The sequence below is a fragment of the Mustela putorius genome, unplaced genomic scaffold, assembly GCF_011764305.1.
Source record: "Mustela putorius furo isolate JIRA1106 unplaced genomic scaffold, ASM1176430v1.1 tig00000095_pilon_pilon_pilon, whole genome shotgun sequence".
Taxonomy (NCBI): domain Eukaryota; kingdom Metazoa; phylum Chordata; class Mammalia; order Carnivora; family Mustelidae; genus Mustela; species Mustela putorius.
This window is the reverse complement of record NW_025421280.1, coordinates 15598044-16068052: the sequence shown is the minus strand read 5'-3', so window position 1 is coordinate 16068052 and position 470009 is coordinate 15598044. Positions and strand designations below refer to the sequence as shown.

The window sequence follows — 470009 nt, the reverse complement described above, 5'->3', positions numbered from 1 at the left end:
CCCAATGACGGGCTCTATCTCACAACCCTAGGATCATAACCTGTGCCAAAACCAAGGGTTGGACACTCAACCAATTGCACTACCCAGGTGCCCTTCTCCTTTTATACTTTAAGGCATATGAATACATCCCTTTAAAAAAAGAATGCATCCCTTACTTTAAAAAATTACTTTTTAAAAAGAAAGCTCAGAAGCTGTCATTGTCATTACTCAGTAGCTCATGCAAGATTAAAGCTAATATCTTAATAATCATCCAATACAAAGCCAATACAAAGATTTTAGAAGGATCCCTATGTTTCAGTCTAGAGAATTATAAACTTACACATGATGATCAAAGCTATTAGGTAAGTAAATAGCTAGTTACGGGATTCACACGTAGTAAAAGAGAAGCATTAATAATAGTACTTCTGAAGTGAATGAAATCACTAAAAAGATTGGTAGTAACAAAATACTTTAACATTTGCAAAGCAATTTCATGTGCCTTTTTCAGGTAATAGAAGTTACTCATGCTCACCCTTCAAGCTTATAGCTAAAATGTATTTATTTATTTTTTTTTTTACATTCCTTTTGAAAAGCAGCACTATGGAAGGATAATGAGAGCCAATCAACAAAACCACCACTAACATCCAATCCATAGAACTTTAAGGATCTTAGGGATTAATTAGTCTAGCCCATTCATTTTTATAAAGACAGTATTACAAGGCTACAACTCCATTGTCTACTCAGATTCATCAAAAAAATATGAAACTATCATTCCTTCCATTACACTTCAGATAAAACCACAATTCTATTTCCATGGAGTCCTCTTTCCCCAAAATACTTACTTACCCTGTTACTCATGGAGCAGTAAGTAAGTAAGTAAGTAAGTACTTATCCCAAGTAAGTAAGTAAGAAAGACCCTGTAGTTAGACAACAAACTTGTTGAAATTCATTCATGGCTGATGTCTGGAAGGAAAAACCTGCATGCAATGAAGAGAAGCCTCAGTTGAAGATAAGAATGTAATTAGGGATGAGCAAGTATGTAAGTATCCCTTCAGCTGCTGAGCTGACTCTGGTAGCCACAAATATCAACTAAACCCAGGAGTCAAGAGCTGTTATTAAGTTACTGCTTTTGTTTCATTTCTGAGTCAACCCCTTCTAAGGCTTCTATTAAATTTAACACTAATGGATAAATCTCACAGGCACAATGTTGAATGAAGTAAGTCCAGATAGAAGAATATGTTACAGTATGATTCCATTTATATGAAGTTCGAGAAAAGGCAAGAAAAATCGATGATGATAAAAGAACGGTGGTTTCTTTCTGTGCATCTGGGAGAGGGTGTGACTCAAACGGGACATGAAGAACTTTCTGGAATGATGGAATTGTTCTGTGTCTTGATCTGGGTGGTTGTTACACAATGTATACATATGTAAATATTATTAGACTATACATTTTACAGTTGTGCATTTTACCCTACGATGTTATTCTTTAATTAAATAATAACAATAACAACAACAACAAAACCAAACTCTTCTGAGGGTTCTCATTACTCAAGGGGTAAAGATAAGAATTCTTCACAGGGCCCATATAGTCTTGATGATTCTGACTCTTCCATCTGCATTCCTCTTCCCTAAGCCCTCTTCAGTGCTTCCGCAGTCTGGCACACTTGCCAAGCTCCCCTGGCCACATGATCAACTTTAGCACATGTTGTTTCCACAGTGTGGTATGCCACCCTCTTCCCCATTAGCACTGTACTTCCTCTGGCTCAAGCTTCCCTTCCTTGTATGAGCTTTATTGATCATCTAGGTTGGGTTCCCCTGTTTGGTGCTTTCATAGAAACTTGTTTCTTGCACCCAGTTTATTTCTCACTTCCTTCAAATACCACATTTATGGGATTATTTAATCCAATCTGTCTCTCCCAATAGTCTATAGTCCACTCCATGGGCTGAAGGGCAATATCTGGGTTTGCTTACCATAATATTCTGAGGGCTTGGCACAGTGCCTGATATATAGTAGGTGTTTACCAGGTATTTTTTTTTAAAAGATCTTATTTATTTATTTACAGACAGAGATCACAAGCAGGCAGAGAGGCAGGCAGAGAGAGAGAGGGAATCAGGCTCCCTGCTGAGCAGAGAGCCCGATGCAGGGCTTGATCCCAGGACCCTGAGATCATGACCTGAGCCAAAGGCAGAGGCTCAACCCACTGAGCCACCCAGGCACCCTATACCAGGTATGTTTTGACTACTCAGGATAAAGAGAGTGGCATCTGGCATTTTCTGGCTAGAAAATAGCTAATATCTCACATAACCCAATTTGGATTTACCCCATTAAGTGTGAACTGGTATATCTTGCTTTATGCCACCTGGATACATTGTATGAGAATCTGAATTTACTGAAAATATAAACTAGGTTATGTCTAACAAATGCCCTTTAAATTATCTATACAAATTCAAACAGTATCTTGTATTGCATTTGAGAAGACAGAAGAACTTTATGTGCCAAATCCAGAAATAGTTGAAATCAAAAGGATTTAACAGTTGGAAGTGATTGTTGTGTCATATCAGCTGACAGACCCATAGAGACCTCATTATAAAATCATTTATACATAGGATGCGTGGGTGGCTCCCTCAGTTAAGTGTCTCCGTTAGGCTCAGGTCATGATCCTGGGGTCCTGGGATCAAGTCCCATATTGGGTTCCTTGCTCAGTGGGGAGTCTGCTTCTCCCTCTGCCCCTCCCCCTGCTTGTGCTCTCTCTCTCTTGCTCTCTCAAATAAATAAATAAATAAATAAATAAATAAATAAAATATTTAAAAATAATCATCTATACCACTGCCACTTCCACTTGAAGAAAGACCTCAGATTTATACTAACTTTGCATTGCAGATTTCTTTAAGAAGGAGAATGGTGTCAAGGAAAAGAGTCACACAAAGAGAAGAAAAAAATGTTTAAGAGGAAGTGGTATACTGCAAAAGTGCAAGCAGTGGTGAAAAGTGTGGAAAAGAATTCGAGATAAAAATCTTTGTTTTGGGGGCACTTGGGTGGCCCAATGGGTTAAAGTTTCTGCTTTTGGCTCAGGTCATGATCTCAGGGTCCTGGGACTGAGCGCCTCATTGGGCTCCTCTGCTCGGCAGGGAGCCTGCTTCCCTTCCTCTCTCTCTGCCTACTTGTGATCTATGTCTGTCAAGTAAATAAATAAAATCTTTAAAAAAAATCTTTGTTTTTATACTTTTTATAATAAAGGAAGGCAAAAGAACACCGTGTAGGAATTCATGTTTTCAGAATAAAACCCATCTCGCTACTCAATGTGGAAGACTGAATAAATTGGAAGTAAAGGTGTAATAATACAGAGAGAACATTTGAAAAACTCTTTACATTTACCAAATGCTTCATTCATTCATTCATTCTCTCAACATATTCTTCTTGGGACCCTGTCTGCTACCAGGCCCTAAGCTGGGCTTCTGGGTGTAGAGCTGAAGACCAAGCAGATCTATCCTGACCCTCAGTTTAGCATCTGGTGTTTCCCATGACCTCATTTCATCTTCACAGAGGTTGTCAGAGAAACTTTGCCACTTTGGGCAGAGGAGGAATGGTGACTTAATTGTTTTGCTGATGGAAACACCACCAAGAAGTGTTGGAGCAGGACCCAAATTTGCATCTCCTAACTCCAATATCAGGTGTTGCAACCTCATAAAATCAACGTGATTGTTGGCCTCTGGGATCTCTAGTTTGTGAATCAAAGCTCTCAAGAGAAATAAGGAGACACAATGAAGGTCAAGCACTATTGCATTTCAGTCCCTCTCCACCTGTGGCCTTTCTTTCTCTTCTCTTGGTTGTCTCTCTTTTCTTCTGGTGCAGTAGGAAACTTTCCACCAAATCCCTTACAGATACAAGCTTCTTTCATTTTCACTTGTTTCTTAAAAAAAAAAAAAAAAAAAAAAGGTTTATTTATTTGAGAGTGAGAGAGAGTATGAGCAGGAGGGGCAAAGGAAGAAGAAGAGAGAATGGGCCTGACACAGGGCTTGATCTCACAACCCTGAGATGATGACCTGACCAAGAAACCAAGAGTCAGACACCTTAATCAACTGCACCACCCAGGTGCCTGCATTTATATTTGTTGCTAACAGCACCTACAGATTTGTAGATTTTTTTTCTTTTTTCCTTTTAAAAAATTTATTTATTTATTCATTTATTAACACATAATGTATTATTTGTTTCAGGGGTACAGGTCTGTGAATCATTAGTCTTACACAATTCACAGTGCTTACCATAGCACATACCCTCCCCAGTGTCCACTACTCAGGCACCCCATCCCTCCCCTGCTACACCTCAGCAACCCTCAGTTTGTTTCCTGAGATTAAGAGTGTCTTATGATTTGGTTCCATTTCTGGTTTTGTCTTGTTTCATTTCTCCCCTCCCTTCTCCTATGATCTCTGTCTTGCTTCTCAAATTCCTCATACCAGTGAGATCATACAATAATTGATTTTCTCTGTTTGACTTATTTCACTAGCATAATACCCTCTAGGTCCATCCACATCATTGCAAATGGCAATATTTTGGTTTTTGATGGCTGCATAATATACCATTATGTGTGTATATATATATATATATATATATATAATGGAATATTATATATACCATTATATATACCATTATGCATGTGTGTATATATATATATATATATAATGGAATATTATATATATATATGTATATTATGCAGCCATCAAAAACCAAAATATTGCCATTTGCAATGATGCAATATATATATATATATATACACCACACATCTTCTTTATCACATGCACACCACATCTTCCTTATCCATTCATCTGTTGATGGACATCTAGGCTCTTTCCATAGTTTGGCTCTTATAGTCATTGCTGCTATAAATATTGGGGTACATGTGCTCCTTCAGATCACTACATTTGTATCTTTGGGGTAAAGACTGTAGATGGTTTTTAAGCAGAAGCCAATCACTCATCCAGTTTCCTTAACTGACCAAAAACTGAACCAAGAGCCTTCCCTTTTACATCACATTACTCAAGTTATTGCTGTATTCTTTGGTGCTTCTTACAATACAGATTTGTATTCAGACTGACTTTAACGTTGGACATTTTCTCCCCAACTCATAAAAGCCTAGTAATAAAAGATGTATTTGACAGGACTTTTTGCTACATGGTAAATACAGATTTTAAAAGAACATTATTGGGGTGCTGGGTGGCTCAGTTTGTTGAGCCTCTGACTCTTGGTTTCAGCTCAGGTCATGATCTCAAGGTTGTGAGATTGAGCCCTACATGGGTCGCACGCTCAGCACAGAATCTGCTCGAGTTTCTTCCCTCCCCAACTGCCCCTCCCATTGCATGTATGTGTGTGTGCATACACACACACACTCTCTCCAGTAAATAAACAAATAAACATTATTAGCAAATGTCCATCAACTGATGAATGGATGAACAAAACATGGGATTCTCTGTACAACAGAATACAAAGGAATGAAGAGCTGGTATGTGCAACATAGATGAACCTTGAAAACTATGCTGACAGAATTCAGTCACAAAAGTCTGCATTTGGATTGATTCTGTTTCTGTGAAATGGCTGGTATAGGGAAATCTATAGAGACAGAAAGAACATTTGTGGTTACCAAGAGCTGGGGGCATGGGTGGATTTAGGGGTGAAGGCTTAAAGGCAGGGTTTCTTTTTAGGATGATGAAAATGTTCTAAAATTAAATGTGGCGATTATACTAAAGACTGAATTGCATGCTTTAATAATTCAGTGGGATGTGAATGATATAAAAACTGTTGTTTTTTCTTTTTAGGGGAATTGACAAAGTGGTCCACTAATAACTTGGGGGAAATACCTTTTCAGTCTGATGATGTAGGAAGTTCTTTTGCCCTCCAACCAGTACTTATATCTGTGTTGACTATGTTAAGATAACTGAATAAACAATTTTCTGTTTTCTCTTCAAAGAAAGTGAACAAACCCTAGATTCCACCAATATAACAGCAGCATAATGCAGATATAACAGCTAGGATACAGTCTGGGTCAATGAAGGCAGCTATAATTGATATCTATACCCTATTTTTGTCTATATTCAGCCATTATAATATGTGCATAAATAAGCAGCAAAAGTGCTAGCTGTGTCTTTTCTTGTTATTTATATTTTAAAATTTTTTATGAAAGGTAACTAATTTTAACCTCTATAAAAAGAACATTAAACAAAAGTCCTTGTGAATTATCAATATAAAATATTTCAGATTATTTGCCCTCCAAAATCCATTTCAACTATTTAACATAAAAGTTTGCTTATTGTTTGGCTTTAAATACCTTAATTAAAAAAATCCTGTTCCATAATATCCCCAAACACACACACACACAAAAACATGTTTATCCCAATTATTCTTCCATTTAATGTAAAAAAATTCCTGGCCAGAAGAGATTTGCAAAATTAGAACTTTATAAAAAATATGACCTAGAGTTGTAGTACCCCCCCAGTGGCTCTGAAAAGATAGGCAACTACTTATTATAAGTTTGCCTCTAAGAAGTCTTCAGGGAACTAGCCAAGTTTAAATAGGGTAATTGGTAGGTCTATGGTTGCAATTTACATAAATTATAGAAACATAACACCAGACATTTATCTAATTGAAGAAAATGTGGTGTTCAGTTACTTATCCAGAGGGATCCTACTTGTGGTTTGTGCCATTTGGTGATCAGTCCATTCTCCTGAGACTCTAAATGTGTTTCTCTGGGAACAACATATGGTAATAATGTTTCAAAATTCATTTTGTTTTACTTTGCAAAAGCTCATACAAATAGTATGAAAATACTATTCATATATATTTTTTTAGTAAAAATAGCATTAAAATAATATAATGCCTTAATTTCTTTTTTTTAAAAGATTTTATTTATTTATTTGACAGACAGAGATCACAAGTAGGCAGAGAGGCAGGCAGAGAGAGAGGAGGAAGCAGGCTCCCTGCTGAGCAGAGAGCCAGATGCGGGGCTCGATCCCAGGTCCCTGAGATCGTGACGTGAGCCAAAGTCAGAGGCTTAACCCACTGAGCCTCCTAGGTGCTCCAATGCCATAATTTCTTTAGAAGACATTTATCTACATCTATGCTGGAGATGTTGATTAGTTACACTCACCATTACGTGCGGCTGCTTCTTCAAATGCTAACAAATTCATCACTTCTCCTTATCAATCTGCTATCATAGGTCCTCTGTCCCTTCGTTGAGTTTCTGTTTCCTATAAATATCATAAGCAATGTAAGCCATTTAATATAATCAAATTCTTCCAAGTATTTCTTACACTCTGTAAGTATGAAGTTACCATTTCTACAAAAAGCTCATTTGACAGACCTTACATTTTTGCAGAATTGCACACCAGAGACTGTATCCCAGATATTTAAGCTTCATAAATTATCCAAGCAAAATTCTACATCCCTATGTCTGAGGTGAAGTCAAATTGCAAGTCCACCTTACAAGTGTATCTTAATGTCTCAAATTACTTCCAAACATAGCCTGTCTACAATAACCTAGGAAATTTGTAAGACAGGATAATGCTTCATACCTTCACAGTGGGACCCCAATCATTTGGAGCTTACCACACTCATATTACTGGTACTCATTTATTAAACCCATTTAATTATTTAGCAATTAGTTATTGAACAATATGTGTTTGCCAGGAACTGTATCTGATGCAGAGGATTAAACATCAGAGGGTTCCTTCTCATAAAGAGAATAAAGCAATCAAGCAAAGGAGACCATCCAGTAGAAACTCACTGAGTTAGCAAAGCCAGAGAGGAGGAGGAAGTGAAGTGGCAAGGAGCAAGAGAGGAAGCTCGGTTGAGAGGACAGTGAGGGCAAAAGGAACAAAGATACTAATGTGAGAAGTTAAAAGTTTCCTGCAGCAAGGAAGCACAGGCAGCTCTTGTGTTGGAATACAGGGTGAGGCAGGAAGTCAAGATGTAAGCTGATGTAAATCACAGGAGCTCACCTGCTCTGTTAAGGAACTTGGACTTAATCCTGAAGGTAAGACAAAAGAACTTCAAGACCTGAGGTAGATAGAGGCTGACCCAATCAGATGTGCAACTTGGCCAGATCATTCTGGCTCTTATTATAGAAGGTGGATTTTAGAGATATAGCAGGACGGCAAGAAGACCAATTAGGATACTGTTGCTAAAATCTAGGCAAGAGATGGCTTAGAACCTCTCCAGCCAGCCTTGGTTGTTATCAGCCTAGATATAAACCAACGTTATGTTGCAGTGTGAGAAAATTTCAAAGGGAAGAAGTAAAGAGAACAAATCAATAATAGTTAATACGGAAGCTGTCGCCATTCTCCCTGCCACCATATGCCTTCAAAAAAAAAAAAAAAAAAAAGACAGTAACATAGAATTCATCAAAAGGACCAAGTAGTAAACCATAAAGTGATATTGCCAGGTGTTTCTTTTCTTTCTTTTTTAGATTTTATTTATTTGACGGAGAGAGACACAGCGACAGAGGGAACACAAGCAGGGAGAGTGGAAGGAGAAGCAGGTTTCCCACTGAGCAGAGAGCCCAACATGGGGGTCCATCCTAGGACCTTGGGATCATGACCTGAGCTGAAGGCAGACGTTTAAGGGCTGAGCCACCCAGGCGCCCCTGCCAGGTGTTTTTAAGTAGGCTGTATAAAGGATGAAAACCCTCCAAATTCACAATTCAGGTGCAGAAGAACCAGCAATACTTCACAAATTTCAAGCTAGTCACACCCACTTTGGAACATAAGAAGGTATTTCCCTATTGGAACTACATAACAGAGGACCCCAGGGTTTAAAATGGAGTGATAGAGCACAAACGTTTAAGAGCAGATGGTAAGAAGACTGAATGGCTTAAGATTTTCTCTTTCCATTCTAAGACTAGATTCATGTTGTATCTGGTGTGTCGTATTAGATTATGTAACATTTAAATACACCATACTATTTATTGTAAAAATAGCTTATGTTTAGAAAATAAAAGCAGACACTTGCAGAATGTCTAAGACACTTTCTTGAAGCTCTAGGCTCTGAGAACAGAATCTGTCATGGGGCTAGTGAACACAACACTTAATGCTTCATAAAATCTTGTTGCCAAAAACAGATCCTTGGGGAACATATACACAAAGTTAACAGCAGAGGGCAGCAAAACTTCACTAAGTAGTTTTTAAATCCCTAGCCACTTTTGTATATTCCTTAATATTTTTCAGCAGAAGACTATGTGAATATATATGTGTTTATATATGTTCGCATATATAAATATATTGGTTTATCTTATATCTAAACTTATTCTTTAAGTTTAGGACAGAATTCTTCCAGAGTTCTGAGACCGTTGAATGCTCTTGGATGGATAGGACCTGAGACCATAACAAGACGGAAAAAAGGTAAGCGAACCACAGTATCTTAATGGAGTCATTTGCAAGTGGTTTGTCAACTCTTAAAAAAATCGTGGTTTAAACTACGGTAGGATTCTTATGTGTGTATCTATGTATGTATGTGTTTGTATGTGTATTTTTTTCTCCCCCCTCCTTCTCAGTGGGTTTCTTTTTAAAATTATGTCCCAGCTATGTGTCTGAATTCCTTATCGATTAGAAGTAGATAATAGGGGCACCTGGGTGGCTCAGTGGGCTAAAGCCTCTGCCTTTGGCTCAGGTCATGATCCTGGGGTCCTGGGAATGAGCCCCGCATCCGCTCTCTGCTCAGCAGGGAGCCTGCTTCCTCCTCCCTGCCTCTCTGCCTACATGTGGTCTCTGTTTGTCAGATAAATAAATAAATTATTTTAGAAATAAATAAATAAATAAGTAAATGCAACTGTCAGTAATTATATTTAAAAAAAAATAGATAATAATTGTATGTGTCCTTCAAGAGGTTCAAAATTAAATGTAAGTGGAATAGTATTCACTGTTTTTTAAAGTTATTTTATTTGTTAAGGTTATTTAATATTATTATTGTTAAACTATAATCAAATATTATTTAACAATATTATTTATTCATTTATTTACTGATTGTGCTCCCACTGGTTCTTGCTGGTGCTAAGCAGGCAGAGAGTGTTTCCCAGGCTGGACCACCAGGGATCTTTGGGTGAAGGAGGTGAGTCTAAAGCCCATGGAAACAAAGATGCTTCCTAGACTGGCCACTTGCGGTGGCAGAGTCTCTCTTGCCAGTACCACCTGTTACTCTAGTATCTCTTGGTGGGGGATGGTTGCCTCAGCAGAATGCTCTCAAAGCTCCTGTTTAATATTGCACTGGAGGTCCTAGCACAAAACATTGATGACAAAACTATCCTCTTGCACTGAAATGCCTTCACATTTTTGTTGAAAATCAATTGACTCTATGCTTGGTTAAACTTCTGTACTCTGTTTGGGTCTATTGACTGTCTATCTTTATACCAACCAGCCTGCTTTGGATGTTGTAGCTTTATAGTAAGTTTTGGATTTTTTTTTTTTTTTACGATTTTATTATTATTTTTTTTAGTCGTCTCTACACCCAACGTGGGGCATGAGCTCACAACCCTGAGGTCAAGAGTTGCACACTCCCTGACTGAACCAGCCAGGTGCACTGTAAGTTTTGAACTAGTCTTCCAACTTGTTAATCTGTACAGAGTTTTTTGGGTTATTCTAAATATCTTAGATTTTCATACGAATTTTAGAATCAGCCTGCTAATTTCTATAAAGCACTCCAATTAGATTCAGATTTGCATTGTGTTAAATCTATGGATTAATTCTGGGGAAAGCTGACATCTTAACAATATTGAGTCTTCCAATCCATGAACATGGTATACTTTTCCCATTCATTTAGGTATTCTTTAATTTTTGTCATCAATATTTTATATTTTCAATGTACGGATTCTAATTCTTTTCTTATCTCCATCTCCATGTTTTTCATGTTTTTATGGTAATATAAATGGTATTGTGCTTTCAATTTCAATGCCTTATTGCATTGCTATCATATAAAAACACCATTGAATTCTTTATATCTTATATCCTGCAAACTTGAACATAAATGTTTTAATAGCTTTTTTGTATATTCCATATAATATATCAAAGATGTCAGAAAATTTTTATGTGGTATCTATGTTCCTGAAAAAAGAACAGTTTAGCAGGCTGATGAATAAGATCTAAGCTGCTCAGCTAAGAAACAGCAAGATGGTAAATGATTTTTCAGACTTATTTATGATATTTTAAAGATGCAATAATAGTTCTATTAATTGGGGGGGAAATTCTACATAGATGGTATTACCTGGGAATAAAGATGATTTTACTTCTTCCTTTCCAATTGAGATGTCTTCTACTTATTTTCCCTGCCTTCTTGCACTGGCTAGGACCTCCAGTACAATAATAAATAGGAGTTGTGAGAGTACCCTTCTCTTGTTCCTCATCTTAGGGGGAAAACATTCAGTCTTCAGCATTATGATGTTGGTTTTCATTTGATAGATATCCTCTATCAGGTTGAGAACATTTCCCTGTATTCCTAGTTTGCTGTATTTTTTTAAAATCAGGAATGTATATTGGATTTTGCCAAATGTCTTTTCTGCTATTAAGATGACCAGGTGTTCCCCCCTTTTTTCTTTTTTTGATCTGATGACTTACATTAACAGATCTTTAAAAAGGATTTTATTTGAGAGAATGCATGCGAGCATCAGGTGGGGGCAAGGCAGAAGGAGGGGGAAGGAATCCTAAGCAGATGCCCTACTGAGGGAGGAGCTGGTTGCAGGGCTTGATCTCACAACCCTGAGATTGTGACCTGAGCTGAAATCATGAGTTAGATGCTTAACTGAATGAGCCACCCAGGTGACCCACATTGTCTAATTTCTTGTTAAGATTTATTTACTTATGTGAGAGGGAGGGAGAGTATGAGCAGGAGGGGCAGAGGTAGAGAGAATCTCAAGATTCTCTACTGAGAGTGGAGTCAGATGTGGGGCTTCTTCTCATAACCCTGAGATCAGGACCTGAGCTGAAACCAAGAGCCTGATGCTTAACCAACTGCACCACCCAGGTGCCCCTGACTAATTTTTTGAGTATGAAATCAACCATCAGTATCATTTTCCTTCTGCCTTAAGGACTTCTTTTAAAATTTCTTGTAGTTTTGGTCTCCTGGTAATGTATTCTTTCAGCTTTTTTATGTTTGAAAAGATTTTTATTTTGCTTTTGAAAGATGTATTCTCTGGGTATGGAATTCCAGGTTCAGTTATTTTTCTTTCAGTATTTTAAAGATATCACTCACTGTGTTCTTTGTTGTCTTGCTTCCAATGAGAAATCTTTTGTTATCCTTAGCTTTGTTTTTTTGTACATAACATGTCTTTTTCTGCTGGCTACTTTTTCAGGTTTTCTCTTTATTGCTTTTTTCTTATTTTAAAGATTTTATTTTTAAGTAAATCCACACTCAACGTGGGACTCTAATTTACAATCCCGAGATCAAGAGTTCATGCTTTTCCAACTGAGCTAGTCTTTATCACTGGTTTTGAACAATTTGATTATGTTATGCCTTGGTATAGTTTTATTGTTCTTATGTCCAGTGTTTATTAAGATTCTTCGATCTGTGAGGTGACACTTATATCAAGTTTGGAAAGATATTTGCAATTGTTTCTTCAAATATTTTTTCTATCTCCTCGTTTTCTCTGTTCCTTTAGAGACTCCAATTATATGAATATTAGGGCACTTAGATTGTCCTATGACACACTGGTGCTTTTTTCACTAAAAAACTATCTTTTGTGTTTAATGGTGAATATTTTATATTGTTAAAAGTTTATATTACTGAGCTTTTTTTTTTTCCTGCAATGTGTAATCTTCTATTAATCCCATCCAGTGTTTCTTTCATCTCATACATGGTAGTTTGCTTCTCCAGAAGTTAGATTTGGCTCTTTTTTTTCCCCATATTTTTCATTTCTCCACCTAACATTAAAAATATGGAACAAAGTTATACCTTTAATGCACTTTTCTTTTAATCCTAACATTAGTGTCAATTCTGGGTTGGTTTCAATTGTCCATAATATTTTTTTCTTCACTGTGGGTTGTACTTTCCTGCATGCTTTATGGCCCTCGATTCGATGTCAGGCACTGAATTTTACCCTGCTAGATGCTGGATAGTTTTGTAGTCCTATAAATAACGGAGTTTTGTTCTGGGGTGCAGTTACTTGGGAATGGTTTGATCCTTTTTAGCCTTTCTTTTAAGACTTGTTAGGTGGAAATCAGAGTCGTGTTTACTGTAGAGTTAATTATTCCCCACTACTGAAAGTAGGCCTTTCTGAGTACTTTACTCAATTATGATATTCTTCTGGTGTGGTTTGTGGGAACAGGCACTATTCCCAGCACCCGTATTAGTTCCCTCTAATCCTTTTTGATAGTTTCCCCCACGCTTGGGTAGTTTCTCCACATGTGTGCACCGATCAGTACTCAGCTGAGCACCTGCGTGTGTCACTCGGCAGACCACCACTGTTTCTCTAGGCATTGCTCCCCTCTCTAAATCATAGCTGCCTCGGTCTCCCTGAACTCTCAGCTCCATCTTGTCTACTCAGTGAGTTCACCGGACTCAGTCTCCACTGAGTGGTGAGTGGTTCCTACTCTGCATCGCTGCATTAAAGCCCTTTTAAGGTTGTAAGCTGGAGCAATCACAAGGCTCACTCATTTGCTCTCCTTCACTTTAGGGTCATTGTTCTTCACTGTCTGATGTCTGGTGTCTTCAAAACCACAGTTTCATATATATTGTCTTTTTCTGTTCTTTTTTTTTTTTTTTTTTGTTTCAGATGAAAAGGTAAAGCTAGTCCTTATTACTCCAGAATAGCTAGAACTCATTACTTTAAGGAGATTTAAACAAGAAAAATGCATTTCCTGTTTTCCCATTTTTAGTGTCCTTCTTTCTGTTATGTGGATCCATATCTCCATCTGGTATCACTTTTCTTCCATTGAAAGAAGGCCTTTTAACATTTACTGTAGTACAGGTCTGCTGGTTACGAACTCTTCTGGTTTTGCTATGTCTGAAAAAGTATTTATTTTGCTTTTGCTTTTGAAATAGATTTTCATGTTTCTTCTCAGAAAACAATCCATCACAACAGTAAGAAACAGAAACACAAATTCCACAAGATCTTTGCATCCTTGAACCACAGCATGTGAAAATAGAATGTTGAGGGTGGAATGACAGTAATGATGATGATGACAGCACACGCACTATAATGTTTATTATATCAGGCACCAGTGTCTGTCAGGGGTTTAGCAGGCTTGGCAGCAGACTCATATTAGGTTAATTCAAGGAGGACTTCATATGGGGACTTTATGCACTGTGGGCAGGGTATAGGGATGATGCAGTCTCCCAGGGGTAGTGACAGTAGGGCTGGTACCCTCCTAGGCTGGCAAGCTTAATGGGAACTCAGAGAGGATTCCTTGAGGGGAGTTGTGACTTCATGTCAAGAGATGCGTTTAGACCAAGGAAATTCTTCGAGAGAGTTGGGGGAATAAATACCCTGACCTCACTTGCTTCCCTCTCTGATGTCATGTGAGGACTCCCCTTTGGCTGGAAACTACAAGCAAGAGAGCCCACTGACGAAGTAGATGCAGGTGCCACAGGAATAGTAAAGAAAGGATCAGATTAGAGAGTGGCTTTGGAGAAGAAAATGAAATTATCTGCCATTGCATCCGTGGACATATTAGCTCCTTTAATCCTTCTCCAAATACTATAAATTACTATTATTATCCTGAGATGAACAAACAATGCAAAAGAAAAAAAAAAGTCAACAAAACTATGATGCTCTGAGTTTAAAGAAGATACTGCTTTCATGGGACACCTGGGTGGCTCAGTTCATTAAGCGTCTGCCTTTGGCTCAGGTCATGATCTCAGGGTCCTGGGATCAAGTCCCGCATTGGGCTCCTTGCTTAGCTGGGAGTCTGCTTCTCCCACTGCCTGCTCTTCCCCTGCTTGTGTGCACGTGCGCTCACTCTCTCTCTTTCTCCATCTAACAAATAAATAAGTAAAATCTTAAAAAAAAAAAAAGATACTGCAAGAACAAGATACTCTAAGAATAGGAACGATGATAGAAAAAGGGGAAAAAATTTAGCAATAAAACCTGTGATTGGGGCACCTGGCTGGCTCAGTTGGTAGAGCATGACTCTTGATCTCGGGATTGTGAGCTCAAGCCCCATGTTGGGTATCAAGATCACATAAAAATTAAAACATTTTTTAAAAGATTTATTTATTTATTTATTTGAGAGAGAAAGAGCACATGGGGTTGGGAGGGCAGAGGGTGAGGGAGGGAGAATCCCAAGCAGACTCCTCACTGACTGTGGAGCCCAACTTGGGGCTTGATCTCATGAGCCTGAGCCAAAATTAAGAGTCGGAAGCTTAACTGACTGAGCCACTCAGGCTCCCCCAAAATAAAATCTTTAAAAAACTGTTATAGCTTACCTTCTCCCCAAATTTATAGAAGGGTTATGACATAAAGGCAAATAAGTGTCCCTGAGAGAGAACAAAATATAAGGAAATAAAGAGTAAGAATAAAGGGATAAGAATATTTGAAAACCAATCAGGAAGAAGAGACCAAATCCACAAAAATCTATCTTTCTGGGGTTCCTGAAAGAAAGAAAGAAAAAAAACAAAACAGAAAATTGTGAAAAACAAAATACCAAAGAAAAAATACAAAAAAATACTCCAGATTTGCTGGATTAAGAAGACCACTCACCCCTATTCCAATGACGCAGCACAATCAATGAAAAAGACCAACACCATACTTCTGAGAAATTTCATAACACTGCATGTTAATTTCAAAGTATGAAATAACGACAATGAATACTACTAGCTCTTACCTGTTTTCAAAGTGATTTCACATTCCCTCTCACTTTTCACATGGCCCGAGGGCTTATCACGTCCCTACACAGAGAGGGGAACAGATACAGCAAATACAATACCTGCAAGATGATATTCTTCGAACCTTTCACAGATGAGTAGCACAGTTCATTAACACTGAGGTGTGTTTGTGTGTGAACACCTATGTGTAAATGGACAAGTCATTTCGAATGCCCGACCAGTTTCCTGACCTGGATGTCCGCTCTTCAAGGTACAGAACATAGTTTCTAATTCCTTGCTACACTTCCCGAGTCAGTTGAAGAAGGGCTTAGTCTTGGTGGGTCTATAGACCACTGTGCTACCCCAGCCTGGAGGAAGGAGATGTGACACTATGAGCAATGATTATTTTCTTTGCAAAGGCCCAGGAGGTACAGTGAACACAGTCACCTTTCCTCATTGTGTTTCCTATGAGCAAGGTGTTCAATCTTCATGATCTCCAGATTCCTTCTGGTAGGTTTAGGCTTGAGTCACCCTCTTCAAATTCCCTTTCAGTACCATAATTCCAGCATTCTGTCAATAAACAAAGATAGTATCAGTTTAGTGAACCAATTGCAGCAGCAAGAAGGGGTGCCCCGAGGGGGGTTTCTACAATACCAGGGGGAATCAGGTGGGAAGAATGACCCACATAGAAATGTGTGATCAAATTTTCCTGAGAGTCCTCAGGCCTTTGGAGAATTAGTAAAAGGTGGACACAGACAGGATGTGAATGAACAGCTTGCTCTCCAAGACTGTGGGTTGTAGCTTCCTGTGCCCACAGAGACTTTGGGGAAACCACCCTGTTGTAATGAAGAGTTTTGCATTCTCGGCTGCTGGAGACTGTGCCAGGAATGGCAATGAAAGTAGTCCCTGGTGGTGACCACATCCCAGGAGCTGAAACCACACTCTAATTTTGCACGAAATTGCTGGTTCTGACTCTTCTTTGCTTATGATTTCTCATTTTGATGGTAAGGATTACATCTAGTTATGTGTAAAGTAACATCTTGAGAATAGACTGAGGAAAACCATTTAGCCCTCAGCGATTTGCACGAACCCACAACATGCCAGTACACTGGTGGGGATGTAGGCTCCAGGATCAAAGTCACTACAACCATGGTAGTCAGAGGTGGAGGGAACGTCCAAAGACGCACCAAAGAAGGACAAGGAGGATGGAAAGGAAGGAGGAGAAAGAAGGGAATGAGGAATGAGCTCATTCGGGGGAAAAAAAAAATTGGACTTACATTTATATGAATACCTAGACGAATCTTAGAATTAATAACATGTTAAAATGGTGAGTCGTTATGACAAAGATGAGACTATAGGCCTTATCGAGCCACCCTCGCACCCTGCTACTGAGAATTGGCAACCAATAGCTTAAAAGTGTTTAGTCTTTTCAACTACAGACTACCATTTGGGGGTGCCTGGGTGGCTCAGTCAGTTAAGTGTCTGACTCTTGGTTTTGCCCCAGGTCATGATTTCAGGGTTTTGGGGTCTCTGCTTTGGGCTCCATGCTGGATGTGGAGCCTGCTTAAGATTCTCATTCTCTCCCTTCCCCCTGCCCTCTAAAAACATAAATAAAATTTTACAAAGATTACTTTTTGGAGGAAATAAAACTAACCATTTTTTAAAAAATATTTATTTATTTATTTTTAGAAAGAGAGCCAGGGGGATGGGCAGAGGGAGAGGGAGAATCTCAAGAAGACTCCCCCATTGAACACAGATCCCAATGTGGGGCTCGACCCCACCACCCTGAGATCATGACCTGAGCCAAAATCAAGAGTCGGGCCTTGACCAACTGAGCCATACAGCTGCCCCCAAACTATTAACTGAAGAAAAAGTGGCCTGAATTTCCAGTAAGAATTTTATTTTATTTTATTTTTATTTTATTTTATTTTTTTAAGATTTTATTTATTTATTTGACAGAGAGAGATCACAGGTAGACAGAAAGTCAAGCAGAGAGAGAGGGGGAAGCAAGCTCCCTGCTGAGCAGAGAGCCTGATGTGGGACTCGATCCCAGGACACTGAGATCATGACCTGAGCTGAAGGCAGTGGATTAACCCACTGAGCCACCCAGGCGCCCCTCCAGTAAGAATTTTAAAGTGGAATTTGACTTCTCCTATTTGGCCTCAAGATTCTCCTATCCTAGCAGTGAAATTCAATGCTTTTTTCCTGTCATAATTATGCCTTTACAAACAGTACAGATTCAAGATACAGTGGTTGAACATGAATAAATGAATAAGTGTAGGACTAGAGAATGTCTGAAAAAATAGATCTCAGAAATAGTTCTGCAAAAGTTTTGATAGATCAAATCAAAGCATTTATTTCAACCTGCATCCCATTTTAGAGTTTGTATTTGGGCACAACAAGCAAAAATTCTAGAAAGAACTTTCCAGGAAGATAGCTGAGATTTGACATTGGGGCACATACTGTACACAGAGAAGATGACATTTTAATGTAATTTATTTGAAATGCTTCCAGAAAAGTTTAAGGCCATTATACAAAAACATTCATTTCATCAAAACATTCACTTTCTTCCTCTAGGCCAGCGCTTGACAGACTTCTTGTCTCAACACGTTGACCAAAGTGGCCAATGGCTCTTGTAGACAATGATCCAGTCTTTCCCCTCCATCAGATATCGGTTCTCAGCTTATGTTTGCTTCTAGCAGTTCACTCACTTGCTAAATCAATAACAGTTTGAGAAACAAAGCAATTTTAAATAAACTCATAATAGAAAAAAAAATTCACCATGTTTAAAATCTATAAATACAGAAATATGTTTTTACAGGGTAAAATTGACCACATTTTTTCATTTTTGAAAAATAAGTAATATTACCTTGTTTTTATATTGATACATCTTGTCACACAGCTTCTTCGAATGCACATGTTAGATGTACTATTATAATAAAATGATAACATAGCATTTACTGCTTTCTGTAAACTCGAAAGACACAGAAGATTTAAAAAAAAAGTTTTTTGGCAATAATTTAGACTCATGACTACTAGTGCTGGTGTGGGAATAATTTTGCACAGGTCATCCTTAATATTTACACTCACAGGGAGCTTTTCTGTGTATTCAGTTAACTTTTTTTTAAAGGTCGGCCGTCCACCCTGCACTGTAAATCAAGGCTAGACAAAGAGATTACTAGTTTGGCTAACTGATCCTAATTAATAATCGAGTTAATTAAAATTGGCCTATGGAGAATGTGATTACAACTCTGATCACAGCACAGAGCCGGAGGTGGCAAAGCGGTGACCTAAAAGAAGAGCAGGAAAACCCAAGGCTCTGGCCTTTCCTGGAAGGGCACTGACCTTGTTTTCTCGTAATGCTTCCTGCCTAAGGTCAAGATGAAGCACTTCTTTTAAACTCTTCTTCCACATGTTTCTGTAAACAGAGTCACTGACTCACCTGCGGTCTCTTCCTCAATGCTCCAAAATAGGAGTAGGCCTTGGCACATGAAACAAAATGATGGTGGGCCTCCTTATTATTCTGCCAGGTGTTCCTTCCCAGGCCTGTTGAGTTCTACTCTGGTTTATGCCAGAAATGGCTCTCTAAGGCAAGCCAGCAACTAGGACAGACACCCCCTGGTGCAACTGCCTTTCAGTTCAAGATTCAGAGCTGGTGGCTGCCTTTGTGCTGGTCCTTTTAAGGTCAGACACTACCGCATGTCCTAATAGATTATTGCATCAAATTTGCACTAGGTGACACTGCAAGGTCAACACAGTGCTTCTTCCTTTGCACCATTAAGTGTCCAGTATCCCCAGGGGATGTTTTCATGCTTTCTGGTTGGATAACATTGAACCAAGCTCATTGCAAGGATCGATCTTTTCCCATTTTCCTGTACATACCATCATTGACACACAAGTGACTTCCTCGTGCCCTGTTTGCCAGGCCCCGTAAATTCTATGCCTTCAGCTATCATGTCAAAGAGCCAGGAAAGCACTAGAGAAGCAATCTACACGAAACAGTAGTTTAGAGATTCTTTTCTATTTTTTAAAATCCAGCAGGACAAGTGAAAGTAACTTGTTCAAGTACCTCTCCATCCATCCAGACACTTGTGAAATGCAACACAGGGTAAGAGCTGCCACAGACCCCAGCTTACAGACAGACTGGCAGTTACAGTACTAGGGACAAAGATACAGATACAAGAGACGAGGGGCAACATGGTCACCAAAGTATTAAAAAGTGCTTCTCCAAACCGTTCCATGTGTGGAATGCAAATACTGTACAGGTAAGACACAGGGCTGCTTCCAGGAAGTACACGTGCCTCTGTCAGACGTTGCTTTCGATGTGCCTGCTGTTCCCACCAGAGGAGTCCGTCTGTTCCATGCGCTCACAGTCGAGGCTGACCTCGCTCGTGTCCATACTACAGTCTGACTCACTGTCCGATTGGTCCATCTGCTCAAGTTTTGTGTCTCCCTGGGGCTCTTGGCTCCTGGGGGCGGGGTTTAGGAACGGTCCCTCAGAGTCCAGCGCCCCAGCTTGCCCGGCAGCACACAGAACGGTTTCTTTGGCCTGACGAATGCAGTTGAGCCACTGCTGCTTGTTGAAGGTGTCGTTGGCTTGTAGTGAGTGGGTCTGACTTTGGGAACCGTTTTTGAAACTTACTCTGAAGAAGTTTTTAACTAGAAATGAAAAATACATATAAAAAAGGTCAACGGACAGGTATTTCACCTAGGCCAGAGGTAACCTATAGAGTGATATGAAACCCATGTACCTAGGGCAGACATCATTAATTGATTACAAAATGTGTCCCACTGGTCCGGGACATGGCGCAGCTCTACTCTGCAGCCATCAAGCACCTGGATCTGACATCAGGGTAGCTCTCGGTTGCCCTGAGGCCAGCAAAGTAAAATCTCCCACGATCTGGTTAAAAACATAGACGCCCGGACTCTACCGTTAAGTGACTCAGATTCAATAGGTCTAATGTGGGCCTGATAATCTGGACTTTCAACCACGGCCCCAAGTTAGAGCCTTCTCACGTTTGAGAAGCTCTGTGTAATAGCAAACCATGCCCCTGACCCTCCAAGAGATAATAGTACTTGTATATATAGTACCTAAAAGACTGAGAAGATATGCAAAGACTCAGAGCCGTTATAAATTCAGCTTCACTTTAAAATAAAAATACATTTTCAAACAACACAAATAAAAATTAAAAAAAAAATTTTCATTATCTCCACAGGAGCTACGTGTATTTAAAAAAATGGTAGCCCCCCATTCGGGAGACATTTTGTTTAGTTTAACGGACACAGAACAGGCTCTGTGCAACACTTGGCTCACAGAAGCATGTGTGTTCATCAGTTCCCTTGCACTAACCCTGGAGCCAACGGTTTGGGAACCACCACTTTGGATAAATTCAGGTTCCACTTTTTGCTCCTGGGCAAGTACCTTAACTACTGTGTGTCTCAGTGTCTCAGTGTCCTTACTTGTAAAACGGGAGAAACGAAGAGGACCTATCTTATAAGGTTATTATAAGGGCTAAAGTTAGTGGTAATGCATGTGCTTCTATACCACCTGACACATAGCCCGTACTCAGGGAATAGAAGCTGCCACCAAGACCACCATGGCGGAGGGACTGATGAGCAGGTCAGGGGCAGTACATGCTAATTACGTTGACAATACGATGCCCCTATAAACCCAAGAGGCTCAAATGTCACTTTCTCAAGGAAGACTTTTCGGATCATTTCCTCTAAAGCAAACCCCCAACTGTTATCCCTACCTGCTCCATACAGGGTTTTAGTTCTCTTATCGCTACCTGAATATTTATTCATCCTTTATCTCCTCTATCACAGTGTAAGCTCCATAGGGGCAAGGAATTTGACTGTTCAGTTTACCAGTGTATACTAGTGCCTTGAATGACACATGCAAGATACTCAGAAAACACTGCCATTGTAGCTCCTCTTGGTTAATTTGTTTAAGTCTCAAGTTAGAGAAACCCATTAGAGTAATTACACATGAATCCTCAACCCAGGTGACCATTCTTAATCCTTTTTAGGGATGATTCTCCTGGCTCAACAAGAGTCACCAGTAAGCAACTGGTATTGACATAGGGGCTGTCTGGTATTAAGCATGCTTGCATCCCATGGAAGGAGACAGGGAGAGGGAATGCAAGGAGCACCTGTTATGTGCAGATGGGTTCACTTGCAGCATCTTAATCCTTATAACAACCTTATAAAGTAGGTACGAATATATGCCCATTTTACAGATGACACACTGAGGCTTGCAGAAGTGGCACAAGGTTACACAAGCAGTGAGTAATAAGACAGCACTGGAATGTAGTGTGACTCCAAGGCCACAGCTAATTCTCTCTCCACCAGCCAGACACTCCCTCTGAAGCACCACAACCAAAGACATTCAACATGTCAAAACCGACAGCCATCCGTACTTCTCTCATTGTTGCTAAATGCCCCACGCAGGGAGCCGCCCAGCCTCACTTCTCCATCCTGCAGGTCTTCCAAGAGAAGGTCCTTTACAGGGATCGGCTGCCGGTACAACTGGTAGCAGAGCTGTTCATTGTGGGTGACAGCTCGAGTGATCACAAGCACTTCTTGGAACAGGAAAACGTGCAGTTTCTAGAAGAAAAGAATCCACAGGATTTCCTAAGCAACAGTCTATTGAGTGCATTAGGGGACTTCTGTGGGTAAGAGGAGCCCCGGTACCAGCTTCACATTGTATTATCAACTTTCAGGCTCAGGTCTACCTCCAGAACAGAAGTCGGGCATCTTGGAGGTATTTCCAGATGCATCTAGTGCCTTTCCTGTAGGAGCGCCTCCCTGCGGCCCCCACAGAGAAGGCTTTCTGCCTACAGACATCTGCGGCCGGGACTGCCAGCTGAAGGGACACCATGCATAGTGCGTATTCGCAGCGCAGAATATATGTAGACACACAGAGCCTCCAGCCTCCATAAGAAAAAAAAAGTGAGAAGGGGGGACAGAATAAAGGGAATAGTGAAGGAAAAAGAAGTGAGTACCTCCTCCCGGGCTTTGGCTTTTAACACCCAATATAACCTTAAGAGATCATAATGAACTATAGTCTATGAAGGATACAAATTGGGGGGGTGCCTGGGTGGCTCAGTGGGTTAAAGCCTCTGCCTTCGGCTCAGGTCATGATCTCAGGGTCCTGGGATTGAGCCCCGCATCGGGCTCTCTGCTCAGTGGGGAGCCTGCTTCCCCCTCTCTCTCTGTATACCTCTCGGCCTACTTGTGATCACTGTCTGTCAAATAAGTAAATAAATAAAATCTTCTTTTAAAAAAAAAAAGATACAAATGGTATTTCAAAGCCTAATATTAATCTTTGTTTCCCAAACCCATAAAAACACTTGTTCCTTAAGCCACAGAACTGAATATCAGCTCCATCCAGGCACTCCAACTCTGAACACTGCCCATTCCCGAGGGAACCAGAGTGTGCTGTCAGAGCCACAAAGAAAGATGATCAAAGAACTGGTCCTTCTCGGTTATGTTCCTCGGAACCTCAGTTCTCTGAAGAGGCTGTGCTTAAAAGGCTGATGACTGATGTGTGTGTTGTGGGCGAAAAGAAATCTCCAAAATAAAGGCTTGTCTCAAACCACATCATAAAAGCAATTTCGCTGGGTGGAGCCCGTGTAAATTGGCCCCATCCCGTTCCTAGTGCTAGACTCTTCTCACCGTTTGGAAATGTGGACGGACGGAAATGAAAAGGTCTACAACTTTTGCAGCTGGTTCTTTTTCTGGTGGAGATATTTGGGGATGTGAACCCAGGGGTCTCAAAGAGGTGGGAACTCACATCAGAATCTTGATTTGGGGCAGGGGAAGCACATTCAGCATTATCAGACAATTTTACTTTTGGGAGAAAAGAAACTGGTGGACCCCACCCCCCCGACACACACTCTGACACATACAGACAGACACAGACACATGTACCTATAGAAATTAAAGCTCAAGCAAATGTTGGATGGTGAAAATAAAACTGATAATTTTGTACTGCATGGGAGGAGACTGAAGAGTGAGGGTTTATCAAAAGTGCATTTAAACAGATTAAAGCAAAAATAACCAAGTTAAGGGCTTTTTTCTTTTTTTTTTTTTTTTTGGAGGGGGGATATAGAAAGAATGTTAAGCCTTTTTTGGGGGATGGGTAGGGGAGGGATTGGATATTGTTGTATATATTAAACATTAGGTTTTTAAAATACTGTTTCTACTGTAATCAACCCTCTAGCCAAGGTAGGTAATTTGAACTCAGATTGTCTAGGAAACCTTTTAAAAACATCCCTTATTTATGAATGTTAACTGAGAATTTCCCTTCTTAGTCTCAGCTCCTTTTAGCCATCAAACTAATGAGCTCTTCTTCTGGCACAGGATTGTTCACAAAGACTTCTATCATTCTACTGAGAAAAACAATAAAACATACTTCCTATCCCAACTGCTATCTTTGTTTTTCAAAAGTCTGTTTGCTGAAAAATGAACTACAGTTCATCTCTAATTCCCGAGGCACATCTAACCAGGGAGTATCAGTCCTTGACTGAGGGACAGAAAGAGAACAGGCCTCATCCCATCCAGTGATGTATCTTCCCAACCATTTCCAACAGGGCTTCTGAGAAAGAATGTTCAAGAAGCCAGAGTTTCAGACATTAGAAGCCAGAGTATCAGACATTAGAAGTCCACTAGAGTTTTCTGAAAATCAGCAAGAAGCAGAATGCTGCTTTCTAGCAACCAATAACTCTGTAGTCAAACTGAAACACTTCTTCAAGCAGTGGTCATGATCAGTCTCCGTATCTCTGCTGGACCACCGGCTAGCTGGATCCCCAGCAACTTTCATAATGGGCACTATGACAGGCACTCAGTGATTTCAAGTAACATTTCCAAGCCTGCTCACAAATGCCACTCCAAAGTCCAGGTCAAATCATCAAAGCTTTATCAAGAACTATTCAATCTAGTTTTGTCTTTCATTCTAAGAGTTGACTAGATACTGAAGATGAAATATGATAAAAGAAGAGATTCTCTTTTTCAATGGCTTTCCCAAGATTGAATTTAAATATTTGTTATATATAATAAAATCTATACATTATATAAATATACATTTCTATGTATAATATGTTTAAATTATAAAATATCATAGACATATTAGTATTAATTTCTACTGGCTACACATAAAAAGAACCTGGTGAATTAAATGAATTTTGAGCTCTCATAAAATTTCAAATCCATCCTTTCTTTATACAAACATTTACTCATTCATTCACCTAACATTACTGAGTGCTTAGTACATGCCAGGTCCCCATAATAGGTGCTGGGGATTAATAAGACATGGTTTCTATCCTAAAATCATACCTAATGGAAGATATTGACAAACATATGGTGGATAATTACAGCCCACTGTAGTAAGTGTCCCAGGGAGATCCATCCAAGTTGCTATGATAGGAGAGGAGGAACAAGTTCAAAATCTACTCAGGAATAAAAGCCAGGAAGTTGGGCAGAGTTAGCTATACAGCTAGTTTTAAAACAAAAACTGGTTTTAAAATGGCAGTCTGTGGATGGGTACCAATCCATTAAAAAAAAAAAAAAAAAAGCAAAGAATTTCTCATAAAGCTGAGTTTCAACTTAAGAGCTGTTTTTCTGAGATTATATACTTTTTAACATCTTGTTAAAATCATCCCTTGTTTTCTGATATCAAAGCTGGAGGAGATGTTGTTAATCGTTTTGTATTTGTTATTGAAGGTCATGCTCAAACAAAATATAATTGGTAACCCTCTGTTGGTCCCGAAATTTCACTGGTTGTGAAATTATAAAATATATATATTATATATTTTGTGTAATATATATAAATATATATTAATTATAAGCTAGAAACACATAACATGTTATTTATATATGAATTATAATATATAAATATATACATATTTATATATATTTATAAAAATATATAAATATATACACACGCACAATGTATATAATTATATATATCCATATACATATGGGATCCTAAGATACAAAAGACACTGGAAAGCAATTTTTGTCTGAAGAATGTGACCTTGGGTAGGGAAGGCAGAGTAACAGGAGGCTGGGCATTAAATGGATTAAGTGCGTGGGGAGGCATAGGACCAGACCCCTGAAGGAGAGTAGCCACTCACCACCCCTCGATTGTTCTTCAGTTCTCCGTGACAACACAGCACTCTTGAGTTGTCGATTAGAGAGTCTTTCTGGCCTTCTTCCAAGTAAAGAAGCCGCTCTTTATAATAGCGGCACTCAGATTCCCCAGTCTTGGTGTTGATTTCTGCCACAATTCCCTGAATGATGTTTATCTATGGAAACAAAGAAGAAAGTATGGGGAAAGTAAGCAAAAACGGCTACACCAATAAGTCCCAGGGGCTCAGCCAAGAAGGTCACCCAGACAGACCATCTAACTCTCAGATTCCGTTATCTAACCTGCTGCCTTGGGAAAAGGCAAAAATAAACATGTGCTTTGAATATATTGTGTCCATCTATCCATCTATACATGTACACACAAATATACACACACACACATATGTATATACACATGCAGGTATTTGTATTATATAGAAAACTTATGTTGATGCATGATTTTATCCAAGAGGAAGAGATAGAAAGTATAGCTTCTGATGTGGAGGACTCCTAACTACTGAGTTCTATGTTGCACCTTTCTTCAAACATGCTTACAATGTGGAAGATATAGGCATATAAAAACCATAGCCAAGGAGAGAACACAAAGCAGAATGCAGTAGTCCCCAGAAGGGATCATCTTTGTGGGTTTGAACTCAGTTTCAAGGTTTCTTTTTTTTTTTTTTTTTTAATTTTTTTTTTAATTTTTTTTTTTTAAGATTTTATTTATTTATTTGAAAGACAGAGATCGCAAGTAGGCAGAGAGACAGGCAGAGGGAGAGAGAGGGAAGCAGGCTCCCTGCTGAGCAGAGAGCCTGATGCGGGACTCGATCCCAGGACCCTGGGATCATGACCTGAGCCAAAGGCAGAGGCTTTAACCCACTGAGCCACCCAGGCGCCCAGTTTCAAGGTTTCTCTACAGGTACTCACTCTAACCTCAAACAAGATGTGCAAATTGGGTGTAAAGAAATGGTTTGGGTAGCTTTTTAGTGATAAAACATAAATGATTTTAAAAAGATAGAGAACTAGAAATGGAAAGAAAAGACACTAGCTTTAATGATGGGAACTATTTATCTACATACATACACTCACACCCATGCCTGTAGCTCATGTGGAAACAGTAGGGGTGGAGGGATTTCAGACCAAGGGTAGATATAGCGTTGTTACTGCAAAATGAAACAAAACAACGCGATAAGAGCACAGCACTCAGACACAATCAGTGGGCATTTATTCTGATGTGTTATTCTATCACATAGATGATATATCTAAATGATGTAACATACTAAAAAACAAAGGAACAAGAAATTAGTTGAGTAAAAACTCAAGGACACCAACCAAAGGCAAAATGATGACCTCATCAGCAGGGTCCCCTGTCCTCCAACAGTGAAAAGACCAGCTTTTCCTTTCTTCCCATCTTTCTTGTGGTAGCATTATTATTGTTTTTTAAAGATTTTATTTATTTGATACAGAGAGATCACAAGTAGGCAGAGAGGCAGGCAGAGAGAGAGAGGGGGACGGGAGGAAGCAGGCTCCCTGCCGAGCAGAGAGCCAATGTGGGACTCAATCCCAGGACCCTGAGATCATGACCTGAGCCGAAGGCAGAGGCTTAACCCACTGAGCCACCCAGGCACCCCGTGGTAGCATTATTTTTTTAGTTTTTATTTAAATTCCAGTTAGTGAACATAGAGTGTAAGAGTTTCAGGTGTACAAATGATTCAATACTTCCATACAACTCCCAGTGCCCATCACAACAGGTGCCCTCCTTAATCCCCATCCCCTAGTTCACTCCTCCCCCCACCTCCCCTCTGGTAACCATCAGTTTGTTCTTATAGTATAGAGTCCGTTTCTCGGTTTGCCTCTCTCTCTCTCATCCTCCCTCTTCCCCCCCACCTTTTCTTGTTTGTTTTGTTTCTTAGATTTCACATATGAATGAAATCATATGGTATTTATCTTTCTCTGACTGGTTTACCTAGCATAATACTCTCTAGCTCCATCCATGTCCTTGTGAATGGCAAAATTTCATTCTTTATGGCTGAGTAATATTCCATTACACACACATGTTCTTTATCCATTCATCAGTCGAAGGAGATTTGGGCTGTTTCCATAATTTGGCTATTGTAGATATTGCTCCTGTAAACACTGGGGTGCATGTATCCTTTCAAATTAGCATTTTTGTATTCTTTTGGTAAACACCTAGGAGCATAATTGTTGGATCATAGGGTAGTTCTATTTTTAATTTTTTGAGGACCCTCCATACTGTTTTCCACAGTGGCTGTACCAGTTTGCATTCCCACCAACAGTGCAAGAGGGTTCCTCTTTTTCCACATCCTCGCCAATACCTACTGTTTCTTGTGTTGTTGATTTTAGGCATTCTGACAGGAGTAGGATGAAATCTCATTGTTGTTTTGATTTGCATTTCCCTGATGATCAGTGATGTTGAGCATCTTTTCATGTGTCTGCTGGCCATCTGTATGTCCTCTTTGGAAAAATGTCTATTCATGTCTTCTGCCCATTTTTAAATTGGATTATTCATTTTCTGGACATTGAATTTTATAAATTCTTCATTTATTTTTGATACTAACCCTTTTTCAGATATGCAATTTGCAACTACCTTCTCCCATTCTGTAGGTTGTCTTTCAGTTTTGTTGATTGCTTCCCTAACTCTACAGAAGCTCTTTATTTTGATGAAGTCCCAATAATTATTTTTTGCTTCTGCTTCCCTGACCTCAGAAGACATATCTAGAAAGAAGTTGCTACAGCCATTGTCAAAGAGGTGACTGCCTGTGTTCTCCTCAAGGATTTTGGTAATTTCCTATCTCACATTTAGGTCTTTCATCCATTTTCAATTTATTTTTGTGTATTGTATAAGAAAGTGATCCAGTGTTATTCTTTGGTATGTTGCTGTCCAGTTTCCCCAACACCATTTGTTGAAGAGACTGTCTTTTTTCCATTGGACATTCTGTCCTGATTTGTTGAAGGTTTATTGACCACAGAGTTGTGGGTTTATTTCTGTAGTCTTGATCCCTACAGCTCCATAGTATAACTTGAAGTCTGGACTGTGATGCCTCCAGCTTTGCTTTTCTTTTTCAAGTTTGATTTGGCTACTTGGGGGTCTTCTGTGGTTGCATACAAGTTTTGGGATTATTTGTTCTAGCTCTGTGGAAAATGATGTTGGTATTTTGATAGGAATTGCATTAAATGTATAGACTGCTTTGGTAGTATAGACATTTTAATAATATTTATTCTTTCAATCCATTTCTTTGTGTCCTCTTCAATTTTTTCTTTAGTGTTTCATAATTTTCAGAATATGGGTCTTTTACCTCTTTGGTTAGATTTCTTCCTAGGTTTCTCATTGTTTTTGGTGCAATTGTAAATGGGATTGATGGGTTATTTCTCTTTCTGCTTCATTGTTGGTGTATAGAAATGCAACCAATTTCTATAAGTTGATTTTGTATCCTAAGAATTTACTGAATTCACCTATCAGTTCTGGCAATTTTTGGTGGAGTCTTTTGGGTTTTCTATGTAGAGTATTAGGTCATCTGCAAATAGTGAAAGTTTGAGTTCTTCCTTGTTGATCTGAAAGCCTTTTATTTCTTTTTGTTGTCTGCTATGGCTAGGACTTCCAGTACTCTGTTAATTAACAACGGACATCCCTGTCTTGTTCCTGACAGTAGAGGAAACACTCTGTTTCTCCCCACTGAGAATAACATTCACTGTGTGTTTTTCATATATGGCCTTTATGATTTTGAGGTATGCTCCCTCTAAACCTACTTTGATGAGGGTTTTATCATGAATGGATATTGTATTTTGTTAAATGCTTTCTCTGCATCTATTGAAATAATCATATGGTTCTTATCCTTTTTATTAAGGTGGTGCATCACCTTGATTGATTTGTGAACACGGAACCACCCTTGCAGCTCGGGACTCGTGGTGGTATTGGCAGGAAAGAACTTAACCAATGAGTAAGGGTAATAAGGCCTCTTCTTGGTTACATTTACTTAATGGAAAAACAAACCAATCTCTGAAAAGCAAAGTTTTAAAAGAAGCCTTTACTCAGTGAGAACTTACCAGATCTTGTAATGTGTTAAACTGGCAATGAATTCTAAGATTAAGTGATTATTTTTCACATTCTAGTGAAATGATACCTTCTGCCCAAAGCCAACTGGATAAAAACTTCTACCCAGTTAGAACTCTGGCATTTCCATGTAAGTCTGACAGAAGATCCTACAGCTCTGAGCCAAAGTCTGGTGACTGTTCCCTATGAACAGATGCATAATCTATATACTTTTATAGCTATTATGGGTTTCAAAGTTCATTTATTCTTTTCTCTATTTCCCAAATTTGGGCTGTAGCACTACTTGGATAATAAATACATCTTTTTAAAAAGCACAGGCTTTTTGTCCCATAAAATAATCTTTTTGGACTTTAATGTCAACATGACATTAAATATAAGTCCTATGAAATTAATCCAAGTTTTACTAACATAAACCAAATAATAAATAGAACACTTTGATATACAAACTTTCTCTTCGTTTTTTTCCCCCTCTTGGTTTTTTCGACAAGCCTAATTATTTGCCTCTTTCAAAAAAACAACAACAAAAAAAGAAACTTCACAAAACATATTAATGCTATGACTCATCCTTCAAGTTAATTCAATCAATGCTTATCCAGCGTCTGTTCAGTGTCAAACTAAATGATGTCACTGAAAGAAATGAGAGGTCCCTGCCCTCAAGAAGCTTTAAAATATATGGGAAGTGTCTGACAAATTCTTTTATGTCTACCTTAATCTTTTACCTTACTACATTTTTAATATATAGTGGAATCTATATTTTTTCCTTGCTTTTAGAGGTCTTAGCATTAATTACTGTGGCTCTTCTTAGAGTTTACTCAATTTACCTAGAATTAACTGGGTCTTGAGACAATTTTCTGAGTTTCCTACAAGTATCCAGGAGACCAGAAAAATGATGTACTATAGGCAAAAATATGTGTTCCCTTCCTAATTTAGCTCAGGGACCAAACAGCTGGCATATCACATGAAGATTAATAAACTCAAACCCCACAGTGGTTCTTTAGGCAGCTATGACTACTGTCTGATGCTACTTCTTTCTTTAGTGTTTGAAAAAATAGAGAGACTGAACAATAGGAACAATCAGCGTTATTCCACATTCTTTGTGGACATTGTAATAGCACTTCTGGGTCTGCTTTCATTTATTAAAAATATTGTTTTGTTGTTACATCTACCTCTACACTATAAGCATTTATTCTCTGTACTTTTTTTTTTAAGATTTATGTATTTGAGATAGAGAGTGTGTGTGTGTGCAAGTGTGTGCAAGTGGGGGGAAGGGCAAGGGAGAGAATCTCAAGCAGATTCCCTGCTGAGCACAGAGCCCGACCAGGGCTTGATCCCAAGACCCATGAGATTGTGGTCTGAGCCGAAATCAAGACTCAGATGTTCAATTGACTGAACCACCCAGGTGCCCCCGACATTGGTTCTTGAGAGGACTTTATTGTGCAGAATCACAGGGAGGAATAAAGGTGTACATAGCAGATTGGCAATAGCAAACAATCATGGCGGTTATGCATTTAAGTTCAATTTCAATTTATTGTTGCATCAGGCTTCAAACTGAAGGGAAAGGACCAGTAAAGCAAGACGATGACAAATATCTGATAACAGAGCAGGGGGTAAACCCACACATGCCATAATCATCATCCTCAAAGTGGAATCTGGAAGCTCTGTCTGGTTCCTCATGCGGTAATGTCATCTATCCGTGGGCTTGTGACACAAACCGAGAATAGCAGCCAGCACGGCAGGAACAGCAGGACTGTTCTTCTCATTGATTCCAGTGATTTTTTTTTTTTTTTAAGGAGTTAGGGAACAGTGGCAGGCAGAGGGAAGAGATGGTCTGCCAGATCACTTGTTGGCTGAAACAATCCTTAGAATTCAAAATGTTAAACAACTAGACCTCTGGAATATCTAAATATCTGAATTTCTATTTAAAAATGCTTTCTTTTAGGGAAATTTCTATCAACTCTCTAAAACACTGTTAAGAAATTCTAATAAAGATGTGGTAGTTAATGCACTGCAGTAAAAGCAAGACCTTTTTTTAAGATCTAATTATAGGACTGGACACTTGGTGTAGAAATAATTTACTTAGGTTCTCTGATTTTTTTCCCTTTTCATAAGTGGAAAACCTATTCAGGGAACATGTAACTCAAGCTACATCGGTATTATGGGTTTTACGTTTATCAAGCATTCACAATGTACCCAAGAGTATGGGGCTAAATATTTCTGCCCATCTAGGTTAATGCCCAGAGGATTTTGAAAAGAAGGGGGGAAAAAACCCCAACATTGTTGTGCCTCTATTGTGTAAATGGGCACTTAGAGGACCTGCTTTGCAGACATTTTCAAACGCAGGTCTGCCACGCTTCACACACAAATCTGCCTGAATGAGTAGGTGCAGATTCAGCTTTCAAAAGTGATGTCCCATCTTATGCACTAGGGAAACCCGTACATCCTTTCGCATGGCAAACAACCCCCTTCTTATCTGTTTCTAAATCCAAACTTCAGCTCACTGGGTGATTTTAGAAACAGAGCATTATTCTTTCATGCTGCATATTAAAAAGAGACATCTTAACAGTAAAATAAAACTCAAGAGTAGCCTCACATGCTTCAAAAAAGTAATTATTTAGACTAGCTCGAGCTCCCTGTTGTTTTCATTCCTGCAGACCACACACTTGCTGGGATGAAATATGGAGAGGAAGCAACATTCTCACATGCTTCCCGGTAGTTAAAAACAGAGCCAATGAAGTGGGATGGGCCTCATCCCTGGTGCCTGTGTCCCTCATCTGTGCTGGACCGGGGACCTGGTCTGTGTGTGTTTGCATTCAATCAAGAGCATCTCTCCTTCATCTTTTCTATCCCTATCAGGCGGCACCTGGCCCAGCACTGCACTCGTGAGGCCTTTCCACGAAGTCTGGGGGTGGACAGCTTTCTGCAATTCCATATGCAAGAGGGGCTCAGAGAAGCAGCCAGGCCTTTAGCTCCATGGTATAGGGTCATAAAGAAGTGGAACAGGCCCAGGATTTGCAGTCCACGCTGACAGATTTGACATCAGCCTCATCACGTGCTGGCTCTGGACCCAGGCAAGTTATTGAAGCCCTCCAAGCCTCATCTGGAATATGGTCCTAACAAGGAGAGTTATCTCACAAGTTGTTATAAGGATTAAATGAGATACATAACCTATAAAGTGATTACCTAAAGCTGATTTCCTAGGTACTCAAGAAATGTCAGCAGATGTTAGAATTATCATTGTTGTGATTACTACTAATTATTATTAAGCCCCTCTCTAGGAGGAGACAGGTAGTCTGCTCACAGGATTCATGGATTCTGATTCTCAAGTCACCTGTGCATATACTCTTTCTGTTCCAGATGCAGTCAGGGAACAAGCCCCTTGAACTGGTCTCGAAGCCTCCATCCCCACGACTTCTCCCTCAGCGGTTTCCATGACTGCATGTCTGGACCACTACAGGAACCTCTCAACTTTCCTCCCTGGCCCTCGTCCTTTCCCCCTCAGTCCCCTGTCTTACAAACAAGGAGAGTAATGTATCCAAGGTTTCACAGCTTATCAGCAACGGAGCTGGGATTTGAACCCTGTATCCCAGTTACTTAGAGAACAACAAACAAAAGAACAAAGCACAACAAAGGAAAACCATCTCAAATTGATCTTTAAAACCCTCTCTATAGGGACACCTGCATGGATCAGTCAATTGAGTGTCTGCCTTTGGCTCAGGTCATGATCCTAAGTCCCAGGATGGAACCCTGGATCAGGCTTCCTGCTCAGCAGAGAGTCTGCTTCTCCCTCTGCCTGTCCCTCTCAAGCATGCATGTTCACCTTCTCTCTTGAATTAAAAAAAAACAAAACCCTCTATAACCACATCTGAACCCCCATCCTCTGCCTTCTCTCCTGCTGCTTCCTCAGAATATCCTCAACCCTGGGCAGACTGACCCAGGGTATTCCCCAGGCATTTCCTGTCCTGTCATTCCTCCATAGCTTTGTTCAAGCCACTGGCTCCTCCTGGCCTGCCATCGCTTCTGGTCTGTCCCACAGAGTACCCCAATCAGAGCCAAGCTCTCTGGACAGAACACTCCCTATTCACAATATTCTCATGAGACAGATCCATTTCTCCTGGTCTTCTATTGCTGTTGGAAAAAAATCTCTCTTCATACTTAATGAACATTTTCTGGTGAGCAGGAGGTTTGACTAGGTCGGTCCCTCACTGTATAGTCAGTGGCTGAGGAGAGCTGGTTCTGAAATGGGTGTTGACGTGACAAATGGGCTCACAGGCGCTAAGGTAAGAGGCAACTCCCACTTGCTAACTAAACAAAGATACTCAATTCAAAATCCCCAGAGACCTTAACCCTCACAGCCACTGTGAACAAACAGATTAGTTTATTATGAATTATAATTACAGATTACAGAGTCAGCTACACAGAATCAAGAACTTTGAGAAATCAAAGCGACCTTAGGGTGTATTTCACGTAAACACTGCATTTTATAGGTTGGGGGAGTGAGGTAGAGAGAGAAGGAGTGAACTGCAAAATTAAAACACGACTGACGGCAGCACCAAGCATGAAAGCCAAGACCCCTGGGTGCTGTATGCCCAGAAACCCATCATTCACCATGCACTCAACTTCCTAGACACAAGGGAGAAATCAAGGTAAAGACAGAAAGAAACAGGTGAACTTACAGCTTCTTCCAGGTGCTGCTGATCTGGATTATCATTTGGTGTGTGCCTCAAGATTTCTCGAAGAAGAAGAGGGTATTTCACTAGACGGCTCCTTGGAATATCGAGAAAATTCCAGAGATCCAGCTTGCGGCTAAAGGGGGATTCTAAGCATCGCTGTAGGAAATCCTGGACTCGGTGGTCTTGTTTTTTGTGGTCCAGCAGCGCTTTTGCGGCCACTTGATTGCTGCAATAGCTGTCGTAGGAGCTGAGACAAGGCAGCTAAGAAAGGAACATCAAAACACGGTTGGACTGTGGAGCTAACTGTGCCCTGAAGCTACACGCAAGTATCACTTGTGCAGCCTGAAAAAAACCCTGCTGGTCTCCAGGCCTGGCCAAGGTTCCTTGATCTGCACGGCTGGACGAGACAGACAAGGGCAATCTTCAAAATCACAGGCAATGAACAGTTTTTAGGCTTTGACTTACTTGTGTGAAGTTACTTTCTTAGCTGTACATTTACATTTTTTTTAAAAGATTTTATTATTTTTTTATTTGACAGACAGAGATCAAAAGTAGGCAGAGAGAGAGAGAGGAAGGAAAGCAGGCTCCCCGCTGAGCAGAGAGCCTGACTCGGGGCTCGATTCCAGGACCCTGGGATCATGACCTGAGCCAAAGGCAGGTGCTTAACTGACTGAGCCACCCAGGCGCCCCTACATTTACTTTCCTGATTGTTAAGACCCCATCATAATTTGTTTGTATTTCTGCCAATCTAGGTTGGAACAAAAGAACCAGAAAAAACACACATGCATACAGCTCGAAATTTTCCTGCACTCCCAAAGGTGTCCGGTGAGGGGAAAGCTTCCTATCTTTAAAAATAAACAGGACTTCTCTTAAAATTATTCATAAGAAATTCATCTGGAGGACTTAGGGGTATAAAAAGAAAGCAAGGAGTCAGACTTTGTGCCCCAGCCATCTGCGTGGCCTGGTGCGAGCATCTCTATGTTGTTAGCTGAAGGTGACCTGATTCCAAGGTGGGCCAACCGTAAAGAATGCCAAGAAGTGAGAGCAAAAGTATAATTAGTAAAAAATCAGATGCAGGAAGCATTTAGAAAAATCTTTTAAGTTGGATTCCTGTCTATACCTCATGGTTGACATCACAACACTGTGCAAAGAACATTTAAGCCTAAAGACTTTGGGATGCTTCAACTCCACTATCTTCCTTCCAGCAAAATACTAATTTCCCTGACATGTCCCATCAGTCACTTTGTGCAAACAGAGAGCTGACGTCCCCAGTAGAAGGCGGTTCATCTCCCTTTTCCACTCCTTCCTAAGTTCTGCATCCTCAATACATTGCATTGGGCCTGCCATCCACAGACATTCAAAGTTTATATTCCGAATGAACACATAAATGGATGTTTAAGGTGTCCAGATTAGGTAACACTTGATGGCCTGGGAACATGGCTTAGAAATAAATTGTGGCAGCATCTGAACAATGCGTCAAAGTATAAACATTCTAGTGCTTCTTTTCTACCTCTTACTGAAATTATTTTCTCAGCAACTGAAACCAAAAAAAAAAAAGAAGGGGGCCGCCTGGGTGGCTCAGTGGGTTAAAGCCTCTGCCTTAGGCTCAGGTAGTGATCCCAGGGTGCTGGGATCGAGCCCCGAGTTGGGCTCTCTGCTCAATGGAGAGCCTGCTTTCTTTCTACTCTCTGTCTGCTTCTCTGCCTACTTGTGATCTCTCTCTCTCTCTGTCAAATAAATAAATAAAATCTTAAAAAAAAAAAAGATATCAAGGAAGTAATGTTTAAATTCACTGTCAAGTTTAACATTCTTTGGAAATGTCTACCTTCCTTATGTGTCATTAAAAAAACCCTTTTATTTGTGTTAAAAAGAGCTGCAGAAATTTTTTCCTCAACCTTACATTTGAAAGTAATGATAATTGCCACACACACACACACACACACACACACCCTAGATGTGGTATTGTGGCTTGTAATTTAGACTTTCAGAGTTAATTAAAAAGAGCTTCAGGTCCTCTTAATTTCATTTCCACTTCCTCGCTTTTTAAAAAGACCTGGAAATGCCCAATGTTTTCATTATGGAGAAACAAATCAGCAGTAACTCTCAGATGCAAACCAGTGAGGAACTCTGACCACACTGCTGCCTACAGTCCAATGGGCCATTATTCTCTGATCCTGCCGCCCCCGCTGCCATGGCAACCCGATCCAGTTCTGGTCCTGTTCACACCTGACAGGGTGCTCATTTCCTGGGCATGACCTGAAGGCTATCTGGTTTGACCCTACTGGCTAGAAAGGGCCACAAGCGATAACTTGAAAGAAAGAATGTATACATCTTTGTTCCCAAATACACACACATTCGCGTGTGTGAGAGGGGATACCACAGTGGTTTAGCAGGCAGACTCTGGAACCAGGGAGAGTTATGCTCAAAGCCTAACCTGGACAGTAACTGGCCAGGTGACCCATCTGAGCCTCAATTTCCCCACTTAAAAATGCATATACTACTTTCCTCCTGTCTTTTAATGAGGTAAGGCAGACAAAAAGTGTAAGAGCTTGGCTTCTGGGTAAGAATCTGTAAGGACTGCTATTAAAGCAAAAGTATAATTAGTAAAAAAATATTTTTTTGTTATTATTTATCCCTAGGATATTTTTATTGAAGAAATTGTGGTTTAGAGAAGCAAAACTACTTGCTCAGCTAGAAACAAAACCGGTCAGCCGAACGTTCTTCCCCTACCCTTCCCCCAAAGCTCTGAACTCCTTGACATCTCTTTAAATAGACCATCAAGAATTTATAAAGGAAACTCTTTCACTTTCTTTAGAAATTCTTTCTATCTCCCTAAGCTTGTGAAATTGACAGAACAAATCCATTTTTTTTTTTTTTGCTTCCATGTACCCGGCCTCTCTCTATAGAATTAAAATTTAATTAGAACCCAAATTAACATGAGAACTTGCTGCCTGGAGAGCTTGTAAATTATTTAAATTTATTAAATTATATAAATTAAATTATATAAATTTATTATTGAAAAAACGTTAGCACGAAGAGAAGTCGCTTGGGAAGTTGTTTCTATCGAATAGGGGAAGTGTATGGGATCAGGCCTACCGGTGGGGAGATGGATCTTCGGTGACCAGGGAGGCACCTTGAGGAAACCACCACTCTGCTTCAGGCCTTCAAAGTACAAGGAATTGATTCATTCTAAGGTCAAAAGGACTGGCCAGGCCTGTCCTGCTTGGGAGGCTCCTTGTTAAAAGGGCTTTTTTCCCCCCACCTTTTTTTTCCTGGGAGGGGTTTGGGAGGAGGAACAGCGAATAAATCAATTTTTCATGGGTCGAATGGGCTCTGACTTTTCTCATTCAAAGTCCCCTCAGATGTTTATTTTGTTCTGTTAAAAAGACCAGAACTCAAACAGATGTACCCCTTGGTTTACAGTTCCCACTCGCGTGGGCACATCTGCAGTTAAAAGTGGGAAAACATTTAACAGCTCGTCGGGCCTGATAAATAAGGGCCGTTTCTCATGAGGTCTGGTCACAATGGGCCAGTTGTTTAATTTTAGGCTGCTTTTCAAGCTTTAAGTCCCCATTTGATGTCTGAAGGGTTCAGATAGCAGTGGAAGTGGTCACATTTCCTCCGGGTATGTACAGAAAAGGCCTGCAAAAGCCACCCCCAATTTCCTAATAAAAAAATAAACATTTATTTCATAAAAATATTGACGACAAGGCAAATACCTCCACTTCTGCGTCTGGTGTGAACTGACAACGTGTATACGATGCCTAAGGAAACATGTCGTTCTGCATCGCCATCTCGTCAACAGCAGAGCAGGCATTGCTAATCACTGGCCCCCCACGCCCATCAAAGCAGCCCACAGCCTCAGGAGGTTTAAGAAATACTGAGGCAGAATCTTTCTTCTCATTACACCTTCCCTCTCTCCAGCTGGCAGACTCTCTTTGGAGAAATTTCTTTGAAGGTTAAAGAAGTTAAAACATCTACCACATCTTATAATAAAATGAAAGTCAAAAATATAAGATGAATGATCTCGCCTGAAATATTAAGTCACATTTTCTAAATTATTCATCTTAGAACATTGCTTGCCTTTTGGACACCCTTGGGGTATGTCGGCCTCAGTGCTAAAAGTGACTTCTAAATTAAAACTATCTAAGTCATGAAACCCTCAAACTTTCTTGATCAAGGCTGTAACTGAAAAGCAGAAGTTAGGATAAGAGAGCAACATCAAAACACAGGAAGGTTAAAATATAACTACAGATGTAACTGCATCAAGAGAACTCACATGATAGTAGGATTTATGACCTTCACAACATTCTGCAAACAGTGGAATGACTCTAATGCTGCCTGCTCTGGCATTTCCTGCCTATTTTTCTGGAAGACTGTGTGGATCAGAGAGATGAGAGAGCTAATCCTACCTGGAAGAGGTCATCAAAGTAATCTGCCTAACAGATGAATACCACCTGGAGTTGGGGAAGTACACTCAAGGGCTTGAAGGAAAGAGAGGTATAGTAAAAGGGAATGGTGGGGACTGCAGCAAAATAGGAAATTCATGCCTAGTCTAAAGTACATTAAATGGGGGCGCCTGGGTGGCTCAGTGGGTTAAAGCCTCTGCCTTTGGCTCAGGTCATGATCCCAGGGTCCTAGGATCAAGCCCCACATTGGGCTCTCTGCTCAGTAGGGAGCCTGCTTCCTCCTCTCTCTCTCTGCCTGCCTCTCTGCCTACTTGTGATCTCTCTGTCTCTGTCAAATAAATAAATAAAATCTTTTAAAAAAATAAAGTACATTAAATGAATGAACAATCACATTACGTACCCAACGAAACACAAATTCAGCCCCAAGACCATAAATTTAGAATCCCTAATCTAAGGTCCCAGCTGATTTCTTTGTTTAATTTAGGAAAGGGAATGGGTTATTTGGGATGAAGGTCAGCACAATACCAAGCCTTCCTATGAAGTTACTCAGAATCAGATATAAGCTAAACATTAATAGCATTTAGTATTTCCTTGTGTATGAAACTACATTTTACCACGAGAGCTTTTTGGAGCCTGAATAAAAGCACCTTTTTTTTTTTTTTTGGTGATATGGATAAGAATATATCTGTGAATATTTACTTGAATAAAAATGATAATAATTATATTATTAGTAATTGGCCTCAATTGAATATAAAGTAGTTTTACTTTATTTGATGTAAAGCTGGTAATCATTTGTGCCTTTACTTATTTTATTGCAAAAAGGCCATGTTATCTTCAAATACTGCAAATTTATGTTAAGAAAAAAAAATTCTTTCCATGCACTGCAGAGATAAAGCCGAACTATGATAAATTTTGCTAGGAATTTGCCATTTCTGACGTAAAGCCAGCATTTGGCAATACAAAAAGTCTAGCTAAAATGAAACTCTATCTATGTTATTGAAATTTATTCTCAATCAAGACTGGAGAACTCTTCTTACCCAGCCCACGAGGATGGGACCAACATGTTCGGTGGAACCATCAGGCTTCCGAGCATCTCGAAGTTGACTAAGAAGCTCTGGTTAAAAAAAAAAAAAAAAAAAGACACACACAAAAAAACAAAAAACAAAAACAGAATGCTTATTTTGTTAGGCATTCAAATATGAACAAGACTGGAAGTAGATTCTGGGTTAATCTCCTTATTACATAATCATGACTTGTTATAGGACGACTCAATTAAGGCTACAAGTCAGGACTCATTCTGGGAACAAAATTATACCTTCGTGTAGAGGAATCAGAGAGTCCAGTGTTCCAAAGATTTGATTCAACTCTTGTTCTGTCATTATGGAGAGTTTCAGCATGGGGTCATGATAGGCCTGTACAAGAAGGGCAAGAGACAGAAGCAAACATTTAAAATCCGTAGAAGCAAGTGGTTAATGTAAATGGCGTCGGTGTCTGTGAGGCCCCATTTTATAACAAAATATTTGGCTCTCCCCAGCACCCTCTTCCAGAACGCTGCAGAGACAGCAGATGGGTGTGGCCAGACCAGATGAGAATCCAGGATTGCCTTGAGCTGTTTGTGGTTGTTGATAAACCAAAGCAGATTTTTTAAAAAGCTTTTTAATTCTAGTATATCATACATCGAGGCAAGAGCACAAATCCTAAGTACAGAGCTAATCTGATTTGTATAATGTTTTAAAATTTAACGTATTGGAGATCTTGTAGCTTGAAAAACTCCAAATTTATACAGGATTTGTTACTAGTATAGAACCTACTAGTAGGTTCTTTTTCAATGAGTCCATATTTAAACTAAGTAAAGGAAGAAAGGGAAAAGAAAAGTGATGGCATCCTTTACGACTGTTCCAAAGCCAAAAGACCAAAATCTCTGTCAATTTTATCTTCTCTTATTAACGGTAATTTTTTTTTAAAGATTTTATTTATTTATTTGTCAGAGAGAGAGACAGGAAGCACAGGCAGACAGAGTGGCAGGCAGAGTCAGAGGGAGAAGCAGGCTCCCTGCAGAGCAAGGAGCCCAATGTGGGACTCGATCCCAGGACGCTGGGATCATGACCTGAGCCGAAGGCAGCCGCTTAACCAACTGAGCCACCCAGGCGTCCCATTAACGGTAATTTTTAAAAAAAGATTTTATTTATCTGACAGAGACAGAGAGACAGTGAGTGAGAGAACAAAAGCAGGGGGAGTGAGAGAGGGAGAAGCAGGCTTCTACTGAGCAGGGGGTTCAATGTGGGACTCGATCCCAGCTCCCTGGGATCATGACCCAAGCCGAAGGCAGATGCTTAACGACCGAGGCACCCAGACGCGCCTATTAATGATACTTGAGCAAGAACACACAATTATACCCAAGTTGCTGTAACAAAGACTCGGATGGCACAGTCTCTGCCTCCATGGAGATTTATAAAGCTAATCGGGAGATAAGAAAAACACGTGGATAATTAGATATATACTTTTTAAAATCTCAAGACTAAAAACACAAGGGATGTCACATAGCAGCAAAAACTGATCCAATTACAACTGCTCAGAGGTGAGAGAATTAAAGCTGTAGCGGTCCAGGGAGATTTAAGAAGAGCTGTCTGGCTGGCATGCCTGGGATGGAGAAGGAGGCATAAGTACTGGTGCAGAATGAACTGAGATCTGAGCTAGTTCCTGGAGGACAGCTGGATATGGATGGTTGAAGGAAAGGAAGGGTTTCCAAGAAGGTAGAACCACCGTAAGCAAAAGGATGGCAGTAAAACATCCTTAGGGTGCTCAGCGTTGGGGAACCTTGATACAGGAAGGAGGAGCTGAACAAATGCCCAGCAAGACGTCTTATAGAGTTAAATGCCTTTTTGTCATCTCCATCTTCCTCCTCCTCCAGCCCTGTCTAAAAACTCAGTTTCTTGACTGTGTCCAAGCAAAGTGCGGATGGCCATCTCCTGGGACTGCTACAGACAGGACTTCATACCAGCAGGAATCTGGACAGAGGACACTTGAAAGAAGGGACTAAAGACTCTTTCCAACCTTGCAATTCCCTTTTTTTTTTTTTTAAGACTTTATTTATTTATTTGACAGAAAGAGGGACAGCGAGAGAGGGAACATAAGCAGGGGGAGTGGGAGAGGGGGAAGTAGGCTTCCCGCTGAGTAGGGAGCCCGACGCGGAATTCGATCCCAGGACCCTGGGATCATGACCTGAGCCGAAGGCAGATGCTTATTGACTGAGCCACTCAGGTGTCGCAAACCTTGTGATTCTTTAAAGGGGGCTGCGAATATCAGATGAAGAAGTCTGGATTTCAGCCTTTAGGGAGTGGGGGGTGGGGTCACTGGGACAGAAAGGTTTTGAGGAAAAAGTTTATTGTCCAGACAGCACAGGTTACAAAGCATGGGTTTCTTCTCCCTTCCTGCACACAGTGTGACTAAAACACAAGTTCTATATAAAAGAACGCATGTCACATGATATTATGCAGTCGCCTTGCTTGACCACTTTCTCTACTTAGGAGATTCAAGTGACTTTATTTCTAAGACACCATTCCAGTTTCAGATGTCTGCACGCCCTTTCCCATGGGTAAGGAGGCTCCGCAGGACAGACAATGAAAAATATGGAAAGCCAGGCCACTCTCTGTGAACACTTTCTTAGAATTGTAAAATTATTCATGAGGAAAAAAAAGAAAAAAGAAGGTGGCCCAAATGACCACTGGTTTCAAATTCACCTTTTTTGCCAATTTCAAGTCCTCTATCAAGTCTTCTTCTCCTTGGGAAAGCTCAAAGATTGCCTGCAAGCAAAGACAGAACACGTTCACTGAACATTCCATTTATGAGCCCAAATTCAAACAGTGCTGGTTCTGTTGCTCAAAAACCCAGATCTACTCATTTCTTAAGCATTTTTAAAGGACTTTAAAAAGTTAAATTAACCTGCAGCAAATGCATCTAAGTAGCTAAAACCTATAAAGGAAGAATTTTGCAAAACTTCTATATAATGTACTCACCCATTTATGGGAGAAAGGGGTTCCACATATGTTTCCAACCCAGTAAGTCATCTTTCATGTTACAGAACTTGGGTACAGCCAAACAAGAGGGAAGTATTTTAGGCAAAATAATGACAGTGGGAGTCTGGGTCTCTCATGTGTGCAGCAACCATCACAAATGGATTTCAGGTCTGTTCTCAGTGGTGGTCGTGGCAGTATTATGAATTGGGCCATCACAATTTGTCTTTGTTCTACTCAACAGAAGGTGAATCTTAACAGAAAGCTTTATTCTTATCAGCCACTTGTCTTGAGGCTGGAATTGTAGGAAGAATCCAATATTTTATCACTCTAAATGTCTGGTGAAGTTAATTCATTCTAAATTACTTCTCAGCCCTACACGGTACAATAAATAAAATTATAGGCACCAGCTGTGTGTATGAGTGTGTAAATGGACCGTTTCTAATTTGGCTCTATTAAGCCATCATAATTTAAGAGCTATGATGTGCAGAATACTCTTTCACTCTTTCATCTGGGAGTCTAAACTGTTGGCAAACATTGTTAAAGGCCTCTATGTTTAGTCCTTTAATAGGAGGGATGGTTTGGGGACTCCTTCATTTCTTTCAGACTAAAGGGAAGAAGTGAGCAGGCCGGAGAGCACCTTCCATCCCTGGGGTGGATGGAGTATAAGACAAGGAGTTTGCTCTCAGGTAATGCAGATGGAGACAGAACACCGTGCTGGAGGCCAGTGCATGGTAAGTCCTCCCCAGGCCCAGTAAAGCCTCCACTTCATGCTCACCTGGTGTTCTATTTTATTGAACCAATCATTCATTCATTCATTCATTCATTCATTCTTTTTTTTCCTTTTATTTGACACAGAGAGAGACACCGGGAGAGGGAACATAAGCAGTGGGAGTGGGAGAGGGAGAAGCAGGCTCCCCACTGAGCAGGGAGCCTGATGCAGGTCTCAGTCCCAGGACCCTGGGATCATGACCCGAGCTGAAGGCAGACACCTCCATGACTAAACCACCCACGCGCCCCGTTGAACCTTTTATTATGAAATAATTACATACTCACAGGAGAAGTTGTAAACATAGAACAGCAAGGTCCTCTGCCCCTTCTACTCACCTTCCAGAACTATAGAACGTTATCAAAACCAGGAAATGGATTGGCTCAATACACTGACTAGACTTTACTTAGACCTTCCTCAGATTTCCTTATACATCTGTTTTACTAGAATTTACTTGAATAGGTCTGATGGTCCAAATGACCAAATGTGGTCCTCAGGAAAGGAAAACCATAGAACCCCATACTGGGAAACATCACCATCAGATATCTCTTGTGGGGCAGCACAGTGTCACCATGAAGACCATGGGCTCTGGAGTAGGGCAGGACCTGGGTTCAAATCGCAGCTCTGTAACTTTCTAGATGGGTGAACTTGTATTCACTGTACCTTAATAATCTCCCAATCTGCAGAACAAGTCCCTCCCTCTTTCCTTCCCTCCCACTACCAGATCATACTAGTTATATGCATACAGTTAACACTTGGAAAAACACAAGAAAGCAAAAGTGGAAACTTTTAATGTACCCATAATACCATCTTATTAACTATTATTAGGGTTTTGCCATATTTCTTCACAGATTTTTTTTTTCAGTGCACGTATTATTTTAAAATGCTTTATTATTTCTTTTAAATAGGTAATGCATTAACACAGTTCAAAATTTATAGTGCACAAAGGGGCACATGGTGACAATTTTCTTTCTTACCTCTATCTAGCCACCCAGTTCCTTCCCAGGAGGCAACAATATTACCAGTTCCTTGCAAATCCTTCTAGAAATATGTTATGATTCTACAAGCAAATATGTGCACCTCCACACCTATATTCATTTTTCTTTGTTCTTTCACATGGATGGTAAAAGGACATAATATACCCTATTTTGTGCCTTGCCTCACCCACTTAAGCCATACATGCCTATCAGCCCCTCTCATGATTGCTACATTGTATTCCATGTGTATCTAATAGATATTCATTATTCAGCCAGTTCCTGGCAATAGAAGTTCAGGCTCTTTCCAGCACTATTACAAGCATTAGTGTGATGAATAAGCTTACATATATATCTTTTCTTCTGTGTTAAGTGTGTCTGGCAGACAGATTCCTAGAAAGGAATTGCTGAGCCCAAACCTAGAAACTTGTCAAGTATTCCTTTTGCCAATGTCAGGTTTTCCACAAAAATAGATGTTCCAAGGGTTTCACTAGATAATGCACTAGATGTGCTTTGGCACAGCCTGGAATTTGACAAGTTTCTATAAAGGGTAATATGACCATAGTCATTTAGAGCTATTGATACAGAAAACTGACAAGTCATGAAATGAGCTGCATTCCCTAGATATGTTCTCCACAAAACTAAATCAAAGTTTCATAAACTATTTTAAAATATTCTAGAAGTTGCTATCAAAATATAACTCAACTGATTATTTTTGTGAGCTCCAAGATGCTAAATAGACACTTCCTGATTCATTTTCTTTGTAAATTCAGATTTTCACATTAGTTTCTTTTTAAAGCAGAGGCCACCCACCCAGCTGGATGTTGGGTTCTCAGTTCCTTACAAGGCATGACAGTCCTGTTTGTCCTCCTACAAATGCAACGAAGAACTGACTAGGAGCCTGTGGTATAGACGCAGTTTGGCTCTCGCCTGTAGCACACTTTGTTCCAGACATAGGGCCAGCTCCTGGGTCCCGAGCCTACCTCCTGACGTTTGATTTCCTTGGACGGAAGCATCTGATTGACGCACACATCAAAGGTCTCACTCCACAGCTTGCTGTCTCTCCGCTTCGTGCTTGAGGAGGCGGCATTTCTGGACCAGGGTCGGGGGGCGAGGATGTCAGGACGGCTCTCGCTGCGGAAGCTGATAGAACGCTAAACAATGAGAAAAACAAACTATCACGGGGGCTGTGGCAGGACTTGGATGGATCGTTACAGCAGCTTCCTGTCACTGACAGAACATAAATCAGATACTCACAAGAAAGAGAGGACAATGCCACAAGGCCTTTTGGGAAGTGGGGTATTTGCTTGCACCTACGTGCTAAGGGAAATTGGGCAAAGGGGCTGCGTTCTCACATGTCCTGGGAGTATCCGTTCTGTAAAACCTGGACACCGCACAGAAACAGCCACAAAGGCAGCTCTCAGAGAAGCCACAGGATCTACTTGTTTCCAGTGGACACTCCCCTTCTTCAGAAGAACAAGGGTTAACAGCAGGGGATGTCCTTTACATCTGGCCTGTCCTCCCACTCTCCTCCACCACGGAGGAACAGAAGCCTGCTGTCCTTGGGTATCCCACTTGGTATACAGTTTGGGTGGGATGCCCCAGACCTGACCAGTCAGAGTCATCCTCCACCCTGGTTCAGGGATGGGCTCCGGATTTTCTCAATGTGCTAAGCGGTTCATGGGAGAATGAGCGGAAGGGTCTTTACTCCTTTAGTGTTGTGAACTCAAGATAAAATAAGCAGGAATTTCTTGCAGCAGCTCTCTCTTGTCACGTGGATAAGTCTATTTAGTATTCAAGGAGAATAAAAGGACACACAGCATGAAGGACAGAGGGAGAGAGACCATGGAGGGAGGGAGCAAGCTTTACCCACACTGTTTAAGGGCCTGGATACCACTGTGCATGAAGCCAGGAAGAGCCACTCTTAGATTAAGGGGCCAGTACATCCCCCCTTCTGTTTACATTAACCTCAGTTGGGATTCTGTCATTTTGAAAAGTACCAACTAATACGTATATTAAATACCATCTTGACGGCAAATTATGCCGGTCCCTAAGGTATTTTCTTATTTTCCAAAGAGGCGCTGGTAGACTTTGGGATGGTCTGACTACCCGAAGTCTATCCACTCTTGTGGCTGAAACATGCTATCACAGGACCTTCGCATGACGAGTACAAATGATCAAGAAGAAAGCTAAGTGCATCATCTTTAGCCTTCAACCTAGATTTCAACACTCTTATTGGGAACTTGGCCAAAGCGGTAAGATGGTGTTGTGCTCAAAACCACATTCTAATTTAGTAAGACATGGCTGTGGCCACATATCTATGTCCTTCAGAAGTTCCAACTCCTTAGTTTGGCATAGAAGGCTTCTTGTAATCTGACCACAATCTATATATCTAGAATCACCTCCTGCCACTCACCTGTGAGTCCTCGGTTCTCTAGCCCTACTAGGCAATCTGCCACTTTTTAAAAGCCTCATGCTTTGCCATCCCTCTGTACTATCTTTAAGCCCTCTTCTTTTCCTGGGAAGCTTTTCTTTCATTTACTAGCTGGCTAACTCCTAAGTGTCCTCAGGATATAAATCAAACTTCTCTAAGAAACCTTCACCACTTTCCCAGAGCAATTTGTACATATCTCTGATATAGCAATGATCACATTTTATTACACTTATTGGTCACCTGCTCTGACCTATAAACTTCCTGAGGGGAAGAACTGATTTTGCATGTGACATATGAGCTGTCATCACTAAGATATCCTAAGGCATATTTTGAGATTCAACAATAAAATTTAAGAAAGCAAAGAAAATTTTAAGGGAGCTATTCAACATAAGGGCATTGTTAAATAAGTTATAATTCATCTGCTTGATGTATATTATCTAGCCAATTGGACAATTCTGAGACCACTTTAACAGCTAAAAATCCCTTCTATGTATGTTAAAATCAAAACTAAAATCAGCATATGAATACTGTTTCTAGTTATGAAAAAAAGGACATGAGCAAAGATATGAAAGGAATGCCAGAAAATTCTATTGTTTTTGCCTGATGACATGATAGGTGACTTTTTATCCTATTTTACAAATTTTTTATAATTTAAGAGAAAATGAATAACTGACAAATGTAAAAAGAAATCTCCAAGGGGCTTCAAGGTATTATCACAACCCTCTTGAAGCAGGAAGTTAGCCGTTTGCAAGTAGCAACCTGAGTTCCTCAGGCTTCCAAGAGCCCCTGGGCTCATTAGTGAGCTCATGATCATTGGATCAGCCCCCGATGCTGGTCAAGAAAGAACTTGCACCAAATACATGGTTTACTAATGATATCTCACAAATCCTTGTGATCTCTTGAAAATAGGCCCTTATAAACTGTGACCAGACTAATGCTGCAGATCCTCGGCACTCAGAATCAATTAGCCACAGGCACGGAAAGGTCAAAACAAGCAAAGTGAGTCATCAGGTTACTCACTGATCTCAGTTTTTGGTTCTGATTACAGCCGGGGTGGGAATTAAAGAGCAGAAAGAGAGGAAAACACAAAAATAAGATTCAAAATGAAAGACATTTTCCACTTTCACTGGAGAGATTCAAGCGCCCACCTGGTAACAGTTTCAACCCCTGACCAACTTCAAATTCCCCCCTCCCCACCACCAATTCTCAAGTAACTTATGCTAACTTTAAATTTTCATACATTATGAAAGTATAAACATTTTTATACATTACAAAAGTATATAAAACTAAGTACAAATTCCCCTGTTCTCCTGTCTACTTTCCAAAAGTAACTGCTATTAAGCCTGTTCTAGATCTTTCCAGAACTTTTAAATGCCATTTGCCTGCCAACAGTCACAAAAAACAGTATTTTCTCTCCTCACTCAACAGTATGTCTCTCCATATTAGCACGTAAGACTCATTCTTAAAAAAAATAATAATAATAATTTATAAGGGTAAATTTCACATAACATAATTAACCATTTTTGTGAACAATTTGGTAGTATTCAGCACATTCACAATGTTGTGCAAACACCACCTCTGTGTAGTTACAAAGTATTTTCATCACCCCCAAATCTTTCTCTTTAATGAGTGCAGAGTTAGTATCCCATGGTCCAGATGGACCACATGGATTTAATCAACCTCCCACTGATGGACATTAAAATAGTTTCCAGTGCCTGGCTATTACAAAAAGTCCTTCAGTGAATATCCTTTATGTAGTTGTGCTATTTTTATAAGGCAGATTCCTTAAGCTGAGTTCCATGATCTAAGAAATATCTACATGTTAGCATTTGACATGCATTGCCAAATTTGCCAAATTACTTCTAGACAGTCTGTTTCAAACTTTATTGTGAATAAAGGTATATGAATTACCTTTACCCACACTCTCATCAACAAGATATTATCATTAATCTAATAGGGAAAACCACTACAGCTTTTGTAATACTTATACAAAAGATGTGTTAGTTGGCTATTTATGTTATTGGTAAGGTTTCTGGTTAACAGCAGGTTATTTAGTAGTTAAGTTTTGGGGGAGTCAAAAGTTATATATGGGGGCACCTGGGTGGCTCAGTGGGTTAAGCCTCTGCCTTTGGCTCAGGTCATGATCTCAGGGTCCTGGGATTGAGCCACTTGGCGGGGAGCCTGCTCCCTCCTCCCCCCCACTTCTCTGCTTGCCTCTCTGCCTACTTGTGATCTCTGTCTGTCAAATAAATAAATAAAATCTTAAAAAAAAAAAGTTATATATGGATCTTAATCTCTCCTCAGAGTGTGGGGGGTGGTGGTATCCCTAACCCTTGCATTATTCAAGGGTCAGCTATATACCTTGACTTCAGTTTCATATTTGGAATGTAAGTCTGAACATATCTTTTTTTAAGGAGCATAAAGTTTATTTTGTGACAGTAGAAATGACAAAAGTCATAGGTTATTTTAAACTTGATGATGACAACCAACAGACTAATAATGCCCCCACATAGTGACTTTTTGGGTCACTAGAGTCTGTAGATTAAAATAAGATAATGTATGTGAATCCTGGTATATCAAAGATGTTCGGGAAAGGGTAATTCCCTTCTTTCAAAAATAGCTTTAAATTTATTCTGAATATGGAGAACAAGAGCCACTTAACAATGTTGACTATTCTCTTTCTACTTTAAAAAATTTTTTTAAAAATTAACATATAATGTATTGTTTCAGGGTACGGCTCTGTAATTCATTAGTCCTACAAAATTCACAGCACTCACCATAGCACATACCCTTCCCAGTATCCATCACCCAACAACCCATCCCTCCAAACCCCCTCCCCTCCAGCAACCCTCAGTTTGTTTCCAGAGTTTAAGAGTCTTTTATGGTTTGTCTCCCTTCTCTGGTTTCATCTTGTTTCATTATTTCCTCCCTTCCCCTATGATCAAGACTGAGCATATTTCTATGTATTTCTTGAGAAATTAATTTCCCAGAGAATTGGAGATAATTTTCTGCTGCATTTTGGGGAGGAACAAGAGAGAGGTGAGCTATACGAGCTCTATTGTTAAGAATTCCTTGTTTTGTGTTTCCTTAGTGAGTATTGGGCTTGGGAACAAAGGGTGAAGGGACTAGGCAAAGTTCACCACACACATCAGAGAGAGGCCTTTATGTGCCTGCCCACGCTTAGCACTTCTGATGAATTCTCTGATCCTCACAACCACTGATCCTCAGTGGGGTGCGGGTTGGGGGGTGTTTATTCCCACTTTACTGATGAGGAAACTGAGGCTCAGAGAGGCGAAGGCACTTGCTCAGGCAGGATTCAAAACTAGATCTGTTTTGTTCCAAAGCCCTCCAGAATGAGGGCTGTACACCTGCTACCTATATGCCAATCATGCAGTGAGGGGAGGTTTCAGTGATATAGGCTGCAGCCTTCTAAGGGTTTAAGGCCAGTTATGGGAGGGAGAGCATTTACTTATTTTTTTAGGAACAATGACTGAGTGACTCTTTGACCAATCAAACTTCAGATTCACCCCTTTAGTTAGGCTGGATTAAAAGAAATGTTTTATTTTTAACTCCACTTGGAAAGGGGAAGGATGCTGAAAAGAAGAATCCCAAAAATGCATAAAGAATGCTGACTGGGTGTGAGGTCGGCAGCTGGCTAGCCCTGAGGACAGCTCATAGCCAACCAGGCCCAAGCCATGGACAGGTATTCAAGACCATACACCATGGCCAACACCTCTACCACTCCTTAGTACAACTGCACACAATTAGATGCATTGGAGCAAGGGAAGGAACATGTGACTACTGCTAGGAGAAAAACCCCGAAGAAGAGGATGCCTGAGGGAGGAGAACAGCTATGTCCCTTCCAGTGCCCATCCCCTCCTCCTGCTTTATTTTCCTCTGTTTTCACCATGGGCTGTGTGATGTCATTTACTAGTTTCTGACACGTCTGTCTCCTCCCAATAGAGGGTAATCTCCTGGAAGGCAAGGTTATCTATCTGTTCTGTTTACTATTGGACTAATTAGCAACTGACACATAGGAGGAGCTCAACAATTTTGCTTAATGAGTGAATGCCATGCTTGTGTGTGCTGGGTATAGTGAGGGGGGCTTTAGAACCTTGTATACTCAAAAAGTAAGGATTGCTAGCCCTGTTTTACAGAGGAGGAAACTGGAGGCTCAGAAAGGGTAACGCTTCACTGAAGGTCATGCAGCTAATGAACGGTGCTTCAGAATTTAGACCCACGTCAATGGTGAACTCAGAATGACGGTACAGGTCTGGTCTATTTCAGTCCCCCCCCCCCCCACATCGTCCCAGACCCCTGCTGACAATTTTAACCAATAGCCTATCCTGCTTCCCCTACTGTAAGAGTCACAGTGTGGTAGGAAGCATGTGCCCAAATACATGACTTTCAGGCTGCTTCTCAGTCCATGACAGAGCTTCTAAACCTTGCCACCAGGAACATTTTGGACCAGAAAATTCTTTGTTGTGAGAAACTATCCAGTATCTTGCAGGATGTTTAGCAGGATGTTTATCACTAGCCCTTAGATGCCAGTAGTGTCCCCATCCCAGTTGCAACAACCAAAACACCTCCGTTGCTGAATGTCCCCTGCGGTGAGAAACACCAGTCCATGGTGGCTAGGAGAGACCCAGCCTTAGGAGAGATGGCATAAAAACAGAAATATGTACCTCGATCCCTCTGGGTGTGGGGAATGAAAAATGTTCCAGGACAAGCAAGAGTTTCCATGAGGGAAACCAGCATAGCAAATGAGTCAAAAACCGAAAGCTCATAATTACTGGCAGCTAAAATAACAAGAGCCATAATAAGCACAGATAATGCAGTTTTAGGAAATGGATGCTTGTGTTTATGCCTGAGCTGGGTATGTGGAAAAGATGCTGCAGGTGCAAAGGGGACTGTCTGTCAGGTGGGAAAAGAGGGACCCTTTACATGTGTCAGAGGAAATGTAAACCCAGCAGGTGAGGCATGATGGAGCAGATTTAATTTGTTAATGCCGCCTGTTCAGCGGGGAGCTCCCTCGCCCTTTTCCAAAAACAGAAGGTTCTCTACCGCTAAAGATAACACGCTCCAATAAAGAGAGTTCAATGCAGTTACCATTGCGATGGTTCAGCAGATGGCTTATTATTAAATGGACTGGAGGTTAAGGGGGGACTGTCAGAAGAAAATGGGTTTCTATGTTGCTACTACAATGAGTTAAACCAAAATGTACAGTAGATATGGCTGGGATTGGAAAATGTTCTTGAAGAGCGTCTTGGAGGAGTCTCTTACAAAAGGCTTGATGAGAGCCATTAACTTAAATGGAGAAATAACACTTCTCAGGTCTGTGGCTTCCATTACTTTGGGCCCTCCCACTCGTCTTGGGAGAGGCAACAGGACAAGTTCTTGCATTTTTGCCCTCTTTAATAGATTAGAAATCTGAGCGACAGGAGATTTAGCGATTGGCCCAAGGTAAGTGTGGGAATAGGAACTAAGTCTAGTCTTTTGACTATAGTACATGGATCTTGGCTGAGAACACAGGCTTTGGAGTAAAACAGACACGGCTTGAAGTCATCTTGGTAGCTAAGGGACCTTGGGAAGTTAATCATTCTGGATCTCAGTTTCCTTTTTTTTTTTTTTTTTTATTTCTTTCCATCTAGATTTCATTTTAAAAAAGATTTTATTTATTTATTTGACAGAAGGGAGAGAGATCACAAGTAGGCAGAGCAGCAGGCAGAGAGAGAGGGGGAAGCAGTCTCCCCACTGAGCAGAGAGCCCCCAGAGATCCCAGGACCCTGGGATCATGACCTAAGCCAAAGGCAAAGGCTTAACTCACTGAGCTACCCAGATGCCCATGGATCTCGGTTTCCTTAACTATGTGTGTTTTTAAAAAAAATATTTTATTTATTTAGAGAGCATGTGCACACAAGTGGGGGAGGGGCAGAAGGAGAGAGAGAATCTTAGGCAGGCATCATGCCCACTGTGAGCCTGATGTGGGTTTCGATCTCAGGACCCAAGATCATGACTCGAGCTAAAACCAAGAGTCAGACACTTAACGGAAAGAACCACCCGGGCACTTCTTCAGTCTCCTTATCTATAAAAGGACATAGTAATGAGTACTTCACAAAGTTGCAGCAGGGATTACATAAGATAAAATATGCCCAGGTGGGGTGCCTGGGTGGCTGAGGAGGTTGGGCCTCTGCCTTCGGCTCGGGTCTTGGTCTCAGGGACCTGGGATCGAGCCCGACATCGGGTTCTCTGCTTGGTGGGGGGGTCTGCTTCCCCCTCTCCCTCTGACTGCCTCTCTGCCTACTTGTGATCTCCCTCTCTGTCAAATAAATAAATAAAATCTTAAAAAAAAATATGTCCAGGGCTTAGCCAAGTGCCTGGTATGTGGGCAATAAGCAACAGACGTTACTTATCAGTGTTATCATACCATTGGCAGCACTGCCACCATTTCTGCTGGTTTATATATGTTTTCATTCATTAGCAAACAGCAGACACATCTTTGAATTACTTGGACCAAATGTCTCCTTCGGGACGTCCATTAGGATAACTGATAGGGGAAGAAAACCTTCAGCAGCATGGTGTTGCTTATAAAAGCAATAGATCTAGAAAGAGCCCAAAGTGGCCAATAGGGAATAGTTAAATAAATGACAGTGTAATCATAAAATGGAATGTTATGTGTTTGTTAAAAACATTCTTTTAAGAGAAACTTAATGATAATGGGCAAGTCTCACATGTAGCGTTAAGAAAAGAAAGATCCCTGTTTAAAATACGTGTTAATAGATATTACCCCTAGATGATGGGCTACGGATGTTCTTATTTTCATCTCCATGCTTCTCTATATTTATTTTCCAGATTTTCTATAAGAAATATTAACTAAGAGAAAATGAAAACAGTAGACAAATGCGCAAGACCATGAACATGGAGTTTGAAGTGGTGCTATAAATATAAAATCATATTTGAATTTGGTTCAGAATAATGTATATTAAAAACATGGTCAAAAGGCACCCAATCACTTCACAATTAAAAAACAACAACAACAACAACCCCACAGACCCAGGGCAAAAAATCAAACCCCATACATCCTGTAGCTGAGAGAGATTCTGAGTAGAATGAATGAAAAGCTGAAGAAAATATTTGGTTCAGGTGCGGGGAAAATATTATACAATTTTCTTAGTGCTAAACAAAATTTAGGAAGCCTTCCAGAGGCTTGGGACCACAGCCCAACCTCTTCATTAGGCACCGTAAACTGGCTTTTGGACAATAATGTTAATGACACAATATTCCACGAGCTGAAATGGAAATGATGGCTGTCTCTGCCACGCAGGCAAACAAAGAGTAAGGAGCAACAGTGCGATGTGATGCTTTACACCCAAAGTCGGGCCATCATTTTTGGAGCCTGGCAAACTGCAGGCTTTATTATGACCAGCTGACTTTTTTGCAGAAGCCAACCCCAGGAGAGGCGCCATGAAAACCCTGCAGGTCCCCAGCTCCTGCACTTACTGGCTGTGTGACTTGGGGACATATTTCGGCCTTCAGGTTCTTCCCCTATAAAGTGGAGCTAAATCCTACCTTCCCATTCTTGGGGAAAAGATGAAATGAAGCCATGAATATAAAGTACCCTGCACAGAACCTGGCTCATTGTAAATACTCAATTACTGGAAGCTGTTATTCCTAAATAAAAAAAAGACAAGCTTTGAATTACAGTAGTCAACGATGACAGTGGTCTAACTATTACTTCAGGAATAGTAAAGATCAACAGAATGTAAGGAGTTCCTCTTGATGTGGACTACAGGTCCCTTCCTAGCTATACCCTTACCTCCCAGACTGCAAGGCAATGGGATTTCTGGTTGCTTCCTCCAACACACACACACATCCAAGCTTATTTCCATATCTACCAAATTACTTAGGATCAAAGACTTTTTGTTAGTTATAGAAAGTGTATGATCTTGGACCAAGAGACAAAATTTGAGGCCCCTGGAGAAGAAAATCATGGTTTTGAGCACATGGGAATTAAGCCCAGGGGCTTGGGTACTCTTCCTATTTAATTCTCAAACTAGATGGCATCAGTCTTCTCACGCTCCTTCCTCAAATCTGAAACGCCTTCTTTCCCTTCCCCTCATCAGCTTTGAGCCATTCCAGGCCCAACACCAATCCTTCCACACTTGCCAGGTAGCCTTCCCTTACCCATACCCCCAGCCCCCACAACCCGGCCACTACTAGGTTCCCTGTCTCTAGCATCTTTTATCATCTAAGATTTTAAAATCTTATACATTTTTTTATTTGGTTGCAAAGATAATATATAATTATTTAAAAAATTCAAACATGATAGAAATATATATTGCAAAAAATAAAAGTCAATAGACCCAGCCTGTTTATTCATTCTCTACTGATTTGTAATTCTTACGTAATGGGGCGGGGGGGGGGGGGAAGGAGAACATAAGACAGAAAACAAAAGGACCGTCAAAGTCACTTATACTTGTATTCCCAAGAGATAACCACTATTAAGAATTTGATGGTATTCCTAGTTTCCTGTCTATATACTGTAATGAATGCATATTATTGATTGGGATACAATGGTTTTTAATTCCTTTTTATTTTTTATTTTTTTACTTGCTGATATATCTTAGACAACTTTAAGTAGATTTAATCCTTCTCAAGAGTAGGCACTGTCTCCTGATTACCTCCCTCAACAAGTCTAGAGCAGAACAAATAACACAGTAGATATAATGAATAATAAATGGAGAACACTAATGTATCCCATTTTCTGCTGCATCTCAGTGAAATGAAATACTCTGCAGCTCTAAGGGCTCAGAAATGGAACAGTGAGAGACTGTGGTTACCAGAAACCCTTCCTAAACCATAATAATCCTTCCCAAGGGGATACAAATGGGAGAGGGTAGATACTCTTTTGTGAAGGAGCCCAGTTATATAATATTACTAGGTGGGCACCCACTGCCGGTTCCTGGAGAGCCCCTAGGAAGAGCAATGGCCAACTTTTCTAGTAATAAATGCAATAATAATAGTAACTGTCAATTTCTGAGTTACATGTAGTCACATGTAGTGCTAGCCATACCAAGAAAAGTAAGAGACAACATTGTTCTGTGTGGAAAGTCAAGGGACCCCCGGGAAGGGCTATCCTATGAAGATGTCCCAGCGGGCGAAAAACGGTGGGAAAAGAGAGGGGAAAGTGTGACTATGAGTCTAGAATTAGGATGTGAGAACACAGAGGAGCAATTCTGCCCAAGACAGGTACACACCACAAAGAGAGGCCTGACTCTAGAGACATCAGATGAATTTACATCATTTGACCAAAATTCCACTTCTGGGAATATCATTGAAGAAAGGAAGGAATACAGACACACATAAGATTTGCAATCAGGATGTTTAAAACAGGATATAATGGTAGAAAATGGAAACAATTTAAATGTTCAACAAAACAAGAGTGAATAATCAAAACCTGGTATATTCTTTTGATGAAATACGATATGAATTCATTAAGAACTGGGCTTGTGAAAAATACTTAATGACATGAAAGTATATTCTCATTCCATAAGGTTATTTTATGCAGTTAAGACAAAACATGTTAAAAGATAGTATCTAGGGCGCCTGGGTGGCTCAGTGGTTAAGCCGCTGCCTTCGGCTCAGGTCATGATCTCAGGGTCCTGGGATCGAGTCCCGCATCGGGCTCTCTGCTCAGCAGGGAGCCTGCTTCCTCCTCTCTCTCTCTCTGCCTGCCTCTCTGCCTACTTGTGATTTCTCTCTGTCAAATAAATAAATAAAATCTTAAAAAAAAAAAAAGATAGTATCTATATAAAAATAGTATATACATATATACATATGATTAGGACTTTGCCTAAAAAAAATAACACATGCAGGTATACTATACAAGAGAAGATTGTCTGAGTATACACCAAAATGTTAATAAAAGATATTTTATTAGTGGAGATGGGGAGATGGGTTATAAGTGACTTTTACTCCCTTTTCTGTGTTTCTATTTTTCAATTTTATTTTTATTTTTATTTTCTTTAGATGTTATTTATTTGACAGAGAGAGACAGTGAGAGAGGGAACACAAGCAGGGGGAGTGGGAGAGGGAGAAGCAGGCTTCTCAAGAAGCAGGGAGCCTGATGCAGGGCTTGATCCCAGGACTTTGGGATCATGACCTGAGCTGAAGGCAGATGCTTAATGACTGAGCCATCCAGGCGCCCCTGTTTTTCAATTTTAAAAAGATGCTCTATAATTAGAATAGAAAGCACATTTGGAAAGTACTTTAAAAAAAAAAAAGGACAAATGTCTTCAAAAGACATTCAACACAGAGTTATCTGATAATATAAAAAATATTCACAGCCTAAATAACCATTAATAGGAGACTGGTTATGTAAAATAAGTCACATCAACACACTGGAACGATAGATACTTGGTCCACTAAGATCATATTTTCCAAGAATAACTTGGAAAAGTGATATAATACTTCCCTTAAGCCATAACAAAATTCTGATCCAGCTAAAAGACAAAGAAAAGATGCAAATAAAAGAGATGGAAGAAACCAGGCAAAATGCAAAAAAAAAAAAAAAAAAACATAACTCAAGACAAAAAGCATTAAAAGAAATGAAGATGGTGACTGAACCTTAATGAAAGGTACAACTCCCCCAAGAGGCTGTAACAATGATTAGAGGTATATTTACATATGCCTAACTGCATAGCTTAGAAATATGTGAAGCCAATATCAACAGAAATGCCAAGAGAAACTGACCATTCATGGTCCCCGTGGGAGATTTCAATCCAAGAGCGAACAGATCACACAAAGATAGGTTGGGTACACTGTGAGTAACCCAAATGAGGCTCAGAGTATGTAAGTTATGTAGATATACCTAGAATAACACTGGAAGGAAGTTATTAAAATACTAAACAGAGGTTGTTTTGCAGTGGAATCTTTTCTCTTTCTCCCTTTTGGTATTTTTCCATAATGAACCTATACTTTTTTTTTAATTTTTTTTTTTTACTTAACAGACAGAGATCACAAATAGGCAAAGAGGCAGTCAGAGAGACAGGAGGAAGCAGGCTCCTTGCTGAGCAGAGAACCTGATTCGGGTCTCGATCCCAGGACCCTAAGATCATGACCTGAGCTGAAGGCAGAGGCCTTAACCCACTGAGCCACCCAGGTGCCCCGGACCTATATTTTATAATGGAAAAGAAATGAAGCTCATGTTTGGAGAGAGGGCAGGGCTCAACCACAGTCCCGTGAACACAGCATTCCACAGCACGCACGGGCCCCAGCACTGGATGGAGCTCAAATGCGTCTGCCAGCTATGCAGGGAGAGGCAGGGCTCAGCGACCCACCCACGGCGAGCTCACTGTCCTCACTGCACAGGAGGGGTGCATGCGGGCCCCTTTTGGAGCTGGACCACGTTTTCCTCTCAGGCAGGCCAGTGAGGAGATTTTTAGGCCCACAGGGATGCAGACATCTGTGGTCCAGTCTATCAGCAGCACTCATTTCCCGGTCAGACAGACAGAAGGCCAGGCAGACAGCTGTCCCTCTCCCACTTCCACGAATGCTGTCTTTGTGCTGACACCCGAGCCTCCAGTCTATACGGGGCACAGGGGAGCCAAGAGAGAACAAGTTCTGCCATGTCTTGTTGAACTGTTGCTGCAAGGGCCATTCACATATGTGGCTGGGGTTTTAACATTTTTTGGAAAAGCTGCTAGCCCCAAGCTGTCCTCATATCCTTCTGGGCTAACCTGGGGTCATCTGAGAAGCCAGAGGAAGGACAGCTCAGTGCTCCATGATTGATTAAAGTATTGTGTTTGGGTGTTGGGGCCTAAGTCATTTCTTCTTCTATAATAAAAGGAATCCAACCTCAGACATAACTGGACACTGAAAGGGATATATATGTCTCTATGAGGCCAGGCACCAGGGACAAGGGATACTGTGACAGAACCAAGCTGCTCGATCACAGCCCCGAGTTGTTTTGGGGAATAGAAGAGGCACATATAATAAACACCTATGAGTAAAGAATGAATGCTGAATGGCTTGGGGCAGCCTCTACCCCACTCTCCTTGTTCATTTTCCTCCCCTTTTGGAACAGGCACCTAGACCAGGGCACACAAAATGGAAGAGGATGTGAGGACGGCCCAAGGAGTATCCCTTTGGGGCCTCCTGCTTCCCCTCCTCCTCCCTGCTGCTCAGATCACAGTAGAACCCAATCCCATTCTAGCTGGAGAGGGAAACAATAAAGTCATTGGGCAGTTACTGAGGTGCAGGCTGGAAATAATTCTGCAAAACGGGCTTTGCATGCACCAAGGTGACCACCAGGGAGATATTTGGGGGGCAAGATAGCATTCTCTGTGCTTTGCAGATCATCCTGCAAACATGGCTGTCAAACTCTGCCCACAAAGGCATATTTCCATTCACTGAACCCCCACCGATGATGCACTCACAGTGTAAGGACACTGCTCATGTTCTCTCCGTGTCCACGTGCACAACTGTTATGACTAACCATTCTGCTTCTGCCCGCTTGTTTCTGTCCCATAAATGGAGCCTGGAGTGGGTTATTCATCATGATATTTGAAAAAAGTAAATAAAAAAATTATTTTGCCAAAAACAAAAAAAATCTTTGAAGTTTTAGAAACCAATTTCCACATGTCAGATCCCTCCGTCAGGTCTGGCTTTCTCATTCTTGTTTGGCCTCAGTCTGTTGGATTTCAGACATGACTTGATTTCTTTCTGTCCCACTCTCTAGGTCAATGCAAATTTTCAAGCTGCCCAAATATTTCCTGCAGGCTTTCCTGTGTAGGATCTGTGGAGGGCAGAGACAGGAGAGGAGGAATAAAGACTGCCTGGGAAACCAAAAGAAAGGTTTTGAAGGTATGACAATGGAGGAGCTTACGGCCACATAAAGTCAGGTCTGGGCTGTGGTGGGATGCATAGACCAAGTTGTCCCCAGACCAGGGAGCATAAACATGGAGTCTACAAGCCAAAGTGATGACAGTGAGTCAAGGGGTCAGGTGTTGGAAGGACAATTGGGAGAGGAGGGGACGTCTGTAGGTGACAACTGGCTGGCTACCCAGGTCCAGCTCATGATAGCCATGTGGCAACATGGGCCTAAGACTTTCAATTCTTTAGAAGAAACCAGAATTAGGAATTCTTTTTTTTCCTTTAAAAAAAGATTTTGTTTATTTATTTATTTATTTAGCTAGCACATATGAGCAGGGGGTTAGGCAGAGGGAGAGGGAGAATCCCAACCTAGCGCAGAGCCCAATATGGGGCTCAATCACAACCCTGAGATGATGACCTGAGCTGAAATTAAGAGTCAGACGCTCAACTGACCCGAGCCATCCAGGTGCCTGTGGAATTTCAAATTTGTATATGGATTATTTGTATTTGTATATGTTCACTCAAAACACTATCCAGCCAGACAAAACACAATTTGAGGGCCAAATGTGGCTATGAAGCTATCAGCAGGCACCTCTGTGCAGGATTATAAGCAACATGAGGGCGGGATATAGAGTCTCGTGCATGATGAGGGCCCACTCAAGGCTTACAGAATGGGTGAGGGCCTTCCCAGGGAAGAGGGCCGACTGTCCTAGGCGAGCCAACAGGAAGACATGGCTGGCAGCATGGAGGTGTCATAGTCAAAGCTGGAAATAACCATAGAGTGAACTTGAGCCCCAGCCACTGGGATGGAAAGGGTGAATTGGCTGTAGACAGGCTAAAGAATTTTCAAAAAGCAGAACTCAGCGAAAGACCAGATGTGCAGGACTAGGGCAGTGATGAATCTTCCGGGGAAAGCCTGTGATGAACTTGGCCAGAGGGCCGAGGGACTGGTTGTGGGGGAGAGAAGGTAAACACATTTCTCTTCGCTAGCTTCAAAGCCCTTCATCTGGCTCCCCAAGACAACCTTATTTCTTTTCCTTCTCCATTCTTCCACAAAGGGGATCAGGGGATAAGCAAGGGCCCAGAGGCCCAAACACCAAGAGAAACGGAGTCAAACCTATAGCTAATTACGTGACGAGGTATTCATTCAGAAGAAACTAAGGAGAGCTAACAGAGGAATGGACAGGGCAAGGACGAAGCACCAAAGAAGGACAGCATCCACAGGGAGACGGGGAGAACAGCCCGGGCTCTGCAGAATCACGGCATGTTGGCTGAATGGTCCAGAAGCAATGGCAGGAGGGGGTGAGGGAGACCTGAAATAGTTCTCAAATCATAGATCTTCATAGCATAGGATATGCCTTGGATTCTGGTCCACAATTTTCTTAATAACTCAGAAAGCCAAGAAAAAAATACTGCTAAGCCTAAGTATTCAGGACAAGTAAGGAATGGCAGACTCGAGACCACTTCTCAGCTAACCAAGGGAAGCCTTTTCGTGGCATGGCTTTTGTTGGCTTCGGTCTGCAAGAGGATTTTTATGATTATCAAATTTGGGCCAAGGCTTAGACAAATTTCAATATTCATCTTAAAAGATAAATTTTATTGGGAGTTTAAGGAACAATTACAGCAATTTGTTTACCAAAGAATTATTATAGTAGCTAATATCTACTACTTAGCCAACTAATCAGTAAATTAGTGATTGCTAACAAAGGGCTTAATATAGTTTTGTTAGCAATATAGCCCTTTAAATGCACTATCTTATAAATGCCAAGGACTTCATTTTTTAAAAAAGACTTTATTTTCATTTTTTTAAAAAAGATTTTATTTATTTATTTGACACAGAGAAAGCAAGCAAGCACAAGGACCTCCTCACCGAGCATGGAGCCAATGCGGGATGTGATCCCAGGGCCTTGGGATCATGACCTGAACCGAAGGCAGGTACTTAAACCAACTGAGCCACCTAGGCGTCCCAATACTAACGACTTTAAATGCACTATCTTACAAATCTTTACAATGATTCTACTCTAAAGAAACTGGTGGTATTACCCCCAGTTTACCCATTAGGAATAAAAGCAAGACCTAGAGATGTTAAGTCACCTGCCCAAGGTAACAAAGTCTCTGAGCAACAGAGCCAATGCCAGAAATAAGGTACCTGTGCCACAGGGCCTTTGCTCTAAGCCAGGAGTTGGGAAACATCTTCTGTAAAGGGGCCAGACAGTAAATATTTGGGGCCTTGTGTGCAATATGGTCTCTGCCATAACTTCTCGACTGTGCCATTGCAGAGCAAAAGCAACCACAGTCTGGTACATAATATTCAGGCATGCCTGTTTTCCAACAAATCTTTACTTATGGACACTGAAATTAGAATTTCATATAATTTTCAAGTGTCAGGAAATATTGTTCATCTTTTGACTTTTGCCCTATCTTATTTAAAAAAATTTGTTTTAAAGATTTTATTTATTTATTTGCCAGAAAGAGAGACCACAAGCAGGGGGAGCAATAGGCAGAGGGGGAGGGAGAAGCAGGCTCCCTGCTGAGCAAGTCTCCATCCCAGGACTCAGGGCTCCATCCCAGGACTCAGGGATCATGACCTGAGCCGGGATCATGACTTAACCGACTGAGCCACCCAGGTGCCTCTGCCCAAGTCATTTTGAAAGGAAAAGCCATTCTCAGCTTGTGCACCATAAGCAAACAGAGGGCAGGCTGCCGTTTTCTCTGCATGCTGCAGTCTGCGGGCCCTGGTCTGATCACTAGGCTCTCCTATCGTCCAGCTCATGTCACCCACTGGTTCTTTGAGGAGGCCCATAGGTATTTTAGGACCAAACGTGTGAGTGTGCATACGGATGGGGTACAGGACTCTGAGGAAAGACCCAACAGATGTGATTCCTCAAGTCAGCCCTGAAAGGACCCCTTCTGATCCCAGTTTACAACTTAAAAACATACCTTTCTTCCTTTCAGTTCCCTGCTTTGCTTTCTTCTGCTGAAATAAGCCCTGATTCAGATCTCAGAGGAGGTTCTGGGGAAGAGCAGCATGACCCCTCCCACACAACACAGTTTTCTGCAAACCCAAGCCCGCCATGTCCTTCTTACCTGCAGGGTTTGGCTGAAGCGCTTTAATGGTGTGGCCTTCACGGGAGGGATGAGGTTTGCTAGTGATGTCACTCTGGAAAGGGGCTTGACCCGTTTATTACTAGGCTCCTACAGGGTTAAAAAACAAAAACAAAAACAAAAACAAAAGGGAAGGAAAATGTCAAGGTTAATTACAGACAACAAAACTCTACCCAGTCCTACTCCACGAGCTACTCCTACCGAACTACTCCTGTGCCCCATCGTAGGAGACAACTTGGCTCAGGAGCCAGAAAGGGGAAAGGGCAGGAAACATCAACAGAAGCAGCCTCTGGGCAGACAGCAAATAGGTATGGTCTGTTCCCTACCCTTCAACCCCCCTGTATCTGCCCTCTTTTAATTCAGAAGCTTGCACTTCGAATCATTCTCCCCAATGCCTCCCTTAAAGAAAAGCTGCCTCAGATTTCCCATCCAGTGACCTTGTTAGGCAGTTGTGTTTTGATGCTTCTGGTTTCATCTTTTTAAAAACCTTTTCTCCACCTTGCCTGAAGCCACTCTCCAAATTTATTTTATGCAATGGAGCTTTTCTAAAGCATAAGGAATGTTTGGTTTTTTTCAGTTCATTAAATTAAAAAAAAATTTTTTAAAGGAAGTTTTTCTATTACTGGGCTTTTAAAAAATCATCTTTGTATCTACAGAATACTGGAAATGCACCTATGAATACTTATAAATAACAACCAGCAAGAGGAAATGTATAGAGAGAAAATCCTACCGTGTACCTCTGTTTTTAGAATTCATATACCCACAAGTTTTGAAAATCCTCTCCACATGAAACATCTGCAAATCTGCAAGTTACCCCAAACCAAGTGAATGGGTGAGAGGGCGCCTACCCATTCCAATGTCTTTGCAGAGGAGAATTATATAAAAACAACAGGCTATGGGAAAGAGGGACGTGACAGACAAAACATTCTACAGAGACAAAGAGAACAGTTACCCTTGCCTTCCTAAGCTCCATCTGACCTGCAGTAGATGCTGGACAGCACATGAAGACACCAAATTTTGATGGAAAAAGCCAAACTTGCCAATTGCTGTGGCAAACCTCAACCATTTCCAGAGGAAGTCTCAAGATGCTCATCTTTCTTTTTCAGCCATTGCTTTCAAAGTTTCGAGGGTTAAGCCAGAACTTCAGATTCTCCAGAACATCCCTGCAAGGTGTTTTGAACATAGTAGGTGCTTGGAAAAATCTTGCCTGAATTTGGAATTCTGCGGAGAAACTCTTATGTCATTTTGTGCCCTTGCCAATCTCAGATGTCAGAAGCCCTCTTGGAAATAGACCCGATCTTTCTGGCATTTCGGTAGAAAAATTAAAAGACTAAAGGAAAAAAAAGTACAAAACAATTCCACAATGTTGCCAGGACTGACTTCATGATTTCTCGAAGCAGTGGAATACTTTCCCAAGACAGAGAATGAATCTGGGCTGCCGGGGACCTCTCCAGCTTCTTGGCATGCTGAGCGGAACAGACAGGAGGAAACTCTCCGAACACTGGGGAGGCTCAATTCCAAAATGCAAGGGATTAATCTCTCAATACGAGAGACCTCAAGACATCACATTACTATTATTGAAATGCTGAAGAGAAAGCTCCAATAGCACTTCTCCTTCCAGGTGACACTGACCTTCAGGATGCTCCAGGTCCACTGCCTGGCTCCTGAGCATCTGTGCCCAGAGGAGGATGTTTAAATTTTTTTTTTTTACGTCAGAGCTGCATCACTGGCATGTTAAATACACACACACACACACACACACACACACACACACACACCCCCTCTTGAGCATCCCCTGAATTTCTTGAAATAGCTCCTGCTTTGGACTGGAAATGCCAGCGTTGTGATAATACCACCTTTGGTGGTACAAACTGCATTGCAGTAAATGAGGAGGGGAGGGATTTCACGGGGCAGCAGGAGTTGGTCTCAGATGATCCTGCAGGCACCTCAGAGCCCGGAGACTCCCAGGTCTCTGTTTTTGTTGTTGTTGTTGTTGTTTTTTTTTAATGGCTCACGGTGCTGAACACAGATTCTGTATCAGAAAGGGGAAGCTGAAGAGCAAACGCCAACAGGGCTCTCTTGCTTTTTAAAAACGGGGCAGGGAGCATGGCACGCTTAGCAGGATGGGGGAAGATTCAGTTATGTTCCACTTGCTGTGTCATCTTTTCTGGGGTTCTGCTGACTCTGCTGCCCATTTTACATGACCCAGTCGATGGGTGTTTACACAGCTACAAGACCTACGCACAATGCAAATACCAGCCCCTCTGCACGCTGTGTGCAGTGGCGCTACAGGAGATTGTAATGAAAACTCCTTTCTTACGGCATTGCCCATTTGGAAGTAAACAGCAGGCTGCTCTCTGGCAATCTGACATTCCCAAGTAATGAACAACTGAAGCAGAAACCACTGCGGCATGATTTAGTGCTGTGATCCAGCAATGCAGGCAGGTGCAATTTCAAAACCAGAACATGGACAGGTTATTGGATCTGTGGAGGAGGCTTTATGTCTGACCCAGTATGAATTATGGTGTTCTCCTTAAGGGTTTCAGTGAGACTAGGAGATTAAAAAAATTTTTGGCCTAATTTGATTTTTCTTTTCCATTTACTCAGTCTGTCTCCAGCTACATTTTACTGCTATCTAAAAAGAGCCCTTGGGGAAAATGTTTCCAGATTCTAGTTAAATAGCTCTACTGAAAACTAGCAAATGTAATTCCAAGGATGCTTTGGGGCTTTCCGGAGAGATGACAGAACACAACCTGCAGGAGCTTCCTAGTCCAATAACTCAGCTGCCAGACCAAGGTGGCCAAGGTCTATGCTAAACCCAGAAACAAGACACCCTATTTCAAGCACGGACACCACCCCCACCATGCAATTTTAAGACAGGACAGGAGGGCATCTCACTCCAAAGTTTAAAAAACAGAAAAAAGATAAAGGCATTGAGTATTGTGTGTAGGCAGTATTGTCTGCATAACAAAGTTTTGTTTCATCTTTTCTAGGCCTCATAGGTTTTTTGTTTTTCTTGTCTTATTGCACTAGCTAGGACCACCTGTATATTATTGATTATAGGCTGAGAGGGAAGGTATTCTAGTGTAGTTCTTGATTCTCAAGAATCAAGTTCTTGATTATTATGAAGAGTTCATCATTATGACTTGTGTTTGCTGAAAGCATGGAAGAGATACCTTAATCAAGTAGAGAAAATTCCACTCTATGTTAAGTTTTCAGTGAATTTTTACCATGAATGAATATTCACTTTTATCAAATGTTTTCCTGTTATCTCCTCAGAGGACAAGGAAAGGGAAGAAAAGAAGGAAGAGGTGGCAGGAAGGGAAGGTGGCAGCGAAGAGTCATGGAGGTCACATATTTTCATAAACGAATTGGTACAGCAATTTAAAACATCTTGTGTACTTGAATTACAAACAAAGGGCAATAAAGCAATCTGTGCCGTTTTATTTTTTTATTTTTTTTTCCGTGCCGTTTTATTTTTAATGTGAGATTTTATTTTATTTTATTTAAATTTTATTTATTTATTTGGGAGGGAAGCAGACTCCCTGCCGAGCAGGAAGCCTGACGCAAGGCTTGGTCCCAGGACCCTGGGATCATGACCAGAGCCACAGGCGGACGCTTACCCAACATTAGGTGCCCCTAATGTGAGATTTTTAGAAAATAGATTTTAACACTCCTTCGCAAGGGGAGACAATGGTTTTCTTTCCCTCTCCTCGTTCTTATCTTCCAACAGGTTAAAAAACAAAAACAAAAACAAAAAAACCATCAAAGCAGATCACATGCATGTAAGAAAGTGACTACCATATCAATATGGTCTAGCACAACTATTTATTCCTTCAAAAATGATTCCATTCTAATAGATGTGGCATATAGGAAACCATCACTTATTCTCCCTCCCTGTACTTCATTTTTGCAGCTAGAGTGGTATTGGGGAACAACAAGACAGTCTTCCTCATCGTATCTGTAGCTGCCATGAGACCACCTTCACGCGGCCGTAAACCCAGCCCCGGAGGGATCAGGGATGAATTCATCAGTGCTGGACCGACCACTCTACTGCAGGGCAATACTGTTCTCGGCTGCCATACACCGGCCCAGGAGCAAGGGAGAGGTGAGAATCAACTGTGCTAGCCAGTGCTTCTGCCCTGAGATGATGGAGTCAGAAAAGTCTGTCAAATGTTTGAGGACACCAGGGGAGCCTTAGGCAGGGCTTCATCTCTGTGGGAGGAGGAGGTATGCTGGGAACACCCAGGAGCCCCTAGGAGGCTTTCATCACCCTCATGTTAAACAGAAGTTACAGTCTCAGAGTGGTTGGGAAGTTCTCGCATTATGAAATAATAACAAAAATAACATTAATAATAATGAGCTCATATTTCCTGCAGGGACTCCTATCAATGCTTTACAGATAACTACTAATTTATTCCTCCTAATACCTGTGCAATTATAGGTAGGTACTATTATGATCCGTATTTTAAAGATGGAGATACTGAGGCAGAGGACAAGCAATGTGATTAAAGTCACTCAAAAACGCTGGCCAGGATTTAAACCTGGGCAGGCTGGCTCCAGGGCCCCGGGTTTATGGCTTTGTGTAAGGGGCCAGATGGTAAATTCTTCAAGCTTCGGGGGCATCTAGCCTCCATCATGACTACTCAGCTCTGCCATCAGCCTTAAACAGTATGCAAACAAACGAATGTGACGATGTTCCATTTTAGACATTAAAATCTGAATTCCGTAGAGTCTTTACATGTCACAAAACATTACTGTTTTGCTTTTTTCAACCATTAAAAATAGAAACCATTCTTTGCTTGAACACAATAAGAAGTGGGCTATACTTGGCCCGTGGACCAGAGTTTGCAGACCACTGTTCTATACCACTGCTGGCTTTATAGGGAGCATTTCCTGCATCGGTTGTCCTCAGCCTCAGCTTTTTTGCTGTGACATACCCAAAGACTCCCAGCTACAGCACCCTTCCCAGGTGCACTTAGATAGTCTTCAAGCTCTGGAGATGGGATAGACTTGATTTGCTTATTCTTTCTGGAGCTGGGTATGCAGGGTCCTCCCCTGGTAGGCAGGGGAGATATCGGACTTATCTTTATGTGAGTAAACCCTATCCTAGTACATTTTATTGCCTTTCCAAATAAATCAGCCCAAGCATGACACAGACTTTCCCTGACCATGGATGTGTATACAAACAAGGGACGAACAAAATGACAGGGTGCGTGGGATCTGGTTCATAGTAATGAGAGGGAGCAGGGATGCGTAAGACACAAGGCTGATCACAGGTTGGTAACTGTCAAAGCTGGCGGCCAGGCAAAGGGATCTCATTACACAGTCCTGCCTGGGGTACTCAGTCAAACACTGGATAATACCAAGGTTTATTTTAATGCACAGAGAATCATTTTGCAAATGTATCAGTGAGCAGACAGATGCCATCAAAGATCTGCACTTCAGCTGTTAGTGAGGGGCTAGTGAGAAAGGATACTGAAAGAGACAGATGACAGACATCATCTAGAACTGAACATGATTAGAAGAGACCTGGTAGGGACGCCTGGGTGGCTCAGTGGGTTAAAGCCTCTGCCTTCGGCTCAGGTCATGATCTTGGGGTCCTGGGATGGAGCCCCACATCGGGCTCTCTGCTTGGCAGGGAGCCTGCTTCCTCTTCCTCTCCCTCTGCCTGCCTCTCTGCCTCCTTGTGATCTCTGTCTGTCAAATAAATAAATAAAATCTTAAAAAAAAAAAAAGAAGAGACCTGGTAAAATGAAAGAAAAAAAAATCCCACTACTGCATTTCAGCAATTTTCAGCTAACATAGACCAGAAGAGGGAAGGGTCTGTGTAGCTGGGCAATCAAAAGCTGGGAGAGCTGCTTTGAAATGTTCAGACTTAAGATGAGGAATATCATGGAGAGGCACTAACCCAGCCACCAGACTCCCTGAAGTCTGTTCTATTCTGTTGACTGCTTTAATTCTTTAATTTTTTAAAAAATATTTTATTTATTTGACAGAGAGAGAGACAGCGAGATAGAGAGGGCACTTAAGCAGAGAGAGTGAGAGAGGGAGAAGCAGGCTTCCTGCTGAGCAGGGAGCCCAATGGGGGGCTCGATCCCAGGACCCTGGGATCATGACCTGACCCAAAGGCAGATGCCCAATGACTGAGCCACTATTGACTGATCTTTTATCTGCTCTCATCAAGAAACCTATCGACGGGTTGCCAATCACTACAGTCCACAACCTAAAACAATTTGGTGGTATTCCACTCTGATGAAGAAATAAGCAGAGAGAATAGGAGCCATTCCAGGTCAGACTGCCCAGGGAGGGGAGACTTCTGTTCTGTTGTATTTATTTAATGAGTGTGCTTTCCTTTCCCCAATTCTGCATCCCCAAATTCACGTTTTTATCTCCATTCCTATAACAGCACCTTCTAATAAGAAGGCAAAGACTTCCTATCCTTGCCAGAGCCTCACCGTCACTCTGCCTCTCTCCAGGCAAATACATGTAAAGCTCATGACTGTCTTGACTTGACTTTACCACCCAAATCCTTAGGCTCAAAGGCTGGTTCATGTGGTCTCATGGTTTATGCCCAAGATTCTCACCCTTCAAAACTTCTAGGTCACCACAAATATTATGGTGTTCTCACTTCTTTTGACACCTCCTATTGCCAAGACCTTCCCACCCTTTCTGGGTTCCTCACTGGCTTGCTGGCCAGGTTTTGTTTTGTTTTTTTTTTTAACTATTGCCTATGCCTCCTCCAACCCATAGCTTTACTCCAAGTCTCCCCTCCTTCCCTCTGGGGCACCTGACAGCCTGCTTTGTATCTTGTCCCTCAAAGACAACATATTCCTATAGGTTCTCCTTCCTAGCTAATGTTTTTCTAACTAAGACTCAAGTGAGCCTCATTTAAACAAGTCAGTCTGTCTGTCTGTCTATCTATCTATCTGAGTCTGGATCTCATACATTCTAGCAAGTTACTTAGTCACAGTTTCTTCAACTGAAAAACGAGGAAAGAATCCTCTCACAATGCAATAGTGGGAATTGTGGCTAAGAGCTATCATTTAATTCCATAAGAGTTTATAATCTGTGTCAGGCACTGGGCTGACTGCTTTACATGGGTGTGCTTGTGGCCCCTTCAGAACATCCCATGAGAGAGCTAAGATCCTTATTCCCATTTTACAGATGAGTAAGCTGAGGCTCAATGAGCATAAGTAGTTACACAGGTCACCTATCTCAGGTGGCAGACACAAGACAGAAATCCTATCCTGGACCACACACCTCAGCTACACTGTTCCGCCCAAGAGACAACAATAATGATACACAGCACAGAGCCTTGTGAAAAGCAAGCTTTCCATGAACAAAGCCTAAAACTGAACTCACAAACTGGTGTGATTTTTAGTAGATCATTTCTCCTCCCCTTCCCCTTTGCTACTAGGAACAGGTGAGTTTATCTAATCACTCAATGTGTGCATTCTCTTTTTTAAAGAAATTGATCTTGAAATAATTTTAGATTTATAGAAGAGCTGCAAGAACAGTACAGAATGTTCCCATATACTCTGTACCCTCCTCTCCCGATGTTAACACCTTACATAACTATGTACATTTTTATCAAAACTACGATATTAGTATTACTACAAGATGATTAACTAAACTATTAAAGGATTTACTAGGATTTCACCAGTTCCCCCACTAATGTCTCTTTTCTGTTTCAGGATCCAATCCAGAATCTCACATTATATTTCACGGTCATATCTCTGGAGTTTCCTCTAATCTGTGACAGTTCTCTGGTCTACCTTTCACGACATTGACACTTTTGAAGCGTACTGGTCAGCTATTTCACTGAATGTCTCTCCTTTTGGATCTGAGGTTTTCTCATGATTAAAATAAGATTATGCATTTTTGAGGGCACCTGGGTAGCTCAGTCAGTTAAGCATCTGACTCTTGATTTCCACTCAGGTCATGACTTTGGGGTGTTGGGATAGGGAGCCTGGTATTGGGCTCTTGCACTCAGCAGGGAGTCTGTTTAAGGATTCTCTCTCCCTCTTCCTCTGCCCCTCGCCTTGCTCACAAGGCCTCTCTTTCTTTTCTAAAAGTAAATAAATCTTAAAAATAAATGTTATGCATTTTGGCAAGAATACAACAGAAGTGACTTGTCCTTTTTGGTACATCATATCAGGGTAGCGTTATCTTATTACTTATCTACCATTTGGTTAAGGCAGAGTATGCATTGAACTGTATACCCCTAAAAAGATACATTGAGGTTCTACCCCCAAACCTGTGAAAGTGACCTCATTTGAAAATAGGATCTTTGCAGATATAATCAAGTTAGGATGAGGTCACACTAGATTAGAGTGTGTCCTAAATCCAATCACTTGTATCCTTATAGAAAGGAAATTTAAAGACACGAAGGGAGAAAGCAATATAATGACAGAGGCAGCAACTGTAGTGATATATCTATAAGCCAAAGAACACTAAGGACTGATGACAAATACCAGAAGCCAGGAAGAGGCAAGGAAGGATTCCTCTGCAAGTTTCTGAGGCTGATACCTTGATTTCAGGCTTCTGGTCTGCAGAACAGTGAGAAATAAATTTCTGTTGTTCTAAGCCACCCAGCTACCCTAGGAAACTAATACAGGTGTTCTCTGCTGGATTTCTCCCTATAAATTTACTATTCCTTTTGCAATTAAAACATATATGGGAAGAGACACCTTGTGACTATATACATCCTTTTAAATCTCTGTGAGTGTTTTCCAGCATTTGCAAAATTGGCTTCACTGAAGTGTACATCTGTCACCTTAGGGGGGTATGTCTCTTGACTGAACAGGGAGAACCAGAAGGCCAATCCAGGCAAAGTATCCATGAGAGTCAGTGTTGGCTGGAGCAGGCAAGGGGAGGGGCATAAGGGACCAGAGGGGCAGGGCATGAAGGACACCGAAGCAGCAATGAGGAGACCTTCTCAGAGCCAAGTGAGTAAGAGGATCGGGGCCATGGGAACACCAAGGGGAGCTTCTTTGGAGCCTGCAAGTGACTCTTCATCTTATTTTCTTGTAAATAGAGAAAGACAATAATAATATAATGGTGTCTAACTCTGAAATTTCCATTAAGTGGTTCTCATTTTTTTTCTGTTCTCTTTTCCCTGGCACAGAGCTAACTGACCTGGTGTCATGTGTTACCAGAAGCTGAAAGGCAAATAATGAGGCCCAAATTCCAACGGAAACCTGGCTTCATTGATTAGGCCAAATGCATTTCAGAATTATTGGTTTCTAACCCACAAGGTGAGCAAAAGGTCTTCAAACTCAGAACTATAATTTTCCTTTAGAGATGCTTATCCGTGGTTTCAACAAAAGGGCTACAGACTTTGTGGACTTTGACAAACCACCAGGAACAGCTCCTGAAGGCATCCCTGTTACCTCTGTTTTGGCTAATCTCAAAGACGGAGACCACACCCTGTGCTTATTCTCTCCAGCTGTGGGTCTGGTTGCCTTGCCCTGGGCATCCAAGGGAGATCTGATTTCCTCTTTGATGAAATGGCTCGACTCTCTCCATATCAGATGCTATAAGAAAAACATCTTGATTTCTTAAAAAAAAAAAAAAAAAAAAAGTTGTGTATGGGGTTCTTTTGGGTTATTTATTTATTTATTTATTTAATACTTTTGCTTGCTAATAGAGAGTAAGGAGAGCCTGGATAAATAAAATTCACAGACCACTCTGAGTTAAGTTCAGTCTTACGTCCAAGCTGTAGACAGGATATTGGGTTGCTCTGTTGAGAATCCAACAATTTCTCCAGCCTCCTCTCACGGAGACGGAAAAGCTAAACAGCAGATGACAATAGAGATGTCACAAGACGGTCTGGGAAAATCCACAAATTAAACTGTCAGCTCTCGGGGCCACAGAACTGAACACGTGAGGGTTGGAGAGATGATATTTATTCCCTGAACATCGAGTCTTCTCGGCCTGTGCCGGTCAGCACCTACGGCATCCGGCCAACATCGGTCTGCGAGTTGGCTGCTTTTGGGAAGCCTTGACCAAGCGGGAGGCATCAGGGGGACATGTGACCGAACTAAGACAATGCTGGCACGAGCCTCTGAAAGCCTGCTCCATCCCTGACCCAAAGAGAGCCTCCCATAAAAAGCAAATAAAAAATGAGGCTCAAAAGAAAATCACATTTTACGACAACTTCTGTGGGCATCCCGGCTTCATTTCCTCTAGGCCTTCCTGTTTCCTTCAAGTCTTAAACACATGCTGGCAAAAACGCGACAGCTCCCTCCTGTTCGCATAAACCAAATGGCAAAATGAAGGGAAGGAGGGGTGTGAGGCGAGGGAGATGGATTTCAGCCAGGATACTCCGTAGAAGCAATTAATCTTACTACAAACTCTGAGAGGGCTAATGTTCGGGGCAAACCATTTTGTTTCTGAGGGCAGACGTCAAGCAACTTATTATCTTTATTCTTCTGATTATCATTGAATTTGTGCTCCTACACTGTAGAAAAATAACCTGACCTACTTGGCTGCCGTGGGTAAATTCATTTTTGCTGAACTGTGGTGATGGGATTGGGAAAAAAAAAAAAAGAACCTTGGGAAATAATTCAGTAAAATATGGGACTCTCTCAGAGCTGAAGCAGGCCGTGGCAGCCTAGGTTACGAACATAATCTCTTAGCAGTGCCAGTAAAATAAAACAGAACCACTGTTTCAGACACTGTATTTTTGGCAAATGTTTCACTCCTCAATTACTTTCAGAGTTCTTCGTTTCAGTCAACATTATAAGGGTAAATCAACATTTATCCTGGCAGCAAGCCCAAATTTGTTATTTTATTAGTCTGCTACTGGTTAAATTGGCCCAAGATTAAACACATCTAATAAATAGCCCTAAAATATTGAAGTTTAGTAGAAGACCACATTCAAGTTCTCTTACACAGGATGTTACTATTAACCTTGGGCAGAGGAGAAATGTACACCCACACCCACACCCCAGCTAAGTTCCTTTTAGCAAACGCCAGCCCATTGCCTGAAACCCATTTTGGTCATGCCCAGACATGGCATTGCAGACCTTCAGAGAAAGAGGAAGCCAAATATTTAGCTCTCTCTGCGGTCCCTGGATCCACATCTGCCTTCCGAACGTCAGGCAAAACTCTTACTTTCTTGAGGCAGACAGGGCCAGATGCTTGGGGCTGGTGCACTTTAAGAGTCTGACCTCTGGAAAGGTCTCAGGGCTTCCACCAGAGTCGTACCTCGGTGGCCCTTAAGGGAAGGCCAACTCTGAGCCCAGAAGACATTTTCTGACAATTAGATTCAGGTTATGCACTTTTTGCAAGACTGCCACAGAAATGATGTGCCCACCATGCTGCACCCATCTGTAGGTCTAGAAAATAGAGTCCAGGCACACATTCCTGCTTACAGAATGTTAACAAGGTACCGGGAGGTGGCAGGGGTGGCCTAATCCCAGGCATAGGGCCCAGAGGAAGGTCTCCTCTGTGGTTCTGGGGTTTCGTGGGCAGTCATTTCCTACTGACTTCTTGGGAGCCCTTAGGTGGGTGGGGTATAAATTCTGCATTTGTTTTTCTCTGTAAAAGGGACTCCCTGGCTTCCCCTTGGGCTGAGTTGGAGGGGGAGGGGAAGAATAATGCAACTGGGGATTCCATTCCCACTTCAGGGTTTGGGAACTGCCCTCCAGGGTACTTTAAGGATATTTGCCGAGGCTTCCCCAGAGTTTAGGAACAGGCCAAAAGTCTCTGCAGCAAGTGACAAGGTTCTTATCACACTGGCCTAAAGAATGTGTTGATTCTTTGCAAAGGATCTAAGGATAAAATATGAGCCAACCTTCCTAACCAGAGCACAATGCCCTATGACCTCGAACCAACAATGTGACCTCCATGGGCTTGGTCTCCTCCCCTGTGAAGTGCGGGTGACTCTCCTACCCCCTAACAGAGCTGTTGGGAAGGTGACATGAGATCATGTGTGTAATGTGCTTGGTACAAGCCTGCCCCATAGTTGCCTCCTGCAAATATCAGATTATTGCCCTTATGTCTAATGCCCAAGGAGAGGTGTGGTCTCTCCCCGAGCCTGCTCTCCTGCCCTCATCCATTTCCTGCAGCACTAGATTTTGCCCTGGGCCTCCCAAGGATGAAGCTGGGAACTCCATGTCACCTGCCACACCACAATCTCACCAATGACATGCTCCTGCCACTGGCCTCAGGTTATGAGACCACATATTTTGATTCCACATTCCTGCCTTGCCTTTCTTCCTGCAGCTTTATTATCTGTTTAGTCAAGCTCTGACTGGATAGAGCAAAACTGGGAGTTGTTTGGCGGGATCCAAGGTTATGTCGGAGGAGAGGAAAATGTCAGCCATGAAATCCCAAGGTAAGAACCTGAGTTGGGGAAGGGAATCCAAGTGGGTCTTGAAGTCTGCATCAAAACCCTCCTACCCCTAACCCAACATTGATTGCTAAATTATGGTCTAGAAGAGCTGGCCTCCAGTCTTGCCAGATCCTAGTACTATCTGGGATTAGGCACGGCTAGGAACTCTGGGTGTTCAACCCATGTCAGATGAGCAAGATGGAATTTCTCCCCAAATAACAAGTTATCCTGGGCTTCCAAAAAGGACCATACAGACGCACTGGCATGTCCTTTCTCTTTTTCATTCACCTATTGTCCTTTGAAGCTGAGCGTTATCTTCGTTTCCCAGAAATGGGGGGGAAACAGGCACAGAAATTAAAAAAAAAAAAAAAAAAAAAGATGCTCAGCTCTTAATCTCAATGGCCCAAAGGAAGGACATACTGTTCCAGCTCAATTTAGGATAATCAAACATGTCTCAGGCAAGCAAAACTGACAACCAGGTCTGCCATCTGACTGAAGACTAAACTGGGACTAGGGGTCCCACATACACCTGCTGGGTAAAACCTCTGACCAGGGGCATGGGGGCAGCAGGATGAGAACATGGACCCCCTTCTCCTGTGGCCTAGTTAGCTTCTGTTTTTGACAAGAACAATATCTGAGCAGATGAGACCTGCAGAAATGTGGCTTTCAGAGAGAAACAGAAACTAGATTTGCCATATTCCCTGGTACTCCCCAGCTGTCCCTGCTAGCACAATTTATCCTTTCAAATCATTGGGTTCACGTGCATCCTCAACAGCACATGGCTCCAGTGAGAACCAGGGAAAACTGCATTTGGGGGTTTTAGAACAGTCTGCTCTCAGCTGAGAACAGAATACACGGAAATCTGATTATTCAAAATGGAAAAAGCTACCAGTGGCCCAGCCATAAGGGACTGGTTGAATTGGGAATAAAATAAAATAAATGTTAAACTTTCCTGTTTTCAGCTCTCAGCTGACATCTTACCACCCACTGAGCAACGGTATGTAGAAAAATAAGGCAGAAAGCAGGCTGTTCAGGAAGCTATGAGGTAGGTCATCTATGATGGCTTCATATGGCCCTTCTGTTGCCCCCACACACCCCAACTGAGCAAATGAATAGCTTCAAATGTTATCTTTGGGAGATGTGCGTGTGTGTGTATACACACACTCATGCACACACACAGAACACAAGACTATATTTGAGAAAGTTTTCATTCTGTAGCACATTTTTAATGACAGGAATAAAAAAGATGCCCACTAACAATGGATTTTTCCAAAGACTGGGAACAAACACTGGCCCTCAGTGCTGTGCATTTGCAACCTTGAAACATAGTGATTATGTGTTATTTCTAACTCTGAGCAATTAATATGCATCCAGATGTATCATTATCTACAGTGTATTAAAATTCAGTACCCTGCTTGTTTGAAAAAGGGTGTATCATGCACGACAAAGGAGGCAGAAGTCTCAGAGACCTGTGCTGCTCCCCCACATCACTTGCAGCTAATTTCAATTACAAAGTCACAAAAGAGAAAATGAATAGACAATGCAGTTGACTTAAAAGAAAAGAAGTAGATACAAACCTGTGATCTGACTGTTTGGCTTTGTAAAAAAATGTTGGGTTAGCCATTGGAGGTTCAGTGGTAAGGGATGCCAGTAAGAGTTTCCATAAAAGACAAAGGCAGTTTTGTGGTAAGAGAAAAATGTTATTTATTGTGGCTGAAAGAGGCGAAATTCCCATGAGTCTTCAGCTCAAGCCATCTACAGATGGGAGGGTTCCTTTGGAAGACCACGTGGGGTCTAACCTGGCAAGATTTCCCTGGAAAATTTTCCCTAAGTGTCCTCAGGGATTGAGGGAAAGTCTCACTGGCCAGGGGATCGCTCCTCCTGCCCTGCTATTTAGGCATGAGGCTCTGGGACTGCTCCTGAATTTACAAAGCAGGGAAGCACAGAGTGTCGTTGGGGCCGTCTAACCCTTCAGAGCCTCCAGAATTGTCATTAAATTACGTGCTGCCAGGTTCCTGACCTACTCTCAGATTCTAGCAATTTTCTAGAAGCAGAGAAGTCATCCCACACCTGACCCAGGCGTGACTCAACTGTCAAATAGAGAAAGAAGTGCTAGACAAAGGCGGACCCCTAGGTGGGGAGGAGGAGGCACCAAGAGTCATGGAGTCCCCCCCCACCGTGCCAGATGTTGGCACTCACACACTCAGCTATACCATACAGTGACCCCATCACCTCATTTTATAAAAGAGGAAACAGGTGTTCAGGGAAGTAATGTGACTTACCCTAAGACATACCCAGTAAAAGCTGAAATTCAAATTCAAATCTACCTGACTTGAAAGCTTTCCCCCACACCGGCTTCCTGGGATACACAACTTCCTCTTATAACATAATAGCAACAAGACTGACAATGACTTCATGCCAGGCTGGGCCAAAGTGCTCTCTATGCACGATTTCCTTGATTTCTCTTAAGTTAGAACTATTAATATGCCTGTTTCACAAAACAGGCAACTGAGGCTCAGAAGGGTTAAGAAGCTTTCCTAAGGTTACACAGCCAGTGGCAGAGCAAGGACTCAGCCCAAGGCTGCTCCTCAGCAAGACCAGCGATCTGAACCGGAACCTTGCTCCATTCCTAAGTCCTGTGGGAAATAAGGATGACAGAGGCAGGACAATGGAGACTGAGGCTGGGACTGGAAAACTTGAAGCTGTTCATTCCACATTCAAGCCCTGTCACTCTGGAATCAGCAGCCCTCCTGTCTTTCCTCTTCCTACCCTTCCCCAGCATCTCAGAGTGCCCCGCCAGGTGCCCAGGTGCCCTGCTCTCGTGTCCCCAGTGGACACTGCCCTTTGTTAAGGCACCCCCGGGGAACGGTGTGTGAGCATCCAGCACCAAAGGGCTAACTGGATGACCACCCCCCAGGACTGCCCTCCTAGTAGTCAAAATCCCTAGTGAGATTGCCTGCTTCCCCACTCCCCTTTTCTGACTGACGATCACTATTTTGTTAAGGTTCTGAATGACTGGGTCCAACTCAAGTACAAGTTCCTCGAGGACAGAAAGCATGTCTTTCTCTTTTAAACTCAGGAGAAATTGTTAGGTAGAGTCTGATCTCAAGAAATATTTACTGACAATCAAAGAGCATTAGGGGTCATTTCGAGCTGTTCGGCTCTTCACCAAGTTGTATCCATCAAGCTCTGGAATTTCCCCACATTTCTAACAAAGGATCTATTTATAATTAAAGCACCCTGCTAATGAATGGGCAGGATGAACTCTCAAAGCAATCTAATCCTTCTCACCTGCACCGGGTCTGTCCCTGTGGCTGGAGCTTGGTTAAGACTCCCAGATGCTGTGTGTCAGAGGGGAGCCAGGCTTGGGGATGGATAACAAGCTCTTCACCTCCCCTGGCCAGCGTGCCTCTCTACCCTGAGCTCACACTCCACTCCCTGCTTGAAAGTCATTCTGGGAACATCAGAAAACCATACTAGATTTTTTTTTTTCATCCTGCCTGGCAGGAATGAACTTGAATCTTGCCAGTGTACTTGGAACATCTTTTGTTTTTTAAAAAAATAATGGCCAGTGCCAACTCAAATCCCTGGGAAGTTGGGTGGGTATTTCCTACAGAGGAAAGAGTGACCTCCCAGTAGACCCCTTGATAGAGATGATCAGCCACAGCTTCCACTCCGCGGACGTGCACTGAAAATAGATGATGCTGTTGTTGCTAACGGTGCGAGGAATGCCTGCACTGTGCATACCCTCTGTAACCTCATTTGTTTTTCACAGTTCCCTTGGAAATTCTTATTTACAGGTAAAGAAACTGAGGCTATAGAGGCTGAGTCACTGTCCAAGGTCTCTTGGCTCACAAGTGGCCAACTTGGGATTCAGACTTGGTTTAGGCCACCCCTCAAATCCAAGTTTCCAGCCACCACACTCTGGGTCTGCCCCAAATTTAAAATACAGTCTTGCCCAATCCTTCCCTCAGGGTGAATGGGAAAAGGAAGAGGATGGGTTAAATGATTTCAGCTGGAACCTGGGAACTTTGAAGCTTTGAAAAGGAAAAAAAAAAAAAAAAAGATCTTTGTTCTTAGAACAGAAATCTAATTTTTTTAAAAATTTGCTAACATCTAGTCTAAGATAATTTTCTATGACATATTAAAGTCCATCTTTATCTATTTAAAAATATTAGTATCTGAAATCTGGGTCCTATGTGCAAAGTCCAGATTTAAGTTTTAGTCTGTAAGCAGCTGTAACCAAACTTGGGAAGCTACTGCTGCAGAGCTCTGGTCTAGAAGAACCTCAGAACAGGAATGCTGTTTCCAAACCCTCCCCACCACTGTTGACAATTTTTTTGCCAATGTATAGGCCACCTGAACTATTACGTAGTTAATGTTTCCTTAAATTACTCATCTTTGACTTAAGTAACCATATTGTAACAACAAACACTGCATCTGCCATAAATAGAAACTTGAGAAAATGAACCCTATTATTAAATTCTTTATTAGATACTCTTGCCTGCTGAAGCTTCTAAGCCCGAGGCCTGAGCTTTGTTAAAAGGGGTGGGGGGGTGGCAGTGGACAGGGACGGGGACTAGCAAGTGATAGAAAGGTGTTAAAGACACACTAGCTCTGAACTAAGACTTTCGCCTCAGCACCTTCAGAAGGATCAGAAGTACAGGAAGAGATCTGAAAAGAGAAAGTGATTCAAACTTATTGTGTGTCTTAACTCTGTATCCTCTTTTCCCCGGTGTCCTTCAGTCTACCACAAATGGTATGAAACCCACCTTCTGGGAAAAAAGGGATCCAGGCCAATCTTCTCATTTCAGAAACAAAGACTCCAAGGTCCCCTGAGCCTACTTGTGTTCTGTCCCCGGCTAGTAAGGAGGCTCTTGTAAGAATCAGCTTAGAAATAAATGCTGCTGGAGAAATTCAGATTTAAGCATTTACGAGTCCTCTAAAACAAGTTCCTACTCCTTGATGCCGAGCCACAACAAAGCTCACTCTCCTCGGCCCTTAGAGAGCGGACTAAAGCCTTCAGAAACTGCAAGAGAAAACCAGGCCCGTCTTCAGATGTGTTCTCTTTCGAAGTTGTCCAATCTAAGTCACCATCAAACAGCTGAGTGGAGGGTGACTTTTCACCATGTGTCTCTGGCTGACACTTAAGTTACCATCAATTTTTTTCCCTCTTTAACAGTCTGTTTCCTTCACAGTGGCTTCAGACCCTTTTGTAAGACCACGCCTAGAAGCACCTAAGAAAACCACCAACCAGCAAAGAGGATGGCTAAAAGTGTGTGGGATGAACAAGACCCCAAAACCTAACAGGAACTGATGAGCAACCCGCACCCCTCCCCCACCTGTGCGAAGTCAAACCTAAGAAGAGTCTTCACCAGTGGCCTTTAATTATCTTCTCTGTGTTTGCCTGGGGTAGTTCTTGACATGCCTGCGTCACTTGGGGATTATGAAATGTTAGCATTTCAATGTAAGATAAGACACTTGAGAGGGACGCTTGCACTGGCCTTGTGCTGGGGCCAGAGAGTGCACACAGGAAGGACTTATCACTTGTCCTCCTGGGGTATCAGGCCTGTAGCTCCTTCAAGTCCCACCCACTGGCTCCTTCCCTTTTCCCTTCTGTGGCTTTTTCCTCCAGGAAGACTCCAAACTTCCAAATCTGACAAGGGTTGCACCGGCTAAACATTTACCTTTCTGTACTTTTTTCAAGGTCTTGATGTAGGTTCTCGGTTTTATTTCACTCTTGTGGTATCTAAGGAAACTGTCCCCTCGGGGGAAATGCTCTAGTTCTCCTTACCCTTTAATTATTGCCCCTGCTGCAAACATTAGACCTGCAGAGCTCAGGAAGGCATCATTTTTTTTTTTTTAATTTTTTATTTTTTATAAACATATATTTTTATCCCCAGGGGTACAGGTCTGTGAATCACCAGGTTTACACACTTCACAGCACTCACCAAATCACATACCCTCCCCAATGTCCATAATCCCACCCCCTTCTCCCAAACCCCCTCCCCCCGGCAACCCTCGGTTTGTTTTGTGAGATTAAGAGTCACTTATGGTTTGTCTCCCTCCCAATCCCATCTTGTTTCATTTATTCTTCTTCTACCCACTTAAGCCTCCATGTTGCATCACCACTTCCTCATATCAGGGAGATCATATGATAGTTGTCTTTCTCTGCTTGACTTATTTCGCTAAGCATGATACGCTCTAGTTCCATCCATGTTGTTGCAAATGGCAAGATTTCATTTCTTTTGATGGCTGCATAGTATTCCATTGTGTATATATACCACATCTTCTTGATCCATTCATCTGTTGATGGACATCTAGGTTCTTTCCATAGTTTGGCTATTGTGGACATTGCTGCTATAAACATTCGGGTGCATGTGTCCCTTTGGATCACTACATTTGTATCTTTAGGGTAAATACCCAATAGTGGAAGGCATCATTTTAAGGGATGTCATCTACATGCACAGGAGGTTCTGTCTATCCATTTTTGTTTTGCTTCTTGTTTAATAGCGATCACACATCAAATATAAAGCTTTGCACTTGAACCTGGTGTGCAGGCCACGGGATGGGCTCACTAGTCCACTGGCTGCCAGGTGAGGTCTCTGCATGCAGTGTTCTAAGTTTAATGGGGTTCACTCTGAATACTCCCAAAATAGCGCTGCTTACCAACTTCACTCAGGAACATGACTGGGTTAAGCCAGCACTGCGGTATGCCAAGCAGTCAAGGCTGGACAAAGAGGGCCTAGCATTTTGGCCCTGACTCCTAATCTCTCCAAATCTCTTTCTTCAGTTGACAAAGAGGACAGTCCTTGCCTTGCTCAGTGCCTTCAGCCAGAGCAAGGTTCAAAGGAAATCATACATGGGAAAACACCTGCCTGCTATTTGAACACAGGGCAGCACTGCTGTGAATTTAGGGAACGCGGTGAGAGAGGGACAGGGGATGCTGATAGAACACATCCCTTGCCCCACCTCCCTATATCCCATGTGCTTACGTAGAAATTTAAATGGGTTATGTCATGTGTGTAATTATGCTGAACTTTTTTCCTTTTTATTTTTACAAGAACATTAAGGTATTTCTGTTGGCTAGTGTGTAATGGCTCAAAGGATGTCACTGATCCCTGTGCTAGAGGCCATGGTACATGGAGTTAACCCGTCATTAAGTAGTTTATAGAGAGGTTGTTGGCTTTTCTGTCCGTTATAAGTAAATAGGAAGGGATGCTTAACTGAAATCAGACAGCCAAACCAGCTCTGCTATACACAGCAGTGTGATCCTGGGAAAGTTACTGAATTTCTCTGATTCTTAAGATCCTCACCTTTGAAATGGAGGTAATTATACTCAGATGAGGAAAAGAATATAAAAATGCTTTGAAACCTATAAAATGCACAACCATACAACATGATCATTATTGCAAATAATAATATTTTTAAAAGATTATTTATTTATTTATTTGGCAGACAGAGAGAGATCACAAGTAGGCAAAGCAGCAGGCAGAGAGAGAGAGGGAGAAGCAGGCTCCCTGCTGAGCGGAGAGTCCAATGCAGGGCATGATCCCTAGGACCATGACCTGAGCTGACGGCAGAGGCTTAACCAGGCACCCCTGCAAATAATATTATTATTAACAACTCTGGACACATAGCATTTTCCCCTCTAATAGCTGGGATATTGGGTCCAGAGATTTGAACCTTTTTTTGTGCATTTTAATATACACTGATGAGTACCCTCATTCCCTACAGATGGATGTTATTTCCCTGCAACATCTCCAGGACTGGGTTCTATCATGTCTTTAAAATATTTGTGATGTCAATTAGGTATGAAACAGCACCTATTATTATTTACCTTTTTCATTTCTATAATTTCTACTATGGTGGACATTTAAATAATGTTTATGTTCATAGTTCCTAGGTGTGAACTACCTATTTGTGTCTTTTCGCTCATTTATCAATGGACACCATGGAAGGTCCTTTTACATCTGTATAAGTTATTTAAATGACAAAGATATTAATTTTTCAATTTGTTATCTCTATTTCTTTTCTTTTTTTAAAAGATTTTGTTTATTTATTTGACAGAGATTACAAGTAGGCAGAGAGGCAGGCAGAGAGAGAGGAGGAAGCAGGCTTCCCACTGAGCAGAAAGCCTGATGTGGGGCTCCATCCCAGGACCCTGGGATCATGACCTGAGCTGAAGGCAGAGGCTTAACCTACTGAGCCACCCAGGCGCCCCTGTTATCTCTATTTCAAAAATCTTTTTCAATGAATGAGTCTACTTCTCTTGCGCAAGGAAGCACATTAAACATAACAGACACCTTATTTGTTGATATAGCATTGTACAGTGTGTTTGTGGACTGATCAATACTCAAGATTTCCAGGCACACTGAGGATGTCTGGTGGAAACAAGCAAGGAAGAGAAAGAGATTGGAGAGTATGTCCCATTTGGAAAAGTGAGAGGAACCAGGATATCTAGCCAAGAGAAACAAGCACCTGGGGGAAGGGTGTGAGTGTGTGTGTGTGTGTGTGTGTGCGCTTGTGTGTGCGCGTGTGGGTGTGCACGTGGACACACATGTGTATGTGTGTAGATGGGGAGAGAGAGCAGTTTGCAAATATTTAAGGAGGTAGGACATGAGAAGGTATTACTATATAATATTCAGTTGCAGGAAGCAATGTTACAGTTAAGAGAGGATTTTTTCATGATCTACACTGTACAAAGACAGAATGTACAGGCTCAAAAGGTAATGAGTTCTCTGTTTCTGGAGATATTTAAGCAGAAACTGAAAAGATATAGCAGCGGGTTACCATTGGGTTCCATATTCTCAACAGGCTTCTCCTACTCTAAGGTTCTCGAATGCAATGACCCTGGGTCATTTCCCGGAGGCTGGTTTTGTTTGTTTGTTTCATAAATCTCCGGAAAAAAAGCCTGTTTTGCTACTCCTTGCCTCCTCATCTTAAGAGCCAAGAGGAAAGAAAAAAAAAAAAAAAGTCCAGTGAATTTACCGTTAAGACTTCTGGTTCTGCTCCAATTAATTGAAGTTTAGTAATAATCAGGGCCGCCTTCTCCAAAAGAACACAATGGCTCAAACACAGAAGGTCCAGACGCAAGTATTTCTAGACTTAAAAAGAACCACTCCTTTCCCAGCCAGTCGGAGGTTCAGAAGCCTTTCTGGATTAACGTTTGACACAGCCTCTTCTAAGCTAATAACGGGTGTCAAGTAATAAAAAAATGGAAGGCATTAGAAACCACTGGCCTTCATTCTTGACAGTCCATGAGTCAATACAAAAATAAATGGCAATGCAATTCACAGCATTTTCCTCATTTTGTGTGCGACCTGTACCCATGACCAACGCTGACAAATTATGGAAGGCAACTGCAAGCATCCGTCACAAATGAAGTAGCCTTTCTAGATATATGCCATTAATAACAATTATATGTGCACAGGGCTTTGCAAAATTAGGATATGATCAGTAATTTATTTTCATTCAGCTATTATGAAAACAGTGGCACCAGTCCAGGATTTTACAGGCAATTGGAGAATGTCTTGAGAAAGTGACACGATTTGCAAGTATCCAGATGGAAGTCAGGGCCTTCCAGTTACTGGTTTAGGTGCAAGCCTGGTGGTAAATGTAGATAAGCAAAATGACTAATTGCAGAACTAACGGTGTCACCTCCACAGCACTGAGCATGCAGAATTCTGCCAAAGACCAGCTCTTTGGCATTGAGAAACAGAGAACGGAAGTTAACCAAAACCCTCCCAAATGGACGCTTGCAATGCCCACTCCTTGGGGTTGCAGCCATTCTATGAAGTGGGCTGCCAGAAACATCGACTAATGGTGGGGTCTCCCATCCAGACACTAGGGAGAAAGGAGGCTTCTGGCTGTAAGGCTTTTTGCTCCAGCAGGGGCCCTCAGCCTTCATGTGTTATGTGGTGAAGAGACCAGTGATTCAGTCATTTAGCTGCAATGTGATGTGGTTGGGAAAGTACAGATCTCAGGGTCAGAGGGGGGTGTGCATCTTGGCTCCCCACCTAGTAGCCTAGCCATCGTGGAAGGGCTATTGCCCAGCTATGAGCCTCAGTTGCTTCTTCTACAAAAAGGAACAAATACACCAACCTCATAGGATTGTTGTGGGGATAAAGAGAGGGCCTACAGTAAGGCCCCTAATGCCCTCCTGGGCATAAAACAACCCTCAGAAAATTTAAGACAGTAATCATTAATTAAAACTGTTTGGGGAATCTTTTCAAGATGCATAAGTCTTGATGATGATGCTATTTATTGAACACTTACTATATGCCAAACACTGGACTAAGCACTGTAAATGAAACATCTCATTGACCCTCACTATGATCCTAAAAGGCAGAACTCTCATCACCCCCATTTTACCACTGAGGGCAACAGGGCTTAGAGAGGCCCAGGAGCTTGTCCAGGGTGACACCACTAAGCAGGCGGTAGAGATGACATTAGGACTCAGTACAGAGCTGAGACCCTGAACATCCTCAAATGTACATGTGTAAAGTCAACATGTTTTCCTTTAATAGACCTTTTCCTAGCTCAGGTACACCCTATCCTGGAGGCCTAAGACCCCCAAGACCCCATCTGAACAAGTCTCAGAATCATGGGCTACATGATCATAAAGAGATCCTATCAGCAAACAATGGCATTTACCTGGATAACTCCGTGTTGCTCCCCTCCCAGCAATACCCAAAATCACATGATTCATGGAGTCTACTTACTTGGTCACTTGAATAAACACCAGGATTCTAACTGCAATAACTCCTCAGAACTATTTCTATGCAGTTGATTGTATATTCTTTCAATTCAACACTACATGATACAAACTCCAAGAAATGTATGAATTGCTGGAAACCATTTGACTCCTTTAGCTCTCCAGCTGGCAGGCAAGGAGTACAGACCCAGGTGCATACAATTTTCAAGTCCACATGTGGACTTACTGGGGCATAAATCATGGCGGGGCACAGGGTTCACCTTACTCTTTAAAGCTGAAGCTTAAAAAGTACTTCCCCAGTTACAGAAAGTACTCATGATTATATGTTTAAAAGAAAATATTTTAAAGCATTTCATACATCTGTTAAGTTTTCATTCTGCTCCCTTTTTCTTCCGAGGTAAACACACTTATGTGCCACAAAGTATGTTGGTATGAAATGCTGTTCTAAATCCATTAGGAAACCTGGCATCGGATCTTGGTTCAGCTGCAGATTTTCTTCATGGCTTTCTGCAAGTCACCTCTCCTCAGTGTCTTTATTCATAAAGGAAGGAGAAAGAATATTAACCCTACAACATGGTTAGGGTCTCAGGTGAGACACTAGATGTGGCACTTAGAAAGGAATAGAGTTCTGTCATTTTGAGCTACACGTCATTCCAAGGGCCACACAAGGATACTGGAGGAGTCAAAATCAGATCATGTACTTTTGAGAGACAAAGGCAATGATTACAAATACTGCTAACTGAATCTGGCCTAATTCTGACCAACATCTGAGATAGTGAATCTTAAAACCAAAAGTGAGTTGTCCATCAAATTGTCAGATATATTCTTAGAAAGAAAATAATGGAAACATCTCTTTGTATTTTCATGAAAAATGAAATAGACCCCAAACTCTTAAAATCTTCTCACCAGACTCCAGCATCCTTAGCCAACATATTCACTAATTTGAGCTTTCTTTCTTTCTTTCTTTTTAAAGAACTGATCGATTGGGTGTGAGGAGGGGCGGGGAGAGAGAGAGAATCCCAACAGACTTAATGCTGTGCAGAGCTCAACGCGGAGCTCGATCTCACAACCCTGAGATCATGACTCGAGATGAAATCAAGAATTAGATGCCACCCAGGCACCCCTAAGCCTTCTTTCTTTAAAGGCAAATCACCCTGTGAAAATCGTGACTTTTAACTTATAATCAGTATAATTCATTAAGAGCTAACAGTTTTCCTTCTGGTCACTTGATAAGGTGCTCAGAGCAATTAACACGCCTGGAAGGACGAGTCCCTCCTGGCATGGGGATAAGCAAAACATAAATTAAGTGAAGCCACATCAGTGATCAGAAGAAACAAGCTTAATCATGCTCACGTGATACCATGTTTCTCTGTGAAAGTCAAGAGGCCATGGACTAAAACAGACTAAGCTCCTTGGATTTTAAAATTAATGATTAGAGCTAGAAGGATCGAGCTGGTTTTGGGTATTAAACAGCTGCAACCCAACTCATCACATCCACGCCATATAGAAATACCAGATTAGGAAGCAGTATTATATTAGTATTGTAATCCATGTAGAATACTTTTGGTGTTTAAAATAAATATAAAAAATAATCTTTAAAAATAAACATATCACTTTTTTTTCTTTCACTGGAAATTATCACTGAAATTAAAAAAATTACAAAGCACTTAAATCTCAAGTAGAACTTTAGTTATCATTGGCATTTAAGAGAATGTTTGTTGCACATTTTTCACTCAAGTGTATGGTACTGAACGCACATCACCGCACACCAAACCCTTCCCCACAAGTTCTTTCCTTAAGTAGCTTCCCCCAGAACACCTGCTGCAACCGCAGGAACCATGCTAGAAGGCACTTGCCCGTGCAGTGCTACTCCCCATAGCAAATTCTGAAGGAACTGCCATTATATGTCTAAAGGGCACAGGTGCTTGCTGCAAATGCCTTTGAAGGTCAAAAAGTACTTTGGATAAGCCAGTCCTTCTCTTTACAAACACCTTCTTTTTGGAAAAAAAAATGACTGATCTTAAAAAATTACTTTCATAGGAATTAACAGGCAGTGCCTAATTTATAAACATGTATATCATCATGTTTTTCAAAAGGCCTACCAGGATAGGCTCTTCTTTAAACACTTACAAATAATGATGACACCTGCTGGTAGAAAATATATTTTAGTTAATTGCTGATGGAGAAGTACAAGAGCTGGCTATCTTTTGCACGGTCAACGAAACCAGAAAACTACCCCCTACACTCATTTCAGTTTCTTTTTCCAACTTTGCCTATTTGTCATTACCAGGAAACGAAGCTAGGAGATGCGCTGGAATAGATCTCTGCCTCAAGATGTATAGAACATGTATGACACTTCACTGAATTAAACTGCACACATACACACAAAACACTCAATGGGGATACCTGAAAAATATATACCATTTCAAAAACTGTTCCCCTCCATCCTTCCTTCCATACCAGGACATCCCCATAAAAGGAAAACAAGTCACATTTTATCAATTGGAATTGGCTACCATGAAGAAAATTAGTATTTGACATTTGGCGACACATTTCTTTCTCATCGCATCTGTGACATACAGATATATTTCTCTTCTACATATAAGAATAAGAAAAGATCACGCAGATAAGTTTTACCCAAGCCTTTAGCCAAACTACTCAGAAAACATAGAGCTGAAAGCAAGAAGGGACTAGTTAGTGTCCAGGGCTGTTCTCATTATTCTTTCCTTTGATCCATCTCAATTTATTAATTCAACTCGGTTATGCTTCGCTTCCTTCCAAAAGGAGTTTGAGAGGATACTAGCTTCACTGTTCCTACATTCATTAAATTATGATGTTCCTATTGAAAAATCATTATATCCATTCCAAGCCTGAACAACCTGAATTCTATGCTGGTGCTATCTTGTCAAAACTTAAATAAGAGTCCAAACACCATTAAGGCCATTACACTTCCACAGCTGCTGGGAACAAAAACTCTTTGTGAAAATATACAACGGAGCTGGAGTGTGGGGTGGGGGTGGGGGGAGAGAAGTTAGTTGTGCTCAGCTTACAGAAAGCTGATTACAACCGGAGACTGTTTGGAGTCTTGTCGGCTTGGAGCAGCTCTTGTTAGAGGCAATGAATCTTTGATGCTGTCCTCCCGAATATACATAATTTGGTGAGCCAAGTGCACACAGCTGAGGAGACCCAAGGGTGCTGGGTGTGTGGAATCCTCAAGACTGCCACACCAAGGTCGGATGCACTTCTGCCTCCAGACTTTCCCCAGTCGTGGTTGGACAGAGTGACAGTCTCTCAAGTAATACACATGAGCAGCAGTAATGAGCTGGGTCCTTTGGGTTCCACTATAGCTTGGCCACAGCAAAGCTGTGGTCTAGTAGAAGCAACTATATTCCCTAAGACCCTCAAAGACTGAGAAGGATGCTTTCTCCTCTAGCTGAACCCAACCTATAAGACCAGTGAGTTCTCTGCAGAGGTATAACACACAGAAGTAAAAGACAAGATTAAACACAAGCCGGGAGGGCTCTCTCATATCGCCCTCAAGGCTCCGGAAAGTTCCCGGAAAGGGAAGTTTCCAGTGTTCCAAGACAGCTTCCCACTCACCCAAGGAGTTTAATTCATTTTCAGGATCCATGTGCAAGACCCTCAGATTACTTTTTTAGCCCCCAGACCCCCAGCTGAGTGACTGGCCACAGATGACAAGCAGAGGTGCCAGGTCCTGTCTTTGCTGCCAAACAGCTGCAAGGTCAAGCCTGACAGGTGAGATGGCCCCCAAAGGCCTCTTCTTGTTCCCCAACCCAGGGAAGAGGAAACCCATGCTTAAAAGGTAGCTCTTCACTGACATCTGGGCCTAAGGATACAGTAAGAGAAAGTCCCTCTGCCAGAAGTCTGACAGCCCTGAAGGATGCAACCGAGGCCAGGGCAAGGAGGCAGTTGCTCCCTGGCCCAGAGGAAGAGAACAGGGACAGAGGAGGAGGTTCATGATGATCCACAGAGAAGGGGCAGAAGAAGGGAAGCAGAGACAGAGTGAGACATGGGGGGACAGAGTGTGTGTGAGAGAAATGGGGAGAGGGAAAGAGAGGGAGAGAGAGAGGAAGGAAGAGGGAAAGGTAGAAGGAAGGAGAGAAGGTGGGGGAACATACTGAATAAGAGATGCAAGCATTGAGAGACTGACACAGCGAGGGAGCCGAGAGCGTGAGAGATGGAGCGAGACAGAGGGACAGACAGACGGACCCGGACCCGGAGAGGTCCAGGTGGAGGCCCTACCTCCGCGTCCTTGGCCGGACTGCTGGCCGGGGGTACCTCCAGGCTGCAGTTCGCCCTCTTGACCGTGAGGTAGAAGGGGTAATCCTTGGCCACCATGGTGGCTGCCGGGCCTGCTCTTTGGGATGTCACCGCTGACCCGAGGCGACCACAAAACTCCCTGGCGAAAGGGGGCCCCAGCTCCACGGTGCCGGGCGGTAGCGTCTGGACGGAGACTGACAGCCGGCTTCTGGCCTGGCGGGACCGACTCAGCTCTCCGGCTGAAAGGGGGGGTGGAGCCTAGTCCGGGCCCGCCCACCTGGGGGCGGGCGGGGGTGGGGCGGAGCGCCGACTCCGCCCCGGCCCGACGCGTCCCCGAAGCACCCCGGTACCGCCCGGCGGAAACCCCCCGGCGCTGCGAGGGGCGAACCTGCCGCGGGACCGTTCTTTCCGCGGGCCGGATCCCCGGAGCCACCCTGTCCCAGTGACTCGCTGGCACTCAGGGTCGAAGAGGCGGCGGGTACAACCGAGGCTGGGGTGAAACGGGGCGGCGGGGAGAGAGCGAGCATATTTTAAAAGCCCACACTAAGAAGAGGCGGTATTCGGTTTTGCCTTCTTCCCAGCCAACCTCCCCTCACACATTTTTTTTTTTTTTAAATGAACGTCACTGGAGTATAATCTATAAACAGAAAGATGTGCCCGTTTTAAGCGTACGGTTAGTTTAGTGTTGGCAAACGTAAACGCTCATGTAACCGCTTCCATAATCAGGAAACACATTTCCACCACTTCCAGAGATTTCCTTGGAGCACCTTCCTCTGCACCCGTTTTTAAATATGAAGAGGCTGGTTAGAGGCAGCCAGCGATTCAGAGCCATCTGACAGGGTCTGTCAAGATGAAGCTGTGCAACGTGAGCCCCGGGCTGTACCAAGCCTTGCTATAGCAACATGTAAGGAGATACCATTGAAAACCATCCAGAAGGATGCATAGCAAACTTATGAGTCCCTCTGGGGCTAAAGGGAGGCCATCAGTGCCAGGGTGTACACCTGGGAAAAGCAGCAAAGGAGACTTTAAATTTAGAGCTACTCTCAAAAATTTTACAAGAAAAATATACGTGTTACCTGGTAAATTTGAAGTTAATTTTTAAAAATATTAAAATGACCATTGTCTCAAAAGTAATTTTGTGAACTGCACTGTTGGACTTTCCCCCCTCCTATTTAAAGTCATGACCACAGCAGGTGGGGGTCTGGAGAGATGATGTCTTTTGTTTTGACTTCTTAGGTGTACAGAAGGTAATGGGAATGAAAATATCTAGACCCTGTTTCAGTAGTATTCTCTGCTTCCAGCTAAGGCCAGAATCCACAGTTTCCACTTTCCAGACAGGAAACCTCGTGATACATAGCTCTTTCATCCCAAGTACCAAAACTACACCCTGAGGCTAAATTCAACCCACTTTGTTGTCCAGCTAGTGTGGACACACTGCCTTCAGAAAAGGGAGAATCTCTCTGGCCCGTTTTGCTAGCCCTGTTTTTGCCACATATGTAAAGGAGACTCTTGAATTACTGGTTTCCAGTTGAGATTAAAGAAAGAACCTGAGTTTTTTTCCCCCTGAAATATGTACTTTGGGACTCCTGGCTGGTTCAGTCGATGTAGCATCTGACTCTTGATCTCAACTCAGGTCATGATCTCAGGTTCCTGGATTTGAGCCCCACATTGGACTCCATGCTCAGCAGGGAGCCTGCTTGAGTATTCTCTCTGCCTTCCCTCTGCCTCTGCTCCCCTCAAATAAATAAACCAATCTTTAAAAATATATGCATATATACCCACGCACACATACCCTATTTATTTATATATTTATATAGGATATCTATTATATATCTATTTATGTATTTTATATATATTATATATCACTTATATGCTATCTATACCGTAAAGCAGTGAGAAGGAGGTGATTAAAGAAAAGTTTTGTGGTGAGAAGTGTGCTTCTGGACCACTAATTTTTTTTATTTGTATTCCCAAACACAACTTCATCTTTTAAACCAAGCTGTGCTGATGGGGAGCTTACATAGATGCTTCCTGTAAGCTTGACCAAGCTTGGTGGGGACACAAAGGGAAATCTTATCTCCAAAAAGGCACCCAACTAAACGCAGCCCCTGATTAACTCTGCAGCCAAAGGAGGGCCAGGAGAGAGAGTGACAGGGCTCACTCAAGGGCCCCCTGGCTGCAGAGACTATGAGCTGAATCATTTGGAGCTGTTCCTCATTCCCTTCTTCCTGCTCTTCTGGACCCCACAGGCCCACCATCTCAACTAGATGACTCTGGCTAGCAATAACTTCTTTGGGGACAGGCTTTGATCCCTGGGGTGGCTCACCAGGCCTTCTCCTCCAGTTGGGAAGTATACTTCCAGCACTAGGTGAAGAGAAGAATGACCCTAGCAAACTACAATTGGTCTTCTCACTACAGAATCCTCAGGGCTGGGCAGGAAGTCTGACATACCACGAGCCCAGTGTGGTGATAAATAAACCCTATGGAAAAGAGGGGACTTTTTTTTTTTTTTTAAGATTTTATTTATTTACTTGACAGACAGAGATCACAAGTAGGCAGAGAGAAAGGCAGAGAGGGGGGGGAAGCAGGCTCCCTGCTGAGCAGAGAGCCCGATGCGGGGCTCGATCCCAGACCCTGAGATCATGACCTGAGCCAAAGGCAGAGGCTTAACCCACTGAGCCACCCAGGTGCCCCGAAAAGAGGGGACTTTAACCTTGTTTAAGTAAAATATTGTGGAGCAAAGAACAGTTATATTGGTTGATGAAAAGGCTGCCATATCTATTTCTCTCATACCATTTTTTTGCCCCTCCTCGGAAGATTTAGAACAATAAAAATCAATTAATATACATGGCCACATAACACATGTGCAGGAAACTTCTGTGTTTTCTTCTATACATGCTAGGCAAAGGGAGAGAAAGAGACTGATTGATTTTTAATGACGAGTAACTGTTTAAACAGTGCTGGGGTGGGGGGAAAAGGCATAAGCCCCAAGATGAGTGAGTGTGAAAGGGAAGGTGGGAATCTGGAGTTTTTCTGGGTGGTCTGATGCTTCCAAGCTTTCATAGCATGAACATCTCCTACCATAAATAGGGTTCTGGTGTCTAAAGATACATAGTTTTGGTACAATAAGGCCTGTAAACTGAAGCTGGCAATTTGGGGTATAACAGCCATGTATGTGGTCCTTGAGACATTTCAAGGATTTCAAGGGCATTTTTGACCCCATGCATTTTCTAACTTGTACCCTGACTTTGGAACCTCTGCCGGGTATCATGCACTGCTCCAATGTTAGCAGATTCAGGGTTTGGATATTCTGCCTGGATTCCAACCAGAGGTATCTGTGACCAAAGACTTGGTCAGGAAGCAAGCTGCTCTGCACGAGGGTTCCCAAGCACCCCCCTGAGGCTGGTGTCACAATTGAGGGAAGCCAGTCCAACTCTGCAGTGCTGCCCAGCTGAGCAGGCCCCTGGAGCCCAGCATTCCCCATCCTGCCTGTGTGTGTGTGTTTATGAGCTTAGGAACAACACTGCCCTCACAGTTAGCTTCACTCAAAGCAATGGCACAAAGTGCCTTTCAGAGCTTGCCTTCAGCACAACCCGTTATAATCCTATAAAATGCTTCACAGCCGGGCAGTGTTCCTTGCTAGCCAGAAGCCTGCAGACTGGAATAAAGAAGCCTGTTCTGCGTTTCTAGGAACGGTGCCAAAAGCTGGGCCTGCATTCTCGCCGGGGCAGAGTGGGGCTCATTTGTGCTGCTGGAGGAGTGGTGGGCCTCCACATGCAAGCCCACCACTGGTTATAAGCTCCTTTCAGAAGAGCAGACAGCCAGACATGGCTAAGAGACCATCAATCAACTCCTCAAATCCCACTGCTATGGCAGTGAGCAGAACAGGCCCAGCATGAGGCGAAAACTTCAGAAGTTAAAGTGGCTGTGGCAATCTTTACAGCCAGCAGGATGATGCCTTGTTCTGTTAGCATTATACTTCACATCAGAGTTAGTGGGTTCTTTTTTCTTTTTTTTTTTTTAAGATTTTATTTATTTATTTGACAGACAGAGATCACAAGTAGGCAGAGAGGCAGGCAGAGAGAGAGAGGAGGAAGCAGGCTCCCCGCTGAGCAGAGAGCCCAATGTGGGGCTCAATCCCAGGACCCTGAAATCATGACCTGAGCCGAAGGCCGAGGTTTAACCCACTGAGTCACCCAGGTTCCCCGGTTCTTTTTTTCTTAAAGGCCGATTCATTTGTCCATCCATCTGTCTGTCCATCCATCCACCCACCCATGAATGAAAGAGTGTTTACTACAGAGCAGGTGCTCATTTAGTTACATTTCTCCCCTTTCTTCCCTTCCTATTCCTGAACCTCTATGCCAGAAAGGTGTGTAACACATCTGCTCAAGAAATACGGTTGACTTTAAAATACAGCCTTTCAACTAGAACCTCAGCAGTGAGGTGCACGTTTGCAGAAGGAGCTCAGGTGACAGCAGCCAATCCCCTAAAGTCCAGCCTTCAAGCACGTGCACCTCCATCTGCTCCCCTGGCATCTGGAGCTATCCCTTCTACCCCTGCTAATCTCACACAGTCGTGTAGGTACATGCTGGATACACATGTGTACCAACACCTCTCCCCTCCACTTCCATTTGGGCAACATTCCCAGTTAATGACCAAGCTCCTGCTCCGCTCTGCCACTTCAGTTTCAATGGGAGAGGGGAGTCAAAATCCTGAAAAAGTTCTGGCAGTGAATTCTGAGAGATCAGGACTGTGGTTTCCTGCAGATGGGTAAAAATGGCACAAACGAAACACTGATAATATCTAAAATCATACCAGTGCTAATACTCTCCCCCTGCCTGGGGTTATGTCCACTGGCTCCAGGCTAGATTTATGAAAATATATCCCTGGATATTCTAAAGTTGGAAGGCTTCATTCATGCATTCATTTAAAGATCTAATTTTTTTTTTAAACAAGTTTGAAAAACTGGTTAAGTGATAGACTCTTTCTCTTTCTCCCAGGTTCCAGCTAATCCTGTGGATTGCTAGCTACAATACAAAAATAATCAAGACTTTATGTTTAAAAAAAAAAGAAGAAGAATATTGGGGCACCTGGGTGGCTCAGTGGGTTAAAGCCTCTGACTTCGGCTCATGATCCTAGGTCGTGATCCTAGGATCCTGGGTGGAGACCACGTGGGCTCTCTGCTCAGTAGGGAGCCTGCTTCCTCCTCGCTCTCTGCCTACTTGTGATCTCTGTCTGTCACATAAATAAAGAAAATCTTTAAAAAAATGAATATTGTTTTGCCCTGATACACCACATACAGGTACATTTCCTAGTCTCTAGTTCATTACAGCAGTGATTCTCAACTGGGGCAACTTTGTCCCCCCACCCCGACCTTCCTGTGATATTTGGCAATGTCTGGATACATTTTTGATTGTCACTGGGGGACGGTCCTAGTGGATCTAATGGATAGAGGCCCAGGATACTGGCAGACATCCTATAAGGAACAGGGACAGCCATACAACAAAGAATTAACAGGTTCAAAAAACCAATTAATGGTGCTGTTGAGAAACCCTGCATTAAACAGGGTTTAATGTAGAGCTAAAATACAACATCAGAGCCAGGATAATCTATTGGTTTAATCTGATAATTTAACAGATAATCTGTTGACCTCAAGGATATTCTTGCTTCAGACCTTAACCATTGATAAATGTCAAATGTCAATCTGGGCATGGTGGGGGAAAGAAAAAAAAAATGCTTCAGCGTGCCAGGTAGCCTCAGAATTATTGACATGCCTAGAATCTTTCCCTGTTGTCCAAATCTGGCCCTTCACAGAATAACAGATTTCATAAAACACAAAAGGACAAGAGAACAAAAAGTATGGGAATAAAGGGCTGGGGACAGAAAACTGTTTTAGACTCTTCAGATAGGAAAATGCACTTCAAAAGACCAGTGAAAATGAAAGTTTCAACAAAAGGTAATATTTAAGAAGAAATCGGGGAGGAGGAAGAAATGGTTCAAAGCTTGGTCTTTCCCAGGAAAACCTTTTTCACCCTATTTAATTGTTTTGGGGGGCAGAAATTCAAACTCAGTGATGAAATAAAAACCCCAGAGGATTTGATTTACTGTCTTTCTGATATATGGTATATTTGGCCACACAGTTTGTATGACTAGAAACCTGTCTTCACTCAAGATTTTGCAATAAGAATCCAGAGGGTTAAAGCCTCTGCCTTCGGCTCAGGTCATGATCCCAGGGTTCTAGGATCGAGCCCCACATCAGGCTCTCTCCTTGGTGGGGAGCCTGCTTCCTCCTCTCTCTCTCTGCCTGCCTCTCTGCCTACTTGTGATCTCTCTCTGTCGAATAAATAAATAAAATCTTTAAAAAAAAAAAAAAAAAGAATCCTGACTTTCTCCAATTTGAGCTGATTACTATCAGCAGGCTTGTTTTGCTTATAGAATATAAGCCAGCCTTTACTTTCTGTATACTACCAGAAGGTCTTTGAACTTTATGGATAATCTGCATTTGTTTGAGAGTATTTCATATTTTTTGAACAAGAATTCAATAAATTACACTCTAAAAATATTTGTTTCCCACAGACTACAGTTACTGTTACATTATATAGATTTTCTACACTAATCATTGCATGGAGGAATTAAAAAATCTAAAATACGTAAATTCTAGCTTTGGATAGGAGTATTTTCTCTTTCTTCAACTACCAACTCAGCAATCAAATATTCCCTCAAACCTAAGATGCTGAAGACTGTAATATGTATTATTATTTTATGTATTACCAAGAAAGAAAAAAATTGTTGTCAATTGAAATATAACATGTGATCAATTATGAGCTATATCCCAATTCTAGAAAAAATAAAATGTGGGAGAAATGTGCATTTCAATGATAGGGATATTCCTATCATCTGGGTGGGATTTGAAAACCTACATATTTATAGAAACATGACCTCTGGGAATTCAAGAGACCACCTGTAGAGAAACTAGCTGAGAAGCTTATCAAATCCATACCTGTGGGCCCACTTTGAGTCTGCTGAATTGGACTCTAGGAATTTGAGTTTTTGATAAACACCCTCAGAGAAGAGTTGTTTGAGTAGCATGGTGTTGTTAGAGTTATCAGCCAGTCCCAGAATGAACCTGCCCACTTCTCCCATTCCAGGAATATTCTGAACCACTGAGTCTCGGGCCAGGCTAATTGGGTAATTAGCCCAATGGTTATAGCATCAAAATCCAGAGTGGGCATGGAGAGCTGCTTATTTGCTCATGCAGTACTGAGGAGCTATTATACGCTGGAGAGCCTGCTCTGTACGTACAGGTGCATCAGGGATACAAGGAAAAATATGCAAGTTCACACTCCAAGTAAACTACCAACTAAGCCACCCACCAGGAGACATGTTCTGGCTCTTAGAACTTGATTTACAATCTGGTATCCAGAGTTTCGATTAAAAACATGCTTATCTCCATAGCCAGGGGACATGACTGAATTTAAGTTTTTAAAAAATTAGCTGTAGCCGTAGAGAATGGGAGGAAGGCAGTTGGCTTGAGATGTTTACTTGAAAAAGATCTGGGGCTGGGGTGGGGGGTGGTGCCGGGAGGGGAGTGGTGTGTTTAGAAGACCTTAATTAAAGAATGAGTTCAATGAGCAGAAGCAGACCTGGGGACTCCTGGGAAGCATGTGTCTCACTCACGTGGTGGGAACAGAAGTTGGCTGGTGTGTGCTAGAGGGCAGCCCGTGAGCTAAAAGTGTTCCTCATTATCATGGGCCTCTGACAACACTACAGAGGGGACAGACGGTGTAGGTTCACTGGGTGCTTTGGTTAAGTGGGAGGTGAGTTCCGCTCTGTTTGAATTTTTTCCACCTCACATCCAAAACCAAGCTCAGCAACTCAGGTCTCCTGGGCTCACTGTTCTCACTGAAACTAAAGCCTTGGAAACAGAAGGCTGAACACAAGTCCAGGCTTCTAGTCTACCATCCTTTATTGCTGCATGATCATTTAGTTCTTTGGCATGACAAGAACAACTATCAAATGGCTTCCTACCAAAATATCCTCTCACTTAAGGCTGTCCTTCATCCCCAGTCTAGGGGAACCGTTGCTTTGTGTACCCCCAACCCTGAAGACCTCTCTTTCTCCAACACCCATCCAGCTTATAATGATGGATTTGAGGTGTCACCACCGCCTGACAGGGAGCTACAAAGGCACAGGCACCATGCTGATCTCACTCACCATAGGGGCTCCAGCTCCTTCCGTCATGCTGGCCCATGGTAGAAGAATCCATATTGGCTAAATGAACATTAAATTGAAGTGGGACTAATCAAAGTACATGCCATGGAAGAGATGAATCCAGAAAAGAAAGTTTGTAATAGGAACACGGCGTATTTAGAGTTTCTGTGATGGTGGCACCTGAGTGGTTCAGTTGGTTAAGTGTCTGCTTTTGGCTCAGGTCATGATCCCAGCGTGCTGGGATCAAGCCCCACTTCAGGCTCCCTGCTCTGCAGGGAGTCTGCTTCTCCCTCTCCCTCTGTCTCCTCCCCTCTGCTCATGCTGTCTGTCTCTGTCTCTGTGTCTCTTAAATAGATAAATAAAAATCTTAAAAAAAATTTTTTGGGGGGGTAGATATGCTTCTTGAAGAATCCAAAAGGCATCAAAACAACTTTGAGAGAAGTGTTCCTGCAGTATGAGGCTATGAGGCCCTTTGGACTATTACTAACAGCTTTCAGTTCCCTCCAGCTTTTTACACAGACCTGGCAATTTACACTAATTTTGGAACCGGGTGGACTTGCCAGGGAGCCCAAAATCAGTGACAAAAGGTATCAACGAGGCTGTTTTCAGAGATGCCTTGTAAGATGCTCATCATCCTTTTCTTGCCCTCCAGAGGCACTTTCTTCCTTTTCCTTCTTTAGGTTTTTGATTCCAGGTTGAACTCCCTATATATATTTTTTCTTTCCAACTTGCCACACTCATACCTCATGGCTTTTTATATTGCAACTTTGTTCTCTTGAGTTGGGCCTCTCATGAGGGCTGACTTCGAGGTGGGGGGGGGAGGTTTTTCCTGGTGTTTCTACAAGATTAAACATGGTGCTAATCTCAAGTTCTCAGGCTGACGTGAAAGTACGGACTCAAGGACTTTTTATCCAAGAAAGCCAATGGGAGAAGAAGGAGATTTCTCTACTGGCTGCTCCTTCAAGGGAGGGTGCCACTCTCCCCGACTGGGCATCCTCACCTGGAGTCTTACAAGAGATGCTTTGAGAGCTCATTCTAGTTTAGACACAGTACATGAGAAACAAAATTCATCTGTCAGGGTGTGGGAGGAAGGAAGGGAGGAAGGTAAGAGAGAATTAAAATTGTAAAGCTAACATCACGTGGCTTCCTCCTTGAACTTTAATAACCCAGCACTGTCTGTAGGCTCAGAAAAACCAAATGCAGTGGGTAGGTACAAGGATTGCTCTGGTGCCAGGAAAATGCAAGAAGACATAACGTTTACAAGGTACGCAATGAAGAAACACCCTGCGGGAACAAAACAACTTCTAACATCTCTGAAGTTGGCAGCCAGGTGCCTGAAACATCGGCCCTGCATCCAAAATGCACAATAACATAGGACCACCTTCTTCAATATGAGGTCATTTTTCAGAGGAAACAATGGCTGGATGGGCTGGGTTTCTATGATTGAGGGAAAGGGGGGAATTTGATCAGTTATTTTCTTTGTCACAGCAATACCCATTTCAATGCATGTGAAAGATTTTCCACAAGTTGAGCAAATTTTCCAGAAGTTTTTCAAGGGAGAACTTTCTGCAGACTACCTTGGCTTCTGAAAGGGGTATCTTTCTCTCTGAGCTGGGAGGGATCTTACTCTGTCCCATGCTATTATCAAGAAGACCTAAAACTACAACTCTTCTTTCAGATTCTGCTGTTATAAAATGTGGTTTGGGGTGTCTTGTTACACTTTACCCCCAGAAGTGTTAAAGGAAGTGCCTGTCACCAACACTCAAAAATAAAAATGAAAATGATGCTGGCCAGGCTCAAAAACCAAAGGGATCAGCATTTTGCTTCAGTTTCCTGTTCATAAAAACTTTATAAAAACAACCCACCCATTAAAGAAAAAAAGTCCACAACAATAGCTCATTATTCTTTTCCTAAACCTTGCCTCATGCCACTCCGAAATTAGGTGCCATCATGTTTCCTGAGTTATGGGCTCCAAACACCACATCCCTTTCCTCCCTTCCTTGCCCCCACCCCACCTGGCATCACTCCTGAATTTAGACACTTCAGTTTATGAGCTCAGCAGGGAGAGGCCAGCGCCCTCCCTCCTACCTGTCCAGAGGAGGCCAAGCATCCGTACCAGCTGGAAGCGGGAGTAATGGAGCCTTCCAAATTAATTACCATCCCCTAAAGGAACTTTTAATAGGAAAGGTACACAATTACAAAGTGAAGAAAAAAAAAAAGAAAGACACCTACAGACTGTGCTAGTAAACTGAAAACTAATTGTATAATGTGTTAATTTTTGAAGAATACAAAGTTTCCCTTCTTCCCTGGTGCTATAGTACAACTTTATGGAATACTGAACCCCTCATCCTTCAGTTCCTGGTAGAACATAAGGAAAATGTAGGCTCTGAAATAAGAAGCCTAGATGCAAGCAGCAAGTTTTCCACTTGCTAACTTTTGGATAATTTACTTAACCATGCCAAACCTCTGTGTAATCATCTATAAAATGAGACTACAAGAGCCGTAAGGCTTTGATGAGATAAAATATATGAATAGTTTAATGAGCTAATACGTATGTCCGTGTTCTAGGCACAAGGTAAGCACATAATCCAAACTGATAGTAACCTTTTCTACTGGGTTTTTTCTCAATGAATTAGAAAGGAAAAGACTGGGGGGCACCTGGGTGGCTCAGTTGGTTAAATGTTTGCCTTCAACTCAGGTCATGATCTTGGGCTCCCTGTTCAGTGGGCAGTCTGCTTCCCCCTCTCCATCTGCATCTCCCCTGGCTTGTTCTCTCTCTCTCATAAACAAATATTTTTTTTAAGGAAAAGATGGGAGCTGGGGATCTTTTCCACCCTTCTTGATTCTAGAGAGGTTAATAATTCTTTAAATCCATGATTTCAAATACTTACTCAACCATTGTGCATATATAAAAAGCAGTGGCACAGGAAAAAGCAAACTGACCTACATTTGAAGATGGAGGGTCCGATCCTGGTTCTACTTCTAAATTTGCTGTGTGACCTTGGACAAGTCAACTAAACTCACTAAGGCCCAGGTTCTTGAACTGTAAAATAAGGTGATTTAAACACAGTTGCTTACCTTCTCTGACTCTATCAAATCCCAAAGACTGAAGTATCTATGAAGTACTGCCTGGTTTGGGGTTATTTTATTTCAGGAAAGAATATAAAACCAATATTATCACCTCGTGACGAAAGCATCCTTATGTAAAATCAGCATGTTTGCTGGAGGCAGCCCACATTTTGGGTAGTTCTGCACAGTAACATTTTACACGGGTTCATCAGAAAATTCAACTTGATGTTCTCATTTGCCAGGAAATGCAACGAGGAATACAGACTCCTTTAATATCAAATGGCCAAGAAAGCAAGTTCTAAACAGCGGTAAAATCAACCATGAGCAAAAAAAACCAAAAACCAAAAACCAAAAAACAAAAAACAAACACCGAGGGGTGCCTGGGTGGCTCAGTGGGTTAAGCCTCTGCCTTCGGCTCAGGTCATGATCCCAGGGTCCTTGGATCCAGCCCCGCATTGGGGCCAGCCCCAGTGGGGAGCCTGCTTCCCCCTCTCTCTCTGCCTGCCTCTCTGCCTACTTGTGATTTCTCTCTCTCTGTGTCAAATAAATAAATAAAATCTTTAAAAAACAAAATAAAACACTGAAAGGGAAATGTAGCTACATTATACATGGGATGGAACAGGCCTGAAATATACCACCGTTACTTAAAAATAGGTACTGGGCCACATGGCGCTTGTGTTATCTGTATGACAACATTTGGTTCCTACTGTGTCCTCTTCCTACAGGCCTGCTATGACGAGGAGAGCTGTCTGTTCCTTCAGTCACCAAGTCTTCTGCCTTGTGGATTTTCCCCCCACTCCTAACTTCCTTTCTGCCCTTCGGGTAAGGCTGCTTACGTCCAAGTGGAAGGACGGCAGCCAGTTCTGTTCTCGATGCAACACACAGATGGCTGTTGGCATGTGGTGCTCAGCACCAGGAACTTCAGGGCTGAGGGCTCTGTGGACTCGAGGCCAAGATTCTGATGCAAAATCCTGGTGCTGAGGTCACACACTTATAAAAATCAAAACTAAAGAGAAAGAAAGATTTGCTGTGGTGAATTGTTAACAGTGCTCTGTAAATAAATGGAACTAGACTTACTGAATAAATCATAAGCTTCATTATTCTCTAACATCTGTGTCTCCGACTTGATGGTAAGCTTCATAGGGACAAAACACTTGATTCTTTTATTCAGGGTTCTAGCCCCAGTGCTGAAAGATACCTGGCAAGTCCCAGGAACTCAACAAATGATGACCTTAGCTGAGGCCCACTCAGAGTTTGCTCTCTGCCAGGCACCGTGTTTGACTGTACGTGACATATGTCAGGTGTTCCTCACAACAATCCAATGAGGTAGGTCCTTCTATAAAGGGAGAAACTGAGGTACAGGGAGTTCAACTTGCCCAAAGTCACAGAGCTGGTAAATGGCAGAGCCGAGATTCAAACGCAAGTACTTCGCTTCCAGAACCTTCAGCTCCCATCACGAAATGGAACATTATTTTCAGACTATTTGCAACATAGCCGGTGTCCTGATATCAGAGACTATGATGCGAAGCGTCAAGGATTCAAGCCTACATGATATGATTTAAAGAACATCAAACAAGACTCAGGAAACCTAGGTTCAAATCTCAGCCCTGGACGCCTACCCCGACTTTGGTCAAGTCCTGGGACTTCTTTGCTCACCAGTTTCTCCTGCTGGTCAAAAAGGTGTTGGATGGCCACTCAGGTCCCTGAGTTGTAAGTTGACAGTTGTAAATCCCAAGTGCTAGAGTCCCCCCAGACATCATCTCCCATCCAGACAACTGCAGCTCACCTAAGTCATTCCTCCGTCTTCCAGTCTTCAACAATCTTCAACAATCACACAAGTTACTCAATCTTTCAGAGCCTCAGTGCCCTCATCTGCAATTAGGATAGAACAGCACCGACTTCAAAGGGTGCAGGTGAGGATTAGAGAGAAGCCAGATAAGAGGCTAACACATAGTAGTAATTTTATAAAGAGTAGCTAGGTTTATTATGGTCCCGAAAAGAGCTGGGAGATAAATCTGGAGGAGGAAAGAATCTCCTTAAAGCCCAGGAACCAACCAAACAATTGAAAAGACACCATTGAAACAAAGTGGTTTAAATAATTTCTAAGAGTAGAGTACATGTTTGCCACATCCTCAGATCAAAAATTCCTTATTGGATTCTCTTTCCAAAAAATGGAGTAATACAGACAGATGTGAGTTAACTTCAGATAGAACAAAAAGGAACCATTGTGATCTAGGGAGTTTACATGTGTGTGCTGAAACTCTAGAAAACTTACTTTAAGCCAGCCCCATGACAAGCCTGTGATAGGTATTATCCTACTGAGTCCTCACAACTTGCTGAAAAGGACACTTTCTCTGTTTTTTTTTTTTTTTTAAGATTTTGCTTATTTATTTGTCAGAGAGAGAGAGGGAGAGGGAGAGAGAGCGAGCACAGGCAGACAGAATGGCAGGCAGAGGCAGAGGGAGAAGCAGGCTCCCTGCTGAGCAAGGAGCCCGATGTGGGACTCGATCCCAGGATGCCAGGATCATGACCTGAGCCGAAGGCAGCTGCTTAACCAACTGAGCCACCCAGGCATCCCAGGGCACCTTCTCTGTTTTATGATGAGGGTGTAGAGGCTCAGAAAGGTTAAGTAACTTGCTCAAGGCCACACAGCTACTGAATATCCATAAGAGGACTTAGTCGGCTCAGCAGCAGCTGGTCTTAACAGCAGCTGCATGCCCTCCCCGAAGACTGAATGTTGGCGGCCTCAGTGCACCGCAAAGCCACAGAGCAGCAGTACTTGTCTACAACAGGCAGGTGGCTTTACAGGTAGCACATGTGTGTGGGCTCAAGCTGCCTTGGGTTTCAGTCCCCCTTGACCTACAGACTCCCAGCAGCTGTGGACAAATTATTTAACTTTCCTAGATCCTGTTCTGATCAAACTGAATGTACTGGATTAGAATTTTCCAAACCAAGTCTTGTCCATTGAGATTTTACCTCCAGAAGGTTAGGGACAAAAGAGCCGAGATGTTGACTGGTCCTCTGTCCCGATTTCCTGGCTGGGGGAAGGGGCGGCATACATTGTGAACAAACCCAGAACTGGATGACCCCTCAATTCCCTTGCATCTTGAAGATAATGAAATCCTGCTGAACGTTAGGTGACAAGGAAAGAGGAAGGATATCAGAGAGGGACTTAAGGGAATCATGGTGGGTAGGATGACAGGGGGTTCATTTGAAACTGTTTGCATAGCAACCACAATGAATACATTTAGCTTGTAAGCATACTCGGGGTGCTCTGGGGTGGCGGCGGGTGGAGGTTAAGGGGGAAGGGATGTTAAATCCTTCCTCTCGAAATGACCACTGTCGGGTGCCTGGGTGGCTCAGTGGGTTAAAGCCTCTGCCTTCGGCTCAGGTCATTATCCCAGGGTCCTGGGATCGAGTCCCATATCAGGCTCTCTGCTCAGCAGGGAGCCTGCTTCCTCCTCTCTCTCTGCCTTGCCTCTCTGCCTACTTGTGATCTCTGTCTGTCAAATAAATAAATAAAATCTTTAAAAAAAATAAAAATAATAAATAAATAAAGAAAGAAAGCACTCAGTTGGATGCTGGCAGACTTGAAATCAAAAGAAAAAAGACCTTGATCCAGTTGACAGAAATAGAGCTGTTACAGACGAATAAATATGCCAAAAAATGCTAACAATTTCTTTTCTTTGTTCCCAGCCACCCCGTCGATCATAAGCCATTTTCGATCTGCAGATGAGTTCTTGTCCATGTGAACGAGCACACCTCTTCCCGCAGGATAACCGCAGGTAAGCCTTCCCTCTGTCTCCATCCTAAGCTCTTGGAACCTGAACAAAGGTGAGCTGTCTGAGAGCTAAAGAATTCTTCTTGTTTTCATTTGTATCCTTGCCCAGGGCAGTGACAAATACTGTTTCATGAGTTTCCAGCTTAGCTTTAGAACTCAAAGGATAAAGAGCATCCACAAGAAAGATAAGAGAGTAAAGAAGGTAGGAGAACTAAAAAATTTAAGATATACATATATATAAAATATGTATTATATATATACATCATTCAACCAGTTGGAGATATATATATATATATATATATATATAATATATATATTTTATATATATATATAAAATTTACCTCAGTCAAACCTGTTGGGGTCTCCTTCTGGAGATACCAGGAGTCCCCATAACCCCGGGGCATTCCTTTTGTAGTTTTATTCTAAAAACAAGATTTCAGAGTAAGCTCAGGTCTTCTGACCCCCAGCTGACGTTCCCTCCATGAAGTCAGGTTGCTTCACGAGCCACGTCCCCGTGCCACAAACAAGGCTAGCACATAACAGGTGTTCCATAAATATTTGTTGAATAAATTAAAGAACAAAGGACAGAAAACATCTCAGAAGACAAGCAGGGAAGGCTGGCAACATGAGTGGATGGACTGGCTAATGCTGGAAAAGTCTTGTGTGCCTTTGAATTCAAGTCCAGAATAGCCATCACCCCCTTATCTTTCTCTGCCTTTTAAACATCACCAGTTACGAAAATCCTAGACCAAGGTTTTCTTCTCAGAAGCCCTCCCAGATCCAACCAGCTCGGAGGATTTCCAATGGCTCTCATTGCTACCGATCATTAACCACGTTCTGTCAGGGAGCAGCTTCTGAAATGACTTAACACTACAGCCATGTACCTTTTCTGATTACTTCTCTACCTAGAACTGGAGGGTAGGGCCTGTCCACACCTACCTCTGGATCTGTTTTTAGGACACTGAAACAAAGATAAGAATGACGTGCAGAGCAATGACTAACTACGACTGGAGTATTTTTAAGCTAATAGAATCACCTACTCCTATATCAAACTTCTTCCACCCAGTTGAATGATCAACAGAAGCTTTGTGTGGTTCTCCTACAGTCTGGGGAGTAATAATTGCCTTACACTCCACTCAGGGAAAGACTGTAAGGGGGCATTTCCCCTCGAAATACCCCGTTAAAATTAAGGATGGTGCTTATCAAACTTCCAGATCCACCTACCAGTTTGCTGAAAACATGAGGGAAAGAAAACTTAAGCCCCACCATGACAAAGCAAAAAAGCAATCACCGAAACAAGGACAGAAAACATTTCACAAGATCAATGACCTGGTTTCTCCAACCAATCAATAGCATGGGGGAAAACACAGGGAGGAGGCAATTTTACAGAGTAAAGTCATAAGAAACAAGTGAACCATGTTGGGATCCTGCTTCAAACAGAACCTCTTTAAGAGTCTCATGCTCTACTGACTGAGCCAACCAGTGCCTCTCCCCACCCCACCCCGCTTTTTTGTCCCCAAAAGGATCTCTCTCAAGACAATTATCATATAATCTCTCTGATATGAGGAATTTGAGAGGCAGGGTGGGGAGTTGAGGGGGGGAAGGGAGGGAAAAAAAAATGAAACAAGATGGGATCGGGAGGGAGACAAACCATGAGACTCTAAATCTCACAAAACAGACAGTTGCTGGGGGATGAGTTGGGGAAGGAGAGGGTGGTGGGGTTATGGACATTGGGGAGGGTATTTGCTATGGTGAGTGCTGTGAATTGCATAAGACTGGTGATTCACAGACCTGAACCCCTGGGGATAATAATACACTTTATGTTAATTAAAAAAAAAAAAAGAAAAATTTTAAAAAGTTTTGTTTTTTGTTTTTTAAAGAGAGACAGAGCTTCATGCAGATGGAAGTAGCGGGGAGGGGCAAAGGGAGAGAGAAACTCTTAAGCAGACTCCACCCCTAGCACGGAGCCCAATACAGGGCTCCAACTGACAACCTTGAGAGCATGACCTGAACCGAAATCAAAAATCGGTACCTTGGGGCGCCTGGGTGGCTCAGTGGGTTAAAGCCTCTGCCTTCGGTTCAGGTCATGATCCCAGGGTCCTGGGATTGAGCCCCACATCGGGCTCTCTGCTCAGCAGAGAGCCTGCTTCCTCCTCTCTCTGCCTACTTGTGATCTCTGTCTGTCAAATAAATAAATAAAATCTTAAAAAAAAAAAAAAAAGTCGGTACCTTAACTGGCCGAGCCACCCCAGCGCCCCACACAGAACCTCTCTGAGACAAATTAACAAGAACGCCCTCCCTATCACCTAACATTCAGTCCAAAGGCAAATCTGAATTGGGGATCTGACTTTGGATCGAATAATTAGATGATGCGAGGGAATTCTTGTTAGTCTTGTTAATTGTGACAAGCCGTGGGAGTTATAAAAAAACATAAAACATCCTTATCAGGTAGAGACGTACGCTGAAGTTCTGGCGACTGAAATGATAGGATGCTGAAAACACAGTGTGGCGAGACTGGGAAGAGGTTCACCATCGTGGATGCTGGATGCTGGGTGAGAGGAGGTGCTAATTACACTATTCTCTCTGCTTCTCTCATGTGGGCAGATCACCAGGCATCATGTCTAACATACTAAATTGTCCAACTTAGCAAATGATAGTTTCCAGGGCCGGTGAAATGGCACACTCAGAATCGTTGAGGACGGTGAAAACTCTTAACACTGAGAAATATTAATATACGCCGAGAGCAACAGAAACGTGCAAATGTCTCGGCCCAATTTTCCTATGTGGGGGAGTTTACCAAATGAAAAATCATCCGAAAGGAAATATTTTCAGTGCCTTGTCAATTTGCTACTGATGAAGAAGAAACAATAAGACTTAGCTATTGAATATGGAACATGCACTACATGCCAGGAACTATACGAAATGTTTTATATACATTCAACAACCCTTCGAGGGCAGTACTCTCATTCTCTGGGCAAGTCCCCAAATTGGCACAACTGAAAAGTGGCAGAGCAGGAAATCACATCGGGTTCGCTTCAGGGCCCACATTTTCCAGTCCTGTGCTAAGTTGCCTTGAAAGTCAAATGCTGGACAGCACGGGATGTTTAATTAAATGACAGGACATCCACGGTAAACAGTATACTACTGAAGCCTAGCAACATGAAAAATGCTACGTTAAAAAAAAGCAGTTGGAAAGCAGAGCACCTCTGCGGTATGTATGCATGCGCAGGAGAAAACACACACAATGAAAATCATGGTTGTGTCAACTATGGGTCATGTGGTTGCGTTCTTTTTATAGTGAAAAAAATTGCAGGGGCGATCATTGAACTGAGGTGGTGCGTCACAATGGCGGGTAGAACCAGGGCGTTTCTTTGGTAGTGGTGTTGCCATAAATATTGTAAATCATCAGTTTCTTCAAATCAGTTTTTCCTCCCTTCTTTGGGAGCCTACCAAAACTAAAGGAAGAAATAGCCCTCTCCTCCCTCAAATATCTTTCCAATGACCTCTGCTAGGAATTCACCGACTTTGATCAGGAAGCGAGCATTATCCCATCATTTCCCCTTGCAGCAGATGCTGAGTAAAATGTTATAATATAAGATGGATGTCTTACACATACCACAAGAGGGGAGAAAAAAAAGACAGCTTAAATGGATCTATAAAGGACTGTTTTATGATCAAGGTTCCCTCTGAGTCTTGTGAAATCCTCTCACAGGTCGTTTGTTATTAACGTGACTGAGAAAAGCACCAGAAAGTAGGAGAGGAGGTTCTTCTTATCACCGTCCAGTCCAGGCAAATCCTAAGTGCATCTAAGGGACTACTCATAGCCTCAAGATCCCTTGTCACACAGCTCAGCATCCTGGATTCACTCTCCTCCTCCCCCTCACCTCCCCTGGACAGACATATCTGACCAGCCCCCAGGGACAAGTTCCCTGTGAGATTATGTACAAGGAAATGCTCTGGAAACTATAAAACACTCTTACAGATGGGAGGTTATTCTGATTAAAAACCCGATATGTGCCCGTGTGTGTTTCTTCTGCCATAAATGAATTCCAGAGAGGTTTCTTGGGGAGGAGAAAGAACAACTAACTAGTTCCCAGGCTGTTTTATTGGCCAGAACCAGGGTTGCCATAAATAATCAACTTCTTATGACAAAGCTTCTGCAACTGCCAGGGGGATCATTATCACCTGAAAAAGGCACTAATCTGTGAGCCAAGCCACGTGACCATGTATGATTATCTGTGGTATTCGTCAGTACCTGTCACCGAGATAACAGCTTAATCTTGAGTGGAGGAGGCAAGCATATTTTAGAGAAAGGCCTGCAAGAGAATCCCCTTTAAAGAGCTAAACAAAGAGAAAAGATCTCAGGGAAAGAAGGAAAACAGAAGGAACCAGACAGCCAGCTGGAAGAGAAGGCTGAGCGAAAGCCACTGACTGACCCTTCAGGGAGTTAGTGCAAATTTTGTGGGAGATTACGGAAAGCTACTGTTTCAAAGCCTCTGGACATCAGAGGAAGAAACACAAAGGAGAGTTTGCTCAACGGAGAGCTTTAAACAATTCAAGTTCAGACAAACAGAATTCCAGGAATTAGGAAGAGAGGAAATTGCAAGGTGCTTTGCAAACCGCCGCAAAGAAAAGGATGTTTAACTATTAAATGTCAGCGATAAAAAGAGTGATCTTGGGGCGCTGGAGTTTATTTTGGAGGGGGAGGGGTGAGGACAAGAAATAGTAAGTTAATTGTAATTGTAATAAGCAATGATTATATGACTGGGCTTTCCTGAGTTCTTCTTAGGGGCAGCACTGTGTACACTTCATCTCCATGACAGCCCTGTGAGTTCAGACCTACTGCTGACCCCATCACAGAGGAGGAACCTGGGGCTCAGACAGGCTCCACAACTTCTTTGGGGGGGTCACAGTAGCAGGACTATGATTTACCCAAATTTGGTGAAAAGCTCAGCCTTGGAACCCTTTACACACAGGTATATAATTACCAGCACTCACAGATTGGACTCTTTTTTTTAAAGATTATTGACAATTGTAAAAGTCAGAGCTGATGGCCAACTTGGTCAACATCCTGCACCCTTGTTTGCCTTCCTAAAGATAAAATGAAAAGAATGGAATGCTATTTGGTCCATTTTAGCAACTGTGGATGTTTTCTGGAAAAGGTGGGAGGAAAGCAATTGGAGAATTCTATCATTAAGAGCCAATTATATACCAGGATTCTCAGAGTGGTATCACCATTTAAAGATTCATCTAACACGGGGCGCCTGGGTGGCTCAGTCGTTAATTGTCTGCCTTTGGCTCAGGTCCTGATCCCAGGGTCCTGGGATCGAGCCCTGCATTGGGCTCCCTGCTCACTGGAGAGCCTGCTTCTCCCTCTCACACTCCCCCTGCTTGTGTTCCCTCTCTCGCTGTGTCTCTCTCTGTCAACTAAATAAATAAAATCTTAAAAAAAAAATTCTTCTAACAAAAAAAAAGGGTTCATGTGCAAAAAGGAATTGAGGAAAACATACGAGGTGACAAGATCAGGGTTACACAGCCAGCTAATTGCTGATCACTGTTAGGAACCCACCTGCTGGAGTCCAGCTGCCCGAGTGAATTCTGATTCTATTACTCATTGATCTGGGACACTAGGTGAGGGGATCCTTCTGAAGCTCAGTTTCCTCATCTATAAAATGGGGATGAAAACAATGCATAGGACTATTGTGAAAACCAGAAGAGATAATGCATGGGAAGTGTGAGGCACAGCCAACAAAGTGGCTCAATTGTTTCATATGCAAAGCCCCTTGCACTTCATGCCAGGTTTCTTCATAATCTACAGAATATTCATGAGTGGAATGAGTAACTGTCATTTGCCAAAGCACCAAATTAAGAATCTTACTCAATTCAAGACCTGGTGCTTTCTCCACACTGTAGTCGGTGGTGGAGAAAGGAAAACAATCTTCCCATGTGTTCTCCTCAGCTGGATTTTGGTATTTAATAAGTCCTGATGACACAATGGTAGCTTTTCCAACAAATTCCATTACAATCTCAGAAACTGGTCATCAGTAATAGACAGGCAGCAATGTTTTCTGTTTGTTTAGTTTCATTTAGTCATCCCGGTAAAAAATGACAAATGCTACTGCTCTTGATCATTGCAAGACAGCAACCCAGGAAGCCTTCATTTTTATGGGTTTAATAGACTGCTCCCATCATGACTTCCTTTGCTTATGTTGCTGGAACCTGGAGTCGATTCTTCAAGGGCTCTGGTGTGGCGGGGCACTCTGGGGCTTTGACTTGCTCAGCATCGGTTCCTCCTTCTTCTAAGAACATTTCTTCCAACAGTGTTTGTTGTTCTAATGGGTCTGAGCCCATTAAAGTTCCCAAGGGGACTGGGAATACATGTGACTCAGGACTGCCAATCAGCAACCCTCTGTTTCTGGTCACAGCGATTGGTTCAGGAAAGAGCATGAGAACCAGGCTTGGTATTTTTGCAGGAGGAACCGGGCAAAAAAGCAAATCAGAAGAGGGTAAGTTTAGGGATGCTGGTGGCTGTATTTCCACTAGACCAGGAGAGAAGATTGTATCTGAGAAGGGAGGCAACACAGAAAAATACAAGCTGAGAGGAGAAGAGAGAGAGAGAAGACTTTCTGAGGAAAATTAGCACCTAGATCCAGCCTTGCCTGAAGCTAGTAACTACTGGAATTTTCTGTTACATCAGCATAAATTCCCTTTCTGCTTAAAGGAATTTCAGTTGTTTCTGGCACTTGCAACTAAAAGAGTTTTGATTCAAATTCATACAAAAAGGTCTTTACCATATAAATGAGGACTTGTCTTCTTACTCCTGTGCATTATTCAGGATTTATATTACATATCTAAGTCTTGCTTCCCTCAATAAGATTCTAAGTTCCTCAAAGGCAGGAGACAAATGTGACTATCCACTGATAAAGTAACACTTTTTACCAAAACCAAGCCTAGGATAGCTAAGGAATCATTTTTATAACAATATCAAAGAGAAAAAAGTAGGAAAATGTTAAGGATATTTCAAAGGTGAGCCTTCAGAAACTGATGGCATACGGAGTCACAGGTCTCATGAGTATCCAGAGCTACCTCCAGAAAGTTCATTCGCCTGACTGTCTTCTCTTCAGCCCCCCAACCACTCTGCACTTGACCATCCCAGTGGACAGGAAAACCCCTACTCAAGCTTCAGACTAGAGGTCTACTTAGAATTGTGAACAACTTCCTAGTTATCTCTCATGACACCAATAAACCCACTTTTATTCTTAAGGGAAGATACAGTATTCCAGATACTCTCCATACAAATTCTGACATTTGGATAGGGTAATTTGTTTTGAAGTGTTTTTTTTTTTTCAAGTTTTTTTTTCCTAAACCTATACTTCACCTTGTATACAAGAGTAAACTTAAATGGATCAAAGACTTATTTTTTTTTTAAAGATTTTATTTATTTGACAGAGAGATACAGCAAGAGAGGGAACACAAGAAGGAAGAGAGGGAGAGGCAGGCTTCCCACTGAGCAGGGAGCCCAACACAGGGCTTAATCCCAAGACCCTGGGATCATGACTTGAACCAAAGGCAGCTGCTTAACAACTAAGCCACCTAGGCAACCCTGGATCAAAGATTTAAATGTAAATACAAAGACATAAAACAGCTAGAAGAAGATGGGCAAATTCCCTAATGTAGGGGAGATTTTCAATGACTCAAAGTCCAGAAGAAAACATTAATAGATCTTTTTATTATAAGATTTAATAAAATAGAAAACCCTTCAATGTGAAAAACAAAATGACAAGAGCATCATAAGCAAAGTCAAAAGGAAAACTGGGCAAAAATACCTGCAAATCATATCAGAAAGCTCTAATCTCCATAATATATAAGACCTCCTAGAAACCAAGAAGCAAAGGACCAGTGATCATCTCTGTATGACTGTGTGTCTGATTAAAGTGAAAACACTCATGAAGAGCAAAGTGACTTATGATGCATGAGTGTTTTAAGGGCTGGTAGAGTGACTTAAGAACGTGGTGGCCCCAATTCAAGTCTCAGCCCTGCCATCTTCTAGTCTGTGACTTGGATGAATTATTTCACCTGTGTGAGCTTCATTTTTCTCAGCTGTAAAATGGGGATTACAATAGTATCCAACCTTGCAGTGCCATTCCAAGGATCAAAAATGTTGTGAATGTGCTCAGTTACTGTCATATAGTAAGTGCTCAATAACTGTGTGTTGTTAGTATTCCAGTAGTGATTTTAAAATCAACAACACAAAAAATAAATAATTATATTGAGAACATAAACCGGAGATCTTGTAGATATTCAGATGTAAGGTCCAATGTAAAGTAACAAAGTATCAACACAGTAGATAACTAGTAAGATCCTATCTTACAAATAGGGTTGTATTTATTACCATTTCCCCATTTCAAATGAAGACACTGAGACTCAGAGGGGTTAAATGACTTGCTTCAGGAAGCAGATACTAAGTGATAAAACTAAGATTTAACTTCAGCTATGACTGGCTTTGAAAGCTGTGTGTTTGTTTTGCTATACCATTCTGTTTCTCTGTAATTTAAAGTTAAGAAACAAATTGTCCAACTAAGCAGTTGCAGGAAAAGACATCCAGAGCTGCAGAAGTTCTGAAGATCCCAGCCCTCAGGTAGAGGAACAGACTCTAGTGCAGGAGTAAAACATGCCATCTGTGGGCACTTGCCTCTAAGTGGGACGGAGAAAGATCTGGGTTTTAGCAGATCTTAACCACATGTTGCTACTGACTGTTCTTTTGACTGCTCAGAAAGGTTAACGAGATCTCTTCTGTGGCTGTGGATGGAGGGGAACATGTACCACTATCTCTTTGGACAGACTTTTATAGGACACAATTCTTCTAGGCTCCAGGTGAGTCTACAACCAGGGGCTTTTCTCACCTCCCAGAAGCTGGTTCCCTGATTCCGGCATCCTGCTTGTCTGATGCATGACTGGGACGATCATGCCCCCATATTTGGCCCAGGTTGTTCAAAGCCCATAGTTGGAATACTCTGGAAGCTCTTGCTACCTCTGAGGCCCTACTGCTGAAATGAGGGTCTGCCTAAGCCAGAGAAATGAAATGTCCTTCCCCAACCTCCCTGTAAGAAGAAATGCCTTCTGAATGACAAGCCTGTCAACCATCCCCGCCCCCGTCCCAACAGACATGGCTTTTCAGAGCGGGCACAGAACTCCGACACTCTTTTTGGTGGAAATCCCAGTACATTTTCATTGCCTTTTCATCTTTGGAATGCTGATTGAAAAGCCTGCAGCTATAATGTTCTAACAAACAGTGGAACTGTCTTGGCTCTCTGAAACGGCAGCATTTCAGAGGTCAAGGAGAGAGCTCTCCCATTAGCCTCAACAATCAATGGGTTACATAAAGAAGGATTTGTTTTTGACCTCTAAGGATGAGATCCACAGAATGCAAGGATTTTAGCAATATTCGCCAAATCTACCAAGTTTGGGACCATCTGCCTGCTTCCAGATAATAGCGACAGTGCTTAGGGTTTACTATCTGCTAAGTACATTATAGTACTCCACGATGTCCCAGAAGAAAGGTAACATGATCCCCCCAGTTTACGGGGAAGGTAACTGAAACACAGAGAGGCTGTGTAATTTGCCCACCATCACAGAGCTCCTAAGTGACACAACTGGGGTCTGAACCCCAGTAATGTGACTGGAGTCTGCTCTCTTAACCATAACACTACACTGTTCCTCAAGATGATAATGGTGGTGGTGATGGTGGAAGGGATGGTGGTGCTAATGACGGGATGATGATGATCCTATGTCCTTGGCCCCATGCTAAACATTTCCCATACATTATTACATGAAGTCTGATCTTTCAGCAAGTTCATTAGTTTCACTGCCTCTATCTATTTCTTTCCACCTTGCCTGCCACGGTCCCAGCCCAAACTGCCTGCCTCTCTCACCTGTAACGTGAAATAGCCTGCTAACTTTTTTCCCTGCTGCAAACCTTGTGTATAGAACCCCACCACCACATTACAGCTGCCAGAAAGATCACCTGAATGCTTAGATCACAGCACTTACCCTCCAGCAGTTCCCACTGCACTTAGACTAAAATCCCAATTCTTTGCCGCAACTGATGAGACCCGGCGGGATCCGGCCCTAGTGACCTGTCAGACTTCCTCCTCCCCCTTCTCACCTCCTCACACACAAGACTGTAGCACAACCTCCTTTCCTTCATGACCAGGCAGCCTCAACTGCCAGCCAGGATGTTTGTACTGGCTGTTTTCTCTGCTCCCAAATCCTTGCCGGGCTGTCTCTTTTTTGTCATTGAGGCATCAACTCAAAAGACCCCTCCTCAGAGGGACCTACCTGATTTCTGAGCTCTACTAGATCTCTAACCCCCAATCTCTCTCCCTGTCCCCTTGCCCAACCACCTCAAGACCAGTGTACTGTTATATACCATCGGGGTTACTCTGTCCTTCACATTTGCTGTTCTATCACTAGCATTTCAAACGGTGCTTGGCACTGAGTGGGAGCCCATCAAATATTTACTGATGAAATAACTGAGTTATCTCCTCCTCTCAAGAACACTGTTGAAGAAACAAGGCTTTGTAACCTCCAATGACACACCCAAGGCCATTTAAGTCTAGCAAATGGCAGTTAATTCCAGAGTCCACACTCTTAACCCCCAGACAATAACTGGCTCTGTGACCCTGGCTTTTCACCCCATTTCTCTGCATTTCCGTGTCATCCTCACTTTAAGATAAGAAGATGCAGATCTTGTCTCTTGACTACCATATAAGAGTATCTGGAGTTAAGAGCCCATGTTTCTCATATGTAAACAATGAATCATGGAACACTACATCAAAAACTAATGATGTACTGTGTGGGGACTAACATAACACAATAAAAAAAAAAAAAAAAGAAAAAAGAAAGTGCCCATGTTTCTAACTGTTGGAGTAGGAGCTGGCAAACTGTCCTGTAATGGGCAGATAATAACCATTTTCAGCTCTGTGGGCTACTCCATTCTGTTGATGCCATACAAAAAACATAGACAGTAAGTAAATAAAAATGTAGTTGTTTCGATAAAACTTTTTTTCTTAAAACAGACAGTAGGCCAAGGGAACCTGGGTGGCTCAATGGGTTAAGCGACCAACTCTTGGTTTCAGCTCGGGTCATGATCTCAGGGTCATGGGATTGAGCCCTGCATTGGGCTTGCACTCAGTGGGGAGTCTAAAGGTTTTCTCCCTCTGCCCCTCCCTCCACACTTGGTCACATGTGTGTACTTGCACACGCGGGCTCTCTGTCTGTCACAATCAATCTATAAAATAGAGAGTACACCAGAACTAGTTGTAGTTCGATGATACCTGCACTAGACTACTTAGAAAGAAGTCTGCAGTTTTCATCTATCATTCAGTTTTGTTTTGTTTTTCATTTTCAGTTATTATGAGGCCTGGTAAAGAATGACGATCTCTTACCAGAATAGAGTATGTTTTAAGAAAAGTCAAGGTCTCCTCTGCAGTTCCATATTAACCAGTCATCATATTCACAGGAAAGGAATGGACACTCTTCTGGTTTTTTCTGGATCTGACTTAAGTAATCTTTGGGTGATCCTGGGGACAAGGGATTCTCTAACAGGAAAGAGAACTTTTGTCCAGCTCAAGGAGGAGTCAGGAGGGTAAAGATCTGCTGATGAGTCACTGGGGAATCAAGAACCTTGACATTTCTCCTAAATCAGGAGGTGTAAGGATGCTTTCGGTCAAGAGGAGCCAGTGGAGGATGTATGGGAAGAGTTTACCAACTAGAGAGTCAGGATCCAGTGGGATCTTGGCAGGTGGGCAGAGGTCTGAGATGGACAAGAAGGCAGCTCTTCTCCTGCTGAGCTTGCATGCTCTGGGTATTTTGCATCTGGTATATTTATATATTTATAAGAAATTTATATAGATATACATATATTTTTTTAGAAATTTTAAAAAATCATAGCAAATGCTATGGGCAATATATAATAAATGCTGACATTCTCAGCATCCAGAATTAAGAATTCAAAGCTTTGTTAAAGTTGCTTCCAGTACTTTCTTCTTATATGCAAAAGAAATAAAACATTACTAATATACCTAACATCTCCTTTTCGTAGAACTTCAATCCCGTGTCCTACCTCTAGCCACCCCAGTGGCAACTACTATTATGGGTTAGGTGTATATATTACCTGTCTACTCATCATTACAGCAATTTTTTTTCATTGAGATAAAATTCATTATTTTAACTCTTTTAAAGTATACAACTCACGTCAGTTTATTTATAATATAATGCAACATCACCGCTATCTAATTCCAGAATACTTCTATCACCCTCCCCCCCCCCAACCAAAAAGCCCCAAATCTCCTCTCCTCCCAGTCCCTTGCAAGCACTAAGCCTCTGTCTTTATGGATTCGCCTGTGCTGGTCACTTCATGTAAATGGGATCATAGTATATGTGATCTTCTGTATTTGGTGTGTTATTTTATATAGATGTAGTTGAAAGCTTAACTGTATCTAGCATCCCTTACACTGTATTTTATCTGCTCTCTTATTTAGGGATAGTTGATTTTCTTCTTTTTCTTTTCTTGTTTTTGTTTTTGTTTGTTTGTTTGTTTGTTTTCTGTTACAGAAATCATTGCTTTTAGTTTCCCTGACACACCACCTTCTCCATTCCTGGGACTGGTTCTGTGAAGCTCAAACATATACACAGAAGGATCACAGGATATACACACTTAGACTCTTACCGAATGTTCAGATTCTTTTTAAACAGACATTTGGAAATGCAAAAGCAAGTCTGGATTACACTTCAGGAGACTCCTTAGCCTCCCGTGTAACTCACACCTGCACATCTGCAGGCTGGATAGCTGTTCAATTTTTCTGAATATTCAATACTCTTAAGTGCCATCACAAGCATTCTGATGCAGAGGTGGTGTGATGAAGTGATCCTTCTGCATTGTATCTGTCAGACCTGTGGCTTCCAGGATGCGGTCCTGGGAGCAACAGCATAAGCATCACCTGGGAACTTGTGAGGAAAGCAGATTCTTAGGCCTCCTCCCAGACCTGAGTCCTCAGTGGGGTGCTGATTGAAATGTGGTTAAATGTGCTGGTTAAAATGTGAGAACCACTGTATTAAGCTTTCCCATTTTACAAGTCAGAAGCAGACTCCCTATGACCCTGCAATTGCACTACAGGGTATTTACTCCAAAGATAAAGATGTAGTGAAAAGAAGGGCCATCTGTACCCCAATGTTCATAGCAGCAATAGCCACAGTCACCAAACTGTGGAAAGAACCAAGATGCCCTTCAACAGACGGGTGGATAAAGAAGATATGGTCCATATATACAATGGAGTATTATGCCTCCTTCAGAAAGGATGAACTTTTGTATCAACATGGACGAGACTGGAGGAGATTATGCTGAGTAAAACAAGTCAAGCAGAGAGAGTCAATTATCATATGGTTTCACTTACTCATGGAACATAAGAAATAACTCAGAGGACATTGGGAGAAGGAGAGGAGAAGGGAGTTGGGGGAAATCGGAGGGGGAGACAAACCATGAGAGACTGTGGACTCTGAGAAACAAACTGAGGGATTTGGAGGGGAGGTGGGGGGTTGGGTGAGCTTGGTGGTGGGTATTATGGAGGGCACATATTGCATGGAGCACTGGGTGTGATGCCTAAACAATGAATCTTGGAACACTGAAAAAATAAAATAAAGATTAAATATTAAAAAAAAAAAGTGAAAAGCAGAGGAAAAGGACCAATCACCTAATTGTGACCCTGAAGTCCACAGTTGAAGAAAGGAGGGAGCACTTTATACTACAGAGTCTATGGCCCATAGGGAGAGGGCCTGGGACAGTTGCACAAGAGGAGGCTTCAGGCAGAGACAGCAGGGTTCAAGTCCTCGTCCTGCAGGACTGGAATCCCTGGCAAGCCTCTTCAACTTCCCTGGGCCTTACCTCACAGGGTCTGTGAGGGTTAAAATAGATGTTACCAAAAAAGTCCTATGTTGCATAGTTCCATTTATAGGATAATGTCTAGGACCGGTAAACCCACAGATAGAAAGTGGATCAGCGGTTGATTACTATGAGCTGGGGAGAGGGAGAGAGGGAGTAACTGCTTAACAAGTATGGGGTTTCTCTTTAGAGTGATGAAAATGTTTTGGAACTACATAGAAGCAAGGATTTCACTAACATTGTGAGTGTATTAAATGCCATAGAATTGTACACTTAATTGGTTTATATTTTTAGAGTGTGCCCAGGAGCTAGCTATACATCCAAACCACCTGGAGAATTTATTAGAAATGCAGGGATGCCTGGGTAGCTCAGTTGGTTAAGCAGCTGCCTTCGGCTCAGGTCATGATCCCAGCGTCCTGGGATCGAGTCCCACATCAGGCTCCTTGCTCGGCAGGGAGCCTGCTTCTCCCTCTGCCTCTGCCTGCCATTCTGCCTGCCATTCTGCCTGTGCTCGCTCTCTCTCCCTCTCTCTCTCTGATAAATAAATAAAATCTTTAAAAAAAAAAAAAGAAATGCAGATTCCCAGTCTCACTTATTATTATTATTATTTTTTAAGATTTTATTTATTTATTTGTCAGAGAGAGAGCGAGCGAGAGCGAGCATACGCAGACAGAGTGGAAGGCAGAATCCCAGGACCCTGAGATCATGACCTGAGCCGAAGGCAGCGGCTTAACCCACTAAGCCACCCAGGCGCCCTACACCTAATGTGGGGCTTGAACTCATGACCCCGAGATCAAGAGTCACATGCTCTACCGACTAAGCCAGCCCAATGCTTACCTATGTTTTAAAATAGTTGCTTTTAGGGGCACCTGGGTGGCTCAGTGGGTTAAGGCCTCTGTCTTCAGCTCAGGTCATGATCCCAGGGTCCTGGGATTGAGCCCTGCATTGGCCTCTCTGCTCAGCAGGGAGCCTTCTTCCCCATCTCTCTCTCTGCCTGCCTCTCTGCCTACTTGTGATCTGTCTGCCAAATAAATAAAATTTTAAAAAAATAAATAAAATAGTTGCTTTTATGTTATATGAAGTTTACCTGAATTAAATAAAAAGAGAGATGTTACATGCTCCACCAAGCACTGGGTATGAAATAGAAATCAGCTATCATTATTGTAAAAAGTTGACTTTATTGTAAGAAAAACTGGAAGCAGGCTATATGTCCAAGGACAGTGGATTAATTAAAGTTAGTTCCCAGCTGAACAATCTGATATTATGTAGATATTAAGAATAATAATGTATAATGTATAAATGAGACAATGTTCATGTGTAAGAACAAGAAAGCCATAAACACTATCTGCACATCATGTCCCCCTATTTGCCTGTGCACATAATTCTACATTCAGGAGAGCTCAATGCCAAAATATGAAGAGTAACTCTGGGTAGTGCAATCATGACAAAATAATCTTTCTTTAGGTTTATCTTTATTTTATAGTTTTATAGTTTTCTACAACATCTACATAATGCTACTATAATAAAGAAATAAAATAAAATTTGAAAAATAAGTGCATTAGGGTGCTTTTTCCTTAAAGACTAACAGTAGTGAATCCTTAACTAAAAGTATTTTGAATATATATTTCCTAAGTTATCAATCATTTTGTATTTATGATTTTATTATCAGGCTTTCTCAAAACAGAGGCATGCCCATGTCACATGCATTGAAACGAAACAATTGCCAAGACATGCTAAATATTAAATAAAAGCATTAATTCAGAGTAAAATATCATTCGTTGTTTAATTAATTGCCATTTCTACTTCCAAAGGCCTAAGCCACATGGAAAGACCATATTGCTCCCTTGAAAGAACTACTGAGCTTTAGCAGAAAGGCTTAAACACACAACCCTCTCCCCACTTTTCGCACAGACAGAAGATGACCTGTAAGGTCCAGCAGAGCCCAGGCCGGAAGGCTAAAATGGGGCCTGATAAAGTGCCCTGTGGCTGAGTCATCCTTGGTTCACACTTGACCTCTGGGAAAAAGACAGTAAAGAAGCTGAATCATTCACCTCCACAAGGACTTCCTGTGCAAGGAAGATCCTCATATGGAGAAGAAATGACTTAACTCTGGGTTTCCTCGATTTCCCCAGAGAGAAAAATCACTTCCCTTAGGAAAACTGCTGGTTTTTAGTGGAAGCGTTTCTGCAGCAAAAATTCCCTGTTGGCACAGCTCAACAGGCAAAGGTATCATGTTTACATCTGATTAGTGTAAGCCATTCCATCATTCTTCCTTGCCTCCATCCTCTCTCCTCATCTTCCAGTCCCCCATGCTTAAGAGTCAACTCCTCATGACTACACCCAGTTGGCAGTTTTAGGAAGAAACAGATTTAAAAAACCAGATGCTTGCTTTTGATCAATCATTGAGGAAAAGCTTCTAAAGGAATAAAGGCCATCTATTCCCTCTAGGGAAAGTGGCCTTCTTTAGGATGGGATTTTTTCTGGATTCTCTCATACTTCCTTTGTGCAAAGAAAGGTGACATTAACTTCAGTCCATTACCATTTGAGGGGGCAGTGAGGAGACAGCTGACATTTTTAATTAAAAGAAAGTTCTGGAACATTCTAAATCCCACCCCGGGATTACTCTAAAAAACTGTGTCACACATTCACTCAGTGCCTCATACACTCACTCATCCAGAGTCCCCACATGGGCCCGACACAATCTTGCGCCTGAAATTCCAGATGGGATTTTCAACCTCTTCCCCGCCCACCTGGAATTTTTTTTTCTTGTTTTGTGCTGTGCTGAATGATGCACACCGGTTCTGAAGATAACTTACAAAAGACAACCAGATGAGACAAAGACATTGTGTACAGGCCAATGGTTAGTCCGCATTTAAATAGATTTTATTTCACTCTCTCTCTGATGGCCCATCCTCCAAATAGTCAGCATGAACGCATGCTTTCAGAGATGCAGAGTCTGCAGAAAGTACGCTTTATTTGATAAACAAATGACTTCCTAAAGAAAGTGAAGAATCAGGATGTCAGTGTAAGACTCTAGTGTAAGAATCACAAGGTTCAGAAAATTTATTTTGAGCTTTTGAAAAAGACTGGCACTAAATTGTTGATTAAAAAGAACGGCAATGACCTGGTGAAGGGGACTGAGAGATACAGGCTTCCAGTGACAGAATGAACAAGTCACAGGGATAAAGGTTCAGCACAGGGGAATATAGTCAATGCCATTATAATAGTGTAGGATGGTGACAGAGGGTAGCTACCCATTGGGTGGGCATAGCAGAAAGTATATACTTGTTGAATGACTATTTTGTACACCTGAAACCAATGTGATATGGTGTGTCAGCGGTATGTCCGTAAAATAAATAAATATTTAAAAATTTAAAAATAGAAAAATTTAAAATACAAATAAAAAAAGAGTGGTGATGCCTAATGCCCAGAGAAGTGTCTAATTAAGAAACTTTATTTCAAAGGAAATAAAGGAGGCAAGCAGAGTCCATTTTCTGACTCTGCAACCATACTGAGAGAAGAGTGTGGCTCGCTGGAGTCCTGGGGGATGAAATCCTTGCCGCCTGGTCCAGCATTAGTGCCACAATCCTGCCACCTGAGCTAACTGGAATGGACTGCTCAATGGAATTAGGCTTCCACTTTTAATTGGCTAAAAACCTGCCAAGAAGTTTTGCTTAATGGTCTACCCGGCAGAAAACATGAGGAGGGGTCCTGTAACTACCAATGGGAATTGAAGAGGATGACTACTCATTAAGGTTATGTCATGAAGCTGCTTGAAGCGGCAGGGCAAGGAAATGCTGCAGGGTCAGGGGAGAGGGGCTTGGCCAGAGCCGGTGGGAGCCTGCCCCTCGTAAACCCTCGGTTTCAAGGCGGCCACCCCCGGCAGATGAGGTCACAACAAACTACAACAGGTCTTGACAAACAGTTTCCTCACAGGAGTCAGTAAGTCACCTGAAAAAGCTTAGTTCTATTTGTCGGAATTTACCCCAGTGTGAACGCACTCCCAGAATGGTCCAGACAGGGCTGTTTCCTTTGCTACTGTGCAAACAGACACTCAGACAACTCAACTCTAGAACCTCAGGTTATAGCTTCCTTCAGCAGGTGGAAGAGCTCATATTTCTAACAGTCTTTAAATGTGGGAATTGACATCAAGATGCACTGAAGTGTATATTCTTGCTTAAGAATTTCTCTCCTGGGAAAAAATCCTTTTGAATGCATGCAAAACTGTAGCAACAAAGACTATCACAGTATTATTTTTATTTAAAAAAAAATGGAAACAACTTAAATATCATTCTATATGTGCTAAATATAGCCATAAAATGGAATATTATGTGGCCTTTCAAAATAATGACATAGAAAATAAACTTACCTACATTTCCCAATTTTTCTACAATATACAATTATTATTATAAAGCCTATAAAAACTGCAGTGGGGAAAAATAATGTAAAATTTCACATAGGTTCATGTTTACACAGTTAAAATGATAACTTAAATTCACTGGAAGAACGTAATACCAGGGTGAGTTTTTCTGATAAAAATCTTTGCATAAGACAGATATTCTTTCCCATATTTTTAAATATTAAAATCTGGATTCTAGTACTGAAATTATCACTAACCTTTGCATTGTTACTTATCAAAACCTGGTAAAGAACTGGAAAATAAAATAATAAAAAGGCTTTTAAAAATGTCATGAAATCCATATACTGATAAGAACCTCATTTACAGGCAGTCTTCCTTTCCATAATTCTGAGAAGCCCTACTGCATGGTTATAAAATCTGCCCAGGTTAGTAGCTGAAGTGTAAATGTGAGAAAGTCTGCCAAAAAAAAAAAAAAAAGGCTGATGTCAGAGAAGAGTAACAGCTGGCAGCCTGGTAATGTGAGATGGTCTAGAAAAACCATGGCAAGCTGACCCGAGGACTCAAAAAAGCACTGATTCCTGGGGCCAACCAGCCCTAAAACATCAAGAGGTCAATGCAATATAGCAGAACATAGTGACCAATGCTCATTCCCACAGTGGCAAATGATAGTTTGTAAAATCTGTCTCAACAGGCAGGAGAACATAGTTTCTATTATATAATGAGATAAATGTATACCATTGCATATATACATTTTAAAAATAGGATTTTATCTCCATTTATGTATTGGTGCATGTATAGGTGTGTGTGTGTGTGTGAAAGAGAGAGAGAGAGAGAGACTTGGTGCCTTTTTTTTTTTTTTTTTTAATTTGGATTTTTAAAGGAGAATGTGTGGTAAAATTCAAATAAATCATAGTTTCTTTAGGAAGATTACATCAATATGACTTTATTGATTTTGACAAATGTGGTTATGTAAAATATTCACATTAGGGGAAGGTGAGTGAAGGGTATACAGGAACTCTACCAGATTTGCAACTTTTCTGTCAATCTAAAATTATTCCAGAAAGAAAGTTTACTTAAAATATAGAGCAACAGGGGCACCTGGGTGGCTCAGTGGGTTAAGCCTCTGCCCTCGGCCCAGGTCATGATCTCAGGATCCTGGGATCAAACACTGCATCCAGCTCTTTGCTCAGCGGGGAGCCTGCTTCCCCCTCCCACTCTGCCTTCCCTTCTGCCTACTTGTGATCTCTCTCTTCCTCCCTGTCAAATAAATAAATAAAATCTTAAAAAAATATATATAGGGAGCAACAACACAAAGAATAAGGGGTTGGTTACTTAAATGAATTTTCTACTCCCTGCACCCTCTCCCCAAATCTCAAGGGGTCTGGTAACTAAGGTTCTACTGATCATATCTGCATGCATCAATGCAACACTGCCAAGACCCTTTCACTCTAGATGGCTATCTTCCTTAGCATCTGATAGCTCAGAGCAAAATATAACATTTAACTATTCACTGCCCTGGGAAAAGGATTGATTTCCCATAACAGAGCATTAAGAAAGTGAGCCTGGTCCCCAGGTTTGCAAATGGTAGAACACCACAGGCTCTCAGGGCTCTCAGGACCGGAAGAGCTTCATCTGACAGGAAGCCCGGTGGGGATGACCTCAACCACCACATCCCAAGCATTATCTCATCTTGGCAGTATGTCATCCTCTACATTTTCCCTCAAGTTGCTAAGAGGAAATGGGAAATGAGATGCAGCTCCAGCAGCCCACCTTGCTGGTGGGTAGATATTTTTAGCACTTTGAAGCAAAGAGGTTACTTTTGAAGACCATCCCAGATATTCTGCAAAGGAGAGATGGAGACTTTCTCCACTACACTCTAATGAAAAACCCATGCTGTGCTTAGAGCCAGCCAACAATGGTCGGCAACAGGAAAAAACATTCTGCTTTGGGGGGCTGTAAATATTTACCATGTCTGATGGTTTATTTGCTGCTCAGTGATCATGCAAAACAAATGTTCTAGGACAAGACACAGTCTGTGTTCCCACAGGCTCATAGTTTGAAATCTGGAAAGGAGCAGAGATGTCATCAAGTTTACACATTTTACAGAATAGAAGGTTGAGGCTCCAAGTATGCTCCCACCAAATGTCTCCTTTTAAAGTATCTTTAGTGGTGCCTGGGTGGCTCAGTGGGTTAAATCCTCTGCCTTCGGCTCAGGTCATGATCCCAGGGTCCTGGGATGGAGCCCGAGTCGGGCTTAGCAGGGAGCTTGCTTCCTCCTCTCTCTTTCTCTTCCTGCCTCTCTGCCTACTTGTGATCTCTGTCTGTCAAGTCAATAAATAAAAATCTTTAAAGCATCTTTATTACAACACACATCCTCTGTTCACTGTTCATACGTTTGTCTTTTGCATGAGATTAGAAGTGTGCATTTGCTGAGGGACTTAGTACCACGAGCTTCATAAGTGTCAATAAAAGTCTGAGACACCAGGATGGAAGCCCAGCTCTGCCTTGACTCATGTTCTCAGGACTTTCTTTACTGCACCTAATTTTAAATCTGAGAAGACAAATCCTACTCTTGAAAGGCTGAAACTGCAGCCAGGAGCACATTGGAAATTCACTTGCTGATATATTATAAAAGTAATATGATCTATTCAAAATTTTAAAAAATTATTCTTTCGCTCATTTCATCAGATAAAGACTAACATATCTTCTTTTCAAAGTTAAGAATTTTTAGGATGTTATCAAATTTCACAGGTAGGAAGATTTACTGAGATAGAAGAGATTTTCAAAAACAGTGAGATGGAAAAGGAAATGTTCCTGTTACTAACATACACAAAGTTGCGCAATGCCAAAGAAACCCTTCAGCCCTAGAATGTATCTATGTGATCTGAAGAATGCTTAAATTAGCACTCCAGGCTGCAAACCTGCTGAAAACCCTTTTCTTCACCTCAAAGGCATGAGTACCTCCCATTCCTCACCTGAACTAATCAAGCTCAGGGTAAAACAAAATGGCAAATTAAGATCCCAGGATATGTCACCTGGTGTCTCAATAGCAAGACTGAGAAAAACGGATCTGGAGTCTTTGCCTGCAGTAGCAATGGTAGAGAAAACCCACTAGCTAATCAGGCAGAGGCTCTAACACAGCAACAAGGATAACTTGGGAGTATCCTAATAGGTGGTCTTCCCAAACCAAAGCACCTTCTCAGCCACAGCACACTCCTTTGTTCTATTACATGCAATCTTCCATCTTCACTGGCCTCCACTGAGGCACAACTTACCCAATTAGCTGCCATCAGCTCTGCCAGGCTCCCACTCTCCCACTCTCTCCATCAAGGCAGTCACTTAAAAGCCAAGTAGCTGAGGAAACTTCACTTTTCTAAGTACAAAGTTAACTAGCAAGTCCTAGAGCCAGAGCAGATGTATGTGATACAAAATTTAAACACAAGCACCCACAATCTGATGAGATGTTTCTAAGGCTTTAGTTACATAGTTTCATACTAGAGACTTCACCCCCACAAAGACCATTTAATTAGAAAAATTCTTGGGTATGATTCTGTGCATTTCAGAATAGCTATGTAATCGCTTTGATTCTGTGTTTTGCCTTTTTCAGCCATCAGATTGATTTGCAATAGGTAACGCCATGCATTATAGCCAACATGTTAATTTAAAAAGGATCAAAAGGGAACAGTTTAGAGGAAAAGCCCCCCCCCTACACACATACAAATTTCCAAAACAAGAAATGGATCACTGAACCATCACCAAAGAATGACGACATGTATTACAGATATTATATTTAATCAAGATCTTGGCATTTGTTTACTATCTGCAAAGATATATATTTTTTGGCTAAATAATTTGTAAGCACTACACATTATGTTTTATAGATGTTAGCTCAGGTAATCCTAATAACTGCCCAACAAAGTAAGAACCACTAATAAACCTACTTTGAGGTGAGGAAATTCAAGAGAATTTGAGAAATTCAAGACCTTCTTAGGTCAAGTCCTCAGATTATTAAGTTAGTTGTGGAGACAATATTTGAACCCAGATCCTCCCCAAAGTTCATCCCACTTCTGACAATGTTTCCCTAAACATGGCCCATGTACCAAGATTAGAATCTGAGATTTTTCTTTCTTTATTTTAGTGGAGCCCAATGTAAGGCTTGAACTCACAACCCCGAGATTAAGACCTGAGCTGGGATTGAGTCAGATACTCAATAGACTGAGTCACCCAGGCATGAGAGATTTTAAGATGTACATGGATACATACATTTTTGGTTTAATAGTTACACATGTGTTTATTTTTAACGTGGATTAGAAAAAAAAAACGATTCAACTAGCAGATCAAACTTGGATCTTATTGCTTGGGACCTAGTTAATTTTAGCATCAGTTACATAATTTAAAAGAGCTAGAGAGATCGTCAAGATAGTCAAGAGATAGTCATGCCATGTCTTCTAAGGAATTAAGTGATCTGACCCACCAAAGGATGGAAACCATACCAGTCTCATTAGCCTGGCACCCAGCTGATTTAATCAGTCTGGACATTAAGTGATTCCTCACAGATGCCTAGAATCCAACGCTTTTACTTGCAAAGAAGAGTTTCTTTTTTTAAACCTCTCTCTTCTCCATCTACTAACCCCCTTATTTACCTCACCCCCTACCCCCAACACACACATTCGTCTGGTCCTGGGAGGTTACCCAACCTAAGGTGAAGTGATTGAGAGCAGAGATATCTAGGAGAAAACAGACCTGCCCCCTCATCCCCCTCTCCCCAACATGGCTCATCATAGACCCCACCCTACAGTGGCCACAGCTGACTGTTGAGCTAGCATCCTGTTCAGACAAAGGCCAGACATCAAAACTCTAGCAGACTGAGAAACCCGGGGGAGGGCGGGGGGAGTCCTCTTGGTTACATGGTAGTTTTAGTTTATCCTTTTTCTCTGTCATTGAAGGGACTTTATAACTTTTGGTTGTGGCTCTTTAAGAAGCAGTTATTATACATATACATATATATATATATATTTTTTAAATTTTATTTATTTATTTGTCAGAAAGAGAGGGAGAGAGAACAAGCGAGCACAGGCAGAAAGAGTGGCAGGCAGAGGCAGAGGGAGAAGCAGGCTTCCTGCCAAGCAAGGAGCCCAATGTGGGACTCCATCCCAGGACACTGGGATCATGACCTGAGCCGAAGGCAGCTGCTTAACCCACTGAGCCACCCAGGCGTCCCGAAGCAGTATTTATATTTAAAAAATATATATTTTAAGGGGCGCCTGGGTGGCTCAGTGGGTTAAAGCCTCTGCCTTCGACTCAGGTCATGATCTCAGAGTCCTGGGATCGAGCCCCACATCAAGCTCTCTACTTAGCAGGGAGCCTGCTTCCTCCTCTCTCTCTCTCTGCCTGCCTCTCTGTTTACCTGTGATCTCTGCCTGTCAAATAAATAATAAAATAAAATCTTTTTTTTAAAAATATATTTTAAGTAACTTCTAATTGCACATGTAGCACATGAATAGTTTCTCCTTGTAAAAATGTAAACCGTTAAAGATTAAAGACTGAACTAAAGCTGTCCCAGATGGCTGCTGGAGCCAATACCAGACCCCATCCTCAGAGGAATCATTTTAATGAAGTTACAGTGTAATCCTTTCAGGTTGCTTTCAATACCTTTGTGTATCTTTGAGAAATAAATAATTGCTTTTTTATGGCTTTTACATATATTTTGTTTATTTTAACAAAACTGGTACAGTCAATGTCCACTTAAAACCTGTATCCCAAGCCAAAAAGTACAAATAAAATAAAAAAGAGCAGTGTTCTGTTGAATACACTTCTGCATGAATAGCTTTCTTAACTGTTAATGAAAATTACAACTTTTCTGGGCTCTTCTGACAAGACCTTTCTTTTATCTTAAAACACTTTCTCTTCAGTAAAACCATCTTTGGAATGAGTCATTACTCTCATGCTCTCTGTCATCTTGACTCCAGCCTGATAGCTCTTTTCTTTTCTTTTAGACCTTCAATTTTTTTAAATTTTTTTAAAAGATTTTATTTATTTATTTGACACAGAGAGAGACATCACAAGTAAGCAGAGCAGCAGGCAGAGACAGAGGAGAAGCAGGCTCCCTGCTGAACAGAGAGCCCGATGCGGGGCTCAATCCCAGGACCCTGAGATCATGACCTGAGCCGAAGGCAGAGGCTCTAACCCAATGAGCTACCCAGGCGCCCCAAGACCTTCAATTTTTAAAAGCAGCTTCAAGTTAAGAAAAGGCTATTTTTTTTTTTCACAGTTCAGTTCTCTGAAAAACTTCCAACAGCCACTGAAAGTCGTAGTCCAGGAGTGAAGCAGTCACTCCCACTGGTAGATCTTATTTATCACAAGTCTGAAAATGCAAAATCCTGGAACAGGTGAGAGAGAGCAGGGAGGGGGGAGCGACACAGGCGACAGAGGGAAAGGGAGAGAGAGAGAGAGAATCCCAAGCAGGCTCTACACCCAATGTAGGGCTTGATCTCACAATGCTGAGATCATGACCTTTGCCAAAATCGAGTCAGATGCTCAACCCACCGAGTCACCCAGGCGCCCCAAAGGGGCTGAGGTTTCATCACTGAAAATCAGCACAGTGAAAACAAATGATAATGGATAATGGGCACTAGAATTCAAATTACCATTTGTTTTAAAGAGATGGGGTGCCAGTTTCCAATTCCATTTTGAACATCACATCACAAAAGAACTCATTTTATTTATTTATTTATTTTAAAGATTTATTCATTTATTTGAGAGAGAGAGCAGGGTGGGGGGGCAGGGGCGGCAGGGGGAGAGGGAGAAAGAGAGAATCCCAATCAGGCTCTACACCAGACGTGGGGCTCAGTCTCACAACGCTGAGATCAGACCTGGGCAGAAATCAGGAGCTGGACGCTTAACTGGCTGTGCCACCAAGGTGCCCCAAGAACTACTTTTAAAAATAAAAAAGGATTGAGGGTAAAGAAAAAAAATTAAAAAGACTATCTAAATGGGTGAATGAATAACCCCGTTTGTTCCTGATAAACTTCAACCACGTCTTCTTCCTCCACTCCCACTTCTTTCGGAGTGTGATGATCAGCAATTCTCTGACCTTCAAAGAGGAACCCGGTGGGCTCCTGGGTGGCTCAGAGGGTTAAGCGTCTGCCTTCACCTCAGGTCATGATCCCAGGGGCCTGGGATGGAGCCCCGCATAAGACTCCCTTCTCTGTAGGGAGGGTGCTTCTGCCACTCCCTTCCCTTGTGCTCTCGGGCCCTATCGCTCTGTCAAATAAGTAAATAAAATCTCAAAAAGAGAGAGAGAGAGAGAGAAACTTGGGAGAATTCACTGTCTTCGACAGTAATTTTTTGAGTTTCTTGAGACATGTTGTCATTTTCACTTTGAAGCGACTCTCACTGTTCTGTCCAATCACTCTTGAGTTTAATGTATTCTCCTGCCTTCTTAGGACCCGAGCCTTCAGTGGAAGGATTTGTCTCCTGGTCAGACTCGGTGATGGTGGCTTCGCCTAGGGTCTATGCATTACAGAAGTCTTGGGTAGGCAGAATCTGCCTCTGGGATTTACAAATCTGTCTCCCCTCCACCCCCGAAATATTTTTTTCCCTAAATAACTGTTTTTTATGTGACTTAGTTAAGCACACAAATGGCATCATACTCAAATTTCTGCAACTTGCTTTTTATTCTTATTCTTTATTATTTTTGCAATTTGCTTCTTAAAATCTAACACTGTATCTTGACAATCTTTTCAACTTAGGCTTACCTCACTTTTTCTCTTTATTTTCTCTTTTTTTTTTTAAGTTGCTGTATTATATTCCATAGTATGGATATATATATATTTTTTTTTTTTTAAAGGTGAAAATATCATGCAATCAACCTTTAGTTTTTCAATAGTACTTTTTCTTAGAGAGCAATGACACACAAGAAGCAACTCCCCTTTAAGTTCTGTCCTTCCTGGCTTCTAGAAGACTGTCAATTGATTTCAGTAAAAATAAGAAATGGGTCGTGATCTGAGTTTGGAATCAACCTTAGCTGCATAAATCCTGGTGCAATGACATGTTGACAGGCTATGGAGTCAGGCAGAATTCAGAACTATGTGGCCTTAGACCTGTTAAACAACGTTTCTGAATTGCAAACTCATCATCTACAACATGAAGATATTAATATTGACCTTTCAAGGCCACTGTCAAGACTGTGTAAGAAAAGGACATGAGAACAGCGAGCAGAGAAACCGACACATGGTAAACACTTAGTGCATGACAATTATTTCAAGCTCCGTGGCATAGTTCTGCTCAACAGTGCAGAATGCAAATCAATTTCTACTGCGTAAGATTTCCAGTTTATGTAAAAAAGTTATTAGCTCCCCTAATGAATCATGGAACACTACATCAAAAATTAGTGATGTACTATACAGTGGCTAACTAAACATAATTTAAAAAAGGTTATTAGTTCCCCTTGGAATATCTTGTTAGTATGGATTCTACAGCCTGTGGATATATAGGCAGGGAAAGTGAGGTAGAGATATGCTAACTTAGATCCATTACGGAGCCAGGATTTTCTTTTTTTTTTTTTTTTATTTGACAGAGAGAGATCACAAGTAGGCAGAGAGGCAGGCAGAGAGAGAGGAGGAAGCAGGCTCTCTGCTGAGCAGAGAGCCCGATGTGGGACTCAATCCCAGGGCCTGAGCCGAAGGCAGCAGCTTAACCCACTGAGCCACCCAGGCACCCCGGAGCCAGGATTTTCTAAGAGCCATTGAGCTCCTTCTTATATGATTTACCATTAAGTTAATAAACAGAATGCTTGAAATTGCTACCTGAAACCTTTTAAGTATATTGTTGGGAAGCTTGCTTACTCTTGTTAATTGCCTTCAGATGACTATTATTCAAATTAATTGAGCTAAACAAATTAAAATTAAAAACAACTGAAAGAAGTTCAGTCTTCCAGGCAAAGAGGATAATATTTAATGAAATAAAATAGAACAAAAAAATAGGAAAATAAAACCAATACAAATGGATGCTGCCACCAGGATTCCAGCCAACAGATAATGAAACAGGTTTTGCCTCAATCTTATAGCAGGGTTAAAATGATCAGCCTGAAGGATTCAAGGCCCTGGATCAATTTCCCAATATTACATGGAGTAAGGGGAAAACAGAGGGTGGTTTTCTGGCAACAGCAATGTTTTCTGGGAGCTCTACAGGATCTGGTCTCTGCCTTATCTGCTCCCTCACCTCTACCAAGTCACTGAATATCACATATGGCAGACAGCCTCTTAGAGTAGCCTCTGTGACTCCTGCCTTTTTCTGTTCATGCCCTTGTGAAGCCTTCAGTTCTATAACCACAAGGAACTGAATGCTTCCAACAACCATATGAGGGTTTGTTTTTTTTTTTTTAAGATTTTATTTATTTATCAGACAGAGAGAGTGCGTGTGTGTGAGCAGAAGCAGGGGGAGTGGCAGGCAGAGGGAGAAGCATGTTTCCTGCTGAGCAAGAAGCCCTAATGTAGGACTCGAATCCAGGACCCTGGGCTCATGATCTGAGCTGAAGACAGATGCTCAACCAACTGAGCCACCCAGACATCCCAACCATGTGAGTTTAGAAGCAAATCTTCCCCAGTCACACCTCGGATGAGACCACAGCCCTGGCTGACACCTTGATTCCCACCTCGTGAGACCCAGAATTAGAGGATCCAGCTAAGCCATTGCTACACTCTTGAGCCACAAAAACTGAGATGACAAATGTATGTTGCTATAAGGGGCTCAGTTTGTGGTACTATTGTTATATATATTTAATACATCACATTTGCTTCCACCTGAACCAAGAGGAGAAATCACATAAAGCCTGGTCTCACCAGTAACGATAGAGTAAATATCTACAGCAGTATTGGGTCTATTTGATGATACCTGAATTGATATTGGCCTTATTCCAAAACTGGAGCTATATTTTGCAGGGGTTTTTTGTTCATCAATTTTTCCTTTTTTGTTCACCACGAAAGAGAGAATAACATACATTTTAATGTATAATAGAACTCCAGGAGCAGATGATCTCCCTGGGATATTTCCCTGCCTTCCTTGTTGATTTACCAGCTGCGAGACCCCAACTTCACAGAGCTACTCACTCCACCACTGACCTTCTGAAAACACCATTCCATTCCGATCAGATTATATCCATCTTCCAAAACCATCCCTGCCTGGAGAATTGAAACCAAACTCCTTAGCAAGGCTGCAAGGCCAGGTGTGGTGAGTGAATAAAGAAATGAATATAGGCATGTGGTAGATAGCATATCACACCACACTGGATTTGTGGTTTCTTAACGGCAAAGACTGGGTCTCATTCATTTTCACTCCCCCAGTGCCCAGCACAGACCTTGCCATGTAGCCACTGTCCCTGGGCTGCCACTATGATGCTGAGATAAAAATGCAGCATCATGGGGTGCCTGGGTGGCTCAGTGGGTTAAACCCTCTGCCTTTGGCTCAGGTCATGATCTCAGAGTCCTGGGATCGAGCCCCTCATCAGGCTCTCTGCTCAGCTGGGAGCCTGCTTCCCCCTCCCTCTCTCTGTCTGCCTCTCTGCCTACTTGTGATCTCTGTCTGTCAAATATATAAATGAAATCTTAAAAAAAAAAAATGCAGCATCATGCTTCATTGTTCTGAGGATCACTGTATTACCTTCGTGGCCTTTGTTCTGGCACATTGCACTGGTAACAAGGACCCCAGGCTTCCCCAGGCCAGTAATCTGCCCACTGTATGGTAAAGTTTAGCAGCTAACAATGTACCACGCCATCTGTTTAGCAGTCTAAAATTCCCGCCTGGGTCTTTAATTCCTTCTTCACTCCAATCCAAGGGACTTCTATTTACACCTTTCACTTGATATTTTTTACTCTACTTCATACCTCAAGGGAGCATGAGGACACCAACAACAACCGCACAGAAACACAGAGAGCGGAAAATGGAGCTGCAGGAAATCAGAGTTGAATGAAGAGACCAGGTAATGGTCTCACGCCTTAGGGAGGGAGGGGTATTGAGACTGAAAGCGGGTAGCCAGTTAAGCAACAGATAACCAGAGTCAGGGCACCTGGGTGGCTCAGTTAAGCGTCTGCCTGCCTTTGGCTCAGGCCATTGATCCTAGGGTCCTGGGATCGAGCCCCGCATTTGGATCCTTGCTCCGCAGAAAGCCTTCTTCTTCCTCTCCCACTCCCCCTGCTTGTGTTCCCTCTCTGGCTGTGTCTCTCTCTGTCAAATAAATAAATAAAATCTTAAACTAACAAACGAACAAAACACAATCAGTTAACCAGAGTTAACAAAAAAGGGTAAAAAATGACTAGAGAAAGTCTAGGCCCAGCTGTTGTTTATTCAGAAGGGACATGTAAAGAAATTGCTGTGAATGGGCTCGATGTCTGTGTATGCTGTTTGATTTTCTGTTTTTGTGGCTTTGAATGCTCTTCTGTACACCGGAAACTATATGGCACTGTTTTTCTAGCAGAGCTTGCTTGTGCTCTAACTTCACGACCTTTTCCCCACACAGTCAGTCCTCCCCCAACCAGTCTTTGATTGAATATATCTTTAACGAGCCCAGGGCCTTGCATCCTGTCTCCTTCCCTTCCCTGTCAAAGCTCTAAGAAGCTAAAAATCATTCATAAGGACAGATTACTATTCAAAGCACTCCCTTCCAAAGGCACCATAACAAGGAAGACACTAATAATTATTTACAAATCATTTATTTACGACTCATTTTCAAACACACCATCTTATTTGATACTCAGTGCCTAGGCCATCACGGGCACTCATTTGTATTTACGCAATGGACGGGTTAAGAAACAGAGGCTCAGAGAGCTTAAGTGACTTGTCTAAGGTCACACGGTGACTTAAAGGCAGAATCAGGGAGCAGAACACAGGTTTTCTGATTCCACATCCTAAGCTTCCACTGTGCCCACCAAGTCATAAACCAGAGTCACAAAGATTCACCAGAAGAATTTCAATTTGGAGGGAAACTGGTCTTCCCAACTCCCCAGAATTTACTCCAGGAAAGCAGCTTCTTCTGCAATTCAACCCTACTTAAATTAAGGCATGTTCTAAGAATCAAACTTGCAAACTCAAACCAGAATTTGGCTTCATTTTGTACCTTCGAGCAGTTATTGGCCCACTGTCGTTCTATGTAAGACACTTTCAAGGTGGAAGCCATGAACTTGGGCTTTAGGAGGAGCCTTTTGTCACCTCTTCCTTCAAAGATTCTGTTTTCCTAGGATTGCTTGAAAATTGTGATCTCCCCATTTTTAAAAGGTTGAGGAGCCTTTCATAGCACTGACCCCAATGACTGAGTGCAGAGCGTGGGGCTGGGGCGGGAGTCAGGAAGAATGGCTCAGCGCTGCCCCCTTGGAGTTTATGAGGCACAGGAAGCGATCACAGAGAGACAGTGACATCACGACCACACGAAGTACCATGAACTGGAGAAAGGTTCATTCTGAAAGCCAAGAGCGGAGCAGGAAGTTAGTCTTAAAGCAAAACCTGCTAATGTTGTGACAATGAAACTACCTTTGGGTTTTATTTAGGGATTAAATGATTTGATGTTTGGGATTTGCCTAAAGATGTGAAACTAAGTAAATAAACGGTGTATGGATGGGGGTAAAAGACAAACAGTAAACTATGAATGACTTCGGGAGCTTGGTAACTAGGATCGGGGGCTTGAGAATTTCTGCAGTAAACAGAAATAAAATAGCTGGGGAGTTAATTCAGAGCCATGTCATTTGCTAACTGTGACTTTGGGCAATTCACTTAACTCTTTAGAGCCTGAGTTTTCCCAAGTGTACAATGGCTGTGAGACACCCCCTTCTTTTAGAGGGCTTTTTTTTTTTTTTTGAGACTTAAGTGATAATGAAATATATGTAAAAGACCTGGTATGAGTTCTGAAAAAATGTAGAAGCTCAACAAAAGGTAGTGTATTATTGCTATTAGGTAATAAAAGCTATTTGTGGGAGGGCAGAGAACACACTCCTACAGACGCAATCTCCATTCACCTCTCCCACTAAGACATCTTAATACATTTGATGTGCATGTGACTCTTTTAAAAGGCTGAAGTGCATACTAATTATTATCAGTAGGTATCCAGATCTTTATTTAGAAAAACCACTAAAAGAACTGTATTTTTATCTTAATTGCAATGAATCAAGCCTCATTCACCTCCTGCAGATGTGAGAGCCAGCCTTTTGTGACACGATTTCCTTCTGCATGTTCATGGGGGCTTACAAAATAGCACCAAAGTATCCTCTACCTACAGAATCAGAAGGTTATTTTTTTTTCCCCCACCAGAAACTTACATAATTCATCTTTACAAGTTTGCCTGAGAAGCTAGAATTCTGGTTTGTTTAAAGTAAAAATAGCACATACTTCAGGAGGTTTTTTCCATCCATCCATCCATCCATCTATCCGACCATACATACAACGTGGCTTGGTGTTAATGTCTAAGTTCATTCCAACAGTATGGAGTGACAACTTTGATCAAGTATCCTTACCTCTTTTGGTCTCAATTTTTTCGTTTGTAAAATGGGGACAGTGACAGTAGCAACCTCTCAGGGTTGTTGAAAGGATGAAAGGACAATATGCATGTTAAGTCACACCATAAAAAATGCGAGCTGCTTTTCTTATTCATGTACCGTGACCTCAGCCAGAAAACTCTCACATTGACATCACTGCCCTCCCATGATGTCCATAGCCTGCTGTGCCTTAAAGATGATGTTTTATCAACCCTAGGATCCCAAAATAGATGGTCCCTGCCCACCTCTGGGTGCAACAACAAGAAATTTAATTACCAGACAAGGCAAACAGACTTTGTTTTCTATTTCTAGATACCGATCTTAAAGGAGCACAAAGAGTGGAAGAGTGTGTCTGAAAACACATTTTCATCAAGGTTGACTGTTTCTAGAATTCAGAGAACAATGCCTTCTAAAAATACTATGCCTGCATCTTCCCCTGTTTCCCCTTTCAGAGGGCTGCCCTCACAGTCTGGCCGGGGCCTTCACAGCCCAGAGGGCCTTTTGGAAGAATGCCTTCCAAAAGGCAGTCCCATGTGCCTCAGATTTCACTGATCTTGGCTCGAGATCCAAATGAAGTTGCTTTGTACATTTTCTGAGCTTCTCCCCATAGGAACACACTGCCAGACACTTATCAACAACGTTTTAAAGCTCTATTTGTTTAATTGATGCTTTCCCACATCATCCATCATATGCAGGTACAAGGCACTGCAGCTCCTGGAATTTCTGAAAAAACAGGCAGTCTGATGAAATAGGGGTGTTACTGATATTTCTTTGTAAACTTGGTTCTTTGGAACCTGAAATGAGTTGGCTCCCCGCCCCACCCCCGCCCTTTCCCCCAGGCACAGGAAACAAAGCCATCTGAAGTCTATGTAACTCACGCCACAAAAAATTATTTAAAAACCTAGCTGTCATGTGTATTTACTTGACAGCTACAGGCAGAGTGCTTACAACCCACCTGCCTAGCACTGCATGAGGCGCTTGGGGAGAGGCCAACAAAATAACACGTTTTAGGCCCTTAGCAGCTCAAACCCCAGCCTCTGTTTCTATTATCAATTATTATGTAGAACTGACAGATGCCACACACTGTGCTTTACCACCTTACAAGTATTAACTTATTTAATCCCTGTAACAACCTTATGAGGCAGATATTATTATTAGCCCCAGTTACAAATAGGGAAACGAAGGCACAAGAGAGGTCTTGTAACTTGTTTTAAGGTCATGCATTAGTAATTAGTAAAAGTAATTAGTAATAGAATTAATAGTAATAATATAGTAATTAATAGTAATAGTAATAAATATAATACAATTTAATATAATATATAATATATTTAATATAATATATAATATATATAATAATATAACATAATAAATATAGAAATTAATAGTAATAGCAATTAATAAGCAGTAATAGAATTAGTAATTCATTTGGCATGAAGACCAAAAGCCAGGTGGTCTGGATCCCAGGTTCACCTATTTGCTTGCTCACCACGCTGCCTATCCGTGGGGAAATGCCCTCAGATGCCACCGGAGAGCCCTAGCTGTGCACTGGAGAGGGTGCTATGTCTCCCACGTCCCCAGTTCTTCTATGCCTCCCTCCTCCTCCCGGCTCTGCTCCAGTTACTGAAATGAGGCTACCGAGTCTTTACTATGCCTCCCCGCGGCGCCCGTCTCTGGACACTGGGATTCCGTGTGAAAATACTCTCCTCTCCTGTCCTCCTCTGAGCTCCTATCACTCCTCACCTGGACTATTTCAAGAAACTTCTACTGTGTTTCCCTTCTCAGTCTTCCTCCAATACTCTTTTCTTCTCTCTTTCTCTCTTTTTTAAAGATTTGTTTATTTAAGAGAGAGATAGAGCATGTGAGTAGGGCGAGGGGGGGGGAAGGGAGAGACAAAACCTCAAGCAGACTGTGTGCACTGAGCGTGGAGCCGACGTGGGGCTCGATCTCACCACCCTGAGATCATGGCCTGAGCTGAAACCAAGAGTCAGACACTCAGCCAATCGAGCCACCCAGGTGCCTCTCATACTCTTCTTAAAACACAAAAACAAAAACAAACAAACAGAAAAACCATGCTTCCTCCTCTCTCTGCCTGCCTCTCTGCCTACTTGTGATCACTGTCAAATAAATAAATAAAATCTTAAAAAAAAAAAAAAAAGTCTGTGTTACAGGTTTTTTTTCTTTTAGTGTATAAGTAACACATGATTTCAGCAGAAAAGGTATAAGATCCAGACAAGCAAAAAGAAGAAAATTAAAATTACCCAAAGCTCATCCCCAGAGATAAACCTGTTTTCAAGTCACTTCAGATCTTGTCTCTTTTTATTGTATATGTATCAATATCAGTTTATATGTCATTTATCTATAAACTCTGTTTCTTAGCAATGATTCATTATTGTTGGGCTAATTGGGTCATAGCACACATTGGGGGAACAGACCTTCAAGGTTCCAAGTGGAGGCCAGCCTCATCGAACCGGCCCCTGTGCCCACTGTTACCTGACCCTGAGTGCACACAGTCCCAGGTCACAGACCCTGGGAGCACACACAGTCAGCCCTGTGGTGCTAGGAGTCTCCCTACACGATCTGACCTTACTCTGTTCCCACCCAACATTTCCCAACCCTGGGCCTTCCGTTAGGGCTCCTCCTTGTGCAGGGAAAGCCCACACAAAGCAGAGGCGTGGGTCACATGCAACAAAAATGCCTGAGTGTAGAAACAAGAAGCTTCCTCCTGGGCCTCCCCCGAGATGAGGACCTCCAAGTGCCCTGTGGCCCCTGCATGTTCTAATCCTATTTCATTATTGATCGCTGTCTTCATATCTGGAGTGCTGCTTCTCATGGGAAGGAGAATCTCTGTACTTGTTCTCCTGGTTCTTCCCCTTACAGTTCCTTTGGTTGAATCAGAACCTGATATATTGGAGACCTGAAAGAATGGAACCTCTGGGCCCAATACAAGGGCCACCAGTGACCTGAGCCCAGGAGGCATGTCAACTTCTACATGTCAACTTCACCTTTGAAGGTGTCACACACACACACACACACACACACACACACACACACACACAATAAATTGTTATTTTCTCAAATGTAGCATCAGAAAGCTACAGGACTTGGCCTCTTTCTCCTTACTTCCGCAGACCAAAAATCATGCCTAGTTCTCTTTTGTTTCATGGCATTAAAGGAAAAAAAAAAACCTACAAAATTGTCACAAGTTGATTCACACGCTGTTAAAAGAAAAAGAAACTTACTTGTATAATATGCCATTCTTAATGGTCAACCCGAAGAAGAAAATGTGAAGTATGCAGCTGGTAATCTTTCCAGCTTCAGGCTGGGGTGCCTGATTCATCAAATCCCGGCCTGACAGGTCTACTTTATCCTCTCCACCATGGCCTTGATTCACTGGGATTATTACTTCCCAAACAGGAAGGCTTTCTGCTCAATGGATGTATAGATACTGCATTTCTTTAAAAAAAAAATAGTGAAAGCCCGGGCTAAGAATAGCCCAGAGTGTGTCAGTTAAGAGTCTCTATTTGAAGTTCAAGGGATTTCGTGTTTAAGAATACAAGACCTCCCAGAAGTGGCATATTTTTAAACACTGGATTTGATCCAAAGAGGGAAAGCTGTGCATTGGATGAACCTTGCTTCTTGTTTCTTTTAAGGCAGCACCTCTCCCAGTTCCCTGGGCACAGGGTGCAGAAGTCATCAAACAGACCAGGTAGCATTATCAGAGGAAAATTCAGGGAAGATGACGGGTCCCAAGTCTACCAACAAACGGGTCTGGTGATTGTGAGGAAGAAAGACCGTATCTTCTACCCTCAACAATGTAACTGAGTTACCTTGTGATCCAAGGTTTTCTCGCTACCTTTTTATTTTAGACTGTTTTGTTAAGAACTGAAGTTAAGGGATGCTTTAAAATTACGGAGCCCCTTTCACACACCGTGAATCCTCGTTTCTCCCTCCTGGGTTGAGGTACTTGGGAAGCACATACTTCATTCCAAGAGTCGTGCCGGGCAGGGCGGGCTCTGACATAACCAGGGAAAACACAGGCTCCTATGGAAGCCTCCAGAAGGGGGACCTGACCAAGAGCCAGGAGGGCGTCTCAGGGGGAAGTAATGGTAAAGCTGAGCCCTAAAGTTATGAGAAAACGAAGGCAAGGGTGAGGATGAAGGAAAGACGATTCCGGCAGAAGGAGCGGTAGGTGGAAAGGACAAGTCAGGGAAGTCTGGTCTGTTCTGAGGGAGAAGAGAAATGGTAAAAGACACAGGGGAGCAGGCAGGCCTGGAGCTTGCCAGTCACATTGAGAAGCAGGCTTTCTCTAGAGGGAACAGGACGAGGCAGCAAAAGGGGGAAAGAAGCAGAGCAACAGCCCAACTTGTGTTTTTGGCAGGTCCCTCTGGCGTTCTGCGGGGAAGGAAGAAGGCAGCGGGAATGCAGGCCAAAGAAGAAATGCCCTCAGCAAAGGAAGAGGCATCGGGGCTGCAGAAAACCGGAGGATTCCAGAGATAGTGCAGGAGCAGGCAAGTTGGGACTTCATGATATGGATTCAGAGCAGGAAACGAGAGCAGGGAACCAGGCCATCATGCCACCCAGGCTTCTGGCTTTGCCACCTGAGAGGTGCTCTTCAGGGGACACAAATACCTTGAGGGGCAAGTGGGTTTGGTGCAGGGGGGAGGCAGGAGCCTACACAAGTAAAGGGTGGATTCTGGGGGAGACATTCAGGGGCAGCTGACCAGGAGGCCTCACTCAGGACCCCGACGGACATTTCCATTTAAGGGATCACCACAGGAAGAACCTGTGAAGGGATCCGAGGTGGAGTGGCCAGGAAGGTGAGGCTGAAACAGGAGAGTGTAAGTCAGGGAGGCCACACAGAAGGGCGAACCGGATCAGGAACAGTCAGTCATGCCACACAGCAGAGGTCAGGACGGAGGAAAAAGTCATTAGATGTGGCCGTGGCAAGACCTGGTTGGCCAACGCCACATGATGTCTGGCTCTCGGGTCAGACGAGAACGAAGGGAGGAATCAAGACCGGAGTGGATCTAGGAGCAAGTGGAACTGAGGAGCATGGAGAGGAGAGAGTGGAGGTGAGGGGCAGGACAGTGGGTGCCTGCAGTCACCAGAGGGGTTCCACTACAGTGAGGAAGACTTGAGGTTGTCAAGCCATATTACTGTTGCCATTTTTATGCAGAGGATAAGAGATTTTCCCCAAGAAAGTGGAGGAACAGGGATCCAAACACATGTTTTCTGACTTTCAAAATGTCTCATTCTGGTAGCAATACACGGAATTTATTGATATGAAAACAAGTACTCTGGGCGTTCTGTCCCCTGAGTGACTGCATCAGAGAACTAGAGACTCTGAAGGCGAAACAGCTGTAAGACTGAGTGAAAGCTCTCCCGCCCCTGAGACATGCACGGGGCAGATGATGGATGAGAGCTGCCCTCGGTGAAGGCATTCCAAATACTTACCCCAACCCTAAAACACAAGGAAATTTAACTTCTAAAGCCACACCTCCAAAACAACAAGTGTCATTTTTCAACTCCACTACTTGGCTTTCAAGGGACTTCTTTTCTTGTTCCAGTTAGGTCATTTCACTCGGTTTGGAGGGCGGGTGTGGATGGTGTCAGAGGGTCTGCAAAGCAGCAGGGGCCAGTGCTGGTAGGACTGGGGATGCTGAACTGGTGTCCATGGGAGAGATCTGCCAGCTGGGTGGGGTGGGGTCCTGGGTCGTCTGATCCCACAACCAGCCCATCTAAGGAAGTGGCACTGCTGAAAGGCACAAAGCTACATGAAATACACGTAATTCATGGAGAAAAAAAAAAGTATGGAGATACTAAGGGAAAGAGGAAGAAAAAGAAAAAGAAAATGAATGACCTATGTCTACTATCTGTCTGGAAGGACACTGACTCAACATTTTTAGAAAACTCAACCTCTTTCCTTACCTCCTTCCCCAGAGCCTTCACACACCAACACAGGGCTAGAGGATTTGTAAGTTATCAAATCTAATACTGCCATTTCACTGGTCTCTTTATTGCTGATAAACTGTCTTTTACTAATGTTTGATTACAGCAGCAATTCATAAATATGTGTCGTCCTTGCAGACGTGGCTTGAGTCCCCTCAGGCCCCTCCCCCTGTGGCTCCGCCCCGGAGGAGCTCCCTTCTCTGCTGAAGTGGAGATGGCTCTTCTTCCAGACCTTTCTCAGTGCATTTACACTATAGATTACATAAACATAGATCCCCTCTTTACTTGTGTCTTGTGTTTTATAATTATCCCAAAGTGAACCAAATTCTATTCCACCTTGAGAGGTTTTATTTTTTTTTTTTTAATTTCATAGGATCTGTCACAATTTCAGTTGACCCTTCTGTGTAATAAAACTGGAATTAAAAGAGAGAGAAAGAAAGGGAGAGAAGCTTTTTGGAGCTTGGCTAGAGGCTTTGCTCTGCCTTCTAAGATCAATTGACTTGTGTCTTCATAATCTAAGTAAGGTCTAAGTAATGTCATTTACTTGAAAACTTGTATTAGAGGTTTTCCAAATCCCTGACACACATTCTCCCTTAAAACTAACTACGGAGACCAAAGCTTATTATATAAGCATCCAAGTCTGCAACCATGGGCCATAAATCTTCATCCGCCAGATCTCATGACTGATAACAAGGCCAAGATAAAGGCAGTAATTTAAAAAAATTCTTCCCTAGATGCAAAATGACATATGTATTTGAAAAAATAAAAAACAAAAAGATGCAAGCTATTCCCATTGGAACCCATTCTAAGTACTTGTTCCTCAACAATAAAACAAAAAGAAATTTGATTTTTAAAAAGGATTTATTCATTTGAAAGAGAAAGAGTGAGAGAAAGAGGAAGCAGTGGGAGGAGCAGAAGGAGAGAGAACCCCAAGCAGACGCCCCTCTGCATGCAGAGCCTAGTGTGGGGCTCAATCTCACAACCCTGACACTATAACCCCAGCTGAAACCAAGAGTCAGATGCTCAACCGAGCCCCCCAGGTGCCCCAGAAATCTGTTTTGTTTTTTTTTAAGAGCTACCCCTATAAGGGACACTGTGGGTTGTCTTTCTAATACCTATTCCCTCTTTTTCCTTCTTACAGAATTCCCTGTTTTCTGCAACAATTTACTGCATGCCCACTGCATCATCTGAGTCAAACTGCCTAGCATTCCTCCAGGAGCTTTTACTGGCACAGCGGTGAGCATATGCCTTAATGTGCCAATCATACTAAAAGGACTGGTTTTCTAGAAAATGGAAGCACACGGCTTCCATAGCTATAGGCAGTCATCTTGCAACCATGGAAATCATTAGCCTAAAGTGTATGGAGAATCTGGGGAGAGGGGAGGGCCTGGTGTTTGCTCTAAGTAACTGAGTCAGCCAACCAGGGCCCAGCCTACCTCTGTACTTATTCTGAGACACAGCATGCTTGCTGTCTAGGGTTCTGTGAGTCAGATTTCTTTTTTTTTTAATTTTTTAAAAAGATTTTATTTATTTATTTGACACAGAGAGAGAGAGAGAGACCACAAGTAGGCAGAGAGTCAGGCAGAGAGAGGAGGAAGCAGGCTCCCCGCTGAGCAGAGAGCCCGATGCGGGGCTCTATCCCAGGACCCGGGGATCATGACCTGAGCCGAAGGCAGAGGCTTTAACCTACTGAGCCACCCAGGCGCCCCAGTGAGTCAGATTTCTGATGCTTTTTCCAAACCGTTCTGCCTCCAAAGAAGGTAGGAGGGAAACTCTGGTGCCCTTTTCTGACCTATGAATTACATTCAACAGGTTTCTTTTCTTTCTTTCAGGGTCCCCCGTACATAACCTATTCACTATATCCACATGCATTTTTGTAGCTGAATACATTTCCCTAGGCTTAAAAGTGGCCATTTTAATGGTCTTAAGCCTAGCGATTAAATAAATATGATTAACTGGCTGCTACCATGGAGAGTTCAAGAGAAGCAAACTCCGCTTGGAGGACACTGAATCCCCACCAGTGTCTGCCAAGGTGCTTGGGGCTGCGGCGACAGAGGGATTACAACAATTGACAATCGGGGCCCCTGTGTGTGCTTGCGGACCTACCTTCCGGTGACCAGCTCTAACTGCCAACAGGAAACACTGGGGGAGGGGAGGGCCTGCTCTGGATAGGATTATCAGGGATGATCGGAGGCGCAGCCTCTGCAAGGACACAGAATAAAAGGCTGAGATCAGAGCAAGACGGGAGCCAGATCTGGGGGAAGAAGAAAGACAGGAACAAACCTGGCACGTTTGAGGAACACCAGGACATTCTGGTTTACTAGAAGGTGCCAAGTGAAGGGGACGGTGGATGGAATGAGGTTGGCAGGTAGGCAGGAGCCTAGGCATCGGGCCCTGCAGGCCAAGGAAGGTGGATCTGTATTTTATTCTAAGATAGGGATTCTTCATGGCTTTTGTGCCGGATACCTCATGGGCAGCACGCTGAAGCCTCTGGACCACTCCATACAAAGTGTTTTTGAATGACAAAGAACAAAACAAAAGAGAAATTTAAAAAAAAAAAAAAAGGATTATGAAGGAGCCTCTGGTTGGCTCGCTCAGTTGGTTAAACACTGGACTCTTGCTTTTGGCTCAGGTCCTGATCTCAGTGTCATGAGATCGAGTCCGTATCAGGCTGCGGGCTCAGTGGGGAGTCTGCTGTCCCTCTCCCTCTGCCCCTCCCCTTGGGTTCCTCTACTGCCCCCACCTCTCTCTAAAATAAATAAATAAAATCTTAAAAAAAAAATTAGGACTATGAAGATCATAGTTGGGGGTATTGGGGTCAGGGGATAATGGAAGTGGTTTATCTTGGTATGGAGGAGTATTTTATCAATTACATTGTTTAGAGTTGCCAGCATATAGTGATAATAGGAAGCAGATAGACTTGGGAGTCAACTTTTTATTGCTTTTCAGTTCTTTAGCCAATGCATCCACTATTGCCTGAAATAGGGCAACTGCTCCCATCACTCCCCGACACCTTACCTTGGTCCCCTTCTGACGAAGGAAACCCATTATATTAAAATAGTTATCAACATATTAGGTAATTAATCTATCAGATGGTACAAATGATTACTTTGCTCAAGCTTTAAATAACAGATTCTGGTGGTGGGTCTACTGTTATTTTTAGTAATCACAGACATACAAGACATGTAGCGATATATGCAGCCAGCATAATGTAGGAAGAGAATATCAGGGCATTCTTTCAGTGACAAAGTCACAGGTCCCGCTGCGGTTTGCTGTTCTCATTGGTAACAAAAGGAAATGTAATTTTTAGTTGGAAGTTAGTGAAAATAAAGATGTGATTTTTTTTCCCCAATCCAAATTTATAGATCCCATGGAAATTGCTGGGAGATTTGACCAAGGGGTGTAACATGATCTGATTTGTGTCTTAAAAAAAAATCAGCCGAATAGATGTTGGTAAGGCAAAAGAAAAAAAAAATGCACTAAAGTCATTTCCTGCAGAGAGGCTGGCAATGGCCAGCTATAGGGAAGGGCAACACCATGGCTTTTCTTGCTGAGAAACTGCTGGAGAACAGATCCGTCTTTGTGAGCGCTCCCTGGGCTGGGGATGAGAAAGGCCTCGCTGCAGCAATAAAGCACCTCTGGTCTCTGCTGCAGGGAGAGGACAGAGGGTCACAGGCGGAAAAGCCCCCCATGTGAGTCAATGAAGCTCAGTGAAAAGAAACCGCATTTGCCCGTTTCCTGTAAGCAGGGCCGGATGAGAACTCCCCGCCGGGCTGGTTCTGCGGAGACAAGAGGAGCTGCTGGACACAAGGCGAGGCCCCAGCGAACAGAAGCCTTCAGTACGTGGTGGCCAGTGCTGGGATGGCACTGGCCTGCTCTGGTGCCTTCTGCCTGGACCATGATCATGCACTTTGGAGGGAGGGTGGGGCATAGACAAGTCTTAGGAGCCACTCACCCTGCAGAAGTCGAGGGATGACCCCAGGTGATCTATAAAGGGACCGGGGCCCAATTCTGACATCTAGGGTTGGGACAAAACCAGTGTGAGCTCCCCAAACACTCAAAACCTGAAACCTAGATTGCCCACGTAAAAACATCCCAAAGGAAACCCTCCTCGTAGCAGGACAAGCAAGGAAACCTGAGACAGAAGAGGTAAAGCAGGAGCTCCAGACCTGGGCTTCCTTCTCTTGATGCATTTGCAGAGGGGGCAGTGGGCCAACCGCTTCTTAAAGAGAACCTGTGCTTGTAACACCAAGGGGCTGGAGGGTGGGATTGGGGAAACCTAGACTTGCAGGGCCTTTGGAAGAGGGGCTGCTTGGAGCCCCGTGGGGAGCCAAGAATACAGTCCATCACTGCCAAGCCCTGCACTTGGCCCAGAAGTTTCTGCCAGACAGCACTCCCTCTCTCCCCAAAACTGGAGAATGTGCCTCACTCAGGGTCTTGCTCCTCTTTCTCTTCAGGGTCACTGAGAACCTCTACCCTACGTTTGGCTTTTTTAATTTCTTTTTTACTCTTTCTCTCCCAAATGCCTCCAGTCTAAAAAGCAGCAGCTCGACTTCCAGTTTTCAAGTGGTCCCCAAAACCACACACAGTGACACAGTGTACTAAAAAAAAAAAAAAAAAGTGGGGGCATCTGGGTGGCTGGCTCAGTGGATTAAAGACTCTGCCTTTGGCTCAGGTCATGATCTCAGGGTCCTGGGATCAAGCCCCACATCAGGCTCTCTGCTCAGCGGGGAGCCTGCTTCCCCCTCACTCTCTGCCTGCCTCTCTGCCTACTTGTGATCTGTTTGTCAAATAAGTAAATGAAATACTAAAAAAAAAAAAAAAAAAAGTGTCCTCTGGCCCATCTGATATAGAGTAAAAAACAGATTCTTAACCACAGCCTAAAATGGCGGGGGAGGGGGTGCAAAAGGAAGGGTGACTCCCTGACTCTCCTGACCCATCCCCCTTTGGGGAATTTACAAGGAATGGCACAGAGGCAAAGACACAGTCAGGTAGGCTGGAACAGGGAGAGGGGGCAGTCTGTCCTTCTTTAAGAGTGAGAGATGTCACCCCCCCACCCATAGAGGGACCAAAGCACCACCAAGAACCACTCTGCTCTACAGATCCCATGTCCACTTTGACCTCAGATCCGTGAAACAGCTTTTGTCTGTTTCAAAGCATGTATTAAGAGAGTGGGGAAATACCCTTTCCCCAATCCTGGCTCTTATTCCAACGGCTAAACAAAAAGCTTTTATGAGAATTATTTCACTGGGCGACAAGGCACGAAGAAAGCGGTCTGCTTGCAGTCTGAAGGTCAACAGTGCTGCTTTGTCTGAATTTGTGTCCTCCATGGGGCCGAGGCTGAGTCGTGCCGCACTCCAGGGATCTCTGTGGCAATGTGCGTTCATCTACAGACTCACACAGAGTGAGGCTGCTGAGGGCAGCTGACCGAGGCTGACCAGCAAATTACGCCTCCTGTCTCTCTTTTGGCTCTCTCATTAGGTTTGTTTTTAGGTCAATGAAAATGCTATCAGCCCTCCTCCTTTGGAAAATGTTTGTGGTTGCAGCTGAGCGTGCCTGTTACAACAGCTGACAAAGGATTCCAAAATCACAGGGCACAAGAGTCAAATGAACCCCCTTAGCAAAAACTCCTCTTGCTTTTTTCCACTTCATTTGGGCTGTGTTCATGGGGCGGCTTCATTAGGATTCCTGCTTTCACTCCTACTCGTGTGAAGGGTTTTATTTTATTTTTCTAATGATCACATCTGGTATGTTTCAAAAAGGCATCTGGTATGGACTGAATAGTTGTGTCCCCCTAACAACCATATGATGACGTCTTAACCCCCATTGTAATGGTATTTGGAGGTGACCCTTTGGGATGCAATTAGGTTTAGATGAGGTCATGAGGCTGAGGCCACCACAATGAGATTAGTGCCCTTATGAGAGCTCCCATCTCTCTTCCAGCCATCTGAGGACACAGAGAGAAGGTGAGACGGTGGTTGTTTGCAAGCCAGTTAAAGAGGTCTCACCAGGGGCCAAATGTTCTGGCATCCTGATCTTGAATTTCCCAGCCTCCAGGAGTATAAGAAGTAAATTTCTGTTGTTTAGGGCCCTCAGACTAAAGTACTTTGTTATAGTGGCCTGAGTGAAGACAGTATCCTAATTAAAGAACAGTCTTATGTTTGCCTTAATGAGAAATGGAAAAGTATGCATTAGTGTCCTTGACTGCTTATGACTTCTTCCACCATCCAAGGAGTGGAGAGAAGGACTTGAAGCAGGGTGGTTACACGAGCAAACTTAAGATGCTGGTCTCCCATTATTAACCAACATCTAATGCATTTACCTTCTAATCATCTACCTGAAAAACCCATGGTACGAAAATATCATGGATCCAGGGATTTGGAGCACGGAAAAAGAAGTAATTTAACTGTTTTACTTTACAGATGTGGAAATTGGTACCCAGAGAGGTGAAGCAACAAGTACAAGGTCAGATAGCTACTAATGACAAAAGTCAAAATAAAACCCTAGTGTTCTAATCCATGCTGAGAAATGCCTATCCCAGATGAGGCAGTAAAGATACGAGGTTTTATACATGTTCCTCAACCCATCCGCACCACAGCCACCTAAGTCTTACATCAAACCTTGGCTTCCTCTGAAACATTCTCTACTCAGCAACTGGGAGAATCTTCTCAAAACATACAACCTGCCCTTGCTTAAACCTCCCCCTATTCCCACTAGTGACTCCCTACTGTTCTAAGGATGATAGTCTAAATCTTGAGCTTGCTCTTTGAGGCTCTGCATGGTCTGCTTTCTGCCATTTGCATCTACTACCTGCCAGATGCACTTGCCTTTAAAGCAGCATGCTCCATCCTACCACAGGACCCTTGCACACGCCATCCCCATGCTGCAACTCTCAATCTCACCTTGAATCTAGTTAACACACTCTCTTTTTCCAGATCTCACTTCCTCAAAGAAGCCTTCCTTTGCCCTTCATGACTAGGTCAAGGTCCTTGATTAAATGCCCTCACAACAATATGCTTCTCTCATGTTCAAAGATTTTATTTCCACTTGTTATTATATTCTTGTTACTGTACTTATTACTTAATGTCTGCCTCCTTGATGAGGCTGTAAATTACCAGAAACTTGCTATCTTGTCACCATTTTTTTCCTCTCTCAAGTGTACCATCTATCGAGCGTAGAGATGCTCAATCAATATGAATAGAAGAATTAATGAGAAAAATAACTTAAAAGTACATGTAAGGCCCTCGAGGATCTTAGAGTCTAGAAATGTCTTCTGAGTCATTTGTACATTGGGAAGTGAGCTATTCAATGATCAATGCTGGTTCACATAGATCTTTCTAGGAGAGAGGGAAATGACTTGATATTCTCACAGAAGCACACTTTCTTCCTCAAGACCACATCCCATAAAATATAGGAACATTTCAACATCTACTCAATCTAATGTCACTCTTCCGCTAACAACATGAGACCTCCATCAAATGGAAGTTCCTAAACCAAACCAAACCTCTGGGGTCCCAATGGCAATTTTGTTCCTTACTGTGATTTCTGGAGACTCCATCAATCAAGCCCTTCGCTGCATAACACACTGAGATAACACTCCCTTCATACCATCCCTGTTTCCAGACACATTCTTCATGACCACTGCCAGCAGCCGGCTCATTTCTCATTTCAGACACTCCTCCACTTTCCCGTGGGGACAGCAAGCACAGGGCCTATCCCCCGCCATCTGACAGCAATTTAAATGAAATCTCAGTCTCAGTTGCTGGTTGTATTATGGAGGGAAGCCGTCATCGAAGAACACAGCAGAACTTAGAGCAGGCATGTGTCAGAGAGCATGGACGGTATGGCGCTTCAGACGCAAAAGCATAAGCAAAACGCCTTTATGTGAAGGCAAAACAACATGTGACATTGACTGTAAAGGAAGGCAATTTTTTAAAGCCAAATATGTTTCAGCTAAACATAACATTCAAATTTTTGAAAACCAAGCCACATTAAGATGTTTTCTCTCTTTTCTCTCCTCTATGGAATTTAGTCAATTCCTGTGGCTTTAAGATCTGGACAGAGAGCTGGTAAGGTGCCATCTGCGAGGGGGAATATGTTGTTTAAAGGGCAGTTGCCTCTGTCAGTTGTAGGTGAGTCATCTGTCATTTGGGTTATTTGCAAATAAAAATAAGCCTACTTTTTCTTTTTTAAGATTTTATTTATTTATTTTGAGGGGGTGGGGAAGAGGGAAAGGGGAAGCAGACTCCCTGCGGAGCAGGGAGCCCGATGTGGGGGGTCAATACCAGGACCCTGAGATTATGACCTGAGTCGAAGGCAGAGGCTTAAACGACTGAGCCACCCAGGCACTCCTCCCCTTTCTTTTAAATTATTAGCATGATTAAAATGAGTACATCATCACATCCACTTGGGGAGGGGGGTCTTTTCAGCACCTTTTATTTAGTTTCCCACTGTCTCATAATCAATAAAAACCATTTGTAAAAAAGATTTTATTCATTTATTTGACAGAGAAGAGAGACAGCCAGGGAAGGAACACGAGCAGAGGGAGGGGGAATGGGAGAAGCAGGCTTCCCGCTGAGCAGGGAGCCAGATGTGGGGCTCAATCCCAGTCATGACCCGAGCTGAAGGCAGACGCCCAATGACTGAACCACCCAGGTACTCCAATAAAAGCCATTTTAATATTTACCTTCTCCAAGTAAGTAAGATAAGCCAAACATAAGGTCAGGGGGAGCTAAAGGTGGTGGGTCGGCATGGCAGGTACCCTGTAGCACCTTCCCAGTTGGGGGTCCTCCACTCACCCTGGAGGGCCAGTGGGGAGCATTTCCACCTGGACCCAGCTGGAAGAACCTGGCACACTTCTCGCTCCTACAAACTGGGGCTCTCCAAGGTGGCTCCCTTACTTTCTCCACAGCACTGAGAATGCTCAAGAATGCAAGGCACGCTCACATTTCAATGTGACTGCCGGAGCACATTCCAGGCTGAGCTATAAATCACGCCCTGGCACTTCACTGTTGTTAAATGTCCCAGAATATCTTCCTGCCCCTTAATTCAGATTAGCTAGAGATGAGCGTCGTGACAACGCCTTACAAGCGCCTCTCCTTCCACGGCCACATGGTGGGCACGAGGAACAGTGCTCTGCACTCAATGATTACCAGCCAAACAGAAAAGACCTGAGACTTCAATGGGGGAATGTTTTTCATTTTAACAGAAAATTTCCGTTCTGCCCATTATCCCTGAGAGAGCTAGATGTGTGAGTGTGGGCATTCACGGCTCCACATCTGCAGAAATCATGTGTACATTCCATATTGCTTATGTTCTCTTGTCTCCAGGCCGATTTCTTTTATTAGCTCATAAAACCCCGAGCCTACGTTCACTTCTCTTGCTTTATATACCACAAGGTCTCTGCAGGTAGGCTGGCCTTGGATTTATCCTCTTGATTTATCACTTTTTCTTCAAAATGAGAGAATGTAAAAATGTGCACAGAAGAAGACAGACATTCTTAAAAGGTTGCCAAGATAAATCCAAGTCATGTTTACAGTCGCCTCCCAAAGATAGCGTGGACACGGACAATGCAGTGGCCACTCATTCAGTTATCCAACGAATGTGAATTGGACACACTCTGTGCAACACACCATTCCAGATGTTAGGAAGAAGGCAGAAAATGAAAGATAAGTTCTATCCTGGTGCAAAGATACCAACACATAGAAAAATACTTGATGTGGCAATACTATAAAGAAAAAAATAAAGTCAGGAAAAGTGGCAAGTGCTTGGGAGGGTAGGGTGGGGAATGGGGGACAGAAAAAGTCCATCTAAGGACCATTGAGCAGATACCTGAAGGAAGATGAGGAAGTATGTCACATGGAGATCCAAAAGAGCTTTCCATAGAGAGAATCCAGTTGCCAAGGGCCTGGGGTATGAGTATAGAAGAAAAAGAAGGTCAGGATGAGAAAGCACAGGGGGAGGGAGAGTGGCAGGTGATGAGGTGTGGAAGAAGCCTCATGACCTGATCATGCTTGGCCTCAAAGGCCACTAGGAAGATGCAGCAATGCCACGGAGTCAGGAGACATGGGTGAGACAATATGTAACTTAGGCTTAAAAGAAATTCTCTAGCTGCTGTGTTGAGAGTGGACAATAGAGGGTCAAGGGCAGAAGCAAGGAGACCTGGTGGGAGGCTTCTGGAATCATCCAGCCACTATGGAGATGAGGGGAACCTGATAAAGGTGGTCCAGCTGGGTGTGCTCATGGTGTGGTTCTGGCTGTATCACAAGGCAGAGCTCACGGTGGTGTTATAAGCCAGTTACCCGTTACTCAGGAGTGCTTAGGCAGAATGCAATCAACAGCTGAGACATTTTGTTAAATACTTCTATGAATTATTCATTACAAATAATAATTCATTTAAAATCAAACTTGTTTCCCCCCAAATGGCACAGGACTCCCTCTTATTTTAAGCAACACATAAATATCATCTTTATTTCTGCCTGAGAATTACCAAATTCACATTTGAAAAAAAAATCCATCCAACAAGTCTTTCTGAGGGCTGGATACATATCAGGCACTTTCTTAGGCACCAGGGTGACAGTAGCGCCTAAAATAGACAATATCTCTGTCTGTGTCCCATCCATGCTCCTGGATTATTTTACAGCATCGGCAGTAATGAAGTGCTTACTTGTACCAAAGCCCTGCTACATTATCTTACTGCACTCTTAGAAGAACTCAATTATCATCTGCATTTTCTAGCCAAGGAAACTATAACACAGGGAGGTTGAATATGCTGCCCAAGGTCACACAGCTAGGAAGTGGTGAGGCCAGAATTCAAAACACTAGAACGAGAACTCTCAGCTTTTGCATATTCCTGTATCTCAGGTAGACTCTAGAACATGAGTCCCAAGAGACTTTCACTGTTCCTTGATCATTTGGGGCAGGGCACTTGACTTGTCTTAGCTTCAATTTTCATATCTACAAAATGAAGTGTATTAAACTAAATAATCTCTAAGGTCCCTTCAGGTCTAAAACTTCTAGCGATCTTGCTCCAAAACCCAGTGCTCTCAGAGCTACATAGCCTAACTGTAAGAAGAACACAAAGCGAAAGCTCACGTGCCATACAGTATAATTTCTCAAGGGTGGCTTTTGCATAAAATAAAGTAAAGCACTGGGGCGCCTGGGTGGCTCAGTGGGTTAGGGCCTCTGCCTTTGGCTCAGGTCATGATCCCAGGGTCCTGGGATCGAGCCCTTCATCGGGCTCTCTGCTCAGCAGGGAGCCTGCTTCCCCTCTCTGTCTCTGTGTGCCTCTCTGCCTACTTGTGATCTGTCAAATAAATAAATAAAATCTTAAAAAAAATAAAATAAAGTAAAGCACTTCCCCAGATGACCCTTTATGTTGATCAGCTAAAAGAAAATAAGTAATTTTCAAGGATCCTCTAAGGGAGAAAAGTCTTAGTAGCAGTGGAATCTATAGCAAAATTTTTTTCTTTTAAAACCAACCAACAATCTGGAATTATTGCCTTATAGGAAGGAGGAAAACCAACTGCAGGTACAGCTAAGACACATCTTCCCTGTGCCTGGTTAATTTGTAAGAAAATCAAGAGTAATCCCACTTGTCTGCTGACAAAAAGTCTTAAGTCTTACTTCCCGCAGTGTCCTTGTGCCTGACACAGGGTAAAGTTCAACAAATACCAGTTGACTGAGTTAGTCTTGAGTGATTTAATGACTGCACTCAAGAATGAACAGATGAGGGGTGCCTGGGTGGCTCAGTGAGTTAAAGCCTCTGCCTTTACCTCAGGTCATGATCCCGGGGTCCTGGGATTGAGCCCCGCATCGGGCTCTCTGCTCCGTGGGGAGCCTGCTTCCTGCCTTCTCTCTCTCTGCTTGCTTCTCTGCCTACTTGTGATTTCTCTCTCTCTCTGCCAAATAAATAAAATCTTTAAAAAAAAATGAACAGATGAACTCATTAATTCAACAGTGATAAATGATAGAATTTATAGATAGAATTTATTGATAGAATTTATATAGATCTGGCCAGCAAATGCACCACTTTCCTTTGCCAAATAAAGGTGAAGAAAATAGTTTAGATTGATTTTAGTCTTTAGTAAAAGATTCCAATTTTGTAAATTGGTATTTTGAGGTGTGTGGGGAGTAAAAGAAATTCATTTATAGAACTATAAGAGGAAAAACCAGTCTGCTCAGGTAAAAACCAAAATAAACACCTTCAGTTTCCTGCATGACTTCTACAGAGTTAATCCCAAGCTGCAGTTTGATGGCTGAAGATAAAGCCATGGTTCAATTTCAAATGCTTCACCATCAATACTAACCATGAATGCTGTTTGCAGAGAAACCACCTGCTCATATGGGGTCAACCCTGCCCATAAAACAACCTACACATAGCCGTGTTCAACTAGACAGCAGGGTAGAGGAAGTCACACAAACCGTGAGATTTCTCCTGGACCCTTCATTCTTTTTTTTTTTTTTTAATATTTTATGTATTTATTTGACAGAGAGAAATCACAAGTAGATGGAGAGGCAGGCAGAGAGAGAGAGGGAAGCAGGCTCCCTGCTGAGCAGAGAGCCCGATGCGGGACTCGATCCCAGGACCCTGAGATCATGACCTGAGCCGAAGGCAGCGGCTTAACCCACTGAGCCACCCAGGCGCCCCTGGACCCTTCATCCTTCAGGCATTTTTCAGAAGTTACCCAAGAACGTAAGTTATCAATCAGATGATATAAAAAGTTTATGCACAGTCAACATCAAGGGAGAAAGTCAACATAGTACCTTTTCTTCACAGAGACTGAGCATCAGACACAACTGAGAAAATAAGAAGGAAGAAAAATAGCTTCTGCTATTAAAACCTGGAATATATAACCAGATCAAAGAGGAAGCTTGATGCAATTATGGGAGTAATTTGGGGGAAAACTCAATTAGCTGGGAACGGAAGCCCGGATGGAACTTCCTAACCAAGACTATTTACATAATTTTCAGGTGGACAGACCTAGGCTAGATTTTAGATTAAAAAAAAAATCATGAGCATGTATGAACAATTACTTTCTAGTGACTTTTTACCGCAAATAATCTCAGTCAAAATAGAGCTACTGATAAACTGCAAAATTTTAAAGACAGTTGAGATGTAAACTTTGTCAACAACACAAACTTATTCTTTGAATTCTCAACTATAGTTTCCCTCCCTCTGTTCCTCTGTCGCTCTGTTCCTCCGTTCCTTCCTTCCTTCCCTCATTCCCTCCTCTTTTTTCTTTCCTCCCTCTCTTCCTCTTTATTTTCCTTTTTAGCCATGGGTGACTCAGAAGGAATATGCTTCTGGGTAAATACATTTAAAAGTCACATATACTCTTACTTAAATGACGCACACATGATGGAGACAAAATAACTCTTCTTCTCCAATTCTCACAGCCTGTTCAGATCTGCATTTGATAACAGTATGGTTTTTCCCTATTTGCTTTTCTTTGGTGTCCATGAATGGAAGCAGAACAACAACAATAGCAAAAAAGGCACAGGAATCTGAACCACAAAAATAGTAATTTAACATTATTCATACTAACATCAAAATGGCAAGGGTCCACAGGCACTTTTTTGTATTTACCTTCCTGCTTGCTCTGTAGTGTGAGATGGTCTTTGTAACTAGAAAATATTGGACATCAAATGTGCCCCTCAATGAAGAATCATGTTAAAATCATGGAGAATCATCTTAAACTATGACCCATTTGTCTTATGCATTAATAGGCAACAGCTGAAAAAATAAGACATATCCTTCACTAAGTGAATAGATAAACTGTACTACATCCATACAGTGAAATATAATTCCAGTGATAAGAACGTAGGAAGTTCTCAAGCCACAAAAAAGACATGGAGGAAACTTAAATTCATATTACTAAGTGAAAGAAGCCAGTCTGAAAAGGTTACATACTGTATGACATTTTGGAAAAGGCAAAACTATAGAGACAGTAAAAAGATCAGTGATTGCCAGGGGCACAGAGGATTTTCAGGGCAGTGAAACTATTCTGTAAGATGCTAGAATGATGGATATTTGTTATCACACCTTTGTCAAAAGCTACAGAATAGAGCTCGAGTAACGTCTAATATGAACTATGGACTTTGGGTCGTGGTCATGTGTCAGTGTAGGTTCATTGATGATAAAAGAAGTACTGGTCTGGTAAGATGTTGATGCTGGGGGGCACCTGGGTGGCTCAATGGGTTAAAGCCTCGGCTTTCGGGTCAGGTCATGATCCCAGGGTCCTGGGATCGAGCCCTGCATAGGGCTCTCTGCTCAGCAGGGAGCCTGCTTCCCCCCTCTCTCTGCCTGCCTCTCTGCCTACTTGTGATCTCTGTCAAATAAATAATAAACAAAATATTTTTTAAAAATTAAATTAAAATTAAAATTAAAAAAGATGTTGATGGTGGGAGAGGGCTCTGCATGTGCAGGGTGGGTGGGTGTACGGAAATTCTCTGCACTCTCTCCTCAATTTTGCTGAGAGTCTAAAACTGCTTTAAACAATAAAGATTATTTAAAAGAAAAAAATTGCAAAGTAAAACAAACAAAAAATACAACACTTATGTCTGTAAAAAGCTGCCACAGGCTAACTTTTATATCTCTATCTATACGTTTAACTAGGTCTAAATACCCGGAAGGGGACTACACAGATAACCAGGATCATACCCGAGGAGACACATGGAACCAGGACATGGGGCTGTTAGTTCTGTTACTGTTGTTTGATTTTTTTAAAAAATCATGGAAATGTGTGCACTATTACTTGTGTATTAAAAATAAAAGTGTTGGGGCGCCTGGGTGGCTCAGTGGGTTGCAGCCTCTGCCTCCGGCTCAGGTCATGGTCCCAGGGTCCTGGGATCGAGCCTCGCATCGAGATGTCTGCTCAGCAGACATCTGTCTGTCAAATAAATAAAATCTTAAAGAAAAAAAAAAACCTGTTTTCCTTTTTAAAATACTCACTTCATATTTTATGTTAAAGAGGTCCAAAGTAAGATAAATATCATGACATTCTATCCCTAAATACTTCAGAATTCATCTCTAACAAAAACATTTTTCTACCCTAAAACTATTTTTTCTAATAACAGAAGAAGCAGAAAAGATCTTCTACTAAAATACTGGGGTGACTCAATTAATCTATTTCTTTTTTAAAAGATTTATTTATTTGAGAGAGATTTAGAGTGCACAGGTGCAAACAACTGTGCCTGAGCAGGGGCGTGGAGGGCAAGCAGAGGGAATGCATCTCAAGCAGACTCCCCACTGAGCACAAGCCCAAGGTAGGACTCCATCTCATGACCCTGAGATCATGATCACAGCAGAAATCAAGAGTCTGACACTCAATTGATTGAGCCACCCAGGCATGCCTCAATTATCTATTTCAAAAAGCTAAGGTGATATCAAAGAAAAACCTAAATCCAAGTGTTGAGAATTGATGTAATGGTTATTGCAAGGTTTTCCTAAAAACATTATCATCATTATTCCAGCCCCTTACTTCTATACAACATTTCACATTCTGTCCTTTAAAACACTAGCAACCTCACATACCCATAGGCCAAAATTAATTAAATTTGTTATATTTTTTAAAATTTTGGTCATTTGAATTACAAAGGGAATACAATACAAAAGATCTATCAGAGTGAATCAAATGTCTTTTCTTTTATTTATTTATTTGATAGAGATCACAAGTAGACAGAGAGGCAGGCGGGGGGGGGGGGTGGGGGAAGCAGGCTCCCTGCTGAGCAGAGAGCCCAGTGTGGGGCTAGATCCCAGGACCCTGGGACCATGACCCGAGCCAAAGGCAGGGGCTTTAACCCACTGAGCCACCCAGGTGCCCCCAGATCAACTGTCTTAATCAAGAAATCCTAATTTAGAATTCTCAGCATCCCCAAGAAATATGTGGACAAAATTCAGGGCATCCGTGAACTTGGATGGAAAAAAAAGTACATCTTTAGTTTCATTAATAACTGGAATCTAGCATTTTCTTCCAGTATAAATGAAGGTCATAGATCTCAGAAGCATTAACAGACCCGTGACATTGTCACCATAGAAATCACTATATTTTCACACCACAGAGTGGTTGGAGCAGGTATTTCAAAATATCTTGTAGATGGTGTATTAACTACTAGACTTGTTGCCAAATCTTGTAACTTAAAGCATTAATTAAGAAGCACATGTGTAACTATTAACCACAAATTTGTAATTTAAATATTTTGATAACTGCATTTCAATATAACTGAGTTTTGTTGTCATCTTACATATGTATTTAATTTTAGGCACAAAGAGATGGCCTTCTAAGGGGAAGGGGGTTCATAGGTTTCCCAAGATGCCAAAGGTTAAGAACCCAGGAACTGAAGCTCCCCTTCTCATAATTCCATCTTCCGAAAAGCCATTGTCCACAATGCAGTGCACGCTTCTCCACACTTATTCCTTTACGTAGCCAAATCTATAAAAACATCTAGGAATATAATTTATATTTTATGTGCTCTGTCATTGTGTTTTACACTTAAATTTTAAAATATATTTACAAGTCTCTATAGAGTTTGGATATTCATGCTGTTTCCAGCTTTCAGCTATTATAAAAAAAAAAGTAATAAAACTCCTTGTATATGTCTCTTCATAGACTTCATAGATCTTCACTTTTAAGAAATTTCATGATAACTTCTATTTATGATCACTTGTGCCAAAAAGAGATATTCATAAATTTAACCACAAAGTCATTTTTGTATTATGAAATCAACAGAATAATAGCTAGTCTTGTCTTTTTTCTTTTCTTTTCTTTGCTTTTCTCTTAAAGATTTTATTTATTTAGTTGACAAAGAGAGACAGAGAGAGGTGGGGGGGAACACAAGCAGGGAGAGTGGGAGAGGGAGAACCAGGCTTCCTGCTGAGCAGGGAGAGTGATGCAGGGCTCAATCCCAGGACCCTGGGATCATGACCGAAGGCAAATGCTTAACCAACTGAGCCACCCAGGCATCCCAGCTAGTATTTTCGTACTTACTCTGGGCCAGGTCCTAAATGCTTTGCATGAACTAACCCATTTCAATCCTTACAACCCTAAGGTGAGGCACTGTTTCAATTTCAGTTTACAGGTGAGGAAACTGAGGTACAGAGCAGTGTTCAGTCTCTAAGCTCCCAAAGTGTGTGATTCTTATGACAAATTCAAACAGGCAGGTGTTCTCAGAGCATGAGAAGCCTCATTTAATATGGGCTCCATCAACGTCACTTTGAAGGGAGTAGTAGAGAATGACTGACACTTTGTTACATCAATTACCTTCTGAGAGTGTGTCCTGAAGCTCCTTAGAATTTCATTGTCATTGTACATTTCAAGAGGTAGATCAAAGAGTAAAGATCACAGTGATTATTACAACCCACCACCTAATCCATTGGGGGCAAAGGCTAGATGGAATGTGTCTAGTGTCAATTTTGAGCTCCTTTGCCATTAGAAATGGTAGCACCATCTTGGATGCAACAGAGGGTCTCCACTACATTGGACCCAAGCAATATCACAGGCAGTGACAGCAGATAATAAATCCAAAATAGAACACATGCCAACAAGTTAAATACAAGCATACATTCATGAAGACCCAATCTCGGTGCAGACCTGGTCTCCTCGGTGATAAGAGCCTTATTAAACTCTCTCATGTAATTCATCAAGGCCCCATACTGGCCAGGGCAAGGCTAATCTCTCTCCCCAGTTAGCAAGTTCCAGACAGGCTGAAAGAAAGCAAACCTCAGACATGGTATCTTTTTTAATGACCTGGACTCTGCTGAGCACAGATTTAAAAAATAAAACAAAACAAAACAAAACTCCCTGCTGCTGTTCCATGTCTACCTTAACATATCCAAGCAATGAAACATCACTTGGGTTAATCGAGACAAGAAAGTTCTGTCCCCTTCCTCTACCCATTTTTGAGCTTCGAGCATCCACACTGATAGGGTAAATCATCAGAAAGCACAAGTAACAAAAATGTCATAAAGCTCAAAGGTGGTTTGCCAGTAAGAGGAGCTGAATATCCCTTACGCCATCTACTACCAGAAGCCACAGAGCCAAATGCCTCATCTTCTTCCCAGACTGGAGGTGGTGTGGGGAGGCTGTGGCATCCAACCATCCTGGGTTGGATCTACAATAAGCTGGGACTTTCAGCAAACTGCTTAACTCTCTGAGGCTCAGTTTCTTCGTCACCTAGGGTGACAGGCAGTTGTGTGGATTACATAGATCTTACCTCATGCTAGTCATGGTTCAGCCATAAGAAGTGCCTTCAGCAGGGAAGGGATGCCCTACTGCTGGCTCTAACTCTACCTGCCCCATCTCCACCAGTCACATGAGGGGCCTGGGCCCCCCAGAGGTGACAGGAGGAGCTCTTCCCAAAGAGGCGGTAGAAGCAAATGTCCCATATGAAGTCATGGACTTAGCAAGGGACCACTAATACAGCTGAAAGAGAAATGGCCCAGGGCAACCTGAGAACAATCTCTACTCTGAGTTTCTGAACCAGACTCATCGGGTCTGAACTGAATTTCCACCTCTCACTTCCAGAAGGGGTACAGACCTATTCATGGGCTTAAAAATATTTGTACCACTTCAGTCAGGAATTTCGTATTTTATCCATTTTATCCTCCGGATATAAGATTACACAGATATTCTTAAATTCCTGCCAGTATTATTTATAATAGTGAAAAGTTATAATTTATCTAAATATCCAACGAAGGATTGGTTTAAAAAAATTGGTGCATTCGTTTGACAAAGTACTGTGTGGTTATTAACAATAACGCTCTTAAAGAATATTTTAGGATGTGGTGACACGATCTCAATGCAGTTAAGTGAAAATGTCAGGAATAAATTAGTATGTGTTACAATCCCAATTTTTAAAAATTTGTGCTTATACAAACTTAAGTATACATGCTATTTAGGGATACATATGTGTAGCAAGTTTATAGACAGGCAAGGCAACAACCAACACAACTCTGCAGAGCAAGGCGTTCTGCTTTGCCATTAAGGGCACATTTCCTCAGTTGCACTGGTAGCTACATTTTGTATTAACCTCGCTGCCACTTTGTATGTCTGCAACATTCATAATGAAAAATTTTAAAGTGTGTGTATAATGCCAAGGAGGTAATACATCAAAATGTAGCTACTGCTTTGAGGTGGGGTTATTAATGACCTCTCTTATGTCCAGATTTTCTACAAGGACTATGTGTTTCTTTTCATCTTTTACACTGTTTTTATCACTGGAAACCATTTTTATGCCCACCTCAGAACTCATTTGTTTTTTAAGAGAGGATGCTTGGTGCTGAGCAATGCCCTCCATCAGGGGCCACACCTGGCTCTTCCAACATCCTGTTTCCCGGGACACCACAAACCCTGGCTTTCCACTGAGGCATCGCTCCCCCGTTAGAACTTAAACCAGTAAAGTGCTGTGGGGGAAGCCATGTCCCTGAAACCATCCCACTCGCATCCTCTGACGTGAGAAGAGATTTGTAGGCGGCTGCTAGGAGCATCCTCCTCTCTGCAATTTGTTCTCAAAAATATAGGTTTGACTTTTTTTTTTTTTTTTTTTTTTTGGTCCTGGAATATTTTGCATTCTATCCTGCCAGGAAGCTGGGGGCTCAGCCAGTGGCTTGGGTAAAGTGGTGGAAAAAAATCAGAGAACGATTATAGCGTCAACCAGCATGGACATTCCATCATCATTTATTTTTCACCAAGTGCTGGGGTGGAGGGTGGGAGACTAATTCTTTGGAGATACATCACCATGCCTGAAGACCCTTCCAATTCCCATTTTATTTTATTTTATTTTATTTTATTTTTAACGATTTTATTTATTTATTTGACAGAGAGAAATCACAAGTAGATGGAGAGGCAGGCAGAGAGAGAGAGGGAAGCAGGCTCTCTGCTCGGCAGAGAGCCCGATGCGGGACTCGATCCCAGGACTCTGAGATCATGACCTGAGCCGAAGGCAGCGGCTTAACCCACTGAGCCACCCAGGCGCCCCTCCAATTCCCATTTTAAAATGGGAACTCTTAACATGGGTCTTGGCTGAGCTCCCTGGGGCCCATGAAATCACACATCAATCTTGTAAAATTTCTGGAGCCCAGATTCCCAAAGGACTCCATGACCTCCCTAAATGATGGGAGATCCCTGTCTGTAAGAATAAGTTCTTTTCTTAGCTTTTGCCCTTCTATTTAGTCTCTAAGTCCAAGTTTAGTAGGAGGTTAGAAGGAAAACTCTCTTCCAGGAACCTACCAAAATCTAGTCATCTGAGGCTTTGAACTAAAGCAAGATGTCAGTAGGAATGTTTGGTGTTATCGTCACCCAAACACCCTGTGGGACTCTATACATACTTTTTAATCAAGGGGGGAAGACTTTGTCAGTGTTAACATCTCCCAACTCTATGTCACAAATACATTTCTTTAAAAGGGCTGGATGTGTTAAATTCTACTACAGATTAGGAGGGCTTACTGTTTTTCTGTTTTTAAAAATGAATCAAACAATCAGTACATACCAAGAGCTCAGTGTGCATGTAGCACTGGGCTAGAACACAGTGGAAACTTGACCGTGATCCCCAAAGGACCCCATCCCTTCATCTAGTAACTTCTTGTTGAAAATACACATCTGATGACTATCTTTCCACTTATTAAGTAGAATCAAATTGAGAGTTACTAATATTACTTTCCCAAGCCCTCACATCCTCCCGTATGAGTCATCTGTCGGAACCCACTTTCTTTTCAGATACTTTCCACAACACATAGAAACAGGGTCAAGCTACTCTTCAGTATGGTGAAGAATGCTGCTGGCCAGTTAAGGGACTGTGACTACTGGATATCACTGTTTTAAAGCATCTCCAAGCAGCCTACAAAGGCTATTTATTAGAACAATTCAGCTACTTATTTAGACACTGTTGCCTTCATGGCAAAACATCTTCTCATGAGTGGTTCCACCCACCGCTTCACTCAATGCAATGTACCTCCACTGAGTGCTGGTTAGGTGGGAGGCACTGAACATCAGTACCACTTCTTCTGAGGCCCTGGCTGGATCTGTCACACATCCTGTCATTTCCATATGACAGGGATTGTCAGTGAGCTGGAACACAGCAGTCTAGGATCTTTCTAACTTTTACAGTTACTATAATACCATGTGACAATTTTTGGAGGAAACTGCTGAGGCTCTAGAATCTGTCTCCCAAGATTCAGAAAAGAATGCCAGACAAATTAGAAAGGAGTTTGGTCATAGCTGAAGCATCTGGCCATCCCTAAGCATAAAGGTAAATTTCTTTTCTATACAAGTCACTCTATTGTGACAAAACATGATGAGATGATTAAAAACGAAAGAGAGATATCCTCTGTAGCCGCACCAAGAGAAAAGAAGTCAGACAGTTAATTATATGAGACTTCAGTGATCTTAAGAGAAGGCAAGGTTACTGATGCCAATCAGCAAAAAAAAAAAAAAAAAAAAAAAAAATCACAATTCATAATTGCAAATAATCCTTTCATATAAGAGGGGTTCATGGTTTTTGATTTTAAAAAATAGCTTCTAAAGATATGTTTTCCTGAAAAAATAAATATAATAAATATAATACAGTTGAAGAAATATGTTTGATGACATGTGATCTTAGATTAAATTCTTGCCTAAATCACTACATCTCCCTGGGCTTCTACTCTTCATTTTCAAAAGTGAGAGGACAGAACTATATAATGGCTAAGAGCTCTTTCAATTCAGAAAGTCAATGATCCCAATAATTACCAAAAAATTAAAAACATTCAAACATGCAAAAAAACTTGCTGCTATAGGAAGTTTCATAGACTTCACCTGTCAATAATAAAACATTCAGCAAGTAAAGTAAAACCCAGAAGAACATCATTTTTTTGTCCTGTTACTATGGTATCCAAGTAAACTGGTCCAACGCCATCAATCTGATGGTCTAAAGACTGGAACAAACACCATATGGTGAAAAAAAGATGTCCAAGTACATTAATTAGATGCCAGCTCAGGATCACTCCATCATGGAAATTTGCATCACACAAAATTCTGCAATAATTAAAAATAACTAAAAGCATTGTTTGGACTGGTAAATAAATGTTATTGGATGAGACCCCCATGATCCATGTTCAACAAAGTTTCCGACTTTCACAGTGGTTTTAGAGGACTTGATCTTAAACATCTCCCCCTCCCCAACAAATGAGGAAACTGAGGCCAAGCTTGCACTATTGGTTACAGGCAGAGCCAGGACCATGACTCAGCCCTTAAGTCTCAGCACAGAAGCTTTCTCATCTCACAACAATGGCGTCCATGGTTTCTATGGAGGAGAAAGACTGGGGTCTAAAGCTGGATGGATCCACCATGCACAATGAGTGCACTCCAAGGAAGTATATGTGATGAATGGATGTGGGGAGCCCTAGAGGACCTGAACACCCACCCACCAGCCCTTCGGTAATGAGTGCAGCAGAAGCCAAGGTTGGCTTACCAGCTGGGAGGATCAAAGACGCCATACAAAGAAAGCTGCAAAAATTAAGCACCCAGCACACAGTCCCCCAAATTCAAGAAACCTCTTAACCTCTTTTAGCACCAGCACTCGACTACCATGTCATTAAATATCTTTAGTAAACTTCAGCACTCGACTACCATGCCATTAAAAATCTTTAGTAAACTTCTGCTTTTAAGGAAAAATACAACAAGGCTCACATTTTGTAGGTGCTTAAGTCTGTACCAGGCAATGAGCTCAGTAGTCTCACTTTTACTGTTTTATTTGACCCTCACAATAATCCTGCCGGGTGAAGCCTTTTCATCTCTATTCTCCAGATGAGAAAATAGAGACAAGGAAAGGTGTCACATTAATGGGAAGAGTAGACTCTTGATTCAAATGAAGATCTGCTAAATCCAAAGTCACTCACTCTGCCACGCTGCTGGAGACTTCTCTCAGCTTTTGGGTACCAGCTGCCCAAGTTGGGCTGACTCATTAACTTCTCTGAAAGGGGGACAAACATCTGGCCATCTTCTGGAACCGGCCTCTAAAACTGCATGGTGACATTCATCTAGATTCTCCTCAGATGCACTGATTTCATCATTCATTTTATGAGAGAAAAAAACATGAGCAAGTAAACAACTTGGCTTGCAAGCCAAGTTGGCCACTCAGCTTTCTCTAGTGAAGTGAAATGTTTAAAAGAGTTTTCCCCAGGTCACAATTTCCATCATCAGTAGCTTGAAGCCCCCTTAAAGCACATGGCATATTAACCAATAGATTCAGAGACGAGAGGTGCTCTCATGGCAGAGCTGGTAGAAAGCAGTGTACTTACACTTATGTCGAGACTACAGAGGCTAACAGCATCTTCATCTTGGGTGCTCTGCTTGCGTTTTCGCTGCAAAAGAAATGAAAAAGTTCAGATGTAGATGGGGATTATGGCTTTGATTAAGGAAAGGGGAAAAAAGCAACCAGTTGAATGGCATATGCAATCCCTGTCATTTCTATCATGTTTCCCCCAATCCTTTAACCAATATATATAAATGAACAATTCCAAGAAAGCCTAAGAAATCACAGGAAGCTTTTAAACTCTAAGATGATTGGTTTACATTATTGTTCTTATCCCTGCTGCTACAATTTGTTTCTTTTTTTCCTAAATATCTTTATATATCAAGGCTCAGAAATTTAGATACAAAGTTCAGGTTCTGACTAACTTGAAAGAAGAAATTAGACTGGAAAGAAAATCAAATTCACTTAAAGATATTTCATTTTTAGAGCTCTTTGTACTTGGGTATTAAATTTATTCTAAACTTCATCCAGGGTCCTGATATAATCACAGAACCAGACTGCTGTAACAAACCTTAAGACATCATCTCTAGCGTTCCTACTTTATAGCTATAAACACCAAGAAAAATCATTACTTGAATGGAAGAAAATTGAATTTTAAATGACCTTACGACCAAGGAAATCTGTCAGGTTAGATGTGGAAAATATATTTTCTTCTTTTATAAAAGGAAACAAAATTCCATCTACAAACCATAACAAAGCTCATCAGAGATACATTCACCTCTTTTCTACATCGCAGCTCAACCAACCGGGCAAGTATTGCATGAGTCCCTAATTTGTGACTTGCTAAGTCTCCTGATCCTACTTGGCAGAAACCTACCAAAGGACCAGAATCACTGGCCCACAGTTCCCATGGAGTTCAGAGACATCTGGAGTCTTCATCCCTAAAAAAGCTCCCCTCTTCCTCCTCCTCCATTCTACCTTGAGCAGGAAAGACAGAGTGTGGAAAGCGACTAGAGCCATCCTTGTTTACATCACTATAATTGTTCTATTCTTTATTTGCTTCAGTTCAAGGAAGATTTGTTGAGCATCTACCCCAAGCCTGACGCTTCATTTGCTCCTGGGACCACAAAGACCAGCAGCATGCACAGTTACAGAACTCACATTCCTGTAGAGGGACAGAACGGAAGGAATGAACTATGATGCAGTACAATCCAAACGCCCTAGGAAAGTCACAACACTTTTCTGAGTTACCCCTTCTCAAGTCTTAAGGTGTGTGTGGGGGTGGGGGGACATTAGCTTCTATTCTCAAAGGGAGAGGATAAAATATGGTAATGCACTTTACAACTTAGCAGACTGCCTGGTACACAGTGGGTGCTCAAAACATGGGTTCTCCAAAAGCACAGTGAGGAGTAATTAGTTTGGTTTTGGTGGGGGTTGGGGAGGTCTTCTCAGAGGAGGAGACACCTGAAGGAGCCAGAAGGTGAGTAAGAGTTTGCTAGAAAAGATACTGGGTGGGGACTAGAGCCTCTTGTTCCAGAGCCAGCAACCTAGATCTTCAGAACTCCACAGGTGCATGTGGTTCAATCCAGAGTAGGGGAGTTCTGGGTCCTATATATTATTCCACTGAGCAGTGGAAAGATTTAGAGATGAATGTCAGGAACCAGGAGGTTTAATCCACCCTCTGGGATGGTGCTCAAGGATCTGCATTAAGGAACTCCATTCTGGGGTTTTGGGTGGGGGGAGCCTTGAGAAGGTGCTGGTAGCCACCCGCCATTCGTGAGGATGTTTCATGTTTGCACAGGAACCTGACCCTCTCTGACTCATCCTCCAGTTAAAAGCAGCTCTGTGGTGTCAGTGAAGCCAATTCATTGGTTAATGTCTGTAAGGCGACTTTCTGAGGCAAGTAGGTCAAGGGATCATTTTTGTTGTTGTAGTTTATTTATTCGACACACAGAGAGAGATCACAAGTAGGCAGAGAAGCAGGCAGACAGAGGGTGAAGCAGGCTCCCTGCCCAGCAAAGAGCCTGATGCAGGGCTAGATCCCAGGACCCAGAGATCATGACCTGAGCCAAAGGCAGAGGCTTAATCCACTAAGCTACCCACGCGCCCCCAAGGAATCATTTCCATGCTAGGGTAAATAAACTGAAGTCAGGGGAGATAAATAATTTGTTCAAAGTTATACGGCTACAGAATCCAGGATTCTAATTCCCTGGGGCAGAACCCTTCACACACATCACTTAGAGCATACTTTGCAAACAGGTTACAACTCATTTGCTCTCCGGAATGTCTGGTAGCATCTACTTGGAGGGCTGCATTGAGAAAGACTACGTAGCACAGCAAATGGGAGAGAGCTTCAGTCAGTCAGTAACACGTGCGGGGTGTAAAAAAGGGCAACAGACGCTGCTCAAGAAGCCCCTGCCCCTCCTGAGTCTGGCTGCTCTTCCCTTAAGTGGCTACAGTGTTATACCTGGGATCTTGGGAACTGCTGTGAGGGGCTGAGGCTCTGGGATAGTATCTGTAAACGTGCAAATAGTGCCTACTGGGTCAGGCTGCTGTGAGGATCATAGATGATATGCATATAGCAGTCAGAACGAGGCCTGATATACAGTAGGTGCACAATAAATGGCAGCTCCTGTCATGTGTTCCCTAAACTGTAAGCCACACACTTATGTACTGCAACCTGGTACAACCACTTCATGGTGCTACAATTCCATTCCTAGAGCTCAGCAATTTTGTAATTGCTAATCAATGTGCAACACATTGATGGTAACCTGTTACCCCAAGAAGTTCACCCTGGTGAAGGAGAGGGGATAATAAGAACTTTTTGCCTCATAGGCATCCAGACCAACTCAACACAGGACCCAGCACTGGTCTCCAGAGCACCCGTCACCCCAGACATTTCCACATGCCTCCAGTGTCAAATCCAGAAGACAAATGTCCTCTGGCAGGCTTTTTAATTAAGCCATGGCCAGTTAATCTGGGATAGAATGATCTTGTTTAAAAACCCACACATTTTACAAAATGAAAGCTGAATGGATTATAACGTGGATTTGCTTTTCAATTTCTGTTACAGGGGGTGGTAACTGGTCACCGGCAGCAACAAAGAAGGAGCGTGATGTTTAAATTCTGGGCCTGAAGCAAAAATTTCACAAAGTATTGCTTAGTCATTTGTTCATTTGCTTTATGCTCACCAAACACTCTGATGGGCAAAGCCTTGCTACGGGTCTGGGGAGACAGCAGTGAATGAGCCAGTCATGCTCCTTGCCCACTAATGGGAGCTAAAAAGAAAACAAAATAATTACCGATTATGATCTCTGCTGAGAATGAGTCAGATGAAGAGCTGAGACGGAGACTAGCAAAGGAGACCTAGTTTAGAATGATAATTTAATTTAATATTTTGCTTTCTGGTTTTTGGTTGACCTTCTCCTCAGACATGAGCCCATGAAGGCAAGACTTGGTCTGTCCAGGTCACATTTCAGAACCTGGTGCAGTATCTGGTGCATGGCCGACTCCGCTTATAATAGTATTTGATTGTTTTGTTGATGCCATTAGTCCTGCTCCTTTTGAGAAGCTTGTCATCTTTACCAATTACCCAAGAGGGGTGCAGGGAGTTGAGGGGACCAAATGGGCTCCCCTTCCGCCAGACTGGCCAGCCCAGCCAATTCAGGGGATGAAGGTCCCACACATGCACTGCATACCCCACCCAGGAGCTTCACAGAAGAAATCCCCAGTGGGAAATTTAAATCTGGAGACACAGACAAATGAGCATCTCAGAAAGAAGAGGGTGGCAGGACACTGCACTCATTTTGAACTTCACCAAAAGGACTGATAATGATAATAATCAGCTTTAGACTATGAAACACTCCACTACATGTCGATCACAGAATTAAACCTTCACATGTGTGATCTGATTTAATCCTTACAACCACCTCAGGAGGTGGGCAGGAATAAGTATTATCCCCATTTTGCAGAAGAGGAGATGGATGCTCAGAGAGAGGCAGGGACTTGCCCAAAGTTCAATAATGAGCAAGAGCAGAGCCTGGGTTCATTGGGCTCCAAGCTATGTGTTTCCCAACTGCACTGTTCTGTCCCAGACTCTGGAAGGTCTAGGAAAGTGTTGAGCACAAGGAGTTTGGGAGGAAACTTACTCTACCAACTTATTCTAACTTATTCTACCAAAGAACTGGCCTTGAGTCACCTGGGTGAATCAGTCACTTTAGTGTCCAACTCTTGATTTTGGCTCAGGTCATGGTCTCAGGATTGTGAAACCAAGCCCCACATCTAGCTCCATGCTGGGTTGAAGCCTGCTTTAAGATTCTCTCTCTCCCGCCTCTGCCCCTCTCCCTTCCCTCTCTAAAAAAATTAGAAAAAAAAAACAAAATACATTGAAGAAAGTACAGCTAGGTAACATTCTGAGGTCCTTTCTAGTTTTAAAACTATCACTGCCTGCTCTCAGGTAGGCTACAGATGAACCAAGTCACCATTTTACTTCCCCTGTATGTCGGAAACCATGGGCAGGTTACTGGGGAAAGCGGGTGTTCCTAGGCATGAAGGACACAGTGTGAATTGTCTGCATTTACACACTTGGCCTCACATGTTCTCATCAGCCAACTGGAGGAGCCATGGACCCACCCTGTTATTCTTGTTCAGTTTACTGAAGCGAATGCACAGTCCACTTCCCTCTCAACCGTGAAAACAAAGTGCCTTGGGTGCTGTCATCTACGCTGATTTGAGCACATGACTTTAAACCCCAGTGCCCTGTGCAGCAGGGCTATGAATGATTTTTGAATGAGTGACTGAAAGAAAGAATGAATAAAGGAGACCAGTGTTTCCGAGGTGACACCCTTCCCTTCCGCTAACCACCTGGCTGCCAAAATTACATCAAAACCTCAAAAGCAAAGATCACTGAAAGCTGACACGCTTCAACCTCAGATTTCCCTGGAGACTCAAACCCTTCACATTTAAGCTACAACTCTTGCTTTTCAAATAGGAAAGGTTGTTGTTTGTTTGTTTCCTTACCAGTGAGGGCATTTATTTTCCTTAAAATACATAGACATTTAAAGAAATCGTGGTTGTTCAAGCATTGGTCCAAGTGGGATACTGGGGACTGCTACTCCTCCTGTGAGAAAAGAATGGCAGATCTGTTCAAGGGTGAGGCACACCCATGACCAGAGCATCTATCCGGGCACTGCCCTCCGCAGGAGCATGGAGAGTCAGTCTCTGTGCTTCAGGATCAAGGAATCCAAGTATGATAACACCTCAACTGAAAGGGACCAGTCAAAGGAACCACATTATAAGTGAACTTAATGGGCACCTGAACCCTTTGTCTGAACACCTGGGTGCCTGTCTGGGACAGGCAGGAAAGGCAGTCACAGAGGGGAATTTATGGGAACAGAGGGTCTGAATGTACAATTTGATTCCTTAGCCCCACAGGTTACATAGGCAGGCAAGCACTTTCTAGAGGTGCTTGGGTACTGGAAAAACTCATGCTTCTTGAATCAAAAAACAAGCAGGAGGCTCCTTTGTTAATTTGCAATAGAGCAAAGCCCTCAGTACGTTTGGATGTGAGGTCTGATGGGTATGTCTGGATGGATCGAGTGGACTCTGTCTGAGACTCACTACTCATAACACCACCCTGCTATGTCAACCTTAGATCTTCACCTGTGCCCCTTCAGCCCACTCTCATGAAGCATCATGTCTATGGCCATATCACCCTGAACACGCCCGATCTCATCTTATGAAGCATCACTGTTCTTCAGGCCACTCAATGGCCATCTCCTTTAGGTCCAGTTACCTTCTAATAGCACAAGGCAGACCACTAAATCTCATTAGTAAATGGTCCAGAAACAACTACTTTTTCTGGTGTTCTGAGTGAGCTCTCTGTGGAGAGCACTGACCCTATCCTTAGCTGATCAATATTCATAAGAGCTGGTCCAAGGGGTGACTGGATGGCTCAGTCAGTTAACCACTCTACTCTTGATTTTGGCTCAGGTCATGATCTCAGGGTCATGGGATTAAGCCCCACATGGGGTTCTGCGCTCAGTGGGGAGTCTGCTTCCCTCCCTCTCCCTCTGCCCTCCCCGCAGATTCGCTCTTTCTTCTCTCCCTTCCTTTCTAAAAATAAATAAATACATAAACCTTAAAGAGGAAGAAGATGATGATAATGATGAAGAAGAAGAAGGAGGAGGAGGAGTAAGAGAAGAGGAAGAAAGAGAAAAAGGCTAAGAGGGGGGGCAGGGGGAGAAGAAGAAGACCTGGTCCAGGCCTGACTTATCCTTACTTACTGACTTATCCTTGTTGGGCTCAGCTTCCATTCTCTCTAGGCTCAAATCTTGGGATCCTTCGAGGTGTTAAGCCTCAGAATCCAAGAAGCATCACTGGGTGCTTTCTAATACACAAGGAAAGGGAAGTGCTAAGCACGGTGCCCACTGTTTAGAGGACTCTTCCAGCTAAGCTTCACTTTAACCCAGTTTAAAAACGCACTGCTGTTCGTTTTACAGTGAGGGACACTCGAGCTCACTCAACATCACAAAACTAGTAAATACTAAGAGAGGGATTCCTCTCTGGGTCAGCCTCACTCCCAAACCACTGACCTTTCTGCCACACAATGCCGTTTCTCTTTTTATTTTTTTTTTTAAAGATTTTATTTATTTATTTGACAGAGATCACAAGCAGGCAGAGAGGCAGACGGGGGGGGGGGAGCAGGCTCCCTGCTGAGCAGAGAGCCCGATGCGGGGTTCGATCCCAGGACCCCGAGATCATGACCTGAGCTGAAGGCCGAGGCTTAATCCGCTGAGCCACCCAGGTGCCCCTGCTTCTCTTTTTATATTGTTTAAAAACAACATGTGCTCTATTTAAATTATTATATTAAGAATATATCATACATTTAAACACTTATTTAACATAATACATGTTTTAAAAACAATATAAAAAGGCTCCCAGGGCATTTGTGAGCCTCTGTACCTGAAGGAGATTAGGAGCACAAAGGAGAGAGACCTGAGTTCAAAGTCCCGTTCCACCATTTGCTGTGTGGTGTGATCAAGTTACTTCTTCATCCCTTCATTCGTTCAACAGTTATTTATCCAGGACCAAGCATGGGCCAGCCCGTTGTCAAATGTGGGGATCTGTAAACGTCTCTAAAACGCTTCTACAGGCTTTGATTTCTCCATCCCAGCTCTATTCCAAGGATTGAAGGACAGAAAATATTTTGAACTGGGCCAGGCAAAAGGCATAAGATTAAAACATTGTCGTTATTATTGCTACTGCGGCTCTCCCCCTGATTACTATTATAACTGCTGTCCCTGCTGTTTTGTTGTTATTTGACATTGCGAGGTGGGCAGGGTAGGCACCAGAGATGGGGATCCCGTGGGACGGTGGGTGACCTAGCGGGGACATGGCCTGACCCTCCTCCAACCACCCACGTCACATGGCGGGGGGCTCTACGTGGACTCTCTCCGGATACCTCTAGTCACGTCTGCAGTGTCCCCACTGCTCTCACAGAGACAGGGCAAATGCGAGGTCTGACTTCATTTTAAATGGCTGAGATTGAATTGATTAGTGTTGGAACAGCCCTGTGATTTAATCACAGGGTTTTTCTATTTAATAACCAAGTGACCAGAGCAGCAAAAAAGGCACTGATGGAGGGAGTGCAGCTCCCGACCTGACAGCAAATGGCCCCTGATTAGTCGTTTGTAATTATTAAATTCAAACCAGATCTCAAACCTTTTTGATTTATCTCTCTGCTGGCAAACAGCTTTGGTGGTTTCGGAGGCTTAATGCCTCCCTTTTATCTGTGCCTTCTTGGGGGAGAGATTAGCAGAAGGATTTTGTGTTCTTGTAGTTGGCCTTAGCTGGAGCTGGACTCCCTAAACTCACGTTTGAGCAGAGCATGGATCCACATTCTGTTTCTCTCTTGTCTGAAGCTCCAGGGGTGAGCCAGACAGAGGGACCCTTCCTCCATTTTTAATACGCTATTGGTGGGTTTTCCTCCTTATTTTTAAAACATCCTTCTCTAGCACCCAGGAACCCTGAGCCTTTTTTCTAGACTTTTCTATGTCCTCACAGGGTTGCAAACCTGGAAATCATGGTTCTCTCTGAGCCACGGGGAAATAAATCTTTACTCACATGAAATATAAGTTTGCATGCAGATGCCATTAACTATAGTTTGGCGATGTTAAGGGGGCACTAAAGTCAGACATGGTGGCTTCATACCCTAATTATGCCCTTTATTTGTTGTAGAACCTTAAGCACATCATTTCACCTCTCCACACCTGAATTTCCCTGTCTATAAAACAGGGGGGGGGGGGGGATAAAAGCTACTATGAGAGTTAACTAGATCAATGTGGGTAAAGAGCTTAGCACAGTGCCTGGCACACAGGAACGTCTCAAGTATTTTTTGGTAAAATTTTATTTATTTATTTGACAGAGAGAGAGAGAGAGAGAGAGAGAGATCACAAGTAGGGAGAGCAGCAGGCAGAGAGAGAGGTGGAATCAGGCTTCCTGCTGAGCAGGGAGTCCAATGCAGGGCTTGATCCCAGGACCCTGAGATCAGGACCTGAGCCAAAGGCAGACACTTAACCAACTGAGCCACCCAGGTACCCCAGGAATGGCTCAAGTATTAACTCATTAGTAGCAGAAGCCATTGCAGCAGTAACAGCAAGTGAGAGCAGGATACCAAAGGAAAAAAGAAATCACAGAGAAAATACATAAAATGTATAAGTGTCTACCCATAAGTTAACTTGATTTTGGCAAACTGGGAAAAGCCTCAATTATTGATTTTGGCCACGGAACACCTGGCCCTTAGCTTGTTTGGAAGCAGAGATGAAGTCGTCTTGGCGAATGAAAGGTCCTTCTCTCCCGTGGGAAGAAAAACATGTCCAGCCAGACAAATGGGAGGAAGGAAAAGCCAGCCAGCAGGCTGCCACCACCAGCCCTGCTAAGCAACGGGCAGTGAGATTCACTGTCATTTCTCAAACACAGACCACTTTTCCCTCCAAAACACTCAAGGCCAGAGGAGCAGGTAAGGAGACAGAAAATTTGTCTACCCAGGGCAGAGGGCTGGTGAGTATGTTTTCCAGAAAGATTATCCTAGAAAAACTTCATGATGGGGAACAGTTTAAAGTGGGAGAAGGGCTGTCATTCACAAAGATTTTCAACAATAGGATTTGACAAGAACCACAAAATTGAATTAACACAGAACTCTTTTCTTGACCTTCTAACAATTACTATAAATATTTTATTTTTTTTCTACTGGATCTCAGGTGCACTGAGTCAGACTAATCACTGAAGTCCTTGGTTCATGACAGATTACAATCACTGGTGCTTCCCCAGCCCCTTTTTTAATATGTTTATTCATTCTTTTTTAACAGCTAATGAATGCCCATTTATTAAAATTCTTTGCATATGGAATGGTTTGAAGCCCTTATCAAAATATTGTTCATATAGTTTAGGGACTGTCCGAACAATTGCTTTATTTCTAGATAATTACTGTATGTAACCCATCAACTTAGATAGTCCAACTGTACAATTCAGAGTCAAATATGCTTATGGCCCGTGGTAATACTGGGAATCCAGTTTTACAAGGAGAGTTCTCCTTTCCTTACTCATTTGTGTTCCTGCCCTTCCCTATCTAGAAAGTCCCCAAATGCATCCCATGTATTCCCAAGTAGGTCCCCAGCTGCTAACAGGCAAGCATTTAACCATAGGGAGAGCAAGGTTTCCCTCTAGCCACTGGCCTCTGGACCATCTACTTCTGGGGGCACCCTGACATACAAAGCAGAGACAAAGAACATCAGAGAAACAGCTGTACCTGTTAAGAGGCTCTGTAAATCCTGAGAACTCATCAGGACCACCCTTTATATATAAAAAAGTTTCCCTGGCAGAACCATAAGGTACGACCTATCGGATTAGAACTCCTTCCCTTCCCTGGGTTTATAATGATAACTGTCTATCAAGAATCCACTGTATGGGGGCGCCTGGGAGGCTCAGTCGGTTGAATGCCTGCCTCTGGCTTAGGCCATGATTCCAGGGCGCTGGGATGGAGTCCTGAGTCGGGCTCCCTGCACAGCCAGAACCTGCTTCTCCCTCTGCCTGCTGCTCCCCCTGCTTGTGCATGCTCTCTCTCACTCTTTGTCAAATAAATAAATAAACAAATAATCCACTGAATCCTGGGTACTTTCCCTATGTGACATCCAACCTTTACAGCAGTATGAAGAAATGATTACACATGAGGAAGTTGAGGCTTAAAGAGTTTAAATGACTCATTAAGGCTGCTCTGTAAGTGCACAAAACCAAGGTTTTATATCAGCTCTGGCTATCTGTGTAGCCAGTACAGCCGGCCCACATTCCCAGGAAGTCACTATGCCCCTGCATTATGGGGCTTTCGACAGGCCAGAAATGCCCGGGATTTAATGCCTTCCAGAGCAGCCCTCAACCTGTGAGGTACTGGAGTTGGTATGTAAATAGCCCAGCTTCCTACAGTGTGGAGGGACAACTCTTAGGTGTTGTCTCAGTCCACCAAGGAGTTTAAAAAGCTCTCATGCCTGGCTTTCCCAGGGATTCTGAACATTAAGAGTTTCAAAAGCACCCCAGGTCATTCTAATGTGCAGTAAAGTTTGAGAACCACTGTCTCAGATAGTGTCCCAGAACCCCCCCACCCCAGGGCCGAGCTCCAGCTGCCCACAGAGCTAACCTGTTCCTGACTCCTTCCTCTACCAGCTTCCTTCCCTTCCCTGCCTCTTCCCTGTTCCTTCACGGGGGCTTCTGGAGATCGCTTCCCGAATAAACTACCTGCACTTGTATCCGGGTCTGTTTTTGTGGGACTGAGCAGAAGATAAGCTGAATATAGCTTTGTGCTTCTAACACTGGAAGTGTAGCAGGAGGCAGATGAAGCCACAGAATAAACACACTTCATCAACTTGACTTTTCAGGAAGCCATGCCAGCCATTATTTGTGTATTTCAACAAGAACAGAATGTCAATCTACATGAGAGTTTAAAGATAAGTCTGGGAAGAAATTTAAAATCAAGTGACCTTCACATCAATCTTCCCTCATACAAGACACACAAAGGGCTGAGTTTGCTTCCCCTCTGATCAGAGGTTGGGAAGGGTCCAGACGCCAGAGAGAGTCACAGCTCCTCCTTCTCCTGGCTGTGCGGTCCACCCATACTCCTCCAGCAGAGAGGAGTCCTGGTAAGGCTCTACCAGGGGGCTTCCATATACTTTTACCAAGATCCATGCACAAGGATGTTTACTGTAGTATTATTTACAACAGCAAGATACTGGGAACAAAATGTCCACCAAAAGAGACTGGTTAAATAAAACTAGCCCATCTGTATAATAAGAAATACAGTGTTATTAGAAAGAATAGTGTAGAGCCATACAATATATGGAAGGACCTCCAGGATGTACTGAGTCACCAAAATGATAATAATAGAATAATAATAAATAGTATCCACAGCATTTTTTCCTGCTGTGTCAAATTCTTAAAACTAAAAGAGAACAAATACATACTCTCATGTACCTATATACATACATCCTGATATATGTATTGAACTTTTTTCTGTAAGGAAGCACATGAAACTGGGAACAGATCTGATCATGTCTATATGTCATTGTATTAATGCTGTTATAGGTAATCTGGGTACTGAGACAACTGTCCTTTCAGTAATGGTTGTTTTCTTCTTTATATATCTCTGTACTAAAGCAAGATGACATACTGAAAACTTTTTTAAATAGATTTATGTAGGTAGATTGGAATTGGAGGCATCAGAATGAATTCATGGTTATACACACACACACACACACACACACACACACTCTCTCTCTCTCTCTCTCTCTCTTATATTTTTTCCCTACTTCTATCTATTGAGAGGTATAAAAGCACTGATACCCTCGCAGCTTTGAACACACCAAGCACCCAGACCTTGGTTTCTAAATACCATTCTCCACTAAAAGGACCCAAGGAAACTTGGAGAAAAGGCTGGTTCCAGAGCTAGGGCAGGGAAAATACAAATGAACCTGGAACATCTTTTTGTATTAGGAAGGAATGAAGTGCTCTAAGAATGACGGATCCCAGCTTGTAGGGATCTCACCAGTCACATCGGAGACAATCTCCGCATCAGATGAATGATGATAGTAATAGACCATAACCCACCAAATAAAACAGGAATCCAGGAGCCCATGCTGACATAAACAATTGAATGAATAAACGGCTGAGAAGGGAAATCTCTTCTGTACAGTTGGAACACTAATAAACAGAGATGAGATGATGAAGGATCAGCAGGTGCCAAAACTAGCAGGTTAACACTTCAAGACAAAGAGGATTCTTTTATAGCTTCAATTTACTTGTTACCTAAAAAGGGTAAAAATCAGAATTTCACAATGGAGAAACTTACAAGATGCCACTTGAACTAAGTAATCAAAGCTAATGTCACCAATTCTGGTATCACGAGTCCTCTGATGTGACGCACTGAGAAAGGCATCATATCACTCCTATAAATGTTCCTGTGAAAAATGCACAGCCTAAAAAAAGTATGCTCCCATAACTCTAAATACTTTTTAAAAGTATAATCCCAATCTAAACATATATGAAACATTTGATAAACCCACACTGAGAGACGCCATATAACATAACTGGTCTCTATTCTTTAAAACTCTCAAAATCAAGAAATACCAAGAAATCCTGGGGAACTCTTCCAGATTAAAGGAGGCTAAAGAATACCTAAGAGTAAATGCAATGCAAGACCTGGAATTGGATTCTGGACCAGAAAAAACAATAGCTGTAAAATACTGTGACCATTGGCAAATTTCAAAAAACAATGCATTAGTTAAAAAATTCTGTCAATATTAAATTTTCTGTTTTTGATAATTTGATACTGTAAGAGAGGATGCTCTTTTTCTTACACTGAAATATTTGGCATAATGGGACATAGTGTCTGTAACTCAGTCTCAAACAGAGACAGAAAAAAACTTACATATATGTATTATATAAATGTATACTATATACACACACACACACACACACACACATATTCTCTGCATGTGTGTGTATATACATATCCCTCCCCTTGAAACAATGTAAATGAATATGCCAACAACCTCTCTTAACCTAGCTCTTCTGAATGTTGCCTCAGGAGGCGCCTGCAGCCTCAGGAAAAGCCATAGACTATCCATGTGCCAAAGACCTCTTATCCAGAGCTCATTAGCCCCAATTTTCAGAGCAGTCATTGCTAACTTGAGAATAAGTCTGGCAAAAGTCTGCAGAATAGCCATCAGGACAGTAATGCGAAAGCCAGTTACCATTTTTGATGGGATCTCTGGAAAAATGTTGGCTGTGATTAGAGGGACATTTTCCTTCTACAGCTGTCTCTGAAAGTGGAGGAGGGCCTCACCACAAACCCAAATTACAGGAGGGAGTTGAAGGGCCCCCAAATACCAGGGACATGCAGGTATTCAGGGCTCCCCTTTTTCATGGCACTATCAGGTCCTGTCAAGTTTTGAGTAAAAAGCAAAAGTTGTGGTGAGCCACAGATGAGTTGCAGGGAGTGGCGGAAGTCCTCGGTGCTAAATTTTCTAATCCTAAATTTTTGCTTCAAAACCCATCCCAATCACTTTTATCCTGAAGTCTGAAACCAAGGTCTGGATTTTGTAGAATTAAAGCATATTTATCCAGCATTTAATCTATTTCTCAGAAAATCAGTGTTTTGTGAATAGAGTTCTTTCATGCCCAGAACTTCCCTGGACATTTCCAAGGGGTAACCCAACACACAGAAAAGGCTCAACAAATGTTTGTAGACTGACACATGTGAACAAGTGAATACAGTTGCCCACACAAAGGCAAGTATAAGGCTATATAGACTTTCCTGTCAGGAAAATAAAAATACCAAGAAGTCCATCCATAAAATTTCACTTTTGTATCTCAGGTCCACAATATTCGATTCCAACAACAGAAACTTGGGAAGGGCGAAACTCACATAAAAGAATTTCACTGTATGGGTCCATTCATTCAACAAATACTTCATTGAGCACATATTATGTGGTAGGCATTATGCATGTTAGATACATTGCTTAACAAAAGAGAAAACGGTGCCTGCCCTCAGAAACAATATAGTCTAGTTGGGGACGGAGAGTCAAGTAGGGGACAGAGATAATAAACCAGTAAGCAAACAAACAAGCTAGTTTTAGTGTACCAAGAGTTATGAAGAAAGTAAACCAGGGTAATAGGAAACCTGTGAAAGAGGGTAGAGGCGACACTAGACAGAGATGTCAAAGAGACTGCCTGGAAAACAGACATTTGGAAAGAAACTTAAGTGACGGTACTGGAGCTAACCCAGCAATGATCTGGGTATGTGAGGAGGAAGAGTTTCTTTTTTAAAAAAATTAATTTATTTATTGAGAGATTGAGAGAGCATTCATGAGCAGTGGGGAGGGGCAGAAGGATAGGGAAAGAGAGAATCTCTAGCAAACTCTCCGTTGAATATGAGCCCCCCCCCCACAACCCCCTGCAGGCACATTTCACAATCCTGAGATCCTGACGTGAGGAGAATCAAGAGCCCAACGCTTAACCAACTGAACCACCCAGACCTCCGGAGAAGGAAGAGTTTCTAAAGGCCTCTCATCATTAAAGGTTCCAGTTCTCTCCTCTCACAAGTTCCTTGACACAACACCTGACGCTTTTTCTAATGGATCAGTGCCCTTGTACATGTGGGGTTCCCATACCTGACCCCTGTTCTGGTTGGGCAGTGCCCAGGCATATGATCGTCTACATGGAACTGTGGCAATTTTCCTTCTTAGTTTATTTAAAAAGGAAACAGGGGTGAATATCTATTCTTCCTCCTTTGTGTTATTTCTAGCCATGAAAAAAGTCCTGAATTTCTGAAGACTTGTTAATTTCCTCTAAGACCCTGTACAAAATCGGGTTGTGGCCCACCTCCCATCTCCACCCTTGTTCTCTCCGCTCTGAGCTCCGGCCTCCTGTGATCCCAGCTCCTCTTCCTCCACGCCCCCTCATGCCTGGAGCCCTCTCCCTTCCCCCCTTTCTCTCCGTTAATCATCTTTCAAACACCAGCCTCGTCAAGGAAGTATTCCAGGATGGTTACAAACCAGATCGAATCTCCCAGCTACATTGTCTCAGCATCATGCATTTCTTCTCTGTTGTACTAACCCATCAAAGTGTCGCCATTTACTTGTGTGATTCCTTGATTAATGTGTCTCCTCCCTCAGAGCTGAGTTCAATAAGGGCAGAAACCAGATCAACTTTCACACACTGTGGCACCTCTAGCACCTTCCACTGTGAGGGAAAACAGAGTTGAATGCTTTGTTGTCACTATCTTGAAATTCTTATAAATTTTTTTAACAATTTTTTAAATGTCCAGAGCATTTTTATTCTGCTCTGGACTGCACAAATTATGTAGCCAGTCCTGAAAAAGGAAGAATGTATAAGGACACTTCTGTGATGGGTACTCATTCTGACGCAACTTCCAGGTTCTAAGGCCACCATCCCTAAAAACCCAAAGCAAGTTTGATGTCTAGGCATCTATGCATTCAAATATTACACAGATATTTGCCGGGCAACTCTTCTTGCCCACAGAGTGGAGCCTTTCCGAACACAGAGCCCTGTCCATGAAGCTGGCCCGACTCCTGCCTTCCCCTTGGAGGTCCTGATCCCGTGTCGCTTACAGATGATTCTGACTCTTGTGATATATCCTAGGGTACAGGTCACCCTGGACTTTACCACTCTCTGAACAGCCTAGGTTTCATGGGACAGGACCTCTCTGGCATGGGTCCAATCCTGAAGACAAGAAATTCTTTCCCTGTTTGAACTTCAGTTCTGCCTTTTGGCTCAAGTCAAAACAGAAACTCTATCTTGCAGAAGCACCTTTTTAATCTCCCTGATTTTGAAGTCCTGGTTCTCCTCAGGATGCTGTAAGAGTTTGCCAGAAATGGCTCCCTGAGTTTGGCAACACTTGCCTGCTGGGTTTCAGCCAGGCCTTTCGTCCCTGCATCTGTAAATGTTTACGTCAGGAGCCACAGACCCACAGTGTTGTTCGACTCCCTGGACATCTCCCGCTGGCGAACAACCGATGAATGCCACACAATGAATTAAATTTACAGGCAAATTCAGGAACACCAAGTTTGTCAGCAAATCGTAATACCATATCGAAGGAGGGATAGCAAAAATGGAGACCAATGATGCTCATCAGAACTGGTTATCACCAGTACATTAGGGAGAATGCCAGAGAGAATTGAACATTCAATATATTTTTGAATTCAGAGAAAGAAAAGTGATACATTGCTTTAAACCATTTGGGTATATGCCTTGAGGTGGTGTTTGCCAAAGGAGAGGTCTGGTGCCTCGGTGGTCTGTAAGATCATGTTAGGCAGAGTGCTTAGCAGCTGTCTTAGTTTGGGCTCCACCCAAAGCAGATCCCGGGGTAAAGATTTAGGTATAAGGTTTTTATGTGGGAGACCATCCCCAGAAAAAACTGTAGGGAGTGGGGAAGTGAGATGGGGAAAGGAGGGAAGCCACTTAAGTGTGTGGAGCAAGAAGATGACGGATCCAGCCAGAAGCAGCCAGAGTTCAAACCACTGGAGACCTACCAAGAGAACAGTGTAAGACACTAAGGGATGAGGAGAGACAAGTACTCAATCCACTTACTCCTTCTTCTCTTTGATGCTGAAGGGCTCCTCAGGATGTTAACCCCCTTGCCTGAAAGTCCCCTCAGGTAGAAGGACACAGAAAGTTGTAGGTGGGTCCAGGGGACTCTGTAGGTGATATGGGTGGGGCACCAGGAGAGCCTGCTTTCCCCACAGCAGATCCCATAATAAGAAAGTCATTACGAGAGGCGCCTGGGTGGCTCAGCCGGTTAAGCCTCTGCCTTCAGCTCAGGTCATGATCCCAGGCTCCTGGGATCAAGCCCCATGCTGGGCTCTCTGCTGAGCAGGAAGCCTGCTTCTTGCTCTGCTCCTCCCCCTGTTTGTGCTTTCTCTCTCTGTTCCTCTCAAATAAATAAAAATATTTTTTAAAAAGTCATTATGTTTTCAGTTCACTGGCCAGTCTGAATCCATCAAAGAGAAAGCCTGAGTTTAGGTTACCACGCCTTGAATGGCCACCTAACCTTACCAACCACGTCTGTCTCTTCTGGGTGCAGAGGCTCAGATAACAGCACGTAGCTAGAATAGTTACATTGTTTTGTGTATATTTATTTGTCTTAATAGTTCCATTCTATTTATGGCAAGCATACTGGTTTTCCATTTATTACAATAATATAAACATCCCACCAGAAGTAAATATGGAGAAAAAACTATGTTGTTCCGTAAAATATTGCTAAGTATTTTTCATTGTGAAGGGCTAAGGTAAAAGGTGATCCACAAATGAGTGAGGTTTAGGAAACACTTTGCGGAAAATCCCCCTTGCAACTGTCATACAAAGTAACTGTCCTTGTGTTTTGACAAGTACAAAAAAAAACAACGCTGTGATGCCCTCCCCCCCAGAATGACGGCAAGGGGACTCCTTTCTCCCTTGCCTTCTGGAGAGGATCTGTAGCCTTCTGTCTGCCCAGTCATGGATTAAAAATGAAATTCGTATCTAATAGGTCTAACTTTAGCCACAGGAAATGGGAGTGCATGGGACCCAAAGGGTGAGCCATACTTTTGTTTGAGGATGGGCACATTATCTTTACTGAACCTTCTTCCTTCCCCTTTTTGGGAGGGGAGGGGGCGGAGGCGAAGGTTTGGGGAACAGACAGGAAGGGAGGCCTGCTGGATCTGTTTCCTGGTCTCCTTTGTGGGAGACTTCTCCCCTCGCTGCCGTCCGCCCTGGCACTTAAATTTATGCTACATCTCATTAGGACCAAGCGGTGCTCACTTAACAAATGTTTTATAAAAGACATGTTGATGATGGAAACCACTTGAATGAGGAATTTTAAAGCCCTATGTTTGCAAGCATCTAGACACCTTGACGGCAGATATGAAATGCTTCCAGGAAAAAAAAAGAAAATTTAAACATGGTTTTCAAAAAAATGTATATTTGTCTAACTTCTCCAGCTTTACTACAAAATTTGCAGAAATCTGTTCTATAAGTTTTAACAGAAGCTGACAGATCACAAGCGATGCTATCTTTCTCATAAAGATATCTGATGCATAAGTAGTAAGAGAGAATGACAAACAATTTTTAGCTGGTCGTTTTCTTTTTTTTTTTTAAGATTTTATTTAAATTTATTTGACAGTCAGAAATCACAAGTAGGCAGAGGGGTGGCTGCCAAGCAGAGAGCCCGATGTGGGGCTCCATCCCAGGACCTTGGGATCATGGCCTGAGCCAAAGGCAGAGGCTTTAACCCACTGAGCCACCCAGATGCCCCTGTTTTCTATTTTTTAAGGTCATGGAACTAGCTCTGGGACCTCAAGCATGTCACTTTCCCTCCCGGGATCTCAGTTTCAATATCTGTGAAATGAGAGGGTAGGACCAGGTAACCTCTAGAGTTTCCTTCTGACATTGTTTGGATGCAACAACATGTGGCCAAGGAGAATGCTGAGTGGGAAACATTTTCTAGACATTCACAGAAGATTCTTGATTTTCCTCAAAATCATGGGGTATAATCTTATCTGTAGGCAATATTTTTGAAACATAAGGTCTGTGTGCAGACCCCAGCACAGCCTAGTGAACCATACAAAGAAGGCGGCCCACAAATGGGTACTGAGTGAATGGACAGAAGCACCTTCCCTGGGCACCTTTTGAGGACCCAAGACTAATGGCAGGAGGACCAATGGTCAGTGGAAGAGTACAGAATATGCAAGAGGTTAGGAGAGTGAGCAAGGGAGAAGACAGGAGAGGGAAAGACAAACATATATACATAGTCAGTGCTGGTTATTTGCAAAAGTTATGTTCTATAAGGTCTCCTTGAAACGTGAGCAAGTGAACACAGGGCTAGGTTTCTATAAGCTTTGGGTCACAACATGTTCGTTGGCTAATCAAGACATAATCTTGCTTTATGTGTGTTTCTAGTTATAGACACCCTCTTTAATATATATTGTAGATTCACTGACATTGAACTCACAGCCAAAAGCACTATAACTTGTACCTAAAGGAAGCCTACAGAACACACTATATTCTCAGTAAGGCACCCGGCAGCCATCCTGTGCTTAGACAACACTCCATTGCTGCTCTCAGAAACTACATCTTAAATAATGACATCAACAGTAGCACAAAATTGTGAAAAACCTGATACTAAACAGACCACCAAAAAAGACATGTGTTTACAGTATAAGAGCAGGAACAAGAAGGTGGAACATTACCTTGACTGGCTCAGGTGAGAAGGTACTTGTCAAGTCATTCAAATGTTATGCTTCTCTATTCTTGTCCATGAATGACTGTGAAAGAGCTCTGGGTATCGATTTTGGAGTTACAAGCATATTTTAGCAAGTGGGCAAATATGGAACTTGTGAATGGTGCGGACGGACAGTAGGTATGTATATTTATATGACTGTGTGTGTGAGTGCATGTGTGTGTGTGTGTGTGTGTGTGTGTGTGGACACAGAGAGAGAGAGAAGTAAAAAAAAAGAAGAAAAAAAAAGCATGAAATGAGGAAATGAGTATTTCACCCAAAAGAGCTTTTGAGTTCATGGTGGGGTCAGGCCCTGCACAGAGTGAGAACAGTGTTACCCATGGTACCCCACACCCTTTTTAATCAGAGAGACACAAAGATGTTCAGCCTGCACTGACTATATCATTTCAGAACTCAGAGCCAAATGAAAACATAGGGCCCCCGTCCGAAAATTAGTGAGTTTCAGGTCAGCTACAGCAAAGCACTTAACCACACAGGGAGCCCTTCTGAACACAGGAAGGACCCTATGCATCTGAACAGGTCACAGGCTACAGAAGCAGACCCTGGCTCCAGGCCCACAGGAGGCCTATGTCGGATGGGGTCATGTGACCGGTTCCCCACACTACTACACTTGTTTGCCCAAAGCTTCAGGTCTTGGATCATGCCTCCGATTGGACCTCACCCCAAACACCAGCCCAGGCAGTGCAGAAAAGCCCAATTTCTTTTCCTTTAGGGCCAATCCACAGGGCCCCAAATTACGGCAAATACCACAAGAACAAGCAGGGTTGATGGGGTGATTTCTATCTCAATTAAAGAGTGGGGGGGGTCCCCAATTTTTCATTCTTTTCCTTATCCAGAAAACCAGAGTACAGAGCCCACCTCTGTGCATTCACACATTCGCAACCAGAAGTACGTGTGTTTTTTGAAGGCAGAGACTCTGAATCATCCACCATTCAGACTTTAGTAGCCTACGCTCCAATGTGAGGAATGCGGGCAGCATTAACGGTGGGCTTGGGGTTAAAACAGGATGCCATTTCACACACATAGATTGGCAAAATTTAAAAATCTGACAGCATTAAGTGTTGAAGAAATGGGGACTCACATAAGGTTACAGGGAGGGTCACAGACAGGGACACAACGTGACAGCTTCCAATCAAGCTACAGATGTGCATTTCATCCTGCCCAGGATTCCACTTGCACGAAGCTACTCCAGAGTAATTCTCACAGGTGCTGGGCACTGAGCAACCCATGCACAGATGTTCGTAACAGCAAAGCACTGGAAATAACAGGAATATCTGTTTGTGCAGAAGTGGAGGACAGGACATGCACCAACAGGACCGTCAGTCAAAACCAATTCATCAAGCAAGCTCCCTCTTTCACCCATACCTGCCCAGACCATGTCTTCGCTCTCAGAGAGATACTCTGGAATGGCTAGCGCATGCCTCCTAACTCATTCACATTTGATAGTACATTTGTTTTCCTAGAGTTTACTTTGATCCAACCAGAATCATAAGCATCCTGGGCCTTCTTGCTTTCACACCAGTGGTTCTCAGACTTCGATTTCAGGACTCCTTTACAATTTTAAAAATTACTGAGGGTCCTATTGGAGAAGATGTGTGCTATGGTGAGTGCTGTGAACTGTGTAAGGCTGATGAATCACAGACCTGTACCCTTAAAACAAATAATACATTATATGTTATTTTAAAAAAATTACTGAAGGTCCTGAAGGGCTTTTGTTTATGTGGGTTATGTCTATCAGTATTTAAGTATTAGAAAAAAAAACAGAGAAATTAAAAGAAACCATTCTTGGGGTGCCTGGGTGGCTCAGTTGTTAAGCATCTGCCTTCAGCTCAGGTCATGATCCCAGGGTCCTGGGACAGAGCCCCGCATCAGGCTCCCCACTCAGCGGGAAGCCTGTTTGTGTTCCCTCTCTCGCTGTGTCTCTCTCTGTCAAATAAATAAATAAAATCTTAAAAAAAGAAAAGAAAAGAAACCATTCTTTTAAAAAGTAGTAAATGTATTACTTGCTACTCTAATTAACATATTATAATGAAAATTAGGGGCACCCAGGGGGCTCAGTCAGTTAGGAGTCCAACTCTTGATCTCAACTTAGGTCTTGATCTCAGGGTTGTGAGTTCAAGCCCCACATTGGGCTACACTCTGGTCATGCTCCCTACATGAAACAACAACAACAACAAACCCTCATATTTTAATGAAAATTAACTAGGTCTTCAAAAACAAGAACGCAGTGAGAAGAGCAGCATTGTTTTACACTTTTACAACTCTCTTTACTGTGTGGCTCCATAGGAGAGCTGATTCACATACTTACTTCTGCAATCGAGCCACTGTGATTGTTATTTTGGGAGACACACATAAAGAAAATCTGTTTTGTAGTGATGTAGTTTGTTTCAAGGTCTTGGAGACTCCTAGGGCTCCACGGATCACACTTTGGGAATCACTGTTTCAAATCATTCTCCACTTTGCCCAAAGTTGTCTTCTACACAAACACAATCATTTTATTTTCTGCTTCTTTCAAACTGGCAATGGCTGCCTATAGTCCAAAGTCTGCCTACAAAACTCTTCACATTTGGCCATACCCATGTCTGTCTGAACTCCATACTGCCTTATTTTATATACTGAGTACTCTGCCCACCACCGGCGACATACAGATGCCTGAACTGTCCTGCTTGTTCATGTCTCTGAGCCTCAGCCTTCCTCTTGCCGTAAGGACTCCTGCGCGTCTTTTATAAGTCAATCCAAAGACCACCTCTGCTAGGAAGCCTTCTGCGATTCACCCTTCTTTTACAGTTTCCTCTTTTTGTGTCTTGTTCAATTTTTGGCTAGGTAATTCAAGTGCATGAGATTAAATTCCAAAAAGATATACTCTACCATGAAAAGTAGACCTCTCTCCCACCTCAGCCATCCCTCCCTCCCCCAGGAGGCAACCACAGTAATAGGCTCCTTCTGTCTGCTTCCGGAGCTGCTCTAGACAGACATAAGCAAATCATCTCTTTTACCCAAATGGTAACACACTATACACACTGCTCCACACTTGCTTCTTGCCATATCTCACACAGGATTCCGTGCCACCAAACAAACACTGGCCTTGTTTTCTCAACAGTTGCCAATTGCATTTTCTGCAGCCGGCGGTTCTCCAGCCTTCAGTGGAACCAACCCAGCCAACCCCCCCAGGCTGTGGCCTCCGCAGCGCAGGCAAGCCTGCTCGGGCAGCAGGAAGAACTGGACAGGAAAGCAGCCGAACTGATCTAGGCCAAAGCAAGATCTAGTAACTTATTGATCTAGTCCTCCCTTGGCAGGGTATATGTGTGGTTTTTGATCTTTTGCTGCAGCAAATATCCCTCTACATAAACCAGTTGACACGCATAATAGACCCTGTAGCATGAACATCCAGCATTGGGGCTGCTGGGCCCAAGGGCATATATACTTGAAATTTGATAAATACAGCCAACCTATCCTCCACAAGAAACATTCTAATTTATCCTCCCACTGGCCATACATGAAAGATGCTGTTACCCTCACCAAACAGTGTCACCCTCCTTGTTAATCTCTGCCAATGGGGTAGATGAAAAATGCTACCTTGTTCAAGTATCGGTTGATATTTCTTCAACAAGATCAAATCTCTAGAGTTGTACTGTCCACATATGAGAGCCACTAGGCATATGTGGCTGTTTAGATGTGATTTTAGTTCATTAACATTGAATAAAATTTAAAACTCAGCTCCTGAGCGGTACCAATCACATTTCCAGGGCTCCATAGGAGACAGTGCTGATACCATCACTTGAAATGTGGCTTGTCTGAACTGAGACGTGCTCTATGTGGATAATATACACTGAATTGCAAAAAAAAAAAAAAAAAAAAAGAGAGAGAGAGAATATAAATGTAAATATCTTCTTAATTTTTATATGGACAACATGTTGAAATGCTAATATTTGGATATACTGGACTAGATAAAGTATTGCAATGAATTTCACCTCTTTCATTTTCTTCCAATGTGACTACTAGGAAATTTTTAATGATGCATGTAGCTCAAATTCTCTTTCTCTGGGAGAAGAATGTTCCAGAGGGCACAGTGCTCTTTTGAGGCTTGAATGTTAGCATTTTCCTTTGTAACACAGAAATAAGTGTAGTCACTATCGCTATAAAGAAAAACAGACTCATCAGACTCTCTTCTTCCTTCTCGCCCTTCCCCGCCCCATACAGAAAGGGTGGGCAACAAAAAAAGAAAGGGCGCAATGGTCCCGATCACGAAATATCAGCCCTAAAGCAAACCAATGCACTTCCCACCTGGGCAGTCACAGGCAGGAACCAGTGGCATCGCTGACCCTGAGCAGGGCCTGATTTCCTGTGGCTCTTAAAACAATGCAACAGAGAACAAAGTGCCTTCAAAACAAAGATAGAAGAATGGCTCCAAATAAGATTTCCAGGACTTGGCAGGAACAAACTCCTCCCCTGCACCAATCTAACCCGCCCTCCACCCTTGCTTTGGCCTGGCCCCTTAACTTGACAAGTGTCCCTGTCTCAGCTCCAAATATCCTGCCTTCTTAGCAGCCGTACACATAGTTCTGGGTGACGACTGGAGGATGGAGTGGGAAGGGGACACCAGGGAATGAGGCTACAAGAGCTCTGCCCTAAAGGGCTCACATTACAATGGTTCTATGGAGGCAATGGCATATATGCTTCTGTCATCTGTGTCTTTGACTTTGGATACAAAAGTCAAGAAAACTCAAGTTTTATAACATGATCTATAAATCTGATAGATCAGAATGACATTGTTTTCTAATCAGGTACTGAGGGAACAAGACCCAGCTGTATCTGAGCACAAGTTATCTGCTTGGAAGAAAACATTATTTTATTATTATTACTGTTATTATTGCTGTTATTGTTATTGTTATTATTATTATTATTATTAGCTGTGTGCCTTTGGGCAAGTGAACTAACCTCTCTGGGTCTCAGTTTTATCATCTATAAAATAAAGGGATTGCCAAAGAAAATGAAAACACTAATTCAGAAAGAGATACACACCTCCATGTTTATTACAGCATTACTTACAATAGCCAGGATATGGAAGCAACCCAATTGTCCATCAACAGATGAACGGAGGAAGAAGATGTGGTACACACACACACACACACACCCCAGATTTTTACTCAGCCATAAAAAAGTGAAGTCTTGCCATTTGCAACAATCTGGATGGAGTATTATGCTAAGTGAAATAAACCAGAGGAAAACAAATACCATATGATTTCACTTATATGGGGAATTCTGAAAAACAAAACATTCTTAAATACAGAGAACAAACTGGTGGTTTCCAGAGGGGAGGCTGGTGGAGAATCAGTAAAGGAGGTGAAGGAGACTTGGGGGTACAAATTTCCAGCTACAAATTAAATCACAAAGATGAAAAGTGCAGTATAGGGAATATAGTCAATAACCTTGTAACAACTTATTATGGTGACAGATGGTGATTATGATCATCAGGATGAGCATTGAGTAATAAACAGAATTGTCAAATCAGTATGCTGTGCACCTGGAACTAATATAACATTGTACACCAACTGTACTTCAGTAACAAATTGTTTAATAAAGATATATAAAAAGGGGCTGGATTACACGAGCTTTCCTATCTAATCCCATCCAAAAGTTTTGTGACAAGATGCAGATGCAAACAAGATATCACTAACCCCTTCATCCTCATTCTCTCCCTCACTTAAAAAACTCTCATTAGACCAGCCATTAATATGAGCCAGATCCTGAGCCTGACACTGGCATATAAATATGGGAAAAAAAATAAATCTCTTGCAGTGGATGAAGTTCTTAGGGGAGGAAAGAGATGGGGAAGGGGACAGGAATGAATACTTATAGCAGAGTTCTTTACCTGGGGCCATGGACCTGCAGAGAAATTTTCACATCTCTGAGCAATTTTATGAAGAGAATGTTAAAAAATGCACGTGACCTCTCCAAAAGCAGAGGGCTAGGGATGTAGAGAGAGGATGACAGGCCAGGTACCATGCTAACTAAATTCTTTATATGCGATGGGTGCTTAAAGAATTAGTAGCCAAGGCAGGGCAAAAAGTGTGTGGAAGCAAGCACACGAGGGATTTGAACCAGAACCTTTCTGGAGCAAAGCCTGCCTCTTTCCCCACATCAGGGATGATCTCGATTAGAAGCATTTTAACAGGCCAAAATAGTATCCTACTTGTTTGACCTGGGATGATTGCACCTGCCCAACTAGAGGCTGGAGGATGAAAGGTGATGACCTCTACAAAACAGTCATCACTAGTCAGCACTCCAGAGGTACCACAGGGACTCATCCATCCGACATCTGTTGAGGAGCTACAGCATCCTAGGCCTTGGGCTAGATGTTCTCATTATTTTCTTCATTTATTGTGACTACATTTATCCTCCCCCAACATGGCAGAGTGCCCCACATAAATGTGGGCCGAGTGAGTAGATAGTGATGGTCCTGGAACGGATTCATTTCTCCAGCAAACTTTTATATTCTCTCCTGATCTCCATGGTTTGGCACTGTCAATTGCCCTGACCAATGGAATGTGGGTGGAAGGGAGAGTGTACCAATTCCGAGCCTAGGCCTTAAGGGACATCCTATAGTCCTGCTTGCTCCTCTGGGGGCATCTGACCTCCACAGGGGAAGAATACTACATATGGGTAGCTAATGGACCTGTGTAGCGCAGACCGCCCCCATCAATCTGCACATCTATGAACATAAGAACAAATGTTTATCGTTGTTTGCCACTGAGCTGGCAGGGTTGTTACTCGGCAAAAGCTGACCGAGATGGTCTCCTTGACCCACATCCAGAGATTTCAGGCAGGGTGTGGCCTTGGCTTCTCTTACTTCTCATTAAGGACGGATTTCAGGGGCACTGGGTGACTCAGTGGGTTAAAGCCCCTGCCCTCAGCTCAGGTCATGATCCCAGTGTCCTGGGATCAAGCCCCACATCGGGCTCTCTGCTCAGCAGGGAGCCTGCTTCCCCTCTCTCTCTCTGCCTGACTCTCTGCCTATTTGAGATATCTGTCAAATAAATAAATAAAATCTTTTTTTTTTTTAAGATTTTATTTATTTATTTGAGAGAGAGATAGTGAGAGAGAACATGAGAGGCGAGAAGGTCAGAGGGAGAAGCAGACTCCCCATGGAGCTGGGATCCCGGGACTCCAGGACCGTGACCTGAGCCGAAGGCAGTTGCTCAACCAACTGAGCCACCCAGGTGCCCTAAATAAAATCTTTTAAAAAAAATTTTTTTTAAAAAGGAGGGATTTCAGCAGCTAGATTATTTCATGTCCCTCTCTACCCCATTTTCTCTGGGCTGGTAATGTCCCATTCAAAGAAGACAGAGAAGGCTATAAAGACCCATAATCTGGGCATCTTGCACCTGGCATGGAGATGAGCACAGGGCTGGTTCTCGGGTACTTCTTGGTGAATGAAAGCACAGGCTGACTTTGTTCATTTTGAGGGGAATGAGCATTGTGGACACTGGTAGCAGGCCGGGTCTCAGATGCTCAGACCCACAGATGCTGTGGTCCCCCAAAGTGTAGGAAGTGTCCGGGGAGAGATACAATAGCACTTGAGCCCACATGCAGTAGACCTGGACGTATTTATTATAATGTATTTTAGGAAATACATTGTAGCATTCAGAAACCAAGAGTAGGATACCTAACCGACCGAGCCACCCAGGCACCCCAATCATAGCTAACTAGCATTTCTGAGCACTGAAACAAGATGCACTGTTTGAACGGTTTCACAGGTATTATTTTATAAACTCCTCATGGTAACTGAGTCAGATACTACCATGGTCTCCATTTTTGCAGGTGAGGTACCTGAGTTCCAGAGAGGTAAAGAACCTGCCCAAGGTTAAGTGCAGTGAGGATTTGGACCCAGATGGTCAAGCTCCAGGATCCAGGTTCTTTTTCTTTTCTTTTTTTTTTTTTTTTAAAGATTTTATTTATTTATTTGACAGACAGAGATCAGAAGTAGGCAGAGAGGCAGGCAGAGAGAGAGAGAGAAGCAGGCTCCCCGCTGAGCAGAGAGCCTGATGTGGGACTTGATCCCAGGACCCTGAGATCATTACCTGAGCCGGAAGACAGAGGCTTAATCCACTGAGCCACCCAGGTGCCCCAGGATCCAGGTTCTTAAAAGCAATGTCTCCATTGGAGAACCTGGCACCCAGTGAAGCTCAGCATTGCCCAAGATTAACTGCAAAACTGAGACCTTGAACCCCAAACTCCTGACCCCCAGTGAGCAACTATTCTTGCCCCATGAGAAGCAAGCACTATGGCAACAGCACCTGTCGTTTCTGGCAAGGGCTGGGTGGGGTCTGCAAAAGGCACAGGGGAGAGTGGTAAATGCCACCAGGAAGATTTGGGAGGGATGAAATGGGGACATAAACAAGGTTGCCAATTAGACACAGATGCTCAACAGGTACGGAATATGGACAGAATTATCCAGAAAAAGAGGGCTGACAGAGCAAGGGTTTTAGCTTGCTTCCAGCCCCAACAGGGGCTGCTTCCAGAGCTCTTCCCAAGAGACCCTCCCACCCCAGTCTGCATCGGGAACTCGCTTTCTCTAAGTGACATCCACATAGTCTATATTTAGGTCCTAAAGTCACCCATTGTTTCTGTCTGGGTGGACACGGAGGGGTCACCACCCTGACCTCGCCCTCTCCGAGTCATACCTCTGTGTGTTCTATCAAGGGAGGCCTTTTTGGAATCTGGTTTGAATCAACTTCCCCTTTCATGGCTCCCACTTGGCATTCTGGACAAGCTGTAAAAACATGGCTGGAATCGGGGCTTTACAATGAAGTACTGACTTCCATCGAATACGTTTCCTTTCCCTCAACAAAACCAAACCAGGGTCACGTTTATCTCTGTGGATAGAAGTTTCACAGCTCCAGTATGGCGAAGTCTTTAAACACTCAGGATTCGTATCTCTGGTGCCCACCAACAGTCTGCCGTCAGTGAGACCGGGGACATGGATCACGTTTGCTGAGTGCTGGCTCTGTGCAAGGCACGGTTGTGGCTCTTTTCATTTATTCCTCATGACAATCTTATTAAGTAGACACTATTTATCATCCGCATTTTTTGCAGAGCAGAAAACAGACTGAGAGACATTTGGTAATATGCTTAGGATTGCATGGCTAGTAAGAGGCAAAGCTGGGACGCAAACCTACATCTGTGTGGTCCTAAAACCCAGGCCCTCAATCATTACACCCCAGCATCTCTCCACTGATATAGAACTCCCTTGGCCAAATCTCAGAAGATGGATTTATGAGATCTTTAAAGGGTTTCTCCCTTCCCTTTCTCCCGACCATATCCATTTGCCAACTGACCTCCCACACTCAGTCCCAATTCCTCCAGATCCTTTCTCTGGAGACTCTCAGAACCAAGAAATAAAAATGTATTCAGTAATATTTTCAAGCGCAAGATAAAGGTCAATTGCCATCAATTGCCAGCCAATTACATTTTGAGTGCCAGCTGATATCCTTGGGAAATGTATGTTTAAACGCACTCATTTAACTTTGAAATAGGAACGATATGGGAACTGTGTTTGACTTTTTGTACAAGATACTTGCATACCTTAGATTCATATCAGAACTAAAATGAGTTTAGGGAAACTTCCATTTGTCAGGTAGGGAAACTGAGTCCAGAAAAGGTAGTGATTTGTCTAGATACCTCTTAGGTAGCCACTAACTGGACTGTAGCAAACATCCACCCAAACAGGCTGATTTGCCAAAGGACAGGAAAGCAAAGAATTGCAGAAGATGCTGCAGGTGACAGACACTGGCGAAAGGGCTCCATTGTTGAAATCCTCAGGTAAGACCTAATAGCCAAGAATGTCAATTCTGGATCCATTCTGCCTGAGTTTGAAGCCTGATCCGCTGCTCCCTAGCTAGGTGACTTTGGACAGATTATTTATCGTCTCTAAACCTCAGTTCTACCACCTACGAAATGGGGATAGTAAAAATAGTCAGCTCTACAATGTTGCAGGAATTTCACGAGCTCATGGGAGTAAACACTCATGTGAAAAGTATCTAATAAATGTTAGCTAGTGTTGTATTACTTATTATTTATGTTGCATTAACTATCACTAAATTGTAGTAAGTCATTTTACATGTTGCCAATTTCTGTATCTCAAAGACTCAAAATGGATTCTTTATCAGGTGAGTAAAAAGCTGGATATGTCAGATGGGAAAGGAGAAAGACAGTTAAAACCATCGAAATCACATAAAAAGATTAAAAATGTATGTCTAGAATGGTCATGTATGAGAGTTGAAATTAGCCTTACAAAAATCAGTCTCAGAATTCTGGTGAGAGTGAATAGAAAAAGCAATGGACATTTTCTTTTAAAAAATAGGGGTGGATATCCAAAGCTTTAATGCCCACCCACAAACAAAAGGGACAGAGGGAGTAACCTTCAGGCTTCCTAACCATTCTTCAGCCCATAGAAATGTAACATTTCCAGCCATTCCTCCAGACATAACCAAACCAGGCACCAACACTCTTAATGAGAACACCAGTGAGTATGAATCTCCCCTTATAATATCTGGCTTCATCTTCTCAAAGATGAACACATTCACAACATAGGACTCACTATAAGGAAACCTACAAAGAAGTTCTTCCGAGCAGAAAAAACTTCCAAAATTCTTTTCGGCCACCTTTCAACCCAAAGAAAAAGAAAAGATCTTAGAAATCCACTCTGTGACTTTAAAAAAAAACTCCACAAACAAAAAATACCAGAAGTTAGATGCATCCTTTTTGTTTTCACTCTTTTTTTCCTGATTAATTGAAAACAGATCTCTTATAAAAATTAAAATACTAGCATCGTGAAATAAAGAGTGAAAGACACCCCCGTGCCCCCTCCTCCCACTCTCTCTCTCTCTCTCTCCTCCAATCACAGATGCTAGAGGAAGCACTGACAGCTAGGCACTCACTTAACTCATCATCTCCAACCAAGCCACCATTGTGGTCTTAAACACAACCACACAGCTCTTTTCTGGTTCACGCTAAAGTGAGAGAGAAGTCCCCCTCCATCATCCCAGGTGTTTTTAACAGCAGCTTCCCTGCCCATTTGCTTGGGAGGTGAAAGCTTTGCCCTCCCTCCCGTCAGCTCCCAGCCCTGCCCAGCCAGGCATGGAAGTGGGGTGCCTGTCCATCCCTGATTCTGCCACAGTGAGCTTACCTGAGCCCGGACAAAGAAGCAGCACCAAACCATGGGGCGCTCCGGCCTCATCCACGCAGAGTCCCCCGCCCCTAACTGCGACGGAGCCCTGCAGACGGGATTCTCTGAGCTGAGCAGAGCATAGTTTCCCTGAAGGAACTCCTCCCTGCCACTTGGGCTGCATGACAGGAAGTGACAGGGGGCCATCAGTTACAAGTGTCAGAAGCTGAGACCACACCAGCCAAGAGCTCCCCACCTCCGGCGGTTTCCTCGCCTGCTGCTGCTTTTTCAGAGCACTGTGCCTTTGGGCATTCGGAGGCACTCCAGAACCCAGTGTCTGGCTGGGCAAGCCCCAGCCTGGAGGAAACAAACAATGCTCACTGGGTCCCCACCTAAAGCCATGTGGGGCACTCCAGCAGCTCCAAAGAGTTTGTGGCTAGGACATCGGGTCTCAAGTCTGGAGCTTTGCACACCCGACCTCAAACATCAGCGTGAGACAGAGAAAAGGGACACTGCAAGAACTTTGTTCAGAACAGAATCAATAGAGCCAGCAGCCCTGCCCAGGACACAGAGCCCTCACTGAATCGCCAAGTTCGTAGCAACTCAGTAAATGAGAGTGATGGTGAATACCACACACATCCGTTTCTTTTATTTTTTTCCCCTTAGGCAAATCTTCTCTTCAGAGCCCCCTTCCAAACAGCTCCCTCTGGAAACCTCCCTTTCAGTTTGTTGATCACAGAAGGCCTGACTACTCTTCTCAGAATTAGTATGGAAATAACTCATGGCTGACATTTCTCACTTTACACAATGGGATCTCACCAGAATGAACACCTTGCCTGGTCGCCTGCCTTTCACAAATCCAAGACTCTCTGGGTGAGACAGAGTGTCTCACAGGGACCTACAAAAGTTTCAGGTGAAATCCAGCCCTGTTTGACCCCGGTCCACAAACAACTCGACACCCTCACTTCCCTGCATGGTGGTGGTGGCGGTGGGTCTCAAATCCCAGGAGACACAACGCCAGCGCAGCCTTCAGTGATTTATTTTTAGTTTCTCCTTTCTGAGTAGTATTTGATTGGCAACTTTTAGCTACAAAGATTTAGCTAAAGTCTCCTAGGCAAAAGGCAAAAGTCTCCTAGGGCTTGTTTAACAAATGCACAGATTTTTTTTTTTTAAGATTTTATTTATTTATTTGACAGACAGAGATCACAAGTAGGCAGAGAGGCAGGCAGAGAGAAGGGGGGAAGCAGGCTCTCCACCAAGCAGAGAGCCCGATGCAGGGCTTGATCCCAGGACACTGAGATCATGACCTGAGCCAAAGGCAGAGGCTTAACCACTGAGCCACCCAGGCGCCCCACAAATGCACAGATTTTTAAAAGCCTTGACTTGTCTGAGCCCTGAGTGAAGTGGGGGTCCCAGCAAAGAGAGAAGAAACTTCCATCTAAGACAGGACCCTAGAGCACACTAGGGTGCAGGCTCTCCCCATCCTCTCACAGTAGTGACTTGGCCCCTAACACAGGGCCTCTGAAGAGTGCCTCGTGCCCTGCAGACATTACAGAAGGCAGCACCGGGTTCTGGATGTACAAAGATAAACCACCCATGACTGAAGAACAAAATAAGTTCTGGGATTTGCAAAAGAGTGTTGAGGGGCCAAGATGTAACGGCGCCTGGCCAATGCATTTTTTTAAGGGACAAAGTCTGGAAAGACTTCTTAGAGCAAGACACATGGGTAGAATTCGGAGGGGTTTTCTAGGCAGGAGAATCAGCGAGGGCATTAGCAGGGACGTGCAGACCCACAGGGTACTTGGCAAGAAAAGCAAATGCGTTGAAAGCACTGCTCCCCGACAGACTCGGGTCTCGCTTCGAAGAGCTTGAAGGGGTCCTATCTGTTTGGACAAAGAAGGAAGTGAAATCACCATGAAAAAGGCTCAGCCCTTTTAGGCAACCATCTGGGTCACCTCAAAGCCCACATGTGGTAACTACCAGGTCTGGCACTCAGGAAACAGTAGGCCATGTGTGCCAAAAACGGCAATGCCCACAAAAGGTGGGTTTCAGCTCCTCCTTGGTATCCCCTAGTTCCAAAAGCCTGACTCCCCACAAAGCAAGCCTGGGGCAGGATGGTGCCAGGTTGGGGTGGGAGGGAAGGCATTCCTAAAAAGGCCTCTTGCCTAACCTCCTGTACAGAAGGGGGTCTGAATTCGTACACGCCTAGAAACAAAGTGAGATTAGGCAGCTCAGCTAATGAAGAATGTCAGTTTCCTGAAGGCTGATGAGGTTCTCATAAACCCTGCTGCTCCTCTCCTGGAGGATTTTCAAACACAGCCACTGAATGGAGCCCCAGCAGCCAAGGCCAGGGTCACCCCCAATGAGTGTCTAAAGGGAATGCAAAATGATCACTAGACTTTACTTCTTCTCTGGGGAAAAGAGGGCACAGTCACATCAACTGATCCAAGAATGATTAAGCCTGACTTCTGGTTGCTGACTATGAACGAGAAAGAAGAACTGAAACCTGTGGGCTGTAGCACTTCGTGGAAGAGGTGAAATTGAGTGGGTCCCAGGGCAGGGAGCAATGAAGAGGGGGCATGGGCAGGAGAGCCAGCAGATACCCCCTGCAGGAGAAAAGGAAGGAAGGAACAGGTCATGGCCATCTCCCCTGACATCCCTGCTTTGACCAAAGCAAGAACTCCAGGAACAAAAATGGTCCATGTAGAGGGCATCTTGAAGGAACATTTCAATAATAAGAGGCTCCTGCCACGCAGAGTTCACATTCATTTTTAGCTTCATAATGGAAGTTTATAAAGGTATAGGAATGTGGGTCTTCTCTACAGGGCACCTAGGATACAACCAAGTACTCAAATAGGTTTTTCTATAAATTTTTCTATTTTAAAAGTAACATGGTGTCATTATAACACATTCAAATCATACAGAAGTATATAGTGTAATAAGTGAGTCTTCCCAAAGGCCCTGCTTTTTTCTCCAGCCCAATCCCATTTGCCAGAGGCACCCATGTTAAAGCCAGCTGTAGATGAAGGGGTTATAAACCCAAGTGCTTTCAAGGCCGAGGACAGGTACCTAAAAGAAAAGCCTGGGTGAGCCCCCAGAGCTTATGGGGGTACCAAGGGACTACTGGCCCAGGGTTACCAGACATTCCAGTTTTTCAAGAGAAGCTGCAAATCCCAGGTTATATGTATAAAATCTCACAACGTTTAAATGCTGGCAACAAATCCACCATTTTGAAAAGTGCTAAACAGGCCACACAAAACACAGATGCTGCCTGGATACAACCCAAGGGCCACCGGTTTGGCAATCCTTCTAGACATTTCCTTCTGTCTCAATGCGCACAGGTTGCTATGTACAAAATTTTATTTTTTTATTTCTGTTTTTCAAAAATGGAATGGCAACAGTATTCTACCACTTGCTCTTTTTACTCGGCATCCAGAGGCTCCTCCTACATCATACATGTGTATACATACATGTGGCGGAGCATCCCACAGGATGGAGGAACCTGTTACATCAGCCCCTAGCCTGTGAACTGTCAACAGGACAGAAGCTCTTGAAATCTGGTCTCCCAGTTACTTATGAACTCTGCCACTGCTGAGAACATCATTCATGATGAAAGTGCATCTGTGTGCAGATATAAAAACATCCAAAGCCACAGTTAGGGTTGCCTGGGTGGCTCAGTCAGTTGGGCGTCTGCCCCGGGATCGAGCCCTGCATCAGGTTCCCTGCTCTGCGGGAAGCCTACTTCTCCCTCTCCCACTCTCCCTGCTTGTGTTCCCTCTCTCTGTCAAATGAATAAATAAAATCTTTTTTTTTTTTTTAAGCCACAGTTACTAAAACCATTAATGGTGACTGCAGATTCTTGATGTTTTAATGGAAGTTGCCATGCAGTTTTTTACTTGACCTTCACAAGTATCCTGAGATAAGCCTCATCGTTATCGCTACTGTACACATTTTTTTTTTAAATGGAGGCTTAAACAGGTGGCAGGAGCCTGCCCAAGAGGGCCTAGAGGTAGCAGGGTCAGGCCTGGGGCCTGGGTGGGCTGACTTCCAAGCCCCTAGTGCAGCCATACGGCCCCTGGAGCAGACCTCCAGAAACCTGCCCCAGAATATTCTGGAACTTGACATATGGCAAATGTTGGACTGCAAACCACAGGAGGAGAAAGAATCACTAACAAATGGGATAATTCATTTCTTGGAAAGGAAAGCCTCCTTTAAAAGCCCTACTTCACACTGTCCAAAATAAATCCTACATAGATCAGAGTGAAACGTTAAAAAGAAAAAAAAAAAAAAAAACCTATGAAATTCTGGGGGCGTAGGTTCTCAGGGTATAATATTTTTCTCTAAGTGTGTGGAGCTGAATCACTATATATTTATAATGGGGAAATACCCATAAGGCACCTATAATGCAAAAACTGGCCCCCATTTCCCCACATCTGGTTAAATAACCACATTACTAGCAAATTCTTGTTGTATGCAGAAGACACCAGTGCCAAAATGTGGACCCAGCTACCGTGCCACCACATGCTTCCTTCTGGCCCTGCAACTCACACGGATGTGTTTCCTGTACTGTTATTCTATGTATTCCACCGAATTTTCTGTTGAGAAGTTTCAAGCCGTTTTCTCACCAAAAATATTATAAGAAACATATTCCTCTGAGTTGTGGTAATTTCATGTACATAAGACAAAATGGTGAGATTTAGTAGAATTCTTCATTAAAAGTTGGTGACTAACGGTGGTTTTCTCCATGTGAATTTTATTCTGGTTCCTCAATCTCTTCCCTATTTATACCCAAGAAGCCATAGATTTCACAAAAGCTCAGGGATGGCCGGGAATTTCATGGTCTTTGACCATATTCCATTGATGCCTTACATTTTTATTTTCTTATTTTATTTTGTTAAAGAGAGAAAGCAGGGAGCACCTGGCTGGCTCAGGCAGTTAAGTGTCTGTCTTTGGCTCAGGTCATGATTCTGGAGTCCGAGGATCGAGGCCCACATCAGACCCCCTGCTCAGGGGACAGTCTGCTTCTCCCTCTGCCCCTAACCCTGCTCTTGTGCTCTCTCTTTCTCTCTCTCAAATAAAAAAAAACAAATAAATCTTTTTTAAAAAGAGAGAGAGAGAGAGATAACACACATGAGGGGAGGGGCAGAGGGAGAGGGGGAGAGAGAGAGAACTCTCAAGCAGACTCCTGGCTGAGCATGGAGACAATGTGAGGCTCGATCCCACCATCCTGAGATGGTGACCTGAGCTGAAATCAAGAGTTGGACGCTTAACTGACTGACCCACCTAGATGCCCATGATACTTCACATTTTAAAATAATCCCACAAACCAAATTGAAAACTAGGTGATGAAACAATCTCATGGCTGCAGGGACCAAATTAAAATAGTATACTGCATATCGATTTAACCAAGATCCCAATATCAGAAAAATCATTGCTTCATGGATCTTAGGTTTTAGATGCTACTGTCAAATTCAAGTAAGACTAGGGGCGCCTGGGTGGCTCAGTGGGTTAAAGCTTCTGCCTTCAGCTCAGGTCATGATCCCAGGGTTCAAGCCTCGCATCAGGCTCTCTGCTCAGTGGGGGCCTGCTTCCTCCTCTTTCTCTGCCTGCCTCTCTGCCTACTTGTGATCTCTGTCTGTCAAATAAATAAATAAAAATCTTTAAACAAAATTCAAGTAAGACTAAGAAAAAACAAAAATGTATGTTGCAGTGGAGAGGAGAGGTACAGGACTACTCATTGATGTTACTAGGTTGGCAGGAAGGTATCATGCATGGCAAGTCAGTGAGAAATAAAAAGGGCTTCAAAATATTTTGAGCCTGGGAGTTACCTGTGGTCATGCATTCTTATCAACTGTCTTCATATCTACTCCCCAGTGCTGGAAGTGTGGTTAATCCAGTGCAAAACTCGAACAACCACTCTGCCCCCTTCACCATGAATCACCAACAAAGGCGGGGTGGGGGGGGGGTCCAAAAACCCTGTCCCAGGCTGGGGCTGCTTGTACTCAAGACAGTTTAACTCAAGAGACTTGGAGCATTTGAAAATGTTGATGCTCTTCTAGAGCTCTGCTTAATATCCCAGCTCAACGAGATTACAAAATGATGAGAAGAATGTGGGAGCAAACCTGGCTGCCCAAGGTCAAGAATGAATAAATAGAAAAGTCTTCATCTATGGTTTCAACACAAGAACTAAAAATAAATGAGACTCAAACATGGAAGTCTCAGCAGATTGCTAATCACGGCTAATCTTGAGTGCTTATCTTGCTGGTTTTGTTACCAGCAACTGTTTGAGCACTGTATTTTTTCTCTCTAAACAGACCTGAACTTTTATAATCAAATTCCTCACATTATTTTGGCAACTGACACCCAGACAGCTATTTTAAAAAGCGAATCAGAAATAGGGGAAGCTGCCTTCCAGTGTGCATGGTGAAGAAGCAGCACCCTAGGGGCTCCCCCCCTCCTTCATGAACACAAGCAAGGGTGGCCTGAAGCATTTCCACAAGGAGCAGATGGGGGTATCAGCAAATAAGACCATTCGATTTATTGCTCAGAAACATGGACACCCTGAGAACAGTTTTTCCAAAGGACCGTCTCTTTGTTCCACTGTCAGTTCAGAGAGAAACTCCAGTGGGTTGCTGACCTCTGCCCACTTCTTAGGAAAAGGAAAGGTTTAAAAACTGATTAGCTGATATCTACCAGCCAGAGAGCTTCCTCACTTGGAAATGAGAGTTACTATTTGGCCGTTATACTGTCAAAATGGATTAGAAGTGGAAAATGTGAATATGAAGTGGGGGCTGGTGTTCCTAGCACCTGAGTATCTCAGGGGGGATTTAAACAGTAATTCGCTCTTTTCAAAGAACAACCCTTGCCAAACTGAATTTCTGAGTTAGAAGTACATAACAAAGGCAGAAATCATTTTTACAAAATAGTTCCTCATCCTTATTTTGAATCCAGATATCTCCTTGAAGATAATTTCCGGGAACAACTGGCTGGCTGAAATGATGACCAGTCAATTGACAGAATAGCTTTGTGTTCTCTGGTTTTGCCATTTACTAGTTGAAGACCTGGTAACTCCCTTAACTCCCCTGACGCTTAGTTTCCTCATCTGTAAAACAGGAATAATGACTCCATTATCCCTCCCAGGGTTGTAGAGAGGTCTATAGGAATCTAACTGATACATGTGTTTCAAAGCAGAACTGCAGGCGATGGAAACACTGGGATCATTATACTATTCTTTCTATTTTTGCCAATTTTTTCATAATAAAATATTTTTCAAAAGATAATTAAAAAAAAAAAGCCAGTAATAATTCCTTGGGTTTTTTTTTTTTTTTCCCAAGCAGAAAATGTTTCTCTTGTTGAAAAGCTGGTACTAAATCTGAGCTAATTTGATTTTTATCCTGATTTGAATGAGAGCTGTCAACTAGATAGCTAATAAGAAGACGACAATGGAAGTTTGCAATTTCCCATTTCCCTTCTTCCTTCCAATAGGGAAAATAAAAATATGAAGGTAGTTAAAGCTTGAGTTCTATTTTACTTTTTTTTTTTTGTAAGACAGGGAAGGGGAAGTGGGAGTAGGGCTGAGAGAAAGGGAGAGAAAATCTTGGGCAGGCCCCACGCCCAGCACAGAGCCTAGCACGGGGCTCGAACTCACAACTCTGATATCATGACCTGAGGCAAAATAAAAAGTCAGATGCTTAACCAACTGAGCCACCCAGGCGCCCCCCCCCCACTCCCATTTACCACAGCGAAAGTGGTTTTTTGTTTTATTTTGGTTGGTGTGTATCCATGTGTACTCAAAGAGCAAATATGGCCACTTTTTTCTTAAATCAGAATCAGAAGGGAACCAACCCAACACTGGAAACCAGCAAACCAAGCGGAGGGCGGGATTCTCAGAAAAGGCTTCCAGCTGCCACCAGAGAGAGGGAAGTGGATTCTGGTTGGAAGCTCAGTTAGTGCTCTGCCGGGGAAGCTGTCCCTTTAAGTCAGACTTCCTGGTAAGGCTCAGGGATTTCCGCCTGCAGCTTCCTGGAGACCGTATAAGATAAACAATAAACCTCGCAGCAAAATCTTGGACAATAAGCCCCACGTGGCCCTAACGAGAAGCAATTATAAGGATGGACAATGGCTAAGGCATTTCCAACAGGAATGCAAATCTGTGATAAACATGGAGGAAGCATGCTACCCCACACACCTGCACGAACTAAACTAATTAAAAAAAAAAAAAAAAAGTTCTTAGCCTCTCAACAGACCGAGAAATAGTTGCTTCCAAATTTGGCACGATTTTTCTTAAATCATTGTCTAAGAGGAAGGCAGTCTGCTCTTTCTTTCTTAAAGTGCTACGACCTATTGGGGAGAGCTGTTGAGGCCAAGGGACTCCATGAGTCACCTGCTCCACGTGTCTCTGTGAGGGACATTTAACCTTCTAGATACTCTGCAGTTCAGCTGTCTTCCTGGGTTTAAGGAGAACCCACGTTCGTTTGGCTGAAAGAGATGAGGATACCACACACTTTCTCTCCCAGCCTCCCTTGTGGCTCGGGCAGGAGAGCATGAACTAGGCTCAACCAATCAGATAATCCCACCCCAGATGTGGCATCAAAAGCTGGCATGCAAAGAGCAGGAACACTGCAGATGCTATTCTTGGAGGCGGGGTGCGGTGGCAGCAACTCACAGAGGCAGCAACGAGGATAACTGAGCAGCCACATTACTTGGCACAAACCGTGCTACCTACACCCGCGCAGCAGTGGCAGCAAGTGTGCTTGTAGGAAATGTTTAGTGGTGTAATCTGAGGTTGTTCCGGGTTCCCTAACCCTTCCGAAATTCTCTGAGCTTCCTATATCCTGTAATAAATTTCTCTTCTGCTTAAATCAATCAGAACTGGGTTTTACTGCTAGAGGTTAGCTCATACCCACAGAACACAGGACAGGCTAAAGCTGAAGCGGTCCAGAACCTGATCCCGCAGACTGATTCTGAGCACAAGGACTGAATGGCTTCTTTCACATTTCACAAATTCAATCCCAACACTGTCCCTTGGTCCACAGAGCCCTGCATCAATTGGCCCCTGTCTCCCTCCTAAGCCCTTATTTCATTCTACTCTCCTGCCAACTCCCAAGCTCTAGTCAAACTTTCTATTCCTCATTAAGCTCTTTCCTGCTCCCAGGGCCTTAGCACTTGCTCTCCAGAAAATCCTTTCCTCCAGATCTTCATGTTACAGCAGCACCTCTCTCATAGTTTGGTCCCAGCTTACAGGAAGCCTTCCCTGACCAAGCTGCCTAAAGGATCACACTCCCCACCTCACCATCTCATCCCCTATCTTGACACCCTGTTGTCCAAGCTCGGCAGTGATGGAATAGAAGTCTGAATCCAGGTCTGCAACACGGGCTCCTTACCATGGTGCTCATTCAGGCAACTGTCTGACAGCGACTAAATGAGCATTAACCACAGTGCAGACTCTGGAGCAAGAGGGCAGATCCCACACTCACGGAGCTCACAGCCTGGCGTTCCAGCCCTATTACCTGGAATTCTCTCTATTATCCACAGACCCTGCTGAAGAAAGAAATGCAGCCGGGCCTGTGGGAGCAGGGGTCCTTCATTCACAGAAAAGTGCCCAGCTCAGCGTTCAAAGTGTTGGGCATACAAAAAAACCACAAAAAAAAACCAGAAAACCAAAACCTCAAGGGCCAGAGGGAATGCAGACCTGCAAAAAATGTTTGCTGCTCATCCTGTCATGTTCCATGGCCTTGGAACACCAGGAACACTGAGGAAACAGCCGGGGGCAATACTCAGGTCCCACTAGGAGAAGAGCCATTTGAGCAGGTCGTTAAGGTTGGGTAGCGTTTTGCTAGGCTGAAGGGAGGGGAGCCACAGTGAAGGAGAGAGGTGGGGAGATGTTCAAAGGGTCATGGGAAGCATGGGGTGGTTAAGCTGGGAGAAGAGAAGGTTGCAACCAAGGGAAAAATTCCAACTCCTCCCTATTGAAAATGGAGAACGAGAGAAAGATTTTCAGTAAGAACAGATACACGATCAGACAGAATTCTTTTTGTCAAGAATAGTGGCCATGACTATCTAATATGGGCGATATTTCCCATGTTAAAGTACATATACATAAATATATTAGCTAAAAGCCAGGAATTTAACAACAATAACAAAATTCCACTTCCATGCTTCCCAACTCCCTCTCCTTGCTAAATGAGAAGTGAGACAAATTTCCTCTCCCAGCAGGAGTTAAGCACAGCCATTCTCTCCCATAATGTGAAATTACACAGAGCTCTCGGGTCAGTAATTTATGGAGCAAAGAAGGAATTCCCCTGCTACTTGACTTTACAACTCCAATCACCTCTGGCCAGACTCCTCCCATGTGATAACAGGAACCTTACCCCTGGGTTGTGTCATTAAAACAAAAGGCTGATTTTTATTTTTTTAAGAATGTACAAGGTTGAGGCACAAATGGCCTCCTGTGTTGAATGAGCACCTGGGAGCTGTGAGAGGAGTCCCCAGAACCACCCTCTTGGGTGAGGTGTGACCAAGCACACAGTGACAGGCCCTAGGAAGCAGTCTGCTAAGTTTGGAGCTAAGGAGGTCTGGAAACCCTGAGGCCCACCAAGGTGGCAAGGGTACAACATCTGGAAAGTAGACTGGAAATCAAGGCAAGCAGTTTAGCTTGGGGGTTAGGAACAGGATGTCTGAGCCAAACAACCTGAATTTAAATCCCAGTGCTATGCTTACCATGTGACCTCTGACTACTGACTTTTCTTTACCTCCATTTTATCATCTGTTAAAATGGGGGTAAGAGTAAGACAACCACCACAGGGAATGCAAGCTCGTGCAACCACTCTGGAAAACAGCATGGAGGTTCCTGAAGAAGTTGAAAATAGAGCTACCCTATGACACAGCAATCGCACTACTGGGTATTTATGCTAAAGATACAAATGTAGTGATCTGAAGGGGCACCTGCACCCATATGTTTATAGCAGCAATGTCCACAATAGCCAAACTATGGAAAGAACCTAGACGTCCATCAACAGATGAATGGAGAAAGAAGATGTGGTGTATATATATACAATGGAATACTCTGCAGCCATCAAAAGAAACGAAATCTTGCCATTTGCAATGATGTGGATGGAACTATCATGCTTAGCAAAATAAGTCAATGGGAGAAAGACAATTATCATATGATCTCCCTGATATGAGGAAGTTGAGAGGCAACGTGGGGGGGGTGGGAGGTAGGAAGAGAATAAATGAAACAAGATGAGATTGGGAGGGAGACAAACCATAAGAGACTCTTGATCTCACAAAACAAACTGAGGGTTGCTGGGGGGAGGGGCGTTGGGAGAGGGTGGTAGGTTATGGACATTGGGGAAGGTATGTGCTATGGTGAGTGCTGTGAAGTGTGTAAACCTGATGATTCACAGACCTGTACTCTGGAGCTAATAATACAATATGTTAATAATAAAAGAAAATTTTAAAAAAGAGCACCCACCACCCAAGGCTATATAAATTTCTATTTTAATATTATATAACATATTATACATAACATTGTATAATAGAGTAATATAATAATAGTACTATGGTCTACTTTAACCCAATTGAAGAGAGGATTTGTCAGGGCACCTGGGTGGCTCAGTCCGCAAAGCATTCGCTTCTTGCTTTCCGCTCAGGCATGATCTTGGGGTCATAAGAGCAAATCCCATGCCGGGCTCCATGCTCAGCAGGGAATCTGCTTGAGGGTTTTTTTCTCTCAACCTCTGCCCCTCCCCCCAATGCCACTCTCTCTCCATCTCTAAAATAAATCATTTTTTTTTTTAAAGAAAAATTGTCAATAAAAATGAGGGATCTGAGAAGCGGATGCCCAGGAGCAGATGGCTGGGCAGTCTTTGGGTAGTGATTTCTGAACACCTCGAGGCAGAGTGACAGTGACACTAATATGGAACCAGGCAATGTGCTGAGCCAGAGTTCAGGCCCCACCACATCTGGGCCATAGGCTTGAGAGAGTCATGTAGCCCTTAACACCTTCATTTCCTTGTCTCTGCAAAGGGGACAACAATAGTACCCCCTTCATACTTGGAGCCAAGACCTGGTGCTCAACTTCACAGGCATTTTTCACAGATCATCTCCCCAACAACACTGCGAATCACAAATATTATAATGTCCATTTTACAAACAATAAAATCCATGGCTCAGAGATGTTAATCAAAGCACCAAAGGGCACACAGCTAGAGTGACCTGCAGGAAGTCTGACCCAAGCCAGCAGTCGAAGCTCTTGTCAATTCTGCTGACGTGTGAAGCGTGAAAAGGGTGCATCAGAGTCCCTTTGCAGGAAGAAGAGGTAACCGATATGTGCATGGGAACTGCCCTTTTAGAAGAGTGTGTATTTGCCTGTCCCAGATCCCTGCCCTTATGGCACCTGGTAGACCATGGATCTCCCCCTTGGTCAACACCTCCTATGTGCCAGGCACTGCGATGAGTGTCCATTCCATCATCACCATCTCATCACCAGGGCAACCTTCCTGGAGGCCAAGACTGGAGGGTGCTGAGGCTCAGAGAGGTTGAGCTCCTGGCCCACAGGTCACAGTTTGTCCATGGTGGCACCCCAACACACATCTGGGTCTGTTCTACACCCACTCAGACTTGGGGATGGGCCCTTAAATGTCCCTCAAGCATCCCTCTCCCCGTCATTACCTCCCACTTGAAAAGCACAAAGCTGCTTATTCTGCACCAAGATAATGACCACGGGGGCCAAGTAGGGCCAAGGCACAAACTATAATTACCGCAGACAACGATTTGCATTCCGAATCTGAAATGTGCTCAGGGCCTCACTTGAGACCTGTAATCAGCTTAGCCTCTGCCCAAACCTCTCTCGTTATGAAGACATACTTGACGCACTGGGCCACAGTGGGGTTTGGAGAATATGCCTCTGCCCCCAGAGACAGCCACCTGAGGAAAAACCATGCCGTGAAGTGGCCAGGGTTGAGCGGGATTTAAACCCCAGAGAGGTCCATTCCTTCACTGCAGAACAAAGCAAACAGCAGCCAGGACAGTGAACAGGCAGGGCAAGACCGGTAAATAATTAAAGGTAGGAAATGCATTACATAACGCATGGGCCTCAGCGCCCAGAGGTGGAAGGAGCCCCTCTCCTCTTTATCACAGACTGCTATCTTGTCCATGAGTCGCATGTCCAGTTGTGGTGACTCTGCTCCCCAGGACGACACAGGACACCTATTAGATCAGCAAAAGGCACATTCTGAGAAAAAAAAATAATACAGTACTGCATAAGAGAAAGAGTTCTGGGAAGACCTTTCCATGCTATGATGTGGGTACTCCCAGGTGTGGAAGGAGGGTATAGCAAGGCAAGTGGTGATGCCAGAATTTTCAACCCTGCCTCTGGCCTCTTTTTACTATGTCTGAATCACAGAAGGATTTGTACTAAGTGGCTAGGGTCCCAGGGATGGGTTCACTGGATTTCACTGTGGCTCTACTTTCTGTTAGTAGAAACAGAGGACAAGGGGCACCTGGGTGGCTCAGTGGGTTAAAGCCTCCGCCTTCAGCTCAGGTCATGATCCCAGGGTCCGGGAATTGAGTCCCGCATCGACCTCTCTGCTCAGCAGGGAGCCTGCTTCCTCCTCTCTCTCTGCCTGCCTCTCTGCCTACTTGTGATCTCTGTCTGTCAAATAAATAAATAAAATCTTAAAAAAGAAAGAAAGAAGGAAACAGAGGACAAACTGCATGTCAATTTCCATCACCCTGAATCCTGACCAAAGACATGCACAGGAAACCTCTACTGCAGCTGATGGTATCTGCAAGCTGAATGTAGACGGCCCTAGGAATCAAAGCATTTCTCAAACCCTCATGGGCCACACATCAGCTGAGGATCTTGATAAAATGTAGATTCTGAGGTCTGGGGTGGGGCCTAGGAGTCTGCATTTCTGCTGCGCTCCCAGGTGCTATTGCTGCTGCTGCCGCTTTGAGAACCTTTGCTAGGAGACACTGAGTGGCTGCAGAAAACCAAAAAAAAAAAAAAAAAAAAATTCATACCTTCTGTGTTTCTATAGTCATGGTGCCTAGCGATGATTTCACCCTAGGAGCAAAGAAGTAAACTCAAGCCCTAGATATCTTTAAAGTTCTTGTCTCCAAGTTATCTTGTTGGTGGTGAACAGGATGACTGTTCTTGAAGGAAAACTTTGTTCAGATGCTATTAACTAGGGAAAATCCAGCAGATCTTCCCTTGGCTGACGTTTCTGAAATAGCATTGGATCCTCTGAGGTGCAAAGGACCTGAGGCATCAAAGGACAACATAGTTGAGCATCTTGCCTTGTCAGTGTTCTCAATTACAAATGCCTGTCCCCCATTCGGCAGTGTGGCTGGCCAGCCCACTGCAGGTGCAGTCATGTTCTAGAAACCGGGTAACCTGCTAACCCAGCCTATCAGTTGTGGCTGGGGTCACCTCAGCTACTTGAGCACGACATCAACTTGAGCACAGACTGCAACTTCCCAACCAGACAGGCCTCTTAATAGAATCATTCAACTAATCCGATGCATTTTTTTAAAAAAACTGGCTGGAGCTGGCTGCCCTGTCCATTATGCAAACAGTACACAATGAATTGCTGATAGCATCTCCTCACCATTGCCAACATAAACACTGCCAGGGGCAGCAGAAATAAGCCCGGTGACTGTAAGCAACAATAGTTGCATGAGATTGTTTAAATAAACACAACCAACCACAGGTAAAAATGTTTTTATCTCCTCCTATGGCCAAGCCGGAGACTTCTGCGATTGAATTCTTGTAGAAATAAAACCAGGATCAGGGGTAAGAAACAGAAGGCAGCTGAGGGGAGAATGCCAACTTCCTGTTTCTTCCAGATATACACATGGAGATATCAGTTTTTAGAATAAGCAACTAGAACTCATTAAACCAAATTGATTGACTTCCAGTGTCTGTTTACTGCCTCACTGTAGGGATCTTCTTTCCTGTTCTTGTCTACTTGTACTTTTTGACATTTGTACTTTTTGACATTTGTCCTTTGATTTGGGTAGTGGAACTATTTCTTAATATATTAAAGAAGTCTGATAACACCAAATAACATAAAATTACAATTATAAGAGATACAATAGGCAATATTGTCTTTAAACCAAAGTTCTAAAAGAGCACAATAAAATGCAAGGGGACAAGGAAGGGAAATGAGCATTTATTAAGGCAGAGGGATCATGGTCAAGTAGGAGGCACAGTCAATGGAGGGAATTTGGTGAACCACATCAGAATGACTCATGAAACAAGATGGAGAAGTCACTTCCTGAGCAAAAGGAGTATCAGGACAAAAGGAAGAGTGAACTGAGGACAAGGGTTTTAATGGCACATATGTAGGGCCTCTTAGTCATTCTGGATAATGAGATGAGCACATTTTAAACAGAAGGAAAAAGACATGACATGAAGACCGTAAAAATAAGCAGCAGGTTTTATTATGTTTCAAGAACAGCAAAATCTTGGCCGTTCGTACCAATAATGCAGACTTGAAAGGACTATTTCAGTCTAAAGCTCAAGTTGTTCCCTTCCTTGAGATGTTTCAGAATTTGGTGATAAATGTATTAATGCATGGCAAAGGTTTGGCCCAAGAAAAACATGTTTGATTTTAATTACACAAGCTATAAGACAGGAAACACACCTTGGGGTGAAGGGTATTTTTAAAAAGCCAGTACCTTTTTGACCCCCAATTTACTAAGCCAACTTTGCAATCTGTAGCCCTCTGAGTTTCAAAAATAAACGAAACCGAAGATGAAGAATGCACAGGCTACATATTAAGCATTTTTCTCTAATTTTCCAGAAGTGGCATTCTAAAGTGTTCCCCCCAAGCCATCATCCAGAACCCATCAAAATAATGTACCCCAACTTAGTAAGATGCAATTGAGTCGCCTATTAATTCTTTGGAATATTAACTCTTTGGGGGATGATTTCTTTCTTGGCTGAGTACACAATGTTCATTCTTATTAAGGTGCTTTCCTCCCCTCTCAAATATCCAAGTAAGATTTATGGATTTGTTGTTGACATTAGAAAAGGAAGACAAAATTCCTCCAAGTTCACCTTTGTCCAGTTCTCACATTTGAAACTCCTCCATAAACAGATGCCTTATTTTAAAATTCCTTCTTAAGTAACCACGGGATTTGGGCCAATTCATTGAATTCCTGACTTAGATTTATTCCTCTTGCCTGTTGGGATGATTTTTATTCTTAAATCTAAAACCTAAAACTCCACTTCAAAATTACAGTTCAAATAGCTGTCTTCTCCCCTCAATTTTTCTTCTCAATTATGAAAATTATGTACGTGCACACACACCCTGTAGAAACTTGAAAAAGCCAAAATAAAACAAAGAAAAAACGTCACTTCAAGCTCGCTTACTGGGAGGAAATCATTATTAATATTTTGGCATGTTTAATTTTTTAATAGCAGTATCATTCTTGTATATACAATTTTATTTCCTGCTTTTGAAAACACAAGAAACATTTTCACTGACTCACATTCTTCCACAACATCCCCTTATGGCTGCATAATACACGCACTTATGAATAAAACGATTATGAATAAAATGATTCACACTGACCCCAAATTACTGGACATTTAGACTTTTCCATTTTTTTGTGTCATTACAGTGATCGCTGCATTAAATACTTTTGTGCATCAATCTTAATCCACGTGTTTAGTGACTTCTATAGGATAGATGCCTAGAAGCGGAATTATTGGGCCAATGGCCATAAATATGTTAGTGTTTCTTGACATGAATAGCTTTCCAGAAAGATGATCAAGTAACAATGCCCCTGAACACCTGGGAGGGCATCTGTCCTACCTCACCTTCACTAGCATTCCAAATGACCACTTTTTAAAAAGGCTGATTAAATCTGCAGGTGAAAAGCAACATTTTGAAAAATTTCCAATCCTCAGACTGACCTGCTGAGGTCAGTGATTTTGAATGTTCTCTCAATATCAAAATTATCTTCTTTCATCCTTCAAAACAAGATGCTCATTTTCCCCACATATAAAAATGCAATCGAAACCACAAGCATGAGAAGAATGTAGACATTTGTTGGATATTTTCATTGGGCAATAAGGTACCATGGTTAAGGAGCCAAGAACAGCCAGTTCGATGTACCAGTCTGTGACAGGACAGAGAGACAGCCTGTGTAGAGAGATGCTCGCAAAATAAATTCAGAATTAAATCCACTGCCAAACTTCACATGATACGTAAGATGTGAATTACTGCAAGTCAGTACCTATCAGAATGAATACAGTAGAATGTTCAACAACATATGTGGACTACCATTTGAAACTTGTTCAAAAGCTTTTTGTGTAAGAAATTTTCTTTCCTCCCTCTAAATCAGTGCAAATTCCCATATACATCAAGTACGTCTTTGTTGGTTTAATAGCACAGCACATGTGAAGAACACATGGTCCAGACTCTGTCTCCCACAACCCAGGGCCTGAGATGATCACTCTAAAACTTGGAAAAATAGTAGATAAATGGAAAGTTTTTCTACTATCTCAGAAATGTTTGGTATATTTTCCCACATTTTCTTTCCAGGGAATTGGCCCCATTTTCCCCACAGCTCCTGCGGAGTGAACAAAAGACAAAAGTGGTAGCAGAGAGGGGAAAGTTTTTATTAAATACTTGGTATGGGGGCACCTGGGTGGCTCAGTCAGTTAAGCTGCTGCCTTTGGCTCAGGTCATGATCCCAGAGTCCTGGGATTGAGTCCTATATCGGGCTCCCTGCTTGGTGAGGAGCCTGCTTCTCTCTCTGCCTCTACCTGCTTGTGTGTGCTCGCTCTCTCTCTCTCTCTCTGACAAATAAATAAAATCTTAAGAAAAAATTTTTAAAAAATTAAATAAATACTTGGTATGAATTATTTCATTTACTCCTTACCAGAACCCAATGAGCTAGATATATTTTCAGGTGAGGACTTTGAGTCTCAGTGAAGTTCATCCCTTGCCCAAACTGGTGAACAGCAGATGCACTGACCCTGACTTTCTAGCTGCACAGGACTGGACCAAGGAAGAAGGAAGCCCTTCTAAGAACTGACCAGCAGCCTGCCCACCACTTGGAAGGCCCAGCCAGAGAAAGATGAGCTGATATGATCAGAGTTTTCTTAGGGAGTTGGGGATAGGGCACCTGAGACTACCCAGTGGGCTGTAGGAGAGCGAGCTGCTGAAAGATCCCAGCCAAGTTGAGTTGACCAGCTCAAGGTGTCCCATGCATGGAGAAGACATTGGGAGAAGAACCTATGCATCAGAAGGGGAAAGCAGAGAAAGGAAGAATGAAACTGAGCAGAGAAATCCTGGGTTCCTGCAATTGTATATCTCTCATTAAACAGCTTTTTTTCTTGAGGTAATAGAACAAGTACCTGGGTTTTGTGGGGGTTTTTTTGGGGGGGAGGGTGTTGGTTTTTGTTTTTTTGTTTTTGTTTTTGTTTGTTTTCTGTCTAAAATATCTACCAAGGACAGAGTCATGGTTACAAAAGGGGAGGTGGTAAGTGAAATGGGCGAAGGGGATTAAGAGTACACTTCTCGTGGGTGCCTGGGTGGCTCAGTGGGTTAAGCCTCTGCCTTCTGCTCAGGTCATGATCTCAGGGTTCTGGGATCGAGTTCCACATCAGGCTTTCTGCTCAGCAGGGAGCCTGCTTCCCCTCTCTCTATGCCTGTCTCTTTGCCTGCTTGTGATCTCTGTCTCTGTCAAATAAATAAATAAAATCTTAAAAAAAAAAAGTACACTTTTCATGATGTATGGAAGGGCTGAATCACTAGATCGTGTGCCTGAAGCTAATATAACACTGTATGTTAGCTATACTGAAATGAAAATTTTTTTAAAAAATTAAAGAAAGCTAGATTGACAATAACTAATTAATTAATTAAAAATAACCATCAAAGACTCTACAGTAGAGTTGCTCCTCACTCAGAGCTGGGGCTTGCATCAGCATCTACCCTGTCTAGCACGTCAGCATAACAAACAACCTACTGCTGTGTGCCTCTTAACGTGCCCCTGAATGCCAAGAAGCTGGCATCCCTCGGGATGTTATCCTGCTCAAAAGTGTGTAACGTGAAACAAACCAAGCCTTTATAAATATAAAAGACAGAGGAATAAGTTAAATGACATCATAAGGAAGCAACCAGATAAATTTAAATGTGAGCCCAGATCCCATAAGCAACTGCGCTGGTCTTTTCAAAAAGTCAATTATCATTTTAAACAGGAGGGATCGTGATGAGGGAAGTATTTGAGAATAAAAAAGACTAAAAAATGTAGTAACGAAATAAAATCCTCGTTCTCAATTAGATTTTTAAAAATCCAAACAGAGGGATGCCTGGGTGGCTCAGTTGGTTAAGCAGCTGCCTTCGGCTCAGGTCATGATCCCAGCGTCCTGGGATCGAGTCCCACATCAGGCTCCTTGCTCGGCGGGGAGCCTGCTTCTCCCTCTGCCTCTGCCTGCCATTCTGTCTGCCTGTGCTCGCTCTCTCCCCCTCTCTCTCTCTGATAAATTAAAAAAAAAAAAAAATCCAAACAGAAGTAATGCATGGCTTTTGAATGGTTTAGGGGGACAACCAATTATAAAAGACAACTGCAGAATATGAATATGGAATGAGTCTTAGGAAACGGGGAATTTTTAGTAACTCTCATAGGTTTGGTAATGATGTTTACTGAAATGTAGGAAACCCTTATTGTTAGGACATATATACTGAAGTATTTAGAAGTGAAGGGTAATGGTATCTGCAATTGAAATGGCTTAGTAAAATAAGTCCAGACTGCATAAACAGCTATAGCTAGATACATACATCAACAAATACATAAATAGATAAACAGAGCAAAATATCAGTGATTGTCGATTCCAGCCAGTGGGTGTTCATTGCTGTCATATTTCAACTTTAAATATATTTGATACTTTTCATAATAGAAGTTGAAAAAATAACACAGAGAATAAAAATAATAATCATGGAAACTCCTTAGGAGGGCACCAGGTAAAGTCTGACATGCCTTCTCTCTATAAACCATACTCATCAGTTCTTACCCCACCGCTAGAACAAATACTGCGATAGATCTTCAGTTTCTCCCCTGATAACTGTTGCTTGATTTTAGGAAGATGCTACACAAAAATTCCAAATCAAGACCTAGAATTACCATCTCCCCACTGGGACTGACAAACAGCACAGCAAGTTCACCAACCCATCTAACACTGAGTTCTAAGTTCTCTCCCTAGCCCCCTTTTTAATGAACAGGTTTTGTTGAACCTGTGTTAATAAAATGCATTTCCCTGAAAACACTCCATGGCACCTTTTACAAATCAGAGCTATGATTTTAAACAAATCCTTGTCTGTCTCTAAAAAAGTAATCAGCCTCATTCCTCCTTTTTTCCTAAATGGGATCTTAGGTCAAATCAGCCCTGAAGATACAAAAACACATCGTGTATTAGCGGCATTGTGCACAGAACATTTCCTCCTCCCTCACAGTGCATTAACCAGGTCAGGGTACTGGTGGTCCACACGTTGCCGCTGCGGCAGCTAATCCAGCTGGTTTCATTACCAGCACCTTGTAGAAGCAGCAGTAATGATCATGCATGAAAAGGCTGATCCAGGACTTGTATTCATTGAGATTTCCAGAGTTGAATGGCAGAAGGAGAGAGCCTGCATAAAGGAAGACAAGTGTCTGGTGCCCGAAAACCAAGTAAGAGAAGAATTTTCATCATCAGGCTTGTATGGGGCAGCACACCTAGAAATGGGCCTTATGTAATCAAGAGGGAATAAGCAACAGTTTTAGAAAATATTTATTTCAATTGCTCAAGAGGAGAAGGTTTTTAAGACTTATTCGGGGCGCCTGGGTGGCTCAGTGGGTTAAAGCCTCTGCCTTCGGCTCAGGTCATGATCCCAGGGTCCTGGAATCGAGCCCTGCATCGGGCTCTCTGCTCAGCAGGGAGCCTGTTTCCTCCTCTCTCTCTCTGCCTACTTGTGATCTCTGTCTGTCAAACAAATAAACAAAATCTTAAAAAAAAAAAAAAAAGACATTCATCTTCAAAAGCAGAAATAGTTAAGTATAAATAAGTGGTTAGTAAGTGGAACATGTATATGGCCAACACAGATAGGAGAGGGTGCAGGGAACAAAAGAACCTAATATTCATAAAGCAGCTGGCTACTAAGTGTTTGTGATACATGGTGAGGAGGCAAGGTGAATCTGGAGAGGTACTAAATATACAGGGGCAACTAAACACATCTGAGCACTTAACATACAGAAGACCTTACTTTGGCTGCCCCATTGGAGATATCCATTCTGGCTCCATGTGTAAACTTCAACAACGCATCATCATCATCAATCACATCATCCATGAGGAAGGCCAAGGCAGTATGTAGAGAGAAAGGACCCATCGGCATTGTGGACCCCACGATCCAGAGGGGATCTTTCCATCCCGCCTGCATTCTCTCTGTAGTGTGTTACTTTCCTCCAGCTTTTACCCCCCTGCTTTTCATTGTGTGTTGGTTTAACGGACAGTGTGGTTTGAGCACTTGAAAAGGGGGCAAAGGGGATACACAGGGTCACAGCGAGCTAAACCAAATTCAATCCATCGAATAGACCACTGACGGTGAAGAGGAAGAAGTCCACAGGAGAGAAGGAAAGTCAGTGACAAAACCTTTTCCAACCACCCCCCCATGCAAAAGGCTTTAATCCCTACCCCCAGCTTTTCACGTGGGCAGGAAATAGAAAATATAATCTAATAGGGAGGGGAAAAGGAAAATGGGGGGGAAGTTTCAGCTTCAGAAGAGGGATTTTCCAAATAGGTGTATCCCCTTGGTTCTCAACATTACCATCTCCTCCCACATCTACAAATAGCATCAGGGCCTTTTGAAGGTGACAAGATCATTGCCCTGTTACTATTTGTGTAATGAAAGCTAAATTTGATTAAAATGAAAAATGAAAAAATAAAAAATAAATTAAATTAAAAATAAAAAGTTCCATAAGAAGTCACAAATTTGGCAAACTACAAAGCAACATGCGCCTGATACTTGGGCTATTTTCTATTTAAAACCCAAGATCAAGCTCCGATAGTTCTCAGTATTATAGAAACAGCCTTGAGCCATTTCAGAATGCAGTCTTCCAGGATCTGCTATTATTTCAATTAATCCAGAAGACAATTATGTCTTGTGTCTTACCGGCAGTCTATTCTTGCCCCCAGGTTAGACCTTCATGGTTGAAACAAAACAAAACAAAGCAACATAACTAAAAGGACCACTTCGAACCAAACATGAAAGAAGAGGAGTGTGCTTTGTCCACCTGAGAGCCAGACCCTGAGAATCAGGATGACTATCCTTTACTGTGGGAGGAGAAGACTTCTGTAGACAAGAATTGTTAATATCTGCCTAGTGCCTCTCCCCTTCTTCTGGAAACTGCCTCCTTCTTCTCCACATCACTATAGTTAACACAGGAACCAACACAGTGGTACAGCAAGACTCCACTTCCGGGGCCATTGCTGACTGGTCCAGGAATATCCACCTGACCTAAGCTGGTAATCTAGTAATCTTGGTTCAGAGAGCAAAGAGGCTGCTCTGTGTATATGGTTGCATTTCCACAGCAGAGAGAAATGGAAGAAGTCGGTCTGCAGAGAAAATGCAGCTAATAACAGAAGAATCCAAAATCCCCTGGGGTTCCTGGTGCCCAGTTCCAGTGGCTTCTAAGGCCCCACTTCATTCCACGAGATAGTCCCCCAGACCTCTGTAATTTTTTTTAAAAGATTTTGTTTATTTATTTGTTTATTTAATTTTTTTATTTGTTAGAGGGAGAGAGAACAGGCAGTGGGAGCACCAGGCAGAGGGAGAAGCAGGCTTCCCGCTGAGCAGGGAGCCCGATGTGGGACTGGATCCCAGGACCATGGGATCATGACCTAAGCCGGAGGCAGACGCTTCACTGACTGAGCCACCCAGGCATCCCCAGACCTCTGTGATTTTTAAAATTTTTCTTGTTTAAGCCAAATTGAGTTGTTTCTGTCACCTGCAACTAAGATTTCTTAACCCAGAAACATAAAGTCAAAATTATCTCTACCCTGTGTCATTCTGGAACACAAAAGGGAATAATCGAATAACGACCTAAAATAAAGGCACCTATAAATTCTGCCTCCAGAGTTCAGAATTTGTACTACTGTCATCAAAGCCACTATGCCCCCACAGGCCTCCCATGTGACCAAAAAAAAGAAACTGCTTTTGAATCTAAAACTGAGCTTCAGTGTGCCTGACACATCGTTGGTGTCAGCAGACAGAAGATGACGGGGGCTGATTCTCACAGGTTTCAGCAGCTCCTGGCTGGCTAGCCTCTCTGCAGCCCGAAGGGAAATGAGGCAAGAGGGCCCAGCGGAAACCAGAGACAGTCAGTTTTTCCTTTTGAGGGGGCACCTCACACGGAAAAGGCATCTCTGAAACACACGTATTTAGGAAACAGTCATTTCAGGTGTAAGAGAACTCTAGTTACAAGGAGCTAGAATTTTCTGCTCACTTAACCAGATGGAAGCATTATTCAGATCACATTACACCCATTATAACTAAGTCTCAAGTTTTGAGAAATGGCATTACTGTCCCCATTCTGCCGATGAGGACTTGATGCTCTGATATGTGCCTTGTCTTGAGTTTCCAACTGGCATTGCGCCTTCAAAGCAAGTGCCTTTTCACGACGTATGCCTTTGTTGTGACGGCTAAGGACTGTCCACCAAACTCAGAGTTCACCCTGTGAGTGCACTGAGGCAGCCTTGAGCCTATTGGAGGTGGGGGGTGGGGGAGGGTGAGGAGGATGGTGAGACAGGGTGGGGGCAAATGTCTTACTGCCCAGCAGGGTAGGTACCTGCCTCTTCTATGCGCCCAGATTCGATCATCCCCCAGATGTTCTGCCAGAACATGCGTTCTGTGACCCTGATGTTCTCTAAGCGCCAGAAGCTTTTAAAATGAGCCTCTTCTTGCTTGTGGAAGGAGTTTGTGTTTAATTATTATAAGTTTTGTTGTTTTTGCTAATTATAAAAGGAATATATGACCTCTCTCATAAACTCAGACATTGCCAAAAACAGAACTACCATAGCAACAGTTCCCCGGTCCCACCCAGGTTGTCAGTCAACAGTGATATTTCTTCAGACTTTTTTTGGTGTAATAATATACAGGGCAATTTTGTTTTTGTTAGTTTTCTTTTTCTTCACTTGCTGGTTTAATCCTAAACATATAGTTGTACACTATGTGCTTCTACATTACTCACACTTTCAACCATCACACGGCTGAGAGCACAGGCTGCCTGGGTTCAAAAGCTGGGTCCACCACTTTATTGCTGTGCAAACTTGGAGATGGGTAATTAAAATTCAGGGCCTCAGTTTGCCCATCCAGAAACTGGGTATAATAACAGTATCTATCTAATAGGGTTGTTGGACGTATAGATGACTTATAAAGCACTAAGAACAGTAGCTAACAAATTACAAGAGTTAAATAAATGAAATACATTATTATAGTATTGCTTTTATTTATTTTGTCATTTTGAAATATTTCTATTTTATTTATTTTTGTAAAAGATTTATATTTATTTGAGAGATAGAGAAAGAGCAGGGGAAGGGGAGCAGAGCGAAAGAGGGACTTCAGAGTGAAGTCCAAGCAGACTTCACACTGAGCCAGTGTGGGGCTTGATCTCACGACCCTGAGATCAGGATATGAGCTGAAACCAAAAGTTGGATGCTTAATCGACTGTGCTACCCAAGCACTCCTAAAAATATTTTTAAAGTATGAGTTACAATGAGCAACTTGACTTTGTTTACTGGTCATATGTACTTTCTCTTCTGTACTATTTATTTATACCCTTCAACTACTTTTCTACTGGGTTTTCAGATTTGTGAAATCTTGTCTTGCAAGAGTCCTCTGTATATTAGGGAGGTTAGTAATTTCATACTGAGGAGTAGTTCCCAAAGGTACAGGCAAGGAACATGGTCTTTGGAATGAGGCGAGCTCAGGTTAGAGTCTGTCTGTGACCCTGAGCAAGTCGCTCCACATTTAACCTCTGCCCAGCGGGCAGAATTCTAGCAGGGCCCCCCCAAACCTCCAGCCCCTAGTGTACACATGTATAATCTCCTCTCCTGAGTGCAGGCAAAACCAGAGAATGTGAGGAGGTATCACCCCTATGATTAGACTACTAATCACTGACTTTTAGATCAAAAGGAAGATGATCTGAGTGGTGATCTAATCTGGTGACTCCTTAAAAGGAACTGGGCTCTTTCTCAAGTCAGAGACGGGAAATATAAGTGATATTTGATGTGACGCAGTCTCCATGGATGGCTTTAAAGACAGAGGATGCCACCGGGCAAGGACCTGAGAGGGGCCTCTAGGAGTTAAGAGCCTCCCCTGGCTGACAATTTGCAAAGAAATGGGGATGTCAGTCCTAAAACCACAAGAAACTGAATTCCCCCCGAGAACCTGAATAAGCTTAGAAGAGGCTTCTGTGACTCAGGTGAGACTCTACTCCCGCTGAAACCTGCATTCCAGTCTTGTGAGACCCTGAGCAGAGAAGCCAGCACACCGTGCCCAGACTCCCGACCTACAGGACCGGGACCTAATGAACAGCTGGGGTTTCGAGCTGCTAAATTTGCGGTGATTTGTTGCGCAGTGATCGAAAATTAACACACGCTACTTCCTCATCTGTGAAATGAGGACAAGGCTCTCGGGATTGTTGTGGGAAGTAATATATGCATAAAGCACTCCACACAGTGCCCATGTGACCTATGTGAATGCCAGGGGCTAGTTACCTGGGAGGAACGGAGCTGTTATAATGGCATTCATCATGACAAATACAAAACTGGGTAACAAATTATCTTTTTCATTTAAAAATAAAAAAAAAAAAGGAGGGAAGATCAAACCTTTCAAAAAATGAGATCCAAAGGAGTAGAAGGGAACTAAAAGAGATTCTGGGTGATGGAAGTTTACCACAGCATACTCACTCGTTCCTAACATTTTAAAAAAGATCTTCATGTCTAACTTCCTTTGAAGAAAAGTCCATGTCACCAGCTTTGTTTAAAGAGGCAATACATGGGATGCCTTGGTGGTTCAGTTGGTTAAGTGTCTGCCTTCAGATCAGGTCATGATCCTGGGGTCCTGGGATCAAGTTCTGGGTAGAATCCCTGCTCAGCAGGGACCATGCTTCTCCTTCTCCCTCCGCCCCTCGCCCCTGCTTATGCTCTCTCTCTCTCTCTCTCAAATAAATAAATAAAATCTTTTAAAAAATAAATAAAGAGCCAATAGCTCTAATGGCCTGGGGACAGACAGTCCCGGGTTCAAATGCTGGCTCTGTCACTTACAGATGTGGTTTTACACAAGCAAGCACATGTAGGGCTCTGTTTCCCCACCTTGAAGGAATAAATACAACTGGGAATAAATACAACTACCATGCAGGACTGCCATGGCCTTGCCTGGAGCTGATGCTCAGTAAGTGGAGGTAAATATACCTAGTGATGCTGCAAGAGAGAGAACGCTGTGCCCCCTTCACTGCAGGGTGGACAGTAAGGTCGCAATAAACACTGGCTTGGCTGTGCATGTATTGAGTCTTAGAGACTGTCACTCTACTAAGTTGTGAATTTTAGAACATTCCAGGGTGACCTTCAGGAAACATTCAGTGACATTGAGGTTCAGGCACTTGCTTCCAAACACAGCACCTGGGCGCATCAAGGCAGCATGGAGAAGGCACAGGACCCACCATTTGAAAACCAGGTTCTAGCTCTGACGTCTTGGAAAAGACCAGGAGAGATTTGGTAACAGTACCAAACTCTTCCTTGGAGCCAATGACACTTCTCTACCTCAAGTGTCTCTCGTGGCGCTGTCCTGACAAAACCCCATCTGTCTAGCTCCCTCAGAGGGAACACATGACCAAGGCTTGTCTGTCTTCTTGGCGACAGTGATCGACCAAGACGTAGCTATGTGAGCCAAACCAGGGCAGTCCGAGTCGTTCACTAGGATTTCATATGTGGACCCTGGAATCAAAAGCTTGTCCTTCCTCTGGGAATGAGCTGTTGTTGTTGGTTCAAATGTAGTATGCAGGATAAAACCAATACCCCAAGAGTAACAAAGCTGAGAGGGAGTATCCCTGGATACTATTGTACCTGAAGCCTACCCACCTCAGTGTCCCTTAGGCACATGAGCCAATTAATCTCCCTTTCCAATTGTACTACCTTTAAGTGAGCTTTTATTACTTGCAATCAAGAGTCATGACTAATATATTAGGTTTTATTTTCCATATCTGGAAATTAAAAGGTTGGGGCTATAATGCCCAAAGCTTCAGAGTCTAGAAATTTCTCCCCAAATGGCCTGGGCAAGAGTAAAGACCAGGCTCTGGAGAAAGAGACAAGACAAGCAACAGTCATGAAATTTGGTTGCTATTTAATGGAAACATCAGTTCAACACCTAAACAATGCCTTGTAATGGAGCAGCAGGGCTTGCTAAGTATTTCCTAGTTAATTGGTAGGCAATGGTAGGAGATTTGTTCCTAAGATTTCCATACTTCTAGAGTGAGCTTCCTCCTTGAGTCTGTCACTCTCTCTCACCTAAAAGGAGGAGCTGCAGCAAATGTGTACACAAGGAAGGGTGGAAATTCTGAGCTCAGCACTGCTCTGACCAGATGGGGACCAGATGTGCAGTAAGCACCTGACAGAAGCACTTAGCAACAGTACTGCAGGGTCCCACCTTCTTATAACTGTCATTCTGCTCTGGTTTTACTCACAATGTTCCTACCATAAGTGCCCCCCCGCCAAACCTCCTCTTGGTTTCTTTCTGTGAGCATATGCACAGCACTCATGGGTCTGGTGAGAGATGGGCATGACCTGACCTCTTGTTCAGGAAGGTGGGGGAGTCGGGTTGGTACCGCCAAGGGCCTCTGTCTGCTTAAGCAAGGATAGGAATCAAGAGACACAACCTGCACTTAATAAGGACAACTCCTATAAAGGGCTAAATCACTTGGTAGGTAGAAAGAATGTCATCCATGGGTCACCAGCTCTTCCTAAACCTCTCCACAGCCAAAAACTGTAGCCCCCCCAAAAAAGGAAAACCACAAAGCCTACTCCTAATGCCTTGAGGAGTAACATAGATCTGCAGCGGATGTTTCTGGTTCAAAGACAAGAAGTCTCCCTCTTGGCTTCTTCTCTAGAGTGATGAGGCTCCTTGTCCTCTCACCTTTTACCATCCATCTTCTCCAACCACTTCTCCCCACCCCACCCCCAACATCCATCAATGCCCAGAATATAAGTGAACTAACATAGGGTCTTTATTTTTTACACGCCAAAGAGGAATGGAATTATGAACATCCCATTTAATGCTTTTAATGATTTCCTCTGCCACATATATAAATAAGGAAAATTTACTAATGCACAGATTCTAAAACCTTCCTTTCTCAACAAAGAAGAAAATAAAGCATTCATAACAAGCATGCCCTGCCCTAGGACAGCATGCACAGCTCACTCTAACAGGCCTGAGAGTCACATTTCATTACAGAAAATGTATTAGCCAGATAATGCCTCAAATGTCCTCACCCTGGCATTCTGGGTCCTTCTTGTTCTTCAGTTCCAATTACCATAATGATGGTTACAAAGCATGGCCTGGCTGGGAGGAAGGGTATTTCCACTTGGTAGTGTTCCCTCCTACCCTCTCCGTGTCAGGGAGGATTATGCTCCAAAAGACATGGAGAGATCAGTTTGGCCAACCCGGCAGCTGATCAAGCCTCAGACCATCTCCCTCAGGCATATCTTGATGTCAGTTTGTCTAACTTTCCAATAAGCCCCGGGGGCCAGGAGAAATCAAAGCAAGGACAAGGGACCAAAATAAACACCACAGCTGACCTAACCACCTAACAGACTCTACTCACTCCAACAATTTCAACTATTTGGGACCAAACAAAACAAAACAAAACAAAACAAAAAACCCTTATGAGCTGGCTAAGAATTTGAGGGGACATAGGAAGCTGAAATCAACAATGCATGAGATTTTGTTCCCTATTTGGTTGCAATTAGTCAGGGACAGTTTGTTCTTCTGCAATGATTCCCTCATTTCAAAGGTTACCATGCAGGGATGAAGCTATCAAAGGGTCACTTAAGCCAAGGATGTACCTAAGGTTCTTTTGAGCAGCAATTTCTATAAACAGAGTTGTGCTCAAAAATTCACAAAACATTTTTGAAGGGAAAACAGTTGGAGAGGTCTTATCGCTATAGGTATGGCAACTAATTGTCCCAGCTTGCCTGGGACTTCCAGTGCTAAACCATGACAATGGCTGGGAAACTTGGGTGGCTGTTCACCATAGATGTACCATAAAAGTTGGCTAGTGACCACTGCTGAAGCAGAAGGAAGAGTAGGGTATCCTGAGGGGAGGCCAGAGACAGAGAGAAAATAAATGTCTTCCCCAAAAGGCCCACTTGTTCACAGGAGGTCTAATTTCTCTACAGCTCAAAATTGACAATAAATGTCAACTATTCCAAAGTGTGTACAAACTATCTTGTCAACAAGGATTAATGAGAAATGACTAAGGGAAATGCCACCAATGCCATCAACTCACCTTAACATAGTCCCCAACACATCAAAGACTCTGAAAGGTCTTGCAGCGGTGAACATACTTAATTAGGTGCTCTCAGTGCGCCCCATGTTTATTTGACCACACAAGGTTTTTCCCACCTAATGGTTATAATCATCCTACTGAACCCACTCAGAGGAATGGGGATCTTATCCATAAAACCATAAACAGCTTAGAAGACACACGACTTACATTCCATAAGTCATGCCCATCTATTTAAGAGGTACACATTTCTCTTTGTACTCAGTGAAAAGCATATTGTAAATGTAGCGAAAACAGAGCCATGCTCTATATTTATTTTTAATAACACACTTGGGGAAAATGACTAAGATCTACGTAGGAGACTAAAGAGGAACTCAACCAGAAAAAACAGTGCTGAAAAGACCAAAGACATGAGCTTGAAACACGGCTTCAAGTGGACTTTGTGTCCGATGGATGTGAGAGATTTATTTATTCATTCAACAAATTGATTAAGTATATAGGTACGAAGCCCAGGGATCCAGCACTGAGCAAGAGAGAATGACAAGGTCTCTACACACCAGATGCTTGGAGCTTCTAATCTTACATTTCCATGGGCACTATCTTATCCCAATAATGAGAAGGAAATGCAGGGGTCCATTGGAGGTGGCTGAGCTCAGAAGGCTTCCCCACCGCAGGCGATGTCAAGGCTTAGACCTAAGGGATGAAGTGGGTGGGCCAGTTGCAGTGTGGACAGGAATGTGGACAGGATAGGAGTACAGGGCTGGACAGAAAGGGCTCTGTTCTAGGCAGAAGGAACAACTCAGGCAAAGGCTGGTGGTGAAACAGAGCTCTTAGCGTTCTTTACACACGCAACAGTCTTTTTCCTAAGATCAGAGCTAGGATTCATTTTAGCACATGTCAGGGCTTCCATACACTTTATTATTATTGTTATTATTACTATTAATATTACTCTGTTAAGGAAGAAAACTTTTCATCAAGAGGAGATTAGATCTGACTATATAATTCTAAGGGTCTATGGTTTTATGATTGGGAGATTTTTATGATTTCCCTTAGAAATCTGTTTAGAGCTTACAGACTTCTCCTTCTGGAAAACAAAGCTCCCCATGAAGTCGTAAATCTACATATTAACAGATGGTACATTTCCGATTTCTTTTTTCTTCGCTGTGCACTGGGTCCCTCCAGGTTCCCAAGAAAACGAGCACAATGCCTCCCCCTCCTCTACTCTGACTTGGCTTCTTCACCAGATGCTTCCAGGAGCTCTAGACCTACAGGGCAAACGAACATCGGCGGGTGCTTATAATTGAGCCACTTACATTTCCTAACTAAGCCACAACCACTGATACAAAAGTGATTTCTCCAAGTGCTAAAATACAGCTTTTTTTGGCAAAGACCAGTTAGCAGAGCCAACCCCAACAGCCCCAGTCTCTAGAGCAGACAGAAAAGGGTATACAGCTGTGGGACCACGCCCGGGGAAAACACTTACCCCTCTGAAATTCCAGGCTTTAGGGGAGGGGAACATGGGGAAGTTGTTCTGCCGCTGCCGCCTAGGCCTAGAAGAGGAGAAAAGACAAGACAATAAGCTCGCCATGCATGGATTCGACACTCAGAGGAAATCACCGACTTCAAATGTAGTTTCATCAGAAAGAGAGAGGCCTGGAGAAATGGCCCAGGTTGATGAGGCAGCTGGCCTTTTCTACAGCCCCACAAGCCTTCGCAGCCAAATGCACCCCGAAATCCTTCCCAGTCCCCCAGCGCAAGAGCTCCCAAGTACCTTAAAAATAGTCAAGCGCCCCCTCCTTAAAAAAAATCAAACTGAATCTAAAATTCAACCTGGTTGCAATGAGGTTGCAAGGGCCAGATCAAGCTCCCCATCTAGATCTTTATTTCTCACACACAAGCAATTCCCAAACGGACATCATCAGCTGGTGTTTGTTTACAGCTTCGGCTGCGCCTGGAACTCTCCCTAGTGCAAGCCGCACCTGAGCTCGACTTTTAGGAGGACGGTCCACAGGACACAGAGCCTCTGCCTTGCCAGCGGGGACCGGTTTCCTCACCGATTAACCTCACCGCATGAGTCGTTACCCTTACAGGTGACAGAGGCAGGCTCCGGTGGGGTCAGCCCCAGACATGGGTAAACAGCACCGGGAAGGAGAGCAGCAGCAGCAGCAGCAGCAGCGGGTTGGGCAGCTCTAGGCACCCCAGCAACACACTTTACTTCTGTCCCGGAGAATGACTCCAAGGCTGAAGCTGCCAGCAGACCTCCAGAGACACCTTTTACAATGTTTTTATGGAGTAATAAATTACTCCTCTCAAAAATGTTGTGTCTGTCAATATGGAAATCAAATCTCGTGTTTGCTTAAAGTACCACCTCCCTGAAAAGCATTCCTGAGAATGGTCCATCCTTGTACTTGCCCTGAGGCTTCAGTCACTGATGTGCAAAAAGGCACAGATGTTCCTCTGGTTCACTGACGTATGGAAAAGGGACCAGGTTGTTGGTTTTTCACATGATAGCCACACCGTTCCTTCAATTTCCCTGCCATAATCAGCAGTGATGCCGGACAGAAGTGACCACTGCACAGGCTTGAGATAGCCTCGAGCAAAAATCTTAGCTGGCTCTCCCATACAAAAGAGATGAATAAGCAAAATGCAAGGGGATTATCGTAAGGGCAGCAGCTAACAGGTATTGAGTCTTTAAAACGGTACACGCTAAGACTTCATAGAGTTAATCTCATTGATTCTCACACCCTGAGCTAGGGTTTGTCATTGCACCCATTTAGTAGATAAGAAAACGGAGACTTAAGGATATTAAGAGCAACTATCAGCACACAGGTGAAATCGGGATTCTGATCTCAGCTGTCTGATCTCAGATCCCACAGTGTTTTACTAGCTATGTGACCCTGGTCATGAGGCTTCATCTCTTGGGCTTTCACACTGCCTCTGTGCAAAACGGGAGAAATGATACCCAGTATGTACATAGTCAACATGGGATGAGGGTTCTAAATCCAGGTCTATCACTGCTAAGTTCTCAAAGACATCAGCACAGAGCCCCTTCCTCTCCTCCCAAATTCTGGCTCCAAGTACAGCCATCGATCAGGGGCACAGGACTGACAAAAGTTTCGTCTTTATATCCAGCCCCACTTCTGCCTCACCCTCCTCCTCACCCACATGTACGACAGTAAAAACCCAGGCTAATAACACCTCAAGACACACAGAACACGTGGGTGGTTATTTAAATTTAATACACTTCTCTATTAAGTAACATGTTGGTCTAAGTTCTGCTAAAAAAGCATTTCCCCCTTGAGAGAAAAAAAAACAACAACAACTTAGAATTTAACAAACATCTCCCTGGATACTGTTCTCTCCTCTCCCGGGTTATAATTGGGCTTCGCTTCCCTAATTATTTGAAGAGCTTCACGGCTTCCAAAGCAACCACATACAGCAGCAGAACATTGTGAGTAAATGGGCCCTTGTATTATATGTTGTGGTCCCCAGAAAATTATGATCACAATAATTAACAGCGATTAAGTTACATGATGAGCCTGGGACCGTGCTAAACACTCTGCCTACAGAATTTAAGTCTCACAGTAGGATGGGTTGTTATGTTACAGAATATTGCTAGTACATGAGGTATAGGTAGTTACGATGGTGCTACATAATATTTCATATATGTATAAATAGATACGTACAAATTGATAATACATAATACATTAGAATGGCAATATTTTAAAAATGCTTTTATTTATTTATTTATTTATTTAAAATAAGTGTTATGCCCAGTGTGGGGCTTGACCTCAAGATCAAGAGTCACAGGTTCTACCAACAGAGCCAGTCATGTGCCCCGGCATTTGACACTTTTAAATAAATACTACAACTTTGTATCCATAACATTTGCATATAATATTATGGTATAATGGGGGATATTATCATTATACCACCTTACAGATGGGATAAACTAGGACTCAGAGAGGCTAAGTCACATGCCAAAAGTCACATAGCTGGTAGGTGGCCAAGCTAGGATTCATAACCAGAGGTGTCTGCCTCCAGATTCAGAGAATGTAGCCCTTCTCATACAGAAAGAAACCCCACCAAACAGGGCATGGCGTGCTTTTGGAAGAATATGGCCTTGGGGTACCTTGCGGGAGGGCACCAACTCAGCAGGGCCTTACACTAAGAAGCCTCATCGGCAAAAAAAAAAAAAAGGGATCAGAGCAAATATGTTGATCCAGGACCCTCTCAGGCAATTTGGACACACCCCTCATGGCTAAGGAAACTGCAAGATAACCTACCAAGAGAAGGGCTGTCCCTAATTGTAGGCTCCCTGCAACCCTTGTATTCCATCACCAGTCAGGCTTCCTGATCATTCACATTAGCTGGGACCCCTTTAACAGTCTAATATCCTCCTTCTCCCCAGCCAAACATTAATACCCACTAAGGCTTTAAAGGACTGCTTCAGGAAGGGTCACTGGGTGGTTGTCAGTTAAGTGTGTGACTGTTGATTTCAGCTCAGGTCATAATCTCGAGGTTCTGGGATTCGGGCCTGTGTTGGGCTCCCTGCTCAGGAGGGAGTCTGCATGTCTCTCTCTCTCATTCCCCCTGTCCCTCCCCCTCCCCTGTCCCTCCTGGAGCACACATCCTGCCCACACATGCGTGTTTAAGAAGCACAGCCTGTCCTGCAGATGTCAGGAGAACAATGCTGACCAGTAATCACCCACTTCCACGGAGGAACCCAAGGGAAGCCAGGGGTGGGCATGCAGTGGAAGAAAAGCCACCGAGACAGGACGGAGAGCTTCTTGCCTGAAAAGAAGCTATAATCCATAGGAAAGGTTGGGAAGAAAAGTTATAAACATTCCCTCCTCCAGAGAGTTTATGGTAGACATGGAGAAATGCCCATGGGAGAATCAAAAACTCATGATTCAAGATGCATTTAGAGAATGATCTCAAATTCCAGTGTGTATGTGGCTGGACTCACACAGAATAAGCTCAGCAGCAACAGGCCTTGGAGTTAGCAACAAAACAGAGTATTTCCCGCCACAGGAAAACAAATACAACTTTTTCCCACCACCCTGGGAAGAGGTTTAGTGACTATTTCCAGAGCAGCTCCTAAGAGTATGGGTTTCAGAAGCATCTGCTGCCCATGCTTTATGTGGGGCTAAGAGCCCCGTGTCTGGGGCAGGACCAACTTGGGGCTCTAAGAGTGGCTCCCTCTTTTTCTTGCTGGGGGACTTCCACCAGGCTACCTACTCTCTACTCCCTCTGAACCTCCATTCTCTCATCTGTAAAATGGGGATAATAACCTCTCTTCACAAAGTTGAATTTACTCTAGAAAATGCAGAGAATCTGGCACTTGCTAGATGCTCAAATTAAAGCTATTACAGTAGTCCCCTCTTCTGCATGAAAGGTTGTTTCAGAGGCACTTGAATGGCTCAGTAGGTGGAGCATGTGACTCTTGATCTATGGGTTATGAGTTCCAGCCCCACCTTGGATGCAGAGCTTGCTTTAAAAAAGGGAACATTTGGGAGGAAGCAAGATGGAGAAGTAGCAGACTGAAATATCATCAGGTCCCAGGAGTTCCGCTCGATAGTTATCAAATCATCCAAACACCTAGAAACTCAACAGGAGATAGAACAGAAGAAGAGCAGCAATTCTAGGAACAGAAAATTGACCATTTTTTGGAAGGTGGGACATGAAGAGTGACAGGAAGATTGACTGTGTGGGGAGAGGCTGGCTCCGGCAAGCAGTGGAGCAGCGGAGCACAAAATCAGAACTTTTAGAAGTCTGCTCCACTGAGGGACACTGCTCCAGAGGCTAAGTGGGGGTGGAGGTCTAGCGGCAACAGTGTGGTCTCAGGACCCGCGGGGTCACAGAAAAACCAGGGGTGTCTGAATGTAGCAGAGCTTACACGTATCAGAGCTGGGAAGCTGACTACGGAGACAGCCAAGGAGTGAGCTCTCAGCTCAGGGTTACCTTAAACCATGATCCAGGGGCAGGGACCCCACAGACAGCAGATCCAGGGAGACGCCCCCCTTTTTCCTCAACCATGAGGAGAGAAATGGGAGCACACAGCAGGAATCTGCTGGGTTTGGAGACTCCAAACAGGGCCATGCGCCAGAGATAGAAACACTTGGTCACAGGCCGGGTGAGCTCGGAGGACGGCCGGAGACCAGGGAGATGGGAGGGATTGACCGCTTTTCTCCAAGTGTACACTGAAGAGTGGGGTCCCAAGCTCTTGGCTCCTCCGGCTGGAGAATGGGAGGCCGCCATTTTCATTACTGTTCTCCAGAGCTCTATGGAAAGCACTCAGGGAACAAAAGCTCCTGAGAGCAAACCTGAGCAGATTACTTAGCTGGGCAAGGGCAGTACAATTCCACCTTGGGCAAAGATGTTTGACAATCACTGCAACAAGCCCCTCCCCCAGAAGATCAGCAAGAATACCCACCTAAGACCGAGTTCACTACTCAGTGAGAACTGCAGAACTCCAGAGCTAGGGGAAAGCAACACATAGAATTCATGGCTTTTTTCCATGATCCCTCAGTCTTTCAAGTTATTTTTTTAATTTTTTTTTTCTTATTCAATTTTTTTAACTTTTCCTCTTTCCTCTTTTAACATTTTTTAAACTATTTTATCTTAACAATACCTTTTTTAAAAAAAATCTTTTATAATTTTCAGTGTTATAGTCATATTTTATTCCTTCATTGTATTTAACCTTATTTTTTGTATACATATAGGATATTTTTCTTTAAAATTTTGGGATACAATTTCTCTAATAGATCAAAATATACCCTAAATCTAGCACATGGCTTTGTTCTAGTCTCCAGCCTGATCACATTTTCTCCTCTCTTTTTTTCCCTTTTTTCCAACCAACTTATCTTCTCAATTCCTTTTTTAGAATCTTTTTTAAAATTTCCATCTTTACAGTCATATTCCATCCCTTCACTGTGTTTACCCTTATTTTGTATATATATGTTTTTCTTTCTTTACAATTTTGGAAGGTAGTTTCTTCTAAGAGACCAGAATACACACAAAATCAAGTGGGTGGCCCTGTTCTATTCACCAGTCTAATATATATATATATATATATATATATATATATATATATATATATATATTTTAACTTTTTTTATTTTTCCCTCTCTTTCTTCTCCCCCCAGTTTTGGGTTTCTTCTGATTTCATTAGCATATAGTGTATATTTTTCTGGGGTTGTTGCCACCCTTTTAGTATCTCTAACTCATATATTCTTATCTGGATAAAATGACAAGGTGGAAAAACTCACACACAAAAAAAGAACAAGAGGCAGTATCAATGCCTAGGGACCTAATCAATACAGACACGGTAATATGTCAGAACTAGACTTCACTATGACAATTATCAAGGTGCTAGCTGGGCTCCAAAAAGTCATGGAAGATATGAGAGAATCCCTTTCTGAAGAAATAAAATCCCTTTCTGGAGAAATAAAAGAACTAAAATCTAACCAAGTTTAAATCAAAAAAGCTATTAATGAGGTGCAATTAAAAATGCAGGCTCTTATGCTAGGATGAATGAGGCAGAAGAGAGAACAAGAGATATAGAAGACCAAATGGAAGAATAAAGAAGCTGAGCAAAAGAGAGACAAACAACTACTGGACCACGAGGGGAGAATTTGAGAGATAAGTGATGCCCTAAGATGAAACAATATTAGAATAATTGGGATCCCAGAAGAAGAAAGAGAGAGGGACAGAAGGTATATTGGAGCAAATTATAGTAGAAAAGTTCCCTAATATGACAAAGGGAACAAGCATCAAAATCCAGAAGGCACAGAGAACCCCCCCCCTTAAAAATCAATTAAAAAGGGCCACACCCATCATCTAACAGTAAAACTTACAAGTCTTAGTGACAAAGAGAAAATCCTGAAAGCAGCTCAGAAAAGAACTCTGTAACATACAATGGTAGAAATAACAGATTGACAGCAGACTTATCCACAGAGACCTGGCAAGCCAGAAAGAACTGGCAGGGTATATTCAGAGGACTAAACGAGAAAAATATGCAGCTAAGAATACTATATCCAGCCAGGCTGTCACTGAAAATAGAAGGAGAAATAGAAGGCCTCCAGGACAAACAGAAATTAAAAGAATTTGCAAACACCAAACAAGCCCTACAGGAAATATTGAAAGGGGTCCTTTAAGCAAAGAGAGAGCCTAACAGTAGTAGACCAGAAAGGAACAGAGACAATGTACAGTAACAATCACCTTACAGGCAATACAGTGGCACTGAATTCAAATCTTTCAATAGTTACTCTGACTGAAAATGGGCTAAATGCCCCAAACAAAAGACACAGGGTATCAGAATGGATAAAAAAAAAAAAACAAGACCTATCAAAATGCTGTCTAAAAGAAAATCATTTTAGACTCAAAGACATTTCCAGATTTAAAGTGGGGGGTGGAAAACAATTTACCATGCTAATGGACATCAAAAGAATACTGGGTGGCAATCCTTATATCAGATAAATTAGACTTTAAGCCAAGACTATAATAAGAGATGAGGAAGGACACTATATCATACTTAAAGGGTCTGTCCAACAAGAAGATCAAACAATTTTAAATATCTATGTCCCTAACATGGGAGCAGCCAATTATATAAGCCAATTAATAACAAAATCAAAGAAACACAGTGACAATAATACAATAATAGTAGGGGACTTTAACACCCCCCTCTCACTGAAATGGACAGACCATCTAAGCAGAAGATCAACAAGGAAATAAAGGCTTTAAATGACACACTGGACCATATGGACATCACCGATATATTCAGAACATTACATTCCAAAGCAACAGAATACACATTCTTCTCTAGTGCACATGGAACATTCTCCAGAATAGATCACATCCTGGGTCACAAATCAGGTCTCTACTGGTACCAAAAGATTGGGATCATTCCTGCATATTTTCAGACAATGCTCTCAATCTAGAACTCAATCACAAGAGGAAAGTTGGAAAGAACTCAAATACATTGAGGCTAAAGAGCATCCTACTAAAGAATGAATGGGTCAATCAGGAAATTAAAGAAAAATTGAAAAAAAAATTCATGGAAACAAATAAAAATGAAAACACAACTGTTCAAATCTTTGGGACACAGCCAAGGCAGTCCTGAAAGGAAAGTATATAGTGATGCAAGCTTTTCTCAAGAAACAAGAAGGTCTCGAGTACACAACATAACCCTACACCCAAAGGAGCTGGAGAAAGAACAGCAAAGAAAACGTAAACCCAGCAGAAGAGAAATAATAAAGATCAGAGCAGAAATCCGTGAAATAGAAACAACAACAACAAAAACAGTAGAACAAACCAATGAAACCAGGAGCTCATTTTTTGCAAGAATTAACAAGATTGATAAACTCCTGGCCAGACTTATCAAAAAGAAAATAGAAAGGACCCAAATAAATAAAATAATGAATGGGGGTGCCTGGGTGGTTCAGTGGGTTAAGCCTCTGCTTTCGGCTCAGGTCATGATATCAGGGTTCTGGGATCAAGCCCTGCATCAGGCTCTTTGCTCAGCAGGGAGCCTTCTTCCCCCTCTCTCTCTGCCTGCCTTTCTGCCTACATGTGATCTCTCTCTCTCTTTGTAATAAATAAATAAATAAATAAAATCTTTAAAATAAAATAAAATCATGAATGAAAGAGGAGAGATCGCAACCAACACCAGAAAAATACAAACAATTATAAAAACATATTATGAGCAACTATACACCAGAAAATTTGACAATATGGAAGAAATGGATGCATTCCTTGAGACATATAAACTACCAAAGCTGAACCAGGAAGAAATAGAAAACCTGAACAGTAAAGAGATTGAAGCAGTCTCAAAAATCTCCCAACAAACAAGAGGCCAGGGCCAGATGGATTCCCAGGGGAATTCTACCAAACATTTAAAGAAGAATTAATACCTATTCTCCTGAAACTGTTCCAAAAAACAGAAATGGAAGGAGAACTTCTAAACTCATTTTATGAGGCCAGCATTACCTTGATCCCAAAACAAGACAAAGATCCCATCAAAAGAGAGAATCACAGACCAATATCCTTGATGAACATGGATGCGAAAATTCTCACCAAAATACTAACCAACAGGACCCAACAGTACATTAAAAGGATTATTCACCAGGACCAAGTGGGATTTATTCCTGGGCTGCAAGGTTGGATCAACATCCACAAATCAATCAATGTGATATAATACATTAATAAAAGAAAGAACAAGAACCATATGATACCTTCAATAGATGCTGAAAAAGCATTTGACAAAGTATAGCATCCTTTCATGGTCGAAACTCTTCACAGTGTAGGGATAGAGGGTATATACCTCAATATCATTAAAGCCATCTATGAAAAACCCATAGCAAATATCATTCTCAATGGGGAAAAACTGAGAGCTTTTCCACTAATGTCAGGAACATGGCAGGTATGTCCGCTACTAGCACCACTGCTATTCAACATAGTACTAGACATCCTAGCCTTGGCAATCAGACAACAAAAAAATAAATAAATAAAAGTCATCTGAATCATCAAAGAAGAAGTCAAACTCTTGGGGCACCTGGGTGGCTCAGTGGGTTAAAGCCTCTGCCTTCAGCTCAGGTCATGATCCCAAGGTCCTGGGATTAAGCCCTGAATCGGGCTCTCTGCTCTGCAGGGAGCCTGCCTCCTCCTCTCTCTCTGCCAGCCTCTCTGCCTACTTGTGACCTCTCCCTCTCTCTCTCTCTCTGTCAAATAAAAAATATCTTAAAAAAAAAAAAAGTCAAACTCTCATTCTTTGCAGATGATATGATACATTATGTGGAAAACCCAAAAGACTCCACTCCAAAACTGCTAGAACTCATAAAGGAATTCAGTGAAGTGTCAGAATATAAAATCTACGCACAGAAATCAGTTGCATTTCTATACACCAACAGCAAGACAGAAGAAAGAGAAATGGGAGAAATGGAAGTCAATCCCATTTATAATTGCATCCAAAATCACAAGATACCTAGGAATAAACCTAACCAAGGAGGCAAAAAATTTGTACTCAGAAAACTATAAAGTACTCATGAAAGAAACTGAGGAAGACACAAAGAAATGGAAAAAAGTCCCATGCTCATGGACTCAAAGAACAAATATTGTGAAAATGTCTATGCTACCAAAAGCAATCTACACATTTAATGCAATCCCTATCAAAACACCATCAGGTTTTTTTCAAAGAAATGTTACAAATAAACCTAAAATTTATATGGAAACAGAAAAGACCACACCTGGATGGCTCAGTCGGTTAAGCTGCTGCCTTCGGCTCAGGTCATGATCCCAGGGTCCTGGGATCGAGTCCCGCATCAGGCTCCTTGTCGGCAGGGAGTTTGCTTCTCTCTCGGCCTCTGCCTGCTTGTGTGTGCTCTCTTTCTCTCTTTGACAAATTAATTAATTAATTAATTAAATCTTTAAAAAAAATTTTAGAAAAGACCCTGAGCAACACTCAGCAGGAGTGTTGAAAAAGAAAGCCAAAGTTGATGGCATCATAATTCTAGAATTCAAGCTCTAATCATCAAGACAGTATGGTACTGGCACAAAAACAGACACACAGATCAATGAAACAGAATAGAGAGCCCACAAATAGACCCTCAACTCTACGGTCTAGTAATCTTCAACAAAGCAGGAAAGAATGTGCAATGGAAAAAAGCAGTCTCTTCAACAAATCATGTTGGGAAAATTGGACAGCCACATGTAGAATGAAACTGGACCACTTCCTTATATCACACACAAAAATAGACTCAAAATGGATGAAAGACCTCAATGTGAGACAGGAATCCATCAAAATCCTTGAGGAGAACACAGGCAGCAACCTCTTCGACCTCAGCCACAGAAACTTCTTCCTAGAAACATCGCCAAAGGCAAGGGAAGCAAGGGCAAAAATGAAGTATGGGGACTTTATCAAGATCAAAAGCTTTTGTACTGCAAAGGAAACAGCCAACAAAACCAAAAGACAACTGACAGAATGGGAGAAGATATTCACAAATGACATATCAGATAAAGGACTAGTGTCCAAAATCTATAAAGAACTTATGAGACTCAACACCCAAAGAACAAATATTCCAATCAAGAAATGGGCAGAAGACATGAACAGTCATTCCTGCAAGGAAGACATCCTTGAAAAAGTGGTGCACGTCACTCAGCACCAGGGAAATACAAATCAAAACCACAATGAGATACCACTTCACACCGGTCAGAATGGCTAAAATTAACAAGTCAGGAAATGACCGATGTTGGTGAGGATACGGAGAAAGCAGAACCCTCCTACACTGTTGGTGGGAATGCAAGGTGGTGCAGCCACTCTAGAAAACAGCATGGAGTTTCCTCAAAAAGTTGAAAATAAAGCTACCCTACAACCCAGCAATCGCACTACTAGGTATTTACCTTAAAGATACAAATGTAGTGCTCTGAAGGGGCACATGCACCCGAATGTTTATAGCAGCAATGGCCGCAATAGCCAAACTATGGAAAGAACCTAGATGTCTATCAACAGATGAATGGGTAAAGAAGATGTGGTGTATATACACAATGGAATACTATGCAGCCATCAAAGGAAATGAAATCTTGCCATTTGCATCGATGTGGATGGAACTAGAGGGTATTATGCTTAGCGAAATAAGTCAATCAGAGAAAGACAATTATCATAGGCTCTCCCTGATATGAGGAATTTGAGAAGCAGGGTGGGGAGGTTGAGGGGTAGGGAAGGAAATAATGAAACAAGATGAAATCAGGAGGGAGACAAACCATAAGAGACTCTTAATCTCAGGAAATAAACTGAGGGTTGCTGAGGGGTGAGGGGTAGGGAGAGGGTGGTTGGGTTATGGACACTGGGGAGGGTATGTGCTATGGTGAGAGCTCTGAATTGTGTAAGACTGATGATTCACAGACCTGTACCCCTGGGGCAAATAATACATTATATGTTAATGAAAATAATTTAAAAAAAATAAAGATAAAAATTTTTAAAAAATCGTGGCACCCAGGTGGCTCAGTGGGTTAAAGCCTCTGCCTTCAGCTCAGGTCATGATCCCAGGGTCCTGCTCCATGGGGAACCTGCTTCCTCCTCTCTCTCTCCCTGCCTCTCTGCCTACTTGTGATCTCTGCCTGTCAAATAAATAAATAATATCTTTTAAAAATTTTTAAAATAAATTTTAAAAAGGGTACGTTTGAAGATGCCCGGTGGATGCCTGAATCATCAGATATGACTGAACCCCATACATGCTATGTTTTCTCCTACACATATGTACCTATTATGAATGGGGCATAGTAAGGGGATGACAATAATGACACCTAATAAGACAGAATTAAAAGAGGGGCATCTAGGTGGCTCAGTCAGTTGAATGAATAACTTTGAATTTCAGTCCAGGTCATGATCTCAAGGTCATGGATTGAGCCACAGGAAGCCACACCTAGCATGGAGCCTGCTTAAGATTCTCTCTCCCTCCCACTGCCCCCCACCCCACTCTCTCTAGAGAAGAAAAGAATTATAACTATATGTAGTAATAAAAGTTACATGAATGTGGTCTTTCTCAAATATCTTATTGTACTGTATCGCCCTTCTTGCGATGATGTGAGATGATAAAATGCCTAGGTGATGAGAGGCAGTGAGGTGAATGATGTGGGCATTGTGACGTAGCGTTAGGTTACTACTGACCTCTGACAACTCATCATGAGGAGGAGTATCTTGAAGACTCCTTCTTTAACCCAGCAAGAAGGAATGTTACTTATCATTATCATTAGTATGGTTCATGTTGGGTAGCCAGAGAAATCCACACTAATTCTTATACAATGGATAAAACAGAAGTAAAATAAAACAAAGGCTTCAAACTGCCATATTTGTGTTAGACAACAACGTGACCACAAATATGAACACAAAGTAACCATGAAAAGTGATCTCCTCCATTCCCTGTCCAATTTCCTGCCCCCCACCCTATTTCGCTTCCAAAGAGTACCATCTTTGCCAGCATTTTGTTTGTTTTAAATATTGTAATGTCTTAATTCTCAATTCAGGCCATCTTGCTAACAAAACTTACCTTTCATTTCTTTTGTTTTACTTCTCCCTATCCATGAAGACAATTACTAAGAAAGCCAAAAGGCTACATTTTATAAGAAAAATTAACACAGAATATGGTACCACCTGTGCCAGGTATTTTAATCTGTTTGTTTGGACCACTTAAGGCCATGACAGTCTCTTTCAGGTAAAATGTCTTCTTAGTTCTGTGTGTAGTACCGAATTGAGGATGGACTGACAGGTGGTTAGCCCAGTGAAGACACAACTCTTTGTGGAGAAGTTCACAGTGAAGAGGTAGTTTGCCAAATAAAAAGCTCCTCCCTCTGGCTCCTCACTTACACAAAAGCACCAAGGCACCACCCAGAAACACGTTTCCGTAGTCCACAGGGCCACACTCAGCTTCATTCCCTCCTGCCATGGCTGCCACCCCCACTCCTTATGTCCTGATACACTGTGGGGGAAAAGGATCCCAGAACCTCAGAAATAGCCAACTGGTTCGAGCACTCAGCACTGGTTGGGTCCTCAGTAATAATCCTGTAGAGAGGGCACCCTGAAAGAGAGCCTGCATCCTTTGGAGAGAGGGGCTGTACCCCATCACAGGGGCTCACACATCAGTTTGTCTCCAATATTATAGAACACTTGCTATAGGGCAGACACATTACCAGACATTAGAGATCCAGTTATGTTACATTAATGAAAACACGGGTCCAGTGTCTGCTTTCATGAAGCTTACACAAGGACAATGTGTGTGTGACAGAGAGAGAGAGAGAGAACATCGTAAATCTTAAAGATAAATAAATAAATAAAGTGGTAGGAGGGAGTGCCAACGGGGCTCAGTCATCTGAGGAGCCAGAAGGACGTCCCAAAGGAAATGAGGCCCTCCTGTGACCTGACAGAGATGAGGGCCTCGAGCAGGTGATAAGACAGGGAGCAACAGGCCAGGCCACACAGGAAAAGCAAGTTGAAAAGGCAGGAGGTAAAAGGCTGATCTTTGCAAAGATTACCAAAATAGACAAAACTGGCCAAACTGATTGCTAAGAGTTAAGAGTCAAGAGTTGAGGTGCAAAAGAGAGATGGCATGTTGGAAAAACTGGAAGATAAACCTAACATGTTAAACATCTTAATGGAAGTGATTCCTTCTGAGAGGGAAAAGGGAGTGGGACCCACAGGAGGCTTCATCTCTACCTGAAATGTTCCACTTCTTCACATAAAAACTCTGAGGCCCACAGGACAAAATGATGTTTGTTAAAGCTAAGTGGCGGGTACAGAGATGAATGTTATAATAGCCTCTATTTTGTTACATGGGTGAAATCGTTTGTCATTAGTAATAATAAACAAATGGATACAGAGATGAATGTTATAATAGCCTGTATTTTGTTACATGGGTGAAATCGTTTGTCATTAGTAATAATAAACAAATGGATAAATGATAGCACCGCGATAGAATAAAATACTAAGGCATCCATTAAAGATAATGCCCTCGCTAGCAAGGACCATAAAATACACTGTATGAAAAAAGAAGCAAGACAACACATAAACTGATTTATGTTTACACACACAAGCACACGTGCGTGCACACTCACATACGTACACACGCATGTACAGAATCAGCTGTGTACGCCGAGTAAGGGCCCTGGAAGGGCACGTGCCCACTGCTGACAGTGACTGATGATGTGTGTAGCCGCGGTGGGGGGTGGGAAGTAGAGATGTGGACAACATCTTTTACATTACGTATTTTTACATCCTTACTATGGAAAAGTATTGTGTACTGAAAATCATGATGTTTACTGAAAGGCTCTGACAGACTGGATGGGGGGAAGCAGAGAGGCATGAGATGAGGCTGAAGAGGTGGCCAGAGCTGGACGGGACAGAACTTTAAAGGCTTGGGCTGAGGGGCTGGTCAAGGGCTGAGGGAGGTCCACAGAAGCTAGAGAGTGGGACATGCCATGAGCTCTGTCTTTAGAAAGATACCCCTGACTAGAGGGGAGAGAAGATTGCTGCTGGGTCCTGAATGAAGGCAGAGACCGGCAGGGAGGCTACTGCCGACCTCCAGATCCACAGAAGCCCCTCTCACGGGGCAATTTCTGAAGGGATAAAAGTCAGAAGAGTCCGTGCAGACTTCTTTTTCCCATTTTTTCATCCCTCCATCACTTGTTTTCTAGAACAATACTTGTCTAGTGTAAATAGCATGCGAACTGCATATGTAATTTTAAACTTTCTATTAGACAAATTAAAATGGTAAACAGAGGGGCGCCTGGGTGGTTCAGTAGGTTAAGCCTCTGCCTTCAGCTCAGGTCATGATCTCGGGGTCCTGGGATCGAGCCCCCCATCAGGCTCCCTGCTCAGCGGGGAGCCTACTTTCCCCTACCTCTGCCTGCCTCTCCTCCTACTTGTGATCTCTGTCTGTCAAATAAATAAATAAAATCTTTTTTTAAAATGGTAAACAGAAACAGTAAGTTTAGTTTTAATAATATAGTTTATTTAGCATAAAATATCCAGATATTATCAGTTCAACATGTAATAGAAAAAAATTTAGAGATATTTTACATTTTTTCACATCTTCAAAATCCAATGAGTATCCTACTGGTGTGTCAAGAAGGCTCAGTCAGTTAAGCATCCGACTCTCAATTTCAGCTCAGGTCACGATCTTGAGGGTATGACACTGAGCCCCGCAGCTGGCACTGCACTGCGTGCGGAGCCTGCTGAAGATTCTCTCTCTCTCTCCCCCTCTGCTCTTCCTCCCTCCCGCTCCCCGCCCCATGTCTTTCTCTTAAATAAATAAATATCTTTTTTTTAAAAAATCCAATGAGTATTTTACTCTTACATCAATCTTAATTGGCACTAGCCATGTTTCAAGGGCAGTAGCAAAATGTGCCATGTGTCTATCATACTGGACAGCACAGTTACAAAAAAACAACACACGGGAACACCTGAGTGGCTCAGTGGGTTAAGCATCTTGGATCATAATCTCCAGGTCCTCAGATCAAACCCTGCATCAAACTTTCTGCTCAGCAGGGAGTCTGCTTCTCTCCCTCTCTCTCTCTCCCCCTCTGTCCCTCCCCATCGCTCATTCTCTCTCTCTCAAATAAATAAAATCTTTAAAACACAAATACATGCAGTTTCAAAGAACCTCAGGCTTTGAAAATTCACAGCTCTATGTCTCAGCAGTTAGTGACCAACCAAAATGTATAAATTGAGACCCTCTTGGAAAGTGAGACACTCTCCAAAATGATTTCAGTATCCATCTGAATTCAGAAAAATGCAGAAGAAAAAAATATTTCTCAAAGGTTTTAGAGATGTAGTCTCTGGGAAAAATACAGGAAATTATTTCCAGGTCACATCTTTACTTAAATAGAGCAACAAATGACATTTTTCCCAAATGGAGATTATCCCAAATAATGGGATATCTATGATCTCGTCCTAAATAACACAGAACTACTCCAATCAAACTAATTCCAGAATGAACTAAAAAGGTGAGAGTGAAATGGCTTTTTTCAACCTATGAGTGATTATATTTGTAGTACACCTTTTGTGAAGTGTTTCTTCAGGTCATTTACTCATTTAGATAAAGGAATGTTCTGTTTTGGTCTCTGATTATGTAAGAGCTCCTTATGGACTCAGGAGCATGCCAGGCAGCATTCCCTATGGTGAAAGAAGAGGTTCCCTTTCTTTATATCCTCACCAACAGCTGTTGTTTCTTGTGCTGTTGATTTTAGCCATTCTGACAGGTGGTGATATCTCATTGTACTTTTGATTTGCATTTCCCTGATGATTAGTGATGTTGAGCATCTTTTCATGTCTCTTTACCCAAAGATACAAAAATACTAACTAGTTCAAAGGGATACATACACCCTGATGTATACAGCGGCATTATCGACAATAGCCAAAGTATGGAAATGGCCCAAGTGTCCATCAATTGATGAATAGATAAAGAAGATGTGGTAGACACACACACACTATATATATATATATATATATATATATATATATATATATATATATAATATTCCATATATATAATGGAATATTACTCAGCCATAAAAAAGAGTGAAATTTTGCCATTTCCAACAACTTGGGTGGAGCTAGAGAGTATCATGCTAAGTGAAATAAGTCAGTTAAATAAAGACAAACACCAAACAATCTCACTCATATGTAGAACTTAAGAAACAAAACAAATGAGCAAAGAGGGTGGAGGAAGAGAGGCAAAGCAAGAAACAGACTCTTAACCACAGAGAACAAACTGTCAGATACCAGAGGGATGGGTGAAACAGGTGAGGGTGAAGAAGGGCACTTGTCCTGATGAACCCTGGGTGATGTACTGAACCACCGTCCTGCTCACCTGAAACTAGTATGACACTGAATGTTAACTAACTGGGATTTAAAGAAACTTTTTTTTTTTTAAAGGATTTTATTTGTTCATTTGACAGACAGAGATCACAAGCAGGCAGAGAGAGAGAGGAGGAAGCAGGCTCCCCACTGAGCAGAGAGCCCGATGCGGGACTCGATCCCAGGACTCTGGGATCATGACCTGAGCTGAAGGCAGAGCCTTTAACCCACTGAGCCACCCAGGCACCCTAAAGAAAAACTTTTTTAAAAAGGGGGAAACACCCTATGTTTCACTGCTCTGAAAATTTTAAAAATTTTAAAATAGTGAGGATAAAATAAAGGTAATTTTCAGGCAAAATAAAAGATACATATCTAATGGAAAAAATCCTCATGAAATAATAATGCAAAACAAAATACCATTAACTACATCAGAAGCGGGAATCGTGTAAATAGAAGCCAGGAGAGTAAGCCCCATGTGCAGCTTGGGAATGGACAAAAATGGCTTAGATGTGAAGTTTTATCAGCACTTGTGAGAGAAATCCACCCCACACGCCTCTGTTTCGGAGACACATATTTATGTGAATCCTTCAACAGTGATAACAATTCCCACACTCTGGCTTTCTCCACTTCCTCCCATTCTCCACTCCAGGCCTGGGTTCTCTGCGCTCAGAGATTCCCCAGCAACACTCAGTTCGTCCTCTGGTCCCACCTCGTGAGGCATTCTTCTGCCCTCCTCTTTCACCCGGGAGCTTCCTGCAAAGCTTTTTATCTTCGGAACAACTCTTCATCAGTGCTGTCTTCCAGAAAAAGAACTCTCAATGGTAGATTCTAATGTTTTCCAAGCAGTGCCATGGAACAGTGGTGAAAAGTTCAGGTGCTTAGGGGTGCCTGGGTGGTTCAGTCGGTTAAGCATATGCCTCTTGATCTCAGCTCAGGGCTTGAACTCAGGGTCGTGAGTTTAAGCCTTGCATCGGGCTCCACACTGGGCATGGAGCCTACTTTAAAAAAAAAAAAGGAGGGCAGGTGCTTGGAGCCAGATCTGCCATTCACTAGCTGTGTGACCTGGGACAACTGAATTACCCACTCTGTTCCCTACTTCCCCCATCTGTAAAGTGGAGGTAATATCAGGATTCCCTCACAGAGCTGTTGTGAGGATTGAGTTAATATGTGTAAGGCTCCTAGCAGCACCTGACACCCAGAAGGTGTACTTTAAAAACTAGCCCAGGGGCACCTGGGTGGCTCAGTGGGTTAAAGCCTCTGCCTTCAGCTCAGGTAACGGTCCCAGGGTCCTGGGATCGAGCCCCGTGTCAGGCTCTCTGCTCAGCGGGGAGCCTGCTTCCCTTTCTCTCTCTCTGCCTGCCTCTCTGTCTACTTGTGGTCTCTGCCTGTCAGATAAATAAATAAAATCTAAAAAAAGAAAAACAACAACTAGCCCAGTTTCTGGGGGGTGAGCTATGTGATCTGGGTTCGCTGCTGTCTCTGCACTCCCTGCATTTAATAGGACCTGATCAGTAGCGGGAGAATGAATGCTTGGGGCTTGCCCTGAGTGGGTCTGTGGCCACAGTGTCACAGAGTGGCCTTATATACACACAGACAGAACGTGCATACGACCACATGCCCTTGAGAGAGGGAAAGCAGCTTCTACAGTTGAAGTCTCCCCCTGGGCTTTCTGAGCACTGGCCATGCATGGCTCCTGCATGGATCTCGAGGCAAGCCTGACAGGAGCTGTGGATCTGCATCCGTCTCAGCTTTCCCTCTTTCCCAGGCCTCTCTCGAGCTTCACTAGGTCCTAGGTAGGCAGTTTCTGAACAAAAGTTCCTCAAATTCAAGACAGTTCCTTGGTTAGAAATTGTTCAAATGAACAGCACCAGAGGGAAAGGACCCTGGTCGTGAGGGCAGGTCAGCCTCTAAGATAGCACCTTCCCAAAGGCATTTAAGTGCATTATATATGACTTTCACCTTACCAATCCCACTATAGTTCCCACGCTGTCTCCTCATCCAAGAGAAAGTACCTACAAAAAGCCATAACTGCCCCAGGAGATTAAAACCAGACCACTCAGAGACACCATCCCGTCCTGACAAATACACCCATGCTCTTGTCCATTTGCATATTTCAAGTCCAAGGTCGGCCATCGGTTGCTCCTTCACATTTCTGTGCGTTGGGCAGCCACCGGGAAACTTTCTAGAACAGAGTAAACCCACCGAAGAGAGACAGCAGCCACACGAGGTGACCAGAGCACAGACTCTGCTGTCTCTAAGACCCTCGTTCAAGTCCAGGTCCACCAAGTGATCTTGGGCAACTTACAGAACTTCCCCGAGCCTCAGTTTCCACCTTGAAACCAAATCCAAATCACAAACCGGCGAGTCCAGGTCACACAAAGAGCAGCTAATCTTGCTACCGTCTACTCCCCTACTCTGCTTCATTCTTCTCTGCAGCACTGATCACCTCCTAATGTGAGCTCTGAGAGAACGGAACTGTGGTTTACTTGGCAGCCTCCCTTACGCCTACAATGATTTCTGGCACATAGTAGACACTCAGCAAATATTTAGAGCTAACATTTATTGAGCTCTCAGTGTGAGCCAGGTAGGACACAGAGCACTGTACAGGAATTAATGACTTACTCCTCATAACAAGCCTATGCAGTCTGTCTCACCACATCCATTTTCAAGCTGGAAATGGAGGCTCGGGGAAGTTTGGGGAGCAAAAACCACATGGTAAGGGCCCTACAGACTACTGCAAGATTTTAGGTTTTAGTGTGAGTGAGATGAGAAGCCACAGGAAGATTCTGAGCAGAGAAGAAACATGATGTTTCAAAAGGACTGTTCTCAATGCTGTGGGGAGAACACTCTAGGGGCAAGACAAGGGGCAGGGATGTGCTGAGGGAGTGCCTGCAGTAGCCCAGGTGAGGGGCCGCAGGGACGTGGACCAAGATGGCGGTGGTAGTGAGCAGTAGCACAATTATGCACATCTTTGAAGATAAGGTAACAGGATCTACGAGTGTCTTGGATATGGAGGGTGAAATTAGAAAGAAGTAAAAGACGCTCTAAGAATTTTAGCCTGCGCAGCCAGGAAGACGGAGAAAACCCATGGAGAGGAGCAGACTGGGGGACAAAAATCAAAAGCAGACAGAGCATCCGTACTGGTATGGATCTCCAAATGGAGATTAGAATGAGCAGCTGGACACAAGAAGCTGAAGGGTCTATTCAAGAGGCATCAGCCTTGAGACCGAGGAGCCCCACTTCAGGGAGGGGAGAAACAAGGGAGAGGAATGTTCCAGAAGCCAGGTAAGAGGGTGTTTCAGGGAGGCAGTGCTCAACTATATCATTAAGTAGGAGATGGAGAAATGCCCGCCCACTGAATTCAGCAAAGCAGGGGTCCCTGGTGACTTGATAGGATAAAGTGAATGGAGCTGGGGACAGAGCTGAGAGGGGCCTTGTCTCAAGATTACTCAGAAGCAATGTCTGTAGAAAATCTAAGTTGACAAGAACCTTAGGTATTGGCCAGTCCACTAACGTCATGACAACGTGAGCTCCCTAAAGGTGAGCACTTCATCTTTTTTTTTTTTTTAACATTGATTTATTTATTTGAGAGAGAGAGCAAGCAAGCGAGCATAGAGTGGGGGACAGAGAGGGAGAGAGAGAATCTTAATTAGACTCCCCGCTGAGCACAGAACCCAACATGGGGCTTGATCTCATGACCCTAAGATCATGACCTGAGTTGAAATCAAGAGTTGGACGCTTAATGGACTGAGACACCCAGGCGCCCCCTTCATCGGTCTTTTTGATGTTTTAGTCCCACCCCTTGGACACCTGGCACATGATAGATGTTCAATAAATATTTGCAAGACTTTTCTGAACTTTTTTGACATCTCCAGCCAAACAGTACAGCTCAACAGGAACTTTGCATCCCTAACAGGATGATATAGGAGAGGGTGTGGAAACTCACACGCAAATTATCCTGAGAGGGAATGTTTCATTCCCTTCCCTTGACTAAAGAAACTAGAATTAATACTACTTGGCATTTATTCAGGACGGAAATAACATGTTTTCCAGTGACTCCTCTCATTGGCATTCAGATCTATATCGTCCGTGGATTGAACGGCTTCTCATTGGCAACACCAAATCTCACCATTTAAGCTAATTGTAAGCTGGTCTAATTAGCAGAAATTACAGAATATTTTTAAAAGGATGTTCTGTCACAGAGGTCTTTTGGAAATCCACTTTAGGAAAATTATCATTTCATGTTCTCAATGTGCTGACCTACAGACAATGTTTCTAAAGCGTTTAAGGGTCACTTTTGAAAGCAAGGGGCGCATTCTCCCTCTCCCCACCTGCATCCATGTGAATTATGGCACATTTTCAATGGGAAAGGCTTCATTACATCCTAAGGAAATCCACATCCTGCATCTCCAGGTCACAGTCCGGCAGAGAGAGGCCTCATGTCCCTCCGGAAAGGATAATTAGTTTTCTACCCTTTAATCAAGGAGCAGCAGATTGTTGTTTTTCTAAAAAGTTTTGCCTGGGGAGAGCCTGTTCTTTCCCGAGTGTGTGTTTTTCTAACCAGGACTCCTTGTACGTACCCAACCTTCCCTGAGCCAACACTGAGAGGCACTCCCCCCTTATCTGAAATGAAAAACTGAAGCTCTCCACGGATGTCAGCCTCTGGTCCCTCAACTCCACAGATGTGGGGTCAGGTCATGGTCATCGCAACTTCCCAGCACCAGTGGCCTTTTATGTAGGGACCAAGAGAATCCTCTATCTCTCCATCATGGAGGGCATGTTTTCAAGGGTTTACTTAAAAAGAAACATTTATCATGTACCAGATACTAAGTGCTTAATAAATATTAACTCAATGAACCCCCCAAAAAACTTTATAAGTAAATACCTGTATTATTTCCACTTTACAGTTAAGGAAACTGAGGTTCAGAGGGGTTAAGTGACTTGTCCAAAATCACACAGCGAGTAGATGGCAGAACAAAGATCGAAACCGAGGCACATGATAGATGTGCCGAGGCAGCCTGCCTTCAGAAAACAGAGAAACACACAGACCTGTACCCCTGGGGATAACAATATATGTTTATAAAAATTTAAAAAAAAATAAAAAATAAATAAAAAAAAGAAAACAGAGAAACAGATGTTAAAACCATTGTAGAAGCAGTGATAACAGAGAAAAGGAGATGGAAACCAAAGTGCCTACTATGTGGTAGGCCCGGAGCCAATGTTACTGGTTAGTTCCTCTTGACATGAAGTGCTTTTTTTCGATTTATTTATTTTAATTGGACTTTAAAAATAACAATAATAATGATGATAATCAGAGATTAGTATTATGTGTTGGCTTTTCTACATTAGCAAGTAGAAATCTATGCAGATTCAATGGTATATTGTTACTGTGCTTATGTTACTTTTAATAAAAGTACAATTTTAATTTAAAAATCTTAATGGCTGAGTTTTCTTAATGTTTTAAAGGGATCTGAATCAAATAAACAACTCTGAGAAGGTGTTTTTTAAAAACCACCCTGTATTATGCTTAGCGAAATAAGTCAATCGGAGAAAGACAACTATCATATGATCTCCCTGATATAAGGAAGTTGAAAGGCAACATGGCAGGTTTAGGGGAAAGGAAAAGAATAAATGAAACAAGATGGGATCAGGAGGGAGACAAACCATAAGAGACTCTTAATCTCACAAAACAAACTGAGGGTTGCGGTGGGGGGGGGGGGGGGGGGGGGGGGCTGGGTTATGGACACTGGGGAGGGTATGTGCTGTGGTAAGTGCTGTGAAGTGTGGAAGCCTGATGATTCACAGACCTGCACCCCTGGGGCTAATAATACATTATATGTTAATAAAAAAATAGATTAAAAAACAACAACAACAACCTGAACTCTCTTTCCAATTTTTGGTAAAAAAATTGTAAAAAGTAAGCGAAGTCTTTGGAATTGTTCTATCAAATGGTATACAAATAAGAAACGGAGAGGAAGGAGATAAATTTGAGTTTTTCAAATCCTGGAAAGCTCTAACTCAAAAATTGTATTTATATACACCATACTTTCCTAGTTTCTATCTAACAGGCATTCTATCTATCTAACAAGGTAGGGCAGGAGAAAGTCTGCACACTTTATTCAATAATATATTGATCAGTGTCCCTAGGTGGCTTCGTCAGTTGAACATCTGACTTCAGCTTAGGTCATGGACTCAGGGTCCTGAGATTAAGCCCAGCGTCAGGCTCCGTACTCAGTAGAAAGTCTGCTTCTTCCTCTCCCTCTCCCCCTGCCCCACCCTCCCACTCATGCTCTCTCTCTCTCACTCTAATTAATCATTAATACACTGATTAGAAGCTAATAAATAAATCCATATGTAGGGGACGCCTGGGTGGCTCAGTTGGTTAAGCAGCTGCCTTCAGCTCAGGTCATGATCCCAGGGTCCTGGGATGGAGTCCCACATCGGGTTCCTTGCTCGGTAGGGAGCCTGCTTCTCCCTCTGCCTCTGCCTGCCTCTCTGTCTGCCTGTGCTTGCTCGTTCTCTCTCCCTCTGTCTCTGACAAATAAATAAATAAAATCTTTAAAAAAAAAAAAAAAAGAAAAAAAATCCATATGTAGGTGGCCTAATGCCTCCAAAATGAAAATCGCAATCCTAAAATTTAGGATTAAAAAACGGGCATCTCTAACAAATGTTCTGTTGATTCTAACTCATTTAAAAACACCAAGAATCTTAAATTAGCCAGCATCACCTAAAGCAGTTTATTGACTTTCTGATACAGGACCTACCACAGTCTCCAAGGTAATTAGAAACCCCTAAAATGCTGTTTCTGGCAGTGAATGGGGCAACACGTAAAAACATGTTTATTCCCAAACTGTCAGTGAAATATGGTGGTGGGAGTGGGACCACATCAGCATATACAGAGAAAAAGGAAAAGGCTACCATTCAAAGAGATCATTTCATCACTATGACAAACAGCAAGTCATGCCCCAAATTCTGGGTAAGAGAGAGTAATTCTGAGCGAGATAATTCCTCAGAGTAAGAGAAATTCTGAATAAGACAGGGTAATATTATTATTTCAATAATGATGATGATGATGATGATGATGATAACACTATAAGTGCTGTCCTTATTATGTGGGTTAGTTCATTTAATTTTCATAGGTGCCCAGAAAATCAGGGCCATCGCAGAAGAAGGCTGTGCACTGGTTAGACTTGGAAATGCTCCACGACTGCTAAATTCAGAGCCAGACAGCCCCGATTCCAGGATGCCTGCTCTTGGCCCCTGGGTCCTGCCAAACTGTCTAAGGGATTTTCTGGCCACCTAATCCACAAAAGCCCCAAACTGGAGGAGGAAAAAATTAACCGTGGAGATCAGTTATGTGCTGCTCATCCAATATTTTTATCAACTGTGGTCGCAATGCGCGGGACAGACGAGCCCCAGACATCCTCTAGGACGACTCATCTTCCAGCACACCAGCTGGGCTCCAGTGGGAACCGGGCAGTACTTGCATCAGCGTTGCCATAGCTACCACCACGGCAGCTGCCCATCGTTGCCCAGGCAAAGCTGCTCTCCCCTCTCGGGAGCCCTGATGCAGGGATGCAGCCCCGTGGAAACAAGTGTTTTTACCTGCTCCCAATTTGCTCAAGTCTTTACAAGACCGAGAACCGACTGGGGGTTCGCCAGGTCCCTGCTCACATTTGGACCTGACTACTACGTTTAAAGGCCAAGGGAGAGATGGGGTTCACAGAGAGGCTGTACAGAACGGAGGAGAGGGTCGTTAAACCTCTCGAGGAGCCTCAACGCCTGGCAGGGCTGCCCGAGTTCTGACTCTGGCACTTACCACTTGGGGATGCTACACATATGGTGTGCCCCTGGGAACCCATGTTTTCGAATATGAAAAACAAGAATAACGTTAGATCTGACGCCTTCTAGAACGGCTGTGAGATAGAAGTAGAGCCAAGCATGTGAAGGACATACAGAGTAAATGCAGGATATTGTTGACTATTGTCCCCATTCAGTGGTGCAGGTGCCAGGAGAAGATGGGGAGCCCTCGTGCTCTCACTGCTGCCTTTATGCCACTGCCCACTGATACTGAGAACAAGTGCTTCTGTCCACAGCATGGAGGTAGGGACTCCAGAACTGAACGAAGCCAGCAGACAGTACAGCCCACACACACCCTGCCGAGTGCACGGAGACATAAGTCATCAGTGGGGACCCCAAATTCAGTACTGTTCCCTCAAGACAACATGGCTTCCCCGAAAAGACTGATTTATCAAAATAAGCCTACTACGTCTATTCAACAAAAATGCCAACGAGTTGGGGCACCGGGGTGGCTCAGTCGGGTAGGCATTTGACTCTTGATTTCGGCTTGGGTCGTGATCTTGGGGTCATGGGATCTGCCCTGTGTTGGGCTCTGCACTCAGGGGAGAATCTGCTTGGGATTCTCCTCTCCTTCTTCCTCTGCCCCTCCCCCAGCTTGCTTTCAATCTCTCTCTCTCTCTCTCTCTCTCTCTCAAAAATAAATAAATAAATAAATAGGGGCAGTTGGGTGGCTCAGTTGATTGAGCATCGGACTTCGGTCCAGGTCATGATCTCAGGGTCCTGGGATTGAGCCCTATGTTAGGTTCCTTGCTCGGTGGGGAGTCTACTCCTCTCACTCTCCTCTGTGCTTCCTTTCTTTCTCAAATAAATAGATAAATTAAAAAAATTTTTTTAAATGCCAAGGAACAAAACCCTTTTAAGAGACTGAAGCCATGTATGAACGAACTTTCAGAAATCTTTAAGGCCAAATGATGTCACTCAGAATTTTCTAGAAAATTCTGAAAAAATAATATCCACAACGTTGACAGTAATGATTTCTCGGGTTAGGATTGACCCAAGCAACCTGCACTTGCTATGTCACACATTCATACACTGTCTGAACTTTTATGATATGCATATGCTAATTTTGTAATAAAAAAAGAACAGCTTCTAAAAAAAGCTGAAATGCTTTGCAATAACACAGGTAGTTCCCAAAAGAAGAAACCCAAATAGTCCATAAACAAATGAAAAGTGTACACCCTCCTTAGTAACTAGCAAAATGGAAATTTCAATTAGAGTATGTTTGCCTAAATTGGTGATTTTTATAGGATAAGACCCCATAGTGGCCAAGAATCTGGCGAAACAGACATTTTGCTTCACAATTGTGAATGTCTAAACTGGCACAACGTTTCCACAGGGTAATTTGGAAGCATTTTCCAAGAACATTAAAAGGACCCAGAACTTTACCTTTATAAAAATTAATTTGACAAAATAAACCATAAACACGGGTTTAGTGACAAGGATACAGCTTTCAGTGTTGTTTCAAAGGGAGGAACTAGGCTCAGCTCACAGCCAACACTAGGGACTAGCTAGCTACTGGAAAAGTGCCTTGTAAAGTTCTACGTGTTCATTACATAAAACACAGGCAAGAAGACTTGCTTATTCCACATTGTTAAACTATAGAATTTTCTGGATCTGGTACTTTTAATTGCATGCTTCCATCCCCACTCACTCCATTTTGCAGCTAAGCACACCAAGACCTGACCTAGAGACAATTTGCCCCCAAATGGCCGGGACAGATTCATAGTCTCTCCACCTTCCAGAGGGCAGAACTGTCACCTTCAAGGCCAGACCCAGGATCCGCAGGAGAGTCAAACTACGCCCAGGTGCCAGACAGGGCCTCGCTGGGGGTAGAGACATCTCTTCAAAGACCTCTTCCCCTAAGAAGCTACACCCTTCAAAGAGCTCTCAGCCCTCTTCCAGCTACCAGGAGCTACCCAAGTCAAGGAACAGAGCTGGGGTCCGGGAGCCAGGCCCTCTCGCTAACAGCCGCCCTCCAGAGAAGCTCTGCTCCAGGCCACGTCTGCACACAGTGCTTGCCATGAGTCCTCAGTCACCTCACAGCAACCCCAAAGTCCGCTTCCCATTCTTAAATCATCCAGCGAAGCAGGATGTGAACTCCATTCATGCTGTTACCTCTTCATGGCAGCTGCTGCTCCCTCAACCACAAAATGTGGAGAAGAACAGCCACCACTTCAGAGGGTGGGCTGGGGGAGTTAAATGAGCCAATCTACAGAAAGTGCCTGGAACATTTCCTGACCCACAGGAAGCTCTGCGTCACTCTTATCATCTTAGTGAGACTGTAAAGCGTAGTGATTAGAACGCTAGAGCCAGCTGCCTGGGTTCAAATCCCACATCCACCACTCCCTGGCTGTGTGACTTTGGGCAGGTTACTTAACTCTTCAGTATTCCCTCCTCAGCAAAATGACAGTGGCGCTAGTTCCCATTCAATGACGCGAGCTCCCATGAATGATCACGTCTACGAGCTGAGCTAATGTCCTTAGCAGAGTTTAGAACCGTGTCTGTCACATAAGTGTCTGGGCCTGTCCTATAAGCATAACCCGTGCTAGCCATTATAAATATGACACCACTCTGTTTCCTGTTCGTCCATGGCTGTGTTGGAATGACTCCTCCACCACCTCCATTAGTCATTATTCTGGCTGACCAGAACCTGACACGTGTTCTCCTATTTAATCATGACAACACTCTAGGAGCAGGTGCTATTACTGTTCAGCTTTCAGATGGGGAAACTGAGGCTCAGAGAGCTCGGAACTCGCCCCAGGTCACACAGCAGGAAGTGGCTGCCGCTGCCGGGCTTTGAACCAAATCAGTTGGGTCCCAGGGGCTCTTGCCTCCCGTACTGCACTGCTCAGCCCAAGACTCACATAGCTAATCCTTCCTCCTATGCAAGGGTGGGACGTGGCTTCTAGCTTTGAGATGAGTCATGGCCGAGTCCCCTACCAAGTAGGACAGACACTGGCCCCCACAGACATCTCATGAACAGGAAGAGTAAGTCACCCCAGCACAGTTACCAAGGAGCAATCCCTGTCACCCCTCCCCATCTTCCTGGAGCAATACACTGGTATTCTCAGTGTAACTGGAGAGATGAGACATAACCATTAAAACAGAATTCTGGACTGAGACATCTAATCAGTGTCTCGGAAACTCATGCTGACATCCACACAGCTGGTTTTCCCCACAGCTGTTGATAGTCATGTGTTGTTTAAACAGTGGCCGGCTCCCAGGCTCAGGCTGGGAGGTAAAGCCAGGGGAAATGTTCCATAATCTGCCATTCTGGCCTTTAGAGCATGAAAGTTGTGGCAATGAGTTCATTTCCCACCACCAGACTGAAAAGTTCGTGAAGCTTCCTTGCATGCATATGGCCAAAGCTGTAGCCAGGTAACACCAGGAGATGACATGGCTTGAGCAGAGACAAGTCTTGTGTCTCCCAGAGCTTCCTCAGCATTTGTTAAAAGAGCTAGTTGTTGGGGGGAAAAATAACACCCATGGGTCTCACTAGGATCCATAAGGCTATATTGTTTCAAACCCAGGAATTTAATGAAATAGTCTGTTTTCCACTAATGTACCTAAAACTCAAACAGATCAAGAGCCAGAAGGATCCTCAGAGAACCAGCCAGTCTACCACCCTCATTTAGACATTAGAAAACCAAGAGCTGGCTCCAGGTCATATGGTCTGTTGGTGACAGACTGGGGCCATGGAAGGTAGTCCCAATCGCAGGCTCTTTTCAGCCCTGACAAGTGTTGCCAGGATGGACATTTGCTGTTTCTTACTGCCCAGCATTTCATCTCCATTCTTCTGCCAATGCCACCCCAGTCTTTTGTTGAGGAACCCCCTCCCCTTAAATGCTATCACTCAGGAAGGGCCAACCCTAGTCTCCCAAGATGGACATATGACCTGGCCTGGAAAAATGAGAGAGAGACCTGAGACTTTTCTGGAGTTAGAGAAAAGAGAGGCAGTCCTCTAGCACAGTAGTTGAGCTGACAGGGTGGAAACTTGGAATTGTGTGGGCACTTTGGTCAGAAAGCCTACCTGAGAATGAAGCTAATTTGGAGACAGTGGAGTGGGAGATGGAGAGAGATGAATTCCTGGTGACAGAGATTAGCTATCTGAATCTAGCCATAGCTGAAGGCAGAACTACTACTGGATTTGCCAACTAAGTGAGTCCTTTTTTTTTTTTTTTTTTTTAATTTAAGCAAGTATGCACTGTATTTCCATCATGCGCAACCAAAAAACTAAGCTTTTGTTTCTAAGTCTGTAGAAGGAAGTATATCAGAAAATGGGAATGTTTCCAGAAGACCCTCCACTGTGCCTAACACACAGTTCCTAACACATTAAACAAGCAATACATGTGTAACAGAGTGAAACCTTTCTTTCTGGTCTCTTCTCTGTAGGACTCTCCCAGATCACCCTACTGGAAACCGCAGCACCCTCAGCCCTCCGCTCCCCAACCCCTGCCTCTTTCCTAGGTTTATCACCATCAGACCTACCCTATTACTCATCATTTCTTGTCGGCTTCTCCCACTCGAGTCCCACAAGTGTGGGAATCTTTGTCTACTTTGTTCACTGCTGGGGCTAGAATGGTGCTCAACACCCACAGGTGCTCAGTAGATACCTGGTGAATGAATGAGTGAGGAAATGGATGATACAATGAGTGAGGGTACAGTACACAGAGGATGGTGCCCAGCACGTAACAGGCCCCCAGTCCCCACCTGCTGCCTCAGTCAGCAGCCTCTGGGACCTCTTGGATATGGGTCTCCTTTCCTGTTCCCTAAACCAAAGCTCCAATAGCCATCCCCACAGTCCAGACAACTCAACCATCCCCACCTATCCAGTGGGCATGAACAAGAATTAAAAGGTAAGTAGCCCTTTGGGTTATAAAGATGTTTCCTTCTTTTTTCTTGCTTATGAAAGTACTGTATGCTCATTATAAAAACACACAAAATAAAAATGTGACAAGTGAACAAAAATCACAATTTAACCTCAAAGTTAAATTTCAGGTGCAAAACCTGAACCTTAACCCTAACCCTAACCCTAGCCTTAATTTATGCAAGTCATAAATAGGCAGACTGCTGATATATTTTATATGACCCACAAGGTGAACCCCCTTTTTTAGTTGTTGTAGCATCCAACATTTAAAAAACTAAAAGGTTTCATTTGAGAGAATCTCCAGCAGACTCCGTACTAAGCTTGGAGCCTGACGAAGGGGTCCATCCCATGACCCCCAAATCAGGACCTGAACAGAAAGCAAAAGTCGGACCCAAACAACTGAGCCACAAAGGACCCCCTAGAACTTTTTAAAAACATCTCTTTGTGGGGGCACCTGGGTGGCTCAATCCTTAAGCATCTGCCTTTGGCTCAGGTCGTGATCCCAGGGTCCTGGGATCGAGCCCCACCTCAGGTTCCCTGCTCAACGGGAAGCCTGCTTCTCCCTCTCTCACTCCCCCTGCTTGTGTTCCCTCTCTTGCTGTGTCTTTCTCTGTCAAGTAAATAAATAAAAATATTTAAAAGAAAATGTAAAATAAAATAAAATCCCTCTGTGTATTTTCCATTTCTGTGTTACAAAGTTCATTTTTAACTGCTAACATTGAACTATAAACAAGTGAATATTCTTCCCCTAGACTCTGACAGATTTTGAAACACCAGGGGGCCATGGAGGAAAAGATAATATTTTGGATTAGTTTGGCTCTTAGAGTGGAATTAAGAGGGGAAGAAAAGAAAACATGGGAGGTATGACCTTCCACATGGAAACTGATCCTTCAAGACTCCTTGGTGGTCCCCATAGTGACCAGTTACCCCCCCCTTCACCTACTATCAGCAAAAGCAACATTAGTTCACCTTCCTGATCGTGGAAATCCAAAATGCTATGGGAAATATATTTCTTTCTTTCTTTTTTTTTTTAAAGATTTTATTTATTTATTTGAGAGAGAGACAGTGAGAAAGAGCATGTGCGAGGAGAAGGTCAGAGGGAGAAGCAGACTCCCCTTGGAGCTGGGAGCCCAATGCGGGACTCGATCCCTGGACTCCGAGATCATGACCCGAGCCGAAGGCAGTCGTCCAACCAACTGAGCCACCCAGGTGTCCCCGGGAAATATATTTCTTTTGGAGCAAAAGAGGATAAATTTCTCTGCACTGGCCTATGAATGCTTCTGAAGAAAAACAAGGAAACATAAGGAAATCTTCAAATACAAATACCTGCATTTAAATTCAAAGACACAGATGTTGGAGAGGAGGCAGAGAAAGAGGAACCCTCCTACACTGTTGGTGGGAATGCAAGCTGGTGCAGCCACTCTGGAAAATAGCATGGAGGTTACTCAAAAAGTTGAAAATAGAGCTACCTTATGACGCAGCAGTTACACTACTGGGTATTTACCCTAAAGATACAAATGTAGTGATCTGAAGGGGCACATGCACCACAATGTTTATAGCAGCAATGTCCACAGTAGCCACACTATGGAAAAAGACTAGATGTCCATTAACAGATGATTGGATAAAGAAGATGTGGTATATATATAGAGAGATATATACAATGTATATATATAGTATATACACAATATATATTGTATATATACAATTATTTTATACTTATACTATTTATTTATATTTATACAATTATATATTGTATATATACCATATATACAATATCTATATCTGTATCTATATATATATATACAATAGAATACTATGCAGCCATCAAAAGAAATGAAACCTTGGGGACGCCTGGGTGGCTCAGTTGGTTAAGCAGCTGCCTTTGGCTCAGGTCATGATCCCAGCGTCCTGGGATCGAGTCCCACATCGGGCTCCTCGCTCGGCAGGGAGCCTGCTTCTCCTTCTGCCTCTGCCTGCCATTCTGTCTGTCTGTGCTCGCTCTCTCTCCCTCTCTCTCTGACAAATAAATAAATAAAATCTTAAAAAAAAAAAAAAAGAAATGAAATCTTGCCGTTTGCAACAAAGTGGATGGAACTAGAGGGTATTATGCTGAACTAAATAAGTCAATCAGAGAGAGATAATTATCATATGATCTCCCTGATATGAGGAATTTGAGGGGCAGAGCAGGGGGCTTGGGGGTAGGGAAGGAAAAAATGAAACAAAATGGGATCAGGAGGGAGGCAAATCATAAGAAACTTTTAATCTCTGGAAACAAAATGGTTTCTGGGGGGATGGGGGAGGGAAAGGGTGGTTGGGTTATGGATACTGGAGAGGGTATGTGAAATGGTGAGTGTTGTGAAATGTGTAAGCCTGACGATTCACAGACCGGTACCCCTGGGGCAAATAATACATTATATGTTAATAAAAATAATTAATAAATACATTGAAAAATAAATAAATTAAAAAATTTTTAAAGAATATTTTAAAAACTCAAAGACTGATGAGCCTAGAACAGCACCATGAGTCTGGTACAGCACACGCCTCACAGCAGGGCGTCGTGCTCTGATGATGTGATGATGTGATGTCATCACTGCTCCTGGGAGCCCCAGGTCAGGACTGACTCATCTCCAGGGGCATCCCCCAGATGCACAGGATGGGCAGCAAGAGCTCAAGACGGGCTGCTTTGTAAAGGCAGACAAGGAAACCGATTCTGAGAGGAGGAGTGCGCACAGGGAAGGACCCAGAACTGAGAACAACCAGTTTCCTCCTTCGCCGTCCCTCCCCTCATGCATTTCACAAACCTCACCTGAGGGCTCCTAGGTACCAGATACTGGCGACAGCTGGCAAGCAAGCAGGGGAGGAGTGCAGACCCTTAACAAATCACCAAGTGAAGGACCAAGATAACCCCAGGGGGTGACCTGGTCTGGCAAGTGGGGCAGGAAGGCAAGGGGAGAGAAAGTTATCTCTGGCTTCCCAAGGAGCCTCAGCCATGAAGTCCTGAGCAGTTACAAAGCCCCCGGGCTCCGCCAGATGCAACTTAGTAACAGATTGTATTTGGGCGCTGGAGTCCACTGTGTGGGGGACGCATGAGTCCCCTGCAGAGCGGACTAGATGTCAAAGAAATACATATGCACAAACCGGGGACATCCCACTCAACTCTCAGGCTCCCCCAGCAAGGCAGGAAGTGCGGGGTGTGGACCAGACCTGCTGTCTGGAGACGGACAGATTTGGGATTGGCCCTGCTTCAAACTGCAAAGGCTTCCCAACGCCCTCAGAATGGATTTTCATCTGTTTAAAGCCACCAACCTCCCCGTGGTCCAGCCTCCCTGGCTACAGCCTACCCTCTCCCTTGCCCATCGAGACCTCTCTGAGCAGACCTCTCTTCCTAGGGAAACTCAGCCCTCAGTGTCACTTCTCGAAGGCCCTCTACCCTGATGCTGCTCTGGTCCCACGGCACCCTGACCCTCCCCTCCGCACCACTCTTAGACTGACTTACTCCCTGCCTGTTTCCCAGAATGCTAGAAGGTGAGTTCCGTGGGGGTAAACACCAATCCTTCCTCCTGAGGACTTGATCTTCTCAGCTCCCAGAGCAGCACTCAGCGCCGGGAGGGACCGAGGCAGAGAGCCAGAAGAGAAGACAAAGAAATCTCTCCACCATTTCCCAGGGTCCCGAGCCTCAGTTTCCACACCTGTAGAGTGATGACAGAGTGTTCCGTGTTCCTGCCTGTATTTAGTTTTATTCATTTGTTTTTTAAAATACGCTTTTCCATACAAGTTCGCTTTTTGATGCGCACATGTGAGTTGTGACCCTCACTAGTGTATGACCATCACCACAGTGAAGACACAGAGCTCTTCCACCACCAGGAAAAGTCCCCTCGTGCTGCCCCTTTGTAGTCATACCATCCTTTCCACCCTACCTCCCAGCAACTATCTATCTGTTTGCTCTTCCTATAATTTTGCCTTTTCCAAAACGTCACGTAAGTGGGATCACACAGCGAGTACGCTTCTGTGTCTTTTTTGCTTGGCACAGTGCTCTGAGATTCAGTCATTGTGACGCGTGTCTCAGTGGTATGCTCCTTTATATTGTTCTCTCCATGAAGGAAGTCTGTCTGGTGATGCTTAAAACATCATCTCATATAACCCACCCACACCTTGGGGGGCAGATTCTGTTAGCATCCCACCTCAGCAAGGGGGAACCTGGCCACAAGGACAGCACGCAGTGTGGGAGCAGGGCGGGCAGCCGAGCCTGGACCCCGAGGCTGCTTCTCCTGCAGTGCGGAAGCTTCGCAGGAGCCTGGGAGGGAAGCGTGTGGCACGGGGGTGGGGCACAAGGGAAGAAGCCAGGGGAAAGAGAGCTGGAAAATGAAGGGACCCAGGGCATGCGGGTGGATGTGGTCGCAAGCATGCCCTTAGCTCTGAGCTGCTACACCGAAGCTTGGCTCTGTTCTTTTCAGCCGCAGAACCATGTTTCAAACCGGATTGTACACAAAACCCGAGACAAAAACCTGGTGGAAACAGAGCTGCTCAAATAGAAGGGAAGGAGGAAATGGAGCCAGACTGGCCGACCTCCTCCTCTCCCTACAACCTCCCTCCTGGTGGCCTCTGAGAAAGGGGTCTTCCAAGGAATGCAGGGCCCCTTAGGGTCTCCACTCTTTGATGTACGCTCCCCGAGGACTGGCTCTTTCCTTCCTTCTTGCTTTCTTTCAGCTTTCAAGTTATCAAAAAAACACATTTGAAAGTAAAGTTAGCGGGAGAGGCCCTGCCTCCTATGTCTGCACCCCACTGTCCCGCAATAATAGGATAATAATTAATAATTATTAATAATAATAATAATTAGGACTCAATAAATGGGTGATGGGCAAGTCTGGGCAACACTTGTGCAGGGCAAAATCCAGATCTTCCCTCAGCAGCTAAGTGACCTTCAGCAAGTGTCTGACCCTTACAAAGCCTCAGAAGCCCCAGCACTTCTTCCCTTATCTCTTAATATTTTAAGAGGTTTTAATAAGCAGACACTTTGCTTATTTGCACAGTGCCCAGCAAATGGTAGGTATAATACAGAAAGTATTACCTATCATTCTTTTTTTTTTAAGTTTTTTTTTTTTTTTTGACAGAGATCACAAGTAGGCAGAGAGGCAGGCGGTGGGGGGAGGGGGAGCAGGCTCCCTGCTGAGCAGAGAGCCCAGTGCAGGGACTCAATCCCAGGACCCTGAGATCATGACCTGGGCTGAAGGCAGAGGCCTAACCCACTGAGCCACCCAGGTGCCCCTACCTATCATTCCTAATCCTGCATTTGCAGGATTACATCTGTGTTGGAGGAAAACGAAGAACCACTGGAAGGAATTAAAATGTCCCCCATGGGAAGTGCGGGGCCCTGTAGGTCCCGATGTTGCTCCCTTCTAGGGCTGGCCAGCGCAATGCTCTGCTTTTTTAATTGTCTCCTTCATTTTTGTACCAATGGGAGGAAGGGCCTGGACTGCGGAGGTGTGAAGATCGCAAACCTGACACACAGGGCTCATCTGGAGCCAAGTATGTATTAATTGGTGTTTATGTAACACTTTGTGCCCCTCTGGCCTGTTTCTGTCTGAACATGTGCTCTCGGAGCCTCGGAGAACGCCCCTCCCTGTTCTGACTCTTGGACGTTCAGACGAAAGCAGATGGTGTCGTTAAAATAACAGCACAGACATTGTGGCTCTAAAGGGAAAAGTCCACTCCTTGAGGACTCAGAGTTAAATTAGAAATAGCTGGAAGTGAGTATTTTCCAAGACTGACTTTTCCAGGAGACAGCAGGACTCCAGCCTCCGCAAGAGAACCTGGCCAAGGCAAGGGGACAGCACCGAACGTAAGCGAAGAGTGCCCTCTGCTGGCTGGCGCCAGAAACGCTCAGCTGCCGACCTTGTCCACCTCCCACCCAGCCCTCTCAGAGGGCGCCACTCCCGCTGCCTTGAAGCAAACCTCCAACACCTTCTGCAGTTCTTTTCTGAAAAAATTAATCTGAACTGCAAACAAAAAGGCTTTTTTTCTGGGGCACCTGGGTGGCTCAGTCTGCTAAGCATCTGCCTTTGGCTCAGGCCATGATCCCAGAGTCCTGGGATGGAGTCCTACGTCAGGCACTTTGCTCAGCTGGGAGCCTGCTTCTCTCTCTGCCTGCTGCTTCCCCTGTTTGTGCTCTCTCTCTCCCCCTCTGTGATAAATAAATAAAATTTCAAAAAAAAAAAAGGGGGCCCCCCTTTTTCCCCCCTAAAAGAAGAGCTAAGAGAAAGGTCATAGAGCATTTGATCCCCTCCTCACTTGTGTTTTTCTTGCTGGAGCCCTTGAATGTCACCTAAAAAATGGCCTTGGGAATTCTGAGTGTGAGCTCTGCATCAGAGAATCCATGCAACGTTGGGCCCTTGACCAGATATCTGCAGGTGGCCCACAGCACCGTCCCATTTCTCTTCTCGGAGGCTATCCTCTTGATCAGACTCCAAACTTCACAGACACTCATCCTGAGTCAAAGCTGCCTGCTTTCTCCCAGAAAACCCCGGTGGGTCTGCACACAAGGACAGCAAGATCCTAGTAGCCAAGAGGACAGGCCGCTCCGGATCAAACCCAGCCAATTCTGATGGCCTGCTCAGCAAGCTTGGAAACTTGGCATAAGACCCTTCCCCACCGCCCAGCTCAAGACCAGAACACAGCTTGTCTGGCTTCCTGCCAGGCTGTGCCTGACAGCTGGGACCCTTTGGACCTCGGTCTCCAGCCCTAGCATAGTCCCCGCCCCACTCCCTAGGAACAGCCCTGACTTCTTGGGTGAGTTGTAACCCACCTGGCGCGGTGCTCACTCCGACTTCATGCACCAGAGCCAAGCTGGCTGAGCTACAACCGCAGCTCATCACTTCACAGCTGTGGGAGCATCTCCAACGAGCTTCCTTCTCTGTAACAATCCTAGGAGCTGCCATTTACTCGAGGTTCACTAACTCCCAGAAACTTGACATATACTCCTTTCAAATTAATCCTCATGACCACACTGTAAGGGCCTCTTCTTTCTGAATCAGGGCAAGAGCTCTTTAAAGGCTGAGGTTACACAGCTTCTTGTCGGCTGGCTTAGGAAGGACTTTGCCATCTTCTTCCCTTTGTTGTGCAAACTGAGTTAATCAGAGGACAGAGAAGCAGGTGTATGGAGAGAGAGAAAAGGGGAACACGGAGTGGGGAAGAAGAGAAAAGTCTTCTGGAGCACAGGGGAAGGTTTAGGGTGCCTGCAAGGCAAGGGTGAGCTGGAAACAGAAAGGGATGAGGAAGAGAGAGAGGAGTCCTTTAAAGGACTACTCTCGAGTATAAAGCATCCCCGTTGGATCTTCGTAGAGAGACAGCAAACCGTAGAGTTGTTTTGATGGTCGCCTAATGGACTCCAAACCTCTGAATGCAACCCAACCCCAAGTCTGCAGCATCAGAGGTGTTGGTATTTGCTCAGACTGCATCCCCATGTCGTAAATAAGGAAGCAGAGGTGGAGGGAGGGAGGGTCCGGACCTTGCCAAGGTCTACACCCCTCACGAGCTGCAGAGCCTGAACGCAAATCCAAGTGTGCCTGACTCCACAGCCGTTTGTGTGACACTCTGGCCTGGGCCAGAAAGAATACTACCACCACCTCCCCGGCCAGGAGAGGGGTAAACTTGGGACAGACCATGTAGACGAAGGCCTTCCTATAATGAATCACATATTGTAGATAATGCCAGAAGCACCCGTTCCTTCCCTTCCTTCCTTTGTCTCGATCTCTGAGTTCTCCTTGGTTCTTAAGACCCTGTTCTCACTGCTGGACTTCTGACATCTCCTTTTATTGCCCCAAATCCTGTTTAACGGCCCTACCACCCCAGCCTCCCCTTGGTCTGCTCACAGCTTGCTTTCTGACCCCAAACTCTCCAGTGGGAAGGCAGAGGCTCAACCTCGAATGCGTGGCATTCCCCGTACTTAACACCCGTCCCCATGTGTGCCTGAGGAACCAACCTTCTATCCGTGTGTTCATTCATTCAACACATACTGATATCTCCTGGATCAGGCACTGTGCTAGCGACTCAAGGTTGAATGCCATTTTGAATAAGTATCCAAAACTAGGAAATAAAGCATGCCTTTCCAGAGTCCGTAGCCGGAGCCTGCCTACAGGGAAGATAAATTTTGTTTGATTCACTATTCACTTTTGAAGAGGGCCCAGACTCTGTGAAGTTAGAATGTTAACGTATAAGAGACTGGTAAGTCACAAGTTACTTCTGTCAGGTATAAGACAGGATTCTAAAGGTTACAGTGTTATTTTCCTGTAGGACCTAACCATCATCTAACCATAACCTTGATCTAAGTTTGCAGTCTTATCTCAACATCCTTTTCTCCATGTTTTCCCATGACTATACATGTGTGCGTGCACACACACACACACACACGCACATATGTATATATGTGTACATGTGTATATACACACATATATTTTTCTGAGTACTTTTCTTTTAAAATATTTTATTTTTAAGTAATCTCTACACCCAATGTGGAGCTTGAACTCACAACTCTGAGATCAAGAGTTGTGTGCTCCATGCCCTGAGCCAGCCAGGTGCCCCACTCCTGAGTACTTATTAAAACTAGTCTTGTCTTCCTCATCCTTCTAGTTTTCTCATTTGTGAGTTAAGTAGATATTTTCCCCAGGCTAAGTGTATATGTGTACAATGGTTAAGGTTTTCAGATAAAAGTGGACCTTTGTATGAGATCTAAAGAACCACAGGGGGAAAAGTATCCTGGGCAGAGGTGACAGCACATGCAGAGGTCCTGTGGTAGGGAGTGTGGCACACTGGAGAATCGGAAAGGTATGTGACCTCCAGCATCTATGACTAGAACTTTTCAGCCAACACCTGCTATATCCACATCATGACATGGCTGCCAAGTCCCTCCTGTCTGTCTCAGACACATACAGTGGCTGTGTCCTAGGAACACAGAACTGGCCTCCTAGGTTGGGACAAGGAAAACTGTGTTTCCTGGATTATGTGGCTGCACCTCCATGTCACCTTTCTCCAGGAATTAGAAAGGATCCAGGCTGGCAAAGTCACAGTTCTCAAGGGGAAGAAGACCCCTCTGGGGGGGGACGACACCCCCAGATGCCAGCCTCATCACCAGCACAGTGGAGAATCCTGACCTTCGGGCATCAGCAGTGCAGTGCCAGGCCCTCGGCCAACCCCAGTGCCTTCTGTGGCCCAGCCCACCTCCACCATATGCTTATTCACCAAGTCAAAGCAGTATAAACACCTCCTCACAGAGGTCTAAATGATAACAGGATGGGAAACCCTGCACGCTGTCACCAAAAATATCACTCCACAATCAAGTCTGACACCAGCCTCCTGAGAACAGGGGTTTTTCTCTCTCACAGTGTAAACAGCACCAGCCCTGGGGGCAGAAGACCCTGGCTGGAGGCTGGTAATTAACTACGCGACCTTGGACAAGCTGTTTAACCTGCCTGAGCCTCAGTCCTCTGGATATGATAATAGTCATAGCTCGTGAAAAGCTCAATGTTAATTTTCATAGCTATTAGGATGATCAGACACTATTTTTTAAAATACCACAAGGTGAGCACCCGGGTGGCTCAGTTGGTTAAGTGAATGCCTTCGGCTCAGGTCATGAATCTGGAGTCCTGGGATCGAGTCTCGCATTGGGTTCCCTGCTCAGCGAGAAGCCTGCTTCTTCTTCTGACCCTCCCCTATCTCGTGCTCTCTCTCTCTCTCATTCTCTCACTCTCAAATAAATAAATAAAATCTTTAAAAAAAAAATACCACAAGGCTTTGTTGACTAAGCAGTATGATGCTATGTGAAGCTTGGGGCAAAATGTCTGCATAAAAATGTAAAGCCAAGGGCTGATCCCAAGATCTATAAAGAACTCCTCAAACTCAATACCCAAAAAATGGACAATCATGTCAAAAAATGGGCAGAAGACATGAACAGACACTTCTCCAAAGAAGACATACAAATGGCTAACAGACACATAAAAAAATGTTCATCATCATTAGCCATCAGGGAGATTCAAATCAAAACCACATTGAGATATCACCTTACACCAGTCAGAATGGCCAAAATTAATAGGACAGGAAACAACAAGTGTTGGAGAGGATGTGGAGAAAGGGGAACCCCCTTACATTGTGGGTGGGAATGCAAGTTGGTACAGCCACTTTGGAAAACAGTGTGGAAATTCCTCAAAAATTAAACATAGAGCTACCCTATGACCCTGCAATTGTACTACTGGGTATTTACCCGAAAGATACAGATGTAGTGAAAAGAAAGGCCATCTGTACCTTAGTGTTCATAGAAGCAATGGCCACAATCACCAAACGTGGAAAGAGCCCAGATGCCCCTCAATAGACGAATGGATAAAGAAGATACAGTCCACATATACAATGGAATATTACTCAGCCATCAGAAAGGATGAATATCCAATTTTTGTATCAACATGGACGGGACTGGAGGAGATTATGCTGAGTGAAATAAGTCAAGCTGAGAAAGTCAATTAGCATATGGTTTCACTTACTTGTGGAACATAAGGAATAACATGGAGCACATTAGGAGAAGGAGAGGAAAAGTGAATTTTGGGGTAAGTCAGAGGGGGAGACAAAGCATGAGAGACTGTGGACTCTAAGAAACAAACTGAGGGGTTTGCAGGGGGTGGGGTGGTGGAATGAGTGAGCCTGGTGGTGGGTATTAAGGAGGGCACATATTGCATGGAGCACTGGGTGTGGTGCATAAACAATGAATCTTGGAACACTGAAAAAATAAAATTAAATTAAGATGTTAAAAAAAAAAAGTAAAGCCAAAACGAAAACATGGCAAGAACACAAGGTGGAACCATACAAGCTTTAGTCACAAAGGCAGGCAGGCAGGCTTCCTGGAGTGCTGGCGCGTCAGGCACTGCGCTGGGCACTCACCTGCTTTGCCTCAGGCATACAAATAATAACTCACAGAAAATTTCAGTTCATTCATCCACATGTTTGGTCTTTCCAGAAGAGCTTACTTGGGGGGGGGGCGATCTGGATATTTCTCTAAAATTATTTGCCAGGAAGGGAAAAGAACTTCGTCAGTCCCATTCATTTCACCACCCCTCACAGAAGAGTTCACGTGTTCCCAGCATTATGTACCTTACTTGTCTCAAGATACTACCACTAACATTGATGGGTAATCTTTTTTTTAAAAAGGTTGATGATTGATTGATTGATTGATTGATTGATTTCAGAGAGAGCTAGAGAGAGGGCATGAGCAGGGAAGGGGCAGAGGAAGAGGGAGAGAGAATCACAAGCAGACTCCGCACTGAGCCTCAACTCAGGGCTCAATCCCAGGACCCTGAGATCATGACCTGAGCCAACTGATGGGTAATCTTGTAATAGTTTTCTTATTAGATCCATAACAACACGGTACAATCCACATTCTTCTGAATCCAGGATAATAAAAGAAAATGAGATAGGTAGTGGGAAATACGACTGGCGCACACCACATCAATTCTCAGACCCCTATTTGTAATACCTCAGGATACACACTATGTCAAAGAGAAATGGGAAATGCTAAAAAAATAATAATAATAAAAAAATTAAAAAATAAAATCTTCCAGACCTAATTAATTCATTTTAACTTACTTCCTATACCTTGATGATCCTTTAGGAACAGACTGGGTGGCCATCACAAGTCCAGACAGTGAGGCCCTTTGAGGCATCTAGCCCATAAGAGACACACAATAATTATTTTTTGAATCAATGAATCCCAAAGCGGTTGGACTTAAAAAGAGGTGTGGGGCGCCTGGGTGGCTCAGTGGGTTAAGCCGCTGCCTTCGGCTCAGGTCATGATCTCAGGGTCCTGGGATTGAGTCCCGCATCGGGCTCTCTGCTCGGCAGGGAGCCTGCTTCCCTCCCTCTCTCTCTCTGCCTGCCTCTCCATCTACTTGTGATTTCTCTCTGTCAAATAAATAAATAAAATCTTAAAAAAAAAAAAAAAAAAAAAGAGGTGTTCAAGAATCTGCCACTAGAGGGCAAAAGAGAGTAAAATGTCTTAGCAAATTAGTTTTTGGTGTTCAAACCTGATCTCCATTTGAGACTCCACTAGAGAAAAACCTTAAAAAAAAAAAAAAAAAATCACTTGAAGCTAAAATTGGACATTTGAAGTTTTTCTGATTAAATTCTGATGAAACTTTCAGTGCTGCCCTAAGACCTCTAAGCACCTGTTTAAAATGGAAATAGGTTACCAGGGCTGGGTAACATATTAATACCCACCAACCATTAACTCCCACACATAACAAGAAGCAATTCATTAGCTGAGCCAGCAACGGGCAAGGCCCTGGGGCATGGGGCTCGGGCTGAGTGAGCTTTGAATGAGAGGAGTGGACAAGGGAGGTGCTGGGACCTCTCTGAACATGGCTGCCGGGAGGGAAAGGAAAACGGGCTCGAACTAAGCCCTGTTCTGTGCATCTAGGAACTGTCGCTCCCCACTTAAAGAAGAGATTCTCCATGCATGGTATCACCATCTTCCGCACACCCACTCTGGACCCCGGGGAGTCCAGAGACCCCCGCCACCATTTCTACATCCATTGTGCTTTAGACCACTTCCTCCCTGACCCAGCCCCCAATCTGGACTCCCCCCTGCACACCTCGAGCATCAAGGAGCTGTTAAATCTCAAATACTATTTCAAATCTTCGAAAGGTTCCCTATCTCTTAGAAAATAAAATCCAAGATAAAAAGTAGAGCAAAGTAGACTAACCACTACACTCCCCACCCCCCCTTACCCCTGGACTTATTTCCTGGGATACCCACCCCAGCATCCCCATACCACACACCCAGCCCTGCTGAAGGATGCCCCCCACTCCCATTCCAACACCTAGGCCTGTAGTGCTTGGCTCTCTCCAAGCGGCTGAGCCTCTGCAGAGCTAGCCCTGGGCCACCCTTTCTGAGAAGGCCTTCCTGACCCCCGTGACTTCCCTAAGAATAGACCACTCTCCCTTCTGTCGCCAAATCTCAGTTCAGTCCACCCACACGCTGTCGGGGGGAGTTCCTGAAGGACAGGGTCCGCGTTTGGTGATTTCTGCCTGGTCTATGGCCTAGAAGAGAACTGGCCTTAGGGATGGGGCTGGGGGAGCTGGCTCCTTGGAAGAGGCTGCTATCGGAGGAAGCACAGCTCATGGTGGGTGGGAAGATATGTCAAAAACAAACCTTGCCCCCTGACAGCTTAGCAGTGGGCTTGTCTGAGCAAGAAAGACCAGGCAAGAGCGGGGTCTGGCAGCCTTTCCATAAACAGGGCAGACAGTACAGAGCCTCCCCAGCGGGACACGTTGTCACAGGAACTCAGAGGAGCTGTTTGCAGGGGCTTTCCCCCCATCCATAGACACCTGCTTGACAGAGAAAGCCAGCCTGGGAATAAAATGAGAGGCCCCAGCAAGAGAATGGGGAGCAAGGGATAAATGATCGCAGTATCCCCTCTGCACCCCATGGCCCTGACTCACCATTCCTCTTGCACTTGTAAGGAAACCCAAAGGATTTTTTATACATTCACCTGTCCAGGGGCTCCATGTCCCAACCTAGAATTTCTAGAGGATGTTTATAACTTGTCAACTTTCACCTTTCAAAGAAGTCATGCTCCTGGGGCGCTTGGGCGTCTCAGGCGGTTAGGAGTCTGCCTTCGGCTCAGGTCATGATCCCAAGGTCCCAGGGTAGAGTCCCATATTGGGCTCCTTGCTTGGTGGGGAGCCTACTTCTCCCTCTGCCTGCTGCTTCCCCTGCTTGTGCTCTTACTCTCACTCTCTCTCTGACAAATAGATAAATAAAATCTTAATAAAAAACAAACCTGTAAACCACTATAAGCAACGTGGCTTGCAGGGTCTTCTGGCCTCTATTTCCCCATCTGCAAAACGAGGAGGGCGAGACCTCATTGCCTTTGATGTCCTGAGGTACGGGATGGTGCACAGGGTGGTTTTTAGGGCTCTGGAGTTATTTATGCAAACACCAAATCAGTAATCTCACGCACTGCCGCTCGCTTTTCAGTGCCAAATTTTTACAGTCGGCCAATGCTTCCTGCACACAGACAATTGGAAAACAAACTCCCCTTTATTCGACCCATAGAACCACACAAAAGAAAAGGAGTCAAACCCTCTCTGAACAACAACAACAAAGAAGCCCAAACCAGTGCACTCAAACAGAAGGAGGCCCTCCACTCAGTCACTTGGTAAGGCTGTTACTTGGTAACGGTATACTCAATATTTACAAATATGTACAAACATTAGTACCCTTTAAATGTGACCAGGAAGGCGGTTTAGCTCCTTTTCTCCTGGTCATTCTGGCTTTTCTTCCTTTCCCTCTCTGCAGCCAAGAGCAACACTGGATGGACGCTGGTTCACTTCCCCGCTTTCCTGGCTATGGGGCTCCCCGGGGGCAAAGACCGTGTGCAGGGCTCTGTGCGGCCGAGCTCTTCCATGGCCTTGGCAATCTATTGGGGGAGCCACAGCCAAGCCCCCAGGCCAAGCCCTGTGGCCCAGGGACCTTCCCAGCCTTCCTCAAGCCCTCTTTCCCAAATACCAGCGGAGCACCAGGCAGCAGGTCCTGTGGGTTTTCCTTGGTTTGTCTTTTAACTCACACATTTTTGAGGAATGGCCGATTCAGTCACGACTTGCCTTCATGCTTTCCTCCTCCTTGTGGGATTAATCATTTTGGGATCCACAGGAAGTTATATCCATGTGGTACGCCCACAAGCGTATAGAGTCCTATCCTCACCAGACGCCATGAAACAGACCCACAGACACAGTCATGCATGTGGGTCTGGGACCTCATGATGCCTAATGTACATCCATACGGGAAGATTCTCAGGCAGCTTTGTTACTAGTTAATCATTAGGACTGACTTCTTGATTATTTACACCTGGTGCTTTCCATGAGTTCAGCCAACAGATTAAGTACAACAAGGATTTTGAAGGCTTTTTTTTTTTTAATCAAAAGTCCTTTTTTTAAAGATTTATATGCGTTTATTTAAGAGAGAGACAGCGTATGAGAGAGAAAGAGCATGAGCAGGGGGAAGGGGGAGAGGGAGAAGCAGGCTCCCCACTGAGAAAGGAGCCAGATGCCAGACTCGATCCCAGGACCCTGGGATCCTGAACTGAACTGAAGCCAGATGCTCACCTGACTGAGCCACTCAGGCGCCCTAACCAAACGTCCTTTAATCAAAGACATTTAACTTATCACAAGCGATCCTTGCCTACTCATCAAATCAATTACTTTGAGAAATACGACTCCATTACACACTAATTCCAAAAATAACCTCCGTGTAATAGGAAGAAATATTTTCCGGTTGTACTGCTCTTCCTCCACTTAATTAAAAATTATGAGTCTTAATGAAGGAAACACAACACCCACAAAAACAACGGAGAGATCACTATGTGTGGTGTGTTTAGTCCCTAGTAAGCAAGTCCTGCTCTCCTCCCTGAATGTGAACCCTGACTCCACCATACACCAGCCGTGTGGTCTTGGGCAAACGACTTGACCCCTCTGAGTCTCTGCTTTCTTGGCCATAGAAGGAGGCCGGTAAGTGGCGTCTGTATCAGGAGTTGACTGTGAAGCGTCAAGGAAAAGTTCCTGCCAAATGCTCAGTGCAGGGCATGGCCTATGGTGAGGCCTTTAAAAAATTAGCTCTTGTGATTGGGAATGTTATTATTACCCATCTACAAAGAGCTCCCCATATGACTTTAGCAGATATAATCTTGGTATATCAGATATAACCTTTTTTTAAAGATTTTATTTTTTTTATTTGACAGATTGAGAGAGACAGAGCACAAGCAGGCAGACTGGCAGGCAGAGGGAGAAACAGACTCCACTGAACAGAGGGTGTGACACTGGGCTCGATCCTAGGACCCTGAGATCATGACCCTAGCCAAAGGTAGACATTTAACCCACTGAGTCACCCACACTCTTGCAAAGGCCAGTTTGAGGCAGATTTACAGTAAAGCCCAAGGTGGGGCCCTCTTTTTCTTAAAAGGGAATCTCCCCCAATTATATATGCAGCAGGCCCCACAAAACCTGGATCCTTCCCTGGTCACAGGTAACAACGGATGCTCATGGAACATCCCTGCCTGGTAACATTCCTCCCCACTTCTGGCTATGATGCTGATCACTCCTGACTCATATTTTTTCCTTACTGGGTAACTAGAAGCCAGTTTTCTGTATGTAAACTTTATCTAAGTGGAATTATACTGTGTTATACCTAACCTTATACAATTGTTTATTTTACATGTTTGACATTTACCCATGTTGATACATGCAGGTCATAACTGCTTTAGAGCACTCAATGGTATGGATATGATGGCAATTTATTTGTGAATTTCCCACTAATGGATATGTAGGCTGTTCAAAGTTCTCTGCCATTATGATGTTGTGATAAACACACAACCATTCTTATTAGGATCTGGGGGAACCTACCCCAGCCAGAGTTTCCCTGGGGAATCATGACAGAGGCTGATGCATCTGTTTGTCCTTACCGACAGAACCCAACATGCTGCAGTTAAACAATCTCACCTTCCCAAACCCCCTGCAGCTATGGAAGGACACATACCCCGGTTCTGGTCAAAGATGTAGGCAGAAATCTGCTGAGGATTCCCTGCCTTAGTGCTGGACCTCCCTTCTAGTTCCTCCCCAGCTGGAACATGGGCATGAGGGCAGGAGACGAGCAGCCATGGTGGGAACATAAGGACAAAAGCCCCACGAAGCGGACAGCAATGTGAGAAAAGACTTAAATGGTAGCCAATCGGATTATTTAGGTACTAGATTAACCTCTTCCTACACTCAGTACTACTTATGTATCATTCTACAAAGGAATAGAAAATATTTCCACACACAAGATGCATTAGTCTTATAGTCTTATATCCTAAATGCTGAGCGAGAGTCTTAAATTAAATATATATACATATATATATATATTTACAAATATATATATATACTTACTCTAATGATAAGACTTTTCAGTTGTAAGTGTCAATAGTCAGAACAACCAAAATGGAAAGTGGAACACGCATCCAAACACTTTCTGAGTGCTTATGAAGAATAAGAGAGTAACAACGATAACAGCAAATACTCAAAATGCATTTACTTTGGTGCCAGGTGGTTCTCTTCACATCTATTACTTCAATTAAGCCTCAGAAGGGGCAGTACTATTACCAGATGGGGAGCTGCATGGGCTGTTCAGTAACTTGCCAGCATCACAAAGCTGGGGGCGGGGGGCAGAGCTGGGACGTGCGAGTCTAGCACTACGGGGAATGTGTGAGTGTGGCAGGCTAAAGACCAGCGCCCTAAAGACACCCATGTCCCAATTCCTAACACCAGGGAATGTATCACCTTGCACGGCACAAGGAACCTCGCTGATGTGATGAAATTAAAGATCTTGAGGTGGGGAGAGTATCCCGGATTCCCCAGGCAGGCCTGACATCCTCCTCCTCATCAGGATCCCCTAAGAGGGACACGAGAGGGTCAGAGCAGTAGTAGGAGACACGTAGGAAGCAGAGGGCAGAGACCCAGGGAAGGGGCTATAATTCAACAAATGCAGTGAACCTCTAAAAACCGAAAAGGGAGGTGCCTGGGTGGCTCAGTGGGTTAAAGCCTCTGCCTTCGGCTCAGGTCATGATCCCAGGGTCCTGGGATCGAGCCCTGCATTGGTCTCTCTGCTGGTCGGGGAGCCTGCTTCCTCCTCTCTCTCCTGCCTATTTGCGATCTCTGTCTCTCAAATAAATAAATAAATAAATCTTTAAAAACTAATAAAAATAAATATAAATAAATAAATAAATAAAAACCAGAAAAGGCAAAGAAACAGATTCTGCCCAAAGCCTCCAGAAGGATCCAGGCCTACCGACAGCTTGAAGGGAGCCCCGTAAGACAGATTTTAGACTATGAACTTCCAGAACTGTAAAACAATCGTGCGTTGTCTGAAACCACTATCTGCAGTCATGTGTTCCAGTAGCCACAGGAAACAAACACGGTTGGTAACTCTGACACACGCACGTGCACGCTCACACACACCCCCACAGGCCGTGCCCTCCAGAAGTTCATTTGCCCAGAGAGGGAGACACACAAGCCACTCCCTGCTCTTAAAGACTAGATGGAATAAGGGTTACAGACCCCCGGGCACAAAGGGCTGCGGAAACTGGGGGAGAGTGCCTGGTCCACGCATGTGGGCCCCTGACCAACCCAGAAGAATGTCCTCGGCACCTACGTCTGGTTACAACACCCAGGGAGATCACGACAGTCTGGAGCCGCTTACTAACGGACTTGTCAGGGGACTCGTTTTCTCATGGATCCACCCTGATAATGTTTCCGCATCTGTAAGAGACAAAAACTTGGCAAGGGAAAGGCAACGCCCTCCGAGCTTCCTTCCTGGAACCCTCCAGTGGCTTGTCCAGATTTACCAGCCGGGTCTTCCTTCCATTCCCTTGGGTTGGGCTCCTGGTGCTGTCGGTCTATGCCTGACATTTCCTCTTTCTCTGGCCAAGGACAGACACATAAACAAACTACTCTAAAGTAAGAGCCAGCATCATCTCCCACCCACAGGTCCCCTTTCAAGTTACTGCCTCCTCCATGCACCAGCACTCCCCAACCTCTCACCCCGGCCAGCCCGGAAACCTGAGCCTTCCCCATGCACTCAGAGAATAGTGCAGTCCATGCGGTCCCTGAGATAAATGGGGGCACAAGGGATGAATCGGTCACCCTCTTTATAGGATGCCCACTTCAAATCTTCAAAGGAGGGGTGCAGTGTGGCTTAGCCGGTTGAGCATCCAACTCTTGGTTTCAGCTCAGGTCATGAGATCTGTGAGGTTGAACCCTGCATCCAGCACCCCTCTTGATACGGAGTCTGCCAGAGAAATTATCTCTCCTTCTCTTCCCCCTGCCCCTCCCCCATTCAAGCGTGTGCGCTCGCGCGCGTTCTCTCTCTCTAATAAATTACATAAAGTCTTTAAAAAATCAACAAAGGAGCCCAGTCTAAAATGTAGACCATAAAAGTCAAAATTTTAAGCTACACTGTTGGTCAAAAGAGACTCTGCTTCTGTTGAGAGTGCCTTCAGGATATGGGAGACGGGAAAATGCAGGAATAACTAAAGAGAAAAGACTGTGAGTACCTGTTAGCTCTTCGTCTGGATTATTGTAGCAATCCCATCACCCCCATTTGATAGATGAGGAAATTGAGGCATGACCACAGACAGGAAGCAGCAGAGCAGAATGACAGCCCAGGGAAGCAAACACGACCATAAGTCGTCAAAGTGTCTGCTATAACCCACCTGCCACCTGAGTGCCTCCTGTCACCACCTTCACCCAGTCAAACAGGATGACAAGGACTAAAGGAGCATTCCCAATGGGAACTGTGTTTATGGCACAACAGAAAAGCCTCAGCATGAATCAGAGTCACAGGGAAGTTCCCTAATCAATACAGCATTCCAGTAGCTGGACAGTCTTGCCTCTCCTGTCCCATCAGCTCTGCCTAAGACCTTAACTGTCCACAGCTGGCAGCTAAGCGTAAAGTTTGGAGAAGCAACTTGAGTCCTTAAAGGGAAGTGGGCATCGCCTCCACAAGGCTCTGCTCCCTACTATGCAAAAGGCAGAGAATAATGTTAGTAGTGTGCCCAGCAGAGGGCCTGCTCCTTATACCGTAACTTGGCACATAAAGGGAAGGCTGTGGGATAAAAATAACCCCAAGGGCTTACTTGCCAAACATTTCCTAGTGCACAGAATGCTTTACACATAATATCTTGTTTGGGGCAAGTTCCTGGTTAGGACATCAGCAGCACACAACAGGAGAGACAAATGTACAACATATACCCCCCCCCCCAAAAAATGAGCCACTAGCTTACCTGTAACACCGTAGGTCGATAAAGGTCACACACCCCACTCACTATCCGTAAAGTCATCCCTAGCACCTGGTACCCAGCTGGCGCTTAATAAATGTTGAATGAATTCTGAATCAATAGGAACCACTCTTACTAGGATCTGCTACTCTCTGCTGCCTTGAGCCACACAAAGCAAGTATATATATAGAAATCACCCCAGGCGCACATCCAAGTAACGTGAGCGCAAATCACTGAGAGGCCGGGCTATGTCCACACCTGCCGGCGAGCTCCCAGCTGTCGGTGTCAAGGACCAGTGTGAAGTCCACGTGGAACAGCCACACGGACGAGACAGACTTCTCTTGTTTTTAAACAAACCATCAAAGAGGCTCACGGCTTCCCACAAAGAAACCCCACACCTTTGGCCAGGAGACGAGGAACTCATTAGGCAGGGCTGCCTCCTACCACGTCCATTGTCAGCAGGCACCGTCCGGGCCCTCCGAGAACAGCTCCCAGGAGCCCACATGCTAACAGGCGGCTTCCGGGATGATCAGATTTCTATCAGCAACGACACATGGCATTTCTTGCTGGCTCCCCTTCAGGACCCCACTCCACCCCAGGAGGCAGCTCACAGCTTCTCCTACTTCCTCAACAATCACGCCTTTAAGAAAATGGCAATGTGTCGGGGGCACATACAACATGACCAACACCATCACAAATTCAGGGTGCTGCCCGCCCAGCACGGCCCCCTAGGCACGGTCACAATTCCTCGTGCTCCCCTGCTGTCAAGGATGTGCCCACAAATCCGTCTCTGTCCCAGCCAATGAAACCACATCTTCCCCAGCCCACGAATACCACGAGAACCTCCCTTCCAACACTCAGAGAACAACCCTCCCCAGCTGAGTGTTCCCTCAGCTTCATGGCACCCCCTGCTTAGGATGGCTGAAGTACAAAACCACTGACCCCCATCCTGGAGATTCCCTTTACAGAAAGTCGGAAGTCAGGATAGTGGTCCGCTCCTCCCCCAGCTGCCACGGAGGGGGCCACAGGAAACAATTCTGGGCACTGCTCATGCTGTGCTTCCTGATCTGAACGCAAAGGTGTGTTCTGTGGGGGGAAAAGCCAGAGAGCTATGTGGTTACGTGCAGCCTCTTCTGCTTGGGTATTATTCGTCTGCAAAAAGTTAATAAATAAACTGTGGATTCACGTGAATTCTGTTTGTTCTGGAACTTTAGAGATTGGAGGTGGGGGTTCAATCACACCATACTTCAGCCACATAAATCACAGACTTTCCTTCTCAACAGCCTGAAAAACCAGTTGTACCCGCCGCTGAGAACCATAGATCGCACCGATTTCAGAAACCCTTCCAACAGCCCTGAAGGAAAGGCGGCCACAAAAGAGCGGAGGTGGCACATGCCTCCTGCTGAGCCTGAGTTAGAACCAATTTTGTTTGTTCCAAGATCAGGCTTGGGAGGTGACCCTGTGGTTCTTCCAGAGGAAAACAGGCAGCCAGCCTGCAGCCAGGCCTGCAGAAACTCCGATTTTTAAAGCAGCCTGGAGGATCCTAGGGGATAGATGCCTTGACTGTAGCACACATTGTTTTTGAAAGGAGAGGCCAGGCCTGCAGCACCCACCCCACCCCTCCACATTTACCTTCTTGCTAAGCCTTTTCCTAGCTGGCCAGGGACGGGTGTGTTCCAGGAACGTAGCTGCTCATGAGTCACCCTCCCGGGGCCTGACAGCTGCTCCTGGATCCTGATCAATTTCCTCCAAAAGACTGGCTTTCGTGTTTGGGGTTCAGGCTGCACTAACTTGCAAAAATAGAACTCTTCTTTTTACGAGCAGACTGAGCAGCACATGAGTGAGTACATAAGTCTCCGACCATGCATAACCCTCTCCCCCATCCCTCACCCCCACCCCCGTCCCATGCCCCCCCCTACCCCGTGCATCACCACCCCCAACCCCTGAAGAACAGGAGCCCCTTGGTCAGTCATTTGGCCACACCAACCATCTAACAGATGCAAATTTCTCATCACCTTATCCCAGCAGGGCTGCTCTGCTGAGCAACTGGGGTTTGATGCCACAGTCCAGAGGCAGCACCAGTCTTTTCTAGCCAAAGGACAAGGCTGACTTTGGCCTGACATCATGGTGATTATTGTAGCCTGCTTTGTGTTAAGATCTCCAAAATATTTTAAACGGTATAGATTCTCAGGCAGAAAATTCTGCTGAACCACGCTGGATGTACTTGCCTAGAACAGCTCGAACTTCGGCAAAATTAAACCCATGCACTGTTCAAGATGATGAGTCTGAGGAGGCGGCTCTGCCAAGAACAGCCTCTTCTGGGTATGTGCAGACGTCTTGGAGTCAACCGAGAATGGAGACCATGTTCAGGCTCCCTGGGGCCCCTTCCTCCTGCTGCCACTCTGTGAGCTACACAGCAGAGCTCGGATGACCCCTGCCACCTGTAGTAAAACTCTATCCAAGAGCCCTCGTGGAGGCCAAACACACTATCCCGGTAATGCTGGGAGGTGGGGGAGGGGAAGGCCTGGGATTGGAGCCCCAGAGACCTGAATTCAAATCCAGCTCTGGGATCATGAATAAGTCATGTCTCTCCTGACCTCAGTTTCCTCATCTGCAAATTTCACAGGCACAAGCAGAGCATGTCTTAAGTCCCTTGCAAGCTGGTGGCTTTTCAATTCCAGCCCAGAGATGTAATTTAAAGGTTTTTTGTGGGGTTGTTTTTTTTTTTTTTTTGGCCGATTGGTTGCAAACCTTTCAAACTCAGAAGTGCTTTCAGGAGAAATCTGAAGATTTTACATTAAGATCCTGACTTCTGGAGTCTCTCGGGAAATCAGCAGATCTGGTCACAGTGGGCTTGCATTCCCAAAAGGAGGCAGGAACTGGAAGGAGGAAACAGTCCCCAGGACAGGGAACACACCGCCCATGCCGCCCTGGGGATCCTGTGAACACTTCAGTTTGGGACTCCTGACCCTAAGTCTGGCTTATTTTCTTTCCTTTTAACATATTGCTTAACTTTCTCACTTTTCATTTCGGCTGGAAGACTCATGAATAAATCCTGAAGTCAAAATATTCCACAGATAATCTGTTCCGTGGAAATCCACAACACCAGGGGTCTGCGCCCCAGCTCACCAGCAAGTCTCCTAATTGAGCGTCCAGGGACCCAGAGCTGTTTTAAAAGTCCTCCCCCCACTCTTTGACCTTTGTGGGCTGTCTCATCCAACTCCCTACTCCTCATCCAGGTCCCTCAGCCCCCAAGCCAGGGACATGTGTTTGGGAGCTGGGACCAGGAGGTCAGAGGGAGGCGGGTTTCTGAGGAGGTCAGAACCACATCTGCCTTCTGTCATCCTTCTGGACAGGCCAGCATGTGCAGGGCTGCCTGTGGGCCTGCCAAGTCTCTGGAGCAGTTCAAACAACAAGCGAGCCACGTTGCAGCAAGAAGCCAGGAGGAGTGTGTGTGGAGAAGAGGCTCGGGCAACTCAGCTGCGTCTGCAGGACGAAGACAGGCAGGTATCGGGGGAGGAATTCGGGGCCCATCTCTTCACAGGAAACACCTCAGCCAAGAGGAGCAGGAACGGGAGCTCTGTTCCCAAACCAGTCACGTCTCACTGGTAATAATAACAGCGTAATGACAGGGACAAGGACAACAGCAGCAGCATGACCACTAACACGTGAGCCCTTCCTCTGTGCCAGGTGCTGGTGGTATTATCACACTGCTTTAGAGGAGAGGAAACCGAGGCCTGAGGAGGCCACAGGCTTGAATAAGAGCACCAGGCAGCAAGTGGCAGCTCATGAACCAGATCCCAGGCAGCTGCCTCCTGAGCCCAGCCTCTCCTACACGGCTCCCTGCTGCTTGTCCAGTAGGCGAGCCTTGTCGCGCAGGGCCTTGCTCCTTGGGATTTAGGGACACCTGCCCTTTCTGTACTGTGTCACATTAAGAATCACAGGGGAGGGGTGCCTGGGTGGCTCAGTAGGCAGAAGCCTCTGCCTTCAGCTCAGGTCATGATCTCAGGGTCCTGGGATCGAGCCCCACATCGGGCTCTCTGCTCAGCGGGGAACCTGCTTCCTCTTCTCTCTCTCTCTGCCTGCCTCTCTGCCCACTTGTGATCTCTCTCTCTGTCGAATAAATAAATAAGATCTTTAAAAAAAAAAAAAAAAAGAAAGAGATCACAGGGGAATTTATTTGCACGTGCCCTCCTCGCTCCATGGTAACTATGTCTACTGACCTCTAAATACACAGGTCATTGCAGAGGGCTATACACAAAAACCACACATGCTATTCTTCACGCAGAGTTTGGAGGATTTTTAAGATTAATTTTGGCCATTTGCCATCTGTACCTTACTCACCAGTGTTAGGCGTGCAAACTACCCCCCGCATCTCTGGCCCCATTCACGGTAAACAGGTTGCTCCCTCGAGCCCTGGCTCCCAAGAGCCCCAACCACCGTGAGGAAAAAAGGATCCCAGCATTCATGAAAAGGCCTGACTAGTGGGAAGGGTTCTGGTGAAAAACATACATGGGCGGTTTTACAAAATGTACTTTACCCCAAGAAAGAGATGTCTGGGCCCTCCCTCTCTGTCTCTAGTTCTTAATTTACCCTCGTTCTATTAAACTTAGAAAGAACAGATGAGCAACAGCCACGTTTGAGGGAGGAAATGAGCAGAAGAGGAGGTTCCTAAGAGGTGACACAGGATCTCCAGGAAGGTGACCAAAAGGAAACTTCTCAGCAGGATTTGGCCCCAGGGACAAGGTTTCTCTCCCCCGTCCTGGTGACGGGGTGCATCGCTACGTGAGAGCACCATCAGGAACCTGCAAACTGCTGACATGGGAAGTCGACGAGGAAAGGTGAAGCTGGGGGGCGCCTGGGTGGCTCAGTTGGTTGAGCGGCTGCCTTCGGCTCAGGTCATGATCCCAGCGTCCTGGGATCGAGTCCCACATCGGGCTCCTTGCTCAGCAGGAAGCCTGCTTCTCCCTCTGCCTCTGCCTGGCTGTGCTTGCTTTCTTGCTCTCTCTCTCTCTCTCCCTGACAAATAAATAAATAAATAAAATCTTAAAAAAAAAAAAAGAAAGGTGAAGCTGGGATCCACGTGCCCTATTTCATAAAATAGGGAAGGGTTCAGCCTAATGAGGAAACACAAGCACAGCCGAACAAAAAAAGTTCTCGGCATCAGGAGGTTAAAGTTAAACCACCTGGAACTTACATGGACATGCTGGTTCCGAGCACAAGCTCTCAGACAAGAATCTCACTCTTTTCGCGCCCTAAGAGGGAACCCTCTGAAGAGTCCCCATCTGGACGCGCTGAGGACAGCAGTTCCCGCTGGAGGCTGAGGGGCTCCCAACCCCAGCCCCTCTTTGGCAAGCTGTGCCTCCTCCCTTGCCCCTAGGTGACCTCGGCAATGTGTGGAGAGCCTTTTGGTTGTCACAAGTTGGGGGAAGGTGTGTTACTGGCATCTGGCAGGTACAGGCTGGAGATGCTGTGCCCTACGACGTATAGACCACCTGTCCTGTCCAGAATGGCCATGGTGTGCAGCCTGAGAAACCCAGATATGCACGGAAGCAAAGGTGGCGGGTGAAAGTTTGACTTCAAAAAGAAAGGTGTCCCACCATGATCATGAATTTACCTGTTGTGTGACCTTGGACTTTGGTCCCCTCACCTGCATGAGGAGATGATCAGTCCCAAATACTGAGTGAACTCTGCTGGGGCTTAAGGAGACCTGGTTTTGGCAAGTGCTTGGTCACAGGTTTCACTCCATCTTCATCCCCTGCAAGGCTTGCCGACTCTCTGACTTGCACTGAGGCTAAAGGAGATGGGATGCAGAGAGAAGCCGTAGAGTCTGGGTGAGGGGAGGAGCAATGTCTCCAATGTCTCCAGACTGCCCCTGGGTCCTACACAGACCCACTGAGGATGTGACTCCTAGGAACTTGGGCCACGGGAACTCGATGGGCCTGAGACCTCACTGCTCCTAGCAAGCTATGCCAGGTAGGTGGGGTTGATAACGGGCTGGGGTCTACAGGGGAGGGCATCAGCTCCATGACCTGCCTCAAAACCCAGGAACTGCTCCCATTCCTACAACAAGACAACCACAGCAGGAAGAAGAATAATGTCCAAAATAGGGACGCCTGGGTGGCTCAGTGGGTTGGGCCGCTGCTTTCGGCTCGGGTCATGGTCTCAGGGTGCTGGGATCGAGTCCCACATCGGGCTCTCTGCTCGGCGGGGAGCCTGCTTCCTCCTCTCTCTCTCTGCCTGCCTCTCTGCCTACTTGTGATCTCTCTCTGTCAAATAAATAAATAAAATCTTTAAAAAAAAAAAAGAATAATGTCCAAAATCTACTGAACACTTAACCTGTGTCTAGCCAAGAATTAGGCCCTCTTCGCGGGTGATCTTATTTAACCCTCACAACCACTGTGGGAAGTGGGTAAGATGAGTATCTCCATTTTACAGGAAATAAAGTAATTTGTCCAAGGCCTCCCAGCTCAGATATAACTGGCCTTCACACCCAGAGCTCAGACGCCACAGTCCACAACCTTATGCAAAACAGCACCATCCTCCAAAACTGTACCACTTCCATCACCAACTGGACCGCCATATTCTAGAAGAAAACCAGAAACCAAACTGATGACCATAATTTCAATTAAAATAATTAGTGTGTATGCACATGCATACCAATGCTAGAAAGAAATTTCCTGCAATAATCACTGATTAACAGCATTTACTGATGAGTGGTAGAATTCTACGTGATTATTTTATTGCTTCTTTATATTTTTCTAAACTTCTCAAAGTTTTTACAATGAACACAAATAGTTAATAATAAAACATCTTTTTAAATTAAATTTATAAAATTTGCTTTTTTTTTAAGATTTTATTGATTTATTTGTCAGAGAGAGAGAGGAGCGAGAGTGAGCACAAGCAGACAGAGTGGTAGGCAGAGGCAGAGGGAGAAGCAGACTCCCTGCTGAGCAAGGAGCCCGATGTGGGACTCGATCCAGGACGCTGGGATCATGACCTGAGCCGAAGGCAGCCGCTTAAGCAGCTGAGCCACCCAGGCGTCCCTAAAATTTGCTTTTTTAACTTATTACTTTTTAGCAAAAAATCCACCAAACAGCCTTAAATTATTGTCTACACCAGAAGTTGACAAACTATGGTCTGCCTGTTTATGTAAATAAAGTTTTATTGAAACACAGCCACACCCATTCATTCACATAAATGACTGTGCCTGCTTTTTGCTACACTAGTAGAGCTGAACAGCAGTGAGTAGACACATGGGAATACTACATCCTCTTCCTAATCTGGCCTAAAATGGACCTCTTATTTTCCCACTTCAATTTCTCCTCACAATGTGTCTCTGCTTGTTTTGTTATAGCCCAAACTGGACATAGCAGGAAGCTAATGAGGTTAAAGCCCCTCCTTAGAAAGGTATCCATATGGTCTTGCGTTTTTACAAAATTTGAAAAAGGCTATCTTTGAACTATTTTTCTTTTAGGAAGCCCTCCCCCAGATTATGTTTCAGGTTCCTCAAACTTGGATCCTCCCCTACCTAAAGCCCCAGACACTTCATTGCCCTTATTCCATTTTTTTTCTAAAGATTTTATTTATTTGAGGCAGACAGAGAGAGAGCACAGAGGGGGAATGGGAGGGAGAAGCAGACCCTCCACTGAGCAGAGAGGCCGATGTGGGGCTCGAGCCCAAGACCCTGAGGTCATGACCTGAGCCAAAGGCAGAGGCTTAATTGAACCACCCAGATGCCCCACCCTTATTCTATTTTTAAGACCACAACCTGTTCAGTGGTGAGTAAGGGACCAATCCCCAAGCAGCTTTAGGCATGATGAGCTCTTTGGATTTCCAATCCCCTGATGGCCAGCTCCCACAGATCGAAGCAGCTACCCTTCAGTATACAGCTCCAGAGACCACAGGGAAGGGACCCCACCCACCCACCCAGGCTAGTCCTCAGGGCCCACCAGGAAGCCCAGAGCAAACCATCCAGACAGAGGAGCCCTGAGGGCACCGACAACCATGACAGGAAAGGAGTAAAACACCAGCTCACACATACCGTCTCTCAGCCATTCGTTACCTGCACTGAAACCCCACTAGTCAATGCAATTTATGTATTTCCTGATACAGAGCCGTCACATTTTCAAAAGATAAGAGGCAGGTGGATGTTACAAAACTGCCTTCTAAAAAGTCAAGTGGTCACAAGAACCAAAAAAGGATCAAATCACATAACATGTGCACAAATACCTTATTGTTTAGTTTAAAAAAACTTCTTCCAATTCAAACCATTCTGGTGGGGCACTTACATCAATCCAGAGCCCACACAGCCCAGTCGTCCAATCAGATGCCCATCCACGCCTTCATGGTCAGTGGATAGTGTCCTTCACTCTCTAGCTCCTGGTCTATTCTTATCTCGTCTCTCTCCAGTGTGGGGAGGGGGCTTTGTCGGGGTGCAGCTGGCGGTTTTGATAAGCAGGTGTCATGAGTATGAAAATGACCTTGCTCATCAGCTGGTGGGAACCTAGCAGACAAGGGAGTCACTGTATCCCTGTCTAACAGGTCCCAGCCCCCAAAACAAGGCACAGTGAGGCCCGGGGATTGGGGGTGGGAAGCTCTCTCTCTCTCCCTCTCTCTCTCACACACACACACACACCCCAGACTGGGGGGGGGGGGGAGTCACCAGGCAAAAGGAAACCTGCATACTTTCACCATTTCACCCAGGAGAGGAAAAGATTCCGCTGAACAGGAAAATTAAAATCTAACAGTGAGGATGTGTGGAGGTGTTTCCCAAACAGCAGAGATAGACAAAGATAAACAAAGGACACTGATCTCTCCGAAAATCAAAGGGGAAGTCTGCATTCTCTGCAGAGCTGGCAAATGCTATTAGGAGAGAGTCGGCGGATGTGGAAGGAGAGGGACGGACACTCACCCAGCTGATTCCAGCATCCAGTCAGCCAGGGCCGTGTCAATGGCTGTTACTGTACCAGCCACTGGAAAGGGGCCAACAGGCAGGACATGCTCTGGTGGCGGGGGGAGAGAATGTCCCTTAACCCAGTTTCCAATTAAATGTGGGTTAACTGGCACTGCTCCTTGCAGCTCAAGGGGCCGATTCAGAGCTGAAAGGAGCGTTTTTCAAAATTTAAAAAAGAGCTGAGGCCGCCAAGCCAGCACCTTTTATTTTCTCCGCTCCTTTCAGTTGCTCAGCCTGACCCATGGCTAGCTGAGTTGACTTGTTGGTCCTCAGAGAAAGGAGCCCTCCCCATCACCATCAGCTCCAGAGCCAGACACCCTCCCGACACATGTGGGGCTGAACTCCATTCTGCATTTTCCCAGGAATGGTCACGGCTGCCCAAGGATGAGTCACCCGTGAAAGCTACACATTGTCCCCGACAGACAAAAACCCGCAACCCAGGAGAGTGGTCCATTCACTCTTCTCCAAGCGCTAACCTCTTCCTGTAACTTCTAGAGGCTCCTCCTGCCCAGGCAGTCACTCTTCTCTTCGGTCAGTGACACAAACATGAGGAGAGAGCTTTCGGTGACATTCGAGCACAAAGAGAGTGCAGCTCAACTTCCAGCAAGGTGCTTAAAGGCCAAAGAGAAGTATAGATCAAATTGTTGGCAGTAATACTAAGTCACATTTATTGCACATCGACGAAGGTACTGGGCTAAGGCAGTATGCTTTACCCATGATCTCATTCAGTACTCAGAGCTACCCTATAAGGTAGGCCCTATTATTAGCCTCACTTTACATTCAAAGAAACTATAGCCTGAAGAGGTTAAGTCATTTACCCAAGGTTACACCATGCAACAGTCAGGATTTGAATCAAGGCAGTCCATCTCCAGAGTCTGGTTCTTGAGTATCACATTATCATTATTACTAAATCAATTTAGAACAGCAAAATTAAAGGCATGTTAGAGTGTTCATACTTGGGGGGAGGTTATGATCTTGTCAGCCTACTTTTACATCACTTCTCACCTTACCTCCCACCAAGAGATGCTATAAATTGGCTTTTCAAATATAAAAATCACATGTGCCAGACAATGTGCTGAGCACATGACACCTGTTAAGATCATCCTATGAGGTTGGTATTAATATGATCCCATCTACAGATAAAGACACTGAGGTTCAGTGTCTTGCCCAAGATCATAAAACAGAGCAGGGATTTGAACCCAAGAATGTCAGTTACCAGCCCTTACATTCTTTCTATCATATACAGCAGATATGAGTTTCATGATTTTCTGGTTGGGGGAGGCAGGATCAAGGGTATCATAAAATGAGAGTCAGACCAAATTGGGAGGCTGGCCTATAGCCACAGATCATCTGTTTGGCCTTGAACCTGCATCAGCCCATGACCTTTGGCAGACCCTACCTCTCTTGCGGCCTCAGTTTCCTCATCTGTGAAGGAGGAGAAAGGGAGCAAGGGGGCCTTCCAGTACTACGACTGGACAGTGCACTTGCAGCCCCCTAGAGCACAGACAGCTCAGCGTTTATCCTCTGTAGATGGCAACTTCCCTCCTCTCTCCTCGCATAAGTCTTTAGGAACAGGTTCCTATCTGTCCCTGGACTCAGGTTGGTACACCCAGTAGAGAGCTGTTAGGGACTGCCTGAGGCCAGGCTCTACTGGGGCAAAGCAGGGAGGCTGGGAAGAAGCTAGTAGAGGGTTTGAACAAGTACTTCACCTTGATCTGAAGACTAAATACATATGTAGAAAATCACTGAATTTGCCCTGAATTTGACACACATCATATATAAAATAAAGCTTTAAACACAAAAAAATATGTGAAGACATGACAAATCGGACAAGGCAAGATTTTGCCAAACTAAAACTTGGTTACTATACAAGCTCCACATAAAATATTTAACACCCCGTCAAAGACACCCCTTTAAAAGTGTCTACCTTCTAAGTTTATTTTGGAAAGGGGATAATAGAGAATCACCAAGATGAATGATTACATTGGGTGAGTGCGTCAGCAGTAAGGGTGACCCAGGGTCACCCTTCATTTAACAACCAATTCTCAAAGTGCCTAGCTAACACCTTAACTCCCTACTCCTGTTTCTATGTGTAGTTCAGTGGAACAAGTAAGGCCTAGAATTTCAGAGAGAGACTTAGAATCTGGCCCTGACACTGACCTGCTGGGCCCTAGGATTAGATCACAGCCCCTTGCAGTCTCCCCTCCGACCTATGAAAAAGGACAGAAAAGACCTCGAAAGAAGGGGGATCACTGGTCCCAATGACATGGACATCAGGTATTTCTGCCACTGTGCTTCTGATTGCCCGTCTGTGGGTAATGGGACTTGGCCTTCCTACTACCCATTCCCCTCTCAGTCCAAGGATTCAAATAAGGCTGATCTTATCCCCGACCCTTAAGGTCCAGAAGACAGCATGTGTCCCAAGCAGAACGAATATGAATCTACTTGGGAAGTCTTGTTGCAACAAGTGGGAATGATAAACTCTCAGCCTACAGCTGTGGGAGAATGTCAGAGTGTTAGAAGCTTCAGAGCTGGAGCTTCTGGGAGGTATCATATAAAGGAAGTCTTCCTGGGAATGAGGCCAATACAGAAGAAAGTGGAGCCAAGAGAAGGAAAGAGTGAGAGCAAAACCTAATAATGCTGAGCCCCTGGATCCAGCTATGCCTGAAGCTACCCACTCTTGGGCTGTCCATTTATATGAACCATATATGCCCTTAATCCACATTGAATCCAGGCTAAACTGTGTTTCTGTCACTTGGAACAACAACAACAAATCCTGACTAATGGAACCATTGCATAGAATTGTAATAACTCCGAGCTACAAGGGGCACTGGAGGCCATCCAACCAGAGTGCTTTGCACATATCAGCATTCAGTAGAAATATGCTGGCCTAACAAATTAATGGTTTGTTCATCACTCCAGTACTGACTTCTCAAACTGAAGTTCAACTATCCTGTTGACATTATTCTAAACCACAGGATAAATCAACTGCATCTTCACGGAGCAGTAATTCAAATGACAGTAAGTAGCTTGAAAAGGTTTTTCCTTAAAAGAAACACAGAGCTCAACCAAATGCGGCTCACGACAGGAAGGCAAGGATGGGTCAATATTAGGGAAATCTATCTATATAATTTATGTCATTAACAGGATCAAGAGGAAAAACACATGTCTCCTTAGATGCCAATTTAAATTTCAACATTTATTCCTTTTTTTTAAAAAATCTCTTAACAAAATAGGAATAAAGAGCAACTTCCTTAAGAGATATATAGCTTAAACTAAGAGCAGGGATTCCTACTGGTGTCAGTGGAAGGTAAAAATGACCCAATGACTTGTTTAACATTACTCAGGAAGCATTTGCCAATCTTTTAGACCAATAAACAAACAAAGTATTACCAGCTGGGAAGGGAAAAAAAGCAAAATTCCATTAACTTGCAGATGATGTGATTACGTTATGTGCCGAGAAAAAATTCTCCCCACAAAAAAAATAAAATAAAATAAGCTCTAAAAAACTATTAGAACCAGTAGGACAATTGTACAATATCCATCAACATTAATAAAAGGAATTATTCATCAATAGCTTTCCTAGATACAAACAAAACAAAAATAAGAAAACATGAGTGATTTTTTCTAAAACACATTCCTTCTTGCACTGTTTTTTCTGATCCCTGTTTAGTTCCTTGCCCTTACAAAACCTAAACTGAATTACAAAACCCTGCAGGGCAGGGACCCTGTTAGAGGTCATCTGGCTCCCGCCTATGCTGATCCCTGTAGATCCCCCAGCTCAGCACAGTGCCTGGCACACAGCGAGCCTCCGTCAGTTCCCATCCTTGAGGAAGAAGCTGGTTTCTGGTAGGACTGCACGTGGGTGGGACCAAAGCCACATTCAACTCTTGTGCCAGCCACAGTCCTGGGGAAAGTCTTCACCTGAGTTCCCATGCTTTCCTCCCACCTAGAGAGCAAACACCTCAAGACTCTCTCCATCTACACCCCAGCAGAACACCCCAGTGCTTTGTTAACTGCATCTTGATTATTCTGTGGGCTGGGTGAGCCCTTCAACCATTGCGGTACCACCCCCCCACCCCCAGCCTCCCCAGCTCTCCAAACCTGATTCTCTACCTTTGGAGTTGAAAAGGTTGATTTACCTCCAGGGAAAGTGCCAGGCTCTTGCCTGGAAGGAATGTCTATCTGATTGCTCAGGAGGGAGATTGCCACACCTGCTCCCCACTAGCAAGGGTTCAGCATCAGGACCGAGGCTGCTTTTTACCCAAGACCCGTCTTTCCACAGACTGGGGTCTGTAAGAGTTCCACGAATTGGTACTGGAATTCCCAGTACCACCTCACGATGTTGTGCCCATTCGAATGCTCTCCAGTCTGAGTGGTTTTAAACATTTCCTAGTGGGCACTGTGTGCCAGACCTCACTAGACCTTTCCATAAGCCCTTCTTGTCCTATGTCTCCTATTCTCTAGCTACGTCTTATACTCACATCTCCTTCTACACTGTGAGCATGACCCACATCCAACTGTACAGACTATACAGCCTGACAGTACGTGGAGCACGTGAACATTACTCGGGTAATTGTTGGCTGGTTTTTTTTTTAAGAGATCAGCATACATTAGGGACGCTCGCCAGAAAGGAGAGGGCATGCATTCTGACGGCTCTTTCTTGGGTCTGTGGTTGGTGGGAGAACGATTTAGGGACTGAGAGTGGACTCGGGCCAGGTGCCAGGTGCTGAGTAACTGAACTGGGCATTGCTTACTGAACCTTCCTGTCGACTTGGGGACCTAACTGCCACTGTTATCTGCCTTTCACGGATGGCAAACTGGGACTTGGAAAATGTCGACACTGAGCCAGGATCATCACCTCCTCCCATAACACCCTCCTGACAGTTCCCCTTGTCACTGGAGCCGCCCTATAAGAAGGAGGCCACCAGGAATTGGGACAGGCTGATGGGCTCCCACGAGCAGAAGGCCCACTCTCCGTGCCTCAGTGGACTGTCCTGGCTAAAATCTCAGTCCCACTCCTAGGGCAGACACAGCAGTGCCCCCCAACCCCACACCATTCTGTAGGGGGGCTCTGAGCTCCTGTCTGCAGAGAGAAGATAAGCGAGGGTCCCAATCATATGAGAAGCAGATGGGGTGGTGAAAAGGCTTTCTCCCCTCAGCCAGTCAAAGACAGGTTTAAGTCTGAGCCCTATAATTACCTGTGACATTAGGGCAGGTGCTTAAAACTCTGTTTCCTCATCTGCAAAAGAGACACAAACAGTGGGTCTTCTGCTCAGTCCCTGTGATGTCTGAAGACAACGTATATAAAAAGCCCTTGAGAAAGGAATCAGCAGATACTGTTATAACTTGGAGGAAGTTATAATGTTATAACTTATAATGTTATAAGGTACTGTTATAACTTGCCCTGTAGCTGATTAGCCAGACCCACCAGAGAACTGAAGGACCTTTTCAAGTGTCTTCATGGCTGTTCTCCCAAGACCTGTCCTAACCAATGACTTTGGTCAGTACAAGGACAGATATGGCCTTTGGGGGTGGGGGGAACGTAACAAAGCAGCACTTGAGGTTCAGAAGCCTGAGTCTGTGTCTTGGCTCTTTTATTCCTTCGCAAGAGGATGACGGTGTAACCCTTTGTTTCTCAGAACCTCAGTTCCTGTCCAATAACATCATCTCCCTTAAGAGTCTTCATGTGTCTCAAAAAAGATCATGTGTACTGATTAAATGACTTTAACAATAACCTAGTAAGCTGTCTATGGGGTTATGCCAATGAATGCAATAAGGAGCCTGTTCTGTTTTCACATTTATTCAACCCAGGTTTATTGACTACTTGATCCCAGGCACTGCCCTGAGGAATCAATGAGAAGAAGACACACAGATCCCATGTGCCTCCATGATGGGCTTATAGTTGTTTTAAACAATATATGGGAAATTGTAGGTTTGAAAGGAAGCTCACCCATCAACCAACACCCTTCTTTGAAGCCACTGAGGAATCTGAACGAGAAGTAAAGAAACACACCCAAGGCCACGCAGCCAGGAAGAAGGCAGTGTTTGCATGGGAGAGTTTCTGCCTGAATAAGAACCTTTATGAAGATACCGCTTTTTCTCAACGGATTCACCAGCAGGCTTCTAAAATGGGTTGGAAGACTCGTTCTACCTCTTGCCTACTATATTATTTTAAAGTTCCTAATGAAAACAAAGTAATTATGGAATATTGAAAAAAATAAAATAAAATAAAATAATTTTTAAAAAGAAAACAAAACAAACAAAAAACCAAAAACTGCTAAACAATTCAAATCCAACAATTGTGTTTTTGGTTATTTTGCCCTTCTATCCTAGGCACATCACTAAAGCTCTAGGAGGAAGCCTCAATGGCCCAGCATGTCCCCAGTGCAGTCAATACAACAGCAAATGTGGGGAGCTGCACACTCTACCCTCTCCTGAGAGGCCCCTCCAAGCACACTGACCTTTTACAGGCTATTTTAAGTCTGAGAAAGGCCACATATAAGTGAGCTTAAGTCAGCAAAACCCAAACAAGTTTGGCGACGGGCCCCATTTTCCCCTGCAAAGCCTGCTGGTGTTTGGAAGAAACCATATTCTAATGAGCAGATTGTAGGACATACTGCAGTGATCTCTAAGAAGACAGTATGGAGAGTGACCTTACCCAAGGCCACAGGGCTGGTGAGTCCAAGATTAAGGCTAGAGCCTCAGGTCAGGAGAGGCTGCACTCTCCCCTTTGCTGGGTTTCCAGCTTCTCAAGGTCAGCAGCTGAATTTTGGGAGGGTGGAAGAAGTGGAAGGGGCCCCACACAGCCCTGTAGGCAGTGAACAAGGAGCTCGTAAAAATCAGTGACCAAAACAGCTCCAGCCTGAGGACAAGACGGAAGCTGATAAGGAGATCATAAGAACGACTAACAGCACGCAGCAAACTGAACCCGTCTACAGGTGAGTGCTCTCAAGCAGGCTGCAAATCAGATATCCCTGAACACGAAACAGAGAGCAAACCTGTCTTTGGGATACAGCCCTTCGTGTAGCCATCTACAAATGACTGTTTTCTGGCCAGTTCGGTCAACCAAAGCCGCTCACAGGCTGAGAGCCTACTGTGTGCTGGGCCCTGAGCCAGATGTGGGTGCTCCTACACCAGGCAAGGCCAGCCTTCCAGGAGAGGGAAGTCGAGCAGAGCTGGCACAGAGGAGGTGCTCAAGACACACTGAAATACATGAGCGAGCCTGAGAAGATCTTTATTTTCATAAAGAGACTTGCATTTGGGCAGGCTGAGAGTGAAACGTCTTTATAATTCCTAATTTGAGCATTTTCCCAAAATGCTTACGGCTGCTGAGCAGTAAAGGGATACTGACTGACCGACCCACCCACTGAATGAATGAATGGATGACTGAATGAATGAATCAATCAATCAATCAATCAATCAATCAACGAACACACAACCTTAAACCTCTCCATCTCTCCGGCACGGGCTCAGTCCTAACCACGCACGCATGTCACCAGTCCCTTCACAGGAGGGATTTGCAAGGAGAGCAAGGGCTTCTCCCTTCAAAATTTTCCTCTTCAAACATCAGAAATTTCACACCTAATTCCACTGGGGCACAGCTGAGAAACGGAGGCCCAGGGAAGCAATATCCATCCACAGTCACTGGTGGCCGCAGAAAACTGAATTCCCCAGGGGCTTCAGCTCCTAGAAATCCTGCGTTCTCGTGAGTCAGCTCCTAGAGCTGAAAGTGGTGAGTCACCACTGCTCAGGCAATAAAGGCTGTAGGGAGAGGACACTCCTCAATAAAATCACGAGATTTAAAGACAAAACGCCCACAAACCACCGGAGCCAAACCGGGGTCTCCAGGGAGCCGCTCTCCTCAGGAAAGTGCGGTTAGCCCTTGGAGAGCTGAGGGTCCTTCTCGCTGGCCAGCTTTGTGATATCACCATACCTGAGGGACCCATTGTCAATACTCTGCCTCCTACACTCAGTCCAGAAACACTAGTGAGCACCTACTGTGTGCCACACCCTGGGTTAAATGACAGTGAGCAAAGCAGTATGATCTGTCCCCGTGGAATTCACAGTCCTTTCAGTGAGGCAGACACTAAAATATAAACACATACAATGAGAACTTGTGTCAACTGATTGCCATTTCTATTTTTTTAAATATTTTATTTATTTATTTGACACCGAGAGATCACAAGTAGGCAGAGCAGCACACAGAGAGACAGGGGGTGGGGAGCAGGCTCCCTGCTAAGCAGAAAGCCAGATGTGGGGCTCAATCCCAGGACCCCGAGGTCATGACCTGAGCTGAAGGCAGAGGCTTAACCCACTGAGCCACCCAGGTGCCCCTGATTACCATTTCTAAAACACAAGTCAGGGGCACCTGGGTGGCTCAGTCGGTTGGGCGTCTGCTTTTGGCTCAGGTCATAGTCTCAGGGTCCTGGGATGGAGCCCATGTCAGGCTCCCAGCTTCACGGAGAGTCTGCTTCTCCCTCTGCCTCTGCTCCTACCCCCTCTCCTGTTCACTCGTTCTCTCTCAAAGAAATAAATAAATCTTTTTAAAAATAAAAATAAAACACAAGTCTGGCCCTATCAGCCTCCTGATAAAAAAATCTTCCGAGGTTCCTCACCCTATGTAAGAATAAAAATAAACAGACAACCATGAAAACAGCCACCTTTATTGGGTGTTTACTATATGCCACGTACTTTATCGTGATTAACTCAGGACATGCCCCAACAACCCACTGCAGCAGAGCCTATTATTATCACCACTGACCAACCAAGAATAGTTTTCAACTTAACTGCAGCTCATAGTGTATGCCTCCTGCCCTCACACCCGACTCTGGATCCTGTAAGAACTCACCTTATCCATCTTTCTGTGTCTGCTGCACAGGAAGTATTCAGCAAATGGCCACTGAATGAATAATTAATTGACGGATCAATGGGCAAGTTTCCTTCGAGGCATTATTGGCTAACGAGCTCAGTTTCAACACTAGAAGTAACTGTGATGTACAAAGAGCCAGAGTCAGACCCGAAACCTGAGCCCGAGGCTTGTCTCTGTGCGATCTCAAGACAAACACATCATCACCCTAGTCCAGACTGCTTAAAACTACTGATGAAGAAACAAGATATTATAATAATGAGCCTAAGATCATCTGGGTCTACATGTGGATGTCTCTGAAACATCATGGGAGGGGGCTTTAGGAAGGCCTCTGGAACTGCACACTGCCTGCTTTTAGAATGAGATCTAAACTTGCAATTTTAGAGTAGGGTGAAGTGATTGGGCCTGTGGGTGCAAGTGACATACATCCTTCCACAGCTCAGTGGTTATATAAAGCAGATTTACTCCAGTGACAAATATGCCCAACCTGGTGTTTAAAAAAAAGAAAAGAAAAGAAAGAAAGAAAGACAGAAAGAAAAGAAAAGAAAAAAGAAAAGGAAAAAAATAAACAAGCCTTACTCAATCGTGTGACTCTTGAACTTGGGCTTGTTGGTTTCAAGGCCCATGCTGAGGGTAGAGATTACTTAAATAAATAAATAAACCTAAAAAAAGAAGGAAGGAGGGGCACCTGGGTGGCTCAGTGGGTTAAGCCTCTGCCTTCAGCTCAGGTCATGATCTCAGGTCCTGGAATGGAGTGGAGTGCCGCCTGTACTCTCTGCTCAGCAGAGAGTCTGCTCTGCCCTCTCCTCGCCCTCCCCCGCCACGCCCCCCACCCCGCCTGCCTCTGCCTACTTGTGATCTCTCCCTCTGTCAAATTAATAAATAAAATCTTTTTAAAAAAAGAAGAAGGGCGCCTGGGTGGCTCAGTGGGTTAAGCCACTGCCTTCGGCTCGGGTCATGATCTCAGGGTCCTGGGATCGAGTCCCGAGTTGGGCTCTCTGCTCAGCAGGGGGCCTGCTTCCCTTCCCCTCTCTCTGCCTGCCTCTCTGCCTGCTTGTGATCTCTCTCTGTCAAATAAATAAATAAAATCTTTAAAAAATAAATAAATAGATAGATAGATAAAAATTAAATAATAAAGAAAGAAAGAAAGAAGAAGGAAGGACAAAATAAAGGGGGAAAAGAGCCCAAATTGGACTCATTCACTCTCCCACAACAGCCAACCAAGACTTCATTACAGTTTCCACCTATCCCAGGAAGGTGACCTTATTAGAAGTCAACCTGAAATTTTCTCATCCGCACTAGAGAGATCACACGCAAGATTAAAACCCTGCCATTCCCTCTCCAACCCAAAAAAGGTGTCTTGACCTGAAACAATGGTTACTTTTGCTAATAACTTTCTTGCCCACCCTCCTTCCTACAAAAACCTTCCTATTCTGTACACCTCCTCACAGCTCCTTTCTACTTGCCCAGGTCATGAATCATTTAATAAAAGCCAATCTGATCTTCAAGTTTACTTGGTTGAATTTTGTTTTCTGACACTAGAAAACCCCTTTCCAGAGAAGCATTTTGGACAAACTTGGGTGAGGCTGCCACCCCAACCAGACCCCAGAACAGAGAAGCTGATGACACGCAGGAGCCTGTGTTCCCATGACGGCTGTGAACAAACCCAAACCCGAACTCTCAGCTCCCACCTCTCCCCTGGGGAAGGCCATGGATGCAGATTAACAACCAAGTGTGGCTAAGGCAACCGCAAACACCAGCGCGATGGCCCCACAGCTCCGTCCTTAAGGAGAACTCAATGCGGGTATGTTTGTCACTGCAAGGGAGGGCAATGGTGGGAGCTGTTCTGTCCCAATGTTGCCTAATGGCCATAATGAGGGTAAGAACACAACTCCCTACCCTATAGGGCCATGTGAGAATTAAATGAGATACATCAGCCCAGTGATCCACACCGAGCCTGACACCCAGCATCTTCTTGGAGGATTGCCAATGGTGATGATGGCGGTGACAGTCAGTGGATAGAACCACCTGAAGTAGGAAAATCCAGCCAAAGGCTCTTCAAAACCAGGAGTCTAGAGAGAAGCAGATAATCCTGTGACATACTCTCCTGGAGAAACATGCTGATACTTTCAGAAGAGAAGACAAAGCAGCACCCATTCCCAGAACGGACCAGGACCGCCCAGATGTCCTGGGCCTTGGGATAGGTCCCTAGGTCCCTCTGAGGACAGAGGTTCACCCTCTGCCATTGGGAGATGAAACCAGGTAACAGGACCTGAGGAGATGAACTTCCCCAGAGTCAAGAGAAGGAGGAGGACATGACAACCATGGAGAGATACCCTGTTCACCCAATGGACTGGCAAAAATGAAAGAGCAGGAAGAGCTGGGGTCCAGCAGGAGGGCAGGCAAACAGATCTGGCACCCTGTTGACAAGCTGTCTTTAGAGAATGACTTGGCAATATGTAGTAAGATCTTAAATGTATACACAGGATGGTACAACAACTCCATTCCTCAGTAACTTCCTAAGAGAACTATCTGCCCACGTGTGCAGGAGGCACATACCCGACAGTGTTAGGGCAAACAATGGGACCCACATACCCACCACCCACAAGAACGAGGCTCAATAAACAGTGGGATTCTTATGCCACACATATGCTATTCATTTCATAGCAGATAAAAGGAAGACTCTCATGTACTGTCTTGAAAACATTTTAAGACAGATTATTGAATTTTTTTTGAAAGGTTACAAAATAGACCAATAAGCATAGTATGACTGCCTGTATCAAAAGAACAGAAGGGTGGGTGGGGGGGAAGGAAAGAAAGAATGGCTTTTTTTCTCAGTATGTAAGCACCTAGAAAAAGTTCTGGAAGGAAATATACAAAAGTAGGTCACAGAAGTTACTTCTGGGAAAGGCAGGTGTGCAATGGGGAGGCTGGGAATGAAATTCGGGAAGGGTGTGTCACCTATTTTTAACTAGGAAAAAATATATCTATGCATCTCTTGGGCATTAAAATTAAATTAAATGAATACATTTGTTTTTTTTTTTAAGACATATCTCCTTATTTTTTTTTTAAGATTTTATTTATTTATTTGACAGACAGAGATCACAAGTAGGCAGAGAGGCAGGCAGAGAGAGAGAGAGAGGAGGAAGCAGGCTCCCCGCGGAGCAGACAGCCTGATGCGGGGCTCGATCCCAGGACCCTGGGATCATGACCTGAGCCGAAGGCAGAGGCTTTAACCCACTGAGCCACCCAGGCGCCCCAATACATTTGTTTTTAAGAAGAAAAAGAGGAGGTGGAAGAAACAGAAGGAGGTAGAGGCCACCAAAGCTAAGAGACAGTCTTTGCCTTCTTTCAGGGACTGGCCACCCACACACATAGACATAATCAACTGAGAAATTGTCCAGTTTCTAGGAATGAGTGCCCACAGCTTTTAGAATCAAATATTTAATTCTATACCACATTAGTCCTATTTATACCAACTCTCCCTTCTAAGTCATAGAAAAAAATCTCTCATACTTAACAAAGGTATCCTCCTCTGGTGTCAAAAATTGGAGACAGGGAAAGGGGAAAAAAGAAGTCCTACTATTTCCAATTCTCGATGGCTTCCACTGACATACACAGACTTAGATGAAGTCCTACATTGTATTTAACTGAGGCATGTGAGAATTTCAAAATTTTTAATTTTTAAAGATATTTTTACCTTTCCTTGTTTTCTTCCATTCCTCTAAAGACACACTGATTCATTACTGTGGAAATGTCCATAGACACAGCATGGCTAGGCCAGGTCTTCTTTCTGAAAGCAAAAACAACCAATATGTATAACCTGGGCATATTTATGTTATAAACACACAAAAAGTTGTATTAAATACATACAAGGGGAATATACCAAGGGTGGTCCAGTGTCCACTGAAATCCATTCTCCCTTTCTGCCACAGTTATTTGAGTTTTATCAGGGACTACATCTCCCTGGTGTCCTTGCAGGTAAGTTCCCAGTGGAATGAGAGAGGAAAGGTGCCACTTACCTATCTACGTATTAAAGACTTGGCACACAATTTATCCACCCTTCTCACTGGCTCCCACTGGCTAGAACTCAGCTGGGACTGTGCAGACGATGACCTGCATTTATAAAAAATAGAGCAACAAGACAGAAAGCAGCTGGGCCCCGTGATTGCCACCTTGGAACTACTACCTTAAAGAGAAATTGCTTTATTCTTTAAGTCACTGTTTTATCTGATCCTATTTTTAAGGCTAGTTAATTCTCATCACAGTTGGCACGATCCTTAAATATTCCCTTCGGGGCCCTTTTGAGGGTGAGTTTGGTTATTTGGAGCTTCTGATGTCCTCTGTCTATGGAGACAAGTAAGGCCAAACTATTTTCAATCACAACTTGGGTAAAACCACACGTAAGTTACATAGTACTCAGCCAGTGTTAGATGAATGAAGATGTTAATGAGTATGTAATACCTTCCAGTGAGGAGACCATCAAGAGCAGGACACCTGGAAGAAATAGGGACACTGGAACCCACAGGCATGAGCTGTGAGCTTTGCTTCACAAAATGACTACGTGGAGTGGTAAAATATCCCAATGATCATGATATCCACAGGTAGGGACTTGAGTCTATGTGCTTGGAAGCAACAGAAGCTAGGAGAGACATGGGGATAAGACAGAAAACTAGAGAGAGAACGTTTCAATGGGCAGAGGGCTCTGCCGGCTCGTTCTTCCGCCCCGTGACCATCTTCCCCGGGTAAGTCTGAGATGGGAGATGGAGCTTCCCTCCTCAGCCTCATGTACTGCATTCCTCCCCACCTGGGGTGGGGTTAGCAGGAGAGCAGATTCTCTTTCGAAGGCATGGTCTCAAACCCAAACCAGCTGCTTCATCTGGTGTCAACCAAAGAAACAGTCGTCAGTTTCAACACTGGAAGACTGGCTGTGCAGACCATACTGAGAGAGGGAGTATTGGCCTTCAACCTGGTGCCTCCTAGGCAAAAGGGGTTTCGGGGTAGGTAATTCAGACACCTGTGATCCTCCATGATCTCCCATGCTGCTGCATCAGGCTGCTGAGCCTCAGATCTGCTTGGCCCAATCTCCCGCCCAACCTCCTCCATCGGCCCCACCATGAGTCTGGCCTTTTTCCGGATCAAAGCACTATAGTGGAGCACCTGGCTGGCTCAGTCGGTAGAGCGTACAACTCTTGATGTCAGGGTTGTAAGTTCAAGCCTCATTTGGGTTCAGAGATAACTTTAAAAAATAAAATATTTTTTTGAAAAAAAGTCTCCATGAGGATAAACTCTCAAATCCAAGTGAGCAGGACCGGATATCTTGGACTCCAGCATCCCAAGGCATTGGAAAGAGTAGGTATTGGGGAGAATCTCCAGCCACAGTCTCCAATGCTCCTCTTTTATTTAACTTGCAAAAAGCACACCATGAGATATTTTTAGCATCTGGATCCCTGTCTGGGACCACTGCTCTGGCTTCCATCAGAGCTAACTTCATCAGCTAAGGCATGTGCATTACAGAGGGGCCCAGAAGAAGGCAAGAGGGAAGATGTGGACCTGGAATGAGGAAAGACGGAAGGGTAGTGAGATGTGGGCTCGGAGTCTCGGAGGGCCACCACCTCCCCACCATCCCCACTATGAAGGGAGAGGGGAGAAAGCAAGCAGCCCACACCAGAGTCACTTCTGCAGCCCACTTCAGCTCAGCCTGGAGGCCACATCTGCTCAGTGTACAAGCCCTTCCACAGTACAGTAACCGCTGCAAGGGGGTTCGACACCTATGGCGCCAAACTCTGCCAACTCTCCTCGAAGCCCCATTTCTCAAGCAGCTGTGAGGGATCAGACCCTGCCCTCAAAGGAGCCCCAGCTGGTTCTGGGTCAGGGTTTCAGGATTTCCCTCCCCATGCTAGAGAAAGTATTCCGTAGACAACCACCAATAAACCATCACCTTTCTGCCTGTGGCAAGGGGCAAGGATTGAGGGCACAAAACTCTTATACTCCAGCCCTGAGGGGTGCCCAAGGCCAGGCACTGTTGTGGATTTTTTCATTCATTTCTCACATCAGCCCAGGATGCAGATACCGCCTCACTTTACAAATCAGGAAACTGGGCACAAAGAAGATCTGGCCATATGCCATATAGACAACAAAACGGTAAAGTCGAAATCTGAACCGAGCATTTGATCTGGGAATCCGTGCCCCTAATCACTACATTATAATGTGCACAGTAAAGCTCAGTGATGGCTGAAGGAATGAACAAACAAATGATGAATGAATAGCTTCAAAACAGTTTCAGGAATGGGGGGGGTCTGGGGGGACAGTGTCTCTATTAAGCCCTAGGATGGTGAACCATGAGCCTGACCCTGGATGCCAACCAATGGGTGATATTCTCAGACCCACCCCAAGACAGTCAGTCCCTGAACACTCTGAAGCCAGGGTTGCCAACTTCCATAAAAGGAATTTATTATCCTAATGCCGTTATCCCAAATAACCACAGCTACCTGTGTGCAGGCAGTAAACTCTGGGCTCGCACCCAAAGGCTTTTAATCCACCCACGGCCCCACGGGGAAGGCAAGACCATGCCCATTTGACAGACGCCAAAACCAGAGCTCCGAAGGGTGCGAGCAACCTAAAGTCACAGCGCTTGCAGGAGGGCAGTCTTCAAACACTGAGCAGCCAGCCGAACCGCGCAAGCTTTCTGCTGAGGCACGATATCCACCACTCCAACTTGCTCAATCACAGAGTCGCAAAGATCAGTGGCGTTCTAACTCGGAAGCTGAGAAGTTCTGTATTAATCTCCCGTGACTCAGGAGTTCTCATCCCAGTCACTTCCATGGAAGAGGAATTCCACTTCACCCCAGCTAAACTCTGGGCACCACCTCTTCCTCATTCCTCTCCTCGGCTGGCTGGATCAGCGTGGACCAGCATTTGCTGAGCACCAACTTCTTGTAAGGCACAACCCTGTCCCTTAGACACCAAGCCCTGTTAATTCTGCACTGAAAAATCTCTCTTCTCAGGAAGCACCGAGTGTTGGCGAGGATATACAGCAACTACAACTCTCACCTCTGCTGTTGGTGGGAGCACAGGCGGGTCTAACCGCCCTTGAGAACGGCGGGAATACTTGCACTTGCTCCTAGGACCATATGTGCACCAGGAGACATTTTCGAGAATGTTCTCAGTAGTACTATGAGTAACAGTTTTCTATTAGTTTCCTATTGCTGTTGTAACAAATCACCAAAGACTTAGTGGCATAAAACACAAATTTATCCTCTTATAGTTCCAGAGGTAAGAAATGAATCTAAAATGGGTCAGCAGGACTGCATTCTTTCTGGAAACTCTAGAAGACGACCCATTCCCTTGTCGTTCCCACCTCCTGGAAACCACCTGCGTTCCTCATCTCCCGGCCCCTTCCTCCATTTCAGAGCCAACAATGTAGCATCTTCAAATCTCTTCTCTCGCCTCTGCTTCCATTTCCATGTCTCATTCTTTGAATTGGACCCTCCCTTTTCCCTCTTAAAAGGATCCTTATTACAATGGCCCCATCCAGATAATTCAGGATCATCTCTCCATGTCATGATCCTTAACATGGCAGAGAGCGGTAGTAAATGTTCGTTAATCTATCAAGCTATAGTTATGATCTGTGCCCTTTTCTGCAGGTATGTTATGCTTTAATAAGAAGCTTTAGGAATTTTGTAACAACTAACTGTATCTGTTTAAAGTCCCCCCCCAACCACTCCACTCAAGTTCTCAGTAATCCTCTCAACAGATAAGGATGCCGAAAGCTTGTTCTCTATAAATCACCACAGCCATGCTAAATCCCCCAACTTTGCATCCTACAATTCCAGGCCAATAGTTATAAAAATACAATAAATGTATTTAAAACAAAGGAGGAGGAAGAGAAGCAGTAGCTTCTCTGCCTCTCTCATTCCATTTCCACTCCACAGGCACATGTCATTTCACCTCTGGATGAAGCAGATCCCAGCTGGCCCCCTCATCACCCCCTACCCTGGCAATCACTGTCCACCCGACTGGCCCGGAATATTTCCCTGACACCTGCCCCCTGGTCCTTCTCCCTCCTTTCACCCATCTGACATGTCCACAGGGAGCCCCACATCCTCCCAGGAGCTCCCCCCAGCTCCTGGAGGACATGCAATACAAACCACGGAATTTGGACTTCCTTGCTACTGTTACATACTAACTTTTGGTTATATCAAGTACTGAAATCTAAGCTCCCTCCAAAGACTGCAAACGCAGGAACAGAAATCAGATCTTGCACATTCAATTCTTACTGATGTGAACTACTTACACTAATGAAGAACAACTACTAACATTAACCTCCTCTGTGGAGCCCGTTTCATGTCACGTTCAGTGCATTATTTCATTTCCTCTTCTCCCAGCCACTGAAGTGGATGCTATCATGATCCCTCTTTTGAACAGGAAGAAACTGAGGCACAGAATGGCTAAAGAACATGCTGAGGGTCCCAAAGATCATCACAGGAAGGATGGGATTGGAACCCATCCAATCTGATTCCAGAGCCCACTCTGCTTCCCTATGCCCCCACCCAAAAGCCAGAGTTAGGTGTATTATTGGTGACATGCTTGATCACAAAAAATACACACACACATATATTTTTAATATGTTATAAAAACCAGTACACAAATAACAAATCAAGACTCTTCACCAAATAAGATCTTTTCAGCCGCAGATCTCAAAGGAGGACACGCCCTCTGGAGGGATTTGCCAAAGCTCTGCATATTCCTTGCTCTGCATCATGCTTGGCATCCAGGGGGCTTTATAAACATTTATCAGTTAAAAAAAAAAAAAAAGCCAGAATTTGTCCTCTAGCCTTTTATCAGAATAGGGAGAGAGATGGATACTTTTTTTTTTTTTTTTTTTTGCCTACCAATCTCAGGGTCAAAGCCAACGCCAGAGTTGAAGGCTATTGGACAACTCAGTCTGTGACCACAAAGTCCCAAGCCATCTGCCCCAAATGACCTCATCTCCTCGATGGCCAAGCATTGTGACCTAGAGACCTTGGCTAGTACCAAGGCCACCACCCCGGAGGGTGGCTGAAGCCATGAAACTGAAGCAGAGATAATGACATCAGCAGTCCTGCGGTCCCCGGCATATCATGTGGTGGCTGGCTCAAGCCCAAGCACTCCCTCCCCTCAAGCCCGCCCCACGGTCAGGTACCTGTGCCGTCCACTTACCCTCATCCTCTCACAGATCGGCTCCAGCATCTGTGTGGATACAGAAGAAAGGGGCTGTGCCCAGGAGCAGGCACGCTATCGAGATGTTACTTTTAACTGGCTTCCTCTGAGGAGGAACTTGGGGCTGGCTGGAGGTTAAGATGGGCTTCAGTTATATCTGTACCCCCAGCATCTTTACAAGAACACACAAAAAAAGTGTTTTTATATTTTGGAGGTTATTAAAATTGTTTCAAAGTTTCTTTTAATAAAAAAAATGTATCATTACAGTACAGTGTGAGACCACAGCAATAGAGAGATATATAGTTACAAGGGGATCAGCACCTACATTAGCCTGAGGGAATCATGGAAGGCTTCTCAGAGGAGGCACTGCCTAGGCTGAGCTTTGAAGGAGGAAGAAGAGCTTGCCAGGCCAACAATCCAGGATTGCTCTGGGTGAAGGGCATGGCGTAAGGAACCACAGGGAGGAAACAGAGGTCACGAGAGTGAGAAGAGGGTAGAAGGAAGTAGGAGGAGGGATAGAATACCACAGTACCTCCTCTTGATGGGCTGTGCACTGTCAAGTTAAATGACATAATTTATGCTGAGGGTTTAGCCAAGAAGAGGCACTTGTGAGTGGCTGGCATTATCCACTGTTACGTGTATGTCTACTCTATCCTCCCTGGAGACCAGACTCTGTGGACCTCCTGGGGGTGGGGGTGGTTGTTGGGGCAAGAATTTGAAAATGAGATCCCCACAACCACTCACTGGGAGACACTCTGTTCACTCAACCACTCGTGTGCCCCCCACCTTTCCCAGAGCCCGTCAGTGCCCCGCTAGTCTCCCTCCACATCTCTTCCCTCATCCCAATCCCACCCACAGGGGTGGAAGGGTCTCCCCAGCTGCACCGGATTTCCTGACACCCCAACCATGAACCCACTGACAGGTATAACAGTAGCTGAACAAACGAACAAGCCAGCTGACAGCACTTTTCCACGCTAACGAAGGACAATGCGAACCTGCTACAGAATCAGGACATCACGGATGCCAACACCACACAGCTGAAGAAATAACCACGGGGAGCCAGCCACCCCAGCACCACAGAAGAATGAGGTCCCAAGAGGCAAAAACCCCATAGCACCCACCCAAGTCCTTCTGTCACTCTATCAAAGGAAGATGTACCCTAGAGACCCAACGACTCAGGTGCCACAGCCCCAGACACAAAGTCAAGGTGCCTCAGCGAGGAAATGGGTGCAACAGGCTGATGTCATTTTCATACTTGCTCCAACAAGCAGTTTGAACTCCACACTTGCCCTCGTGCCGGGCAGCCTCCGGGAGAGGCAGCTGGCTCTCTACGTGTCTTCATGACATGGAGAGGCTGAGCCAAGTGAGCCACAGCGGCAGGTAACAGCACCCGTTCTCACCGACTAGGTCAAGGCTGTGAGTGTGGGCATGGCAAGCTTATTTGGGGAGGCATGGACGGGAGATTAGGTCAGTTCTTGGGGCTCTCATCCCAAGCCTCCAGTCTCCCAAGTGCGAGCTCACAACCCAGGGTCTAGAACAAAGGGCCAGTGGGGATACCACCGGTGGTCAAGTCCTGTCCAGGCTGCCTGTACTTACACCAGAGAGTGTTCTGAGTTCAGCCAGGGCATCCCTACTCCCATGATTCTTATGCCAGGGTAAGTTCTCATATTCTATAGTTTCAATGCAACAACAACAACAAAGTTTGAAAAACCTAGCTTCATAGGAAACTTCTACCACCACCTGCCTCTCTCTAAGTCTCTCCAATAACGTCTTTAGTGGACACTTGGTACATTTCTGTTGGTGGAGAGAGAGAGAGCATGCTTATCCATTCATGGAGGAGCAATGATAGGGGGGATAAGTAAGGCACCGTGGTCAGAGCCATCAGAGTCTCCCATCTGTGCTACCTGAAAGAAGATGGATGCTGCCCCAGGGAGGGCACGGACAGCCCAGGGGTCATCACAGCCCTCACTGTCCTCCTCCTCTTCACCATGGGCAACAGTGACAGGGGCCTTCCCATGTCCCCGGCACACTGTAGAGGACTTCAGATGCTCTGATTCCATTTCATCCTCTCAACAACGTTGTAAGGCTCTTATCTCTTTCTCACAGATGAGGAAACGGACATGCAGAGGGCTTATGTGACTCGCCCAGGCCCCCAGAGCTAGTGAGTGCAAGGGAAAACCAGGACATGTGCATACTGTCCCTCCTCCCTCAAACAAAAGACCAAAAGGGAAACAACGGTCATAGAAAATGGTCTCAGAAAAGGCCTCGTGGCAATTTTCCCAGTTGGGCAAAAAACAGGCAGAGATTTTCTGACCTGTTCCTTTGCCAACCAGGGCATTTGTTAAAATGAACTTCACAGGGGCGCCTGGGTGGCTCAGTGGGTTAAAGCCTCTGCCTTCAGCTCAGGTCATGATCCCAGGGTCATGGGATCGAGCCCCGCATCGGGCTCTCTGCTCAGCGGGGAGCCTGCTTCCCTTCCTCTCTCTCTGCCTGCCTCTCTGCCTACTTGTGATCTCTGTCTGTCAAATAAATAAATAAAATCTTAAAAAAAAAAAATGAACTTCACAGAACACTGACACACATCACAGGAGCACAGTAGTCCAGTTTGCCTCCTTATTCCTTACCTGCAAGGACCAGTGCCCAGTACAGCACACCGGATGCCCAGAGAGGGCTCCAAAACACCTGCAGAAAGATGAGCTCTCCTAAAAGCCCAATCGGAAATCACATTTCATGAAACTGTATGTAGCTAGCCACTGGGAGACAACTCAAGATTCATGGGAATTTATGGGGCTCGAAGGGGAGGAGATGAACAAGACCTATCAAGGACCTACTCTATACCCATATTAAGTCACAACAGATCCCCGTGAGATGCACGCTGGCATCCACGTGTTGCAGAGCAGGAAACGAACTCCAGCTGCAGCAGCTAGGTCAACCTCCAGCACCTGGAACGCCACGGCAGGGGCTGAGCTGCTGGGTCTGACGGACTCCTAGGTCCAGGCTTCCAAACTTCCAACACCCCCGAGACTCTGGCACCTGAGTAAATACACAGCCGGACTTCCCCATAAAATAAAACTCTCTGGCTAAATCTTAGCTCCATCTTTGTGCTCTGACCCCATGTGTCAGCTGAGAAAGACCCTGCAAAGGGGAGGACCAACTGCAGCCCTCTGACCTTGCAGAACAAATCCTAACATTAGTGGGAATGTCCCTGGAAAGCCCCTCAGGAAGGTGCCTAATGGAGAGGGGTTCCAGAAGAGCCCACAAGGAGCCCAGAAGAGCCCAGAGCTAGAGTAGGTGGTTGTGTGTTCAAATACACTAAAGGTCAAGTCTGTGGTTGGGTCAGACTCACCACAGTAGGGCTACCCCACACTATCCGGGGCATGTGGGGTGTGGGGCTAGCTTGGATGACCCTCCCGAACATATACACACTTCAGTGGAACAGCAGGATTAAATATTTATTTCTTTTTTGAAGAGCTGCTAGTTTAGTTCACCTAAGTGAAACACAAGAGAGATGTGATTCCAGGATACCATAATTCTGTGATAATACAATCTTCCATTTACTACTAGAACACCTATATTGTGAATTATAAACACATTCGCAACAGAGATAATCAACTGAAGCCTTGGGTAATTTGACCTTTGCTACTTAGCAGCTATGAGAGATTGGAAAGGACTCCTGTGCCTCAGTTTCTCCACCTGTAAAGTAAGACACCACGGGGTTTCTACCTCATGGGACTTCCGTGGGGATTCGGTGAAACACTGCAGGTGAAGAACCCAGCACAGGGCTTCACAAAGGTTCATGTGCCCTCCCCCTTCATAATAACCCAAAAGACAAGAAAGCACAGGGGCTTGGGGAGAGGTTAACAACTTTTCAGAGGTTCCACAGTGAGTAAGCTCCAGAGTCCACGTCGCAGCCAGTGCTGTGGGTCTTGGAGGGCCAGGTGTACGAGGGGAGACCTGGCTGGAATGAGGTGGCCCATGGCAGCTAGGTCTAAGGGCCCAGGGGACAGAACCGGAGGCTTCAGGAGCTGGGACGCTGAGCAGGAGAATGGAATGAAGTGGCAGAAAGCCCTTCCAGGGAATATAAAAATACCCAGTGAGGAACCATTCCAGACCCACCCAGAAGGCAAGACTCTACAGGCACAGAGATGTCAGGAAGAAGCAAATCGCCAGCCCCGTCCCAGTCACAAAGAAGACAGTGACGTGGGTGACAGTCACCCTCAGTGAGCCTTGGAGCATTCCACCCCTCCTGCCAGCCTCCTCCCTGACCCCTAGGCTTGGCAAGATCCCATCTAGGATTCCAGATCCCTCCCCTTCCCCTCCAAGAGGCCCACACCCACAGCACACACGAGAGATGACAGCGAGGAATGAGCCATCTGGAGAGGGCCAGCCAAGTCACATGTCCAGCATTGGCCTGGCTCTGAATAGTCACTCCCTGCTCGGGCTGAGAATGAACAAGGGAGGCCTCTCTGACACCGTAATGGGACTTCTATCACACAGCAGCCTTGCCCAGGTCACGAGTAAGACTGTACCTTCCACAAAAGCCGTCTGGAAGATTTGCAGGCAGCAAGGAGACAGGAGAGAAGGAGGACCCTTTCTTTTGGTGCTAATCATTCCCCCAAGTCCAGGGAGGGGCAGACAACAGAAAGGGGCAGATGCTTCTGGAGTCGAAGCCTGGCATTTGATCCCTGTGCTCTGCCGGGGTGAGAACAGCTGTTCTCCATCACTCCCCTCCCAAGAGGCTGGCAGGGAGCCCGAGACCACAACCCAAAGCAAATCTGGAGGCACAGGCCCCCACATTGCTGGGACATCAGCTGTAATAAAGACACTTGCCCGTGAATTCAAAACAGCAGGACATTTTAATTCCTACCAATTGTAGGAGGGAAGCAGCTGCCACCACTACCCAGAAACTCTACCTGGTGACCTGGCACCCAGAAGCCCCACCTCACCCTGCAGGGCAGGATGTGCAAGGGTCTATGGCTGAGGACAAGGTCCTTCCATGATAGAATCATAAGCTGGCAGAGCTGGGAGGACCTAGAGCCCTCAGAACCCACAGGTGTCTTGACTCAGCAAAGCACAGAATCGTCTGTGCGCAGAACCATGCTTGGCCCCAGTGCAGGCCTTCTGAATCAGTCACCGAGGCTGGGCCTGGGAATCTGCACCCTCTCAGGTGAGGCAGCCGGCCCAGCACTGGGCTGCTCTGGAAACAGAATCGGTCCAGCCTGCTGGGTTTCACTGCCGGGTATCAAGGCCCTCTCATTGATGGTTCATCCATTCGTGCGTCTGTTGACTCTTTAAGAGCATTTACCCAAGGTCACCCATAAGACACAGTTCCTGCCATTCAGGGAACAGCTGGGCTCTTCTGGGGAACTTCTCAGAAATGCAGCTGTCCAGGCTCCACTCCCTGTGATGTAGATTCTGAGGGACTCAAGAATCTTTGGTGGGAAAACCAAAGCAAGGCCTGACACGGAAAGGCACCTGGAAATGGATGTCCAGGCAGGCAGTTCGGACTGAGGAGCTAGGCTGTGCGTGGCTTCGCGGAACAAGGGAGGGAGGATCTTACCCAACACCCACCACACGCCAGCCCCCTGACTACGGTTAGTGCTATGCATGTCCCCCACAGCCCTGGCAGAGGGCTATCTGAATCCCCATCATACAGACGACAGCACCAGGTTTGGAGCCGGGGAAATGATGAGCCCGAGGTCCTGGCACCAGGAAGCCTGAGCTGGGATTTGAACCCCAACAACCAGAGCACTGGCCCTTTTCAGTACCATGCTCAGGCTCAGGCAAGGACGCCTCTGTCCACCCAACTGTGAGTCCAGAGACCTGAGAGGGGGCCTTGACCCTTCCTTCTTCTTACCCCTTCTGTACAATCAGGCCTGGCCCTTTGTCCTCTACCCCCTTCTCTTGAACTTGACCTCTAACACCACAAACCACCTCCATTATGACCTGTGGTATTTAAAATACAAGCCCAATCAGCCAGGTCACTCCCTGGCTTAATCCCCTACAAGGCCTCGCCACAGGACTGAAGATACAAATCTTCCTCCCAGGTTTGCTTCGAGGCCTTCCAGAGTATCCCCTCCATTCTCTCTCACTCCAGCTCTTTCAGCTCAGAGGCCTTCGGCCTTCGGCCGACCTCCCAGGAACTCCCAGGAACACCAGAACTCAGCTGGGTCCCCAGCGTCCTCCAAAAGGCAAGGCCTTTTGGCAGAGGCAGCTCTGTCCTACCCACAGCTGAACCCCTGCAGACGCAGTAGGGATGTGCATGGCGGGGTAGGGGGTAGTTGCTGACTGGCCAAGGGACTCCGCAGCTGGCAGCAGAGAAGCCAGGGAATCAGCAACTGGACAGACAGGCCAGGGCTAGACAGGGAAGGGAAGACTGTGAACACCAAAGAAAGGAGCTAGGACAAAAGCCTAGGGGCAGCCGAAGAGGCTCATGGAAACAAGGGAGTAATAGGACCAAATTCACATGCACACGCTGCTGGTAGAACTGTTGTTTTCTCTCATCTCTTTGCAAGGCCACCTGCTGAGAACCACTAAAACATTAAATCTGCCTGCCCACCGACCCAGGAGTTCCAAGTCTACCATGGACACTCACTGTAGCATCCTTCTATATTAGCAACAAAGAAACAGTGACCTCACCAGCCATCTGAAGAATAACCCATCGCGGGCAAGTCCACAACCCCTCTTCCCACCCTTGCAGCTGGCTGCGTTTCAGAATTCACAATGTTTGCATCTCAGAAAGGTGACATGAAGTGTGGACAGCATGCTGTGTGCAACACCAGCGGAGTGAGGGACAGCAACCATAGTCAAATACGTAAGCATTTCTGCAGCTGTGCATGTGACTATTCTGCTGCATCCTAGGAAAATCCTCCTATTAATTCAGGCCAGGTATAATCAAAGGAATAGTTTGCACCAAACTTTTTTAAAGGCATGCTGTTTTTTGAGGCTTAGGATGTCCCAACCAGCCAGCCTGGAGGACTGGAAATGAAGCATGTCCTTCCCCTGTCAGAAAGACACCTGTGAAAGCACCCAAGCCCAGAGCCAGAGATCCCCTACAGCTCACACCATGCCCCAGGACCCCCGAGGTCCATTCAGCTCAGAGATCTGTCCCAGCACAGCCACCAGGCTGCCCCAGGCATTGGACGTAACAGACTTGAATTTGTTGCTGAGGATCAGCCCAGGGAGTGGGTGCGGAGTGATATGCCTGGGCAGACAGAGGCGGGTTCCACTTCCTCACTGGATCCTCTCCAACCCAGCCTGTAATACCAGCTGCCGCCACCGTTTAATCCTGGGCTTTGGTGAGAGCTAACTGATGTGCAGGTTCCCTCCTCTTCCAGGTTGGGACATTATAGGGACTCTGAGGAGAGCACCAGATAGATGCACCTCTCCTTTAAACAGCACCGCAGGGGCATCTGGGTGGCTCAGTTGGTTAACCGACTGCCTTCGACCCTGCACCTCGGGGAGCCTGCTTCTCCCTCTGCCTGCTGCTCCCACTGCTTGTGGGAGCACAAGCAGTACTTGTGCTCTCTCTCTCTCTCTCTGTCAAAAAATAATAAAATCTTGTAAAAAATTAATAAACTAAACAGCACTACAATTAGGAAAGGTCCACATTCCCTCTCAAGCACTGGTCTTTCCTGCCAGGTAAGGATCACACCAGGGGTGAGAGGTGGGTACTGCTCACGTTGCAGTATTGGGGGGCGCGGCGGGGGGGGGGGGAATGGGTGAAGACAAGGAGAAACACCGGGGAGAAGCAGCATCACGGGGAGAACTCAGGCCTCCCTCCAGCCCACCCTGGCCTCTGACAGCGTTTCAGTTCCCCAGCCTTCCTCTGAGGGCTCGAGACAAAGACTACCACGTATTCTATTTCCTCAATGTACTGATATACATTGATAGATTTCCCCAATCTATCAGTAAAATAGTTTGGAAACAAACAAATAAATAAGTTTGCGACATACACAAACTACACAAATCTTAAGTGTACAACTAAGTCATGTTTATAAGTACTTACAATCCCATGTCATCACCAACCAAATCAAAATATAAAACATGTCCAGCCACCTAGAAGGTTTCCCCGTGCCCCTCCCGGTTAGTGCCCTACCCAAAGGCTCTTTCTCATTGCAGAGTATATTCCATTGTGTGGATCTACTATTTGCCTACCCATATGGCTGCCGATGGGCACTTGGGTCATTGCCATGTTTTGAGATTTATGAATAAAGCTGCTAGGATCGTTTGTGCGCAAGTTCCTGGACAATCATCTACACCTAGGAGTGCTATACAGCCTGGGGAGCCTGATGTCCAGCTGTGGTAGACACGGCCAAAATGGTTTTCCAAAGTGGCTGTACCAGTTCCTACCTCCACCAGCAGTGCTGGAGGGTTTCAGCTGCTCCTTATCTTTAATTACATTTTCGTTGTCGGTCTTTTTCATTTGGCCATTCTGGGTAGACACACAGTGCTATCTTATTGTGGTTAAATTCTTCTAATGACTCCTGAGGCTAAGCACCCTTCCATATGTTTACTGGTCATTTGGAATCCTCCTTGGTGACGTGCTTGCTCAAGTCTTTGGTCGCTTTTATATTGGGTTGTCTGTTTCTCATTGGTTGGTAGAAGTTCTTTATATATTCTAGAGATGAATCTTTGGGGGGACATATGTATTTCAAATATCTTCTTCCGGACAGCATTTTGCTTCTTCACTCTCTTAATAGTGTCTTTTGAGAAAAAGTTCTTAGTTTTAATGAAGTCTAGTTTATAAATTTCTTTCCTTCTTTTCCTCACAAAAAGCATGATAGTGCTTTTTGTGATCTTGTCGAAGAATTCTATGTCTAGCCTAATTTTCATTCTTCTCTAGTATTTTCTAGAAGTTCCATGATTCGCCTTCCACGTTTAGGTCCTCAACTCATCTCCAGTTGTTTTTTTATATATGGTATGAGGTAGCAGAGGCTGGCTTGTACTTCAAGTTCCATCAGCTGTGACCACAAACCAGACACAAGAAGGACCGATATGTGGCTTCCCAGACACCCCTGGCTTTTACTGGATCTTGCAGAAGCATGTAATTCTACCTCGCCTCCTACAACCCAACAAAATTCAGATGTACACATCCCTATTGTTTGAGAGAATTTCTGGACATACACCATATACAAGGCACTCTCATCTCAGGGGAAGCTTCCACAAATTCCCACAGTCCATCTTGACAACTGTACACAGGTCAAATCCTTTTAAAATGTAAAACGGTAAAAAAATAAAACGCAAAAGAGTTAAGAGGAATATGCATAAAGACAATGTCAGATAGCACCTGGCTGTGGGATCTGCTGGGCGCCGGCTCTCTGCATCTGCAGGCTGGAGGTTAGGGGGCCTGCAGGGTATGACCAGTCATAGCCCCTGTTATCACCATGCCCTCAGCCTGGAGAAGGGACCAAGAAAACATGAGGGATGAGAAAGTAAACAGGGAGAAGCACTGAGGGGAGTTCTCCCTTGTAACGTCTGAGCCAAGACCTATGTCTGCAAAGGAGCCGGCCCCGAGAAGAGAAGGAATAAGAACATTCTAGATAGAAGGAATGCCACACTCAACGGCTGAGAAAGAACAGAGATTGGGATCTTGCTAGAAGGCATGACAGGGAGTGGCAGAGTGTGTAGGTGAAGGTAAGAAAAAATTTGGATTTTTTCCTAAGCGGAGGATTCCGCTACATCTCAGCTATCCTCTTGAATATGCACCACACATGTTCTCTAAGAGGATGAAGGGCATTCAGTTGACTTTGAATCCCTTCTCTCATACCCCAGTTAATGCCAGGCAAAGACCTGCTCTCAGCCTTGAATGTGCCGGTATATGCATGTACACACATGTGCACACACGCACACGCGCACACACAGACACACACACACCCAGGCCCCGTTGGTGATACCTCCAGCTGAGGACTCTCAGTTCCTCCCCCAATTCTGGCTGGGACGGTGTCTACCCTGCTGACTTTTATGTCTCTGCTCATGATTTTTCAGCACTTAAACCAGCTGTAATTGTACTTGCATTCATGTGATGGTTTGACTAATATCTGTTTCCTGAATGAGGCTGTCTGTTAACTCCAGAAGGGCAGTGTGAGCCTGTCGGGGTCACCAAGGCTTCCCCAGCACCTAGCGCAAGAGCTGACCCAAAATAAGTGCTCAATGGTATATATTTTAACTTTTTTGAATGACAAAGTTCAAACACAAACAAAAACAGAAAGAAATGTGCCCAGCGTACAACTTCAATTAGCTCTTTTTTTTTTGGAGCTCATTCTTAATTTTCTTTCCTCTACACCCTTCCCAGGGAAGTAAACTCCAGCCATCATTCCACTCAATGCACCTGTGGAGGCACGAATGAATGCATGCCCCCTAGGCTAAAATCGAGGAGGGGCCAAGGAAATGATAAGCTTCTCCACCACGTTAGCAACTTTGATAAAATTTCAGGGGACGGGACTGAAACTATTAGCTAAAATGAATTTCCTTTTCCCCCTATTTATTGGTCTTTCACTTTTCAGGGCTATCCATTGCCACATTCATTAAGAAGTGACTGTAAAACAAGGAAGGTTACATCTTTCCCATAATCTCTGTCACATAAAAATCTTAAAAGAGCAAATTTCTTTCCATAAAACAAGGCATGTCTTTTACAAACAAGAAAAAATAACAATCCCCGCTTGGGGCAATCTATAGTATGCCTGTTTTATCTATTGTAACATTTATGGTAACTTGTTCACAGTGAGCCTGGTCTTCCTGAAGTGCCAATGTGGTGTTACAAAGTCTGGATACAAATGTCATGACCATGATAGTTCCAGTCTAGCTCAGGGAGTAGCACTCAGTACTTAGGGAGTCTTTAATGTCATCCACTTTTCTATGTCCCAAACACCCATAAGAATGACCCGACATGCTAGAATGCAATCCTATCTAATGTTCTTTTTGTTGTAAAATATAGTATCTGTATTTTCTAACTTTTTTCCTAAGCTTTTCTTTCCTAGAGAAAATTCTTTCTTTAGACTTATGACCTAGACATAGCTCACGTGTTGGAGTCTAACCTCCCATGAGCACGTGTGTGTGTGTGCGCACGCGCATATGTGTGCATGTGTGTACTAGCATGATTGTAAGTCCAGGCTCCTCAATCTCTGCCCTTTGTGGCCGGACAGGGGTAACCTCAGGCAAGTTGCTTTACCCCATTAGCCCTCTGCCTCTGCCGTAGCTGCTGGGATGAGGCAGAGGCATAAAGGAGACAGAGCGTGCAGATCCCTGAGCCCAGCAGGTACACACCAAATGCTCCATCACCGTAGCTGCTGTGATTTCTATTTCCAAAAAGGAGCTGAAAAACAACTCTGGACAACTTCTAACTTCTGCTGGGGAGCCTTCCTGATGGCCTGCCTGGGAAGTGGGTACACCTGCCCCTACTCCCACAGGGCCAGGGGTGGGGGTAGCCGAAGCCGGAGTTGGAGGGGGTGTGTACCCAGAGGAAGCTCAGGGCAGGGCAGCTGTGGCCTCTGAGTCACAGCCCAGCCCCTCCCTGCTACCTCCCTTTGTTCTCTGGGGGATGGAACTGTGACTCACCCGGGCTCCAGTCCTGGCCTGGGCCCATCTGACCAGGGGATCAGACTAGCCTGCCCTCAGTCACTAACACTCCATGCACACAGGCTGGCCAGGCCTGACCCCAGTCAGCAGCAGCAGATTTCAGAGGGACTCTCTGGGCTCTTGTGGGTAGCTTACTCCCGCTCCACACCACCTCCTTTTGGTTTGTGGCTGTTTTTTCCCCCTGAGTGCTCCATCTTAATTCAATTTTAACCTGTGAAGAAAAAGTCCAAGAGACTCACTGTGATATTCATACCCATTTCATACCCTCTAACTCCTCTGATACTTTTTTGTTATTATAGGAAAATATACATAACACAAAATTTACGATTTTAGGGGCACCTGGGTGGCTCAGTGGGTTAAGCCTCTGCCTTCAGCTCAGGTCATGATCCCAGGGTCCTGGGATCGAGCCCAGCATCAGGCTCTCTGCTCAGCAGGGAGCCTGCTTCCACCTCTGTCTCTCTCTGCCTCCCTCTCTGCCTACTTGTGATCGCTGCCTGTCAAATAAATAAATAAAATCTTTAAAAAATTGACCATTTTAGCTATTTTTAAGTGCACAATTCGGGGGCAGTAAGTGCATCACACTAACCATCTCCACTGTCTGCCTCCAAAACTTTTCATTATCCCAAGCCAAGGCTCTGTACCCACTAATCTATAGCTTCCCCTTCTCCCCTCCTCTGGCCCTGGTAACCTTTGGTCTATTTTCTGCCTCCAAGAATCTGTCATTCGAGGAATCGCATATAAGTGGAATCACACAGTTTTTGTTCTTTTGTGTCTGGCTTATTTCACTCAGCATGTTTTTCAAGATTCACCCCTGTTGTGGCAGATGTCAGAACTCCCTTTCTACAGCTAGTAATACTCCGATGTATGTAATTACCACATCTGTCTATCCACTCATCTGCCAACAGACACTCGGTGGTTTCCACTTTTTAGCTACTGTGCATAACGCTGCTATGAATACGGGTGTGCAAGTAAATGAGCCCTTCTCTCTAAACAACTCCCTGAGGTGGGCTGTGATTACTGTCATTCTCAGTTTACAGACAAGGAAACTGAGGTTACCCCTGTCAGAGGGCAGTGCCAGCATCTGAACCCAGACCGATGACATTTTTATCTTGTTTCTCCAGTTGTGACAAAGAAATGGAGCTGCTCAGCCCACGTGCATTTTCTGTCCTGCACAATGCCTTACTGAGGTCTGTAACATCTTTCCTTGTTCTGGCCTAAGTTCCCCTGAAAAGGGAAATGGGGGAGATGCTGTACTGGTGGAATTAGTCTAGACTCCCTCCTTGCAAGGAGAAACCCCACTCCATCTAGACTGGGGAAAAGGGATTCGTTGGAAGGATAGTGGAAAAGCTCAGTCAAGTGACTGCATCCAAAGCTGTCACTACTCCAAGTCGGGGACCCTGTCCTTACTGGTCTGGACCTGGGTGCTTCTGCGTATCTTCTCTGCTGCTTCTGAGCAAGTCAGGGTGAGCTGGGAGAAGCCCATGGCCTGGCCGGGCAGGTTCTCTATGTGGCCCTGAACCAGTCATCATAGCCGGTGGTGGAGACTGCGATGGGCCCAGCTTGGGCCGTGGCCCCAACCCAGGCTCAGGAGAATGGAGACTCCTTCCCAAGGAGAGGGAGGAAGGCTTGGCAAATGCCTAACACAGACGCTCACTGTGGTGCAATCTACAACAGCAACAAATTGGAAGCTGCCCAATAGTCCTGAACAAAACAAGGTTAAATAAATGAAGTTGCTACATCCACTCAGTGAAACATGATGTAGCTGTTTAACAAGTAATAATCATGAAGAGTGCCTAGCAACTTAAAAAAAAAGAAAAAAGAAGTTTGTACAGGAATGCCTGGTGGGAAAAGTCGGGAGACACAGACGTACACATAGGCCTACCTCTATGAGCAATTCATAGGTAAGAAAAAATACAGGTAAGCATTGTATCATAATAGAAGAATCATAAAAGATTTTTTATCTCTAATGTCCCAATTTTCATCTATTGGTTCAACAAATATTTGCTGAGTGTCTACTTGGTGCCAGGTGAGGTGCTGGGTATCTGGCAGGGAAGAGAACAGAAGGAAAAAACACCGTCCTCATGGAATTCACTTTCCAGTGAGGGAAGCAGACAAAAACCAAGATGAATAAGCAAAAAGATAAAAGATCCCCTCTGCCGGACAGTGACAGGAGTAAGGAGACAAAATAAATCAAGGAAGGGAGAGAGGGATATTGGGGAGAGTGTTAATGGTTTAGACATGACAGTTAGGGAAGGAGATATCTGAGTAAAGGCTGAAGGAAGTGAAGGACCAAATTATGTCAACGTCAGGAGAAGAGAAATCCCCGGCAGAGGGAACAGGAAGAGCAAAGGTCCTGGGGCATCCAATTAGAGGAGAGCATTGAGGCTACTATGATTCAGCTGAGGTAATGAGGGGAAGAGCGAACTAAGGAAAGAGTAATAGAAGAAACACAGCCAGATCACAGTGGTCCTGTAGGCCACTGTGAGGACATTAGCTTCTGCTGTTAAGATGGGAGTCCTTCAAGGGTTTTGAGCAAAGGAATGGTAATCTGTCCACTAAAAGTCCTTCTAGCTGTGAACTGAGGACAAACTGGAAGGAGGTAAGGACCGAGCTTGGGAGACCAGCAAAGACATCACCACAGTCACTCAGGTGAGAGGGGAGTGTAGTTTGGACAACGGGTGAAGAGTGGCCACGTTCTGGGTATAGTTTGAAAGTACTAACAGTGGGATTTTCTGATAAGAGTCAAAGATGACAGGCTTTGGGTCTGAACAATCAGAAGGATGAAATTGCTGTTAACTGGCAGGTGATTAGAGGACCAGCAGAGCAAGGTGCCCTGGAAGTCAGGTAAAGAAAGAACTTCAAGGAAGAGAAAATGCCCATCAGGGTGGGGGTGGGGCCTGAGAATATGCCATTGGGATGAGCAACACGGCAATGAGCACAGACCTGGGCAAGAGATGTTCATGAGGGGAACCCAAACCTGGCTGGGAATCACAGGTTCCCAGGAGAACAGGACAGCAACATTATTCCAGCAGCCAAAAGGCGGGAACAACCCAACTGTCCTTCAGAGGATGAATGGATAAACAAAACATGGTATATACATACCAGAGAGTATCATTCAGCCTTAAAAAGGAAAGGCATAAGACACCTGCTACAACATACATGAACCTTGAAGACATTATGCAGAGTGACATAAGCCAGCCACAGACAAAAAAAGACAAATAGTGCCTTGTTTGTATTGATGCCATTTATGTGAGGTAACTAGACTTGGTAAATGCATAGAGACAGAAAGTAGGGTGGTGGTTACCAGGGACTGGGGGGAGAGAGAAGTGGAGAATTGATGGGAACAGAGTTTCCAGCACCCACGATGAAAAAGTTCTAGGGGTTGTTGCACAACAGTGTGAATATGCTTAACAAGACTGAATTGGATGCTTAAAAATAGTCATGATGGTAAGTTTTATGTTACATGTATTTTATCACCATTTTTTAAACAAATGATAGGGGAAGGGAGGCAGAGAAGGACAGTCAGCAAGTCCAAACAATTCTTTCAAGAAGGTTTACTCTAAACTAAAGAGAAATGGGGGCATAAGTAGGAGGACAAGTGAACAGAGGGTTTTGGTTGTGGGTTTTTTTGGTTTTTTGTTTTTTTAAGTTGGGAGAAATAACAGCATGTTTGTTTTCTGATGGGACTGATCCAGCAGGCAGTGTTCTCAAAGGTTGAAATTATTTCCAAAAGAAAAGCTGTATTTTTGGGGGGTGATGAAAATGTTTTGGAATTGGATAGTTGTTATGGCTGCACAACGCTGCAAATACACCAAAAACTACTAAGTCACACTTGAAAAGAATCAGTTTTATGGTATGTGAATTATACCTTAATAAAAATCAGAGAAAACGAAAACCAAATAATAAATTTAATATTGTCTGGATACCATGGACTCACAGACAGCCTGAGTTCCCACCCAAAGAGCCCCAGATAGTTCCTGTGGCCAGTGACCCACGGGTCACTCGGGACCTTGTGGCACAGGAGAAGGGAGCAAAGTCTTCCAAGTTTAGGCTGAGCTACAAATGCTACATCAGCACACAGCCCCTATAGAGAAAGCCACTGAACAAGCCCCCACTGGCTGCACATAAATGGCTCTATTTACTTGGAGCCATGAACTCTCAGGTCTCTGGTGTAAGAGAGAAATGTAAGAAAAATGCACTCAACTCAAAGCAAGAAAACCTGCACCTGCCACCTCCTCCCACCTGCCAACCCATGCCACGGTTGTCTAACTGCATGGGAACCAGGCATGGGCTTTAGGGGGTGATCAGTCATGGATGGGGGGGAGTTCTTTCTGAAATGTCCTCCCATTTGTAACACTGTCACACTCAAGCTTCCCACTGACTGCCTTTTTCCTTTCTGCTCAACAGTATCTTATTCCCTGTTATGTTTAATTTTATGTGTTGTCTAGACCATAATGCCCAGATAGCTGGTCAAATGTTATTCTAGACGTTTTATGAAGGTGCAGGTATTTTTTTAGATGACATTAATATTTATATCAGCAGACTTTGAGTAAAACAAATTGCTCTTCATAATTTGGGTGGGCCTGATCAATCAGTAGAAGGCCTTCGTAAAACAAAGATGGACCACCGCCTCTAGCAAGAAGGAATTCTGCCAGGATACCGCCTTTGGACTTGAACTGCCTTCCCCGCCTCTCTAGCCTGCCAGCCTACTCTGCAGATTTTAAACTTGCAAGCCTCCATACTCACATAGGGGGATTGCCACTTCCTTTAAATATATATATATATATATCTCCCTCTCTTGCTCAGTATATGTGATTTATCAATATACATATATCATATATATATGGAGACAGAGAGAGAGGGGAGAGGGAGAGAGCATACACACCATTATATATTATATAATATATATCATTATAAATTATATACTTCATATATTATATATGTACATATTACACATCATTATATATTATATAATATATATTATATACTTTTATATATTAACATCCTGTTGAATTTGTTGGTTTTGTTTCTCTGGAGATCCCTGACTAATACACCTCCAAAACTACTTACTTTCCATTGTAAATTATCCCTTATTATCTGTACTTGCACGAAATTTCAAGTCATCAGATGATTAAGAAGATAAAAATAAAAAGCCTACGTGGGGAACCACTGGGTGGTGCAGGTGGTTAAGCGTCTGACTCTTGGTTTCAGCTTGGTCATGATCTCAGAGTCGTGGGATCGACCCCCACATTGGGCTCCTTGCTCAGCATGGAGTCTGCTTGGGACTCTCCTTCTCTCCCTCTTCTCCTGCTCCTCCCCACTCCCTCCCTCAAAATAAATGAATAAATCTTTTTTTTCCCAAAGATTTTATTTATTTGATAAACAGAGAGAGGCAGGCAGAGAAAGAGGGGGTGAAGCAGGCTCCCTGCTGAGCAGAGAGCCCGATGTAGGGCTTGATCCCAGGACCCTGGGATCATGACCTGAGCCGAAGGCAGAGGCTTTAACCCACTGAGCCACCCAGGTGCTCCTTTTTTTTTTTTTTTTTTTTTTTAAGATTTATCCATTTAAGGGCACCTGGGTGGCTCAGTGGGTTAAAGCCTCTGCCTTCGGCTCAGGTCATGATCTCAGGGTCCTGGGATTGAGTCCCGCATCGGTCTCTCTGCTCAGCAGGGAGCCTGTTTCCTCCTCTCTCTCTCTCTCTCTCTGCCTGCCTCTCTGCCTACTTGTGATCTCTCTCTGTCAAATAAATAAATAAAATCTTTAAAAAAAAACCCACAAAATAAAGCAACTGAGGAAGAATAACATCTATGTATTGATCAAAGCCATCATAGTGGATATATGTGTTTTCAAATGCAACTTTAAGTCAAACAAGTGGTATTAATTTTGTATCCGCTTTGTGGCTACCTTTTCAATCTGTAACAACTCATTAGGATATTAAGAGGCACCTGGTTGGATCAGTTGGTAGGGTGTGTGACCCTTGATCTCAGGGTCATTAGTCCAAGCCCCACAGTGGGTGTGGAATCTACTTTAAAAATAAATATTTTTTTTAAAGGATAGTAAATTATATCTTCTTCCCTAATCATTACAGGAGACAAGTACAAGACCTGGGTTCACGCCATGAACTTGTAATAGGACTTAGCCTTTCTGGGTTCCATCCCAGCTCCACTACTCACAGTGTGACCCTGGGCAAGTTACCTCTCTGTGCCTTTTTTCCCCCATCCAAAAATGAAGATAACACAGTACCCTCTCCCTGAGGTTTTTGTGAGGATTAAATGAAATAATACATGTAAAACACACAGAAAACCATCAAGCACAGAGTTTTTCAAACAGTAGGTTTTCCCCATTTGTGAAATAAATCCAGAGGGTCTCACAGCCATCATTTAAAAAAAAAAAAATCATAGATCCACTAATGTAGAAAAGAATGATTGGAGGACATTAAGCATACATAAGGTAAGTATTATCTCGCCAAACTTTCATTCTGGATACAAATGTGCTTGCACACACGTGTGCACTCATACATGCAAATACACCAAGTGGTAGTCTATAGATTTATTTCTTACAGTGGATCACAGTCAAACACAGGTAGGAAAAGCCAGACTCCCACCATATAATAAGTGCTCAATAGCCTTCGGTAGCATCATCATTATTATCTCATTTGAAAAGATAGCATAACTTTCTTTATTAGCGTAAGAAAACAGGGTTGCTCACCCTCGGATCACCTCTGCCACTCATTTGCTGCCGTGCTGTTTAAGAGTCACCCCACCTCCCTAAATCCGCTTGCCAACTCTCTCTCCTCAAAGGCCTGGGCGGTCATTTAAATATTTTCTGACTCACAGTGCTGGCCAAGGATTAGTGAGGCCCTGCCCAGCCCAGAATATATGAAATGCGAGTGATCTGTTAGAAAACCACTGGAGTTTGCAAGACTGCACAGAGTTTTTGTAAAATTAAAGCCACGCTGGGGCGAAGCCGTCCCCTGCACCCCCCTGGGAGGTGTGTCATGGGAAGAGGTTACACAAGGGCAGCTGAGCTGCATCTTCGGAGACTGGAACTTCAGCTCCGTAACATGCTTCCTTGTTCTGGGCCTGGGTTGTATCACTGTGTTTTTCCCCTAACTTTCCATGTGCACAGGCATGCACCCACACCCCACACTAAAGAATGGAAGTAAAATCCCCATGAAGAGCTTGATCTAACAGATTGGGTAAAGGGAACCTGCTAAACCACAGGAACTTGGGTTTTGAAGATCTCAAAATAATTTCCATTGCGTAGCATGTTCTTTCCCTCCAGAAACAAACTAAAAATCTTCGCAAATTCATACTTGTTTTAATTCCTTTTTTTTTAAACTGTGTTTTGTTCTGTTTTTGGAACAACAACTCCCCTCTCTCACACACAGTAGCACCATTTTGTTTAAAATGGAGACCCTCGCCCCAGCAGAGAGCACGCTGAGGTGGAGTGTGTTAGCATTTCCCAATGTAGTTCTCTGGGCTATTCCTTCAGTTTGGAAAAGCAGTTTGTTGGCACACACATAGGCACCTCACTTTTCACTTCTTCTTCTGTAAGAACACAATTGTGGACTTGTGCCAAAGCATGACATCTGGAATGCATAAATGCAGGTAGAGGTGTAAACTAATCTTCTATTATGTGATAGTATTCCTTTCTTATTTTTATTCCATTCTTTAAACCATGATGCCAGTTTGGCGGGGAGGAGGCAAAAACTGCTTTAGCAGAACCCTTTCCTTAAATGAAATCCTAGCTCTGCTCAATCGATGAAACAAGTGAAAATCCAGCCTCACTCTGATACCCTCCAGCACTCCCTGGTGCCTCCAGGGCTGGGGGGCCAGGGTTGGGTAGGGGGCGGGGAGTGCCAGTTCTCACCAGGATTCTGGTGAGGCAGGGAAGTATGGGAAGATCTCTAGGGCTCACCATCACGCCCTCAGATAAATGGAAGCCAGGTCTGCCATTAGCTCAGTCTGTGCTAGAGGTATTCCCATTTCACACGTTCAGGAGTTAAATGTTTTATCCGAGGTCTCCCGACTTAGATTAGACACGACACTGTACTTATCACTTCCTTCAACAAGGAAAAGAGATGCTGATGTCCCCAGGTTTTGTCTCTGCAATCAGAAGGCCCCTATTAGAATCTTTTTTTGCAAAAACTTGACAAGCTGATCCTAAAATTCATATGGGGACCCAGAATAGCCAAAACAATCATGAAAAGGGACAAAGTTAGAAGACACACTTCTCGATTTCAAAAGTTACTGCAAAGCCTGGGTAACTCAGTTGATTAAGGGTCTGCCTTCAGCTCAGGTCATGGTCCCAGGGTCCTGGGATCAAGTCCCACATGGGACTCTCTGCTCAGTGGGGAGCCTGCTTCTCCCTTTCCCTCTTCCCCTCCTCCTCTGTTTGCTCTCTCTCACACTCTATCTCAAATAAATAAATAAAATCTTTAAAAACAATAATAAAAATTTTAAACAAATCAATAATAAAAAAGGCAACCCCTTTTTTTTTTAAGATTATATTTATTTATTTGAGAGAGAGAGAGATGGCGCAAACAGGGGGAGCGGGAGAAGCAGGTTCCCCACGGAGCGGGGACCCAATGCTTGATTCCAGGACCCCAGGGATCACAACCTGAGCCAAAGGTACATGCCTAACCGACTGAGCCACCCAGGCGCCTCAACAACCCAATTTTTAAAAACTGGTGAAATATCTGAAAAGACACTTCTCCAAAGAAGATATACAAATGGCCAATAAACACATGGGAAGATAGTCAACCAACACAATATTAAGGAAGAACAAAGTTGGAGGACTGCCACTACCAGACTTCAGGACTTATTACAAAGCTACAATAATCAAGACAGTGTGGTATTAGCAAAAACACAGATAAACAGATCAAAAAACAGAGAGACCAGAAATGGACCCACATATATATAGGCAACTAATCTCTGACAAAGGAGCAAAGGCAAAAACAATGGAGCAAAGATATTCTTTTCAACAAATGATGGAAAACTGGACACCCACATGCAAAAAAATGAATCTAAACATAGACTTCTCACTCTTCACAAAAATTAACTCAAAATGGATCCGAGACACAAATATGAAATGCAAAACTATAAAATCCTTAGAAGATAACATAGGGAAAAACCTACAAAACCTTGGGTATGGTGATGCCTTTTTAGATATAACACCAAAAACACAATCTGAAAGAAATAATTGATAAGCCGGATTTCACAAAAATTGAAAACTTCTGCTCTGCAATAGATAATTCCAAGAGAATTAGAAGACAAACCACAGACTAGAAAAAAATATTTGCAAAAGATACACTTGATAAAGAACTGTTACCCAAAACATGCCAACAGCTCTTAAAACTCAACAATAAGAAAACAAACAACCTGCACTGGAAATAGGAAAGACCTTAACAGACACCTCACCAGAGAAGATACATGGATGACAAGTAAACACGTGAAAAGATTCTCCACATATGTCATCAGGGAAATGCAAATTAAAGCAACAGGATACCAGCCCAAGCCTATTAGAATGGACTAAATCCACAAAACTGACAATACCAAATGCTGGCAAATGATGTAAAGTAACAGGAACTCTCTCATTTGTTGATGGTGGGAATGCAAAATGGTACAGCCACTTTGGAAGACAGTTTGGCAGGTTTCTTACTAAACCAAATATACTCTTACCACACATACCAGCAGTCACACTCCTTGGTATTTCCCCTAAGTAGCTGAAAACATGTCCACACAAAAACCTGCACGTGGTTGTTTATAGCAGCTTTATTCACAAGCGCCAAAACTTACAAGCAACGAAAATGTTCTTTATTTATTTATTTGTTTGTTTATTTATTTATTTGAGAGAGATTTATTGACAGAGATCACAAGCAGGCAGAGAGGCAGGCAGAGAGAGAGGAGGAAGCAGGCTCCCTGCCGAGCAGAGAGCCCGACTCGGGGCTCGATCCGAGAACTCGGAGTTCATGACCCAAGCCGAAGGCAGAGGCCCAACCCGCTGAGCCACCCAGGCGCCCCGAAAATGTTCTTTAGTAGGTGAACGGATAAACTGTGATACATCCAGACAATGAAATACTACTCAGAACCAAAAAGAAATGAGATATCAAACTATGAAAAGAAATGAGGAACTTCAAATGCATGTAACTAAGTAAAAGAAACCAATTGCTACGTACCGCATGATCCTAACTATATGACATTTTGGAAAAGGCAAAACTATGGAGACAGTACAAAGATCAGTGTTTGTGCGGGCAGGAAGGTGGAGATGAAAAGGTAGAGACAGAGGATTCTTAGGGCAGTGAAAATACTCTGTATGATATTATAGTTGTGTGTAAACTTATCATTATTCATTTATTCAAACCCACTGAAGGCACAACACCAAGAGTGAGCCCTCAGGTAAACTATGAGCCTTGGGGCACCTGGGTGGCTTAGTGGGTTGGGCCTCTGCCTTTGGCTCAGGTTGTGGTCCCAGGGTCCTGGGATCGAGCCCCACGTTGGGCTCTCTGCTCGGCGGGGACCCTGCTTCCTCCTCTCTCTCTGCCTGCCTCTCTGCCTACTTGTGATCTCTGTCAAATAAATAAATAAATAAAATCCTTTAAAAAAAAATACGGGCTTCATATGATCATGATGTGTCCATGTAGGTTCATCCCTGGTATCAAATACACCATTCTGGTGAGTGATATTGATAATGGGGGAGGCCCTGCACGTTTGGGAGCAGGAAATATAAAGGAAATCTCTGTACTTTCTTCTCAATTTCATTATTAAAAGAAAAACGAAAACTGCACGAAAAAAAATTAAGTTAAAACAAAACAAAAAAAGATGTTCAACACCACTAACCATAGGGAAGTGAAAATCAAAACCATGATGAGATACCACTTCACACGCCCTAGGATGGCAATAATTAAAAAAAGATGGGCAGTAACAAGCACTGGTGAGGATGTGGAGTCATTGAAACCCTCAAGCACTACTGGTGGGATTATAAAATGGCGCTGCCCCTTTGGAAACCAGTATGGCAGTTCTCCAAAATATCCAACAGCAAGTCACCATAAAACCGGCAATTCCACTGCAGGTACATACCCAAGAGAACTGAAAATACACGTCCACACAAACTTGTACCTCCCTTGGGGGAGGTGAGGGTATAGAAAGAGGGGAGATGTGTATAGACAGAGAAAGCACTCTTGGACATATGGCTAAATGAGGAAAAATTCACAAAATGAGCCCAAGAGAGGTACCTGGGGTGGCTCAGTTGGTTTGGCATCTGACTCTCGGTTTTGGCTCAGGTGATCTCAGGGTGGTGAGATCGAACCCGTGTGGGACTCCACATTCAGTGCAGTCAGCTGGACATGGTCTCCCTCTCCCTCCGCCCTGGTCCTCCCCCCTCCTCTCTTTTTAAAAATAAATAAAATCTTTAAAAAATTTTTTTAAATGAGCCCATTCTGCCAGTTTTTAAAGACATTCACAGGTACACACACCTGTACATCAAAACATAGAAGAAATACCCAATCAGCTGATCATAAATGTGCTCTCTGGAAGGAAGCCAGGAATGCGGGAGGTGGAACTTTACTCTTTACTCCATAATTTCCGATTTGTTTACATTTGTATACATGAAGAATACAAGCAGGAGCATTTCTTTTTCTAGGCAAAAGGGAAGGAAAGAGGGAAGAGGCCCCTGGAGTTGAGGAGTGTGGGAGGTTCTGCAAGGAGAAAAGAATATTCCAAGTAGTAGGAACAGCAGGGGCAGAGCTGCGAAGGTGGAAAAATCCTCTGGAGCATTTGAGGGGCTGTTGGGTTCAACCGCATTGGAGGGTCCAGCAGGTGACCTGGAGTGGGGTGTGGGGAAGATGACCTAGAACAGTCCACCGAAGCGGCCAGGTTCTGAGAGCCACAGGTACATGGAGGCCCCCCGTAGCTGGGCAGGCCTGGGAGAGACCATGGGGACAGGAGGGAGGACCATTTGGGCGTGACCAAATCTCATGCCATTTCACACCTGGCATCTGTCTCACAACAAACGTGCCCTTGGCTCCATTATCCAGATTTAGTTCCAAATACAATCGTCTCCAATAGCGTAGCACCCACCCCGATGAAGTCTCCAAGTCCGAATGAGAACGCCTGGTGTGTTTGAGCAAACTTTCGTGAGCACAGTGCCTGACAGAGTGACCTGTGTCTGCTTTAGGTCACCAGGGAATGACCACAGCCCTTCCTGCACAGGGGCTGTGACAGGATACGCACTCTGTGCATTCATTTCCACAGCAAACCCATAAGGTCCAGTCAAGCACTATCCCCATGCACAAATATGGAAACTGAGGCTTGGAGAGGTCAGGCACTTTGCCCAAGGTCACTCCACTAATAACTCAATGCTGGAGCTGAGCCTGGAACCAGGATGCCTCCCACCTCCAGACATATCAATGTGCCTTAAAACCAGCCACCACGCTAGATCACCACCCCAGCTTTCAGGAAAATATTAAGCTCAGAATTAAAGCTGGATTCGGGGTTCTATCCACAGGAGCAGCAAATCCTGATCCATAAGTTATCATAAAGCGGAGGTGGGGTGTCGGGACGAATAACTGACTTGGGCTGTTAAAGAACTAGTTCAGTCTTGAGCTAGACGAGCGAGGCAAGGCACCGACAAGCCTGCTTTGTCCTTCAACTCTGGCCAAGGTCTCCGGCCTCTTTCCTTGGAGCATTTGGTTTTGACTTGGGCCCCATGTCCAGCTCTGCCCTGAGTCACGGATCTACCTCAGAAACGTCAGGAGTCACCTGGGAAAAGAAAGCAATAGCCTCCTCCCGCCTTGTTGTTCTGTGGCCACCAGAAACCCTGTAGCATTCCTTAACCCCTCAGCAAATCCTCACCATGCCAGGGACTGAGCACTTGGTGGGTGAGAACCAGCCTCTGCCCTCCCAGAGCTGACATTCCGCAGGGGCTGTACATCAAAGCAAGGTCTGTAGGAGAGATTTAAATGCACCCAGCTCTCTTGACATCACTGAATCAATCTTCTGGGAAGATCCCCCTCCCCTCCACCTCCTCTGATACAACTGAACAGAGCTCCAGAAAGATACAGTTGCCAAATTATTCACCACTTCCCACCTTGTTTTTCTTAGTCAGGAAGATGGGGATCCTGAGAAGACCTGTACCATAGGAAGGTTCTAGATGATAAATGAGGACGCCCAGCCAGAGCCCAGCAGCACAAGGCGCAGCCATTCAGATTTACTGATGGCTAAGACAGTTACTTTTCCACAGAATACACCAATACAAGGGTACACATGCACACATGCATGTATGTGTACACACACAGGCACACATAATTGCTATAACTGATGAGAATCTGAGCTCATTTGAGAGCTGGTAACTCTTCAACTGGACCTTTGCACATGCTATTCTCTCTCCCTTCCATCCCACCCCACCCTCTAATAGAAAGGACTTGTAGTCATCCCTTTCTTTTCTTAGATGTCACTCTTTCCAAGAAGCCTCCCTGTCATACCTCCTTTATTTTTTTAAGATTTTATTTATTTATTTGACCGAGAGAGATCACAAGTAGACAGAGAGACAGGCAGAGAGAGAGAAAGAAGGATGTCATACCTCCTTTATGCTTGGCTGAGTAACGTCCAGTGATCAGCCAATCAACCACTCAGTAGAGGGATTAGGAAGCGGGCATCTCCTGGTCCGTGATCCTACACATTTTCATCACTTCATTTTTTTTTTTCCATCAAAGCTTCACTAAGTAACTACTTTCCCTCTAGGTGGTTCCCTCTTGGTGATGAGGTGCTTATGACCAAATGACACAGAAGAGGAGGGGGCCCATGGCTAGGGCAGGTGAGGGGAAGCAAGTCTTACTATGTGCAGGGTTATACTTCCAGCAGTACCCCCGAGGCTCATGTTCATTGCCCAGGTGGCAATTTCAGGATACATCATCACTCCAGGTCCCTCCGGAAAGGAAGGCATAAGCCTTCTAGACAAACATGAGAGCCCACAGTGCTGAGAGCTTACTCCAGCCATGAGTTAGGATCTGGGGAGGAGGTGAGGAAGGTTCTGTCCACACTGCCGCATTTCCCCTTCCCCATCCCCCGTGAGAGAGACCATGTCCAGGGCTCAAGAGCAGACTGGTCAAACCAGGAATTCAACCACAACCTTGGGTCCACATGCGTGGAACTGTCCTCCCCCGGAAATCCACCTCGCTCATTCCTCTAGGTTTCTGCTGGAATGCTGCTTTCTCAGAGAAACCATCCCTGACCTAACCCAATGCTGCCTCCAGGGCGGTCTCTCTGGATCCCCTTCCTCAGCTTCATCGCCACCATTCCACTGACCACACTCTGATATCATACTATAGCTCTACACGCCAACTGTCCATCTCCGCCACTGGGACGTAAACCCCACAAGGGAGGGACACTGCTGGCCTTCTTGCCTGCTCTGTGGCCACTGTCAGAGCCCTCCCTCCAGAAGTGATTCTTTTTTTTTTTTTTTAGATTTTATTTATTTACCCGACAGACAGAGATCACAAGTAGGCAGAGAGGCAGGCAGAGAGAGAGGAGGAAGCAGACTCCCTGCTGAGCAGAGAGCCCAATGTGGGGCTCCGATCCCAGGACCCTGAGATCATGACCTGAGCCAAAGGCAGAGGCTTTAACCCACTGAGCCACCCAGGCGCCCCCAGAAGTGATTCTTGACTAAATGGAGTAAATGAGCTAAGCTAAGAGGCTAAGGCACCCGCGGAGCTAGGACTCCAAATAACTAGTCTTCCTTTTTTTTTTTTTTAAGAAAAAGTACACCCATTTCCAAAACTGAATGAACAGTATTCACTTAAGTGAAAAAGAAGGCAAAACTCCTCTTCAAACCTCTCCGGAGCAGATCCCACTGCACCCATCACACCGGCGATCTCCCACAGAGCAATGCAAACTGACTCAGTTCATCAGAATCATGTATAAAAGTATTTCATTTTCACTCATTTCAACCCGTTCAGCCTTTGCAAAGTGATCTGAATCAGACAGTATTTGTAAAAACCATTAAGATAATGCATCCAAGGATGAATTTTTTTTTTTTTTTTAAATATATCCGGGGCCAGGGCACCTGGCTGGCTCAGTCAGTGCAGCATATGACTCTTCATCTCGGGACTTTGAGTTTGAGCCCCATGGTGACTACAGAGCTTACTTAAGGAGAAAAGAAAGTTCTTCAGCTCACCCCACTTCACTCAGAGGCTGCTCATTTCATTCTGTCACTAAGGAACATTTATTGAGCATCTACTGTATGCAAGGGGCCAGAGTTCAGTGGTAAAGAGGGCAGCACCTCTACCTTCTTGAAGTCTACATTATCCTGGGTGGATGCAGACAATAAACCCATAAATAGATACACGAGTATGACCACTTCAGGGAAGCTGCATGAATAAAATACAATAGGAGAATGGGAAAGGTACCGATAAGGAAGACAGACTGCTTTGGACAGAGTGGTCAGAAGAATCTTCTCCACAGAAGACACATCCAAGCTAAAGGGAAAGATCATGACAGACTTGAGAAGGAGCGGCAGGAGAGTGTGCTTGGCAGAAGGAAGAGCATTTGCAAAGACTCTGAGGAGTCTCTTCAGACAATCTGAGTTCAAATTTTCATGAACCACATCCCTCCTAATGGCCCCACCACAGGCCAACAGTCCCTACTCCCTCAGCTTGCCTTCTCCTTTCCCCAGCTGACTTCTTTATCAGATCTTCTCAAGTTAAGGCAGACCTGAATTTTCCAATGGAAGTTATACCCTGAGCAGGGGCACAAAGCATCATGTGTACACTTCCACCTCTGGGAGACAGAAGTCATGGTGACAACTTGGGTCTGCTCCTGTACAAGAGGTAAGAATCTCCCCACCAGCAGTTCAGAGTCCCCTTTTATGGGGCACAGGCCCTTTGCAGAATATGATGAAAAGGGAACTCTCTGGAAAAATACACACCTGTGCTCCAAGCAGATCTCATCCACATATCCAATCTCATATACATTTCAGGAGATTCCTGGAGTCTCCTGAATCAGAACTCCTTTCTGTGGGCCTAACACGAAAAGAAAGAAGCTTAACTGGGTCAGGCTCCACTGATGGAGGGGAGAGGACAAGATCAGGTCTTCAGGGGGCGCCTGGGTGGCTCAGTGGGTTAAAGCCTCTGCTTTCGGCTCAGGTCATGATCCCAGGGTCCTGGGATCGAGCCCCACATCGGGCTCTCTGCTCAGCGGGGATCCTGCTTCCTCTTCTCTCTCTGCCTGCCTCTCTGCCTACTTGTGATCTCTGTCAAATAAATAAAAATATTAAAAAAAAAAAAAAAAAAAAAAGATCAGGTCTTCAGGCCCCTAACTACACTCCCACACTCACAGAGATCAGACAGGGTGTCAGCCTACCCAGGAGCCCAAAGCCTGAAGGAAATCAAGTGCAGCCTTATCCACTCCCCCTCAGTGAGGCAAATATCCAGTCACACCCTAGAGCTTCCAGAGAAGGTTTGAGACCCCATTTCCCACCAGTGTCCTTGACAAAGGTCATCTCCAATCTCATATTCTGAGATACATTTTGCAAAAGGCTGCTTAACCATAGGAAACATTACCACAAAGCCCAAGTGTTTCAGCGCCAAAGGGGACACCACTGTGTGAATAATTCAGGTTCTTAGAAAAGGAAGGAGCAAGAGCCTGCCCATACCCACCTCACTGGGGAGTTAGGCATGCGGATGCCCTGTTAGATGTCAGCCATAATAATAACAAGAACAACTACATAAGTAGAATTTACCATGTATCAGGCACTTTAAGAACTTGAACCTTATGCAACCCTTTAAGAGTTGTACTATTGTTACCCTCATCGTACAGATGAGAAAACTGAAGCATAGATGGGTGAAGTAACTTGTCTGAGACTATACAGCTAAGCCAAATTCATAGAAAAGCTCTCCTCTTCCACACCCCAACCAAGGAAGAAAGCAGTTATACCTTGTGCTGCACATGAAATGCTTTAACATAAGTTTCTGCGGGTGCATCCAAGACAACTAGTGTTTGGCAGGTCTCACCCCTCTGCCCAGTGCTGGAAGCAAGCCTGCTTCAGGCATTAAATGGAGAAAGAGTCCTCTAGGAACAAGTCGCTCTGTTTCAAAAACGCTCAAGTCCCTGAGGAGGCTGAGAGCGCAAGTGCCGCTCTCCTTCGTGGCAAAGCCCAAGGGAACCCATTCCTCCCGCCCCCTCCACGCTCGGTCCACTTCCACACTCAGAAAATGCTCACCGGTCTCTGGCTATGAGGCACCGAGATTCACCCTAACCCCCTGGTGTTCGCCTCCCTCGCCTCTACCTCAAGACCCTCTGGCTGCGCAATTTAAAAAGGTGCAGCCGCCAGCACAAGGGCCCCGGGCGGGCCCGGAACCACGGCCGCCGCCCTGCGCGCTCAAAGCCGGGTTCCTGACAGCGAAGTGACCGGCAGCCCCGCGAGCCACCACCAGCAGCGCCCGACGCGACGCTGACCTGTGGGCGCCCCACCAAGGCTGGGGAAGACTCCGAGGGAGAGGACAGGTGGCGCCTCCCTCCCCGGAAGTCGGTCCGGGAACTTTCGCTTAAAAGCTCCCAGGGACCGAAGTCAGGGTCTTCGGCGCCAGCGGCGGCCGGTCCGGGACTGGCACTGCCCACCTGCGTCGCGCCCAGGCGCCCAATCGCGCTCCGAGTGCCCGGGGCTGGAGAGCTCGCAGAGCCCGCTTTGGCACCGAGACCCGCAGGGGCGACCCGGCGGTGGGGGCAGGGGTCCAGCTCGGGGTAAGGAGTTCAACACCGGGAGAATCCAGCCCCGGGAAGCGGCGGGCCCCAGGGCGTCTAGCCGGGGCGTCCAGCCAGGGAGGGTCTAGTCGGGGGGGCGGGGGTTCCCGGGCGGCCTCCCGCACTCACCTCCGCGGCGCTCAGCGCTGGCTCGGCCCGGCGGGGCTGGAGAGCGCACCGCTGCGACCGCTGTGGTGGCGGCTGCTGCGGGGGCGGCTCCCCCGGGCGGGGCGGGGCCGGGGGCGGCGGGGGCGGGGCGGCCGCGCCGGCCACGTGGGCGTGGGGCGGGCGGGGGACCCCCGGCGGCGCGCGAGCGGGGTGGCGCGAGACCCGGACGCAGTCACGCCTGGCAGCAGCTCCGCACTCCCCCCCACCCCCGCACGCCCGGCCGGGGTCCTTGGGAAGACTGGGAAGGCGGACGGAGGAGAGGAGCCCGGCCCCCGGGCCGCCCTTTTACCTAATCCAGACTCTGGCGGGGGAGAATTTACCCGGTCGGGGAAGGGGTGCGCAGCCCGGCTCCCGCTCTCGCGAAGGAGAAGGAATTGCGGACCCCCGGAGTAGGCTCGTGGGACAAGTATCGGAGCCGAAGGGGACTGGCGACCCAGGGGGTGCCCTGGAGGGCGAAGGCCGGAGTCTGTGCATGGAGCCCCGCCCCGCCCTAAACTGACCTGCCCCGCGTCGGGTCTTGCCCGAGCCTCGCTTTCCTGGACGGTGGGGGTGAAAATGAGGACGAGAGCGAGCTGCGCGAATCCCCGCGCGCCCAGTAATCCTCAGGAAGAGCTGCCAGTGGCCTGGGTCACCATGCGGAAATAAACAGGCGAATCCAAATAAAACTATTTTCTGCATTCATTCATTCGACAAAGGCCTACCGTCCTCAGGACCCCCGAGGTCCAGTAATAAAGAATGAGCTATACAGTATATAGCTCTCATGGAAGTACAAACTGTGATGGTAAAAATGGAAAATTCATCAGTACTTGCTTTCATGGTGTCAGGTGTGCATTTTAATTTTTTTAAGATTTTATTTATTCTTATTTATTTATTTATTTATTTGAGAGAGAAAGAGGGCGAAGCAGATTTCCCGCTGAGCAGGGAGCCCTACCCCCGGGCTCCATCCCAGGACTCTCAGATCCTGATCTGAGCCAAAGGCAGATACTAAACCGATTGAACCGCGCAGGCGACTCTGGGTGTGGCTTTTAAGTATTTGAGCTACTTCTAACACTGACAACAGCCCTGCGAGCTGTAGGAGTTGTGCGGGCCCACTTCCCAGATGAAAAAACTGAAGCTCGGGAAAGGGAGGCCAGCTCTTAAGTCAGAGGAAAGAGCATCCGCCCAAGAATTACGGCTCCTGCCAGGCTGACTCTCCACTAAGTGGCAAGAGCGAGCAGCCTGAGGGGACCTCCTCCGTTTCTAACCACCACCCCCGCATTCCCAGGAAGAGGGCGCTGTTGAGGACTCCTTGGAAAGGCACCTGTCCTGACAGCAGCCTCTGGGAGGCAGACCTCCCAGCCCCACCCCCTACCCCCCAAGACCAGCCGGAGGTGATCAGAACTGATCTGAGAGCTGACATTCTTCATTGCAACCCCTGGGTCTTGTTGCAGACACACGCCTCCTAGTTCTGGGTGGCCTCTTCCTGGTCTGCATCCTGCCTTTTGGGCCAGAAATGAAGCGTCTTGAGCAAACCAGCTTTCATTTCAACAGCTGCAACTTCATTCCACTACAACTTGAAGGGGACTCCTTGACCCCAAACCCAGGGCCTCCTGACCCACTCATTTCTTGTTCAAGGAACACATACCCTATGCAGTACTCCATTTCGGAGAGCAAAACTTCTATCCGGGCCCCTAGTCCTCAGCCTTTTCCCCAAAACCTCTTTTGCTGGCCTCTCCCCTACCCACTCCACACTATTCCTACCAGGTATGTTTATTAACTAATAATAAAGGACTTCCGCTCCCCGCATGAACCCGGAGCTCAGCACAGGCTTCAGACCCACAGGTCTGAACCTGATGTTCTACCCAGGCAGCCTTGTCAAAGATAAAAGTTTTATTTCCATTAGCTTCCATTTAACAACAATTTGAGTATCTGCTACATGCCACACACTGTGCTAGGCTCTGGGGAACAGTTGTGAATCTCAGTAAGACACACAGTCCCTGACCCCATGGAGCTCACAGCTGATACAGGAACAGCCAGACCCCTTACTGGGCAGTTAGGGAGCAGGATGTGGACAAGCACAGCTGGGGAAGCGCTGGCCCCCATTCAGGCAGAGAGAGACTTCCTGTGGGAAGTAGGCCTCAGCTGAGCCCTGACCAGGCAGGGAAACCTGGCAGGGGGTGGGGGAGAACAGGCGATGGGGAAGCCCAAAGGTGGGAGAGCACAGGGCACACTTCTGGGAGTTTATGGAGAGGAACAGGTGTGGAAGAACAAGGCTAGAGAGGCCATGATGGTCATGGTGTGACACCAGACCTTGACCACTGAAAGGTTCAGCCAGAGGTGATGGGATCCCACTGCTGCTGAGTGAGGGATGAATATAGTAGGGGAAAGTCTCCTGTGCACAGCAGAGGCAATGTGCATTATTATTATTATTACTAAACTCTCTGACTTCCTGTTTTACAATTCCAGGTTTCCAGAAATGAGAACAGATATGCAAGTAGGATATGTTGACTAAAATCAATGTGATCCCACAAGGGTTTATACACCGCAGCCCTCCCCTCCCACTCACGTGATGCTTGGCCCTGTGGAGGGGAGGGAGCGGAAAGGATTTGGTTCCTGGATTCACTTTAAGAGTCTTTGGGGGGTACAAAAGATACACCACCCAAAGGGAGTCCTTTGGTATGGGGGTGGAGTGTAGAAGGAATGGCAAGAAACATGTGTTTCTGTCCACCAAGTCCTGAAACTGACAGAGAGGCCAAAAGACATTGATGACGAACAGATCTTTCTCCTCCCGGCAGTTAGTTCAAGAGGGCCTGTTCTTGAATTCAGCCCCATCTCCTTCCAGCTCTGCAAGATGGGATGGAAAGGGGACCAGGACAGTCACCTCACTAAATCATCAACTGGGAAAGCCGGGTGTTGGCAAGAGACCCCCAAGAGGCCACAGCAAGGCAGGAAGATGTGGTGTGAATGATGCCAGGCCATGGCGGGACAGGAGGGGGCGCCAGTGAGGCGCAGGGTAGCACAGGTGGGGAAAGCGAGCAGGTAGGTGGGGAGGAGACGCTGAGACCCCACCACCCTGGCCCACCCAGTACCATGAGAATGGACGGTGGTGCGTGACCGTACTGTGAAAACACTGATTATGCGATTGCACCAATCCTAAAACAACGCAGAGGGGCACCAGGCTGGCTCAGTTAGGAGAGCATGCGACTCTTGGTCTCAGGGTGAATTCCAGCCCCACACTGGCGGTAGAGATTACTAAAAATAAATAAATAAAACTGAAAAACTGTAGAAAATACCGAGAGGTTGAAAGAATAGCCTAACACCCACCCACAAGCACACCCACCTAGCGATAACCACTCTGTGTCCTACATTTGTCCTTCAACCTACCGTGAGTCTTTTCCCTTTGTCCCGAAGTACTCTTCTACCACGTGATCGATTAATGGCCGCTTATATGAACGTGCCTTCTTGTAATCAGCCTGACTGGTACTTGGTCTGCTCCCCATTTCTCAGTATCCAGGATAAATAATGCTTGACAATGAAAACCAGTGTGCAATAAATTTTGGCACATTTCTGGTTATTTCCTAAAGATAGACCTGGAAGCGGGGTTACGGGGAAAGACGTCAACAATTCTCCCAGCAACACCTTACAGACGCACAGATGTCCCCTCCCTTTGGGGGAGGTCGGGGAGGTTGAAAGGTGTGGAGCCATCGGTTATGAAGCAGCACTAATCTGGAATGGTCCTCACCCAAAGGATGGGGACACCTGAGGGAGGATTAAGGTGTTGGTCTTAGTGTTCAGACCTAAGCAATGCTCTGCAAGTGACTAATAAAAGGCTCCCTTGAAAACAGATCCTTTCTGTTCCCATAATCTGGGTTAGAGGAAAACCTGAGAAGCAAACCTGAACAGGGGAGTGGAAAGACAGAGGGGCCAAGTTCAAATCTAACCTAGGCGCTGCCTGGATATAGGATGTCACCATATCCAAAGGGAGGATGTGATACAGTCAGGCAATAGCACGGAGCTTGGCAGAGTCACAGGCATCTAGCCCACAGGGGTAATTCTAGTATGTGCCATGTCAATGACCAACCCCACGTCTATAGGAATCCAGTACCCACAGGGAAAGAAACCCTGAGATAATGCAAGTCATTTGAGGGGCTCCCGGCCCTGGGGATCATGGTAAATGACCAGAGACCTTACCTCAATTTGCAAAGAAATAGTTTACTCCTCCAGGAAACCTTTTAAAATTTGCTAGTGGGGGGCACCTGGGTGGCTCATTCAGCGTCTACCCTTGGCTCAGGTCATGATCCCAGGGTCCTGGCCCCTGGGACCTGAAGGCCCCACTTCAGATTCCCTGCTCAGCAAGAAGCCTGCTTCTCCCTCTCCAACTCCCCCTGCTTGTGTTCCTTCTCTCGCTGTGTCTCTACCAAATAAACAATAAAATCTTTTAAAAGAGATTTTTACATCTTTTTTTAAAAAAGGAAAAAAAATTTACATGTGGGAAGTGGGCTTACTTACTCTTGATGACATCAGAGACAAATATCAATGGTTCTGAGCACCTGCCATGTACCTACACCAGGCTATGCCCTCTACCTGATATATCCTCAGGACAATCCCATGAGGCAGGCACATTTTACCCGCAGCCAACAGATGAGGGAATTGAGGACCAGAAAGATGGTGTGTCTTGCCCCAGCGACTGCTGAGTACCAGGGCTGGGGTCCTAAGCTGGTTCAAAAAGTAGAATTGGAGCCCAGCCCCGAAGGAAGGACTCTGTAAATGACACAGCCCTCCCTCAAGGAGCAGCCATTCTTGCGGACAAGAAGGTCCATCACAGAATCCTACAAACTGAGCCAAGTGCCCCTGAAGGCAGGTGTCAGGACCTAGACCGGAGTGGACAGTGCTGTGGAGGACAGTCAGGGAAGGTTGACAGCAAAGGAGGGGTGGAGACAGAGAGAGTGTTTCCAGCAGAAGAAATGATGTATGCAAAGGGCCCAAGGCAGGAACACCTGAGTGGGGAATCGCAAGTAATTCGGGTACGGCCATAAAGAAAAAAGGGACACACAAGGGACAGGTCAGAACATCAAGGTTTACTTCCAAGGCCACTGGAAACTTCAAGCAGTTTGGGACAACCGATCGAGTAGGCATTTGTCATGGACGCCATTGCCAGCTGCCCTTTGGAACTAAGACCTCCAAGAGTTAGGAATTCACATCAGTTACTTAGCCTATCGGCTCCCCAAGCCAGGGCTGAGGGAGACATTTAGGGGATCTTTTTTCATAGCCACAACCCCTTAATCTGCCCCAGGTGACCACATGCCCACAGGCAGAGGGGTTTACCACATGTCAGGGTCTGTACCCAAACTCCACCCGGCTTCATATCAGCCCTGTGAGGTACTGACCAATGACCTGTCTCCAGATGCGGGAACTAAGTCTTAACCAAGTCACCTGCCAGGGTCACACAGATGGAAGTTCAAGGTGCCTGAGACCCAATTTAATCACAATGATAAAAAAAAAAATTAATACTCTTGCTAAGAATGCACAATTAGGGGCGCCTGGGTGGCTCGGTGGGTTAAGCCGCTGCCTTTGGCTCAGGTCATGATCTCAGGGCCCGATGTTCGAGTCCTGCATCGGGCTCTCTGCTCAGCAGGGAGCCTGCTTCCCTCTCTCTCTCTCTCTGCCTGCCTCTGTCTACTTGTGATCTCTCTCTGTCAAATAAATAAATAAATAAAATCTTTAAAAAAAAATCTTAGGGCACCTGGGTGGCTCAGTGGGTTAAAGCTGATGCCTTCGGCTCGGGTCATGGTCTCAGGGTCCTGGGATCGAGTCCCACATCGGGTTCTCTGCTCAGCGGGGAGCCTGCTTCTCTCTCTCTCTCTCTCTCTCTGCCTGCCTCTCCATCTACTTGTGATCTCTCTCTGTCAAATAAATAAATAAAATCTTAAAAAAATCATAAAAAAATGCACAATTATACACACATATGCAGGGTCATTAAGTATATCTAACTTCAGGTTGACAAACCAAAGGCAGGACCTGCCTGTTTGCATTCTGCGGCCAGGAGTGCTCGCCTTTCTTTGCCTCGAGTCCTCCGTGGTCTGGCCTTGCCCAGACTGGTGGGAAATGTCTCTGGTTTGACTGAAGGCTGACACCTGCTCGCTACCTGGAATGTGTCTGACCCAGAGCGGGAATCCCCAGGCAGGACCAACCATCCCGGAGGACCACTTCTGTCTCCTCCCCCTTCAACTTCTAAAAAGCAGAGAATTCCCCTAACCTTTTACAGGTTACAGAAACAATCCCAGCTTTTGTTCACATCCAGGGTAGGGCGTGTTCGTCTGCCTGGCACAGGGTCCTTGAAGAAGCAAGTCTAGAAAAATGTGTCTCTACTGGGGCCGACAGGTGACCAAGAAAAAAGGAGCCTGGTGCGTGGAACATGAGCAGATCTCAGACATCACTCCGCCGACACAGGATACATATGTTCAACTACCAAGAACCCCAGCATTACTGTCTTAATTTAAGTTTGCTGGGAGCACCTTCCCCTCCCCAGCCCCCATCCCGTCCTTCTTAGACCAACACCAAAACAGCCAGGCACGGATCCAGTCTCTTCTCTTAGGGAAGATGCCTTTTTTTTTTAAAAAAGATTTTATTTATTTATTTGACAGACAGAGATCACGAGGAGGCAGAGAGGCAGGCAGAGAAAGAGAGGGAAGCAGGCTCCCTGCTGAGCACAGAGCCCGATGTGGGGGGGCTCAATCCCAGGACCCTGAGATCATGACCTGAGCTGAAGGCATAGGCTTTAACCTACTGAGCCACCCAGGAACCCCAGAGGGATAAAATGCTTAATCTCGGCACCTGACAACATCCCTGGGCTGGAGCTCCTCTGAGCGGGGAACTATCTCCCACCCATCTCCATCTGACCCCCACAGAACCCAAGTCTTTCTCTTCCACAGAGTGTTTAATAAGTTTCTATATTTCAAGTGCCAGGCACTTGCCAAGCTTGGCCACGGGTGTTTTATGGACCCCATCTCATCAGAGCCTCACAATAACCTCCATGCAGTGGGTATTCAGTCCCGTCCCACAAATGAAAAAACAGGCTCAGAACAATCAGGTTTCTTGCCCACACTCCTATATATACAAAGAGGTGGATTCAGGAGGGAAATGATCATGTTTGCATCTTAGCCATTACTGTATCCCCACTACATACTTCAGACTGAGAGGCAAGAGGGTTGTGTCATCTATAAATGTGAAAACAGGTGCAACACTCCCCTCCCCCCAGAAAGGGGCTGGGGAGCCAAGCTCACTGATCTTGTATTACTTCCCCTTTACCCCAAAGACCCTATTTGAATTTTGTCTCATTGCAAAAGGTCTTACTGGGATTCGCGTTCTTCCCTCCTTCACTGCATCCTCTACCTACCCTATTCTTGGACCACTTCTGATTTTGTTCCCGTGGACAGTGAGGACAGGATATGCTGGGGGTAGGGGTGGGAAACGGGCATCTGTTGAAGACCCACTGATGCTCAGGACAGCAAAGATGTATTTCTATGTCTCCCTCCTCCATCTGCTTGGCTTGTTGTCGGTAGTCTCTTATTCAACCAAAGCAAATGAAATTCTAATTAAAGCCTGCAAGGGAAGCTGGTCTTTGCTCCCTTTAAAGTTTGCATTTCTAAAACAAAGTAAAACCAGTTGCCTCACAGATGTTGGCAATCTTAAGAACTCTGAACAGGAGGAGCACCTGGCTCCGTCGGGAGAGCATGCGACTCTGGATGGTGGGGCCATGACTTTGAGCCCCGTGCTGGGTGTAGATAGTACTTAAAAAAAAAAAAAAAAGATAGGGTTGCCTTGGTGGCTCAGTTGGTGGCGCATCTGCCTTCAGCTCAGGTCATGATCCCAGGGTCCTAAGATCAAGCCCCACATGATGCTCCCTGCTCAAGCCCTTTCTCTCCCTCTGTGATCTCTCTCACTCTCTCAAATAAATTAAAAATAAATAAATAAAATGGAAAGAAAGGAAAAAAAGATAGAAAAAAGAAGTAGCTGTAAAAGCAGACTGTTTCTTACTAGTGTGATAAAAATTAGGGTTTCTCTGTTGTCCAAAACCAAATCCCCACCCCCCCCAACTAAGAGGAAAGAAAGTACTTACCGCAGCATCTGCCTGTTCGTCTTCCAGTCGAGTCTCTTTAGATCTGTTTGCTTGAGCAGTGTAACAAATTTACTCTCAATATTTGCACACAGGAGGTGAGGGAATGTCTACTGGAAGAATGAGGAGCCACTTTTATTGGATGACAGAACATTTGTGGCTCCCACATTTCAGCAGCTCTTTTCAACATTTTTTTTTAAAGATTTATTTATTTGAGGGGCACCTGGGTGGCTTAGTTTGTTCAGCACCTGCCTTCGGTGCGGGTCATGATCCCAGGTCCTGGGATCGAGCCCCGTGTTGGGCTCCCTGCTCAGCAGAGTCTGCTTCTCTCTCTCTCTCTCTCTCTGCCCCTGCTCCCGACTCAAGCTCTCTCTCTCTAATAAATAAAATATAATTTTAAAAGATTTATTTATTTGAGAGAGCAGGGGAGGAGCAGGAGAGAGAGAAACAGGCTCGCGCAGGGCTCGATCCCAGGAATGCCGTGATCACAACCTGAGCCGAAACCAAGAGTCAGACGCTCAAAGGACTGAGCCACTCAGGCGCCCTGCTTTTCAAAATTTCTGAAAAGGTCCATTTGTTCTGACAGTCGACCATGAATATCCCTGTTCTGGACTCCACACAGGCAATATACAACTGCCTGCCGGAAGGCAAGACAAATGCTCAAGGCAGCAGGTTTTCCGTGCAAGACCTACTGGCCGCCTTCGCCTCCTCTCCTTGGATGATCTCTCTCCTCAGAGGCAGAGCCCTCCGAAAGCTGTGCTAGGCACCCAGCTCCTCAGGAAACAGGAAAGATGATGCAGAATAACGAACCACTGCAATCTTAAAACATTTTATTTGGTGCAGAAATGCTAAGGTACAAAAACAACATTTTGCAAATGTCAGCCGTGACCTACTGTCACCTATTTATAGTTATGTACAAATCAAAGAAGACATTGTTTTCAATGTAAAAATAGAGCACATTGTTACAGTCTGTCAGTGCTCACTATTCCTCCAAACCCTACCAAGGACAATCTTAAAGATGAAACCAAGACAATGACAAGAACCACCATGTTCATGTTCCACAGGCTTTACCCCCTAGAACGTAGTAACAGGGAGCTTCTGTAGTTTAAAAAAAAAAAAAAATAGTGAAAATAGAAATTACCTACTCTCTAAATGAACACATGTGGTTTTTACAAAAAGTTTTTGCTCTGTCCAGACTCACCATTCTTTTTCCTTGAGGAAAAAAACCCAAAACCTTTAAATAACAGTTACACGTTAGTGTGCCCCGGACGGTAATTTTTTTTGTCTAACAGATGGAGCAGGCAACTTTGTCCATATCGTGTACAATGCTTCTTTGCATCTTCTCGACTGAACTTTTATTTGGCATCAACATCAGATATGATCATAATCAGATTGCTTTTGTCAGACTTCTGATTGTGCAAAACACAGTGCTGAGTCATTTCAGAGTCATGGCTCCAGCCCTTCAGAACCCAGGAAAGCTCCTAGGGTTGTCTGCGGTCCCAGCAGAATTTCAGGGAGGAACCAAAGAATGGGAGGAGAGGCAACCGGCCAAAATTCCCAAGAGATCCTCCCTCACTCTCTTTGCAAATCAGCCCTTAGCAACTGCTCTCCATCTTGCCAGTGGTTGAAGTGAAGTCCAAACCATCTAATAATATTGTGAGTCATCAATTAGAGGTGATGTCTAGAGAGATGCGAAAATAGAATCTAAAACTGCAGGGAGGGGGAGCTGCCACTCAGAAGGTGAGAGCTTGTCTTGAAGCAGCTCAGGAATGGCATTAAACACATCAGGAATAAGCACCAAGTGTCTGACCACAAGAAGGGTGGGGGGGATGTAACAGGCTCTTGCGGGGCGGGAAGGGTGGATGTGGCAACCAAGGAATCATCAAAATGAGTACAGGCAATATACCACTTTTTAAAAGTGCCATTACAGTTTTAAGTAGTAAGAGAATCCGGGTGCGCGAGGATTTCCCTGTAATCCCCATCCTGCCCTTGGCCTTCTCAAGGCACCAATGTGAGTAAGGCACCATGTTCTGTTTGCTCAACGCAACTGAGCATGAAGCCGAGACACAGAACAGCAGTGAAAATGATCAAGCCCTTGCAAAACAAGAGCTATGAAGAATGGTTTAAGCAGGTGGGATTATTTACCACAGAAATAAAAACACCAAGGGGATGACTTCACTGGGGTTTTCAAATACACGGAAGGTAACCAGCTGTTCTTCTTCCACGACATGCGGAACAAAAGAAGGCTGGTTTGAATTTCTGTAAGATGGACAAAGAACTATCTGATCAGTGGGGGAGGTTACTGAATTTCCCTCTCTGAAAATCCAGCATCCCATCCATAGCCATATGTCTGAAATAATTCAGGCTCAGACCCCGCTGACACCAGCAGGGGGAAGACATGCTAGATAATCCAAACTTTCTCCCAGGTCCTAAACTCTGAAATTGGAAGCCAAGCTATTGGCTTACAGTCAGACTTCCTTTTGTTTATTTCCACCCCGAGCCTGGAAAAGGAGGTGACATAGAAAGGATGACCCAACACCCCATAAGGACTCCTAACTGATCTCTCAGTATCAGGAAAAGCTTTTCTCCGTGTACTGTTTCACATGTCCAAAACAGAGTCGATTTCACAGATCGTTTCAAACAGAAGACAATGCCAATGGCCTGGCTCTGGTGGACACGTGGGGGTTCCTTGCCCCACCCCCTACAATGTCTGCTTTTCTCTTTAACTCTTGGCCAAAGCTCAGAATGGCACACCGTTTAAAAAATTATTAAGCCAAGAACAAAAACTATAAATATGTCCTTTAGGTTGTGGAATTCAAATGAAAATTGCTCCAAGTGTTAGGTTTTTTAAATTGGAGAACATAAATCTGATTTTTTTGTTTGTTTTTTTAAGATTTTTTTAAAGTAACCCTCTACACCCAACGTGGGGCTTGAACTTACAACCTCAAGATCAAGAGTTGTCTGCTGTACCAACTGAGCCAGCCAGGCACCCCTTTATAAATCTGATTTTGAAATTAGTAACTGGTTTGCCTTTCACTTAAGGCACCACAAAACAAAGAAATAATCAAAACATCGCAAATATATTCACAATCATATCAAACTTCTTTGGGGGAGCAAGGTGGGGGAAAATGGTCTAGCCATCAGCTGCATTTAGCAAGAGCATTTTCTGGTGATATCAGACATCTGTAATTACCATGAATGCTTTTCATTTCAAATCCTATGAGGCAAAGGGGCAAACTGGCAGCTAGTAGGCCAAATCAGGCCCACTCATGTGTTCTTTTGAGCTTGAATTGAAAAAGAAAAAAAAAAGATTTATTTAGTTGCCAATACCATTTAAAAAATCATAATTTTTCATATAAAACCCAGACTGTCAGGGTGCCTGGTTGGCTCCATTGCGTTGAGCATCGGACTCTTGATATCAGCTCAGGTCTTGATCTCAGGGTCATGAGTTCAAGCCCCTCGCTGGGCTCCACATTGGGCATGGAGACTACTTAAAAAAAAAAAAAAAGAAGAAGAAGAAATCCATATTCTCAGCCTCTCTTGACAAATGGAAAAATCAGTAAACACTACATGGCCACAACTGCCTAGAAGAGCTGCCTTCCTGCAGGTGGGAAGTGCCTCCTGCAGGAAACACTTCTGTTTGGCATAGTCCTCACCATGCCCTATGGTCTCTCTGACACTGAGGAGGAGCTCATTGCACTTATCACTGCACCTTGTTTATCATTACTCCTAGCCTGCTGCAGGGGCACCCCCTGAAGACATCCACTACATAAGAGCAACAGTCTTCGCAAACAACAGAAAAGGCTAATAACCCTCACATGGGTATTGTCCACCTACATCTCTCCAATAAGGACACAAAGAATAATTCTCCCCTAAAAGAGCCAACTTTGTGCTGAGGCTACTGGGGATCGTAGGGTTTTAAGAGGAGCGTATATCATTTCTTCTCCAGGAATAAAATAGCTTTTGTTTCTTTTAAAAGATGCTCGGGGGGCACCTGGGTGGCTCAGTGGGTTAAAGCCTCTGCCTTCGGCTCAGGTCATGATCTCAGGGTCCTGGGATTGAGCCCTGCATCGGGCTCTCTGCTCAGCGGGGAGCCTGCTTCCCTTCCTCTCTCTCTGCCTGCCTCTCTGCCTACTTGTGATCTCTGTCAAATAAATAAAATCTTTAAAAAAAAAAAAAAGATGCTCGGGGTGGGGGGTGGGAGGTTGGGGGAACCAGGTGGTGGGTATTAGAGAGGGCACGGATTGCATGGAGCACTGGGTGTGGTGCAAAAACAATGAATACTGTTACGCTGAAAAGAAATTTTTAAAAAAATGCTCAATTCTGAAAATCATCTAACTCCACATTTTTGGAGGGACTGTCTTCCTGTTTATTTGTGCTTAAGTCAGGGACTCTGAGATGAGGCGTTGGTTAAAAAAAAAAGAAGACATTTGTAGCTATGAAGTAGCAAGACTGAACTCTGATGTGCCAACATACATGAACTTAAATTACTACACATGGATTCCAATGTCATTGCTGTTAAAGACACTTTTCAAACTTGTGCTCTGGGACTGTCTTCAGTTATTACTAATGTGTCAACCAAAACCTGTCTCATGACTTTAAGGTCCCATCTCATTTTTGGTTCAAAATGCTATTACCTGGCTGGTCACCCAACATGAACACCTAGGCCTGGACCTGAGTGACTTCTGATTCTTTCTGGAGACCAGTGTGCCTCAAAGGCCCAGGATTTGGCCGTCTGTAGGACACTGCCCTTCCTGGGTGTCTGGCCTGGGTCTGCCTAGGTGGTTCTTTTTGCTTGGAGCCAACCTCTGGGAGAAGAGCTCACCTTTACCTGAGCTTCCAGCTCCCTGATCCCCCCCCCTCTGCAAAGCTGACTATATCCGATGCGAAGTCCTTTCTGCAGGGCACTGGTGAGTTAAGATCAACAACTAGCTCCCTACCTTCAACTACCTTCAAGACTTGCTTACCTGGTTCCTTGCATCTACCCCTGCTCTCCTGCCCAGAGGACACCAGCTAACTTAGTCAAACAAGCCTCTTAGTCTCCAGATCACGGCTTCTCATGGAGACCATCCCTATAGTCTAAGTCTTATAGCCCCAATTTCTGAAAGCCTGTGATTCAGCAGAACTTTTATCTGAATTCTATCTTACCATTTCCATTATCTGGGACAATGAATGCAGCCCTGCTTAAAACAGATGTTTTGCCTTAATCTGCAAAGCAACTGTTCTCATTCCCAGCAAGAGATGGAAAGGGTGAAGAAGAAGAAGAAGAAGTAGTAGTAGGAGGAGGAGGAGGAGGAGGAGAAAAAGAAAAATAAGAAGTAGGAGGAGGAGAAGAAGAAGAGAAACTAATAAGGCAAAACCACGCAGTTGGGACATCTCAACTTAGTCTGACTTAGGCATTCATACTATGGTTTTGCTACTTGGTATGTTAGAATTTAATTGCGTTGAAACATAAGAAACATTAGTTCTTAAAAATAGGTGGTCCAAACCCTAAATCCAAACTAAAACTTTACCTGATTTTTGGTCTAGCACAGGTTTTTCCCCTTGCATCTTCAAAAGAAGTAAGTTCATTTAGCCATCTCTCTGCCCATGCTCATGGAGCTCCGTTGATGCTCCCACCACCCCCAGTCCTCAGTGCTGCTCTGGGGATCGCTTTTCTCAGAGATGCCTCATTTTATGTGCAAAGCTGAATATCCTAAAAGTAGCTCCTCATGGTTCCTTTGGAGCATGCACCATTTCTTGGCCTCAGTCTCTCTGATAATGTTCCAAAGTGAATTTTCATGTTCACAAGTTCCCTTGCAGAACTTATCCCAACGGCAGAATGGCAGGACCATCACGTGTGGGCATGAGCTTTGCACATGTCCCAGATTCCACAGTGACATGGAACATCTCTTCTCCAACAAGATGCCTGGTTTTATGGGGGAGACAGTTTTGCAGCTCACTTGTCTCCCCTTCAGAGCAGCTGCAGGAAACCTGATGCCGGAGGACAAGCACGTTTTTCTCCCAAGAAGCCGTCAGCTGCCTTTCCAGAATATGCAGTGCGGCATTTGCATCAAAAATACACACAAACCTCTTCTTTCCAGCAAGACTGCAAACCTTTCCTTCCCCATCTGCCAAGCATGTGCTTGGATGGAAAAGTCATGCTCCGTTCCATCTCCTACCCCTCCTTGAGCTGTTCCTCAGTATCTCCCGTAATATGGATCCTATCTGCTAAAGGAGCAAAACCCAGGATCCCCTATGTGAGTGCTGAGTAAAAGCAGGGTGCCCAAATTCAACAGCACCCACGAAAAAGGTGGAGAAAGATGCTCACAACCCCTCAAGGGGAAAGGAGTTTCCACAGGGAAGACCAAGTCATCATGACGCACATACCTAATACACAAACAGGATTTGAACACCTGTTTTCTCTTTTGGAAACAAATTCTGTAGAAACATCATTCATAGAAACAGAACATTTACTTTTCCTTTTTAAAGCAAATTCTTTCCCCCTAAGCTCTAAATAGCTCTTTTGGTAGAAGAGAGCACAAGAGACAAATCTTTCGTCTGGTAAGTAGAACAGAAACACACAGTGACACATGATTCACAGGCTGGTTGTTGAGGGGAGTGGGGAGGTTGGGGATTACTTTAAGATTCAAGAATTCAATGATTTCAGGTCTCCTGTCTTCTTCAGATGCTATTAGCAGAGCACACTCATCTTCCTGACCGCTCCCTTCTTCGCACCTCCTTAAAATGAGACTTTATCATTAGTCAAAACCGGCTCGGCAAGGTGAGTGGCCGCAACCTGTATGCACAGCCATATTTCAGTCGATCCTGATCCCTAATATTCCAGACACAGCTTTAGAACAGAAGTCCACTGAAGCATGAACTCCAGCTTCCAGTAAGACAGCCCAGTTGGGTATTTGTCTTTTAAAAATAAACTTCCAGGCAGCAACATCTGAGATACTGCACAGCGAACAGAACCCAGGGAAACCTGGCAGGCAGATCTGCCCCCCCCCCCATGATGCCTCCTCACACCAACAGGTGGTCCTGTTCCCTGAGTTTTGATGCTTTCTGCACAATGACCAACCCAGGTCAGGAAATACTGTTGGAATGTTCAGCCTGACCGCACAGCCTCCACCTCAGCCAGCCATGCACCCACTAATACATAAAAACTCATTTTACGAAAGGGGATAGTAGACTCAGTTACCTTTCTGACCTTTGACTCGGAGCTCTTTTGGACACCCACAGCACTGCAAATTCTACACTAAAACCATCATCTGTAACAACATGGTTCCCAGAAAGACTGGCACTTGATTTCTGTGGCTAGAATGATACGAAGAGTGCTTCTCCCACAAAGCATTTCAGTTCAAAGTAGCCAATGGCAAACAGGCAAAGTTTGCAGAGAGAAACAAAATCTGAGTGATCAGTGCAGGTATGTTCCTGCATCTCTGTGCCTGTTTCCTCCTTACCTCCCAGAACCGACTCTAATCCAAGGTCTGACCTAATGGGACAAGCTGCTGTCGGGCCTTATGGATATGACTTTCAGAGATACCCATATGGTTTGAGAAAATTGGAGACTTGGCCAATGGAGAGCAAGTACTGGCCCAAATTTCACTCCAAATATCCTTGTCGGAGACCTCAGCTCCAAGTGGACTGCGCAACCAGAGAGAAGAGCTGGGGGACCAGAGAGAGGCAGCAGCTAAAGTGGCAATGCTTAGACTCTACTTCCATTTCGTTACAAAGGGGCGACCACGTGGAGTTCACCAGTGTAGCTGCAACAACCAGGGTCTGCTTTGCACGTCCCGGAGGCGAGGAGCTTGGAAGGAAAGGTAGGAGGGTCCTCCTCACCTAAGGAAAGAAGACAGTGGGGAGCCACACGTCATTGTACTTTACCGGGCCGGGGGCTCAGGCCAGACTGTGGCTGAACCTGGGTTTGGACTACGGGCTTTACGAGTGAGGCAGGCCCCCCAACCAACTCAAGACTGAGCAGTCCGATGCTATTGGCAGGTTCCCTTACTTGAGAGTCAAGGGCTTGCATGTAGGACTCCATGCACTGTAAGGGGTAACTCCAGAGGGCATCCTGCTGGCATTCCCTGGGGAGGCCGGGCTCTCCCACAGGGTCCTCCCACCGGGCCCTTTGCTGAGTCAGCTGTGGTGGACAGAACACTGTTCCCACCAACCCCAGGATCGTTAAAAGACGTGGCTTTGAAAGCACTGGCACTGGTGAGGGGTGGCGAATACTGCAAAGCCCAACAAAGACAAAGTGCACAGACCCTCATCTGGTACACTTAGGGCAAGCTCTGTCTTGGTAGCCAGAGGCCTGTGGAGGTCAGGAAGGTGATACGATATACACACTGTATGTGGCATAACACTCCTGGCAGGGGCCGGGTAGCTCACCCTCACTGAGCCTCAGTATTCACTCACTGATCGCACAAGTGAACATTCCCATTGCCTAGAAGAAATCGACACTATCCGTGGAGTCGTGCTACTGCCCATAAGCTTCATTGCCAACGAGTCTGCACCCAACTTAAAAAAACACTTGCATGGATTTGGGAATTAGGGACAAAGGCTATGGACTGCATCAGGAACCCGACCCCAAAGCACCCTCAGCTCCCCCCCGCGCCTTACCCAGGCCGGAGGAGGACGACACGCTCTCTGTCAGCGAAGATGTTTCTGTCTGATCTGCCGAGAGTCCTTCCATTAGGGGTAGGGACAGCTCGGAGGAGGGCACCGATGAGTCGTAGATGCCCGAGTCCCGAGGCATGTCCGAGGGGCTGGAGGCTTTCCCGGCGTGCAGCAGGGGCCGCAGGACCGAGCTGCCCCTTGGCCCGGGCCCAGCCTCTGCGTCTTGGTCCAGGCCCAAGTGCAGGCCCTCCGAGGGTGAGTTGGCCAGTGCCCCGGCGACCGCAGCCTCCGCCTTGAGGCAGAAATCACCGTCGGGCTCTGGTTTGCACATGACATCATTTAACACCAAGCCCGAGTCAAACTTCTCCAGCACCGGCTCTCGGGAGTGAAGTGGGGGAGGCCGGAGAGGGACGAACTGCTTCTCAAACCAGTCGGGCTCCTCGTCGATAAACTGGTGCATATTGCAAATGGCGACGTAAAGGGACCGGCCTGACTTGCTGCGAAAGTAGTTCCTTCTGCTCACCTGTCCCAGGTACTGCCCAGGCTCCAGGAGGCCCTGGTCTCTGGAGTGCAGGTGGGAACAGAGCTGGGGAAGGTTGTCCATGAGCTTGTACTTGGTGCTCAGGTCCAGGACGCCGGGAACATCGCCCTCGCAGGAATAATCGAAGTACACGGCGATGAACTTGCTGAGCTGGGCGGAGGAGCTCTGCTTGGCCTGGCGGAGCTTCTCCGCGATGGCTGCCACCGCCACCAGGAAGAGCTCCCCTTTCCCCGAGCCGCGGCCGCTACCTTTGTGCTTGTAGTTCTTCTTGTCCACGAAGTACTTCATGCCTTTGGAACACACCACGATGATGAACTGGGACTCGTGGATCTTCTGGATGACCCATTCTCTCTGCCCTTCTCGGCAGAGGCTGAAGTCCTCCCACAGGTCCAGAGCCACCTGGAATGAGAACAGGGACCTCACTCACCTACACAGCCTGGGGCGTGGGGCCACAAAAACAAGAGGGTTAGGAGAAGGTCCCCTCCTATGTCCTTTAAGCGTCATCAGCACTGCTGCATGCGGGCTCAGGGATGCGGGATCTGGGAACAGCGAGCGTTCTGTGGGGGGACAGTGACATGCCAGGCCCTCTGCATTGGGTGCTTGTTTCAGCCTAAAGTGGGGGCCGTTACCACTCTCCCCCTACGAGGGAAAAAACGGAGGGAACAGAGCTTCTGGCAACCTGCCCAAGTCACATATCCCGAGTGAGGCCCTCAAGAGGGCTCTGAGTGTGCCAGTGAGCCCCTTGAACGGGAGGCCTGGGGCCGGTCTCTGTGATGAGTGCAGCAGACACTTTGTCCTGAAGACAAAGCTAGAAGGTGATGGTGGATAGGTCTGGGTGAGGGACCCCAAAGCAGGCAGGAAATTCAGCTCAGGTCTGGATGTCAGAGTGGCCTGCCATGCTAGCTGACTCACATCCACAGAATGTGATGGACAGAGAAGACCTCCTTGGCCCCTCTCACAGCCCCAGGGTCAGCCATGCTGTTTACCAGTCCATCAACGACCCGGGGCGGGTGGTGGACTGCAGTAACATAGCCACTGCAGGTAGCTCACTTGTGAGTGACTGGCACCTCCCACCGTGATGTCACAGCAGTCTGGGGGGGTAGGCCATATAAGGCCTTTAATCCCAAGGAGGTTCTGGGAGGGAGCTGGGGGTGGGGGCACCCACAAAGCAAAGAAAATGGGGCATGCATGTGCCCCTCAGAGGGCTTCACCTTCTCAGACCATTTTCATCTGATTCTGCTGAAACGTCTCTTGGCAGTTTAATCGCCTCTTTCCTTCTGTAGTCCAGAAACAAATTCTCAGTGGCTATGCCTGAACAGGAGCCACAGTCTCTTATGGGGAAGGGGGTTCTGAAATGACTTTGTCTTCCTCTTTGGCTCTAAGGAAGGCAGTCCCCAAGATCCACCCACTTGCTGAAAATAATCCTGAACTGACTTAATTAATTAATTGCCTTAACTCTCACTAGCATTATACATTCTAAAAGCTAACTGGGGGGGGGGGGGGCACCTGGGGTGGCTCAGTGGGTTAAAGCCTCTGCCTTCAGCTCAGGTCATGATCCCAGGGTCCTGGAATCAAGCCCCACATCGGGTTCTCTGCTCAGCAGGGAGCCTGCTTCCCTTCCTCTCTCTCTGCCTGCCTCTCTGTCTACTTGTGATTTCTCTGTCAAATAAATAAATAAAATCTTTAAAAAAAAATAAATAAAAGCTAACTGGGAGTATATACCAAGCATGTTTAAAATGTTATCATCTTTGACCCAGCCATTCCATTTCCAGGCTTCCAGCTCTGGAAAGTCATCAGAAAGGAGGTAAAATTGAACTAGTGAGCTCTTTAGCAATAGGAAATAACTCAATTATAGTGAAATGATATTATGGATCACTATTTAAAATTGGCTCTTGGGACTCCTGGGTGGCTCAGTGGGTTAAAGTCTCTGCCTTCGGCTCAGGTCACGGTGCCAGGGTCCTGGGATCAAGTCCCGCATCAGGCTCTCTGCTCAGTGGGGAGACTGCTTCCCTTCCTCTGTCTCTCTGCCTGCCTCTGCCCACTTGTGATCTCTGTCAAATACATAAATAAAAATCTTAAAAAAAATAAAATAAAATTGGCTCTTTAAAATTAAATGGTGCAGCCACTCTGGAAAGCAGTATGGAGCTTCAGAACTATCCTACAATCCGTAATTGCACTACTAGGTTATTTACCCAAAGAATACAAAAACACACATCGGAAGGAATATACACACCCTGGTGTTTATAGCAGCATTATCAACAATAGCCAAATTATGGGAAGAGCCAAGATGTCCACTGACTGATGCAGGGATAAAGATGTGGTGTGTGTATAGCTACAATGGAATATTATTCAGCTCTAAAAAAGAATGAAATCTTGCCATTTGCAATGACATGGATAGACCTAGTGAGTACTGTGCTAGGCAAAGTAAGTCAGTCAGAGAAAGACAAATACCGTACGGCTTCACTCATGTGTGGAATTTAAGAAACAAAAACCATCCTAAAGGGATAAAAGGAAGAGGCAAACCAAGAAATAGACTCTTAACTCAAGAGAACCAACTGATGGTTACCAGAGGGGAGGTGGATGGTGGAGGAGTGAAATAGGGGTGGGGATTAAGGAGGGCACTGGTCAAGATGAGCACTGGGTGTTGTATAGAAGGGATCAATCACTATAGTGTACACCTGAAACTACTATTACGCTGTATATTAACTGACGGGTTTTATTTTTTATTTTTTTAAAGATTTTATTTATTTATTTGACAGAGAGACATCACAAGTACACTGAGAGGCAGGCAGAGAAAGAGAGAAGGAAGCAGGCTCCCTGCTGAGCAGAGAGCCCAATGCGGGACTCGATCCCAGGACCCTGAGATCATGACCTGAGCCAAAGGCAGTGGCTTAACCCACTGAGCCACCCAGGCGCCCAACTGATGGGTTTTAAATAAAAACTTTAAATGATAAAATAAAATTGCAGTTTATGTAGAACTTCCAATAGTGTAAAGAATTATTAAATGAAAAGACAGAAAAATCATTCTAATACCCCCCCATATGCAAAACCATATGCATGAGTTCATCTATGTAGAAAAAACTGGAAAGGAAATACACCAAATATTAACTGTGGATCCTCTTCCTCCAGGGTGAGATTACAGGTCATTTTTTCCAGTTTCCAAAATTTCTACAGTAAGTACTACTACACTCACAATTGGAAGAAGTATTCCCCACCCCGGAGGCTAGTTAATTACAAAGCAGAGCACATGGGTCTTTTGAAGACCGTGTGGCACCAGCCAGAGGTTCCAATTGGTTGTTCAGTACCGGCTGGGGGTCTGCCCATCTCCTCAGCTTTACGCGTCAGCCTTGTAAATAGGCATTATGGACACTAGGGGGCAGCCTTGGCACATGGAGAGACTGAGAAACCCACCAGCAGGCAGTATCAAAGCACCAGTAACTTTCATTACACAGCCATTGTACAGTTCTTGCATTGGTAAGAAATAGGGTGTGCCTTCCATGAGAGCTTCAAACTTCACTCTAAAATTAGCCCTATGACATAGAAAAGCTACATATTCATAGTTTAACTCGAGAACAGGCAAGAAACTGAGGCAGACCATTTGAGTCCTTGATACATTATTGTTTTCCTTTCTTAGCAAAACTCCTCCAAAGTATTGTCTAAATCCCCTGCTTGATCTTCCAACCTCTTTCTGACCCGTCAAGGCTCACCAAGATGTCTTGAGTGACCACCTTCCCCCACTCCTTTTGCGTGTTCCCAGGGCATGGGCCATACCCCTCCAGACAACCACAAGGTTTTCTTTTTTTTTTTTTTTAAGATTTTATTTATTTATTTGACAGAGAGAAATCACAAGTAGACGGAGAGGCAGGCAGAGAGAGAGAGAGAGGGGGAAGCAGGCTCCCCGCTGAGCAGAGAGCCCAATGCGGGACTCGATCTCAGGACTCTGAGATCATGACCTGAGCCCAAGGCAGTGGCTTAACCCACTGAGCCACCCAGGTGTCCCAACCGCATGGTCTTCTTGATGTTTATCAAACTTCCTGCCAGGTAGGTGCCTCAAGAGGCCTCTGAGAAGGGTTAGGACTAAGGATTCGGGAACATTTCGTGCTGGTGATGGGCAGGACAGACTGAAGGAGGAGTGTGAGGCTGACCCCAATTTGGAAGGGGGCTAGGCACTGGGGGAGGGCAGGTGTTGCCCAAGAAAGCCTGGAGGGAGGGAGCGAGCGTGGAGAACACAGGGAGCACATGTCCTTCCTCAGGGGGAAGGGAAGAGACTTCTGATTCCTCACCTCACAGCCACAGAAGTCCTGGAGGAAGTAGGCAAAACACCGGACAACGTTCATGTGGTTCTGGCCATCTTTGCTGGAATAGCAGAGGAAGACCTTGGGCCGTGGCCGGAGCCTCTCCCTGGGGAGCACCGTGGTGTACGAGGACGACTCAGAACTCTCTTCATCTAAATGTGAATATATATTTTCTAAATTGGAAAAGAAGATAGGGTTGATGCCTACAAGCAATGCTTTGTCCTGTGCCCTAAGACTCAGGGACCTAATGCCATCTTCAAGAAACAATAGTTGATACTCCCAGTCCCCAGTCCCTGGGGTCCCTACTGGAAACAGGACAGCTAATCTCTCCAGTGGAGCAACAAATGGCCAAAATGGGTTGTTCACCTGAAAATGAGCTTGGGTAAGCCGAGAAAACTATCGGGACCACTCTGGTCAGTGGAGAGCACCCAGAAGCAGATCTTGCAATCAAGTGTACCTACCAGCCCAATTAAGGACTAACAGAGCTGACCTTCTTAAAAAAAAAAAAAAAAAAGGCAAAACCAAAAGAAAACCCTTTTATTGAGGTATAACCTACAAAGGTAAAGTGCATAAATCTTAAGAGTTGTCTCGGTAAGCTTTAATCTAAGTATATATCATCACTCAGATTAAGATAAAAAACATTTCCAAGCTCCCTAAAAAGTTCACTCCCAACACCTGCCTTTCCCGTAGCTCATACTTTCAGGCTTTGTTTATGTTCTTGAATTTACTACCCTAAGTTTGGAAACAGAATTATGGCTTCATGTTCATAGCTCCTGCGGTTAAAAAGTCAAGTATCTTAATGCTAGGAACTACAGGACCCACATGGCTTCCCAGATACCCATTTGGTTGGGGAGCACAGTGGGGTGTTGGCCCAAGGACTCCCAGGGTCCGCCTGTTAGCTGATGTCCTGCCCACCTGGGGGGAACACACCACGCAAAGAGATACCTTGTTGTTTCTTGCGGCACATCACGGTGAAGAGGGTCGCAAATGCCGAGATGACAACCAAAGGCACAGTGATGGCAACAGCCCTGATGGGCCCAGCCCATGGGGAGTGTGCTGGGAAATGTCAAAGACAAGGCTTGAAACTTAAGCAGCACAAATTCAAAGAGAATTTTTTTTCTCCCTTATTTTGTGTTTTTTTTTTCCTAAATATTTTATTTATTTATTTGACAGACAGAGATCACAAGTAGGCAGAGAGGCAGACAGAGAGGAGGAAGCAGGCTCCCCACTGAGCAGAGAGCCCGATACGGGGCTCAATCCCAAGACCCCTGGGATCATGACCCGAGCCGAAGGCAGAGGCTTTAACCCACTGAGCCACCCAGGCGCCCCCCCTTATTTTGTTTTTAAAGAGTTTATTCTTAAGGAATCTCTACATCCAATGTGGGGCTTGAACTCACAATGCCAAGATCAAGTGTCCCACACTCTACTGACTGAGCCAGTCAGGCACCCCTCTTTTCCTCTTTTTAAACATAAGCAGTGTAACAGGTTCTGGGAGCCCTGACCACTTTCTCTAGTTAGTACTGGTCTGGTGTTTATAAAAGGATTCCTTTTAAAGAATATGTAAAATATTATTCAACAGAGTCACTCAGACAGTAAATACTTGTGAGAATTTTGCCCTGGGAAACCTCACCTCCCACCACTTTTCTTCCAAGGACAAGTGACTATTTGGTCCCAGCTACACATAGACACACACCCACACATACACACCAACCACACTGGCCTCCGTCTTCCAGGCATCGACATTAGGATGGAAGGAAAGTTGTTTTGATGGAACATTTTTATTTATTAATTTATTTTTGGAAGAGTGAGGTGGGTAGGGAGAGAGGGAGAAAGAGAATCTTAAGTAGAATCCTTACTCTCAGCACGGACCCTGACACAGGGCTCAATCTCACGACCCTGAGATCGTGACTGGAGCCAAAGTCAAGACTCAGTCACTCAACCAACCAAGCCACCCAGGTACCCCTGAGGGGACATCTTTTAAAAGAGAGGAACTCGGTTGCCTGGGTGGCTCAGTGGGTTAACCCTCTGCCTTTGGCTCAGGCCATGATCTCAGGGTCCTGAGATGGAGCCCCACCTGGGGTTCTCTGTTCTGCAGGGAGCCTGCTTCCCCCCTCTCTCTGCCTGTTTCTCTGCCTACTTGTGATCTCTGTCTCTCTGTCAAACAAATAAATAAAATCTTTAAAAAAAAAAAAAAAAGAGAGAGAAGAACTCAAATGCTGTGTTTTGATTTTCTAAACCATGAAGTACAGAAAGTATCAAATAGCATGGTCTACTGTATTCCAGAGCCAACATTTCACGCAGAAAAAAAAAATCATACCTGGCTTTAAGGCATAATGCATCACTTTCCTTGTTGTATTAGTATCATCCACCAGCTGCAAAACAGAGGATGTTGTATCATTATTTTTTTGAAGCAATAACATCTCAACAGATTTCATTCACTTTTCCATCCGTAGACAGTGTGGGGGCAGGAGGACGGCGAGCAGATGCCTAGGCTCGTTTACGAGCTGAGAGACTAGACATTAAATCAGATAAATCCCCGCGTTACCAACTCAACACTCTCAACCTCATCACCTTCCGTGAATCAAACATTGTTCATTCACTGGTGAGCTCAGCTAGTGAGTTCCACGTTCTAACAATCCTCCATTATAATGGCATCCTGTCGCTCATTTTACTGGGCCGCCATTGATGCTTTCGGCGGGTGTGTCTGTTCAAAACCACAAACTACTAACGAGTCATACAACATGTGTGTCTCCCAAAACGTTAAGACATGTTCACCGTCTCTAAATAGCAGGGCTGTGAACAAATTTTTCATTTCCTTTTCTATTTTTCTTTTATTCCTATTTTTGTGGTATGTTTGATACTGGAAAAGGAATCTAAAATAAAAGAGGAAAAATACTATCATTTGCTTGCTTTTTTCAGTGGTATTTTAGAACTTCATGTATACGGATATTGAAAATGTCAGCAGAAACCTAGAGAAGTATAGGCAGATATAATGGGCAGAACTTTTCCTTTCTGTTTAACTAACAGTTTTTAGGGACACCTGCGTGGCTCAGTCGGTTAAATGCCTGCCTTTGGCTCAGGCCATGATCCCAGGGTCCTGGGATCAAGTCCCAAGTCAGGCTCTTTGCTCAGTGGGGAGCCTGCATTGCCCTATGACTGCCTCTCTCTCTTGCTGACATATAAATAAGTAAAATTTTAAAATAAAATAAAAATAAAAGTTTTTAAATCTAAATTTTAAAAAAAGATATTTTTGTAGCCGGGGCCCAGAGCAGGTTGCCGCAGTAGGTAACACAATGGCCTACTAATAAATATTTTGTAATATAACTACTGGAGAAAGAAATAGTACAAGGACCCTCAGACCATCCCTCTGTCCCCCTGAAAGCAGAAAATAGATCTCCCATATGACAAATACCCTCACTTCCCTGTAAAGTAAAAATGACATTCTTAATTTTCTGAGATAGGGACTTTAAAGTCGAGAGAACTGTAGAAACAAACCTTGTTACTTCTTTGTCTAATTTATTAACTCAGCCTAAATTCCACTTAGAACCCTTTCCTAATTAAAGCTCCCAAACATCTATTTTCTTTATCCTGTCAATTCTTCACAAATTTATTATCTCTTTGTCCAAAAAGCATAACAACTGTGCCTGCCTTTGTCATTTCCTTGGGTTTCAATTTCATTTTGGGGCCTCTGTGCGCACTGAGTAAGACTCTGGTTTTTTTCTCCCCTTAATCTGTCTCACGTCAATTTAATTCCTAAACCAGCTGGAAGAACCCAGGGAGGAAAGAAGGAATTTCTTCCTCTCCTACAAAGGAATACTGTATAGAAATTCTAAATCATGATTATGTGGACTATATGGTTTCATAAGAATATTTATATGAACTATTTTAAATGCTGAGAGAGAAACATCAAAGACTGATTACGTATAAACTTTCTAAAAAAGCATGTTGAGAACTATGTAAAAATACAACTATGCATTACTTTCAATGGCTTGAAATTTTGGTGTTGTAAACAGTCGGAATTCTTCATGAACTAGATTCACTCTGTAGCATTAGTAATAGGACTTTCTTGAATTATACATACCTCAATTATATAATCCCCAGGAGAAACGTTTTGAAGGAGGCAGCTGGTTGTCTCTGTATTTTGCTCCTGCAAAGCAACAACACCAACCCTTTAAAAACTCACTTCTTAGATGAGGGTCATCCGGACCTCTCTTTTCTCCCAGAGCTGAAGGACACTTGCCACCTGTCTTGACCATGTTCAGAATAGATTAATTAGATCAGTAAGCAACCCTGTTTAACTGCTACACAGGATTTGACCTTCACTCTGATAGGAAAGCCCAGGAGAGCGCAGGACCCCTGTCATAGTCTGTACTTAGTGAGGCCCTCAGCAGGACTATTTCATTTGCAGACAAGGAACCTAGTTAGAATACCCTTTACTTATTGAAAGGGTGAGGAAAGAAATTACCTGCCCATGTTTGTGCATATTTTACACGCTGTAATTTCGACGGGAGGTCAAGGACAGAAGTGAGAGCCCACAGGAAAGCAAAACTCAACAGGACAGAAGCTAGGTTCTGCTACCATGACCAAAAACCTCTCTTGGTGCTTACTAGAGGCCGGTCCTATGGTCTTCCACAAGACATTTGCCCCTCTTGCTGACAGCCCTCAGTTTAAGAACTTGGTTGTTGAGTTTCTACTTAACTTTGGTCTATGTGTACAATCAGTAAGCCCCTGAAAGCTTAGTGCCTTGGCTCCAAGATGTGATTTTCTACTGACTAGCTTTGTGACTTTGAGCAAGCCAGATGACCTCACGGAGCCTTGGGTTGCCCATCTGTAGAGTGGGGTGACAGCAGCCTCTGTTGCATAGAGTTGTAAGGATTCAATCAGCATAAAACATGGTGACTGGCACACAGTGAGCACCCAATTAATATTTAAAATAGAGCAGAATGGGGGCGCCTGGGTGGCTCAGTTGGTTGGGCGACTGCCTTTGGCTCAGGTCACAATCCCAGAGTCCCGAGATCAAGTCCTGAGTCGGACTCCCAGCTCCATGGGGAGTCTGCTTCTCCCTCTGACCTTCTCCCTCTCATGCTCTCTCTCACTCTCTCTCTCAAATAAATAAGTAAAATCTTTTAAAAATAAAATAAAATACAGCAGGATGAACTAGAAATACTTAATTCTTTTGGTTCCTTGGTAATACCTTTCCCAGGTTTCATCCCCCGTAGGATAGCAGGTGTGTAGATAACTGGAGAGTGAGGGTTGTCCATGAGACCTAACATTCTGGATTATCTACCAATTGCTGAGATAAAGCCTCATATTCACGTTGAACCATCCAAATTCCAGGGGCACAAGGGTCACTTTAAAACATATATTGGGGCACCTAGGTGGCTCAGTCAGTTAAGCGTCTGCCTTCGGCTCCAGTCATGATCTCGGGGTCCTGAGATCAAGCCCTGCATCAGTCTCTCTGCTCAGCAGGGAGTCTGCTTCTCCCTCTCCCTCTGTGCTCTCTCTCTTTCTCAAATAAATAAAATCTTTTAAAAAATAAAGAGAATAAAAATAAAACCAATGAGAGAGAGCATGAGAGGGGGGAGTCCGATGAAGGACTAGATTATGGGACTCCAAGGTCATGACCTGAGCTGAAGGCAGTGGCTTAACCAACTGAGCCAGCCAGGCACCCCAAAAAATAAAATCTTTTAAAAATAAATAAATAAATAATGTAGTGTTCCTGAATGTACGCACAGCAGCAGCTCACCTGTTTACAGGTCTTTCTCCTGAAAGGCCCTTCATGCTTGAGCTTATAGTGAAGATAGAAGAAACGGAAGCCAAAGGTGTGTGGCGCGGGATCAAAGGACACCTGCATGTCCAAACCGTGCTGAGTGATGTTCAGGTTCCGAGGCTTCCAGACTGGGAGGAGGAAGGACCAGAGTGAGCACCCAGGGGCACCCCCCCGACACCGCCTTGCGGGCAGGACCTGACGGACGGGACCAGCTCTACTTACACGGCTTACAGGCCAGGTTGTCCGGCTGCAGCAACAGGTCGCAGGCTATGAAGAAAGACGCAAAGTTTTAGTTTACACACAGTTTGACATTTTCTTCATCCTCTTGGATGATGAAATAAAATACATATGATAAAATAAAAATGTTGGACGTTCAATAAAACACAAATACACGGTGCTGGGTAGTGTGGGGAAAAGTATAAGATATGCCAATTCAGCAATGATTTTCAGTACAGTGTAGTTATAGCTCATGAAAATTTAAATCAGACAACATAAAAATATGAATGTGCTTCATTTTATGCCAAATAAATGTAAACAGTGTCAAGTCACCCAGACTCTTGAAGCTTGTCAAGCATGACAGAGTTTCAAGGTCAGCAGCCAAGGGCAGGAGGACTGTGTTCAGGCTGCTGCCACAGACTCTGGTTTAGCTGTGAACAGAAATAAAGCCAGCCCCTGCTCCTCTGTCTGGGGATTTAGGCACAACAGAACTCTGGAGTGATGCTGGTAACTGTCCTGGATGGCTGTGACCTTCGCTAGCAAATGTTCTGATGGAGTCTAAAAATGGCATCGAGACATCTACCAGGTAGTAGCACCAAACCAACAGGGCTTGGAAGCAGGGCTTAAATGTGACACTAAGGGGCACCTGGGTGGCTCAGTGGGTTAAGCCTTTGCCTTCGGCTCAGGTCATGATCCCAGGGTCCTGGGATTGAGCCCCACATCGGGCTCTCTGCTCTGCAGGGAGCCTGCTTCCTCCTCTCTCTCTGCCTGCCTCTCTGCCTACTTGTGATCTCTGTCAGATAAATAAAGAAAAAATCTTAAAAAAAAAAAATGTGACACTAAAACAGTAAGAGAGGCCCAAGAGCTGGTCCAGGATGCCATGCTGCTCACCCAGGGAGAACCCCCCGGCAAATGGCCACACAACGCCAAGAAAAGCAAGGCAGCCTCCACAGATCCCAGGGCACCGAAACGGTGATAAAATTCCATGTTCTGCCTCTGCCTCACCTCCAAATAGACATGTTGATTCCGACGGGAAAAATTAACCTTAAACTGTGTTAATTCTGATCAAAGTGAGCTTTTCATAAATGCATCCGAATCCTCTAATTGGTTATATATGCCAGGCATTGAGATGTAGCATGCACATAGTCTTTGCCCTATGGAATCCTATTTTAATTCAGAAAATGAGACCAGGTGTTATAAAATAACTTCACTGCACAGAAACTATAGTTAATAAAGAAGGAAGGAAGGCAGGCAGGCAGGCAAAAAGACAACAACCAGAGTATGAGTTCCGGAGTTGAGAACAGAACAACCTCGCGTGGGAGGACGCAGGAAGGGCTGTCGCACCGGACTGCCCGCGGGCCATCGGACCGCCAGACAAGAAAGCCCAACCAGGAAGGCACGAGGGAACAGCGGCAGGTTTCGGGAGGCCTGGGTACCGAATCTGAAAGCGGAGATTCAGGTTGAGGAAAGACACGCCACAGCACGGGCGGAACAGACGGCAAAGGGAAGGCGGCACAGCTGGCTGCCGAGTGTGGACCCACAGTCCGACTTCTGGGTTCGAATCCCAGCCCCGGCCAGAGGCTCTTTAACGTCTGGGGGTGTAACTCCACATCTAATAAGTGGAGATGGGAGGATTAAATTCTCTGAAGGGTCGGGATGGGGGTAAACGGAGTCAGTATTTAGAAAGGATTTAGAGGGGCGCCTGGGTGGCTCAGTGGGTTAGAGCCTCTGCCTTGGGCTCGGGTCATGATCCCAGGGTCCTGGGATCGAGTCCCGCATCGGGCTCTCTGCTCAGCAGGGAGCCTGCTTCCTCCTCTCTCTCTCTGCCTACTTGTGATCTCTGTCTGTCAAATAAATAAATAAAAATCTTAAAAAAAAAAAAAGAAAGAAAGAAAGAAAGAAAGCATTTAGAACTGGGCCTGATACATAGATGTTAAACAAACTTTCTAGAAAGAGGCAATCTCAGGGTTACTGATTTGACTGTCTTAATGTAATCCTGAAAACAGACAATCACAGAAGCCATTTTCCTGATAACAGGTAAAAAAAAGATGGAATTATTTCATGCTCTACCCTTCATCTCCAAAATCAACTGCTACTTTTTTGTCCTCCCCCCCCCCAAATGGTTTTAATTTATGGTTGTCTTACAGCAGCTGCACCCCCCACACACTTAAAAAAAAAAAAAAATCAAGCATCATGTCTACTCTTGAACCAGCTGGCAATGGGCAACTCAGGTCGGGTGAACTTCTAAGAATTGCTTTTCTGGATACTTTTTCTGGATGCTTTTTTCCTCACCATGCTGGTTTCACACTAGTATTTGGTGGGCTCTTCAATATATCGCCCCCAAAAGTCATGGAGGTCAGGAGCAGTTTCACGATGGGAACCTAGCAGGCAGGCCATACTTACCACGGGTTCTAAAGAAGAAAGGGTGGTAATTGCTTTCATTTTTAATGGAAGGAAAAGGGACGATCTTCACAAAGTAATCCGTTTCAAATTTCATATTCAGGAAAGGTTGAGATTCCATTCCCTAAAAGGGAATAAAAACAGACACGATATCATGAAGAAATCACCCAACCCTCCACCTACACACCAGACCTTCAGGCCTCCCTGACGGTCACCCACACACTCTTCCAGACCTGGGGGGGGGTCTGTTTTCAGGACCACATTTAACGGGAATAAAAGATCGGCAGTGCTGCCTGTTCTCTGGCAGGGAAACCACGGCTGGTTCATGTGGAACCTCAGAGCTGGTGGGGAAGAGCTCACACCCTCTTGAGAGCACAAACCCACCTTCCAGGACATGTAACCCGAGAGGTGTGTGCTGGAGAGATTATCTGGGCGTGGAGCAGGCTTGAGGTGTTGCCGAGCTATTTCTCGCCCACCTTGGCAGGAGGGGCAGACCCCACAGCCCCTCCTTCTCCAGTTTCACAGACATTCAATCAGACCATGGCGTGACCCCCAGAACAATGGCGTGTCTTCAGGAGCACATTCCATGCGTGTGACTTACGGTTCTTTTGAAGCTACTGTTGAGCTGCTTTGGGTCCTTTAGAATCAGTTGTTGGCACCGTCTTCCCTCCGACTTTAGCTCCTCCAGTATTACTCGAAATCCTTTTAGGAATTCGATGCCTAAGCAAAGCAGAATTCTTTTATGAAAAGCGAACCTAATTACCTTTGAACACACTTTTCCTGCCTCCCAGATTACCTTCCTTTCCGCCTACACAACAGAGTTAAAGGAATTCTAACTTCGGCCCGAATATCCGGGTTTTAAGGGAGGAAAACCGCGTGCCCTGCATTCCTCTGGGACAGGCCAGGTGATTTCAGAGAAAATTAATTAGCTCTACTGCAGCCAGCCATTTCACAAATGCCCACTGCCTCTGTGACATCAGGGTTCAAATGCTTAGACTCAAGTCACAATTCATCCTAAAAGCCTACCGTGGAATACATAATTTCTAGGTCATCAGATGGGGTGTATTTGGCTGATAATTCCCACTGCTGACTAGGACCCGACTCCCCCCAAACCATGTTTCTGCTTTAAGTTTTTGTCCTGTATTTGCTGGCATGGTTCACTGAATCATGCACAAAATTCCCAACAAAGTGTATGTCTGCACCCAAGGGGTTCCTAGGCTTGAGATTAAATAGTTTAGAATGCCTATGTGATTTACAAAGCAGTTCTTGCTCTAATCAGGCCTGAAAGGCAGACACCCAAGGGCTGCCCAGTGTGTGCTCTTCATACAGCCGTCAGAGGCCTGAGACGCCCACCGTGCTGCTGAAAGGCGCCAGCCCAACCTCCTGCCACCTGAGGATTAGCTCTGCTGATCACAAGAGCCAGCCCCAGCACTCTGCATCCCATGGAAACTGCCTCGGTCCAACCGCAGCTGGAGATCCCCGAAGCCGGCCTCAGTTGGCGCGGGATCGATTTCGCATTCTTTCTGAACACTACACAAGGAGACAATTTCAACCCTTCCCCCCACAGGGCAAAAGTAATGACATAGGATGCAATTAACCAGGTGGGACAATTACTGATGGCAAAGGACAGGGAAATCTCTTTTGAACAGGTTCTCCCCTCCTATAATTATTTGATGAAGAACATATATTTTCCGGTGAGTAGGGCAAAGGAGGCACAATGAGAACTTCACATTGTCAGGGGTCACAGTGTAAAATGTGCTGGTACGGCCTGCCACGCTGCATTTCAAGTACAAAGCTTCCTGTGAGGGTAAAAGCCAGCCAATCCACAGCCCAAGATTCAGACATGCTAACAAGAACCAAGGTCTTTGACCAGTGACCAGTTAGCAGATCTCACAGGAACTTCCCTTATGAGATTCAAAAAAAAAAAAAAAAGAAGTTGAACAAATCCTTATTATTTTTACTAAGATTTAATTTATGCCATGTCCCCAGAGCTGCTATTTAACAAAAGCTGGGTAGGATTAATAGGATTCAAGGCTGTACATTTCAGTTTCATAAAAAATCATCAGCTGAGGTGGGATTGGGTGGTTGTAGTCCTCATTTTTAAAAGACCAGTTTGAAAAACCACTACTCCAAGTCTGGGGTGGGGGTAGGGATGGGGGTAGAAGCAGCAAGTGTAAATCTTACATCAGAGGGACACCTTTATCACACCCTGAATGCCTCATACTTCCATGTGTAGCAACTTCATACAGTAGCTTCCGACGAGGAAACTTATTTGCTCCTCTCCATCATTTAAAACCCAGGAATCCTCCTAACATCCATGGAAGGAAAGTGTTATCCCCATTTGACAGATGAGGAAACAGCTATCGAGACCCTGAAGGACTTGCCCAAGATCACAAAGGAATTAAACAGCAGATGTGGGACTCGAACCCTGCCCGTGTCTGGCTCTAAGCTGGTGCTCTTACCCCGAATGCTTCTCCGTCTCCCAGCAAGTTTCCCTTGACAGGACTTGAAAGAACCTCCGAGAAGCAGAACCTGTCCACCCACAAATCACGGTGCATGAAAAGCACCACATTCTGCCCTCACCACTCCACCTGTTAGTTTTCCAACCACACGCTCACGTCCCTTCCTTTCATTCTAAAGGAGCCTGCAATTTGTCAGGCCAGCCCCTCCGCTGTGCAGCCGTACATGGAGTGACCACTTCCCGTTTATCCACAGAGAATGTTTTTATCTTTAAATGTTAAGATAATGTTATTTTTGGAAAACCCGCTGCATTCAGACCCAGCGGTATTTACATGGATAAGTGAGTCAGGCCCGTGGGGGTCTGATCTATCCTCACTCACTCTGCACTCACCTCTCCTACAGTCGCATTTTTCTGAGATTTACCCTGTTCAGATGAAGAAATCCAGGCTTTTATTGTACTTTTCCCTTAGCCAGATTTTTTTTTTTTTAAATTCTAAGATTCAGTGGCAATGTTAAAGGAATAGGATTGAGGACCAGGTTCTTTTATCTTTCTTTTTTTTGGCTTTTACTTATTTATTTGACAGAGAGAGACGCAGCAAGAGAGGGAACACAAGCAGGGGGAGTGGGAGAGGGAGAGGCAGCTCTCCACCAAGCAGGGAGCCCAATGCAGGGCTCGATCCGAGGACCCCGGAATCATGACCTGAGCCAAAGGCAGATGCCTAATGACTGAGATGCCACCCTGGTGCCCCAAGGACCAGGTTCTGATGATGATAACTGTAGCCACTTTTCCCCCGCTCATTTTGTGTTTTTCTTAAAGATTTTATTTTAAAGTAATCTCTACGCTCGATGTGAGGCTTGAACCTACAACCCCAAGATCAAGAGTCACATGTTCCACAGACTAGGCAATGCAGGTGCCCCAACAGCTACTATTTTTTTAAGAGCTCTTTCTAGGGGCAGCCAGCTGGCCCAGTCAGTGGAGCATGCAAGCCTTGATCTCAGGGTTGTGAGTTCAAGCTGCACACTGGGTGTAGAGATTACTTAAATAAAAACTTCTAAAAAAAGAAAAAAGCTCTTTCTAGAAATATACTGCATGTGTATGTGTCTGGAAATCTTACCACAAACCAAAAGGCAATCATCTGCACATTACAGATGGCAAAGCAGGGCTCAGCAAGGGTTAGAGGCCTCTTGTAAGAAGTAGAATCTGGGTTCGCACCCAGGCCCATCAGAACAAATAAGCCCTGCCCATGTCCTATGCCCAGTTAGCGCATCCTCTCTGGTGTATCATCAGCTTGTTAAAGGGGATAGCAGACTCTGCCCTAACCAGAATCTGGCCAGACAATGTGGGTTTGCTTTTCTCTGTTTCTTCATTTTGGGTTTTTTTTTTTTTTCCCAGCCTACATGGTTTAAACAAATAAAGTTATTTTATAGGGGGCGCCTGGGTGGCTCACTCAGTTAAGCATCTCCCTTCTGCTCAGGTCAGGATCCCAGGGTCTTGGGATCAAGTCCCACACATCAGGCTCCCTGCTCTGCAGAGAGTCTGTGTCTCCCTCTGCTCCTCTCCCTGCACGTGCTCTCTCTCTCTCTCAAATAAATAAATAAAAATCTTTAAGAAAATGATATCAGGGGGTTTTATGAAAACTGGATATTCCTGAAAACTCACAGCATGTGCCATTGCCTGGATATCCATGTGGGCACAGAGATGGCCGATGCTGGATGCTGAAGCCATTACATTCTTGTGCAGGTCACCTGTCCCCTGACTACTGCTGAGACCCAGAGGCCAAGGGGTTAATATGATTCATCACCACACACTATCATGTTGCAAACCTACATCTCTCTCAGTAACAGCCAAGTGAATAAAAGATGAGCCGTGAGGCCCAGCATCGAGCCCGGTGCATGTCCAGCAAGTATTGGCAACAAAGCAGGTAGTGTATCTGGGCCCAAGCACACCTAAGCTACACTTAGTTCAAGACCTGCCCAGCTCCTGAAGGCTGTCACACTGGGACCCCTGCACTGGTCACCACCCACACCGGCCACGTGGCGGACTCTATCTGACCACTTACCAAGAGCCCCTGGGGACCAAAGAATGGTGACTGCCACTTGGTCATGGCAAGCGTACTGACTGATGGTGATGTTCTGGGCGTCAGCAATTACGTGCTTCCCCACCGGATTCAAGTAAGTGGTGCAATCTGGAGCGTTGGGAGATCAAAGAACAGTTAGATTAAAACATTTATTTTTTGAGGTTCATGGTTATCTCAAATTACACAGAGCCGTCTGGAGGTGGCCAAATCCATTCTGTCTAAAGACGAGTGCTGCAAAAGCCCAGACAGGACATCAAAGTTTGACTGGTCAGAGAACTATAATATGCCGTAGTTGGTGTAGTACCAACCCCGTTAACCACCCTTCGAGTGAAATTCTAGGACAGTGTGAGGAGGATCACATACAGTGTGACTGTATCTGTCCACACATACACAATTTGACTATGTATCTGGCATTAACTTTCTTTTTTTTTTTTTAAGATTTTATTTATTTATATGACAGAGATCACAAGTAGGCAGAGAGGCAGGCAGAGAGAAAGGGAGAAGCAGGCTCCCTGCTGAGCATAGAGCCCAATGTGGGGCTCAATCCCAGAACCCTGAGGTCAAGAGCTGAGCAGAAGGCAGAGGCTTTAACCCACTGAGCTACCCAGGTGCCCCTGGCACTGACTTTTTTACTATTATGACACTTTACCTAAACCCATCCTTATGTACATTGATTCAATCTGTTTGCAGCATGAGAGAGTAATCTGAAACAAAACAAATGACTAAATAGTCTGGGGACTGCTTTTAGAAGAAACCTGGAGGCAAGGTGAGCAGGAAAAGGAAGCAGGACGAGGATGAGATTCATGGGGGCGTGGCTCAAAGCAAGACAGTTTAACAATTCAATTAGTACCTACAAAAGGGACCAACTAACTTCCTGACCAGCAAAGGTACCTTCAATGTTAATAGCACCTTTAACAGAAGGTAAAACTTCTGCTCCCAGACACCACATGTTAGCAAAGATACCCACAATGCCCACCAAATTCAAAGAGCTCCACATTGCTCAAACAATGAAGAACAACTCTCTGGTACTGTGTGAGGACATTACCTACTGCCAGCAGTCAACACAGCCATGACCACGGGGGCACCTGTGATACCTGGTATTGCTAAAGAAAACTTCAAAGTCTACAGGATCCTAAAAAGGTCCCAGAAGCTTCCAACCAGACTCAGAATGGGACACTAGAGAATGGCTGAGGGCTGTTGTAGCCACTCATGCAGGGAGAACCACCAGCCATCCCTACCAAATACCAACTCGTGATTCTTACACTGCTTCATCTCCACTTCCTTCTCAATGATTAAAATGGAAAACTCTCATTGGTACCTGCTCCAAAAAAGTCCTCAGTTCCATCAAATGTCCAAACCGACTCATGATGCCTCTGAAGTCAGGGTGTTTCACTTTGAGGTGAAGCAGTCAGGGGTATTTTCTAGGCTCAGTGAATCTGCTCCACTCCCTCTGCCCTGCTGTACACCACACCACACACTTCCCTTTTTTTAAGATTTTATTTATTTATTTGACAGAGAAATCATAAGTGGGCAGAGAGGCAGGCAGAGAGAGAGATGGGGAAGCAGGCTCCCTGTTGAGCAGAGAACTCCATGCAGGGCTCGATCCCAGGACCCTGAGACCATGACCTGAGTCGAAGGCAATGGCTTAACCTACTGAGCCACTCAGGTGCCCCTACACTTCCCATTTTTTTTTTTAACATTTTTTTTTTTTTAAGATTTTATTTATTTATTTGACAGAGAGAGATCACAAGTAGGCAGAGAGGCAGGCAGAGAGAGAAAGGAGGAAGCAGGCTCCCTGCTGAGCAGAGAGCCCGATGCGGGACTCGATCCCAGGACCCTGAGATCATGACCTGAGCCGAAGGCAGCGGCTTAGCCCACTGAGCCACCCAGGCGCCCTAACATTTTTTTTTTTAAAGATTTTACTTATTTATTTGACAGAGAGAAATCACAAGTAGACAGAGAGGCAGGCAGAGAAAGAGAGAGAGAAGCAGGCTCCCTGCTGAGCAAAGAGCCCGATGCGGGACTCGATCCCAGGACCCCGAGATCATGACCTGAGCCGAAGGCAGCGGCTTAACCCACTGAGCCACCCAGGCGCCCATACACTTCCCATTTTTAAAAAAGATTTTATTTGTTTATTTGAGAGAGAGTGTGTAAGAGAGTATGAGGGGCGGAGGGGGGAGGCAAAGGGAGAGGGAGAAGCAGACTCCCTGCTGAACAGAGAGCCCTCATGACCTGAGCTGAAGGCAGATGCTTAACTGACTGAGCCACCCAGGCACCCCCGCATTTCCCACTTTTATGACTAAAAACGTTCCCTGGGTATTTGAAAATAACAAAAGAACGTAAGAAAAATGTAGAAGTCAGCCATGCCCTCCCACCATACAGAGGTAACTACTACCAGCTTCTAAAAAATATCCTTCCAAGCCTTCCAATGTGCACATAATATTCCTCCTTTTAAAATTTCTTACTGCAGTTCACCACACATGCACTACAATGCACCCCCTCCCACTCTGGCAACTCCCAGCTCCCACACTGCCTGGGGCTCGCCATCTTGCCTACCTGCTCTAGGTGGACCTGTTCCATAAACTCCATCTGCTTAAAAAGCAGCCACCTCAACACTTCAGTATTACTTCTTCTGAAGAGATGTTAATAATTAATAAAAACCAAATTCTACTTCTAATGAAAATGGACTCCCAAAGCATTTAACATGTGTCCTCTGGGTGCAGAAGAGAATTTTAGTAGAGAAAAAAAATTTTTTTTAAACATCTGGTTTAACACCCACATTGTACAAATGAGAAAACATTTTGCAGCTCAGAGACCAGCTGGCTGGCTTTGGATTCCACTGCTGACCAGCCCTGGGTCAGGACAGAAAGCAGCCTCGGATGACTCATGCATGGCTCTTGCCATTCTAGCCTCAACACAGAGGTGATTACTATAGTAAGTTCTGAATCCGAGGTAGTCAGTCTGCAAAAAATCCTGGCTTAAACTAGATTCCCAACATTTAAAAAAAAAAAAAAAAAAGACAAGATCCCATCATACTTGTCAAAATTCAAACTTTTTTTGGTAAGATTTTATTTATTTATTTGAGAGAGAGAGAACATGAACAGGGGAGGGGCAGAGGGAGAGAAGGACAAACACATTCCCCACCAAGCAGGGAGGCTGACCTGAAACTCAATCCCAGGACCCTGAGATCACGACCTGAGTCGAAGTCAGACCCTTAACAAACTGAGCCACCCAGGTGCCCCCAATTCAAACATTTCTACTTATTGAAACCTCTGACTTAAATAGCTTTTAGAAAAAGAGGCACAAATAAGAGCAAATCAGTTTTTTTCTTCCTTTGTTCATTCTTAATGCCAAAATTAGCACTCACCAGGTTTCTGTAAATATAATTATGCAAATATGAAGTCTAAGAATGGAGAAAATGTATTACAACCTACTCAGGCCATTACCTCCTCAGAGCCTGAAGGAGAAACGAGAAAAGCAACATGAAAGGAGACATGGAGATCTATAAAATTTGCTTTTGACTTAAGAGTAAGACATTCTCTTTCTTTGTAACATTGAATGGTAAAGGAGTAGAAAAATAAGATTTTGTAGTTTTATGCTTTCGGTGAAAAACTTGGTAATTTGTTCTTAGCTATTTCAAACAGAACTGGTAACCAGTCAACGGAGCAGTAATAGAAACTTCCTCGTGGAAGAAAGAAATATCTTTTCAGTGGAAAACAATGAATAAATTTTTTACACAAACCTGGATCCAATTATTAGGAACTCTTACATTTTGGATTCTGGTTACCAAAAAATTATGCCCAAATGATATTCTGCCAAAATGCAACCGAGCTTCAGATGTCTTGGGAGTCAATCTGAGTTGTGAATTAAATTCTAATTAAATGCTGAAGAATAAGAAAGAAAATAATGACGAAGAGACAGGCATCACGCACATGGGCCAAATATTTAGTCTCATGAAGAAAATAATAAGATACTTTTAAGTTTTACAGGTACAGATCCTCTTTCACAAAACCCCATATTAAATTAGAGCTGCAAATACTTGTTTGCAGCTGACCAGAAAATTCTGAACTCTTGAATGTAATACAAGATCAGCCAGGACCAAGAGCATATATTAGAAATTAACTCTGTAGCTCAAAGAGAGATCTCTAACACATGTCTTTACTTAGCTGAATTAAGTATCATGGACTTGCAAATCTTTCATTAGCATTGTAACATTTACCCAGAGAGCATGCACACACCACTGATGTGAAATCTGTTTCAAATGTAAGTCCTCATTGGTTAACTTGAAGTACTCAAGTCAGCAACTGTGGGCAAAAATTTGACACACATATTTGTATCTCAAAATTGTTAGACTGTATACACGACCTCAAAAATCTTGCTTTCACAGTGATCATTTCAGAGGCCTCCCTGTGACCCACACCCATCACTTACACGGATTCATAATCCTCTGCCAGAGATGAATTGAATGTCAGGAGTTACTGAACAGGAGTCAAGCTTCCTCTTGTTAACATTTTTACGTATAAATTATGGCTCATAAGGCTAAAATGCTAACAATTCTATATAATTACCTTCTTACCATGAAAGCACTGCTGAGGGGGAATGCTATATGCTTAATCAGAAAAAAAGCACCCCACCCTGCCCTGAGGAAACAATTCAGCCAGATAAAGCCACACTTCCTTGAGAGAAAGGACCAAAAAGATGCTGTATTCCCATTCCGGCTGGAATGACTTCTAATATTGGCAGGTATCAATTACTGAGTGCACATCACAGGCCAACTAAGTTGAGCTGTTAAAAGCATTACCTCATTAAAGCCTCAACAGGATGCTCAGGAAGAAACTAACCTTTATTTTACAGCACGTGAGAACTAAGGCTTAGACAAGTCCAGTGGCCTGCCATGCTCACCAGTGACAGGTAGGACACTGGAGGTGGAAGCCAGTCCTGCGGAGATGGCCAACTGGAGACCCATGGGCCAATCTGGGACACATGTTCACTTCGCCCACTCTGGGCTTGTGAACATGTTTAAATAGATACCAATATTAAAAAATGTTCAAACAAACAAAAAATGCCAATTTCTCTTTCTTCTTGCAAATCACAGCTGGCTACACTTAGAGGCAAGGCCCCAAGGAGCTGGAATGGAGAAGCCAATGCTCCCTTCGGACCAGACCTGGGCTGTCCAGTTGGCCACAGTCCCTACTATTCCCTAGAATCCCCCCACTTGAGCAGTATCATCCACTTGTCTGCTGCTGGGCCCCTCCAGGAATCTGCTTTTGTTCTTAAGGACATGGTTATGTCTTGGAGACATCAGGGTAGGTCTCCATACATAGTTTCTCCCAAAACGGTGGACACTTGACCTATTTAAGCTCCCAAATACTTGAGCAGCATCATTGAGACTAGCCCCCTTAGCTCTATCAATTAACCTGCACAGGTTAAACTTCCTCCACCCCAGGAACCGCGGGGTCCTTGATGAAGCACAGCTCTGTAAGCTTCAAATCACTGAAACGCTTCCATTCTCCAGTGGTGAAGCCAGTTACTTACTGTCATATCGGAAGGTGATGTTGTGCAGCCCGCTGTTTCTGCTGGCCGGCCCCACTCCCTGTGGGAAAACAAGAGAACGTGATGAGGAGAGAAGCCAATTTGCTTTTCCAGCACACATCCCCATAGAGTCAAAATGTACACAAGATTGCAAAGACCCAGGGTCATACCAGTCACTGAGCAATGTCTACCACTCCTCCCACCCACCCCGGGCCCCTTCTCCCCCACTGGCTGCCAACCTCCCTCCAGCCCAAGAAGATTCTTAACTTCCAGGCCAAGAGCATCAAGAGCACTCACTTCCCCTAAGACAATAGGAGCACGCTGTTCTGTGTTTGGGGGTTAAATAATAATTCATTAACAGTAAAATTGGGAGAGAGACCATGAGCTGCCAGCTGGAGCCCTTCCAGTTGGATCCACTTTGAGCAGGGATTGGTTATAAAATTCGCCTACCAGACACTCTCGTCCAAAACCTCTATTAAGCCACGACAGATAGGCAATTCCTCAAGTCTAAGGAAACAGGTTTCTCATTCCAAGACTGGGAATGAGTGTGGGAATAAGCCATTACTTTTAATGAGAAAATTCTTCACTGCATCCATACCTATGCTTGGAATATAGAGGGTGGATCATAAAAGAAAAAGAAAAAAAGACTTTAAAAGGGCTAACTCTAACTCTGGGTGATGTGGCCGTTAGCCATCTGCACTCTTAATAGCAGGGATAACAACTCTGCCAGACTCCCCACTTTAATTACAACATCCACAGAGGGAGCACCGGAATCCTCCCATAGCCCCACCTCTTCCTAACCCACCACTTATCCATCATGGGAAAGAGCAGCTACAGATCTGCCGACTCTGGCTGGTTTAACTGTTTCTGTAATAATCAGCAAATGTGCCATTCAGTGTTAATTGCAGAATTTGCCAAAAACAGTTAATTCTGAAATGCTCAATGATGGGAAAATATTCTAACCACACAGCTAAAGTTTCCACTCAACAGAGGGGATGCTGGGGAAAACCATATGCTGGCAGCCTGGTATTTAATGGGCAATTGTCACACTGAGACACAATGTGCAGAACCCGTCTGATGGAGCCCAGGGTCTTGGGCCACAATCCCATCACATCCATATGCTGGAGGCATGTTCACGCTGCTTATCCTGAAGCCAGCCATGCCCACTGAAACTCTATCCCTGAGCTCAGATAAACATGGAGATCCAGGAAGGCACAGCTGCACAGAATGGGCGGCACGCATGCGCAAACGTGCACACACCAAGATTCTAATTCAAGTGAGAAATAAGCGCTAACGTGAAATCTACAACAACGCAGAGCACTAGCCCATGATCTACTGGGGCTCCCCTTCTTCCTGACGCACCTTCCTTCTCCAGCTTTCCTGTTTCCATCCTCCCTTTCCCACGTACACAAGATTCTGGAGTTCCTCCCCTGAGCTGAAACACTTTGGAAAGGGTGGTTTTCTTATGAAAATCCTAAATGCCTCCACAATTCCTTAGGGACAAGGCCTCTAGGGCGCCACCAGAGGATGCCCAACTTCCAGATGGCCAAGACCGGAGTAGCACAACCAAGCAGGAGACAATGCCACCCACCCCCCCACAACCCCTAGGAAATACCCAAGACACCCAAACCACAGCCTTCTCCTCGCTTATGAAGCCCCAGGATATAAAATCACCCACCATCTATTATGAGCCAGACATTGCACTAGGCACAGTGGAGAACAAAACAGCCACTGTCCCTGTCCTCAAGAGCAAAGTGACTCATTCCTTCAAAGAAGACTAATGGGGTATGTGGATCACACGCCAAGTACACAGATGAATTTCAAATCACACCCTGACCCTCCCAGAACTCTCAGTGTGACACACAAGGCATACGTAGCTCAGGTGAAGAGCCAGCCAAAAGAAAGCACACAGCCTCTGAAACCCCACAGGCAGCACCGCACAAAGGATGAGTTGAGGGGGGAGGACAGCACACCCCAGAAGCTTGAAAGAAGTAAGGGAAAGGGAGCTTCAAGGGAGGGCAACAAAAATGCAAGGGGCCAAGATACGTACCAAATCCTTCCATCCTCCTGTTGGTGACCATGGGCAAACCACTTCACTCCACATGGTCCCAGTCTCCTCAACTATCTTCCTAAAAAGATAATTTGCATGACTTTCCCCTGGGAAAGGGGTTTGAGGAGGCCCACATGAAACCCTGTAGAGGAAGGGCTTTTCAAAAAGGAAATGCATTTCATTTAGTAGCACGTAGGACTCTTATGACCGGTCAGTGAGACCAGTCACCTTAGTTGTAGGACTGTCAGCTTACACTTTGTTCTTCTTCTCCCCATATTTCTTCGGCAGCATATTTTTCTTTTAAAGATTTTTATTTTTAAGTAATCTCTACACCTAATGTGGGGCTCGAACACATGATCCCAAGATCAAGAGTCACCGGCTCTGCAGACTGAGCCAGCCAGGCACCCCTATAGCAGAGTGTTTTTAACAGGTATTTACCGGGCACTTGCAATGAGCGATGTATTGTGGAAAGAAGCCCAACACCATGAGATGTGCTATATCGTGCAGATAAGAACCTAAATCCCTCCAAATAAGGTCTGTGCTGCCTGCAGAGCTGTTCAGAAGGGGGCCCAATGAGCTGGCCTCAAAGGACAGTGAGGCTTGTATGCAACATCTATTCACTACCCACAGAGCACTCCACCTGCACCCAGGCCCTGCTGGGCTGGGCACTTGGACCTGAAACAGACCTGGGTCCTGATCTTAAGGGGCTATGGCCACCAAGGTGATCTAATGTGCAAATCTGCCATTTATTCCTCTGTTCCAAGCTCCCTGTCTCTTGTAGAACTTTCCTGATGTGGCTTCTGCCTCTCTTCTCAGCCACTTCCCTCCCTACCTGCCAGACTCCTCCAGGCACTGCATTACTGCTCAGTCCATGTTTTGGAGCACTTCCAATATTCCAGAATGCCCTTCCCATCAGCCAGGTCCTGTTCCTGCCATAGGCTTTCCACCTTGGTAGAGCTCCATCATACTGGGTCTCTGACACAGAAATCTGCCTGCATACTCACTTGATGGAGGTATGATAATCCATCCCACAACTTGACCAGCATGGCACTTCTGCCAGGGCACATGAAAAACAGAACTTCTAATTCCACAAATAATCAGAGACTAAAAGCCCCTGTCACGATGCCGGATCCTTGAGCTCCAAGGCCACAGAGCGCAGCGCTCTGTTCCATGGCAAGGACCCGCTCCGTGTACGCTGCAAGACCTTTCGCTCTTGTAAGTCGTCCATTGCATGGTTTCCCGGCACTGCATCAGACAGGTGCTCTAGCAGGCTTCACCCAGTTCACACTCAAGTAATGCACCTACTGCTCCTGGGCCCTCAGAAACCCCATCAGAAACGGTGTGCCCAGGCTAGCCCACAGAGTTTTTCTTTCTACTGTGTGGTAGACAGACTAATAACCCCCACAAAAAAATAAAAAATAAAATGTCTACATCATAATCCCCAGAACCTGTGTTACGTTACACAGACAGCAAAAAAGGACTACATAGACGTGATTAAATTTAAGGATCCTGAGATGGGGAAATTATTCTGGATTATCCTGATAAGCCCAATGTAATCACAAGGGTCCTTCTAAGTGGGATTCAGAAGGTCAGAGGAGGAAAAATGACCACAGAAATAGAAGGCAGAGAGACCATCATTGATTTCAAGATGCTAACACTACTGGATTTGAAGATGGAGACAGAAGGGACTGATAAGCCAAGAAATGTAGGCAGTCTGTAGATGCTGGAAAAGGCGGAACATTGGTTCTCTACCAGAGCTCTCCCAGAGCCTCCAGGTGCCAGCCCTGCCAACACCTTGCTTTTAACCTCAAGGAAGACTCATTTTGAGATTCTGACTTCAACAACTGTAAGATAATGCATGTGTGTTGTTTTAAGTCACTAAATTGTGATAATTTGTTACAGCAGCAATTGAAAGCTAATACTTTTGGTGGCAGTATGGTTGAAATGGATCTGAATGTCACAATCCCTCATGTGCTGTCATTTTCCCCTTCCTACCCCCAGGGTAGACTGATCGCTTCTCACTGCAAGTCTACCCCACCTTGACTGCAGGCAGACATGGGACACCGACCCAGTGGGGCTGTTTCAGATTCTGCCATATACACTTCTGTGGGCTAGCCTCAGACATATCTGGAGTAGAAGAGTGGTTAACACAATGGGCCTTGGAGCTGTAGAGATATGGGTTCAAATCTCCCCCTCTCAAGCTGGGTGACCTTAGACAAGCTCCTTAATTTTTCTGAGCCTCATTTTCCTGAGCTCTATAAAGCATCTGAATAAAACTTCCTGGAAAATCTCGCTGTGGGACTATGGGAGATGACACCAATAGAGCTCTCTACACAGCACGTGACGCACTGAAGGAGTGATGGCACCATTCCTGGGAAGATTCCTGCCCTAATAAGCAAGGAGAGAGCTGTGCAGCATGGGGGTAGGTGAAGTAGAAAGGGGAATGCTCACAGAAGGGGCATCTCCAGACATGACCGGTCTTATCATCCAGACCCAGGGGGTCTGGCGGATGGATGGACAGGTCAGGGCAAGGTGACAAAGGCACTAATCACCAGACCACCACAGTCTTGGTGGGAACTGGGCAACCCAGTGACTCCATCTCTGGTGAGTGTTCAGGTTGGATCAGATGGGGAGAGACTGAAGGCAAAACGACTAGGGCAGCCCCCCTACAGACTCATCCTCCCCACAACTTGCGCCACAGTCCTGGGCCTGGCCCATAGTCAGCCTTCGATCAATATTAGTTTTTTCCCCCCAAAACGAATCCATGACGAGGTCAGGTAATGCACACTGAGAACCCAAGAGGACCTAGCTTCATGTGACAGGGAGATTTATGGCTTGGAATCAGGACTCACACTAAGGGAACAAGGGTAAGCAAATTACAAAGCTGGTCAATGGCTTTGGAAGCTGTTTTTCAATAAACAAGTCAAAGCTTTTAGCTACTCTACCCATTTTGATATTTAATGAGCTTACAATTAAGAATACTTGTTTGTCGCCTGTTACTTAAAATCTATAAACACCAATGCTGTGGCCTCAGGGTGTCACATTCTTAGTTAATTAACCACCCCCATTTGCTGCACTTAGGGCAGCAGTTAATTTGTTCCAATGCTAGCTGGGAGAAGCAGAAGCCCCAGGTGCCTGGGGCTCTGCTCTGAACACTATGGTGAGCAGAGACGGAAGCAGCAAATGGGAACATAATGGAGAAAACATCTTTTACTCAGGAAAGGGGGAGGGGACGATAACCCATAAGTGCTCTAAAGGAATAAAATTCAAAACCCATACCATGCTCCACCCATATGGCAAAAAAGCAAAGGCCTGGACACAAAGCCACAGGCAGGACACAAACACAGAGCAGCCACGAGGGGCCATCTGGGGGCCCATTTCCTGAGGGGCTCTTGGGGATTCTAAGCCCATTAAGGACACCAACTTCCCAGAGCAACATTTCCAATCCAGCTCCAAGAGAGCTGAGCTGCCATTTTGAAAAAAAAAAAAAAAATGCATTTTGAAAAGGACTGTGCTAATTACAGTATCCCCTTTTCCAGGTGAAGGCAGGCCAAATAGTAAGGCCTAAGCAAGACTGCTTTCAGATCAGTTAAGGAAGGACTTCTTAGAAGGCTGGTAACATTTTAGTGAACTGAGTTTGGGTGAAAATTAAACAAGAACATCCATCAGAAAGAACTGAGATAATGGGTTTTTAAAGGCACACTGAGCAACTACTTAAAAAACTAAGGCCAACTTATAACTTTCTATTTCCCCTAACATTTCCTCCACCTTGGGTTTCCAGTGAGTCAATGAGATATGAAAGATAGCAGATGGCTCTGTGAGGCTTAAAATGCACAACAGGACTGACATTTTTGTCTCTGACCAGCAGACATGGTGAAGGCAAGAGGCAGAACGTGGGGTCAATTTATTCTGCACAGGTTCGGTTCAGACGGCCTCATAAATGAAGTCAGATCCCACTTCAGTTCAAACCTTTAACTTAAAAAAAAAAAAAAAAAAAAAAGAGTTGGGGGGAAGGGGGGGTGGGAGAAGTCAGCAAAAAGCAGAGAAGCCCCAGGTGATGTAAGCTGAGGAGAATGCCGGCAAACCCAAAACACAAGGCAAATAAATCACAAAGCCAGCTTGGGTCTGGATCTATTCAAGATATTCTTCTCCACATTCCCGGGAGCTGTTCTCTCTCACTTTCCAACTCCATGCAACCAACTTCAGAAACGAAGGGTGCCAGCTGTCTGATTTGGGGAGGTGAGCTCTCAGATGCCTGGTGGGGAACACACAACTCTGGGGGAGTTCCCACCAGCAATTACTGCGTCGGCCCAAAAAGACCCTGAGATCTTAAGCTAATTAGAGAGATTTGCTCGAGGAGGTAGGAAATCAGTACTCCAAAGCATCGCCTGTGTACCAGACCAAAGCCGTAATCATGATTCATCTCTGACATGTTGCTAATCAGCACACACATGTTCCTAATTTCACGCTCCCCAAAGGAAAGCTGAAGGGACAATTGTTTCTGAGTTCTAACATGGAGCCAACCGATGCCAAGTTACCATGTGTTCTGCTTATCAAACTGAGAGCTCTAGTTTCCCTCTAAGCGGCTTCTTACCCCTCCTTCCCTGCCCCCACCCTCATGCCCAAGGAAATCCATTCACTAAAGATAAAGATGTGTTAGGGCATTTATAGGAGTGTTTCTCAGATAGCAAATTTTCTTTCTTTTTTTTTTTTATTGAGATAGAATTGACATGTAACATTGTGTGAGTTTAAGGTATACAATGTATAGATCTGATATATTTATACACTGTAAAAGCAACTTTCCTAAACTGGCCTAAACAGAATTTAATGTATTTTTAAATGTCTTTCCCTGCTCCAGCCTTTAATTTTCCTCTTGCTTTGCCTCTGGAATAGACATATGCAGTGAAAACCCAAAGATATCAACACACAGACAGACAGACAGACACACACACACACACACACACACACCACTGACTCTTCTGTGTTTAAAAACAAAACAAAACAAAACTCTGCAGTCTTCTTAGTTTTCACAAAGCAAAAAGCCCAAGTACTTTTTCCAATTAAGTCTGTTAACGATCTGGGCTGTGTGTTCTCCTATGGCTGATACTGACAAACAGACAGGGTTGTTCCATTTTTCCAATTCTCAAAATGTTAAAAGCAAGCTATAAAACATGCCTCTGGCTAGCGAGCCAGACCTTTTCCCTCGGCTGCACACACCACTCCCATCCACTCAAATGAGAACCGCATGGTAAAGAGCTGGCATCTTTAAGATAACCGTCAACCCATCTGCAGTTTCAAAATCACACAGAGACTACTTCGCAGACACAGATTAGCCAGGTTTCTGTAAATAGTGCGTACGAAGAGGAAGCAAGCAACCAACCACCCAAACACCCACCCAGAAAATGGGCTACCAGCTTGCACCCACTTAGCTGTTAAACTTCACTCCAGAAGCTCAAGAAAGTATCTTTCTGAAAGGGCAAAACAGTGATTAAACAATAGGGGAAAACTTAATGCTGTACACATGATTGTTATGCCTAAGCTCAGAGGAAATGTTCAGATCAAAACAAACTACTAATAAAAAGCCTTAGGACCACACAGAGAGCGTGCACTGAATTGTACCGCTTCAAATACTGTTTCTGAGGCCCTGGGATGGAGTCTCCAAATACTGCATCACATCTGGAATTCTGCTTTTACAGCACAAATGCCTGCAGAAACGGGGGATTGTGACGTTGCCATGGGGACCCAGCCTCCTCCAGCCAGGCAGGTCCCCAGTGTGCCCCACACATGTGCTTCCTTCAAGGTAGATTTCGCATATTTGGAAATTATTGAAGGCCGCCCTTTTAGGTTTTAGTGCTAATCGAAATATCACAGCCTACACTCGAAAGCAAGGCGACCCCTTCTGTCAGCCTATTATTTCTGTCCACATGGTGGTCTCAGAGAGAAATACCTCCTTAAAATAACAGTGGGAAGCAGCAAGTCAACATTAGACCCCTTTTCAAAAGTTATTTGTGGCTTTCCCCCCCTTCCTCTAGGAAGGAGACAGGCTTCAAGCGTCCCTTTTAAACTCTTTCCTTCTCTGGCTGCAAAAATCCAAGTGAGTCAACCTGTGCACACAGCTGCCACCCATCGCTGGCCTATGGGAAGGACCCCAGGACCCCAGCTTGGAGCTCGGTTGCTTGCCATAGCAGGAAGTGAGCCACTAACCCCATCCCAGCAGGGCTACTGGCCAAGGCAGGGGGTCTTCACTTTTAATTGCCGTTAAGGGAAAAAGGTTTCTAGAACCCATAAGAGAATCTTGTGAGAAACATTCCTTACCCAATTTCAACCCCCCCCCCCAGAAACATTCTTACATAATTTGGCATTCCCAGAACTCCCTGAGGAAACCGAGGGCTTCACAGGTCCCAGGTCCAAAGCCAAAGAATCTAGAGACCCCACTTGGAAATGAAGAGGTACATCTGGGTATCCCCATTTCCCTGGGATGCAGCTCCTCAATCCGACCACTCCAGGTGTGGATTCATATAGATACATAAATGCAACAACCCCGCTTGGGTGGGGGCAAGTGTCCCCAACCACTCCTCATCCTCCCACCGTCCTACCTCTTCAAGACCCCAGGTGGCTCAAAACAATGGTCAAGACACTCATCTCTCTTTCTGCCCAAGCATTCTCCCAGCAGTTGTAACCAGAATGTCTCATGCAGAAGCAGTAGTGCCTCTTCCAATATGTATCTGTCTCTCTGCAAGGTCTGGCCTCCCCCTGATCTTCCAGGGGGAAAGGAGGGAATCAGCCAGCCCAGAGGTGAAAGTGAAGCCAAGTCACCAAGCTCCGTGGGCAGATCAAAGGGACTCATGGGAAACTGGTTCTCAGCCCTGCCCTGGTTCAGTGGGACCTCCAGCCTGAACTATTTCCATCTAGTCTCGTCGATACTACATCCCAAAATGTCCTCCTGAGATATAGCCGGGCTTTGTGAATGTGTTTGTGTGTATGTGTGTGTGTGTGTGTGTGCGCACGTGCGTGTGCACCCAGCCACACAGAAGGGAAAAAAAAAAAAAAAAAGCACCAGGAAGTCAGCAGCTCAGCCCAGGTGTTAACACTTAGCGCATCCTGCCCAGCCCCCTCCAGCTTGAGGCCGGCCGCCTGGGAGCAGGACACAGCAATTAGGCCCTTCCCGGGCAGGGCGCCTTTGTCCCCTCACTAACAGCATTAGTGTCTGACTTCCTGTGCACAACGGGGCCTCCCGGGGGGCAATCCCCGGCTGACCGGGGCAGGGCATTAGACTTCCTTTGTCAAAGACCCTCAAATGTTAACAAGCATGTGAACAAGCCTCTCCTCCCCCCCCCGCCCCCCCATTTCTCCCCCCATCCCTTCCCCACCTCAGCCACTCCTCCCATCCACCAAACACTTCAATCTTAACAGCCTTGGTTCTGGCAGACTGGTGGGAATCCGAGTTACTTGAGAGCAGTACCAAGCCTCTGTGGAAGCAAGCAGAGCTAACTGTCTGCCGAAAAGGGGACAAATGTGATTTGCTAGAGACAATCTCCTATAAACATGCCATTCTCATTTACAGAGTGCTTGCCGCTTACCAGGTCTGTGTCACTTGTCTGGCATGAACTAGGTCAACAGAAACGAACAAAGATGGAGGTGCTCAGGCATGAGCCCCAGGCTGGGCAACACCCCCAGTCTGACATCCCTGTCAGCCCACGAGTCCCCTTCACACATGCTCATGGGCTGATGCTCAAGATGGTCTCAAGATACAAGGATATTTTGAAGCTTTGAGCAATATTCCCAGACTTTCACACACTGATCACATCTGAAACCGGGGAAACAGGTGCACCACCACCGTCACCATCCCTCTCTCAACAAAACTACCATCACCGGAACCAACATGACTAAAACCCTATTATTTACTCCACCATCCATCTCGACAAAGGGTCACAGCTTCATAGGTGGGGATGGAGAGGTCTGAGTATTTGGTGAGAGCTGTGGCCCACGTATGTACACACAATCGTGCACTCAGGATTTCAGGAAGCTTCTGGACCCATGCAATCCTCTTAGGGCCCCCAACAGTCTGCCTTATCCATAGCTCAACAGCTTAATTCCAGGTCTGTAGGACACCCTGAGTGGTTCAGCGATCCAAGGGAAACTTGGGTGATTAAAAGCAAAATTCAAATGGCAGAGGGAGGTGGTTGGGAGCAAGACCTCAATTTTAAATAGAACTCTGGATTGATGCCTCAAACCTAATCTTTCATAGGCAGTATTAATCCTTCGTAAATCTGTAATTGTCCACTTTGCTCAGGATGTTGGGACTCATGAACTTTACAAAGTAGCAATGTAAAAGACTAACTATTTCTACGGTTATGGGCAGGAGCCCATTAAGTGGGACACACAGAGCACCTTTCAGGCCACAGGTGACAATAGTCATGTCTGCAGTCAAGTCGGTTTCACCGAATCAAGTTAAAAAATAAACAATGTGGCTATTTCTTATTTCTTTTTTTTAATCATACTCACAGTATCCAGAAGAGGGAGAGAACAGCTGATTTCCCCCGCTCCTAATCAGTTGCCTTGAAGGTCTATGGTGTTTGTGGTCAATACAAAATTGGGTGGTCAACACAAAATTGGTCAACACAAAATTGGGTTAGGTTTTGGATATGTTTTTAAATATTTGCCCAAGAGCTGCAATGGAGGATAATCTAAAACTCCATTTTTTTTTTTCAATGAAGAATAATCTTTGGCTTTCACTTCTACTCCAGACATATCTTCATAAAGATGTTAGTAGACAGAGAAAGGACATGAGCACTTCTGTGATGCCAAGCCCCCCACAAGTTTATTTTGATGAACTTTACAAGTCTCAAACGAGTGAAGTATTTCACTACTGGTTCTGACTTTTACCTTTTGCCAAGCTAACTTCAAAATAGCAGGCAATCGGAAGAATATACTCAGACACTAATGGTCTTTGCAACTTTTACGTCTCCCTGCTTCTTGGATGGAAGCCAGCAGCCTGCCCTTAAACTATAAGCAATAAATCTAGAAGACTCTCCTAATTTCCCAATGATACCACCTGGAATTCCCATTAAAGCACACACATCCACAATGGCATACCAATTAAATCACCGGGTGATTTAGGCCAGGAAATAATTGTGTTTGCCAAGAAATGTTCGGCTTTGTTTTAAATTCCTTGAACAGCTAAAATGTCATCCTGAAAAGGAGGGCAAAGAATGAGGTGAAAATGAAGAATCGCTGTCTTGGTTGATTTCAGACTTAGATCAACTTTCCCGTGGGTGAACGGAGGCAATACAGACATCCCAGGAATGAAGGCCTCCCCGTACTACCTCTCTGAGGACTCCTGGCACGGGTTGGTATACAGAGGGAAATTAGAAAGCAGATTCGTGTGAGACAGACAAGGCAGTGGAGCGGCAGGAGCTCACTTCCTCCCTGATGAAGTGGTCCGGGGGTGGGTTCCAGCTTGTCTCCAACAAGACTGACACAAGCAAAATGGCACACAGCACTTTCTTGGTCAGGCAGTAGACAGAAATCAACGCATCTTGTCCCCTTCACTAGGTTTTCCCTTGGAGGGATGTTTACAACATCAGAGCAACATGGGGGAAAAATTAGAAGCTGTAACATTTTGTCATGAGGTTATGGTGAAACAAAGACTTAACCAGGAAAAAAAAAAAAAAAAATCAAAGCAGTGACTAAACATTTCAAAAATAAAATAAAAAAGGGAGGTCAGAGTTTCTGGCGAAAGTGAATTCCTCAGAATGATGTGATTTTCCCTGGTTCTCAAAGAGAGAACCTGAAGAGTGGGTTTTCAAGTTTCTAAGGAAAAGTGTATGCTTTTCTTTTGACCACAGCTTTATTACTTTTGTAAGTAAAACGAATTCAAGGAAAAGGAAATTTAAGTACAGACAATATGAAAATCCTCCCCAGTCAACTTCAACAATACTATTCCATATACTTCAAAATTGCTAAGGGACTAGTGCTTAAATACTCTCACCACAAAATAAAATCATTATGTGACTTGGTAGAGGTGTTGGCTAAAGGTTCAGCTGTAATCATACTGAAACACTTAATGCATCAAATCAACATATCGTATACCCTGAATGTATACAATGTATACACTGTTATAATGTTAATTATATCTCCATTGAAAACAAGAAGAAAACCCTCCCTCAACATTCTTCCCTTTCCAACACTTGAAGAGTCTTCTGGACTGTCCCTATTATATGCATCACATGGCTTGACATAAGCTGTGTGGCTACGGCTTGACATAAGTTAGATCCTAATAGAGAGAACACCTGTTCTGATAAATCTTCAACAGCTAAAAATGAATATAGTGTCTTTTGGGAGAAGTCTTGGGGCCAATGGAAGAAGTAACAAAAGATACTAATGAGGTAAGAATTAGGACAACTGGGGGCACCTGGGTAGCTCAGTGGGTTAAAGCCTCTGCCTTTGGCTCAAGTCATGATCCCTGCTAGTCAGGGAGCCTGCTTCCTCCTCTCTCTCTGCCTGCCTCTCTGCCTACTTGTGATCTCTGTCTGTCAAATAAATAAATAAAATCTTAAAAAAAAAAAAAAAAGAATTAGACAACTAGGCCAAATTCTTTCTAAAGGTCTTGCCAGTTTTAATTATCCATCACTCTCTACCAAGAGAAAGCACCTATTAAAAAGTAGGAAGACAGGCCCTTTCACCTGTTCTACAACTGGTTGCACACATGGAAAGGTAACAGGGACAGAGCATTGAGAAGGCTTCCTGGTGTAGTGCAGACCTGTTGATACTTCAGTAAGCTTCCTGCTGACGTGAGTATCCTGAATATCTTCATGTTATTCTACTGAATAACCAAATTACTCTAGCTTATCCTGAAGGTTCTTAAAAATTACATGAATTGGGCTGCCTGGGTGGCTCAGTGGGCTAAGCCTCTGCCTTCAGCTCAGGTCATGATCTCAGGGTCCTGGGATAGAGTCCCGCATCAGCCTCTCTGCTAGGCAGGGAGCCTGCTCCTTCCTCTCTCTCTCTATTTGTGATCTCTCTCTGTCAAAAAAAAAAAAAAAAAAAAAATACATGAATTTAGGGGATTTTTTGATAACTTGGCTAGTCTAATGTAAATAACAGAATTGTGTAAAATGATAAAAGGAAACTCGCAAACCCAAAAAGAGGGCTGACTACATCCTCAGACTATGCAGTCATCACATTACAGCCACATAAAACCCCAAGAGCCCGGGGCACCTGGGTGGCTCAGTGGGGTAAGCCTCTGCCTTCAGCTCGGGTCATGAGCGCAGGGTCCTGGGATCGAGCCCCACATGGGGCTCTCTGCTCAGCAGGGAGCCTGCTTCCCCCCTCTCTCTGCCTACCTCTCTGCCTACTTGTGATCTGTCAAATAAATAAATAAAATCTTAAAAAATAACCAAAACCCAAGAGCTCAACTCTTCAGAGAAGGGCACCTGAAGAACACCAGCCTGGGGAGAGTCTATACAGCAAGCTAAGGAGATGAAACCATTTATTTACTAAAACTGTAAAGTCTATTTTGTGATTAAAATCATAACACATGTGTAGCCTGGACATCAAAGAAGAATGACCTCTGCCTCAAAAACTTTGCCCGATCTGGGGCGCCTGGGTGGCTCAGTGGGTTAAGCTGCTGCCTTCGGCTCAGGTCATGGTCTCGGGGTCCTAGGATCGAGTCCCACATCGGGCTCTCTGCTCAGCGGGGAGCCTGCTTCTCTCTCTCTCTCTCTCTCTCTCTCTCTCTCTGCCTGCCTCTCTACCTACCTGTGATCTCTCTCTGTCAAATAAATAAATAAAATATTAAAAAAAAAAAAAAAAAACTTTGCCTGATCTAAAAGCAACACTTAACCCCAAGGTTCTCTCTTCCTCATTTCCTCATGAATAACCTTAGATAACATCCTAGAATTTATCAACAGATGTTTTAAAGGCTAGAAACATACTGTACACTGGGAAGGCCATTATGATTGACTGAGAATAAGGCTCCTCCAAAAGTTTTCAGTTCCTTTTGGAAAGCAAAGCTAAAGGGCATGAGATCGGAGACGATAATGTTATATATAACCTTATAGAATGAATGTGCTAAGTTATGTGATTGAGCTCCAAGTGTAAGAGAATTTCAGAAGGTAGTGTTGAACAGAAGAAGGCTCCCTAGATAAGTGTCTTCACAGAGGAGATAGGTCCCTAGCTGGACCCTAGGGCACTGGGAGCTTTGAGGTAGTGAAAGTGGGAGACTATCTCAAGCAAACACATGCACAAATGCACAGGTAACCATCTACACCGCCCCCATGGCAAGCATTCAGTGAATGGCCACTACACCTCAAGATAGCTGCAGAACCTTCCTCATTAGCCAGAACAAGGGCTCTAGCAGTCCTGGAGTAGATGACCAATACCCTCAGGCTCCTATCTGAAACACGCCAACGGGCCTGAAAGAATGGACACCAGAGGGGCCCAGTTCTGCATGTGGTGCATCTTGCAGTCAGGCGAGAAAAGAACAATGTGGTCCTTACAGAGGTGAGCACCAGCCTGATTTGGCAGGCAGGAGTCCAGGGGAAGGGCCTCTGATCCAAGCCAAGGTGGGAATGGGCTAAGCTCCAGGTAGAGAAGAAAGAGGCAATAAAACAGCAACTTGAAAGGATAAACCAAAAGGAACAGAGAGTTGAATCAAAGGGATGAGGCAGACCCCAGGGCCTGTAGACCAGAGGTGCCAGCGAAGACTAAAGTGGGGTCTCCCTACACGTGTCCTTTTTCTTTTTTTTAAGATTTTTTTTTTTTTTTTAATTTGACAGGCAGAGATCACAAGTAGGCAGAGAGGCAGAGAGAGGAGGAAGCAGGCTCCCCACTGAGCAGACAGCCTGATGCGGGGCTCGATCCCAGGACCCCAGGACCACGACCCGAGCTGAAGGCAGAGGCTTAACCCACTGAGCCACCCAGGCGCCCCACGTGTCCTGATTCCCTGCCCCTAATATGGATGGAAGGCATTTGGGAAGGAGCAAGGGGAGACCTGGTCACCATCCACTTCCAATTTTCACCCCCATTTTCCCTCCATGACAAAAATCAGTAACTTTTGGTGAGTGGAAGTCCAAGCCAGGAATCTCCATCAGCACCCCTCTCATCTTCCCCAGTCCCTCGCACACATCTCGACCCTGACTCTGTCTACACCTGCGGTAAACCAGTTCCAGGCTCCCAGGTAAGAGAGTTCACTACGTGCGAGAGAGTAAGACTGAAACAAAGGCCTTTTGTTGGCTCTTACCAGCTCTTCAAGGAAATTTCTAAAGACCAGAATCACTACATACAATCTTTAAAAATCTGACATTGGCACCAAAGGACAGATGCTGTAGTGTTCCCCTGACTGAGGTTCCTAGAGTGGTCAAATTCACAAAGACAGAAAACAGAATCCACAGGTTGCGGGGGGGGGGGGGGGATATGCTCAATGGGCACAAAGTTGTAGGTTAGAAAGATCAAAGTTCTGGAGTTGGAAGGAAGGGATGGCTGCCCCACCATGGAGATATACTTAATATCACTGAAATAACACATAAAGATGTTTAAAATGGTATATTTTTAAAAAAATATTTTATTTATTTGACAGAGAGAAATCACAACTAGGCAGAGTCAGGCAGAGAGAGAGGAGGAAGCAGGCTCCCTGCTGAGCAGAGAGCTTGATGCGGGGCTCGATCCCTGGACCCTGAGATCATGACCTGAGCCGAAGGCAGAGGCTTTAACCCACTGAGCCACCCAGGCGCCCCTAAAATGGTATATTTTATCTTGTGTTTCTTTTACAGTACTTTTGAGCAGGATTTTGAGGAGGAAATTAACAGTAATAAAATAGTGCCATGACGGGGCGCCTGGGTGGCTCAGTGGGTTAGGCCGCTGCCTTCGGGTCAGGTCATGATCTCAGGGTCCTGGGATCGAGTCCCGCATCGGGCTCTCTGCTCAGCAGGGAGCCTGCTTCCTCCTCTCTCACTCTCTGCCTGCCTCTCAGTGTACTTGTGATTTCTCTCTGTCAAATAAATAAATAAAATCTTTAAAAAAAAAAAATAGTGCCATGACACATTTGCAGGAAGAACTAGGAAGGTGGTGGGGCACCTGGGTGGCTCAGTGGGTTAAAGCCTCTGCCTTGGGCTCAGGTCATGATCTCAGGGTCCTGGGATCGAGCCCCACATCAGGCTCTGTGCTCAGCAGGGAGCCTGCCCCCCCCCCCGCCTGCCTCTCCACTTGTGATCTCTCTCTCTCTCTTTGTCAAATAAATAAATAAAATCTTTTTTAAAAGAAGAAGAAGAAGAAGAACTAGGAAGGTGGCAAGATGGAGCTGAGCTGGGTAGGCCTGCGAAGCGGCCACTGCAGGCGTCCAGATGTGAGGTGGCACAGCAGCAATTGGGGGGGGGGATGATAAGAGGTCAGGTCTGCAGGGCATTTTTAAGAACAAATGTTGGGTGGGACTTCGGGACAAATGTGTTCCAGAGGTGATGATGGAGTATTCCAAGATACCTTGAGGGCTCCTAGTTTGGGAATTTGGGAGACATGGTTTGGGGAGCAATAAAGAGAACACTGTAAAGGAAGAGTCTTTCCTTTTTTAAGGGGGATGTAGAAAAAAACAGTAAAGGTGAGGTGACTAGAAAGTCTTTTCTAATATATATTTTTTTAAATGTAGGACTAGAATACAGTCATATGTGAGGTCATGTCACTGAACCTTAGGGAGAGAAGTAGTAAGCTTGGCCGAGTAGAGGGGCCCAGAAAAGCCATGAGGCAGTGAATAATGAAACAGAATAAAAGAATATCAAATAGATTCCATGTATAAAAAAAAAAGTCAAAATGGATCTCTTCCACACAGAAACCACCTTGCTGATGATACAAATCCCTGAGGAAATCATCATATTGATGGATCATTTAGAATCACTCCTCCATATCAATTCCCAAGTCTTTCACTGCTATTCAGACACATTCCCTGGTTTCCTATAAAAGTAGAAAGCGTATGAAAAGGGCCATCTAAGTAAAATCTTTTCATATGTTTGAAAACTTAAGAAAACAAGTGATGATAGCACTGGAAAAAGGTACTGAAAGATGGTTGGTCACCGCCAGGCTTTTGTGTGCAGGTCAAAGCTACGACACAGGCAAAGCTACCCTCAGAGTCAAGATCCTCCCAGGACAAGCCCCCCATGTCTCAGATGAGGGAGAAGAAGATAGGACCCCAAGTCACTGTGCCCCTCAAGATCTGCTCAGTGCTTTATAGTTTGAGCCACAGGTAAATGTACAGAACCTTTTTGCGATATCTGAAACAATGCTATCTGGAAAATATGGAGGCAACCAACACTGAATTAACCACTAGTTCTAAATCAGGTCTTTTTTTTTTTTTTTTTTTTTAAATCAAATACTCCAACCAACTGGTTTAATAGCTAGCATTCCAAATCACCAACAATCTCCTAGAGCTCAAAGACAAAAAGTTGAAAAGGTAAGGTAGAACATTGTCAGTATGACTCAAAGCTATCAAGTTAAATTTCAGTTCAAGCAAACCCTATTTGCCCAAAGCTCATGAAAAACGGTGAATTATTACACAAAGTCACAAATACAAATACTAATTTTCAGACTGTTCTGTTTTGGACATCATCTAACACTTGTCGCCATTCGAGAGATGTACATCCAATAGCACTGACAGGCTTTGTAGAACAATTTTGGCTTCCGGGGCTAACAACCTTCTTCCATGAAAGGAAAGGGAAAAAGCCCAAGTGTGGTAAAAATTTGCTTCAACTCTGAGAAGAGGATTTCACCTCTACAGTTTATTTCCAGACACTCAGAACAGGTCTAGAGAATATCATATTCTAAGAAGCAGTAAATTCCACACTAGTTAAATGCTTATCACTAATGAACATTTACTGGGTAGTAACAGAGCCGTAACTCTTATAATGTAATCACACTACATTTGTATGTTTCTGAAGGTACAGCTTCATTTCATAAATGTAATTTTTATAGGCATACAAGAAAACTTCTGCAATCACCAGTTTGAATTGAGCCATGCCATCTTGTAAGCTCCCCCAACGTGGTAAATGCCTCTTTAGCTTGTGTTTAGAAGTCTGACACTCAGGGCGCCTGGGTGGCTCAGTTGTTAAGCATCTGCCTTCAGCTCAGGTCATGATCCCAGGGTCCTGGGATGGAGCCCTGCATCAGGCTTCCTGCTCAGCTGGAAGCCTGCTTCTCCCTCTCCCACTCCCTCTGCTTCTGTTCCCTCTTTCATTGTGTCTCTCTCTGCCAAATAAATAAATAAAAATCTTAAAAAAAAAAAAAAAAAAGCCTGATACCCATTTAAGCTCTTTTAAAATTCTACCCATCCTAGAACCCCATGCCAACATCTAATAGACTAATGATAATGAAAGATTAGCCTCATTTTCTCAGCAAGAACAAGGTTCTAGAAGATTTCCTTCTTTTAGAAGAAAGCAAACACTATGTGATAAAGGGAAGATGTATTCCATTGCAGATCTTTGGGCTCTCAGATCTGGAACATTTTAATCTGATTGTATCTATATGGTATTCACCATGAGGGCAATGCATGGGTAGAGCAGAACAGAGCGGGGCTATGAACATCCCTGCCCCATACCCCCAGCAGAGCCACAGAAAGAAGAAAAAGTAATTCCAAAAGGGACACATGGATTCCCCTAGGCCTCCCTTCCCCACCCCCACCAAAAATAACCAACCATAAACTTTTAGCACCTCTCAAAGACTTCAAGAGGAGCGTAAAGCAGAATGTGTCGCCCTAGCTAAGGACCCTTAAATCAGAGCAATTTCTTTCTTTATAGTTTTATTAAAATATGCAAGCACAGTACTTAAAAACAAAGGAGGCATTTCAGTTTTTGCTTAGAAATATGGGAGCCAATACATTCCTTCTGGGAATTCGGGGTAAAAGCTTTACCAAAAGTGTCCAGATGTGCTTCAAAAGTCGGTCTGTTCTTTCTTTCAGGGAAGAGTGAAGGGAAAAAAACAAAGGGTGGGAGAGACATTTTATTAAAAATTGAAAAGGTTATTAGTTTTTCTTGGCTCCCACTCAAACCTGCCCTCCACTGACAAACCACACAGGAGTCCGTGAGACAGGACCTCTGTGGCCTCCCGCAAAGTAGCAGGGAGGCAGGTATGTTGGTGGCAGCGAGAGCCTCTGGACCTTCTCTCACTTCCAGAACGTCCTGCGTGGGTCTACCGGGTGGTGATGAAATGGGGGAGAGATGGTGACAGCCTAAGATCCTCAAGTGAGAATCAAGCACCTTTGTATTAAAGCATAAAATAATCACCCTTGGGGCAAATCCTCACCCCCACCCCCACCCCTGCAAAGAAAGAAAAAGAAATTCTTTCTTAAACTGAAATGTTTTGTCAACATCACATCCCAGTTTTAACCTGGAAGCTTTGCAGAGATTTGAAGCTTCCTCCGCCCAGTGATTCACTCCCAGAGTCCTTTTCAACGAGAGAGATTTAGGAGGGAGTCTGCTCTGAGGTGTTCCTTTGCTTTTACAGCCATTGATGTCGGCTCTGGGTACGGAAGGTAAAGGAGCATTTCAAAAAGAGCATAAATAAGGGAGACAGAGAGGCAGGCATATATTGTGAATAAAAAGATAATCCTAATAATAGTTTACATTTTCACGAACCAAAGTTTATATGAGCAGCTAAGCCCCCTTTCAAAGTAGCGGGCAGCTGCTGGTCCGGTGGAGGAAAGTGGTATGTCAGAAATGTGACCTACCTTCAAGTTTGTTTAACTCAGCTGTCAGCCACCGCTTCCTTCCGCCACCTTTCACCAGGATGGGGGTGGAGGCGGCACCCTTTTTTGAAGTGTTTTGTTTGCAAAGGCATGGAACTGTCTCAGGACTGGAAGTACCTCATCTCCACAGTTTCTGAGCAATCCTGATGAAGGCCAAGTCACCCTCATCAGGCCCCGCGAGGGTGAAAATGGTGACACCCCCCCCCTCCATCAGAGAGGCAGCCCTGGGGACGTCCTCCTACTGCCCCCCAGGACTCCCAAGAACACATTCCGGATGAAAAGTCTTAGTCCATGGAGGCTGCCAGGAACCTTATGGGAAGGAGGCCGGGAGGCTCAAGGTTGTGCTTACATGAGCACCTGCCACGTCATGAAGAACCTCCAGGCATCACACATTCCCCAAAATGCTGCCCCCACATAAACCCCTTTTTGCCAAAAGCCTTTATGGGTATAAGCTGAATATCTGCCCTCAGCAGAGTAATCTAGTCCTTACTCACAGAACACCTAGAATGTGCGGAGGGCAGGGCTCGGCTGTGGGGAAGGGTCCAAAAGTGACTGAGATGGGGGCTGAGGGCTCCGGGAAGTGACATTCAGGCAGAAGGGACACACCTGCGTGACTTGGGTGAAGACTGGGGAAAGGGGCACCTTTCGGACGTAGCCAGGGTCACGTTTCCAAATTAGAACAGCGTTCTACCTCTGGCCACTTATTTGGAGTTAAATGTATCTGTACCTACGGAAGCAGGAGGTAAGTGGGAAGAGGAGAGAGGATCCCTGCCATTTATCTCCTTTTCAATTTGGATACGAAGCCTGTTTCAAGATGCGTTCACCCAGCCAAGAGCTTTCCACAAAGGCTGAAGCTTCAGCCAGCGCCAGGCAGAACAAGGGGTAGAACCCGAGCGAAGAGTGAACTGCAAGGAGACCACTGCCTCCCTCGCCCCTTCTCAGCCTCACCTCAGCAGTGTGGCTCCTGTGAGTACACTCAGTGAATGGCCAGCTGGTGGCTCCGGGGAGACCCTCAAATGATCTTGCAAACATACAAGAATGCCCATCGTTCTTCTGGCAGAGCACCACAAACCACAGGCCACAGAAAAGGGACCACCATTTATGGGGTGTTGGCAAAGGTTCAGAGAAGCTGTTCACACCAGGCTTTCTCAGGGGGAGTATCCTTCACGGCACAAGCTGCATGTACCACGCACATCTCAGACCTTCCCATGGGGGATGAAGACACTGTTTGCTCTGCCCCTGTTGCAGCTGGAATCTCTGGTTTAAAACCACCCAGTCCCGAGGCGCCTGGGTGGCTCAGTCAGTTAAGCATCTGCCTTTGGCTCAGGTCATGATCTTAGGATCCTGGGATCAAGCCCCACATCAGGCTCCCTGCTCAGCATTGAGTCTGTTTCTCCCTCTTCCTCTGCCCCTCTGCCTGTTCATGCCCTCTTGCTCATTCTTTCAAATAAATATCTTAAAAAAACACACACACAAACAAACCACCCCGTCCCTTCCCCGAGCAACCTGTCATCACTCTTATCTAAGCTCTGGTCTTCCATCGGGTATGACCGCTGAGAGAAGACTCTTCCTCCCATCAGCCTTCTCAGCACGCACAAGCTGCAGGCCCTGCTGGTCTCTGAACGGGTGACCTTTTCCCCAGCCTCTCATGGTCCCTTATTCATCTGGCCTGTGTCACAGCCCCTCCACAGATGCCAGTCCTCCTGACAGCCAGTCAGGCATTCCTCTCTCCGCTCCTGCACATCCGAAGACACCAGTGTGAGCCTTCACCTTATTTTCTGAAAGCATGAATCTGCTTTGATCTTTTCTCTCTACCCACCCATGTACGCTAAGTCCAGGTCCTCCGCTCTGTCCACTCTTATGGACACAAAGGGGTTGCTTTTACGGAGCTCTTCCAAAAATGTTCTTAGGGACCCTCACCGGGGACCCACCTCGCCTGGGCAGGTGGCAATCACTCAGGATGACAGCTCCTGGACTCCGAGGGAAACCCGGGGGACAGCAACCCCTGAGTGAGGGGCTAGGGTGTCTGAGTGTCACAAATTCCTTAGTGTTCTTAGTAAGACAGTCTGGTGCAAAAGAGGGTGCAAGGTAAACAACCAAAAGAGTGACTCTCTCAGCTCTGCAATTACTCACATGCAGATTATCTGCCAAACTACTTCTTATCTCTGATCAGTCTTCATCTGCGGCTGCCTTTCTCCTATCCCTGCTACCACCTAGCACATATCCCGAATCCTCTCCTTCCGACAGTCGCTGACAGAGTGGTCCAGGCCTCTAGGACTGTCAACACCCTGATGTAATTCATGAGCTCATGGGGAGTCTGAGGCAGTGCCCTTGTTTATGGATTCAGTGATTGATGAGGCCCTAAAAGCTCCTGGCCCAGAAGACTATCTGGGCTGCGGTGTGATGTTAAAAAACAAGTGATGCGAAGGGCCTCTGGCCACATGAACAAGCTGGACGAGCACACAGGAAATGCCGAGGATGAAAGCAGATGGATGCCCCTGGGCAGCTCAGATAAACCCCAGAGGCAAATCAACCACAACCAGCAGAGTGGACGGGGCACATTGTGTAAAAAATAAAGTCATATGTGTGTGAATTTTTTTTTCTTTTGGTTTGCCTCTCTCTCTCTCTTTTCTTTTTTTTTCAAGTTTTTATTTAAATTCCAGCAAGTTAACGTACAGTGTCCCACTAGTTTCAGGTGTACGATAGAGTGATTTCACACTTCGTACAACGCCTGGTGCTCATCCCAAGTGCACTCTTAGGTCGGAATTTTTTTTTTTTTTTTTAATTCAAAACCTTGGTGAAAGACAATTCGTTCATGTTATTAGAGAAAAATCTGCACCATGGCCACAGGCTGGTATCTTTTCTCTGGAGAAATCAAACACAGTCACCCGGGTGTGCACGAGGCAAGAGTCCTGGTGGAAACCAATGTGACCACACTCAGTGAGGAGATGGAATGGGAGAAGAGAAAAACCACTCCCTCTGAGTGAAAGGCTCAAGTCATCTCCATAGAAATAACTGTCCGAATCTTACAAATTATAGTCTGACTGTCCCATTTGACAGGTAAATAAACTGAGAGTCAGCAGGATCTTGTGCCCTGTCCAAATCACACACAGCTGGCCTGGGACGCCCTCATCTTGCAGGTCACGCTGATGTAAATGAGACAGTTTAACGGTGGCTTCTAACCCACGATCAGAATTTGTGAGAACTCCAATAAAACAGGATTTATTTATATATTTTTTTAAGGAGAAAATATGTGATCGATTCAAAAGTGACCTTGGAAAATATATAAATGAAGGAAAAGTTTACTAGCCAAATTACTGATACAAATAGAATTCCCACCATAATGCTTAAATTCAACTATTGTCATAATATGTTATTAAGTCCAGAAAGAATCAATATTCTTATTTTAAAACCCTAATTTTTTCACTTAAATATCTTCCCTGATACTCTCTACCAAGCAACATCTCATTCATACTTCACTTTAAAACTATCAGACTTAGAGATACCTGGGTGGCTCAGTCAGTAAGTGTCTGCTTTCACCTCAGGTCATTATCCCAGAGTACTGAGTTGGAGTCCCACATCAGGCTCTCTGCTTGGCAGGGAGCCTGCTTCTCCTTCTCCCTCTGCCTGTGACTCAACCCTGCTTATGTACTTTCATTCTCTCTCTCTGACAAATTAAATAAATAAATAAAATATTTTTTTTAAAAAGCAGTTCTAATATATGGTAGAGAAAAAATTTAAAATGAAAACAAAAAAATAGAACTATCAGACTTAAAAGCAGTAAAACTTACTCAGAAGGTAAATTAAGTGGAAAGATTCAGTCCTTCTCTAATAAATGCAGAATAAGACAGGTATAAGGTACATCCAAAATAACAAAAGAATAAATAAGAATTATAAATGTCAATAGTTTCTAGGGTGTGGAAAAATGAACTCACTTATTCCTCTGATAACAGATTGCCACGAAGGACTAAGCACTTTTTATGTGGTCAGGTGCAAAGCAAAATGTTATAAAGGCAGTATCTTACTTAAGACTCAAAATAATCCTGGGGAATAAACTCTTATTAACCTATTGTATATATGAAGAAATTTGTCCAACGTCATAGTAAATGAGCGCAAAACAGCAGAGCTGGAATTTGAAAACCAAATTTGCCCTCTTCCCAAAACACAATTCTTCATCATTATACAGGACAAACCGGCAAAACAAACATGCAGTAAGACCTACAAAACTTTTGCCACAGTAATTTCATTTGGGGAATATATGCTAAGTCTACCAAACCAAAATGGCAAAGCAGGCAGGCAGGAAACCAATCTGTATGATGTTCAAGCAGCATTAAAACAGCAATTTGTTGGAAACAGCACAAATTCTTCACCAACCGGGCTTATGGGCCAAGAAAGGGGGTGCATACAACATGAAAATATCACATGGCCAAGTAAAAATGCCATGTCTGTGAACTCTGTCAATACATGGAAATATCTCTAGAAAACAAATTTAACTCATTTGAAGGGATACATATTTATAGCAGCATTATCAACAATAGACAAATTATGGAAACAGCCCAAACGTCCATCGACTAATCAATGGATAAAGAAGATGTGGTATATCTATACAGCAGAATATTAGCCATCAAAAAGAATGAAATCTTGCCATTTGCAAAGACATGAATGGAGCTAGAGAGTATTATACTAAGTGAAGTAAGTTAGTCAGAGAAAGACAAAATTCCATATGATTTCACTCCTGTGGAATTCAGGAAAACAAACAAACATGCGGGTGGGGGAAAAGAGGCAAACCAAGAAACAGACTCTTAATGATAGAGAACAAACTGATGGTTACCAGAGAAGGGGTGGGGTTGGGTACAATAGGTGGGGATTAAGAAGGATGCTTGTCGGTGCACCTGGGTGGCTCAGTGGGTTAAGCCACTGCCTTCGGCTCAGGTCACGATCTCAGGGTCCTGGGATCGAGCCCCGCATGGGGCTCTCTGCTCTGCAGGGAGACTGCTCCACCTCACCCACTTGCCTGCTGCTCTGCCTACTTGTGATCTCTCTCTCTCTCTCTGTGTCAAATAAATAAATAAAATATTTTAAAAAAAAAAAAAAAGGACGCTTGTCATATGAGTGCCCCATGATCACTAAATTTTGCACCTGAACTAAAAACAAAAGAAGAGGGGCGCCTAGGTGGCTCAGTGGGTTAAAGCCTCTGTCTTCGGCTCAGGTCATGATCCCAGGGTCCTGGGATTGAGCCCCACATCAACTCTCTGCTCAGCAGGGAGCCTGCTTCCCCCTCTCTCTCTGCCTGCCTCTCTGCCTGCTTGTGATCTCTGTCAAATAAATAAATAAAATCTTTTAAAAAATTTTAAATTTAAGCAAAAATAACCATAAAAAGTAAATTCAGTGAGGGGCACCTGGGTGGCTCAGTGAATTAAGCCTCTGCCTTGGGCTCAGGTCATGATCTCAGGATCTGGGATTGAGCCCACGTTGGGCTCTCTACTCAGCGGAGAGCCTGCTTCCTCCTCTCTCTCTGCCTGCCTACTTGTGATCTCTCTCTCTCAGTCAAATAACTTAAATCTTTAAAATATATATATATGAATGAATAAGTAAATAAATAAGTAAATAAATTCAGTGATGCCAACCCTGTAGCAAGATGCATTTGTCTGTTCAAGAGCGGAAAAACCTGGGGCGCCTGGGTGGCTCAGTGGGTTAAGCCGCTGCCTTCGGCTCAGGTCATGATCTCGGGGTCCTGGGATCGAGTCCCGCATCAGGCTCTCTGCTCAGCAGGGAGCCTGCTTCCCTCTTCCCTCTATCTCCCTCTCTGCCTGCCTCTCCATCTGCTTGGGATATCTGTCAAATAAATAAATAAAATCTTAAAAAAAAAAAAAAAGAGTGGAAGAACCACATTTAATGTCCACTAAGCATCCCCACCCCTTTCTTTCACATTAGCTTGAAGTCACTGATTTGTAAAGATAGCACAAGGACACCCTGCTTTAAGATGCTATGATTCAGAATGGCATTCTCTTGTGGACCCCAGGAAGTGAAGTTTTCATATAAAAATAAAGGAATAGCTCCACTAATTTTTAAGCCCCTCCCCCCATGGTTTAGGCACTTTTCTTTTCTTTTTTTTAAGATTTTATTTATTTATTTGACAGACAGAGATCACAAGTAGGGAGAGGCAGGCAGAGGGTTGGGTAGGGGGAAGCAGCATTCCACTGAGCAGAGAACCCAATGTGGGACTCGATCCCAGGATGCTAGGATCATGACCAGAGCCGAAGGCAGAGGCTTTAACCCACTGAGCCACCCAGGTGCCCTTATTTTCTTATTAAAGTATAGTTGACACACTAGGCATTCCTATTTTTAAAATCAGATTAACAAAACCTCCTGAGGTATAAACCTATACCTCGTGAAGTTTGTTAGCCATTCAGTAAATTTATTTAAGACCTAATGTGTCTATAAACTGGAACCTAATTTCTTTCACTTGTGCTAATAAGGAGCCACTCTCCAGATCTTATTCTTTAGAACATATTTATATGTGTTATATGTAACACTATTTAAGATAACATAAATTCAAGGGCCACAGAAGTTTAAGTGTCTGAACGTAATATGTAGGTTTATGCCCCAAATGCATTTTTTTTTATAGGATCTCATTCCCTAAAATGGAGCAGGATATGCCCACAATGGTTCTTCATCACTCACTCTCAGGGTTGGCAGGGGGAACCTGCACACCCCCAGCCAGGTCACAGATACTCCCTGACACATCGTTCCCTCACACCCTCCAATGGCTTCCTATATAACCTATCACTTCAGATGAACGAGGCACAATTAAAGAGTTTCCAAAATAACTGCTGCATCTTTTAAGAAGAACAAGGTTGGGAAGTTCTGGGAGGAACTGGGCCAAAGTCAGTGCTATCTGATCCACACTAAAGAAGATTCCTCCATTCAGCAAGCGTGTCCTCTGTCTGCGCAGATCCCACATCAGTCTTCATTCCAAGGTTCCTTTTCTCTGTCCTTACCAACCTACACATCCTGTCCACGTTCCTGTGTTGCCCTACACTCGGAACGACTTAATGTTGTCCCTCCAACATAAAGAATCACTGGGTTCCGTGTGTACCTGGCACAAAGTCAAAGCCCACCAGTATGGCAAGATCAGTCTCTAATGGTCAGCTGTCCAACATAGTAGCCTCCAGCCATGTGTAGTTATTTAAATGTAAAGTAATTTGAATAAAATTTAAAATTCAATTCCTCAGTTATACCAGTCACATTTCAAGTGTTCAACAGCCACAAGTGGTTAATAGTTACTGAACAGCACAGTGCAGAGAACACGTCCATCATCACGTTAAGGTCTACTAGACAGCACTGAGCTCAGAGGTTTCAGCGCCCACCCACCTGCCTCTGCGATTCCAGGTGACATTCTCCCACAGCTGGACAACTCTTCCCAGCTGTCACCAGGTACCATCTGTCACTTCATCTGACACCAAGGGGAACAGCTCAGTTTCACCTGGGCAACATTTCTTATTAAAACATAGTAAAATGAAATTTCCGTGAGTTTATACATACATCGATGTCTCCATTTATGTATCCAACACCACAATCAGCATACAGAACAGTTCCACCATCCCCCAGAAATTCCCTTGTACAGCTCCTTTGTAGTCAAACCCTGCATCTACCCCAAAAACCTTGGCAACCACTGATCTGGCAGCTTTCTAAAAAATACTCAAGAGTCCTGGAAATCTCACTTGGGCAGGTCTGGGAGGAGGCCTGAAATCTGTACCACTCACCAGACCATGTTTCTCAGGTGATTCTAATACTCAGCTAGGTTTAGGAACTTCCAGGGTAAATGCTGAATCCTAGGTTAATTATCTGCAAAGTGCTCTCTGGTATCTAGGCATGCTCTCTTCAGACCCCCTTTCGCTGCTCTGTTGCACATGGCAGACGTGCATCGCAGGCTGGGTAATCGGAAGGCAGGGCAGGCTTGGCTACTGGGGGCACAGGCAAGGTAACCAACCACCCTGTGACTCTGGTTTCTGGTTCTGAATCATGTGCCCTGCCATCCTAATCCCTTCCTGGCTCTTTGTGCCCATGGAATCCTCATCTGGCAAAAAAGGAACCACATCAGAAATAATTGCCTACCTCCAAGGCTCGCTGGGAAGTAATGATTTAGATAATACGTTCAAAGGCACTGAGCAGCCAGGATGAAAAGTTGCCCCTGTCCTGGATACATCATCACTACACAGGACTGCCTTTGGATAGAACTCTCCTCATCCTGTTTACCTGATGGATGTGGGAGATCAGGACACAAAGTACAATAAAATGACAGCCATTAAAGAAATAAATAAATAGGTAGATAGATAAATAAGTGTTTTCCTCCTAAATGCATGATCCCAAGGGCAAGATACCAAATTCCATATTTTTTAAACCTTTTTAAAGATTTTATTTATTTATTTGACAGAGAGAGGCAGGCAGAGAGAGAGGAGGAAGCAGGCTCCCTGCTGAGCAGAGAGCCCGACGTGGGGCCCAATCCCAGGACCCTGAGATGGTGACCTGAGCTGAAGGCAGAGGCTTAGCCCACTGAGCCACCCAGGCACCCCCCAAATTCCATTTTTAAAGGGGAATTCAGAGGAGTCAACATCATCTCAGAAACCACCTCGGTTCGGAAAGTAAACGATTACAAAGAGGGTCAACAATTTTGAGTTTAGCCATTCTCTCCAACTTCTTCAGCTCTGCTGAGGATTCCTGGAAAACACTTGGAAAAGTTCAAGATGATCAAAGGAAAAGTATGGCCAACACAAGAAATGCTATCATGTAACATCACGTGTTTATTTAGCTCCACCAAGCCAAAGAGAGAAGACTGTTTGAAAGGGAGAGAATGCCTGCTTAATCAACTAAAAATGCATTCATTACTATGCTATTCACCGTGGCTTTCCTGAAATCAGACACTTTTGCCCCTAGACCATAAGATTGAAGCGATTTGAAATGAAAATATTTCCTGTCCACTGCTTGCCAGTTTCTAGCCCCAGAGTGATAGAACAGATGACATCCAGTACAATAAAAGCTTTTATTAACCATAAATTTGAGACTGCTTTAGGGATTTGAAGTGTTGGGTTTCATGCTGAAAAAATGTAATGTTATCCACAGACCATCAGTGAGTAACAAAAACAGAGGCACAGGTTATGCTACTTTGATCAAATTATGGCAAAAAAAAAAAAATTGTCTTTTGCATTTAAAATAGTAGTTGCATTCAGGGTCTATCTTCAAGGAGCACCACAATAGTTTAATCCTAGGTCTTGGGCAGTTTAATGGAAATTCATCCTGAATGCAGATTTCTAGAACCAACTGCTTTCTGTTAAACTGAAAGGAAGCTGAAAAGTGTTAAGAGGCAAAGTGAGCTGAGAAATTCAAATGCTAAAATGGGACCCCTAAATCTGGGTCTGTCAACCTTAGCACTATAGCCACTAAGTCTTTATCGGCGAGAGCCAGCTTACCCATTTCAGTGTGTTTAGCAGCATCCCTGACCCCTACCCACAAAAAGACAGTAGCAAACCCCTCCCCAGCTGTGACAATCAAAAAGGTCTCCAGGGATTCCCCAGATCACCCCCGAGTTGAGAACTCTTGACTGAATCAAATTCTAGCCCTACTGAGCAAATGCTGCCTGATTTTTCTTTCTCCAAAGACCACCTCAGAGCCCGAGGGTCTCACGGCCTCAGCTCTCTGCCCCAGGCCCCCCTCCTCTGCACAGAAATGGGGAGCCCACCCCAAGTGATTTCTGAAAATCAAAAGCACTCTGCACCCTCTTTCCCACCAAAACCGATGGTGGCACAGCCATGGAAATGAGAACTCTCTCCACTGGGACCAGAGCAGACTAGCACAAGCCAAGGCAACCCGCCACCCCCCACCCCCCACCCCCACCCCCAGGCACACCCGGCCGGGCCTTTGTGTCCCGCACATTCCAGCAGGGAAGCAGGCTAGCAGGCTGCTGGGCTGGGCTGTACCGCATCCCAGCCAGCCTCCAGACTGCTGCTTTCTGGCCTTTCACTGTCAGACCAAGGAGGGGACCAGGGACCCGGTGCCAGAAAAGAACATGAAAAGCAAAGGTGAACCTCTGTGGCCCATTCTCTGCGTGCTGAATGTCCCACTATTAGGTCTCGGCATGACATTTCATGGCCAGCAGGGGAGGGGGCCCGGTGGGGAGAGCTGAACAAATGCCCAGGGGCACAGGCCCGCCTTTGCCCTCCCTGTCTCCCTGCACTTATGAATAAAAGATGGAGGGTTTGTCTCGGCAGTTTTCCTGGTACCCTGTAAGAATAACAACTGGCCGCTTTTTGACCGATTTAACTTACTCTGAACAAGATTCGATATGTACTTTCCAGGTCTTTAACTGTACACGCCCTTACATCAGGGGCAAGGACAAAGAGAAAAACCACGGAATTAGGTAGGAGATAAGAATTCGGGTTAAACTAATGAAACGGTCTGCCTGGAGTGGATTCTAAAAAAGTAATTTAGGCAACAGGCGACCACAGAACCAAAAGGCTGGAAACTGACTTCGAGGACATGTTTTTGAGTGAAGTGGCCTTTCCTGGAAATAAAGTTCAATGTTTTCTTCCCACAAAGGAGAGTAATGACTGAATTTTGGTGTGAGGATGCGTTCAACCGGAAACTTTCCCCAGCCAAACAGAGGTTTTAATAGGAACTCGTTCCAAGTTGCGGAGGGCGACACCTACAAGGGTTTGTAACAAGCCCGTGTGAATAGCAAAAGCCTTAAACATTCTTGAGACACTACAGTCCTAATGTTGAGAGCCCAGCTGATTTTCAAATAGTCTTTAAGGGCAGAGGTTATATTTCAGCCTAACACACAAGACACCCTTCGTTTTGGATTCTCAGTAAAGTAAAAGGGAAGCCTTCATAAAGCATCTCCTTTTCTTTTCTTTTTTTTAAGATTTTATTTATTTATTTGACAGAGAGAGAGAGATCACAAGTAGGCAGAGAGGCAGGCGGGGGGGTGGGGGGGATTGCGGGGGAGGGGGGAAGCAGGCTTCCTGCCAAGCAGAGAGCCAGATGCTGGACTCGATCCCGGACCCTGAGATCATGACCTGAGCCGAAGGCAGAGGCTCAACTCGCTGAGTATCCAGGAGCCCCACATCTCCTTTTTTAAAAAGACAACACAGGGGTGCCTGGGTGGCTCAGTGGGTTAAAGCCTTTGCCTTCGGCTCAGGTCATAATCCCGGGGTCCTGGGATTGAGCCCTGCACCGGGCTCTCTGCTTGGTGGGGAGCCTGCTTCCCCCTTTCCCTCTGCCTGCCTCTCTGCCTACTTGTGCCGTCTGTCAAATAAATAAATAAAATATTTTTTAAAAAGACAACACAGATTGAACTGGATGAAACCATTGGAAAGATCTCCATGTACAACAGTTTCAAGCAGAAAAACCAAATTTTGCTCAGTGTTGAAACTGTATCCATATTTGTTACCTACTGATACCTAACACACAATGTCATAATATCACCTTTGGAGGGATCTAGCCAAATATCGGCCCTCATTATGAGGAAAGGAGCAGAAATCTAAACTGTGGGACCGTCTATACCACAAGTGACCTTGACTCTTCAGAATGTGTATGCTATGAAGGAACAAAAAAATGGGTAGAAGAACTGTCCTCCGTTAAAGGAGACTGAAGAGACAGGAGTCTCTGTAAAAGTGATCTATTTAGAGGGCACCTGGGTGGCTCAGTTAAGAGCCTGCCTTCGGCTCAGGTCATGATCTTGGGGTCCTGGGATGGCGCCCTGTCAGGCTCCCTGCTCAGCGGGAAGCCTATTTCTCCCTCTCCCTCTGCAGCTTCCTTTGTTGTTCCCCTGTTTGTGCTCATTCTCTCTCTCTCTCTCTCTCTCAAATAAATACAGTCTTAAAAAAAAAAAAGTGACCTATTTAAGAGTGATCCTTAAATAGGATCCTCTGAATCCTGGAATGTGATTCAGAAAGAAATCACGGAGATCTGCCCCATAACTGCAGTAGGTGGGGCACGCAACGGGGAACTCCAGGCAAAGAGGAAATAGGTGCTCATTTTACCGTGCTTTCAACTTTTCTATAGGATTGAAACATTTCAGAATCCAAAATATGGGAGAGAAATATAGTAAAGAGGAGTCCAAGTACCAGTGGCCGGCTGCCTGTGGCGGGCAGGGGGCTATGCAGCAATAATTTCACTTTCTTGTTTGGTTTCAGAAAATATATGCCCAAAATATGACTAATTTTTTCTAAACAAAACTACATAAACTCTTAATACAGCATACGTCTAGGACAAAGATAAAATGTAAAAAACTTAATAATATGACATTGTTCACTTAACTGGGCAAAGGGGATGTATACACAACAGACGTTTAAGGCATTCATGTTTCTGCTTTTAAAAAAAGTCATAGGCCCTTTAAAAGCTGCTTTATGCCTTTCCCTAAAACTCTTCTGCAATTTATCATTCTCTTTCTCCTCATGTCAGAAAGCCTACTAATTTAAAAACTTTTTAGAACAGCTCTTTAAAACCCCCCTGCCTTCCGCCCAAAGTCTCCCCCTATTCTCCACCCTCATCTTTCTTTAATGAGATAAAAGCAATAATTACACTAGTCTTGACCAACTTGAAAACTATGCACTTAAAAAAAAAAAAAAAAGTGTGACCCTTTAAGTAAAAGGAAGAAAGCTCAGTAAATGGGGAATGTGCTCAAGTGTAAAGATGTGGGGGTAGAATTTCTGTCTCTTGAGGACTTCAAAACCCAGGGAGAACAATAAGAGGCAGCGTGTCCAGAGCAGCCTTAGGAGGGACCTGGGGGACTGTCACCTTGGGTGAGTCAGACACTGGGAACCCACGGCTCCCACTGCCCCAAAGCAGCCTTTGGGCAGCACAACCAGATGTTACATTTTCTCTGCTTGATTTTGGTAAAACTCCATGACCTCTTTCTCAAATTAAAAAGGCAATGCTTTTTTTTTTTTTTTTCAAACCACAGGAGCTATCTTTAGTGAAGCCTTCTAAGGATTTCATTAATTCATAGCCAGCCAACCAGGACCTTTCCCACAGTCTCCCACAAAAAAGCCCGGGAAGTCACTGACTGCTTGGCTGGATCTGAATATGAGCAGAGGTAAGATCAGAAATATCTAGTTCCTCCCACAGGGAGGCAAGCCATGAAAATCAAAGCTGGGCAAAAACTCATTACCACAGCTGGCCAGCAAACCCACCGCCCTGGAAAAAGGCTGAGAGCACCTTTGATTCTGGATGGACCGTCTCGTGATTTCAGAAAATGAAACGTGTTCATCACCAGAGGGGTTGAAACAAAACAAGACCCGTACCTCTGTTTAAAAGACAAAGATTTCCTACCCGCTGGCAGCTGCTGCCAGGGAATGAGAATCATTTCATAAAGTCCAAAACCAGGATGCATGGTTAGCACTGGACAGGAACTTTTTACATTTTTTTTTCTTTATCCACAGTGCGGTGTAAACTACACAATGCAGACACCTCCTTTTGACACAACCAACACTTTACAAGGTGGGATCCCCAACCAATCCTGGCCCGACTGCCACCTCAGGCATCTCCTGGACCACCCTGCAGCCCAGCAGTTGGCGTTGGCCAGGAGGGGCACATGGTGCCAATAATCAATTAAGTCACTAGGGAGAGCATATTTTATGCTGACTCTGAGTACCGAATGCCACATGATGCACTAATGTCGAGAAACCCAAGAAACCCCAGAACCTCCGAGGACATCTGTATGATGACGGCTCACCTTCCAGGTGACCTCAGCAGAGAGACCCCCTGAGGTCATCCACAGGTGCCACCATCATTCTCACCATCAACTATAATTTCCTGCAGGGCACTTGGGTCAAAAACCCAAGAAACCCCAGAACCTCCGAGGACATCTGTATGATGACGGCTCACCTTCCAGGTGACCTCAGCAGAGAGACCCCCTGAGGTCATCCACAGGTGCCACCATCATTCTCACCATCAACTATAATTTCCTGCAGGGCACTTGGGTCAATTCAAGGATCGTGGAAGGAGAACCTACTCTATGCCCGCCCCCATGCCGCAGACACTGCCCTGGGGGAGACAGACAGACAAGAAAACACCATGGATGTCTCATGGTGAAAAGTTCTGTGCAGAAAAACAAAGTGAGGCAAAGAAGGCAAGTTGCTATTTCAAACAGGGTGGTCACATCACTGTTCCATTGTCCTGGTTGTTTCCATGTTGCAATCAAAGCTCCAGAAATCTGGCCCAGCCCATAGAAAGCCCCAAAGACACACTGAATGAAGAAATGGCCACTGAGGGTCACTCTTATCAAACGATTCATCCGTTAGAGAAACCTGTCAAGCCTCATGGGGCTTCCTGATAGGGGCACACAGACAAAATTCAAGGCACCCTATATTCCAGTCCCAACCTACACATCCTCAGCCTTCCTGCCCCCACCCTGCGCCAGGAACCACCCTCCCCCAGCTTTGCCAGTTTTCTTTCTGCCACACTTTTCTTTCAAAGGATTTCTCCACCTCCCTGTTCTGCTTACAGGGCCACCCAACCCCTTCTTCTAAGCCTCCTCTGAACCATCCAAGTTAAGTGTCTTCTTCATAAGCTAATCAAGTTTCGTCGTCTTCTTCAAGGCATCACTGCAAAAGGCTGAATGCATTCTCACTAAATCTGAAGCCATGATGGGGTGGGTCTGATTTTACTACAGACAGGCTTTCTGGCACAGGTGAAATTCCCATGGGGGGCCAGCGGAGGGGGAGCACGACGTGGAGAAGCCTCCCAGAGGAAGGTAAGCCTCCTCCACCGCAGGGGAAACTAAGGCAGACCAGGAAGCCAGAATGACTGGGAACCAATGGGGACAATGGCTAAAATGCCAGATTTCCAAAGGTGTCAAGCAGCGGCCGGGCACTGGCACATATCCACAGGCAGCGACATAGGCGGAATGTTCTAGTTTGAGGAGCAGCAGGAACTGTGGTTCATGTTTCTCTGGGAGGAGTGGGGAGGTACAGAGACAGGACAGAGAGTTCCCTGTACCTTGGAATCCCTCCTGCACCTCCCTGTCTCTGGGTCCCTGTACCCTTTCCTTGCAGCCCCAGCTGGGTAGGAAGCCAGTGCAGACAGGGGAGAGGGCCTGGGCCTACTGTCCTTGTCTTTTCCCTGGAAAACGTAAGTAAACTCCCAAATCACACCAAGACCTGACACAGTGGAGCTGCTCAAAAAACCGTGTCTTCCCTCCTCACTCCAGACGAGTCTTCTCAGATCCTGAGCAGTGAGTGCCGGTGCCCCACCCAGAGCCAAGGTGCCCACTCCAGAGGAAGGCAGCGATAAAACTTTCACTTAGCAGGGCGCACACTTGCTAGGGCCGACTGCTAGTGCATCGGTCTGGATTACATTGCATTTTCCTCTGGTAAAAGAGAGGCCATTTCAGGAGAGAAGAAACCAGAAATCACCTGGAGAGAATAAAATCACAAGGAAAGGGTTTTTAAAACCATATGGCCTGTCTCAGGAAAATGCACTTCTTCGTTCCAAGGAAACCCTCCCTCTAACCCCATCTCAGAACAGAAGTCTGGAGCCATAGCCAGCATTTTTTAAAGAGTTACCATTTGGGGGGGGTGGGGGGAGCTGGGGGGGTGTCTTTCTACAAAAGTGACAAAACAGAACACTTGGAAAAACTAGTTTTTAAGGAAATAAAGTTTTTACATCTAAAAAGGTTATATTTAAAGCCTAATCCCTCATGATTTCAAAAGGATTCATTTGAAATATTCATTTAATGTGTGAAATGTAAATATCCCTTCAAACATTTAATGAATGCTATCAATTTCTATTCCCTTCCAAAGTTGCTGCTTCAATTTTATAGGACATTTCTTAAGTTCAAGCAACCTTCCCTACAATGTAGTAATTTTAATGAAAAAGCCTCATGATTAATGTCATGATTAATGCCCAGGTTTGGAAGGAAGGAAGATACAATAAAATTAGAATAAATTTCCAACAATACTCTCCATCTACTGCCCTTTCAACTCCTAAGGTACCAGCCTTATGCAAATAAGACACTTTACCATTAGGTTTACTATAAAACCAATGCTTCTTAAAAGTGCCCAGTTGTTTTTTTTAATGGAGGTAGTTTCCATTCATGCTATTAAATCAGACAATTTATAGGCCAACTTCCGTTTTAGAAGAGAATTACATGTGTGTTCACATCACATCTTTATTTTGTCATCCACCCAGTGATTTGTCGAGGACAGCTGGTACCTATTAAGTCTCCCCTTTAAATGGTGTAGCCTTAATTAGCTACATCCACCTTCCCCCAACATTTCCAAACAAGGAACCAAAGCAAAGGGAAGCCGTTTTTATCACAAATGCTTTGAACAATGGAGTTGTAAATGTTAAAATAATAGTTTCCATTAGAAACCAGCTAGTTATTCCTTTTTTAGGCCCCATCACAAAAAAAAAGAAAAACAAAAAACAAAACAAAACAAAAAAAACACCAAAAAACACAGGGTACACACAGGGTTTAAAAGTTTGGTTTTTGTTACTTAGGTAATTTTTGGTTTCATGCCTGCTGTTATTAATTAAACTTTCCCAAGATATTGCTTAGGAAAGGGTGAGGGACAGTCTCCCAGAGATATTCTTGATTTTAGGCTACACACTTCTTACTTGGGACTTCTGAGCCCATAAAAATCAGTAGACAGAAACTGCACAAAGAGAACAAGCCTGGCATGGTTTTCTATGGACAGATACCATGCTCTTCTCAGAAAATAAAGACTTTCCAACTCACACCAGGAGAAATCCACTTGATTGCATGATTTTAACCTGCCACATGTAGCTATAGCACACTGATTAGGATACAACGTAGACTTCCCTACTTTAAAAAAAAAAAAAAAAGAAAAAAAAAGTAACCTATGATGCACTCAGGACTTCAAGTGTGAACTATGTCAACCAGCTAAATGTTGAGCAAGATAAGAAGCCACCTCTAGGATTTCCCTCTCAGATTTGGTTTCCTCTTAAAGATTTGCCCCAGCTTTAATCTGCAGTAAGACTATCTGTTTCAATTGGATGTGCTCTTTCCTGGGCTTGTGTCTTTTCAATCAGCCAGTAGCCCTGCCGGGTTTAGAGTGGCAGAGAGGAAGTGGCCTGTGGTTAAACAGAGGAAATTCCAAGGCATTTTAATAGAGCAAATAGTCTCTTTACTTCCCACAGGGAAGAGCTTCAAAGGCCCCAGACCCTGGAGGAGACAATGTGTTGTGGGGCCATCAGTCACCTAATCGTGTGTCAGGACCATTCAGAATGTCCCAGCAGCCAAGACAAACACTGCCCAGGAGGACATTGCCTCCCACCAGACGAGCAAGTCTGGCTGCTGGGAGATGGGGCCCATGGCACCAGCACAGACAGGCCCCCTGAGCTTGCTGAGGGCCTGGGACCTCCAAATTTGGGGAAGATGTGAAACAGAAAAGGTCTCAGCTGCCAGGGTAGAGTGCAGGAGAAAGGTCTCCTCTGAGGGCACAACCCTGTCAAGCTTCTGGGGGCACCTGAGCACCCCTCCCCTGCCTCAGCACATACTCTTACAATTGTGGTGGGGGGGGTACCAAGATTCCAGAAGACTAAAAGTCCATCCATCAGAGGCAGACACAAGAGGGAGTGAGAAACGAAAAGTTACAATTAATCGGTGATGGGGTAGCCCCAGCAGCAGCAGACATCTGCTGGGCACGCTATGTGAAAAGCTCAGGGACCGATGAGAGGAAGAGGGTCTAAAAGCTTAAACACACACACATTTTAGGCCAAATGAAGCATGAAAAATACTCAACTTAAAGACTTACAAAAGCATTAGCCGTTCTTTCCTTTGTAGGGACATTGGTAAGGTCTGAACTGCAGAGAATATGATTTGGATCCTACCCTACTCTTTCCTGAGATTGTTTTCCAGACAAGCCCAGCTGTTCTGGGGAGGAACCCACGGAAGCGTCAGGGTCGCCTTCACTCCCGGCCTCCCCTTCAACCCCAGGCTGAAGGCATCCACCCAAACCAGGGTGCCCTGCCCAGCTGGTTCCCCTGGATCCCCTCAGCCAGCCTGACCCCCTTCACTGGCCAGGGCTCTGACGAAGTCTCCACTTCCTCTTTAAATCCAGGCAAGTCATTTAAAGTCAAACTCAGATTTTAAATGTTAAGAATATGGTTTCTCTCCCCTTTCTCTGGCCTGGGGGAGAGTCCTCTCTCCTAAAGCAATGGCTCTCAACAGTGAGAGGAATTTGTTAAAATGCCAATTCCTGAACCCCCATCTCACTCCCATTCCGGTCGCATTAGCCTTGAATCTGCATTTTAACGAGCTCCCAAGGCAATCCTGATACTGGAAGCCCCTAGACTTTACTTCGAGAAATTGTGTTCAGAGGGAAAGGATCCCTAGCCGGTACTTACTTGCTGGTCTCATTCACCCAGCTGTATCCCCTTTTTAATACAACTAGCACAATGCCCCAGGCACTGCAGGGGCTGGGGGGGGGGGCGCTGGTGGGATGGGTGGGGGAGGGGAAAGAAGGGAGGGCTGTTCAAGAGAGATGGACCCAGGCCAGGAGGATTCCCAATTAACCCCGCAAAACAGGCTGGAGGAAAGCATTGCAGTTCTTATAAAAATGTCTCTCTAAAAAATGTGTCAACCAGGGCTGAATCATTTTTTAACCAAGAATTCTGTAAGAGACACGAGAGCATGTATAACATGGAAGACATGGCCAGAAGACAGGCAGACCAGATGCAGGCTAGGGAGCCATGAGCTGCAAGTGAATGAAAACGCATCCAATTCAGAATCAAATAAACATGCCTGGGCCCACAGCCAAGGAGAGTTCTTGGATTGGACTTTTATCAGGACCTAAATTTTAACCAGCTGGAACTTCTTCTTTTCCAAGTACCACCCTATTCCTTCCTACCTTTTGAGATGAAGTATTTGCCTTAAATGGGAAACTTGCACTTCATTGTAAAGACGATGCCAGCGTTCTGGCTTCCTGAATTCCTGGAGGAGCAGGCTTTTTTGCAGGGTAGACATTTGTTTCAGAGATAAAAGACCAGAGAAGATGTACCCCATTTAGATAAGAAGGCATTCCTTGTTCCCTCCTTCTCCACTGCAGGAAAACGCCACTAAACAAAAACCTGTGGGAGCCGATGCCTAATTCTTTGTCCCATCAGTGTATTTTGAACAACTAGCAAGATGAAAGAAAAAAAAAAAAAAACACCTCAGCGCAATTGACTGATAGAAAGTTACCCGTCACCAACAGAACCATTCCACCACTATCAAGAAGCAAGAGTTAAGATCCAGTGTAAATGAGGATGCCAGTTTTAGAAATTGTTACTTTGGGAAAATTGTATTTATTACTCCAAGAGCAACTTTACCTGGCAAGGGCCCTAAGAGATTTTTTTTAAGAGTCAAAGAAGTGTGCCCAAAACTCATTCCTAAAACACTCAGCTGTGTTCAAGATGGTATCTGCCCCTTAATTGCCCCACTAATAATAGGAAGGTTGAGAAATCTGACCACTTAAACCAGATCAGCTCCTCAGAGAGCCTCCCCAAAGGGTGTGTTAGAAAAGCTGCTGAGGGTTCACTGGCTTCAGTCACCTTGCCAGTCCTGGGAAAATACACACTGCTGCCAGGGCAAGAGTTCCTGGAACAAATGCTCCCTGGAGATCAAGGGGGTCATTTGCCCCGTTCCTCTGCAGCACCCAGATCCTGCAGGGCTCACGTTGCCACCCTGCTGTCCCCCTCTCAGGTTCCATGTGACCGAGACCCACAGGAAGCCGTCTCCTGTTTGATTCACACATAATCAACCCTTCTTTTAGGTCTGCATGGCCCCAACTAGACTGTAAGCAACGTCAGAACTGAGACCAACATCTATGAGCTGAATACCCACCATCTGGTAGGGGACTCTGACATGAATCAAAGGCCAAATCATTGTACACCAGTATTCACTGGCCAGTCTTCTGACCGCAACTTTTGGAAGACCCGATGTAGGGAGGCGGGGGCAGGGAAGGCTTCCTGCCGGAACCGCTGCTGGAGTAGAGAAGGGAGGCTAGGGTGTAAAGAGAAGGAAAACAGACAGGAACAGCATGTGCAAAAGCCTGCTGTGGAGAGGACACTGGAGCTCAGTGCTCTCATCTTTCCATCCACTTCCTAAAATCATCCCTTAATACAGGATTAAGCAAGAAGGCTACAGGGTCTAATTGGGCTCAGTCAAGATTTACAGGCTCTGAGGCCACCAAGATGAGGTTAAGTGCCTGGCTAAAGAAACCTGTCCTAAGACACAGATATGAGCAAATATTGACAATGTAGTGTGGTGAGAACTAAAATGTGAGGACCTGCATGAGAAGGCAAAGCAAGGGGAATGGCATTCAGGGTGGGCTTCCTGGAGGTGGTATCACCCGAGCTGAATCTTAGGACAAGCAGAAGGTTCTCAGGGGAGGAAAAGGCATCCTAAGAGCAGAAAGCATGTCTCAGCAGCATAGAGGGCACAAAAGTTAGGGACCGGCTGGAAAGATAGGTATGCAAGGCAGGTGGGCAAGAGGGGTTGAGGAGAGCTGGTGGCTCCATCAGAGGCACTGAAAGGCAAGTCCAGGAGGAAAGGAGCCATTCAGCAGGTTGGAAAGAGTGTGGAATCTGGGAGATGGCCCAGAGGCTTCCATGCTCATACAAGAAGGGATGAACAGGAGACAATTAGTGAGACCAAGGTAAAAGCTGTTGAGAAGGTCACCCCTAACTAGGAGTTGTGGTGGGAGAAAAGAGGTCAGCCTGACTGTGAGGCCACTGAGGGCAGGGATGCACAATTAGGGGAAATAAACACATTAGAAACAGCATAGAAACACAAATAAACAGCATAGAGACTGAAACCATCAGCGTGGCTCCTTTGGGTCACTACTATACCCAAAGCATTAAAACTTCCAAGCTTTGTGAACTGACACATGAAGCCACCTAGACAATTGCAGAAAAATAGCAATTGGACTGATCCACCTAAGCTGTCATATGTAAACTCAGAATAAAATGCTTGTGATGCTCTTACAGTTATTCAAAAGCCAAAATATCCTTAGATCCAAAAGGTTTAACAGGACTAATAAGTCAGTATGAGATAGCCTTAAGGAAACTTTTTGATATAAAAACTGGGAAGAACTTGGTATCTTAAAAGATAATAATTGTGAGATTTTACTAAAATGTGATGCTTTACTCAAAACAGGAAGGTTATATTCAGTATGGGGTTGGTGGTGGGAGGGTGTGTTATAGCTGTCTTAGTGCAGCAAGGCTATTAGGTTTGAAGTTATTCCAGCTGCCTAGCTCATCCCTGGTTTTCTGCACTGTTTCTCTGATTGTGGGACAAGGGAGCTGGAAGCACCATCCTGAGACTCTAAAAGGGTGCCAGGTCCTAGGCCTTGACTGTGCTGAGGCCTTTCAGTACATCTCTGAAGAGGTGAGTCAACTTTGTTCTAAGGACCCCACTCTCAGCGCCAACAGTGCTGGGATAACAAGGAAATCCCCATTTATTCCCATTTTTCAGGTGGAAAAACTGGACGCGGGAGCAGAGCCAAGGTCATGTCCGTGGCTGCCTGAGTGCAAAGCCCTCACAAAGCTCTCCACAAGTCTGAAGGCCTTGAGTGCCCTGACGCCTGGCCCTGGCTTGGGTGGGAGGTGCGGGGCAGACAGAAGCAGTCTGGGGCCGCCCAAACACAGGAACCCTGGCGGCCACGGGGGATCGCAGCATCCCCGCGCACATCGCCCCCCACCCGGACAGCATCAAACTGCTCGGTTACTGGGAGAAGACTCCAAACACGAGACTAAGAATGCACACCTCTCCACTCTCCTCCGGAGCATCTGACCGAGGTGACAAACTCATGCCTTCCTTTGGCCTAGAAAAATATCTGCAAGTCAAACTGGCGCCAGGGAGAAAGGGTGTAGGTCATCCATGAGACCCTTCGCTAGACGAAGGGCAAGATTTCCTAGCAAGTCAGGAATCGGGGGTGGGGTGAAAGTGGGGTAAGACGGCCCAGCCTAGAAGGAACAATGCGTCCACGAGAGGGGGCGCATCCCTCCCCAGCGCTCCGGCTCCCCTCTCTGTCAGTCCCGGGCCTCTGCAGAGTTGTGGACCCGAGGAATGGACTACAGGACCACTGCTGCTCCCAAGCGCCCCCAGTCCAGACAGCTCGGAGCATCCCAACCCCGGGGAGGAGGAGGCACGGGTCCGGAAACAAAGGGTGGGGCGCCCTTCTCCCGCCCGCCGCGGGACGCCCCTCTCGCCCGCCCTCTGGGAGCCGGACCCCGGCCAGTGGCCGCGCCTCATTAGCAACACAAAGCCGGGGGTCGGGCGGCCCCTTTCATCCCGGCTGGGGCTGGCGGACGCGCACCCCGGGAGGGAGGGAAGGGCGGGAGCAGCGGTGATCCCAGCCCTGCCGCTGACTCCGCGTAGGGCAGGCAGGTCGGCACCCGCTCGGCTGCCCGCAAGCACCTGTGCGCACTGCGCCCGCCACGCTTTTGGGGACGACGAGAAGTTTCTCCTTACCCTCCAGCCGCAGGTGTCGGCGCCCCGCGCTCTGCTGGAGCCGCCTGCCGCTACGGCCAGCTGCGAGCCGTTGAGGCAGGCGTTGACCGTGAAGAAGACGGAGCAGAGCTGCAGCCACGGGGCCATGGCCGTGCGCTCGCCCTGCCCTACCCAACTCTGCACCCCGGCTGCCTGCCTCTGGCCAGCCCCAAGTGGGCGGTGGCGCCGGCGGCGGCGGCGGCGGCGGCGGCGGAGCTGGCCGCACTACCGAGCATGCGCCGCCGGCCTGCGCCCGGCCCCTTCCCTTGGGGCCCCGCCCCCCACCCCGACTTTAGCACTGTGGCCCCGCCCTTCTAGCCCAGCCCTCTGTCTTGGCCCCGCCCCGCCCTGTAGTCCTCCCCACCTATGGCCACACCCCGAATCTCCACTGAGGGGCTGGGATCTGCAGGTTTTTTTCGCTACCTGACGGGCCTTTTTTTTAATCCAAAGGATCTGTCCAAGTGATGCCTGCTCTCAGCAAAAAACTCAGGAAAACACAAAGAATATAATAATAATGGTTTTAAAAGTAATTTAATAAACACCTACTATTTGCCAGGCCTCTTGAATCTTCCCAACCACGTGGGAAGTGTTAGTATTATTCTAACCCACTGAGCCACCCAGGCGCCCGGGAAGTATTAATATTATTCTAGTCCCAGTTTCCGGCGCAAGAAAGTTAGGGTAATGTGGTGGTTATAAAAATCCTAGCTGAGGGGCGCCTGGGTGGCTCTATTGGTTAACCGACTGCCTTCTGCTCAGGTCATGATCGTGTGGAGTCCCAGGATCGGGATTGAGTTCGGCATTGGGCTCAGCAGTCTGCTTCTCCCTCTCATGCTCTCTTTCATTCTCTCAAGTAAATAAGTACAATCTTTTTTTTTTTTTTTTTAAGAAAAATCCTAGCTGAGACCTCCGAAAAATCACTTGCTCCATGTTACTGTCCCTGCCTCCTAAACTGGAAAAACAAAAGTATGCTAGTCTGGGGAGGATTCTACTGTTTAGCACATAGCAAGTGTTCAATAAAGGCTACATTCTAACATTAACACACTTGCATAAGGTCACCCAGCTGGTACCTACTGAGATTCAAATCCAAATCTGACAAAAACAATACACTTAACCACCCCACTTGACAGACTCACAACCCTGAGATCAAGAGTCACACACTCCACCAAGTGAGCCAACCAGGCCCCCCATCTGAAACCATCTTAAATGGCTTTTCTGGTTAATAATGAGGTGGACCATGTTCCCATGTATTTAGTGGCCATTTGCATTTCTTCTTTGTTCCACAATTGGACTCTAGGAAAAGGAGCAGTACTTGGAGTTTATGGCCAAAGGAGAGCCTTAAGGAGGGTGCTGGAGAAGACAGCATTTCTACTTGGGTTTTACTCACATCACCATATGACTGAGTGACCAGGGAAGACAGAGCGACACCCCTGTTCCCTTTCCAGTCTCCACACCCACACACAGCTCACTGCCTCACTGGGCAAGTGGGAGCCTCTGAAAACATGCAGCAGAGTTCAGAGTTGCTCCAACTATAGCAACTACAGAGGACACAAGAAAGAAAAGACTTATGTGTCCATTGTAAAACTTGTTAGACTGACATACCTCAGGACCAGGGACTGAGACATCCTCTTATGTATCTTCTAAGAAGGCCTTAAGCATGAGGGGTGGAAGGGGGGAATTGTGGTGGGAGGAGAACCACATACATCAAAGGGTCAAATTTGTTCAGGTAATAAACTGACATTTGGCAACATTCTCCCCATTCTGGTCTTCTCCATTGATTCTTTGCCTCTCATGCCCTCTTTTTGCTCTGGACCCTCCAGAATGTTTTTGAGGCTGCAGAGGTGAACCTCTGTACTGAGAGCTGAGATAAAATAAAAGGGCCAGGCCACTAACCTGACCTCCATGGACCACACCTTCCTCCAGACCACAGCCTAGTTCAGCTGCGTAGGTAACGGGAGGATGAGGCTGTCCTCAAACACAATACCTGGGCTCACCTACCACAGCCAGGATTGCCTATGCCCCGTCACAATTTCAACTGCCCATCACCATTCCTGACTGAATCACCTCTCTGCCCCCATCCCTGGTTCTCTTCCTGGCACACATCACTGGGCAAGAAACTGTTGCTTCCTCGACTCCTGTTTAGAATGAAACTGGGGATTAAACAGATTAAATCACCTTTAAATAAGCTGTTGATGAAATGCAAATATATTTCCCCAATTTACCTAGAAACTAACCAGATAAGAAAACTTAATACAATGACTGTATTTTGTTGGGAGTCAAGTTATCCCCGGAAATATGAGAAAGGATAAAGTGATGATGGAAATAATTTGTATCCTGAAATCATTTTTAGCAGAGAAGAACTAAAGACCATTTTAATAAGCAGTGGTTAGAAGCAGTGGGCCAAAATTCTAATTTATTTTGGTATTACACTCAAGTATGTTTTATATACTAATCAAGACATTAAAGGCCAAGGATGCCTCCCTGCCAGGCTCCCAGTAGGCTGAGGGGTGCAAGTTTCCCAAGGCTCTAGGGGAGCACCATTGTCCTGAGAGCCCCAGCCTCGGTCAGAGCCCTCTAAGGCCGCCTGGATGCCAGTCTGGCCACGGACAGTCTTGGCTCCCACGAAGTAGATGTCCATTTCACCTTCGGGAAGCCGAGATTCAGCCCTAGACTCATCTGACACTGCCCTACACCCTACCTCCCCCCAACCCCCCACCTCACAAGCCCGCAACACACAATCTGCTTGGGGCGACTCTCTCTCTTTCTCTCTCTCTGCTTGGGGCGCCCTGCAGCCTTTCCAAACTGGTCTTGATTCCTTCCAGACTGCCCAGAGGCTGGGAACGAGGTTGGGCGTTGGACCTGGAGAGGATGACGGAACCCCACGCCCTGGAATCCACGAACCCGCCCCGCAGTGCCGGGGAGGGTGGGGGGGGGTGGGGGTTCTGCAGCCACAAAACAAAACCGAATTCTTGAGTGCACCGTCACTTCCGATTTTTGCCCCCAGGAGGAAAGGAGGACCGGGGCGTCCAGGCTCCACGGTAACCACTAGGGGGCGCGCGTGGTCCAGGTCAGAGACGCTCCAACTATCTCAGAGGGCGCCGCCCGGAGAGCACACCGTCGGGGACCAAGTGCTTGCTGTTACCCGAGCTGGTGCTAAGTTTGAGGGTAAGTGCTGTTCAGGAGGCGATAAGAAACCTAGGTGATGGGGCGCCTGGGTGGCTCAGTGGGTTAAAGCCTCTGCCTTCGGCTCAGGTCATGATCCCAGGGTCCGGGAATCGAGCCCCATGTTGGGCTCTCTGCTCAGTGGGGAGCCTGCTTCCCCTCTCTCTCTGCCTACTTGTGATCTCTGTCTGTCAAATAAATAAATAAAATCTTAGAAAGAAAGAAAGAAAGAAAGAAAGAAAGAAAGGAAGGAAGAAAGAAAGAAAGAAAGAAAGAAAAGAAACCTAGGTGAAATGTGGGCTTTCAGTGACCGAGTGGCTTTGAGCAATTGTCTTAGCCTCTCTGAATGTCAGGGTTTTTTTTTTTCCAGCAACCACACAGGAATGATGGGAATGGAGTCTTCAGTGGGTTTTTGTGTGTCTGAAGGAAGCAAATGGCGATGAGGGTCCCTGAACGTTACTACTGTAAGCAGTAGACCAGGAGCTGATGTAGCCAGGCCCAGGGGCAGCTGGAACCCAGTCAGTAGCTAGGGGAGATGGGCACCTCTACCTCCTTGCAGAGCTAACATCCTGATTTGGATCTGCACTAGACCGGAACCCTAGACGGCTAGGGACTGTATCCTGTTTACCATTCATTCACTCATTCATTCAACAAGTACCATGGAGTCCTTGCATGATATCAGGCATTATGCCAGAAGCCAGGGACCAGTATGAACAGTCAGAAACTGTCCCCAAGAAGATGCTGTCCCAGCTGTCATAGAACCAACAAGCAAACATTCCTTTGAGGATACTGACATTACTCAGCTACATGACTGGGGATAATTACAAGTCTCTAAGGAAGTGATATCTGAGCTGAGGTATTTGGGCTAAAAGGAGGGGAGCAAAGACAGAAGGAGTGTTCTAGTCAGAGGAAACAAAACGGGCAAAAGTCCTGAGGGGACTGGGAACCAAAGAACCAAAAGAGGTCATTGTGATTGGAGAGCAGTGACGTGTGGAAGCATGGTATAAGGTGAGCCCAAGCTGCAGGGAGAGGTGGGTAGGACTTTGTACCCTGATGTGAATCGAATCTAAGAGTACCCAGCAACTTCTGAGAGGTTTAAGGGCAAGGGCAGGACTGTATTTGGAAAAGGTCCCTGTATCCCAAGTGCAGGGCACGGGGTATTACCCTGTGTGGAGCTGGGATTTGCTACATACTTGTCAAATGAATAAATACCTAAGATCACTGTTGAAATTCTGGAATTTGATATCTTGAATGCAAAAAATCATTTTAAAAACCTGGAAAAGGGTGCCTGGGTGGCTCAGTTGGTCGGTTGACTGCCTTTGGCTCAGGTCATGGTCCAGGAGTCCTGGGATCAAGTTCTGCATCTGGCTCTCAGCTCCATGGGAAGTCTACTTCTCCCTCTGACCTTCTCCCCTTTCATGCTTTCTCTCACTCTCTCTCTCAAATGGATAAGTAAAATCTTGAGAGAAAAAAAAGACTGGAAAAACAGGAGCACCTGGGTGGCTCAATTGTTAAGCCTCTGCCTTCAGCTCAGGTTATGAACCGAGGGTCCTGGGGTAGAGTCAGTCCACATCAGGCTCCCTGCTCCGTAGGAAGACTGCTTCCTCCTCTCCCACTCAACCTGCTTGTGTTTCCTCTCTCGCTGTGCCTCTTTCGGTCAAAAAATAAATAAAATCTTAAAAAAAAAAAAACCTGGAAAAACATCCAACCCTACTAAAGTTCTAAATAATGCAAATGTAATAAAATGCATAAAGTTTTCTTGTCCTTTAAGGTTATTTCTACTGCAAAGTTCCTTATTATTTTTAATAGAATATTTTTAGAATGATTTTAGATTTACAGAAAAACTGAGAAGATAATAGAGTTCCTGCTCCCATATACTCTGTCCCTAGTTTCCTTTATTACTAACATATTACATTACTAGTATAGTACACTTTGTTACAATTAATAAGCCAATATTGATACATTATCATTACAAAAGTCCAAAATTTACTCAGATTTCCTTAGTTTTTACCTCATATCTTTTTTCTGTTCCAGCATCCCACCCAGGATACTACATAACATTTAGCTCTCATGTCTCAGGGTCCTTTTGACTGATAGTTTCTCAGATTTCCCTTGTATCTGATGATCCTGACAATTTTGAAGAGCATCCATGAGATATTTTATAAGTTACCCCTCTGTTGGGATTTGTCTGATGATTTTCTCATGACTAGACTGGATATTATTTTTTTTAAAGATTTTATTTATTTATTTGACAGAGAGAGATCACAAGCAGGCAGAGAGGCAGGCAGAGAGAGAGGAGGAAGCAGGCTCCCTGCTGAGCAGAGAGCCCAATGTGGGGCTCCGATCCCAGGACCCCGAGATCATGACCTGAGCGGAAGGCAGCGGCTTAACCACTGAGCCACCCAGGCGCCCCTGGATATTATTTTTTGAATTTAATCAAGGTTATAGATATACAAAGTTTTGGAAGTTTTTTTTAGTTCTAATAGATGTAAAAAGAAAACAGTAGTCCTCTGACCTGTCCCTCGTCCCAGAGTACAGGGTCCCAGAGTACCCTGTTTCAACTCTTCCTGCTATTTTCTGCTGTTGGCTGCCATATTTCTAAATCATATGTTGATCTTGCCTTTCTTGACTGACTGATTTAGACACCAGCTCCCGACTTCCTGTTCTTTATACCACATGAGAATTGTGTTCTTTTTCATTCCCTTCCTATATCCACCCACTAAGACTTTGTTCTGATGTCTTCTTCTGCCTTCCAGAACTCTTCTAACCTGTATAGACCCCATCAATGGGCTTTCTGCCCCCTTGTCTTCAGGATGGGTTTGATCAATGTGGGGCACAGGCGGGCAGTTAGCGGGGAGTAAGAGAGAAAAGGTATTTGTGCCCTTAGTTATCACATTAGGTTGTTGGGGGTGCTGCATGTCTGGCTGTGCTGTCAGAGACTCTCTCCAGTTTCTGAGAACAGCTCTCACCCCCTTGCGTCCTCAGGTCTGTATATTGGGAGGAGGGGAGAAGGGGTGGGTAATAGTCCCTCAAACTGGTACCGCACCTTCCTTTGTGGTTTCTTTTCACCATGCCCACAAAGCTTCTTTTATGAAATTCTCCTCCAATTACCCCATTTGAGAGTTGTTTCATTTTTTGAAATCCTGACTAATAAATTACCATTTGGTTAAACCAATATTCAGTGTTTATATTATTGTGATAGTAATTATGAAACGTTATTCACCTTAAAGGCAAGTAGTGTTTTATGATATTTCCTTTCTTGTTACAACTTTTTTTGGTTTGTGCATAGGTGTGTGTAGTTAGCATTTGCCTTTTTAATATAACCCTTGTTAAATTTTCCTGTACAACTCTCCACATGGTCAGAGACATTAGCCTTTCTTTCAGGATTTTTTTCAGGAGAATTTCCCCTGGAGTCCTCAGGCTCCTGTCCAGTCAGGGTTGAATGTTCTTCAGATCTGCTGCCCAGCTGTCCTTCCCTTTCCCTTTCTCTGGAGTTAGAATCCTATTTTCTGAATCTTTGGGGGTTTCCCACTCATCTTGTTTTTGTTTTTGTATTTTTAAGTTAGATGGGGGGTGGGGCAGAGGGAGAGGTTGAGAGAGAATCTCAAGCAGACTCCCTCATAGAGGGAGAACAGAGTCAGACCTGGGCTCAATCTCATGATCCTGAGGTCATTACCTCAGCCGAAATCAAGTTGGATTCTTAACCTCCTGAGCCACCCAGGTGTCCCAGGCTTCTCACTCATTTTAGTGGGGCATATCCTTCTTTAGCTTCTTGAGAAAACATCTGCAGGTAAATTTTGTGAGACCTTGCATGTCTAAAAAATATCTTCATTAAACATCACAGTTGACTGATAATTTGACTCGGTAGTTGAATTTTATGTTGAAAGTAATTTTTCATTGGAATGGTGAAGGCATTCCTCTTCTACTTTTCAGCTCTGAGGTTGTGGTTTAGAAGGCTGATGGCATTTTTGTTTCTGGTCTTTTTTCAGTCTCTCTTTCCTCTCTCTCTTTCAGCTTTTAAGCTGCTCTCTTCATTCTTGTTGTCCTGAAAGTTCACAGGGAAGAGTCTCTTCCTTCATCTCGGCCTTTCACTTTGGAGACACAGGTCCTCCCGCCACATTTCCTCATATCTTACCCCACTCCTTTCCTCTGCTTACTCTTTTTTTTTTTTTTAAGATTTTATTTATTTATTTGACAGAGAGAGAGAGAGAGAGAGAAATAGAGAGCACAAGCAGGGGGAGCAGCAGGCTAAGGATAGGGAGAAGCTGGCTTTCTTCTAAGCAGAAAGCCCAATATGGGGCTCAACCCCAGGACCATGGGATCCTGACCTGATCAGGAGGCAGACAATTAATGGACTGAGATCCTCAGGTGCCTCTCTTCTGTTGGGTCCCCCAATAATGGGTCCATGGTCAAAGGAGCGAGACTGATACAAAGCGAAGGTCAAGCAAAGCTTTATTTCACGCCAAGCATCAAGAATTAAACTGACCATGGGGTGCCTGGGTGGCTCAGTGGGTTAAAGCCTCTGCCTCCGGCCCAGGTCATGATTCCAGGGTCCTGGGATGGAGCCCCACATCAGGCTCTCTGCTCAGCAGGGAGCCTGCTTCCTCCTCTTTCTCTGCCTGCCTCTCTGCCTACTTCTGATCTGTCTGTCAAATTAAAAAATAAAAAGAATCAAACCGACCTTAAACAGACCGGTCGGGGCCACCCCTTACAGAGAGGGCGACCTCTCTCTTCTTTACAGAGTAGCTTTTAAGGGCAAAAGCCATGTGGTTGGGCCTGGCCAAGCACAGGTGACCAATGAGATTGTAACACAGAAAAAACTGCACAGTCCTGCTAGGTCACACGTAAGTGACCAATTGAATTACTGTTTACCCTATAGTAGATATTTGAACTAGCCTATCACCTTGGTCAGAATTGACGCCCAAAGGGCACCCAAAGGGCGGGGCCCATACTCCTTGGTAGCTAGGAGACAGTATGCGCCCCCACTGATTGAATACCTCCACCTGGCCTGACCCACCCTTGTATTTGGGCTTTGTTACCTGGGACTGGTTTCCGGGACTTGTTTTTAAGTAAGTTCCCTGAAGTGGGGGGGCAGGGTCAGGATGGAGCTGCTCTGGCTAAATAGGCCTTTACGTTGCTTTTTCTTTTTTTTTTTTTCTTTTTTAAGATTTTATTTATTTATTTGACAGAGGGAGAGAGGTCACAAGTAGGTACAGAGGCAGGCGTGGGGTGGGGGAAGCAGGCTCCCTGCTGAGCAAGAGAGCCTGATGTGGGGGCTCGATCCCAGGACCCTGGGATCATGACCTGAGCCCAAGGTGGAGGTTTAACCCCCTGAGCCACGCAGGCCCCCCCTCCGCTTATTCTTTATGACAATCCTGAGTCGATTGATAGGTAGGCTAAGTTATCCTTCAATTTTCTTGTTGTTCCATGCTTTAGAACATTTCTTCAACTAGATCTCCAAAATCTAATGAGTTTTTATTTTGATTATTATATTTCTTAATATCCAGGAGCAGCTCTTTCTCATTTAGTGTTTGTCCCTGTGGCAGAACATTTTGTTCTTGCTTAAAAGAGGTAATTCCTTCTCTTATTTCTCTAAGGAATAGTTTTATTCAAGTTTTCTGGCTTTTTCCAAATGTCTTTTATGAATTTGTGAACTTTTAAAATGGCAGCAGCTTTTCCAGACTTCTTTAAAATTATTCTCTATCTTTTAAAAAAGATTTTATTTATTTGAGAGAGGAAAGAGAGAGCAGGAGCAGTGGGGTCAGGGAGTAGGTCGGTGGGGAAGGAGGGCGGAGCAGAGGTGGGGAAGGAGGGAGGAGCAGAGGGAGAGGGAGAAGCAGGCTTCCCACTGAGCAGGGAACCCCAACGTGAGGCTTGATCCCAGGACCCAGAGATCATAGCCTGAGCTGAAGGCAGACTCTTAACTGACTGAGCCACCCAGGTGCCCCTAAAATTATTATTAAGGAAATGGGTGTGCTATGTCAGCAGGTTAGGATCAAACTGGGTAATCAATATCCAGAAACAAATAACCAAGACAGGTCACATATGTCAAGAGGAAAGAGACCCCACTAAGCTCCTCAGTGAGACAAGGTCAGTAAACAACATGGAGCAACTATGCAACTCAACCACTTTATTTCTCAAGTTATTGCATCTATAAATTTTAGCTCTCCATTTACCTTCTACTATCAGATTTTTTAAAAAAATTTTTCCAGTGCCATCTAAAACCTAAATGACATATTGTGACATATACAAATTCAAAATCATAATGACTAGCATTTTTAAAAATATTTTATTTATTTATTTGACAGAGAGAGAGAGAACACAAGCAGGGGGAGCTGCAGCCAGAGGGAAAGGGAGAAGCAGGCTTCCCACTGAGCAGAGAGCCGGCACCTGCTGTGGGGCTCAATCCCAGGACGCTGGGACCATGACCTGAGCCAAAAGCAGACGCTTAACCGCTTAACGGACTGAGCATTTTTAGATTCAATTGTTAATTCAGCAAGCATTTATTGAGTACCTACTGTTTTCCAGGCATTGTGCAAGGCTTTGGAATAGAACACGCTCAAGGTCATGAGGTCCCTGCCCTCAGGGAACTCATTCTCCAGAGCAGTACTTCAACGCTTAGGAGAGCCTTCCGAGCCTTCCAGGCAGCCACCGAGAGCTCCACTTACAAGGTCAAGGATCTGAGGTTCACAAAGATTTCCCAACTTGCCTGAATGACACAGCCATCTGGAAACGATGTTGCCTCGTGAACCCCAATCTTCCTCTTCCAACTCTGTTTTAAAGGCTGGGGCATAAGAAGAAGCTAGAGATAATGAACCATGAAAAGAGGTTTCAGAGGGACAGGAAGAGAACCAAGAGGGAGTGGTCTTGGTTTGGGTTCTCTCAAGAAACAGAACCAATAAGATATAGAGAGGTATATATGAGAAGAGATTTATTATAGGATTTATTGTAGTCACGGAGGCAGAGGAGTCCCACAGTCCACTGTCTGCCCACTGGAGAATCGGGAAAGTTGGTTGTGTAATTAAGTCCAAGTCCAAAGGCCTGAAAAATGGGGGCTGATGATGTAAGTCCCAAAGCGATCTAGAAGTCTGGGACCAGGAATCGCAGTGTCTGAGGGCAAGAGAGGATGGATGTCTCATCTCAAGCAGAGAGAGAGAGCGAGAGGATTCCCCTGCCCTTTGTTCCACTCAACCAGTTGGATAATGCCTCCCTGCACTGGGGAGGGCCACCTGCATTAGTCAATTCACCAATAAAAATGCTAAATTTTTTTGGAAATACCTTCACAGACACATCTAGAAACAATGTTTTACTAGCTATCTGGGCATCCCTTAACCCAGTTAAGTTGACACATAAAACTAACCATCACAGAAGCCAAGGGGGAAAAGAGTTTCAAAATATTTGCTCAGGCCTTAGCTGCCCCAGTTTACATTTTAGCTGGAACTCGTTCAGGACAAATGGCGGGGAACAAGGGCTGCGGGTGCACTTGGGGAAAACGGGACAGAAAGGAAGGAAAAAACGCACAAAGCTCATTTTACAGTTGCAACGCTCATCTTCTCTACTCCTCTGGAATTCATGCCAGTGGGGCAAGAGCCTCACAGTTGAATAACTTGCACACCTAGAAGCAGCAGGCAGCAATGTAGAGCACGCCCTGACTGGGGTGAGGGTTGGGGGGGTGGCCAACAGGGGCCTCTCAGTTGTTAAAAAAAAAAAAAGCCCAGTATGCCCTGACTCTAGTCTCCCAAGCGGAGACCCTCAAGCAGGAAATGCTAGACCTAAATTTCGATAGAGATGGAGCAAGGGAGTGACAGATTGCAAAAACAGAAACAGAACAAGGCACTGAGCCAAGTGCATGAGCAAGGGAAGTCAGCCTCACAGCAGCAACAAAAGCATACGGAGAACCCCAGAGGGCCTACAAGCACCCATGGGACCAAGCCTCTTCCTGCTCTCAGGCAGCAGCTTCATAGTCCTGGAGGTGGAATCCCCTGCAGGTTAGCCTAGGCTAGGGGTGTGGAGGGCAGGGGCAGCCGGTGTCCAGGGGCAGCCAGTGTCCAGGGACAGCGGTGCACCCTCGCTTCTCTGGAGAGGTCAGACGATGACACCCACTGGCCTTCCCCTGTGCACATAAATACATATATTTAAACTGGAAACCTAAAATAAATTCTTCCATTGCTCTGCTGGCTGCCATTATGTAATGTCTCACAATGCTTCCCTGGGACTCTCCAGGCGGTCTCATTTACTGCCTCGGTTGTGCTTCCAGCTTTGTTCATGACTTCCAAACTGCTTTCCATAAAATTGAGCCACATGTACATTGGCTACTCGCGACATAGTTTGTACCTTTAAAAGTATGTGTATACGGTTGTGAGGCCAATGTCGAGAGTGGTGTCTGAGGCCATAGATTGGAGTCCTTTTTTAAAAAAAGAGGTAACATTTCAAGCTCATTAAAAAAAAAAAAAAAACTGTTTTTGAAACACTTTTAAATTTACAGAAAAGTTGCAAAAAGAGTTCAAAGAGTACCTGTATATGTTCCATCCAGCTTCCCCTAACCTTTTATGTAACCTTTTGTATAACCATAGCCCAATTATAGAAACCAGAAACAACATTAATATAATACTACTGAGTACTCTATAGATGTCATTGGAATTTCACCATGCTCCCTACAAATAATGTCCCGTTTTTTAAATAAAAATTTTTTAATTTTAGAATTGTCTTAAATTCACAGAAAAACTGAAAAGATAGTCCTGAGTTCCCATGCCAGTTTCTGCTTCTGTCAACATTTTATATTAGTCTAAGGGCCTATTCAGCCAGAGCAACCCCACCCCGGTTGAACTGTCATTTTGCTTTAACGCTTAAATTGACCTTGCCCCCGCCCCCCCAAGGGGAACTTACTTAAAAGCAAGTCTGGGAAACCAGTCCCATGTAACAAAGTCCAAATACAAGGGTGGGTCAATCAGTGGGGGCGCATACTGTCTCCTAGCTACCAAGGAGTATGGGCCCCTGCCCTTTGCGGGGGGGGGGGGGGGGGGGGCGGGGGGGGAATACTAGCACACCAATCCTAACCAAGGTGTGATAGGCTGGTTCAAATGTCTACTAGGGTAAATTGTAAATCAGTTGGTCGCCTAGCATCACTGTGGAGTTTCCTGTGTGTGTTACAATCTCATTGGCCATCTGTGTGTGGCCAGGCCCAACCACATGGCCTTTGCTCTATAAAAGTTAGTCTGGAAAGCAGGGAGGGGTCGTCCTCTCTGTAGGGGCGGCCCCGACTGGTATGTTTGACGGTCTGTTTGATTCCTGATGCCTGGCGCGAAATAAAGCTTTGCTTGACCTTCGCATTGTATCAGTCTCGCTCCTTTAATGACACTCCTTTAATTATGGACCTGTTATTGGGGTACCCAATTTTGGGGGGACCCAACATTAGTATGGTATAGGGGCACCTGGGTGGCTCAGTGGGTTAAGCCTCTGCCATTAGCTCAGGTCATGATCTCAGGGTCCTGGGATCGAGCCCTGCATCGGGCTCTCTGCTCCGCGGGGACCCTGCTTCTCCCCAACCCTGTACCACCACCATCCCCCGCCCCAACTGCCTTGCTGTCTGCTTGTGATCTCTGTCAAATAAATAAATTAAATCTTTTAAAAAATTTATTAGTATGGTATATTTACCACAATGAATGACTCCGTAGTGATACGTTATTATTAATAAATGCTCATACTTTATTCAGGCTTTTTTCTTTTTTTTCTCTTATGCCACTTTTCTATCTCAGGATCCCATCCAGGATACCACATCTTATTTAGTTGTAATCCTCCCGAGAAGCTTCTCGACAGGACAGTTTCCCCAACTTTACTTGTTTCTGATGACGTTGGGAGTTTTGAGCACTGACGGGGATTTTGTAGGCTTGTCACAGGTTACCAACGGTCCGCTAACGTCCTATTTCTGGTCCAGGGATCTATTCAGAATTCTGCAGTGCATTTAATTGTCACGTCTCCTTAGTCTCTGAAAGTTCTTCAGTTTTTCATAACCTTGACACACCTGAAGAGTATTCAAAAATGTCCCTTAATTTGGATTTATCTATTGTTTTTTTCAAGAATGGATTCACATTAGGAAATTTTAGTAAGAATGCCAGACAAATGATGTTGTGTATCATACCGGGGGCACGTGGTGTCACCATGATCTTATTTTACTTCTTTTTTTTTATAAAGATTTTATTTATTGTCAGAGAGAGAGAGCATATAGCAGGAGGAGCAGCAGGAAGAGGGAGAAACAAGCTCCCCGTTGAGCAGGGAGCCCAGCTCAGGACTTGATCCCAGGACCCTGGGATCATGACCTAAGCCAAAGGCAGCTACTTAACCGAATGAGCCACCCAGGTGTTCCTCCTTTTTTTTAAGTAAGCTCTACACCCAATGTGGGCCTGAACTCATGACCCCGAGATCAAGAGTCACACACTCTACTGACTGAGCCAATCAGGTGTCCCTCTTACTTTACTTTCGATCACTTGGTTAAGATGATGTCTGCCAGGTGTCTCCACTGTAAGTTAACTATCTTTTCTTTGTAATTTCTTGGTGATGATACTTTTATTTTTATTTTTTAAAACATTTTATTTATTTATTTGAGAGAGACTGAGATAGCATTAGAGAGAAAGAGAGAGATAGCAAACATGAGTAGGGAGCAGAGGGGAGGAGGAAGCAGGGTCCCCGCTGAGCAGAGAGCCTGATGTGGGGCTTGATTCCAGGATCCTGGGATCATGACCTGAGCTGAAGGCAGATGCTCAGCCGAGCCACCCAGGTACCCGGTGATGTTACTTTTACATGACACAAATATCTTGTTACCCTCTAATGTTTGCTAGCTAATTTTAGCATCCATGAGTGGATCTTGCATGCACCAATCATTACTATGATGTTCTAAGTACTGATTTTTCGATTTCCCTCATTCCTTGTACAATTTGTTAATTGAAATTCCCCTGTCTCTTCTCCCCCATTAATTTATTTATTCAGTTATTTAATTCACAAACATGGGCTAATATTTATTTTATGAGCTCATTTTATATTTTCCCTGTTCTAGTGCTAGCTAGACTCAATAATTTCTTCAAGAATTTCTGGTTCTGGGGCACCTGGGTGGCTCAGTGGGTTAAAGCCTCTGCCTTCAGTTCAGGTCATGATCTCAGGGTCATGATCTCAGGGTCATGGGATCGAGCCCCACATCGGGCTCTCTGCTCAGCAGGGAGCCTGCTTCCTCTCTCTCTCTCCTGCCTCTCTGCCTACTTGTGATCTCTCTCTGTCAAATAAATAAATAAAATCTTTAAAAAAAAAGAATTTCTGTTTTTTTTTAGCAGAGAATCATCTTTTGAAACCAAGATTTGGATAGTAGCAGTCAGTGCCCATTGCTACGGGGGCTTCATTGTGTCTAGGCATTCTCATCAAACAGAGCTAGGAAATATATCCGTGTATACTAGCACAGATACATGCATCCACCTAAATTTATTTATTTATTTATATTTTTTTAAAGATTTTATTTATTTATTTGACAGAGAGAAATCACAAGTACACTGAGAGGCAGGCAGAGAGAGAGAGAAGGAAGCAGGCTCCCTGCTGAGCAGAGAGCCCGATGCGGGACTCGATCCCAGGACCCTGAGATCATGACCCGAGCCGAAGGCAGAGGTTTTAACCCACTGAGCCACCCAGCTGTCCCTAAATTTATTTATTTTTTTTAAAAGATTTATTTATTTATTTATTTATTTGACAGACAGAGATCATAAATAGGCAGAGAGGCAAGCAGAGAGAGAGGGGGAAGCAGGCTCCCCACTGAGTGGGGAGCACAATGTGGGGCTCCATCCCAGGACCCTGAGATCATGACCCCAGCTGAAGGCAGAGGTTTTAACCCACTGAGCCACCCAGCTGTCCCTAAATTTATTTTTTTATCCGTATATACTCAGGCGTTCTCCAGGGCACCTTTTATGACTGCCATGCCTAATAGTACAGGTTAATGGAAAATTAAAGCCACCAAGCAAAGCAGGTACAATTAAGTACCTAGAGTCACTGGGAATTAAGGTTTACGTTATTCCAACCAGCTAGGGTTTTGGGTGAGGGGAAGGACATAGTGAATGTGTAGTGAAGAAGAAGGTCATCTATCTCATAGATATCAGTAACAGCCTTATGACCAATTACAGAAACATTCTTATTTGCTTGTCATACAGATGGGTTTATTTGTATATGCTAACCATTTTCTTCTTCTTTCTCCTTCTTCCCATTTTTATTTTGCATACAAATTGTAGAAGCTAACTTTACAGTATAGATTTTTAGGTCACAGACTATTTAGTGGGACGATGACTGAATTTAAGGGCTAATTAACATAGTGAAGGATACAATCACTGTTGGTTAGGACCGGTTCCTCATTTGGCAGACAGGATGCAAATGTCTTCATTTCTAAGATTAAAAAGTTGTATTTTGTTAGGTGGAATTACAGAGAGGTTTTGTTATATGAGAGCTCAAATGTGTATAATTGTGGAAGGTTAGTAGACAAAGGGGTGGACTCTGCCAGTTATCCGTTGTTTGTCCCTCAAATACAAATTCATCCTTCATTATCTGGGATGCAAAAGTGAAGCTGGTTTATTTAAATATTTTCCTTTGTCAGTGAGCACCATGTTGAATTTTGTCAGTAGAGGGCAATGGAGAGACACGGCTGGAGAAAGGCGGAGAAGCCGCCCTGGTCCCCTTCAGGTAGGCTCCAGCATCGGTGCTGCAGGCAGCTTCTCTAGGGTTCAGCTCCTGCTGTAGACAGCTTCCCCAATACCAGATTCTAGCTGCTGGCTCCCGCAGTACCCAGCATCCAGAAGCACCAGTGTCTGGCGGTTTTCCTTGGCTCCTTTTTTGGGCAGTTACCTAATAAGAGTGCCTCCCGGGAGACACCTCCCTGTGAATAGTTTTCCTGGAAGCACAGGGAGTGTATTTCTGGCAAGTTCTGATAGTATGGCCCTGCAATGACTTCTCTGCTAGTCAGTGAGCCATGGCCGTGCCCTTTGCAACTCCGTCTAGATCTCTGCCGTGGAGGAGGGAGTCTTTTCCTGGCTTGTCTCTCTCAGTCTCAGGCAGTGGCTGCTCCTTTCTATATGCTCTTCCCATACTCTTCAGAGCTCTTGCTACTTCTCACTAGCCAGTCACTCATGTCTCCAATCCCTTGTTATATTTAATAATTATTTTTATTAAACTTTCTCTGTTCAAATGACTGTGGTTTCTGTCTCCTAATTGGACCCAGACCAGTCTGCACATAAAACGGTTTCAGAATTGCTAACTCATTCCCCTGTGAGACCCACAGAAAGGAACAAATTTACTGACGAAATTACAATCTCTGTGTACAGTCCTTCCATAGTTAGCTTTTTTTTTTTTCAAACAACCAGACACATTAACGTTCTTGGTTTATTAATCCTCTCGTGAAAACTCTGCACGGTCACCACAGATAAAGCCACAGCAGCATCCTTACACCTTCTGTTGTCCAATCTCCAGCTCGCTTTTTGCTAGCACCAGCAGTGGCTTTTGTAGTCCCCCTGATTTTCTTCATTCTGTTCTTTTGTTCCTTTCGCTGTTTTCTTGACATCTTTTTCTTCTCCTACTGGCCTTGCCTCGCAAGTCTATGTTTGGGTTCATTTTTCTTTGCATAGTCCAAGGAATCCTAAGTTATGCCAAAGTCAGTTGTCTTGCCACCACCAAAATGGGTTCCGAATCCAAATCCAAATATGACATCTGGTGTGGTCTTGTACATTTTGGCTAGTTTCGCGAATTTCTGTCTTAGGTACTGTTGCTTTTCCGGGGTAAAGGACATCAATGACCATCTGTTTCTGCTGAAGTGGTCGGTTGGTCATGAACTTCCTGGTCTGGATAGTAGCTGTGTCGTTTGTGATGGCAGCCGAGCTTCAAGCAGCCGGGGAAGAAAAGAGCATAGCTGTCTTATAGTGTCCAAAATATCATTTTTTAGTTATTTAGGTTAGATGTTAGATGTTTCCTGTCCTATTCCCTCCAGGATGGTTATATGCTTCCCCCCCCACCCCCCATCTCCGCCACTCCAGATTCAGGGATCTGAACCCAACTCCCTTTCCATCAGCTGAGGGCAACAGAGGCCATCGCCTGTCCCTTTGGAACAGCGCTCACCCATCTCTCAGGACCAACTGACTCATGTTCAACAGCTGTTCACAAGGAACCCTTCTCCACTTCACCTTCTAAGTTCTCCTTTGAATCTTTGCAACTAACACCAAGATCTGCACCTGTGGCAGCTCCGCCCTGGTCTGCACCCTCAGCTTCAAAGCTCACTGTAGCAGCCCTCCTGCTCCTTGCAGCATAGCATCCTCGGGGTAGGGCTTGGGGGGAACCACGGCGGCCCCCCCAAGGGAAACCACCGTGCCCCCACCCCTGCCTGCTCCCATCCCTCTCGTGGGTGTCACCGACTGCCAGCGACGGCCGGGTAGGGGCCCCACGCTCCAGCCTCATCACTTTCAGGGCCAGTTGATTCGACAGGTGAGTTGTTAACACACTCCTTGGCAGATTCCGACTTCCATGGCCATATTCTTTATTTGTAATACATTTAGGTTCCTTATTGTTGGTGTTCCATATGGGGTTCTTTTCTCATCCTGGTTGATTTGAATGATTTATTTATTCTGGGAGTATGTAAACCATTACCCTGGTTCTACGAGTCACAGCTGTGTGGAAGGGCTTGCATATACTCAGGGGAGTGTTGTGGTCGCCTCATTTCTAGTACCTGTTTCCATTCCCTCCTTCTTCATGTCCCATTTCTGTCCATCCCCCTTCTATAAACAACTACTCTTTTTTAGCTTCTGGTTTAGCCTTTCTTTTTATTTTATTTTATTTTATATTCTTTTTTTAAAAAATTAATTTATTTATTTTCAGAAAAACAGTATTCATTATTTTTTCACCACACCGAGTGCTCCATGCAATCTGTGCCCTCTATAATACCCACCACCTGGTACCCCAACCTCCCACCCCCCTGGTTTAGCCTTTCTTTTGTCAGTTGATATGTGGGGGCCCATAAAAGAGTTTTGGGGTTTTTTTTGTTTTTGTTTTTTGTTTTTGTTTTTTTTCAAGATCATATTTATTTGACAGAGAGAGAGCGAGAGCATGGGGAATGGGAGAGGGAGAACAGATTCTCCACGGAGTGGGGAGCCTGAGGCGGGGCTGGATCCCAGGACCCTGGGATCTTCTGCCCTGAGCAGAAGGCAGATGCTTAACCAACTGAGCCACCCAGGCGCCCCCCAAAGATTAGCCTTAAGCCTTCTTAGAAGGCAAGGACTCAGGCTCATAGCCCTCCTGCCTCTGCTCTCTATGGAGCCGGGGGTGAGCCCATTCAAAAGCTTGATAAAAAGAAATATTTGCTGTCGTTGATCACTGAAGGTCATGCTGTAGGGAAAACTGGTCATGTCTATTAAAACAAAACATGAATAATTTCTTATTTCTTCTTCACGGGCATTTCAATGAATATTGAACCTCAGGAAAAAAATCATATTTGCACATAGGTAAATATGGACACACTTGTTTTCTGTCATGTTGTTTTTAACGGTGAAAAGAAAAAAAAATAATCAGAAACAATCTAATGTCTGTTAATAGAGAAATAGCTAGAAACATACACAGAATAGCCAATCTGGCATCCCATACAGTTCAACAGTTTTATTCTTTTATTTTTTAAAAAATATTTTACTTATTTATTTATTTGACAGAGAGAGAGAGATCACAAGTAGGCAGAGCAGCAGGCAGAGAGAGAAGGGGAAGCAGGCTCCCGGCTGAGCAGAGAGCCTGATGCGGGGCTCGATCCCAGGACCCTGAGATCACGACCTGAGCCAAAAGCAGAGGCCCAACCTGCTGAGCCACCCAGGCACCCCAGGGCTGTTTGTTTTAATAATTCAGAGTTATGGAGAGCTTAGAATTAAAGCTCTCAGTCATGTTGATGAGTGGGTGGATAGAAAGCTAGTTATAGAATGATAGATATGGAATAATGCAACTTATGAAAAATCGAGAAATAAAACAATGCCACATATTTTATAGATATACATGTGGGATATATATCTATGTGAGATATATATGTGATATATAGATACAGCTATCTGTAAGAGAAAGGTTTGGAAGCATGTATGTCAAACTGAAAAAATGATTTCATTTAGCAGGGTCTGGCTGGAACAGTGGATACTGGAGATTTGGGGTGGGGGTGGATTTCAAAAAGAATTTTTATCTGCAATATGTTTGATTTTTAAGTATTCGTGTGTTATTTGTATAATATTCTTTTTTTTAAGATTTTATTTATTCATTTGACACAGAGAGAGATCACAAGTAGGCAGAGAGGCCGGCAGAGAGAGAGAGAGAGAGAAGCAGGCTCCCCGCTGAGCAGAGAGCACGATGCGGGGCTTGATCACAGGACCCTGAGACCATGACCTAAGCTGAAAGCAGAGGTTTAACCTACTGAGCCACCCAGGCACCCCTATAATATATATATATATATATATATATATATATATATATATATATATTTGTTTTGTTTTAAGATTTTATTTATTTTTTTGACACAGACTAATTGTCAGAGAGGCAGGCAGCGAAAGAGGGAGAAACAGGCTCCCTGCCGAGCAGACAGCCTGATGTGGGGCTGGATCCCAGGAGCCTGAGACCATGACCTGAGCTGAAGGCAGAGGCCTAACACTCTGAGCCCTCCAGGCGCCCACCCCTATAATATTCTTTAAAGCTAAAATGGACATACAAAACAATGACTGCATTAATTAAATCTCACAATCCTCAGAAAGAGACTGCAACCTATTGGAGATGCTAGGTAACACCCTCAAACACTTAGTATCTGCCCTTCCTGGAGAAGATTCCAGAAATGACACTTCTCCCTCTCCTATTAAAAGGGAGACTCCTTTCCTAAACGCTGTCTGCTGTGAAGGCTTGCTGTCTGTTACTAAAAGTAATACAAGTAACACAGTAACAGCACCTGGATTTACAGCGAGCATTGTACATCCACTCCCTGCCCTCTACAGCTCATATTGGACCAGTTCTGCTCTAACACAGTAGATCACTGACCATAAACCCCAGCATACACTCTACTTTGATTCTTTTCTTTTTTTTTTAAGGTTTATTTATTTATTTTTTATTATATTTTTTTAAGATTTTATTTATTTATTTGACAGAGAGAGAGAGTATACGCATGCAGAGCAGCAGACAGAGAGAGAGAGAGAAGCAGACCCTCTGCAGAGCAGGGACCCCAATGTGGGGCTTGATCTCAGGACCCTGGGATCCTGACCTGAGCTGAAGGCAGCCGCTTAACTGACTGAGCCACCCAGGTGCCCCTGATTATTTTCTTTGCTGAGGTGTAGGATGGATATTCAACCTAAGGAAAGCAGTTAATGGCTAAGGACAGAGTCCAGGTATCCTCAGACATTTGCTTTCTCTTCAAACCATCTGATGACTGAGAAAATCAACATTCCCACATCAAGGTGGTTAAATTTATTATGAAAGGTAAAGAGAATATAAAATACTTTCAAGTGTGTAAATTATTTTCCACTGGGGGGAAATAAAAAATAAAACTGAAGTCTTACCCTTACTACTCTAATAATAATAATAAAAAAGATTAGAATGATAATGAGCCAGAAAGCTGACTAAGCCACTAATCAAACACAGAGACACAAATACAATTAGTGTTTGGGGCAAGTGCTCTGAGGAGTCTGGGCTTAATCCTGAGATATCCAGAGGCTTGGCATGGGGGCCCCCATCCCCACCGGACACAAAAAGGCACTTCCTGCTACCGCTCTCTGTTTTTTGTGTAGTTTGAGTTAAGACCATGCAAAATAAACAACATAATTTTGTCTAGGTGTCACATTCCCTTCTGGGAGGAAATTACTACACTTGTTTTGTAGCTCCTCTGTTTGGAGTATATTTCTTGTTTTTAAATTTTTAAATCCCCTAGGCCCTTTCCCACTTTTTAGGAAAATTACTTATGTTTTCTAACTTTGTAGACTCGAAATTCATACCTTTTGAAAGTCTCTCTTTGAGGAAATTTGCACAAACAGCAAAGAAATTTGGCTGAGTGAGATTCAACTTCTCCTCATCGAATGCATATCACGTGTGCACCTGGAATCATGTTTTATACAGTAAAAAAGGCACGTTATAAAGCAGTGTGCGTAGGATACTACTACCAGGGCAGACCACATGCGTCCTCAAATACAGAATGTCTGGAAGAACAGTAGCATCTCACAGTGGTGAGATTGCTGATGATTGATTTCTTCGTTTTACTTTCCTATATTGTTTGCATTTTAAATATTTAGAACGTATCCTTTTCATAATAAAAAGAACATTTTGATCTTGAAACAGCAACAAAAGGTGAGGAAGGGATAAAAATAACTGGAACAGAAGGAAATGCAAACAGAAACGATAAAATGCATTGGGACTGAGGCTGGCACTCCAAATCCTCACATCTCGCTTGCTGTCCAGCTCCATGTTCATCTCCCTGGCCTGCAGCCCTCCGGAAGGCTCCTGTCTGGTCCCTCCTGCCTACCTTCTTGCCTTTCAGTCATCCACTCTGTACAGAACAGCCAGAGTGATGTTCCTAAAGCGACAATCTGATCTGTATTTCCAACCACTTAAAAACTTTAGTGGCTCCTAGTCATACTGAGATAAAAACCCAATCTCCTTGCCTTTTACTGTCCTTGCTTCTTCTTCTCCTGCCCATTTACCTTTTGCTCCCTTTGTGGATATTTCCAGGAACACTCTTTCCTGCCCCAGGGCCTTTGCATTTGTTATTCCTTATGCTCAGATAGCTCTTCCCTCAGTTCCTCATCAGCCCCTGTTCCTCAGAGTCTCCAGGGATGCGGGTCAGGAATCTGCATTTTAAAATATGTACTTTAGGTCATCTTTGTGCAAACTCAGGTTTGAGAGACCCTATTTTAAAGCCTGTTGGTGGGTATTAAGGAGGGCACGGGTTGCATGGAACACTGGGTGTTATACACAAACAATGAATCATGGAACACTACATCAAAAACTAATGATGTACTGTATGGTGACTAACATAACCTAATAAAAAAATGAAAAATAAAAAAAATAAAGCACTGACTTTTGATGAGTATTCAGGTGTGGGTGGCAGGGGCCACAGATTTCATGAACAAACTTCTGATACCTGGATTATTCTCCCTCAGACCCCTGTGAGGCCACGTGTATCCTCTGGGCTGAGATGTTTTTTAAAAATGACCAAGTTGGGTGCCTGGGTGGCTCAGTGGGTTAAGCCTCTGCCTTCACCTCAGGTCATGGTTCCAGGGTCCTGGGATCCAGCCTCGCATCAGGCTCTCTGCTCTGCAGGGAGCCTGCTTCCTCCTCTTTTTCTCTGCCTGCTGTTCTGCCTACTTGTGCTCTCTGTCAAGTAAATTTAAAAAAAAGACCAAGTTGTGGGGACGCCTGGGGGGCTCAGGTGGTTGAGCATCTTTTGGGTTACATCATGATTTCAGGGTCGTGATATCAAGTCCTGCACTGGGCTTCATGCTTAGCAGGGGGTCTGCTTGAGATTCTCTCCCTCTTCCTCCACACCCCACCCCGATGTGCATGGGTGAGCACGTACTCTCTCTCTAAAATAAATTTTTAAGAAAAAAAGAAAAAGAACCTAGGTGTGTCAGCTCACAGAATGATGGGACTTTAGTGTCTAGATGCTTTTCTACCAAAGGTAACAATGGCTAAAATTTCAGCTAAGATTTTTTAGTGGTGACTGTTTCTTTTTCATCTATTGGTAAATTAAGCATAAAATACTTACAACAGATTAGCCCTTCCTCTGAGGTGGAGTTTGTAGACTGACCCAGGAAGAGTTCTGAAGCAGTTATATTCCGGCTTCTGTCTTGGACTTTTACCACCAAACCTGAGAACTGTTGCAGTCTGGAGGGTGCTATGGGACAAAGAGATGATGCGGTGGCCCAGGGTGGGGAGGGTGGAGGTGGGTGGTGAGCAGGGGGTTTTGGAAGGTACTGGAAATGTTAAGCAAACACTCTTGGAGCTTATGCTTAGGGCAAGTTCCTATGCTAGGCATAGGTAGGTGGAGGAGGCCAGCACAAGACACACCCAGGTCTATCCAACCTGCCCACCAGGGCTCAGGCACCCTCAGAGAAGCTTGTCTCAGTGCAAAATGGCTAAGGCAGTTTTGTTTTTTGTTCTTTTTGGGAAATTTACCTAGTCCCACCTGGTGGGCATAAATAGAAGTCAGAACTTTACAAGGGGGCTGTGGCAGGAAAAGCAACAGAGAGTCATTAATTTTTGTTGGCTTCTCCCAGGTTTCCTTTCAGGAACGCTCCTGCACTCCCTGTGCTTCTGGGGAGCTTCCAGTCAAGGTGGCCCCATCTCTCTCACCCCAGGAGCTGGACCAATCCCAGTCCTCCCTGGGTCTTCTTGCCAGAATCTAGGGGGCAGGAGTTCCTTCTGCTGGGCTTGCTGAACTGGTCAAAGATGAGCCTTGTGCTGTGCAGTTCCATCATGCCCACTCAGCAGAGAAAGCCTGAGTGACAAAGAGAAAGAGAGAGTACCAATGACATCATCTGAGCTCCTAGATCTAGCCAGACCTGAAGCTAGACCTGGTCCTAATCTTTCCATGGCAGGTGCTAATAAATTTGCTTACGGTTTCAATTTGTTTGAGCTCAGTTTCTTCTCTTGCAACAGATAGAGGCCTAAGGAATGCACAAGACTTAGACTATTTCTTCCATTATTATTCCAAGTCTCCAAATAAAAAATGTGCTATTGGCAGAAAATCGTCTTTGTAATGTAATAGTGAGGCCAATCTCATAATGTAGATGGGCAGTGTTACAACCCTACAGGGTGTGGGACTTCTATAAATCCTGGGCCAGGCACAGCCCTACCAATCAGGGTTCTCAGAAGCTGTTCTTGTGGGCGGGAATGTCACAGTCTCTTACCATCAAATGCTCTGCTCTCACACACCGTGAGTCTACACTATGACTTCCAAGTCTAGTCCCACACCACAGGGTTCATTCCAGCCTCCCTCCTTTCCATATTTGTAACTACCTTTCCCATCAGTGAGAAACCTGGCTCCTGTTACACTCGACATACTTCAGACTTGCTCAGACCTACAACACACAGAGAGTAATTCCAGAATTGCTAATCCATACCACTACAAAAGCAAGCCTGCTAACTAGAGTTCAATATTTGTTTATAGTTGTCATTAGTTTGAGGGGATCAAGTCAAAACACAGTGTGCAAAAGTTACCCCTTCCCTATTTCACTACATTTATGTTATTCATTTGAAGTAACAAGAAGTTCGTTGTTTCTGCTTTCTGTTTAAATTTAAGGGGTTTTTTTCTTCCATCTTTTCTCTGTTCATTTTTAAATATGTGAAACATGATTACAGTTCTGAGAGTAAACTGTGCACAATGTATACTCAGACAAGTGTAACCCCTCCTCCAACCTCTTCTACCCTGTTCCTAGACCTCTGTACCCTCCACCCACCCCTTTCCCTGGAAGGTAACGAATCTCATTTCCTGGCTTATCCTTCCTGGGTTTCTCTTTTCAAAAGTAAGAGCATACATCTATGTGTTCTTATTTTTCCTTCTTACCGCACTATTCTTTGTTCACTTAATAATATACACCCCAGACATCATTTCTTACCCGCTCATAGAGATGTTCAACCTTTTTTTAAAAATTATCACAGTGTAGTATTCCACATTGTAGATGTACTGTGGTTCACAAAACCACTCTCCTATGTACAAGCACTTAGGTTGTTACCAATATTTTGCAATTACAAATAGTGCTTCAGTGAATAATCTTTTGCGTAAGGATTTTTGTGTTGTTGAAAAAAATATTTTTTAAGTAAACTGTATGCCCAACATGGGGCTCAAACTCAACACCCTTAGATCAAGAGCTGCATGCCTGAAAGTGTTTCTTAAAATTTTAATTTTTTAAAGGTTTATTTATTTATTTGAGAGAGAGAATGAGAATGAGAGAGAGCGAGCCGGAAGAGGCTCATAGGGAAACCTGCTTCTCCTTCTCTCACTCACCCTGTTTATGTTTAAAAAACGATTGTATTTATTTATTTGACAGATAGAGAGATCACAAGTAGGCAGAGAATCAGGCAGAGAAAGAGAGAGAGTGAAGCAGGCTCCCCCCTGAGCAGAGAGCCCGATGCAGGGCTCAATCCCAGGACCCTGAGATCATGACCTGAGCCAAAGGCAGAGGCTTAACCCACTGAGCCACCCAGGCGTCCCTAAATAAATAAAATCTTAAAAAAAAAAAAAAAGAAAGAAAGAAAGAAAACATAGGTGATAAGATCCTTGACATCAGTCTTGGGGATGATTTTTTTGGATTTGACACCAAAAAAGACAACAAAAGCAAAAATAAACAAGTGGGACTACATCATACCAAAATCTTCTGTATATCAAAGGAAACCATCAACAAAATGTAAAGGCAATTTATTGAATGGGAGAAAATATTTGCAAATCATGCATGTGAACACAGTCAATACCCAAAATATATAAACAACTCATACAGCTCAATAGCAAAAAACCAATGATTTGAAATGGGCAGACGGGGGCTCTTGGGTGGTTCAGTGGGTCAAGTGGCTGACTTCAGCTCAGGTCATGATCTCAGGGTCCTGGGATGGAGCTCTACGTCTGGCTGCCTGCTCAAAAGGGAATCTGCTTCTCACTATTCCCCTATACTCTCCCTCAAATAAATAAATAAATAATCTTAAAAATTAAAAAAAAAAGGCAGATGGGTGCCTGACTGGCTTAGTCAGTGGAGCATCTGACTCCTCATCTCGGAGTTGTAAATTCAACTTTTACTTAAAAAACAAAATCTTAAAAAAAAAAAAAAAAAGGGCGGCAGAGGAACTAAACAGACATTTTTCCAAGGAAGACATGCAGATGGCCAGCAAGTGCATGAAAAGATGCTCAACATCACTAATCACCAGGAAAATGCAAATCAAAACCCCAATGAAATATCACCTCACACATGGTAGAATGGTTATTATCAAAAAGATAAGAAACAACAGGTGTTGCCAAGAATGTGGAGAAAAAGGAACCCTTGTGCTCTATTGGTGGGACTATGAATTGGTGTAGCCACTAAGGAAAACAGTGTGGAGGTTGCTCAAAAATTAAAAATAGAACTGTCAGGGATGCCTGGGTGGCTCAGTTCGTTAAGCAGCTGCCTTCGGCTCAGGTCATGATCCCAGCATCCTGGGATCGAGTCCCGCATGGGGTGCCTTGCTCGGTGGGGAGCCTACTTTTCCCTCTGCCTCTGCCTGCCACTCTGCCTGCCTGTGCTTGCTCTCTATCTCTCTCTGACAAATAAATAAATTAAAAAAAATAGAACTATCATATGATCTAGCAATTCTACTTTTGAGTATTTGACTGAAGGAAATAAAAACACTCACTCTAAAAGATATATGCACTCTTATGTTCATTGTAACATTACCTACAATAGCCAAAACTTGGAAGTCACTTAAGTGTCTATCAATGGGCAAACGACAAAGAAAATATGGAATATATATGAAATGGAATATTATTCATCCATTAAAAAGTTGGAAATTTGCAACAACATAGAATGACCTTGAAGGCATTATGCTAAGTGAAATAAGTCAGACGAAGACAGATATCAAATGATCTCACTTATATGTGGAATCTTAAAAAGAGAACAAAACAACTGAACTCATAGATACCGAGAACAGACTGGTGGTTGCCAGAGACAGGGAGTAAAAAGTGGGCAAAATGGGTGAAGATGGTGAAAAGGTACAAACTTCCAGTTATAAAATAAATATGTCCTGGGAATGTAATGTGCAGAGTGACTATCATTAATACTTTATTGTATATTTGAAAGTTGTGGAGAGTAAATATTAAAAGTTACTATCATGAGAAAAAAATAACTTGTAGATATGTGTGATGATGGATATTAACCAGACTTACTGTGGTGATCGTTTTACAATATATACAAATATTGAATCATTATGCTATATATCTGAAACTAATTTAAGGTTATATGCCAGTGATATGTCAACTTTTTTAAAAAGGGGAGGAAATTCTATAAGATAGTTCCAGAATCTGAGTCATCTTGGGGCTGGTATTTGTTGATTTTCTTTTCCCATGATAATGGGTCAGATATTTGTGGTTCTTTATATGTCAAGTGATTTTTGGACTGCATCCTGGCCATTTGTATATTATCTGATGATACTCTGAGTCTTGTTTAATCACTATGGACAATATTTTTTTAAGAGGGGGGAGCGGGAGAAGGAGAAAGAGAATCCGAAGCACGATCCATGCCTTGCACAGAGCCCAACTCACGGCTCGATCCCACAAACCTGAGGTCACCACCTGAGCTGCTTGGAAGAGTCAGATGCCCAACTGACTGAACCACCCAGGGACCCCAAGGACATTTTTTTTTTCCTAAGCCAAGCAGTTGGCCTGGTTAAGTACAAACTGCGAGTTCTGATCTGCCTTCTGTGGGCTACATGTCCAATGTCGGCTTAATTTTCATTGCCCTTGCAGTGTTATTTAGATCTATCCTGCATGTGTGCCACCCACAGGCACAGTTGCTTATCCTATTCAGTTCTCAAAGGCTTTGGTGTTGTGTTTAGGATTGCTGTTGTGTGTGTAGCGCGGGGCAAGTCCAGGAGTCCGTTCCTAACTTTGTGAGATTACCTTCTGAAGCCTCCTCTCCTCTCTGATCTCCCCCACATTCTCCAGTTCACAGGGGCTCTCTGTGCTAGTCCTCTGACCAGCCAGGGCTTTAGTCTCTTCTTTGCTGTACACTTCCTAGGGCTCTATACTTTAAAAAAAAAAAAAATTGATTTTTAAGTAATCTGAGCCCCAACATGGGGCTCGAACTCATAATTCCAAAATCAAGAGTTGAGCACTCCACCAACTGAGCTAATTAGGTGCTCCATATATCTTTTATTTATTTTTCATTTTTAAATTTTATTTTTTAGAAGATTTTATTTTATTATTTTGAGAGAAAGAGAGTGAGCAGATGTGCTGAGGGGCAAAGGGGGAGGGAGAGGGAATTTCAAGCAGATTCCTGCTTGAGCAGAATGCCAGGCTTGATCTTACAACACTAAGATTACAACCTGAGCCAAAACCAACAGTTGGACACCCAACTGACTGAGCCACCCAGGCACCCTGCCCCATATACTTCTTAAATCACAGTTTTGGTAGATTGTGTTAAGGTCTGTTTAGTCTCTTGTAGATTTTCTCTTACGGTGCTTCCCTTACTATTGTTCATTTTTTATTTTTCCATACATACTTAAAAGCATTAACTTTCTAGTTCCATAAAGAACCTGGTTGGTATTTTTGACAGTGCCGATAAAGATACATTTGCCTTGTTCCTTAATGTTGTGGAAATGTCTTAGTGTTTCCCAGGGAAATAAAATATGTTTAAAAAGTATCCATCAGGGGCTCCTGGGTGGCTCAGTGGGTTAAAGCTTCTGCCTTTGGCTCAGGTCATGATCCCAGGGTCCTGGGATCGAGCTCCGCATCAGGATCTCTGCTCAGCAGGGAGCCTGCTTCCTCCTCTCTCTCTGCCTGCCTCTCTGCCTGCTTGTGATCTCTGTCTGTCAAATAAATAAATAAAATCTTAAAAAAAAAAAAAAAAGTATCCATCAGTGGGGCGCTTGGGTAACTCAGTTGGCTAAGCCTCTACCACTTGAATTTTTTTTTAAAAGATTTTATTTATTTATTTGACAGAGAGAGATCACAGGAGACAGAGAGTCAGGCAGAGAGAGAGAGCGGGAAGCAGGCTCCTTGCTGAGCAGAGAGCCCGACGTGGGACTCGATCCCAGGACCCTGAGATCATGACCTGAGCCGAAGGCAGCTGCCCAATCCACCGAGCCACCCAGGCGCCGTCTACCACTTGAATTTGACTCAAGTATGATCTCAGGGTTCTGCGCTAGGGGTGGAGCCTGCTTAAGATTCTCTCTCTCCCTCTCTCTCTGCCCCTCCTCCCACACTCACACTCAATCTCTCTCTCTAAAAAAAACAAAAACAAAAACAAAAACACCTCATCAATTTCTATTTTCTTGAGTGATTTCTTTTTTAATAATGTGGAATTTTGACAAGGGCTCTTTTAGAATCTGTGGAGATAATCATATGATTTTCTTTCTATGATCTATTAATATAATGTATTATATTATTAGATTTACTAAGATTGAATCAATCTTGTATCACTGGAATAAATCTTACTTGGTCTTTGTGTAGTATTTCTTAATGTGGTGTTGGATCCTGTTTGTTAATGTTTTATTTAATATTTTTGTATTAATATTCATAAATAATAGTTTTGTGATTTTCTTTCCTTTTATTACCTTTTAAAGGGCATTTTATTTTATTTTATTTTTTTATTTATTTGTGGGTTTTATTTATTTATTTTTTTTAGAGCCCTGGGGCTCAATCTCATGACTCTGAGATCATGACCTGAGCTTAAACAACTGAGCCACCCAGAGGCCCATTCTTTCACTATCTTTTAAAAATCAACTTTAGGGGCGTCTGCGTGGCTCAGTGGGTTAAAGCCTCTGCCTTCAGCTCAGGTCATGATCTCAGGGTCCTGGGATCGAGCCCCACATCAGGCTCTCTGCTTAGCAGGGAGCCTGCTTCCTCCTCTCTCTCTCGGCCTGCCTCTCTGTCTACTTGTGATCTCTGTCTGTCAAATGAATAAATAAATCTTTTAAAAAATAATAAATAAAATAAAAATCAACTTCAAGGGCACCTGAGTGGCTCAGATGGTTAAGCAGTAATTTTTTAAGAGTTAATTATTTATTTGACAGACAGAGGTCACAAGTAGGCAGAGAGAGAGAGGAGGAAGGAGGCTCCCTGCTGAGCAGAGAGCCTGATGCGGGGCTCGATCCCAGGACCCTGGGATCATGACCTGAGCCAAAGGCAGAAGCTTTAACCCACTGAGCCACCCAGGAGCCCCTGATGGATACTTTTTAAACTCAGCAGGGAGCCTGATGCGGGGCTCGATCCCAGGACCCTAGGATCATGAGCCAAAGGCACAGGGTTTAACCCACTGAGCCATTCGGGCGCCCTAAGCAGCAATTCTTGATTTCTGCTCAGGTCATGATCTCAGGGTCTGGATAGAGCCCCACATCAGGCTCATTGCATAGTGGGGAGTCTGCTTGAGGATTCTCTCTCTCTCTCCCTCTGCCCTTTCCCCTGCTCGCTCTCACTCTTTCTTTCTCTCTCTCTAAAATAAATAAACAAATATTTTTTAAAAATCAACTTCACTTGATTTAGGTATCACTGTTGTATTTGCTGTATAAAAATAACTTGGAAATTTTCTTTCATTTGCTATATTCTACATAATTTATGTAGCATTGGGAATGCTTGGTGTTTGAAGATTTAGTAGAATTCCCCTGTGGAACTATATAGAGCTGGTTCTCTTTTGTGGAATAATGTTCTATTTCTTCTACAGAAGTTAGTGTATTAAAGATTTCTATCTTTAAAGGAATCAAATCTAGTAAACTCTATTTTTTTAATTCATCATTTTTTCTAGATTTTTTAAAATGTATTTACTTAAACGTCTACCAAATAGTGTCTTATGATTTTTAAATTTTAAATTTTGTATAAATTGCTATTACTATTTCCCCTTGTCATTTCTTCTTTTACATACTTGTGCTTTCCCTCTTTTGCTTGATGAAGTGGTTTGTTTCGTTTTGTTACTTTTTTTTTTTCCAAAAAACAAATCAGGCTTTTGACTGAATCAAGCATACTATTTTTCTATTCTATATCCATTGATTTCTGATATTGTCTAAACTTGGTTGTTTCCATGTCTCTTCTTTGTTGTTGTTATTTGTTTATTCTGTAATTATATTCTGATTTCTTGAGTTTGGAATTTAATTTATTAGCACTCTTCCATTTTTATTGATTTATATGGGTAGGGATATGGATTTTCCTCTCATCACTGCATTATATATATTTCATTGACTCTGATACATAGTTTCACAATAATTTTTTAGAGATTCTGTAATTTTGGTTTGTTTTTCCCCTTTCCACCCAAGAATTAATAGAAGAAGGTTTAAAAGTTTCCAGGTCGAAGATTCTTTTCATATTTAAACAATACAAAACTTACAGAAAATTTGCGAGTACAGCCCAAAAAAGCATTTTTCCCTGAGTCATTTGAGACTAAGTTGCCAACTTATATCCCTAATCATCTCAAACATTTAGTGTGAATTTCCTTCACACAGATATTTTTCCTATATAACCACAATAGAGGCACAGAAATAAAGAAATTAACATAATTAACATAGATGTTCTTGTTTTTCTTTTGTCCTGCTTAAGTTTCTCTCTTCTGCTCCTTTCTGCCTTTTAACATACAGTCTCCTCTCCTTTCTTTTTTACCCTCTTCTCTCCTGAAAGCGTTGCTTTTCCAAAGGCTCCTCATCCACACATTTTGGTCCCTTCCCTCTAGTCAGAGCTTTGATGTACCAAGACTCTTTTCACACTTATAGGTGGACTTTCCCTATTTAGAAACATTTGAGATATAATCCACATACTATAAAATTCATTTTTAAAAAATGTATACAATTCAGTGGTTTTTAGTATATTCACAAGGTTGTGCAACAAGTACCACATCTAATTCCAGAACACATTCTTCATCCCCTGAAGAACCCATTCCCATTATCATTGTCAAATCCTGCTCCTGGCCTCTAGGAACCACTAATCTACTTTCTATGTCTCTATGGTTTTGCCTATTATGGACATTTCATATAATTGAAATCATACGATTATGAGGCCTTTGTGTTTGTTTTCTCTCACTTATGCTGTTTCCAAGGTCTATCCATATTGTAGAATATATCAATCCTTCATTCTTTTTTATGGCTGAATAATAGTTCATTATATGGCAATACCACATTTTGTTTATCCATTCATTAGTTAATGATTGTTTGTTGTTGATTTATTGTTTCCACTTTTTAGCTATTATGAATAATGGTGCTGTAAACATTCATGTACAAGTTTTTGTATGAACATGTATTTTCAGTTGAGTATATACCCAGGAGTAGAACTTCTGAGTCATATGGTAACTTTATGTTTAATTTTTTGAGGATCTAACAAGTGATATACAATACAGCTATCTCATTTTTGCATTTCTACCAGCAATGTTTAAGGGTTTCAATTTCTCTGCATCCTTGTCAATACTTGTTATTATCTATCTTTTTAAAAAATTATCTCTATCCTAGTGGTTGTGCGGTGGTATTTTTTTTTTTAAAGATTTTATTTATTTATTTGACAGAGAGAAATCACAAGTAGACAGAGAGGCAGGCAGAGAGAGAGAGAGAGAGAAGCAGACTCCCTGCCAAGCAGAGAGCCCGATGCGGGACTCGATCCCAGGACCCTGAGATCACGACCTGAGCCGAAGGCAGCGGCTTAACCCACTGAGCCACCCAGGCGCCCTGTGCGGTGGTATTTTATTGTGGTTTTGATTTGCATTTGGACTTTCTCTTTCTGGTGGTGATTTTAACCCAACCCGTATACAGAGCTCCTATTCTTCATCACTATTCTACAAATATAACACATAAAAAGTAAAAAATTTCTCTTGGCCTTCCTCTTAATATCATAGTAATTACTTGTCACAGCTTCAACAACTTATTATATATCCTTGTCCCTGCATTTAAGCATGCTCAGGGTCATTTCAGTTTACTTTTGTTTTATACATAAATGATGCCATAAAATGCATATTCTGTAATCTGCTTTTTTACTCAACATTCTATTATTTTATTTTAAATATTTTATTTATTTATTTGACACAGAGAGAGAGATCATAAGTAGGCAGAGAGTCAGGCAGAGAAAGGGGGAAGCAGGCTCCCCGCTGAGCAGAGAGCCCGATGTGGGGCTCGATCCCAGGAGACTGAGATTGTGACCTGAGCTGAAGGCAGAGGCTTAGCCTACTGAGCCACCCAGGCACGCCAACATTCTATTATTTTAAAATCTATGAGCAAGTATTGTGTAAATAAGAATTATTGTGGAATAATGGCACCTTCTAGATGAATGAGTACATCTGGATTTCTTCTACCGATTTCTGATTGCTATTTTAGGGGAAACGGACTTAAATCTAGTGATTTTCTTAAATCTTAATGGTAAGGTTAGTATTTATATAAATGAGAATGTACATATTCTCTAGCCTAAATGCCACTTCATTTAGAGAATATGTTATTTCTAAGGAATTCTTGGAACTTAAGAATGCCGATTGCTTTAGTTATCAAACATTCAGCCCTCTTACCTCCCCTACCTCCGAAAAAAGAAAAGAAGGAAAGAAAAGTTCAGCATACTCTTTTAGATATTGTTGTGGGAACTGGTAGCTATGGGTACCTGGCTGGCTCAGTTGGCTGGCTGTCTGCCTTCCGCTCAGATCATGATCCCAGGGTCCTGGGACAAAGCCCTGTGTCAGACTCTCTGCTGGGCAGTGAAGTCTGCTTCTCCCTCTCCCTTTGCTCTGCTTGTGCTCTGTCTCTCTTTCAGATGAATAAATAAAATCTTTAAAAAAAAAAAAGAATGGGTAGCTATGTCCTCTGGAAGGCTTAGTGGGAAGATGCAACTCTGGAAATGGACAGAACTTGGTCTGAACTGTAGCTGAGCTACTTCCTAGCTGTGTGGCCTTGATCATATTTGTTAGTCTTTCTGTATTCCTCAATTTACTCATCTGTAAAATGATAATAATAAATCATCATAAAAAATAAAAATGTTTTTATCAAGTTTGCTTATCTTTATTGTTTTAAGATTTTATTTGCTCACTTGTGAGAGTGCTTGCTTACACAAGCAGGGGGAATGGCAGGTAGAGGGAGAAGCAGGCCTCCCACAGAGCATGGAGCCCACCATGGGACTCAACCTCAGGACCCAGGGATCATGACTCTAGTTGAAGGCAGACCTTTAACCGACTGAGCCATCCAGGCATCCCAGGTTTTCTTATCTTTAAAGTGGGTTGGCTATATCAAACTTGCAGAGCCGTTGTGAAAATTAAATGAGATAATTCAGGTGAGATGTCATGTAGTTTAGCTCATGGTAGATACCTAATAAGTGATGATATTAATTACTATTTTTATTAGTAATATCATCTTTTATCTTTATAACTTTGGAGAGGAGGCTCATTCAATTCATTCTATTCATTATGCAAAAGATGCTGATGGGCTAGAAAATATAATAAATATCTGTAAATCATAGAAGTAACTATTAAAACACCAGAAACATAAAATAGATGATCATAGGAATGGGAAGTTGTCAGATAAAGTAGGAGAAAAAACCATAAAGAAAAAGATCAAGATTTATCTAAAAATATTTTATTTTCTTTTTTTTTTAAGATTTTATTTATTTATTTGACAGAGAGAGATCACAAGTAGGCAGAGAGGCAGGCAGAGAGAGAGGAGGAAGCAGGCTCCCTGCTCAGCAGAGAGCCCGATGCGGGACCTGATCCCAGGACCCTGAGATCATGACCCAAGCCGAAGGCAGCGGCTTAACCCACTGAGCCACCCAGGCGCCCCTATCTAAAAATATTTTAATTCCATATGCAAAAATCATAAAATTAAAAGGTAAATGTTAAGAAATTATGAGTCAAACTATGGTAATCAAATGTTTACCATATAAGGGATTGATACAAATCAATAAGAAAAAGTATAAGACTATGTTGTGTTTTTTTTTTTAAAGATTTTATACATTTGTTTGAGAGAAAGAGAGTGTGAACAGGGGGAGGAGCGGAGGGAGAGCGAGAAGGAAGGTAGATAATCTCCAGCAGACTCTGCACTAAGCACAGAGCCGGAGGCAGGGCTCCATTCCATGACCCTGAGATCATGACCTGAGCCAAAACCAAGAGTCAGATGGTTAACCAACTGAGCCACCAGGTGTCCCAAAGGTGCTGTTTTTATAGCCCTTCAAACTCAGTGGTTACAAATTCTCTCACAGGCCTGGGATTTGGAAGAATGTAGGCAGGTTTGTTCGGACTTGGCTCCAGACTACAGTCTGGGTTCAGGTCTGTTTCATGTTTCTCAATTTTTGGAGCCCAGCCTAAAGGAGCAGTAGGTATTCAGGATATGTTCGTCTGGCATTAGCAGCAGAGTAAGTGAGCAAGGGAAAGGATATAATGTCTCTTGAGGTTCCTCCTGGAACTGGTACAGCATCACATCTGTCCACATTCTGTTGGCTAAAGGAAATCACATGACCAAACCCAACATCAATGAAGTGGGCGGGTCGACTCTGCCCTCAATAATGGGTGGGACAAAGCCACATGGCAAAGAACATGGATGTATGATTTTAAAATAGGGAGGGCACAAAAAATTGTGAACAATGACTCAACATACCACAGGCTGCCAAGAAAGAAATAGGTGAAGTAGGATCGACCAAATGAGCAGATAATGTTATCCATTAACATGCCAAAAGTTAAATCCTAAAAATCCAATTGAAATAAAGAGAAGCCAATTTTCATCTACAAAATTAACAAAAATATTTTGAAAAATTATTTTACTCAGGATGACCTGAAATAAGCAATGATTAAAAGATTTTCATTTTGGGGGTACCTGGGTGGCTCAGTCGGTGAAGTGTCTGACTTTGGCTTGCGTCATGATCCCAGGGTTCTGGGATTGAGCCTCACTGTCCAGGCTCCCTGTTCAGCGGGGAATCTGCTTCTTCCTCTGCCCTTGCTCCTTCCCCAATCTGCTTGTGTGTGCTCTCTCTCAAATAAATAAATAAATTTTTTAAGATTTTATCTATTTATTTGACAGAGATCACAAGTAGGCAGAAAGGCAGGTGGGGGTAGGGGCGGGGGGAAGCAGGCTCCCCGCTGAGCAGAGAGCCCAATGTGGGGCTCCATCCCAGGACCCTGAGATCATGACCCTAGCCCAAGACAGATAGATGGTTAATGGCCTGAGCCATCCAGGTGCCCCTTAGTTGCAAAACTATTACCTGCAAGGATAAACTTGCAAACTGTTGAGGAAAACTTTTCTCATGACAGCATCAGAAGAGAAATAGAAACAGGTCAGTAAGGTCCCCTAGTATGTAAGTTGCAAAGCCAAAACACAATCCAGTTCTTACATATTTAGTAATTTTTAAGAGTCTCAAAGCTTATAGCACTTTTAATTCACTGTCCTCTCTTTTCCCCACATAGTTTCCAAAGCCTGCCAAATTCCCTCCTGTCTCTATAATCTCTACTTTTCTATCTCCCTTGCCTCCAGCCTCACCCAGGCCATCAACAACTTCAAAAACACATACTACAACTACAGGTAGATTGATCCCCTCAATCCAGGCTTTTCTTTCACCCTTATCCTGCTTCTGTCTTCCTAAACCATGCTGCAACCCTGGTTTAGTAAGCAAACATGGCTTGCTATTTTTCACCACGTCGTTTTACTTCCTTGGCCTTTTTCAAAGATTTTCCAGCATCTCTATCCACCCCCAACAGGAAGGTATGACTACATAATTTGGGGGGCTTAGTGTAAATTTAAAATGTGAGGCCACATTGGGGGTGCCTGGGTGGCTCAGTGGGTTAAAGCCTCTCCTTTCAGCTCAGGTCATGATCCCAGGGTCCTGGGATCGAGGCCCACATCAAGCTCTCTGCTCCACAGAGAGCCTGCTTCCTCCTCTCTCTCCCTGCCTGCCTCTCTTGCCTACTTGTAATCTCTGCCTGTCAAATAAATAAATAAAATCTTTTAAAAAAAAAAAAAAGAATTGGGGCGCCTGGGTGGCTCAGTGGGTTAAGGCCTCTGCCCTCGGCTCGGGTCATGATACCAGAGTCCTGGGATCGAGCCCCGCATCGGGCTCTCTGCTTAGCAGGGAGTCTGCTTCCTCCTCTCTCTGCGGGCCTCTCTGCCTACTTGTGATCTCTGTCTGTCAAATAAATAAATAAAATCTTAAAAAAAAAAATTAAAAAAAATGTGAGGTCACATAGTAAAAAATTATGAAGAATTTCAAGATGCCAGCAGCAGCCTGGGATCATGCCCACAAGGCTGGCCCTGCCAACAGGCACCCACCACCATAGGGAGGCCCCCATTCTTGCTTTCCCCTTCTGAGGCTTCTCACATGTTGTTTCTCATCAGGAACCCCTTTCTACCAACACCCAGATCCTGCCCATATTAAGTCTTAGCCTTTTCCCAGGTATATTCATCTAGAGGCAACGATTTGAGAGTTGGGCTTTACGTATCCCTCGTCCATCCCCTCCTGTAGCCCTCAGTAGTTGTAACCATCTGCATATGCTAATTAAAGCCTAAATTTTATGCTTCTATGTGATATTTTCTTACTATCTCTCTCTCTCATTCATTCATTCATTCATCATCTATTGTAGGTCAACTATTTGCCATGACTTTGGTAGACAATGGGTATGTTAAGTTCGCAAACAGCAGAAACCTTTATTTAACTTGTTCACTACTCTATCCCCAGAGTCCCACAGTGACTGGTTCATGGCAGACTTTGGACAAACATTTGTCGAATAACTGTTAAACGGTTCAACCGTTTCCCTCCACCATGTGGTGAGCTCCTAGAGACCAAGAACTGTTTTCACTTGTCCTCTGACTGCTGATTGAGAACCCACTATACGTCACATGTTGTTCCAGACATGACAACACTGTTCTAGGCAACTTTCTTTACATCTTTTATATTCCCCAGCACATTCATATATATATATATATATATATATATATATATATATATATATATATGACAGAGATCACAAGCAGGCAGAGAGAGAGAGGAGGAGGAAGCAGGCTCCCTGCTGAGGCTCGAGGGGCTCGATCCCAGGACCCTGGGATCATGACCTGAGCAGAAGGCAGAGGTTTAACCCACTGAGCCACCCAGGTGCCCCACCCCAGCACATTCTTATCATAAGAGTGAACATTTCCTGAGTGTTTTAAAGATTTTTTTTTTAATTTATTAATTTGACAGAGAGAAATCACAAGTAGATGGAGAGGCAGCCAGAGAGAGAGAGATAGGGAAGCAGGCTCCCCGCCGAGCAGAGAGCCCGATGCGGGACTCGATCCCAGGACCCTGAGATCATGACCTGAGCCGAAGGCAGCGGCCCAACCCACTGAGCCACCCAGACGCCCTCCTGAGTGTTTTATATGTGCCAGGCATTCGTCTAAGTTTCGCCCATTGTCCCATTTTGGTCCCCCAATGATTCTATGAAATAGGTCCTTTTTTATCCTCATTTTATAGATGAGGAAACCAAGGCTCAAAAAGGTTGAATAACTGGCCCAAAGTAAAATACTTATTGGTGACCAGGTGACCAGATTCTAGCTCAGTCTCTGGACTACATTGCTAAGCTGCTTCCATTGAGGAATTTTTGACCGATGACTTGACTGAACTCAAGAGCGCAAGTGGCTCCACATACCATCAGATAAGGATGTGCCCTGTAACATCAGTGTTAGGCAGTTTCTTGACCAACACCAGCTTTAACAGGTGCATGGCTCTTTGTGTGCTTACAATGTGGTAAGTAGGACATAAACTATGGTATCATTTGCTTCACTGAAATCACCCACTCATAAAAGGATGTGCCCAGTGGACCATCCAAAGATGCCCAGAAGAAGAAAATGGACATGAAATCCCTAAATGTTGGGAACTCTTTACTGGACAGAAGGTAAGCAATAAACTATTTAGGCTGGAGTTTCATTTGTGGAATTCCATAATGTCTGTTGACACCAACAAGTTTCCTAAGGCATTTGCTGGGGAAAAGGAAAAAGATGGGAATAAGAAATCAAGAGAGAGGAAAGTGGGAAGCAGGAGTGAGTCTACTGAGATGTGGAGTGGTGGGAGCCACCCAGAGCTGCCTTGGCTGCTGGGCAACTGTGGGCTGCTGCCCCAGCAGGAGACAGAACATTGAAAATGAGCTTTACATTTAGCCGAAGGTACAAAAAGGTTTTTAGTCCCGTGGGGCTCAGTGAAATGAAGATAGCAAGTTGCGTGTCATACTTTGGTTTGTGTTCCACATCAAGTGAAAGGACTAGCACCCAGCTCCCTGCCTTTAGAAGTAAAAACAAGGGCTAGGTTAATGCTCTGTGTTGGGTTCTGTAATGGGGGATTTATGCTATTTGTGTGATGTGTGATAAGATGCAGGGAGTGAAAGCAGCTATTAACACTGATTAACTCAAAAGTTGACCACCAGCACACACAGCCATTGTTTCCACCAGCACTCTCTAGCCATGGGCTTTGTCTGGCTGGCTTCCCAAGAGACAAATGCCATGACAGGAGACCAAATAACCTTGTTTAGGCAATGGTCAGATAATAGAGACGCTCTAGGTATTAGCCTGACTGCATTAGTTTGATTTGTTACTACTGTTCACCTTGTCCTGGGCATTAATGGAGACAAAGGCTTGGAATTACCAGGAGCAGAGATAAGCTATGGATTAGAGCCTGTGTGTTTTGAGGGAAAGATAATTTTATCTTGGGTTTTCATTTCCATTTCCATCTTGCTTGATTTTTTCCTCAAAGTTAAAGTTTATTTTTTCACCCTGAATATCATTATATTCACTACAAATTACTAGCAATTATAATTGCTAAAAAAAAAGTTGCTGACTCATTATTTCCTTTAACAAGATCAGCCTCTATCTTTCAAGTTTTGGAAATGATTTTGGGGGAAATACGCTAATGATCTTATACATTGTCCTATTTCTTGAATATGTTTATATATTACAGAGTCACTTTATAGTATTTAATGATATTAGGTTAAAAATATAAAAGAATGTGCATATTACATTCATTATTCATTATTGCATCTTTAATATCACAAGTTCTAGTATTAATTAATTTTTTTCTGACTTCCAAATGTTATTTGTTTGTTATAGATGTATCATTGCCATTATAAATGATTTCGGTTAGAAATATGTAACTTCAGTTGTAAACACAACTTATTTCAATTATAGATAAAATTGGATTTTAGATTCCCATCAATCAGTTATGTTAAAGTGTCACTGCAAAATACTGAGATAATATTATTCTAGAGTTTCTAGGCTTCTTTCCTCCCCATACTTTTTATAGGTATGATCAGTTTTTATAACTAAAAACCAAATTTAAGTGCATTACTAATTGTTTTTTTTTTTTTTTTTTTTTTTTTTTTTTTTTTTTTTAAGATTTTTTATTTATTTATTTGTCAGAGAGAGAGCGAGCGAGAGTGAGCACAGGCAGACAGAGTGGAAGGCAGAGTCAGAGGGAGAAGCAGGTTCCCTGCGGAGCAAGGAGCCCGATGTGGGACTCGATCCCAGGATGCTGGGATCATGACCTGAGCCGAAGGCAGCTGCTTAACCAACTGAGCCATCCAGGCGTCCCAACATTACTAATTGTTGATCACTGTTAGTAATGTTTCATTTTTTCCCCAAAGTCTATCATCTTAGACAGAATCCTCCCATTCCTCAGAAATTTAGAGGTTAGGTTTCATTTCATTCTAGGTTAGGTTTCATTAAATTCTAGATAAACTATGATTACTGTCTGAAAAATCTAGTTTGTTATGTGCAGGACTTAAAATCCTATCCTAAACTAACCAAACATTAGAAAGGAAATAGAGCTAGATGTCTGACACGGCAAGATGTCAGAAAGATGCACAGAATGTCAAATGTGATGACATTTAAGCAAATAACAACATCAGGGGTGCCTAGGTGGCTCAGTCCATTAGGTGTCTGCCTTTGGCTTGGGTCATGATTCCAGGGTCCTGGGATAAGCCAGCCCCACATGGGGTTCCCTACTCCGTGGGGAGCCTGCTTCTCCCTCTTCCCCTGCACCTCTCCCTTTTGTCCTCTCTGATTCTATTAAATGAATAAATTTTAAAAAACCAACAAATATATACATGTGCGTGTATACATGGATACATATGTATATGCTTTCATATACGAAATATCGATAAAAATGCTTAACGATGGTCATCTGTGAAAGATGAGGTTTGAGAGAGATTTGCCTCTATCTCTATACTACATGAATGGTTTGCAATATGTCAATATGAGCTTGGAGATAAAAATGAAAGACTAGGGGCACTTGGGTGGCTCAGTGGGTTAAAGCTTCTGCCTTCAGCTCAGGTCATGATCCCACGGTCCTGGGATCGAGCCCCGCATTGGGCTCTCTGCTCAGCAGGGAGCCTGCTTCCTTCTCTCTCTCTCTCTCTGCCTGCCTCTCTGCCTACTTGTGATCTCTGTCTGTAAATAAATAAATAAATAATCTTAAATATATATATATATATATATATATATATATATATATGAAAGACTATTGGGAAAAAGCCTTCACATGATACTTTCCCCTCCAACTGGCTCTTGGTGACTTCCAGTCTTCCAACTTTCTTACTTCACTCTTACTTCACTCACCTAATGAAGAGCAGAGAAAGCTGACAGATTTTTACTTACATATTTCATAAATAGTGTTTCAAATTTTCTATCAGTGAAAGCAGCTCTTTATATTGGAAAAAATGTCTGAAAAAAAAAATGTCTGATAGTCGACTTCCTCGGAAAACACTTAGTGACTCTGGTTTTCCAGTTGCTGCTCTGCTGTCCTTTTCCTCCTCTCTCTCCATCTCGGCAACCGTGAAACAGAATACAACCAGTCGATTGCCGACCAGCAGTTGAAACACAGAGCTCTCTCTCTCCCTAAATGATTTTTAAAAGCTCTAAAATCTGAGTCACCTCACTTTTCCTCAGTGATAATATGCAAACTCCCTCTCCTCTTTCTCATACAAACAAGTAAACAAAAATGTGTCTAGTGGGTAGATACTCAATAATTCCACAAGAACCTTCCACAGGGAGAGAAGAGGACAGAGGAGCAGGAAAGATGAAGGGAAGGGAGAATTCAACTCAATGAGCGCAGCTGAAATACAGTTTCCAGGAGACCAAGTCAAAGTCCTCAAGCAAACATTTCAAAAAGAACAGCCAGTTAGGTCTTCCACTAATTAACTAGAAAACAAATACCCAGACATCCAGTGGTAGGATTGCCTTCTTGTGATGCATCTTACCTGTTCCCATCTTTAACAGCCAAGTACAATGGCATACGCAGGGAAAGTACATACTTTTTGTCCCAAACAAGTGCCCAGATTATTTCCAGCAACAATGTCCTAGTGCATACAAAGGGCAGTTCAGTTACTCCACCTTCTCTCTCAATGATTTATTGTAATAACAAAATACACTGTTGAGTGGAAATCACTAAACTAGAAACAGATACAAGCCAGATGATCATTATTACTTTAATGAATAAAAGTAAAACACAACATAATAACTAGGAAAATATTTTAAATTTTTGTATTTATTTCCAGTTAGAATCTTTTTACAATGTATGTATGAATAGGAATCTGATACCTTTCTATCTCTACCTCCCCATAATGATTTTGCTTAAAAAAACAAAAAAACTTGAAACTGGCATGCTAGAAGGATTTGTATTGATAGATGGTGAAAAATTTTTGCTGCTTTATGCCAGAAATCAAGAGAAACTAATAATCCCGTTTCAAAATGCACTTAAAGAAGAGTAATTGAAACAGATCATATCTTTGTGCCATTCTTCAGATTATTTTACTTGAATTGTTTTGTAAATTGAATCCAGCTTGTGGAATCACCTAGTCATGAGTTTGCTGATTTTACCGAACTAATTTATTAGATTAAATTTGCTTAATATTTATTAGATTAAATTCACTTAAAAAATAGCTGGCTTTTTCTGAAAATTTTATTAAAATATATAGGAAAGGGCTTTATTGTAACTAAAAGTGCCCAAGTATAATAGGTACCATGTTATAACAGTAAATATTTACAATATATTTTAGGGAAAAAATGACAACACTCAGATTAAATGCAGAAAAGAAAACATCACATTTTTATCACTTGATATTTCCATTGATTCTTCATGGTCTGCAATTGTAAGAGAATCTCACATGTTTAGTTTTCTATCTATTCCAGGAGATTCGTGTTGAAATTTTTTTTCGCCATTAGAAACTGTGATTCTCTATGGGACCTTTTTAGCTTTGCACGCCGATTTTGGAACCAGATCTAAAATTAAGGAAAAATACAACACATCTCAGAAACATTATTTTATTATTATTAACATTTCAATCAAACAAGTAACAACTAAATTTGAAAATTACCTGGATTCTGTCTTCCTCTAGATTCAATTTTCGAGCTAAGTCTTCTCTGATGTCAATGCCAGGATAGCAGTTAACTCTAAAGACATTTTCTAACACTTCAATCTAAGAATAAGGAAATAGTAATATAAAATGTTGATATTTGGTATGTTATCATAAAATGGACTTTATATCGCAAAACAACTGCATTTAAATCTTGGGCAATTAATGTATATCTTTTTTAAAAAATGACTATCCAGAAACTGTTTAAAAAAAAAAAACAACTCCAGAAAGTCGTTGTTTCATAACAAGGCTTCCAAACTGAGATCCCAAAGTGATTGGGTTTTTGCTCAATAGGGTGTCAGTTAAAGCCTTTTTATATTATCATTACTAGTTGAAAAAAACTTCCCACCTGGTTTTGAGTAAAAGCAGTTCTGGGTCTCCGGCCTCGATACCAACTCAGTTCTCTTTTCAACGAAAGTCTTTCTGAGGCTGAAAAGTAATTTTCGTATTTCAAAAATCTTTCTTCTGGCACTGGGTGATCCACAGTACAAGGGAAGGATATCCCATTGGGAAGGCTTGGGATATGCACACGTAGGTTAACATCTTTCCCTAAAAACAGAAAAATAATTAGAAAACCCCCACAATGAAGAAATAAATTAGTTCCTGAGACTGTTGAAAAACAACAACAACAACAACAGAAAAATATACTTCATCTTAGATGTTCAATCCTGCTTTCCACCAAGTTCTAGAAGAAGTAATATCAGGAACTTGCCTTTAATTTTCCTAGTGGAATTCTGTGTTTTACAAGAGAACCGACTTCCCATCAACCAAAAACTAAGAAGCAAACAAAAATAAAGATCCTGCCTTGGTGCTAGAGAACATTTTGGTCTCTGATTTTTTCAGTGAAAAAATTTAATTTTTTTAATTTTTCACTGAAAACATAGAATATCTGATGTGTGAAATAAAAGAGACCTTTTGAAATAAATGCAGGTTCTTGGCATTTCTTGTGAATGAACTTTACCCACTTGGATCTAAGGCTGATAATTCTTTTTGTCTCCTATAGAACTCAGCTGGAGGCATTCAACGTCCTCATCCTGGAGTTATGTAATTCGACGAAATTGTAGTTTTTCTCCAACTCTGTGTCGTATGGAATAAAGACCAAAATAAACACTGCAGACGAAAACAACAAAGAATTTAAAAAAAAACAAGCGGTGGCGTACCTGAGGAGCCGCAGGTGTCGGCCCAGGGCCTGTGGGGTTTCATTGAGGGAACACAGTCTTTCTTCTGGTCCAGTCCTAAAATGCTCTCAATGGAAAAGGAGCAGGGCGAGGGTTTGCTTTCCCCAAGCCGAGCACCTTCCGGAAGACTGGGAGCCATCCTCGAGTGGGTTGCCCGGAACGATAGCTCTGGCCTCTCCCTGCCTCTTGGCTGGCTCTGCCCCATGTGTACAGGGCTGGGATCTTCCTGCAGTTCACCTTATGGCTCCGCAGACAAGGGGGCTGGATTTAGAACGTCACTAATTAAAATCCTGTCTTAGAAAGTTTTAGCATGTCAATGAACACTCGCCCAGCCAGCAGCTCGAGGAGTTAATTGTTTATTTGTTTGCAAGTAATTAGCAACTAATGGCTACACCAGGGGGGCCACCTATAGGGACAAAAAGTGTTATCTCTCCTAAGCAGAACACAGACTTAACTTTCTCGAAAGAAGTGATGCACAAACTAGCACTCCTCTTTTATTTGAAATCATTAATGTATAAAATCATGCCTTTTATTCTGAAGTTTATACTTTCATGGACTCCAGTTACCTAAACATAGGAGAGCAGTCAAGTAATAAATAATCTAATTTAAGTGAATTTTCTTCCAAGGAAATTGGAAAAAATAATAATCTCTTAATGCTATTACGGTAATTCCGATGAAAAATGCCCGTTTTTCATATGCATATGTAATAGTGAATGTTGTCAATGAAAACACAATAGTATTTGGAGTGCAGCATACTGGAAAAGGTTGGCAATGTTATTAACACTGAGTGTAATTGTCTTCCAAGTGCCCGGATTAATTCATAAGGAACAGTTGCACCAAGTATTTTAAATAATTAATGAGCTAATTCCATTCTCTCATCTTTCCTTTTAAAAATGAGAGAGATACAAGTTTATATGAAGATCAGATGTAACCACCACCAAGCAACTTAAAAACATGACTCTTCAAACTAAAGGGAAGAATTTGTCTTCCTACCACGGTTGTTTCAAAGAAAAGAGCATGATTTACTGTGTTTTCTAAAGAAGAATTTCCGTCTGTGGACTTTTTAAGGGCCTGGGAAGTTTTCGTGAAGACAATAAGATTTGTGAAAAATAACCGAGTATTTTCATTTCATCATCCTAAGAAAATTTGAAAGTAAGAGAGAAAGGTAGCTGCTAATTGGGAAAATTTTGAAGTAGGCACTCCCTCAAAATGTGTGGTACTTTTACTGCTGTTGTACTCTGTTGCCTCCCTTTTTCCAGTACCTTCTTGATGATAAATTTAAGAGCTCAGCTTCCTTCTGTATTTAAACAACTACCAGATTTTTCTTCCGGAAGAGGAAAAGTAGTCTCCACTCACAGAGAAAAAAGCCTCTACAGAACAGAGCTCAACTTCATCCCATTTTGTCCTATCATGATGTCACAGATATTAATCTAAATTCCTCTTTAAGCAACCTCTAGAATGAACAAAGGATTCACATACAAAACACCAACGGGCACACAGAAGGATGGGTGTGTAAACAGAGGTGTAAAGTCATTCTGAGAATGAACAAACTAGTAAATATTTATGCCCCATGGAGGTTTTGTCTCTAGTGTCTTGGAATGTAGACTGTGCAAAGAGGGGGTGAACTTACCCTGGCAAGACTTGGAGGAAGAGCGAGAATTCCAGACCTTGCCAGATTCCTTTCTCTCTTTTGAGACATTCATTCACTCATCCATTCATTCCACTATTGGTTGAACATCTACTCGGTGCCAGAAATAACAGAATAGGATCCTTGCCTTCATGAAACTCAAATGGTATGGGGTGAGGTGGGGGTGGGGAGCAAACAATAATTATGAGTAATTATAAGTGAGTAAATTATCTCATATGTTAACTCGAGAGAGGAATGGAAAAAAGGAAATACGGTGAGCAAGGTAAGCTGGCTCATCAGTGCGGGAGGTGGAGGTCCTGATATCCTTACCCCCACAGATCAGTGCCCTCGAGGCACAGGTGACAATGATGCTATAGCACATGCCAGCACAATCATGCCAGCACAGTCCCGCATTTCTTCTTGATCACCAAGGACATTGCAATATCTTCACTCTGAGCTGACTTGATCTGGACTTACACAATACCATTTTATATGTAGATGGTAGATGAAAATAAAATGTAGGAAAGAAGTTCCCTAAAAATGCCAGGAAACATTTTCTCATATATTCATTCAACAAAATTTTATAGAGCACTTAGTATGTGCCACACACCGTTCTAGGTGCTAGATCTCAGTAATGAACTCGGTCACTTCAGAGTGATAAACTCACTGAGAGGAATGAACAAAATTTCAACCTCTCCCATTTACTGCCTTTTGCCTTTTTACATGATGTATCTGTTTATTATGTTTGTTTTTTATTGTCTGTATCCAATCCCCAGGATTTTTGTCTGTTTTGTTCACTCCCTGGCATCCAAAAACAGTGGTTGGCTCATATTGGATGATAGAATCTTATCGTTTCTTTTATATTCCTTCAAGTAAACTTGGGGATTGATTTCTTCACACGTTTATTGGCCAATATGTGTTCCATCTTTTGTGAGATGATGGTTTATGTCTGTCTTAGTTTGTTCAGGATGCTCTAACAATATACCAGAGTGAGTGGCTGGTAAACAAGAGAAACTTATTTCTCACAGTTCTAGAGGCTGGAAGTCTGTCATCAGGGCGCTGGCATGGTTGGGTGAGGGCTCTCTTCCAGGTGGCAGATTTCTCCTTATCTTCGTGTGGCAGAAGGAGCTAGGGAGGTCCCCAGGATCTCTTATAAAACACTAATCCCATTCATGGGGGCTCCACCCTTGTGACCTAATTGCCTCCCAGAGGCCTTCACCTCCTAATACCATCCCATAGGGTATTAGGAATGCAACATATGAATTTTGGCGGGACACACACATTCAGACCATAGCATGTCCTTAGCCCATTTTTTCATTAGGGTATTTTGTTGTTCTTGTTTCTTTTTTCACTTTCTTTTTCTTTTTCTCTTTTTTTAGAAAGAGAAAGTGTGTGCACACCTGTGCAAGTGAAGGGGAGGAGGGGCAGAAGGAGAGGGAGAGAGAACCTTAAGTATGCTCCATGACCAGTGTAGAGCCAGAGCCCTACTCAGGGCTCGATCATACGACCCTGAGATCATGACCTGAGTCAAAATCAAGAATAGCACACTTAACCGACTGAGCCTCTCCGGTGACCCTTATTGTTGTTTAAGAATAAGAGTTTTTCGTATATTGGGTGTAGAGATCACTTAAGTAAGTGTACTAAATAAATAAATAAATAAATAAATAAATAAAATGTTGACAATTTTTATAGAGGCACTCTATCAGATTCCTCTATCAGAACTTTCTTCTATACCTAATTCGCCAATTTTTTGGGTCATGAATGAGTAATTTTCTGCCTCTGTTAGGGTGATCACACGACTTTCTTTTTTTTTTTTTTTTTTTCTATTGATGATGAATTACATTGATATTTGAATGTTAAGCAATCCTTTTCTTTCTGAGAAAAGCCTCACTTAGTCATAGGTATTATCATTTTTTGTATGTTTCTATATTCCATGTGTTAGTATCTTAAGGTTTTTTTTTCCTATCATATGTTCTATTTCTCCAGTAATTTCAATTACACATATGGTATATATTTTTATATTGTCCCACAGGTTACTGAGGCTCTGTTAATTTTATTTTTAATGCTTTTTTCTGTGTGTTATTCAGCTCAGATAATATTCACTGATATACCTTCAAGCTCACTGACTCTTCTGTCATCTCCCATATACTATTAAGCTTAAATATTTCTGATATTTTATTTTTCAGTAATAGAAGTTACATTGGTTCTCTTTTTAGTTATTGTTTCTCCAATGATGCATATGGTCTGTACCTTCATTATGAGCATATTTTCATTTGTGTCCTTAAGTATATTTATACTGACAGCTTTCAAAAATTGTCAGCTAATTCTAACATCTGTATCACATTTTCTTGTGAATATGGGACAAGTTTTCCCGGTTCTTCATATACCTAACAATTTTGAATTATATCCTGGACACTGTAAATGATATCTATAGTCTCTGGGTTCTATTTTGTCTGTCTGAAGAATGTTGATTTTTGTTCATTCGTTTGTTTGTTTGTTTGTTTTATCAGGCTGTGCTCAAACTGTGTCTAAACTCTGTCTCCTCCGTGGTTGTCATCAGTTGAAATTTTTGTTCAATCATTTTATTAACTGAGATGTTTGGTGTTTTCCAAATGCATGCCAAACTCAGAAGTCAGCTAGAGATTTGGGCAGAATATATATGTAGCATTTGGGGCCTTTCTCTGTATCTCTTTCCTTCCTAGGATTCTCTGTCACTTCCTAGCTGCTGTGGTTGCCCTGAACTCCCTCCTTTGGTTCCTTAAGCCAGAGAGACTTGGATCCTCCCACGCGGCATTGACTGATGCCTGCTTTCAGAGAAAAGTCATAAAGATGGAAAACTCACCCCGTGCTATTCATCTCTTCTAAATGTCTTCTCTTCCTCAGTTTCTGCCTGTTTGGGGCCACTTTCCAGTACTTTTGGATAGTTTAAAAAAAATATTTTGTAAAAAAAAAGAAAAACATTTTTTTTGTCCAGGGTTTATACATTGTATCTTTGGGCGGGTTGATACAATAGAAGCTACTTCGTTATTACCATAAATGGAGACAGAAATGCCCTTTTTAAAGGTAGAAAAAACCTATTAAGTAAATTAGCAATATTTTATCATATATTTAGCAAAATCATAGAATATAGGTAAATACACAAAAATCAACTTAATTTATATGTTAGCAACAAAAAATTAAACATATACCTGTCATGACCCAGTAATTCCATTCTTAGAAAAATGTAAACATATGTCTAGGAAAAGAGTTGCATGAGAATATTCACATAATATCCAAAATTGGCAACTAGGTGTCTATCAACAGGGAAGTAGATAAACTAACTATGACATAGTTATACAATTGACTTTAACTCAGCAATATAGATATATACATATATTGATATTATGTAACAACCTAGATGAATGTAAACACCTATGCTAAGTCAAAGAAGCCTTATACATAAGAATATTTGTAGTATGATTTCATTTATGTGGTGTTTAAGAACAGACAAAATTAATTTGTATTGAAAAAAATCAGAAAGTAGAGGTGGAGGTAGGGACTGAATGGGAAGCAGAATCAGGAAACTTGGGGGGTTATGGCAATGTTCTAGATCTTGTTAGGGTTTGTAGTACATAGATGTAGGTATCTAGTCAATATTCATTGATTGGTACTCTCTTTTTTTTTTTTAAAGATTTCATTCATTTATTTGACAGAGATCACAAGGAGGCAGAGAGGCAGGCAGAGAGAGGAGGAAGGAAGCAGGCTCCCCGCTGAGCAAGGAGCCCAACGAGGGGCTCCATCCCAGTATTCCAAGATCATGACCTGAGCCGAAGGCAGAGGCTTTAACCCACTGAGCCACCCAGGTGCCCCTGATTGGCACTCTTTAAAAAGATTTGTTCCCTTCACTGTATATAAAATTTTATCAATTAAAATATAAATCAGTATTGAACTGTAGTTAACGATATGCATGCTGAAGAACTTAGGAGAGAAATACATATGTCTGCAATTTGCTTTAAAATGCATTTATTTAAAAAAATAAATGGATGGATATGTGATTATTAAACATATTTGTAGACCAAATAACTCCTAATCCAGCAGAATTTTCTAAGGTGATGTAAATGTTTTATATTTGCACTGTTCAATATGATAGCTACTAGACACATGTGGCTAATGAACACTTGAAATGTAACTATTGCAACTGAGGAAACGAATTTTAAATTTAGTTTTATTTTAAGTTGTTTAAATTTAGATAGCACATGTGGCCAGTGGCTAGCATGTTTGACAGCACAGACAGAACATTTCCATCACTGCAGAAAGTTCTGTTGGACAATACTGGTCTAGAAGTACAGAACAGTGTTGGATAGGCTCCACAGTTCAGTGGTTAGAGCACTGGTCTTGCAGAAGTACAGAACAGTGTTGAAAACAGTGATGATGAAAAGAAACCTTGTTTTGTTTCTGACAGGGGAATAGTATTCCACCACTAATATGTCTATTTTTGGTTTCTAATAAATACCATTTATCTAGAGTAATGTTGTAATGAATAGAAACACAAAATATCTACAGTGCTTTATAGCTTCTAAGGCATTTAAAATATTTGTATTTAATCCTTTCACAAATCCTCTACTCTTTTGTGGCTGAGAAAACAGAAACTGAGAGTTCAGTTGTAAATTGCCTCCACCTAGCCAGCAGAAGAGATTTGACTCCGATTTTTGGTCTCCAAATTCCCTGTCTACTGATTTTATTGATTAGTGGCCACTGTAATATGTTCATCAATGATCTCATGATATAAATATCAAAGAGTACTGATAAATTAAGGAAAGGATTGTGAGTGAATATGGTATATCCTCAATATTTCTTTTTAAAATTTTTTATTTAATTTATTTTTTACTTTTTAAAAAGATTTTATTTATTTGTTTGAGAGAGTGCATCAGCAGGGTGAGGGGCAGAGGGAGAAGCAGAATAACCACTGAGCAGGGAGCCCAATGCTGGGCTCAAGACTCCAAGATTGTGACCTGAGCTGAAGGCAGAGGCTTAATTGACTGAGCCACCCAGGTGCCCCTATCTGTTTTTTTGTTTTTTTGAGAGAGAGGGAGAAAGGGTTGGGGGAAGGGCCGAAGGAGAGGGATAGAGAGAATCTTATGCAGGCTCCACACCCAGCATGGAGCTCAAAGCAGGACTTGATCTCATGACCCTGAGATCATGACCTGAACCAAAATCAAGAGTGAGACACTTAACTGACTGGACCACCCAGGTGCCCCCATCCTTAGTATCTTTTTAATTTATTTATTTACTTTAAAGATTTTATTCATTTATTGGCAGACAGAGATCACTAGTAGGCAGAGAAGCAGGCAGGGGTGGGGGGGTGGGGCACGGGGAGGGAAGCAGGCTCCCTGCTGAGCAAAGAGCCTGATGTGGGGCTCCATCTCAGGACCCTGAGATCATGACCTGAGCCAAAGGCGGAGGCTTTAACCCACTGAGCCACCCAGGCGCCCCTCAGTATCTTTTAACACTTATTTTGATGTAAGAAATGAAAGCCTGATACACTGACACTGAAAAGAAGATTCTAGGACTCATAAAATTGGACAGTCTACATTTTAAACATTTATATGTACAAGGTGAAATAAAAATCGAGAGGTTTATGTTTTGTTTTGTTTTAGTAATTTATAAATCTATCCAGAATTTGCTAACAATTTATTTTCTAATTGTGTATTTCAATTAACTCCCAAATCATTAACATCAGGAAAAATGTTCAATGTCTTAGGTGCTTTAACAGAGTTTTACAGATCAGCCATACAATTATTATGTTCATGTTCTGTGAAATGCAGTAAGCAAAGCTTTATTTATTTATTTTTAATTTATTCATTTGACAGACAGAGATCACAAGTAGGCAGAGAGGCAGGCAGAGAGAGAGAGGAGTGAAGCAGGCTCCCTGCCGTGCAGAGAACCTGATGCAAGGCACTATACTGCACTATATTTGTTGAATGAGTGAACAAATGGATGGATGGATGGATAGGTCGGACTAGGGAGAGGGGACTTGTAAACGGGACAGGCAATGTAAATGCTGTAGGTTTACGATTGTTGTTGTTTACTGTGGTAAGGTATTCCCAATTTCTCATGAACTACTCGTGTATCACTCCAGTGTAATCCACAAATTAGTGGATGTTTTGGCATTCCATAACGAAAATGTAATAAGAAGGGAGATGGGGAATTTGTTTTAAAAATCAGAGCTTATATGCACTGAAACTATTATAACATTGTGTATCAATTCTACTTAAATAAGAAAAATTAAAAATCTGAGTTTAGAATAAAAAACTCCCGAGTCATGTTGAACAAACAGTTCACAGCTGTGACATTTAGTCATCTCTAAGGCCCTCATCTGCCATTTTCATTACTTAAGACACAAAGTATCTTTCTCGTGATTCAAAAAAGAATTGGGAGGGTTTTATACACAATTCTCTCTCTCCCAGCACCCATCAGTGCCTGTCACAGAGGAGGTATTAAATAAAAGTTTATTGATGGGGTGTCTGGGTGGCTCTGTTGTTCAAAGCATCTGCTTTTGGCTCAGGTCATGATCCCAAGGTCCTGGGATTGAGCCCTGCAACTAGCTCCCTGTTCTACAGGAAACCTGATTTTCCCTTTCCCACTCCCCCATTTGTGTTCCCTCTCTTGCTGTCAAATAAATAAATACAATCTTTAAGATAAATAAATAAATGTTTGTTGGAAAAGTCCACTTTATTTCTAATGTTTAAAAAACTTCTCAGCCTTTGCTCTTCTCAAATCTCAAAAGAGTACAGTTTCTTATTTTAACACTTTGAAATCAGTTAAAATTCTTTTCAGTATAGTGCCTTGCATGTAGCACACCTTTGACTTCATTTTTAAAAAAGATTAATTTATTTCATTTATTTTAGAAAGAGAGAAAAAGAGAGGGGAGTAGAGGCAGAGGGAGAGAGAATCTCAAGCAGATTCCCTGCTGAGCTCGTGCCCTTGATTTTAAAATTTTCATATAAAATCACCTGAAATACAAATGTATTTTTATTTCTCAAAGATTCATTCACAATCACAGTACATAGAGTAAGATATGATTACCTCCTTCAATTCTACCCCATTTTTACTCCCCAACCTACTATTGGCTACAATTACTAACAGTTTATGTCTCTGCTTCCTACTTTTTTTGAAATTCCTTGATATAACAGGCAGATGTGCGCACACATATTTTTGTCCACACGGAGCCAGACATACGTATTGTTCCACAGTCCTCCCTGACATTGACAATGACACTGTGTCAGCCCGTACAGTTCTACCTCACTCTTCAACAGCTGCTCGGCACTCCGTCAGGTGAATAAACCATAATTTATCGAATTATATCTCTGATAATGGGCACTTAGGGTTGTCTCCAACTTTTTAAGTTATAATAAAACATTATAGCAATGAATACCTTGTACATATATGTTAGCATACATGCAGGAGTATTTCCACGAAAAATTTCTTTGAAGAGTATATTATTTTTGGTGGATGCTGTCATATTTCCTTCTAAGAAATCTTTACCAGTGGACACTCCCACTCAGTCTAGTCTTTCTCCCCAGAGTGACAGTGGGAACAAGAAAATTCTGACCTAGGCTAAATCAGACTCAGGTTATCCTCAGATACAATACTCAAAGGCCAACACTTTAGTGCCAT

The 470009-nt window shown here is 44.1% G+C and overlaps 3 protein-coding genes and 1 pseudogene across 9 annotated transcripts; all 4 read right to left on the bottom strand.

Annotated features, from left to right (window-relative positions):
• Window positions 1-18232: 18232 nt before the first annotated feature.
• Window positions 18233-334145, bottom strand: ARHGEF3 (Rho guanine nucleotide exchange factor 3). 5 transcript variants are annotated; one of them, XM_045078699.1, is made up of 13 exons: window positions 334047-334145; window positions 299102-299194; window positions 228143-228209; window positions 166647-166709; window positions 63184-63291; window positions 45773-45943; window positions 42774-42836; window positions 40349-40445; window positions 40071-40147; window positions 34628-34885; window positions 25891-26061; window positions 22174-22360; window positions 18233-20413 (listed from the first exon to the last, which is right to left on the bottom strand). In XM_045078699.1, the coding sequence occupies exons 2-13, from the start codon at window positions 299161-299163 to the stop codon at window positions 20061-20063; spliced, it is 1677 nt and encodes a 558-aa protein (XP_044934634.1). In that variant the 5' UTR covers window positions 299164-299194; window positions 334047-334145; the 3' UTR covers window positions 18233-20060. The 5 variants fall into 5 exon arrangements, with proteins under 5 accessions (XP_044934634.1, XP_044934649.1, XP_044934633.1 ...); XM_045078714.1 differs by lacking the exons at window positions 299102-299194; window positions 334047-334145 and adding an exon at window positions 278519-278654; XM_045078698.1 differs by lacking the exons at window positions 228143-228209; window positions 299102-299194; window positions 334047-334145 and adding an exon at window positions 197131-197398.
• A 12239-nt stretch (window positions 334146-346384) lies between these two features.
• Window positions 346385-416579, bottom strand: IL17RD (interleukin 17 receptor D). 3 transcript variants are annotated; one of them, XM_013053150.2, is made up of 13 exons: window positions 416329-416578; window positions 374077-374134; window positions 368524-368649; window positions 364605-364723; window positions 364007-364127; window positions 361610-361654; window positions 361364-361515; window positions 359699-359764; window positions 357935-357989; window positions 356563-356673; window positions 355606-355790; window positions 350785-351721; window positions 346385-350004 (listed from the first exon to the last, which is right to left on the bottom strand). In XM_013053150.2, the coding sequence occupies exons 1-13, from the start codon at window positions 416452-416454 to the stop codon at window positions 349892-349894; spliced, it is 2214 nt and encodes a 737-aa protein (XP_012908604.2). In that variant the 5' UTR covers window positions 416455-416578; the 3' UTR covers window positions 346385-349891. The 3 variants fall into 3 exon arrangements, with proteins under 3 accessions (XP_012908604.2, XP_044934628.1, XP_044934631.1); XM_045078693.1 differs by having other exon boundaries at window positions 355606-355769; XM_045078696.1 differs by lacking the exon at window positions 368524-368649 and having other exon boundaries at window positions 416329-416579.
• A 16358-nt stretch (window positions 416580-432937) lies between these two features.
• LOC106005047 lies at window positions 432938-439982 on the bottom strand (annotated as a pseudogene).
• Window positions 439983-459076: 19094 nt separating this feature from the next.
• HESX1 (HESX homeobox 1) lies at window positions 459077-461284 on the bottom strand. Its single transcript, XM_004738229.3, has 4 exons — window positions 460709-461284; window positions 459898-460097; window positions 459510-459611; window positions 459077-459414 (listed from the first exon to the last, which is right to left on the bottom strand). Exons 1-4 carry the CDS (start codon window positions 460929-460931, stop codon window positions 459316-459318), a joined length of 624 nt encoding a protein of 207 aa, XP_004738286.2. The 5' UTR covers window positions 460932-461284; the 3' UTR covers window positions 459077-459315.
• Between the last annotated feature and the right edge of the window lie 8725 nt (window positions 461285-470009).

What these genes read in the sequence shown, in the direction of transcription:
- ARHGEF3 (XM_045078698.1), bottom strand. Translation starts at nt 197,316, where the DNA reads ATGGCCCCCTGTCACTTCCTGTCATGCAGCCCAAGTGGCAGGGAGGAG. An exon ending in GCTTCTTTGTCCGGGCTCAG is followed by an intron (nt 166,710 to 197,130) that starts GTAAGCTCACTG and finishes TTTCTTTTGCAG; the next exon opens with CGAAAACGCAAGCAGAGCAC. An exon ending in GTCCCATCCTCGTGGGCTGG is followed by an intron (nt 34,886 to 40,070) that starts GTAAGAAGAGTT and finishes TTCCTTTCTTAG; the next exon opens with CTGCCTTGTCTCAGCTCCTA.
- IL17RD (XM_013053150.2), bottom strand. Translation starts at nt 416,454, where the DNA reads ATGGCCCCGTGGCTGCAGCTCTGCTCCGTCTTCTTCACGGTCAACGCC. An exon ending in CCGACACCTGCGGCTGGAGG is followed by an intron (nt 374,135 to 416,328) that starts GTAAGGAGAAAC and finishes GTTTTCCCACAG; the next exon opens with GGAGTGGGGCCGGCCAGCAG. An exon ending in AGGACTTCTGTGGCTGTGAG is followed by an intron (nt 351,722 to 355,605) that starts GTGAGGAATCAG and finishes TTCTCATTCCAG; the next exon opens with GTGGCTCTGGACCTGTGGGA.
- HESX1 (XM_004738229.3), bottom strand. Translation starts at nt 460,931, where the DNA reads ATGGGGCAGAGCCAGCCAAGAGGCAGGGAGAGGCCAGAGCTATCGTTC. An exon ending in CGACACCTGCGGCTCCTCAG is followed by an intron (nt 460,098 to 460,708) that starts GTACGCCACCGC and finishes TTCTGTTTTTAG; the next exon opens with GGAAAGATGTTAACCTACGT. An exon ending in CTGCTTTTACTCAAAACCAG is followed by an intron (nt 459,612 to 459,897) that starts GTGGGAAGTTTT and finishes CCTTATTCTTAG; the next exon opens with ATTGAAGTGTTAGAAAATGT.